At 40.0% G+C, this 576,716-nt stretch overlaps 6 protein-coding genes across 14 annotated transcripts; 5 read left to right on the forward strand and 1 right to left on the reverse strand.

The window, feature by feature from the left end:
* The first annotated feature begins 21,295 nt into the window (after positions 1-21,295).
* Positions 21,296-314,071, forward strand: SLC2A13 (solute carrier family 2 member 13). Of its 2 annotated transcripts, XR_011336699.1 has the most exons (11): positions 21,296-21,853; positions 51,052-51,211; positions 57,529-57,737; positions 95,269-95,377; positions 133,996-134,159; positions 139,037-139,157; positions 151,753-151,878; positions 172,389-172,510; positions 172,644-172,796; positions 173,945-179,260; positions 313,978-314,071. XR_011336699.1 is itself a non-coding variant. In XM_069849820.1 (10 exons), the coding sequence occupies exons 1-10, from the start codon at positions 21,313-21,315 to the stop codon at positions 174,169-174,171; spliced, it is 1,932 nt and encodes a 643-aa protein (XP_069705921.1). In that variant the 5' UTR covers positions 21,296-21,312; the 3' UTR covers positions 174,172-179,642. The 2 variants fall into 2 exon arrangements, 1 of the variants encoding a protein (XP_069705921.1); XM_069849820.1 differs by lacking the exon at positions 313,978-314,071 and having other exon boundaries at positions 173,945-179,642.
* REDIC1 (regulator of DNA class I crossover intermediates 1) lies at positions 185,270-215,756 on the reverse strand. The gene is made up of 13 exons (XM_069849761.1): positions 215,678-215,756; positions 202,913-202,952; positions 199,365-199,500; positions 198,493-198,625; positions 197,922-197,988; positions 196,545-196,745; positions 193,275-193,381; positions 190,152-190,681; positions 189,824-189,896; positions 189,088-189,148; positions 188,457-188,523; positions 187,102-187,184; positions 185,270-186,535 (listed from the first exon to the last, which is right to left on the reverse strand). Exons 3-13 carry the CDS (start codon positions 199,465-199,467, stop codon positions 185,921-185,923), a joined length of 2,040 nt encoding a protein of 679 aa, XP_069705862.1. The 5' UTR covers positions 199,468-199,500; positions 202,913-202,952; positions 215,678-215,756; the 3' UTR covers positions 185,270-185,920.
* ABCD2 (ATP binding cassette subfamily D member 2) lies at positions 216,399-258,112 on the forward strand. The gene is made up of 10 exons (XM_069849751.1): positions 216,399-217,348; positions 218,694-218,874; positions 223,089-223,210; positions 226,191-226,359; positions 229,730-229,824; positions 231,158-231,303; positions 243,660-243,805; positions 250,733-250,817; positions 251,511-251,636; positions 254,237-258,112. The coding sequence occupies exons 1-10, from the start codon at positions 216,449-216,451 to the stop codon at positions 254,445-254,447; spliced, it is 2,181 nt and encodes a 726-aa protein (XP_069705852.1). The 5' UTR covers positions 216,399-216,448; the 3' UTR covers positions 254,448-258,112.
* On the forward strand, positions 284,188-373,121 carry KIF21A (kinesin family member 21A). Of its 7 annotated transcripts, none has more exons than XM_069849768.1 (36): positions 284,188-284,232; positions 312,050-312,272; positions 313,567-313,749; positions 315,787-315,936; positions 316,645-316,779; positions 319,841-320,008; positions 322,247-322,362; positions 325,562-325,757; positions 327,541-327,730; positions 328,427-328,490; positions 329,157-329,360; positions 332,803-332,841; positions 335,187-335,271; positions 335,452-335,569; positions 336,815-337,003; positions 338,004-338,203; positions 338,592-338,699; positions 340,374-340,442; positions 340,564-340,775; positions 341,415-341,568; positions 341,944-342,144; positions 343,400-343,501; positions 344,986-345,151; positions 345,669-345,689; positions 349,670-349,730; positions 350,874-350,928; positions 352,213-352,430; positions 356,430-356,540; positions 357,093-357,221; positions 360,849-360,985; positions 362,916-363,096; positions 363,376-363,540; positions 364,553-364,670; positions 366,979-367,149; positions 369,810-370,009; positions 371,866-373,121. In XM_069849768.1, the coding sequence occupies exons 1-36, from the start codon at positions 284,189-284,191 to the stop codon at positions 371,957-371,959; spliced, it is 4,977 nt and encodes a 1,658-aa protein (XP_069705869.1). In that variant the 5' UTR covers position 284,188; the 3' UTR covers positions 371,960-373,121. The 7 variants fall into 7 exon arrangements, with proteins under 7 accessions (XP_069705869.1, XP_069705898.1, XP_069705910.1 ...); XM_069849797.1 differs by lacking the exon at positions 357,093-357,221 and adding an exon at positions 358,806-358,844; XM_069849809.1 differs by lacking the exon at positions 332,803-332,841 and adding an exon at positions 358,806-358,844.
* Positions 373,122-374,738: 1,617 nt separating this feature from the next.
* LOC138716883 (sucrase-isomaltase, intestinal-like) lies at positions 374,739-435,032 on the forward strand. Its single transcript, XM_069850056.1, has 23 exons — positions 374,739-374,784; positions 377,416-377,650; positions 378,086-378,188; positions 378,274-378,419; positions 388,626-388,794; positions 389,451-389,547; positions 390,615-390,727; positions 398,972-399,097; positions 400,098-400,229; positions 405,963-406,076; positions 406,170-406,286; positions 406,370-406,454; positions 409,875-409,992; positions 415,407-415,575; positions 416,105-416,221; positions 418,937-419,085; positions 422,606-422,694; positions 425,293-425,345; positions 427,054-427,184; positions 427,977-428,065; positions 428,446-428,495; positions 431,873-432,031; positions 434,826-435,032. Exons 1-23 carry the CDS (start codon positions 374,739-374,741, stop codon positions 434,913-434,915), a joined length of 2,697 nt encoding a protein of 898 aa, XP_069706157.1. The 3' UTR covers positions 434,916-435,032.
* A 25,241-nt stretch (positions 435,033-460,273) lies between these two features.
* On the forward strand, positions 460,274-562,458 carry CPNE8 (copine 8). Of its 2 annotated transcripts, XM_069849864.1 has the most exons (20): positions 460,275-460,560; positions 473,485-473,525; positions 482,239-482,285; positions 491,662-491,765; positions 495,596-495,635; positions 501,788-501,864; positions 509,501-509,564; positions 514,074-514,177; positions 515,878-515,982; positions 520,046-520,087; positions 524,511-524,586; positions 530,375-530,428; positions 532,021-532,082; positions 540,236-540,282; positions 540,711-540,892; positions 542,731-542,858; positions 546,358-546,460; positions 551,623-551,680; positions 554,491-554,564; positions 560,510-562,458. In XM_069849864.1, exons 1-20 carry the CDS (start codon positions 460,421-460,423, stop codon positions 560,696-560,698), a joined length of 1,737 nt encoding a protein of 578 aa, XP_069705965.1. In that variant the 5' UTR covers positions 460,275-460,420; the 3' UTR covers positions 560,699-562,458. The 2 variants fall into 2 exon arrangements, with proteins under 2 accessions (XP_069705970.1, XP_069705965.1); XM_069849869.1 differs by lacking the exon at positions 554,491-554,564 and having other exon boundaries at positions 460,274-460,560; positions 560,510-560,684.
* Positions 562,459-576,716: the final 14,258 nt, after the last annotated feature.

The raw sequence follows: 576,716 nt of genomic DNA on the forward strand, positions 1-576,716 counted from the left end.
AAAAAACCCAAACTACTTATCCTACCATGACCTGTATTCCGTATTCCTTATTTGTTTCTTTCATCTATTGAGTTGCTTTGCTACTTCCAGTGTTCCTATACCATTGCATTGAGGGGCACAAATGCATGAAAATAAGGTGTGAGCTTAGACTTATCTCCATTACTGTGTAGCATAGACATGTAGCACAGACCTAGCTGTCAAACTTATTTCTTAATAGAATTCTTTGGACGCTTAAAATTAAAGTAATCTAAAACACCTGTCAGTGGCAGAAGGAAGTCTATTAAACAGCTGCAGGTGAAAATCTAAGAGCTATCTTATGCTAAATATTAGCTACATCAGTTTGTATACCAGGAGTGTGGAACCTGGTTTTGAATTATCTTGCAGTCTTGATTAGAAAACGATTTTTTTTCCATGTACTAATCTGTTCAGGGGGGAGATGGAGAAGTCTTATGCTGCACACATAATTCCTGTGCATTTAAATTAGCTCAGGCTATGACGGTGCAGTGAATGGTAGGCAATGAAAGATTGTTTCTTGGGTTTCATTAGTTTGCCATTTTAGGTTAAACTTCTGAAAAGTTGATCACTCTCTCACTGGCAAATGGTTTGCTTTCCTTAAATTCTTATTTCATGTCTGTTATTCTTAAATGCCATGTGATTAAAATAAAACCTTGGGGTTTTTTCAAAGCCAGTTCCTCACATCTGAGAAATATCATAGTGCCATGTAAATATACAATGACTGGATTAACAGAGTGTTAGTACCAAGAAGCCTTGTGGAAGATGAAGCACTTAATGGGTTGGTTTCATACTAGCAAAAACCCCCAAGCAACCATATCTGGAAAGCACATGGGGCTCCATATTATTGAGAACTGGAGTGATTGTCATACCAAGCATTGCTCTGTCGGGACTTGGGTCTACATCTTGGTTCATATACTATGACATTTTTCTAGTGTTCGTTCAGACAAGTCAACTGTAGAATTAACCTTTCCTTCTGGTACTGAGTTTAAAGGGGGGACAAAAAGCCCATACAACTTTAGTAGATACCACATTTAGTCTCCAAAGTTCCATATAGCTCTGTTAGTGACTAAGCACAATTTCTTTCAGGGCTGATTATTATCATTGACTCTAAAGCTGTGTTTGCAGATGTTGCCACCATAGCAACAACAGAAAACTGCTTCTTCAGTAATAACTAATAATATGGGTAATTTGGGTGGACTTCCTGGGCAGTTTGAAGTAAATAATAAGATTGGATTAAGGATCTGGGTTATGTTTCTTTACATTTTGTTTGAGAGATTAACTTCCTTTTGTCTCTATGTTTGTTACCTTTTATTTCATGTGTTTTTTATGATATTTATAAGAGTTAATATTTGATAAGCTTTACCAGAGAGTGGAAATAAAAATTCAGTTCAATATAAAATGTATTTATAATATATTACAATGTTTATAAACATATTTCTGTGACTCTAAATTCAGTTAAAAAGCCAGGCAAGTCCCTGGGCACAAAGGAGATGCACCAGAGCATGAGCTGTCCTCGTACACTTGCAAATATGGTTGCATTAGGCTAAGCTAATGACTGCTGAGACAAATGAGCACCATACTTGGAATACTAAAAGCAGCTTCTGACCATAGCCTGTGGTTCAGACAGGGAGAAATGGAGCTGGGAGAGGGCTGTGAAGAAGCATCATGACAGGATCACACAGAAAGGAAAAAGCGGTAGTTTCTGCAGTAGTTACAGACAGCCTCGTTATTTGGGGTTGACAGGCCTGGGACCTATGGCTGCAAAGGCTGAAAAAGGAGAATCAACTACTAAAAATAAGAGTAAGAGAAAGAATTAAAAAAGAACCAAAAATAAAACCAAAAGAAACCTTGGGGGAAGATGAAAGGACATGTGGAAGCACAGCTGCACGGCATAGGATTGAGAAAGTGGATTAAGAAAGTAAGGTCCACCTTGCATTTAAATTAAATCTGCTGAAAGCCCAAAAGGGGTAGACTTGGTTGAAAGGCCATGTCATCCACTTGCTTATACTCAAACAAAAGGGGCCGAAGAGAAACTGATGCAACAAACTGAGAGAGGGAGAAGGCAATGCTAAGTGGTATATGTGGGGTGGTGTTGCTACAATATATTTCACAGTGGGTTTAGCATATCTTTCAACACTGATTTGTTCTAGAGTAGGAAATGCTGGGTGTCAGCTATGTCTTTTTTTTTTCTTGTTTTACCGATTAACTGGATGTAATAGTTTCAAAAGCTGTTGAGTTTAATAAAGCCACAAGCAACTATTTGAGGACTTGCTGTCTGCCCTAATACAGTCTTTTCTCAGGTACTACTAAACCAAAAAGTAGTGTTTTGTAAAACAACACCGAATACAAGTGCTGCTGTCACACAATATACGTCACTGGCCCCTGGATGGTAAGCAAGGTTAGCGATGTAAGCATTATGGTAGTGTTGGCATTATACTTGGGAAGACCCAAGATAACAGGAAGAGCCAAGGTGGACAAGGAAAAGCTGTATCTCTACTGTATTAATTTGTGTCTTTATTTTGTTATCTTTATTTGAACCAATTAAGAGAAAATTGGACATAATGAAAAATTTCTTCATAGAAAGGGTTATCAGGCACTGGAACAGGCTGCCCAGGGAGGTGGTTGAGTCACCATACCTGGTGGTGTTTAAAAGTCAAGTAGATGGGGTGCTCGGGGACATGATTAAGCAGTGGACAGGTATGGTTGGAGGGTTGGAGTTGATGATCGCAAAGTTCTTTTCCAACCTGATGATTCTATGACTCTATGAAAATTGAGACTGGGACCAATTTTCTGACTATACCACTAAACAACAGGCTTTATCCTGTTTCAAAATATGACTTGGGTTTCAGGGCCCTCCCCAGCCCTCAGCATCCACCCCCTAATCCTGCTCTTTTCTGAACTTGTGCCCCAATCATTTTGATGTTTTTCTTCATAGAGTCTCTGAAGTTAGTTGTAAGGAGCTTATTCTTCTTCCACCAGTTATAAACATCTTACTTTCTCCCTCAAAGTCTGCACCAGCAAAGGCTTTGCCTGTTTATTTGATGCTGTGAAGGAATCAGTTGAAGACTGATGGAAATCTCATGGGCATCTCATTGCGTTTCCAAAAATGCAAGAAATGCCCTGTGGTATCAGACCGGTCTCTTATGGTGGCAAACAGAAATGCTGTTTAGGGAGAACACACAAATCTAGCTGCTTTCTGTCATCCATTCCACTTGAACTTCTTTGATATCCGCATTCATTGTGCAGGAGGTGTTAGACGGGAAGGTCCTGGTCTGCCCTTCAGTATCTGTTTATGGACCTGTTGTCCATGAACTGGTACAATACCTGCTTGCACCTTTTGCCTCTACAGCTTCCTATGGCAACAGATTCCACAAGTTCACTGCGACCCATGAAAAAAAACTGTTTGTACATTTTGAACTGATCCCCTGCTATTTTCATTGGGTGACTTATAGTTCTGGTATTTGAAGGATTTGGTAGATAAGTTGTGTATTTAACTTCTCCTCTGCCTTGATGGTTTTGTAAACTTTGCTTGTATGCTCTCTCAGAATTTTTAGATCTCCTTGCAGGGCAGCTGATCTCTCCCTCTCATTACTGTAGTTGTTCTTCTGTGTTCCTTCCCTATCTCTCCTGTTTCCTTCCTGAGAAGTGGAGTGGGGCTACAAATGGTGCTTGAGGTGACAGCTCAGCAAGGGTTAACCCAGAGGCAGAACGGTGACCTGTGTCTTGCTTTACTGCCCTTCTGGATACAGACGACAAATTCCATCATTAGCTTTTCAGTGCTGTGATGTTCAAACTGCTATCCCAGCCGTTTTCCTTTTGCATCCTGATCTTGAGGCTGTGTCTTGATGGTGCTTCCCAGAAATGCCATAAGCACAGACCCCTGCAGTGCCCTGGGGATGATTCTGACCCCAGCATGTGAATTGTTGTTCCTTTAGGAAAGCTGCAGATAGGGTTTACTCCTGCTGAGTGAAGGCTAACTGCCCTTCCCCACAGAGTAGCTACTGACCAAGATAATCCCCCCTGGATTATGATAGCACAGTCACAGAGGTGCAAGGAAAGACTGCAGAATCCTGTTTGTGAAGGCTTTTCCCTGGTGACTGCTCACACTGCTGGGTAGGGAGGGAAGTTTCTCATATCTGGCAATGAAGATTTGACTGTACATCAACACCCACTATTTATTTTGATTTCCACATTTTCTTTCATGAAATCTTTAATTCCTTTGCACCACAGGCTGTTTCCACATTAGCAATTCACTTTAATACCAGTTTCTATTGAAACTGCCAGATTTTGAGAAGCAACTAGTAAGGCTGAAATAGTTTATGTGACCAGAAACTGAAACCTGAAGATACTCAGTAATTTCTGCAAGATTTTCATTAACATTTATCCACAAATAGCTATGGATATTTTATTTAGAAAACCATCTTATTCCCAGAGCCATGTTACTGCAATGCTCAAATATACTTCTTAATGGGAGTTCCTGAGACTCCTTGTCCCAAGTGGTCCTCTATGTTCTTTCTCTCCCACCCCCCGCCATGGGCCAATTCTTTTTATGTTGGAGGCATGGAGGCAGATACTGGGAATTGTCCTTTCAAACCTGGAAAACAGGCTGATGTATCGGCTGTAGGGAGGCTTCTGCTGCTTTTTAGCAAGTGGTTATTTGAAAAGTAATTATTCATTTCATTGCAGGCATCATTGCTGTGAATTTTCAACCTACGCAAATGCAACAAGAAAAGAGAGTATTAATGCATCTTAAAACAAATTGTTTTGGTCTGAATTTCCTTTGAGGATGGACTCCGAAGCCATGCCTCTACTAGGTCTCATGTGGTACTTCTGTGACTCAAAAACATTATTACTTGTTTTCATATAATTTCAGTTCCGAGTTTCTTGAGTGATGCTATGACTCTTCTCAGCTTGACAGGTCTCTATACCTGCAAAGTTAAAAGTGTGCTCTTTCCAGGTGATAGCTATTAACCAGGTCATAGCTTGTGATCCCTTGCTTCATTTTAAATGCTACAGTAGATTGCTTCAAAGAGAGACCCATCCTCCATGCCTTCCTCTTCTCAGAGAGAAAGAAAAGAAGTATCAAGCTCCCAAGAATGTTTCCTGGGCCCCTCTTTGCCATCACTAACAGGAATGTACTAAAATATGAGCTGCTACCAGGTGCTGCCTTTTGCCCCATTTCGTTCCTTCCTAAGGGGCATGCTGTATCTATGGGATTTTGGAAAGGCAGCTTCAAGTTAATAGCCCGTGGGCACTATTTTGAGCTGTCTAGCTCCTAGCTCTGTGAAGAAGTGGGAGCTCCATACTGAGCTACTGTGCTAACAACCAGCTAGCACTGCTAGTTTTGAATGCCATCAGTTGTGATGGTAGAGGTTCAAGGCTTCAAGTCTTAATGCTGATTCCTGATAACAAAACTATTGCCTCTGAACTGAATTGATTCTTTTTTACTCTTTTCAACCAAAATATCTGTTTTAAATGGTGAGGTGAAGTGAAGTGAAGTGAACAAGTGAAGGATTTACAGTCAGGTACCTATCACCGGGCATGATGATGTGACATTCAACGCCATGAGGATGCTCTGGTTTTTTAATAGGACATTCAAACTGCTGGATAGGTGCTCAAGAAGACCTATTTAGGAACGAGTGATCCTCGTGTTTTCAGTCCTTCACAGTTAAAGAATATTCTTATTAAAATTTGTTACAGGTACCTATCCACAACTTCTTGGCTATACAGACTCCCAACATGTTTTCTGTGCCTTAATTCTTACACCTCATCTTAAGCCAGAAATGTAAGTAGTGGAAAAACATCTATACATGAAGAGATAGATCCATGTGTATTGACTGAAAGCTGTGTCATTGCCTATGATTAAAGCCAGAAAAATAAATAATAAGCTGTAAAATACATCTTCCAATATGAAATTCAAGATGTATGATCTCTTCGGCTTTCAAGGTGATTGATGATATTATATAAGTGCTTCCATGTGGGAATGAGAAGTGATAAACTTCTCACTGTTTCAGACAAAAGCATAATAGCTTGCAGGTAGAGTTTCCAGCTGGCAGCTGCAATCTGGTAGATGGGGATTTCAACGTGAGGTAAATTTGCTGGCCTGCCTGCACTGTCTACGGACCTTAAAATGATATCCAACGTTCTTTTACTCCATGCTTTGTAAAATTTGTTTCACTGCTCTTTGCAAGGAAGCCTGGAAGAACAGAATTGTCTCTTCTGATACTTGTTTGTGAGTCCTGTAAGTATGAATAACCAGTCTGCCCACCACACCTGCCCAGGGCTTGCATAACCACCCATGACTTGAAAGTCTCTGGGCTTTGTATTCCAAATTAATTCTGTGTAAACAACATTTCGGAATTCCATGGCATTTCTTTTAGCAGATTACTTTACCTGACACTTCTCATTCTTCATATATTACAATTTAAAATCAGCTTTAAATACTTTTTCATCCACTAATATTCTATAAATTCCAGCAGCTGGCATACAGTAGGTTAGTTTTCTTTATAAAGTCAAAATCTCCATAAGGCATGGACAGATGTTGGTATCAAAATAGCAGCTGTAGCACCACTTTCTTCTGTTGGACCAAGAAACAAAATGTTATTCTTGAGGATTAGGAGTACTTTACTGTCAATATTATTTGAGAGAGGGAATGCAACCCCTTATTGTCAAAACTTCACAACCACTTTACTTCAAGTCAGTGTTGCTGTTTTCCACGCATTGGATGTAATTGATTGCAGCACACAGGTTCTAAAGTGGTTTCCATGTTCAAAACCACTTATGAAACAGTTTGTAGAACTTACAAAATAAAACTGCGGACACAATGTTGTGTTTGTTTTAGTAGACTGGAGTGCTGAAGGATAAGTTTTCTATTTGACCTGTAGTAATTTGTTCAGGTACAGCCAATTCCAAAAGAGATTGACTTCTATGAGACAGAGTTTAGCATCAAAAGTAGTGGTAATTTTAAAAGCACTGGTCAGATGAACTTCAGTGATAAGATTTCAGACCAATAGGTTCAGACACCGGATTATAAAAGTAAGAAAGCATTCAAGTCACCTGAATTGATACCTTCATCAGCTAACTTCAGTTAGAGAAAGCCACAAGGGTCCTACTACATGTTGTGACTAAACGAATGTGTAGTTGAATTACGAAAACTGTCTCCTCTTCCTCCTCTCTTAGACCTAGCACTTTGAGGTCCTGAAGGATGTTTGACTGGTGCTTTTCCCAGCTAGATTTGGGAATATGTGACAAGTAGAGCATAGAACAAGCCAGTTACACTTCCTTTCATCTTGTTCTTTTTGTTGTCAGGCCCCTGAGCGCATTTCCCACTCCTATGTATTGTCTGTCTGTGCTCAAGGCTGGTGCTGATACAGTGCTGCTGTGTAACCTTTGCTCAAATGAATTGTGTTCTGGTGAGTTATGCAAGGAAGACATGAGAAGCAGCTCCTTCACTCTAGAGGTGCATTTCACTCAGACCCCTCCTCTTGTTTGTGCCTGAACTACGTGACAGCCATGTCCATGTACCCCACCAATCTGCACCTGACCTCTTGGCATGACCTTGGATCAGCATCATTACTATGCACTTGTCTGTCCATCGCTGATTCTTGGCTGCCCTGGTTATCCTCACTGCACCTGATCCTGACCCTGATTTGTTGACTTGATTTTCCTGCTTAACATTGAACCTGCCTTATTTCTACGGACTTGTTAGGTGGATATGCGGACACTGTGGACCCTTGGCTGACCCTGGAGCTGCTCTGCTTATCTTGCTCAGGTACTGTGGGACAGCAACCTCAGCAACAATGTTACTGCACATGCCTTCCGTGCTTCCCCTCTCTGGTCCAATTTCCCTTTTCCCAAAGATCTGTTGCTATATTTTTTCTCTCAGCACAAAAGTGATGCCTTAATTTCTAGTTTTATTTAATAAATGTCTATCTTATGAAATAATACTTTCCTTTAATGCAGTATCCTCTTTGGCCTATTACTGAATGCAGGCAAATTTCTGTACATTTACAAGGTTAAGCAAAAAATCGAGAGCTTTTTTTTCTTGCTGGCTAGCAGGTATGAACAAATCTGAAGCTTTAAATATTTACGCATATAAGTAGAATCCCTTGAAGCCATTGAGACTCCTTGGCTGAATTTTCTTAAGGATTGGTTCCCATGATAAATTCAAGTTGCAGAACACATCTGGTGTGGCAGTTTGCTCTTGTAAGACAGCTGCTTGCAACAGATGCAGTCCCTCCTACAGTACAACAGTTTTACTCTGTTTCATCAAATATGGATGGTTTGGGGGGGACAACATTCTTTACAATTGAATAAAAAGGAATTAATAAATTGTCATCCTGGCACAGGAAAATTTGAGGACTGACTGTTACCATCTTCAGGCATAGCTTGCTACTAGAAGATAGCTTATAATACCTATATGAAGCTGCAGGGCATGAAGAGGCTTATACGAAGTGCAATAAAATGGAAGGCCATAAGCTAAACAACAGTGCAGTCACACTAGTAAATCTTCAGGGATTCAGTGGTACCTGGACTACCTGTTCAACATGGCTTCATTAGTGTGATGTTCATGACTACATTAATAAAATCTCTGCCTGAATGGCAACTTAGCCTGAGTAGAGCTCTGTGCTCGGGTGGCAGGGTGCACCCTGCTCTAGTTCAGATATATATGCTTGAAGCTGCAGCTTATGGCGCAGGCATAATCTCACTTCTTTGGATGCCAGCCACGGTTAAAGCTGTTCAGTGCTTTCCATTGGAAACAAGACACGGTTATAACTTTCTTTGCTGTTTGTCATTTGTCTCAGTCTGCATTTTTCCTGAAAATGTCAGTAGAATTTCCCAAAGAGTAAATGATGGAAGAAACATGTTGATTTGACCATGCCAGTAGCCAAATACCCAATTCTAACAATCTTGGGACTGAGAAAACCAGCTATCTCTTTGCTTTCATCAAAAAGCAAAAGAGATGTTAATTGGTGGGTAGAAAAGAGGACTTCAAGTCATCTGTTCAGCAATTTCTAAGAAGAGACATTAAAACATTCTGGGGGAAAAAGAATGTTTGAGAAAGAGATTTCAAGAGGCTTGTGAGATAGTCTCAGCTGCCTAGAAGATTAACCTGATGTGGGTATACCCCAGTCTAGAAAGTCTGGCCTCAAGCAGGCATTTGTATTGCTCTTGAGTAACACACCTGCTTTTGTGCTTTTCATAAGCTCATTTGTTTTCTCAGAGGGTTGGTCAAAGTCTCTTTAGAATGGAAGTTCATCCCCTTCATTAACAAATAGACCTTAAATCAGTGGTCCAACTCACCAAGGTAACCAATTAGAAAATAAAGCTGGTTCTTAATGTTGAATCAGGAGAGTGAACAGAGGTTCCCAGAGAACAGCACTGTAACCATGCAGGTGTCTCAGCACCTCTAAGTATCATCTAGAAAAATTACAGCTGGACACTCAATGTAATAGTGAATAGAAATAGGTCCTATCCCAGGGTGCCAGTCTCAAACATCTTTGCCCTGAGTCTAATGAGTGCTGATCTTAGGCAGCATCAGGAAAAGGTGGACAGTGGCAGCTTTCATGGCCATGGACAAAGTAACACCTGTGAGGAAAAATGCAGTCACATGTCCTGCCCCCAACAAATCAGTGGTTTATTTTAAAAGGTTTATTTTCTTTCATTACTAATTCTTTTCCTTGGGGATCTCACACATCCATCCTCTCATCTCCACTCTTACTCTAAGTCTCAGATACTTGCTTTGATCTCTATTGATGAACCCTATTTCCCAACCAGTTACAAAAATTTGATCACTAAAAAAATATTTCTTTTGTCCTTTCACAACACTCTCAAATAACTGATGCAGAAATTTCAAATCATAGGCACTGATGCATTAGTACTACAGAAAGTTCTGGTGTGACTTGTGGTGCTACAGTGCCCTGCCCATCTTCCCTGTTTGCTTTCTACAAATGAAGTTGAAGAATCGGCATGCCTGTAAGAACTAATCCAGCCCACAGTATATCTACTTTCTCTTCTTTTTCCCTGGTGGGGAAAAAGGAGGATAGTGCAGCTAACAACTGCAAACTGTTCACTTATGTGCCAGCTCCATTTTCTCTACCCCTGCTTTTGTCTAAACTATAAACTATCAGGTCAAGATCTTTTTTGCTAAAAATCCAACATTGTTTTGAGGCTCCACTGGCCCCAAAGCACAATGTAATATACACAGCAAGATTATTGGGGGAAAATGGAAAGATCACTGTGATGCTGAAGCAATATTTCCTGTTCAAACAGAACTTGTCAGCACACTAGTCTGTGTAAAATGTACTACTTGGAGGAACAGGAGAAATGGCATTGTCAAAGAGGTCATTTCTGCATGGAGAGCCGCATAGACAGCCGCAGACAGCCTGGTCTTCAGGGACCTAAGCGCATCTGGCTTGGAAGAAGTGAGCCTCAGCTGAGGGATAGTGTTTGTCATGAGGCAGCTGATCCCTGCAGAGGAGTCAGTGGCCAGTTCACAGGCATCTTCATGAGAAACAAGCCCATCCTGGCTTCATATGTGGGTCCACAGTGAATAACAATGGTTGCAGAAACCCTAGGTTTTCCTGATTTGGTGGTCCTTTGCCCTCTCCCAGCAGCAAGGCAGGGCCCAAGGCAGAGAGGGTTGCTACATGTTCACAGACTGCCCATTTGCAACAGGCTCTGAACGTTGCACCTGCATTAAGGGGTGGTGCAAGATCACATAAATTTTTACCCACAAGTGGCTGCTGGGATAGTGCATCTGCTCCCATGTGCTCTGCTTTAGTTCCAAGCACAAAGGTACATGGGTGCCGGCCAGCCTGTATCCTCCAGCGATTGCAGCCTTCAGGCATGAGTTGAAAGCTCAAGCTGACAGGGCACTAATAAATCCTTTTCCTGAGGCACAGCTCTTAGCTGTGTTGGTGAAGGCTGGTGATATTCAAACAAGGAAAGTTTCAAGTAGAAGGGAATCCTATCCGTTCATCTCATCACTGCCTCACAGAAAGGTACAGCACTAGAAAGTGATGTGTTGTGCCTTGCAAAGGGCCCACATCACAAGAAGGCTTGGGATGTGTCCTGCCAGAGAATCATGTGCAGGTCTGGGTGTGGGGCTGACACCTGGAGGCAGATCTGAAAAACACTATGTCGTCGAGCAGCAAAACCCGGTAAAGGTCTATCATGTGCTTCAGCAGAAGTTCGTCTTAAACCTCAGCCTGGAAGATCAGCTACTCAGGTTGACCATTAGATTACAAACAAATGTGTTTGGGCTTTTAAAGTAATGTAAATCCCAATAGCAAGAAGGGATCATAGGGAGGGATTGTGCCACAAATGATTGTTTATTTGCTCCTCTTGTTTTTCTTCAAATACCATTGATGTTCAGACTTTTTTGCCTTAAAAGCTGCCACTTGTTGATTGATTCTCCTGACCTAAACAACCCAGGTAGAACCAGTGTCTAAAACTTAGATTTCTACCTGTTTAGTCAGCATGTCTCTTTTTTCCCCTGTCTCTTTTTCTCCATCTCCAATACTTGGAAGTTTCCAAAAGCCCACAAACTTATTTATTTTACTCTGACTTTCCCCTACTGTACTTTACGGGTTTTTTTGCTTCTTCTGCTGTTTTTACCCTCTTCTGCTTCTCTATTCTTTTCTTTTCTCTCATTCTTAGTTTATGTTATCTACATTGGTACTATCAATGCTAACTTCTCTAATTGCCTGTTTTGGAGAGGTGGGTATAAGATTAGAGTGATGACACATCCTCTTTTGCCATTGGTCCTGAGCAATAACCACCCCATTCTTCACAGAACTGTATTTTTTATAACAGTCATAAATGTATTCACCAAATTGTGTTCCTTAAATATTTTTTGTTCACTTAAAGATGTTCCACCTGTTTACTGCTGGAAAAATACACACCAGTTAAATTAACACTTCTTTATCGGGTGTTAACTTATTTATCATAAAGATTAGTGAACAGCTGCAGAATTGCAACAATTAAAATGAGATTAGTACTCTTCAGTGCTGAGGATAAGCACATACTGTAGCCAAACTTTTCACACCTCCTTAATATGTTTACAGTCTCATGGTCTCATTGTGAATAGTATCAGTCTCCTTGCATAACTCAAGATGCAATCCTTAAATGTGTCCTGTTATCTCCCCAAGCCCTTAGATTTACATACCTCTGCACAAGCTGCTTGGCTGGGTTCCCTGAGGACGTATTCAGGATCCCTGTACTATTGGCTACGAGTTGGTACCTGCCATTTCTGTGTTAATTGCACACTTCATGTCACCTACATGTGCCACTGTCAGAGGTAGAAGCCGCGTGTATCCTAAATGCACTGCTAATGTCTTGCAGGCTGAATACTAAATCATCCTTGTTACCTCTTATATTTCATATTAACACATTAATTCATAAAACACATATTGCTTTATTCTCTACTGACGATAACATATGTTGCTTTCTGTAAGCCAAGTCCTCACATTTCTGTCTGTATTACACACAGGGCTGCACCTCTCGGGGACCTGGTTGTTTTCTGTAGTGAATGCTTTAGCACAGGCAGCATGCCCAGTCGCCTACATCAAGGTGGGTATTCACACCATCTGCTCTAAGCATGTAAGCAGCAGTGCTGAGGCATGAGCTGCAGCCTCCTAGGCAGTCAAGAGCGAGGGTCTTCTGCTCTGCTAAACAAAATAGTGAGAACTATCAGAGCGAACAATGAAGTGAACTTGAGCACTGACTCCTAACAGGCCAAAGTGCAAAATTTCAGTTTGCTCCAGCCTCTGTTTTAGAGGAAACTAATTGTATCCCTGTTGTTGCCTTTATTTTAAAAAGATGTGTAACTAACCTTCTTGCAGTCATCAAGATCCTCTCCTGCTTGCTATGATTTTCTCTAGGTGATAAACAGTGACCTTGCAATGACACTGGCCAGCAGTATTGACACTCCTGAGTGTCCACCACCTGACTCCATGGGTTTGTATGCATGTAAATTTTCTCAGTGACCCCAAACTGCTGTTCCCCCAATGCCCGTCTCAGCCTGTACTGATACCTGCAAAGTTTATGGTTGGACTTAATGATCTTAAAGATCTTTTCTAACCTAAACAGTTCTGTGATTCTGTGAAAGGCCAGGGCACGTGATTCTCACATGACAACTGGTGCTAAAAAAGGTGCTGATTACTTCAGCCGTTTCTGTGTTGCCTGTCATGGTGCTGTCTCTCCAGTCCATCCATGGACTCGTCTTATACCAGTAGGTATCTCTTTTTACCTTGCTACCCTATATGCCCCTCACTAATTTTAATTCCAGCTGGGCTTTAGCCTGCCTGATTTTACCTCTGAGAGCCTGAGCAGTACTTTTTGCTCCTGCTTCCTGTGTATTCCCCGTCCATGTATTAGTTCATTAGGATTGTCCTTGCCTAGCCAGAAGGCTGTCAGCTGAAGTTTCCTATGCTCCTGAACAAGGGAATAGTTCATGCATGAGCTCTAAGGAAGTGCTTTTTAAAAATCAATTAGTTCTTCTAGGGCCTCTTCCCCTTCATGGCTGCTTCCCACAGGCTATTTCCTGAATAAGTCAGCCCAGTCACCCAGAGTCCTAACTGCTGCTCATCTTCCTGGCTCTCCTCTGCATCTATAACCTTGTGGCTGCTGCAGCCCGAGCAGCATTCAGTGACTGCTCTCACCTCAACTCTTTCCCTGCTCCTTAGCAGGAGGTCAAGTCAGCGTTAAGCAGAAGGCCATGACTGCCCTTCTCTTGCATTTGTTTTAGGAAAATGTCAATGCTGCACCCTAAGAATCCCCTGGATCGCCTGCCTGATGCCGTGCTGCTCTTCCAATAGACAAACAGGTGGCTGAAATCCTCAGTGAGGACAGGGCCTCTCAGTGGGAGACTTCTAGTTTGCAGAAAACCTCAGACCCTGCCTCCTTACAGCCTGCAATCTGTAGCACGCACTCATCACAACACCTCACAGGTGTTGTGTTCTCTTTACTCTGATCTTGACCCAGAAACTCTGAGCGTGCATGTCTCCAATTCGATACTGGGGCACTGCGTAGCCAAGAAGCTCCTTAACATAAAGTGTTGACACCCCTTGCTCTTCTCTGCCTGTCCTTCCAAAATATTTATGGCCACATTCCAGCCATGTGTGCCACCCCACTAAACCTCTGACACTGATGGTACAGATTCTGCAACAGCGCCTGGCAGTGCAGCTGCTCCTCCTCACTGCCAGGCACTGTGCATCCTGCACAGGCACCTGAGGGAAGCCTCAGAATGCCTGCCTTTTAAATGCAAGCAAAAATGGGATGGGAGCAAATCTGCCTTATTTAGGCGTGTAATTTGTAGCTGTAGAGGGAAGCAGGTGCACAATTTTTCCATCATTAGTGAGAACAGCTTGGTACCTTGGAAGGCCTCTAAGAACAAACCCTGTGTGTTTAACTCCCACCCCTCCTTTATTTTCATCTAGAGCACCAAGCCAGAAGTGTCTCCCAGATATATCCAGGACCACATAGTAGTGTCAAACTGTGAGCAAGAGACCTTACTGAACTCACAGAAGCTTTTTAAAAATCAGTGGCATTACTTTGTGATGAATATTGGAGCCTGCTCAACACTTCCTACTGACAGCATTAACCTTCCCATTAAATCACTACATATTCCTATCATTTGTTATGAAGGGGTCGAGAATCACTATTAATGCCATTTTCATGAGTGTTTTATGTTATATCCGAAATTATCACAGTGACAGGTGTGATGCTTGTCAGGGAATTTGTTAAAATTTTTAGACACAGTTCCATAAAACATTTCATAGGGGACCTATTTAAAAATTTAGCCGATTTTAATATTTGCAGCCTAATAAAATAGATATAAAAAAGATGTCTATCTACAGTGGTGAAAATAAGACTTTTGAAGTACAGATACAGGAAAAAAAGAAGCAAGGAAGCAAATAAAAGTCCCAGCTTAGTGCTGCTCCATCCTATTTCCCAGCCACAAAAAGTGCTAGGTTTCATCTTCCACATACCAGGCAGTGTCCAGTCGTATTTTGTCTTTGTGTAGGGTATTCATGTGGTCCAATTTCCTTTTCAGGCTTACTTATCCATCACTGCACAATTCTCTCAAAAGAAGAAAACTAAACACCAAACAAATTTTGACGATTCACCATCTGTCACATCCAGAGGGTATGACCAACATAATGAGTCAGTCCCTGAATTCCTCTCAATCTGTTTCCAGTTTCATTTGCAGCCTGGGATAAAGCACTTCTGTATAGCATTCTGCTCAGTGGCAAGGCAATGTCAGAGTTGGCAGCAAAGCCAGATTTTTAAACTGGTGCTTAAAACATATGGTTTCTACTTCTTGGGACTTTAATTTGATGTTTGATTTTGCTTTGATGAGGTGGGAGCTTGTAAAGTACTGATCTCACACTGGGTCAGCCATTACTTCTCTAGGAATGCAGAAGAGCGTGTAGTCACTCATAAGCCTAAAAGCCTTTCCAATTTATTTTTCAGTTTTATTTCATTAAATGATGGACAACTGATGTGCTGGTCTTACATAATCCGTAGAGGGATTTGATTTAGAAGCACTGTCCACCTTTTAGAGAAATGGACTTACATAAATCGATTTTGTTTACTGAACAATGGAATTAAGGGTGTTTGGACTAAAACTGATGGGTTTGCAAGTGGTTCTCTTCTTCCAGTGTGTCTTCCAAGTACACTATATGACAGGTGTTGGAAGAGAGGGTTACTCTCTACTCCCAGGAATCTGAGCCGTTGTTCTTCTGGGCCTACCTACGGCACTAAAGGAGGTTTCTGTTTGGCAGACAAAGAGCTCTGTGTTGGCAGATGTTTGTTTGAAGATACAGTGTATCAAGAGCAGTGTTTCCCTGGTATCCTGTGGGTAGTAGTGTGCCATGTCTTTGATTTTTATGCTGCCAGGTGTTGTAACTAAGTAATGATAACTTCAAGAGTTAGAGATAAGGATTGTAACCTGGCAAACCACCTTTTCAAGTACACAAATGTGAAAATGTAGAATTGGACAATAATAAAAGTCTTTCCACCACCACTCCAGTTTGCACCACTACCGGCTTTCAGCATGTGCTGGACCCTGATTTTTAAAGTGGTGCCTCCAAACAGGCTGCCCCAGTCTCCCTTCTGGATGCCCACATCAGGTTAGTGCAAAGCCATCAGCATAACAGCGGCAGACGTACTCAGGGCACACTTGGGTTTAGCAGCACACTCTCGTACGTTGCTGCTGGCTCTATCAGAGACACTGTTGCAGTCAAATCTTGTTAGGTCTTTCTTTTGACAGCCTAAGGCAGACGGGAGCTGTTCTCCTACCATAAATTGAGACCCAGCTCTAAAGCATAAAAAAGCTGGAGATCTTAGAAATAGAGAGAAAAATTTAACTTCAAAAAAACATGTGTTTCTTATATCCACATTTTCAAAGGGTCTGAATTGGGTTTGCTGGAATTCATACATTTAGCATGGGAGAGAGAGAGAACAATTATGCAAAATTTGAGCTCAATTGATTAATTTGGTAAACTTACACAGGATTAAAACAGCCTGCAGTGTGAAGTCTCAGGCAACCTTAGCTGTAGTGCTGCCAGCTCTGCCTGTCAGGCAAGGACTACATCATCCCACAGTTTTGTCAACTTCTTTCTGCAGTCACCACCATCCACACTCTTTTCCACCTTTATTTTGCTAATACTGTTAACTCTTCCTACTCATTAAGCAGTTTATCTCTTAATGCTTGACTAGTTGGATTAAATGCATGGTGTTGGTAGTTTCCTCACAAATAAATTTTGACATTACTTTCATTTTGAAAGTATTTTACAGGGGGGGTTAATGGTTGTGTCCTGGTTTATAGGTTCAGATGACCAAAGCAGAAGGTAAATAAGAAAGTCACCTTGCAGGCCAGGACAGCCAGGAATTAAAATCTCATATAATAACATCCACTAGAGGAGAGCTTGTGTACATGACAGTTGACTTCTGTTGACATATTGGAGTAGGGTCTGTACCTATAAAGGGCAACCCAAAGCAAACACTGGGAGGATTACAAACAACTAAAACTGCATTGAGAGCGAAGAAATAGATACATTCAGAGGAATGAAACAAACGACTATCAGGATAGCAGAAATGGCTGGAGAAGGAACATTATACCATAACCAGAAAACTATGGAATGTATCTGAAAGTGTCTTCTTTCCAAAAAGACCCAACAATGTTGCAAGAATAGGATAAACTTCAGAACAAAAGGAAGTTTTAAGGCAATACACAGCTTATTTCAAATTGTTTCTAGTGTTAAATTCTTACAGCTCCTGTTTCTCTCTTTTTTTTTTTCCTAATTAGAGTATTCCTTATAGTCATATCCTTATATTACAAACATATTTTTGCAAAGTCAACAAACTGGTGTGATCCAGTATCAGGGTTTGTGTCTCGTCAGAGGGATGGAATACTTTTTGAATAAAGTGGTGCCTAGTGATACTCCCTTTACACCTGTAATGTATAATTTTCTGTAGAGAAAAGGTTTCTCAGTTTGGAAAACTACAAGCAAACTTAACTGGTAAGAAAAGGTTTTGGCATTATTATCACTGCTTCTCCAAGGTCTCAGACATAACTTAAGCTTCTGCTACCATACACTGTATTTGCTGATCTTTTTCGCATATGCAGCTAGGTGATTTCCCTCAGCCCAGCACAGTGGTACCTGTCAGCTTAGATGGCAACTCTGTGGCAAAATAATGTGTTGCTTTTGAAAGTTTAAGCCAACGTAACACTAACGAATAAAAAATTAGTTTAGGAGCCTAAAAACACAAGAGCTTGCACACTGTATTGTTAAATCCCCCATAAGGCTAAAGCCCTCATCCCTACCCCTTAGCATGGGGTAAGGGAAGAGATGGGAAGAATTCTTGGTTTGAGGATTTGCTTCTTGTGTTATTCTTTTTTTAAATGCAACTATGGCTTCATGTAAAGAATATCACCAGCACTGTCAAGGCTGAACCTTCTTTCGCCACACAGTCAGATCCTTTTCTGCCTCACTGTCCACCTCACCCCAGGGCTCTTACATTCTTGTCCACGCAGCAACTCCATTGCCTTTAAGAACCCATCTTTTCCCAGTTTAACCTACAGTCTTCCTGGGAGGTGAGAGAGTGATTTAAATCCTCCTGGGCTGAAGCAAATCTGTGACTTGGGTCTCCCACTTCCTAAGTCAGGCTACCAACCATTAGGCTATCACATAAAAGACCTACAGCATCTTGCTGTGCACCTTGGCTGGACTGAAGCTCCCGGGAGGTTTAGGCACTCACCCACCTGAGCGCCAGCAAAGAGACAGGAGCAAGGCCCCAGCTACGCAGGCCTGGGGGGACTCTGGGCAGAGGCACAAAGCGCTCAGTAGCCTTCTGGAAGACACCTGATGTACGCCATGTATCAACAACAGAAAAGCAGTACAATCCTGTAATTGTTCCTACTCCCTGCCTAAAACCCACTCAAACCCTTCTTTGGATCTGACCCCTCTCCCGTCTTGTATTACTAATCATACCTACTACATTTTGTATTACAGTGAAATCATGTATAATTCAGCTCTTACCAGGAAATCCAGTACTGTGGAGACATGATCACAATAACAAAAATCTACATACAAACCAAACAAATCCTCCCTTTTTCTCATGAAATCTGCCTTCAGTGTAGCACGTCCCACAGCTGAACTTCTTTGTTGATTCTTCAGGGAATCCTTTTAAGAAATAAGCGTGACACCACGATCTGATGAGAAGTAATGTCTGTTTGCAATTGTGTTGGGCCAGCAATGGGGGAAAAAAGTGCTTTTTGTTAGCTCTCTTGAGTCTCTATTAATAAACTTGAACATGCAGATTTCTGAGATGGCTGTTAAAACGACAGGTTGTTTTTGAGACAGCCAGCTGCTGTGACAAATATTCTGTGAAAGGATTCCTTCTAGCTGGCTGGGGATTTCGTGTGAATATTTTATGTTTCATGCACTGCCCGCCACCCCCATTTTTTTATTTGAGGCTTACATATAAAAAGTATTGTGTGCTGGGCAAGTCTGGAGACTTTGGAGAATTATAGATTTCTCTCCTGATGGCATTGTAGAAATGTAAGCCCCTTTGCTTGTGGAGAACTGCTGGACCTCAGAGGGCAGTTTCTTATGGCATAACATAATTTCATTCCTGATGCTACAACCTGTAACTGTTTCTTGTTCTAGTGCTGGGTCAGGCCCTAACGGTCTGTCCAGGAAAAAGGAATGCCCTGTGCCAATCACACCTTATTATCCAAATCTTGATTAAAGACAACTGAAAGTTAACACCTAGTTCAGGCTTCTCACATGCTCAGACATGGAAGCTGACCTATTTTATTTATTAGCTCACCACCACACCTGTCACTAACAGGATAAAACATGTAGACAACTGTTACTACCATTCATTTTGGTAACTACAACTCACCATTTTATTTCATTGGCATTATCTGGCATCAGTGTTTCGCAGCTTGCTGTATGGGAGAGGCAAACCACCAAAGAGACTGTGTGCAGCCAGCTAGGCTGGACTTTGCTCCCTCTTTTAATTTTTAAATTCACGTGGCTGTGACTGGTACTGCTCACAGGGTGTGGGCTGGGAATAAGCAATCCGACTAATTACTGACATTCTCCATCTACTGGCTAGTCTCATTATGGTGATCTTGACAGCAGACAGAGAAGCCAGAATGAAAATATTGTTTACTTTAGTATGTGCCATTCTATATACAACGGAGCACAAATAATAGTATCCTGATGTGCCTTCTTCCCTCAGTGTTTGTATTGAACCTGAGGGTTCAGCCATGTGCACACATGATCCCTGAGGAACGGGCCCTTCTCTCCATGCTCCCACCAACCCTTGACAGGGTTCTCCTGACCACATCTCTCTCCGTATCTAATACTGAAAATGCCAGCAAATAAACCCTCCAAGACTTGTTTTGGAGTTTTAGAAAGCAAGCATCCTTTATCAGACTGGGCAACGTGAAGGAGTGATCTCTATCAATCACGTGCAATGAGGCAAGAGCTGGTCACAGAATATATTCCCCACTTACATGCATATGAATAAATTTTCCCAGAAATCTTATGCATGTTCTATTACTTTCCAAGGACTAATTTCAATGTTATTATGAACATTGCAACAGTCAAAAACTCTTGCTAATTCAGAGCTTGCTCCAGCTCTCTGCCTGACCTTGCATTTGAGATAGGAAAACACTGCAAACAGAGGTGATTAGAGAAGAGACATCTGCTCAGCACAGCTCATACTTCACACAAGACATCGTCATCACCGAAGAACGAACAGTGTCTGGGAAAACACTCCCTGAAAGCAAACGTGCTGTCAGAGGGATATTCTGTCTAACATTCAATAAAGACAATTACTTAGATGAAGCTTTACTTTAGCTTAAATAAAAAACAGTCTACCTTTTTGTAATAGTAACTACTTCTTGTACCGCATCCTCCTGAGAATCCCAAACCAAACCACCCCAACGTGGAATGATCAGAACGCTGCGCTCCAGCTTAACTGCAAACATGGGAACAAGCTCCAGACTTTCCTTCCATACGGCGACCAACCGGTCCCTCTCTGAACAAGGGCTCGAAATTTTCTCCGCGTCCCCCTCGGAACCCCGACCCCTCGCAGCCCCGTACATCCCCAGCCCCGTGTCCCCTTCCCGCAGCCCCGTGTCCCTCCCGTATCCCCTTCCCGTATCCCCTTCCCGCAGCCCCGCGTCCCTCCCGTATCCCTGTGTCCCCTTCCCGCAGCCCCGTGTCTCCCCCGCAGCCCCTTGGCCCCTTCCCGCAGCTCCGTCCCCCATATCCCACCCCGTATCCCATTCCCGTATCTCCGTGCCCGCCCCCCGCATGCCCGCGTCCCCTTCCCGCAGCCCCTTGTCCCCTTCCCACAGCCCCGTCCCCCTTATCCTCTTCCCGTATCCCCGTATTCCCTTCTCGCAGCCCCATGTCCCCCCCCAGCCCCGTGTCCCCCTATCCCCCCCTCCGCCCGTACCCCCGAACCCCGCAGCCCCGCGTCGCCCCGGACCCCTCGCGGGGCGGCGGCGCTCAGCGCGCAGCCGCGGATGCTGCGCAGCGGCGGGCGCCACGGCGGAGCGGGGCGGGGCGCGGCCGGTCCCCGCTGTCCCCGCCCGCCTCCGGCTCCGCCTGGGCGCTGGGAGCGGCGGCCGCGGCGGCAACTTCCCCTCAAGTCCGTGGGGCGGCGGGGGGACGATGCGGCCCGGCTGAGCGCGGCCAGAGCAGGCGGCGCCCCCGGCAGCAGCCCCGGCCCCGCGGCGGCACCACCCCCCCCAACCCCGGCCGTTCCATGTCCCGCAAGGCCAGCGACAATGTGGAGTACACGCTGCGGAGCCTGAGCAACCTGATGGGCGAGAAGCGGCGGCGGCAGGCGGACGGGGCCGCCGGCTCGGGCGCGGCGGGCGAGCGCAGCCTGATCGCCGCCGAGTCCTGCTCGAGCCTCGGCAGCGCGGCGGGCGGCGAGCTGGAGCGGGCGGCGCGGCGGCAGTTCCAGCGGGACGAGACCCCCGGCTTCGTCTACGTGGTGTCGGTCTTCTCCGCCCTGGGGGGCTTCCTCTTCGGCTACGACACCGGCGTGGTGTCGGGGGCGCTGCTCCTCCTCAAGCGGGAGCTCAACCTGGACGCGCTGTGGCAGGAGCTGCTCGTCTCGGGCACGGTGGGCGCCGCCGCCCTCTCCGCCCTGGCCGGCGGCGTCCTGAACGGGCTGTGCGGGCGGCGGCCCTGCATCCTGCTGGCCAGCGGGCTCTTCACGGCGGGGGCCGGCGTGCTGGCGGCCGCCCGCGACAAGGAGACGCTGCTGGGGGGCCGCGTGGTGGTGGGGCTGGGCATCGGTGAGTGCCGCCGGGCGCGGGGGCGAGGGAGGCGCAGGGGAGGGAGCCCGGTCCGAGGGGCTCGGGGCTGGCGAGGGAGGTGCGGAACCGAATCGAGGTCCCGTTCCCGGAGGGGAGCCCGGCTCTGTCCGTGAGGCAGCCCGGCTCGACGGGCTCGGGGCTGGCGAGGCACTGGACGGCAGCAAAAAAATTTTCACGGAAAGGGTCACTGGGCACTGGCAGAGGCTGCCCGGGGAGGGGGTTGAGTCACCTTCCCCGGAGGGGTTTAAGGGACGGGTGAACCGGGTGCTGAGGGACATGGGTTAGTGATTGACGGGAGCGGTTGGACTCGATGATCCGGTGGGTCTGTTCCAAGCCGGTGGTTCTGTGTGAGGCGAGCGCAGAACCGAGCCGGGGCCGGGGGCCAGCGAGGCGGGGTGTGGGACGGGACCCTCTGGGGAGCGGTGTCCGGGTCCCTCCCGAGCAGAGCGGCCGCTGCTCCGCTCTGCGGGTCCCTCCGGGCCGCCCTGCGCTGCGGAGGCTCCGCGGGGAGGAGGGCAGCGCGCCCGTAAATGCTGCTTCTGGTTCCCCGCACAGCTTCGCTCTTTGCTGGGTGCTGGAGGAATGCTTTGGGGACAAAATAGTAATCTCCCTCGTCAAATGAGATGATACGCGCTCTGTTAAGCTTTGAATTTATTTAATAGCATCCTGCAGAATGGAACCCGAGTTGCTGCCTTCGGCCGCCTTCCTATATGAGATGCGTAACTTGTGAGCAGTAGCTCAGTAAAACTTTATAGTTGTCCCAAAGGATGTGAAGTGATGGGGAGTGTTTCCTCTAACCCCTGAGGCCGGTTTCTCTGCCTACTGTACCCTACATATCCCCAGAATTCTATTGGCGCTTCAGCTGCCGTCCTACTGAGCAGTACTTGGGGTTATAATCATCACCCAGGATGGGCTGTATGAGGTTATCCAGAATCCTTAGACTACAGAATGCATATAAAAAAAATAAGCAAATCTTTCTTACTGCGATCTTGCAACCCATCCTGTCTAGAAGCATGAGAACAAATTGACAATCAGGCGCATTTTTTCTCTACATAGGAAGGTTTTGTTTCTTAGCCATTGAATATTTTTTTGCATTCTCTGACCTGTTATAGACATGCTGTGATGCCATTTGTGTTTTTATTAAGGAAAAAAAGTTAGTGAGTCATAGTAAAAGCTGTCAGAAATAAAATTGGCTCCATCCTTGAAAGGGCTCGTGCTGATTTTCCTGTACAATATGGGACATCATGTTCAGGCTGCAGTTTTCCTACCCCAAATTGGGTGGTCGATTTTTATTTTGTAAATGCTGCATTTTATCTATCTATCTATCTATTTATTTATTTATTAATCAAGAGTTGAGACTGCAGAACGTTGATATCATTTGCTCTAATGTTCAGGAGACAAGAAAACTAAATTTGGCTGTGAGATGGCAGAACAGGTATTTTGATGGCAATGTGTAGGATGCTTAGCGGTACATATTAAAAATATAAAACTTGACATCCTTTTGCATTTATAAAGCTTCTCACTCTCTTTGTTTGACTTTACATTGAAAGGGATGGTTTGTTTGACTTGCGTACGTGTGTCTTGTAGAGAGATACGTAGGCGTGTTGGAATTGCCTTACAGTGGTACAAATGAATGACACTGGTATTATTGGAGGGATATGAGGCTTCAGGCTTAATATAATTCATATATAAAACACAGAAATAGAAATTTGGAACTAGGGGCTGTGCTTCTGTACAGCCATAGATCTCTTGTGTGGTTTGGGGAGAGATATTGCTCTTTGGCCGCTTTCCGCATCAGGGACAGAGATGGTGGCACTGGAGAGCTGAAGTGAGGACCGAGACACGTTCTGAGGGTTTTGGAACACAAAGAAACTAATTTATAATCTAAAAAGATGATTTTTTCTCCTTTTTATCAAATGCTGTTGTTCTTTAGGCAATAGAGCTTATGGCCAGAAACAATGCGTTACCTTAAATTGCTGTCACTGAAGCATCATAAGAAGCTTTAAAAACCAAAGTCCAATCCTAACAAGGTATATTTTACAAAGGAAAAAAATGTGGTTCCAAAGTGTTCTCGTACAGCAAACTGCAGCACTCTACATTGAATCCGCCACCAGAGGGAGCCTGGATAATTTCGCTGAGGCATTAGAAGCTGGTGGAACTTTTAACCAGTTTCTTCCCTTTCTTCTCTTGAAGCCCTCTGACTAACATTTTGCTGCCCACAGTGAGCAAGAGCTTTGCAGTGTTGGTGTAAGGGGGTTGCTCAGTAACGTGACGCTTCGGTGACCGTGCGAGGGTCTGAAATGGAAGGGTGCAATGCTGTAGTGTTCTGAAATGCTTTCCTACCTGCGAACCAGTAGAAACGTCTTAACTGTGCATGTTTCTATGCATTTCTGAGATCTCTTTCCTGTAGCTTTCTGCCAACTGCATATCACAAGGTCTACTCCAGAAATGTGTGTTTGCTTACATTTAATCAATGAATTAGTGTGTTCTGGGCAGTGCTGTGGTGCTGTAGAAGCCAGTGATGGTTACTATGGCACTTTGTTCCACCCTGGCCCCTACAGTGCAGATCTGTGTTAGTTCTGTCTGTGTGAGAAAATGACCATTTTCCTCATGGCTGTGATTTTATAAAGGACTCCAGTTAAACTTTCAAGGATGAAAAACACAGGATGGAAGCTAAAATGAGCATTTCTCACTTGTCTGTCTAGTTTGTTTCTTACCATTTTCCACTGAGCTGTTTTGAGATAGAAAAACCCTCCTTTTCTCCTCAGCAGTTACAGACAGCAGGAGATGTTTCTGGAAAATTAAGACCTTCTCTCAAGGACAAGCCAAAATCCTCATTTATTGCAAACGCGGAATGGATTTTTATGATTGGAAACAGTTATGTTTCCCATCTCAACTCTCTCCCCCTCAGTGTAAATACAAAATATAGGGAATGCAAAAAAAGGGAAACTGTGCTCAGCATGGGCTTAAAATATGCTTAGATCTTTTCAAGTCTGAATGTCTAAATACATAGTTCATGATGAATTCAGGCAAAAAGGCTTAAGAGCAAAGTTATGGCCATCGTTCCCACCCCCCCCCCCCCACCCCCCCCCCCCCGCCCCCGACTGAGCTTTCCCAAGCAACTCTGGTGTCCTTGACTCCTTAGGAATTTAGCTGAGCCTGGTGTCAGGAATGTAGCATTTGGATGGATGCTCATTACAGCAAACGTGGACAAAATTAAAACATTTAAGAAGTTGGATTGCACGTGTTCAGCAGTGCTTAGCTAGGAAAAAATGGCATTGGTGCAAAGCATATTTGGACCTTTTGCATCTGATAATGCTGAAGCTTAGCCTGCTGCTGATGGGTGACCAGCCACACTTGGTACGGGATTGAGTGTTGACATGGGTTTGCTTCTTGTGTTGGTGGCTGTTGTTTGCGTGCGTGGCAGGAAAGGCATGTTCTTCACTTGGCTCATCCTTGTCTGTCCTAAAGTCTGAGGATAGGCCAGAAGCACCAGAGGTTAGAGCTCGGCCTGGCAGTAGGTGAGTACTGACTGCTGAAAACCTCCTGCTGTGAGAAGGAAGGTGGAGAGTGAGTGGAGTAAGCACTGGGACTAAACATAATTGAGACTAGAACGGATAATAATAAATAGCTAAGTTTGCAAAGGCACTTCTTGCTTGGACTGTAATCAGTCCAGTCCCCTAATATTACAAGCACTCTGTTTTCTGAACTTATTGACCAGATGTATTTCGGCGGCTCGCCAGTCTGCAATGGGAGCAGTTTATCCTCTTGTCATCTGAGGATGCTAAAGGTTTTAAGCCTGCAGCTGATGTGCGTGGGTGTTGGCATGGCATCTCAGGTAGTGTGCTGTTCAGATCACTTTTTCAAGAACAGTTACATCCCAGCTGTGGAAGGAAAGCTGTTTGAGCTGCGCAGAGCTGAGGAAGTGACAGGTTTAAGCTTGCTTGTGCAGAGTTGATCTGCAGAGTTGATTTACAGTCATTAGCTGGATGATTTGATTCTCCTGTCTTGTTCAGCATGCACAATAGATGGTGTTCAATTAATGATAAGTTTTTCAGTGTTTTGTTTTCTTACTCACATGTGGCTTAGGCGTTACTTAATGCACAGGCTACCCACGTCCTTGTGAAAGCAGAGTTACTGCTTTGGACTACGGAGTGTACATGTACTCTGGTTCTAGGTCTGCAGTGGAGATCTGACTGGTTGGATGCCTTGTCTTCTCTCTGACCCCTGCCTTTGCTGATATATCTCCACAAAGTGAGCCTACTGCTCAGTGCTTGCTTTGTGCTCAAAATATCTGTACTATTTTTTTTAAAGGCTATATTGGAATGTGACATATGTAGTGTTCTGGTAGCATCTTTCTGCTGCATATGTAGGTCATTTTCTGAGCAGAGGAAACAAGATTGTACACCAAATTAGGCAGGAGTGGAAAGTGCTGGCATATGGTTTAGGTCTCCCCTGGTGGGACTGGCTTCTGCTTGGCTGTAAAGTCCAGTAGCAACTAACAAAAAATAACCAAAGTTAACCGAAGGACTTGCATCATGTATGTAGCACCAGTTCTATATCCTCTTTGCAGTAGTTAAGTAAAGGTCCACAATAGCAGCTGAACTACCATGGATGCTGTCAGCATACTGGAAAATAACCAGTATGACGTCTTGCCTGTTAAAGATGAGGACATATGTGCTGACTTCTTTTAGTTTTTGGTTTTTTTCAGGTGCTGTTTATTTTTATCTTGGAAAAAATTACAGATCAATCTTCTCCTCCCTCCCTCCTCCCCTCACCTCCCAGTCTTCCATGGGGAGCTCTTGAGTCTGTTTTTGAATCCACCTTTTTTTTTTTTAAAGGAATTTGTACCTTAGTAGATTTTGGAGGGGAGAGTCAGCCTCAGTCTCAAAGTATGCTGTGATACTTCTAGCAGATGCTTACAGATTCGTACAGGCTACTTTTGCCTACAGAGGCAGTGGTTTGTTAGTATAAGCTTGCAGTAGGAATGGTTGGGAATGGAGAGGTGAATAGCTGTGTTGTTGGAATCGCCTCTTGTACTGGCTCTGACCAGAGATGCTCACCCAAGTTTGCAGGATCTATAGCTAAGGAGATTACTGTGTGTTCAGGGTTGGATCTTTGCATTTTTAGAGCTTAATCTGTTCTCATGAAAAAGCATCTGGGAGCATACATTAGTTTCTCACTGGAGCTGTGATTTTGCAGGGTACCAGGAGTACAATAAGATAAGAAACTGCTTCTTTTGAAATACTCTGATTTTTGTGTGCGTTGGACAGGATGCGTGGTGCTATGCTCGGTGTGACTGTCATGTCAACAAACCCTGATTCCATTATTCTTTTTTCTGGTGGTGTAATATGAGAAGATCAGCAATTTATGTATAAATATTGCTACCTTTGGAAATATTTCAGAATAGATTCTTTTGACTTCTGATTCTTCTGGAAACATTTAAAGTCATAAAGATGGCATTTCTTTTTTTTTCATCCTTTGTTTTGGACTTTTTGCTGTTGATTTTGTTTAACTTAGAAAAATTCCCATAGTTAATAAACCTTGAAATGGATTTTCTGTCTTTAAAACATGGGAGTTTTGTAAAATAGTTTTTCTTGTACTTGGTCAAAATGTTCTGACAAAACATAATTCCTATTGTACTTTAGGTACTTTTTTTTTTCATTTTGGAAACAGTACAATGCATCCTGTTCATATGTAACATAAAATCAAAACTTTTATCTTCCTCTTACTTCTTATAAAAAGGCAACTTGAAGGATGCTTGCAGTATCAAATACAAGTATTTCCTTACCTATTGTGAAAAATTCACATGGGCACCATTGGTGGGCTTATTTTCAAATTGCTTGCTTTGCCACAGGAACAAGAGACCATTTACCGTGATGTTATAGATAGCAAATCATTCAGATGGAACTGAATTTGAGTGACTTGTTTGTCTGAAGCTTATGCTGGTCCTGTCAGCAGAGACATAGGGCAGGACATCTGAGGACAGTCCAAGCGGCAGATTCCAAGTGCTAGCAACTGTCTTCTGCTGTGTCAGAATATACACTTAATTTATATTCTGACTGTACTAGTTTGTACTTTGCCAATTGTATTCCAAGAAGTAGTGAAAAAAGTAAAAACACTGAAAGTAAATGCTGAGAAGAAGGGGGTTTAAAATTATATTTTTTCCTTATCTCATCAGTAAACTTCAAGATAATTAATTACAGCATCTGTATGCTCTTAAGTGGGTTCTTATAGAATATGCAGTATTTCTAAATGTCCTTATTAAAAAGTAATATTTTAGGAATCTTGGGGATTATTTCATGGAAGTACGGTAAGGTTTTGGGTTGCAAATCCTACAATGTCCTTAAAGTTGATGATTTATACTTAAGTTGGCTGGACTCAAACTGCATGATTGTGGCTGTGCTGCATGCTGGTACTATGAAGGTCTCATGGGCTTGATGAATAGCGTCATTTGCAGAATGATTTTATGTGTCTTCTCTGGTGAAAAACTGAGTTGTTCTTATCTGATCTATATAATCAGTGTTGCTGGTGTGAAGCTTGTGAAGAGGCTGAGTTGGATGGACAGTCTCTGGAGCCTAAAACCAGTGACTACTGAAAATCAGGGTTCGCGCCTTGGTTTCTTTTTGCAGTGATTATGCCTGTGATCACATAGCAAGAAAAGCAGTTATTAGGTATATTGTAGGGATCTTATGCAACACAGCTCTGAATCTGTGTGTAGTCATTTCACTGCTCTAGCTGAACTTTTTCTGTAGGCCTCACAATGCATTACAATGCAACTTGAACGAAAACTCTTCTAAAATGTATTTTGCTTATCGTAATTGAAGAAAGGATGCATTAAAAACTTACTTTCTTGTTCATTATGTTTCTGATCTTCCTCTGATTTGTTGGAGGTTTTAGATGTGTGGTTTTATTAAGTATTTATTCGGAGCAGATGCCTGTTCTGAAGGTGAATTTTTCACAGGCGGTTTCTAATTGTGACTCTATATACCCAGTCACTAATGTTGGGTTTCTTGGTTCAGAGAGTCTGTCCCTGCTCCCTTTTCAAGTCCCTTACTTACATATGGCCCGCATGGATGACATGTCATGCCACGACCTTGAAGCCCCCCGTGTTTCTGGCTGGCTGTGGATAGGCCATGGTGTGCTTTCAGCCATGGCGTTAGCAAATGTGTTCCTGCCTTCCCCTTGGTTTGGTCTCTTATTTGGCTAAATAGCAAAGGTGGCTGCTTCTTCTGCATCTGTGGACAGACTTCCTTCTCACGTTCCTCCTCTTCAAGCAGTGAATTCTTGTTTGAAGACCTGTGCCTGCTGTAGGTATTGCTCTTGGGTTGACTTTCCTTGGAGTTCAGCAATCTCTTTGTGTATCTGCTGTCTGTAGGCTCAGACACTGAAGCAGTTGTATGGATTTAAAAAAAAACAAAAGAAAAAAGAAAAGAAAAAAAAGCAAAGGTAGTGTATGTTTATTATATTTATTGATAAATGTAACTTTTTTCCTTGGGTTTGTCCTTTAGTTGTCCCATAGCAGTCATCTCCCCCCTCGCCTAGAGATGGGTCTTCCAGTTGCATATACTTGGGAGCTGTCGCGCCAGCTTCTCTACATGAATTTTGCTTCCTACCCTTCCTAGTTTTCTGTTTTTTGCCAGTGTGATTCAGTAAGGGCGGAGCTCCCTGGAGGAATCTTGCACTCTGTAGCTCATCTGAAAGGCTTCTTGGCTCTCATTAGAGCTCATGTTTTCTAGAAGCACCTGGCACTGGCCTTGGGTCTTGTCCTTTGCAATGAGAATCATAGAATAGTTTGGGTTGGAAGGGACCTTAAAGATCATTTAGTTCCAACACCATCGTATAGTTTCAAGCCCAATGACTAACCAGGCTACAGCACATTCTACTGCTCACAGAATTCCTGCTAGAAGTCAATTTGTTGTAAAATATGTAAACGTATACTGTGTGGACAGTCGTGGAAACCGTCAGATAGGTCTTTATTTCTTGATCGTGAAGTAGGGTTTACCACTTGTGCATAATGCAGTCACCCCAAACTCATGGCAGTAAAAGAGAAAACTTTACAATAATCTCTATCTTCTCTACAGACTTGGAGCCAGAATTTACATCTTTTATTGTCTGTGAAACTCGAAAGAAATGCATACATGAGTCTCTTACATGGTATAAGATCAATGAGCACATTCTACTTCTGTTCCTGAGTGATGAGGCAATTTCAAGGGCACAAAAAGAAATTTTAGGCAGTGTGGAAAACCTCAGTGATACCTGATGCTTTTAGCACAGGGACTGATGGGCATCATGCAAGGCTGAATGGTCTTAAGGGAGAAGTGGTGTTTCCCTGGAAGGCAATTGCCTCAGGCCTTAAATCTAGAACTTTCTCATCTCATTCCAACACTGTGTATTTGGGAAGATCTGAGTTTTCACAGGTCTCATGCCAACTGATAGCACAGAGGAGGTCTGTAAACCACAGCCAGCCAAGCATATACGGCTGTGTGCTCCAATCTCTCTTGAGACAGTAATAAAGTGATTGTCGATCTCCAGATGATAGACACAAACCCAGAAGATGCCAGAAATGGTGAAGGACCACCTGCTACTTAAATAAAAATGTGTATACAAAATGAGATTCACCTGGAAATCGCCCATGTTTTCAAAGTCTAGACAAAATTAAATAGCTTTAGAAACTATACCATAAGTATAAAGCCCCAAGGCAAGAGTTTTCCAGCCTTTTCCCAGAAGTGGGAGTTTCTGCAGGATAACCTTTTCTGCCTTGGACAGGAACGAGGAACAGCCCTTCTGTTTGCCTTTCCTTTCTGTCAGGAGCCTTGTTGCTTCTCTTCCCAGCATTCAGGGAAACAAAAGAAATAATTGTGGGTTTAATGTGCCTGTGGACATAATAACTTTGGGTAAAGAAGATTGTTTTCTAACAGCTGAAATGAAGTGTTAGGGATGTCTTTGTGTGTAGCAGCAGCTCTTCTACTTTCTTGTCAGACTGTGGAAGCCTGGGGGAATGCATTCCAAGTTAGAAAGAGCAGGAGAGCCTGCCTGGTCTTAGAGACATTGTATTGCCTGTGGTGCTGGAAGATGTTCCAGCAAGTGCTGCTCTGAGAGAAATATCTGCTAAAGTGCCATGTGGAAGAGAGTCTTTAGTTTCTGATTGCTTGTAAGAGATTCTCTCCTGTCCCTTCTCTGAAATACCTGTTCTGTGCCAGAACAGCACAGAAACCCTTCACAGCCTTGAACAATTTACCTTGCTTAGCAACTTACGGTAGTTTTCCAGGTGTAGTTTTGTAGCCTTCGTACTCATACTCTTGGTTTGTCAGATTAAACCTTTGAAGTTAGACCTACTTGAAAGCACCAACAATTTGAACTTGAACTTTGTACCCCTAATGAATAGGTGGGTGTAGGTTTTTGGGGCTGGTTTCTTGGGGTTTTTTTTCAACTTGTTAGTTGTGCCTGTCTGACTGTCTGGGTTGGTTTTTTTTTCCTTCATGCCGACACAGTTATAAAAACATGACAGAGACCTGGACTGTCATTGAATGACTTCATGTTGTTATGACTGATATGTTACTATTAGAGTTGTGCCATCATTCATAAGCTATCACATTTATTGTAATGAAAAAGAAAAGAAAAGTTAGGTACTAGTAATATTTGAAAACAATAGCAGTAATCTTAATTTGTGCCCGGCTCCAAACTGCCTTCTGCAGTTCGGCCAGTTCTTGCTCTAGTATCTGTCCCACTTCCAAGGGCAAGAGAGGAACAGAGCTGCAGGTATTCCTTCTTTTCCCTAGTGCAGTGCCAGAGCTGTGTCCAGGGAAGAGGGAGCCCTAGTGCCATTGTGTTCCCATGCCCCGCGATGTAGTTCAGCCTCCAAAACAACACCAGGCCAGCTAGTGCAAACAGGAAGCTCCCATTCCCATCCCTCTGTTTTTACTTCCATAAATTACATGCTTTGGACAAAAATCAATGATAATAGTGCTACAATACTTGGTAGTTATCTGTCATTCTGTGGGGTTTTTAACCACTGTTACGAAAGATTCAAACAGTATGGCCCATTACTTTTTTATAGCTGTAATGCTGGAGGAATTGTCATTGCTTAACCTGGAGAAAATACAGTTGCTGGTTTACTGTCTTTTCAAATGCACATTCAGAGGTGGATATGCAGTCAGGATTTGCTAATTCCTGTAGGGAAGAGTTGGATGATTCTGACCTTCTGAGCATCTTGCAATTTTATGCTGCAGAACTGCTGCAGTTGTAGCACAAACTTCATATCCTGCCGTTCAACAGCAAAAATTACCAGGGAATTATGGAAGGAAATAAAAGCTACTATCTTAAAGGTGCACAGAGAAAGTTAGAAGCAAAAACTGTGTATTGAAGCTAATAAATATACTTAATTTATTCCTGAGCTTTTTGTAGGAAATGTGATAGATAACTAAATATGTTGTTGAAAGGTATGACAACTAGGCAGGAGCTGGTTCAGAAATCTAGAAAGATCACAGAAGCACAGAGCCTGCATGAGGTGTTGGAGACAGGGAGTGTTTTTGCCACCTCTTTGAACATCTAACTGGGATGTGGTTTGGAACATGGAGAGTTGGGAGCCTGAATTCTCCTATAGTTGATAGTATATCAGATGCCTTGAGTCAGAGCTGGTATTCCTTTGAAATCTACTTGTCCAATGAGCGATAGCTGGAGAGAAACGCTACTTACGATGGGTTTTTTGTGTGATTAAGGTTCAACTCAGTGTGCTGTATTTGTTATTCCTAGTTGTATGAGGACTTATTCTGCCTAACTCTTGTTTTGAACTTCATTTTCTGTTTATCACTGCCCCCCTTAGGAAGGTTTGTTTAATTTATGGGGTTAAGGACATAAAATCCAAAGGACTCTCCACTAAGTACTTGCTTTCTTGATTTGGTTGGTGAATTTCTTTAGAGTTGTTGGTTGGAGACTTGATTGATCCTGGGGAGAATCCAAGAGCTGAGAAAGGCAGTGTGGTAATAGATGAACTAGAGCACAGTAAGCATGGTGGAAGTACTGGTTAGGACCAAAGCTGTGTGTACTTTAAGCATGCATTTCGGCAAATGTTTGCATGTAAGTGACCTTTTCTGTTTGTTCACAGGTCCTTGATTATTGGACTGTTCAGGTCAGTAATAGCTATGTCAGCACAGGAATGGGGAATCTGCCTGAGGGGAAAAGGTAGGTCTTTTTTATTCACTGTGGAGTTCAGCAGTGAAGTCTTTTACCTCGTGGACTCCAAGCTCCTGCATTAATCATAGGCTTTGCTGGCCTCACCAGTTCACATAGATGAAAAGCCAGAGCCACGTGGACAAATTCAGGATCTTAAAGAAAGGGGTTGAAAAGACTAAATGTTGTACATAGGCATTCATGATGTTTTAGCCTAGGAGTTTTGAGTTGTATAGTGGGGTCTGGTTTTGTCCTGTGTGTCCTTCTTGGGTAGGAGGAGAAATAAGGCATGGAATGTTGATCCTTTCTTTTGTAATGATTGACTGGCATGTTCCTGGAAAAAATCATTGGTGCATATAGCAGAAATCTGGGCACGCACTGAGCAGAACATTACACAAATAATGTCAACTTCTCTTTTAGTGAGTCTGAATATACTTTACCAAATTCTTTGAAAGCCTGGACAAGAAGGTACTATTTAAATCTAACTTTGTGTCAGGGCACAATGGTTGTCTACGCGCTCTATGTGATTACCTCTGTGCATCTTACTGTCCTGCAGGTCTGGGGCTCCCCTCTTCTCCTGACCCCAGCCTGCAGTTTTTCTTATGAGGGTAAACAGAATGTTATCACGTTCAACTGTGTGTGTGTTTCTGAAAAAGCTGTAGTTTCAAGGCATAATTTTTAGGTCAAGCTCTGTTGTTGTTTTACTTCCTTTTGTGTCTGCTGACTTTAAAGTAAGAAAAGAGGCAGCTTATGTTTTGGCTTTGATTTTTCCTGTCCCCAGTTACTTGTGAACCTTCCCTCCCTGCAGTCACAAGCTGTCTGTTGTATCGGTTGGCAGGGCCTCTCCCTGATTCAAAGTTAATTGCTTTGCCTGACACCCAAGTACTATCTGGGCGATTAATCATTATCCTCTTAGATGTGGAGTGCTCCCTTGCGCAGAAGGAGACAGTGCTCTGAGCTTAAAAACACAGCAGTGCAGAGAAGGCTTTTCCTCATAGCTCAAAACCAGCAGGCACATCTCCTCTGCAACTCCAGTTGTATCTGTAGCAGGATCTGAACCACCTGTTCAGAATATTTGTTTAGTCTGTTCAGAAGTTAATTGTCAGTAATTGAGCCTGAAACGGTTAAACTTCTAAGGGACCGTGGGCATGTTTCCTGGTTTTCCTTACCTAGAGTCTGAACCTGTTTCTGGCTGGCTTTGCAGAGCCTCTGCTCTAGGTCACGCACCCTTGTAGCTATCATCCATGAGCATGGATTTGTGTGTATGGCTGTTCTAGACGGGCTGCTGAGGCATAAATCCCTGTGGCTGCGTGCTGGTTGAATGAGGGCAAGCCTGCTGTCTCAAGCTTTTGTATTAATTCTGCTTTTCTTCCTGGAGGTGTGATGGGGACTTCTTAGGGGCCACTTTGTTACGGTTAAACTATTCCATTTTTCAGTCTCCCTAGCTGCAATGGCTTCTTATCCCCACGTTTCCCCGTTGAGGGAGCTTCATTAGCACTGGGATATAGAGAAAGCATGCTCCTTGCTTTGCGCAAAGCAGGGGAAACTGGAAGTTTGAGGACTAAAGCAGCGCTACTCGAACCTCAGTAACTCATCTGCCATGCTTGTCTTTCCTGGAGCACATGAATGAGAAGTGTCTGATGCGGACCTAGGCAGTCGTGATGGGAAGTAGGAATCCAGACAGCTGGGGAACTCTGTATGTGTACATGTGCAGGAAGAAATAAAATTATAGTAGTGGATATTTTAATTAGGAGTTGTTTGTATTTTTGTGATGAGAAGAAATGTAATTGAAAGTGACTGTGCAACAGGATACCATAAACCAATTGTGCAGATTTTCAGTAGTGTGCTCGGAGTGTGCTCTGGAGGACAGGAGAAAGAATGAAGAATTACTTTGGGGTATGGAGCCATTCTTTTTTTTGTTTAATTTTTTTTTATCAAGCGGGAATATATGGTTCTTGGCTCAATTCTTTCTTCATTTAATTTTTATCAAGTAGGGACGTATGTTTCTTGGCTTAGATAACGTGGACTTTTATGGTCTAACACCCAGACAGGGTAATGAGTTTTTATCTGTGCTGTGGCAATAAGGAAGAGAGAGAACTTCAAGGGACCTGACTTGGCACTCTCACCAGTTCTAAGCCAGTGTGATTCCACTGACATTACAGTAACATTGATTTCTTAGCCTCATGATCTTGATAAACTACTAATTAATATGGTACTTCAAGGAGATGCGAATCGGTTCATCAGGTATTTGTAGGTTCATGTAAAGTTAAGTCTGTAAGATAGATGTGTATCTCATGCTGAGCTACAACTGAAAATTATAACTTTAGGCAGATTTGTTAGAGAAGTTTGTAAGACTTTTAAGCAGATATTTGAAGATGACACACACCGTATTTCTTTGTAAATGCTTATATTAATCTTCTGTGATATTTTGCTTACAGCAGTGCTGTTTCTTGCTTACAGCAAATGATTCAGTTGGAGCAAAACATAAAAATGCTTGTGTACATACTGTAGTCCTGCACGAAAATGTTTCTAATGTGGCTGAATTGTCCAGAAGCAATGTATGGTTCTTTTTGTTTGGATTTCTATTTATTGTACATTATCAGCACTAAAATATGTATCCCTAAAGCAATAATAGGTTGAGAAATGTTTGGTCTACTGTGTCTTCTTTTCACAGTTGCTCTGCCTGTTCTTTGGCTTGGATTTCTGTTTGTCATGCCTTATCAGTCACTAAAATGCATGCACCCCTGAAGCAATAATAGACTGAGAAGTGTCTGGTCTGCTGCATTTCACTTTCACAATGGCTCTGTGTTCCGTACTCTGCAAATTTGTCCTATTAGAAGATCTATAGCCATCAGTTTTCTAACTAATGGTATATTTTGCTAATGCAAACAGCAGGTTAGGCTCCCTGTCGTACAGTTTTCTTGTGTGCTGTACAAACCATAGTAGCAAGGACACAGTTGCAAGAAAAAAATATTATTATATGCTGATACAAAGAGGCAGACACAGCCTTGAACTCATCTTGCCATAACATGAAGTTTTTTTGTCATGCATTTTTTAGTCTCAAGGCTGAATTACAACAAGCCTTAAGTTAACATAAGTTAAATACATGCATGTGATTGTTTTACTTTTCCACTCAGTAGACTTTCTAACTTTAAATACTGCAATAAGAAAATGTCTGTTGTACTGTTGAAAGACTGACTTGCACATTTTGAGACCCCAAATGTCTTTTGCTGAGTAAATACAAGACCAATTCTTGGATTGTCACTTGCTGGCCACTTGATCTTACAGTGTCTGTGGTACTTTTGTTTCCATTTTTCCTCCTGTAAGGTGGTGCCAATGTTTGCTTGCATTTTCAAAAGGCGTTCTTGTACTTACTAAAACAAACACTAATCTTTAATTCTACCTGCTATAACCTGTTTAATGTTTTGGTTTCTGTAACTGGACTTCATAGTCTGATTTCTCAGTTTCTTGGATAATTTCCTCTTCAGTCATGTTTCTCTCCTTCCCTCCTTGTTGTGTGTTTGACCTTTAGACAGGCAGGGCTGTTGATGGTACTAGTCAGAGAAGCCTGATGTTCAAATCTTACTGAAATATTGGTAAATTATTTGTTACAAATTACGATTAATGGCTGTTACATAATTTCCGCTTGTCCTTGTAATTATACTTAACTGGAAGTACAAACCTTATGGTAATAGATACATATGTACAAATGGTCATAGACTTTTCATTGCACAGAAAAATAAGATTGCCTAAAATCAGCCCAGCTTGAAACATTTTTAAGATCAATCTCAGTGGAGAAATATGGACTTAACTTCCACAATACAATCTGACATACTGTATCACTGACACTGCTTATCCTTCAGTTACTCCCATGAGCCTTTTCTGTTCCTTACAAGCAGTTGGCACAAGAGTCATTAAAAGACTTTGCTATTAAATGCTTTTGGTAATTTATACCTAAGCTTGAGTTTTCTGATATGGTATATTGAAACACTACTCAAAGGGTCTATATTTCTTAGCAGTTGAAAAGTCCTTTAAATTAAGAAAGAAAAGCAGTGTAAATGCAGAGTGACCAGATGAATGTGGATGTGAACTTGACAGTATTGGAAAGGTGGATTGTGCTGCACCTGAAGATAACAAGCCATAGACACTTGAGTTGCCAAAAGCACATACTGTGCTGAAAACAGTCTGTGGGAAGTTTTTCTAGCTGTTATATTACTGCGATACATCAGGAGTGTTAAGGAAGGGGACTATGCTATTAAGAAGGTCATCTCTGGGGGCAGGAAGAGTGGCATTCTGCTAGAACAGAGACTTCTTCCCAGCCATATAAACCTGTTAATCAACCTGTGCACTTTGCAATAGATTGTGAAATTTTTAGGAAAAATACAATGGCTTTATTATTTTTCTTACTGCATACAATTATGAATGGTACTAACTGGGCAGGTAGGAGAGGGTAGTGAGTAGTTCAGAGACTGAGTCACCTATGAGTTGTCTTGTTCTTTGTTGACTGTTCCTTGTGTTTTATTAGAAGCTATCACAACTGGTTTCCTTCCTATTCACAGTTACTTTATTAGTGCTCACTTTAATGATTCTTCTCCAGAGGATAATTAATTCTGCCTCCTGGTGCTGTTCTCCTGCAGTATTGTCAGCAGTTCCTGCCTTTTGTTTTGGGAGATAAGGAAGAGGATGTAGACCAGAGATGTTTCTAAAATGTAAATAAAAGTAATTCTTTTTACTTTTGAGTGAAAATTCAATTATATGTAGCTACATTTTACTGTAATTGAAGTTTCAATTAGATCTTGCTTCATGAAAACTTAATTAAAAGATCAGGTGAAATGTGACCAGATTATAGGGAAAAACAAGATGGGTGACAATAATTACTTCGTAGGGTTTCTTTGGAAAGAGTGCTGTGAGGATTTGGAACTCCCTCCCTGCTCTAGTGTTAGGATTTTCAGTTATTCCCCAAATATGAAAATTGCTTTATAAATCTTCCCTGTGAAAGCAGAGCAGTGCTGTAAGCACAGAATTTGCAAAGTTTATATTTTGAAGAGATCTCTAATTTTGTTGTTTTCTTGGTGGTAGCTTGTGTGTGGTTTTTTTTCGCTTAAAACACGAACCTGACATGAGAACATCATGTCACTTCAAAAGAGAATGTAGCTTCATTTTTAATTATAAACCTTTCAGTTTTAAGGATGGAATCCACTTCTTGGAGGGAGCAGATATGAAAGAATTAAATACAATGAAGAGGAGGCTCTCCATAGTAGCTGTGCCTCAGAGTACAAAAATGCTGAGGCACTTAGAGGCTGGGGGACAGCGAACTGAAACAGCAGAATATTTCACTGCCCTGTTAGTCATCTGATGACTTACAGTGATTTATTGCAACTTGTGCAGTGCAAGTCACAAGGAAAAGAGGATTTTATCTTAACAGGGATATTTGTTGCAGCTATGTTAATTAGAATGGAACTGTCGGAAATGCCATTTTAAATGCCAAATCTTAATACTTCTTAAAATCCCTTTTCATTATTCTCTTGTTGGACAGAGGCAGCACAGCAGACAGCTGGATGAGAGCAGTGCTCTGAGTTACAGGAGGACATTTTAGATACCCATCTTCATTTTCTTTTAATCTTTACTTCATCCAGGGTTACCAGGATCTTGTATCAGTTAAGGAGACTTACTGAGAAGGTCACAGCATTTGCCCGGCTTTCGCTGCAGGCTGACCTACTGCCCTTCCTGAATCCTCTATCAGCATGCCCAGAGAACAAAATCAGGGCAGGAGAGAGCTGCTCTGTGGGGCGCCTCCGGAGCTGTGCTCCTGTGAGCTGTGCTTCTCGCATCCGTTTACTCTGAGCACTGTTATTAATAGAGGTCTGCAGAGTAAAAGTTGGAGTAAAGCAACCCTGTCAGCAGAATTACATCTCCCTTACAGTGCATTGAGGGGGCTGCTAGTTGTGGAAAGGTGAAAGAACAGTATCTCCCAGTTGTTTTTTTTATTTTCTGCTCTCTACCAATCTCTTCCCTGAGGCCTTGAAACTTGCAGCCTCTTTTTTAGGAAGTGCTTAGGCAGTCCATTTCCCTGGTACAATTCAGATGTACTTTCTTTCCTCCTGCAGCATCCACCCACTCCTGGTTGGCTGAGGCTGTCTTCAGCTTTTTGTCCCTTGAATGTTGGTAATGGAGAAGTTGTTCTATTCCTTTTTTCTCTTCAGCACTTGACAGATACTGTCTTGTATTTTTTTTCAGAAATGCAGCAGCCTCATTTTTCACTTGTACCATCTCCTTTTTGTCAGTATAAGCAACTGATGGAAGTAAATACAAACCAAAATAGGTTAAAGTACCCTTGGGTCCCTTGACACCTTGAGCATTACGCTGTGAATCCTGCAATTGTGACCGCTGACCTAGATTATGGCAAGTCATTTCCAGCAGTAAACCTGCATGGGCTGAAAAAGTTCAATAATGGTTTGTCCCTCTACTAAGGACAGTCTCATGCAAGATCCTTGTCCTAGTAGTCAAAACCCTTTCTGAGACTTAGCCACTTTACTTGAGAGATTCTTACGTGGGATTCCTCCGTAGGATGTACTCCTGTTACAGCTGCATTTTGCTGGCGCCAAGCAGCTGTTACTGAAATGGTAGTGGGGAAACTCCAGATCATGGCAAGAAGTTGTGTGAAGCAATGAAATCTGCAGCTCTTAGGCTGTAGACTCAAGATGTTGACTTAATCTGTGTGTGCTGGGAACGCCCTCTTGCATGCAAAATGCGTGTGCCATGGGAGCTGTCTTGAGCGAGAAGTAGTATAGTGATTTGCTTTACCACTCGCAACTTCCAGTACTGCAAATATAGACACAATTTATTTTCCCATGTGATCAAAAACTGTTCCATTGTGTCTACATGGGTCACTTGTGCTTGTAGACACAGTGTTCTTGGTATCTTGATTGTGTAGACACAATCTTGTTTGTGTATGAAACCTCTGGCTTGAAGGAAACTGTGCAGTCACTGGGACTTGTATATTTTCATTAGTATGATAGTTTTATATCCATTGCTGTCATGAATGCTGCTTGCATTATAGTAATGTAATCAGAACCTATTTTTTAAAATCAGGCCTTAGGCTGTAAAAAGCTTACAGGGCTTTTGTTTGTTTTTTAGAGCAGCAGTCATAAACCATATAACTGGTACCTGTCTTCCCACAAATCATGCTGTTTCTCGCACAAGTGGGTAACTAAATATAGCAATTCATATAAAAATAGTTTTCTGCATTGATGGTTGCAGTGTATTTGCCCATTGCAAGCACAAAATTACTGGGAATGTAAACTAGACAGACAGCATTTTGGTGAATGGCTTTCCAGAATAGCAAATGAGCATATGCAATGTAACTCCGTAGTTTTTGTCTAAAACACTGGATTTGCAATGAGATTCATCATTCTAGATGAGTTGTTGGGTTTTTTTTAATTAATGGCAAGCAGTAGGTAAGAAAATACATTCTTCTGCTTGTCTTCAGCTTAAGCTGCATGTTTGGAGTCAGTTGCTGGACTTCTGATTAGCTTAATGAAACCTAAAGCAGGTTTCAGAAAATGTAACAGATTGTTATATTTAATAATTGGACTTGGAGAAAGAGGCATAGTTAAAACCATTTTAATTCTCAGTTGATGATGTAGGACTTTCAGGTATAAGCTGAAGGCATGCTTTTAGCTGAGATGTAGTTCAGGTTCTAAAGCTTATTCCTGTTTATTTATTTATCCTTTCTTTTCCAATTAGTGTAAGTTGGGTAAAGCATCACTGTAGTAGACCTAAGAAAGAAAGATGTGGTCGATAAACAAAAGTGCAGCATTGAAAAGGAGTATTAATTGTATGCATGACTTTCAAATCATTACCCTTGTCCTCTGAAAATAAGACTTCTCTGCTTGGGACTCTTAGCTAATCCTTGACATGTTCCACTATTGTGGGGGGTTTAGTGTGTTGTTGTTGTTTTTTTTTAACCATGTAACAATTGCACACTGTTCATAATGCTGGCTTTTTAGTGTAATGGTTATACAGATGAGTCCTGCAACATCTTTCTGGTGCATTATAAAACCATACTTGCTGGAAATAGCTGTTTGCTTGACTGGGTCAGCAGAAAGCTGGATGGCCAGTCCTCAGCTGTTCAGTTAGTTTTTATTGCAGTCTTGCATCTTTGCACAAGTCTGCATCAGCCGCCAGATCAAAAGTCTCAAATGGGAAGTGGAGTAGCTGAGATGCAGATACGCATCCTGCTCTGCTGCTGTACTGGAAGGGGAAGAGCGGCTGGCCAGGGAAGCGGCTCCCTCCCTTTGGCTGTGCCTGCCTCAGGACTTGGCCAGGTTCATCTGCAATGTGCTTCCTGGGTGTAAGCGAGCAGCATGTGTGATGCATAGTCTACATGTGCTAAAGAATGTCTACAAAACTCTGTTTATAGCAATTACTATTTATTTAAATGAAAAGCTTCACTTTTAAAGTGGATTAAATAATGCTTGTCTTGTGTGTTTATACGAGAAAACTATGATGTGGTATTTATAATTTTCAAGTGAAAGAAAAATAAAGCAAGAAGCTTTTGCAGTGTGGTAAAAATAAAGGTTGCATTGAGTTGCATAAAAATCTGTGTTGCTTCACTCTTTAACCATGAAAGGTGTTTTGCAGCTTGTAAAGTCAGAGAATCTTTGTAAATAGTGCTTGATCAAAATTAATTCAGAAACTAAATAAATTAAGAGGTTTTGCTAGTTGTTTTTTGGTACTTTTTTAAAGCTAGATCTGTGGGTAGGTTTGGGCAGCATGAAGGGAGTGGCTTGTTTTAAACATGCCAGCTTTCTGGAATGGCATCTGCAGCCATGACCTGCAAGCACAGGTTCCCATTATGGCACTGTGAGACAGAGGTCCCTCAGTAGGATACTCAGGAACTAGGGCAGCTGAGTTGGAGATAGTTTGAATGGGTATTTGACAACCTGGATTCCAAGGAATGTATGCTGGCCCTAAAGAAAGACTGAATATGGGAAATTAATTCTGGGTTGTTGGGAATGTAAACTATGATCTGACATCTGTGGTTCTAAGAGTGCTCTTATGCTTTGTACAGTTGTGAAGATTTTTGCTTCAAATTTTCAAGGTGTTTAGCTTGATTATCTTATCACTGACTAATTAAATCCCACTTTCTCCTTCTGACTTTGCCACTTAAATTTTCTCTTTACATGTTTTTGGATTACTGTAACCCTGAATCATCTTAAAATAACTTTGGGGAGACAGAATGATTTGTTTTAAAAATTCTGTTCCTAAAATTAGCTCATCAGGGTATAGTACTGACATTGAGGCCGAGGCTGAATAGTGTTCTACAGTTAAAGTGGGTTCTAACGCTTATAGTTACTTCTATCTGACCTTAGAACTTTCTCAGTTCTGGTTGCTTTCACATGAAATTCTCTTTCCATTCCTACTGTTTGACATTTTTTCCAGAGAAGAATTATTTTTTTTCCCCTTAGCTCTTCTACTGTTCTGATGTCCACAGATTGTGGCATATTTTGTATCCCACTCTACATTATGATGTTCTTTGGTAGAACTGAATACCTGGAGTTTTCTGGCTGTGGGTAATATTTTTTTTAATTTACTAAGTGTGTGTTACTAAGGATTCCTGCAAATTTTTTGTGTGTTTTCAAGTTTTTGCTAGACTAAGTTTTCTTTTAATAAACTGAATAAACAAGATTTTATTTCAATAAACTTTCATACTCTAGCCTGTACATGGTAGATTCTTGTCTATCTTGCCTCAAGTTTCATAGCTTGCTTACTTTTTCCCACTCCATAACCACTCGGTTTCCAGATTAAAAAGATTGCCTGGCTTGCAGAATTTCAGTGTAGGAAAATATGTACTGTGATACTTCTTGATTACCCAATTTGTTGAATGTTCTGTCTCTTTACTATGATATGTAGTTTCCTTATGCTCTTCTTCCAAGCTACTGCCATGGAGATGTCAGAGAGAGGTCTTAGTACTTTCATTATACAGGGTTTCTGCTCTGTTGGCATCTTAATTTGAGTTGGGTTTGTAGCTGTATCTTTTGACCAAGGGAGGGTTTTGAGCTTGTAATTGCTCTTGTGTGTAATGCAGTTCACAACGACTAATGTGATCTTTTGGGGTCTTTTGTTTCTCTTGGGCCCAATTTGAGATTTCTTTTTTAGCAAAGAAGAATTTTGTGGTTTTGATCCTTACTGATGCACGAAACAGTGAAAAATGTTCTTGTGTTCCACAGAAGGAATTATTCATCCAGGCTGATTAAAATATAGTTGTTCTATACATTTAAATCAATATTAACTAGCAAGGAGCTTAATTTATTTTTCTTCTGAGTAGTCTGGGCCTTGCACTCCTTCGTAATTGGATGCCACATAGTAATGTAGGTTTTTGGCACTAATTATAATATTGATCACTCTGTATTGGGCTAGTGGCTAGATAGGGATGTAGAGATCTGCAATTACTTAATATATTGGATGTTCAACAGTACAGGTTTTTGACGGTGATGAACCATCTCTCTCTGAGTTAATAAATCAGCATTTAAATGAAATACAAGAGTTCATTAAAAGCTACTGATGTTGGACCCCCAGTTTAGAGGAAATGCACCTAAATCTGCCTCTTACTGTGATTTATGTTCTTGCAAAACAACATAGATTTAGTGCTAGTTATTTGTCCCACTCCCTCAAGTATTTCAGAGCTCTGCTGTGGCCAAGTGCAGTTCTGCCACCGCTAAGAAATGGACTTTACTAATCTGATGTAGGGGAGATAAAGCAATGGGAAAGTCTGCTGCCAGTCATCCTTGAAATAACTTTCAGTAACCAGTTATAAATGGCTGATGATGCCTTTACTAGGAACATGCAGTGGGTGGAAACCCTAGATATTAGAGGGGGCTTGAGCTTTCCCTTGATATTCACACTCAAACACAACTGGTTTCCATGAAGGTTTTAGCCTTATCTGCTGGGAAAGCAGTTGCTGTACTAGAGCAGAGTTCCAATGCGCTGCTTTCTCAAGTACTTCCTATTAGCATTTTTAATGAGGCACTCTAATATCCCCTTAGGTTGACTCATTACTGAAAACTGAAGTGCGAACTGTAACAACAGAAAAAGACTCTACAAGACTATGAAAAGGCTTTATTTTTGGTTTGATTGAGCCATATAATTAAAACACGTTGCAGAGTTGTCTATAGAATAGAGGTGGCTGATAGTTGATGCAATTACTGTGTGTGAGTTGTTAAATCTAATGATCTTTTAGAATAAATAACTTGCAGTAAAAATGCATCCATTTTATCAATGACAGACTTCCTTTCCTCCAGAAACTACTTAGATGGGTTCTTCTTTAGACTGACTAAAAATATACAATTATTGTGGAACTTCTCACTTCTTTCAGAAAGTTAACCAGTGTGTTGCCCTTATCCTCTTGAATATTTCTACTCAGATGTGAGCAATGTTCTAAAATTATCATTTGGCAAGAATGCCATTCTTGTCAGAAATAATGTAAAAACCTTTGAGTATAATTTGAGGGAACACAGCTGAAAGAAAATACTTGATGAAAATCCCTTTGTGTAGTCTGTTATACTTCTGGATCCATAGTGTTTCAGGGCACTACATTTGAATTGCATGCCCAATATCCAAGATGTAAGACGTTCATCAGACTTCCTACAAAGCTGCTGGAAGAAAACATTAGCCTGTTGTTCAGCTGTAACTTGGCAGGCTTCTCCCTGCCCCCTTTGGAATTTACATTTTCATTAAAGCCAAACAAACAACAACCAAACCTTAAATTCATATTCAGGCTTTCTCACTGCGTAACAATCTATGTTAAGTTGTTTATTAATATTTAAGTCCTGATTCTCTTTGCCATACACTTGCTGCTTCATCAGATTGCATCCACAAATCCTCCATCTGTGGAATCACTTGCTAAAGCTGCTTGGAATCCTTACAAGTAGTATAAACCACTATGGGCAGCTTCTTAATGAAGTGAACTTTAAAGTTGGTTGCATTAAGGTTTAACATTTTAATGAAAGTTTGCTCTTACAAGTTCATTCTAAGATAGATGAAGAACCAAAACTGTTACGTTGGTTAAGTGCCTCAGTACAGCTTTATATGTTATGGACGAACGCCTTGTTCCCAAGTGTATTCTCCCAAAAGGAAATGTTTTAGTAACTTCTGTTTCTGCCTGTTCATTTGGAAATCCTAGCAATACAAATTCCTGTCAGGAGCTGTGACTGTTCTTTGCTGTTAATAGAGATTAATGGCTCGGTTACTGTACTCTGAAATAGGATCAGGGAAGTCTTTGTTATTTATTTTTGTTATTATTTTACATCCTGATTTTAGTTTCCAACTGGACAGTCTGGAGTCCCATGGCAGTTCAGGCCGGTCTCCATTATCATACTTAGTCCTGCCTGTGGGCCAGTACGGATTTTTGATCTCATTGTGAACTATTTAAGGGAGCTGACTGGTACAAATCCCTTAATGGGCAGGTAGGTGGCCTTTTAGATGGTTATATTCCCTGGTTTACCTGATGTTGACACAAAATGTCAGTGTGAGCTGGAGGGAAGGAAGAACAGAAACATGATGCAATAAGTCACACACACGTGTCTTCTTATCACTTGTAGTTAACCATGAGTCCTCTTTATTCCTAAGCTTAAAAGGCTGATTGAGTTGCCTGAGGGTTGGTTGTTTTGTTTTGTTTTTTTAAAGTTACCCTATTCATGTTTCTTCAAGGTATTTATGAACCTTTTGGGTAGTAATCTAAAAATTGTCAAAAAAATGGTCAGGAGTCTTTTCCAATGTTTTTGCTGCTCCTGACACTGGTTATTGTTTGACACCAGAAAAATGACTCCCAGACCTCTACTACTTTTTTTTTTATTATGCTAGGAGTAAAAGTGCATCTCATTCAATATCCTGTCTCTGCCTTTTGTTGTTCATCTGTTTTTATGATGCACCTTCCCTCATGTCTGCTAGACACTCGACTGCAGCAATAGGGAAGGCTTGGCCTTTAGAGGATATGTTTATATCCGTCTGGTCTTGCAAAAAGTCTTCAAAATTATTCCTTCTCTCTAGTATTTATTCACAACAACTTGGATTCCTTCTTTACTCTTTTTGGTTTGCTACCGTAATCGAATTTCTTAAAATATATTTTTAATTCTCCTAATTATCGTAGGAGTTTTCCTTCATGACCTTTTTATCTCAGTTGGCAGGTTTGTTTACTTAATTCCTGAACTTCTTAGTGAATTCTTTATAACTCTTATATGTCCATACTGAAAATACCTTTCTGGATCATAATGTGATTTTAAGATGCGTTTTCACACCTGCTTTCTATTGATTATCCTAAAATTGAGTTGTGCACTGTCTTGTCTCTGCTTTCCAGTGGTAAGTCTGCAGGCTATAGTAGCAGCTCTAGTAATTAGTCTCTAACTTGATCATAGAAGTGAAAAAGCACTTAATATGACGTAAAACCATTATGTCATCTAATGCTTACTGTCCAATAATTAGATGCATCTTGTGGTCTAAATTGGAGGAATCTTCTATTATATTTTTTTTCTGAAAAGTATATAAAACTATATTCTTTAATGAGGGCAGAAGGTTAGTGCCTTGGTTACTCAAGTAGATAAAGATTGGGCTTGCCTGCTCTCTCTTCTCAGATTTCATAGTGTTTAAACTCTCTCTGACAGATTTCCAGTTAATTGTCTTCTTTTTCTTTTCCTCACATCTTGTCACTTATCAGCTGTATTAGTTAGGTAGTAATATACTTGCCTGCAGCAAGAATCTGTTATTTGGTGTTCTCACAGTTTAACAGTGAGAACATATTCTAATAGGTCATCTAAGTGTAAATGAAAGCATTCATATATGAAAGATTAAGAAAAGATTACATTACAGCCATATTTATTTTGCAAGGAAAGCTGTTCTTTGTTTTCATATTTCTTCAGTACCTGTTAATATAAGGTCATAATGAATACTGGTTATATATTTTAGAGATTTTGATTGTTGATTAACATTTAATGCCTTGCTTCTAACTGTGACTTTTCATGAGAACTTACTCTCCTGTGTTCCAATGTGTCTTAAATTGAAATTACAGAGGAGAAAATGCTGAAGAACATTGATGCATTCTCAGGCAATTGAAATAAATCTGAAATGTAAATAACTTTATAGAATCTAAAACATTAATCCCTTAACATGGTATGATTTTTTTTTTTCAATAATTTGATCTGTTCCGGAATATCTTTTTTACCTCTGGTGATGTTTTTTTAGAAGGAACTTTGCTTTTGTGTGTGAACGCTTGCTGGATGGCAGCCAAACTGGGGAAGCTTTCCTGATTGCCTCCTCCCATTTCCTGAGGCCTCCTGCCACACTCTGTTTCAGGCTCAGAGTAGCAAAGCATATGTTTTGATATCTAAATGGTAACTGGAAATACATAACATAAATTTATCTTATGAACTGAGGCTTTCATGTGGATATTTTGAACCTGTAGTTTCTTGGAAACCTAGTAAAGGAATTAAGGTCTGAGTACAAAGCCAAAAATGCTGCGTTCGACATCAACATTGTGGAAAGTCAGAATCACAGAACCATTTTGGTTAGGGATACGCTTGTGGAAATGGTCAAGACTTGACTGAGCACAGCCCTGGGCAGGCTGCTCTAGCTGTCCCTGCTTGAACAGGGGTCGAAGTAGATGATCTCCAAATGTCCTGTCAATCTAAACAATTCTGTGTGATTTTGAACTAGTACTTTTAATTCCTTAGGTTTTCCTAAGAAATCATGTGCTGTTGATTGCAGGTTTGATGATAAATAATTCAAACTATTTTCTAGTATTGATTGCAGCTGAACAGCTGGTGCCATTGGCTCACTCGTGAGGGGACTGCTGACTTGGACAAGCTTCCCCGGCCTCTGCTAATTCCTGTAGTTTTAACCTTTGTGGCAGGTACGCAGCAGAAACAGTAAACCTGCTGTTGTGACACTTTACAAACACTTTTTAACCTTCTTACTATATTTATGTTACAGCAGCAGGCATTAGTTTCCACCTGTAAATGGCAAGTGTTGCCCTAGCAGGGCCAGCCAAGGTTCTAGTGGTATCCCAGGACTGATGGTGGGCGCTGAACATTAGCGCTTGCTGTTGGTCTCATCAGCGGCGTGGCTCTGCTTTTTGGGTGCCTGCAAAACAAATTTGGCTGGCATGTTTTGAGCAAGATTTCTCTGCAGATCCTATGTAAACTCAACCTTCATCAAGAGCTGATTGGGGAGGGAGGAAAGTAGCTTTTTCACAGAACTTATGTTGGTTTTGATTGTGCACATCTTTCTGACTGCTTTCCAGTAAAATCTACATACAGATATTGCCATCTTTCCCTCTCAAATTAGCTTGACTACATGATTATGTATTTTAAAGGTATCCTTCTTGGGACTGTATTTTATTTTTCTAAAGCTTTTAATGGTATCAGTGTTTGCAGGGCATGGGGGAAGATGGATGCTGGGGACTGACTTTCAGTAGCTTCCAAGAGAAAGATGTGAGGCTGGTTTTTCTGTCTTTCAGGAGACACAAAGAAAACATAACCGTATTTTTCTTCCCTGTATTTATTGCAAGACCTCATTCTGTTTCTGTACCTGACAGCTCTGTGTGGCAGGGCTTGGTCTGTCATTTCATTCTTGCTATTCTGCATTCATTCACCTTTTCTCATTTCCATGTTACTCTTGCAAACAGCAGGAAAGATGTTTACGGGCCAAATGATACAATAATCACTACTGAGCAGAGTTTCCTTTCTTTTTTTTTTTTTTTTTAATCTTCCTCATCTTTGAGTGACCATGGCTTTTTAGTGGTGAGTGGTCTAAGCAGAGGGCAAAGAATGCATGCCCTCCAAAAAACCCTCCGGAGATACAAAGCATCTGGTCCGTTGAGTCATGAATTCCCAAACCTGATGATTATCAGAAGCTTGTTTAGAGTGTAGCAGAGGAATTACTTGATGCTTATTTTACTGCTGAGCCTTTCCTAAGCCTCTGCTGCCCATCACAGGCAGAGACTGATAACGGGCTCTGGGCTCCAGCCCTGCAGAGCTGGGCATCCTGCCAGGCCAGTCCTGCCAGTGGGATAGTGGAAGTGGAGGAATGAGCTCGGGCATGAGAGGTGCCTGAGGCAGAGGGGAGGTTCGGGAGCGGGGTGGCCCAGCTGCCCCAGAGCAGGGCTGCTGCAGCTGTAGGGCTGTCCCCCTCTGCCCAGTGGGAGATGCTGGCTCGCGCAGGTCCTCAGTGCCTCATGTTTCCAGAAAGCGGACATGCTCCAGTACTTTCCCATAAAGGCTTTTGCCTCATATGTGTGCTATTTACATTGCTCTAATTGTAATTAGTTTGAACACTGATGTGAAAGATGTAAGTGAAATATCCCTAATGGTGGACTGCGTTGGCTTCTCTGTCAGACACGCGAAAGGCTATTTTCCATGGTACATTCTGGTTGGCTTTGAAAAATGGCTGAATGAATTTTTAATGTGTTTTGACTTTTTTTTTTTTTTTCCTGACACTTTTATGTGGTTTTTTTTAATTCTGTGTGGGTTGTTCAATCAATAGGAGGAGGAGGCATTGACACGTCCTGGGTGGCTCTGCTGGGAACTGGATTATCATGCTGAGCAGCTTCTGCAAGCATTTACCTATCTTAACAAAAGGTCTTCTGATGCCATTTTATTATTAAATAATGTATATTTTGAGCTTTTGGAGGCTCCCAGCAGTTCTGTTAGACTAACCTTGTTGCTCAAGGTGCTTCAGTTTTAATGCTTTGAGTTTAATGCTTTCAGTTTGGTGAGTCAGCCAGGCAGCAGGGCACCCGCTGAAGCCTTCAGCATTTTATGACTTAGCCCTTCTGCTGTGATGTGAGCTGGGAACTGTAGCAGTGCTTCAGGAGATATGTGCATGCCTTTAGGTGACCCCTTTTCTTGTGAAGGTGCAGCACTGGTCCATGCTGGTGTGGATCTGTTGGTGGGGATGTAGTGGAGCTGCCGCAGACTGGAAGATAAGATGTCTATGCTGCTGCTCAGCCATGCTCACTGTGCTCATGTTATGTCTCAGCTGGCTTCAGTCAAAATGTGGTTTTGTGCATGTGCTGCCAATGTACTTCCAGTTTTAACTAAAAAAAAAAGAATTGCTGTTGGTTGTCACTGTTGGTCCTTTTTAGGAAATGGGGGTATAAGTTTCCTCTAAATGAGAGCACAAATTTGTTTGGGTTTGGACCACCAAAGCATGTCCTGCACCCAGCTCAGCTCTTTATGCACTGTTGAACCTTATGATCTGTGTATGTGTGGGTCAGTGCGTGCTTGTGTGTGTGTATTCCACATGAGCAGTTCTATATTTTGTACAAATGGCTCACTTGGAGCCATCGCACAATTCATAGGAAATACTGCCAGTGTTAAGACAGAATAAAAGAGACACTTGCCTTATCTTCAGTCCTTGCTTCCTTATGGTGGTAGAATTTTTTAGCATGCACTGCATGTGGAATACATTTAAACAAAGTTAAGAAACAATCCATTCTGTATAACAATAATGAAGTAATTATATTAATAATAGAAATAATAATAGTAATAGTGATGATGGTGATGATGCTTGGCCTTGCTTTTTCTTGGAGGTGGAAACCGTGCCATAGTTCTGTTTAAACTTGGAGCTGTGAACACCTGAAATCTTTGGTTTGTCACTTTGGCTTCCGTAGGCTTATTTGGATTGTAGCATCTTGTTGTTTCAAAACTATGAATTTATTTATGCTTTTTATTTAGACTTAGTATACATGTGGAGTGAATTAGAGTGAGTTATTCTTTGTATCATTGCATCAAGCCTTGAACTTGCAGTAGAGCCACTCACAACCAGTATGTCTAAGCATCTGCTCTGGGTGTTCTAAAGTTTATTAGATGTACTTTCTTTCTTTTCATCTTTTGGAACCTGGAAATCAAATTCTTCCAGCTTGTTCCATTTAAACAGCATAATAATTTATGACAAAAAAGCAGATAATATCTCTTTCGGGTTTATAAACGTAATTTAATTTATTCTTGTAGGTGTAGCATCTATGACTGTGCCAGTGTACATCGCAGAAGTTGCTCCACCACACTTAAGAGGCAGATTAGTCACCATTAATACTCTGTTCATCACTGGAGGGCAGTTTTTTGCAAGCGTCGTTGATGGAATCTTCAGCTACCTCGCAAAGGATGGATGGAGGTTTGTGAGTCTTCCTTGCTAAAAGCAAAACTGACGTGGTCGTGGTTTGGTGGACAGCTATTGTAATTTGTCTTGGTAAAATAAAGTTTACATATAAAGTGGTAAAACTATACTGCAATGGACTTCAGTAATTAACTCTTGCTAAATGATATTTATACTGCTTTCGCTTAGGCTTCATATACACAGAATGCTTAGGTTTGGTTTTTTTTTACTTTACTAAACTTTAAAACGGATAAGCAATAAATATGCACGAAGAAGCTTGAACGATTGTCATGATGTTTATGAAAGTAGCTTTCTTTTTGCATTTAGAATAATTACATGCTGATTTTTCAATAGGCAGTTTTCCAGTAAGTACTGCTAAGTGCAGAAAATAGAGATGTGCTTGGAATAGTCTTAATTTAAGCACTGGTAGTCCAATCAGAATTAAAGTGAAGGATATTGTAGTGTAACTTTATAGTTAAAAGTTTAGTTTATAGAATAATATGAATCTCTTTTCTGGTTATTATGTTCTTCATGTAGATATCGCTAAGTGTTTCTGGTCTGCAGCCTTATGCCTGCCTTCTTTTGGGGTTGTGTCATTTAAGAGAGCTAACAAGTTTCAGTGGCTCATCATTTTACTTGCAGTGCTGCCTTGAAAAAATAATTAACTTAAATGTGTAGGAGGAATAACTTATAGTATACATTCCAACTTTGGAAACTTGTGCTTAATTATGTGTGCTTTTTTCTTGAAGCTCTCTTGGGAAAAGAATGCATGCTGTTGTAGGGCCTTTGATTTCCATTGCTATGGCCTGGAAACATTCTGATATTTCATAGTCCTAATTGGAAGGATCCTCCCACCACCACCACCAAAAACTTGCAACAGAAACATTATTCCCTGTCTTCTAGTGGAGCTGGGTAGGGATTTCTAGGTGCACTGACATTTGAGGTTTAAGTTTAGAAGAATTAATTTGGGACTTGCTGCATAGGAGAACGTGGAAGCAGATTTTTTTATAGTATGTAAAGAAATATGCATTAAAACAAAAAGTTAATTTTTTCTTTTTAATGGTTTAATTTTTGTAAATCTCAAGATTCAAGAAGTTTGCGGTTCTTACTTTTTGTTCATATGATTATTTTACCTCTGTCGTAAAAAGATCTTAGATTTGGAGCTTAAGAAAAGGTCACTTCATGCTGATTTTTTTAAAATTTAAATTTAATTTAATCTTAAGTTTTAGCTCTGCTTGATGCATCGTGAAAGTGCATTGGTTACTTAAGCTCAAGTGAAAATAACGTTTTGCATTTTTATGAGAGGCTTTTGATGAGCTTTGCATTATAATGCAGTTGCATTCTCTGGCAGACTATTTGTCCACTTATGGAGAATGGAGAAACAGCCTTCACTGAAAGAAAAACTTTCTAATCTTCTGCTTATCTAAACTTTTGCTAATCCCTTTCTGCAGCTAACAAAATATGCTCAGATTTGAGGAAAGTTAATGGCAGGCAGTAATGCATTTCTAGCTGAAATGCGAACAGAAATATTTGATACTTAATGCCAATTATTTGATATTTGCTTTATAATTTTAAATTAAATTTTAGCCTAATTAATTTGCTAATGCAATGACTCCCTGTCCTTGGGGCTGGGTGACAGGAATGGACAACTAAAGATACTTATTTAGAAAGACAGCTATTCAGACAGAATCTGAACAGAGTCACCATTACTGCTAGAGGCAGGTGCGCTGTCCATTTAAGCAGATTTTTCAAGTACAGTTTGCCTCAGTGGTTAGGGATTCAGCTAGGGGAAACTTCTGTGGATGTAAATCTGTTTTGGTTTTTGGTTTTTTCTCCTGCTAGTGGGATGACATACAGGGATAGGGATGTGTTTGTAGTCTGTGTGTTTCAGTAAATACTAGCCTATTGGAAGAAAAATACAGGCTGACTAAGTATCTGACAAGTATAGGTCTTACTTGAGTTGTGGTTTTTGTTTAATTGTTCAGATAAACTAAGATATTCCTAGATTGAATTTTTGCAGCACAAAATCATAGAATCATAGAATCACCAGGTTGGAATAGACCTCTGAGATCGAGTCCAATCTGCCACTAAACCGTATCCTTAAGTACCTCGTCTACCCATCTTTTAAATACCTCTAGGGATGGTGACTCAACCACCTCCCTGGGCAGCCTCTGCCAGTGCCTGATGACCCTTTTGGTGCATTTTTTTTTTTCCTAATGTCCAATCTGAACCTCCCCTGATGGAGCTTGAGGCCATTCCCTCTTGTCCTATCACCTGTTACTTGGGAGAAGAGGCCAGCACCCTCCTCTCTACAACCTCCTTTCAGATAGTTTTAGGCAGACTTACAGGCTTCTTTGGAAAAGATTAAAGATCTAGCATTGTAGTATGTGTTGTATCAGTTTCCAAAGCAAGCAGTGACATAGGATTGACAAGTACAATTGTATGTAAATGATTATTAAATTGAAAAATATCATTCCAGTTCTATACATGTACACATTACCATCTTTTGATATGCTAGTTTGTAAACATATTTAGGGAAAGTGGAAGATTAGGTGGAGGGCAGTAATCATTGTCAAAAGTAGATCCATCTTTTTATAAAACACTGATATTTTGGTGTGCCACTATTCCTTAAACAGAATTGAGACCCCCACCCACTGAAATGCTGCACATTTATTCTGACAACTTCTACACTGGTGTAACTTATTTTTCTGTTTGGAACAAGAAAGAAACTGCTCAGGTTAAAAGATCTGAATTATACCAGTCTGAACTGGAAAAAAGTAAAGTGTAGAACCTGTGGATGGAGTGATACTAGGAGGTTGGGTGTTTGATCGGAGTGATGTGAGATGCTGACTTTTGAAAATCTCCATTTGGGCATTTCTTTTTATCAGGAGAATGTGATCAGATATTCAGTCACTCTTACTATGAAGTATTGTTTTCTTTTCTCTTTGATCTGAGTTTTCTTGTTGCAGCTTGTGACTTGACTTTTCTCCTGTCACGGTCTGCGTATGAGAAGAGTCTGTCTTCATCTTCTCTGTGAGCTTCTTTTCAGTTGTGAAAGTTAGATCTCCTGATCATCTCTTTTTCTGGGCAGCACAAACCCAATTCTGTCAGCCTCTTCTTTTATGGTATGCACTCCAGTTGTGTGACCGTTCTAGTGATCCATTGCTATTCCTGTTTCGTAGCTCTCTTTCATGTTGGTAGCCCAATCTTCCAGGTTCAGCACGGTGTGTTGAATTGTGGGGAGTAATTGTTTCTTACAGCCTGCTGGCTCATGCTGGGTAACTTTTGCCAATGTGGTAATGCTATGTTTTATTTACATGCCAAGTATTGTTCTGCCAGATTGAGTGAAGTGAAACTGTTGATGATACCTTGGGCAGAAACTGAGACTATGATGAAGTATCCAAGAATTCTCTACTGTGGTGTTGGAGCTGTTAGTTGGCGATTGTGTTCTTGTCTGTTCTCACCTAGTTTGCTGCAGCCTGAGACTGCGAAGAGAAGAACACAGATGATCAGTCACCTGCAAAGAGTGGCAGCAAACACATGGAGAGGAATCACAGATGTTCACTCCTGAGTCATCACATATTAGAAGGAAAATCATAGCAATTATTGTAGCTCTTGGTGGCTGAAGGTCTGAGTATTGGAGTGCTACAAAAAACAATAAGGAACTTTACTTTTTCTTGGCTTTCTTGTTCTTGGAAGTGCTGGATATTAAATAAAAAATAATCCAAAGAAAACAAATATTTAACCTGACTCTCTTATGTCAGGTTAGCTTTATAACCCCAGCTAATATCATCTTAATAGTATTGCAGCAGTATGTCTGAGAAGGAGAAATGTTACAGCACACTTATTAAATTTCATGCTGGATTTTTTCAGGTCTGCTAGACATCTGACTTCAAATGTGAAGTCTTGTACTCCGTATAGGAAGAAACTATATTAGATTTCTGAAAGCTGGCTTACTGCATGAAATGTCTAAAATTTGTTGAACTGGCAATTGGCTTATGCTCTTAACTGAACGTTTTCATTTTGCCCTGCTCCTTGTAGTCAGCTTTAACCAGAAACTTGTTGAGTGGAAACTGGCTTTGAGAGACCACTTTCTGGAAGGCATTACAGGCTGGATCAAGCTTGCAGGAGTGTCATTTTATTTCTTTTTTTTTTGGCATCCTAACATGATTGCAGGTGCCCAGCCTTGTAGTCCTGGAGACTACATTTAGGGGATGGAAGGGCCTTGAAGGAGTAGAAATTAGGTAATGTGAGTATAAAGGATTATATCTGTTTATTGAGATGCATTAAAAGATCCTTTTGCTTGCAGTTGAACAGAATACAGTGATTGTGTTCTCAATTTCTATAGTTTTGTCCTACTATTCATTTGAAGTATAAAAAGCTTTCTAAATACCACTCTAATGCAGTTATTGAATATACAGTTGTTTGAGCTTGAATGGTGTATGTGTAAAGGTGATTCTATATACAGCTACCGAAATGTTTGTGGAGAGGGAAGAGCATAGGAAAAAAAGGAGGACATTAATGAATGTGAACATTAGTGAATGAGGAATGAGAACATTAGTGAGTTAGTGACACTTGTTAGATATGTTTGCTGAAGAGTACTTGCTTAATAATCCTTCTACAGGCTTTATGATTGAATTTATTTTCTTCCATCTGCTTTTCTTTAAAAAAAAAAGTAATGATGACCTATGCCATTTAAAAAGTATTAGAAAATAAGAGACTTGCTCACAGATTTCTGCCTAGACCAAGATTTACATGTATAACCTTTGGGAATTTTTGCTAGTTTTAGGATGAACTTGAGGACTCAGATTCAGAAAACTGGTCTACGTGTGCATTGTCCCAGAATGGCCATCCACTTTGCATTACCTTTTGAGGGTTCTTTTCCCCAGTATCCATTTTTCGTCCCTATTGTATTGCTCATGTTTGGTTTTGTTAATTTTACAAATGCCTGTAAGAAAGTCTTTTTCATCCAAAATGCATTTGAACTTGACAAATACATTTGGTTCATTACTCTAAAACAAGGTTTAATGCTTGTGCTCTTCTTCCTGCTACCCTATTAGCAATCTCATTTCATAGCATGCTTTATAAAAACATCTAGGTGAGAGACTGCTGAATTGTCTGTGGGAAAGCATGCATCCTGGGGTATGAAGAGAGGAACTGGAGGAGAGATTAACACATCTCCTTAGTCTCCTGAGTGATGTCAAGGTGTGAACCTGTTTATGAGTGCAGACTACCTCAGTAGTCAGTCTGAGGGCTACTTTTTGGAGCTGTTTTAATGATTATAATCAGTGATGCGAAATCCGTGAAAGCTGCAATAATGTGCAGGTGACACCAGCACTGTTTAAAGTCTTTAGTGGAAGTGAAAAAATCTCAGTGAAGCGTAAATGGGAAAAGGTCAGAGTTAAAAAGCAGAACGAAATAATACATTGTTCTGCAATTCTTGTTATTCTTCTTGGTGTTTTATTGAAGGAATATAAAGATGTGAAGTGTATAGACCAAAACCACCTGTGAAAGCTGGTGGTATGCTTGTCTTCCACAGTCTTTCCCCTCACTTTAGCTGAAGAAAATTGTGGTATGTGTGAGTTGTTGTCACAGGTGTCACTGCTGATCCCTGAAAGCATAACTCTTTGGCCAGTGGTAATTCTCTGAGTAGAGAACTAACCATAATGCTCTGTGTAGTAACCTCCTTGGGTATCTAAGATGCAGTTTTGATTTGAAAGCTAACATTGCATCTGGCTGAAGATTTAAGAGCAGACTCTCAAAAAAGGTCTAAAAGGTGAATTTTTTTCTGTGTTCCTGCTTATAGTCAGAAATAAAACAGACATCTCCTTACATAGCAGCTCTATTCTGTGGTCATGTGTGTACATATTACTGACCAAATCAAGCATTTTTCATTGGCTGGTCTGGGGTTTATTTTTTATATGTCTCTAAAACAATTAGCAATACTTTGGTCTCCTTTTTGCCATCAGCACTGCCCGGTTGTTCTCTATGCCTTTGCTTTCACTTTCTGTTCATTCTTTTCTTGTATCTTCACCAAAGGGATTATCAGTTTCCAAAATACTGGAATGTTTCAGGGTTCTTATTTAGTCTGATTTGGTGTCCTGCGGACCAGTGGTGGCAAAATAGTCAACATGTCCTTGAGATTTCATGGAATTGAAAGGAAGGATCTTGTTTTCTAAAATAATTGTAGAGTATAATTATTGCCTGTTTAACTTCTGGTAATAAAGAATACAAGAGAAGGTGCTGTATTTGTGAATCATTGCTTGAGTACCTGTAGCTGAGTCTTCTCATAGCATTTTTTTCTAAGCAAACATTATTTATTTACTTATTTCCAGGTACATGCTGGGCCTGTCGGCTGTTCCAGCAGTTATACAGTTTCTTGGATTCCTGTTTCTTCCTGAGAGTCCTCGCTGGCTCATTCAGAAAGGCCAGACTCAGAGAGCACGGAGAATTCTGTCCCAAATGCGTGGCAACCAGGCAATTGATGAGGAGTATGACAGTATCAAAAACAATATTGAAGAAGAAGAAAAAGAAGTTGGAGCAGGTATGCTGAATGCTTATTGGCCTATCAATGAGGAGATAAAAATCAGAAGAAATATTGAATTAGTAGCTTGTGAAAACTTGGTATTTTTCTTTTTCTTGTCTGTTTTGCTATTTGAAATAGTTCATATACTACTGGCTTAAAAAATGAACAGATGTTTTTACGATCCTACAGTTTTAAATTAGGTTGTGATTTCTTAAGTGAGGGAAAAGTAAAGTTGTCTAAGATTCTAAGTTCACATGACCTACCCTTATGTGAGAACTCAAACATTACTCAGTTTAAGAATTCATATCTGGACAAGTGAAAATAAATAAAGTTTGGTTTCTTTCATCAGTGGAAAAGGCCAAAGTGACACTAGGCAGGTCAGAAGGCATTTTGCATGCTTGAATTATCCAGAGGTTGTATTGTGGCTGACCATATTCTAGACAAGCAGCCTTTGGAAAGATTTATAAAACCAGGCATGTGATACAGAGATCCTTCTTCAGTAAAGGCAGCTTCTAAAAGTCCTTTTGGTCTGCCCCCAAGAGACTAAAACATCTAAATCAAATGGCTTTTTTTCTAGTCTTTTGTATCCTTATGCCCTATTTGCTGAAAACTTTTTCTGTACTTCTGTGTCTGCTGACTAAACAAGATTACCATTCCATTGACTTCCTGTCTACTACATATTTTTCCTTTGCTAAGCGCTGAAAATGTTAATGTGAGAATCTGAAGTAAGGCTCTTTAAGTAAGGCTCATTGTAATTCTTGTTTCCTTAAACATTGATAGGAAAATACTGTTACTTCATAGAGCTCATGGAAGGAAAACTGCAAGTTATTTTACATCTGTGTAAACTGAAATTCATCATCTTACAGTACATGATTTCATTGCCTCATTGAGTTTGGCTTTGAGCCTAACAATAAATAATTAAGTATCTGGAAAAAATTACTTGATAAAGAATAGTGAAGGGATTTTCAAAATATATGTTACTGGTTTGAAATAGAGCTGTATTTTTCTTCTCCCATGTTTTTGAGGCATTGGATAATTTTTTCCAGTTATTCAGTTTGGTAAGGGGAGATGAAATTCAATGAAGGTGATTTGATACAAGTGGAAGGTTCATAGAACAGCTTGGGTTTGAGTCCTGCGCTGAGGCTCTTGATGCTAATTGGGGATTTGGCTGTTTCATTCTGTGAAGAGCCACTTAATGTCTAGTGTTAAAGATTTTACGTAGAAATAAAAGGAGTAGATGTACGATCCATCTAGTCTGCTATTTTTAGTCACTGGGCTATAGCATACAACCTTGTTTCTCTGTCTCAAATGTTTCCTCATGCTTTCACTATTTGTAAACCAAACGTGGTGGTATAAGACTGCAGTCGGACTGACTCCAGCTCAGTTGTTAAATCTGTCCTCTACAGGTTTGTAACATAGACTGGCACACTAAGTATGAGGTTGCTTGCTTTCTAGGATGTGTAGGTCTCTTGATTACCCCTTCGCTGGTAACCTGTTGTGTTCCTGGAGTTAAATCAAGCACATTCCTAGGAGAAATCTTGATTTCAGAAAATCCTCTCAGGTAATCCACAGCTTCAGAGTTGTCACGAAAGGGCGTTAAAAAAATGAGGGTAGTTACAAGTATGTGCTGTCCCACTTGTTATAAGTGCTTAGCAAACAGGCATCAGATAGTTATGGTCACTCTAATTTTTTATTATAACTCGGCAATAATGGCACCTCATCCAATTTAACTCAAAGTCTTCATTGTTCTAAAAAAGGTATATTGTGTGTCAGCATCAACACACACGTTATTTTTGTTACCTTTCTGTGACTTACAGGTGGTATTTACAAGTGGTGTTCTTCTTTTGTTGGTTTGATGTATTCCTGTAGTACTGCTTATATAAATTTCTCTTATTTGTGGTAGACAATGTTTTAAAACACTAGTTAATAGTAATGACAAATGATGACAGTAATTTCTGTCAGACATTGTGGACATAATTTCAATTTTACAAAAAGCATTAATGACCCTAAACTGACGGTATGGGCTCTTGGCATTAAAGGAAAGATAACTTCACAGATTGAAAAACATCCGGCTTGCTTTTAGGTGATAGTCTTTTCCATTCGTATCTTTTAGAATCATAGAATCTCCAGGTTGGAAACAACCTCTTGGATCATCGAGTCCAACCATTCCTATCAAACACTAAACCATGGCCCTGAGCACCTTGTTTACCTATCTTTTAAACACCTCCAGGGACAGTAACCCAACCACTTCCCTTGGAAGCCTGTTCCAGTGCCTGATTACCCTTTCTGTGAAAATTTTTTTCCTGATATCCAATCCAAACCTCCCCTGGCGGAGCTTGAGGCCATTCCCTCTTGTCCTGTCCCCTGTCACTTGGAAGAAGAGGCCAGCACCCTCTTCTCTACAACCTCCTTTCAGGTAGTTGTAGAGAGCAATGAGGTCACCCCTCAGCCTCCTCTTCTCCAGGCTAAACAACCCCAGCTCTCTCAGCCGTTCCTCATAAGGCCTGTTCTCCAGCCCTTTCACCAGCTTTGTTGCTCTTCTCTGGACTCTCTCCAGAGCCTCAACATCCTTCTTGTGGTGAGGGGCCCAGAACTGAACACAGGATTCGAGGAGCGGTCTCACCAGTGCTGAGTACAGGGGCAGAATAACCTCCTTAGTCCACGCTGTTTCTGATACAAGCCAAGATGCCATTGGCCTTCTTGGCTACCTGGGCACACTGCTGGCTCATGTTCAGTCGCTGTCAACCAACACCCCCAGGTCCTTCTCGTCCAGGCAGCTCTCTAGCCGCGCTTCCCCTAGTCTGTAGCACTGCACAGGGTTGTTGTGCCCCAAGTTTCCTTTCTTGAAAAAGAACAGATGTTCTTTTCATTAATTGATACACGAGCATCTTTGCCAGTTTCTTAGGGCATCATTTTCTAAGTGAAAACAAGCCTGTGTTTGACTTCTTCTCTTCAAGGAAGTAACGGAATGTAGCTAACATTCTTCAGTCCCAAACTAAAAACTGTAATGCCTTTTGTAACCATTTCATCAACTCTTCTTGTTCAGGGAAATAAAGAATCACAGGGGAATCGGTGGTGTTTGAGCTACTTTTTAAAAGGTTTGGGTTTAATGTCAGTCATAAAACCAGAGTCATTCACTGCATTTTTGATGTGGTCATCAAGCAACTTCTGCCTTGAAAATAATAAAATGTGCCTTCAGCAATAACTTTTTGTTTGAGAAGTCTTTCATATGAATATGGACACCTGTTAAGCAAAAGATTCACATTTCCTGATCCTTTCCAGTACATTCAGTCAAATCACTGCTTAGCAGCTGATATTTTAGGATTTTCAGTCTGTTATCAGTAAAAGGATATATCTTCTTTACAAACACTTTCCCCATGACTGGTTATGCAAATAACACTTTTTTGGCAGTCATGAATATTGCTTATCCATGCTTCATTCCGTACGTCCAGTGTGACTTGATGTTGTAACCTTGCATTTTGAGAAGGGAAGGGGTGGGCATTGCATTCTGCAATAACATTACAAGGTAAGTTGAATCTCGTTCAAGTCCAGCTTTTAACGTTATTCCACTCAGCTGGTAGGACCGTAGTGCAGAAGGGATCTGGTGAAAGGAAAATCAAGAGTAGAAGGACTAATGAGAGTGATGTTAGAGAGAAGAGAGCTTCCCAAGGGTTGTGGAAGCAGTAGTTTATAGGTGCAAAGTGGCCTTCCCCTTCAAATGTGCTGTGGGTCTTGTGGATTTCCCAGTGCTTTGCTCAGTCTTTGTAGCCATAGAGGAGGGAATGGTCAGAAGGGGGCTGCAACCAAGAAGGGATCAAAGATGTTGCTAGGAGAGGGTTCTGAAGTGGCTCTTCTAACCACAACGTATCTGACTCGCACTGCTGCTGAATTGTAGTTTTTAACACAATTAAGGCAGAAGTTCTGTTCTGCACATTAGTTTATAAACAGGCAATCAGATCATAGCAGTGCAGGTAAGCACTGGCAGAGCAGCTTAATACACAGGTATAGCTGAAATAACTTGTGCTCTTAAGTGAATTTTACAGAGCGGGATCTGTAATGCTAATTCCAGAGGAAGCATGTGGGGTGAATTTAGCAGTGGTGGGTTTGTGCATAACAACAAAGCTCTCTAGCACACCTTTTGTGAAATCCTTACAGGCTTCCAGTGTAGTGATCATTTCAGACTGGAAAGAAATCATTACAGCATTCAACAGTGGCATTTTAAATTTTATCATTAATTTCCTGTATGTTTGACAACGCTCCAGTGTTCAAAGCAAACAATAGGAGAGTATCAGTTTGTACTGTCTTTCTGCCTGAAAGCATCTGCAGACTGCTTGGCTTTTCCACATGGTACTCTAGTAGCAATACTGAGCTGTGATGTTCCAGCGTGCATGGTACTTCACGTGAAACCAGTAGTGCTGAGCATAGAACTAATTTAACAGCTTGACAAAATGAACATCATTTGCATTAAGACTAGACATTTACTTTTATGTAGTTGAAGGATGTGTAACCATAGATGACAATTACCCGGGGAGAGCCGTGCAGTCTCCCCCAGCCCTATTTATCCCACATTTCTTTAACCTGTGAATTAAGGTTGAGACTCTTGACCTTATCTGCTGTGCCTGTGGACATTTTTCATTTTAGTATCTGTTTTTATGCATGTCCTTGTGTCATCTTCTGATCGTGAAGATGTCTTTTTCACATGTTATGCTTAATAATTCTGGCCATGTAGAACTGATGGGGTTCAGTGGTGCATGGAACCATGCTGCTCTATGAAATTCACTGAGTGATTTAGAAAATGTAATGCTGTTTAACCTACCCTTTTGTGTCTGTACCAGAATGTTATGCAATGGGCACTGCTTCTAGGCCAGATGGTTTCTTGTGTTTTTATTATTTTTAATAAATTCTTTGCAATAGCCTGTCTTTTTTTTTTTTGTGAGACCAAGAAAAACGTATCCATGCCACTCTCACTCCTGGAGGCTTGACTCACTTTGCTGCTTTACTGAATTTCCTATTGTATCAGTGAATCAGTCTCCTTTTTTAGGTTTTGTATTTCCCTCGTGGAGATAAATGTTGTATGCGATAAAGATAAAATCACCTAATTGCTATTAGGTTTCAGTTTATAACTGTACCCAATTAAATGTCAGTTAAAATAAGATATTATCAGGCAGGACATCTGGACCCTCAGTCCTTTCTGGTTCCAGTATATTGCTATTTTTTGCACCTTTTTTTAAGTAATATTTTACCTTGTTAGTTCTCTTGGCTATGGCTTTGACTTGAACCATTTGACATGCATCTTTTTAGGGAGGTACCAGAAGCTTGCAATGTTTTCATTCTTAATCACAATTTCTCCCTTATTTCTGGGAGTCCTTTTCATCCTAGGGCATTGTCCAACGTGCCTGGTATTGAAAAAGATATAGACATGTTTATTATTACTGGACATCAGCTGGAATCTTATTTAGTGAGACTTGGTAATATTGTGATGCTCTGCTAGAGCTTTGCAGAACTCTGAATCATTCCACTTCCAGGCACTCAAATCCTTACTTGACGTTAATTCCTCATTTTGATATTGAGTGGCTGTTGTTACCTGTAACCATGAAATTAGATGGAAATCTTTGGGGCAAAAGGAAGCAAAAGAGTTGGGCTCAGGATTTGCTGAAGAAAACCTCAAACCCTATACAGCTGGTAGTCACATCAGTCTGAAATTCTTGCTTGTGGCAATACCAAATGCCAGGATTAATTACACCTGGATTTAGCGTTTGGATTTTGTGGGAAGCGTGGCCAATGCAAGAGGTGCTTGAAAGGAGTATCTTCATTTCACTCTTGTGTTTTAACCATTTGATGTGTAGAATTTTTGTGTGATCCAGTGGGTCTCTTCCAACCTAGTTATTCTATGATTCTATGATAACAATTCTTCCCCTGTGTGCATCCATTGGAATTTGTTTCGAGTTGAACCCATATAAAAGCATTGCTCTGGATAATTTACAATTCATGCAAAGCAGGGAAGTGAAACGCAGAGACATTTTATCTTGAGAAAGTATGCTAACACAATTCGGTGTACAATCATATAACATGAAAAAGCCTTTTACAAAACCTGGCAGGGGATATTTGATGTATGAATTACAACTGATAAACATAAGATTTTTGGTTCTCCTTTTATTCTTGAAGTCTTTTAGAAGATGGACTTATTCTCACAAATATGACCTTTGAGAAATATAGTATATAAAGAACAGTTATTGTTTTTCTGCCTTGTATAGCAGTATGGCTGCTATATTTTAAAAATAACAGTTTATTTCTAGTGTCTTAAAGCTCTCCTTTTACCTTCAGTTTGCACACCTAACTGTGAGTTTGGCAATGTCTGTATACTTTAGAAATCGTGATGTATGTGTGTTTACCTGGCAGGACATTTTGAGTTGGACTTGCTTCAGTGGCTTATGACCAAACCCAGTCCCTTAATCTTTCATCTTGATCTTCAATGTGCTGACATAAATTGAACGTTTATCTGGAAATGGTGGTTAATTGCCTGTCTGAAGATCAGATTCTTTCAGGTTGACTGCTTCAGATGTATGTTCTCTAACCGGCTCTTCTTAGCTTGAAGTCCAGACAGATTTCCTTCCTAAAGAGCAGGAAAAAGTGAAACTGTAAAATTTTATGTAAGAATAAGGAAGCACTATGAGGCAGGAGGGTTTGGTTTTGTTTCTTTTTCCCACTTCAAATATACTGTGAAGTTTCTGGAAGTACAATTAGCTTTACATTGACAGTGCTATCAGCTTTATATTAGTTCACGGAATCTGAAATCTACAGAAAATTTAAGCAGGAAGTCTGGAAAAGAAAAGAAAAGTAGAAAGACTTCATCTCTTATCAGTTCAAAAATAAAATTGAGCATAATTATTTTGTTTTAAGCCAAATGAGACTATTGACAGATTGAAGCTGAATTTGCTGATGTTTGGGTAGTATTAACTGCTCTTCACCTGAGGCTCCTTCTGGGACTACATCTCTGGAAATAGCATTGGATTGCACTCCAATACTAGTGCATCATTGGACGTGCAGCTGCTCCCTGTGCTTTGTTTAGGAACAGATACTTGTTTTGGGAAAACACATGTTTCAGAGTGGAAGAAAATGTTGGAAAAATAAGTCGAGTGTTTGACATCCTTTCATGAGACAATGTAGTTCTAAAGCAAAACCTGACTGAAGGAGGAACTGTGAATAAGGGTAGTGTGTTTTGTTTCAGTTGTGTACAGGGGAATAGGGATTTATAACTTGTGCTTAAAACCCAAACATCCCCATGCACCCCTGTCCCTGCAAATTTGACTAGAATAGTTTATATTTCTTTCTTAATATGAGCAGCCAAAATGTGGCAATTTTGACTAGCTGTTCAGGTGTTATCATTCTCTCTTTTGTGTTTATTATCTGTTAGGGATAACTACAGTACTTCAGATTTATAGAAAAGTGTATTTTTCCTTTGACACAAAAGCTACTTATGTTTTCTATTTAAACCACTAGTCCAACTGACTTGGACTAGATCAGTTTCTAGAAGCTATCAGCCTCTGTTCCCAGTTTCTATGCCTTCCAGGAGCTCAGTTCAGTTCTAGAAAGCTGTAAGACAGATACATTGTTTGGATCACCTACAAGTAGTTCTTAGCTGTGTAACTTGGCCTGTTGTTAAGTCTTCTACATAAAAGCACAAACTTTAAACAGTGTTTGTAACCGTGTACAATTACAATAGTTCCTTTCCAGTTAGTCCAGGGCAAAACCACAAAACTAGCGTGGCGTGTGGTGAGATGTTAGGAAAGTTGGACTAAAGATTCCTGTCAGAAGTGAAAAAAGGCTTGGGAAAATTCTTGGTCAACAAAAGGAAAAATGGATGTGCGTAACATGAGTAATAGTAAAGCAGGTAAGCAAGCAGAAAAGACTAGAAATAGAAGAAAATTGTGGAGTTAGGGGGTGGATGACAGAAAAAGATGATTTGAAGAAGGCGATTCTTGCACTGTTGGGGGCCAAACTCTTTCTGAACAGTAATAAGACTCGTTCCTTAGTACAGAACTGGGAGAGAAAGTAAGTGGTGGGTGATGCCTGTATACTGTCTGTAACACACATGGTTTGTTCTGCAGGGAGGGGAGCCTGAAGAAGTGAGGTGAGTCTCAGAAAGAGAAGCCCGTGTTGGTAAAAGCTAGCCGCGGGGTTTTAGTGCTGGAGTAGGAAAGAAAAGGCAGAATACATCTGCTTAAAGGAAAGCGGCAGGATTTAGCTGGTGGCTTGAGGCATCTGGCGGAGGGTCTGCCTTGCCAGCCAGGGCAGCGGGTGACCTCTTCCAAGCTGCCGCATGAAGATTTGTGCTGCCATCGTGCTCGTCTGGCTCCTGCCGCTTCGATCTGAATGGCTCTGAACCTGAGAGGCAGCATGCTAGAGAACAGGATCGGTTTGAGGCAGGGTGCCTGGAGCACAGTCAGCCCAGTTGTGTTAGAAATGGGAAATGCGATTTTGAAATTCCTACTTGCTCTTGTGTGAGAGGTGGGCATGTGCTGCCTCCACAGCCGAATTTGCACTTTGGCCTTTGGTTTTTTTTCTAATGTGGTTACGCTGATGTACTTTTTTATTGTCTGAAATTACAGATCTACTTTTTTTTATTTATGTATCTCATTCTTAAGAAGTAATAAAATTGCAGTGCCTCTGGAGCTGCTAATGGTATTCAAGAGCTGAGTTGATTAAAAAAAGAAAGAAAATAAAGATAAAAAAAGTCTGGTTCTTCATCATTTCCCTGGTGGATCCAGCATCTGCACTGAATACACAATGCTAAGCCGAATGCTCCCACTTGAGCTGCCTGTTTACATACAGTAGGGATTCAGACAAAATATAGTGTTGTGTGGAAATGTTAATGGGCTTAGGGGGAAAAGATTTTTTTTTTATTAGACTTCTGAGGAGTAATTATAACACTTCACTAAGCGTAGTAATATGATTCATTATTTAGCTCTTAAAGCAGGTTTGTTGGCAAAAGTTGGAGATAATCTTGCAGCTTCCTTGCTCTCTGACCCTGTGAAGATAAGTGGAAACTCAAAACTTGATTTAAGCTTTTTAATAAGAATATTTATATGGAAATGCCATAGACAAGTAGCTAAGCAAAATTTACCTATTGATCCCACTTTAGCCTTTTCAGCATAATAATTAAAAGAAAAGGGGGTTTTATGAATGGTTATTTTTCATAATTAATTAATATTGCTTTGCAGTGTTTTAAGAATCATGTCAATGCAGAGCTGACTCTTCTTCTGCTGCTTACGTGGTGGCGGGTTTCGCACAGGGGCAGAACTTGGTCTGCCGTCAGTTGTTAATTCTTCTTCAACAACAGTAGTTTTCCTTTGGCTCTGTGGTCAGGTGAATACATTGTTTATACAGCCTGTTTAAATTGAAGTACTTTGCGAATAGGAAATCATTGGAGAGGAAAAAGGATTTTGAACAGTGTTTGCACTTATTTCTTTTACATGAGACTATATTCCCCTCCTGCAATCTAGTCAGGCTTTATTTTTTCTGGACACCTTCACCAGACCTTGTCTACCTGATTTTTTTGTCCAATCCTCATCTTTTTCTTTTGCCTTTTAATATAGCAGCATTGGGTTTTATTGATCTCTTCTGTTTTAAAGACACTTTATTTTTCTAGTGAACCCGAAGGGTTTGGTTCAGAATATGCTGCTATACTTGCATGCCTTCTGATAGTTAATCCAGAGTATTCAAGCACTGAACATAAAAAAACCCAAAAAGACTACTGTAACGTAATTTGCTGCTGAGCATGTTGCTTCTGTGACTCCCAAACTTCCATTCTGAATGCTGCCGTACACAAATATTCTTAGGCTTTCCCTATGCTAAGAAATTTCCTTTTGAAAATAAATGAAAAAAAATGTAGAACATCAATGTTGACTGTTTCACCAGAATATGTATTTAGATCTAGTGCTTTTATCCAGGAGATCACAGAATCATAGAACCACCAGGTTGGAAAAGACCCACTGGATCATCGCATCCAGCCCTGCCTATCAATCACTAAACCGTGCCCCTCAGCACCTCGTCCACCCGTCCCTTAAACACCTCCAGGGAAGGTGACTCAACCACCTCCCTGGGCAGCCTGTTCCAGTGCCCAATGACCCTTTCCGTGAAAATTTTTTTCCTAATATTCAGCCTAAGCCTCCCCTGGCAGAGCTTGAGGCCATTCCCTCTTGTCCTGTCCATACAGTTTCTTCCTTTACATTAATTGTGTTTCAGAATTGTTTTATTTGTAATTTTTTGGTCAGAAAAAAACCGTAGAATTCTGCTTTTCTTTTTGGTTGGTCTTTCAATGGTATCCTCTAAGCCACAGTGATGCTCAGTAACTGTGTAGTAGTGCGCTAGTCTTGCTAGCACTTCCTCCTCCCATTATTTCACTCCAAAACAGGAAGAGTGAGCGCCACCTTTTCCTTTTATCATCTCAATGCATGTGTCTGGGAACTCAGGCTTTTTTTTGTTGTGTTTGCAAGTCAAGTACTTTCTAGGAAGTTTATTATACTATTTTGTATTTTAAATGTTCCTGGTCTCCTGGAAAATATCCATGTAGATTAGAGGGGGTTTATATACTTGAAGAATGTGTGTGTGCACATGCAAGATAAATTATTCATTGTGAATTATTCATGCAGCATTAGTTATCTCATTAATTTAGACTTTCTTTCTGGTTGTCAGTTGTCTTTGGGGAAACTACAGTTTCCTTAGACGTATTTGTTTTGGAAGTGTTAAATTGCTTTGGATTTTTTCTATGTGAAGCTTTAACAAATGGATTGCAAACTTAATTTTTTTTTAATATAAACTCTTTGGAAATTGTGGCATCACAAATATTAAACACTATTTCAATCATGTTCTAGAAATACCTGTAGAAATAAAGCTCTGAATAGCTCAATTAACAAAATGAGAATATTTTAAAAGGATCAGTAAGAGTGGTCCTTCTCCTCACCTGCTTTTAGGATTCTCTTTTGCTAAAAAGCCGACCAAATTATCACCCCTCCCACCAAAAAGAAGGACACCCCCTGGCCCTCAGTTCCTTCACTGAAAGTTGATTATATTTTTTAAGCACTCCACACACACACACGCCCCCAGAAACCACTGTTCTGGTAAATGTCTTTTTCCTATGAGGAAGGGAACAATCCACTGCTCTAGGAGTGGTCAGTTTGCCTAAATTTTTTTTACTGTTGACATTTAGAGGTAAATGCTGCATTTATGGATAATGGTGGTTTTGAACTGTTTTTTTCTCTGATTCTGCATGCATTTGAATAGTTCTATTTCTGATGTTTTTAAAACCAGTATAGCTTGGGGTCTACAGATATTCAGATATTTACCAGAAGTTGTATGAAATGTTATTATCTAGTCAAAGTAAGTTACAATGCAGCCATGGTGATTTATGAATGAAGAAATATTTCCTTTTTTCTCTGATCTTGTGAGTTGCCTTTAGAATTATTGTGTGACTTAAGGTTACAAGGGCTTGAAAAATTTCTCCTTTTCTCTGCCGTACTTAGTGAGCATTCAATGTCTCCCTTATAGATTTGACATCAGGCCAATATTTACTGTTGCCAAACCTAGCACGTTGTTGTTTTTCCCCCTCTTTTATTCCAAGGAGCTTGTAGAATTTCTCAGAAACAGCCAAGAATTCAAGCTTCTGTATTGTTTGTAACTGCTTAAATATGTTTATTTGAACATGCTCTGTGTTTATTCAGCCCTTTAATAGTGAAATGACAATTTTTACTGTAGATTACGAAGGAAACATCTTTGCTATAACACACAATAGCTTTGCTGGGCTGGTCAATCCGCAGTGGTGGGTAGGTGCTGGTGGAAGCCCACCCCTGGGATGTCTGCATGCCCAAACCTGTGCTGACTGGGGCTGACAGGACTTCCAGGCACTTCCTTGCCTTGTAGAACAGTACTTCAGGGCAGAAAGAGTGTTGATCTTTCTTTTGGTACTACAAGTGCATGAATATATATTTTTTTTATCAGCACTGAACATCTTTAATTTTTATGTATATTCTCCTCGCTGTCAGTGACTATAGAGAACAAAAATACTGTTTTCTTCTGTGTTTTGACCTGCTTGCCATCATTTATTAAATATGGAAAGGTTTAATTATAAATATTAAATAAAATGGTGCATGACTGCTCTAAACATTATATTACTATTGAAGCTGAAATCAAGTAAAGTATACTTGAAATTTAAGAGTAAATAATTCTAAAGTGGTTTGATCCTTTTGTGGTCATATAGAGTAGATTAGTTTCTTTTTGTTTAAATACAAGTGTATAAATATCTTACATAATACAAAATGCATGTGATTTTCATTGTAGCTGAGGTGGATGTAGCTCACTGAAGAGAGTGCGAGTATGGCTATATAAATGAATAAATTATATCTTCTGTAATGATACAGAAAGAAGACAATTGGCTATAGGCCAGGAGAATTCCTTTTTAGTTAAAGCAAACATACGTTTCTATGGCAATAAAAGCGAATTTAAAATGTAGGTGGTTCTGGCTGTTGCTAGTCTAAAATAAAGGTGGCAGTTGCAGAATAGTTCATTTCATAGCCAAAGGAAAACAACATTTTTTTTATTAAAGTAAAATGTATCTATATTGCCTTATACTTAATTTTTTTAAATTTTTGAATTGTAAGCTCTTTTTGATATTTATGTTTTTCTTCCTTTAATTTCTCCTTCTTGCTTTTTGCTGTATGTAGCAAAAACCAGAGCCTGCCTGTAAAAGCTATGCAAATCTTTTTTTATTATCAAGTAGATTTAAACTTTAATTGGGGTTGGTGTTGCCTTTACATCTTTCACATTTTGTTGGGACTTTATCATCACTTAACAAAATATTAAAAAATCTATTTTTAGTTGTACTCGGGGACAAGAGGCATGACAATCTTGTAATGGAAGATGAATTAAAGCAGTATTTAGCAAAGAACACCAGATTAGTGGAGTGTGTAGGGGATAACAGGTTGCAAATAAATAGGGTTGAATATAGTGAGGAACCTTTATCCTACTCTTAATTGCAGTGCAGTATAACAATGGAAGAGGTCTAAGATACCATTTCATCTCTAGGCTGGATTGTTTAGAGCTTCGCATCCCTCTGAAGTACGTTCCAGAAGAATGATCCATTACAGAATAGCCAAATACCACCTATTCATGAGTGAGTGGCCTCAAATTAATCATCCTGCCCCGATCTGTCATACTTGGGATCCTTCAAACTGTTTACATTTTTTGGTCTCCACATCTTCCCCTAATGAGTAGGATAGACTGTAGAGACCTGAGAATTCAGTATCGGGGGGGGGGGGGGGGGGGAAGTTTGGTTTTGTTCTTTTTTTTTTTTTTTAAGAAGGGAGTGTGGGCAACCTGTTTCATATATAAGATGATGTTTTGCAGCCAAAATTTGATGTTGCTTAAGCACAGTGTTTGCATACATAAAGAACAAATGGTATTGTTTTGGTCAGTGGTACGCTTTGATATTTTTGTGCCCTAGCCTGGCAGCAACAGAGCTTGACAGGTACCTGAAGCGCTTGTGTTCATTTGAAAGGATGGAAACATGGGGTACCAGTCTAAGGTTGAACCTAGATCTTTCATTTGATCGTAATGTCAGATTTCATGAAATCTTCTTTTGCAATAACAGTCAAGGCTGCCTTAAAGTTATAACCTGAGAATGCTTAATGTAAAAAAACAATCTACGTTTGCAGATATTCTGGTATTGTCTATGAGATGCATGCTTATTTCCCTCATCACAGTGGGTGCTCACTTGGTTGTCCTTGATAATTCAGATAGTCTGAGTTAATCGATTAACTACTCGGTATCGAAGACAACGGATGGAATACCATGAATAGACATATATGCCATGCCATCTGACTGCTGCTTGTGGTGCTGGGATGGTGAGTTTGAGCACACCCTTCCAACAGGAAGAATCCAGACCTAAAGAAAGGGCTTTGGATGCCTGAGCTGCCAGGAGCCTGCCCAGTTTTATGTGAAATAAATCTGTGTGTAAATGTACCAAATTATGGTTAATGAATGATGTTGTCAGCCTAGAAGTAGTATATGTACTCTAGGGCTGCAGAAGAATAATACTGTGATTTTTCAGTGTTTGACGTGCTGTACTAGATGTAAATCCTTGAAGTAAACAGAAAGACACATTTTTAAATATAGCTTAATTTATTTCATATTTGAATGCTATTCTAGCGTAACCCAGCAGCATTACAGAGGAAGTAGAATTTCTTTTTATTTAGGTTTTTTTTGTATTTCATGATTAGACACTTCCAGATGTCTGCTGAAAGTACAATACAGCAGAAAGGGAGCAGTCTAGGAGGTTCATGGAGTGCGTGGAAGACAACTTCCTCACACAACTGGTGAGCGAACCGACAAGGGAAGGCGCCCTCCTGGACCTGCTTATTTGTCAACAGAGAAGGCCTTGTGGGGCATGTGAAGGTTGGAGGATGCCTGGGACAAAGTGGTCATGAGGTGGTAGAATTTTCAGTACTAGGTGAGGTGAGGAGGGAGATTAGCAGAACAGTCACCTTAAACTTCCAGAGGGCAGACTTTAGACTGTTCAGAAGGCTGGTTGGCAAAGTCCCATGGGAGACAGACCTTAAGGGCAAGGGAGTCCACGAGGGCTGGGTGCTCTTCAAAAAGGAAATTCTAGCAGCTCAGGAGCAAGCCAACCCCATGTTCCAGAAAAGGAGCCAGCAGGGAAAAAAACGGCTTGGTTGAGCAGGGAAATCTTGAGGGACGTCAAAAAGAAGAGGAATCTCTATGAGCTTTGGAAGAAGGGGCAGGCATCTTGGGTGGACTACAGGGAGGAAGTGAGATTGTGCAGAGAAAAAATCGGGAGGGCTAAAGCCCAACTAGAGCTCAGATTGGCCAAGGTGGTGAAAGATAACAAAAAATCTTTCTCTAAATTTATCAACAATAAAAGGAGGAACAGGGAGAATATTCAGTCCCTGTTGGATGCAAATGGAACGACTGTGACAAAGCATGAGGACATGGCTGAGGTACTTAATGCCTTCTTTGCCTCAGTCTTTAATAGTAAGGAAAGTTGTTCCCTGTGTGTACACACCCAGGAGTTAGAGGAGCAGAACAAAGCTCCCATGATCCAAGAGGAGGTGGTTAGAGACCTGCTTGCCCAGCTAGACACCCATAAATCTATTGGGCCAGATGGGATCCATCCAAGAGTATTGAAAGAGCTGGCGGATGTTCTGGCCAAACCCCTTTCCATCATCTTGGAGTGTGTCCAGTGAAGAGCAACAAAGCTGGTGAAGGGGCTGGAGAACAAGTCTTACGAGGAGCCGCTGAGGGAACTGGGGTTGGTCAGCCTGGAGAAGAGAAGGCTGAGGGGAGACCTTATTGCTCTCTACAGCTACCTGAAAGGAGGTTATAGAGAGGAGGGAGCTGGCCTATTCTCCCAAGTGACAGGGGACAGGACAAGAGGGAATGGCCTCAAGCTCCACCAGGGGAGGTTCAGGCTGGACATCAGAAAAAAATTTCTCATGGAGAGGGTCATTGGGCACTGGAACAGGCTTCCCAGGGAGGTGGTTGATTCACCTTCCCTGGAGGTGTTTAAGGCACGGGTGGACGAGGTGCTAAGGGGCATGGTTTAGTGTCTGATAGGAATGGTTGGACTCGATGATCCTGTGGGTCTTTTCCAACCTAGTGATTCTGTGATTTTGAGGCAAATTATTTTTATTTTATGAATTTGAGAAATCATCACTCGGTTTAGTGTGCTGTTCTCATCCAAGAAACATACCCTACCATCTGCAGCCAGTTGTCTGTTGTTGTGCTGTGTGAGCCTGGCTCAAAATACCAAACATCAGCTGATCTGCATAGTGCTGTCTTTGACAACCCCCCAGAACGTGACTGATGGAGGTGAAGAAATTCTCTGTTCAGGTGCAGGCAGATCCATTAAAAATGTGAGATCTGGATCATGATCAAGGGTCTTTCATGGATGCAGCTGCATTTTACTCGACTGTGCAATTTATAATGGCTATATTAGGAGATACTGCATCAAAAATACTGTAAGGGCTTCCAATATGCTTTGAGTTTATAATTTTTTTTCTTCTTATCAGCTGAAACTGGTTTTCAAAATCAGCTAAGAGTTATTTTGAAATATAGTTTTGATAAGCTTGCACTCTTCTGCCCTCCTCATAAACTTCTGTTCCTTTTTTCACTCTACTCCAGTACAGAAAAAATTAACATACAAAACATGCTTGATGCCTTTTCCCACCTTGTATTTCAGAGCCTCATGAATTTGAGGAGCTGTCTTCAATTTTAGCTTAGCAGTTTCAAAGCAGTTTTCTTTTATCATGACTTGGATAATTTCAAGCAATCATCTTTTCCTCTTTTTAAATGTGTTAGTTTCATTTACTGATAAAATTTCCCTTCTATACTCTTAATGTATTTGCAAAGTTGGATAAGTTGGATATTGTTTTATGCTGGTATCAGTATTAGGCTTAATCTTTGTTTATATTTTGTAATAATGAAGTTGAGACATTAGTGTTGTATTGGACAAAATTTGTAAGTTATAATTGGAAGACATAACTGTTGAAAATTACAGATAAATTTTGTATAAATCCTCTACGATATCGTACTTTAAAGTGTAGTATTTTGTTGCGATGCACAGGAGGTTTTTTTCAGGAGTTTTTGCAGCAGTTTATGATAGTTGAAATGACTGCAAAGAGGAAAAGTGTCATCTACAATTTGAGTTCCATTGAGAATAACAACCTTCACAGAATTACAGAATCATTTAGGTTGCAAAAGAACTTTAAGATCATCAAGTCCAACTGCAAACCTAATGTTGCCAACTCCACCACTTAACTATGTCCCTAAGTGCCACATCTACATGTCTTTGAAATACCTCCAGGTAAGGTGACTTCACCATGTCTCTGGGCAACCAAGCACTGGAACAGGCTTACTGTCAAGAATTCTTCCTAATATCCAATGTAAACCTGCTCTGACACAACTTGAGGCCATTTCCTCTCATCCTATCACTTGTTACTTGAGAGAAGAGACCAGCACCCACCTTGCTACAACCTGATTTCAGGTGGTTGTAGAGAGCAATAGGGTCTCTCCGTGGCCTCCTTTTTGTACAGACTAAACAAACCCCGTCTCCTCAGCTGCTCCTCATAAGTCTGGTCCTCTAAATCCCTCACTAATCTTGTTGCCCTTCTTCAATGATGTATAAACTATTTTTAAAATACAAGTTGTCCACAGGATCTGAGTTGTAGTAATGCATTATATCCAAACTTCACCTGTAGAATAAACTTGGATTTAACATTTGAGCTAATTTAAGAAGGTTTTAAATGTACTTCTTCATTTGGAAATAATCTTTGGACATGGTTTATGTGAAGGATTTGATTATATGAAATGCAAACTCTTGTTTGTTTTCAAGGAGAGTCTGCATGGTTGGTATTTTTTTTCAGTGATTAATATTTATATGCATTGAGAGCAGAGAACATTGGGTCTAGCTTCTTAAAAGCTGTTTATGTCTTTCTGGTGTTTGGTATATTTCTTAGTAAATATGTGCAAGAATATCTATTGCTACAGTAACTGAACCACTCCTGTGATAATATATCAGCAAACTTCTTAGGTGCTTGGTAAAGTGTCTGGTAATTGTGGACTAGTGGTGATATTGAAAACAGGAAAATGTTGCCTTTTCTACTATTTTTTTCTTTTAAAAACCCACATTTATTTTTGAGCTGTAAAAATTGACCTGTGTTCATGAACTGTTGGGAAGCACAGTATGGAACCAAATGCCTTAAAAGCTCAAGCAAACCACTTTTTCCTGTTTTCCACCATTTGAAGTATTTTGGACAGGACTTGTATAAAATGGGCTGGAAATAAAAGCTTCAGTTCCTCTTACAACTCTTCCACTACTAGGGTTCTGTTAGATAGCCAATAGTTAGTGGGCCATTATACGGCTTCATTGATGAGAGATCAAGGTCAACCTGCTGTTTTACAGAAAGAATAGTCGAGGCAGTGTGATTTATTTTCTGGTAGAATTGAGATTAGATCCAAGGTATCAAGTGCTTTGACTACAGCACCTTTCTGAGACACGATGTAGTTCACATACTATATGCGTCACCTATGAAAGGTGCTGACACCATTTACTGTTTACAGTTGTGTTGCATCTTCTGGTGGTAATAAAACTGCTGTTTATGTCCCATTGTATGGACTCAAGTGACTGCAGACAGATAGTTGCATGATTTTTATTTTTTTTTAATTAACAGAATGTTTGTGTTGGTAATGCTAAAAGAGCATTCAGCAGTAATGTTAGGACATGCAGAAGTGAAGAATCACACATTTATGGAAATTGCCAATTAAATTGCCTATAATTCTGCTTATGTGTTTATGCAGTCCCATTAGCCTGATCTTGATTCAGCAGCAGCCAACAGCAAATGCTTAGCAAAGAGTAGAAGAGCAGTGTGAGCATGTATGATATTTTACTCAAGTACTTTTCCAGTTTCTCATTAGTTTGGATTTATTGTCCATGCAACTCTCTGGTCACCCCATAGACACTTTCAGTACATTATGCATGCTTTAACCTCTAACCATAGAATAACAACAGTGTGGAACAGAAGTGATGATTTTAATTCTGTAACTTTATTTTTTTTTAAATCTGAGTTTCTTTCCAGCTCTTCAGCAGATATTCTTATGCATTTAGATGTGGGGGTTTTTTTAAGGTAGTAACTAAATGTTCCAAAAGTTTACAGCAAGTAATTAATTTTTTTTTTTTTCATAGGATTTGCCTCCTGTTACAAAGTTATTTAGTATTTTTTAGGAAAAGTATTTGTTGTTTTGCAATCTGATTAGGAAATGCCTCTATGTAAAAAGTACGCACTTCTTGATTTCCGAATAACTATTTCTGAAGTCCTTAATGCAATGAAGTCCTGCTACTCCCACTTTACAGAGAGAGAACAGGCAAGGACTTTGCACCAAAATAAGTTGCCAAGGGTGCATGAGGCTTGCAATGGGATTCACCTCCTGCAACTACCCATTGATGTTACTAGACTGTCCTCAAAATTTTATACTCAAGTACATGAGTGTGTATCTGCAGCTTGATGGGAGGGGAGAGGGTGTGTGCCAGCCATGAGTGGGAGCTCTTCAGAAGCTCCAGGCGTGGTTGTTGATAAAGCTGGCTTGGTACTGATACTTCTGTCAAACTCACTGAAGCGGATGCTGCTAAACCAAGCAAGTGTTCAGGCTGTTATTCCATGGCTTAAGCACCTTAGTCCTTGAATATATTCCCACTTCATTCAGAGTGACAGGCTCTTGTATATCCCTGTTTGGAGGTTGATCTGAGTAATTTCTGTGCAGGTCAAAACAACAACCACTTATCATTGACTTGTGGTGGGATTCTAGATGCCTGTGTGGAGAGTCTGCGTGGCCTGCAGGTCTCTCACAAGTGTGAAACAATAGGATAGTGTTTGATGGGGCTGTCACAGACATCTGCTCAGCTGGTGTTACTGTTGGATTTGAAGCCTGATTCTTCACTCAAGCTCTCTCATAAGCTTAGTGTGCTGTAAAGCTCTTCTTTAGTGTTTTAGAAACCTGACACCATCAGTGGAGCCTATTCCTGTGCTCATTGCGTGAGCTGAGCTGCCTTGCACAGATACAGGAACATCCTTGCAGTCTCTTTAAAAATTAATACAAAGCAACACAAGCAAAAAAACTTAAAGGATCACCAAAACTTGCATTAGGTAGCTAGCTAGGTCAATGCGTCCCCAAAGACGGAAGCAGGCAGACAATCCACATGCATTACATCTTGACTGGTTGCAAGGTGAAACATGGATTTGGATGAAAAGCTTTCTAGTCAAAACAGGGGTCACAAATTAATCCCTGATGCGTGTTTGAAGTACAGACCTCTTGAATGATGAGCTCCGAGGAGTACTTGTTGTACAGCTTTTCATTGGTTCATTGGAGAGTTGGGGTTGTTCAGCCTGGAGAAGAGAAGGCTCCGAGGAGACCTTAGAGCGACTTTCCAGTACCTGAAGGGGCTCCAAGAAAGCTGGGAAGGGACTTTTTCGAAGGTCATGGAGTGATAGGACAAGGGGGAATGGGGATAAACTGGAGAGGGGCAGATTTAGACTGGACATGAGGAGGAATTTCTTCATGATGAGGGTGGTGAGACCCTGGAACAGGTTTCCCAGGGAAGTTGTGGCTGCCCCATCCCTGGGGATGTTGAAGGCCACGTTGGATGGAGCCTGATCCAGTGGGAGGTGTCCCTGCCTATAGCTGGAGGTTGGAACTAGATGATCTTCAAGGTCTCTTCCAACCCAAACTCTTCTGTGATTCAGTGATATTTTTTTCACTTCTTTAACCTTTTTTTTATTACTTCTTGAGATCTGCTGTTGTCTTTTGATTTCCTTAATTCTTATGATACTTTGTGATAGGTACTTGTTGTTTCTTCCTGTGTTTCAATAACAATGGCTAATGAATTGGTATCTACAAGGAATGCTTAAGAGAACTTGAACTGAGACTCACTGTTTGCAAGTGCAGGTTTTGCTGTAGCTGAGGGAAATCAGAACTTGACATTCTGGCCATGATTACTTTTAGTCTGTATCTGTCACGTTAGCCTAACTTTAAATGAATTTTCTTTTCTTTTATCACTTATTTTCTGAGGATGGCATATCCAGAAGGAAATTAGTCCTTGCATTAGTCCTTGGGAATAATATCCTAAACTTTGCCTATATTTTAGCAGGAAGTAGTGATCTGGGATTAGGATGGATGTTTTATACTTCCTGTGATAGCCTTTCGCCATCAGGTAACATTGTCAGTAAAACAATTTACATTAGTGTAATGCATTATCTGTGAGTGAGTGACACAGTGGTGCATCTCAGCAATATCCTATACCAAGTTCTTGTCCTTTCAAAAGATCACTCTGAGGGCACTTTGTGCACACTGTGACAGTGTTGCTACACTGGGATGAAAAGCAAACTTGGGCTTGTAAAAGCTACAGCAGAACTTTCCCTAATAATTCTGAGAATTTACAAATCAATGCAAACAACTAGACCCTAAAAAAAAACCAAACAAAACCAAAACCGCAGACAAGGAGAAGGGAGGTGCTTTCCCACTTGTTAAAAAGTGTAGTGGTTTCATGACATTGGTTTTCTCGCCCTGCCCCAAGGATAAGTTGTTTATGAATCTTTCTGTTCAAACCTTTTTGGGCTATCGATGTCCAGAAAGATTTACTGTTTCTGGGGCGAGCAACACCATCAGAGGCACTTCTTTGGTATGCCTAGAAGAGATGGCTGATGTGTTCATTCTGAGTACTTATCTTGATACATTTCTAGGATAAAATTATTTGTCTTCAGTTCTTGAAACTGAAGATGTCCATTGAATGTAAGAAAAAAATCTTTTTAAAAAGTCTGCTTTTTTGTCTGTTTTGTGTATAAAACATGAAGTGCACTTTCAGGAAAAAAAATGAATTATTTGTATAGCTCGTTTTGAAAAGTCTTGCGTTATTCACTTTACTACATTCTTTGATGTCAGATTGCTGGTATCGTGGTTGTACTCTTTGAGAAAGCAAGAGCAAGCGAAAAATAAACAATTATTCTGCTCTTATTAGCTGAAAAGCTGTTATCATGCTGTCATTAATTTTGGTTTTCACCTTTTTAGTATCTATGTGTGTTTGAGACTTGCCTTCCAGCACATAACAAATGCGAACAGCCAAAAGTCACTGTTTCAGTGAGAAATTAATGTGTTTATTCTTAAATATTGCTTTCCATCCTTGTGAAATAAGGTAAGACATAGAGTGTGTTTGTGGAAAATTTGCTATCTATGCGATTTTTTCAACTGGTCCTTGTGGCACAAGCACTTGGTGTCATTGATGAACTTTATGATTATAAAGCAATAGCTGGCCTTCAGGAAGAACAGAGTACTAGTACAGTGTGGTGTAAGGAAGGTTGTTAAGAGACCTGATTTACGTGATGAAATTGGATAACAAATACTGAGTTTAGAGGATCATTCTCTTACAGCAGAATATATTGGTAGAGCTTTGTGGGCTGAGGAGTCAGGTTGGTTCAGTGTAACCTTGCACAGAAGAAAGGGTATGCTGGTAGTCTGAAATGGTTACTTAAACATTGATATCTCTTTTCTAGGCAGAGCCAAATGGTTTTGCTGTTGTTATGTCACATCAGCTGTTTTCAAGAACTTCTCTCTACCTGGGGCCCTGGAAGAAGTGTGTCACGTAGGTGACATTTCTGATCATTGTCTTTGTCCACTGAGAATAGAAAAACCTCCTGTTTAAAATCAATGTCACTGTAATACCATCTATCAGGTGTGAATGGTGAAGTTGAAATACTGCTCTTCTCAATCACAAAATTGAGTTACTGTCCTTAACTGAGGAAGGTCACTTGTTTAAAATCTGAATCCCTGCATTGTAGCACACTGGCGTGACATTTTTTTAATTTCTTCTAGACTTATGCTCATAGGTTAGTTTACAGAGAGAATTATCTGGAAGAATCAATGTAAAAAAAAATGCTTAGCCTCTCTTCTCATATAAATAAGTGTAATCTATGAAATATTTGGAAGCTTGCACATCCTCCATGAAGTTATTTTTCTCTCTAGCTGTGATGGAAACTGGTAGAAGATCTGAGAACACATGAGCTGTGTGGCAGGGGTCACTGGTTAGTTTTTAAGGTAAACACTTGGCTTCACAGTGGCATAGGATGGCAGGCCATCTGTAGAGAGCACAGAAGAAAAAGCAGTTGCCCGACTCATTTGCAAAGCTTGTGTGTGCCAGAGTTGAATCTACCCTCCGGTGTCCTTGTCCAGTGAGGGCAAAATGTGCTGATCTCCTTTGCTGGTATGCGTGTGGCTTCACTCCTCTGGATATATTCCTCTCTCACAAGCTGCTGCCTCCCAGCTTCTTCTATAGAAGCTGCCGGTTTTTTGAATTTTAGGTGTTTCTTGACAATAGAAATCTTTCTGGGTCCCACATCTTCGCTGCCTCTCCCATTATGCATTCTGGATGGTGACTTATAGCCTAGCCTTAGTAGTTCTCATGGGAGATGTGTGTGCTTTCCAGATATTAGGCCACTTCTATTTTCATATGTTATTTTAAAGATGCGGAATGTAGTGTGCAGTGTTCCTGCAAAATGCTCTATTCAGTCACCTGTGTTTCACTGTCACCTGGATAACCTTGACAGCCACTGCTGCCCACAATACACAGAGTGACCCGTGCAGAAACAGCCACTGATTGAAAACTCCCATGGCTGGACTGCAAGTGGAAGAGCCAGCAATCCTCTTCAGAGGCTTATAATGCACCTGGAAGTGCCATCTGTAAACACCCTGGTGTGCTTTGATTCAGTGTAGGAGAAATCACTTGTATTTGTGGCACAAGTAAGCATTTTCTCCTAAGCCCTCTCATATGATAGCAGCAAATAGCTTTCTTCCAAACGACCTCTTTGAGAAGTCTGTTGATGTGTTTTTCCTTTCAGTAAATTACAAGTAGACTCAACAACCACAGTTTCTGCTTTCCTTTGTCTCAATTCAATTCCAGCTCTTGCTCACCTTCTTTAAAGCTATCATGTTTTTTCTTAATACTGCAAAGGATGGTTTGAAATATGGGGAAAACTTAAAAGTATGTTGTCTTCACACAGTTGCTATTAACTGAGCAAAGCATTATCTAAGACAATACAAAATTCTGTTTCCTGCTGTGTTTCCAAGCAACCAGCATGGACTGGCAAGGGGAGTGCGAGGTGTGCTGGAGCTGAGACCTCATCGGCTGCTGTGAAATGGCCAGCGGCACCTGCAGGGTGGGGCTGGAAAGGAGGAGGTGAGCTGGGGTCCTGCAGATGACCGCCAGGATGGGACGCCTGCCTTGAGACTTGCAATTAAATGATCAGAAGCCGTGTGCAGGCTGGCCCAAAAAGAGTTAGTGTTATCACTAAACAGCAGAAAGTAGTGTAAGTTGTACTTTATGTGAAGGTTTGTATCTGAAACTATTAAATTCAATGTACTTAAATACTGGCCTTCCCTGAAGTTGGAAGTATGGAGGCACATTGTAGCAGCATTGCTAAGTTAATCTGCTATGTTTACATTGCCATTGGCTTAGTAAAAATAACGTGTACCTAAATTTGTTCCAAATGGACAAGATTTGGAGTTTTTTATTTGAATTGAAAGCATAATTTTAGTTTCCAACAACTTTCAGTAGCAACACAGCAAACACTTCTTTAAAGTGATTTTAAAAAGTAAAAGCCAATTTATTCAACCTTTCCATAACTCTTATAATTGAACTATTCTACAATTATAAATTCTGTTGTATGTTGATTGTCCCTGGACATCAAGGATGCAAGAAGAGGGCTGTGGTGTGTTGACCCTGGCTGAATGCCAGGTGCCCACCAAAGCCACTTCTATCCCTTTCCTCCTCAGCTGGGCTGGGGAGATAAAATAAACCAAAAGGCTCACGCATTGAGGTTAGGGTAGAGAGAGATCACATTGTGATTACTGTCGTGGGCAGAACAGACTTGACTTTGAGAAAATTGATTTAATTTAATGCCTTTCAAATCAGTGGAGGATAATGAGAAATAAAAACTGAATCTTAAAACACCTTCCCCAAAACCCCTCCCTTCTTCCTGGGCTTAACTTTATTCTCAAGTTCTCTACCTCTTCCTCGGGATGGGGAGGGGAGGTTGTGTCTCTGCTGCTCCTTCCTCCTGACACACTTCCCCTGGTCCAGCATGGGGTCCCTCCATGAACTTCTCTAACTTGTTCCCCTCCCACAGGCTGCAGTTCTTCATGAACTGCTCCAGCATGGGTCCTTTCCAGAGGGTGCAATCCTTCAGGAATAGAGTGCTCCAGCAGATGTCCTCCACAGGGTCACAAGTTCAGCTAGCAAACCTACTCCAGCTTGGGCTCCTATCTTCATGGGTCCTGCCAGGAGGCAGCTCCAGTGTGAGCTCTTCATGAGGTCACAGCCTCCTTTGGACATCCATGTGCTCTGTCATGAGGTCCACCTTACTGCAGGTGGATATTTTCTCCACCGTGGACCTCCATGGGCTGGATGGGGACAGCCTGTCTCACCGTGGTTTTCACCAGGGGCTGCAAGGGAATCTCTGCTCTGCTCCCTGGAGCACCTCCTTCCTCCCTCTCATTCTTCTCTGACTTCAGTGTCTGCAGAGTTGTTCTTCTCACATATTCTCACTCCTCTCTCTGGCTGCTGCTGCTGCTGTGCAGGTTCTTTTCCTCCTTTCTTAAATATGCTATCCCAGAGGCGCTATCACTATTGCTGATGGGCTCAGCCTTGGCCAGTGGTGAGTCTGTCTTGGAGCTGGCTGGCACTGGCTCTGTCAGACATGGGGGAAGCATCTGGCATCTTCTCACAGAAGCTGCCTGTGTAGCCCCCCCGCTACCCAAATCTTGCCATGAAAACCCAACCAGCTCTCAGAACTTGCCTTTGTTTTTCCACTGCTCCCTGTGTCTACCCCTCTGTGTGTTTTATCATTATTTACTAATCTTGTCTAATGAAAAGATGTACAGCCCAAATGGAGGGAATAGGACCTTAGAATTCTGTTGAGAAAAAAAGCGCCTCATTATACAGAAAATAAAAATCTGCTTCTTGTCAAAAGCTTTCAGCAATAATGGTAAAGGACCTGAGGTGACTCTCAGGTTTTAGGCTGAATTTGCAAAACTAGTAATGAGGATAGAAAAAAAAAAAAAAAAGACAGGAAGGAGAACAAAACTCAAACCCTTATGGAGCTGCTCCATGAGTGAATACATTGTATAGAGTTACAAAATACTGAATTAATTTTTTGCTATATTTCTTCTAAATTATTGTTAAATAAAATTTAATAGTTCATAGGAGCAGCTTATATTGCTTTTTTCCTGCTGTGGTTTTATGCAGAACCTTTCCAGTTGCTGTTGGCTACTAAAAGATGTATTGACTACATCTGCCTTTTGGCTCTGAACAGCATGACAGCTCTGCAGTGAGTCTCTTCTCCTGTCCCGTCATCTCTCCCATGTACCTTTTGTTAAGATTGCAAAGCGGTGTTCTTGCCCATGGAGTAAATTCTTTCAGGGGAAATTAAACCAGAGGTTTGTTCTAGGGGTTCATTCAGTGTGCTTGGGCTCTTTTGGAGATGTGAAGGTTCAGATCAATGGTAGAGGCTCAGGGCAGCTTCTAACAGCCTGTACATGACAAAATTCTGCCTAGAGTACCAGGTTAAATCTAGTCTGACATAAAACCTACAGACCATACGCCGTTTACATCTAAGGATCTTGGCTTTAAACAGCTTCAACATGGTGATTCCTGCCTACTGCCCTGTGTTAATTACCGAGATGCACATGGTTGTACTGCTTCTAAAACTGCCTATGGACCAGGGAAATAAGTTTTCTTTATGAGTGGGCTTCTGTGTTAAAATATGTTTTTTAGTTTAGTGTACAAGCATATTGTTAAACTTAAGGATAACTGAGGGCGTGGGGGTGGTGTATCCGGATCCTCCCTATACCCCAACATAATTTAGCATGTCTCCAAAGAGGAAAGAACTCCTAATATTTTCTTTTCTTAAGGAAACTACTTTTCTTTATGGTGGAATTGATCTCAAAGTTACTATGCTATGACCAAACTTTTCATCCCAAGTCTTGTAGCTTGTATGTAACATGTTACACTAAATTCTCACTAAGTGTGAATTTACAGTTGAGTAATGGTTGGTAATGCAAATGACTCATTTGCATTCTTCTGTGTTAGATGCAGTGATCAAGTATTATGTCTCAGTGCTACTCAGCGAGTTTTCCTGTATTTGAGCTTAAGCTTCTACCATTCCCTTCAGATGAGTGTTGGGTACTGTAATGACAATTCCTTCATGCCTTTGTAGGCTGGTAATTATCTTTGGCAAAACGCTGCAATCAGTTTATGACTGCAGGTATACTTTGCTTTTTCCTCATCTGTCAGTGTTTCTATGAAAAACTAACATTGTCGAGTGTACCTTACCCTAGTGCTCTCCAGAATGCCAAACTCCCCCCGTTTGTCTCGTTACCACAGTCAGCTTTAGAGTGTGAACTCATCAAAGGTGGTGTCATTTCTATATTGTAAACTTTATTTTCCATTATATTTGGTACTTATGTGGTTTTATATCTGCTTTTTCCCCCTCCATGTGCTGTAGTCAGGCAAGTCATTCTAACCTCCACTCTCTACCTTCTTCTGTGACTGTCTGATGGTGTCTTCGTCCCAGCTGTGTGAGCGCAGAATGCATTTAGGGGTTTATAGGTGGACAGTGGAACTGAATTAGCTTCTCAGATGAGCTTCACAGTCTGCGTGATCAGAAGCAGTGATTTCTCTCGGTGACTAAGTGGCAGCTCAGAGAAAGGCAGCATATACAAGATCAGTGAATGGTGATATTTGGAAATCCACCCGGAAACGTAGGTGGCACTAACACTGCAGCTTTCTTCCAGCTTTGCTCTCCCTCTGTTTTTGTTTACAAGTTTCCCCCGGACTTCCTGCCTAAGAGTTTTTCTCTTCAGCCTGCTTAATAAGTTGGTGACAGCTGGCAGAAGGCACAGTTGGGTAATGATGCTCTTGCTGAGAAACATGAAAATATTTTCCTGGTATCCATGTAAAGATGCAGATGCTTCATATCTGACACTGAAAATTAGCTTCCATAGTTACCTGACCCAATCCAATGCCAACTAGGCTGTCATAATGTGATGCAGTTTTGCTGGTGCCTTCAGGTTCGTCAGCCTCTGCAGCCTGACAGATTCTAAATGGAGTAATTACCAAGCTGTATCTTACATTTTACTGGATTTTCAAGAACTTCCTTTAAAAAAGAATTGCCTTTTAAAGTATTTTATATTTGTAAAGAAACTGTTAATAAACATGACATTTAGGCAATCTCATTCTGTCTTCGTTACATTGAAATGGTCAGGATTTCCACTTAGTGTAAGGCAAGCAGATCAGATGTATTCCATACTATGTGAGAGACCTTGAACTGTCCATTATGGAGTATTAATTCTGTTCTCCCTAAAACCAGCATCGAGATGAGGGAAGATGCCTTTTGCCTTCTGTTTTGTGTAGCATTTTAAAATTTTGCTTTGTCCGGGAGCCTTTGCTCACCAAGATAGTCACAGCTGATATTATAGGACATCTGTGTGTCAGGTTTTGCAATTACTTTTAAAAAAAATTTAATGAAAGCAAGACCCACAGTATGCTCTCCTATTAATCAACAGGCAAAAAATATTTCAGTTATACAAAGAGTTTTACCTAGATCCTACTGCTTACTGTCAGTCTCATTGACACTAGTAAGAATTAGTTTTGAGAAAACCCTCTGAGGTTTATGCACAGGCAGTCTCTCTCTAATTCCTGGAAAACAAGACATTACTGTGTAGTGGAGGTGCACTTAATACAGTCTGTACATCCTGCTGGAGAAATTTTGTTGCTGCCACTAACGGCATTGTAAAATAAATCACAAGAGGTTCTAATTCTCCTTAGGCTTTCTTTGTGCAAATAGAAAGAAATTGTTTCCATGCTGGTTTTGTGTTGATGCTAATGATTGTTTCTGATGCAAAATTGTGAAGAATCATACTTGATTGTGAAGTACTTTATTATATCTGAAACTCCACTGTGGCTGGAACATAAAAATTTACATAGACAGTGTGCGAATCCTCTAGAAATTGGAAGATTTGAAAATATGAACATCAGCTTTTCATAAGCTTCAGTTCTCATGACAAAACACTCTTAGGATCATAACCCAAGAGATTACAGTCTGTTCTCCTCATTTTTAAATTGTAAATTATTACTAGTTCAGCCAGTGATAATGCTTAAGCAGGTGGTTGATTTGGAATCGCTGCTTCAGTGAGTTATAACCTGCAGTAGCAAAAACGTGGCCCTTTGTCCCTGTCTTCAGGACCACAGACAAGAACCATACGTCCACTACAATGGGTTTTTCACACTTCGATAAAAATGTCCATGCTGTGTCAGACTAAGTATATCTCAATGCCATTTGGTCTTGATAGTGGCCAACACATGGTGTATGGTTTGAAACCATTACCTATTGTCCTGACACTACAGTCTGTGGTAATATGTCTCTCTTCATCTATCTTGTAAGCCCCGTTTAAATATTGAAAGGCTGCCATAAGGTCTCTGTTAATGCTATGTGGTATTTCACACCAGTCATGGAGTTTTCATTTGAGTATTTTACACTTAGTGATTTCAATATTAATTTATTTTCTCTGCAAAGATTATAAACTCAGGGTCAAAAACTGCCAGTCTAGTGTGACTGATGGGTTCTCAATTAATTAAGCCTAGGACTGAAATTGCAAAAAAGGGTGCAAAATAAAGAACAAACTTGTTTGGGTTTTTTTTCCTACCGTGAAGCAGCAAACTTACTTTTTCGTGGGGTTGTAATAACCAGTACAAGCACAAATCTTGGAATGATGTAGGTTTCATGAAGGAATCATGTAGATGACCTCTGAAGGTTGGCTGATCCAACCCTTAATCAAAGCAGGACGAGTCAGAGCAGGTTGCTCAGGAACTTTTCCAGTGAAGTTTTGATCATGACCCATCTGCATCTCTCTTTCTGTGTTTGACCACTTCCATTGTACAAAGTGAATAGACTTCACATCTGATCCAAATTTTCTGCATTGCAGCTTGTCTGTTGCCTTTTGTCTTGTCCCTTCACGCCTCTGAGTCCGTCGTCTCTTCGGCCCTCCACTAGGTAGCTGTATTCAGCAAAGGCTTTTCTTTTTACCTTTTCTTTTAAAGCTGAACAATCCCAGTTGTTACAGCATCTCCTCATATGTCATGTGCTCCAGCCCAATCCAGCTTGGTGGTTCTCCTGCAGACTCATGCAGCAATGTGATGTGCTGCTGGAGCTCTGGGTCTGACAAGTGCTGGGTGGAGGGGAAGAACTGCTTCCTTGCTGCTGCCAATGCTCCTACTCCTCTTCCCAAAAAAAGCTGTGGTCAGCTTTCTTTGCTGAAAAGCATTCTGTTGAGTGGTAATTGTTGCCTTAGAGCCCTTTGTGTTTCTGAGAGAATGTGGTTGATACCAAAATGTAGAAAATTAGGTAGTACTTTAAGATAAAGTGGGATGTAGTGGGAGGTGTCCCTGCCCATGGCAGGGAGGTTGAAACTAGGTGATCTGTAAGGTCCCTTCTAACTCAAACTGTTCTATGATTCTATGATCTTAGCCTGCAGTTCAGTGAAATATTTAAACGTGTATCTGTCGTTTTGTTTTCAGTGGAACTCAGCTTTGTGCTGAAGTTTAAATGCTTCAGTTATTAAAAAAAAAATGTCAAAGCAGTTTCTTAGGACTTGTTATATTTACCTTCAAACTGGTCTGCTCGTGCTGTCTTTTTGTTAGGAAGCCAGAGTTAAAGTACTTCAACTTTAACCTACAGTGATTTTTTTATTTTTCTCCCCTCTGGTAGTTTTGGAACCCAATTGACTTGTACTAAAATGATATTGATTTCAAAGCAGGTTTTTAAAATCTGTTTAAATGTGGACCTCATATCTAATGAGACTTTTTTCTTTTATTTTAAATGAAGCTCTTATACTAACGGCATCAGAGTTTTAAAATGAGAGGAGTTTTTCAAGCCCCCTAGATAAATTTTTTTTTAAAACTTTTTTTTAAGGAGATGGTCTACACTAAATGTGCTATTAATAAAGAAAAAAAAAAGAGTGAGGATGTAACAGATTGTATCAATAAGTTCCCATGGTGACTTTCATTGACCTCCAGGCTCCTTTCCAGTTCTATTAAATTTCCCTTTGCCCCCTTCCCTCCTGGGAATGTGTCCTTGCATCTCATTCTTTTGGAGAGCAAGGAGTAGAAATCCGTTTTCACTGTTAAACTACTGGCTTAGGGTGGGAACAGGAATATTTCATTTGGAAACAAGGGACAGAGTGGGGGAAAATAATATCACTGAGGTAAGATTTTTGGCAGAAAAAAATTGCAAAAAATGTAAGGCTTGAAGTGTGCTACCCAGGAAATAAAATAAAATATCTATATGGGTGTTCATACAGTAACAGCTGAGAAGATCAGCTTGAGTGCAGGTTACTGACTGGATTGGATGGAGGGAAGGCTGACTCACTCTTTTAATTAAAAAACAACTGCAACACCACCACCAACACACACAAAAAGAAAAGGGGGTAAAAAAAAAATAAGGCATTCTTGAAAATGCCCTGACTGCAGTTTTCTTTTAAGTGTCCTTTTTCAACTTAAAATGAAATTTAAAAAAGCCGTGTAATTCCAGATGGCTAAATGCTCTGCTCTGCACTTCATTACTTGATGAGAAAGTGGAGTGGGAAGCTCTTCAGGCTGTTACAACACTTGGCTATTTTGATTGTGCCTGCATGATGCTAGCTACCTCATCTTATCTTTCCACATCTGCTTTCTCTGGCTTTGAGTGAGGGTCACATTACTGTTTCCTCTGTAAAGCAGTTCTAGAGCAGATCATGAAAAGAAATGTTTGTTTGCTAAAACCACATTGCAAGCTGCAAATATGCACAAATCTGACTTCATGGCTACTGCTGTGTTGCTAAGGTGCTGGCTGTAGCTGAAAAGAGAGTGCAATGTGATCCTTGCTTTTCTTTGTCCCTACCCCAGTTTTCTTATCAAAGAAACAGGTAAACCTCCCTCCTGTCTCTTCCCCCACTCCACAGATCTGCCAGTACCGCACTGGGTTCCCTCTTCCATCCTTATGGACTCTTGTTGGTCATTGCGGCTGCTTGTCTCAGCTCCAGCTGGCATCATGTAAATGACCACTCTTCTCTGTTTATCTATTTTGTCATAGTTCCTCCAGTTTTAAAAGTCTTAATTACAGTAGTTTGTTTTCTTTAAACAACATCTCATACACAGCCAAAGTGCACTCCTTTTTTCTTCCCTTCTTGCCACAGCTTCTTGTCCTATTCAAAGGCATTTTTAACTGCTGTTGCCTTTGTGCAAGTACTCAGTCATATAGATTTTCCATCACCAAAGCTTCATATCAAAGAACGTGATATCAAGGGAAAGATTTTTTTTTTCCTTTTACAGATAAAAGAAAATTGCTTTGTTTTCAGGGTTCCCAAAAGACCAACTCAACTTGCTGTTAAAACACAACAAAAAAAGATCTTTATTTTTAGTGTTTCTGTTCTCAAAGTGTGGATTAAATAGATCATTTAGAGGCACAGTTTATTTGAAATCTAGTTTCCCGAGCAAACCAAAACCCCCTTTCTGTTCAACTAGGCATGAAAACAACTCCTTGCACTACTAAACTCTCTAGAACCAAAATTATTATGTCTAACTAGTTTTTATTTGCTTTTAGAGCAGGCTGTGTTGTTATACCATTGGGCATATTTGCTATGGAAAACTGGAAAGTAGTAAGACTCAGTTATTAGGGAAGCTTTTCTTAAGTCTTTCCTTATTCGTGGATCATGAGGGGCTACGTGGGAAGGGAAGGCCTTAAGCAAGCTTTATCAAAGTATTAGAGAACAATATGAGTTAGAAAATTTCCCTCTATTGCTGGGAGTAGTTCATCCAATGTTATTGGAAACATTTTGAGACAGTGGGTAAGAGCTTGGTACTTAGGTAAAATTGGTTTGTATCTTCTTAGGATAAATAATGCAGTTTTGATCTTAAATAAAGGCAGCTTTTCTTGTGATTTGGTAAATTTTACAGAAAAGAAAAATGAATGAGGTTGATACTTCTACAAAATAATCATTAGTAGGCTAGAGTGGGAAAGGGAGTTTGCTTTAGTACATTGTTCATACACAGGAAAAAAAATGGGTAGCTCTGAAGTGCTTTAACGGAGGAGTCAGGTGGAGGAAGGTTCTGCAGATGATGCAGAGAAAACTGGGCCGGGAGCTGTCATTTTGTCAGGAAAGGCAAATCAGAGAAATGTTTCCCATATCTGTCTTCTATTATCCAGATCACCAGTCGAAGTTTCCTTTTTTGGTCCTATTTCTAACTGCAGACCAATTCTTTAAAGACTTATCTGGATGGAAGAGAGGGTATTGGCTGGCATGAGGACAAGAATGGGTCTCAGAAACTAATCTGAAGATTGAGCTTAATTGACGCTAAACTGATGCATGACTGTCTTGTTGCTTGGCTGAGCCTGCCTTTTTGGAAACACTCCTCTACAGCAAGAACACAAAATGTTGGCAGGAGCCCTACCTAGTTTTAATCTGTTGCTACAAGCTGTCACCTAGATTAGCTGGCAAAAGATTGTTTGAACCCGCAAATTACTTTGGCAGAGCCTGGTCTCTAACCATCATTTCCTGTCTGTGAAATTTTGCCAGGTATTGTACTAATAATTTGAGGGATGGGGAATCGTAAGTTTTTCCGGCACCAGATGTCTGACTGCATTTGCTGGGGGATTTTTAGGTTGGCTTTATGTCTATCTACAATATTTTTATTTACCTGGAAGTGTTTGTGGTACGTTTTCAGAAGGAGATGTTGAGACATTATTAATACCCATTCTTCTGCTTTTTGGCTTTCATTATTTAAACTAATTTTCAAACTAGGGTTGCTTTGTTCTGTTGTTCTTGAAAAGTCTCTGTGTCTTGTAGTTGGCAGTGGTTCACACTCAAGCTCCTACAGTTGCCATACAATACATTTTACCTACAGAGGAAAATCAAAATGCCTTACCAAGTGATTCACAGTTTCTAAGCCTAACGTACAGGGAACAGGATGAGAGGGAATGGCCTCAAGCTCCGCCAGGCGATGTTTAGGCTGGACATTGCGAAAAAATTTTTCACAGAAAGGGTCATTGGGCACTGGAACAGGCTGCCCAGGGAGGTGTTTGAGTCCCCTTCCCTGGAGGTGTTTAAGGCACGGGTGGATGAGGTGCTAAGGGGCATGGTTTAGTGTTTGATAGGAATGGTTGGACTTGATGATCCGGTGGGTCTCTTCCAACCTGGTTATTCTATGATTCTATGATAACAAGAACAGCAGCTCAAGTATAGGAAGCTGGTGTTAAATGTTTCAGATAGCCACTCATCAAATATAGCATTTGGAAAGCATCACTGGCTATTCAGAAACAATGATTTGACCAGAGCAGGTCCTCCCCACCTTGTTTAGCTCAGTGTAAGCTAATAAGGATTTTTTTTGGATGGGAAGCCAAACTTCCAAATTCTACTTTTGTCTTTTGCTTATAATGATGAATGTCTGATTAGGTAGACAGTTTAGACCAGGCTAAGAAAAAACCCAGTTAGAGCTCAGCAATCCACTTCATGTATCACCGTGTCATGTAATGTCATCTTCTATAATGGCAGCATCCTTATTTTTCCATTGCTCTTTATCTATTGCTGCCATTTTGCTCTCTCTCTAGAGCAAGCTTCAGCTGCCCTTTACTGTAGCATATTTTTGCATTAAGGAAATTTACTTCAGATAAAGTAATTATCTGAAACCACAGCACACAAAGTCCAACCAAATCTAGTCTCATTGAATTAGTCATGACATGAGGAGGTCTCATCCTTTTGACTTCATTTTTATTCATAGATTACAAGGAGAAAAACAAACATCTCGGTGGTTTCTCAAGTTCAGATGAAGTTTAAATGCAGGAATGTTTCTAAATCTCCTAGCTGAAGGGAAGACAACAGCAATTAAGGCAGAAGTATCATGGACAAAAAGTATTGACTTTTGGATGCAAATATCTGTTTTTTCCATTGTAAAAATTGCGAAATGTTTAATTATTATTGGTTTTGGTGATATATCTTTTGCATTATCTGTTTCCCTCTGGTTCTGTGAAGAATTAAGTTGCTCCACTTTTTAAAGATTTAATGACTTTATTGTTTTGTGCTATTTTAGTCTATTGTAATAGCTAACAGCAGATTTAATGGTTATCAGAAACTTCTGAAGGACAGCCTCAGTTTTCAGAAGAAATGTATTTAATTCTGAAAACTTGTATTGATTTTCATTTTTTAGTTTAGACTTGCTCTCTGTCTTAATAAGCATGTTTTGCCTAGAGTTGGTTAGTTTTAAGGCTGTAATATATGTACACAACAGAAAATGGGTGGCAGAATTGAAAATGCAAAAACATTATAGTTAGTTTTAGGACTAGATAATTTTAGTAAAAAATTTCACAGTCATTTTCTGTTTTAAAAACAGCTGCCTCACAGTTGTAGTCCTTTGGGTTCTTCAGTGGAGCTTTTAAAGCTCCCTTAATATAGAGATTAATGATTTCTTTTATTTTTTTCATTCCATTTATTGGTTTGTAAACCTGAAGGCTGAGAATTTTATGAAAGAAAATCCTTTAATTTTGTGTATGCCTATTGATATGTGTGGTTGCCATGGTACTCAGTTGGAGTGAAACTTTTACATCTCTGACTTGAACCAGTATGATGATTTCTGCCATCATTTTTCTGATACAATTGATCAGAAGTCTGAAAAATTCCAGGTGCTTACTGCATTTAGGTGACTGGATGTTCTAAAGTCTGAATTTCTAAAGTAAAGGTCTTAAACTTTCTGCAGAGCCCCACTTCAGGCGTACAAACTGACATGTGTGGTGAAGTTCTGTTGAGAGTTCATGACTCCCTCTGAGATGCTCCCATTGTTCGGGAGCAGCTGCCTTCCTTTCTAGCTATTCATTTTAATGCCATCTTTCGAATTGTTTTGTATAATACCACATTGTGAACAGAGTTTTACATAACTTTCATCAAATGTCTGAGTGGATCAGGAGTTGTTAAAAACTTGGCATTGATTCCTTAGGCCATTTCTGCTTCTGTTCCTAACAGCCCCTACTGTAGATTTCCAGCTTAATCGATGAGCATAGTCATTGATAGTAGACTTCAAGATTTAGGTTGACTGTAAGGTCCTTTGAAGATAAAGGTGGATTTTGAACTTCGTTAAGGACTTTATAGAAAGTTTATAAAGAACAGAAGACTTCTCCTAGGCATTCAGGAGCCTGGCTTCATGACAGATGCTGCAGAATCAGTTGCCAGAGAAAAAGGTTTTATGCCCAAAACCTCCATGCTCAGGTGTGGTGTCGAATATGAAAACCTGAGGGCTCTTGTTTATGTATTACAGTTCATGGTTGCATTGTTAGTAACTCTTTTTACTTTGTGAAGCTTGGAATCAAGCAGAAATCCAAGAGTATGTCTGAGCTCCAGACTGCTCCTGGCGGACAGTGGGTGCTGGTTTTGTTGTTCCTCTGAGGCAATGCCACTTTGACTACTGAACCCTTTGATATATTGGTCTGCTTAGTGGTGTCTTGCTTAAGAATATCTTACCAGATATATAAATTGGCTCTATTTGTCACTTGTATTTACTGAAATAGAGGCATTTTGAAGGTGGTGTTGCAGCTGTATGTCCGGACCGGTGGGACTGTGCACTGTCAGAATGTCGATGTTACTCGGAAACCAGCTGGAGAATTTATCAGCCTGCATTCTGCTGTTAATAGTAAAGTAGTAAAGTTAAGCGATGATACAGTTGAGATATGAATTAGAAATACCATAATTTAAAAATGAAAATAATTTTTTTTGGCAGGTCTAAATATCTTTCAATGAAGAAAATGTTATCTCAACCCCCTTTCTGAGTTCCACTGTTGAAACTATCCACATATTTCCAGCTTTCTGCAGTTCAAACTCTTTACATATAAGTTGTTCTTCACTAACAGACCCATATAGATTTTTATAATGAATCAACATATTTAAAATTTTCTGTATGTTCAGGAAAGACTTAAAAATGTGAAAATGTAGATAACTTTCACCTCCGTTTTTTAATGGCAACTATTTTGACTTAAATGTACTGCAATCTATGTTGGGTGTTCTGAATGGATATACCAATGTAATAAGATGTATAAAACACAGAAGTCTTCACCATAGTATGTTCTGCCCTGAATGCCACTCTGGCATATTTCAAGAAAATAAGGGAGTCAAGCATTTAAACTTTTTGCCTGATATCATATAGCTGTCTGTATTAAGTTTTTTGATAGGATGCTTTGAAAAATTAAAATTAAGAGGAAAAAACTTCTGCTTGCCAGAAATTTTGGGGTTTCTCTTCACTGAGAAACTGTTTCCCTGCTTTCTGAATGCAGCCTCATAACATTGCTACCAAAGATGTAGAAAAAAAATAGTTAATTTATGCTCCCTCTGCTGAACTTAGAGCTGTGCAGAGTTGATCTATCCCACACCTTCAAAGTACCCACACTTGCAAGCAGTTTGTGTTAATGGGGTCTTTGGAGGACTAGGGAGAACACTTTATCTGCAAGGTCCAGATATGAGCAGCGAGCAATGGCATTTCTGAAATAGCCTCTCAATAACAGTGGGAGCTTTTAGAAAGGAAACAACAACAATATTTTGTGATAACTTTGAGTACATTGAGTTACAGCAGATGTGCAATCTGTTAATATGATATCTAAGAGCTGTACAGTTGCCACCAGTAGTATATACTATGTACAAAAATTATTTAATTTCTTTTTCCTCGGCATCCTGAAAATCATCTTTGTAGTACAGTGCAGAAAAGCAGAACTGAAAAGATCAAGTTTTAAAAAAAATAATTGAAATAATCCAAGTTTATTTGAAACTATGGTGCCAAGCCTGTTATACCTGGAAACATTGTCTTGATAGTGATCACTTAAGAACTATTATGTATTCTTTTGTTGTTGTTTTTGTGTTTTTTTTTAAGCTGGACCTGTGATCTGCAGAATGCTAACATACCCTCCAACTCGAAGAGCCTTAATTGTGGGTTGTGGTCTGCAGATGTTTCAACAACTGTCAGGGATTAACACCGTCATGTATGTATTTACTGCTTGCTTCTCTTTATAAAGTATAAGACAAAGTTTCTTAGACCAGGAGCAGTTGTAGATGGACTTCTGGACAAAATCCGGGATGTGAAAAATTGAGTATGAGAGCTGGAATGCTTGTTTGAAATCCAGGTATTGACATATTTGGTGTCTCAAAATTGGTAGATAATCTAAAGGCAAACATTTATACAGAGTTGAGAATGCAAACTGTGCTCTGGGAGATGTCTTATTATATGTTAAAGTTTATGGCAAAAGCTATATATGTCTAAATAAGGAAGTGCACTTACAGTTTGTATTTGTGTGCAAATAGATCAAATCATGGTGAGGGTTAGACTGTAGGCCATGTAAACAAGATGGAAAATTACTGTGAAGTGCTAAAGGAGGTAAGATGCTGGGGTAAGAAGCATTTCCTTTTATTATATGGTTCTGTTACTAATACAAAGACTCAGTAAATGTAGAAGTGAAGAAAAAACATATTGGGTTTTCTGATAGGCTGTCAGCTCACAAGGAGGAGTATCTCTTGAAAAATGTGCAATGCACAAGACCTAGTTTAAGATTAAATTACTGTTGAGCTACCCTAAAAGAGTAACTGTAACAAATAGGATTTCTGCATTGTTTTAAGAGCAAATAAAATATAGTGCAGTAACATCTTAGGAAGAGAAATACACCTAAGGGAGCAAGCTAGTTAGCTGTTCCATTTAACTGTTTCCTAAAACAATAAAGCTTTTAGTGGTATCAAGAGCTATTGTATTAAATGTTAGAGTAAATATCTGGCATCTGTCACAATGAGGGGAAAAAACTCAAACTCAGTATTGCTAAACTGCATAGGAGGGAAATCTGTAACAGGTAAAGAGAGACCTTCCGAAGTAGAAGTTGTAACCAAATGTGGAAAATGTGAGAATGCAAAACTGTTACATGTGAAAACCAGAACATAGGTACTGAAAGAGCTTTGGGGAGTTCTTCAGGCACATCAGAAGCAAGGGACCAAATAGCCTCTAGGCCCAGTAAAGATTGAGACATTGTGATAACATTGGCAGACGGTAAATCTTTAGCAGCAAATCTTGTGAAGACTCTTTTTGCATTTGTTGCAGTTATGGAGGGTGTACGAAGCTTCCTGCACTGGAGCTTACTTAAGATATCTCAGATGGTCTGTTTCAGATTCAAGTGTTAGGGGAAAAACTTGTAGAACAAGCTGATCAAAATGAATAGTAACAAATTGCCTGGACTAATCAGGGCCAACAGATCTGGAGTAATTAGAATGCATAATCACTGAATTCAGAAACACAGCATTATCTGTGTGAAGGTACAGCTCAGAGAGTTTTATTTCTGTCCTTATCAAAATTAAATAAGACTGTCATAGCATCACATGAGAAGATGTCTGTTTATTAATGTGAAAGATGAATATGTACATGGGGAACATAAAATAAGAAAGAAGAGCCAACATGGTTGTTGTAGACAGATTATAACTTGCAATTCAGTTGGATGTGAGTTCGTGGGCAGGGTAGAACTATATATCCCATGTGAACTAATTATCCTGGTCCATGACATCTGTTGCCAAAGTTTCTTGATGAAACCAGATGGTCACAAAAATAAGAGAGAAGCCCTCTCATGTTAATAACTTTTTAAGATATGAAAGAAAAAAAAAAAGAAGGAATATAAAGATCAGTTATCACAAGCCAAGAGTAGACTCCTACAGGGATCTGCGTGGAGATCTTTGCTGCTTTAATAAGTCTGTGGAGGGAGCTAAAAAGCAAATTACCAGCTTGTACTCATACACCATTCAAGATATTAAGACCCTCAAATATATAAACATGAATAATTGCAAGCAGATAACACAACATAACAAATAAATAAAATGGCAAGTGCATTAGCTATACAATATTATACAGTGATGCTTGCAGGAAGGATCTGGCTAATTAACATGCATGGCAGTCTAAATTGTTACTACTCAAAAAAGAGGTCTTGAAGATGTGCTACAGTTCTATACAAACATCATGATGATATCTATGTCCAGTCTGGAATAGTACAATTGCAGATAAACCGGGTTATATATGAGGAGGGAGGTGCCCGTATTTGAACAGGATGGTTAGGACTCTGCAGCTTGGAAAATAAAGGAGTTCAGAAGAAACACAAGAGGTGTATAAAGCAACTAATGTGGAGAATATGGAGAGGGCATGATTATTCACCATTTCTTATAACATAGTTTTTATGACTCCTGGCTCTTACACAGCAGTAGATTTAAAATAGTAATTTTTTTCATGCACCACATAATTACTTAGTGGGACTTATTGCCACAGGAGGTTACGGGTGCCAAATTTAGAAGTAAGTTTAGGAGTTAATTAAGGAAACTTATATAATAAACATTATTTAAAGTGTAATTAAACACAACATGAATGCAACCTCTGGGCAAGACAAGGACAGTCATTCTCACATTTTAGTTCTTACTACTTCAGGATGCCTTAACACTTCACAGTTTTATGATACTGGTAGGCTGACTTTGTTAATTTGAAACTTCATATGCTTTAAAATCTCAAATTCCTTTCTGTGTAGGAGGTTTTGCAAATAGTTTTGAATTGACCTAGTTTGCTTGTGGATGTGTAGGAGGACAGAATTACAACTATAAAACATAGTTGAATCTTAGCTTTAAAATAAGAAAATGCCTATAATAAACACATGAAGGCACTGTTGTTAAAGGACTGGCTTGTAAACTAGCTTGTAAACTATTTTCAATATCCACTATTTTTTTCAATAATCCAGTATAACTAAATTTTTAGTTATCAGGTATACAAGACAAACATTCTCGTATGAAAGAACATTTTTCAAATAGAAGTAAGCAGCTGTGGTTTGCTTACATAGAAATCGGTGATTGCTTTCTGATGTAGTAATTAAATGGTATCTTAAGGAACTGTCAAATTGTATTAACTTTCTAAGCACTGTTTTCCTCTCCATAATGTTTGGTTATGTCATTCTGGAATTGGTGTTCCATTGCAGCAGGAAAACAGGCACTGATTATGGTTGGAGGTTGTAGGATTGCATGGTCTTTCCTTCAGTGGTTTTGCAAACTCTTACCAAAAAAAAAAAAAAAAATGCTTGGTGTTCACCATAATTTTGGTGCTGCTGTGAATCCTGTTCTCTTAGTATAGCCCTTTCTAGGTGGTAGGAGAAGAGGCTGATGACCCTGACTCGCTGGTGCCTGAATTTCCCTGGCAGAGAATTTAGCCTCTGGTTGCCCCCTTTCTCCTTATGTATTTTCATGGGAGTCTTCTACACTGCAACCAGTTAACATGCAGCACCCACAAGGGGCCTTAATTTGTTTTAATCTGCTAGCTGGAGGCTTTCTACTATTTCTAATGTAAAAGATTTTATTACATCTTGGATTTTACTGTAAGAAAGTGAGGCCATAGGAGTGAGCTCGTGTGTGTCTGAAAATCTCACTTTAAAAAAACCTCAAAATATAATCAAATCACAAAGCAGGGAAGTGAAATGAAAATGTAAGGAAGAAAACAGTTGTGTAATTATTTAATACTTCTCCCATTTGTATATGCTTTACTGAGTAACTCTTCTATTTAAGAAAACAAAAGTTTGAATCAAAAAGTATGGGTGTTAGAGACAGGGAATTGTGTAGAGGAATTTTGCAAGGGTCTAAAAAACATCACTGAGTGTGCTCAGTAGTAGAAGAGATCTTAAAAAGCAGAAGAAACACTTGGAGACAGCAACAAAAATATAGAGCTTCCATGCTTAAGAGTTCAGAAATCTGTCATGTATTTTCTGGTTAAATTTTGGATATCACTAGTGAAGCCAATGAGAACAATGAAGTCCATGTGTATTTGGATTTCTCTTGGGGATGGGAAGAGAAGAACTAGAAGGAGACTTGTAAGAGTTGTTGAGAACTGAGCTCTGTCCATCCCATCATGCAATAAGCTGATCTAGTTTTTGCACAGAAATAGTTCCATGTTCTATTTGAATCAACCATGAACGTGCGTAACATCCAGCCATGAGGAACCAGAAACTCATCATGAACAAGTTGGTTTTGAAGTGGTGAGAACGACATGCTGAGCAACCTCTGCATTGAGGAGGTGGATCTGAAAGAGAAACAAAATATAAAAATAGGTTAAGGAGATTGTGAGTCTCACAGGAACAAATTCTAATGTGATAAATTTAGCGTAGAAGGATAAAGCTTAGTGACCTATTGCTTTGATTCCTTTTTTACCTAAGAACTACTGCTGTTTGATAGAGAGCCTGAAGTAGAAAAAACGCTTCCTTTTGTCATGCCTTTTGACATCTTAACTGACCTATAAAGGATAAAGTCATAGAATTTTAGACAAGCATCTCTCACAGTGATATGAGCAGTTCTGAAATGGTTTAACTTTTCAGTTTCTTATCGTTCTGGTATTTTCGCATCTTGAAAACGGAGGCTCGGTGCTTCAGGCCTGGAGTGAACAATCTGGCTGACAGACTGAAAAAGGCCTTGTAAAGGAAATTCTATTCCAGGATAGCAGTAACTCCTAATTAGCTGTTTAATAGTCACATATCACAGAATATTGTTAAAACAGTGGTCTGCAGATATTTTCAAGCCCACAGTGCCCATAGTTAAAACCTGGGGGAGGAGAACCATTTTAAGGTAAAACTCAAAGCTAATTTTTCCTGTCAGTTTCTTTGAAAAATAAAATAATATTTAAAAAAGGAAGAAATTCCTGTACTGGGGGGTGGGAGGAAGAGGGGCTTGAAGGATTTGACTGTATCAAATTGTTTGGTGAAAAACATTCAATAGAGTACATAGATGTTTTAGCTATGTGCTCATGTTTTCCTGCAGGACTAGGATTTTGAAAACATTCCTGGTACTGTGCAGCTTCACTGCAGTCAAAAAAACCCCAAAAACAACACATGGAAGAAAGCTTTGGGAAAAAATCTGAAATTATCCTGAATACTAAGCAGTAGTTTAGTTGATCCGGTGGGTCTCTTCCAACCTGGTCATTCTGTGATTCTATGATAATTGTAGGGAGTTCAGTACTGTCTTGTCAGAACTGCACATAGGTATTGTGGCCTTTCCTGGAGTTTCTACTCCTCTTTTTATTGTTAAGTTACCTTTGAATCTCCTAAAAGTTAAATGAATCCACATGTAAAATGTATCGGCATTTGGATTTGATCCACAGATGCTTTTGAACTCTAACAGTCTTACTTTTTAATCTGTGCAAGCAAACAAAAGAACAAAAAAAAATGAGTCGATAAGAAGAGGCATCTTTTTCCAGCTGGCAAGAAATAGAGCTGAAGAAAATACTATATGGAAAAAGAAAAAACCTCAAGAGTAATGAGAAAAGGAAAACAGCTGGATAAAAGAAAGAAGAAAAAGACAAAAGAGGACAAGAGGAGTTATGTAACAAGTGGAAATTGAAGATTTGAAGATAAGAATATTAAAACAATTAACATGAAAAGTGAACACATCATACTGAATGTAAATGAGAGAATGAAAGGGAACAGGAATGAGCCTGGAAAGAAGCCAGGATACTTCTGGAGTTTAATAGAGGCTAGAGAAGAGTTTAATGGAAGCAAAGCACATTTCCTGACAGATTTAATAGCTGGGCCCATTGTGCAGCAATTGCAGAGCTGGAACCCATGAGGAGCTGTAAACCTTGGCTTCTGTTCACTGGAGCAAGTGTGAGGGCAGTGTGCATCTCTCTGTAGCCTTAGAACCGAGCAGGGTTTGTAGCAGCACTTGGTACTTCTACTTCTGGAGGTGGCTGCCTCAAGAGGGACTTGTGACAACCCTCAGAGGAATGGTGAAGGTCAAGACTGAGAAACTTGCCATTAAATTCCAGTTTTTAAACATTTTTTAAATTAAATACTGACTAAGTAACATAGAACAGTAACTGCAGATAAACCCTTCTTTTTACTGTTGAAGATCATTGAATTAATACCTTTTTTTGTGAATTGTAGCGCAAGTAGTAGGAACTTTTTCTATTTCTTCAGCACCAGCAGCCATAGAGAGATATTATTAATGTATTTAAGAAATATGCCAGATTTACTATGAATAAGTTGATCATTGAGAGGAGACTTTACTGTTGATTTGGATACTGAAAAATAGTTGTTGAGATCTGTAAATAAAAGGCAAAACGTAATGGTGGTTCACATTTTTCTTATGGTTTGTATCCAAGCATTAATTTTTAAGGTTGTGCACTGCTCTATTTTGTTCTCTGGCTGTGCAGTTTAAAACAAAATACAGAAAACTGTACACTTTATTTAAATAAAGAACAAAATGAAACCCTAAAAAAATCCAACAAACAAAACAAACCCCAAAACTTAGGCAATGTTAAAAGGTCATCCAAGTTGCACAGCAGTTACTGAAGAACAATGTATCTTCTATTGTTGTCTCTCTACTTAGGTTTAAATTGGGCCACAGTACTTACTAAGCAGACTGCTGTGTAGCATTTATTTTTGCATGGCCAGTAACTTGTCGCCTCAGTTGTTTATTGAATACTCTCAGACCCGACTGTGCTCTAAGTCTGACTGAAGGACGGACAATTACATTAATATCCTTTTAGATACAAACTTTGTAATGTTGTGAACATAATTTTGAGACTACTTAGATATTAACAAGTCTAATTTTCTCTGATGACTCCAGGACATTAAGGCTACTGCCTGCCTGGGCTTTTGTCCTTCAATATTTTTTTGTGAGTGAACTGTCTAGTTTATATCTTTCTTTTAAATTTCCCTTTTTCCCCCTTAGGCTTTAGAAAAGGTTTAATAAAACAAAAGGAAACCCAGTGTTGCAGGTCCACTTGCTTTTGAGATAATAATCCATTACATATTTTATTAGATTTTAATAAATCCTTCCAATAACTTTTTCTGGAGAGATGACCCTTATTTTTATCCTTCCTTCCTATTGCAAGATGCCTAATATAGTACTGCATGCAAATTCATCCTGTAAAAAAACTTTAGTGGAGAAAAGAGATGCATCTTTGGGCTTAGCATACCAATACCTTTGAGAAAAACACTAAATATTTTCAGAAAAACGACTAAACAGATGTCTAACTCTAGGAGAGGTGTCTCCTGTTATACCAAATGTCTCTGTTGTATTTACTATGCAGAAATAATATTAACTTAAAACAGCTCTTGATGGGAACAAATTGTAGTTAATAAATAAAGTAATTTCATATTACTCAATGTAAAATAGTCTAAATGAGAGTTATGGAAGCTGCCTGTATCAGTTTCATAGTACTTGAAGGAAAATGAAACCCAAACTCGTATTTTGAAACTTTTGAAGATTCAGGAACCCTTTTCCTTCCATAGGCAGTATACTGTTATAGAATCATAGAATAACCAGGTTGGAAGAGACCCACCGGATCATCGAGTCCAACCATTCCTATCAAACACTAAACCATGTCCCTTAGCACCTCGTCCACCCGTGCCTTAAACACCTCCAGGGAAGGTGAATCAACCACCTCCCTGGGAAGCCTGTTCCAGTGCCCAGTGACCCTTTCTGTGAAGAATTTTTTCCTAATGTCCAGCCTCAGTCTCCCCTGGCGGAGCTTGAGACCATTCCCTCTTGTCCTGTCCCCTGTCACTTGGGAGAAGAGGCCAGCACCCTCCTCTCCACAACCTCCTTTCAGGTAGTTATAGAGAGCAATGAGGTCTCCCCTCAGCCTTCTCTTCTCCAGGCTAAACAACCCCAGCTCTCTCAGCTGCTCCTCGTAAGACTTGTTCTCTGTTTCTAATACAAGCCAAGATGCCATTGGCCTTCTTGGCCACCTGGGCACACTGCTGGCTCATGTTCAGTTGCTGTCAACCAACACCCCCAGGTCCCTCTCCTCCAGGCAGCTTTCTAGACAGACTACTCCTAGTCTGTAGCACTGCACAGGGTTGTTGTGCCCCAAGTGGAGGAAATCACAGCTGAGCTTCTTTCTTTCAAAATAAAGAGTGTATTAAAAATAAAAGAAGCTTTAACAGCTGATAGTCACCAATTTGTTCTTATTGAATACTAGTTTCTTGCTTAGAAACCAGCCTATGCTATAAGTTTTCCAAGCTGCACAACACAGATTTTTAAATTATTTTTTCCCCAGTAATTTGTCAGGGCTGAACTGAACAGTTAGTTTCTTTGTGGAAATCTTTCCATTTGAATTTGGAAAATTATCACACGGCCTAAAGAGAGAAACGGTGGCTTTGGAACTCTGACCACCGACGAAGTCTGATTTGGACATCAAAGTGTTGCTGGAAGTACAGGGCTGTAGGCTGGGCAGAAACAAGCCAGCAGTTAAGACGCTGGTGGAGCAGGTAGTAGAAATATTAAACACCCTTTCGTTAAATGCTGGCTACAGGAACCACAGACAGTATTTACAGCAGATGGGAAATGGCCATATTGGCAGAGTCAGTCCTTTCTATTCCCTCTTTCTCCTCCCTTTTCCATGATGTAGGTCAAGGAGGAGTCTGACCATAGTTTCTCCAGCCCTTGCTCTGATGTTATTTCTTCTTCTCAGTCATTAGAGAACAGCAATGTGGGAAGAGTGTACTACCTGGTAAGAGGAGTGTACCTCAGTAAACCTGCAAGGAAGTGGTTGAAACACAAATGTGTTGCTGTCAGGATGCCAACAGCTATTTCCAAGAACTAAAAAAGCAAACAAAACTTTAGCTGACTTAGGGAAATGCAGCAGGTCTGAGATAAAAAAAAAAACAAAACTCTCTGCTCCATTAGGAGGAAATGGGCTGCTGGCTGCATCTGCTGTGAATTAATGTGAGCTGCGCAAATCCTGAGAACAGGGTGGGGTGGTAGCAAGTATGGGTGTTTAGAGTCAGGAAGAGGGATGTGGAGAGCAAATATCAAGTTGGAATGTTGTCTAAATAGCTCTAAACCTCCTCAAGAGCTATGAGGAATAAGGAATAGTTAGACCTGAGTCCTTGTTTCTGTTTTGTACTTAGCCAGCAAACTGCAAGACTGAGCGATCTAGATGGATGAACCGTGTGCTGAGGCACAAGAAGGCAGCTCAGTAAACTTGAACATTTGTTGCAATATTATTGAAGTTTATGTATCATTTGTTGTGTTTTAAAGACAACACCTGTGCTTTAGAAGTTTTGTTTAAAGAGTGAAATGTTTTTCGTAAGTATTCTTGTGTGTGCTTGTTGGAGATGGCCTACAAAAACCTGAGCAGCTTAAAGATGTGATGGTTTAGCTCCAAAGGCTGTAGTTTATCAGTTGAAGTAATTCTGAGAGGATGTTTAGCATACGAGAGTAAATCTGTATTAAAAACAAGTCACCTGTGTATCAGTGTTGCTAGCAGCATAAACCACGCTATGCTAAGTTTTCAATTAAAAATAACATTAAAAAGAAAGCCAGTCTTTCTTCTTCTCTTGTGCTGACCTTGTGTGATGGCCAGAAATTAATCTGAGTCAGTTTATAAGTATAGATGTGTAATTCATTGTCAAACAAACAAAAATGTGTGGCTTCAGTTATTTGGGCAATGCCATACATGAAATTTCAAGGTTCCCTCTCAGGCTGCAGCTTCTCACTACTAATGTCAGTTCTCTATGCATTTTGTGTTCTTATTCCTTTTGAAACAGAAAAGGAAAATCACAGCCTTAAGCCACTTAAAGGGAAAAAAAAAAAGATGTGAAACAAACCAGTGAATCGTGATGGAGTTGTTAGCTAGATTAAAGCTATAAAATGTACGCCTTATTTAAGAAGCTGCTTGCTTTGTCAATCTAGCTAGCTGCCGCTTTTGAAAGGTACATCCTTGTTTTATGTATTGGAGATCAAATAAGAGGTAACTCAGATATAAATGTTTTGAAGGTTTGAGTACCAGATCAGGGAAGTGGTTCAGCATGTTATATAATGGGAGTAATGGGATGAAATTAAGTAAAATCTAAACTGATTATCGGAACATAGTTTAATGCTTTGAGATTAAGAGAATCTTGAGGGAAGTAGGGAACACTCATCATTTCTAGTTGCTTAAACTGTTATAATAGTAGAGAACGTATTAGAAATATTTTTTGATGTTGGAATGAATAGATATACAATAGAAGATGAATGTACGTTTTAAAGAAAAGGCTGAATTCCTTTACACTTTTACATCCAACTTTTTTTTTTTCTGATAATTCTCATAATCTATCCATTTGTTATTAAAATAAACCAACAAAAACAAACACATACACACAAACCCCACCAATCCAGACAAACAGCCGAACACTTTAAATGATATTGAGGCGGATGTTTATTTGCATTATACTTTTTGTCAGGTTTAAAAACAAACTAAGAAGCTCCTTCTCAAATTGGAAAGGAAGCCAGTTCAGGGTGCTGATGTGAGGTGCTGTGACAGGCTCTCATTCTGTTCCCAAACACAGGATTTTTTTCCATTTCACAGGCCTTTAAATATTAGTGGTTTACTTATTTCTCTGGTGCTGAACACCTGTTTAGTTGTGAGGGTTTTTTATGTTGTTTTTTTCTTCTTCCCTAAACCTGGATCTTTAACTCAATGAGTTGGAGAGCAATCACATGAAATATTTTTCTTTTTTTCTGTCATTTTTTACTACTGTCTTGGGTTATTGACTAGAAAAATATATACTGAAGAATGGAATATCACAACGAAAAGTAAATTTCATGTTATGAGAGCAGCAAATCATTACCCACAGTCTGGACCCATCTACTAGAGGATCTGCCGGACAGTTTTATTTATTATTTTTAAAATGTTGCAGATGCACTAAAAAGGTTTGTTTTGAGCATTAACTGACACCTCAATTAAAAGAAAATTTTAAAACTGCTACAAAACCCAAAGTCAAGTTGTTTTAATAAATCAACATTTTTCAGTGTAATGCTTTTCGTGTTATTTTCATGTTGTTTATTACCAATACAAAGTCTTGCAATATATTAATTTGTAAATATTAATATTTATTTTTATAACATACTCAAAAGACGCATGTTCAAAGGATTCTATAGGAGTTAACATACCATGTTATTTTAAAGGAAATCCTGCTATCTGTCTTCTCATTTGGAACATGTTTTATTTTTAGTGAAATGTGATCAACAGGGACAAAGTAACAAGTGCACTATTTCTGCCTCTCAGTTTTTCATACTACTTAAGGTCATTGTCAGTGATAAACTAGCCAGACTGTTGAGACATTTGTATGAAAACACTGAAAAACAGCGAACAGTCCTGCTGATTGTACTTTTTTGTTTTGTTTTGCCTTAGTATGATTATTTATATGTAAGTGATAAAAATCTATTCCAATAGTTCTTCAGGTTTTGAAAGCATACTTAAAGTGAGACTGTCACTCTAGAGGAAAACTTAAGAACAAAGTATCTATTTAAATAAGAAATAAGAAATATATTCAAAACATTGTGTTGTTATTGAGACGTTTCTGTCTTTTTTTTTCTTTTTTTTTTTTTTTAATTTTGGTTTCTACTCTCCTTTTTGCCTGTAGTGAAACCATAACACTGTTTGATTTCTATCTGTTGCCTTGGTAATAACTCTCATCTCACAAATCCAGTATTAACTTCACTGCTAGGCTGTACGGGAGGAAATGTGTGAGCTGCGTGGGTGGGAGCAAATTCTCTGCTGAAACGTATGGCTTGTGTTATTAGCAATTATATTAGAGCAATTAAGTGAAGTAAAATGTTTTTGCTTTATATCTGGTATATACACGGTGTAGTTGTTAAGTTAGTTAAATGTATCTCATTCATGTTGTTTGTATGTAAAGTCAAGCAGTGAAATGAAGTCAGAGCCGCAATGTTGTTTATAAATCATTCATGAATGATTGCCGGAGGAAGTTCCTGTTCCTTAAATAGCAATACTGGTTGCTTGGGTTGTTTGTTTTAATGTTTTGTTTGTCTAGGCAGCTCCTGGAAAACAGTTATCTCATGTTATCATCTTTCTAATAATCTCATGTTATCATCTTTCTAATAATCTTTAAGAACTCCTTTCTTAAGCAATTGTTAATGTTTAATATGCATTATTTTGTTGAACTATACGTTTTTGTTATGCTCTAGCAAAGGCCATTTTTTAGTTTTGAGACTTATCAGGAATTCAGGCACTAGTCAGTATGCAGTTTATTAATTTTTTCTTAAGGTACAGAAGAGTAGTAAGAGGAGAACATTTTGTTTGTGTTGGAAGTTTACTCACTTGTGAAAACCTAGAGGGCATGTATTATTCAAATGTTGGACTATTTAGAATAAAATCTTAGAATCATTCAGGTTGGAAAGGACCTTTAAGATCATTGAGTCCAACCATAAACGTAAGACTGCGAAGTCTAGTGCTAAACCATGTCCCCTAAGTGCTGTGTCTTATATATCTTTTGAATAACACCAGGGATACGAGGACTCCACTCATTCCTCGAGCAGCCTGGTCCAATGTTTTGACACCCCTTCTGGGTGTCTAAACCTCCCCTGGTGCAACTTGAGGTCATTTCCTCTTGTCCTATTGCTTGTTACTTGGTAGAAAAGACCAGCACCCATCGCACTACAACCTTGTTTCAGGTATTTGTAGAGAGCAATAAGGTCTCCCCTCTGTCTCCTTCTCTACAGGTTAAACAACCCCAGCTCCTTCGGCTGTTTCTCATAAGACTTGTGCTGCAGACCCTTCACCAGCTTCGTTCCCTTCTCTGGACATTCTCCATGTCCTTCTTGTAGAGAGGGGCCCCAGACTTAAACCAGTATTTTAGGTGCAGCCTCACCAGTGCCGAGTACACGAGCATGATCACTTCCCTACTCCTTCTGGCCACACTATTTTTGATACAAGCCAGGGTGATATTGGCCTTCTTGGCCACCTGGGCACACTGCTGGCTCATGTTCAGCCAGCTCTTGACCAATACTACCAGGTTCTTTTCTGCTGGGCAGCTTCTCTTTCTTCCCCTAGCCTGTTAGATTGCATGGGTTGTGACCCAAGTGCAGGACCTGACGCTTGGTCTTGCTGAACCCCATACAGCTGGCCTTGGCCCATTGATCCAGCCTGCCCACGTCCCTCTGAGAGCCTTCCTTCCCTCAAACACATCAACACTCCTGCACAACTTGACATCACTTGCAGTTTTGCCGTATTCCTAGCAATAATAAATTGTCTCCTCCTTAAATGAAAAGCAAGGAATATATAAATATGAAACAATTTAAACCTCACAGTGTAACCAGTCTTGAGAAGCCATAAAATTAAACTATAAAAGGTCACCTGGCTAGATGCTGCCGGATACAGCACCATGAACAACCTCAGTGAAATATATTACTGATCCCATTCAAACATAAAGTAATAGATATGATGCCCTTTAGATCTGTTTATTCTCCTGTACTTTAAGGGCATAGGAACCAGTTCTGTAAATTTGATTCTTTGGAGGCTGTCAATAAGAGTTAAGCTGCTGCAGGCTAATCAAAATGCCTTGTACCACAGAGGCTGGGAGACACAAAAAAAAAAAAAAGGTTGAAAGGTTATGTGTAATGCAAAGATTTACCATACCTGAAAATAATCCAGAAATTGATTGTAAATAAAACATGGTGGCATCTAAAGGCTAATTTGTTATTGTAAGTAGTCCGCTAGACAAAGAGCTAACTATGATCAAAGTGGTCATGAGGAAGGTGTGATATGGAGAACAGTCGCCACATGGAAAGAAGGTGAGAAATCACTGAAGACGCTTGATTTCTTGGTGTGGTGAGGAAAGAGTGCCATGTGCCAGGCCAGTGAGGAGAATAAATGGTAGTGGGGAGAGTCCAGGAAGGGAAGAGGGTCTCAGGGCAGGGAAACTAAACAGCACTGGACCTCTCTGGAGAGACCGTTTCTTTCCTGGAGTGTTTATGGATCAGGTGATGTCAGAGCCAGAGGGGTGCCAGGTGAGTCTGAGCCCCTGCAGGTGAGTGGGCATTCAGCTGGAGCTGCTTAAAATGGTTGGTTTTTTTTTTTCCCAGAGTGCTAAGAAGTCTACAGGAAGTGCTAATACTTCAGAGAGTGATTTTGACACTTTTTCATGAAAGAGCAAAATCTTCTTATGGTATTTTATTTCCTTTTAATAGTCACTTCCATACTACACCTACCCAAAGTACATTTTACAGACATCCTTGAAATAGAAAAAAACTGTGAGATTGCATTATGATCAGCAGAATATCATGTGTTTTACAGAGGTGGTTAATTATTTTCTGCATTTCACAAGGGAAAAGTGGAACAGAGAAATACTGGACTGCTGGTTCAGACTTCTACTTACTGCTCCCATTCTCACCTAAACTTGGCTTTTTTTGTTGGGACTCTGAATGGAAGATGATTTTTTTTTTCCTTAGAAGAAAGGGGTAGAACCCTATTAGACAACAGAGAAGGGAAACAAAAATAATTAAGATAATTTTCTTACCCCACTCTGTTCCCCATTCCTACTTACTCTGTTGTCTTATTTCCGTGGAATGTTTGTAGACTCGGGAGGGAGATGAGGAAACAATCAGTTAAACAGAACAAGGTGGCAATTTAATGTTTTCAACTTCAGATACTTAAATCATAGATTAGTACTAAAATAATGATTTTTTTTCTTGAAAAGAATTAAAGGTTGAGCCTCCTGTATACTAAACAAATACTTGTTGCCGTTGTATGTTGATGAGAGAGGGAAACAGGTAAAAGTACTGACAAAAGTATTGAAATGCACTTTTGCATCCAGAGCTGTAAGGAACCAGGTAAATTCTCAGTAGAAGTTAGACTGATTTGGCCATTTATAAACAAAGTTTTCAATATAACCTTTTAAAATCTCCTATTCTACACCTGAACCTTTAGCAGATTGTGAGAAGTGACCGAATCAGTGCATAACCACAATTTAATACTACAGTGATGTGCTAACTATTAAAAGTAGTCTTAGCGCTATGCTGAGTCAACAGCTCTGATACCTTCACGTACAGGAGCAGAAGAAAACAGGTCTTATAAGAATGAGAAGTGGAAATTATGCTTGCTAGTGATGGCACTTCTTCAATTTCATGTTCCATAAAGTTTAGATTTTTCAATAACCATCTTAATATTTGACAACCAAGTTTAAATTTTTGCTTCCAATTGCAGTACATGCCTGTAACATCAGTTGTTTATGGTGGAAATAAAGAACAGGATACAGGCTGATGTTTTTACTGGTGCATATAGGAATGGAGCGTGTTCTGTTAGTGAAATAGAACAGCTCTTAAGGGAAACATACTCATTCCAAGTAATTTTCCTTTCTTTTATGTTTCATATAATAGTAGAAAAATAATCATTGTGTTAAAACATTTATAATTCAAAAACTATTAAATACAGTACCATATCTTATATGCTATGTCAGAGGTTTGAGTAAGTAAAATTAGTGAGACTTAGCTCATTGTGTTTTCCAGGGTAAGCAGTTCTATTTTAAACATCTATATCTTATGCAAATTAACTCAGGTGCTGCCAGAACTCTGAATAGAGACAGAAACAGGAATTCTTGTAGTAATACATGTATATGAAATATGATCGACTGTACTGAGATCTGTACACAGGCTCTGCAAGATACTAGTCAGATCTCCAAAGGTATTTGGATCTTACTGTTGATCTATGGCATTTGTTAACTTAAACTAGCCAGAAAACAATTTAAACAAATGCTCATATTGCCAAATTCCTTCTCTCTCTGCAAACTCTGGTCTGATCATCTCCTCTTTAAGCATCTCTACAAAAGGTTCTGCTGCCCAGCTGTGCCTTCAGTTGTGCTTGAGCAATTGCAGTGACATTTCCTTGCATAAATGTAACTGATGCCACTATCTGTGCAAACTCTTCAGTGCAGGAATGCATAAGTAACTGGGCAGATAAGCAATTTGAGATGGTCAACTTCTGTCCAGTTTTGGAAGTCCTAATTCCCATAATTAAATGACATGCTACTGCAAACAACTGGTGCGGCAGGGAGGCTAGACATTGCTGGAGAGGGAAATAAAAAAGGAAGTACAGAAAGAGAGAAGAAACACATTAGCTGAGACGGACAGTGCTTAAAGTGTACTGGAATACTTCTGTTGGAAAAAAAATGCCATGATTAATCCCGTGATTATAAGGTTAGCTCACTTGCCCTTCCTCTCAACAGAACTTAAGAGCCATGTTTAAGTTTTTGCCCTTTGAAACTGAACAAGTAGCTCTTGGTTGTCTGTGACGACACTTGAGCCCTCATTTCTGCTGTGTCCTGTTTGGATATGTTGAAGCAATTGTTTGTGTAAAAGAAAACATGCTATTACATGAATTGTATTCTTTCTCAGGCTACTTGGAAAGCTGTGCTTGTTCCTTTGACCAGAAGAAAAGGAAATAAATAATTTCCCTGAAAAAAAGGAAATAATTTCCCTGAAGAAAAGGAAATAAATAATTTCCCTGAAATAAAATTATTCCTGAAGGTTATTCAGGAATGGACTGTATGATCTTAGAGGTGTTTTCCAACTTAAATGATTCTATGGTTCTATTTAGCCAGGGGACAAAGTGAGTCAGTAGATTTCTGCAAACAACATGTTATCTTTCCTCCTGTCCTTCTTAGGAGTGACAAACACTGCACTACTTGATATCTGCTTGTAGGCAGCTTTAAGCACATTTTCTAACCCAGGCTAGCAATTTACTACCCTTCAGTGACTTATTTTAGCTTCATGTGGTGTGTTTATAGTGTTCATATTACAATAGTATTCCCACAGTGGAAAGATTTCATACTTCTGAGCTTCTATAACTCAGTCAGGAGCATTTGGGCTAGTTTTTTTTGGAAGAAATTGTGGTTCAGCTCCTGTAAAGCTCTTGGCCTCCCTGAGTCTTCTAGCAATTTGTAATTGTACGTGCAGGATCATGCAGGGTGGTTAGAGTCTTATGACTGTCATTGGCCTGGACGGCTCCAAGGTTTGTCTTTCATCTTCTCTCACAGTATCAAAGCTTATCAGTAGCTCATCTTTTGAGTAAATCAGCTTTGGCTTTTGCTGACAACATGAACTTGCACTGATTCTAAGCTTGCTGCTTGGTAGACGATTGTGTACATATTTTTATTGATGTAAGCCTGTCATAGGCTATGCGCATTAGCTTATTACTTTTTATTCTATCTAAATAGAATTAGGAAGAGGTTATAAGCAACTGTTCTTTATGACATCTTTCTAAACTAGACGTTCTCTGTAGAGTTGAGATAATTTACTGTTTGGTGATTTATCCTGGTTGCATAAAAGACATTTTCCTTTCCTAACAGCAAAATTCTTTGTCTGGAACAAATTGACTGCCATTCAAGGAGTAATTTCTTCCTCCATGGCAGAAATTTCTTCCTCTGTGGCACTACTCAGCCTGACTGCTACAGTTCCTGTCACTGACATTCCCTAGAGGTTTCAGATCAGAATCACATCTGCTGCTCTGAGTCACAACTTCATCCTTGCTGATGGGGTTTCAGTGTTCATTAGACTAATTAATGATCAAGTACAGCAATAAGACATGGCTTGGCTGTTCTGCCACATCAGTTAGCTTTCTTGAAAATTCAAGGTATTGGCTATTTTCTGTGTCTAAATGAACATTTGGTTATATGCAAGATTTTAAATAGGCTGCTTTTTCATGTTGTCATTAAAGTCAGAAAAAGTACATTGCTACCTGGTATAATCTTGCTGAAGCTGTACAGAGGTACCTAGACCCAGCAACGCCTGTATTTGTGGAAGGGAATGGCTAGGCAGAAATGGCTCTATAAAGGGGGGATCTTTGCCTGTGTGAGATTAGAAATACGAGAAGAGAGGAGCAAAAAGGGGAGAATGGGAGAAAAATGTAATGCTGCAATTATACTAGTTGCTCTCCTTAATAAAGCAGAACAACACATAGCACTGAATCTGCTGCTGCTTCAGTGTAGCCCTGTGGTTTTCACTTGTAAAGAACAAACTTCTTGCCAACATCCTCACCTCTGCTTAGATACCTGTACTGCTTTTCCAGGTTTTTGAGGGAAGGTGCTGAGATAGAGTCACCTTGTAATTCTTTTCAAGATAGCTGTACTTAATTAAATTGTGTGCATAAGTAATTATTGTTTATAAGCATTATAAATCTAACAATGGGTAAATGTGAAAATTGTTTTACTTCTGATGTACACACATTTATGTACGTAATGTATCTAAAACTTGTAGGCTTTTCCCTGAATCTGGAGATACAGGGAAAGGATGGAAAATTTTAGGTAAAAGGTAAATGAGAAGTAGAGGGAGTCTTTCTAGCTAGAGAAAGGTTGAAGACCTGACACTTGTAAAATAAGCTGTTGTTCAAGTACATTGAAATAGATTGAATACACTTTGCTTTATTTTGCCATGTGTGGGTAGAAGCATAAACATGTAGAACATTCCCAGCTTACATATTATTGATACTGATAAAGGTGTTTTGTGTGCTTAACTTCCTGCAGTGTTTGCAAATAAAATTTATTTACACAATATATGTTAGAGATGGTAAACATAGGAATCTTAGTGACCACTGTGTCTGAACCAAATTGAACTGCTTGATAGTTGTATGGCACTGTCTTCACTGGAAGAAATCAGGGAGATCACACCAATGAAGGGAACAGATTTACTAGCTTTTGGAGAAGACTGAAAACGGTTTGACCAGGTGGTGAGAAGGTATTAGAGCAAGTATTTTTCTGTTCATTGCCGTTCAAGGGGTTTGCCCCTGTAGTCTTCTAAACCCATGTTCTCTGTCCACCGTGTTTGAAGAGTGACTTAACTGGGAAAGCACGCTCTTTGCTTCAGGAGATGCCACCTCACTTGATGAATCAGATTTCCTCAGTAGTGTTAAGGATGGCTTGGTTTCTAATCCTCTGGTTGTATTAGCCACAAAGGGCAATGTATCAAATGATAATGATCTTTTGTTACTTGACCAACAAAGTAAACTAATTTTTCTGTGAATTATGTAGTCATTCATATGATTTTCTTGTTCAGCCTTTGAAGAAGTTTTCTTCCATGGCATATCTGCAAATATTTGTGAAGAACACTGAAAAGAGGCATACTCTGATGCTAAAGGGCATGATTATTTGCTGTATGCATACTACTATTTGATATATTTTAAATGCTGTGAAATATTTAAACTTGCAGCCTACATAAACAGGTCTGCCAGATAAGAATTGTTTAAGATTTTTTTTTCAATCTATTTTTCATATCTGTTGTCTCTGATTTCTTCTTCTGTGTCCCCCATGTAAGAAAAGCTAACATTCTTTCAGCTTTCCTGGTTCAGAAACTATATTTGTATCATACACCTTTGCCTTTTCTCAAAACTATATGAGTTCTGATTTTCTCCAGTCTCCCATGATGCCTCTTTATGACTGTAATAAATGCCGACAACTCCCAGCTCAACAGTTATTCCCATCAAATGCAGACTGTTACATTACTCAGATTTCTGAGTGCCAGTCTGAGATAAGGATTTGAATGAAAAGGCTACTGGCTTAAGGTTTGTGTCTGGAGGAAATGTTACTGGGTCTGGTAAGGAGCGGCAGCAGTCTACAAGAAGAGGTGCATGTCAGACTTAACCTTTGGGAGATGCCCAAATGTCTAGCATTCAAGGACAAAGGACATATCCTTTAGGCTTCTCTCAAGTATTTCTGATAAGACTTTTCGTGAGCTGGTGAGAGGTAGTGTTTGCCTCTTTACAATAGGATGATGCCACAATGATCCAGGCTTTCAGCAACTCTGAACTAGGCTGCTCCATAGTATTTTGATTAAGAACAGTGCATTGAGCTCTGGCTTATTCAACACACAGGTCTCTGCCCACTAAACTTGTCCCCATGGACAGAACGGCTTGCTGTAGCCCCTGGGCTATGTGTGAGGACTTCAACATAGCTTTTTCTGTACTTTCTCTGTATGCCTTGATGTAAAGGACAAAGTTATCAGGCAGATAACACTGTGCAGTTGTACAGCTGACCACAGAAAATCAATGTTTCCTTTCTCTGCTGTACCAATCTTGTGTTTTCTTTTCATTTCCCTTACCCCTGCAGTGCAGATTTCCTTCCTGAACCTGGTTCTTAAAAAAAAGTAAAGCAACCTTCTCAAAGCAAAATGTCCATGAGCAGGAGAGGTCCATGGTGGCCCTAGGCTGACATGGTTGCAAATCAGGGATTAGTGGTGCTTCCTCATTATCTCCTCTCTCCCCATCTGTCAGCATACATTTGAGTTTTTGCCTTGTGTTTACATTGCAGGCTTTCTGAGAGAGGTCATTTAATTGTTCTGTGTTTGTACAGCACTTAGCACACCAAGTCGTTCTCAATGGTGGAGACAGATATTTCAGTAATGCAGTCAACCTTTGGGAATAAGGCTACATGATGTTTTGTTTCCAACAGTGTAATTTTGCAGACAGTTCTCTTCTAAGTAATTGTTTTTATCCCAGTGTGGAATCCAATGATCTGATTTCTTCCCTCTCCCTAATGCCCACTGATGGAAAGCTTGCTGTGTCCTTACCCAGACTTTTCTCCCAGAAGGAATGTCATAGCCTTGCACCAAACAGTCACAGGAAGCAGCTTCTGCACTGGCTGTAACTCATTCCTCTTACAAAAATAGTCTTTCCGTTTGAAGGGAAAAAAACCCAAAACACATGGATGATCCTTTCAGTTTATATGGAAATAAAATATATTGTTGCAGGTATGTGATGTCATTAGAAGCACTGCTATGAGGAGCAGTGAAACTGGATGTGTGTAGGGGAGTCTTGCTAAGGTACTGGCATGTATTGTTCTTCTCTTGGCAAGGGTCCCCAAACAAGCTTCAGTCTGAGAAAACTGTTCTGTCTCTCTCTTAGACAGCTTGCTTGAGTTTATTGTGGCTGTTTTCCTTGATGCTTTAAATAGATTCTGAAATGGATTTAAGACCAAGTGAAAAGCCAGGAAGAGTGAAGTCAAAGGCAGCGGTCAGCAGGGAGAACCAGGCAGAGGCACAAGCAAGAGTTTTAGCATGTTGGTGCGTCTGTTAGCTTCTGTTATATTGGCATGGGAAATAATTGGAACAAATAAGATTGTATCTTGTTAAATGTTTCTTTATATTAGATAGTAACAGACAATCAGATTTTTGAGGGATTGTTTTACATCCTACATTTTGCTTACTTTTTAGCTTTTTTTAATGTCAGGCAGTCACTGTTGGGCTGGCCCTGTGTGTGTCTAATCCATTACCATCTGTCTGATTGTACTTTTTAGGATCTGGTGAAATGCTCCAAATCACAAAGGGTTGGTTATGACAAAACAACAGCATTCAGGCTGGGAATACGAAGAGAACAAAAAGACCCAGATTTCATATGTGTAGAAACGCTTTGCTCTGAGTAGGAATGAACAGAACAAAGGCAGCGTCATTCACAGAGTCACCTGCTGACAAATTTAGCTCTGCCTGGCCTTAAAAGAGAAAAAAAAACCCAAGCATAGATGAGTGAGATGCTAAATTACTTGATCCTAGTCCATACAAGCACTTGCAACTAATAAATATAGTGCACAGTTTTAGAGGAAGTAGTTTGCTTCAAGTGCGTTAGGCCATATCTGAGGAAGTTCATATGGCCAGGACAATCACAGCAAAATGTGGAAGTGCTCTCCCAGCTTATATGTGAATTAACTCCAATTGTGATTTTTCCCTCAAAAAGAGGAAAACCCTTCTCATGAGAAGCTTTGCTTGAGGAGGTTCTTACTGTTCCGCTGCTCTGTATGTCAGGTTTGTCTGCTCAGTGAACTGCTGGTGCTTTGTGTTTTTATAGATCTCCATCTTCCCTTTGCCTTTTGATTCTCCTTTTGTAAATGAAAGCTTACTCTTAGGACTGCTGATTTGAATGTCCTTGGGCAAGAAGACTTTTCCTTTGTGCCGATGAAACTAATAGAAATTTCATTTATGTGATGGGTTTTCTCCTCTTGGTTTCACTGTTCCTGCCCCTTGGAGATTAATTTATCTTGGCCACTTAGAGAAAAGGCCTTTAATTCCAATGCTATTTCTAGCAGACCAACAAAGCTGGTGCAATGAGGCTACATAGTCGCAGTCGTCCATTGTCTGAAGCGGAATATTTTGTGAACCAGTAATTCATCTGTCTTGCACTCCCCTGAAGGCAGTCATCTTCCATCAGCTGGGTTGTCAGGTTGAGGTGCAGTTTTCATTCAAGGCTGCTCTTTCTGAAACGACCTTTGGGGGGAATTGACTTCGTCTGAAAGCTGATGCCTGTTGCCCTGTAATTGCTACTTCATTAAAATATTTCAGTTCAATTTCTTCTATGCCCCTAAGTTGTCTAGATACCTGTCATGAAAATGCTCAAATGTAAATTTTTATTCCATCTTCCAGCAAAATCCCAGTTGTGGGATTTAAATTAAAGTTGTCAAGAAGACTCACTTTATCTAGAGACCTTAACAAGGCATCTGATAACAGAATTTCATCCATATTCCCACTTGAGTTTTTATACAGTTCTATTGTGTTATCTTAATAAATCTTTCATTCTGATTTCCATGTAACCTGTTCTAATAAAAAATGATAAGTGTTCACCAGATAATCAGTTCAGTAGAGCCTACTGGGTGAAGCATGAATATCAACTAAAATGAATTTGTTTAGACATTGCAGTGTACAAGTAGTGCACAGATCATAATAAGAATAATAATAAAAAAGAAACAGAAAAGACCAGAAGAAAGAATCAGTTATTCTATGTATATTTCATAATACATTTTTGCTTTTCTTTTTCTTAGACTATACTCAAACATGTAGAGTAATTACTATTCTAAAAGTACAAGAGATTAATTACCTCTGCCTGCATAAGAAAACTTGATATATTATGCTGTTTCATACTTACCACATTATTAACATAAACACCTAAAGATTGTTCCAAACAAACTTGGTGTACGCTGCCATTTGTTTTTACCCAGTGAGTGTGACTGGGTGATTAAAAATGTGTAAAACCCCAATTTCTATGTAAAACAGTTAGTCTTATGCATAGGGTGTTGGCACGGTCATCTTCATTCTTCATAATTCATATTGTAATGGTAGGACTTTTTCCTCTCCTCTGTTCCATAAATTTGAATGTTTAACTTTTCTGCCTTTCAGCATACATTGTGTTTTATTTTACATAATTGGCATTGATTAAAAAAAAGAATAGAAAAAAAACCCCAGCAATAACTACTGTGTCATTTACAAGAAGTCTTGAAAGGGTACTTTATTTTTCCTTTCCAATAGGAGAATCATAGCAAGTTTCAGAAAGAGAGAACATTCTATGCATTAACAGCAAGCTTTACTCTTGGAATATGAATACAAGAAAACATAGAATTTTTTCATTAACTGGTGGGAAAACCCAAGCAATTATGTGGTAGCCAGCCTCAAGCCTAATAAAATGTATTTGTATTGCTGTTTCATTTTAAAGGCTTATTTGTGGAACAGGACAGTGGCGCACGAAGTGGTGTAGAAATGTAGAGTAAAAGAACAGCTCTTATTTCAGGAGATTGTAATTAAAAATTAGGATAAAACAATAGCTGAATATAGAAAGAGGAGTGCAAGCAAATAAAGGAAAATTAATTAAAAGTATGAAGAATAATTGGAAAAAAGAAAATAGGATAAATAGGATACAATGCTTTGATTTAATAAAGAAAAATAAAGCTGTAGACCAACAAGATATTATTCTTTGAACAGATAAATAGTTTTGTTAGAAAATGTTGACAATTTCCTTTATCCAGACTCTAGCCAAGTTTTGATTCTTTCATGTGTAATTTTTTTTAGTTCAGCTTTAGTTCAAGAATAGCTGGCATTGCTCAAGAACTGTAAGAAGAATAAAGATCTAAGCAAAAATGATGTGACAAAAGGTTGTGAGAAAAGGTACTGTACTGGAAAGACTAATTTTGCCTTATTTAGTATTCTTGTTATAGGCCATAGCACCAAAGGTTTCATATTGCTAATACAATCAAAACAAAGTTAGCATTCATTGCCACTAGTGATAAATATGGGTTCCAAATCAGCAGACAGGTCCTAGCTGCTGGAAGAGGATGCTTATGGAGCATAACGTAAGGTGGAGTTTTATTGATTTTATGAAGTGCATTGTGGTTTCCTGCAGTAGGTCAGGTTTGATTTAGTTTGATTTAGTTTCATTGGTTTTAGTTTCATTCTTGCCCTTTCTTTTAGGTGAATATAAAGAAAGTTAGAAATGGTCTTCACATGTCTTGAATGCCTGATTGTGGAAATGACTGAGCAGCCTTTAGCTAATGAGTTATCGTGTAGTGAGGAAAGTAAATAAGGAGGAACATCTAGATATCACGTGGTCCACCTTGCTGTTCCAAGCAGAGCTACTTTCAAAATTAGATTGGGTTGCTCGGGGTTTTATCCAGTTGAGATATTAAATTCTTTAAGTTTGGATACAGCCATCTTGGGCAACCTGTTTTGATGCTTAACCAATCTCACGGAGAAGAACTTTTTTCAATTATTTTCAGTTGGAATTTAACTTCTTGCGACTTATGACAATTGTTTCATGTCCTTTCAGTGTGTGACTGAGACTGGCTCCATTAGTAGCTCTACTTAGGCTGTGAAAAATACCCCGGGTCTTTTCCAGACTACACAAACCGACCTCCCTTAGCCTTTTATCCTTTCACTACGTTCATGTTCAGGACTCTCACCTGGTTTGGTATTATCAGAAATCAGATCTTTCATGTTGTAAAATTGTGTTAGAGCTCAAAGAGGATAATTTCCTGCAATAATATGCAGCAGGCTACCTACATTTTAAAGCTCTTATTTTCAGTGCTGTTAGATCTTGTTATTGTTGTAAATGTGCTTCTGATAGGGTGGAGCAAAGGTAATGTGAGGAATCCCAAGGCCCTGTGGTCATACTAAGGTATATGTGATAAATCTTTCTTACAGCAGCGTATTGTGCTTAATGCTCACTGAAGCCTCTTGTTCTGTAGCTGGCCAAGAATTGTATAACCTGAGGTGCTACTGTTTGGTATGTTAAATTGATTTCCAGTAAGATAGTACATTGATGAATACAAAATAGATTCTGTATTGAGGTTATGCTTAGATTAGTTTTTCATTAAATTTTGAAGTTACTACACAATTAAAGAAATGTAATTATTCTTCCTCGTATCTTCTTCCCGTTTCTTTAATTAAAAAAGAATACCTTAGTTTTAATTCATGTTGCTTTTGTGATTAGTGTTTGCCAAGTGCAGGGCTTAGTGCTGATATTGCTAATATAGCCTTTTGAAGTGTTTTTCAAGTACTAGTCACTAGAGCACATCAGTTCTGAAGTTTTGTTGACGGTTGTTGCATTTTATCTACAAAACAGAGCCAGCACTCCAGTCATTCTTTGCAGGAGAGGCTCCTCATATGGAGCACAAGATGATCTTGACAGTACTCTCTTATTGGAGTCTGAAAGGTAGCAAATAAAATTTTAGCTTCTTAGCATTTTAGAAGAAAGATCCAAATTTCATTTTCATTGCCCTGAAAAACAGCCTCACTCTTCACCTCCCCCTTTTCAAGATCACTGATGCTGTTCAGTAAGTTTCTAAGCTGTAACGCAGACCTCCATGGGGTACTTCTGTTGAGCATTCGGAGAACTGATCAACACCTACCTTTGTTTCCTTTCTCTTTTCTAGTTCCTTTCAAGTATTACACACATAGGAATCGTCTCATGACAAGCATGGGAAAGCTATTTTAAAAGCTTTTGCACAGGAGGAACAAACACAGAGGGATGAGTTGATATCTGCAAGATTATGAAACTGGGATTAAAGTTTAGGTTTTTGATCTTGGCTTTGAGTTCATATGATGAACTCTGAAGGTCAGAGAACATCGATTGTATGTAGTCAAGCTGTCACATGTAGAATAATTGGTCTGAATAGTATAAGCTGCCAGCGATTTAAAACGTGGCATGTTAATTAGTTGCAACAAGGAAACGATAAACATGAAAGCAATCTTTACCCAGAGGCAACTCAGGAAAACAGACAGCTGATATGTAAGGTATTTGTTTGAAGCAGTTAAACACGAAGACATTTTGAAGACATCTATCCTCTACTAGGTGTTCACAAGTAATGGTGATTATTTCAGAGAGAAGTTAAAACATCGTTTCAAAATGGACTCTAGCACAGAATTTTTTCAGCTATTTATATATTTGGTGTTAGAAATTTTCATGTAATTTTATCTTAAACTTTGTTTTACATGTGTTTTGCAGCAACTTCACCGAATTTTAAATTCTAAGTATATGTAAGTATTATATCTAATATACAGTAGGAAAAGGTGTGCACACTTAGTACTGAACTGTAAGCATGTTATAAACAGTAAGTTCTCTCTTATGTGGTTAAGGCATATATGAGAACATTTTAAAACTTGTCTATATAAATTTAGAACGGAATTTCCCTGTTGAATAGAAGCATATGGTGTGTAACATGCTCTAGAGATTGTAATTCAAATCTGTTGCCTAGCATGGGGCTCATAGATAAAAAGGCACTTTAGAGAATCTCCTCTTCCTTACATTAGCCTTTATCTCTTTATTACATTAATCTTGACAGTGCTTTATATTGCTCTGATAATTTTGATGTGAAGCCTAATTTTCCTACATTTCGTAGTGAAGAAGGGAGCAGTGTGTTTGTCCTTTTAAATAGGTAGCACATTCATAACATGTTGCTTTGTTTTCATTGTGCAGGCTATGTTGAAACATATGTTCCAAACATAGCCATTCAGTGCTCTTCTAAGTACAGTTTTAATTTTCACAGTACATCAGAAACATATTGGAGTCCCCTGCTAGAGGTATTTTTGGAGCTGCTTTAACTTTCTCATAGCATCCAAAGAGTAATGATAATTCTGCTTAGCAGAACAGGAATTTTTTGGATCTTCCATGACTTTTTCCTTTCTCTGCTGGAACAGATGGGACGAAAGACAACAGAAAAGACTGTGTGTTATAGAAACAGACACTGCCAAATTAATATTCACTCTGCACACATTTAAGTTTGGTGTGCAATTAGTTTTGTTTACTAAGGAAGGAGAAAATACAATTGTGTTGAGATCTAGTCTATATGCAGTGTATGTATGAAATGTATTGCAAGGGTAGTATTTGATTTTATTAATATTAAAACCTGAGATTGAATTTAGAAATCTCAATTAAAGCACCATAAGTGAATAACATGGATTTGAAAGACACTGAACAGTTGCCATTTCTTAATATTTGATGCCAGAACCATCTAAAAATATAGATTCCTGCATGCAGATTTAGAATGGTCAGTTGAGGTTGTCAACTTAGGATATTTTTGCCAAAACCAGTACTCCAAAAAAAGGACCTCATCTGCCACCAAGGAAAATAAGCTCAGATGGTGTCACCCCAGAGTTACTCTTTTGGGTTTGTTTTCTAAACAGTCCTGAAATGACTGTTGATAATGTGAGTGCATTTGTGCATTTGAGCACAGAGAATACTTTTGTGCCGGTTATTTCCCAGAATTATTTTTTTTTCTTCCACAGGACATATGCTTAAAATTGTTACTACTAAGGGCATTGTGCCCAGTAGCGACTGCTGCTATGGTGTTCTCACAGACACATATGCATGCTGTTACTCCTCATTGCTCTTCAAGGAGTTTCCCCTGAATGACTGTGGGATTGGTGCCAATAGATTTATCTATTTACTTATTTATTTATTTTGTGCAGTGCTATAATAGATTAATTCAGAATGAGAACAGAATGTATATTTACTGCAACATTCTTAAAGTAGGCTACCACTCTTTATTCCAACATCACTGGATGTATATTTTAGGGTCATCAGTGGCTTTAAGAGCTCCTTCCTAACAATGCGTTGACACTAGAGGCTTCCACGGCTTGCGCCGGCTGTGTTGCTGCATGCTTGGGCGCTGCCATCCTGTACCATGCGCCTGGTCCTTCATCAACCTCACTTACCTTGTGAATACTGGGTTGCTAACTGTTGATTTCCTCATTCATCCTTTGTTGAAGCCTATGTCCCCAGCAACATCTTCTGCTAGTGGTTGTATATTTTTCTGTTTTCTTTTCATTGCTGGAATCCCTTGACAGCTGGTCACCTCAGCAGCCTAACCTCAGGTTAAATTAGTGTTTTCCTTTGGGCATCCTCTTGCCTTTCCAGAAGTGCAGCCCATTGTCTGAAACTTGTTCTTCTGGAGGGGCAAGGATGTTGTTCTCAAGTATTTGAAACCCGATCCAAAGAAACCCAAAGCCTTTAATACAGCAGAGGACTTTCTGTTGCTTTGGAGTTGTCGGGCTGCTCCGTGCAGCCTTGTTTCTGACCACTTGGCTTTGATAATGGTGACACTGGGACAAGTAGGAGAATCATAGAATCATAGAATAACCAGGTTGGAAGAGACCCACCGGATCATCGAGTCCAACCGTTCCAAGAGAGGAGAGAGGATGACAGACAGTTGCAAGCCTCCTCACTTTTAAGACTGACAATAGCCTCCAGTGACATAAGGAGGGAGGTTTGATACAGCAATTAATGACCGATTTCTACAGAGCAGGGAAGACTCAGATTTAAAAGTTCTTATGGAATCTGTGTTAGAAGGTCAATCAGTATTTTAAAATAAATATCTGGCTTGATAGCCACAAAGGCTGTATTGTGTCTCAATGAAATTTTTCTTGTTGATCAGAAGATACTAGAATGACCTATTCATTATTTCAGACTAATTTTGTGCATTCTTAGGAAGAATTCATTACAATCATTCTCATGGATTGAGCTCTAAATATACTAAGCCGTGCAACATCTTCTAATTAAAATTGATAAGGATAGAATGTTAAGATTTCACATATTAATTAATGAATTTAGTGTCACTGGAATACTAATTGGATTTTATATGTCGTAGACAAATTGTTTTCATAATTTTTATTATTTGAATATGGAAATAAACTTATGTATATGGAAGAGTTTTTAGTAAGATAGTTACATATTTAGGATATTTACAAAGATCTTGTTTCTGGGTTTGTATGGCCATTTAAAATTCTGTAAACTTTTAAATTCCTAGTGGTATGTTGTTTGTAAGTGAAGTTACTCATTTTAAAAAATTAATAAACCATTGTTTCATGGAAGGAAGTATTTTTCTTTTGAAATCTAGTCTCCCGTGCTTAGCTGAGCTTTCATAAAATACCCCTTACTTGAAAATATAACAAATGGAGGAGTGAAGGTGGGGATTGGATTGTTGTGGGGTTTGGGTTTTTTTGTTGAGGTGAGGATGGGTGTTGTTTGTTTTTTAGATTACATTTTTTAAAAGTTGTTAAGTGGATAGCAGGAGTGCAAGACGAGGCATTCAGAAATAATTTACTCTGCAAGGAGTGAAATGGTAGGATGGCAAGAGAGCAGGAGCTTAACAGAGCTTCTGGGATGGAGGAGAAGGGGCAGGAGCTGGTCTAAGTGTAGGCGCTCAGATCGTTTGGGGGCCAAGTGAGCAGAAATCAGGAATCAGTAACAGAGTAAATGGCCAGTAGTGTGGTCACAGCTGTAATGGTGGGGCATGGTTTAGTGTTTAGTGTTTGATAGGAATGGTTGGACTCGATGATCCGGTGGGTCTCTTCCAACCTAGTGATTCTATGATTCTGTGATGTTTCATTACAGCATCAAAAGCCAAATTAAGAGCATTGCAGCTTTGTGGCTGTAGGTTCATTTATTTGATTTGTGATTTACAGCTTGTGTGTACTTCCCACTTGTCTTCACAGTGTGCCTGCAGTTCCCTTTCTGGTGTGCACAGTCCTATGGCTTTTGGAGGATTGACAGAAAACATCAGAGATATCATTTGTGAGCTGTTAATAACTATCTAATTATTCTGAACGAGCTGTGTTCTCCCAAGTAGTTATGCAATGCTTGTGTCCTTCTACAGGAAGGTACATATATGTATATTAATGAATTTGTTGCTAAGGAGAACAGTGGATCTAGCACTCTCAGTCAGGATTGAGTCATGTATCTCAGCCATGGAAAGGGCTATTTTTAATGGACGTTTTTATGTAGTTCCCATTTGTATATATTGAACTTTATTATTCTAAGTATATTTGTATCTGTTAGAGGTTTATAATTATGAAAAATGTAAACAGAGCTGAGATACCTCAGTGGTAGGTGACAGTATGGTACCTTTAGGCGGTTATTTCAGTGCTGTCTAAGAAAATGTGAAATGAGTTTCCTCAGGAAGCTCCACCAACAGGGTAACTTAAACACATCCTCTGTAAAGCTCCACAGAGCATATGTGGGGAATCTTACCCTGCTAGGGTGAATAAAAGAACTAGAAGTGCAATATTTTGAAGATGTACTGTCTGAAAAAGAGCACCATGCTAACTGAATAATGCTTTGCCTTGCTGTGCATGAAAAAAAAAATCCTCTTTTTTCCTTAACTGAAAAATGACTGAAAGGTCAGATCCTGTAAGGAACACTGAAATTACTTTTTTTTTTAAACATTTAAGAGAGCATTTATTAATGTATTATTTTCCTTCTGCGTGCCTTGAAGGGGAATTTGGGACATTTGGCATGATTCCATTAACATGAAAAGCTGGGGTTAAATTGTGATGTTATCTTTTTATTATTCATAAGCAAAAATTAGAAGCAGTACATTTTTTCTGAAAAGATAAATAAATATTTTGAACAGAAGCCTGCTATGTCTTGAGAAAAAAATCTGTAAACTAGGTTCAAAAGGAAGTCTGTTTAATTTTTTTTTTCATTGCTTTTGGAGATCCCATTCCTTCCAGCTTGCTGACTCCTGGCTGTTATGGTGAGACTATAGTCTACATAGTCCCTTTGTTTGCCACTAGCCTTGGCTTAAACTAAGGGTCTAGCTTTTAGCAAGTCTATTGATTTTAATGAGGACTGACTTCACTTTTTGGGATCCCAGACAGCTTATGGCAGGCATTAGTGCTTTCCAGCATTAGAATACCATGGCATATTAAATATAATCTAAATTATACTGAAGTTGGTAGAACGAGTGAAAAATGGAACAAGGTGTATTTTGTGAAACACCTGGGGGATTTTCTTTCTCTGCTTTTACACTTATTAATTTGCAGAGAGCATTTATCTGTAGCAATACTCTGGACTGTCATTATTCTGCTGCTGATAGTACTTGTAGATATCTGCAAATAGCCAACCATCTTCCTCCTCTTCCCCAAAGCCTCAGCGGTCTCCATTTACAAAGTAGCAATGATGGTGGTGATTTTCTTTCATAAATGCTCTGCTGAAGAGTTCAGCACTAGTGTATTGAATGAAACCACCAAAGAAAAGGTGAAAAAGTTCAAGTTACTTTGCTTTTTCTTGCAGTGCTAAGCATATAGATGCTATTGACTCCAGATTATTTGTTCTGTGCTGGAAACTGCATCTCTCTTTGGGGAAGAGGAGGAGGATGGTCAACACTTTATTCCTTCTAGTGCTTTAATTTCATTTCCAGCTCTGCCTGTTACTCTTGAGTTTAACCCTCCAGTTAAATTCAACCTGCTTCTTCAATGGCTTTAGCTACAGGGTTAACCCAAATTTACAGAGCACTTTCTTACAGGTTTGCATAGGGTTTTGGTATTCTTTTTCTGCCTGATTTTTTTTATTCCTTTTAAACAGTAGTTTTAACTTTTCCTGGTATCTTACCGTTTCTCTGTTATGAAGAAGAATGCAATTTCTCTTTCCCATAGTTTCAGGTGAGACCGGGGAAAGACCCGCATAAATGAGTGAAATGACTGAGCGTGAAAAGCACTCTGGCTGTGTGCAAAGGTGCATCAGGTGTGTTGTGAATAAGCAAAAAAAAAAAAAAGGAGCAGGGACTTTTGTCCCATCTCATAGCAGATACTGCAACAGTATTTTCAAATGACCCAGTAGCTGTGTGACAGTAACCCGTTAAACCAGGGAAGTGAATTCCTTTGTGAAGGATCTTTGTATCTTGGTGATCTTAAGCCTTAGAAGGTATTTTAAATCCTTGTCAAACACTGGAACAGTTTCTTGCTTAATAGCTATAGAACTTAGGCTCGTCGGATGTTCAAAAAAAAAATTCCATGTTTTTCTAACATAATTAAATGGTAAATCTCAAAACCTTTTCACGTGCTTTGCACATGGATAATTTGTGGTAAATCAGAGAATATACTGGGTATGAATAATTATCTGTCAAACAGTACCAAATGCTGAGGGTGTTTTTTATCAAAATACACTGTAGCAAATGACATCCACTGTGTCATTTCACTCTGTGGTGAAAGCATTTCATAGAATCATAGAATCATTAAGGTTGGAAAAGACCTCTAAGATCATCCAGTCCAACCATCAGCCCAACCCTATCATGCTGACTAAACCACGTCCAAAAGTGCCACGTCTACACATTTTTCGAGCCCCTCCAGGGATGGAGACTCCCCCACTGCCCTGGGCAGCCTCTGCCAGGGCTTCACCACACTTTCCACGAAGAAATGTTTCCTAATATCCAGTCTAAACCTCCCCTGACACAACATGAGGCCATTTCCTCTTGTCCTCTCCTTTTCCAGGGGCGATCATGGAAGAGAGCGCAGCCAGACGCCCAAGACTCTTCCCTGACAGCCCCCAGCAAACAGAAGCCCCACACTGCCAGTCCCCCTCCAGCCATTTCTCTCCCACCTGCCCGTGGAAACTGGATGCATGGACAGAGGGGACTGGCCAGGCGGGGGGTGAGGGCAGTGCTGGGATCCCTCACCACCCCAGGGGCTGCGCCTGCCCTCACCAGGCGCACGGACTTGAGGGGAGCAGGGAGTGGCACATCCCCCCCCACTCCCTGCTGTCCTTTTTGCCCCTCTGCAGCCTCCACAGCCCCTTGGGTGCCCCAGCACAATACATCATTACTGCTAAAAAGGGAATTTGAAGGTATAATTGCAGAAGGTAAGCGTACAGTGGCACTCCCCCGGGCTGCCTTCCAGGCACTCTTTATGAAACATCCAAGTATAGACTTGGAGATGATACAGCAGCCTCTCTTCCTCAGAGAGCTCTTCAGGACTTCAAAAGTGGAAATAGGGGAAAGAATATTCAACTGTTAGTCTTAAACTGGAGTGTTTTAAAGCAGCCGAGTCTGTAAGTCCGTAAGATTTCAGGATCTAGTCCTTACATATTTTACCTTCCTAACCTGAAGGTACATGGACCCAGTAGTCCTGTTTCATAGCTGAAGTCCGGTTGCCTTTGGAGCTAATGAGCTGGAAGAGCTGGAAGGGTCTTATTGACATCCAATGGATAGACAATAAAAAATTTTTTGTTTGTTTATTGTCATACAGGTACATCTCGCCTGTGCCACAAGAGATGCTGCTAACATGCACAAAGAGCAGCATCTTATAACTGATTAAATCTATTGTTAAGTATCTTTTGGAAGGCAACAGCAGATATGACAAAATGTCCCCTGTGCCCTGCAGAAGCAAGTCATCACATCAAGTAGAACAGGACGTGTTACATTTAACAGAGTGATATTAGCCACAGTGTGTGTGTATGCATATATAATTGCACATGGAGTAATATATATTTAAATGTATATTTTCTTGCATATCAGTGTTCATGTTCTCTGATTTTTAAATGCTTAAGGTAAAACCAGGTTTATTAATGTTTTTGAGGCATAACAGCTGTTGCTATTTTAGAGAACAGTGGAGTGTCCTGCAGGACTGGCACTGAAACAATCTTGTGCAGAACAGAACCTTGAGATAAGCTAATTGTGTTGTTTTGGGTTCTGCCAGTCTGCAGTAGGTCACGAGTATAGGTCATGAGGTGCATTCTCAGAACAGAAATTGAAGGCAGGTGGTATACATGCTAAAGGGGGCAGCAAACAAGTCATGTGATTTCAAGCAAGAGACTGGCTGCATGCATTTCAAAAGTTCAGTGAGTGAAAATATACCTACAAGGTTTACAATCAAACTGGATCAAAGGAAAACAGAGATTTTGAAGGGATCATGCAAGGTCTCACAAAACTTGGTTTGCCCTGTCTGTCATTTTATGGGTGACTTCAGAGGGCGGTTGAGGTTGTTTGTTGCTCCCTTTTTCAACTTATCAGTTGATGTTTTAAAGTTTTAAATTTTTAAGGCATCTTAAAGGCTGTAAACTGACTAATGTGACCGTCCTGGCACTGATGCTGAATCATAGCAATGAAATGGATGCTTACAGCTTTTGTGATCAACTTTATTATATGTCTGATGTCAAAGATAAGGTTAGATCTTATCCTTACTGTGAGATTCCATTTTCATTATCGATAGCTAATGGAGATTCAGCATCAACAAATTTTTGCTTGGTGAAAGCAATTCCCATTGAAAAGTAGATTTGTGCTCAGATATTTCATAATATCAGTGCTAATGCTGGTATTAATATTACTAATTCATATTATAGGAATTCAGAAAGGAGGTGATCAGGTTTGGGCTTCACAGTGTCAGACTGGTTGAGGTTAGAAGAGACCTCTAGTTTCAAACAACTCTAACTAAGGGATATTCTTACATTGCAGCTCGCCAATGTGCCCGTTTCCCTTCCGCAGGCTTCATATGATGCTTAGCAAGTCCGTAGCATCCCTCCTGTCAGGGAGCTGCCACACCTTGAGCATCTGCTGTCTTTGGCTCTTTCCAGATATATCAACTTCTTCCAATCTTGTTTTCATTTCCAGCACTTTGGCATCTAACTTCCCATATGCTGCTCTTGCTTTCTTCTGCTGTTTCTGGGAGTTCCTTTCAATAGCAATGCCATTTGTTGCTCTGTTGCTGTTCAGGTTATCAAGATGTAAGACCACAATGATCTTTTATCAGCCAAAGGTGAAATGTGAAGGATGGCTTAACATGTTTCCTCATTGTTGTCATAATGTGTATATTCAAAACGTGTCAGAACAACAAGTTAATTTGGTTATAACTGTATTTACAGGGATGTGGGATAGTTCACAAAAGGAGGGAAACATGAAATAAATTAGATGAATTGTTAGTTAAGCGGGACACTTTTGTTCAAATCAATGTGAAATTTGAATTAAGATTAATCTCAGATTTTTTTTTTACAAGATGGTATCTGGTCCAGCTTCTTGATTGGTGTTGGCATAATCTCGTACTAGTGCAGCTGCCTGGCTTGGTAGATGACACTATGGCCAGACTGCAAGTGTCCGTACCTGAAAGCATGGAGTTGATGCTTCTCACCTGAATCTTTCACCACTTTTAGAAGTCAGCCAGGGACTAAATTCCATGTGCATACAGGTTGTAATATACTGCTGCTTTTTTGGACACATCTAATGCAGTTTCCATGCTGGGGATCATCAAACCTGATGGGAATAAGCTTTAATAATTCCTAAAGGAGCAGAGAAATGCGTTGAAGGTGTAAATGGAATGCAGTTTTGTGAATGTGGAGCATGTTTTGCCATGAATACTTTTGTCGGACTTGGTTCAATGATTGTGACATATAATAAATTGGTAGAGCAGAAGGAGAGGATCTTCGCTCATGCACAGTTGTAGAAAAAGGGCATGTAAATCTGGGATTTTCCTCAATATTTAATTATATTCTTCTTTGCTATTGAATTACTTACCATTTCACTTTGCGTTATTACAGTTCAGTTGAGGAAAAAAGGTAGAGGGTTTCATTATCTTGAGAGAGTGATTTTCTTTGACTGAGTAGTTTGAATAGTTAGAAAGTGGTTTCCAAAGTATTGTACTAGAAAATGTTAACAAACCCTTTCAAAGCAGTGCCAGAGTAATCTATTATTTGTTTTCTTAAAAGCAAAAACTTGAATGTTTTCAAGATATTAGAAGGTGCTTCTGATTTATTCATTAATTCTATAAGAATTGAAAAATCTGTCCAAACAAGGCTATCATCCTTAGACAGAAAATTTGTTGGAATAGCTTTGATGTAACAGATGGGCTGGAGCAGCTCCTTGTGGGCAATCAAAGCTGTGATGGTATCTTATCAACAGGCATTTTTTTTGGACTGAGAGCTACGAAGCCTGGCATCAGAGGCTTCTTCTCTGCTGCTGAATGAGCTAACCTAGAAACCCTGATGCATCTGTGATTGTCTGTAAGACCTGCTTGAAGGGAGGAAATTCTCCTTTTCTTTAAGTATTGGATGTCAGTGCTTTAAAAAAATACTGACTCTTCAAAGGAGAAGAGGGAGGAAAATAGTTAGGGGTGCTTGATTTCCTTCAATATTGTGCATTCTCAGTATGTAGTCAAAAGATTAATCTGAGGATCCTTGAATGTGGAAATGTTTCAGTTTTTTTTAATGTATTGCAACTCGTGATAAAACAGCTTCATCGTTTTGACATCCTCAGAAATGAACAATGTTAAAATTTTCTATATATATTCAACCTAGTTACTTTGTGTGGCTTTGTAATTGTACTTATGTGCTTTCTGAGATAAAGTACTTGCATGTGCTTTTGACATTTTCTTTACATTTGAGAAAATAAACTAGGATTGCACAACTTTGTCACTGAAATTGCATTCCTTGCAGAGGCTGCAATATTCACCATGGTTGTACAACATTACAAGTTTATTTTCATGTCAAGAAGAAATTAAAAAGACCTGTCATCTTGTTACATTAGTAGGCAGTTAGGGCTGCACAGGTTGGTGTGAGAAAGGGGCATACTAAAATAGGTAAACGTAAGCAAATACATTTAGTAGTTATCATAATCTCTGCAAGTTTTCTTTAAATTTTTTAAAATTAGATTGCTGTGCCATAGTAAACATGAACAACATTGCTCAGCACCCAGACTTCATTAGCTTAGCATTTGGATTTGCAGAATCTAAATTTCCCTGGTTTGTTTTCCATAGAAAGGAAATATGTTGTTTATTTATGGATGAATAGTAAGTTCTAGTTGAGAAGATATAACTCGTGAGTGCAGTAAGCCACCAGAAGGAACGTCAGGGGCAGAAAGTGCCTGCTTGTATATATTAGGCAGTAGACATCTACTTGCTCATATGTGATTCTTTATTCTTTGCTTTTTTTAATCATATAGCATCAGTACGCTCTACATTGCTGCTGACTAAAGGCAATTTCTGACTTCCCAGTAGAACTGTATTTTGAGAAGTTTTAGATGTGTAGAGTTAAACAAGTCTTGCTGAAGTCTTATCTGCTGGCAGTAAATAGGAGTTTCATAGGAGGTGTCAGTGGGCCAAGACTTGACATTTGTTGTTATTTTCCTACCCTTAAGAAGAAAAAGGAAGGTGTATTGGGAGGTTACAGACTGTCTGGATGATTTTGGTGACCGGTGCAATATGATGTAAGTTTTGACAGGCAGTTAGCGATTTAATTTAAAGAGCCTTAAGAAGTGAGGATGTGTTAGCATTAGTGTTTTAATTCAGATGATGTCAATCCTTCTTGAATCTTTGTCTCTCCAAGATTCCCACTCTTGCCATGATCTCAGAGTCTGCAGCTCTTTCAGACAAAATGAGCCTGGACAAGGTGTTGCAGGTGCTGACAAGGAGGCAGACGATGGAGCCAGACTTCAACCCATGTGTATGCAAAGACTGAGTCCTTGGTACCAACAGTTTCAGTCTGGAGGTCGTCTTCAATTGCACCACGAGTTGGTTGTGTAGAGATGGCCTTGAATGGATGTCCTGGTGGGGGAAAGGAGCTGGAAGAATCTACATATCTTGTATTAGCCAGAGGATGAGACAGTAACATCCAGCCATAAGTGTGATCATTTATGGCTGGTAGTGCCTTAAATGGCTCAGGAAATTTTGCAGGTAGTCAGTTGAGCATATTGTCTGTCATGGATTATTGGTTTGAAGCAAAAAGTGGTTTATGATTACAACAGAAAAATGCAGACCACTAGAATTTCTGTTGATAACACAACTGAGCATTAAAACAACAAGGGCACATTTAAAGCAAGCTGCATTTTGGTGAAGAAAAAGGAAGTGAGTTTAGACATTTTTGATGGTTTTTAATGTGTGTAATCCTATAGACTAGTAGGTATTTGAGGGCTTGAATATTCAGTGTTTCAATCAGCATAAATCAATAGGGCGTAGTGAAAAGATCTACTGTATTATGAATGAAGCTTCTCATGTGTTTTCTTGAAGGTTTATTTAGCTCTCTCTGAGAGCACAGGAGCAAGGTCTGTGTCGTTTGATCTCTGTGAAAAAATGGTAGGAGGGAGGCTTCCTTTTTCTTCCCTTTTCATTTTGCTCAGTCAATTTTTTTATGAGTTACTGTTTGTCTGGAACAGTTGATTCACTTTAGAGAGAAGTGAAAACTTCTGTCGAACACTCCCATTGGGTGTAGATTCATATCCCTGCAATGTGCCACTCAGGCACTTCAAAGCAATCATGTTCTGGTTAAGACAAAAGTAGCACAATGGAGAAAGTGCTTCCGTGGCAGTGAAGTAAAACTCCAAAACATAAAACCAGGAGGTTGCAAGTGTCGCTTGCAGCACGTTGGATGCCATTGATTAGTTCCATATGACCTTTAGCTGGAGGGAAAACATATTTGATTTTTGAGCTACCTTTCCCTAGACAGTACAGAGTGCTAAAATCCTGCATGCTTTGGCAGAAAAAAAGATAGAGCACAAAGCAACAGCTGGATTTGAAAGCCGGATTTATTTAAATTAAAAATGCAACTGCCATTTCTAGCAGAATATGATTGACCATCAAAAATAAGCCTGTTTAAAGCCAAGGGAATGGTGATTGTCGCTTGATGTCTTCCAGTTAAAACTTTAGTGAAGCACAAATTATGCCTTGGTTATGCCTGATTTCCCAGGGTGATGTGGTGTCGGTCTGCAGTTGCATTATGCAGGAGGACACACTTGATGTTTGTTATGGTCTTTTTTGTTTTAAAATCAGAAAATATAGCATGAGCCAACCTGAAATCAGTGATGTTTGTATTTGTCTCTCCCTCCACTTGCAGGTACTACAGTGCTACCATTTTGCAGATGTCAGGGGTTGAAGATGACAGGCTTGCGATCTGGCTGGCTGCACTGACAGCATTTATAAACTTCATTTTTACTCTCGTGGGAGTCTGGCTTGTTGAAAGAATGGGTCGCCGGAAACTTACACTTGGTAGTTTAACAGGTGAGTGCCTAATTAGTGTATTGTATATTCTTCTTAATGAATAATAAAATGAAAGTAAAATGTCAAGTGCTAATTTTACCACAGTAGTCCTCTTTAAAATAGTAGTGTTGACCTCATCTTCTCCCTGAAATCATATGGCATTTCAAGATTAGTAGCATAGTACCACAGCTGAGGACTGTTTTAAAAAATAGGGGTTTAGCATATTGTTTTTTCATTTGCAGTTTTTCCTTTAAGCCATGTTTGACAATGTTTTCATTTTGCTTCTTATGTTTTTTTCACCATAAGGAATCAGATGCTTGGAACTTCACAGCTGGTTAGGTTTTAAACCTTGTGTGTATCTATGATGTGATATGTAACTTCTGGGTCATTAATGTGAATTCACAACATCTTATGAAGAGCTACTGGAGAAAGCATATCGCATAGCTATTTCAGCACTTTTAAAAAACTCATGCAGTTCTTTGCATATTTATCTCAAATACAATACAGTAAACACCTCACCTGCACCAATGTGATTTTAATTGATTTCCTGCATGAGGTACTAAACAAGGAATTCTAGATTTGTCCATTTTGTCCAAATATTCAGACACTGGTAACTCACCACGCAGCCATCTCTTGGAGGCAGGAAAAGGCAGAGTGAGCAGTCTTGCCTACACTCAGCTGCACCCTGCCTTTTATCTGGTAAGTCCCAGCCTGCTCCCATGTAACCTGCTCATTCTGGCTGAAGCAATCTGTGCCCGATACCTACCTCTATCTGAATGTCTGAAAGGTTCTGACATTTCCAGGAGCAGGGTTTGGGAAAGAGAAACAGTTCCTGCTTCTCTTGAAATTATGTTCACAAGTGTTTAGCTGGGAAGGTTTAATGTTTCCATATTTTGTTCTGTTGTCGCTGTCAGGGATCCAGACTTCTAGTTAATGCAACACAGCAGAGTGGGGGACCACCTGCCAAGTCGCTGGCCATCTGCAGTTCGCGAGGGATGGGAGTTAATCTACCTCACAGTATTTGAAGGCATTTATATAGGCAGAACGGTGCTGGCACATTGCCGTGTCTGGTTCTACACACAGATACCCAAATCTGTAAATTAAAATATGGAATTTGGATGCAATTTGTTATTCCAAGTTATAGTAAGTGTGTATTTATTGTGTTACCATTTTGATTTGGAGTCAAGTAACCTGAAGCATTTTTCATGGTCCAAGTTCAGAAATGTGGTCATGACAGAGGTGTTTGAAAAAGCACATTCCTCATATCTTAAAAATAACGAACAAAAATCTCAAATCACTACAGTCTACCTCCAGGTCAGTTAAAATACATCTCCCTTATTAGTTCTTCTACATCTCCAGCTAGTGCCAAGTCTTTCAGAGGAGAAAGACCCAGTTCTGTACCATTCCTTATGCTTAATACCTTATTTTCCCTGAGGTACTTGTCAGTTTTCTCATCTTTCCATGAAGTGGATCACTCCTAGCACTGCACTGATGCTTGTCGTTCTTGGGTGCTGCCTCTCCTTTATATAGTCTATTGGGATGGAGTATTTATGTATTTGGTCCTAATACCTCATATGTCTGGCCAACCCATCAAGAGTTTATTGCTTGTGTGGACCCAGCTGTACAGGTGTGATTCCCACGTGGATTTTTCATACAATCACAGAACTATGGTTTTTGGCTCTGGTTAATATATTCTAAGGTCATACATTTGAAATATCGATACAGATATCTCTTATGAAGCATATTAGACATAGAACAGAGAAGAATATAGAAATAAGACTCAGAATTAATGAAGGAGAATAATACAATCAAGAGTCATTTTTTTATGATGCTTGGACACAAAGTAGTTTGGTAAAAATGTTCTTGGTCCTTCTGTGGTCAGTTGCCGGTCTGCAGCAACACTTAATCCGGGCTCCATTGCTTGCTACGTTCTTTATCATATTGCCCCTCCTTAAGGAAAGTACAAATAATTGCAGTTATGAAGTCATATGTCATCTCTCCGCACTACTTAGAAATGTTTTATGCAATGTTTGACACTTTGATTTAGGTAGGGGTGGATATGGTGTGTTTTCCTTAGCAAGAGAGCTGTTTAATAAAATGATAATTACTAAATCTACTGGTGGATTTGTTTTCCATGATGAATTTTTTCATGGAGTAAACTTCTATTTTAGTCCTGTAGTTTGACTTGCATTTTTAAGAACATTGACTTTCACACTAGGTTATTACTCGATGCTTTTTTCGTTTTGGGAGAAGCCAGGTATGTCACGGTCTCTCATTACATAAAACGAAGACAAAACTACTACCTTTGCCTGCTGCTGCAAGGGAGGGATTTCTTTTTTTTTGGTAAAGGTTAATTGCTTTGAGGTTTGTTAGATGATAACCTGCAAGAGTAATGAGTAAAGAGGCAGCAACATTTATGTTTTGATTAAAAGCCAGCGTACTATAATTTAATTTTGTAGACCCATGCAGCTTTTCCTGCTTTCCGAAAACATTTGGGAAAGAGCTATTTTACATTTAATTTAATTTAACGTTTTCAAAATATTAGCAAGTTTGAAAACCTGACCCTTTCAGATATAACCAGAAACATGAGGGAAATTATAGTACACTGCTTGTAAAAACAAAAAATCCCATCTCTTTATTTCTGTTTACTACAGTTGCTGAGTTCTCTTGGTTTCATTAAATCTTGGCATAATTTATTTATTTTTCTGTTGCTCTCTTTCTTCAGTTAATTTCTTTCTTCAAAGATTATAATTGGGAAACTTGCAGAATTTTTGACAAGTGCGGTATCCATTTTATTTGTGTTTTTGGTTTTGCCTTTTAGAAATTATCAATTTAAAAGCATGGTAGTGCTTGAGCATTGGGCAATTTGTATCACTTTTTGTAACAGAGAAAATCTAAAATATCTTCAGGATGTTTGCCTTTTTTTTTTCCCCCCAGCTCAGCTAATGAAGTACTGTAATCGTATGGTTTTGTTCATCATAGACAAACTTTTCACAGAATGCAAATATAATAAACTTCACTTGCCATGTTTACGCTTTCAATATTTTTCCAAAGAAAAAAGACATTTGCAGAGGTACTAGAAGTGAGCTTTAGTGTGTTTGGTTAACTTAAAAGACAGACAAGGCATATTTAGAATGAATATAAGTGAGATTATATACCCTGCCTAAAGATATTTGCTGTCTAGTTTGTGGCATTTTGGAAGTACAGTAAATCTAGTGCAATAATATCCAGCCTGCCCAGAAAACAGGTTTTTGATACAGCTACTAGCCACAGCGGTACAAAGCCAAGCATAGAATAAATTGAAAGCACATTTTATGGTGGGTAGGTTCTTTGTCCGCATATAGCTTGTGATGGAATTTAAGGTCTTGGTTGCCTCGGTTCAGGTAAATGTGTGGTTCTATCATCTGCGGTTTGTGCATATTCATGCCTGTTAGCTGTGGCTGCAGCACAGACACATTTACAAATAGTTTTATTATGCAGATCTTGGAACTTATTTATATCTCAGAAAAGGTTTTTCTCATATTTGGTGGCTTTGCCTGCTAGGAAACACTTGCTTTTCTCTTCAAAAACACTGTAAAACCCACACCTGAAACTGCCCAAACGTGCCCTCCGTCCACCAAAAATAAACCAAACCCCAAAATAAAAACCAGATAATGTATAATTTCTTAAAGAATACCAGAATGACATATTAAGGCTTTAAATGCAGTGGCATTTCTAAAGGTTTACACAGAGGGATTTCTGAGAAAATTACTTACGTGCTTCTAACATATGGAGCAGAGGGATGCCTTCATTTGCCCTCAGCCATTAAGCTTTACCATTGCACATTTCTAAACCTATGCTGCCTTCTGGATGTGGGATGTGCTTCAGCAGTTCAAGAGTCTATTTTTTATGATAAGGATAATGTTATTAGATCATTAGAAACTAGCTCACGAAATTATAACTGTTTTTATGTTTTTAGTACTGGTAGACTGTGGATCAGGCTATACATTTTCTATGCAAACTCTCAAATAAAATGCGCCACATAAATAGTGAGTATACAAATAGGAATACAGGTTGTTTTATGCAACATAGAATTAGATGCCTCACCAAGCAGCAAGATGCACATGCTTTGTAAGCCTGAGTTTGGGACAGTTGCAGTAGTATCACGAGTAGTGAAGTGTATAAGTATAAATTTTCATTAAAATGATACAGTGTATTGTGTGTGTGACAAAGAAGTTAGGAAAATGATGGGTTATGTTCTAGTAGTGGCCTGTTGCACAAATTTTGAACCTTTTATGCCATCTTCCCTCTCGTCATTTTGCCCAGGTCATGTACAATGAATTTGGTAGGAACACAGGAGAAAATAGATGGTAGGTGGAAGTTCCTAGCACACGTTATGTGTCTGTGTGGTCTTCGAAACCAGATCAGAAATTGGAGTTGGGCCTTTTGGTAGCATTTTTACAAAAAATCAAATTTCCCTCGTTTTACAAGGGAAGCTGAGCCCATTGAAGACCTGATGTTATTTTCTGCTTTACAGGAAAGCCTTCAAGCCTGTGAGTGGAAAGAAGTGTGGTGATTTCAAAATCACTGTTAAGTTTTACCTTTACAGCATTATTTTCAACACACACACAAAAAAATCTATTCTTTCATGCAGTTTTCAATTCCTCATACTTAAAAAAAAAGTCTTAATCTATTAATTTGGACATTAAACCTGATGCACCTGACTATAACATCTAACTTAATTCAAGACGTGGATGCAACAAAGGGTATTTTTCTTGGGTTCTCATCAAAACTCCTTAGCGAACACTATATGCGTGGTAATGAGGTGCCTTGCTTTCCCAAACATAGTTCAGTTCAATAGAGAATTATTTCATGTGCTCTGGAGAATATATCACATTGTTCTTTATCTGTTTTTTTAGGTACTGCTGTAGCACTCATTATTCTAGCTTCGGGATTTTTGCTGTCAGCTCAGGTCTCGCCAAGAATAACACTTAATCCACCAGATCCTTCACATCAAAATTCTACCTGCACAAAATACAGGTGAGATTTCATGATTGTTCATCCAATATTCTTGAATTTTTTTTCCCAGTTAATTGAGTTTCACAATGTAGTGTGAGTAATGGGCAAATATTCACAAAGTCTACTTTAAGAAACTAAGCTAAATACCTAAAGTTAAAATACTGACTTCCCTCAACAGACAAAATGAGACTCTTGGCTTATATACTCTGAAAAATCCTTTAGTTTCTTAAACTAAATAAGGTGGTTAAGCAGCAGACCACACGCTTGAGATCTCCTCATTCGTATCACAGCTGCTGCAATTTATAGTGGACATGAAGTTAGGAATATTTTGAAATTAATTTGTAATATTTTTTTGCTGTTATTAGCTTAGTCATGTATTTGTCTTGGATATCACCTATAAACTCTTCAAGAAGACATGTTGCTTGCGTTTTGCTTTACTCCATGAAAAAAAAAATCTTCAGAACAATGATAATTACAGACCAATTAATAATTAATTTGGGGCCTTGTTTTTTCTACCATGGGTAGAAGATGCACATTTGTAAACAAGTTTCTAATACTACTTCTAGGGTGTTAGAAATGTGTCATTTTCAATATTTTGGGGGGGTTTATTTGTGTGTAAGTACTCTTATGTACATTTAGCTGGCACACCAGAAGCTCCCTATTGAGAAATTATTTAAATGGCTGAAGAAATTCTTACTTATGTTCACAATCTGTTTTATATGTGTTTGCAATAGAGGTAAATATCAAGAAATGAGAGGTACAGTTCTATTTTCTTAGCACTATTGGCTAGAAATATGGTTCATGGCTTTTCATATGCCAGCACAATGTCGTAGGTGAAAGATTCTGAGGATCTGAAGCTTCATAGAGCCCTGGGAAGTGGATGGAAAATCTTCAAAAGAGTGTAAATAGACATGAATGACTGCACTGTTAGATGTTACCAGACATGAGAATCCCTACATGCAAGAAACAATATTTTTCCTTGTTTTCTACTGCAGTGTCAACTATATTTTACAATTTTAGGGATGTGCCTATACAACTTTTTAAAATTGCAAGTACTGTGGTTAAAAAGTGTATGTTAATAGCAGGATGTCTAAAGGATTTGCCTCGGACTTAAGTTAACTATTAGGAAAGGATGTCTGGAGAGAGCAGATGCAGTGTTTGCAGAACTCATTATGTGTTATCTAATAAAGCTAGTTGATTATATAACCTGAAATAGTATAAGATCTGCATAGAAGAAATATGGCTAGTCCACCTTAAGAAGTAATGAAAAATTATTCATCACAGTTTTCATTTTCCAGTTAACCACAGCTAGTCAGAAAGGAAATTGAGCCTCATTGCAGCTTGCACAGTATGCACTTCTGAGCAGAAGCGTGAAAAGCAAAAACAGGTAGTTCTAGTAAAGGCATGTTGTTCCATGAATAATTGGAAAACTAATCTGTCATGATTTCTGTTTCTGAAATGAAGTAAGAAAAAGCAGATATGATAGAAATTCAAAGTGTTAGAAAAGAGCAATAAAAAAATTAAGACGTGTTTTCATTTGGAAGTATTTTGAAAGAGAAGGAGCTCTCTTAGTGTAAAGATAAAAATGAACGTGTAGAGGGTATGTAAAATAATGAACAATGTATGAGAAATCTTTAGATGCTTCTGTTTTATAGTGTATCTTACTAGAAAGACACACAAACCAGGAGAGCTGAAACTAATAAATAAATGCAGATGCTCATAAACACAGAATTAGGCTACAGCATCCGCTATTTTAAAGGATTTTTGAAAATTAGGCATTTATGTGGTTAACAACAACTTTCACACTTGTGTATCTAAAACTATTTGATATGTCAATTTTCATGCTTTAAAACATCACCAAACCCTACTTTGCTAGCAGTGGAGCAGGAATATTCCTTCAGCTTCATGAATATTAGTGCCCATTACGGGAGGTCATTATCAGTCATTGACTTCCATATGAGAAATCCTCAAAATTCCAAGTGTCTTCAACCAAGAGAGCAGTTTGTGCAAGAAAAATTGCTTGCTTTCAGTGTGGATCAAGGGAAGAAAACCAACTTTAAACATTTTGTCTCCACTGATGTCCCCAGAGGAGTTTAGTTTCAGCATGTGTTTGCCCCACTCTTGTAACTACACATAAATGAATAAATTAACATATATTCTCTATCTAAATTATTTCTGGAGTCGATGACATACAGATGTACATTATATTGAACTTGGAAAAGTGTCTGTTCAGGATACAGGTATGTGTGCTTTCTGTGCACATGTCCAATGATCTGAATGAAATTTAAAAAACTGGTTTTGTCATGAGTAAGTGGATGGTGTCTTCACTATTTGTCCTGGGTTGAAAGAACTTCAGGCTATTGCATGGTCCTGGAAGGAAGAGGAGGAAGCTAAATGCTGGGCTGTTTTGGCAGGCTCACCTCTCTCTCTCTTTCTCCTTTTTTGGCCCTTAAGATATTCCCTATGGCAGTTATGGGGTTGAGTCAAATTGATTCTTGGACTTGAAAATTTGGAAGTAGAAGTCTGGTCTGCATAATGCCAGTCTTGTATACTTTCTGTGCTGTTCTAAGATTAATGGCATTGGAAAAGTTGTACAGATAGACACTGAATATGGTAGCAAATGTTACTGTCAGAATAGTTACAAATAAGATATCAAATCGAAGTAAAATGAAGTAACTTACTGGCAGTGGTCTGATGCTTGCTTCTGTATAACTGATGATATCTCATTGCCTAGCATTGTATCTTGCAAGACTTGAAGAGGCCTAGGAAAGTTTTGGAAAAGCAAAAACCAGCGGACTTCAGAAGATAAACACATAATGCCATCTCCCTATAGCTACTGTAACCTCCTGTAAATCTGTGTGCCCACACAAATGCAGCTCAGTCTCCTTTATCTAATGGTGATGTGGTGCTTTTCTGAGGTGAAGTACGCTTAGTCAGAGTCTAAACTTGTTTGTAGCCTGGCCATCTCAGAGTATCGGGACGTTCCTAAATGTAACTTGTGTTCGTCTTTGCCAAAATGTATTTATAAGTTATAAAAAACATGAGTAATATTTATTTTGCTGACAGATGTTTCACTGATACTGTGCAGTGTAAAAATGCTTTTTATGTTGGCAAATCCGTTGGGTTAGAGTAAGTGTGGGTGTCCTTTATGAAGCCCTAGAGCTACTACAAACAGTTGGTTTGTTTGTTGTTCCTTCAGACCTGTATTCCTTTGCACAGATTAATTCCTGCTGCTAGAATAACAATGAAGATAGAACAGACTAGCAAATAAAGAACGCAGTCAGTGTCCTAATTCAGAAAAGCAGCTAGGGCTTGAATGCTACATTCTAAAAGCGCTGTCCCCTGCAAACAGAGGTAGAAGTTCCCTGTACGTGCTTGCAGAAAACAAACCAATAAGATGTGCTGCAAATATCAAGTAAAATATTTTCATTTGATGTGGAGATGCACAATACCATAGCTGATCAACAGCCAAAATATAATTTATGAATCAGTGAAAGAAAAAAAAATTTGAATCTGTCGCAAGGACATAATGCAAACCCAGCAGAACACTGCGAACACTGAAATTCTATTTGTCTACTCACAAGTGGAAGTGAGTGGATGTCTCACTGAAGAAAGGGAAGGTGAATGCTTATGTGTGCTATCCTTAAATTTGTTTTTATAATCGGTGTAAGTTTGTATAGATATCTGTAGTGTGACCCCCTCTCTTCTTTGACTGTAATGTCTTCAGGAGCTGTTGATCATCATTATCGTCAAAACCACAGAGAAGTTCAGAGGTCAATTTAGGAATACAAATCACAGCCATCCCAGAATTTGTCATCTTAGAAATGAAAAGATAAGCCAGCCATTCCTAATGTTATTATGACTATTCAAAACAATTTAAACATGTTCACATTTTTACTGAGGACTTGCATGGTTCTTGAAGGAGGTTGAATGTGCACTAACTACCCTACCACTTTTTCCCAGTTTTTAAAGAATCAAAGATCTGACTATCCCACTCTGCCTTTCTCTGGGACAGTCCCCCATTTCTGGTAAACGATCTTTGTCCTATTGCCTTATATTCTTGGTCTTTTTGTCTCCTTTCATTCATGTGTCTCTCACTGCGCTTCTTGAGACTTGGTCAGCTGTAGAAGACATAATGTGAACTTCTTCTACGTAAGCTATATTTTTCACCTCTGTTACTATATGAAAATGGTAGCTTTTATGTTAAGCTTAGGTTAACCCTCATATCCTATGGAGTTGATACCTATGCACAAGAACATTCTTGGGTTCCTCCATAAATTGATTGCCTTCAGAGTTTGATTAAAATAATACAAGCAGTGCCAGCTGTGCTGGGCACACAAGAGCTCTGTTGTTTATCTTTGAATTAGTCATCCTCACGTGGTTAATGTTTCTAAGCCTATTGTACAAATGCACACCACTGGGATGAAGGCACCAATATTTAGTGCTCTTTCAAAGCAATTTTCAAGATAGCTAATAAGCAGAAATATATTATATTTATTAATTTAGCGAAAGTATATAATTGTGATCAGTCCTACAAAACCTAGGTAACCTAGTAACTGAAGCTGATTTTATTGTATTTAATAGTCTTAGGATACATTTAGTAAGTGTATTGGCTAATGTACTTTATTTTGTTCAGTTAACTCATTGACAATCTGATTTGTCTGCAAACTAAACACCAGTATTCTTCATACTGTCACTGTATCATAGAACCAGTATTTTTTAAAATATGATTATCACTTTATATTTCTAATGACAAAGCGATTGGGCTAGCAGTCATTCTGATAGCTTAGAACTGCAATAATAAATATAGTAATGTGTTTCTGCTATTAAGTTCAGAAAATCATGAGTATGTTGAGAGATAAATGTGTTTAGAAATAAGTTTCCCAGTTCTTATGAAATGTAATTAAAATTCTGATAGACAGTTTGCGTTGTAGAACGGTAAAATGGCCTCGACATAGTCTTTTAGATAATATAACTTTATTGTGACTGAGGAAAAACTCGTCTCATCAATTTAAGCACAAAGACTTGAGAAGTCACTTACCTGAACTATAATGTCTGTGAGTGTAATGGAGACCCTGTAGCCGTTGTTAACATTTCCACTTACTTTGTCTTTGAATCAAACTCTGCATCACTGAGGGAACAAGGTGTTATTCATATAGTGACCTATTAATGCTTCACATCTCTGCTAATACTTCTAAGACTTTGCTGTTTAACAAAGACTGAAACAATGCTTAGGGAATTATTTTGTGTGATGGTGTTAATGCTTTATATGGTCTGCAGGTTTTAGTCACACAAGGGTGATTTTAATCAAGTTTGAACAAGGCTTTTATCTGATCTGTCAAGAAGCTGGGAGTTTAGTATATACCTGTAGGGTCCTTTTGGAAGAGTAGCTTTAAAAGCAAAGTATTCTATGGAGCCTGCCATTACACTCAAACTAAAGGTGCATGTAAGTCAGTTGTTTCTGTTATTTATTGTCTGTTTTGCTCAGTTCCAGGCATAAATCAGGAAGCTGTTGTGCTGGGGGCTATATAAATTCAGAAAAAAATTCGTCAAACACAAGAGACAATTGCTGTGAGTAGATCAGGACCTTCATGTGGTGTCAGCATTCCAGCACAGTCTACTCTCAAGGTGCCTGTAGTAGTAGTGGATTAGCCATGATGACGTAAGGACTTAAGCAAAGCAAAGTTTGTAGAGAGTGGTTCCCTTTGTTGGACTATGATAGGTGGGAAAAATGGATGAGCCATCAGGGTCCTCTTTGTGTTTAAAGCACGAGTAGCGAACACCAAGAAGCTGAAAACGGTTACTCTGAGTTTATATGAGTTGCATTGCTTAGGTGGGGCCTGCAAGTTTTTAGAAAAGAGTGTTTAAGGAAAGTTTGAAGAGAAATAATGTATTTATATGCAGCTAGCATATCAAGAAGAATAAGTATTCAGTACTGGTCTTGAACTTATCTAAGAAGGAGTCACTGAAGAACAGTCTCAGTGGTCCAGAAGGAGCAGGAGAAAATTTAAATATGAGGAAGGGTTGATCATACTTGAATGTAACTGTGATTTAGATCTGTTGAAATAACTGCATGGTAAATTACAGAACTACAGGTAGTGTACCAGTACCATGATTATAAATGGTAGCTTTTCCTTTTGAACATCACTGAGTGGATACTTGTGTTATCTAACAGACTGCCAGCAGGCTCAGCAAATAAATTTCTGTCCTTTGTCTCCTATAATAGCAGAAAAGTACCCTTAAAAGTCCAAGTGGGTTTTTCTGATTTACTGAGTATTTTATTTTCTGTGTCACAAGTACAACAGCTTGGAGTATTGTCTTGCAGTCACCACGCATTTAAACTACCTAAAGCATCCTCTATATTCTTTGCCTGTGATATTTAATCAGAATTTAATGGTTAGCTTTTGGAAGGAACACAGAAATCATCAGAAGTGTAACGAAGTGCTTGATTTCATGCCTGGGGTGCAGTGAAGCATGTGCAGACAGCACAAAACCTCTGACACAAGCATCAGGCAGTTTTAAACATGGTCCTAGTACCTAACTGGAATGAGTTTGTATACATAAATTAAGCCATTTACCGGTAAAAAAAAAAAAACCCCTAAGCTCTTTAATTGTGTAGCTGGCTGAAAGCTAAATGCGCTGATGTCCTCGCAGGTCAACAGAGCTGATAAATCTGCTGCGGCATTTGTGCAGAAGTCTTTATATTTTTGTTGAGTTAAATATCTTAGCCGTTTTTCTTGTTTGGATTCGTCAGTTGCCTCTGTTCCTTGTTGAATCCAGTTGGGCAGGCAAGCTCTAACTGGTGTTACCCACCTATCTTGGCCATTTTCTTTCAGTTGGGGTTGAAGGAAGATGCTTTCTCTGGTTGTAGATAGGAGAATACAAGCACAGAAGCAAGGAAGGCTTGATTCCAGTCTGCTGTTTTACTGTAAGGAGCTGGAAAGTAGCTACACCACATGTAGGGTAAGGTAGAAGATTCTGTGCATAACCAATCTTGAGAGCAAAGAGTTAACCTGAGGCCATACCATGTAGCTTGAAAGATCCACCTGGCCTAGGACCATGTCTGGGGTATGGCAGATGGGAAGCTTGAAAGAATAGAAAGCAGCACAAAGTGACATTCCTTTCTAGCCTGCAGTGATTTGCAGCTTACATTTTCTTTGGGTGGTATGTGCTAATCCCCAGTAGGTGTTGTAAGAACTTCCTATCCCTACATCGCAGCTTCCCTGCCTGGCATGGTTTTTTATTGTTCCAACAGTTTTATGAGGAAAAACCTTGTTTAGCAATACGAATGCTTGCATCATGCAGAGCAGGAACAGCAGGTTCAACAAAATCACAATAGTGGAATTTATTCTGTGGAGGGGATAGGGCAGGAGCAAAATGTCTCACGTGTTGTGAGTGTATCGGATTTTCACATACAGCTACTTCTTCACATGCACAGACTGTTTGTGCAGCATATGCTCAGTGAAGCCTGATGAATCCAAACCAAGTAGAAAGTGACTATCCCCAAGAAATGTCCATACTTGTGGGCATTTTGATACTCCGAGAGGCTGTTCATGCTACCCTTGTAGTAGAATCTTATGAAATCAGGTGATACATTCTGGAAAAGAACTACAGAGTACATAATGTATTTCCAAGCTCAGTTTTTATTTCTGTAACTGGATGATAGTAACATATGAATGTAGTTTTATAATCGGATAACAGAATATAGAAGGCAAAGTTGAAAGGTTCTTAAAATGTGGCAAAAGTGAGAATTGATTAAATGTTTTGAAATTAACAATTCATAAATTGAGGATCAGCTTGAAAAAGACAAAATAACCTGTCAAAAAGAGAAATAGCACTTGTACAGTAAGGACACTGGGCTAAGGTCTTCTACTGCTAAATCACTCAACAAAAAAATGGAAAGGTACAATTTGCAGTGCAAATTAAGAGGCTCTGAGAATTGTAGGAAAGTGATTACTTTCAAGGTCATTTTACAAATTTAAAGCACAAAATACAATGGCAAAATGAATGTAAGTATGGAGTGTTCTAAGCAGTGGGGGAAAAGCAGAAGAAGCAACTGTGATCTTTTTGTTGGCATCTGGAGGGTCACTAGCAGCTCAGGGATTTTATTCAATCATCTTTAAGACTGCACTTGAGGCAGATAAACTACACTGTTGAGAAGAAAAAAGCAATAATTTTTGTATCAAGAAAAATGTGCACAGTTAGCCAATTAATAATTCACCTGTATACTTTAAATTCCCTGTGGAAGAGAAAGGACTTGTGACCTTTGGGATGAACCAGTTAGCTCAGGAGCAGTTTTTTGGGCAGGCTGCTGTGGAGCAGAACATCCTGAAAGCTGGTGGTGCTCAGGCTGGCAAGAAATTTCTAGCAAGTGACCTTGAAGTTAGTGCTGTCAGGATTTCTAGATGTCAGATATTCCCTTTTGGTCGGATGAAGAGGACATAAAATCAGGGAAACCTTGGCTGAGTTGGCAGAATAGGAGTTGGGAATTGCAGGTTTAGGCCTATCTAGTCTCCTGACATCGCATCAGCTTGTTGGTAGCAGACAATGAGGCAGGAACCCCAAAATCCCATTCCATGGTAGTTATCAATAAACTGAGGGTCTTGTCGACTATAACCTTTGCCTGTGGTCTTCATTCCACTGAGCTGCAAAGAAGCTGGGCATCTTTGGACTTCTGGAGCCTTACATTCCTTGTTGTTATTCTGCTACATGGGCTGAAGCATCTGAATTCTAGACGCTTGCCTTCTTCTTGGGTTGCCTAGGAGACCAGCTGGTAAGCAGGGAGGGAACTAGGCTTGTTGTAAAACCTTTCTGCTGTAATGCTGCCTGGTTTCATCAAAATCAAATCATCTCTCTCAGGTATTTCAGTCGTGATGAATTGTCAGTCTCCGATTGAGAACCAACCTGCCAGGGAATTTTCAACTGGCTCTTCACAGAGCAACCTGTTTCCAAGGCACTAATTCATAACCTTAGTATGGATATAAATATTTCATTATAAAGTACAGCAAATGCATCTCCCATTTATAAATGGATGCAAATTTTCTTCTTAACATAGGCATCCTGGTGGATTCTGGTACAGAGCTTTCAAGGCCATAACTAATCTGTGGTGTAGATTTGAAGATGTATCAGTATTTATAGATTTATATTCTGACATATATTTAGGTATGTCTGGGTAGGGCTGATAAGAAAATATGTTCTGGGACAGAAAGGAGATCTGTAGTAGATAGTTACATGTCAATAATTATTATAATGTCCATTTATTTTCCAGGTATATTACGTGTCCTTATTTAAATTGCTATAAGCCTTATATGTTTACACCACTGTAAGCATATATGTAAGAATATATGCTCAATTTCAAATTGTTTAAATATTTTTGTTTAACAAGTAATAATGAGAATAGAGTGAAGAAGAGTGTAAGTCTGAAACCACTACATATTTTATTTCCATTTTCTGAGAAAGAAATTTAGAGTAAACAGCCACAGCACATGATTTTTTTGAGGGTGTTTTTAAATTGCTTCTTTTTTAAAAAAACTTCCTTTCTTACTTCATGCCACATCTTCAGCAGTCATGGCTGTTTATTAACTAATACAGATTTCTTTATTGTGTTATGAAATAGTTGTGATGTGTATAGGTTGGAATTTGTGAGGAAAAAAAGCCATCGATCCTCATCTTGGAAAAACTGATTAATATCTACCTCATCAAAGTCACTGTGAAAAATTTATAGCAGTGATAAAACAAGGCACAGAATTCTAGATGGCCTGACCAGCAACCACTGGAGTTAGCTTTGAAAGGGCTTTGAGTCTTGTGTATTGAAATTCTGGGTTTCCTCTGACATAAATTGGTTGGTCTCTAAAACCTGAAGTCAAAGCCTGAACTTTGTGTGATTGTATGAACTCACTACAGCTAATGGCAGAAAATCCTAGCCCAAAGGAAAAGGGCTTTTTAATATTTGTTGTTTATCTTTTCAACCTGAAACACAAGCTTGATAAAAACTGTGGAAAACAATAATTTTAAATTATTTACACTGTTGTGAGTTGCTGTGACCTCTGACACTTTGTACAACATGAAATCCAGCAGCCTTCATTATGCTGAATGCCAACTGGAAGACAAAGTTGTGCGTACAAATAAAGCCTGAGGAGCAGCTGAATTAACAGCCATGTAGACAGACACTGGAATCAATAATCAAATTTCTTAAGTGTTTTTTGGACTGCTGTATGAGGAGGAAGAAATAAATAAGTAAATAATAGGTCGGTAGGTAGGTAGGTAGATAGATAGAGAGAGAGAGAGAGAGATAACTGCTTCCCAGTTGACTGGTTACGGATACTCCATGCCATATAAGACTATGTGGAATTATCTGTAGGGTGAGCCCAGTAGCACAAAACAGGCAGTGCACGGTTCAGTTCCGTCATTCATCTCGTGTGTCAATTTTTGTGAAGACATTGACTTGATAGCATGTAGTATTTGGAAATACCTGCTCTCTGGCACTCTGGCTCTTTTTAGAAATTCATGTTGTTAAAAGGTACTTTGATATACAACGTAGATTGGAGTGGAAGATGTTCTACAATTTGCAAATCACCTATTAGGATTCTGTTTGCCATCATAGGATTCTTTTCACTGGAAGATGCTATAACTTTTAGTTATTTTAATATTATTATTACATACTTAAACACACTTGTGATTTATAGGAATATTTTTATTCATCTGCAGTCTTCAGTCCCTGTCAGCTGTTTTGTTTGCTGCCCATTGCTGTCCTAACATTGATTAACAAAATGTAATTAAGTCTCGCTAATGTCATATTGGAATTGTCCTTTCCTTTCCTAATTGATAATGGCAAATATATAATTTTCTTATTTATCTTTGCAAGAGAAGAAATGTTTGCTACAATGAGGTAATTGACTTCTACCTGAAAGTTTTGTTTCATTTCTGTTGTAAAAATGTTTATATCTCTATTTAAAATCTGATTTAATTCATCTTTCCTAATATAAAAACCCCAAAAGCTGTTCAAACCTGAATTTGACCTGTGCATTAAGCAAGAGGAAGATGTACATAAAACAGATTTTTTTCTAAAAAGTAGACATCATGGAAATTCTGCAGTAATATGATAATTTTGGAAGCATACAGTAATAAAGAACACAAATCTATAAAACCTGAGAGAAGTAGGAAAATGCAAATTAGTACATTGTTTTTAATGCTTTCCCAGCCCTCTTTTTTTGCCACATTCCATATTAATTGACCTTATTATAACATTTAGAAACATTATAATAAGAAAAGTCTGAATGATTAGATTTTAAACATGTAATTTTAGACTTTTTAAATCCATATAATCTACTTTACTGATTTAGGTTTGGGACTTTGTTATACAGTTAACTTTTACTTTTTTCTCGCAATGGTATAGTAGTTTGAGCAGATTATTTCTTCATTCACTAAATCGTTGTTTTGATAAAGTCACACACTTGGAAAGGACTATTTCTGTGGGTTTTTTTGTTACAGGGATGCATGTTGAAGCTATTTTGGTCACCTTAATTATACATTTCTAGATGTTACATTTCAAAGTTTAATTTTAATTTCAAATTTCTGGGCTTACTCCCTGTTTTACAGTTTTTCATTCTCCTTTTTTTAACTCCTGTAGGCTATATCAAAGGCTTTACTGATGAGAATATTTTTCTGAGTCTGAGATGGCTTCTGGGGAAGAGAAGCACCTGGGTAGTTTAACCACAGCAGCAGTCGAGTGTTTGCCAGACCTGTGGAAACTTATGCCAGAAGCTTTCAGATAACTTGCATTGAAGGGTTTTGGAATCCCTTCGTAGCTCACACCACTAAATCCACTGTTTGCTCTCAGAGGCAGGTTTGAGACTGACACCTAAGTGTCAGTATCTGTAGGGCGTTTGGCATCTGGGCTCCCAGTGATCAGTGGGACTGTGGTCAGTGCAACCAGTGGAGTCTAGAGAACAGTTTAACTGTCTAATCACTTGAATAGATTGCAAAATTGCATTGAGGAAATTTTGCCTAAATGTAAGCATCTCTTGCTCTTCAATGCGACCGAGGAATTTGGAGATAGCTGTAAGGAGCTGGCAAGCCTGATGCATGGGAATGATCTGCAAGAGCTCTGCACACTTGACAAGTGAAGGGCAGGTGGAATATTTCTGGGCATTAGATGCCTGTTTGTGAACTGTCTTCACTGACATATTGACTCCATCACAAATAATAGGAACTCAGGCACCTAGTTCCCACATGGAGACAGATGGTGTCATGATCTCAGACTGACTCCCACAGCTGTATGTGCCCAAATCCTAGTTTGGTTATTAGCTATGATTTATGATTCTTTATTTTCAACCCCAATCTGTCTTTTTTTAGTTAAAATTCATTCCATGAGTGAATTCCTCTACAGCCTGATCAGGTATCACTGGGAGATTTGCAACTGGGCCACCAAAATGTGGTGCAGAAGAAGGTAAAAGCAATCTGTATTAGGTTTTGGGCATTTTCTATTATCTTGTCTCTGACACAGACAGCTTGACACATGGTATGTCCATTCCAAGATTGATTAGGAGCTGCTGTTGGTTTTGACACGTACAAATGAATAAAGTGTTGCTTAAGTATTTATTTATTTCTCTTTCAGTTATTGTAATGGGTGTATGTTAGATCCAGACTGTGGTCTCTGCTACAAATTGAATGGATCAAGTGTTTTTGAGTCCTCATGCATTCCTGTTGATAAAGATTCTACAATGAAAGCAGCGTGGGGCAGGTACGTCACTTTTCCAGGTTTTCTTGTCTTGTGTTCTACTGATGATGTATTTTATACTATTGACAACACTTCTGCTTTTACGTAAAATGTTACTGTTGGGATGTTCTGGAAGAAAAAAGTAACTTGATGTTGTAAAAAAAATGGGTGATTACATTCTAACAACTGTTCTAAATAAAAATCTTGAGCCTGATGTGTGCAGTCACTTTGGTGTAGTCTGCAGCTTATAAAGTGTGGCAGCAGTACACTAGCAAGTAGGAAAAATACTTTTCTCTGATGTCTTCATATGTTTGAGGGACATATTCCCTAGGTACACACTCAAAGCTCTCTGAATTATTTTTCTTTTTTGAATGCTTTAATTAAACTGCACTTTAAATATTGGCCTACTAAGGAAACAGAGTTGCTCAGCTGAATTATCTAAAGCGATAAAAATCTGAAATGTTCAAATTGTCAGAAGTATGATTTATGGCCACAGATTTCTGTTTTCCAGCGCTTAAAAGTGTCATGCCGTTCATTGCACTTGGGTTGTAAAAATGTGTGCGTGCATAGAAAAGTCCCAATGCTACTGCAAAATACATCACTCAGCTTTTTCTTAAGCAGCACAAAGATCCGCTGTGGAGTCATGGCAATCTTCAAGTTTTCTGAAGTATTGATTATTCTTAAGGAATGGCTTTATGAGGTGGAACAATGTCCTGTAAAGTCTTTGTCAATGCTTTAATAATGATTAGGGCTTGGATTAGAGTTTAGAATGGTTCAGTGCCACAAGGGAATGATGTAATTACTGCTGATAAAATGTGTAATTACTGCTGATAAAACCTCCTCACCATAATTTATCTATGCCACCCATACAACATAAGCATATTTGTGTAATAGGCAAAGGTTTATGTGTATTTAATGTTCGTATGTATTTCTCAGAAGATAAAACCAAGTGTCTTAGTGTCAGTGAGTCATGTTGGCAGAGGTTGAAGGGTATGAAATACCTAGTAATTCAAAAATCATTAATTTAAAATTACTCCAACATTAGCCTTCTTCTAATTTCAGTACTTTTAGAATGTTGTGCCTAGTAGTTCTTTTCAGATGCAGAAGAGGATTGCTTATAGCCTTTGTAATCCTGATTTAAAAGCACTGTGATCATTTTGGGGCTATTACTGCTTAATAACTGTAAAAGTTAGAAAATGTCATCCCTCATGCTTTTCTTGTGACTATCTTCAATGGTGCATTATATGACATACTTTGCATATTATCCAATATCTCAATATGCTCTTCAACACTTGGGACTCTCTTATCTGTAAATTAACAGATCTGTCTTTGTGTTCATTTCATATAAGCTGTAGTTTTACATAGAACATCTGTAGTTAGCAAAATCATGCTGACACACAGGGAAATATAAATGGATACAAATAGTTGATAGATAATATCAAACTTCATTTATTAGGCAATCTTATTGTATAACATAGAAAACATGGGCATCAGTAACGATTTTTTATTTACTCTCACAAACCCTCCTTGCTGTACAGCCTATTGGAGCTAATTAGGTAGGAAAGGAGAACTAGTTCCTTTCCATATTGCAAAATACAATATTACTATATTGTACAATAATTCTGTAGTATAAGGACACTGTTCAAAATCTTTCAAGAGCAAACTGAACAATTTTATTGTTATATTGGTAGTCATTAGAGTGAAAGTTCTGCCTTAAGAAAGCCAATTAAATTCCACATTTCTTTTTCCAAAGATTGTACATTTATCCCCATTCCTAGTGTCATTTCATTAATTTCTAATCTCACTACCACTGGGTCTATGTAATTAGGTGGTTTTCTAAAAGCCAGTCCTTAATGCCAGGTGGCACCTTCTGTGCCTTCCAAGGTCTGTGAAACAGGAAAGCATTTCACATCCTCCTACTCCTCCTCACAGAATAAAGGTATTTCTGCATACTGGTCCACAGGGAATCCCCATAGATTCTAATTTCCAAATGCTCACATTCATGTATCCCCCAGCTCTCTTTCCTTAAATACTGAGTCTGCTTTGCAGCAAATTGGTACCACAAAGCTGTAGGATTTCCTCTCCAAGTGAGAATATTGCTGCAGTGAAAATGGCATAGTTACACCACCAGCTGCATCTCAGGGCAGCAGGAATTGTCTGTATCTTTGTGGCAGCATAGGGAGAAAAATTGCCTAAGACAAACTAAGAGCACTGGTAAAGAAATCATGTCTGTGCTGATGCTTGAAATGGCATCTCTCTGTTTCACAATTAGTTTGTCAAATGCTGGATGTACAGTGGCAGTTATTCTTCAAAAGCATGGTGTTTTTGTGGCCAGAAACTGGTTTAATGCTTTGAAAGATGATCTTGTGATCTGTGGACATCTGATAACCATAATTGCCACATGCAGCCTCTTTGTAACTCGTGTGCATTCTGGTGCCTTCACGCCATCCAGTATTGGCTGAACGAGTTTAAATGGCTTAAAACTTCCAGAGCTACACTGGCCTGATGTGGCAAATTTATTTTGCCATTAATTTTGCTCGCTCAGGAGAGATGGAAGACCTGAGCTATTTGTTTGGGATTTGTTGGACCTCAGTTTGCCCGAGCATTAGCAAAAACAGCAGCTCTGACTACCTTGCCTGATGCGGGAGGTTCGGAGAAATGGCTTCTGCTGGGCTCAGATTGACGGTGCCATGCAGAGCATTTCACTGCTGCTGCGATCCCATTTTGTTTATGATTTTCCTGCTGGAAAGCTGAGAGCTGCAGCTATGGAGAGGTGCTTATGGTCACATCACATGATGTGAGTGCAGCCACATAGCTCTGCAGCTGCCTTAACCCCAGCTGTCCTGACATTCACTCAGGGACTTACCTGGTGCTGATGTGTAACCTGCTAGCAAGGTGAGAAGTGCCTAGAGGCACCAACAGAGAAGGCCTTGTTATATTTTTTTAAAGCTCTCTGCAGCTGCACAAGCTGACACAGAAAACTCTCCTGTTTATATATTTATAGCTTTGTGCTGCTCTTCACAGTTGATCCCAAAGTGCTTAAAGAACACTGATGAAACAGGCACTGTTTTGCTGGTTATCACAAAATACTATAACGTATTTTTCTTTACAAGAAGTTTCCCCAGTGCCAGCCTGGTGTACTCAACACTACCTTATTGTTAATCGTATTTATCGGGTTATGGTACATTCTACATTGAGAAGTTCTGGGGATGAGAAAGGAGAGAGCAGAGATTTCAGTCTCCTGTGGCTGCCAGCAAGGCTGTTTATGTTGCTGTGGTTGTCATAGAAACCTGAAGAGACAATGAGAGCGTCCAAATGTTTTTCAAGAAGCATATAGCATTTTGGTTGTGTTGCATGTAGGAAACTCAGTGGCCAGCAGTGGCCCTGGGGAAGGGAGGTCGCATAAGAATAAATCTGACCAAGCCCCAGCGAGACCTTGAAGCAGCATGGGTAATGCACAATGGGTACACTTATGAGATCATAAATGTAAGACAAATAATAGAGATTAATTTCTTTTTTAATTTAATCAGTTACATAAGCCTTACTCTGGGATTGGAATAACTCGGAGAGGAGCGTCCTGCCCAGGGCTCCAGCACAGTCAGGTGCTTTGCTGCTCTTGGTATTATTGAAACAGCTGACAAAACAACTGCTGACATGCAGACCTCGCTGCCTCCAGCTCTGCCCAGAGTCCTATAAAGGATGATTTCAAGACTATGAGCAAGAATATTCTTAAATTATTCACTTTGTGATAGAAGAACAACTGTGTCTTCTCTCTCAGTGTGGTCTGAGGGTTCTGTGTTGGGACTCTGTTCTTTGAGATTTAGGAATTTTTGCATTTAGCAGTACAGAAAGGCTTACAGTTCTGTTCATGAACATCAAGTTATAAAATCCCCACGAAGTTGATAAAAAGCATTATCTTGCTTTTACAGATGGGAGTACACTGGGAAAGTTCCAGTATGAAGATCAGGTGTCACAACAGAAGTCACAGGCAGTCTGTCTCCCAGCCAGGAATGAATGTGGAGGTGATTGCTTTCAGTTATGTGCTTTCAGAGCACAAAACAAAATCTAGTTTTCCCCCACAACTGCAATTAGTCCCACGGTACCCTTGGAAACCTTGAAACTTCTGTACGTGTAGTTGTAATAACCCTAAAGGCCACCCAAGAAGGCTCTAGAAGTAACTCTAAAATGCATTAATATTCTTACAGTTGAAAGAATAACTGCTCAAGGAAAAGAAGCTATTGGTAGTGCCTTGACATGAAATTAACCTTGGCATGAGCATGTTGTCAAGACCACAGCAGGTCTACAACTGTAAGCTAAAAGGCTCTCATGAGATTCTCTGAGCAATCTCCCTCCGGAGAGAAAGATGTTGACTTTATACAGTAAACAATTATGAAGAAATAATAACATCATCTACAGATCAGAGACAAGCCTAGAAGCCATCCTGTCCACAAAATTAGCTGGCAGGTCTCCACAGTCCCTGAAGCAGGATGATTTGGAACAGAAATCTTTAAAGGGAGTGCAGCTGCGTGATTTGCTTTCTTCAGCCATTTTTATTAACTTCATTAAGGAACAACTCCCTGCCACAGGAGTTTAATACTTCATGGAGAATTCTGCTTTCGTCAATATAAAGAAGTATTCTCCTCTCTAAGGGCATTCAGTGAAAAGGCAAGTGCAAGAAGAGCTCTGCATTTGGAAAGCTCTTCATTTTCCTCTGGCCGGTGCTCTCCTGAGCTCCTTCCTTCCATGTAAAATCAATGGCAGGCTTACAGATGCCCAGTAATGCTGATATGTGTCACTGTGTGCCTGTTGCTCATATCCATCAGTTTGCTGAGGAATTTAACTGCCCATTCTGGGCAAAAGTGGGTTTAAATTACCCAGGCAATGTGAAGAAGCAGGTCAGGCAGGCAGTCAAACCCTGGTTCCCAGCTTCCAGAGATTTTCCACTGCAGGAATGTGCATAATGACCTTGGCATTTGAGCCTAGACACTGACTAGATTCCAGTAGTCAAAAAAAAAAAAAAAAGAAAAGAAAAACAACAAAAACCCAACAACAAAAAAATCCCATAGGAGTTCATTAGCTGGATCCTCAGACAACAGCCTCCTTTATTTCCAACAGGGGACACGCCAGTGCCTGTCACAGCCTAGGGAGTGTTCTGGGGAACATTACATTCAGTCAGTGCTGCCTGTTGTCTGATGCATAGCAGATGAGGCTGTTAAAATGATTAAAATACTTTTTCTTTATAGCAACGTTAGATTTTTCTAGAAATGTCAGGTTCCTTTTCCCGCTTGTAAATTAAGATAGACATAAATAAGATCATTACACTTGTTTTGCTAGTCACTGTCTTATAAAGATGCTTTTGCAATGTGACAAATGAAAGTTGCTGGGACTGCTTTACTAATGCCAAAACACATATGTGTGTGCGTTCACACATTTAAAGACTGAGAATCTATTTTTTATATGCCATGAGGAATGGGTATAAAGCCCTTTCCTGTTGCCACAGAAAGGCTAGCACCAGAGCAGCCTTCCAGGAAAGAAGTACTCTTCTGTCTGCTGGTAGACATTGCTTGTTTTGTCACAGAGAAGGTATTGGTAGAAGATGTTATTGCTGAAATGTTGATTTGGAATCTTTCTAAAAGGGCCTGCATTGAAAAGTGCTATTAAATTCAGCAACAATTAGAGGAGAAACAGGTATTTCTCTTAGTAGGTTTCAGATTGATAGGTGAAGAATATGCGTAAGATTATAGTTCTCACATTTGTGAGGCATAAATGTAGTAGAAGGAGTAAACGATTCAGGAAAGCAGCAGGATTTACAGAAACTACATCTGTGTGTATGTTGGCTGCACTCAGAAGAGCTGTAATTATAACCAGTAGCCTTAGCGAAATTTCTTTCTGGACAATATGCTCAATGCTTACTAAATTGAAATATTCATCAGTTAAGTAGGGACCAGTACACAGAATCTCCTCTCTCCCCTCCAAGATTATTTAAGGAAGAAAACTAAACTATTTGTGGTTTCAAATATAATTAAATTCTGATTATTACCTCTTTGCCAGTAGGTATGGAAACCTGAAGTAGCCAGGTGGCAGGACGCAGTGTGATTTGCCCTGTTTGATTGGGAGTACATGCTTTAGTGTAATGATATCTAAAGTATATGAGTGAGGGATGGGAAAACAGAAATGAAAAAAAGATCTAACTCTGATTGCAGACTTCGTCAGCCTGAAATCTAAGGCACGAGGTCTTTTCTGGGAGGGAGATATTATACACTGTATCACAGTCTTATGGTTGCAAATACAGTTCTGGAGAGCTGGAGAGGTACAGGAGAGACTTAAGAAATCTTGTATGCATATTTTAATTCCATCTCTGCTAACTGATAAGAGCAAATGGGAAAATCAGAAGGGTAAAGTGATGCAGAATATTCTGTCCTTCTAAATGAAGCCTGTGCTCTTGGTGGTGAAGGAGTAGGTAGCAGAATAAGTGCAGTTTTTATGTTCTGATCTTTTCATCCATTCTTCCTGCTCAAATCTTAGATGCATCATTTTTTTCAGTTCTTTTAAAAGGAAAAGTGTTAAAAATGTGGTAAAATTTATATGAATACTTAAATAATTTAAATTGAGGAGGGAATTTTGTTGTAACATTACATGATATGGTCTCTTCATATTCATTTTCAAGGGGAGGTAAACCCATTTTGTATTATTTTATTTTTTACTAAATCTAATGCCTGAACATTTAAGTCCTTTGTATATTCTATATGCATTTTAGATCTAAAATGATGAGCAGACCAGCATGATAATCTGAACTGAAATGATTTGCATTCTTTAGGGTTATTACGTAGTAATTGCGCTTAATAGCTCTAACTCGTTATACCTACTCAACCAATGACAAATTCTGAATGACTGAAAGGAGGGACAAAATATGCTCCTGGTCCATCTTGTTACGAAGTGAATGTATTCCAATACTGGCAAGCTTTAGTTCGTACACTGAAGACAAAATTTATTTATTGCAGACACCCAGCACAAATCAGGGTTTTAAAGCAGGTCTGGTTAGTTTGAAACATTGTCTTGTTCTCTACTTGTTCATTTGTATTGCACTTGCTGCTAAGCATTGCTTTGAGATCTTACTCTAAGTTACTATTTAAAAGGCATTCTGGTAGAGAATGATGAAGAGAGAGGTGCTGGCAGCTATTTGCTTTAGTTGTAACAACTACTTCAGAAGCGATGGCATTGAGGTGACTGGAATAGAAATGCAAAAGTGGCCCTTGAGCTAAAACATTCCCAAATGCTGGTTTGGGGTGGGGGGGAAATGTGTTATTTAAATGGAAAACTATTTGAGTCAGTGCTCTTCACCATTTAAAAGTGATCCAAGGAAAAAGATGCTGTGGTATTTAAAATCTGAATTTACATCAGAAAGGAGTAAGCTTTCTGCTTATTTCAGTCCCTCTCTGGTCAGCTGAGATGGAGCTGGAATAAACTATTTTTTTTTCTGTTTAAAAAGCATATTTGCTTTTAGATCGTAAAGGGAATAGGCAGGAAAGTGAAGTGGAAAAAATGCCAACATCTATGAGAGAGCTGGTAGTCTCTTGCCAGCATGCTTAGACTAATTATATGGATATTCCTGCAGCTTTTCTCTCCCTCTCTCTTACAAAAGGTACATTGGAGAAAGGAATCTTTAATTGCCTCTAGGAACCTGCTGCTAATTATCTTCTTCAGCTGCTCACCTTTCTAGGGACAGACTGAAATGGGGTGATGTCGCAGCAGGGGCAGAGTATAGCCCCTGCACTTGCTGGAATTGGAGCAAGGACCAGAGGAGGATGCTTCACAAGAGAGCAGGAGAGAGCTGGGGATTTCCCTTTCTTTCCTGGGGACAAGGCAAAAGGAACTGATTCGTGTTTAGGAGTGTGTGGATTTTATTTTTTTTGTCTCAGAGAGGAATCCTTCCAATAGTTGTTTTTCGCCTGTATTCAGTTATTGACCCTGAGGTTCAGTTTAAATAAAAATCCTCAGTGAAAATTGTCTCTGCAGATTCCTTTAGATTTTTACACTCCGAGATAAATTTGCTAAACTGAAATTTCCTCTGTTTTGGGGCTGGAGAATATTTTTGAAAGGTGCATGGTGTTGAGGATTTTTATTTATAAAGAACAGCAGGGAACAAAAGAACACCCAGCCCTCAGTACAGCATCTTGTACCTTAAACTGCATCTCTAATCCAAGTCTTACACACTTTTATTCCATAATAAGTAACTCTTCATTAATCACATCATCTGATATAGCAAAATTGTGATCTCTTCCCTTTTTAAAAGGATGAAGTTCTCAGAGTATTTTGAGGGAAAATAAATTAACACATTTCTGCATTATGACTATTGAATAATCCAATATGTTTGATGAGTTTAATTAATATCAATTATTGTATGTGTTCTCTGCATGCATGATTCATTTCCTTGAGAATGGAGGCAGTAAGATCAATTCCTCACTAGCACAAGATGAGCTGGAATTATTGGTTCAATTGATTTAAAGTCATGATCTTACTTTAACTCAGCTCATCAGTTAATACAGGCCGTCTGTTAGAAGCCAGGTCATACTTCTGAATAGCAGCACTTTGGGCATTTCTTCTTACTTGTAGGATGTAAAGACTCTCTTTTTTCCTTTACCTTTCCACAGCTGTCACATTAGCTTTGCATAGATGATAATGAGAGATGAGTTTGAGACTCTGCATGATTACTTGGTTCTTCAGACCTGTGATTCAGATGATGTATGTTCCCATTTAGCATATTTCCTTGGCAAAATAACTATTGTTTAAAAACACTTATTTATGTAAAGCTGTTTTTAGTTGCCAGAGGCCATGGAAAATAGATGATTACTTTGATTTCTGCTGAGGTCTTCTACTGCCAGTTCCCAAACTTTGAATTTCATGTAATGATTAAGACTTTGGTAACCAATGTTTATAAATGTCATAAACTAGAGATAGTGTAAGCACTTATCATTACTACATTCTATAAAATTCCCTAGATTTAACATAGGTATTGCACCTGCATGCATAAATCAAAGTAGGGAGATACTGTGTTAAGTGCTCACTCTCACAAATCAGGCGTGAAATAATTATCTTGTTATAAGTCATCTTGGAGTAGTATTTAAATCTCCCTGGGGCCCCATTTTCAGTTACAGCATTAATGATTTCCAGTGAATTTTAGAGCTGACAGTGAAGGAATAGCTCTTTGGATAGCTCTCTGGATAGCTCTCTTGGCTGATGTAATTCAGAGCCTCCCCAGTATTGGGGGGGGCCAAGGATGCAGTTCTTCACCCCCTTCTGAAGCACCCAATTCTCTGAGCTTTTTGGGGCAGAATTATTGCCACCTACTGGAATAAGGGGTAAGCTTCTTTTAGAAATATTCTTCCATCATCTATTTAAAATGATGGATGCAAGGACTCAAATTTTTAGTCTGCATACGTTTCAGTTGTAATGGGAGAAAGATGGTTCCTGGCAATAGTTAAAATGTAGTATTTGTGTCTAAACTGCTGTCACAGAAATTGAATGTAACAGTTCAGTACTTCAGAGGAAGGTTAAGTTTGGCAAAAGGTTATTGTTAGAACAATTAAAATGTAATATTGGTCTATGTTTTAACTTCTTGTCCTTACAGGTTTTTGTCTCAGGTTTAACAAAAAAAGAAGCAACTTCAGAAAATAATTTTTGTACAGTCACCCACCCCCTTTTCCTTTTGATTTCAGTGGAAATTTCAGAAGGATAAATAAATATTTGGTTCCCTTATCATTTCCCATTGAAATATGTGGTTGATCATGACTTTAAGGCTTTAACAGCCTTTCTGCGTAGTGCAAGTTTGGCAGACCCTGTAAGGCTCAAGGATTGCTGTGTAAATGACCCAGCAGTAAATGACCCAGCTTTAAAATCTCAGCAGCGTGCCCGCAGCAGCAGCGCCTGACCCAGGCTGCCTGCTGGGTGCTCTGCTTGCAGGGGGCTTAGGGACTGCAATTTGGCAAATAAATTATTTGGATGATGAATTGAATCAGTGATCCTTACCATTCAGTGCCACATCTGGTAACTTGTTATAATGGTCTCGTGTCCCATCTGTGTTTTGAGTCTGGGGGCTGGGTGGAATTTACTTTGTTTTCTAAATTGAGCTGTAAAATCTTGCCATTCTCTACTAACTTGATGTAACAGGTTTCAACCTAAGAACATTTGACATCATGATCTTCAGAGCAATTTGCTTCAGTTATTTAATAATTAAGTATTCAGGCTGCAAGGTGATAAAATCAGAAAGACTAAATGCTTTTAGATCTGGAAACAGGAGCTAGAAGTTCTCCCATACCATTATGTGAGTTCTGTCAGTAATTTGGTTGGAGCCTGCTGCTCCATCCATAAACTCTCAAACATGTTGGAGTAAGGATTACCCAGAATTTAAGCATAAAAGTGCCCAGAACAGCAGAACCACTCCAGCCCAGGGAAAGACTGGTAACACTGAGCTACAGAGAGGGATATCACACCACTGGAATATTTAATATTCTAGTTAATCACGGATGCTAAGTGCCAGCCTGTCTTCAACAAAAAATGCTTGAGTCTTTTACATTTATGAACATTTTTATCCAGAAAGAGCTCAAACAGAATGAAGCCTGCCTGCAGGCACCTATGAGTAATAGAGAGTGATCAAATCTGTCTGGTTTTTGGTGGCAAGCCTCGTGCTGCGCAGGTTAGCTCCAGGAGCCCCCAGGGTGACTGCTAGCCACCTTCCACTTAATGCTCATCACTGAGATCCCCCAAAGGTTTGTCTGTCAGAAGAAATGGCAAAGTCATTAATGAGCACTCCCTCCTTTCAGAGAAATAAGGGAAGCCGACAGTGACTGGATGAAGGCACAGGTGTGTATGCATGCTCATTACTGAAGGTGAAGTGAACTATTTCTGTATAACCACAGAAAAGCCAAAGCACGTTCTACAGATAAAGGATTCCACGAGTCTTTCTCAACCTTGATGGCTTCTGGGAGGGAAATAATAGCTCGTCCTCTTTCCAGAATGCCTCTGAGCTACGTTTTTGCTGGTTGTCATGTGGAGATGGCTTTGTGCTTGTGTTGTTTAAAATTTATGAAATGGCATTGAAATAGTATTTCATGAACAGTAAATGTTCCCAGATGCCATTTCTTGCGATGGCTTGGCATGTGCCCGCGCCCATGCTGTGGCTCGAGATGTTTCTTTTCGGTTTGTGCTTGATTGCTGTGAACAAAATTGAAGGAAGGATTTGCAACAGTGACCAAGACGGTGGTAGCAACAATTGCCTTGTTCCACTGATGACGTGTGCAAGTCACGCCATTGAGCCAGGGCCACATCACACACATCACATCTCCATCCAGACCTGCACATGAATACACGAGGCTTTAGGTGCTGTAGTAGTGAGGTCTGCCATCTACCACATCATGGTGTTTTTTCCACTCTGGCTGGTAGAATGCAGTGCTTCTCTTCTATTTCATGATACTGCTGTAGTGCTAAAATATCTATTGATCATGACAAAAGTTTCAAAATGCTGGGCAGTATCACCTCCACCGAATTTACCCAAATTTCTAAGCATCATCTGCTGATCCACATCTTGGTGAAATTCCTGGAGAGTCAATGATACTTGAAAGAAAGAATTAGTGAAAACTACAGCCATTAATCAACTGAAATTTTTCAGTATGAGAATTAGGACCAAACTATTTTCTCTATATTACTGGATCTTGCCTTTTGTGAGGATTGGCTTAGCCTTTTTTAAATACAGCACTCAAGTCTGGGAGGTTTTATGACTTGTTAATGGCACTTTACTGGCACCCACTTCTGTTTATAAAGTGATCGGTGTTCTCATGCACATCAGTACTTTGGGAGCTTCAAGAAACAGTAAAATATGTCTTAAAAGAGGAACAAAAGAGATTAAAAATTTAGTGTTAGTAAAGTTGTTCAAGGACATGAACAAAGGCTCATGGTGAGAGGTGAAATTTCAGTGGACCAGCAGGCACAACTTCTTGTAAAGGCACAGACTTTAGCAGCAGGATATGCCTGTCATGATCTTCTATGACATCTAGTTCCAGTGAAGCTTTCTCTAATATTTTTGAGAAATGTTTTCTGCAACTAAATATCAACATATCATGCTAATAAGTGAGTCATACTTTAAATTGAGAAAAAGCTTTTCAAGACATATAATAACAACCCCTCTGTCTTTCAAAAAAAAAAATGTATCTTTATACTATTTACCCAGTTTTACAAAGAATCTGTCCAGAAATAATTACCAGATTTTACTCCTTTATTTATTGTATACACTGGTGTTTGAGTCTCCATCTTAGGATTATGACTCCCTGGTGTTGGTGTCACTGAATTTTATGGTTTCAGACCATAGTCTTCTGAGTGTATATAATAAGTCCTTTTTTGTCATGGCTTCTTAACTTAAGAATAATCATTTTAATTTTTACAGCTATGATTTCAACCTGTGAACGCCTTAACTGAGTGTTAACTAAGTTATCTTCTGCTGGCTGTTCGTTGAGTATAATCTGAGGCTTCGATATAAATGGGTATAGATTGGACTTAGAATTATAGAATAACCAGGTTGGAAGAGACCCACCGGATCATCGAGTCCAACCATTCCTATCAAACACTAAACCATTCCCCTTAGCACCTCGTCCACCCATGCCTTAAACACCTCCAGGGAAGGGGACTCAACCACCTCCCTGGGCAGCCTGTTCCAGTGCCCAATGACCCTTTCTGTGAAGAATTTTTTCCTAATGTCCAGCCTCAGTCTCCCCTGGTGGAGCTTGAGGCCATTCCCTCTTGTGCTGTCCCCTGTCACCTGGGAGAAGAGGCCAGCACCCTCCTCTCTACAACCTCCTTTCAGGGGCTTCTGTGCATCCAGTTTGGACAGTAATATATTTAGTTATTTGAAGGCTTTATTTAAATTGTAGTTGTAAGATGCTCATTTTCCATGCCATATTCCTTCTTTCTTTTTCCTCAGCTTACCAGCAAATTTTGAACCTGAAACTGTCCAATGTTAAAAAGAAACCAGAATACCGTATTTTGAAACTGTGACCTATTGTTTAGTAATTAAAGTAGTTAAAATGGTCATAGGTTGAAATGCATGAAGGACAGAGATATTCTGCTAATATGCTTATGCTCAAAACTAATTAAGATTTTGCATTTTGATCAGGTTTTAATTTGAATTCTGCCCATTAAAATTCTGTAGGTATGACTGCTAGTTGTTTGTTAAATGAACAGATTATTATTTTTCATAGTTGTATGACCTCTCACAGGTTTATGCATTATTAATATAATATTTGAATTATTTATGACATGGTCATGATTATGAAATCATACAATTTAATTATTACTAGTTAATTTTAATTTGTACGGGGGTAAACCAAGTGTATCCAGTCAGGATCAGAATTAGGACTAGGATAGGACGCTCTGAAGAGCGCAGAGACGTTTCCTGACACTTTTATTACCATCTGATACTTCGCAAGAGCAGGAAAAAGCTTGGAAAGAAAAATAAGTCAGCCTATGTATAATGTGACTAAGATAAGTCTATGTCCTATAATGAAAAAGAGGTTTTTGCTCATTTCTGCTCCCAGTTTTTGTGTGCTGCAGCTGGGACTGGTGTATTGGTGTACCTAATGGGTGCTGTCCGCTGTTGTGAGATCTCAAATGACTGGACTTTAACACAAGGTTTAAACTTTTTTCTGCTTTTTCCTGGTTTGAGTCCATTTCTCAAAATAAAGATAGTGTCAGAAACGATGAGAGAAGCTCGCCAGACAGTGTTCTGGTAGTAGCAGAGATTTGTCTCTCTCCCCTCCTGGTAGATATGATGAAAAATGAAGCTTGAAACACTTGTGGTGTGACAGCAGAGTGGGAGATTGTAGCCAGCGACCTGGAGGTGACCAGCAGGACTTGGAAGGCACCAGTATAGTATGAAGGGAGTCTAATGGAGTAGCAGACTGAACTTTGAGAGGACAGGAATAGGATACAGCAATATGAAGGAGAACCTTCAGTCCAGAAACAAATCCAAAACTGAACATCTTTTATCAGAAGGTCAGAATTATCTCATTATATAAAAGCTGCTTGCTCAGATCCTCAGTTAACAAATGTCCTAACTGGCACTGTCAGACAGCTGTGCTTCTTCCTTTGGCAGGAGACGTAGCAACTGTGTTGCACCCATCAGAATCCACTAATACATGTTTACAAAAATACTGAAAGATCCAGAATGGCAAACAGTTAAGAACCCCTTTGATGTGATTAATACCGGAGACCTATTTTTATGAGGAAAAATTGCTCCTGTTTTCAATCATTTGGTAGTATATTGTTCAGTCTATACAGATTCCAGCACTTTATTTGTTGGGCAAATTTAGATACATTTGCAAAGCAGAACTTTATCAGTTTGGGAAAATGCAAGTGTTTAAATTCAAACTAACTCCCTAAACATTTTTAGCTAAATAAATAATAATGCTTTTTTTAAATTATGTTTGTCTCTGACCAGGTGGCCAGGAACAGAGATAAATCTGAACAGTCTACTAAGTTTCATGCAGGTGCATGTTCTGAAGTGACTGAGAGTCATAGGATCATTTAGATTGGAAAAGACTCTTAAGGTCGTAGAGTCCAGCTGTTAACCTCACACTGCCAAGTCCACCATCAAACCATGTCCCTAAATGCCACGTCTACATGTCTTCTGAATACCTCCAGGGATGGTGAATCAACCACTTCCCTGGGCAGCCTGTTCCAATGCTTGATAACTCTTTTGATAAAGAAATTTTTCCTAATATCCAATCTAAACCTCCTCTGGCACAATTTGAGCCCATTTCCTCCTGTCCTTGTTACTTGGGAGAAGAGACAACCTCCTTTGTGATCCTGTGTGACCAGCTACCAACTGGATTGAACTCCGTTCACAACTTTTCTGGGCCCAGCCATCCAGCCAAATTTTTCGCCAGGAAGAATACACCCATACAAGCATGACAGAAGGCCATTAGAGAGATAATTCTATGTAGTAATTATTTTGGTAATGTCTTCTGCTTGGTTAAATGAAATATTAAGTAATTTTTTAATGTAATAGTGTGTATGAGCTCTAGTGAAATATTACTTGTGATTGATTTTAGATTTTAGCAGTGTGTAGAGTCTCCGTTTCATTTGTAGGAAAGAAGATAAAAGAGGGATCAGAAGATAACAGCCAATAAGGGCAAAGATGCTCAGTGTGGATATTTGATAGTTATTTCTCTATATGTTACGTGCTGCCTCGAAGCAGATCTGTAAGAAGAGACTTTAGCAGGGGACCTCAGTGTCATAAAGACTGTTTTTCAGCTATGTGCAAATGCATCAACAATCTGCCGTAGTGCAGTTTGCTATCTTGCTGTGAACTAAACTGTTTTTCAGGTTTTTTGAAGTGCCTTCTAATATTTTAAAAGCTCTTGGCCAGTTATAGAAAAAGCCTTCAATGCGTGTCCCAAAACACTGCCAGTACTTTTATGTAATGAAGGTTAAGTGATGTCTAACTGAATACTATGAAATTTTATGGGTACATTTTTTCAAGGCTGCATCTGTTTTTTCTTTTGTGCATTTTTCAATTGCCATCATCTGGCATAAGAATCTTCATCTGCATATTTTTAGCAACATCTGTTTTAATGGATGAATTATTTCTCTGTGTAAACTACAAAGTTAAAGCAGTGGTTGCAAACTTCTCCAGAGAGACATGGAGCTACAGTGCCTCTTCTCTGAGCCACAGAAGCTGGTAGCTGAGGAACTATTAGAAAGCTTAGGAAGTATTGATTCAGATATTAGTCAGTTTTAAATTAATGTATTGCTTTGCCCATTACAGACTTACACTCTGCTTGATACTTTAGATACCATCTTACCATATGTATCTATGACAATTAAGCAAGGAGCAGAGGTTTTTATTTAAATTAGAATATACTGATTTATAGAATCATAGAATCATAGAATAACCAGGTTGGAAGAGACCCACCGGATCATCGAGTCCAACCATTCCTATCAAACACTAAACCATGCCCCTTAGCACCTCGTCCACCCATGCCTTCAACATCTCCAGGGAAGGTGAATCAACCACCTCCCTGGGCAGCCTGTTCCAGTGCCCAATGACCCTTTCTGTGAAGAATTTTTTCCTAATGTCCACCCTAAATCTTCCCTGGCGGAGCTTGAGGCTATTCCCTCTTGTCCTGTCCCCTGTCACTTGGGAGAAGAGGCCAGCACCCTCCTCTCCACAACCTCCTCTCAGGTAGTTGTAGAGAGCAATGAGTCTCCCCTCAGCTTCCTCTTCTCCAGGCTAAACAACCCCAGGTCCCTTAGCCACTCCTCATAAGGCCTGTTCTCCAGCCCCCTCACCAGCTTTGTTGCTCTTCTCTGGACACGTTCCAGAGCCTCAACATCCTTCTTGTGGTGAGGGACCTAGAACTGAACACAGGATTCGAGGAGCGGTCTCACCAGTGCTGAGTACAGAGGGAGAATAACCTCCCTGGACCTGCTGGTCACACCGTTTCTGATACAAGCCAAGATGCCATTGGCCTTCTTGGCCACCTGGGCACACTGCTGGCTCATGTTCAGTCGCTGTCAACCAACACCCCCAGGTCCCTCTCCTCCAGGCAGCTTTCTAGACAGACTTCTCCTAGTCTGTAGCACTGCACAGGGTTGTTGTGCCCCAAGTGCAGGACCCGGCATTTGGCCTTGTTAAACCTCATGCCATTGGACTCTGCCCAGCGGTCCAGCCTGTTCAGATCCCTTTGCAGAGCCTCCCTGCCCTCCAGCAGATCAACACGTCCACCCAGCTTAGTGTCGTCCGCAAACTTGCTAAGGGTGCACTCGATGCCTTCATCCAGGTCATTGATGAAGACATTGAACAGGGCTGGACCCAGCACTGAGCCCTGGGGAACCCCACTTGTCACTGGCCTCCAGCTGGATTTCACACCATTTCCCACCACTCTCTGGGCCTCTCTGGCTATTTCAGGAGATCAGCTGGGTCTGTGTCTTGTGCTACATACTGTTTAGCCACGTCCTTATTTGTAGTTTTCAGTGTTGTGCTTGGAAATTGTTCTACAGCCAAATTGGCTCAAGTATTAGGAAAATTTAGATGGATTATCAAGGAAATGGTCTTATCCTGTTTCATCCCCTTGTTAGCAATACTGTTTTAGACCACCCACACCAGTCCTTCTTTTCATACCTTTTTAATGTGCTGTATAAAGGTAATTTAAGGGATTAGGGAACAAAGCTTTAGATCTTCTGAACTACACACGATATCTGATAAAGGATAGATTCTATGATAATGAAATCAAGCATATAATGCCCATAATGTAGAAGTCTGCTGCTGTTCTGATTTATTTCCAGCCAGTCAAATTGTTCTCATCAATTGTTGGAAGGTTAGGTTTTCACTAATTAGAACAGATGTGTGTCTTAAATTATCTGTGGAAAATACATAATGAAAGAAATCCAGGGTAACGATTTTCAGCGTAGCGTTGTCATATTTTCAGTTTGACACTTATTTCAGAGGAAATGATACGGTGTGTCTTCACTTTTTATATGACATGACAATTACCCAGCATATCAGTATTTACAAACTCTTTGCATTGGTACCTGACAGCATCATTTCGCTGGTAACCTGTTTACATGGCATTTTCCTCTGCATTTCAGCTTGTGAAGCAATGGATAGTTGCTCATTTGCTTTCTGTCTTAGCAGCTCTCTTTATGCAGGACAGAATTCAGGATTTTATCTGATTTTACAATAATTTATCTGACTTTACAGTAATTATTTATAGATTCTACAGCAAAATGATAGATCTTGTAGAAATACTAGTATAGCAATAGAATTAGTGCAATAACAGAGCTTGAACAAATCCCTAGCCAGGAAGGAGCGTTAATTTTATATGTACCCATCACTGCAAGACTCCAGCAAATACAGATATCTTTGCTTTACTTTGTGTACCATGCTGGTTTATCAGTTATGGGCAGACAGCAGAAAATTGATGAGTGGCTTCAGCCATAGCCGGCTTTGGAGACATCTGGTTTTCACTTGTATCATTTGTGTTCCGCTCTGTCAAAAGTAGGACACATCTGGGGAAAGATGGTAGGGGAGTAAACATCCAGACCTACCGGCGGTTGTGTCTTTATGAATCAGCAGGCTGGTTTGTGCTGATGGAGATGGATGTGAGATAACATACCAAGTATGTCTTTGTTTACACTAGCAGTTGAGAGAAAGCATCAGGCTCCTCTTTGAGGAGCTACCAATCTGGCTGGGCAGAATGGAGAAACCAATCTCAGCATCAGGATGGTTTGAAAATGCTAATTAGCTTGTATTCATTACAAACACCTGCAAATGAAATTAAAGTAACAGCAAAAGAAGCAAAAATGTTGCCAAAATGGTGTGAAACTTGAGCAAGCCTGTGATCTTGCCGTGGTGCAGATGCAGAGTGGGTAGCTGTGTGGGGCTGAGTGGGAAGAGACAACAGGATCACCAGGTGTTCAGTAATGAATCTTTTGAACACCATTTCCTTGATGTACAAGGAACTGCTGTTTTAAACATACGGATGGTTCTACAGCACAGTTTAGTCTTCTGTATGTCTGGGACATAGCTCAGACCTGATTTAACCTGCACGCCGTGAGGATTACGTAGAGTAATAGGGAGGCATCAGGGTGGACACTAACGGGGAACGATCCGTGTCTCACACTTATAATGTATAAAGAAATATTAGGCTGAGCCATGAAAGAGGAATGTGCCTCAAGAAGGGTGATGCTTAGAAGCATGAAGAAGAAGTGGCAAGGATGGCAGCAGTACTTTTGAGTGAAAAAAAGTGAAAAATGTCTGTCATGGAAGCTGCTGGTGTCTTAGGCTGATGGGTGCTCCAGTGGCAAGGCAGCGGCTGAGGCCATAGTGCTGCTGTATCTGGGCACAAGGGACAAATCTTTGAAAGGGACAGTCAGTTGACCCATTTTCTGTGTTTTTTATCAAGTGAATCTGTATGCACTGGATGAAATGAACTTTCTGAGGGAGCTTGGAAAGGTAGAGCTGTGGCAGCGTGGAAGGCTACATGCCGGCACTGGCTGCTTTGCTGGCAGCATATCAAGCCCTCAGCATTTCTCTGGAGACCCCTGGCTCCACTTGGTCAGGGACTGCTCAAGTGCAAGGTAGAACTGCAAATTTTATGGCTTTCTGCGATTAAAGCAGTGGTTTGAATGGCTTTTCAGATGTGTGTTTTTCCAGGTTTCACTGGATTAACTTCATTTTTTGAAGCATATTTGAACTTTGGATTTCCAGCTGCCCTGAAATTGGGTTTGGGAGTTCACAGTGATATTCTGCTTTAAACGTTGTCTTGTTTGTACATCCATGCCAACGTAAGGAAGGTTTCTGCCCCAGAAGACGTGGTGGGTTGGTCACCAGTGCTTAGTACATTCCGGCCCAACCTGGCACTGGCTGGTCATCTCTTAACAGAAAAGTTAGAAGACAAATGTTTTGTTGGAAGCTACTTCTGAAAGTTGACTGCAGTGGTGGTAGGTCCTCTGAGACATTTCAGATTTTCTAATGCTCTGCCATCCTACTACTTCTTGCCCAGCTATCACCCCTTGCAGGCATCTTCATTCTGGTTTTCTTACTCTCAAGAGGGACATATCCTCAGTTGATCTGGAAATCGTGGCCCAGACAGATGTTCAGCTCACATTGACTTCTTCTCTTGAAGTAAATAACATTGCATAGGAAAGGGTGGTGTCTACTCTCCCAAAAACACCTGTTTTTTTCAATTGTAGTAATTGATGTCATTACAGCCAAAGTTTCTCTAGTTATAGTAATGGCTTAATGTCCCTTTAAACAAATGCTAATTAATTTAAAAAACAAAAGCTTAGAACAAAAAATAAAATGTTTTAAAATATATTATATTATTGGCAGTTGGATGGAAGTACTTGATTTTATACCTGTGCCTAGAAATATGTAATTTCCATATAGTCCTTGGAGTAGAAACACTTTTTCTTCAGTAGCTCAGGCACAGTCTGATTCTTAGTTTTGCTGTCTAATTAGGAATGGTTGCTTCTTCACTGCATAGAAAAGAAATTATACACCTCTTTTCCTTATAACTTGACGTCAACACAGTCCATGCACATTACTGATTACACCCAAAAAGTGTGGCATGTGGTCATCAATTACTAAAGGACTAGCTTCCATTCCACCTTAAATCCTTGCTTATGGCATCTTTAGGTTGAAGTCCTGCTCCTGCAGCTCTTTCTGCATTGCGCCATGTTCATGTGAATGGTCTCATTGGCTTTGGTATGACCACTTGCATAGTAAAATGCAGATACAAAGCAAGTGTTTAAATTCAAGAATGTTCTGCTGGTTACTCTTCATAAGACCAGGCTTGGGAAAACACACATTTCTGAGTGAGGATACGACTCAAAGATCTTGATAAATTAGCTGAGTTGGAGCTTTTTCATCTTAATTTTACCTTTGTCAGCTTTTCATAAGACATTATGCGCAATGTTTATATTGAGATGTCACCCATTTCCCTGAAAACTCTTTAATACTAAGCTTTATTGTTACTTTTCAGGTGTTCAAATGAAACAGTATTCAAAAAGGAAGATTTGTTCTGGGCATACAATTTCTGCCCCACTCCATACTCTTGGACAGCGCTTCTGGGCCTTATTTTATACTTGGTTTTCTTTGCACCTGGTAAGCAAATGTTTGTTTACATATATATGTTAAAAAATGGTAAAGGTAAAATGTTGAATAGTGAGGCTACATTTTAAATATACTTTTGAGTCCAGCCATTAAACTGAGATTGATCTTTTTTCATAACTTTTAGGGATGGGTCCTATGCCCTGGACTGTCAATTCTGAAATTTATCCACTTTGGGCCAGAAGTACAGGAAACGCGTGTTCCTCTGGAGTCAACTGGGTTTTCAATGTGCTCGTGTCGCTGACATTTCTGCATACAGCTGAATATCTGACTTATTATGGTAAGAAACAGTATGTGTCCGTTTGTGCAGTACTGCCACTGACACATAGATTTTCTATTGATTCTAGGTTGCTCAGTTGTTTTTGCTATGAAATGTCGACTGTGTTCTCAGTCCACTGTGGTTTAGTAAGAATGTAGACCTGATACAACCTGCCTGAATTGTAGAGTTTGGTCCAGTATTCATAAGAAACATTTCTTTCTGTCCTTAACTGAGAACCTGGACAGTTGATTAAAACAGGGAAGCTGGAAAAAAATAGTTCAACTTAGCAAAATATGCTGATTCCATCTTCAGGAGACAGCATCTGCAATTTTCCAGTTTAAGAGGGCATCCAAGGCCAATATCAGATGATCCTTGTGAAAATAGCTGTGTAAGATGCTACTGCCCTATTCCCAGCTGTTGATGAAGTCCTGCCTGCTGGAGCCTGTGGGGCGTTTGTCAGATTACTGCTCAGCTACTCCAGTGCAAGTCATTTGAATTACATTAAGCTGCCAGGGAGCTGACGCGACCTTCACATCATTGCTAATACAGAGCCTTTCAGCTTTACTTGTCATTCCTTTGAGTCATTGGTCTAGAAACACACGGCAGGCAAAAGTTTGTTGGTCCTTTGGTGCCTTCTCTGCCCCCCTAGGTAGGATGAGTGGCAGGGAGAATGAGCTTTCTCACAGCTAATTGTCTCAACAGATGACTTTTAAATAATAATTACATATAAGAGCATTATTTTAATCATAACTATTTCCTTTTTTGTTAAAGTTTCTCATTTGAGGGGGTTGTCTTAGTGTGTCTTTTGCTGTTAAGATAAACTAAGAAAGTTCTTGCCTTTCATATCTGCTTTATTTTATTGGGTATGCAGTTGTTTAATTGCTGTTTATTTTAACAGCAGAACGACTTGCCCAGAAAGGATGTGTATTGCCTTCTGTGTGAAATGAAATTACTTTGGTTGATCTACAGTGCAGAATGATGTAATAAAGCAGCGTTCTCCTACACCCAGCACCCCACAGCTCATTGTTTTAGCGATGCCAGTCCAACCTTAGCTTTTACACACACCTTTGATATCCACAGCTTGCTGCTTCTGCTGCTCCTTCTGCTCCGGAGCAGCGAAGGGATGGGAACTTCTGTAACTGACTGTGCGTGTTGTTCTTACATTGCAGGAGCTTTCTTCCTCTATGCAGGGTTTGCTGCCTTGGGACTGGTTTTCATCTACGGCTGCCTTCCTGAGACAAAAGGGAAAAAACTAGAGGAAATTGAATCTTTATTTGAAAGCAGGCTATGTACATGTGGTATGTCAGATTCTGATGAAGGAAGGTATATTGAGTATATTCGGGTGAAGGGAAGTAATTACCATCTTTCTGACAATGATGCTTCTGATGTGGAATAATTTTCAGCTGCCGATGTATTTTATCATTTAAAAGCCTTCTGGGGGAAAAGCAGCTCTCTGATGACCTCACTGCCCTGCTTCTGGTCTGGTTCTCCTTTCTACTGTCTAGTTAAAAATGCCTTCATGTTCAAAAATGCTCCATTTGGGAGGAAATTCAATATGCTAATGTTTTCTTGATAACTAAAAGCAATGGCTTCCAAGAGAGACTGAATTTCACAATCATGTGAATTCACCAAACGTGCACAACACTGGACTGTCCTGAGATATTTAGTAGGGTGCACTGTGCCAGGTGAATGCGGAAGGCTGTCCTAGATGGTCAAGGGTTGTCGTTGTCGCCAGATAAAATAATAGAGTAGCTCATCAAAAAGCATCCAACATCTGTTGGATCTCCATCCCATAGCAGCCCAGGAAATAGCTCTGCTGTGCAATACGATGACTGATGGATAATTAAGCTGCTGTACAAGTAATCACTTAAAAGGTTTAACTGATTAGGAAAATACGAATATTTATCAGAGGGAATGTTTCCACATTTACCCCAAGGGAATCAGCATTCTTATATATTTGAGTTAACAAGCAGAGACCCATCCTCACCTGAGTGGAAGTTCACTAGGGTGACGTACATCTGTGTTACATCGGGTTATCTCGCCACTGCTCTTGAGTACACGCTACAGCCAAGAGTTGGTGTTTGTGAGAGAAACTGCCAAAATTAGCTACCTGACAGCAGGAAGACAGTACTAAGCATGTGGCCACATGTACAAACGAACTGGTATGTTATGGTAGGTACAACATAAAGGCTTCAGTTAGCTGGAAACAAGTGATTTTGGTTTTCCTTTTTGCATTTCAACGCTTGGATTTATGCCTAGTTCTGAATACAAAATATCATTAACTAAAAGAAAGAAAAGGAGGGGAGAGGTTTTGTGGTGCTGCATGCACAGTGGTCATCCCTCCTGTGCCTTTTGCTCATGAGTAATCATATTGCCTTCAGTTTATCTTCATATGTGCGGAGTAAATGGACCCCAGCACATTTTTCCTTCAAATGCCCTTAGTCAAGTAGTGTCTTGCTGGATCTAAAGAGAAATATTAGCAATGGGCGGAAGCCTACATCTCATATTAATTGCCTTTCTGAAGCATTGCAAAATTGTCAAGAAAATGTCAGGCGCAGAAATCAACTTGGCTGCCGTTAGCCTGGTAATGAAAATCTGAATGGTATTTTATTCATCTGCCATGATTGCTTGCCTTGGCAAATTGAATTTTATGCAGCTACATAAAAAAAATCATGTTATTTATTTTCCTTGCTCTGTCCTCACTGCTTTAAGTCTTCGGTACGAGTTTGAAAGCATCAACAATTCAAATTCTTATCTTTGAAACATTTGCTTCATGAAAGAATATGGAAAACCTCCTCTGCCTGTGGGCTGTCCCCCATTTATTTGGTAAAAATGCATTTATTTTTCATTGTGTAAAGATTAACAAAGTTGTTGGTTTCATTAGCTTTTATAGATTTGCGTTATGGCATTTTCTTGGGTTGAAAAATATTTTGAATGTGGGATTACTGTCAAAACTGAGACCGGACATTTGTTACTAATTTATTTTTATTGGATAACATGGGGCTTCGTTGTTGTAAAGCAGTCTGACATTATGGCGTCTGATCTTCTGTGGGAGGAGTTCTTACACTCCAATTATTGACCTTCAGCAAATGGGTGTATTTTACATTCTTTTCTTTTTTACGTCATTAATCAAAGAAGTATTTTTTGAAAGAAAACATTCTAAAGCATCCTCTGTGACTTGACTGGGATTAAAAAGGGAAAGCGTAGCATACAGAGGGAATTTCAGGTGAATAATTGTGAAGTGTGGCCCGACACTGAGTACCTCCTTGTGTGGTGAAAGGGATGGATACTCATGCCTCCCATCTTGCCTTCCCTTTAAGCGCACAATATTTTTATGCATGAAAGCATCAGCTGTTGAAAATGCTCGGGTCTCCAGACCTATCTTCAAAAGCACCTGCCACAGGCTGCCTCTGTTAGGCTGTCACTTTCTTGAAACCATCGCCAAAGGTGCGGTACCTCAAATGAGGAAAAAGGATACTTGGCACAAATGAGAACAAAGTAGTGCTAAGGGTAAATTGATTGCTTGCTGAAACTCAGAAATGTGTATTTGAAGACCCTTATTCAGAACAGTTTTCTTACCCAGAACAGTGTGCGAGTAGGTGTGTAATGCCCAACTCGTGCTTATGTGCTTGGTAGATTTAAGTGGGTATTCACTGGCTTTTCAGAATAGGGGCTTATGATTCTAATCCCCCCCTAAAATAATGAGCCCATGCTCACTGTTACACCGATCAAGCGTCCCCTTGCTCTGACGGATGTTGCTGGAAGGGGGTGTAAGCCAGGCGGGTGCCCCTGCACTGGCGCAGTGTTGGTGCCAACCTTGTGCTTCATGACACTTGTGGCCACAGGCAGAGGAAACCACTGCAGTTATTGGGCGTAACCAAAGCCAGCTCACTGGAAGGAGCAGTGTCACAAGATCAGCCTCTTTTGTTTTGCAGGCAGTGCTGGGGCTTTTTAGCAGCAGATGCCACCTCTCTCCGCCAGCTTTATCTCATGGACGTTCTCACGAGTGGTGCTCAGCTGCCTGCTGCACTGGACTCGTTTTCTCACATGAGTTCGATCCTACCGAAAGCAGTTTTCTGAAGGCTTGCGTCCCCTGCCTTTTTTCTCAAGGGAAAATGATTGATTTTATTCATTGTTGCTACTCGCTATGAGGGTGCAAAATTATTGTGAATCCCTCTTTCTCACAGAAGATATCTGGGTTTAAGTGTTCCTTGTGGAGTGGCTTTACACCAAAATAACATTCCATATCTTAGAAACACTAAACCTAGTACCAAGCATCATGTTTAATAAAAAAGAGATCCAATACTTGAAGTTAATCTTACGCAATTAGGGTCTTATTTTTAGAATCTGTGAACATTTATAGTATATGAAGAGATAAAAGTTTCTATTTTGCAAAGATTTTTTATATTTGTGCATATTTTAAGTTTTAAGAGATTTTTGCTAGGGTTAGACTTAGTAACTTTCCAGGTAAATGATAAAATTACAGTGTAGCTGAATAATTTCTTATGATGGGATTTTAGTTTATGGATTAGCATAAATAGTATGTCTAAGCACAATATTACTTTATTGAAAGCTTTCTGCAGGAGATGTGAAATCATTTCTTCACAAGGACTGCACGCTTAATTCAGGTATTCTGTGCATCAGGAATGCTGAAGTAATACCGCTGGTAGACCTGGGCATGAATAGCATATTGATTGTACACAACAATTTGAGATATTTTAATTCCTATTAATCTAATTGATTCTACGTGTTTTGGTCTAAGAGAAAGTGTAAAAGAAGCAAGTCCTGATGCATTTTTAATCTTCTTAAATGTAATTCATGTATAATAGTTTGTTCACCATGTTCTGAACCTGAAGTGTTTCTTCGGCCACGAGGGTGCTGGGTGCAGTCCCGCAGGCGCAGAGGGGGTTAATAAAAGAGAGGCCTTGTAATTGTCAGCTCTATACCCAATTTTCTGCTTGCCAGTGTCAACGCTTTTCTAACATCATCTTGAAATTTTACTTGTACTTGCGTAAGAGACTTTGTTAGCTGAATGTCACTATACGAGAGAGATTTTTTTACTGCATAGGGAGATCTCCAGGTAGAAATCGAGGCAGAAGAGACAGTTCTGTGGAGCACTTTAAAGAGTATGATATTTGTGCACTTTTTTTCTGAGAGAATCAAGCTAACTAAACCCATTCCTCTGCATTGGGAAGAAAATCGAGCTTCGTGTACCAGGCCAGAAGCAGATAATGCCACAATACGTGCTTTATGGCAAAATGTGTTTTTATTGCGGGTAACATTTACAGCTTACATGTAGCTGCTGCCTATAAAGTGACTCAATCGTTCTCTGGATTTTAACAAGTCACATTTTTGTGCAAAAATCTTAGTGGTTTTCTATCAATCTTCATCGCCTTGTGTACAGTACAGTTAAGTATAATCCACAAAGTGGTCAGGTTGTGGCAGTGTTACAAACGTCAGCACAGTAAAATCTAGGTGAACATTGTTAAAGAAATATTGTTGTTTGTGTTACTAGGGGTTAAAACTCCTTAATGGCAACTATATATAGATTTTAAAAGTCTGAAAAAACCGGCAGTTCTTATCTATTTTGTGTATGTTTTCATATAGAGAAGGAGTTTTTTATGTGCCAATAACCATCACTGTAGTGTTTTGTAAATGGATGTTAATGGTGTTCCAGAGTTCTGTATATGAGAATATACTTAAGCCACAATGACCTGTTAGTGTGAACCAGCAGCATGTTTTTAATCTTAGTCACACCTCTCCTCAGAGGTGCTCACTCATCAGCTTCAGTAGAGCTCACTCACAGCAGGGGAAGTTTGACCAGCATCAGGCCTCAAGAGTACGGAGTTTATGTAAATCCCCTCTTTTTCACATTGTCCCTAGACAGTATGTTACTTGTCAGTGATCTGGCAAATGTAATTATAAAGCTTCAACTCTGGTTCAGTTACACTTCTCGATTTTGTTGAGATAAAATTTGTCAAAATTTGGTTTGAACTTTCATCACAGTTGTGTAAATTAGGGGCACAGTGATTAATTATGTGTAAGGTTTGCCTATTTCTAAAGGGAACATCAGTTTTGAAGTGTTAAAATAAAGGCAAATTTCTCTTGCCGCCTTAAACATTACACAGACTTTGGGGAGGACTGAATGTATGACCATCATTGTGACTTCTGCAGGAGAAACTTCCTGGCTCCTCAGCAGGTGTGAAATGAGGTGGGTTTGTGGTACGGGGACGCTGTGCTACGTCGCAGGCCCTGCCTAGTGCACACCTGCTATGTGTTCGGTTTGAAGTGTTGGAGTAGTCCCATGAAATCTGTAAGATTATCCATATGCTTGAAATTCTCCACGTGCTCAGTGTCCTGCTGGTCCAGGGCATGGCTGGGAAGTGGCACGAGTCACGTCTCTGCTTTCCATCGTGAATCTCAAACCCCTACAAAACTGTTAACTGGATCTTTCTGTGACAAACTCTATGTAGAATTTTTGAGATGTTATTGGAAACCAAATTAATAGTAATACTTCCATGTTGAGTAATAACACGTGCTTGGCACCATCAGGCGTTACTGTAATCCCTGGGCGCGTGTTAGGGATTTGGTATGAAACAGGTTTTGGCAAAACTAATTGTTGGGTTGTCCATGTTCTTTCTTAACCATGTCAAACATGTGCCATTTCCTTTTGCAACCAGTCAAGCCTATAATGTATGAGTGTTGTACATTTTCTGAAACTTAAGTGATGTAAAATTATTTAATTGACTTCTGTTCTGATTGCTTTAATGAAGTTTGAACTTTACATAAAAATAAATATCTTCAAAGAATTGTCAGTGCCAGAAGTGTAAACGAACAAAATAAAAGGTGAGATACTTAATTACAGGATCTTTCTCAAGGTTTCCTTTGTTTGGGCATTCGAGTCACTTTGATTGCTCAGCAAAATGAGCTAAAATAGCCCTTGGGCTTGCCTGAAACAAGTGAAGGATAAGAATAACTTTGAATATGATCTTAATATGTTATGTGGCAAACCAGCGAATGTTCCTGTGATGATGGACACCAGCCATGTTTCCTTTCCCTCCTGGAGGATTTGTTTGAAGTGCTGAATGCAGCTACGCAGCTGCTGGCTGTCCCCATGTCCCGCCCTGGGTTTTCCATGTCCCCTGCCCAAACACAGACCAGTTTGCTGACAGCTATCTGTACTTTCAAGATTTGTTATTGACTGGGGAAAGGGCAGATATGACTATTTCCTAATGGGGAAATGCACTAACTCTGTGTGTTTTTTATTAACAATATTGCTCAAGCCAGCTTGATGATTAACCAAGAGCAGCAGGACCATGGCCACGCTCTGCTGGGGGCTGCTCTGGCTTTGTCCCTCATGTAGCGGAGGAACTGCACCCACTAGACCGAGTGAGAATGTGTCCTGTTACCTCTACCTACCACAGGTACCACAATCAAATCCTTGCGAGATCCAGAGTTGCCTCTGACAGACCTGCAGCCTTTTTGCAGTGATCGCAGCCAGTGGCTGATGAGGAGATGCTGGCAGTGGGAGACAGCTCAGCAAACCTGATATCTGTGGCAGAACTTATCTCCAGGAGAGGAGAGAGGAGGCTAATCATTGCGCACTGACAGGTTATGTTGTTGTTAGATGTCTGGCTGATAGTGCTTATAAAGGTGATGAGTGCCTGTGGTTCAGATTACCCGTCACCAAAATCACATGGCAGCTATGTGGGATAATGAAAAGATGGTGGCTCTGCTGTCAAACACTTTTTTTTTTTTTTTTGCTTTCTCCAGTTCCCCTCAGCTCCAGCTACTATCACAAAACTGCTGCTGCTGGGTTGATTTCTGCCAAACAGATCCTGCCATTTGCAGCACTGAACTGCAGGCAGGAGCAGTACTTGCTCCCAGATCTTTGTAAGCATTTTCAGGATCAAAGCCCGCACGCCCCGAGGCTGCATCCAAACCAAAATTATCCATATAGCGCTGCACAGCCTTTGCTTTGTGCATGGCATGAAGCGCTTGCTTTCAAGGCTGCTACAGTTTGTAGGAAGTAGCTGGGGAAGTTAAAGGTAAGCATGAAAAATAAAATCCTTTTTCTCTGACCTCAGTGGTTCACTGCTGAGTTGCACTGGACTGGTTGAAGTGACCTGCCAGGGATCATCCCCTGAGCCAGCTCCATCCCGCCCCTGTTCACACTGAGCTTCCAGCAAGAACGTGCCTGCACTCTTCAGCTGCTGCAGGTTTGCTTCCAGCACATTTGCTCAACCCAAAACGAATGGCATCTCAACCCTTGTGCTGGTGGAGAGGTTAACCTATTCAACACATCAAGCAAACAGCTGAAGGCCCTGGGGAAATAGTCACTGCCAGAAGCAATTCCACCAGTCTTGTCGTCAGGCTGTTCATTAGCTGGTCTCCAGGGCAGGTTTTCACTCACTTGTTTAACATCCCTCACCTACCCTGTACCCATGTGCATGTATAAGTAACAGAGAAGCTCTGCACAGAGCTGAAATTTGGAAAACCTTTTGAGAGTTAACTGCAGAACGACCAGATACGTTTTCTGCATCTCAATTTTGATAGGAAAAAGGCAACATTGCATTTTATTGCAACAAGAAAGGGGACGAGGGAGATGACCAAGCAAGCCCTGTTCTGTCGATTATTCTTCAGAAAAACCTTGTATTAAGTAAAGAGATCCACTCAATGATGGAGGAGTTACACACAGTGTAGGAGGAGAAACTGCAGCACACTGGTGCTAGGGAGCGCACATTGGGGGCTCAGATGAGACAAGGAAAAATTAAGCCCTCCCATTTAGCAAAGCAGTGAACAACGTGCCCACTCCTGTTGGAAAGGGAGTTTATGCTTTTGCTTAGATTTCAACAAAGGTGGTGAAAAGGGGATGGAGACATGGGGAAGGTCCATTCCTGAAGCATCAATGAGGGTTTCAGGGACGTGGTTAAGAGACGCATGAGCAGTTTGAGGGTGCCTTGCTTGCACAGGGGTATCTGCTGCAGGCAGCAGCTGCCTCCATCTGCAGGCACAACTTCCCTGAGCCAACTGCCTCGTGTGGTTTGTACCCCCAGCCTGGAGCATCCTGCTCCAGCTGCCCTGCTCGAAGTGGGACGTGGACTGGACAACTCAGAGTTCCCCACCAGCTTCAGCTGGTCTGGAGTTCTCCCAAAAATCCACCCGTTTGCAGGAAGTGCAACTTCTCTCAAGAACAAATCTTCTTACAGACCTCCTGCTTCCTGACAATTACTCCAGCCCAGGCAACAGAATAAATCTTCTGCAATATAATGTATTGGCTTGTCCTACAAACAGCCACAGCTCTGGGTCCTTTGGCCAGGTCAGCGTCTGTGTGCTGAGCATGACACAGCAGCAGTAAATCACTACTTGCTTTCTCTCTGCAAGAGTGCATACAGTTGATTTGGAAATGTTTTATCCCAGCTCTGTTAAATAATATAATGTTCCTCTTGCAGCCTCCTGCCTTATTTTCACTGACTCTCTAGCTCTCTGTCTTTTGACCCAGGATTCCCCATCACCTGACATGGGGAGCCCACACCTGTCTGGTGCTGTACAGGATCTCCCTGTAAGCTGGGCTCTGCTGGGTTTCACACCTGGAGAGCTGCAGCACCCCTTGCACCACTAAAGTGTAAGGTGAGAAGGAGAACGTTTAGCATTCAACTCACAGAGTTGTTGGAGTTCAGTATCACCAGCCATGGAGAAGCAAGCTAGGATTCAGGTAACTGGGAGTGTCACCTCTAACCTGTTAGAGGCTGCCTCTGAAAAAGGGCTGAAGAAACATTGCAGGAAGGGCATTCACTTTTGTGGAGACAGACGAGGTGTTGGTTGCAGAGAGTTGAGTATTTTTTCCAGGAAACCTCATCCTTTCTGAAACTAGTTTCTGCTAAAAGCCATTAAAAAGCCTATTCGCAAACAGTTTCCACCTGAGAAATAATCACTTGTATGAAGATTTAAGCTTCTCACTTCCCACAGTGATAATCCTTCATGAAAATGAAATAAGGATTTCTACTGAGTTTGTGGAGGCTCTTGGCATAATTACATCCAGTAACAAATTGTCCCATTAATGAAATGAAATTTCTGTTGATGCTTGCCCAGAAAACTTTGTCCAACTCCCTACCTTGCAGGTTACTGTAGTTAAGGCTGATTTTATAGCCAAAAAAAAAAAAAAGAAGACTAACGTGGATGAACAAAGAGCAGCTCTGCTTGTGCCATCACCAAAGAAAAAGTGGGTGGTGCCCAGATGTATAGTGGGATGATGGTCATTACTGCAGGTTGCAAATACTGATGGCTTAAATAGTGTTAGTCTCTAAGTATCAGCTGAAGAAAGCACAATTTGAAGCTCCACTGAGAGAGAAGAGATTCCTACTAAACCAAACTAATTTCTTCCCAAAAGTCACAAAAAAATATTCAAGTGAAAGTAAGCACCTGACCAGAGGAGGAGACAGACATTGAGGAGGTGAAGACGGAATTCTCTTCTAATGCAATCATAGTAATGTAAATACTTTAAAATGCTTCTCTAGTGGGTAGATAAGAGCACACTGCTTTATTTATCATCATTGCCAGTGCACATACCACTACAAAGACTTTTCTTTCTTCTGATTGCTTTGCAATTACAGGTAAAAACTGTAAGGTAATTAAATTTTATATGCTCCCATCCAAAGGCTTAGCAACATGATTATCTACAGTGATTGGCATATCCCAGGTGGTGAATTATTACATTAGAGACATGTCTGAAGCGTACAGCCAGTCAGAAAGTGTGTGTCTGGCACTGCGCTGCGTAATTTCACTCCTTACTGGGAAATGGTGAAATCTAGGCTGAAACCTGGCTGGAACAGGGTAGAGTTTGAAAACTTCTCTATTAGTGACTGAAGTGAAACCAAGCCGTACCCACTAAAGGCTCTAGATTATGAGATAAGAGAGATAACTTGATAAGCTTCACCTACACGCTTATGTCCATGCATTGCAACTAGCTCTCTTTTCCCAGTTCTGAGCTGCACACTTCGTCCTGTAGGTTCACAGGCATAGACTGGAAACATGTCCCGCTCAGAGGGTGGCTCTGCAGATAAGAAAGATCTGCCTGAACTTAGGTAGATCACTTCACTGCGAAACAAAACAAATTTCAAAGTCCTACCGGTGATGCCACTCTCTTAGAAATCTGGAGTACAACTTTCATGCAAGCTGATGGCAGTTTATTCCAGGCTGGGTCGCTTGAGCCTGTCACTAAGCACAGTCACCACAGGGCTCCCTGCCCGTATGGCAGTTTTACATCTGCCAGTCTAAGGGAACTCAAATATAAAGCACAGAGCACCAGAGCTTTTGTGGGCCATTAGCTGTCCCCTACCACAGCATCTTGCAGAAGGCTGACATATCAAGTGAGTTCCAGCAGCATCGGTCAAGGGGAGGACCGTGGAGCTGGGTGCAAGCCTTGGAAAGGCTGACAGGTGCGTATGCAGCAGGCACAGGGGATCGCTGGGAAAACGCACGCTTTAGAGATGCCCTATTCCAGGCCAGCATGGGCTGCTGCTGGTGTGACACAATCCAAATGGGATTCATAATACTGAGTAAACAACTTCTGCCTTACAAACCACTGGTGGTGGCTGAGCTTTTAGCAAATCATAGCTGTTACTCAAATAAATTACAGCTCCTGTGAAGAAGATGAACATTGCAGTTTTGGATAAAAAAATTACTAGGGAGCTTGCTTTGACAATAATTCGAGGCAACCTAAAATAGCAAATCTCCTTATGTCAAGCCTTAGGAAGCGGGCAGTGAATTGGCTGAATTGTACATTTCAGAAGCCCATCTGTGCGAACCTCTTCCCATGTATGCAATTCATATATATATAAAGAGCTGTTTTCATCCAAGTACAGAAAGTTTCACTGAAATTTCTGAGGTGCTATTTTTAAAATGGCATAACCGTAAACTTGCAAACTGTTGAGCAATGGAAACCTTTTTAAAATGGCTCTTAGCCTCAAAAATAAAAGCAGAAAACACAGCCACCAGTTTGATGATGAGGATGGAGACAAAGAATGGCGATGGGTCTCAGCAGGACTGGGTGACACACAACCCTTCATCTGCAAACCCTTTTAATGTAAAAACCTAGAAACAAAGGAAACTGAGCTGGTGGGAATAAGGGCAGTGAATCCGTCACTGGCTGTCTCCAGGGGAGAAAGCACAACATATTAACTGTGTAAAAGCAAGTCTCCTGCACTGTTTAAGGAATGGTGTCTAGCACAGCTTTTGCCCAATCCAGTTTGAAATGGACAGGATCTCACACACATGCACACACACATATACATCCCTATATAAGATACATAGGTACTTATACATGAAGGTGCATGATTATGTAAGTAAAAGATGTTAGTAATAGAGTGAAGCTCCCTGCCACCTCTACTAGAACTTCTTAGAAAGGAAAGAATATAACTTAGGAACAATATTCTTAGAACCTTTTATTTGTTGTGATTTTTAGCTTCACACAAATACTGAAATGAAGGGGAAAACATTTCAGATTTTCAGTCTCCAAGAAAAATATAGAAACATTTAAAAAATTTGTCAATATTGACAGCCAGAGAGTGAATCAAGAGATCTACTATGAATGAAGATTAAGCTTTGGATTGTTGGTTTGGTTTTTTTTAATTAATAAATTAGTTCTTTTATAATTACATTTTATTCTCTATGTGCAAATGTGCATTTTCTGTTGTTTCCCATTTTTATATTTAATACAAACTTATGGTAAAGAGTAGTTTACCTATTAAAATGGAGAAGAATCAGACACTAGTTATGAACTAAGGGCCACAACAAATGTGTTTTGAAATGAAACAGAATCTGTCCACCACCTTCAAGAGAAGCAAGGTCAGTCCTGAGCTACAGGATCCTATGGACATATGGTGGGAAAGCAAATCAAATTCCTAAGGTCTATATTTGCTAAGCTATGGTAAAATCTTATGTTAGCAGTTGAAGATGTATAGAAATCCACAGTTAGAGATAGCAGCTGTTACACAGAGATCTATAGTTAACAATAATTCAAAGCAAACAAACAGCAAAATAATATTTTGTCTAACCAGGCTAGAAAAAGCAAAATATGCCAATGAAACGTAACATACTGAGAACAGGACAAAACTTCTCTGCTCCTTACGTGCCATTTTAGTTGGTCACTGCTTCTCTCGCTCCTTCATTATGTCAATGTAGTTCAGCACTTCTAGAGTCCTGTCAGCCAAACTCAGATACTCGTTTCCAGAAGAGAACGCTGCTATTCCTGCTGCGCTGCCCATGGCTGCAGGCTGCAGCGCCTCATGTGCTGGCATTTTGTGCCCTCCAGCGGTGCCTTTGGCACTGGGAGGAGGCACCTCTGGGCTACGGGCAGAGGGGAGGGAGCTCCCACAGCAGCACATCTGCATGGTACCGCACTGGGTGGCAACATCCATTTTCCTTACCTCTGTGACAGAGCTCTCGGTCTGCAACCCGACATCACACCTGGTAGTGCAAGTGACGTGCTCTCTTTTAAGGGCTTTGTGTAAAGAGCTGCCCTTGGATGGGGTGAGGTGGTTTTTATTTTCCTCCTCTGTGGCACATAAAATGGAATGTTTCTCCTGAAGATTATCTACTTCTCTAGTCAAAACACTGCTGGGCTGGAGAGATGTCATTCGGGTGTGAGAGGTCTTTGGGGGCCCTACACTTGCTGAGGCTGAGACTAGGTTAACATCATCTGCCCTCAAGGACTGTTCACTCAGATATTCCTTCTTTTTGTCTGTGTCCTCCTCTTCAGACTGTTTGAATAGAATTGTGTGAGTGCAAATGTTTAAATAGTTCCATAATTAAGGATTAGGTTAATAACTAACTAATAACTAAGTTTATGAAATTTAAAAAAAAAAAAAAAGACCAGAACTGTCTGGGGTTTTTTGTCTTGGTATTTTTTTCTGGTTTTTTTTCTGGGTGAGGTGGTCCTTCACTCTCACATAGAATTTATAGTCTTATATTGTGGCATTTTTGTGTTCAGCAATGGCTGAAAACACACAGTGTGTCAAGTCTTCTTGCCTTACAGGCAAATAAAGTAAGGCGCCAAGGAAGCACACAAAAGCTTGCTTAGCATCTTCCCACAGCTGTGTTACTGTAATTCCACAAGGCCCAGTATTATCAGGAGACCAGAACACGTCCGTTAAAGTACTTAGAAAAAATTACAGCTAATCATTTCTTCTCTTCCTCACACATAATGTTGCATTCTACAAAACAAAACCATAAATAAGATGCTGGCTGCATCCACCCCTAGATGCACTCAGGCATACAGATATCATTGAAATTATTCCCTGCAAACCCATAAAGAGGTAGTACTCACTGTGTCAGGACTAGAGCTGAAATAGCTTTCTGTATGCCTTGGAGAGTAACTAGGAGACTGACTGCTGGCTGCTGACTCCACATCTGAAAAAGGAGATGAAAAGGAGAGAAAGGTTACTCATCAAAAAATTCCCCAGACATCCACCTCTCAAGAACAGTGTGTAGAATTAAACATTACTACTTCTGATGCAGTTTTGAGATACTGTTTAATGAAAATAAATTGTTAGCAAGGTTGGTCCAGGTCGTGGCAACAGCCAGTTCTTCTCCTCTCAGGACAACACATCTTAACTCAAAGGATGAGACAGGGTCCCCACAGCTTCATCTGCGCTGTTAATCATTCTGCTGCCTGCACTGGCAGCAGAACTGTGCCGCCCAAAACCAAGGTTAGGTTGGAGGGGGTTTGCAGTATCCTACTGTAGTTAAAGATGTCCCTGCTAACTGCAGAGGGGCTGGATTATATGACTTTTAAAGGTCCGTTCCAACTCAAAATATTGTATGATTCTATGAAAAAGGAGGAAGGACTCTGCAGAGCAAAGGTAGGGACTGCATTCTACTAGGGTAGAATGCAGCAAATTCTCTGCACACACTGGCTGACACACAAGCTACGTGGGCTTATGGCCATGTTTTTCTCCTAGAGGCCCTTGGGAGACCTTCTGCTCTGAAACACAGCCAGCACAGTTGACTCCTACAGCTACCCAAGGAGCAAAAAGGATGTGGGATCTCCCTGCTGACTCCCCTCACTTTGTGCTCTTGTAGAACAGCAGCATATATCCTAGTGCAAGAAAATAAACACTAGTAAAGACTAGACTACTGAAATGGCACATCTCAAACACCTAATGAAAATATTAATTAATAGAAAAAAACACGTCCAAGATTTTTCCAACCAATAGAGGTCTTCAGGAACAGAAAGAAGGAAAATGACTGGTATTTACTTGGCGTTTTACTATGTGGTGATGTTGATGAACTTGCATTGTGGTTTTCAGATTAATACTCTTGACCACTCTCACGGATATTTTTCTTTCTTTTTTAGCAGTTACTCCTAGCCTCAGAGCTGGCTTTTCAGTATAGAGGGTAACTTTGGAGGAAATGGGACAATGAAAGCTATGTGTGTAATACCAGAAAGGAGTTAACCTGAACTTATCTCTTTAAGGAAACGCAATTACAAATAGTTCTCAGTTACCTGGTAAAGCTAGTCTTCTTCATGCAGTGCTGTGTGAATCAAAAATACAAGCCCTCATCAAATGCTACATCCTAAAAGATCAAAGTGCTTCTCCTTGGCTTTAAAAGTCACTGTTTCGGTTTCACATGCAAAGAAAAATCTGATTTTTTAATTAATAATGTATAAATGGTACTAACCTTTCTCCACCTCATGAAGATTTGAACTTACTCCAAACTTATACTCTTTCTTTCGTGCTGTTGTGAGCTTCAAAAAATAATTAAGTGTTAATAGTGAGAGTTCAGCTGGATCAGCACCTCAGGTTAAGTGAGGAACATTCAGTTTCTCTGTTACACAAAGGAATCACTGCACTGTATAGCAAATTATTTTAAGAGACTTATTTTAAGACCCCAGAGCAATACTTATATACATGGGTGATCTCTACAAGCCAAATATCTAAAAGATTCATAGTATTCAGGCATAAAGCTCCATTGAAATATTGGAGTGTCCTGCACAAAGTGTCTGGGCGCTACTTGCAGAAGCTGATGCTAAGGATTAATGGGTAACTAACATAAGTATTTCGGGCACCAGCTTAGGTGTGAATCAAACCATGTAAACTACAGACCTGAAAGCACTACCTGAACCACTTAGCTAGAAGCTGTACTTTCTGGATTCCTTATATAAAACATGATGGAAACGAATCTTCCACAGAAGTCAACTGAGAGAGGCTAAATTCAGTTTCTAACTGTTGTAGACATTCCTTCTCCAGCTCAAATGAATGGTGCAAACAGTAGGCTTGGAAAAAAAAAAAAAGTCTCTTCAAAAAGTTACCTCTTCAAATCCAAAATACTGGTTCTGTCTCCAGGCTGATTCTTCCACAGACGCGCTGTCACTGAGGGATGCAAACACAACATTCTTTGGTAAGTGATTTCCCCTCCTGTATTATTTTCTTTCTGAATTTAAGTAATTACTGGTAAAGCTTTTTTTGTCTTCAATTTTTATTTTGTCTTCAGTAACCATGAAATCCTTCCCACTACTGAGATCATTGAACTTATTTCTGAATTTGAGATTTAACACCAAGAATCTGTTTTTCACAAATTTTACTTCCATTGAAATGCAAAATGTAGTATGAGAGATGACAGAAGATAGTGCTTCTTTGTGAAATGGAAGGTGTTATGGATCAGAGTCTTTGATAAAACCACAGGGACTCTCACACAGGCTAACTTGGCCCCACGGAAGACTCTTAACTTCCTCTTGTGGTCAGTGGAAGGAGACAAGGTCTTTTAAAGGGCAAGTCAGAGCAAAAGCTTGACTTTAGGGACTCAAAATTGTTCCATGAAACAGCCTTTCTTTATACTTATTATAGGTAGATGAAACACGGTACAAAGGGCTTACATGTACATATATTTATTCACATTATTCAATACGATTTTCACTGGGAAAACTTGGGTCTTCACTAATATTGTTTAAAATTTTGCCCTTGTACCTTCTTAGAAGGATTCTTCAATTCAGCAAGGTCTCTGTATTTATCATTAGTTAGCAGATTGGTAATTTCTATGACACTCACCCTTCTTTTCTTGAATAGTTCTGTACAGTCTCCTTTAAGTTCATCTGCTGATCATGGTGATAAGCAAATGTTTCTAAAATAAAAAAAATAAACTTTGACTTTAAAATGCAATACCCTGAACTCAATTTGAAAATAAATGCTTCTGCCAACTTTTAAAAAGAATTTAAATAATTGGATCTAAAATTAAACTACCACATTCTGAATATTCATTACATGTTTTCTATCAGGGCATGTTTTCATAATCAGACACATCGCCGGTTATAAAAATGTATGTTTTTAGAAGAAGAATAAAAATCGGAATATATGTCCTTAAAAAAGAGACACTCACCAATTTTTTCAAGCTTTGCAGGTTTTTCTTTGTTTTCAAAGGGTATGAAGTAGTGCTGTCCCTCACGACAGTCCTCCAGGTTGGCTTTATGAAGTCTGCTGGTTTTATTGTAGCTTGCAATTGAGACATTACCTTTAGGTAAATGCTGTTCTGGAGCTGTGAAAATGCCTTTACGGTGTCTGCCTACAGAACTTTTTTTTGCATTGATTTCAGGATAAGCCACTCTAGTATCACAAGGATAATTTCTGTTGGTCATTTGATTTCTATTATCAGGATCAATGAAAAAAATGGCAGTACTGCTTTGGTTAATAAAAGGACAAAACTGATTTGTGTAAGGACTATTATGGATTGGTTGACTCTCATCTTCAAACAGCGCCAGAAAGGAACAATCACTTCCATCTTGGGGAGCTTTCAGTTCTGTGGTTTCTTTCAGAACATCAAACAACGGTTCGTTTATTCCTTCACTCTTTTCTGACTCGTTACTGGCAATTATCACTGGATTTTTCCTGGCAGAAATTGTACAGTCTAGCCTAGGAGAGGGATGGTGGTGGCGAGTGAGTTAGTAAAGAAAAAATAGTTTGCTCAGTCCATATATAAACAAGATACTCATTACGAACATCACAGATTAATGTTAGAAAAGATCTCAAAGACTTAACTGCTCATCACACTTGCTTTTGTCCCAGATGTACATTATTTCAACTGAAAAGGTATTCTGTATTTTGTTTCCACTTTATAGCAAGGTTGGTTCTGTTTGATGATGCCTCCAAATACACCAAGACATGAAGCACATCCTCCTGAGTAGGGAACTGTGATTCATAAAATCAGCCACAGTATGTCACTGCTGCTCCACCAGCTGACCAAAAAAAGCCACTTTAGAGGGGGTGGGGAGGAAAAAGAGGAAGGCAGCTTCTTCTATTCATAAAAACAGTTTGCTCTTCAAGACTACAGTTCTCTCCTGCAGTGAAAGCCCATAATAAACTCTATTTACTGCATAATTCTTGGTCTCTTCAGCAAGTGACTTCCATTTTTACTTGAGGTCAGTAATGCTAAATCAACACAGAATTTTCTATTCTGCTGTCAGGAGGCCAGCCATTTTCTGTTTCCCATACTTCCCTACGCCACTTCTGATAGTTGTGGTTTTGAAGACACTATCACGCCAGCATCATCATGCTTTCACTTACTTGGCTCTTAATCTAACATTTTTGCTGGTTTTTTTTCCCTAGGCTTTATCTGCTGACTGACCTTTCAGAAAATCTGAAAAAAAAGTTGAGAGGCTTCTGAAGCACAGAGGATTGGCAGAGAAGGCCATTCAAAAAACACCCTTTCTTTAAAAAATTTTGAGCAATGCTATCAATGGAACTTAAAAACTTAAATGTAGTATAGACAGTTTTCACTAGAGAAAAATCCTGTAATGTTTTGGTCAATAAATACTTGGAACTGGATAAAGACAGGAAACTTAAAAGACAACCTGATGTCCTCTATTTATAGACCCTCCCCCCTCAGAGCAGTTTTAAAAGGTTACACACACTAGAGTTTGTTTCTGGAGAAACTTGAATATGTTTGTGTGAGGAAGGTAAAAACATTTTGTGAAACAATTCAGAGGCTCCTTCTTTACTCCAGCTAACATTGCATAACATTAAGTAAAAGTTAATAGTAGATGAGGAAATAGCTAAGTAGCTAAGGAAATAGCTTCTGAGTGGAAGACATCAGCTGTTTTTATAAGGCATTTAAAATTATTAGTTAATGTTTGATTATCTTGAGGTGCCTCAGCTCTCAGATGTATACATTTTGATTACATCATCAACATGTTACGATTTCATTAAACAATTGTATAAGTTTATACTCAATTTTTCACATACAGTGAAAGAAAATCCCTTCCCAGGAGAACTGTTGGCTCTTGAGGTGTAAGAATTTATGGCCATAGTGGATGAAAACAGAACAAGGACAATAACAAAAACTGGATTTGAAGAACAGTTGGAAGGAGATGTTGCTGGTGAGCCACGAATGGGCAAAAGACATGGGGAGGAGCCATAAGCAGACAAGTGCAGGCTTGAGTGTCTGTGGAGAAGAGAAAGGGGAGATGTAGGCAAGATAAGGTTAGGTGGGTTTTAATGTAAAGGTATTTGTTGGGAATTCACCAAAATAACACTGCAAAGTGAATGTTACATGATCCTTATGTCAGGTTTTGCCAGAGAAAGCCAGGAGAAGTTAAGAGAAAAGAGAAATTTAAGGTAGATAAGACTGGAAGCTGATGTGTTCATCTAGTTATCAGGTGGTCAGTGAGCTTATCAGTCACTTGACCCCTCAGGTAAATAGGCTTTAGGTACTTCTAGAACAGTAAAATAATATATGGCTTTTTATGGCTCTATCCAGTCAAAGCTGGAGACTGACAGGAACTTCAACCAGATACAGACTGATAGAATAAAAAGAGCAAAGGAACATTAGCCTTTTAAGACCCCTAGATGAAAGGCAAGAGCCTCCGGAAAAAAATAAACAAACCAGAAATCAAATGTTTAGTACAAAGGAGTCTGGCTCTAAACCCTTTGCAATTAAAAGAATTTTAATCAGTACATACAAAGAAGAAATATATTCTAGATTTCTATCTGTTCTTTTTAAAAAGTACATATTCTCAACAGGGTATTCTTGAAGCAATTCTTTAAAGAAAAAAGCAGTTTAGTAGGATTACATATGAAAAAGAAGGGGAAAAAATTGTTTGGTTCCTGGAATCCTAAAAGTAAACAATGTAGGTGGCGAAGCTGCTCAGTTGCTACAGCATCAAGGTCGTTAGAACAGCACTTGCAGCAGTGACCCAAACTAACGAGCACCAGGGCAGCTGCCCTCTCTGTGGCCTCTTGGTAAACCCAGCTTCTCACTCAAGGTGGATTTGGTAACACCATCACTTGTGATGTTGCAAAAAATAGAACATGGTTCCAAGTGCCTACATGAAGTTCACATTTTGCTGGCTGTCAGCAAATTTAAATCGTTCACTATGTTCAGTCTTTTAATTTAATCCCAATTTCTATTTGAAAAGCACCAAAAATCAGTGAAAAATCAAGTAGCAATAACTTTCAGATTATCTTAGTATTTTTCTTTCTTAAACTTGAATGTAAAATCGCTGCTTACCTATGCAATGGCTTAAACAGTTCCTGAGGCACTGTATCAGACTTCTTGAAAATACACTGGCTTGGAGGTTTTGTAATCCAAAGGGCTTGATCAGAACTATTTCCTGGCTGAGAAAACAGTGGAAGATGGCAAACTGATTATATAGAATATTTACAGTGTTTAAAAATTAAAGATGGTTTTGCAAATAATATACATGTTCTCCCACTATTTTCACTTCTTTTTATCTATACAGTAGAAGCCAAAACCTCCTTAGAATCATAGAATTATCAGGTTGGATCACCGCATCACTGAGTCCAACCATTCCTATCAAACACTAAACCATGCCCCTCAGCAACTCATCCACCCATGCCTTAAACACCTCCAGGGAAGGTGAATCAACCACCTCCCTGGGCAGTCTGTTCCAGTTCCCAATGACACTTTCTGTGAAAAAATTTTTCCTGATGTCCAGCCTAAACCTCCCCTGGCAGAGCTTGAGGCCATTCCCTCTTGTCCTGTCCCCTGTCACCTGGGAGAAGAGGCCAGCACCCTCCTTTCCACAACCTCCTTTCAGGTAGTTGTAGAGAGCAATGAGGTCTCCCCTCAGCCTCCTCTTCTCCAGGCTAAACAACCCCAGCTCTCTCAGCCATTCCTCGTAAGGCCTGTTCTCCAGCCCCTTCACCAGCTATGTCGCTCTTCTCTGGACTTCTCTGGATTAGTTAGAGCACAACTAATTTCTGTATAACTGATACTTTTCTATATTTGTGTACCACTGTTAATATGTGAAATGCCCTTACAGCACCCATCCTCCCTTAGCATGAAAAAGCTTGATAGACTGTAACAAGCTGAAGCTCCGCTGAAGATCATGTGCTCATACACAGCTGTTGTCTGGAAGGGCCCTCAAGAAGTTATCTAGTCCAACCTGCTCAAAGCAGGACCAGCTTAAAGGTTAGGCCAGGTTGTTCAGGGGTGTTCAGAACTGAAATTCCACGGCCTATTTGGATAGTCTCTTCTGTTGCTTAGCTACTTTTGACAATATATTTTTCCAGAATTTCTTGAAACAGAATATTCTTGAAACCTGTGGTCTTGTCCTCTTGCCTTTTCACTGTGAACCTCTGGCTCTGCCCTGGATGTAACTGTTCAGACTGTGGAAGACAGCAGTTAGTTCACCTCACACCCCATGCCCTTCTCTTTCCCAGGCTCTAAGAGCGCTCTTTGCCGAGTCTCTCCACATTCATCATGTGCTCCAACCCCGCAACACATTTTGTAGTCCTTCATTGGTCTTACTACAGTTTGTTGATCTCTCTCTTTCACTGGAGGTCCAAAAACTGGACAGAGTGTTTCAGACGTGTTCTCACATGTACTACTCAGAGGGAAATAATCACTCGCTTCCTTTCCTGGGTATCTTGTTTCTAATACAGCCTTCGCTGCTACAAAGGTGCACTACTGGCTCATGTACAACTTGTTGTACACCAGCACACTCAGGTCTTTCTCTGCAAAATTGCTGCCTACTCAGTCAATCCCCACCTGCACTGATGTGTGCGTTATTTACTCCGAGGTGCAGGGCTTCCTATTTCTCTGTGTTAAACTCTGTGAAGTTCCTTGTTGCCTTCTACTTGTCAAGATCCCTCTGAGTAGCAGCCTTGCTACTGTAAAGATCACTCTGCCGATTTGGTGTCAAGCATGAATCTCTGAGGTGCTGAGAGTGCATTCTATCCCGTTGTCGCTCACTCTAATGAAGAAGTACCAAATCTGGTATTAATCTCTGGCGATCCCTCTCGTAACTGACCTATTGCCAATTAGAATTTAGCTGAGAGACAACTACTTCGAGCATGATAGTAATAGCTAGGTTTTTCACCTGTCTTATTTTCCACTCATCTAGTTCATACCTCCCCACTTTGACTACTGGAATCCCATGGGAAACAGTGTCAAAACCCAACCTAAAGTAGAGGTAAATAATATCTGCTACTCTCCCTTATTCAGAGAGCTAGCAATTTCATCATGGAAGGCAATCAAGTTTCATTAGACACAGTATGGCCTTGGTAAATGTATGATGGCCGTTCCAGACATGTTCTCATACTTACTGTACCTTGGAATTGCCTCCAGGAGGTCTAACTCCATAATCCTTTCAGGGACAGAGGTGATACCCAACCATGCTTAAGCTTTCCTGATCACCACAGATTTTTAAAGATGACGTATGCCCTGCAATGTTATCATCCAAATCCCTCAAGATATTTGGACATACCTTGTCTAGTCCCATATATTTCTTTGCGTCCAGGTTACTAAGGTTTGCCTAAGTTGTTTCTCCACTACTGTCCTGTACCACTCTCCCTTGAGATCTCTACTGATCTGAAATCTCAGAGAGCATACTTGTCAGAAAAGACTAAAGCAAAATAGGTCACAAGTGCCTCAGACTTTTCCATGTCCTTTTTCACTAGGTCTCAACTCTGTTTAACAGTGGACAGCATTTTCCCTGGTTTCCTTTTACTGATGGCATAACATACAGAAGTCCTTCTTTACCTTACCACCCTGTGTGAGTTTCAGCTCTGGCAAACCTAATGTCAATTCCAGAAGCTCAGAGGATGCTTCTGTATTCTCTCTGGGTGGCTCTTCATTCCTTCCACATTTCCTTTTTGCATTTGAGCTCAGTCAGGAGTTCCCTGATTCAGTCAAACTGACCTCCAGGACCTGTTCATTCTCTGGCACATTGAGATGGACCATCCTTGCATTTTGAAAACATTTTTCTTGGGCTCCTTTGTCCTTCAGGTCAGCTTCCCATGGGTTTCTGCTGACTTATTCCCTGAACAACCCAACATCTCCCCTTCTGAAGCCCTGAAGTACTCCTTCTGCATGCACCTCAAGACTTTAAAATACCACTGGTGATACATGCAGAATTTATTTTATTTCCAATATATAATATGTTTTCTAAAAATAAATCATATTATGAGAGCCTCCTTATAGTTGCTATTACTTCTCTAAAGACGATTCTTTTAAGAACCTCAAAGTTAACAAAAAGAAAAAAACCTAGCAACATTCATCAGAACAAATAATTTTCAGTCATTACTTAAACTTATCTTGAGTTAAACAGCAAGCTTTTCTCAATCCTTTTAGGAGCACTGAGAGTACTGTAAGAACTACATTACTCAGTGAGGCACATATTTGTATACATGGAATATTCATTGCCACACCCCTACAAGAAATGTTGATGATTCATAATTATCTTCATCATTACACTAATTCTACACTCCAAATATATGTAAGTTAGTTTAAAATAATTTGGCAGAAATCACAAACCTGATTTTGCAGCTTCTCTTCATAGGTCTGTTCCCAAATGTTGCCCATTATATTTGTGTTGAAATTTTCTTCTGAAAATTGTGTACATTTTGAGGACCAAAAAACAGAAGAAGACAATGGACAGGCACTGGAAGCTCTTGCTATGTTTTCTTCATGTTCCACAGTAGAGTTAGCATGTGTTAATTCTGTTACCAGTGATAACTAGACAAAACATATCAAAGAGACATTCTGTTTACAGAAAATTGTTTTGGTGTAAGCATAAATTTCAAAATAATCAAACCTTCCTAAATCTTTCACATCTCTACACATAAACCATGTGCAAGAGAAAATTTTTATGTATTCTGATATGATTTTTTTTCATGAAAATCATAAGGTTGGTAGTAAGGGCTTATTTCAGGAAAACTACCTACTAAAGTTGAAGCATGTACACAAATGTTATCCTGAGAAAAGATGGATATAAACATGTTTTTAATTTTAGACATGTAAGTAAATGACCTGCTGACTTGGTTCTTAGGTAATAAAATTAAAATGATTTTACTCCATTGAGGAAACAACTTCAGCATGCGATGGTATCAACAGGGCTCTCTCAAGCAGATCAGAACACAATGAGAAATTTGAAGGCAAAACTCATGAAATGTCACTATATCCACAGCTACTTGGAAGTAATACCTGTAATCCAGTTTATACCAGTGAAAGCAGCACAAACTACTAACAGAGTGCAAAATCTCTGTGCCACAAAACTCTGTTTCCAAAAAGCTGAAAATTATGAATTTTGCAGCCCCTTTTTCTGCTTAATGAAGCAGATATATTTTAATTAATTAAATCAGATACGCTTTAGTGTGTGAAGATTTAAAATCAGCTGCTTGCAACAACTTAGTTGCTGTTTCGTTTGATCGGTGTTTTTAAACAACAGTGGAATAGGTCATTCAAAAAGTGCCTAAATTCCATCTAGAGAATATTTTTCACTTCCCAGTTTATCCACTGACACAGGTACTTAAGTTCCTCTTAAAGACTTATTTCTGTCTATGTTTCTTGCATCTCATCATTTCACATTTCTGCATGTTGTTTTTAATTTACCTACTGTGGGCGTCTCTCTCCCATAATCTTTGTCTCTTGTGACTAGCTTAGAGCACACAGACATTCTGAAGTACTTTGGAAAACGCCTAAAACAAGGTGAGACTTTCAAGAAATATAAAAGAAATAGCAGGAACAAATAGAAAATATGACTGCCAAATAACATTCCAGTATTGCCTTAAAGAGGAAGGCTTCACATGTTTCAGTAGCCATGAGATTTGGTCACTTTTTGAAAAAACACTTAAAAATACAGTCATTGCTGCATAGTTTTAGCTTTACGTAAGTTTACTAGAGCAAACTTACATTATGTTGGTATTTTACTTTCTCTGAGAGATGCTGCCTTCTGCTGTCCAATACTTGCTTTTGTAACCTTGTAAAATGAAAAAAAACAGCCTATGAACTACAAGATACAAAATATATAAGATTAAGAACATTGTGAGCATTAATTTCAAAATAATTTAGGAATACATTTCCACATATATTAAAAAGGCCTCATTCTTAAGAAGTTGTGAGTGGCCAGTGCGTGTCAGTCACTTCAGGGTGTCCGAAGTTAGATGGAAAAATAATGTTAAGTATAAAGTGCTGTTTGAATAGGCTGCTCTGTGAGATAAACTTAATTTATGTACCTGACATGAGTAAAGAAATGTTATTCATTTTAAAATCTTTCAGCTTCCTGTGCATTTTTTTACTTGGAACACACTTATATATTCTCTTGTAGTAAGAATACTACTGGAATGCCAGGAGTGATTGTGGAACAACTTCATCTTAGAATGGAACATTTATGTTTACTTAATACCCCAGATATAAGACCATCATGAAATACCTTTTCGAGAACTTAGTCATAGCTTAACTACTGCCTATTTCATACAAGTACCTGTTCTGGATGTCTTCTAAGTTTGACATATGTTGTGTACGTAGAGGTGACATGGGAAGCTCTACATTGTGCCTCTGAACAGGTATTTTTTTATCTTCAGTAATATCAACGTGGACTGGCTTCCTTGTTTTCTCTGCAGTTAAAGGATTTGAAGTGTCGGTGATGCACTTGGAGAAAGCTTTAGGCTTCCTGAATTTTCATTAGAGTACAATAGCTGTTGTTTTAGGTTTCTTAATCCATTTGAAGCCATATTTTTTTGCTTTTTTTTGTCACAAGCAATGAAAGAGCTCTAATCTAAATGGCATTATAATATAAAATTATATATGGTCAGCTGATGTGTGTAGACAGGCTCCGTTGCCCTCCTCAGTCACCTTCTAAGCTTCCTGAGCAAAGAACCACAAAGTCTCCACGTGATTCATGAATATGTGACAGAGGATCACTTGGGACTCAAGATGCAGAGATGATTGTTAAGAGCTTAATGATGCATTTTAAGAATGATACTCTGGGTAGTGCTGACAGTCTACTCCAAATGCCCCTCAAAGTTTGTGAAAAAGGAAGTGGAATACTAATGGTCCCATTTAATGGCAAAGGGAAAAAGAAATGGATAAAGGGTAAAATTAATTAATGGAATAAGGAATGTGCATAAGTGCATGAGTCTTTAAAGGTGAAGTAGGCAGTAGCCAAGGTTGTTTGATTCCTCTTACATCCTGAATTTTTATTCAATCATAATTTTTGTATTTTAAAAATAAAACAATACTGATTTGAGCATTAAGTTACAAGTGGAAGAGCAAAAATTACAATAACAGCAGCGATAGTTAAGGATGACTGATTCTGTGAAATGTGAAGTCAGACCACTGTTACACTAAGCTCACCGGTGTTGTCTTTTTTGGTTGATATTTGGTTAACAACATACAGATTGAGGAGATCTAAACTGACGGCTGAAGTTTTAGGAGACGATACTCCCAGAAGCTTCATCTTTGACTTAAGTTTCTTCTTTTCAAAGAATTCCTAAATTTTTTTAAAAAGAGAGTAAGTTTTTGACAGAACCTTCAACAGCATGTTAGCAGCATATATAATTCTTATGAAATTATTATGCAAGACTTAGTAAACAATTACTATTAATAAAAGCAAATAATTAAATCCCTCTGAGTTCTCACACCCTGTCTACAGTTATTTAGTTTACTTCTATTTCCTTGAAAAAGACTGCAAGTTTAATTTGGTGACTCTCAAAAGAAATCACTGGTATCTTGATGCCAAAAACTTAGTCCTTAAACATTCATGCCTCAATAATAATTAAAAAAAATTCTTTACAATAAAAGACATTAAAAATGCAGCATGGAAAAGTCTTTAAAAAATATAAACTTGAGCTTTTTAGGCAACTTATAAACAAGTAGGCAAATAAATCAGCAAGATTACATACACATAGCCATATGTAAAGACACAAAGAATCTGTTGTTCTCCAAATTTGTCTTTCTTGACATAGAAAATAGTCTTGTGACCAAAAAAAAAAAAAAGAGAGAAAAAAGCAAAGAAGAAAAATTTATAAGACTGGGACTTTGCAAAGGCTTTTTGTTGCAAGGAACAAAAAGAGAGATGACTGTCACTGAGTATATCAGGCAGATAATTCTAGAGAATTTAGGAAACAAAAATCTCCATTTTGTAGGAGACTATTGATAATAATCCTAAAATCATTAGTATCAAGCACAGCAGATGAATAAACTAAAACTGTTAAGATTTCTTTATTTTAACCACAAGAAGGACACTGAAAACTGAAGGCCATGCCAAAACACAAAATAACGCTGGCTTTTCTCCAGAAATTTGATCCCTCTCATGATTGCAGGTTACATGTAACTTACATATCCAACATGTTCATTGGTAGCTATTTTCCAGTATAATATAATATATCACAAACGTTAGCTTTCTAGGATATTACTATCCACCCAAGGGTATTTAGGAAGCCCTCAGTGCTGGGGAAAGTCATGGAACAGGTGATCTTGAGTGTTACCACACAGCACATGCAAGGGAACCGGGTGATCAGGCCCAGTCAACATGGGTTCACAAAAGGCATATCCTGCCAAACTAACCTGATCGCCTTCTATGACAAAGTGACTCGCTTCCTGGATGAGGAAAAGGCTGTGGATGTGGTCTTCCTGGACTTCGGTAAAGCCTTTGACACAGTTTCTCACAGCATTCTGCTTGAGAAACTGTCAGCCTCTGGCCTGGACAGGTGCACACTCTCCTGGGTGGAAAACTGGTTGGATGGCTGGGCCCAGAGAGTTGTGGGAAATGGAGTAAACTTCAGCGGGAGGCCAGTTACAAGTGGTGTCCCCCAGGACTCAGTGCTGGGTCCAGTCCTGTTCAGCATCTTAATCAATGAACTGGATGAGGGCTTTGAGTGCATCCTTAGTAAATTTGCAGACAACACTAAGCTGGGTGGAAGTGTTGATCTGCTGGAGGGTAGGGAGGCTCTGCAAAGGGATCTAAACAGGGTGGACCACTGGGTAGAGTCCAATGGCATGAGGTTTAACAAGGCCAAATGCCGGGTCCTGCACTTGGGGCACAACAACCCTGTGCAGTGCTACAGACTAGAAGAAGTCTGTCTAGAAAGCTGCCTGGAGGAGAGGGACCTGGGGGTGTTGGTTGACAGCGACTGAACATGAGCCAGCAGTGGCCCAGGTGGCCAAGAAGGCCAATGGCATCTTGGCTTGGATCAGAAATGGCGTGACCAGCAGGTCCAGGGAGGTTATTCTGCCCCTGTACTCAGCACTGGTGAGCCCGCTCGTCAAATCCTGTGTTCAGTTCTAGGTCCCTCACCACAAGAAGGATGTTGAGGCTCTGGAACGTGTCCAGAGAAGAGCAACAAAGCTGTTGAGGGGGTTGGAGAGCAGGTCTTACGAGGAGCGGCTGAGAGGGCTGGGGTTGTTTAGCCTGGAGAAGAGGAAGCTGAGGGGAGACTCATTGCTCTCTACCACTACCTGAGAGGAGGTTGTGGAGAGGAGGGTGCTGGCCTCTTCTCCCAAGTGACAGGGGACAGGACAAGAGGGAATGGCCTCAAGCTCCGCCAGGGGAGGTTCAGACTGGATATCAGAAAGAAATTTTTCACAGAAATGGTCATCAGGCACTGGAACAGGCTTCCCAGGGAAGTGGTTGAAGTCACCATCCTTGGAGGTTTTTAATAGACAGGTAAACGAGGTGCTGAGGGGCATGGTTTAGTGGTTGATAGGAGTGGTTGGACTCGATGATCCAAGAGGTCTTTTCCAACTTGGTGATTCTATGATTCTATGATCTATGGAAATCACCTGTTCTTCAGTTAAAAAGTATCTCTGCAGTAAGCTGAATTCAGCCTGTGTACATATCAGCACTTAAAAATTCATGTTGTTTTGGAGCCCACACTCCCCAAATGCCCATTCTCTTCGATGTCCCAGATATTTTCTTCCCATCGCATCTAAATTACTATTAATTGTGTAACAGCAATTACAAAATAACCACTATGTTTAGCAATTTAGTACTAAATGACTAAGCACAACCTGTTGGGTATACTTTCCTGTTTTCCCTCCTCCACCGAAGCAAATTACATAGTTGTAAATTATGTGGCTTAGCCCAATAAATCTCTGAGTAAACAGATATTTTGAGAACTCTCAAGCCTCTAGAAGACTGGGAAGGCAGTGGGGGCAACAAGCTGCCAGTTGTTTCCACATTCGCTTAGGTAAAGTTTTTCATTTCAGAGATTGTCTCCATATTGTGAAACCGGTTTTCCTCCTCCTCTATATGCCAGGGCATCTGCTCCGGGCATTGGAGGGTACCAGCTTCAGTGGTGGATCTTCTCTATACTGACTCTTTTTTCCCAGCTGCTGAGGAGAAAACTGATTTGTCTATGGTTTTAACTATCTTCTCTGTTTTCTTTCTTGTTTCAAAAGTCTTCTGTTATGCCAGGTCTAAATTTGATTCTATTATTTCACTTTCAGATTCAAAAAAGATAAGCTGTCCCACTTATGCAAATCCCCAAATAAAGTGCTTCAATTGGCCAAACATTCTTTTACATGGAAGAGAAAAATAGCTGTGTGTATATGTGTAAGGCTAGTTGACCACATGGTTGTCACTGAGAGGCTTCAAGCAACCCTGCGTGTCAGGACATACCAACAAAATATAGTGACAGGTTTAATTTAGTAAGATTTAAATTGGAAACATGCATTCATGCATTCATACCTTCTCCTTTCTTTCCTGTTCCTGCTGGAATTCAGTGTGGTAAACCTAGAAGAAGATTTCTGCCCTAAAAGTTACATACAGTCAGGCAAACAAATTACAAGTGTTGCCCGACAGTTTTGAGTCTCATTCCAAATGCTTTGAAAGTTTTTCCTAAGTTAATCAACTAAAGCATTTATATAACAATATCATATCCAACATAGATAGTACTGTTTACCTTTTGTTTTCTCCTTTCCTGCTTTAATATGATTCTGCTCCTGAAAGATGCAAATAATTACTCTTTCAAATGCAAGAGTATAAACTTGAGTCATGGCTTGAATTTCTCAGCAATTTAGGATACAAATAATGTTATGATGTGTTATGTTATGTTATGTTATGTTATGTTATGTTATGTTATGTTATGTTATGTTATGTTATGTTATGTTATGTTATGTTATGTTATGTTATAATGCATCTAATTTTCAGGTAGTGAAGTCAAAATATCTCTACTGAAGCTGCTTCAATCCTGGTTTACTTAGATAAGGATAGGACCACATTCTATCCTAGGGCTACCAAATACATTGAGCATTCAGAAAGAAAAACTTTTAGACATTTGACCTGTAATGCGGCATTTCATCGGTTCTTAATTTTTTAAAACATTATAAGAAATCTTTGTCAATATATTAATTTCTCCTAATTTTCCTGGTTGTGCTGCAACATAGTTACAAAACCATATTAGCAAAGAAAACAAAGGAGCACAGTACAAGTTGCTACCTTCACAGAATATTGTGAGTAACTTGTAAAAAAAGGAAATACAAATTTATTGTCACTACAAGTTTTACTGAGCTGCTTTTGTTTCTACAGTATAGGAGACAGGTATACCTTAAACTACATATCTCACTTGCTAAACATAGTCTTAAATGAACTGCCTACTGGACATGGTGCATAGAATTCTAGCTCTGGGTCACTGCTGCAAGCAGAGCAGAGATAGCTGAAACGCTTGCGTCAGTAAGATTATGATTTTTTTAAGAGTTAGAGTTTTTAGAGTTAGAAATATGGAGCATCTCCTTGAAATTATGTTTCTTCCCATACACACACATACACATTTTTCTTTTGTTTTTACTGTGCTTAAAGCTAGAAGACATTTTCCAAACATATGCACACTTACCCTTGCAGTGGGCAGATGCCCCAGTAGTGATAGCTTTTCTGACACCTGATGCGCAAATCCCAGACTTACCTGAGGAATCCTAACAGGTGATTAACAGCAGCAGAAAGCAGCAGGATTATTTGTCATTTGCTAAATGATTGCAGTACTCCTACACACTGCCTTTTCTTACAGACAGAACAGCATGACAGGCATTTAGGACAAAGATAGGATTGTGGGTCTTTTTCTTTCAAACAGAAGCTCTTTCTTTACCCTGCTTTGTGTAGGCAACATTCAGAAACCTTATTTTGCTGGGAAGACTTCCAGATGAATAAGGTATGATTTTAGTTTGATTCTGCATCAAGTCAGGGTAATTGGCATGAGGTTTAACAAGGCCAAATGCCGGGTCCTGCACTTGAGGCACAACAACCCTGTGCAGTGCTACAGACTAGGAGAAGTCTGTCTAGAAAGCTGCCTGGAGGAGAGGGACCTGGGGGTGTTGGTTGACAGCCGACTGAACATGAGCCAGCAGTGTGCCTAGGTGGCCAAGAAGGCCAGTGGCATCTTGGCTTGGATCAGAAATGGCGTGACCAGCAGGTCCAGGGAGGTTATTCTCCCTCTGTACTCAGCACTGGTGAGACCGCTCCTCGAATCCTGTGTTCAGTTCTAGGTCCCTCACCACAAGAAGGATGTTGAGGCTCTGGAGCGAGTCCAGAGAAGAGCAACAAAGCTGGTGAAGGGGCTGGAGAACAGGCCTTATGAGGAACGGCTGAGAGAGCTGGGGTTATTTAGCCTGGAGAAGAGGAAGCTGAGGGGAGACTCATTGCTCTCTACCACTACCTGAGAGGAGGTTGTGGAGAGGAGGGTGCTGGCCTCTTCTCCCAAGTGACAGGGGACAGGACAAGAGGGAATGGCCTCAAGCTCTGCCAGGGGAGGTTCAGACTGGATATCAGAAAGAAATTTTTCACAGAAATGGTCATCAGGCACTGGAACAGGCTGCCCAGGGAAGTGGTTGAAGTCACCATCCTTGGAGGTTTTTAATAGACGGGTAAACGAGGTGCTGAGGGGAATGGTTTAGTGTCTGATAGGAATGGTTGGACTCGCTGATCCAGTGGGTCTCTTCCAACCTGGTTATTCTATGATTCTATGATTCTAATTAAAAAGCTGTGTTTAGCAAAGCTACTTTAAAACGGCAGACAAAATTAGTGGGGTTTAAATTTCTAGAAGACAGGTAGATGGCACAGCACCTAACAAAACTGAATATAATCTATGTTTTTAATGTTACAACTTACTGGGTGATTATTTTACTATTTCTGTGAATCTCAATAAATCTACACCATTTTTCCCCAAACAGTAATCACTGCCATTCATAAGAACATGAAGAAAGACCCAGGTGAAACATCCAGCCCAAATGTGACCCACCATCGTGGGTCCTCACTCCAGTTCAGGAGGGGTCACCGATGCTGTCACATGCGCCATGGCTGTGCTCAGTCTATGAGGGGACGCTGGACTGTCATCCCCCCCACGGCTGTCTGAGGGGACACTGGGGCTGTCACCCCCCATGGTTGTCTGAGAGGACACTGGGGCTGTCACCCTCCCATGGCTGTGTGAGGGGGCACTAGGGCTGTCACCCCCCTATGGCTGCCTGAGGGGACACTGAGCTGTCACCTCTCCACGGCTGTCTGAGGGGACACTGGTCTGTTACGCCCCATGGCTGTGTGAGGGGACACTGGTCTGTCACCCCCTTCATGTCTGTCTGAGGGGACACTGGGCTGCTACCCCTCATGGCTGCCTGAGAGGACGCTGCACTGTCACCCCCCATGGCTGCCTGAGGGGACACTGGGGCTGTCATCCCCGCCCCCTAGCTGTCAGAGGGGACACTGGGCTCTCATCCACCCACACCCCCACCCCGGCTGTCTGAGGGGACACTGGGCTCTCACCCTTTCCCCCCATGTCTGTCTGAGGGGACACGGGGGCTGTCACCCCTCATGGCTGTGTGAGGGGACACTGGGCTCTCACCCCCCGTGGCTGCCTGAGGGGACACTTTCAGCACGCAGACATTTCTGGCAGCATTACAAAAGTTTCGCTCACCGGCTGCCGCCCACCCAGTTCATTTTCCGCCGCCGAGGGCCGGGGCAGGGCGGCTGCGCGCGGCGCGGCCCGGGGGGAGGCGGTGGCCACCTCAGCGCCCGCCTCCTCCCGCCTCCGCTCGCTCCGCCCCGCGGCGCCAGAGCGGGAGAGCGGCCCCCGGGACGGGCGGCGGGAGCTCCCTGGTGTTGCTGGTGCTCTTGGGGAATCTCCCCTTCCCAGGGACTCGCTGCCATCCTTGTAGCAAAGGAAGCCATTCGTTTACAAAACAACCACTAACATTTTACATAAAGCTTTTCCTGAAGTGTTTCCTTACTGAGTTATCTTTAGACTCATGTTTTTCAGGGTCCCGGTACGTCGATGTGTTCAGTTCTGGGCCCCTCACCACAAGAAGGATGTTGAGGCTCTGGAGCGAGTCCAGAGAAGAGCAACAAAGCTGGTGAAGAGGCTGGAGAACAGGCCTTATGAGGAGTGGCTAAGGGACCTGGGGTTGTTTAGCCTGGAGAAGAGGAAGCTGAGGGGAGACTCGTTGCTCTCTACCACTACCTGAGAGGAGGTTGTGGAGAGGAGGGTGCTGGCCTCTTCTCCCAAGTGACAGGGGACAGGACAAGAGGGAATGGCCTCAAGCTCTGCCAGGGGAGGTTTAGGCTGGACATTAGGAAAATATTTTTCACAGAAAGGGTCATTGGGCACTGGAACAGGGAGGTGGTTGATTCACCTTCCCTGGAGGTGTTTAAGGCACGGGTGGATGAGGTGCTAAGGGGCATGGTTTAGTGTTTGATAGGAATGGTTGGACTCGATGATCTGGTGGGTCTCTTCCAACCTGGTGATTCTATGATTCTATGTGGAGAGTGCTCGGCGCAGATATCAGGAGCCAAATATTAAAAAATTACCCAGCATTTCATCTTTCTAATACTTTAAATTTCACTGGGATGATCACAGATTCCACAGCTACAAGATTCTAAAAGTGAAAGAATCAGATATTTCTCTAAAATATCACCAATTAAACTGAATAAACTCATCAGACAGAATGTTTTATTATTGTGATATTCCCCGTATTTCTGATTAGTATGCATAACTGCTTCCTGTAACAGCATTAGATTAAAATCTTCATTGTAAAATATACCTATATTTGAATTGTGCCTCTACAGCTAACATGACAGAAGGAAAGATTCTTTGATTTATTTCTTCACTTGAAATAATCCTTTCTGGTTTGTTTGCCTTTCCATCTGCTGTAAATGTTTAACTTGTTAATACTATGTCTAAAAGGCAGTTTCAAGCCTGACATAATCCAATCCCTTGTACTTTTGTTTTTCTAAGGTAGTATTGATATTGTATGTACCACCCTTAATCTTACTCTTCTATGGCATCACCTGGATTTAAAGGGAAAGACTATGCTTTTCTTTATGTTTAATTTATTGAATTTGTGAGTAGCAGTAGCTTGTAGAATCTAGAATAAGAGACACAGCAGTTTCAATCAATTATTTTCAATATAAAAAACTTCCTCTCCTTAAATTATTTTCTGCAGATAAAGTTGAAATACCTTTCAAACTGTCATAAAATAAATAATCAGTTCCTTCTTTACTGAAGGCAGAGTAAACAGGAATGTAAGACTTGAGATGCTTATGACTCTGGATTTCAGTGTCTCAATATTGCGCCTTGACTGTCAATACTTGAAAACTTTGAAATAATTGATTAGAATTTTTGAGTGATGTCATACTTTCAAAGAATCACAGGACATTATTAATTTTTAAAAGGTCATGAGAACGAGCTTCATGGTGATAAGTTGCTTCTCTGGGAAGCAAAGTAAGCATAGAACAAGGAGACTTCCCCCACGTGTCAGAAACTGAAGTTTAAAGAAGAAAAAAGCCTTGAAGAGTTCCCCTTTTTGTAACTTCATAACAGCCACTCTTCAGAATAACTATATCTCATCTTCCTTTGTTAAGAAAGCGTTACACAAAATCTTCTTCAGAACAGTTTTCCAACTGTTGCAGCTGTGGTCCTCTAGCACTTGAACGTTCCCCTCTGACATGCTTCTTCATTATTAAATCAGCTCTAAATACACATGACATAGCAAAGCAGTGTACTGTCTACCTGATGTAAGGCTGCATTTCTCCATGAAGGCTGGTGTTGAAACACAGACCTTGCAAATTTTGTCACCCAGCTTTGAGTAAGTCCTCACAGAACTCCTATATAATGAAATAAGGGGGAGAGGGAGATGTCTTTTGACAGGTGACTCTGAGCACCTAAGTTAGGCTCCTACTCTATGTCCCAACACCCAGAGAGGAAGCAGCTAAGTTAGAAAACTGAAACTGCATTAAATGAAAGTATGTGCCACTGTCTGCAGCGTTATTGTACCCTGGAGATTTGAATACCCTCCTTCCCCTAAGCAAGATCGTAATTTCCTTGAGTGAACTGAGAGTGCTTATCTAAAATTTCATGTTCACTGGAGACAGTGAGAAAGAGAGAAAAGATGTGTTTCCAAATGATTTCTCTATACTGACTGCAAATGGTTCTCATGTTTCTTAATTAATCTTCCATTGCAACATTAATTCCCAGCAAGTGTCCTCCTCTAATGCTCATTATAACAAAAGATTACCAAGCAGATGAATGTGTAGTAAAAAAAGACCCCAGGGATTCTCACAGTTGGGTTTAAATATTTTACATTACCATTTTTTGGCATTAATTTAACATATTTTAACTTTAATTTTTGCCAAAATTTGATATCTAGCATTAAGTAACTAAACCCATCTGTACATAACTATGTAAAAGCTACAGAGTAACTGAAACACTTTTGAATCCTCTGTCCAGGGTGGGAATTTCTGGTACTTTTAAATGCCAGGATACACTTACTTAAGTGCCTAAATATTGTCCTAATTATCTAATGCTAAGAATGCATGACTGAAAAATACGGGTGTGTTCCAAGTGGAAGGTTTTGTTTGGCTAACCCAGTGCTAAAACTTTGCTTACAGAGTTGCATGGCCTTCTCCCAGTTAGTGTTCCTCTGCCTGTTTTCCTCCTTCAGAGACCAGCTTTTGGAAAAATTAATACTGTCCTTCAGTGCTTAAAGCAGCATAGTTGGTGGTTTTGCCCTAAAACAGTTCTTTTTAAAAGGCGGCTGTGATATTGCAAAGTCATGATAGAGCCTGAGGAGGTTTAAAGCAGAAGAAAAAACTTGTTTTAAAAACAAAGTTTCCCCCTTTAAAAATAGTTCCTCTTGAAAGACAGAACTCTCAATTAATTTAATAAAAAGTCCTTCCTTCATTCATCTTTAAAGGGGAGAGGTTTTTTTTTAATTTACTCTAAAGGCATTAATTAATAAAAATTCTAGGAATTGCAGAAAGCCCATGGATTTTTATATTTTACCACAAAACACTAATCTTCAGCCAAATGTCTAAAGAAAAAGACAGTGGACTTCCCTGTGTTTGTGTACAAGGTATCAGCATTAGATTAGAAAAATAACAGTAAGTTGCTGTATGAGACGGGTAGCATCCATTTGGTATGAAAGCCCAGTTTAAACACTTATATCATATACTGAAATCGATGAATACCCATCTGTTCAACAGAAGATCAGTTTTGTCCTTGCCATGTTGGACGTAGTGCGAAAAGAGACCACCTTTTCTTGTTTCTCCCAGTAAGCGCTCCTTGCTGAGATGGATTAATTTCATTAGATTTGAAGGAGTTAGGAGTGAGCATAAATGGAAAAGGATGATGCCATTAGTTCAAAGACTAGATAGTAGAGAGGCTAAATAGCAAATTCCAAGCATAGCGAACCAGCACATAATCTACATGAGCTGAAAGTCAAAGTTGGGAAGAAGATAGGTTTGGATCTTCATGTCAGACCACCAGGCAGAACAGCACCATAGACAACAGTATATTGACACATTGCTATATGAAGGAGAGATTATATTCTTAGATGGTATTTTGTAGATGGAAGTACTTTTCACAGAATGAGCCGTTCAAAACAACTTGCAGTCTGACTTACGCAGAACAGTGCAAAAGATTGGGTTCGGAATCTCACACTGGAACCTTCTACAAAGAGAAACAAAGACCAAAGAATCTTCTGTAGTTGTGCTAAACTCCAGTGAGGCTTGTTAAAAACAAATTGGAAGAGGGGGCTAAAAGAATTAGATCTTTACGTATGGCTAGGAAAAAGCTCAAGGATACCAGACTTGAAGCAAAAAGCTACACTGCATTCAAAAGAAGATAACAGAAAGGATCATGAATTTTGATAAACATAAAAATACAATTAGATAGGCCAAATATAATTTAGGAAACAAGCAGGCAAAATAAACAAACTACTAAATAGTTCTTCTTATACTTAACCAGGAGTAAAAGCCTGCTAGAAAGTCTATACGGCCAGTTGATCAACAAGGGACAACAGAGTGCTCAGAGGAGTCACAGATGTTGCGAAATTATAAAATAAGAGTTTTGCATCAGTATTCGTTGATTAGGAAACCGGGGAGAACTTTACGCAGGAATCCTTACTGGGGAACTCAGCAGAGGTTTTGTCCAAAGTGGAAAAAAACAAACGGTGAGGTCAAAATGACCTTATCAAGACAGAATGAACACCAGCATAGCATCCAGACTAAATGATATTCACTGAAGGGTTCTCTCATGCAGCAGCGTGTAATGAGCCACTTCAACTTTACTTGGTCATGGAGACTAGAAGACAGCAAATGTGATACAATTAAAAAAAAAAAAAGATTCTGTGGCAATCTAAAAAGCCTACCTCTGTATCACAAAAAATAACAGGGATTATAATATAGGCCAATATGTGAAAAGCCAGTATGGTTTCTGTAGATAGAAATGCTGCCTCACGCACGTGAAGCAAAAAGTGATTTCTCTAGTCTTGAAAGGATTTAATTAAGACTGCTGACATCTTATACCGAAGGTTTTAAGGAAACCTGTGATATAAAAGGGAAGGTCCTGACACTGGCTAAAATACAAGAGAGAGTGGAGAGAATATTTACTTCTTGCATCCATGCACCCAGGGGCTAGAGAGCGTATGTGATAGAGGCTGAGAAACTCAAGAGTGGTATGGAAAAGTCGGGAGGGAGGGTGGGAGAGAGCGAGCTCTATTGCTCAGTGCCTTTTCCAGAAGAGGCAGCAGTGGCCGTAAGGTGGAGCTTGGGGGATCTAGGGTCAAAACAAGCAGAAAGGAGTGGTTCTTCACATACAGGCTAGCAGATCTGAGGAACTGCTTGCTAAGTGATGTTATTATTTACATAAGAGTTTAGATGAGCTCAGGAGGGAATGGACAAGCACTTGTAAGACTGGAGTATTTCATAGAAAAAGCTCTCAGTCTCATGAAATTTTTACAGCTGAAAATGGCCAAAGGTTGGGAGAGTATAAAAGCTACAGCAGGAGAGGTAGCATCATATGTAATTCCAAATCTTATTCTTCCTTGGGCATCTCCTTAGAGCTTTTGTTAGAGACACAATACTGTGCTTCATGGAGCACTGGTCCGAACCAGTTTGCTTATTCTTAATATTTAGAAATCTCCCAAATAAGAATTAATCATTAGATTGCAGTAAATTATATTTTTGCTGTCCCACCTACCAGCTGCAACCCCTCAAACAGATTCTTGAGGCATGACAAAAAGATGGCAGCAGATCTCCTGGTTTGGGGTGTATGACTAGGAAAGATTATTTTTCTGAGTTTATTCCTGCCTGCACTTTTGCAGAATAGAGCACTGGCTCTAGTACAGTGCCATTATGACATTGTTAACTGATGCCAGCTCCATGATTTTACCACTTATACTATTGCATTTGGCACGTAGCTTGTTTAAGTGTTTACAATGCATTTGAGCAAAGAATTAATAAAGAAATGTTAGCATTTTCTTTAGATGATCTGAGAACAGAAGCTCTTACAGCTTTAATGCAAAAAAACCCTGAAAAACATAACACATTTGAGACTTCTGAAGGCACAAAACAGACACATGCTTCCTATAATTGTATTTTTTGGAATTGTTGAGCTCAGCTGAGTTGTCTGTATGAAATAAGAAATTAATTTAACACAAGAAATATGTCTTAAAAATGCACATATAGACGATTTTAAGTAGTAAAGCATAAACGTTAAAAGCATAATTAATTGTTTGAGATCATTAGTCAGCAGTTCACTGTGGCTGGAGCAGCTGACACTGACCTTCTCTATCCTTGGCCTTTTCCCTCTCTCTCTATAAAGGGAAAACAACTTGTTTACGTTTCTTTCTAGCGACGTATTCTGTCTAGAATCATGTTGTTCTCAGAAGTCAGAACTGCTTGTGATCCGTCTGCTATTGATTGTACTGGCAGCCAGACTAATTAAAAATCCTGTGTGGATAAAATCTCATAACCTGTAAGACATGCGGATTTAAATTCAGAGAACACAGAATAAGGAGAAGAGGACTACTGGTGCAGGAGTATCCCCCACGTACACCATCTCTGTGGTGCCCACACTCTAGAGTCAAACAACAGAAAGAACAGGACCTTCCCATTTTCTCTCTCCTCTCTATCCTCTTGCTGTAGCCCACCTCTGCCTAGTCTGGGTACCATACAGCCTCATTATGAACAAAACAGTTGGAACCAGCTGCTTGCCAGGATCAGGTTAGCCTCCCACACTGACACTTCTTCAACAAGCTTCCACATCTGTCATCTTAAAAGTGAAGCTTCTTGCTTGGTCCAGATCCTAAATGAATTACAGTGTCTAGATATTCTCCTTTGGTGCATGACTACAGCCAATAGCTTCTTTAAACCAGGCAGAATAAACAGACAAATTCTGCTGCTATGAATTTGAAATCAAAGGTCAGATACTTATCACTCTTCTCTGATGAAAAGGTCCATTTGTCACCGATTTGCCTTGATGTTGCAAACTAATTCTTTCTATACTTATGTAAGTGATTACATTACTGTCAATAGAAACTTCGCAAGTCCTTCAGAGTAAGGTATTTACTTGAATTAGGGCATTTATGGTCACCCTCTGATGAATTTGGCTCAAATCAAGGCCTACTATCCCACCCCGGTATGTTAAATATGCAGCTCAAAGTCAAATAAAGAAACAGAAACTCCTAGCTGCACCATATTTTAGAAATGATTTTCAGTTCAGTATCAGTATGTAAAACAACAGGCACTGTGTGGGTTTGTATTTTACATTTCACATATACTTCTTCCACTTATAAAGTTATGTACTTCATGCATAATATCCATGTATTTAAATCTTAAATATCCAAAATAGCAGTGATACAAAAGGCATAATTTATATTTATTTTCTCAGTAGTTTTATTTTTTTATTTTGTACATCTTTATGGCACAGTTGATAACTCTGCAAGCAGCGAGGGTGAGGAAATTCTAGTTTTCTGTAAAGACTGATGTTACAGCCCCTGGACTCTGTGTTAGGAGCATAAAAGGCTCGAGGCAAGCAGCTTTCTGCTTCCAAATCTGTACATATTACTTTTTCAAATGTTCATAGAATCACAGACTCATATTATCATTTGGTTGAAAAAGACCTTTGAGATCATAGAGTCCAACTGTACTTGTCCAATACTAAACACATCCCTGAGCACTTCATCTCATCTTTTAAACACCTCCAGGGACGGTGACTCAACCACTTCCCTGGGCAGCCTGTTCCAGTGCCCATAACCCTTTTAGTGAAGAAATTTTTCCTGATGTCCAATCTGAACCTCCCCTGGCACAGCTTGGGGCCGTAAGGGTTTAAAAAATGATTGAGTGAAGGCTGACTGATACCTCCCACATAACCTGCATGTTTCAAGTCCACTATCTCCATCACAATCATAAAGTTGTGCAAGGATGAAGTGCTGGAGTGACAGCCAGTGGGCATAACACAGAAGAGAAAAAAAGAGGCATCGGTGTGGTCATGATTACGCCCGAGTTCCTACACGTCTAAACATCCATGGAGTTCAGTTACCCTGACATTCATTGTTTCCATATCTGCTTGATGGATGTATTCAAGCACAAATCATTTCTATAGACAGTGATGCTCTTACTTCAGTAAGAGCATCCAAGCACTTTTTAGATAATAAACAATTTTATTTTTGTAGTTGGGAGCAGAATTACGGCATTTTGCTCTGACGAAATATTGACTTAAAAATACTGAAAAATTGCTACAGCATATTAAGTAATTTTAAAAATAAGCTCCTTTTACCCTTCTTCAGTTATCAGTTCCTATATTCAGAAAATGCACACAAGTTATTTCAATGTGTTTGATGAAAACTAACCATATGGCTTAAAACTAGTCACTTGGCAGTGAAAAAAAATGCATCTGCTTCTCCTTGAGAGAGGTTAACCCCCAAAATACTCTGGTTCTACTATGAACGTTCTCTCTACCCCACAGCTTCAGGCACTTGTACTTACTTGATTGCACTTATCTTCACAAGTTTATTACAATAAAGTCAGAAGAAACAGTGGAGGCAACAGAGCACTGAACAGTGCTTCATTATTACTGCAGCTTTGGTAATTATTTTTCCAGTAATACTGAGAAGTTTTATTATGACTAAATAATAAATTGCTGCCTTCATCACTGAAAAAGAAAATCTACCACCTAAGGCCATGTTCCACAAAGAGTTTGTGCATGGGTTACAGAGCAGGACCATGGCACAGCAAAAATCCCTAGGCTGCAAGAGCAGAAGAAAGAAACACAACAGTTTAGGCTTTTCTCCATGCTTTCAAAAGAAGAAAATACATTGCTTTTATTGACTGAAACACTGCACGATGAGATTTGCATTACTTAAATGCTCCCACAGATCTGACTGTGGGGTGTATGCACTTACCACCAAGTCAACAAAAGTTTCAGTCCTCCAATTTCTTGTGAAGTGAAAGGTCAGCACAGGCAGAACTGAAAGAGATCTGCGAACTCTCCTCTTGGTAAGAAAATGCTAGAGTAATGGAATATTGCAAATAACTGTGGTTTGGCAAAATCTGAGAGCATGCTGTGATATGCATAAGCCAAAATGGGAAGTATCCAACTGAAGATAGTGAGTAAAAAAATAACAAACTCTAAGCTAAGCAATTTCTTAGCCAGCTTTTCTCGTCAGTGTCTTTGTATGCTAAAAATCTTACTTTACCGACCAATCTGTAGTTTACTACAGTAATCTGCAGTGAAGCCAGGCCTATTTGGTGACTAAAAGTTAGCTGTACTGCTCTAGCTCCAATTTTGACAACATTTTCCCAGCTTTATTTTGAGCTGCGTATTAAAAAACTCCTACAAGGATAGGGTAGATCTCTACCCTGTCTCCACCAGCAGAAAGTCTAGTAAGCCTCAAGATTACCCCACATCTTCTCTATGTGACTTTACAGCAGCTTGTTGCGTGCACAATTTGTGCAAACTCCTAGGAAGAAGTGAGAAATAGATTTTATTTGGTCTTGCCTTGCCAGTTTTGGCTTACTGAGCTTTTCAGAAAGCAACTGGGTAACCACTGCCTGATTTTTAGAAGCGAAGTGCTCACTCTTTCAAATCAAAGATATTGTTTCTTCATCCTGAAGCTCTTGTTGCTATCCAAGTTTGTAACAGTGATGTGACTCGATTTAACTTCGCGTATTCTGAGCTACAGCGAGGTGGGTGCCCCCAGCCTCCACTCCTCGGGAAGGCTGCACTCACCCCTCAGCCATCCTGCAAATGCCTCATGGCACATTTTTCAAATCTACTGTAACACACCCACCCCTGAACTAATGCTGCATCCCATACCAGCTGATGAAGTTACTTTGTTTCTAATTTTCAAAGCGTGAAAGGATCCAAAGTATTTTTAAGTACCGTCCTCCCCGTAATTTCAAATACCTTTTCCAAACAAGCGAAGAGGTAGGAATAAGAGAACAAGGAGAGAGAAAACTACGGCAGGAAGGCAGCCGCCTCCCCAGACAATGCGCCTTTAGCCCAGTTTTGCCGCAGGACGGGATCGGTGGGGGCTGTTCCTGCCCACGGCGCCTCAGCAGCACAACCCCGGTTTCCTTTGGCCGCGGAGGCAGGAAACTCTTCTCCCGGCCGGGGAGGCGCTGCCCGGGGCTCGACCCCGCGGCTGCCGCAGGGCCCGCTCGGCCTGTGGCCGCCGCCCCCCAGCAGCTGCCGGGGCCGGGGCGGCGCCTACTCCGCGGGGCAGGCGGAAGGAAAGGGCCGAGCGCCGCCTCGGGGCAGCGGGGCGCCGCCGGGGCCCCGCCGTGCAGGGCACAGGGAGCCGGCAGTTAAGCGGTGCGGCCGGGGCCGAGCGCCCGGGGATCAGCGAGAGCCGGGAGCCAAGCGTCGCAGAGGACCGAGAGCCGGGGGAACCGGCGGCGCAGGGCACCGAGGAGCGGGCGCCGGGGCTCAGCGGTGCAGAGGGCCGGGAATTAAGCGGCGCAGCGGGACCGGGCGCCGCTGCCTCCGCGGGGCCGCCCCGCGCGGCGCAGCCAATGGGGGTCGGCGGGGCGGGCCGCGCGGCGCCGGGCCGCGTTGTGCAACGCGCCGCGCTTTGAAGGCGCCGGGCGGCGGCGGCGGAGGGAGGAGGGCGGCTCGGTCCGCGGCTCCATGCGGAGCCGGGGCGGCCGGGCTCGGCGCTAGGAGCGGCGGGGCGGGATGACCCCGATGCTGCGGGCGGCGGCGCGGCGGGTGCCGTGGGGCAGGGCGGGCGCGGCCAAGAGGGCCGCCTGCCTGCTGGCCGCCGCCTACGGGCTCCGCGTCCTCTACCCCATCGTCCGCCGGCGCGGGGGGCGGCCGGGCGGCCGCGGCGGCTCGCGGGACGACGAAGGGAGCCGCGGCGGAGCCTCCCCGGCCGTCGACGCGGAATTCTTCAAGCAGCTGCTGGAGCTTCGCAAGCTGTTCTTCCCGAAGCTGGTGAGCCCCGAGCTGGGCTTGCTCTGCCTTCACTCGGTCGCCTTGGTTTCCAGGACCTTCCTCTCCATCTACGTGGCCGCCCTCGACGGGAAGATAGTGAAAAGCATCGTGGAAAAACGGCCCCGGAGCTTCGTCTTCAAGCTGATCAAATGGCTGATGATCGCGATCCCGGCCACGTTCGTGAACAGCACCATCCGGTACCTGGAGGGCAAGCTGGCCCTCGCCTTCCGCACGCGCCTGGTGGATCGCGCCTACCAGACCTACTTCGCCGACCAGACCTACTACAGGGTGATCAGCATGGACGGGCGGCTGGCCAACCCCGACCAGTCCCTCACCGAGGACATCATGATGTTCTCGCAGTCCGTGGCGCACCTCTACTCCAACCTCACCAAGCCCATCCTGGACGTGGTGCTCACCTCCTACACCCTGATCCGCACGGCGCGGTCGCGGGGAGCCAACCCCATCGGGCCCACGCTCCTGGCCGGGCTCGTCGTCTACGCCACGGCCCGCGTGCTCAAGGCCTGCTCGCCCAGGTTTGGCAAGCTGGTGGCCGAGGAGGCGCAGAAGAAGGGCTACCTGCGCTTCATGCACTCACGCATCATCGCCAACGTCGAAGAGATTGCCTTTTACCGAGGGCACAAGGTAAGGAAGGTGTTGGGGTCGCTCCTGCAAGGCCAGACCCAAGCCTGCTGCCCTCCCCAAGCAGTTTGAGTCCTTCTCACATTTAAACCCGTTTACAGCTCACGCTCCCCCTCTAACAGGAAAACACTGTCTCGAAGATGGGATCTGGGGGGAGTGGACCGTAGTTCCCTTGTGCTCTGACAGCCTTCCAGTTTGGCAGTTGGATCCAATGCTTTTCTAGAAAACTGATCTCTGCTCTTGCCTTTCCCCCACCCAGTCCGTTCCGCTTAACTCTTCCAGGCTTTTTATTTTCACCGGTGTTCATGAACGATGAGAGATAGCAACTGGGACACACCAGAAAGTCTAGGGGAAATCTCTGTGATAGACAAATAGAGAGCACTACAACCTTTGACACTCTTTTACATAGCTAAGCAAAGATGTAGTCATCAGAGTCTTAAAATAGCTTAAGTACAGTACTTCAGCAGTCACAGTTACATAAACTAATGGCTTGTTTTAACACCACCTTATTAAGGAACTATTCATATTTTTATTAGAAGTGAATTTTGGCTGTAATGCCTTTCAGCCATGATTTGGAAAAATAATAAAAAAAAAAGTTGTTTCATGTACAGTGAAAATGAAAGCTGAAAGTAAGGCTGCAGTGTTACTCTTTTAGTCTAAGTGATGATTATATAATATAAATGGTTTATTTTTGTAGAAGTGACTGTTCTCAAAAGCTGCCTATAGTAAAGTTTTAAGTGCAGGTAAATTAAATGTTTTTTTTTCAGTTCCCAGATTCACTTGCTTGAACTGAATGCATTATATCATATTGACTTGCAGCTGTCTTTGACCTGTTAAACCTCTTGGGATAGTTCTCTCTTCCTTCAGACTGCTGGTAAAAACAAGCAACGCTGCTTTTCAGGGATCAGCTCTGCAGCTTTAACTCGCTGGAGATAATTGATCCCCAAATGCTTTCCAATATGAGGAGTTTCAGTTGCTGTGAAATGCTACAGCTGCAGCTTCGTTAAAAGGACGTGGAATCAATTTTATTCTGTTTGTTAGAATCAGCTGTTGTGACTGCCTTGTATGTTGTTTCTGTATGTATCCGACATGTTAAAAAAGCTGAAAACCTGCCAATGTGCTGTTCAGGGATGATGGTGTAAAGAGGAACCAGGTCCACTGACTTCCGTAAAGTGCTGCACTTCTGCTGTAAGACTGCAGTGTTGTGAAAATAAAGTATCACGCAACAGATGTGACACAAAAGTCATGGTTCTGGGTACCCAAGTATTTCATGCATGTTATCGAATGTACCTTGTATGACATCTGCATCTTTCTTGCATTGTATAAGTGTTTTATTTTTTCACTATAGGTAGAAATGAAACAGCTGCAGAAAAGCTACAAGGATTTGGCAGATCAAATGAATCTCATTTTATCTAAACGTTTATGGTACATCATGATAGAGCAGTTCCTGATGAAGTATGTCTGGAGCAGCTGTGGTATGATTATGGTCGCTGTGCCCATCATCACCGCAACAGGTTTTGCAGATGGAGGTAATATAATTTTTTACTTAATTTCTAAATGTTTCTTTAAATTTATGTCCTCAGAAAACTGTACTTGCCCTGAATGCTATTCGTATTAATTTATTGTTCTGACTTTATTACAACATCTGTGTCTTGTGTGTACCCTTCAAGCATAGCAGGTTAGCTGAGGAAAGAGCAATACAAACTATTCAACTTTGAATGTGAGCCTAATAAACAGCATGAATTCAGGACTTGGAGGATTCTGGTGTCGTATGATGTTATAGTGATAATTGAAGTTCTTATACACTAGCCACTGTTGGGATGGCAGTCTGGTTTTTGTAGCCTCTCCTGCTACTTCACAAAATAATACTATTAAGTTTCCAAGACTGCTTATCTCCTCTATCGATAAATTGTAGTGTAATTATAAGTAATTATTCTTCTGTGTGTTGACCTGTTAGGAACCACTGTTTTCCTCTGACTCCCTGGGAGAAAAGCAGGTGAAATTCAGATTCCAGGGTTGGATGGTTCCATTTTTGACATCCTATCACAACTTTCCAGGAAGTGAAAGAGTCTCGAGTAGTGTTGCTATTGTAAATGCTATAAAAAACGAGAAAGATAAGGAGGGATAATGAAAAACAAGTGGGGAAGTTTGCCTCAACAGGTTTCCTTGTGTACAATTAGAAACATAAAATATATTACAAATTCTGTGTAATTCTTTAAGCACAGATCTTACAATGTCTGTGGAAGGTTCAGTTCTGAGGCTGGTATGCTTAATCAGGAATGAGTGAATTCCGTGCAGGTCTCAGTAATTGTTTCAAATCGGGGCTGTCTAACTGGACAAGCTTTGTTCGCCTTGGTTCATGTGGGTACATGGCTGGATGTTCAGCTGTCTGAGCTGCTGCCCATCACAGGGCTTGGGAGGGCTTTATATCATGACAATGTGATCCTGCATCTGTCTGCATCCTGGTAGCAGCTTCCAAAATATCAGGAAGTCCTATTCCAAACAAAAGAGTTTGTACAAAGCCACTTGACCCCACAGTGGAGGTTATCAGCACGACAGAAAAAGCGATGGAAGTCTTTCTGCTAAGATGGGAATGAGTGCAGTCAAGAAAAAGATCTTTTAAATGCACATTGTAAATATCTCTCTGGTATTACAGCATGGATTAAAACACCCCTCATATTCATGCTAAACTAAATAACGTTCCCATTACTCATGAGTATTCTTTTGAGAAATACTTTTCAAATGTGGAAGAAAAGAAAGATGCAGAGATGACTTGTCTTGTAAAGCAGAAGAGTATTTGCCAAACCCAACATAAAACGTTAAAGCATGGGGCCTATTGTGGAGGCCTGGGGCATATCGTAATGATGGATCACAAATATAATACTGACAAATCGATAATGCCAAGACCAGTTCAAAATACAGGTACAACAGGTACTCGTAGAGTCAAGCAGACCTAAACATCCCATTGCCTGCTTGGGAAAATTGTGCTTTGTGCCTCAGCAGGTCAGGTGCAAGTTTGTTTTTATCTGAAGGAACAGATAGTGGATTTATTACTTTCAGATAAATCACCAGAATCGGAGATATGCAGAAAACCGATACCACGAGCAGACCTGAGACTAAAGGTCTAAAGCGAGAAGTTTTATACGATTCTTTGGGGTGGAGGGAAGTAAAAAAATCCTGCAACAAAAAGAAAAAAAATATTTTCTATGATGACCATAGTTCTGACTGAAATTTGTTAATTCTTTTACATATTTCAGGGAAGAAATTAACTGGGAAAGCCAAGATTCCCATTTGATAACATTTCTCATTATCTTTTTATTAAATGATTGGTGTTTCAAATGTCATTTCTCATCAGTTTCTGGAAAGTAACTGGTTTTGGAAGCAAGACTTTGATTTCTGTAGATGCAAAGAACCCTTTTTTTTTTTTAATTTATAAAGCAAATATGACTATGAATTACATAAACGAAGATGAAAAGAGAAATGTTAGATTCTGTGTGAAACGGAGACAGCCTGTCTGTCCCATTACAGCGCGGCACCTCTTCAAACGCAAGAGGCTAGCTCTGTGAAAAATGGTTTTGACAAAAAGTTTAAGAAAAGTAATCTTGGTAGCTTAGACCTGTAATATAAAAGCTTGTGTTTTGGAATGGCAAAATGCTCCTAAATTCTATATAATTTTAACTTTTCAAGTAACCCTACAAGTATGCTTAAAATGACTGCTGCGGTGGTTTGTAGACATGAGCCAGCCTGGGTGCTGGGAGCAGCTGTCAGTAAATTCCGAATTTACATATGGGAGGAATACAGCAGTAGTGCATTTAACCCAGATCTGATTCCTGAATGCTTTAATTTTAGTGGTTCTACATAGCATGGACTGCATGAGCTATAATCCCAATAAGATCAGCAAAAATCTCTGAGAAGTAAGAAACAGATTTCCATTTAGTTTTTTTCTAATGAATTAATTGAATTCTGTCTGTCCCCTAAGTTTATGCTTCTTGTAGTGTAGATGACTTTAAAATAAGTGAGAACTACAAGAGGAAGCCCTTTGCAAGAGGTTTTGTTTTCATTTGTGTGTGTTTGTTGTTTTTTTTGTTTGTTTGTTTGTTTTAAAAGTATGTATCGGGTGGTTAGGTTACATACAGTGAGTTGACAGCATATTGATGATAAATCTTCAAAACTTTTAGCTTAAATTATGCATCTCAATTAATTAAAATTGTTATTAAAAACATCTGAGGCCAGAAAGAGTAACATATAGATGGGGGGTGTGTGTATATATATATACACGCAAAATTTTAATTATTTTTTTTTCCTAAATTATCCATAGTGTATTTCAGTGATTCAGATGTAATTACGTATGGATACTTCTGTGTAAATGAAAACAAAACATTTAGATTTAGCTAATAAAGATGGAAAGATACACCTGGCTTTGGTACTGGATGTAGGTTTCTAGACAATAGATATCTAGAAGTGGATGTTTTCAAGGAGTTGAGACAATTATCAAGTAAAAAATATTGTTTGCTATACTTTTGCATTGCTTGACTTGGCTAAGAAAATCCACAGTTGCATCACACCTGCAGGGAATTCCTCCTAGATTTTCTTTAGCATAGTAATTGCCAACACCACAGAGGGTGTTAATAATTGTTGCTAATATAGGAGTTGCCACAGCTATTACCCTACCTAGGTCGATGCGTAGCAGCAACTCAGTATAAAAAAGAAATTTTAGAAAAAATTTACAAACCTAAGGGAAGAAATATATCCAGACTCTGTTCTGCAACAGATGTAACCAATATGTAAAGATTATATATAAGTTATGTTCCGAAAACCCTTGACTCTTCTAAATCTGCTATGTGAAAAATCTTGAAGAGTGGTTTACTACATGTTGTTGTCTTCTTTTTTATGGATGCAACTATTAGCACTGAAACAAAATACACTTCTTTTTACATCTTGATTTTGTCAAAAAGCAAACATTGCATGTTGAGTATGCTGTATAAGTCTGTAGATCACATGGTAGCAAGAGTATATGTAGACATATTAAATGTAAACATATTTGTTTCTCACGTGTATTCTGTCATTTCTGCTGTTTTCTCCTTGCCTGTTGCTGCTGACGTGCTGTTGTGAGACAACTCCTTTCTTTGGAGTAAGAGTTTTCTTGCTAATAGGATGCGATATCATAAACAAAGCATCACAACTTTGTTCTGGTGTCAGGTAAAGAGAGAAATAGCGTTGTAAGAGAGAGGTTTCCTGCTTAAACAATGACTCTGGTAATAAAAGAGCTTATTGCTTTCTTATAGCAATATAATCATGTTGCCAAATTTCCATCAAATGAATGTTTTCTTTTATGAGAATTTAGTAAATAAGTAAGGCTGAAAATGAATATTGCAAAAGTAGTAAAAATGCTATTAGAAATTTGTTTCAGGTCATTGCTTAGGTTTCACTTTATCATATTTTGAACAAACTAGGTTCAATAATGATATATTAAAAGGAAATTTATCTATTTAGACAGATAGTATAAAATAATAGAATGTTTTGCAAAAAAAAGATGAATTCCTTATACTCCAACTTATTCTTCGTTACCAAGCTATCTGTGCTAGTTACGTTCATTAATTGTTTTCAGAAGGTTGTCTTTGTATTGTTAATTTCTTCTTAATTTGAAAGCTGCTCTGTAGTGGCTCACATTCCAATCATAGTTTAATTTGTAGAGATAATTTTCAGAAGAATATTTTAACAGAAAACTTTTTTTTACTTTTAGAACAGGAAGATGGCCAGAAACAGGCAATGGTTAGTGAAAGAACGGAAGCTTTTACTACATCACGAAACCTGCTGATCTCTGGCGCGGATGCTATTGAAAGGATTATGTCCTCATACAAAGAGGTACTGTACATCAGTCATACACAAAACAGAAAAGAAAAAAATAAATCAGAATTTACGTTTTATATAAAATGTAAAAACTTATGCAATTTTTAAAGGCAAATTTTATTGCATCTAAATCCAGGAAGATCTTTGAACCGATAGTTTGATCTTTAGAGTTTAGTCCACGAAGAGTCTAAAGTGCACAGCTGACAGTATGGTGCAACATGTAAATGTCGTTTCTGATACCTGTGTTCGGGTGCCATCAGAGAGCAGTAGAAGTTCCTAGAACGGGAGTGACAAAGGTTCAAATTCTGCCTCTCTTTGGAGCATGAATTTAGCTTGCCTGTCTCCAATATAGTGACAATTCCAACAGAAGAGCCCCATCTTTTGTATAAGATACAAATAGAACTGAATACTTATTTCCTGGCCACCTGAACTGTAGAGCTCTTTTCAGTATCTTGTAAACCTGTTAAATTGTAAGCAGTTTTGCAGGAAAAAATCCACCTTGGAACAGCAAATAGTCTAGAAGTATAGGATGTTAATCTGGAAGATCAGAAATGTTGTTTCGGGTCCTTACCTAAATTTCAGTAACAATGAGCTTTTACTTTTGGTCTTTCTTGGGGATTTCTCTAGTTGCTGGCTGTTAAGCAAAATAAAAATGAAGTGACACTGTTGTTCACCTCAACATTTCCTTCTGAATGTTGATTCTGTGTTTAATTGTTTTTGGCTCATCCCTTTGGTGAGGACACCTTTTCCCAGTTCAGTGCAAGGAGGCATTAGCATTAGCTAGGCAGCTAATCGAAGACTATGGATTCAGTTACTTGGAATCCAGTTGTAACAGCTACAGCTTTGTAAATTGTTGGAGGAGGGGTAGTTTGGCACCTTCAGATATGAACTCTGACAAAGCCAGAGTCTGGTTTTTTTTTTTTTCAGAAGGAGTTCTTCTAATGGACTGGTATTTTGATCTGTGCACCGTTAACTGTTCCCCTGCTTGGCTTCTGCTCTAAAGATACTGCCAGATAACCTGTTTATACACTGATGTAATTTCTGGTTTATTTTCAACGTTTAAGTAATTTATGTAATGCACATGGGGACTTAAAACATTGTGGGTTTAGTTCTGAGAAATAAAAATACCCACAAAGTAGTAGGAACAACTAAACAAACTCACTTTTGTTATAATGTGGTGAGATTTTAATCCAGACCACATGAGATCAAAGACTAGTTCTGTGAATTCTCATCTTAATTTTACATTTATACTTCTCTTTGAGAGACACTGCAGTACTTAAACTACATTATCATTCCCATTTCATGATTCAGGCAGTTTCCAAAGAAGGACAGTGTACTTCAATCCACTTCAAGTGGCAGCGAAGTTCCAGTTCTTGCTCACTTGGTCCACCAGAGCAGTCTCCTTCTAGTCAACGTAATTTAGCATGCAGATGAGATGGACTCAACTTTTCTTTGCAGATCAATAGTTTAGATGATGGTATTTTGTGGTTTTACAAGATGAGTTTGTATGGTCATGGTTCAGAGACTTAGTACAAGTTGCGTTTCTTCTGGGGCGCAGTTGGTACAAGTTTCGTTCATCACATGCAGGATTCTCTCTATCAAATGCCGCTGTCTACTCCATGTGGAGTGCTCAGTCCTGGCATGAAGCTCCTTTTGAAACTGCTGAAAGACTCTTATATGGAGAATGAAGTTACAGCTCCTATGTGCTGCCTACTGCCTCAAGTGCCGTTAGCCCAATACATTTTGCAGCTGTTAATATGATTACCAGTTGTGCAGAACAATGTTCAGCTGATGGAGTTGAAACCTGGAGTGATTACTCTTTTTAAACTGAGTTTTTTTTAATGTTGTGTGCTCGTTAACCTCCAGTGGAGTTTTGGCCATGTGGCCAGAAATACCACTCACTTCTGAATCTGACACAGATAGTGAAATTTAAAGAGGATTTTATATTGGAATTATGTACACCCATATCAGGAGAACTCGGTTACAGGGTGTATGTGTTTAACCACAGCAAGCTAATGATTTTATAATCTTGAACTCATTTTCTTGCTATTCTATTCTTGCTCTCTGCATTTAGTATGAGATTTCACCCTTTTAAACCCATCTTAATACATTTATGATAAGATTCTTTCCTGCCAGCAGATGGAGGCAGTTCTTTGGGAGCTCTTGATGGTGTAGCTGTTGAGAAATAGGAACAACAACTTTCATATTGTATCGTGTGTGTATATATATATATATAAAACATTCATATACAGCAACCTATCAAGTCCAGAGATCTGTTGTTTCTGTCTTTACTAGGTGGAAATTGTGACAAAAGGGCCAAAAAAAAAAAAAGCAGGAAACCTTTTAAGAGACCTCATTAAAAATGTCCAGTTCTAATCCAAGGTCTCAGATTTAGCTCTGTTAGTCTAAGATGTAGTTGACAGAAGAGCAATTTCTTTTTTGTAGTGTATTTTAGATTAGGATGCTGCTTTTTTTTTTACCTAGGAAAGCACACCTTTCTCACAGGAGGTTTCAGGAATACAAGGAAGTAAATATAAATAATTATATGTGCTTATTTTTCTCACTCCTGTGTACCTTTATTTTGTTGGCAAATGCAGAGATTTTGTTCTTCTTTTGTGTGATAGGCTCTATTTTCCAATGTGCTAATAATTATTCTCTGCCAACTGAAGGCTCTACTGATCCATGGAAAAGAGCGGTCCCTGCAACCTTGTTATTTACTGGAGCTATCATAGGTTACATTGGCTGAAATCCGTCCCCCTCAAACTTCCTCTGTCTGCTGGCTGGTAGGAGCTGCGGATAGCATATGAGTTAGCACAGAATCTGAAGGAAGAAAAATTAATGGGTGTCAAAAGATATATCATTAGTCCTTCCAGAGTAAAGTTTGAGAAACCCTAACTCAGAATATCTGGGAAGGTTTTTCGTGGATCTTTGGCCAAACGTTTCATTTATGGAATCTGAGAATTGCAACTGAAATGAAGCATTTGTTATTTCTCAGGTTACTGAGCTAGCAGGCTACACTGCCCGTGTCTACAACATGTTTTCAGTCTTTGATGAGGTGAGAAGAGGCGTCTACAAAAGAACTGCTGTTATTCAAGGGTCTGAAAACAACAGCAAGAATGAAGATAAGGTAGAATTACACATTGATGGGCCCTTAGAAATCAAAGGTAATTCGTATTTGTTTGTATTGCCTTGTGTGTGGGAACAGAGGTTTTGTTTCTAGAAACAAACCAGCCTCTCGGCCTTAATACCTCAGAGACCATGTTGCCTTCCATTTTACCCTCATGCTGTTTTGTAACTCTGTGCTTATGCAGTGCTTCACTAATACATAAAGTTTCTCAAATGTTTTTTGCGAAAACTTTGAATTAAAAAGGCATTTTAACTATACGATTATTGGTTGTGGCGATGGCATTTTTGTTCTTACACAGACAGTGCCCTCTTTTCTCAGACATTTAATATTTTTCAGAAAACGGAGACTGTAACATTTTCATCTTCAAACACTGCAGTATTTTGTTTGAGGTAGGAGGGAAAAACAGATTGTTTCAGTAGTTTTTAACAAAAATACTACTATTTTTTCAGCGACTAAAAATCTGTCTGTGCTCATTTGTAATTTAGTGGGAGTGTTTAGCTGAAAACGGGCTGACAACTTTACCCTTCCCCTTACCTCCCAAATAATCTGATTAATATATTCTTTCTCCCTCCTTTCCCACTCCTGTATCTTTCTGGTGCCACTGTCCTTCTGTCTTCACCCTCCCAGAGCATTTTCTGTTTACATTCATTTCTTACTGTCCTCCCTTATGTGCCACTTCTCTTCCTTTTGCATTCAGCTTCTCTCTGAGGTACTTATTGGCAGCTTTTGCAATGGGCTTTTCCCAATTGCCCCAGCAGACCCCTTCTACTTCTCTCCTCTGTGGTGTTGAAAAGCCTTATTCCCTCCCTTTTGCCTCTGGAAACTTAAACCTCTGTAGGGTTGAAGGCACTACAGTGCAGTTGATGAAATAACTTCTTTCAGCAATTTCAACTGTGCTGCACTTCAGCAGAGATTTCTCAAAGGTCCTCTGACAAGGTTATTCATAACAAATACTCTGATGCAGCAAGGTGGATAGCTGTGGAAAGAGCTGATATCTTAATCTTGTAGAACTTGATAATATTTGGCTGACAGAAGAAATGGCATTTTATAACTGTTGTATTCTGTAATGTACAAGAGAAAAGGGTTGTAGTTCCTGGAGTAACAAAGCAATTCTGGGGCTCTTTTTAGAAAACTGTGCTTTAAAAACAAACCCAAACATAATTCAGATATTGAAAGCGTGCTGTTTGTGTTCCTCTTAGGTCTAGTACACTTATACCCTACTCCTTTTTTTGCTGTAGCCCTTTCCCAAGATTTGATTCCACTACAGTAGCACATTTCATGCAGCCTGAATTCCTCCTAAGTCCCAGTGACTAGCATTCACTCCTGAGTGGTTGTAGGCTCTCAGAGGCAGCCAGCCAATACCGAACATTGTGCACAAGGACTTAAGTAGCATGTAGGCCAGATGAATCTAGGCCACAAGCTCCACACTTTTTATGACAAGTCCCATTGTAATGCTGATTTTCCTCCTTTTTTTTTTTGGTCTTGGTACTTCCGAAATCCCTTCAGAGTGGATTTGTATGTGGAGAAAAGTACACACATTCGCATATGTGTATGGGTCTGCATTGTTAGAAAAGAAAAATCTTAATATTCAGCTTCCAGAAAGGCTCTTTGAACACATACTACTTATTTCCTTTTGAATCATCCAGTATAAGTGTATGTAACTGAGAGATGTCTGTTTTGTGCCATGCATTTACTGTTGTCAATAAGAGCACTGTGAAAATATGAAAATTCTTAGAATATTTTTAATGCATAATAAAATTACCATATACATAGTGAATCTAATAATTCAGAATTTCAAAGTCAAAATAGGATTTTATACATCTTGTACAAATACTGTCAAATTGTATTTCTGATTACATATGAATATGCTTTAGAAGTATGCTGAAGTTGCAATCAAACACTGCAAAGTTAGGGAATGAGAATTAAGTTTACTTAACACTTATTTAACTTACTATTTTTTATCATACATTTATTTTAACTAGAGTTTTCTCCATTGTGTTAAGTGCTTCAATGAATTTTGCAGAATTTGCTTGAAATTGTGGAGGATAACTTTCTGTGGAGGTATAGTCAGATGAGTCCTTCACAAGTATTTGTGTGGTTGGTGTGACTTTGTATGACCCTTTTTGACAAAAGTATGTTTTGGCCAAATTCACTATAACTTTTGTGAATCCATAAAAAAACATGTGCTGGTGTGGTCTGGTTGATCTCCCAGCTGCGTATCAGGTGCCTTCATAGGAGTCTGAAGGCAGGGGAGTCTTAGTGTGATAAGGCTGCAATCAGTTGGGTTTTTTTTAACAGCAAAACTTTTTTTTTTTTATTTTCCATAATCTCATCTTGGACACCACACAACTGTTTGAAATAAAACTTATTTTAGGAAAAGGAAGAATGCTGATACACAGCACTGAAATTTTTGCTGGGGTGTTTATAGTTTGGCACAGTCAGTAGCAATTGAACAAAGAGCCTCTTAGGGTTAGTTTTACATTTTCCATTATCTGAAGGAAACACTACCAGGTCCTTTTATAGTAAACTCAACTTATTCCTTAGTTCTACTTTTCTTTGTTCAGACTAGCCTAAGTTATAAAATACGCAGCCTTCTAATACAAAGAGAAATATCTTTCCTTTATGTCTTGCCTTTAAAGGTAATTTCTGATACTTCTATAGGAGCCCAGCTGTTTGGGTTCTGTTAGAGATGCTCATTAACAGGCAACTGAGGAGTTAGTGTTGGTTTCATTTTTATTACTGTTTCCATGAGAATTTGTTTCAAAGTCCCTGTGTTACGGAGTATCCAAATGTCCCATTGTATTTATATTTAAATTTGCCAGAAATCCAAATAGTAAGTGTAGCTTCTGGAGTGAAATGTTTTATGGGTTTTGCAAATACTTACAAGACATGTTTGCAGTGTCTGTGTCTTCAAAAAGAGATGGAAACAAGCCATCAAATGTTTTATCCTTTGCTCTTGTTGCTGGAAGAGAGACTGTACTGGGCTCCAGGCTTCAGAGCTGGTAGTAAAAGTAGATTCCACTTTCTAATTAAATCCTCAGGAGAAGGTAAACTGGTTGGCCTGTGGCTCAGGCTGTCCTTGAACTTTTTTACTGCTTAATATTGACCATCTATTCAAACTAAAATACAGCAAATACAAGTAGGATGTGAATAAATGTCTTTATAGTGCATTATATTTGTGATCAAAATTAGTATTCGTTGCACATTCTTGGCAGCTGCTGACAGTGTCTTTCTGACTAGCTGAGATTTATTATCCAGATTTTCCACTAGGGAAACCTGGTGCATATAGAAGAGTTGTTTGAAACTTGCTAATTTTTACTTCTCAGCTATGCACTGACACTGTTGCTTATCCTTGCTTAATGGACAGTTTCACAAACTCTGATTATAGTATTTTTTTTTCCTTCTAGGGAAAGTTATTGATGTTGATCATGGAATTATTTGTGAAAATGTTCCTATTATTACTCCGAATGGTGACGTGGTGGTTTCCAGACTAAACTTCAAAGTAAGATGATATGCAAGAATCTTCTGATTGTTGCCATCCCATTAACATAAACAGCACAGAATTCATGTACCTTATGTTAAGTACTTGGAGGAGCATATGGATAAAAAGGGAAATCCAGAAAGGTAGGCATAGTAGCTGAATAGAGGCAGATATATGTAGTTTATATGGGAGTCTGCATCCATCTTTACTTAATTTCAATGAAATTGGGATGCTTTACTTGTATAGGTTCCTTTAAAAGTCTGAGTTCACAGCAATAGTGAAAAAATTGAGTATGTAGTTTTGCTTGATCAGCGCAAAGAACAGTACTAACAGTTAACAGCATAGTTCACGAGTCCAGCTGTGGAATCTTTACTTAGTAAAATCTTGTATTGTTTTTAAAAAGCTATTCCAGGTACTATGTGGTACCTGCTCACAGTTATTGTGGATGACATTTCACAGAATAACCAGGTTGGAAGAGACCCACCGGATCACCGAGTCCAACCGTTCCTACCAAACACTAAACCATTTACTGAGTTACTCCCATATATTTCCTCATCTTATGTTCCAGTGCAGATGTTATTGTTTTAAAGAATAGCTGAAGTTATCAGAATGCTAACATGAATCATTCCAGCAGGTGCTTTAATATAGCTGAAGCAGAGTGTTCCTCTTGTCACCTCTCCTGATACAGGAATTAGCAACCAGGAGGACCGGGTCCTAACTATGGCAAAACTTGCAGTGGTTTCATGCAGGAATTTCATATTTGTAAAATCACAGCTTTATGGTCAAGGAGGGAGTTACATTTATCAATTTGGCTCAAGAGACAAAACCATCAGAAAATAAAACATAGTGAAGATATTTATGTAAGGCATAGACAATGGCATTACGATTTTGCAGAAGTACACACTCATATACACAGGATGATATTCAAATGAATAAAACCAGCCAAAATAACACTGGGAATTAAGTGGGAAAGTAAATTTTCCAAATGATTTGATCAGGCTCCCATAGCTTAAATTAATATTATTGATGGGCATAGCACTGCTTTGTATGCTATTAACACCTTTGGACCTAATCTGCATTAGAATAATGATTCTGACTGGTGTATTGACACTGTGATACAATCGGTGTAGTTTATAGAAAGTCTCAGACATTTTAGAAATTATTTGCATTATTTCAGTCCACATATTATATCTAGTGCCACTGTTTCCAGAATAATTGCATAAATATGTGCAGGTAATTATTGAAATAGCATTTATATCAAATTATCAACCTTTGTAACTCCCTCCAGGGATCTCACTGTCTTGTGCCATGTATACCACATGGTAACTTCTTTGCATTTTCCTTGCTGCTGTAGGTCCAGGAGGGGATGAATCTTTTAATCACTGGACCCAACGGCTGTGGAAAGAGCTCGCTTTTCAGAATTTTAAGTGGTTTGTGGCCTGTGTATGAAGGAGTTCTCTACAAACCCCCTCCACAGCACATGTTTTATATACCACAGAGGTATGTGTTTTGTTCAGGGTGATACCTTTTGTTTTGGTTACATGAATTTTAGCCCTGCTTCTCATTTTCGCTTCTCTCTTTTTCATCTCTCTCATTTTCAATCTGTGGTGTGCACAGCCAAGTGAAAAGCTGGTAAGCACAACCTCAGCTGTGTGGAGAGTGCTGGAAAAAATGATCCCTTCTTGTTGGTGATGCAAATCTTCATTCATTGAAAAGGGCTCACATACACTCGTGATGTTGCTTGTGTTCCCCTGGTGGCTAAAGTCCTGAGTGATTTGGATTACGGGAACAGGCTGGAATCTGAAAGATATTTGAACTAGACCTAATAGATCTTTAACTCTGATTTCACTTTAAAACCGAAGATCAAAACAAGTGAGTGTTTTGATTCCTAAGTGTGGAATAGTTCAAAATAATTTTCAAAACTTCAACTTTTACACTAGAAAAACAGAATCTAATAAAATATTATCTGTAAATTGCCTTTTTTATAATATGTGCTCATTGCACCAAGGCAAGCATGGACTTTTTGTGCTTTGTTTGTATTCTGACTTGCTGTTGGGCTCTCAGAACATAATTCAATACCATTGATTCCAGAATATCTCCTTGGAGGCTTCTAACTAGCTTGTTTTCCAAAAGCAAAATCAAACACTGAGAATCTTTGATTACTTTCTGTAGTTCGTTTCTTCCCATGGGCAAAAGCGATATTCATGGTACAGTTTGTAGTCTTGTTTAAAGAGTACACGCTATAAGCTGAATGAAAGAAAATTAACTGATGAGTAGATTTTCCTTGCTGCAGGTGAAGGTAACACAGAAGATTTATCTGTAATTTTTTCAAATATGTGTATATAATTCATTGCTAACCATTGCCGTTTCTTCTGAGCCACTAGAGGGTTTTGTTCAGGATTTGAGCAGAATATTCCATTAAATGTTTTTCAGAACATTATTTCAGAGTTCCCACCATGTGGGACACTCTTAAAATCAGTTTTATTCTTAGGAAGAACAAAAGCTATTCTTAATCTTTTTCTTGCAGAAAATCTTGAGTTTCAGCCACTTCTGTCCTCTGTATGATCTACCCCCTTCTCGGATCAGCATCTGAGGCTGGCTTGCTCGCAGTCCTTCCCCTCTACTTATGTCCCTTTCATTCTGTGAGAGCAAAGAGGCTCGCACTGCATTCAGGCAGATTTGCCAAGTGCTGGCGGAGGGGATTGAATCACATCTCTGGGTTTCACTTCCACAAACTGAGTTCTTTGTTAGCTGTTTCCCCTGACTTTGCCATGCTAGGGGAATTTGTCCAGCAGGCCTCTTCTTTGGAGCATTTCAAAAGTTTTAGTCAGAAACTGAGATTCAGCCAGTGTCTTTGCAGCCCTCTTTGGCCAAAGCCATGCAGGGACTGGCATCTCTTTGCAGTGTGCCCTGAAGGCATTACTCATATGCAGTCCATCCTAATAAAGAGCGTCTGCCAGGAGGCAGGATGATGCTGTGATGTCTCCAGGACATCTAAGTGATGTTACCATGGCTCGACTCTGTGTGAGCTCTGCCCTCCTGGAGAGTTTTTTAGGGGGTACAGAGAGATTCTCTTCCCAAGGGACAGAACAGTGTCTGGGTAAATGGGGCAACAGTGAGTGACAGAGGGTTTTTCTGGAAAAAGGATATAAGTTGCTTGTGGCTGAAGATTTTGAAGTCTGCTTTGAGGGACAGCTCAGCTGCATCAGTATGGGTTCTGTAGACTCAGAAGTGAGTCTGTCACTCAGTAATGTCCTGTATTTGGAACAGGACTGTGAGACTGAGTCTAGTATGTGAAAGTGGCTGAAGGGATTGATATAGTACAGCAATCAGGTTTGTTTGTTAGGGTGTCCTTGAGGATCCAGAGTTGCTTTTTTGCCCATTGCATTTGTTCTTTGGTCTTACAGAGTCTTAGATGAATGTGACACACTAACAATGACCTGAAGGAAATTTGGTTTTAAATTCCATTTCTGAGTGTTTTAACAATTCATTTATGTATGGCCTCAATTAATTACACCTTCACATGGAGATTTTTGTCTGGTCCTAGAACACACCTAGAATTTCTCTAGTGGTTTGTAAATTGTTCTGAAGTCCCAAAATTAAACCAGCCTGTTTTGGAAAATCCTGCTGGTGCAACCATTTTGCTTATTAACCCTGTGAAAATTGCTGCTTGGTTATCTATTTCAGCATAACTTTAGGGAAAAATCTGTGTTCTGGACTGAAAGGACTGGGGAGGTGGTAGGGCAGTATCACCTGGATTCAACCTACCTCAGCCTTCCATTTGGTGGGTAGGTGAAAACTGGGGTAGCAGAGGGCTCTTGAATTGGTTAATGTCTGAAAGAGCAGTGAACTAGAATGTCATCAGTGTGTTTAAGCATATATATCATGTCTCTGGCCCAAGAACATGGGAGACATCTCTCCATGAGTGGACACAGTTCCCATTGGGCCTGGTAAGAGCTTAATTCTGCATGCCTGGGGCTGAATTCAGTTCTGCATCAGCCCTCTTAGAGTCAAATGTAGGAACCTTATCTGCACACAGTGAATGGTGGAGAATACAGTGACTGCTAAGTACCAAAATACTCCTCAGTAAGGAGAGGCTCACTGAAAAGATGATTTTTTCATCTGTTTGTAATGTTCCAGCATAGTATTCCAGAAATGCGTGGGAAATAGTGTCTTTGCCAAGTTCAAAAGCTACACACAAGTATGATTTATTAAAAAGTGAATTACCTCATTGTATACTCCAAATTTCATCAGCAATGCAAACACTTTGTAGATATCTTTACTTAGCAGTATGTAGGCTTAAAAAGCAGAGCCTTAAAAGTCCCTGTCTTTTTTAGATTGCTTAGCATCATTATACTGCTTTTTGGTTTTGTTTTTTGTTTTACCTCTGTGAATCATTGTGAGATTTTTCTTCTCCCTTTTTTTATAGGGTCAGACCATGCAGAATTTGTCCATAATCAGTCACAGTTCTGGTAGAAGCTGATGCCCTTTTAGGGGACAAGGAGAGAGAAGCCCAGGGATTCCTAGGAGTGCAGCTCTGCTGCTGTTTGTGATAGGCCTGCAAAAGAGAAAGGGTGGGCAGAAGAGAGGGAGGCTTTAAGCAGCTGAGCATCATCCTGGTACCAAAAAAGCAGTTTGTTTTCAAGGATTGAACAGTGCTAGGACCTAGTTACAACTCAACAATGTGTCACATCTCATTGGAGCCTCAGTAACTGGCAGAGTGTGTGCTCTTACCCCTCCTTCTACTTCTCTGTCCCTCTTTTGCGAAGTAAAATTTGTTTGTGTTAACCACCTCTTTACATTCCTCTTTTTAATCAACTGGTGAAGAAGGCACCATGAGTGAAAAGACAAATGCTTGCGCATGACCTAGGCGGTAAGGAATCATGATTAAAATCAGAATTCAGAAACATAATTTTAAATAATAAATAATAAACAAAAATATGTAGTGAGTATTGTGAGTACCAGTGCTAAAGGTATGACTAGAAGGTGTATATGTAGCACTTAGGGACTTAAACTACAAAAGGATTGACTGCTTTATCAGCAGTATATCTGACAGTAGCCTAATTCCTCCAGGCTGTGCCCTGTTCCTACTATTTTGGTCTTAGTCACAGGAGTAAGCTCTGTCTCTGTGGAATTAGTGAACTCTAGGGAACAATTCCTCCAAAAACTTACTGCAGCTCTTCTTGGTCCTCAACTAAACATCTCATTTTTTTCAGTTGTAAGGGAATACAGATTCTGCACATATTGGTTCTTGTCTTGTTAGCTTTCTCTCGTTTGATATAAGCACCAGCAGCATTGCACACCTATGTATTTCCATCTATATTTTCTCTGTCGTTCTTGAGGACTGATTCACTGATCCATACTTGTAGAGCTTGGAGTAGTTCTTAATCCACAGTTGCTTTCTCCTGGCCCGTTATTACAGGTTTTTTTCTCTCCAGCTTGCTTCTGCTGTCATTTGGGTGTTTCTGTGGGAGGGGCATGTTTCTCCAGAAGCGTGCACAGTTTCTCTGTAATTGTATGAGCCATTCTGGTGGAAGACCAACAACCCTGATCACTTTCTCAGCAGTTGGTGACAGTCTAGTTCTGCATTCTCTCTCCCTTTCTATTGCTTGTTCAAGTAGATCTCTAACACACCAGGCTTGTCAGATGCTAAGAGGGAGGCAACCAAAGAAGCACTAGTATAAAATGTTGTTTGTGCTTCATAATTTAATGTTTATATAGGTATATCTTGCTGCTGCCTTATTAATGCTAGGGCAGTATGGGATTTTAAAGGTTTATCTGGCCCTCCTAAGCAGTTTGAGTTTGCATACATCTGCTCTATTTCTGATGTTTTATCTGCAGTTCCTTTACAAGTCTTTTCCCGTCTGCTGTTTTTCCTTCTGTGTTCTAAAAATCCTTGACCACTAAACAAAATTGCATCAGCTATGAAGGTGTATTTCCTCTTCTTAGTTCAGATGCCTGATGCTATTTGCCGCAAGTGGTCAAGGGATGTTCATCACGTAGATGAAAGCAAGCAAGAATATTTTGGTTCTAAGTGATATAAAAAATAAATAGATAAAATAAAAGTTATTTTTACATTATAAGCACATGAAACCTAGTACGATTCCAAAGTTATCTTAGGCATGGAGGTAGTTAGTAGTGGCTGCTGTCATGAAAACTGTGGTTGTTTCCCAAGAAAACTCATGATTACGTAAAGAATTTAATCTTGCTAAATTATGTTCACTTTCAGATCCTCTATGTTACATATGAAAGTATGTGCATATGTAGTATCTATATGTGGTTCTTCTCTATTAGACTACTCTGCTATTAGTGTGTGGTCTTTTAGAGAAGTGGCCTGAGAGAAGTGCTGTGCAAGTCTGCTTTATTCAAGTTCTGTTGCCTCAGTCCATGTAGACTGGCTCAGGTATCTGTGCGCTATGTTGTATTTTGCACATCCTCAGTTCAAACTACTGTCTTTATCATCTCTTTAGCTGCGTCAGCTGGAATTAAACTGTACTCTGACTGCACATGCCAACACTGCACTAGAACTGCCATTGCCCTTGAGCATTTTGCTGATAGTCCACCACCACATTTGACTTGTTCCTTCAGTGCTTTGCCATCAGATCATGTCATGCTGTGCAGATATCTTCTCCCTTGCAGACCACATCTATCTGCCATACGTATTGTTATCAAGTTCATGGTGCTCCTTTTAGATATGTTTGTTTCCAAAGTTCACCGTTTATCTGAGGGATGAGAGAAAGGTCTGTGGTAGATAGTGTTACCATGAAACGTAACGTAATATACTTCAGTTATGAATACTATTTTGGTATAGGTTTGCTTTAACAAATTGGCTGCTACTTTGTACCTTCTTATTCTTTTTCAAAATGAATGAAATCAAGACAGGTTAAGTCAATATTCTGTGTTTATTAAATAGCGTGTTATGTCACTGTGATAAAAACCAGGAACTTGTCTTAGGCTGCGGTATGCCTGGTGGGACTGGCAGGCTAGAATCTTGTCCAAACCAGCTCATTGTTCTTTCTTCAATTCATTGATCTTCACAATCATCCATCGAAATAATCCTTTTATCAGAACTGTTGGATGTATGAAAAGACTGGGCCTGCAAAAATTGGATGCTTAGGAAAAGGAGATTATTTTTCCTTCGTCTGGCCAGTTCATGTAGTTCATTGCAGAAGGTGTAATTATTTCAGATTGCATTAGCCGTTGTACTTTGTAGAAAATGTCTGGGTTTCATTTTTAATTATACATGTGTTCTTGTGTTCCTTCTATTGTCTCTGTCCATCACAAGATACAAATACACTGAATTGGATAATCTTGTGAATTGTTCACCTTAAACTTCTATGCCATCTGGCTGGTTCTACTTATATTGTAAGTGATCTTGGTAATGGTGAGTAAGTAAATCATGAGATGAGATGACACCTGAGTGTGAATAGCACTTTAAACTATAGCCTTATTTTACCTTTCTTGTTATTATTTCCTCCCAGATTATTCTCTTGTAGAGGTGCACACAATTTCTTTACAAAGAAAGCCACAGAGTGATTAGTGGGATTTTTTTTTTCCAGCCATTGATATCATATTCTAATCATATGCATTGAGAATTCAGTCTTTCGTACTGCACATTTCATTGCCTGTTAACTGTGTCAACAGCTATAAGCTGATTACATTCCACTCTGGTAACTGACCTAACTGAAATATTTAGAGGATGTTCACGTCTAGTTCTCTGACTGGAGAGGAGGGTTCAATGTAGGGTATTTTAAAGAGAGACATCAATTATTTATATCTTTAGAAGGCTTGCTGAAACTTTAGCTAGCCCTAAAATCTCTTGAACTAGATACAGTGCAATAAACTGAGACTATTGCTTTTTTAACGTTTTGCTAAATATTATACTATTTATTGTTTTTTCTCTGTGGTGATACCACCTTCTGTGTGAGAGTAGTGAATACATAACTGCTTAAAAAGAACTTATTAATTCAAAACATTTTACATTTTATTTTCTCATATTTGTAGTGACTTCATTAGTTGTAACTTCATTAGTTTTTTTGCTATTCATTTTATTATTGTCCTCAGAGAACTACTAGGAATCCAGATTGCTTTACTTAGTGGAGGTCGGCATTTCTTGTCCATCACTGTTAATAAAACTTTGCCTCTGTTGAAGAGTTTTTACTATCAACCTAAATCAGAAGCACGGCAAGAACCACAGTTCTGCTGTGTTCTGAAATATTACAGCACCTAAAAATTAGGGTCTTGACACCAGCAAGGTGATGGAATGCTCTGAATATAGGTGTATTCCCTGGATAGAGAGGCAGAGATTCAGGGCTTTTGGAAAACCAGCCAAAACTTTTCTGTGATAGGTAAAGGGAGCCACCTAGAGTTAGTCGATAGGAATCTCAAAATATAAACATAAGTCTGGACTGCCTCTTAACTGAAGTTTAGGTGCCACACTGAGGCCTAAATATTAAACCTCTATATCTAAACAGTCCTTCTCCTGAAAGCAGGCACCAAAAGATTGCAACGGCCTTTGATATGTTTTTACAATGCTGTTGAAGAATTAAGATAGTTACTGCATTTTTATATAAAATAGCATTGTGGGGATAAAAGGAATAACATAAATAATATGTGGCACAAGCATTGGTACTAAGGTCTCACTCCTTCCAGTTTAGGACTCTGACTATAGTATATAGTTAGGCTCTTTCCAATAACTGTCTCTTCAGACATGATTTCTGCCTCTTAGCAGCAGTTTTCTTGCTTCAGTGGGAAGATTAGAAGGTGCCCTCCCTCTGACAGCTCTTTAGCCTGGATGCTAACCTAGAAGAAGAGGAGTCTGATGCCCTGCAAGCTGAGAAGAACTCAGCCCAGACCAAGTTCTTGGAAGAGATTTGCTAACTGTTAGCTTGTTATACACCCCCTTATCTTGCACTTCTAGTAGCTGTAGTGTTTTGTGCTGGACTTAAAACTCCTTTCATGTTCCATGCTCTAGTGGACTTTCTAAAGAATTAGCTTTTGGGCATGTGTGTAGATAAGAGCTTTCCCCTTAGCTTTCTGGACTGGAGATTCTTCAGTGCAAGCACAGAATCCTTAAGATGTTCAAAGTTTCCTGGGAAGGTAACTCCATGGCTGGAGCTTGGGCTCCAGCATCATCTTCTTGAATAGAGGTGCCTGAATTTGGCATACAATTTACTTTAGATGTCAAAGCATGCACTCTAGATGGCACTCTGAAACCCTCTTCATCTCCTTTGAAAATCCAAGCTGCAGTTTATCTGAAATGGTGAATCCAGGTGTAGTGTTCCCCTTTCTTTATCCTACTTGGTTATATTAGAGAGGCATCTTGTCAGAGACAGAAACTTAAAAGATGGGTAAATCAAGACTTTATAGTTGCATTACAAGTAATTTTCTATAAGATAAAGTTTTTCTCACATAACTTTTCACTGTTATTCTCAGAGACCTGCAATAGTAACTGTGAACACACTTGCACAGCAATGGCAAGTCGTGTCCTGATTGCTTAGTTGAGGGCATGGAGCTGGGTTCCAGAATCGCAAGCCGCGTGTTTTCAGACTTTACCTCCCATGGGGGAAGCGTTAGTCACAGCCTGTGCCAAGGAGGGTGAGGTGAGCTTCAGACTGTACCTGGAGGCTGTTCCTTGGGCACTTATATTGCCCTAATACATCCCTTCACTTCTGACGCTAGTCACTTAATTAAGATATATTTTTGGTACCTTTCTTATTCCAGGTTGCTTTTAGTTAGAACTCTGACAATTCAGATGGCTTTATAGACTTTTAAGGTGCATATTGATTACTTGATATAATTCTTTAAAATGATATCGTGAATGTCAGAACAGATTGTCAGTTCTGCCAGCACAGTTTATTTTGCATGGAAGATAAAACCACCTTTGAATACATCAGGAAGCATTTGTAAACAAAGTGGGTATGGCTTGTTTTGATTTTGGATCAGAGATTTCTTGACATTTAAGCATGCCCTCTTCCTTAACTTGCTACCTCAAATTGTGAAGCACTTTTGCTCTTCAAGACATGAGTGAATTCACTGAGTAGAAGTTAATACAGCCTGGTTACAGTTTGCAGTGTTAATCTACCATCCCTTTAAATAGCATTACACCTAATAGTTCCAATGTGTAAGTCCTCTCTTTGGAAAGATGAGTGACCAGTATTTACTCCAGTAGGTTTTGTAGCACCTGCCCCCAGTAGCACCACAATAAAGAGACCAAATTGTTGGCAACACTTGCCTTTCCTCACCATATGATTTCTCTAATATTTTACCAACATTATACACTGTCATGTGTCAGTAGGTCACTGGGCAATTGTCCATTCCACAGGTTTCACATTGCAACAGGTCTTGATATCATCTTCCTTTAAAGCCTACACTGCAAGGGGGAAGCCGTAAGCCGTAGGGATGACGGCTTGTTACTAGCAGAGTGAAGTTAAAACTCTACAAACTGAAGCACTAAGTGCACCAGGCAGAAACTGATGATGCGATAAAACCATCAAACTGACTAATAAAAGATCAGTTGATGAGAACTGACAGCATCTTTTCCAATAAATACCTTGAAATTCCAGAAAATCAGGCAAGAATCAGTACATTTTCTTAATTTTCTGTTGGTTTGATATCAAAGTTCTTTTTAAAAAGGATATTGATCTTAAATCCTGTCTCTCAAAACCAGTGTACGAACCTCTTTTCAGAGAGCAGAGAAAGAAAGCAATTGCCATCAAAGACATGACCCCCGCGTGTCAGAGGAGTTGCCTTTGGAGTCTGTAAGTGAGCTTTCTTTGAGACTGGAACCCAGGCACTCTGGCTGAAAAGAAAAGCTCCATCAGAAATCAATTACGTCCAGTTAGAATAGAATATTATTTCAGGATGAAAGGACTGGTTTTGTTCTTTGAACTGCCAGAAGCTTAATGAAAACTGTATTTTAACAAGGAGGTTAGTGGCAAAGCCAGAATTTCAGTGTTGCTATATCCAGTTACCCATACTTCTTACTACTAAATGTCTAGCTGTCACACGCATGTAACCTCAATTACAACAACATCTGATGTTTAACGAGTTTTAGCATTTTTGGCTTTGTGGCACCCATGATAGGTAAGGAGGTTATTGTCTTCAAGTTACAGACAGGGAAATCTGGTCTAGTATGAGTTAGAAGAGATCTCATCTAAGTTTAACACTGTAGAAGTTAGTTGTCCAAGTTAGTTGTTCGCTCTTCATCCCCCACTGAGGGAGAAGATGCAACCCAAGGATTCAGTCCATCTTCATCCTAAAATAAAATGGGATAAACCATCCACAGAGGTGTCTCTTTCTGTTGTCAAGAGTTGGAGCCCTAAATGAGACATCTCATGCCAAGCAAGATGAAGTGTCTCCTTGGGGACATAAGTGTCTCTGGATTGGACAGGGGAAATAGAATGTGTTCTCCCACCTCCCAGGACACACCTGTAACCACAAGCCATTCTCTTTCTCTGCTAGTTAGTCAGTAATTGATGGCATTTGCTGTTCCACTGCAGGCTGGCTTTTCTTTCATTTTCACTAATTAGGTGGGGAGAGGCATGCTTGGTAGCACTGGTGTGTTTAGATGGGAGGCCACAAGGAAAATCCAGTTGTACCAGGAAGCGGTGCTGGTGAGTCAGTAAAGAGCATGGAAACAAGTGTCCTGGTGTGGTGCTTTTAAGCTTTGCCTTCTCTGTTGTGCTGTAGGTTAAATCTCAGAGCTGCTAGTCATTGCAGAATCATGCTTCACAAGTGTGAGGTATTAAACCTCAGACAAATTATATGATTGGTAACTCTGTCCTTCTTGCCCTTACCTGCAGCCTCACTTAAATTACAAGGCCTTTTGCACAACCTGATCTCATCTTTTCTGAGCCCAGGTGGAGCTGCTGTCTTTTCTCCCAGAGATCGCAGCAGTATGGAGTGAGTGAACTGAAGAAAAAGTAAAGCCCTTTGGGATTTTAGATGAAAAACACTATGTAAATGTAATATATCATTACTTCATGAAGTTACATAATTTTTAGAGTTGAGGTTTTGCGATATCCCCATTTAACGCACACTACACTTGATGTTAGTGTTTATGCAGCAGCCCAGAGTGGCACTTTTCCCACAATTAGCACAAAGCAGAAAAATGAGCAAAGAGAAGCAGCAATGCTTATATGGGACTTGTGGTTCTGGTTTTGCTCCATCTGGTTGCCTCCCCACAGCAGAGAGATGACCAAATGTTTGCAAGCAGTTCCAATCCGTTGCCCTTCCCCCCCTCACCCAGCTGGTGGTGAAAGTAGTTTAACTACGGGCAGGTACTAACAGTTTGCCATGGATGTCTGCAGCATTAAATCCAATGCAGCTGATGCTAGCTTGAATGTGACTTTCAATTCACTTTACAGCTTTAGTTCCATAATTCTACATCTGTTATATTAGGAATTCCTTCAGATTGCTCTGTGGTGTATTTTAGGGACTCTCAGAATAACAGTAGGTAGATCCACCTTTTCTGTAGAGGCACCTCCAAGGAAGGGAAGAAATGTGCTAAGGAAATATGCACTTCTCCATCAGGGAAAGCCTCTGTGTGGTTGAGATCTTTCTGCCATGCAGGTCCAGAGCTCTTCAGGGAAGAAAACTGCCTCCTTATCAATGTGCTATGAAGTTGTTGGGAGCAGTTCTGTGAAGCAAGGGCAAGCTGCCTGGAAGCCCCCTCATTACTGGCCCAGTTTTGACTGCTCCTCTCTGTTGTCGTCCCCTGGCACCACAGCTTTAATAAGACTTATGTTGGTTTGGCAGATGAACCTGCAGGGAGTTAGTGTAACTCTTGGCATGGAAAGCAGTGTGGAGTATGGAGCCTGACTGGTCTTTGGCTCTGGCCTTCCCCTCAGACTCTCGCAGATCATTCCTGGGGTGATCCCAGCTTCCAGTAGCTATCAGCAGTGTCTGAGGGAGAGGATGGATATTTATCCTTCACAAGAAATCCTTAGAACAAGAGGAGCAAAAGAAATAGATGTGTCTTAGATCTGCCTTTGCTAGCCTAGCCTGAATGGTCTGGTGTCTTTTAGAGCACTGTAAAATTGTTCTTGGACTTTGTTTAGAGATAAGGACAACTTTTGGGGCCTGGGATGTATCAGAGGCTGGGCACAGCTCATGGTGCTGTCCACAGCCATTCCAGGCCATGACCATGATTGAGGGCTCTAGCTCAAAGTGGAGACAGCTTGTTTTAGTAAGGTGATGATATTACTTGGTCTGGGAATGTGGTGATTCAGAAGCTGCTTCACATGCAGCTCAGCTTTGTATTTGGCAAAGGGAGGCTGATGCTGGGAGGTTTAAGCTGATCAGCTTCTTTAATGTATGCTTTTTAGCAATTCAGAAGCGTTACACTGGCTTCTAGAGCCAGCCAAGTTATGCCTGGTTCCAATTCTGCAATCTGGAATAATGTACAAAGGAGGCTTTCAATGCTCTCCTGCTGCACTGTGGAAGTCTTTCCCAATTTGAGCTATAAAGTTTTTGTTACCATGTGTTTTTAACGTGCAAGTGTTTAATTCATTTTCTAAATCTCCAAGTGTACCAAACCTTGAATGCAGTAGAGTTTCCTTCATTCCAATTAGAAGCATTCAGAATGGTCTATGACCTGGATGTTTATTCTGCCTGATCTGTCATTTTGTTTTCATGCTAATACTGCCCCTGTTGCTATGCTGTAATCTGCTGTTATGGAAACAATAATTGTCCCTAGGGTAAGTTTAGAAAAACATTCACCTGCAAAGCATCCACAGATAAATCCAATTTCAGCAACATCATGTTTAAAGCATTATACCCTGCTCAGGGAGCATCAACAAGATGCGCTTACTTGCAGCCAGCCCCAGATTACCAGTTTCTCTATTGTTTCTCAGGCCCTACATGTCCATTGGAACGCTACGTGATCAAGTCATCTATCCAGACTCAGTGGATGACATGCACAAGAAAGGCTACCAAGATCAAGACCTGGAGTGTATCCTGAATACGGTTCACCTGTACCACATAGTTCAAAGAGAAGGAGGTAAATTGTGTATTTTTGTAAAAGCTTTATAAAATCCATTCCTGCATACACTTGTTAATGTGACTGACCTTTACTTACTGAACTGGCAGAACTGGTTCCAGACCTTTTGTAGTTGTGGAACTGCCCAACTGTATGGCTGTTGCTTGTGATGCTAACAGAGGGAGAAGAATTAAGTGCTCCTATCCTCCCCAGTAAATCTATGTCTAAGATGAATGTCTTTGTTGTCTTGTAATGGCCTGTCTTTTCATGGTATTGTGAGACCAACGACCTTCCTTCATCTTCTTAGAAAATGTAACCCATCTTAAAACTTCATAATGTTACTGACCACATCAACTCTGAAAGCACGTGAGTGGATGGAGGGGCAGGTCTGCTTTCATATTCCTGGTTTGTGGGATTAGCAGGGCTACGTGTCTTGGGAAGGTATGTCTGATACCACTCCACCAGGGTGAAGGAGTTAAAAATAACCAGATGGCACTGGCTGGCAGTAGTGTATTGCCATCTACCACCTGCTGTTGAATGTCCGTGTTTTCTCAGCATTGTTTGTCCTAAATGTAGGGGACATTGTAGTGGCACAGTAAATGTTAAGATGCTAAAGGCTTCTCTTCTGTGTAAGGAACTGGAGCGTTTCATGGCTATTTTTTCTCAAGCACAGCAATAATTTTCATCCTTTTATTCCTGGCAGCCACTGATCTTTAGTTTGAATTTCCTCATCCTCATTAAGCTTTTAAAACAGACACAGGATAAAGTTGGTAATGTTTAGAGAGAAGGAGTAGGATCTTCAATCCCTTTGAAGAAGCTGATGTCAGGAGTTGTGTATGTACCCTGCCTCTCTGCCAGCTGTCAGTGCTCCTTTTTGAGAAGGTACATCGGGTGCATTACCTTGTAACGTGTGCTTCGCATCTCTTGGGATCATTCTGACAAAGAGAGTAGCACTTCAGCCATTGGGAATCCCAAAGCAATGTCTAAATTCCCATTCCTGGATTAGAACCCATTGCTCTGTTCAAAAGGCAGAAGGTGTGTTTTATTTTTTTAATTATGCGTGGACACTCATCCGGTGTCTTCTCTACACATCTTAGAGTGGGGAGCAGTATTGATTTACAGCAGCAATTGTGTACCGGCAGGTACTTCACCACCTCACAATCCTGTTGGTAGACTCTTACCTTTCCATGAGTTAATGCTTCTTTGTTAAGAATGTAATAATGACTGTTGACCCTCAAGTTGCAATAGAAAATAAGAATCTGCCATTATTCTGTTTCATATTATTATTCAGATCTGATACTATGACACAAGGATTGAACAAGCGGGCAGGGCACTAAACGCAGTGACTGGAATAGTTGCAAAGAAGGCCTGTACTACCTCCACTGACATTATAACTATTCCTGTTAGTAAAGTAAGTGGCTCAGGAAAACTAAGCCAAGTATCTAGATTGCAGAAGAAAAGCAGATGTGTTGGAAAAGGAGAAGCAGTTAAATTGTCTGTGGCAAGAAGCCACTGTGGAGTGTGCGTTCATAGCCTGCTGGTACTTGTGGATGCACTAGATAACATATGACCCTCATCAGTTAAAACTATACACCCAGCAGTCTTGAATGTGCGTTGTTGTGGTTTATTACCCTGCAGCTGGAGCCCATTACTGATGATGGGGCAGTTACTGTGCTCCATGTATGCAATGCAGTTGGCTAGAGCCAGAGTTCTGATTGCCAGACTGAATACCCAGGTTTGATCAATCTTGCCCTTCTTTCTGTGCTGAAGTTTTTATTGCTGACCCTGTTCTTGCTCCTCTGCCTGTCTGCGCGTGTGGGACACGAACAATCCATAAAAAGATCTAGAGGATGCTGTTAAAATTCAGTGGTGCTGTGTTCAAAGTCCACTCACAGTGAGGGCACAATGTGCAAAAGTCTGCACAAACAAATGTTTAAAAAAAAGTGTCTTAAGGACTTTGCAATGTAAAATGCAGAAGCGAGCAAAGCTGGAAAACAGGAGGAGGGATTACTGCATACCAGGAAGTCTTTAGGACCATAATACACTTGCTTGTTCCCTTTTCTCCTAGGGCATTCGTAGGAGACAAGTGCTGAGGTAGGAGCAGAGAGTAAATCCGTGACATATGATTTGACACATTACAGGGATTTCATGTGCTTACATATTCTTTAGCGTTCCCCCAGTCTGGGACAAAGGCTCATATTCTGGTTTTTGAACCAGCAAGCCAGAGGAATATTTATTGAAAGTGAACAATTGAAATTTTTGTTTATACATAGCTCATTTTTTTAATTCGAATTTTTATTTTATTCTTCTGGTTAAAATCCATTTTAATAAAAATATTTCTATTAAAAATTGAACTTTTTTCTTCGAAAAATAACAAAAAATCCCATATAATGTTTGTATAACAAAGGCAAATCCCCAAACCATCTTTTTTTTCTCCTTTTTGCAAACTGCTTTTCCAATAGAAAAAAGTGTTGCTGAAAAATTCCCATCAAGTTTCTATTTCTATATTATATGCACTTTTTGAATATGTTCTACATCTGAAAAAAAAAAAAGAAACCATTTTTAGTTATTGAAAATCTTGCACATATGTGGGACACGTCCATGCCATTTTGAACCGTTTCCATAAATTGTTCTACAAATGGAGCTGACTATCTGTCATTGTTATAGAAATCTAATATAATTCTTCTGTGTTTTCTTCTGTAGATCCTCATCTCCTTCAGAGCTTTTACCTTCCCCTTTCACCTATCCGATGCAGTATTAAGCCTCTACCAGACATCAGGCTCCTCAGGGCATGGCCCTGTTGTGTTTTAATTGACCACGAATGGCATGCTTGTATTGTATAACGCTTTGCAGTTTTGTGTTCTGCTCCCTGTGGGCAGTGATGGAAAAACCAGTTGGAGCCAGAAGTAAGCAACTCTGACCCAATTTATTTGTCCTGGAGTAACTTTTCTTGTCTTTAGCTGAATTACTTCCACATTGCCTCAGTACAAGGGTCAGCAGATTCCAAGTGTAAAGTAGCCAACAAGAGCCTGACATGGTCTTTGTTGCTGCCAGTGGCTGGAATTTCTTTCTTTTTCTAGCAATAATGTTTGTCCCAGTTAGAAGCAAATAGAATGGTTACAAGAGTAAGTTTGCGTTTAGCTTCTGTGTTGCCCTCATGAAACTTTTTTCAGTAGGTAGCAACAGAATGCTCCAAAGCCACCAGAACATCAGTCCTCCTCCCCACCACCACTGTTCCTGACGTCCCTGAGCCCAAGCCCTAGAAGAACCCATGTAATTGCTGTAGGCAGTAGCACCCCCTGCTGATAGGGGCAGAATTTCCTTCCCCCTCCCCAAGGCCCACACTGATGTTTTTCTCACCTGCTGGATATTAGAGTGATGCCATTTTGTTCCTTCATATTATCAATAAGGTGGCCCTATCAACACCTGCAAAGTTGCTAGCTCTACCAGAACAATAACTTAATACAACGTTAGGTTTAAAAAAAAGTCTCTATTCAGCACAGCTGGTGAAAAGACAGGTCCAGAAATTGTGGGTGGTAGTGGGGAGATGTGCAGTAGGTAGACATACAGTGGTTCCTTTTTGACCTGCTTTGAAAACCTGTGTATTTTTAGCAAGTGTCAGTTGTGATTCACCCTTTAGGCTGTCACGTGAGAGGAGCCATGGGTACGTGTAGCAGCATGCTGAATGCGTGACCAGGCCTGTCAGGTTAGGGCTGATGACATTACTGAACAAGTTTAACCTGTTTATGGTTTCTCAGCAACCCAGATCATAATTATTCCTCATTATTTTGCACGTTTGTCATATTTCTGGGCCTTGTCCAGGAAACCTTTGTGCTGGGCCATATATAAACACACAGAGAAGCACATTTCCTCTCCAAGATTTTTTCACCTGATCATTTACCCTGGATTTGCTTTTGTTATTGGTACCAGCAGGAACTCTGGAGTGCTCTGATGGCTTTTCATGTGGCTCTGAAATCCAGAGACACAAATCCTTGCAGTGTCATGCTGAGATGGGGCTCATGCAATTGATTGTCTCTTTGTTCCTTCCTCAGCTAAGGATTGTCCTTGCATATTCATCCTGTACAGCACCTGGGCTCTTTTCCATTTTGACAGCTGCCTGGGGCCATAAGCTGTGCGAGAGGCCTCCATGTTCAAAAACTCACCAGGTGTGGGCTCTCTGGCTGTGATTTGCTGCTGTAGCCTTTCTTCTGTCATGAAGCTTTAACACTCCAGTCCATGTCTGATGAGGTGCATTGGAAAGTAGATCTGGAAAAGGAAATTTAAAGCACATCATTTTAGGGCAGCTTAATGCTCTGTCTTGCTTCTAAGAGCAAGGATTCACAAGGGATGAATGATGCATGCCCCAGATGTAACCCTTTTTTTTTTTTGTTGTCAAATTTAGCTTGCTTTTTCCTTTAGAAAATTGAGGTAAAAGGAATTATAAAAGAAGCTGTGCAAGAAAATGAAATGCTGCTCTTACAAGGCAAGTTTCTGCTGACAGCTGTACGTATTCCTACTGCTGTCACTCTGCCCCAGCACATTACACATGCTCTTTGTCTTGCTGGTTACAAAATGCTCGGCTGATACTCTCAGAACATGTATGTCCTTCACTGACCTGTGCCATATCAGCAATCAGAAAATAGAAACAAGTAGGTGCGTTACTGTAAGTGCACAGTCGGGAGTCAGTTTATTCTGAGTTACAGTGCCTAAGTCTTCAGATGTAATCGTTCAGATGTTACAAAATAATTTTAAGTGGGATTATATTAAAATGGATCCTTCCTTATCTCGTTTGAGACATTCCAAGTGGCAAACAGGGAAGTTGAGGGAGGGAGCTAAGCAAGATGCACTTCTAATATTCAATTAGAAGTTGAAGTGACTGCAGGGATGACCATTGTATCTTGGTGAACAGAGGCTAGATCTTACACCTTGAGAGGATATAATAGAATTATTTTGCTGACAAGGTAGTGCTTCTTCTTAAATGTCATTCCCTTTTTATCTTTTACTAAGTCTTTATGAACAGCTGATCTGGAAGTAACTGTGTGAACACAGGCACTGCTTCCCCAGGCACATGTGCACGCACTCACACCACCCATACCTGGACTCAGATCCAGACCCCAGTCACAACGCATCCTTGGAGCTCAGCAATATTCTTGGCTTAAAAAAATGAGACTATAAACAGTAGCCTGAATTTTGGTTTTGGAAGTGTAATTGTTTTTATGGCTTTCATGCAGGACCTTTACCATCCCTTGCCCCTTGCACCCTTTGCCAGAAAGAAGTGCTGCCAGCATTTTACAATCTTTTTTAGGAAGCTGAAAATGTTGGTGCACTCCAGCTCTTTGTGTGGTGCCAGCACCAGGACTGCTCATCAGCAGCTGTCGCTGTGTGTCCGTTCCCTTTACCAGAGCTAATCCAAATGGTGATTCAGTTAATCATTACACAACTCAATCCTTGCTAGAAGCCTGCAGATAGAAAGCACTGTATATTTCCCCCAGGGGGGTGCCCACTGGAATCCTTAAGTAAGAATGGAAAGGAAACTAAGGAAAAACAATAGGATCAGTAAAGGCGATGTATTTCTAGTGTGCAAATGCCTGCATTTTAAATCTAACTATATAAACTTGTATTAAAGAATCGTGACATTATATTGTACAGTTTTATGTAGAGAAAAATCTTGGAATTCAGTCTCTAGCATTATCAGTTCCTGTTTTCTGTCACACGGCCTCTCATCGGATGCTCCACTGGGTTTTTGTTCAGATGTACCAAGCCCTGATGTAGCACCAAGAGCAGGTAGAGCACTCACCAGCTGCCTACACCTTCAAAAGCCCCACTTGTCTCACCTTGGGTCAGGTATCAGACATGACACAGCCCACCCTGCTTATTTTACCTTGTTTAGAGTCCTTTCTGGCAAACGTTTATTTGGCAGAAAAGGAGGTTTGGTCATGTTGTTAATTTTTTAGCTGCCGTGCTTCTGAGCTCGTTTAGGAAAACATTCTCTTCCCCGCTCAGCCCCACTCCAGCTGCCTGTCTCATGAATCAGTGATCTGTTGAGACAAATGTCTTATCAGATTTTCTCTGCAACCACACTCTCCCTTTTCAAAACTCATCTGTTTTGCTACTCTATCCATCTGGATTGTTTGATTGCAAACTTATTTTCAATAGAGTGATTTGGTCTTTAAATTTTCTCATTGGTGGGAATGACTCATGCCAGAGTATTCACAGAAACCAGCCTGCCATAAGATCACAGATAAGATGCATCATGCTCCCGTTGCATGTATCTGAAAGTGATGTAGAAAAAAAACAGAGGCCATGCAGAATGTTAAATAAGGATAGGCAATGTTATAACTGTGTGGGTGGTTTATAAATACAAGTGTATAAATACAAGGTGTGTATAGAAAATCCTTCTGTCTGTATGCAGTTTTGTGTATTAATCGATTGTCTCTGTACACAGAATGCATCCCTGTGTCTGCATCTGTGTTTCTGTTGAGTGTGTGGACAGTTACTCTTTGCCTACAGTAGTGAGTAGAGTCCAGCACTGCTCTTTGTTTTTTACGCTTTATTTCTCTGCATTTGTTTTCAAATTTCCACTCACACCTTTCAAGAAGGAATAGCAAATTGTTTTATAGAACAAACATGACAGGAAAAAAAATAGTTGTAAACAGGTAAAAGACATTTTCTCAAAGAGGTAGTAAGTAAAGTTTTTTTGACAATACCTGCATAACCAAAGAGGTTGAATTCAACATTGACATGGTATTTGTGACGTTTTTCCAATTGAGTGTCGATAGAAAGGCACTGAGGTATTTCTGAAGATGTGATCCAGAACCCTGAGCTCTCTTCCGCAATGGAAATGATCTTTATGAATTCGGTTGCAGATTGTAGTGACATTGCCTGCGAAGATGCGTTTTCTTCATAGGTTACATTGTCCTGAGATGTTTTGTTTGCATTTTTTGAAAGGCTGGGATGCCGTCATGGATTGGAAGGACGTCTTATCAGGAGGAGAAAAGCAAAGGATGGGCATGGCTCGGATGTTTTATCACAAGTAAGCACTTTGTTTAATTTTTTTATGTAGCATCTGAAAGAGTAAGAATTTTGAGGGTTTGCTGAAATAGTTCAAGCAGCAGCAGGCTATAATCTCCTTGCAACATGCGATGGTGCTGGATGGTTGCATAGGACCACAGACCTTGTCATTTACTCGTATAAACTGTGGTTTTAGTTTGGACAATGAATCTTATTTAAGCTTTGGTTTTGGCAACATATCATGATATTTTCCAGATGTTCCATTCTGTAGCATCTCGGACACATCTTCCCTGCACCTGTCCTGCAAGTGTTGCGGGAGTCTGGTGGATTGTTGCAAAGGCTGTGAGACTGCATGTGCTGAAAAGGCAGCGTAGTCCATACACAGCAGTGAACAGAAACTTTCTGACTTGCCTGTAGTTATTGCACGACTTGATGACAGGACAGAGTAATACGAAGTCAAACTAGAACACAGAATTTAAATCACTGTGTACTCAGATGGACCAGGAAGTAAAGCTCATTTTTTTCTGGAAGCCAGACCTACATCTAAATAATGCATGGAAGCTTTGCATTGTTACTAGCCAGCTTCTAGCTGTAGATGAGAGACAGCTGTCTGGCAAAAATACCTCTCCTTTCTGCTTTTCTTTCAATTAAACATTGTACCTTGAAATACTGTCCAAAATATAGAAGCTTAATGTTCTTTATCTGCTTTTGAAAGGCCAAAATATGCATTGCTGGATGAATGCACAAGTGCTGTAAGCATTGATGTTGAAGGAAAGATATTCCAAGCTGCAAAAGCTGCTGGAATATCCCTGCTCTCTATTACACACAGACCCTCTCTTTGGTAAGTATGTTTGGGGGTTTATTGTGGTCCTTGCATTTAGCTTTCTGACAGGCAGCAGATTGTCCTTTATTCTTTGTAGTAGGGCAGTTGTTCAGTCAATATCTATTGCACTCTCTGAGATAACTTGTCTACAATAATAGCAATGTAAATGCATATAGCATTGATGTTGTTTCATTTTTTGACACATATTTATTCCTACCTCTTTTTTTTTTAAGTATTTTTCAGTTATTAACTATTAATAGCAACATGCTGATATCCAAGAGGCAACTAATTAGTTCGTTATAGCACAACAATAACAGATATCACCAGATTATTCTCTAAAGATGACAAGATATGTGAGTTGTCCTGGGGAAGTTTAGCAGTGCCTGGGAGAAGATGGGAAAAATGACAAGTGGTGAACCTACTCTTTGTTCCTCCACAGGGATAATACATCTGTTGTTTTAACTTCAGTTGTGTCTGCCATCTGTAGGGTTCATGAGCTTTCAGAAGTTGATTGTTAAAAAAAGAAATACTGGAATTCTGAGAACCAGCATTCTAGTGAGGGAGTACTAAGTATGTAAGAGTCCCTTGAAAGAAATAAATGTAGTTACTAGACACATAAAACAACCAAATACTTCAAAGAGGCGATCCAGAAGGTGTTAGCTGACATTAGCAAAGACTACTTCTTCTGAACTCCTTGATCTCCGCTCTTAGATTTTTGCTTTTTTTAAACTTATGACAAAAAATCTGTTAGCAGTCTGTTGCCACAAAAGAAAGAAGTAGTATTGGTGCTGCTTCTCTGAAAAAGAACGGTTCCCCCAGCATTCCTCTTCCTTCCTCTCTGGAGATGGTGACAATGGAAGTGGCTTTTGTTGGATCAGGACCTAAGTGTTAAGAAAGAAAAAAGGTATTCTGATAGGAAAAAATGTCACAGACTTTTTAAAAAAATAATATAAATTGCATTTAAAAAGAAAAGTAGTACTTAAATTACTTAAAGATTGGCATTATTTTAAAACAACTGCTCAAGAAAACAGGTATTTGACAGCGTCCCAACTATAAATAACAATAATGCAGAGGAAAGTTCTGCAAAAGAACTGGTGAGAAAATCCTTTGAGTTTGGTTTCCTACTGACATTTATTGTTTCCTGATACTACTGCTTTTCAGAAAGGTTTGGAATTGTATATTATATTATATTATATTATATTATATTATATTATATTATATTATATTATATTATATTATATTATATTATATTATTACTGCTTTTGTCAGAAATTTGGTGATTTGTGGGGTTCTGGAGAAGTGAACAGAAGTGCTAAGTATTCAGAAATAAGCATCAAATGTCTTTAACTTAGGTGTGTTTCTGCAGGGGCTGTACTGTGCAAAGAATGGGTTCACATGCTGTTTTCTCCACCTAAAGGTTATACCAGGAAATGTTTGCCCTTTTAATCAAAATATTGATTATTTTCCTAGACCAGAAACATTATACATCCCAATCAGCTGCCTTAGCTTCCTGATTTTTGGGGAATCTGGTGAGAGAAAAATAGAGGCATAGTTTGAGCATTTAGTGTCACAAAGAATAATACGCAAGAAGTGGTGAATATAAGCCTGGAGTTGAATCTCTCTTGAGTCCTGTGTCATGAGTTATTGAGTTTATTAAGCTGTCACATTCTCTAGATATCATTTTTAACACTGTTTTGTGATGTGTCTCATCCTCTATAATTTATAATGATAAATGACACAGTCATACCAGGAGCTGCAAGGGAAGTCTTGGCTCTTCCTCTTGCACCTCCTGATAAATGTCCTGTCAGTTCTTGGCAAACCCCACTTGTACACCTTTGAATATTTTCAGTGCACACCCTAGAACTCACTGAATGTTCTGTGACCCCTACACAGACTTTTTTATTTTGGCCCCTTCCAAACTGAACCATGTTTTAGGACTGGAGGTTTCTTTAGCCAGCCTCGTAAGGTGGAAGGGGACAAACTGAGGCGTATAGCATCAGGAGCACCGTGCCTACCTGATTGTTCTGCTAAGGGGGTAAAACGTCTGTCAGAGATTGAGGTGAATAAAATAAACTAGGGCTACCATTCCTCGGGGAGAAGGGAGCCTCGTCTGCTGCTGCTGTTCAAGCTCCTGGAGAAGAAGGAGTCTGGAGTTGCAGTGAAGGCAACTGTAGCCACAGTGTTTCTAAGGGAGAGGCTGCCACCTTGGCCAGGGACAGCAGATGATGGGGGGGATGCTACAGCCTTGCTGCCCGCTCCTGCCAGCATCACTGCAGGTGAGAGTTTTAGTGAGCTGGGCCGTGTGGGCTGCTCGAGGCAGTGGCCGCCCCAGCTGGGGAGCCCCTGCAAGAGCAGATACCCTGCAGCTGGCATCTCGCTGCTGAATTTCACTAGATGGCCTAGGGAGGTCCTGGCTTTGAAATACCCAAATCCCATACAAAAAGTGCATCCTGGGATTATGAGGAACTGAAAAGAAGTCTTGCCCAGGGATCCCAAACTGGACAACTCTTAACTTCCTGAGAGGCAGTAGTGAAAAGAGACACAGATATCCAAATTTGTGTGCAAAAATCAACCATCTGTTCCCTGAGCCATTACTAATGTTTTAATTTCTACTGCAGGAAGTACCACACTCATTTGCTGCAGTTTGATGGACAAGGAGGCTGGCGTTTCGAGCAGTTGGACACCGCTATCCGTTTATCCCTGAGTGAGGAAAAACAGAGACTGGAATCCCAACTTGCAGGAATTCCTAAAATGCAGCAGAGACTGAATGAACTGTGTAAAATCTTGGGAGAAGACTCAGTGCTTAAAACAATGGACAAAGAGGAATAAATAATTTATGTTTTGTGGTTTTAAAAGTATTTTTTTAGTTGAAAGCATTACAAATTCAGCCATTATCCTTTGCATGCATTGTGATAGAGGCTTAGAGCATAGAGAAACACAGCCGGCAAAAAAATAATGCTCTCAATACTACGTAAGACTTTAGCGTTTTAGTGTTAAGGAAGAAAGTGGTTGAACTGTGAAAAGAAATAAGCAAGTGCACAGAGTATAAGATTAGTCGTGCAGCTTATGTTAATTCCCAGTGAAAGCCCAATTCACTGCAAAAATCTACCAACACACTTAGGTTTTGTAGGTGAATTTTTGCCTGAGACTTGGCCTGCAGAATGTGCTCTTGTACCAGGTCACTGTGTGCATATGATATGCCTGCTACGCAGAACAAACCTGGCATGAAACTCAGGCATGGAGCACGGCAGAGGCAGCATCTGGGTGAGTATGCAGATGCATGCAAAAAACTCATTTGGGTATAAGAGACATTCTTTCAGCCCATGTAAATCAAAACCCCTGTTCTACTACTGAGTTGCATACATGCCTTTACCTGCATTTCCACAGGAGATAATGTCATAGGCTGAACAGAAGACAACTGTCCGAGCAGCCCACTACCCTTGCGACAGAGAAGCAGGAATAGAGCTAAATATGTAATATGTTTGTGCTCTACTTCATGATGTTATACATGGCTTCAGAGGCTCTTTCCCCTTCATGATACATCAGTTCCTTTGGGGGATTGTTTATGGTCCCCTATTTTGTAACCTCTGGTGGGAGGGATGGAGCACTAGGCCTGGCATCAAGTGACTTAGTTTTTGCCTGACTAAGCTGTCATTGTGCCCCATGGGTCTGATCCAGCCTGCATCCATCTCTGACCTAGTTCCTCCATTGGTGAAATCACAATATAGACATTTGTTCCAGGAGAAGCTTTGTGGTGGGAAGGACTGCAGAAGAGGAAAATGTCAGTTCGTAACAATACACTGAATTCGCAGGCATGTCTGCCAATTAAAATGCTCAGCACTTACAAAGGTCTGTGAAAAGTTAGAGCATTTTGTAACCACTGATTAATATGCCTGTCGTATTTTGGTCGGGTGGCTGAACAGTGCCCTCTCCGCGAGCAAATGCACCAATTAATGGCTTTGCTTTCAGAGGCACTCAACTGATTGTCCCATCTGCTTTTCAGTTCAGTAGGAACCTCATCTCCAGTCAGTCAAGTGCTTGAAACGGAAACTCCAAAGACAGCGCTGGCCTTGAATGCCTTGCCAGAGACCAAACCCAGTGTATTAGACAAAGATGGGAATGGATTTAAGAGCTCCTGATCTGCTCTCTCTGACTGCAGTTGCACTGTAACTGGGCAGAAGGGGAGTGAAAACCAGGAGGGGTGAGAGACTTTGCAGATGGGTAAATGAGCCTTAGCCAAGATGTAGCAATCCTGAAGTTTGTTGGGTTTTTTGTTTTGTTTTTTTTTTCTGGAAGAAGTTTGATTCCTTAGAAGATTTCTGCGTGCTTAATCTGATGAGGGGCAATGCATAAGCTGTTAGGAATTGTTAAGAGAGGAGGAATATTTTGTGGTGTTTGCTGAACTGGGAATGTTAAAGCACCCTGAAGTTAACATAATTTTGTCTCTGATCGCCTCAGGAACAAGGTGAAGTGAATTAACTCTATCTGCGAAAATCCAGTCCAGTGCACTAACCACTAGCCCATGTTCCTTCTCACTGTGCGCTCTTCTTGCTGCTTTTACAGATCCCCTATGGCACTTGCACCAGAAAAGGAAACAAGTCTGCTTTCTGTCCTGCTTCTCCAGAGTTTGTCTTGAATGTAACCCTGTACTTGTCTTGGTCACAGCAGTTTGTTCCTCTCATTAGTTTATTCTGTAGAGTCCCTTGGGACATCTCACTGACACAGAAAGGAATGCCCTTGGGAATCTTTTAAAGGGATGAGACATTAAAGTTTGAGATAATAAGATGTTGTGTTGTAAAGTGCAGACTGGAGGTCACTGCTGTGCTGGATGATCTATGCATGCATTTTAATTTGCAAGTGTCTCTGCTTGTCCCTCTCCCTGAAGGCTACCTTTCCTCCTTCTCATCTTCAAAGAAAAATTCAGCACTGCTAAGGAAAAAAGGAAATCAGCCAAGAATCTGTTCTCAGTGCACATCAATGAGATGACTGATGATTTTGAGGACTTCTGAGTTACGTTTATCTGAGATGGTGATGAATTGAATGCACACCATCTGCGTGCCCTTGCCCTGGCTGCAGCATATCCTTCTCCTTGCACAAAACAGCCACAAAGCCACCTTTCCACAAGCCTCTCCCAAGGCAGGAGCTGAGGTGCTTCATTAAGCACTTTACCATGTGGCTGGGAGCAATACCAGGGTTGTCCACTCCCTGGAGGAGGAGGACACTGAAAAGTGCTGAACAATTGGCTCAGCTCCAGGTGTGGCCCTGCTCACTCTCAGCCTCCCTTCAAAGCTCTGCCATGGCCAGGCTTAGAAGAAAAAAGGTCGTTTGCTGGTTTTTTTAAGTGAGATTATGCATAAAACATACAAAAGAATGAAATCGCTCTAGGATCAATGTAACATTTTCTTGGACGTTTGATACATCTTTCTTGGAACCAGTAATAAACTTGGCCATTCCCATTCAGTTACATAGCGTAAAGTATCCCAGCATCTCACTCGGCTGTTTACATTCTTGTAGGCACAACAAAAATATTAAAAGCTGATATGAGCAGAAACCCTTCTCTAAATAGGAACTTTCTGAGTGCACAGTGAGAGCTGCTCATCAATGTTCGTTCCCTTTCTGGTGTTCAGGAGCTGTGATTCTCCAGGAAGCCGAGGAAGTCACATTTTGTTCTTCCTTCTGCCTGTCATATCTAGCTGGAGGTAGCCAGATCCAGCTCGTCGAGTTATGGTATCCGTGCATTCAGGGCTGGATACTGCAGCATGCTCAGTGCACCTTGCCTCCTGTGAGCATCCTCTCCTCCCTCAGGACTCGGGGCAGACTGGACTTGCCTAGGTCTGCATCCTAGAGGAAGACAGGTGCTGAGCAAAATTCATACCAGTCTCAGGCATGGAGTAACTGTACAATAAAAATATGGAGGTAATGTTGGGATTTTTTTGCAAGAATTTTCAGAATGGGAGGAAGCATTTTTTTGTGCATGGAGCTCCAGTATTTTGTCCTAGGAAGCATTTCTTTTTCACTTAGTTTTGGGACCAGACTCATTCCTGGTTTAAAGTTGGAATCCCTCCTTCTGGAGAGGTAGAAAATTGCACGTATCTTTTATTAAGAGTTTTTTTTAAACCACTGGGATTTGTATTTGAGTGAAGAATGGCGGACTGGGTATTCAATGGGATGTTTTAGGGAAAATGGCAATAAAAATTATATCCTAAAGCAAATGAACACATTTACAGCCCTTTCAATATGTCTGAATGATGATAATGCATGAAAGTCAATTTTATGAGCCTGTGATCAGAGATTTCAATTGTATATAGAATGAAATCCCCCTACTGAGCTGTTTGTGAAGCTTAAGAAGCCTGAACTGCTAATCAGATGTCTTTGTTTTGTTTATGTTTGATATTAATGCCTTTTAAGAGCAGACAATTTATAAAGCAATAAATTATGCTTTACAGTTGTAATTTATTCCAACCTCAAATAAAACATGTTTCATTTACTTTGAATTTAGTGTCCCTTATGAATCACGCACCAAGGGGTCAGGACCTGCCTGCGTGTGCTCTGGGGGCCCGTTCCCATCCATCCCTCGTTTTTTTGATGGGGGAGGAAAGTGAGGGGTGGCTGTTGCTTATTTGCAAGTTAAAACAAGTGTTTCATTCCTCGATCAGGCTGACGTCAAAGGCTGCTGTGAGTTTTCTCATGTCTCGTTCCCATCTCCTTTAGTGTGGACCTTATTCATAACAATAAGCTGACAAGAGCTGCCACCACTTGCTGGGAAGCTGCAGGGAGGCTGGATGCTGAGCTGTGTGGTGGCCTCAGCAGCATCACTCCCAAAGGTTGTTATGGTCTTTGTAAGATAAAGTTATGCACAAAGCATCAACATCACGAGTATTACAAGCAAGTGCTTGTGTTAACCTGGAATAGCAGAGATACTGTTTTTTTTTCTTGGTGATTAAGATCCGCAAATGCAGTTTCTTTATCCCTGCAGACTACCAGGAGTATGAGGACCCTAAGGATGTTGGTTGACCCCTTAGCACCCTGACCTGGATGGTGTGTAACCACGTCACAGCTGCATGGCTGGGGATGGTGAGGTGCTGGGTGCTGGTCAAGACCTGGGTAATGCAGCTGAGGAGCCTGTGGCTGCAGTGGTCACTCGAGAACCAGGTTCTCAGGAGCCCAGGAGCATCTCAGCCCATGGGGATGTGTCCCACTGGGGTGGGAGTTTATTCTCCCTCTGTTCTTGGCACTGGTGGGACCATTCCTTGAATCCTGTGTTCAGTTCTGGGCCCCTCACCACAAGAAGGATGTTGAGGCTCTGGAGCAAGTCCAGAGAAGAGCAACAAAGCTGGCGAAGGGGCTGGAGAACAGGCCTTATGAGGAGCGGCTGAGAGAGCTGGGGTTGTTTAGCCTGGAGAAGAGGAGGCTGAGGGGAGACCTCATTGCTCTCTACAACTACCTGAAAGGAGGTTGTGGAGAGGAGGGTGCTGGCCTCTTCTCTCAAGTGACAGGGGACAGGGCGAGGGAATGGCCTCAAGCTCTGGCAGGGGAAGTTCAGGCCGGACATCAGGAAAAAATTTTTCACAGAAAGGGTCATTGGGCACTGGAACAGGCTGCCCAGGGAGGTGGTTGAGTCACCTTCCCTGGAGGTATTTAAGAGATGGGTGGATGAGGTGCTGAGGGGCATGGTTTAGTGATTGGTAGGAGTGGTTGGACTCAATGATCCAGTGGGTCTTTTCCAACCTGGTTATTCTATGATTCTATGATTCTATGAGTGATTGAAGGCTTGTCCTCCCTGCCTCCCTTCCAGCTACTGCACCCACCCAGTGGGAGAAGACTGACAGAGAGCGAAGTCTGGGATACAAGCCATGATAAATGCATTTTGGGGATCTCGGAGGGGCTGTAGGACTGCGTGAGACCAGGAGGAGACAGGCTATATTGCAGCGGGGGAGGTGAGCTGAGAGCTGCCGGCTCGCACTTGAGTTTAATTTTTTTCTCTTAAGACGTGCTTTGGTGTCTGCTTTTGGAGATCATTTCTGCTTTCTGATCAGGCTACCAGAGGACTGGCACCAAGCGTTGGCTGTGAAGTGCTGGAGCTCTAAGCCTCTTCCCAAGGATTAAATATTCTCAGAAGAAATGGGACAGCAAGGCTTTTGTCATAGGAGTAAAATGAACCCAGGAAATATTCAGAGCAGAGGGGTTCAAAGGCTTCCCACAGCTGAATTTTTCTGGTAAGTGGGGAATATCTGGAAGAACACCTTGTGCTGTCTCTCTGTGGCCTTTTTTCTGATTATGGCTCATTGTGCGGCACAAGCTTTGTATTTTTTAAATTAGTGTCTTCGACCTTATGTAAATAAGACTGTTTATGAGAGGCTAACAGTGATGTATTAAAAATACGGCATCCACCCAGTGCAAGTTTGATGTGTATGAACAATCTGTTTTGAAGCAGGCAATTAAAAAAGGGAGAAAGAGGTTGTAATGGTGTCTGATGAAGGGCTGAGGAGCCAGCTGGGACCTGAGGCTGAGCTGCCACTGAGAAACCAGGCTGGGATGAGGTCTGGGGAAAAAACAGTCCAAGAGAGCCCTTGAGAGAAGCTGTGTGTTGGAAAAAGGGAATAATGAAGCCCGTCTTGGACATAAAGTGATTACGCGATAGCATATTACTTTTGTCATCAAGCATACAGAGACAAGATGGCCCTGACACAGCATTTGTGAAATAACACGAACAACAAATGAAACAAATTTGCCATGATCAATTCTGGCATGAAAGTTTTCATAGAAGTTATTTACATGGAAATGCCTTCAATACTGAGTTTATGTTTGTTGTATCACACATTTCAAATAGATGCTTTTTATAAAGATTTGGTTCTTTGGGAAGGAAATTATTTTTACTGTAAATTAGAAGCAAGTTATTGAAGCAAACTCAACCTACTTAATATTGAAAACAGGCCAAAATATGTGCTAATGTTCTTGTCCTCTGTACCTCAGTTCAAATGCTTTTCTCCTCAATTATAGTGCACTCTGCTATAAATACATGAAGTTTATTAGAGACTTATCAGTTTCCCAGTACTGGTTTATATCTACAATGCCAGGGCGGTGTAAAAGTTATACAGCTCATATGTGTGAAAAGAAATAATCCTCTTTTAACCCTAGCGAGTGGTCATCACAAGCACAGAACTGCTTTTCATAAAGTCCTTTGGAGTCTTTCTAGGTAGCCCATGAATATAGTAAGTTCTTAAATAATGACATGCCTTGTCTGCGCTTCACTACTCAGCTGGAAACCCCTTTAGAGCCAGTACGAGTGGCGGCCACAGAAGCAAAATTATTGAAATCCCCATTTCCTTGCAAGTGCAAAATGAGCGTAGAAGTTGCTGTTGCAGGCTCTTGCCAGCCTGTTTTAAATTGTAATCATGTTACAGAGAATTCGGCCCCTGCTTAGTTGCTGATTGTCACTTATGTATGTGCCATATGGCTCATTGCTGAGCATCAGAGGATGAGGACTCTGTTTATTAGACTCTTCTTGACTGCATTATTATGGGTGGGAAAAGAAGCGTTTTATGCATTTTATGCCAAGATGAAAGCAGAGGCAAGGTGTGCTGGCCTGGGAGAATGGCTGCACTTTCTTTGTAAGGACTTATTTCTAAGGACTTCTGAAGGGAAATTCAATTCCTCTTTCAAGTCATGGGCTGGAAAGTGCTTGTCTGAGAGAGGGTTTTAATTAACAACCAAGAAAAAAACCTGGTGGCACCATAAGTTTTAAAGATGTTTAAAAATGTCTGCTAGATGTTCTCTTAATCAATCCAACCTGGCTTTGTCAATCTCCTGTGACCTGCTCACCCGTCTCTGAGGATGGGCTGCTCCTCAAGGATGGAGCTACGTGGGTGAAGGTTGTGCGCTCTGATTCCCCATGAGACACCCCCAAAGCACCTGCTCCTCCTCCCCACACCAAGGGCCTCTGAGAACCCAAGGTTGTTGCAGCAACATGGACTCCAAAATTTCCAGACCCCTTTCCCTCTAGCCAAGGATTATTTCCTTAAAAATCATCTTCTCACTCTCTTAGCTTTAACTCATGTTCTGCCTGTCAAAGTTTCCAGAGGAGGCTGGAGTTGCCAGGGGCCTGTTAAAGACAAACCGGATAAGATGGGCCAGAGCCTGCTCCTACCTAGGACATAGTTGAGGGCTGTATCATCAAATACCTGCCTAGCCTGCTGTGAAGTGTAAGGCCAAGTTCAAAGCATTCTGGTTTGTTTTGTTAAAGCCACGCTTGAAGATGTGTGTTTACTTTGCTCATTCAGAGCCTTATGCTAAAGGCATGAATGAGATGCAGAAGTTGAAAGTAGACAGTTTCAGGCTCAAATGAGGCCAGGACAGGTTTTGCTTCAGATAGGTGCTGGGGTGCTCCAGAAGAAGGTGCCTATTTGGCACAGGGCGTTGTTCAATGGCATTCATGGCTTGTGTTAGGTGGTGCCAAAACAGCCCCTCCTGGCTGATGGGTAATCATGAAAGTGGGAGCTCCAGCGCTGCTGGAGTCAACGGAACAGCAGCTCCCAAGGCTTTCATGGCCAACCCAGCCAGCTCGCTGAGAAAAGGTGCTTGTGAGTTTGGGAAGAAAGGACTGAAGACCTGGAGCCACGAAGGATGAGTCTCTCCATCTGTATTCCTGCATTTGTAAGTGGGCAAGTACAGGCAGACTCAATCTGCCCTGCTCTAGCACCCACGAAGGCATGTTTAGCCAGCACTGCCCACCCCAAGAAGGCGCTTCTCCACAAAGGAGCTGCCCTGCATTACCCAGTGCCAGGCTGAACAAAACACTGGGCCACCCTAAACACGGTGCTGGGCTGTCTCCAGATCAGAGCAGGCTCCAGCCATGCCCTCCTGAAGCATGGGCAGAAGACCTCTGCTACCTGCATCCACCCACCTAAACAGGTGTTAGCGGCCATAATCAGCGTATGTGCTCTAATCCATCTACGGTCGTGGTATTTTCAACACTTTTTTTTATTTCTTGAGGGTGGAGGCAGAAGAGGCACAGCCATACACTGTCCCAACGAGTGAGACGTGTGTGAGCAGAAACTGTATCCTTGCACTTGAATGAGTCCTCATCTGCAGTGGGCTCTGATGGGGGTGAGAATACAGCACGGTCTTGGAGCTTCACTAGAAATGCACCTCATCCGCACACAGGAATACATAAGAGGTGGAGGAACTCTTCATCACCTGTGTCTTGCTTCATTTACCTCAACCAGTTTCTCCAGGAACTGGCTGAGAACCAGACTCAGGTGCAAATTCAGAAGATTTTGTGCAGTTTTATAGTCTCAGATTTCCTGTTCCACGTGTATTATTAAGCCTCAGGAATCCTGTCTGGAAAGCGCTGCTAAAACTCCAGTCTGTGGGCTTCTGACTGGAAAGGGATGTGATGCTGAGTTGAACATCACATTGAGTAGTGGAGCCAAATCTGTTCCTGGTGAAATACAGGGCATGTCAGGGAAACTGAAGAAAACAAATGTTTGGTCTGCGAAGCTTAGTCACCGAGCGTCTCAAGCTGTTATTAAAAGGTTTCCTTAAAGACACTGGTTAGATTATTAGAGAGGAACTTCCAAGAACCCACATTGCTGCTGAGTTTGCAAACTCCTATCAGTGCGGCGTTGCCAAGGTTTGCTCCCAAGCCAGGCTCACTCCCTTCACAGGGTAGCTAGAGTCATTTTATTGGCAAACATCTCCTATAAAGATGATTGATAGTGAGTGCATTCTGATGATGACACAGGCAACTCTTTCTGCTATCTAGCAGGCTAAATTGCCACTACTTCCAGGCACAACACATGCAACAGAGACTGCATTCATGACCCTTAATGCTATGAAGGCATTTGAGGGTTTGGTTTGTATGAATACAATCTTAAGGTGCTCAGCAGCTCTTGGGAATAACTGACTATGCAGCACACTGTGGAATATACAACTGGTGAAAGTTAAAGTCAAAATTAGCCATGGATCCTACATTCCTTTCCAAATCCTTTTCCCCCCATTGTTTTCACGGAGCATTATTTAATTGGAGCACATCTGCATCTTGATCAGCGCTGCTACAGGCAGGGCTTAGTAACCACAGCATTTCCCAAGAGTTTCACGACTCTGTCTCTGGCAGGCTGACTTTTTACTAGCCACACTTAGGAAGCCTTCAGTGAAGATGATGTAAGCTTTGCAGGTGTAGATGAAAGCTAAATTTAATTTGGCCTTGTTTTCTAGGACTGACATGATTGATAAGCTGATGGGAAAAAATACTGGGAAAAAATTAAATACATCTAAGTTTCCTTCCAGTCAATTCCAGCACTCAAACCAGTGCTGCCTACCTTTACAGAAACCAGCTGTAGTAGGCTGGGAAGTGCTTTCACATTGCCTAGGGCACAGCTTTGATCAAACAACCTCAGCTTGCCTCTCACGAAGCTTTCTTCATGCACCTGATATGGGATCCTGCCTGAGATAATGAATCATGAGGCATTTAAAAGAAATTAAAGGATTCACATCAAACTCTGCCTCTCATGCAAAGCAGCACCTTGGTCATTCCCTCCATGTGCAGTGCGGCAGGGCAGCAACAATCCCAGGGATTTGCTCGTGGGCTGAGAACCCACAAATATAGGTCACTGCCATCTGAGGGGTAGAATCAATATATCAGGGTTCATTGCTCCCTCTAGCTTACAAGTTTAATTGAAGGGGTAGGAGAGCTAAAATTAATTTTAAACAACCTGTCTGGAGGATAAAAATCATGTTAATTAAACCTCATTCAATCTTCCTGTGATTCAGCAGGCAGATGGTTCTTCCCTCTTGCACAGAGAAGCCTCCAGCCTAAGCAGATCTGAGACTATCTGAGCTCATTTTCAGGCAGGCTTCCACTGCAGGAGTCACTGATGTTGTCTGTCTGCTCGTGGCCTGGAGATTTGAAGAGGATGGACCATAGAGAGACACGTTTGCAGCACTGTCCGTCTGTGGTGAAATAAGAGGGTCAGATCTTTTGGAAAATTTTAGATTTTTTTTTCCCTCTTGCTTCTATTTATACTCTGAGTTTTGAGCCCAACTGCTCACACCCTGGGCTGGCTTTTTCAAGAGGAGTTGATGGGGAAGACCCTTGGGACAGAGAGCTGCCACCCAATGCTGGCATTACCTGGCCGTGATACACACCCACAGCACCGCTTTGCATTTGGCTTTGCCTGTGGTTCATATCTTCAGGTTTTACTCTCTGGCTGTTAAGCTACAAATAGGTTACTTCTGTTTATTTTATTTGTTAAAAAAAAAAAATTGTGGTCACCTGCTCTTTACTAACCTCCACAGAACTGGAGTTCTGGGAGAGGTTGAAATCCAGCTCTCAGGAGACTGTAATAAATAAGGTGAAAATGTGCTTTTATGAGAAAACAGCTTAGCCCCTCCACTCCTTCTTCTAGCTTAAATATTTGTTCTGTACTGCAAACACAGCTGCCAGCCTGGCTGCCCCAAGTGCCACGTCCTTCTGGCCCCGGAGAAGGAGGCACGGGGCAGAGGCCAGCAGCAGCAGTGGGGTGGCCGGCAGGGTTTCTGGGCGAGGAAACGCCGCCAGCGCACTCCACCTCTCCACTAAATCCCCTTGCCATGGCAGAAACGACTGGGAAAGGAGGAATATATTAGTCCCCACCTCACACTGATGAGGTGAAGTTAAATGCTTGGAGGCTTTCAGGGCAGCTGCTCTTCAGAGGAGAGAAAAACAAGCAGTGTGGCAGAGGAAAGGGAGAGCTGGGGCAGAGGGAAGCCAGGGAATGCTTCCCCTCTAGGGGCAGCAGCAGCTTCTCGAAGACCAGAAGCAGAGCATCTTTGAAGTTTGTTTCAAGCTGAGTACATAAGAGCTCTGGGGGTGTTCACATAACAGAGATGCCTGGCAGTAGTTCCAGGGATTGTGCAAGGGCTGCACTGCCATGAAGTCAACCAAGAATGACACTAAGGAGCAGCTTCCCAGCTAGAGCAGAGGACTGGGACTGCCAGCCAGGGACCCACTGCCTAATCGACCACAAGGGTGAGGTGGAGAAGCTGGAATACCACTCCTCCCACTGCAGAGAAACTTCATTCCCAGCATAAAAGAGCCTGGCCATCTCTTGCAAATCATTAGAGGTGAGCTGACTTCAAGTCTCTGGACAATGCAATGTAGCCCCTATTGTATGGGCCAAAGATAGTTCAAATGCTGCCCTTTTTTTAACCCATTTGCAGCACATCTTTAAACTTCTGTCTTTATGGAAGACTAGATACCTTCAGGAACCTCTGGCCACATTCAGCCATGACCACAGGAACAACTTTCTGGCACGCTATGTTTTCCCTGCCTGGACACCAGCACTTCCAACATCCTCCTGCTATGCTAGAAGATGCTCACCCCAGGCCGCCAGCTAGAACCTGTGATAAACAAAATGAACGTGTGGGGCACTGGGACAGAGTGCAAGGGCCATCTAAGGCTTTGTTTTCAGCATATGCCGACGCAAGTACCCACAGTGGCTGGCTTCCCATCACCCCAAGGAGAGGCCTCTGTCCCCAGAGCAGGAGAAGAGCCAAACTGGGTGGCTGTTATGTGGGTGAGACACAAAGCAGCGTGTGAAGGCTGTTGGTGGATCGCCAACCAACTCACGTGGATGTGAAATTACTCCTTATTTCCACTGTAATCAAGATTTTTGAGAGCAATTGTTATTCCCCATGTGGATGCAACACCACTCAGCACTGCCAGCACTGAGTTACACCCACCTACACCTTTAGGTATGTCCTCTGGTGATTATCCAACACGTGTCCTGAATGTGATGGCAAGACCAGAATGTTCCTAAACCACTGGTTGCTGCAGCCTGAGAAATACAATAAGTGGGTAAAGTTTTATGGTGTTTGTGCCTTTTCAGCACACTCTTCCCTCTGCATCCAGTAGACCCTGCCTTGATATGGCTGTCAAGGCTTGCCCCACAGATTGCGTAAATAAACGTGGAAAATATGTTTTTCTGAGGAGCACTGCTGCACGTGCAACAGCCAGCTGGACCTACGAGTTACAGAATGTGATGAAATGTTTCCCTGCCTCTTCTTACTGAGAGATATTTCAGTACCATTTCCCTGGTGATTCAAAACCTGTTTCTTCATGCTTCAAAACTAGGTGTTGCATGCCAGGGGTGACTTGTATAATGTGTTTCCGATGACAGAGTTCAAACATTTCTGATACTTACCTGAAGAATTGAGTGAGGTTTCATGTTTGCTAATGCCACACCTCAAGAAGCTTTGCTTAAAAATAGTGACATTTTTGAAAAACAACAAATATTGGATTGTTGTCATCTTTGTGTTTCTGATTTATGAGCCTTTATGATATGTTTAATCTAATTCTCTTTTCTTTGCAAACATGAGTGCTAGATACTTTCTTATTAAAAAATCTGGAAGGATTTTACTCTTGCATAATTATGGGTGTGCAGCAGCTCAGGCTTTATGTAAAACATCAAATCTTGATCAGATTTCAAGAACTGGCAACACTGATGTTTTATAAAATAGAAAATATTCTTTTATCTTTATGTCATCCAACAAAACTAAGTTATTTTTTACATATATATATATTCTTTTTCTACTCAACTTTAGACCAAACTTTCCATGGATCTTAAGAGCGTTTGCTGGATAAATGAATTGCTGCACTGATTTAATCAATACCTGAGTGGTTTAGCTTGAATTTGAAAGACAGTTCAAAAGCTGGATGGACAGATACCTGTAGGGGACAGTCACATAAAAAAATTTGCCTGCAGGGTATGTTTCCTATAATCCCTGTTATTCACTACGTGGCTTGGACTTTGGTGTGTGAAGCGTTTATTTATCATTGTTAATCATCACTTGGCATTGCAAAGTACAGGCTACTAACACCACTTGGCTGCTTGTACAACCAAGGAGCACCTCTCAGAGGGACACAAAAAGATCTTGGCCTCTTCTGAACCTCACTGGGCATTTTGGTCTGATTGTATCTTGTGACAGGGAGTTTCACAGTTCAGTTGGACACGTTTCCAGTTTCCAGGCCTGTGTGTATATCGTGCACTTCAACTTGAACAAGAAAGGAAGGTGAGGGAGGACTTTGTCCCACGGTTCATCAAGCAGTAAAATGTGGTCACTGTTTTACCAGGCTATTTTACAGCACAAACATTTACTTCAGGTCTTCAACCCGAAAACCTTAACTCCAGTAAAGAAAGACACTGGAGTTTAAATCAGTCTGGAAATGGGCTGAGCCATTTCCAGCCCTGGGCCCTCTTCATGTTATGCCCCCATCTGGCACCCAAGCTGGCTGGTGCATAGGTAGAAGGTTGGATTTACTGCATTTTGCTTTGTCAGCATGGTGCACAACTAGTAAGTATAAAAAAAACTCATATAAATCTCTAGATCACTGTTGTATCAACCTACCTGGGAAATTAGACTGAGCAGATCTATGCAGAAATAAATAGGTAGGAAGACTAAGTATCAACTTATATCCCCTGTGCATCTTAGTCCTATACCTGTAATGACAATCAGTTTTCCCTTATTTTGGCTTGAGCAACAGCACTGATTTTCAGTCAAGTGAGCTCACTCTACCAGCAAGCTCTGCTACTGAGAGCTCCAGTCAATGATTTGCTCTTTACTTTAGTTTTTGATATCGTCATCACTTTAAAATCACCTTGCGTGTTGAAAGTTTCATGGTACCTTAATGAAAGACTTCTGCAGCAGAATAATGCAAGGGCTAAATTGAAGTATGGTCATAGCTCAAAATCTGCAAAACAGGTACTTTTCCTTGCCCAAACATGACAAGAAGGATTTATTAGACACCTGCTAGAGGGCACTGACACTGAATATCTGTATCTGCACTAATATAATTCTAATTTGTGAGTTTTAATATTTCTGCATTAGCCATAAAGAGGGGCTCTTGTTTGTTAATCCAAGAGCTATGGAGTGCACTATCAATATTGCAGGATGTACAATATGTCACTCTTTAAAGTTTTAAACCGAAACAGTCTTCCAAACATGTCTCACAGACGGTGGATTTGGAAGCTGTGCTTGGGAAACAGCACCTCTCAAGACATTGCTCAAGCCAATGAGAACCAGCTTGTTCAAGGTGTGCCTTATACACACCCTGTCCTGCTATATAATTCATGGTAATTATATGCTCGCTGAAAACACAGAACAAATCTGTAACTAGGAACAAATAGACGGTCTGTGGAAAAAAAACAACATTGGTCTGTAGAATTTTTAAATATATCCGTTTGCTTTCTCCTACAAAAGCTATCCTGAAAGAACAGCTGGACTCCTGTTTCTTGTCTGCAGCTAGCCTCACCCTTACCAGACTCCCCTGAGTGTGTGCATGGTGTCAGGGTGTGGGAAAAGAAAGAGGGCCCTGGGGGAAAACTAATCCTCCTAAAGTGGCATTAACACAGCTCTGTTTTTTAAGAGGTGGGGGTTTGCTTCCCTAGACCCTGACAACATCTCTTGTTTGACATGCGGATGAAGCACATGAAGAAGGCTTGAACAGCTGCCAGCCAGAGCAGAGCTGGCCTCGTCTCTCCTTGTGCTGGTGTAAAGGGAGCCCAGAACCACTTAGTTCAAAGGGTAAGGTTGGTGACTTCCCATTCCTTTTAAAACAAAAAGCCAAGGTGCCAGAATGGGGAGGGCAGAGCAGCAGGCCCTTTGTGCCAGCAGTAATCTTACCTGCTTCTGGGTGCCAGGAATGTATGGCTACACATTCCACCGTGCATGAAGTCATAAACCTGACCTTTATGCAGTTGCCAGAGTCTCTTATTGCTTCTTTTTTAGTAATAGTGAAGTACAAATTTGCCTTGAATTGCTGGGTTTGGTTTTATTTCTCAAGAGTTTGTTTGTTTCCTAAGGAGAAAAAGCATGGACTCATAACTCTCCCAGTTAGAAGTTCACAGGCTATTTAATTTAGTGTGGTTGTAATACTGTATTTTTAACAATTAGTCTCTACTAATTATTTAATTATACTGTCACTAGTGTAGCTATGAATAGGTGTTGAATTCTGTTGCTGTGTTGTGACAAAATTAAACCCATGTGCAATGAGATAACAGACCCTATAGGCTCTTCCATACTCCCTATAGATGTAACTTAACTACTTTTGTATCAGAAACGGCGTGGCCAGCAGGACCAAGGAAGTGATTCTCCCCCTGTACTCTGCACTGGTGAGGCCACACCTCAAATACTGTGTTCAGTTTTGGGCACCTCACTATAAGAAAGATATTGAGGTCCTGGAGCGTGTCCAGAGAATAACGACAAAGCTGGTGAGGGGGCTGGAGAAAAGTCTTATGAGGAGCAACTGAGGGAACTGGGGTTGTTTAGCTTGGAGAAGAGGAGGCTGAGAGGAGACCTTGTTGTTCTCTACAACTACCTAAAAGAAGCTTGAAGAGAGGTGGGTGCTGGTCTCTTCTCCCAAGTCACAGGTGATAGGACAAGAGGGAATGGTATCAAGCTGCGTCAAGCAGCTTGATAAACTTCAAGGGGAAGTTTAGTTTGGACATTAGGAAAAATTTCTTCACAGAAAGGGTTATCAAGCATGGGAACAGGCTGCCCAGGGAGGTGGTTGAGTCACCATCCCTGGAGGTGTTTAAAAAATGGGTAGATGAGGTGCTTGGGGACATGATTTAGTAGTAGACAGGTATGGTTGGAGTTGATGATCTCAAAGGTCTTTTCCAACCTTTTGATTCTATGAACTACAGAAAAGATTCAAAACCAAAAGCAGCCTTTTCCAAAGTGTTTTATATCATGATGTTACTTTGAAATTATACCCCTTTAAGAGCTCTGATAACATCCACTGAAGACACAGAGTAAGCAGTGCAGCTTCAGCCACAGATGTTGGTGTTTCTTGAAAACACCACGGCAGGATCATGTCTTCAACAACCCACAGCCCAGCTATGCATGTCTAGCTCTGCACTGCTCCTGGATCACTGCTTCTGGGAGTCCCTTTGCATATTATGTGTGTGCTTGTGGAGGGGGCAACACATCCTTCTGAGCATGGTACAGCATAGCAGGCTGCTGCTTCTCATGAACCAGAAGCTGATGCACACAACTACAGGTATAAGTCCTGTGCAACCGTGTTCAGACAAACATGCACTGTCATGTTTTTACTTCAGCCCCATGGGATCTTGGTGCATTTTTCATAGGTTAGTGTATATATATTTTTTCAAAAGCCTCCTTACGTGCTGAGGTCTGCAGGCGGTGCAGGTGAGACTCTAATTCCAAGACCCTGAGCAGAAGCTGTACAGCAGTTTTACTTCTTCACGAGAAAGTGACCAAGAGCTGCCCAGCAGGATGAGGAAACCAGCATGGTTACAGATGTCCTGAATCTGGCTTTCTTGGCAGTCTCCATGCTGGTGTCCCACGGAGCCCCAGCAGGAGCAGGGCACAGTCCTGACACGTCTCGTGGCAGAGGTGAGCACTGGCAGCCCCCAGACCTTTGTGGCTACACTGGTCATGGTTTGCAACCTTGTAGCTCTAAGGGGAATTAGAGCGCTGCAGCCACACGACCTTTGAAACATTGATGTGCACCAATCACGTATAATGCACAGGTACTGCGGCTGTTTTACAAGTATCCGCAATCCAGACCAGCCTCGTTCAATGGTTTGTGCATATATTCACATGTATGTACTCCTACAGGCAAATTCTGCTCTTTTTCCTTGGTAAAGGGCCTAAATATGTAAGAATAAATCAAGATCATACTCACAGAAAAAAACCAAACCAAAAATCAAAAAAATCACCCAGAGAACCAAAACATTCCTATGAAGAAAAACATCCAAAATAAGTTGCCTGATACAAGTCACCAGATAACTTTAGAAAGGAAAATATTTCAAGTAAGGAATAGTCATAAGCGGGTGGCAATAGCTGCAACAGTGGAACTACAGATAAAATATGTCAGAACCAGCTGTCGGTAACCCAGAGTATTTCTTTTCAATTGAAATGTACACTTCGTGAAGACTGCCTGATAGGATAATACGTAGAAGGGCTATAAAGGACAGAAACAAAAAAGTGCTAAACCATGTTTTGCAAATCAGAAGATGTGGAAGGAATTTGAATAGTTGACTTTCATCATCTTCCATTTGAAATGAGTGTGCAATGCTGAGTAATTTCAAGAGGAGAAGAAAAAATTACATTATTAGAGAAGTTAAATCTTGCCATGGTGGCATGGTGTCACTGAAGATCACCTAGGAAACTCAACATTTAAGTGGAGTAAGACATTTAAAAGACATTTTACTATAGACATCTAGATGCAAATGAACACACATAACTAATGCTACATGTATCTTCAAGTCTGGAGCTATTTAAATAATGTGTAACAATAGCAGATGCAGAATCATTCTAAGTTGATCTACCTGTTTCCTGCCTTCTTTTGAAATTTTAATTACATTTTGACAGAAAACTCAAGGCTATGAGATAAAGTTGAAGGGTTCCAATGACAAAAATATGAACACTGACCTAATGTGTATTGATAATCAGAAGAAAACAAAGCCAACAATAGCGGATTTTAACCATATAGGCTGAAAAAAAAAAAGATTACGTATGATCTGTCTTCATGATAATGAAGGCAATGCTCGCTTAGAGCAATGTTTTCTTTTAAGATCTCTTCCTGCAGATTTTTATTAAAAACAAACAAGCAAAAAACCAACCAAACAAAAACAAGAAATAAAAATTAAAACACAATAGCCAAACAAACAAGAAAGTGTACAGCTCTGACATTTGTAAGAAATGCTTGAAAATTTGATGGGCATTTATAATCAAAAGGTAAATGCACTGAAACCTCCTGTTTTCATATGTGCAAGCATCTGAAGTTTGGTCTTCTGATTTCTTAAGTCTACCCTGTACGTATTGATTAATTTTCACTCCAGCAAAAGCAATGAGGCTTATCTGTGAAGCACATAACTTCACTGGGTGAGTAAGGGTAGTAGAATCTGGCTCGAATGAATCAGACAAATAACCATAATTGCGTTAAGTGCCTAAGGCATTACCTTAGTGTGCGTGAAACTCAGAGATGTTGAGCCTTGATGAACCAGCTACTCTTATCGGAAGCCAGGATGCTCCTTGCTGCTCAGGATTAATTCCTCTGTGGCTGGATTAACTGTGGGAAAACACCAAAATCAAGACATCCAGAAGGCAGAGCATGTGGAGACGCTGCAGCATCCACAAATAGCATTTAGCACTAGGTGGTGCTCTTTTCTATACTAAATTACTATTCAATAACTGTGAGAGGAATGGGCTTTTTTTCCTGACACTGTGCTCCATTTGTTACAGTAGAACTTCACTCAAAGAATTCAAAAGCAAAAGTGTAAAGCAAACCAAATACTTTTCTGTGTTGATTAGCCACCACCTGTAAGCCCAGAGACATATATCATGTCATGCAGTCTACTTCTGTGAGTGCTCACTGCCACAGCTCCTGGATGTTTTTCCTCAGCGCTGTTGCCATGTCCCAGTGGTGAGGGATTTTTTATGTCTCTAGGGAGATTCTCTTGCATTTGTACATAGGTCACTGTCACAAAATTTATTCCTGAGGTTCTCTGTATTCCCTTGATTTTGTATTCTTCTTCTCAATCATAGTCTGTGTTCCACCCTAAGTCATTCTTCATTCATTCTCTCCACATATTTCTGATGTTTAATTATGTGTTCTGTGGCAGTTATTAAGCCAGGAATATACACATAGATACACATATAGGACACACATATATAATGAGTTGTTTTAAGTCTTTTGCCTTGTATCAGTCTACCCATTATTACGGTTATTTTTCTATAAACAACCTCATATCCAATGATTCCTTTATTAGCAGAGCCTCATAAGAATCTTTGCTAAGGTTTATATTTTCCATGGAAAGCCAGACAATGAGATAACTTCAATATCTATGAAAAGATACAGAAAAATCTCCTAATACAGAATGACTGAGTGATAGCAAGTGATAGCAAGTGGTAAATGAAATTCAAAGCACAAAGAAAGAGAAGAAAATGGCCTTTCATTTTGCAGTGGGGGTGAGAGGGGATAATTATTACCACACAGAAAGAAGATGGTGGGTAGCAGACAACAGTTGTCAGCTCAGTGCCTGTCAAGCAGACAAACGTGAACTCAGGACTTACTTGTAAAAGGACTGGGAAAAACAGAGAACATCCTTGTGCTAGTGTAAGAAGCCACAATGCAGCCTAATCCTGAGTGCAGTTTCCAGTCCAGTCACCCGATCTAAGGCAAGACGTAACAGAGCTGGAAGAGGTCAAGAGAAGGGCAGTAGAAGTGCTCAAAAGCAGTATGAGGAGAAAAAAAGGAGTTAGAGCCTTCAGCTGGAAAAAGAAACAGCTGCAAAGCCATAGCTAGCTTGCTGTCCACTCTTCATTTCAGTGTCATCCCTGAAACTAAGGCGTATCTGTTTCCATGCACTTTTTTGAGAGTGAGCATTTTTGGGGTGCTATCCAAAACAACTATCAAACTTGTATTAAAAGAATAGTCTGTCATCTTTCATCTATATTTTTCCAAGCCTCGGTGAATGGTTTGCTAAAGCCAATTCCTTTTGTTCCTTAGAACTCCCTTTCGAGCTCACCGTGCTGGTTGCTGGCCCCTTTGGTGACAGCAGCACCACTTAGGGCTTAACCCATCAGAGCACTGAGAAACACTCTGCTGGGTCAGAAAAACAGTCACAAATGCCCTCACTGCCTGGTGCCGGCCATGGCAGTGGGTATCTGCATGGGCACTGGCCACCTGCCCTGATCAAGCCACAGGTTTTGAAGGCTCCAGCAGACCCTGCAAGTTCCCCACTCTCCCAGCACGAAATTACCTGAGGTGGGGCAGGCATTTCAAGAAAGCAAGATGACAGCAGGAGATGCTATTTGGGGAGATCACGTGTCCCTGGCCTATTCCTCTGGTCCATTCTCCTAAGATCACAGCCATTGGATCTGCCTGTTCCTTTTATTATCTGTTAACAGAGGCATTGTTCACAAATCTTGTCTAATCCCTTTTTATGCCTGCTAATAGCCTGCTTCCCCAACCTCCTGTGGCAATGAATTCCAGAAGTTCATTAGCTGCTGTGCAAAGAAATACTCTTTCTTTCAGGAGCAAACTATATCTACAATCCCTGTCCATAAATGCAAATTTAAGTTAGATTCAGCCTGTCACCGATGTGACTTTGGCCTAAGTGTTCCTAAGTGATACATGCACAATGAGTGATATGAAAATTGTGTCAAATAAACATTAAGGAAAACAATGCTCAGTTTGCTGCCCTTTTTCTAGGAAAAGGTGAGGAATGGTGGTTTAACCAGGGCTGTTACCTGAATAAGTGAATGTCTCTCCTCCACCTACAAGTAGCCCAACACAGACCTGGAAGCAGGTGTTTTCTCGTGGGAAGGAGAGGCTTGCAGCCTGATGCAGAGCTTGGTGCAGAGGCCCTGGCTGCTGCTGCCATGGTACAGCAGTGATCTTTCTGTAAACCCTGTTTGGGAAGACCTGCTTCTTGCACCTCCCATCTTGTTGGATCACTGTTTAGACTACCCTTGTTTTCTTATGAGTCTGTGTGACACTGCCAAGCCAGGCTGAACACACAGAGACTAAAGCATCTTGTGCCATGCTTAATCTACAGCTGTCATCCTTTAATTTATAAATTCCATGATGCTATCAAAATAAAGACTCTCAGTTTTGTCTTGCAAGGCTTATACTTTACCCACCCAACCCTCAGTTATGCAGGTAACTCTCCACCCACTGGCTCTTCCCCAAGCTCCCATGCTGCCTGTGGCTTGTGGTCCCAGTATAGTTTAGATAATTAGTCATGTCTTCACCCACCTTCCATCCTTATTTTTTGTTATTACTATTTATTGTTTTTATTGTGGTAATGCCTAAGGATGCCAATTAGGAAATAGGACTTCATCATAAAAAACTGTACAACAAGCTCTAACCCAAAGAACTGGCGGTGTGGGGCTTAGGCACACCATGGCTGGTGAATACATAGACAAGTGAGAGGAAACCCAGAAGAATGACAGAGTGGGAAGGTGTTTACACAGAGTAATCATAAAAGTGATCACCGAATAACCATCACTGATAGTCATTAGCAGGTTCTGCAGAGAAACAGAAAGTTTCCTGATCTCACTGCAAACAATTTCATCTGGGTATTATACCAGAGATAGAGAACTTAAAATTTATTTCATCTGGAACGTGCTAGGGTTTAGTTGCTTGCTGTTTAAATATGTAAACTCATTTTTTAATCTTATCTAGGGCAGATTGGCAAGGCTCTCTAGAGGAGGCTGCCCTGCAATTACAAATGCTGTGCTCACCACATACATACAGGATTCCCATCATTTGGTACCTTCCACAAGGCTGAACCAAAAACTGAAAGGATGGTGGTAATGGGGGAAGGGTGAAGGACAGAGGAAGGATGAAGATACGATTGGGAGGGACATAGTGAAAAATCCATCATATTGGGTAACTGTATCCTTAAGGCAAAATTTGTATTGTGCAACTGTGACACATTCAAGTCTGAACAGCTGGTTCTGGTGAGAGGCAGCAGAAATTAATTTCCCGTGCAGCTTTTGTATTAACAATTCATCTTATTAAGGTGTGGTCTAATAGTGTTTGTGCAGGCACAGGAGTCAGCCCTAATACTGGTTCTGACAACCATTTCTTCTATGGGCATTTGCAATTCCCATGTCCTTCTTGGCTCAGTTTCCCTACATGCGAAAGGGGAAGAGCTGTACTTGCTTTGGTTCAGATCTCTAAAGCAGTTGGCCTGCTACTCTGTTTCTTTGGAGATCATTTGTAGTCTTTTGCAGAAGCATGAAGAAAGCGTAACTTTCAATCATCCTGATCTAGTAATATTTGGGGTTTATTTCAAGGTGTTAGTGAATCGGTACCAAAGATCAAGTTTAGAAGAACAAATTTCTGACCCATGAGATGGAGATTACTTATGAAAAAAAACCTGCTGGACCTAGTGACATCTCAGGAGATATTTTATAACCCCAAACCACTTTAAAGCCTCATCCTGCTAAGTCTCAAGTATTCTTCATGCTGTGCTAGATTTGAATAGTGTTATCATAAATTATTAAACTAAATTACACTATTGTAAAGACTGCTTACTGATTTTTATTCCCCCCTCATCTTCATTACTTATATTCTTCCTGTAGTACTTGAAGGATCTTCCAGTTGCCAGGGTGAATTTGCAAGATTTTACTGTGAAACAGCTGATCACAAATTTCAGTAAACCAATAAATTCTTAAACACAGTGACATAAAAGACATGTTCATCCTTAGTTAAATCCACTGATTTGAATCATGAGCCTTAAGATTGTATTGGGGAGGTCTTCCCCAGAGACATGTTTTAGCCCTGTTCTCTTTCTTATGCTTTCTTCTGATCTAGCAGCACTGGTTTGGTGGGGTTCTAATGTATCCATATACTACATGGGATATAATGCAATGTGTATGTTTATATCACAATATTTATCTTGACAGAATCATCTTAGTGTAGACAGCAATCATAGTAGTACAAACGACAGCAGTCCTTAGGTCTCAAAAAATGATAAATAAGTCTATGGGTGTAAGCACATTTTTGTCATATAACACAAACACGCTGAGCTGCCAGGAGCAGGGGAAAACTGTACCACTTTGTTAGCAGCCATATAGTTAGCACAGTACAATTTCTGTGTGTAAAAAGCATTAGTACATAAAGAAATTCTTTCTTCCTTCATCAAGTGTAGTGGTATAGCTAGCAGCTCTGTTCCCATTGAATCTTCTGCTCAGCTCCACATACAATCCCTTAATCATGTGTTTCTTCCCATTATATTTTCTCCTTCACAGTTCATTCATTTTCTGGAAGGTGGGTGGAAACGCCCTATCTCCTTTCTTCTCACTTTGGAGGTGCCTGATGCTGCTTTTCCTCTTGTGCTCACCAGAAACAACCCTGCAGAGCCGTTGCTTGGCTTTGACTATAGAGATCCTTTTTCCTTCTCCACCCTGTCCTTTCTGGTTTCTCTACCCTCTTCTCTCCACAGTCATCTGTACTAAACCAGCCTGTTTCCTTTCCTTATCTGGTGTTATCCTGATTATATAAACATCACCTTGTACTCCTTTCTTCCTTCTCCACTTCGAAATTACCTTCCCCCACCCCATCATGAGCCAAGCAGTAATTTCCTTCAGCAGCCTGCTTTCTTTTCCACACTTATTGGAAGCAAAGCCTCCTCTGTAGTCCTTTTTCGCCTACCAGTTTTGAGTGGCTTAACACTTTTCTTTCCTCATTTTCATTTAATCAAAAGTCACAGGGAGTGATGGGAAGAAAATGGAAAGCATTTGAAATGTCTTTTATAAGCTTGACTGCTGTCCAAGACCTGCAGTTTGAAATAAGAAGCCAGTAAGAGAAGAAAACAGCTACCTCTGAAAGTCCTTAAAAATCAAGATGCAACAGTTTTTATAAGTTTAGTTTACACTGTAGTAAAGATTTTTCAAAAGATGACTGGCAAAGCCTAAGGCTCGTGTAAGCCTGAGGCATCATACAGAAAATGCAAAGAGAAGTTTCACTTTGCCAAGTAGAAACCTGGAAGTTCTGTATTCATTAATGTTGGAGAGTTTCATGTTCATTATCCCTGACGAGTGAATGCTGCTGACTTAGTTTCCATCAGCTCATGAAACCCAGTTACACAGGAGTCAATTTACCCTTCCTGTGTCAGAAGATACTGGAATACAAGGAGTTATTGGGTCATACTGTTCATAGAACTATGACAGACATGAACAGGGAAAAAACTGTAGAGGAAATCTGTGCTCACTTACATGAGCAAAAATCTCCATGTTTCTGAAATGAATGAATGTGAAAAGATTTTGCTCACTAGAATGTATAAATTAGATCATATTCGCACGTAAATTTAGGCTTCATGCTGTGTCATTCCAAAATCACTGAGTAAGTTGTGGCTTGTATGTGGTTAAAAAGAGTTTATTTAATATATATTCAAGAAAACAGTTGTCACTAATGAGGTGATATACTAGCTATTTATTTTTTGTGTGTGAACTTGATAAAACAGTATGAACTATACAGATAATGAGATTTAATGACCTCCAGAACAAGGCATTAATACTGGCTTGAACGTTTCATGTTCCCCTGTCTGCATCTGAAAGAATATCTGCTTTCAGTACTGGTAGGCATGGTGCTTAACAAAAAAACCAAACAAACAAAAAACAAAACCCTGCAGATTTTACCTGAAACCTTCTACCAGTCATGGTGCGATTGCTTTAATTGATACAGAATAATGAGAAATTAGTGATTTTGTATATTGTTGGCCATCTCAACAGAACAGTGTCACCTCCACTACTTAGCAGTAAAAGCACTGGAGAACATCAGAACTATGAAATGAATGTCAGGCTGTTACCTAATAAGGTTTTTTACAGTGAAATCTTAAATAAAAGCTCATTATCAAACCATTACGGGATAGATCCTCATATTTACAAAATGTCTCAGTGCCAGTATCTCCTACAATACTATGTCATTTTCATCAACAGAATCTCTTTTCTGAACTAAATGATATTTTCAGCAGGCCAAAGAAACAGGCATGAACCTAACCAACAAGCCGAACCTTTGATTAAATTGACTTATTTAGCACTGGTAAATTATCACAGTTAAAAAAGCGAAGGCTCTTCTATTTTAAGTGGTCTTGCACTATTTTAATCATTTCTAACTCAACTGGAACAGAACAGGCATGGCCTAGACAACTTATCTGCAAACATTTCATAGGTCAAAACGGAGTTTTGACTCCTAAATGAAGTTGTCTTAGCTCATCCAAGTCGTGCACAGCTTAGTGATTTTAAGCAGCTTCTGGTGCTTGAGGAATCCTATGGGCAGCTTCATTCTCTCGTGCAGGGTGGGTGCATGTGCGAGTCAGAGCACTCACCCTTCCAAGCTCGGGTCTTTGTTTGGTGGTTCTTGTGAATGAAGTTCGTGCTACTGAGTCACATGGCAGGAGAATAGAACGGGTAAAATTGTAACAGCTGTCAGGACAGCCGCCAGGGAGGGATGTTCCTAGCAGCTCTCCTCTAAGTATGCAGCAGGGATCATAGCTGTAAACTCCCCTTCTCTCCCCAGAACTGCAGTTTGTCCCATCTCCAGCAGCCTCTGCAACTGATTAGGGGGTGACCAGAGGTAGCTGGTACCTGTGGTGTCAGAGCCACAGGAGAGACAGGGTGGTCTATCTACTGCAGGTCCTACCTGTAGGCGTGCTGACTGAGGAGAACAGGAGGGGACTTTCTGGGAAACCTCTCACTCATTAGCTGTGAGACAGGATAAACAGCTTTACTAAAGATTTACAGTATGTTGGCAGTATGGTTATATACTTCAACAATGAAAGAAAGGGAACAACTATGCCCTTATTTATTCAAGTTAATCCTCCAATGAGATGAATAGGACATTGGAGAGAAGAGGTCAGCCACATTATAACAAATTAAAACCAAGAGAACTGACTTAAGTTTTGTGAGGCGGCCAACTTAACAGTATAGCAGAATTCTTGCTAACAGAATAAAACATTGCATTTTACAAAAGGATGGTATGCTTTCTGGAAATGGGAACACATAGAAAAATCTGCCATTAAAGAAATAGGACCCATGTCCTTTTCCTGCTTTACATCTGAAGGGTCACAAATTGAGTGGATTGGGTGAAATATGGCAAGAAGCTTCATGTGACTTGCCACATCAGTTTCATTGGAGTCAGTCATTGGAGTGAAATATTTAAGGTCACAAGGTATACAAGTGATACTGTAGGACTGAAATAACAAAAAATCAGAAGAGTTTTACTACAACAACCAAATGGATGACTTCCAGTTTAATCCCAGTGCGGGTAACAAATCTTTGTCGTTGATGTCTGAAACCCGTAAATACCAACCCATCTGTATATGTAATGTTAAGCTCAGGTGGACTTCCACCAGATTTTTTAATCTGCTAACTTCATTTTCAGTGTGGAAGAGAGAGGGCTGGATGTCATGGGGCTGAGGCAAAAGTCTAGGGGCACACGAGGGCACAAAAGGAACGGCCCTGACAAGATCTGTAGTGTGATCCTTGGCCTGAGAAGCCGAGACCGAGAAAGCCACAGGCAGCTCCTGCAGCTGCTGCTCCCCGCTGGGTTTTTAGCACAGCTCACACAGTGAACTGGAGGCACAGACTTAGCAGGATTTTATACGCGTGCTCAGGGTGATGTGTATGAGCTTTGCTTTGCCGTACTGGGGCCTACCCAGGAAAAGATGCCGTGTGAAACAAATGCAGGGCGATACTGCCAGGGGACGAATTTGGCTGGAGTGTTTCTGTTGCATTAACCTCCTAGCTGTGCCAGTGGAAAAAGCGTATTGGATACTTTTGCATAAGAAAGTATCCAAGTTACTTAAGCTATTGCTGGGAAATCATAGTGACCTTTGCCTTCTCTGTATTTGCTTAAGTTTTATTGTTATTTTTACTTGTAAAGCTGATTTAAATATAACCTGATTTAAATTATAACCTAATTATACCATAGGTTTCAACTCACCGTGGATGGGCTGCAGATATTTTTAAACAGAACAGCACAACACAAACAGAGCACACAGTGTTGAGTCCCCACTAGGTGGAAATGCCCTGAAATATGAGCCTTTGATCGCTTTCACTTTGAGGCTCTTTCATATGAGTATTAACATAATTCACCTGCAGGAACTTTTTCTTTATTGGCTATCTTGATCATTCTATAAAATATTGAGGGAAAAAAAAAGGAGAAGCAAAGCATCTGGACTACAGCATTAAACAGAGGATAGTGAGCTGGGAAGCACAGGGAAACATTTTTCTGCCTGTAGCAGACTCCCTTGGTGACTTCAGAGCGAACTATGCATGCCTCTATTTTTCTGTCTTTCAGATAAATATTATCTCACTACACCTCAGTGATATGCTACTTAGCTTAAGCCTCGCATACTTTCAAATGATGTTGGAGCTTTGCATGGTGATGCTGTGCAATTGAGAAGAAAGCAGAAGACCAGCATTATTTATAGCGACTTCCAGCTGTGTCATTTTCCAGAAGCAATCCAGTTTCGAAATGAATAGAGAAAAACAGAGAAGGATGAGAAAATAACTATGAGAAACATGCAGAGCAACAATAATACAGACAGTTTCTTCTGAGAAGGAGCGACTTGCCCTTTGAGAGAGCCAGGGAAGCGGCTAGAGGCCCCATCCTGCTGGTAGACCTCTCCTGCACATCTCTGACAGAGGCTGGGGCCCGGCTGTGAGCAACCTTCGCTATCAGGAGCAAAACAACTTGAACTGCAAGGATTTCAGCATATCATTACAAATGCAAACTCAGGCCTATTTTGACGGAAAATCTTCCTTAGGAATGTGGATTGTTTTGGGCAAAATAACTGGGTTTGTTTTCTGGCAGGGATACTATTTGCATCAAAAATTAATGTCATCCACCCACTCAGTTTCCAACTAAAAACCAGGCATTTCATTAGGGAAGTGAGAACAGCCGTGCCTGGATGCAGCAGCGAGCGCAAATAAACCTGCCGAGTACACTAAAAAAACGGGAGAGCTGTATGCTGCTGCAGCCATGAGGGTGGTGAGGATTGCACAGGACCAGGGGAGGAACCAAGGGGGAGGAGGACATTGCATTCCTACTCAGGAGAGAGAAATGAGCGCCAGGGCGAAAAACGCCGCCCTGATAGGGGTTAAGCTCCTCTTTCCCAGCAGGGAGGCCTCAAAGCTGCATACAGAGCCTTTGCGTGCGGCTGTGTGCGTACGTACGCGTGCAAGGGCCACGCATGCTGACAGCACGAGAGGAGGGCTGCGGAGGGAAGAGCTGGTGCTTGGAGCACTGCTCGCAAGGGCCATGTACGTGTATGTGTAGTAAAAGAGCCACGTGTTAACCAGATGCCATGGATGGCAGCGTATTCCCATAGCTGCCAGTGTGCAAACATGTGTGCAAATGGTGTGCATGGGGCTGCGTGTGTGAGGAGAGCTGCGGGAGGAGAGCAAGCACCACACGTGTGTGTAAAGATGATAGCGAGGAGCTGAGCATGCAAGAGGTGTGGGGAGGGCTACGTGTGAGGAGCTCGTGTGCAAATAACAGGTGTGTGTGTGGAGACACAGGTGTGTGAGGGATGGGGGAGTGTGTGCGCATGTAGAGAGAGATGTGTGTGCAGATGGCCAAGTGTGGAGATGGTGCATGTGGAGAGGACTGAGGGGGGGGGGGGGTGTATGCAGAGGGATGCGTGTGCAATGCGGTGCACACGTGGAGTGCATGTGCAAACGAAAAGTGTGTGTGGAGAGGCAGCGGTGTGAGGGGTCACACATGTGTGGGAAGACAGGTGTGCGTGGAGAGAGGTGTATGCCCGTGGGGAGGGTTGTGTATGTGGAGCATGTGTGCAAATAATAGGGGGGGCTGTGTGGAGAGGCAGGTGCGTGAGGGGAAAGTGTATCTGAGTGTGTAAAGAGGGGTGTGTGTGCAGAGGGCTGAGTGGAGAGACAGTTGCATGTGGAGAGGGGCGCGTGAGGAGTGCGTGTGCAAATAAGTGTGTGGAGAGGCGAGGTGTGTGGAGGAGAGCGCATGTGTGTGCAGAGAGTTGCACGTGGACAGTGGTGTACAGGGAGACGAATGCTTGCAAGGAGGGCTGTGTGTGGAGTGCGTGTGCGAATAACAGGTGTGTGTGTGGAAAGGCAGGTGCGTGAGGGGATGTGTGTGTAGAGGGGTGTGCGTGCACGTAATAAGTGTGTGTGGAGAGCTGAGGTTTGCGGAGGGGCACGCGTGTGTGCGAAGAGAGATGTGTGTGGACAGCGGTGTACAGGGAGACAGGTGTGTGCAGGGAGGCCTGTGTGTGAGGAATGTGTGTGCAAATAGCAGGTACGCGTGTGGACAGGCAGGTGTGTGAGGGGATGTGTGTGTAAAGGGGAATGTGTGAGGAGCGCGCCTGCGAATAACAGGTGTGGGAGCGGAGAGGCTGGTGCACGCGGGGATGTCTGTGCAGGGGGGCGCGTGTGCAATTAACAGGTGTATGTGGAGGGGTGCGCAGGGGTGCGAGGAGAGATACGTGTGGGCGGCAGCGTACAGGGGGACGGGCGCGTGCAGGGAGAGCGGTGTGCGGGGAGCCTGTGCGTCAGTAACAGGTGTGCGCGTGGAGAGGCAGGTGCGTGAGGGGAGGTGTGGAGAGGGGGTGCGTGTGCAGAGAGGTGCGTGCGGACAGCGGTGTGCGGGGAGCGCGTGTGCGAGTAACGCGCGCGCGTGTGGAGAGGCGGCGCGCGCGGAGGGCCCACGGGGCGGCGGGGCTGGGGCTGCGCGCCGGGCGGGGGCGCGCGCGGGGCGGGGACGCGCGCGGGGCCGGAGCTGCGCGCGGGGCGGCGGGGGGCGCGCGCGGGGCGGTCGGCGCTGGCGCATTGCGGCGGGCGCGGGGCGGGGAGCGGGGCGGGGGCTGCGGGCGCCCGGGCGCTGAGCGACGGCGGAGGGAGGGGAGGGCGGAGCGGCGCGGCCCGCCCCGCGCTTCCGCGGCTCCTACCTATTCATTCAGGCACCTAAAATGGCTGGAGAGAGGCGGCGGCGGCGGGGCGGGAGGAGCAGGCGGTGAGCGGGGAGCGCAGCGGCCGCCCCCCTCCCCCCCACCACCCCCGGCGAGCCCCCCGCGATGTCGGCCGGGCAGGACGAGAGCTCGGTGCGGGTGGCGGTCAGGTAAGCGGCGCTGGGTGCAGCGCATCGCCGGGCGCCCCGACCCCCGCCTCGCGTCCCGAAGTCCTTTTGGGCTCGTTTCTCTCCGGTTTTCGGCGATGACCCTAAAAATATTGCGGCTAATTATAGCGCGGAGCGGCGAGGGCTCGCTCCTGGGGCCGCAGCGGCATCGCGGAGCTCGGCCGGAGCGGATGGCGGCGGGCGGGTATTTTTAGAAGGATAAAGGCTTTTAGCCCGCGGAGGCTGTGCCCTCCTCGCCGGGAGGGACGCGCTGCCATTTACTCGCAGTCAGCGGGAATAGGTGCGCGTGGAAGCCGGAGTGGGAGCCGAGCTCAAATCGCGTTAAAACGTCGGCTAATTCAAATTACTCTTCTGCCAGAGATAAAAATCTGTTCTGTGTGCTCTTGGCTCTTCTAGGTTTTCTATGTGAAGATAGCGTTTAATTGTTTGAAGGACTTCCAGATTAGCCCACGGATGCCTTAATTCTCAAGATGTCTTGGCATAGTTCAAACGTGAGGAGAAATGTATACGTGTGTGTGTAGATATTTCTCTGTGCCTGTGTCGGTATTTGGGCTTTAATTGTGATACCGAATGGTGTTTTCTCTCTTTCCTTTAAAGAGGCTTCTTTATATTAAATGCTGACGCACTTGGAGTGTTAAGCTACAAGAAATCAGTCTGGGGGAAGGTCTGTGTCTGCCGGTGGGTCCTTGGAACGACTACATACATCTCACCTTCTTAGATAATCCAAACGTTGTGCTCCTGCTGGATCGTTTCTTTCGCTGAAGGGCGTAGGAATAAGTGATGTTGCTGCGTGCTGTTGCTGGAGCCTGCGTGTGGGGGAGAGAGTTCAATAACATTTTCAGTAAATAGAAAAACGCCACCCCTGCATGATAACATGGAGCGTATGCTGCAGTTGTTCATTAAAGTCTGCTCACCGATTATGGCAACGTTTTCTGTTTGTGAGAGCTGCTATCTATTGAAGCATTTTTTACGTAAAGCACAGGGAAGTATTATTCCAAAGTGTAATTAGATGGTGTTTTTAAAAAGGAAAATATGAGATAGGTGTGATCCTAAAAATAGGGTGTGTTACAGGTTTACAGACTGCTCTGTCATTTGGAGAAAATATTAAATATGTTCTGAGCCAAAAAAAACAGTGATGTAGAAGTTCATTTAGAAATACAGAGGTTTATCGCACCTAGGAATTAACTAAAACCTACTGGTGCAAAACATCTGTAGTCATATATGTGTGATAAATAGATTATAAATAATGCATGGCAAAGAATTTGCAGAAGTGGATTAAAATCACCCACCTGTAGCTCTCGAAAGCAAGTCTGCAGTATTACAAGGCATATTCTGTGATATTGCTGTCTAACTAGCATCTCGTGTCTGAGCACAGTTCACTAGTAATGAAGAATTGTGTATTTTCTCATCTGCTTTCTTCATTTTGGCATATTACTATTCATGTACAAGATTTCTCCCTCTCTGCTTAGCAGTTATGCAGAAAAGCAGGCACACTTTTTTTCCCCCACAAGTAGTTCTTTGTAGATGATTTTGTATTATTTCTGGTTGCTTATTTTGCACAGTCCTGTAATTCAACTGGTGTGTCAACTCACTGTGTATCAGCGCCATGTTTGTACCATGAATTATGAATGTTACATTCTGTTTTCTTGTTAGGTTTGTTCTTCAGCTCTTTTTGGGAACTGGAGCTTAGTTCAGATGATCTCCACTGATGAATTAGTTGTTTTTATCTGTATGTTTCCTGAACAAGGCTTGCTCTACAGCAGGACAAGCTTCTGGTTTGCAACCCCTGTGGCAGCGACCGAAGGATGATACTGCAAAAGCATAGAGTGCTGAATTTGCTTAAACATAGGTTATAAGACAGACAGTGCTGAAAATGTTCAGCAAATTGTTTTTCCAGAACCTGGTTCTCTCACTTAATTGTATACAACAGAATTAAAAAATACTTCATTCTTTACAATTAGCACCACCTTTAAGCTATCATCTTGTAGGCTAATTGCTCCCTATTTTCTTCAGTGTAATAATGGGTTTGTGAGGGAAGAGCTAAATACTCTGGTTTTGTGAAGCATGAAGGCTGAAAGCATTTTGGCAGATAATCCAGTAACTAACGTTAAATTTCCCAACCAAGACAAAAAAAAAAATCTTCTCTTTTCAGCTGCCACAGAAAGAGTTGTGGAGTTATAATTTTGATGGCTCTGCTCTGTGTATCCTTGTATGCTGTCTGTTTTCAGATGAAATCTGAGAGCCCCCGTGGTAGTTATCTAGTCATTCTTTTAAATGTAGGAAGCTACTCTTTTTGTAAACCTGCTGTTGCCATATTGCTTTTGTAAATGCCTTTTCTGCCTATGAAAACTAACTTTTGCTAAGGAGGCTCTGAAATGTTATAAGCATCATAGTTCACGTTTCTGGAATCAAGACCACAAAAAGAATGTAGGTTATACTTCTAGTTCTTGCGTGTCTTGCCACTTTAATGGCGTCCACAGCCAAAATAAAGCATGTGGGTGAGCACTTCGTCTCCCCAGCATGCAGGAAACCCAAGATTGTGATCCTCAATAGCTAGTGGTCTGTTTTAGAGAGTTGGATGAGCTGTCTAGAGACTGGATGGCGTCACTGCAGTCAGTGCCCATAACCATTGGGCCAGAGTTACGCTTACTTTTACCAACCGGACCTGAGCTGTGTTATTGGAATTGAAATAGCTCCAACAGGAGAGGTAACATTTAGTGCGCATCCACGCTCCATATGGCTTGTAACCATAGGGTTAGGACATCGTAGCAGTGATGGTCTAAGAAGACAAGAGAGTTAGGCTTAAGTCCTTTGTGTTTTTGGATACATGTTAAACAAGGGAACTATTGGAGAGCAATAATGTTTGGATAGAGCTCACCAGGAGGCCTGCATGGAGGAATGCTGTCTGATAAAGCCTGGAACGATATCTGCTGTACGGATCCTGCTATGGAGAGGACAGAAAAATAGGGAACGTTGAAGTAAAAAAAACTGTCTAAGAGAGGAAGATGGCCTTGATCCACTCTGAGTCAGTGAAGGACCCAGACCCAGATGATAAGCTTTGGTGTTGATTTTTAATGCTGCCTTTTAAGATGCCGTATGAAGACAGAAGTAGGAATAATGAAGAACAATATGAAAAGATGAATAGCTGAGGAAGCTGACCAGTAGTCAGGAAAGGTAAGATGGTCATTCAGACATGTTTGGATGACACCTCAGATGGAGTGGGCAATAATAGGATGTGAAGTAATTGTGAAGCTAAAGGAAGTAGGGCTTTGGCATTTGGCGTGTTGTCATTGTGAAAGATGGAGCCTGGCTGAAACTGTCTTTATGGGCAGAATGCAAAGAGCCAGGGGAGAGAGGAGTTAGAGGATGCTGTTTTATAGTCAGATATGTTTACATGAGTGAAGAGTAAAAGAACAGAGCTTTGAAAGTTTCCACTTTTTCATTATTCTTTTACATTTTTATGTGTATGTGCTGCCTTCTTCCCTGCTTTGGCAGAAGTACCTGACTGCTACTGCTTCGGCTGCTGAGAATGACATTTGCTCTGTGTTCCATTCCTCAAGCAAAGATGGGGAGTGTTGCTGCCTTGCTCATGGGTGTAGAGAGGCTGTGGGATCTGGCCACCCAGCTCTTCCCTGAATCATCTGAACGGTTTTCTTCTTGTACCTGCCCTGAGTGTCTGCAATACCTTGTGACACCGCTTCACAAAGATGAAATGTTAGTGTTTGCCAAGCATGGAAATTACATGTGCAAATTGTTATGGGTCTATTGGGGAAACTTTTCTAATGACAGTAGTAAGCATAGTTGATGAATTTAAGCCACCCAGCTTCTACTTCTGGTATTTCAAAAGGCAAATACTTTGAAGTACTCTAGAAAAATATACTGATTGTTAATTCAATTTAGGAACAGAGATTTTTGCAACTAATGAAGCTGCTTGTGGCATGAAATCAGGATACGTTATTAAGTTTTGATAAGGTAAATAGAGTATGTTCATTCCTTGTAACCTTACCCTTCCACTGCATAGGTTTGTTACAGCAAAACTGCGTTTCTTCTTTTATATCTGCAGTTGTTGAACTATGTGACCACAGTTGGACCTCTTCTACGTTTTCTTCCCCCTTGGCTCACTTCTGTGTATTTTTTCTCCTCATTCAGAATCTACTGTTTAATGTTGTGCCTCACTCTACATTTTAATCTTTTTATTCCTCTTTTAGGCCTTTTTTCTAATAGCTTTTACACTGAAGTTGTTCTCCTCTATGGTAGATCCAGCTACTGTTAAATAGATTAAGGAAGAAGCAGCTGAGTGGAAGGAAACTGTCTTTTGTTATGTGTGTTTTGAAGCACTGTGATGGCTGTTGAAATTGATTTTGTTTCTTGAGCTGCTGTTCTGCACATGTTTACAGCTGTGTTTAAGCTTCCTACCATGAACGGATCCTCAAATGTCAGTTGAATGGTCATGCATGCTGTGGCACATATAATAAGCTGTGGAAGACAGAGGTACTCATTTCATGCTTTACCATACAGTGCTAAGCATTCTTATAAATCGTTCTGTAACTGGATAAGGAACAGCAACAAATGACAGTACTACCCACTGGCTTCTTAAAATGAACCAGTTTTCCTTCTGCTAGACAGTAGTCATGTGCCTACCTGTAGTCAAGTACCTACCTGTAGTCATGTGAAGCTGTGGAGTTCATTTTGGGGAAAATGTCTCAAAATAACTGTATAAATGAAGCTCAGTAGTTTACCAGTATGCAAGTTTGCCCCCTCAAAGACAAAAAAACAGTCGTTCAATAGAATTAAGTAGTAATTTTCTGGGGACATGTTAGCTGTTGGGAAATACCTGTTTTGGATCGAAAGATTGTTAGTGGAAAGCCACAAAAGAGATCTTGTTTTTGGAAAGCTCACGTTGCGTGTCATATGTTAGTTTTGATGTTTTTCTTTGCTCCCTGACTTAAACAAACATTCCCCTGTCCTTCACTGAAACTTTACTCTACCCCATGCATATGTTTTACATTCTAGCTGAACAAATGACAGTACACCATCTGCTGCTGTATTAATTCAGGTTTCATCATATCCGACTTGATCATCCGTAACTGATATTGCTTGGGGCAGGCTGAGATCTGTGATCTTGCTTTCTAGGAAATAAAGTTCCCTCTCCATCACTTGTGATGTAAACACAAACTCATTCTTTGATGCAGGGGAAAGAAATCCTAGTTGAACGTTTCTGTTGATGCCATGTATTCCTTGCCAAAAGATGGATGTGTCTTGAATTTAAGAAGAAGAAAAAGCAATGAGTGGTGTGCATAAATGGACTGTTCATGCTTGTGGATGGGTTATATTTCTAACTTGGCATTTCCCAAAGTTTGTATAAGTCTTGGGAGTTTACTTGGCTTTGAAAATTCATCCACTTAGTTACTAATTTCCATTTAATGGTGTTTTCTCTTCTGCTTATGCTCTATGGAGAGCTAGGATTTATATTGTTGGCCTAGACAGTCCTTAGTTACTGAAGTCAAGGCTTCATATTTTCAGTTTTTATGTGACTTTTGTAAATTCTTCTGTAGTAGTAGAATAGCCCTTGTGCTTGGGATCAAGGGAGCTTTGCTCCATCCTTCTGCTTTCCCTTTATTTGCTTTAAGCGTTTTATGGATCACCCTTGCTGCCCACTCAGGAACAGCTGCTGGAATGCTTCCTTTCATGTTCTGTTGCCAGATTACTGCTGGGGAAATAAGGCTGTTTTAGGTGTGTTTTTATCTTTTAAAGGAAAAGATTTAGTATCCTGCACTATCCGTGGTGCCAGACCAGAGAATTTTTTTGTTGTGCTAATATTATTCCAATGTAAAACACATCTAAGAAGTTAGAAGTGTCATTTGAACTGGAGAAAAAAAGAAAATTTAATTAGACATCAAACCAGATCTGAACAAGTCCAGCAAGAGTAACTACATGAGCCATGCCTTTTGCTTGTGCTTTTTCTCTTCTCCTGTAAAATAGTTCATTTTCTTCCTGTCCTTCCTTCTGTTTTTTTTTTTGTTTGTTTGTTTTTTTGGAGTTCACCACATTTATTTCTACTTTTCCCTTGTGAAACTTCTCTGGATAAATGTGTTTGCTGCAGTGTGACTAGAGGGAAAAATGCAACCTTATTCTTCAAGCGTGTTTTCTTGGTTTGGTGTGTTTACCATAGCAACAAGATGCAAATGGAGAACAGAGAAAAGGGTTTAATGTCAGTGTCACAGTGAGTTTGGTGCAAAAATGAGGTCTGTTCAATATGTATTTTAAAGTGTGGCAAAAATGCTAATTTGGAGCTAACAATTGATAAGCATGAAGTATTTCCTGGATAGATTCTGTATGTAACTAAGGAGTGAGGAGACGGTACCGTCTGGTCCTTTATTTTTCTTTGTATCCCTAACAGGTTTGGTAAAGCTGACCACTGCTGGAATAATTATTTTTTTGTTTAAAGAGCATGTTTCTTTAATCAGCTGACAAATGCTAGGCTTGTTGTTAGGGACAACACACCATTTAAGCATCTTTAGGTGTTTACGTCTACCTAACAAAAATGAATGACTTATTTCTTGAACCTTTTTACTCTGCAGTTTCAACACAGAAAACCGAGAACGACAGAACCTCAGTAAAAGGTTATGATATTATTTTTTCCACTATACACAGCAATTCAAGTTGAATAGTGCATTTCCATTGTTGCATTTAAAAATGGATTAAAGGATTTGTTGTCTAGGTGATTTTTGGTTTCTTACTGGTGGCTCTTGCATTCCTGCTGTTACAGGATAGTTCAGTTGGTTAACAAATACCTCTCTTTGTAAGACTTTTTAGATTTAATGGAGATTCAGTTTTTCCATATTCACCCTTAAATACTCCAGGTTTCTTGAAGTGCCTTCTCTTGTATACTGTAGCTTTAAAGGACACTTATTTTCCTATTCATTTACATTCAAAGCAATTGATCCTTTAAAAAAAAAAAGAATAAAATACGATTCTCGGGTGGGTAAGAGTTAGTGGACTGTAACGTGCTATAGCATGATGGTTCAGCTACCACAGCTGAACACTTGGAAGGCTAACAGGACCAGACAGAAAATGTTTCTCTTGTGAGACCTCTCAAAGCGTGACACTGTCTTTTCTGCCCTGGTTTCTTTGATAATGGAAGAGTTTGATCAAACAGGCTTCTCTATTTGCCTGGCCTAATCTCATTTGTGGTCTTGAACAAAGGTCTTCCACATCTTGGGTCAATGTTTCAACCACTTGGCTGTTGGCTTTGTTTAAGTCTGTGTAGTTTTTCATTGGCTACTTTTTTCATCACATTTCTAACCATGTTAGTTGTCTTTTGCCTAATACTGCTAAAACAAAGTCAAGGAGGTGTCTTACACTGAAAAGCTATGTAGCTGTGGAATGTAAACGGTGATCAAGAGACTATATTGAAGTATGTGACTTGTTGCCAGTGAGGATTAAAAAGTTATGCTAGTCATCAGTAATAGTTTAAAACATACGAGAGAATATCCTCTAGAAATACATTGCAAATAATGAAATAGGCTTGCATAATTCTGGGATGATATTAGCCTACTAAGAAATGTCTGATATGCGGTACAGCTCTTAGTATTGCATAGAGTGTAGGAACCCAGGTAAACCACCTTCTTTGAAGCATTTGGTATCATGTTGCCTGTGAGACTGCATCTTCTTAGAATAAAGTGCAGGAAGGTAGACTGACCCAAGATGTCTGTTTGTATAACTTATTCAAAATATTGAAAAAGAAGTTACTTAGTTAACTTTGTTTTTTCAAAGCTAGTAATTTTTAACATTCATTCTGTCAGATATCTCTGATCTTTTGCATGGAATTAATTGGGAGTTGAGTCCTGAGATCTTTTGTGCCAGTCTGAGTAGCTTGTTATCTCAGGATGTTGGTTGCTAAGTCTCTTACTTAATAGATTGATTAAAAATATTTGCCAAGTGCAGCTGTGCCCCTGTCTTATTTTGTGCTTGATTCTGTCCTAGAACAGAATCTCTCTGTCCCCATCTCTACCCTTACGAGGATATCAGAGGACAATGAGTGTAGGTAGTGAGTCTTTTGTAATTTTGTAGTATTGTTTTCCTTCCCTGTTCTGCACTGGCATTTTGATATAAATCCAAGATGACAATAGACAAACTCCTCAGGCCAAAGATGTAACTTCAAAGTATTTTAAACACTTTCATTGTGATATAAATAATACGTGATGTAGTATCGTGAGAAAACCAACTGCTACTAGAACACCTGAGTTAGTCTTAACCTTCCATGAAAAGTGTTATAATTAAAAATCCTGTTTTGCTAAAGCACAGCACATATATGGCTTTGTTACTCCCTCCTCCTCCTATTGTTTCTTTATGAAGAGGAAAAAAAATTATGCCTATAGTAGACACATCTGTAGGAAATAGCTGGCTACTCTTTTTTTTTTTTTTTTTTTTTTTTTACCTACCTGCTAAACAAACCATATGTTGCTTCGACGCTCACAGTAAATAGGTTGTCCAGGTAAATGTTATTTCACTTCCAGGACTCAAATGCATTCCTTTTGAAGTCTGATGTTTAATTTTAAGTACATATGAAGTCATTATTTTTAGACTTTGTCTCTGTAATGTAATGCCTTTGAATTGTTCAGAGTTTTTTAAGAATTCTTATCTATATATATTACTTTGCACACTAGGTGTATTGACACCATGTAAACATCTCCTATATATTTTTTTTCTGGTTGACAGTTGCATTTTGTGAGTAACGGGTGTGTTTGGAAAAGGTTGATTTTTGTTTTATGACAAACTGAAACACATTAAAGACAGAAAACTATTTTTATGTTGGGTTAAGGGGGAATAAATATCTGAATATATGTTTTCTAGACATGACAGAAGAGAAGGATTCTGCTTTTAACAGTGTTTGAAGAGGTAACAGGTCAGAGAGAAGACCACTGGTTGAATCTGTATCACTTAGAGCGTGGCTTATACTTCTGTCCGATCTAATTGGTCAGCCATCACTCAGAAACAATACAGTTGCCATTTTGATCTTCACTAGCAGAACTCTTAGTTCAGCAAAAATGGATCGGTGTTCAGTGAGCTCTAAAAATGAGATCTGAGATAGGGCTGAACTGGTGCTGGCAGGTCAAGTATTTGACAATTAAACATCAGTGTAATTAAATGTTCTTTCTTTCTTTCATAATCCCCAAAACTTCAGACTTCTGTGGTTTGCTTTGTTTGTTTAAGGGGAGTTTTTTGTTTGTTTGTTTTTCTTTCTTTTTCTTTGCCACAGGATCCCTAAAGTGGCCTACACTGGCTGATCATCTAGTCAACCACTGTCTAGGCTCTATGTTTTAAAGTGTTGCTGTAGATATATCTTATTGTCATTGTTACCAAAGCTTGTCTGGTACAGGTGGACTTATCATTGTTCTAAAAATATCAGCAAGTAAGGCCTTGGTAGGCCCCAAATAGTTAAATATTGTACAGCTGAGAGCTTCAGATGAAAGTGCTTTGTTTGGTGTTTGCAGCCCAGAAACCAGGGCTGGCCTGTGCAAGACCAGTGCTGCTGATGATTTTAACTACCGTGGCTGCTGAATGCTGAGATGTTGCTTTGGGAAGAGGGCACTTGCATAAAATTGTGTTGGCCTGTATCTTGGATGATAGTTGACTGAAAATAAAGGGCCAGTGCACCCTGCTTGCCACTGTAGGCAAGAATTCAAGTGACTGTGAATAATGCATAAAAATTAAGTGTGAACCAGCAGTCTTGTATTGTGGCAAAAGAAGAAAAATATTGTGTATAGAAACTGGAGTGTTTGTGTAAGGTGCAAAGTAATCCATGCCCTTTGTTTGGTACAGTTAATGTCTTGGCTGATGTCAAGTTTTTGGGTGCTGCAGTTCAAGAGTAATGTGGACTAACTGGGGGGAATTGAAGAGAAACGACTGTTTGTTTAGAAAATGTGACCAGTTCCATATGTGAGATGCAAGAAGTCAAGATGGTTAAGAGACAGTTCTTGAAATACCTAGAGTCAAATATGAAGTAGAAGAGAGTTGTTCTTTGTGTTCACGGTGAAGTCAATAAAAAGTAATAGGTTTGAATTCTGGTATGAAAAGTAAAAGGAAGAAAACTATTTTCTCTCATAAGGATGGATGTCCTGCAACAATATGTCTGTGGAGATATGGGATTGCCCATGTAGGAGATTTTTTAAAACTGGTTCAAGCTGAGAACTGCTGGGAAGATTTTGGACACAGCTGGTATTACCTTGATCCAGAAAGGAGCAGGTGAATAAACTCTGTGACCTTTCCAACTCTTTTCCATTTCAGTTGTCTAATTCTGTGAAGCTGCATGTAGAGTGCCAGGACTTGAAGTCAGCACTTCAGTCAGTTGAGTGATCTCATTCAGATGTCAGAATACCTTTACAGAGGTGTGACAATGTCCATGTGAACTGATTTGAAAGAGTCAGCTTAGACTAACTCAAGTTTCAAGGGATCTTGTGAGGCCACCTGATCCCAACGCCCACTCAAAAGCAGGGTCAAGGCTAAATTCAGCTAAGTTGCTCAGGGCTCTGTAAAGTTAAGTCTTGGAAAATGAGGATTGCTCAGTCTTTCTGAGCAACCAACCCTTGACTGTCCTCATGGGGGAAATTTTGTGTCTGTTTCTCTGTGTTGTTCCCCCTACCCACTTCGTGACAGTTTGTGTTTCATTATTTGAGCTCTTCTGGCCTGTTCAAACAGTATCTTCTCTAAGTCAGAAAGAAATGCATGCAGTAGTCAGTGGTTTATCACATGAGGCGTGTGATGATCTTGTGAATACAACCCAAAGCATCAGTGTCTTGTCTTGGGTATCATATGGCTTTTTAGAAATCAATTATAATTCATCCTTTATCAGTTCTTTTGTCTTGTCTATGAAAAATGGATTTTTAAATTTGATTTATTTCTTTGGATTTCTGTGTTTGTATAATGTGTGTGGAACACTGGGCAAAGTTAACATTCAGCTTGGTTTTTATTGCTGGATATCTGCCTAGTGCCTCTGTAAGGGTTGTCTGGTTGAAGTTCAATCTGTTGTTTTAAACAGAGTCATGTATTGGTAGACTGAGGAAAGTGTTCAGAAGTTCATGATATCTGGATCTCCTGAGGATATGTGCTTTTGATCTCTCAGATTGCAGATAGGAAATGCTACTGACTTCCAAGTTTTATCAGATATGTCAAGAAAACTTGGCTAGTTGTAGTCTAGCTGGATGACTGACTGCTTTTTCATGTTTGTTCTGTAGTTTACACATGGATTTTTCGCATTAAACTAAAATTCTTTTGGCGAAGGCTATGTGCCTAACCAAAGAATGTTCAGTGGGGCAGAACGTTTGTAATATACTGCTGCACTGCAGTGAAAATTATTCTGTTTAGCTGCCCCCTTGGTATAGATGGGGATGGTCACTCCACTCCTGCACAGCAATGTCTGTGAGAGGTCTTCTCCTTTGCTCAGAAGTTAAGTGAGTTAGCATTGTGTTATTTTTCCATTCTGATAATAAGTAATAAACTGTAGGATCCCAACTGTAACCCACTTATTGTTCAAAATAGCAACAGTGCTACTATTTTAGTGGTGTATTACATGTTTTAGTGATAGTAACTGTATTGAAATACTAAATTTGTAAACTTGTTTTCCTTGAGGCACTCTTGCTGTTTTCTGTAGGGTGTAGGTTTTTTGGTTTGGTTCTTCAATACCAGCTAATAATGCATTGACCATAAATGTCTTTACATTTCTGCAAGATTTGCCTCCAGGTTCTGAATGTCAGATCCTTCAGAATTGCTCTGGGGGTGGCACTGAACTATTCAAAGGCAATCTATTTAAGGTATAACTTTAAGTTATGTTGTAACATAGGGTTTCAGGTATTAATGCATTACACGCATTAAGACCTTTCCCCTCTGAGTCACTTTACTTCCAAATAGCAATACATAAATTATTGAGGCTTGTTTTGCTAAGCTGAAAGCTGCATCTCTGGAGATCTTAAAAGTAGATGAGGAAAACACGAAAAGGGAGACTGCTGGGCTAAAGCAAATACATGGATATATTGAGATGTGAGCACTAGTGTTGATTGATGTAAAGTGATACTGGGTGGATAACTCATGAGGTACTGCTGGGAGAAGTAGCAGAAAGAAATTGTTGTGTTTTACAGGGTCTCTCTGCTGCAGCTGTTACCTGTACTGGGAATTCTCCGTATGTGCTACTAGTTGTTGGGGTGGGTGATGCCATATACGCTATATACACCAGTGTGTGCCCGTATGAGCCTGGTTACAGGACACTGCTCATCTCTCTTCCAAAAGTTAGAAATAGTGAAATAACCTGTGTGAATGTTTTTAGGTTTCTGCTTTAGTACAGGTCTAAGCTGTGAAGTTTTGGGTGTCTGATACTGTTTATAGGGTCAGCTCTGGTGTTATAGTATCAATGATCCTATCTTCTGAGTATTCATTCAGTATTTAAGTGCTGGGGAGGCTCCTGTTGCTTATTGATCTAGGTACAATTGGAGCACAAAGGTAGGGGGCATTTTCAGTTACTTTGGAAATAGCTAAAATGTTTTGTTCCCAAAAGAAGTGGACTTCCAAAGATTCCTTTCTTCCCCCACAGTTAGGTTGGAATGACAGGAGGGTGTAGAGCCAGAGATACTGCAGTTGTATTGTGAGGTCTGAAAAGTTCGAGAAAAGGCAGAGCTCTTTTTCTTTCTTCTAATCTACACATGTTTCTGGATGTTTTTATACGCCATCACATACTAGACTTGTTTGGTTCAGTGTGCTTGTGACTGGTGCAGAGAATCACAGGAAGGCTACAGATTATACAAGGACCTCTCTTATGTGGGGTATAGGGTTTTGTTTTTTTGAAAAAGGAAAAATGATATTTTTTTATCAGGTTTTTCTTAGTTGTTTGAGTCCAAGTGTAGTTTGTTTACTTTAAATTGTTGACTAAGATAGGACACAAAGGTCTTCAAATATCAAATTTTATTGTTTTTTAAAAGATCCCATGGTTCCAGCAAGTATTGCTAGAGGTACTGAAGCTAGTGGTTCCACCTATGTCAGCAAATTTTAGGTGGAGTGTTACTGCTGTACTATTTTTCAGCTGCTGAGTCTTAGTTTTGCTCCATTTTTGCTGCCTTTGCAAGACCCCTCTGCCAACACTGCTGCTGTAGATCAGAGTTCAATGACCTAAATGTGCTGCTTGGCAGTGGCTGGAGGGGAACACAGCACTGAAGTCTTGTTAACTCTGAACTGAGAACTGTGATGCCTCCATACTGGGATGATGATGGGTAGTACAGAAAAGACGTAAGAGATTGTGTACATTTTTTATCCTTTGTAATGCAGATAAGATTATCTGACATACTGTGTAACACCAGTTGACTGGATTTGACTGAGAATCCAATTACATGTGTAGTTATAAACATAATTATATGTGAAGTGCAACCAGTCCTGACTTCAGACTTCAAGAGGCAGGGAAATACTCTCCTTCCATTAGTTCCAGGTAATCCTGCTCTGTTCTGACTGGTCCTTAATTCAGTGGTCTAGAAATGGTTAACTCTGGTAAAAGTATAGTTGGGAAATAAGCTGTTTGTAGTTTCCTATGGGCCCTGCTAATTATTCATGTGTTGGGGCTTACATAAGGGCTGCATTGCAGTTGCTCTTCATTTGATGGTGAAGTTCTGTATTTCTGCGTAAATGAAAGTCAAGTGATAAGGCATGGGCAAGCAAAGCCTAAGTTGAAACTAGAGAGAAGAGCTTTTCCGGAAGGATCTTAAAGTGGTACTGTTTGTTTACCTGTCATGTTTCTTTAAAAAACAAACAAACAAACCAAATCCCTGGCAGTCCTTTATTTAAAAGAAAAGGAAAACAATTTTTAAGAACTAAAAGAGCCTTCATTGCTATCATTGTTCCTTGCTTTAGCATTTCTTCAGAGTCAGTGGTGAAATCTGTTAAATTGTGTGATTCAAATTTTGTGTAGCGTGAGTTAACAAAATATTAAATTCTAAAACTGCAGAGATTTTTCTCTTTAGCTTTGACACTGAAATTGTAAAAGCAGGCTGTCTTGGAAGAACTAAGTACCTGTTTTAGAGAAGACTGGGAAGTCTAACACCCTTGGAAAACCTGGCTTAATACTTCCTGACAATTTCTGTAGAACACCGGTTAGCTTGAGAAGTTTTTTCTAAGTATTCAATTTTTCTTTGTAATTGTCCTTTACCTTAATGTGTGCTAGCATAAACAGCCTTTTACCTCTTCTCCCCATCCCCCAGATGTTGTTTGTAATGCCAAAGGAAATTAAGTGGATACAAGATTGGCCAAAACACATATTGCTGTATGATTTTCTGCTGAGTTTTTTCTTTTTTTTGAGGTTTACTGTGAAAGCAGTGGTAGTACCTGGTTGAAGCCATGGAGTGGAAGTGTACTTGTGTGTGTCTATAGGTATGGGATGCAGTTGCCTGATTCATGGCAGTTGGTGATGCAGAGTTTGTAGCTTGCACTAACATCCAGTCTTTCGAGTTCTTGGTACTGATGAGGAAAACTGGCTGAAAGGGCTTTAAAATTATGCATTAGTGTACATATCTGTAGCTTTTAATATATGTATAACTCTTTATGAAAGCTTTATATGAGCCATACTGTAAGACCCTTCCATTACTGCATTATTTTGTATGAAATCATGGTTTTCCATTTCCAGGCAAAGTGTATTGTTAGCTTAGGTATTGATCCTGGAAAATTGTGTGAAACTTCCTTCACACACTGTCCAGTTAGGTCTCATTTAAGCCAAAGGAACTCTTACCTTGTTTGTTATTAAGTGCTCGGAAGAATGAGATATTTGGTCATAAGTTTTGTGGCAGAGACTGTAGCCATCCAAGCTGGTTTTACTGTAGTCCTGATCTGTAAACAGTTATTGTAAGCTTGAATTTCTAGAGGCAGTTTGAAACACTTCATTTTATATAAGGATATATAGGACTACTTGTTTTGAAAGCATCTGTGCTACCTCTAGTGCATGGGGGACTAGGAACTTCTTATGCAGACAAACCACAAATGATTTGCATTGATGATTTCTGAGAGCAGCTGGGAGATGGCTGATTGAGAAGCATTGTGTGCCAAGAAGAGCTGATTTAATTCAGTTAAGACAGTAAAATGGGTTTTGACCCTGAAGAAGCTTGTCAGGACAGACTTTTCTTTCTGTCCCCAAGGAGCTGCAGTGAAGTGTTCAGCAGACAGAAGTAATCCCAGGATCAGGTGTTGCTGCTTTGTGTGTGCTGGAGCTGAGGGAGACTGGCAGAGCGGTGCCCAGGCTAGCAGCTGTGTGCAGAAGAGGAGGATTGTTCCAGAAATGGAGGCAGAGCCTCCCATGCCTGTAATGTAAAATCAAGAGAACGGCTTTTAGTTTGTCAGCTACCTTGCTGCATGATTTATCTTTTCTTTTTGAAGTGAATTTGCATTAATGGTTTTGGAGTTCTGGTTGGATTTGTAATCTAATCAGGAAACCTGAGCCCCAGTGAAAAATCTAAGCCTACATCTAAAAGGTGGAGGAGAAAATACAACCTTGCTGTTATGCCAGCATAGACACTAGTTGTTTAAAGCAGATACAAGTAGCAAGGAAGTAGCTAGTTTTGCCTAGGTTTTATTAACATGTGTATGTCATGAGTTAAGCATGTAGTTGACTTGTGAACCTGTCAGTTTACTTTGTGGTGCATTACCAGGGTGCACTTATTTCATGCACATGTTCTGTCCTGGAGCTAAAATTTTGTTGAAATGCACCATTATTATTTTTATTAGTGGTAATTCCAAACTATAGGCTTGTTGATGCAGTGAGGTCGGCATGCTAGTAGCAACTAAACCAGGAGAATGACTGTTTCCACAGTGGTTTCCACACTGAATTTGTTCAGTGTAGCCAACAAGGACTTTCTTCTTGCCTGGAGTGGAAGGTCAACTGTTATAAAATAGAAAAGGCTGCTTGATTTTCTATATTAACAAAAGTCAAGAATATGGAATTAGCCCATACTTTCCTGACGAGGTAGCAGAGCATGCTCTTTAAATTTCTGTTAGGTTAAAATCTTAAGTGATATTTGTATAGTTTTAAGTCTTAATGGAGAACTAGTACTACTGCTACTATTGGTAGTACTGGAGTATCACATCTTTAACTTTAGTTAGGTAATAAGGTCAGTCGATTGTTCTTTAAATGTTTTCTTCTTTAATTCTCTAATATGTTTCTCCAGCTTTACATCAATGATGTTATTCTCTGCTGGGAGTGGGGAAATTTAATATAATACCCTAGGCAATGTGGAAGAAGCCATAGTGACTCCAGCTTTTTGCCCAATGTAGGTGTCTGCCCAAATCAAACACGTATGTTAAAACATTAAAATTATTTATATGTTTAGGAAAATGTGAAAATCTTTAGAAAAGGTTTCTGGTTTATTATCCAGAAAACTATTTGCCATGCAGTACCTACATTTAGACACAGGTCTTCATTTTAATCAAGTTCCCATTCTTTTGCCATAACTGTTTTAATAAAAAGCTTTTGATCATATGGATTTCTTGACTTTCTGAGGGTAATATGTCTGAATGTGTGATACGGATGTTTTCTTCTGTGAGAACAGAAGGTGTATAAATGAAGAGAATTGGATTGGTCTACGAGTAGCTACTACCTTGCTACTACCTGTAGTCCCATGTGCTTTGTAAGTCCCTTCTGAATTACTTCCCTCAAACTGGATAAAAAGCTGCAGATGTGAAATGGTGGCGGCTCAGCCCTTGGTGCAGATGTTGCTGCAGCACAGAACTGCTGCTAGCCTTGGGATGTGAATGTATGTGGAAACTGGCTTTCTTGTGAAGTTCCATATTCCAGTGGATTTCTTGCACAGAAGAGGCCCTTGTAGTCTTTATAGCAGTACCAATTGCAAATTTGTTTTCCTAGTCAGCTATAACCAGTCCCTTTCTTTTGACTTCTCTTGTTATTTAAGCTCCATTATTTAAGCTTTCTACTGGTGTTCCCATATAAATGCTAAATATTCTTTAACAAAAGTATTTTTTCATTTTTTTTCCATCCGCTCTCTACCACATCTGAAAATCAGCCTGCAGTTAGCAGAATGAAAGATTTTGGCCTGTAGATAATTCAAATTTTGCATCTGGTTGAAATTTCATGGGAGGTGTTGGCAGAATCAGTACCAAGAGACTTGCAAACATCTTGGGAATGGTGGCGAAAGGGACTGGAGAATGGAAGAAGCGGGGGGGCGGTAGTTTGAGGACTGTCAGTTTACATTTGCCTGAAATGCTTGCTTGTAACAAAAGAGCATCCAGCATCCTATTGAGCAATCAATTCAGAGCATGACTCAGTGTGGGAAAAATGCTACCTACTGAATTTCTAACATAATTTTCTGAATTGCCTTAACATTTAGCTAAATTTTATGGGCCTTCTTTTAAAGCATCATCTGAAGCCAACAGATAGCAGTGAGGTGGTCAAATCTTCACAGGGCAACTGATTACAGTGTAACTGCATAGGAGCAGAAAGAGGGAAAAACTAACCTTTAGCACCAACAGCATAAAAAATTAATGTGGATGTTTCTGTAGTCTCACATGCAGGATGAATAGACATGAAGGAGAGCATTAAAATTGGGGATTGACTTTCAAACACATAAAAATGAGTAGCTGAACCAGAAGGGCTGAAGAGGGTGGATAATATTGTGCTGTTCCTTTTTACAAGTTTTAAAATGCATAGTACTAAATAAAGCAAGTGGGTTATTTTCGCTTACTGCTCAGTTAGGATTTACCAGCTCAGAGTTTTCAGTCACTGCTCAAACAGTCTACCTTCTGTTTTGAAACAGAGCAACTTCTGTTCATTAGAAACAGTCAACAATAAATATGAAGAAATATTCTGCAGTTTGCTTTGGAACTTGGTGGATCGGGTGTTATGGATACAACACATTTTTTTTTCTTTTTTGAACGAGGAGTGGCAGGAAAGTCATACAGTGGTTTTTGTTCCAGGAATTTTGCATGAAAATTGAGAGTGAAGGCACTATTCAGAGCAGATTATTGAAACACTGTTTTTGACTGTCTTGCTGCATTGTGAAGTGTCTGGTTGTTATTTTAGTAGTGTTAGTTAAGCAGTCCTTTCAGTAACGATTAATAACATGTTGTAATTTTCTTTTAAATGATTGATCCTCCTTTTCTGTTGTTTTATTATTTAACTAATTACTTGGGAAGTAGCTTGTAGCTTTAGCTATGGTAAGAGAAAACTTTGTGTTGGACCTGTGGCTCCTAAGTGTGAAGCAAACAGCTGTACTACACTTGAGAATATAGATCTGAGAAGATAAATTCTCTATGTGGAGGTGAAAGAAATCAAAAGCATTTTTCAGCCTTAGAGTAGTCTTGGCATGAATTGAAGTGATTTCTGGACTAGAGGTCTACAGGGCTGGGGAGTGTAAGCGTATGTGTGTGGGTGCTTGTGAAAAGGAAAGGGAACTCTGGATAAAGAAGACAAGAATTAGAGTTCTCTTTTGCTGCAGATATAGGAAACCCTTTTAACTTTGTTTAAAAATAATAATGCACCTCTTTTTAAAAATCAGGCTATTTTGAAGAAGTAGTGAACTTTTAGAATAGACATAAATTTAACTGTGAAGAGGAAGAAATTTGATAAAGCCTAGTGTTGGCATGACTGATGGTTATTTGGTCAGTCATCTGGGTGCGATGCTCTTTCTTTTGTATATAGAATTTCTTTCTTCAAAAATCTTTACCCACAGAAAGATACACTTGTTTTCCTGGTTGTCCTCTTTGTATCCATGAGTCCAGTAGTTGTAGAGACTGGTCTGGGGGAACAGCAAAAGACCTTTCGTTCCTCTTTCATTTTGAATTTGTGACCTCTCTGTTCTTTAAGGACTGTGACCATGTTGTGCTGTTAACATAAATTTTTCATCATAGGAATCTTTACCGGTCTTCAGTATTGTCAGTCTTAGTGATAAATGTGAGACAGCACCAATGAAATGTTGTTTCATACTTTTGTGCACAAGGTTTTCAATTATAAAATCTAAAACATTTTTCAGTAGAAATCTTAAACTTACCAGAAGCGAGTGCACTCATATGAGAGAGAGATTCAATGTGCCGTTTAAGGCAGTCCTCCTGTCCTTGGGATTTGTTTTTTTCTCTTTGCTATTGGGATTGGTACATAAATATAAACACAGCACAGCCATCAAATTGCAGACTTCTAGCCATCTGAACCCTCTGGGAAACTATAGGTTTGGTGACACAGAGCAGTCATCCAAACCTAGAGCCCCAGAGGGCGTGGCTTCCTTGTGGTAGACTTCTGGGTTACATATTTCGCTTGTTATTACATTTCTTTTGTTGGCTCTGAAGGCATTTCTTTGATTTCTAACAGGCCTTTTGGAGACATTAGGTTTTCCAGACCACCCCGGGGGAGGGACCTGCCCTTCATGCCTGAACTAGGTATTTGGGATGTCTCTGCTGTTCTACTGACTGTGGGGTGATGTCCAGAAGTGCAGTGTAAGCGGGCTAAAAAGCGGAAAGTGTACTCGGGGCTTTCAAGAAGACTAGAAATGACCTCAAAATGACAACTGAAATGAATTAGCACATTCTTTTGCTTCTTTTCTGAAAGGCGAAAAAGATTTCCATGGATTATATTTTCAGGGTTAATCCGTACAGGAGAAGTAGCCTGAGAGTGACTTGAATATTGTCGGGTATGTCTACACATTTGGTGCAATGTAGCATTCAGACCTAGAGCTAATGCTGACGATGCTACTATTACAGTTGAGCACTGTATTCCACTGTGCTGTAATAGCTGAGATACCTGTGCTTCTTAATCCCTGAAATTACTTGTTTGTGCCCCCTAACAAGGAGAGGCAGCCTCTCCAGGCTAATTAGGCTACATTGGAGATGTGGCTAATTATTAGCTTAGGTGTCCTTAGTCCCTTTCAGCACTGAGGTATGCTTGACCCGTGATTGCTGGGACCAAGGTGACTCTATGGCAGGGTGCAGGTGTGCCTGCATTCCTGTGTGGTATGAAATGAATTTTGAATTTAAATTTTAGGAAGGCCTAACTCCTTGTTTAATTTTTTGCAAATAAACCATAAATACTTCAAGTCTTAATTCATAAATTAAACTTTGCTGCATTTGCTTAGATCTCCTTTTCTCTAAGAGATTGTGTTATTGTTTCTCTTCTAGCTTTCTGAGGGTGGTGAGACTTAACATTAAATAGTCATTAAAAAACAAGGCAAGTAGCACAGTTTGAAAGAAATGTTCGCCTTAGAAATGTCATTTCTAATGCCAGTTTAGTTCTAGTCAAATTGCACTTGGATTTGGAGCTGTGCCAGTTCTGTCTTGACAGGCACGTGGAAGCTTATGGTACTGCTGCTTTTCCAAGCTGACCTTGTCTTGAACTAGAAATAATCAAGGCCTGTACAAATCCTGCAATGCTGTCCCTCCTTCTCTCTCTCAAAAGTCAAATTGTTCTTGAAAGCTGTGGATTTCTTCACTAGAGAGTAAATTAGTCCAGGAGAAACCACAAAGAGGAGGTTTGGATGAAAGCATTTGTTCATGTTACAAAGATGTTGGAGGTCTGCTAGATCTACTGGAGGGTGTTTTAGCACTTCTTTGGGGGGTAGGATGGAGAAAGGAGCGTGCGGGGCAGTAGATGGTCTGTGTTAGAGCAGACTTGGGCTTTTCCCCTCCCTGCATTTTCATTTCTTGGCAAAAGCACAGGACCGTGCCTGTCAGTGTGAGGATGCCATCTGTGTCACACAGCCTGGTAGGCTGTTACAGAATTGCACGGGAATTAATCTGAAATCATACTGCCAAACTGTTTTGTGGCTACTCGTAGCTGCTGCCTGGAGATGCAGCTGTTGTACGGTGTGCCAGGAACCAAGTGAAAGCAGTAGCCCATGAAACCGCCTCAGCCTGGCACTGTGAATGTAATCCCCAGTGCGAGCAGTTAATGGGTGGATGAGCTGATCAGACACAAGCTGCTAAGGATGGTAATTGTTTTATGAAATGAAATTTGTGTTAAAAAAAAAAAAGTATCTAAAGAGGTCGCAGTTGCGTGTAGAGGAGGAGAACTGGACAAATCTAGTTACAGCAGTGATTCGTTTCCTCAACTTAATTTAATTCCAGTTTTCCATTTGCTGCCTCCTCATTTCATGCAAACTGGAAGTGGCAAGGTCTGCAGCACTGAAACAATGTTCTACATATGTATTTTTTAATAGGAATTTTTTTGTTCGTTTGCAATAAAATAAGTTAGCTATTGAAAATGTAAAATTTTGGAGCCCATTTGGTAATTTTAGTGGCTAATGTTGCTGGATACGTTAAGCTGAAGGTTTAGTGGTCATGTTCAATGGCTACATATGGGTGCAGGGATGATAATACCTTTTTATCAATAGCTTAATGGGAATTTGGAGTAGAATCTGGATCACATAGATCCTGCTTTAGCTTCTGCTGTAGTCCTGAGTACTTTTTTATGTCCAAGAGCTATCCAGGAAGTTTTATTTTCTGCTGTTGCTAAGCTTGCATCAAGATACCTACTTAATGTGGCAGAAAGTTTGCTGGTGTCAAAAGATAAGCATTACTACCTGTGCAAAACATCTGCCTCACTAGTGCTCGCCCAGGGAGGTGGTTTAGACCGAGTAACACCTGGACTCTGCCTAGTCTCTGTGGGCTCCGGGCACGCACAGCACCTGCTGGCAATGCTGAGCTCAGTCTAGACCGTGGCAACTTCAGAGAAACATTGATGGGAGCGGTGCCCAAATCTTATGTAAGAGTGATTGAGTTACAGCTGCAGAGGCTTGTTCTGGTTGCCCTGGCTGGGTGGCTGGCCCGTGCCTGTACCTCTCACAGGCAAAGAAGGTTCACAGGGTGGGATCTGACCCATGATGGGGGGAAGGACTTGGCAGTGTGCTGGGTGGGCAGTTGCCAGAGCTTTGCTGCTAAGCAGTGTCTGTATAATTGCTGTAACTTATGTATCTGTAATAAGATATCCTTTTCATATCTTAATATCAATGTGTATAATGTAAGTGACTGGTACCATTAACTACCAAATACTGATGTGCATCAAAAAACTGAGTTTGTCTGTCTGCAGAAGTGGTACTGTTAGAAAGATATCTTGAATTTGTCTTACAGTTTGTCTGCTTTTGTTTATAAAGATGGCTCTCATTCCATTATTCATTCAAACTGCTTTATGAAGGCTTGTGTTTTTTCCTCCCACTGTAGGCACCTGAAACAGATGGGTTCTACTTTGAAGGCTGTCGGGGTCTGCTGACCGTGCAGTACATTTATGGCTTGCTAGGAGATAACTGCCTAGTTGGCACTTTAAACAAAATAGAAGACTTGGGCTTTAGCTGTAATTTGCCATAACGGTGTTTGATGCTAACTCTGGGAAAGAGTGCTATGTAGTGTTATTTGTAGGGTTTGAGTTTGACTTTAAATTGTGTTTTGTCATTCTGGAGTGGAGTTTAAAAAAAAATCATTGTGAAATTCCTTTAAAAGGAGTTGGGCTGGAAAGTGAGGTATTGCCTTGTAGTACTTTTAGACTCTTTATGAACTGTGGGTATGCGCCTGTATTTCTGGAGTGAAAAAAGCAGGGTAAAAGCATAGTAAAACAGTTCTCAAACTTTTCATACTTGTTTCACTTGCCACAAAAAAACCCTCTTTGGAAATGTTAAGAATGACATTGGAGAACTACCTCTGTACTAAAGATATTGAATGGTAACTCATCAAATATGAGCATCTTCTTACCCACTGGTGTTTAGCCCACCAGACTGTTGCAGTGGAGGTGCTGGGTCTGTTGTGCCAAGACATGCTGGCAGCTGAACAGGAACTCTTAATGGATGAGATTGCTGGCATGAGCCAGGAGGTTTGTTCCTGCGTCCTTATTGCTGTGCTAACAAGAGGTAGACCAGGCATTTATTGTATGCTGGCTTTTTTCATATTGTTAAACCCCATTGAGAGGTCGAGAATTAATATCCTGATTAGCCAGTTCAGGGAAATGCACTCAGATGTTGCAGTTGTGACCTCATTTGGAGGTGCTGACAGTTGTAGAAGCGAGCAAGTTTCTAATGTGTGCTAGCAAAAAGACAGAGAAGTTTGTGCATGCGGAATTGTTTGGGGATGAAATCTGTTTAGCTTTTTCCTTAACTACAGGGAGGGAGTAGTATGTTTAATGGGAATGGTTTGAGCACAAATGTACTGGAGTGGAAAGGAGAGAGAATTGTGATGCTGTTTTCTTTTTTTCTGGTTTTGGGCAGCTTTTGTTTGTTTCCTAGTTCATATTGCCTGCTGCACTTCATTAAGCATTTTGTTAGGTGCTCTTGGATTTACTATTTCATATACCCACATGTGAGACTTAGTTGTGTGACATTTAATAGGGTTGCTACAGTAAGATAGGAGTCCTGGAGAGTCTTGGGTTTACAGGTTAACTTGTCTTCTGCTCAGAACTGCGTGTGGTTTGAGTGATGTTTGAATTTATACTTCTCTGAGCAAGGTGAAAACAGTTCTTTCCCCACAGCAGGGTTTTTAATGAAAAAGAAGTTTACATGGGATTTCATTGTCAACTTTTCTTCTTTCCAGCACACAGCTTCTGGCTGGCTATTGCTGTCTGAAAGATTAATCTGAGAGTTCACCCTCTCCCTTCTTTTTGTAGAACAAGAATAATTTAATGTTTTGCCCTTTGTAGGTCATTCTTAGTTATTGTTTGCTTATTGCAGTTCTCTACTAGTGCTGAGAATGTACATGGTAAATGTGGTGATAAATACTTTGTTAGAGTAATATTTGCAGTACTTTACATGGAGGTGCAAAATAAAAAGATCACTGGTCTCATTTTGTTTAGTATATGAAATGAGGTTAAGGAATGGTTTGATCATAGATGTGTGGAGATTGCTGGGGGAAAAAATAGATAATGAGGAGGTTCTTAAGTGAAAAGGGCAGGGATAAAAATTCAGTAGCTGAAAGATGTATGTGTATGTATATCTATATCTTTGTGTATCCATATATAAATAACATATATCTAAATCACAGGGACAATTTTCCATCCTTAGAAATAAAGTAAGATAGCTAATGTCATAACCTCTCTTCGAAAAGCATCCTATTTTAAACAGGGATCAATTCTGGCAAGTCTGTTATGCAAAACACTGGCTATTGACCTGATAGTTGCTGTAGTCTGTGAACTGTGTCATCTGGGGCAGTTCTAGCCAGCAATATTTTTAGCAGAGACACTGTACACCTATTCTTCTGAGAGATTAGTTTCAGTACAATACAGTGCTTTACTGTGCCACCACTGGCTATTTTAGCTCTTCCTAATTAGACAGCATGTCCCTGTGTGCTGAGGCAGGGTAGATTTAGGGGATTAAGTTTCATGTGTGTGGCCTGGAGGCTCTGCAAAGTACATAGAAACAGGAGTTTGGTGTGTTCATGCTTTGGAGAGGAGGGGAGGGAAGGGTGCAAGGCAAAATGTTGTTTGGGAAGTTGTTGTATTGAAGGAGATGTGTTTTCTACCTTTCCAGTCACCTGATTGTATACAGTTAAGAGAATAGTCAGAAAAACAGGCGAGATGAGACCATGTAAAAGAGAAAGTGGGTGAAGTCAAATTGGATCTGGAGAAAAATCCCAGTGGGCCGACTGCTGGGCTGGGAACTGGACAAGGAGAGATGACCAAAATGAGCTTTCACATTTTGAAGCGTGGGCGCTGCCTGCTTTACTGGCAGAAGTGACCACACTAAGACATGAGAGTGGGAAATGTTTGGCTGTAAATGTGGAAGAAAAAATCACTTTCCCATTTGAAGCCTGGGGATGGAGTAGGAGAAGGAAATGTTCCTATAGCCAGACCTCACTTTCAGCATGAATAGTAATACTTTGTGAGAGCCGTGAAATTCAAATAATCAACTCACACTGTTCATAAGTGGGTCTTTTAAACGTGACACAGCTGCAAACTCTTTCTGGCTGTGACCTACCTGCTCCCTGGAAGAGTGGGACATTGTGTAAGGGCAACTACAAAACAGGGAAGGAACTTTTTTTTGGGAGGAAGCTTTACTGATGTGGTGAGTCTTACTTTGATTTCTTTCATGGTGCTGTGTATGTGCTGATGCAACGCTGCTTTCTCTCTTAGCACCACTTTCAGTATTAGTGGCAAGTCAGGGAGGAAGGACGGACAGAGTCATCACTGCTGGGTCTCTGGATTTTGTGTCTCAACCCAAGGGAAGTGATTGAACCACTAACAAGCTGCTAGTAGTGACGCAGATTTTCATCAGCTCAGCTGGTCTCCGGAATGGTATCTTGTTGTGGCCTGATAATGGTCATACGTGTGCTTGCAAGCTTGCTATTGTCCAGGGTTTTATAGCAGCAGAGCACTCAGAGGTGCTGCCTGGCTGCGATGCAGGGAGCTTGGTGGTGGAATTCTCATGGGAAGTCTCTGCAGGCTGACATGAAAAATGCTCGCTCGACAGTCCTGTCATCACTGTAATAATTATCATGCAAATTATTGATGTTTTAGGCATGCTTTTCTTCTTTGTGATCGCTCCTAAGTCTTTACTTAGTAGTAGAAAGGAGAAAATTGCCCAGCACCTGTCATTATTGCATCAGTTCCTCAGTGTAAAAAATAAATGTTGAACGTTTTGTTTAAAGATAGAATGAAAATATATGAAGAAAAATATATGAAGAAAAATTTTATTTTTTTAGTTGTCAACCTTCATTCCACAAGTCACTGCTAAAAGCCTTTCAGAACTGAGGGGAAGTTGGGTTTTTTGAGATGCGCGAAAGATTATTTAACTTTGAAAAGGTGTTTTCCATCTTGGCTTCTTTAGAAAACATGTCTTTCTAGGCTTCCTTGTACTAGAAAACAATGTGAGAAGTACCACTGGAACTGTAGAAACCCTCAGTTTGTGCTTGGTAGAATAATTGATTGCCTTTGTGCTGCCTGTGCAGGGTTAGTGAAAGAATAAAAGTACTTAGTCTTAAAAAGAAGCTTGTTTAAGTTACTGTATTAAGTGTTATTGATAGCATGCTACAATACTTTTACTTACTCAGTTGTTCTAGTGTGGAATTCTTTTCTGACAGGCATATGTTTGATTTCTCTTTGAAGACCTTCTTCCTTTACCTAGAAATAACAACTCCTGAATCATAAAATGTTCATTAGTTTAGAGCAAAGTAAATTTATTAAAAGCTTAGGTACATGTTTTCCTGGTTTTCTGTCTAGTGGACACAAATGCTAGTGGATTAAGATGTTAGTGAGGGAGCTATACAACTCCTGAATTATGTTTAGCATTCTTATTTCATTTACGGAAAAAATCTTTGATAATCGTTATGTTATTAGAGAGAAAATCTGTGACCTATATTACATGCTCAATGTGGTTTCATGCAAATACTGTTTGTAGAATATTTGTGTCTGTTACACATCATACTCATTCATTTTAATGAGATTTTTCAGATGTTTGTTTAATTTCCACTCTTTACTGGAGGGTATGGTGACAAGGGAGGTGCCTCCTGATTATTAATAAACTTTCTTAAGGGAATTAGTGTGCAGAAAGCCTTACAAATTAATTATGATTATTCTCTAGTGTTGCATAGTGGGATGTAACGAAGCCTTTAGAATAAAAATTCTAAAAAATACTTCTGACAGTGATGTGCATCCCTGGGTGAAAAAATTGTAATCTGCAATAAAAAAGTTACATTGTAGTCTGTGCGATTATTTCTTTTACAGGATTTTTCTAATCTGAACTAAAGTCTGTATGTGCTGATATAATTTGAATTAGTCTGCAGCAGTCCTCTGAGTTCTTGGAGGCTCAGTGTCAGCAGGCACTGGCACAGTTGCAGTAGATCAGTAGGTAGCTTTGGGTCCTTATGTTTCCATTAGATTTTGGAACAATTTCATCTGGAGTGCAGCATTTTGGCTTAGTTTCCTCTGAAGGGGATATAATTTGTGCACAGTTAGACCACTCTGTGGTCCAAACCAACATATGATAAGTGAACATGTTGGGAGAGTCTGCTTCAGGACAGCACAGCTACTCCAAACCAAATGATACTGTTGACATGACCCTTACAGCATAATAGAATATGAATCATAGAATCAACAGGTTGGAAAAGACCTCTTGGATCATTGAGTCCAGCCATTCCTATCTGCAACTAAACCATGTCCCTGAGTACCTCGTTCACCCGTCTTTCAAATGCCTCCAGGGATCGTGACTCAACCACCTCCCTGGGCAGCCTGTCCCAGTGCCCAAAGACCCTTTCTGTGAAAATTTTTTTTTCTGATATCCAGCCTAAATCTCCCCTGCTGGAGCTTGAGGCCATTCCCCCTTGTCCTGTCCCCTGTCACCTGGGAGAAGAGGCCAGCTCCCTCCTCTCCACAACCACCAAGGAGGCTTTCATTTGATATATGTTGGCTTTTGGGGTCCTTGTTCCCAAATCACTGCTTAAACTATCCTGCTTTTTTTTTTTTAATATTTTTGTTGCTATTTAAAAAAATCAAATATCCATTTTTACAATGAAAGCCTGAAGAGATCTGATAAAACTAGAAAGCATGATTTCAAAGTCTGAAATGGATCATGCAAGTTCCTCTGTAGTAATGAGCGGTCTACAAACAAACATCCAGAGTTTTAGGCAGGTCATCAACTTGAAGCTGGTAGGTGAACCTTCAGGGAAGGTAGCATTATTTGCATGAACAGTTGTATGAGTGGGGTTCTGATACTGTGGCTCAGACACCTGGAAGCTGCTTGGCTTGATGAAAAATTCTCATTTTTCAGCCAGTGAGGAGTTCTTTTCAGCTCTCTTACATAGTTCATTTGCTCCTTTCTCTGACCATGAGAATTTCTAATAGTTCTTTTTGTCTCTTCCAAAACAGAATTAGACCACAACTAGCCAAAGAGAAGATTGAAGGATGCCATATTTGTACATCTGTCACACCTGGGGAACCTCAAGTGTTCTTGGGAAAAGATAAAGCCTTCACTTTTGATTATGTCTTTAACATTGACTCGCAGCAAGAAGAGATCTATAGACAGTGTATAGAAAAATTGATTGAAGGTTGCTTTGAAGGTTATAATGCCACTGTCTTCGCTTATGGCCAGGTAAGCTTTTACAGTTTTATTTTGAAGTATTTATTGTAACTGAACTTTGTCTTAAATTTCAAAATGCATGAACCAGTGTCTTGGTTTTATTTTAAGTGACGTATCCTGTAGGAGATTTTGTATAGATTCTGTGTGAAATGGCAACACAGAAGATATACCTAGGCAGTAGATCTGAATTAAGAGTAATGCTGAAAATAGCTTGAGTCTATAAAATTCCAGAATTCACCCCAATGCAGCAATACAAATCTGTAACTTAATAAGTTGGTATATAGAAATAGGTTGCATTGAGATTCTTTTCTGGGCAGTTATCCATCCCTCTGCATTTTCAGACATTTTTGAGAAGATGATGAATTGTTTTTGTTGTTTTTTTTTTTTTTCAATAGGTCCGAGGGAACTTCTAGCCACATTGTTTGTGGACAAAATGCAGAGATCGGATTCCAGAGTTGGAGGGTTTTTCATAGGGAGCATACCCTCTTGGTGTACTGGGCACACATTTTGCTTCTCAAAGCTGAAATACTATTGCGCACAATGTAGAGAATGCATTATTGTCTTCTCAATATTTCTTTAGGAACTGATTGCATAAAATTTCTTCTTCGATGCTGAATTTCACCACTGTTAAATGTTGTTTCTCGGGTTAGCTGGGTAAAGTCTAGTCCTAGTGAAACAAAGCAGTTTGCAAATGCAATTTAGTAGATTATGTTCAGCTGTGTGATACTATATTTGTCGTTGACTTGACCTACTAATCAAGTGAAAACACAACACCACCTTGTTTTATATTGGACTTCACATTTAATTAAGTTATTTTCCTAGTGAAGTTACAGCTTGTATTATTTAGTGGTGTCTATAAATTGAGAACAATGGTAATGTTCTACCTGAGATATTGTAGTTAAAGGAGTCACTTGATCTACTTCATTAAAGAATGTGAATGCTGCTTTTAACTGTAAAATGTATGTTCTAATTAGCAGTCTCTGTTAAAAACATTAACAATTCTTTTGGCCTTGGAGATGATGTCTCAAGGCTTGTGTAAGCAGCTTAGAGGAACTTTGTAGGGGAAAGGTTGTGAGAGATTGAACTGATCCCTGCCTTTTTGTGTGTGATGTGTGGATAAACAGTAGAGGTTGTCCAACTTCTGCTGTCTGTCCATTTTCAAAATTACCTGTTGCTGTGCATGTTAATGTAGTAAAGATGACTGACTTAGTAGCCATAATCTAGCACTAGTGTTCAGAAACTGCATTTTTCTGTAATGATTTGGTACTACTAACGTGTACTAGTGACTGCTCTATTTTAAATTTAGACAGGTGCTGGCAAAACATACACCATGGGCACTGGATTTGATGTCAACATAACAGAAGAGGAGCAAGGCATTATATCACGTGCTGTTAAACATCTTTTCAGATGTATTGAAGAAAAGAAACAAGCTGCTATTAAACAAGGGCTTCCACCTCCAGATTTTAAAGTGAATGCACAGTTCTTAGAGGTAAATATGATATTTGGCTTTCAAAATCTGTTCAGGCGATTTGTTATATTCCTTTCACCAAAGAAACAACCTAGCATAAAGGTCCTTCTTTCTGTGATCCCTGATAGTTTAGGATTGGGCTTCTGTGTTGCTGTTCCCTCTTTCATTAGACTCAGAAAACCTGGGTTAGTGCTGTGAAAAAGCTGCTCCCTTTTTTTGTTTTCTTCTAGACACAGCTCTTGGTAAGAGAGGCCATAATCACAGAATCACTAGGTTGGAAAGGACCCACTAGATCATCGAGTCCAACCATACCTATCAGTGACTAAACCATGCCCCTCAGCACCACCCGTCTTTTAAGCACCTCCAGGGATGGTGACTCAAGCACCTCCCTGGGCAGCCTGTTCCAGTGCCCAATGACCCTTTCCGTAAAAAATTTTTTCCTGATGTCCAGCCTGAACCTCGCCTGGTGGAGCTTGAGGCCACTTCCTCTTGTCCTGTCCCCTGTCACTTGGGAGAAGAGGCCAGCACCCTCCTCTCCACAACCTCCTTTCAGGTAGTTGTAGAGAGCAATAAGGTCTCCCCTCAGGCCTTCTCTTCTCCAGGCTAAACAACCCCACTTCCCTCAGCTGCTCCTCGTAAGACTTGTTCTCCAGCCCCCTCACCAGCTTCATTGCACTTCTCTGGACTCGCTCCAAAGCCTCAACATCCTTCTTGTGGTGAGGGGCCCAGAACTGAACACAGTATACGAGGAGTGGTCTCACCAGTGCCGAGTACAGAGGGAGAATAATCATTCTCAAATGCTGGGCCTTTTCTTCTCAGGGATGGATTTTCACCTGTGAGAGGGGAAGCCTCTTGCTTTCAGTGGATGAGAGAGTACATCGGGTGAATACAGATCTATTGTCATGGTTCTTTGGCTTTTACCTAGGGACTTTGATTCGAGATTGGATCAACTGGGCCTAAGCTCTGCTGAAGTGAATTGGTATCACCAAATTAAAGACACTGGAACTGTTCCAGTGTACATCGGCAGAGACCTGATCCCAGTAGAACATGCTTTTTCTGGTTGTGTGGTTTATTTTTTTTTGTTTGTTTTTTGTTTGCTTTGTTTGCCCTAATGTCTTCAATTTGATCTAAACAACTTTCCTAAGACACGGAACATTCTTATGAAATGTTAATCCATCTCCTCACACGCAGACAACTGCGTAGTAATTTTCGATGTCTTTCCTGATTCTGGGATCGTTCACTGACCCGGAAGTCTGATGAGCTTAATGACACAGAGTTGAAAGACCATTAAATGTGTGTGTACTTACTACCTCTAGGAGGCTCAGGGAAATGGGAAGCAAATATCAGTAGTCTAAACCATGTAGTAAATAGCTGCCGTTTGCCTATATGGTTGTGCCTGAAAGCTGTAACTTATTCTAGGGTGTGACAGTGTAGGTGTTACATCGAGGAAAGTACATAAGTCCTGCTCAGGAAACCATGCCATTGTATATTTGACCTGCTGGTTGGTTTCTTTAATAAGCAGCTTGCACAAAAACTATTGAATGTTAAATTACTTCCAGGGCAGGAACAGTTTATCTAAATGAGAGAGAGGCTTAGAATTATTAAGGTACGAGAGAGGAGATGAAAAAAGGTGTGATGGCAGGGAGAGCAAGTGGAGTGAGTTTGAAGTGTTTGGAGGAGGGTGCAGCCAACTGAATCAACAAAACAAGAGAAAAGCCCAAGGTCAGATCTGAAGACAGCAGGTGCCTGATACAGAAACCACTGCTGCTGCTGTTCTGCTGGCATCGAGTGCCTCCCATTGCCTGGTCCACCAAAGAATTTTCTCCCAGATCTGATGATGTGGAGGAAGTTACTGCTTCTTTGGGTGGCAGAATAGCAAGGTGGGCAGGTGACTTTATCATACTGTCATCCTTGTAAGTTTGGATTCTTCACAGCATCCCTTTTTGAGAGCCTTTGCGTTTACATTTTAAGAGCCTTCTGTATATGCCACGCACAGATCTGTTCCTTACTGGAGGAATTCTGAAAGTAACATACTTCTTATTTTGTCTCTTTCCTCAGCTTTACAATGAAGAAATTCTTGATCTGTTTGATACCACACGTGATATTGATGCAAAGAATAAAAAATCAAATATTAAAATACATGAAGATTCAGCAGGAGGAATTTATACAGTGGGTGTTACAACCCGAACTGTGAATGGAGAATCGGAGGTGATAATTGAAAATAAACTTTTCTGTAGTGTACCAAGTTCTTCCTAAAAATGTTATGTTTTGATGAGCAGTTAAAAATGGAGGTTATACTTGCCAGCATCTGCATTTCAGACAATTAGGTGTAAAATTTAGCTGAAATTTTAATTTTATTCAGTTTCTGTAGGCTCAAATCTGATAAATCTCTGATACCAAGTGCATACCACTCTCACATAAGGCTAGAAAGAGATGTTTGCTACTAATGTAGATCTGCTGGGAAAGAAAACTATGTCATTGTGTGTAAATCTAATCTCCCAAACCTTATGTATATTATTTTTTCCTGTGAAAGGGAAGTTTAGCACAATGACTGATGTGAAGTAAATTGCTGTCTATAAGGGTCTGTCTGAATACAAATATTGCTGGACTGTTCATTTTTGAACAAAGAGTGCAAAGATTGTCCATTTTTGCCACAGCTGAATGGAAGGAAGATTGCTGTGTTCCTGCTAAGGGACAGTAAAAACAGGAGTAAAAGGATTTATGTATTTTCTTTCAGAAACCACAAAAAAAGAAAGTTTTAGTTTGCTTATTCAAGAGTTTTTGTGCTTTTAGCATATAGAGACTGAAATCATGGCATAGAGAAAAGCTTATTTATATTCAAAACTGTTAAGTATTATAGAAGCACTTTTTATTTAAACTGCAAGCACCACAATGTACTACTTGTGTTTTTTCTAGATGATGCAGTGCTTGAAGCTGGGGGCTTTATCTCGAACCACTGCCAGCACTCAGATGAATGTTCAGAGCTCACGGTCACATGCTATCTTTACTATACACTTATGTCAAACCAGAGTCTGTCCTGCATTTAACACTGTACGTATCTTTGCTGCTATTAAACTTCATGTTAGTAACCATTCTTCAAAATGTGAATGTTGTGGCAGCCTCTGTTATTTGAATTACACTTAGTAAAGATGCTACAGTCATCATCATGCTCAATGAATTTGCTAATCTTTATAATAATTTGATTTAATCTGTGCATATGTAACTATCCTCTAGCCAGAGGCAACAATAAACTACAGCCTTTAACGTGCGCCTGCCCATTCTCCTCTAGTGTTTTCTTCAGTATTTCATTGCAACATACACAAATAAGAAAGTTAAAATGTGATTTGTCTTTAATTGGAAAATCTTTTTAAAGTGTCTCAGTAGTTAGTGGGTTTAAGCTTCTAGTCAGCAAACTGAAAATGCTTGGATATTCCAGATGAAGTGATGGTGTCCAGCAAGGGACGAGTAGAAAATCATTAGGTTCTGAAGCTTAGCTTACTTGTTTTAAGTAGATATATATTTGGGGTTCAGTTATGTTGTTTAGTCTGTGTACTTAACCTAAAATTTAAACTATCAATGTACACAGAACAATGTACACAGATTTTTCATGTGAATGTTCAGTTAGTGTATCTTGTAAAAAGGAGAGACCTGAATAAATCCGTGCTACTGAAAACTGCAGTAGCTTCAGGGGGCATGGTTATTCTACAGGAACCAGACTTTTAAATATTTCGGTGAACTTCTAAGTACCTGGCTAGCATTTTACACATAGAAATCATACCTTTAAGCGTGTGGAAAAGTGAGCTGGATTTGTAGTGCCTTTTTTTTTTTAAACATTCCAAATAATCAAAAGCGAAGCAGGGAAAATGATGGTTGCTCCCTGGTCCTTTGTGGTATGTAGACTTTCTTTTTATACACTTGTTAAAAAGCACTTTTTCCTTTCCTCCACCCTGAATCTGTGGACCTGGTTGTGCAGGCAGCTATCTTCTCACTTGGAAGAGACTGCCGTCCCACTTGGAGCCAGACAGGGCACCTCAGTTACTGCGTGGTGACACTGTTCACTCAAAGGTTTTGTTGAAAACTGTCCATATAGCTGGCAAGTTAGAGAACTCATCTGAGCGCCTTGTTTCCCACACCATGTCAGCACAGCAATCCACCTGTGCTGGTGCACTTTCAGCCTTCCCCACCAGCTGAGCCACTTGCAGGACTCTTGCCTGGCCCTGCCTGGATTTTAACAGAAGTTTGTGTTAGAGGAATAGGTGGCTGCCTTCTGCCTTGTGTTAAAATGTATTTTGTTCCGCCTTGTTTGGGAGATATGAACAAGATAATTTATCTGGAGCGGGACGTTGCTAGATCCTGAAGACAGCACTCTCCAAATACTGCAGGGAAAGAATAGAGTAAACCTGACATTGGCCTCTGAATGCTTCTGGAATATAAACTGATATGAGCCCTTATTGGGTGAGGAGGAGAGATGCAGCTCAAGTTTCTTGTTGCTGCTGTCAGTAGACAACAGTTTTAGGAGACCTTTGTTGCCAGGGCAACGCAGTTCCTGGGATGGTGGTGTGGGCTCTGTGCCTGTCTGTCCCTGCATGGTCCCCATGCCCTGGGGTGGGCAGGCGGCCAGGGCTGCAGTGCACAGACATGCCAGTCCTTGCACTGCATTCGCACCATCTGTGTTTCTCAGAAGTTTCTGGCTGTACTTCGATTTTCTGAAGTGAGAGAAAAATGATGGATTAATCATTGCTTTGAGGGCTAGGAAAGAGAGTGATCAACTAGCAGTGTAAATGTCAAAACACGTGAAAAGGTGTGATAGTCCAGTCTTGTGGAAGTGGCGCAATTCCTGTTCTCTCCAGATATTGCTGCAAAAGTCGATCACTTAAACAAGAGTTTAACTACTGTGAGAACAGTTGAATCTACAGCCACGTGCATAACAGCAGAGGAAGCCGTGGGCTAGGTGACTTATGGACATTAAGACACAGAATACCTGGATTTTTTTTTAAAGAAAAAATGAAAAAGAAATCCATGCTTACTGTGATAAAATATTTGTAATAAAGCCTATAGATCTGGCTGTGTGAATATAAGGCCAGTATACACTTGATATATACCTATTACGTGCTGCCATGACAAGTAGGTAGAAATTGCCCTGCAATGGGTGTCTTAGCAGGAAGGTCAGGAACGGAGTGATTTAAAGATTTTTCTAATTCACTGTTGTTTTCATTACGACAGGTCTAACTACACTTAAAATAAAATAAATCTCTACAGTATAGGGTCTAGCTACGCTAATTGGCAGAAATAAACTTAGAATTATCTAATGAAAAAGGGTCATTTTACTGCTGTACTTTGCGAAGTAGAAAGAGGTCAAGGCTACGGTACCTGCCTGTAGTACAGTACATTCCTGGGCAGACTCACTGCACTGGTGGAGGCATATATCAAGTGCCAATTGTTACAGCTTACTTGGAGTGAGAGTACTGGAAAGGAATATATTTCTCCCTTATTCCTTCTGCTGTCTTTAGTTTCTGGTCAAGTCAGAAGTGCTGATGAAATACTGGCTGCTAAGAAAAGTGGCTTAAAAATAATTCCTAAAGTAAAGTTGAAGGATCATGCCACAGGGAAGCCCATGATGAGAATTAGAGAGATATATAATCAACGTATCTTTCAGTTATTTGGCAAGTTTGTGAACTGGTAACTTAAGAGTGTGATGTCAATATTACCAGTGCCTTTTTTTAAAAGAAAAATTCCTTTGACAATTGATTTAAAACTTGCATTCCTGGAGAGGTGCAAATTTTGTTGCCCAAGTTGCTGATGAGATTTCTATTTTCTTAATATATATATTCTCCCTTGCCCTGAAAGAGTTGGAGTCCCTGCTTGGAAATAGTTGGTATGTTAGTATTCATGGGCATCTAGAGCTGAGTCTTCAAAAGTGACATATTAGTGGATATGACCAAAAGGGAGATGGGTTTTTGAGACATACTGGTGGCATAAAAGAATAAGCGAGAAGGGAAGGAGGTGGACATGACAAATGGGTAGTCTTATAAATAACTGTTGATTGAACTTTGTAGTAGACAAGTGTTAATGTGAATAATCTTACCGAGCTTTGTGTTCTTCTTTATTTCAGGATAATGCCACTGATAACAGGATAATATGTGAATCTTCAGAGATGAATGAATTTGAAACTCTTACTGCTAAGTTCCATTTTGTTGATCTAGCGGGATCTGAAAGATTAAAGCGAACAGGAGCTACAGGAGAAAGGGCAAAAGAAGGCATTTCAATCAACTGTGGACTAGTAAGACTATACTATTTGTTTCCATAGGCTGTTGGTATCATCTTCTTTTCATTTTTGGATCATTTGTTTTTACTAATCCCTGAAGCAGGAAGGCGTCGTGTGCAAGGATTGTAGCATGAGATCACAGAATCACACAGAATCACAGAATAACCAGGTTGGAAGAGACCCACCGGATCATCGAGTCCAACCGTTCCCATCAAACACTAAACCATATCCCTCAGCACCTCATCCACCCGTGCCTTAAACACCTCCAGGGAAGGTGACTCAACCACCTCCCTGGGCAGCCTGTTCCAGTGCCCAATGACCCTTTCTGTAAAGAATTTTTTCCTAACATCTAGCCTAAACCTCCCCTGGCGGAGCTTGAGGCCATTCCCTCTTGTCCTGTCCCCTGTCACTTGGGAGAAGAGGCCAGCACCCTCCTCTCTACAACGTCCTTTCAGGTAGTTGTAGAGAGCAATGAGGTCACCCCTCAGCCTCCTCTTCTCCAGGCTAAACAACCCCAGCTCTCTCAGCTGCTCCTCATATGTAACAGAATGTGTTGATTCTTACTGTGTTCTGGCTTGCTAATGTTTTCTCAGTTGTGCTAGAACTTCACAAATTATAGTACTCGTAACTGTTGTGAAATATAGTTACTCTAACTTTTAAAAGATAGTGTAGAAGTATTCTTTTTACTTTTTTAATTTTTACTTTTATCCAAACAATTGGAGAACGTTACAAGCAGTTTGGCATGTAAAACATGGACAATGAATAAGCTGAACTGATCAATAAATGCTAGTTCTGTTTATAATTATGAAACATAATGTAAAATGACCCTAGACAGGACACATCTAAGTAGAAATAAAATCTTTAACTTACAGCATCACTTCATATTTTTTTTTGTCTGCATACTGGCATGTTATGCAGGTTTTTTTTTAATTAACTGTTAAATGTTTTATTTAATTATGACTGCACTGAAAAGCAGAGCTGGTGATTATCACTGGAGATTGTAGTTTCATGGCTCTGTTTTGAGCTACTTGACTGTGTGGAGCCTTTGTGCAAGTCTCTTTAAGATGTAAAAATGAATGTTTTAGGTTATGTGTGAAAACATGTCTCTTTTTTTTTTTCTGGTCTAATGTGTAGTGCCAGAGAGATTCTGCAACTAGAATTTTCTTAGTGGTTCCTTTGCCATTACTACAGTGGTTATATTCTGTATTTATTCTGGTTATATTTTATACATGATAAAGGGAATTCAGTTCAATTTCATCATCCTTATAAGCACAAAGCCAACAGAAATTTGGGCATTTAGATGACATAGAGGTATCCTTAAGAAACAGGACACAGAGCACACAAGGGTGAAAATTAACGTGATAGAAGTAATATTTTTATACGATCACAAAAATTTCATTTACAGTGAATTCCAGCCCTTAACTCTGGGAAACAGATTAAAAGTGATTTGAATACTTCAGAGCAGTCACAGTATGTGATGTATATGCAGTTCTTCAGCTGCTTGATGTGGCGAATCTATTTTCAAGACTTAAGAACTGGCTGTGCAGGCTGCCATCTACAGGAACGTTCTTTACTTTGCTGTAAGATTGAAGTACATGTAGTTGCATATTAAATACAATTTTACAGCCAAATGTAAGGTTGTTTATAAACATGAATTATTCTTTTAGCAATGAAATCGGGTAGCCATGGACTACATAATTTTAAACCTTAAATGCTTATATCTTCATCAGACATTCCTTATTTAATATCTGTAGAGGTAGTAAATTTTGAGGTGTTTTTGTCATATGAATGCCTTGTATTTTATTCTGTATCTAGCATAAAGTAGGTTGATAACATTTATTTTAGAAAGAATATAGCTACTGCTAAGAGTAGAGATCAACTTAAATAATCATCAAAGGTATTACATGAAGCAAGTTATAACTTTAGTTTGCCCCTGACATTAGATATCAATAGATTGTGCACACAAATTGTGCTTGGCACTTGCAGATATCAGGCTGCAAATGATCTGATTCACTGTTGATAGCACAAATTTTTTTCATGAAAATGGGTATCTTCTGTAAAATGTAAAAAACTTAAGAATTTTTTTTTTATATTAACATCCATGAGTATATTTGCATCTTTCACAATATGCAGACCTTGGTTTTTAAATTAAAGTTAAATTTTAACTTAAAATTAAATTTTAATTAAAGTTTAAATTAAAGTTGCTTAGGAACTGGTTCTAACTTGTATGTTACGTGATTTGCTGTTTTATAGTTGGCACTTGGCAATGTAATAAGTGCACTGGGAGATAAAAGTAAGAAGGCAACTCATGTACCATACAGAGATTCAAAGCTTACAAGGCTACTACAGGACTCTCTTGGGGGAAACAGGTATGAAAACTGGATCATTTTATATATTTCACTGTGAATGAGTGCATAATCTTCAGAAAGTAAAATGAACATTAAACACTATTAAAAATAGCCACCCTGTTTGTTGGAGGGAGGTTCCAAAGATAAATTAATGTTGTGAAACAAAACACTGGCAATGCGAAGAAAAGATTTTGAAGAGGCTTTTTGTGTTGTTGTTTTCAGTGCTGTTGTAGCTTTACTAGTCAGGAGGCTTTGGGTTGCTTAGAAGTTAGTATTTCCAGGACAAGTCTTTTCCATTAAGACACCTTGAGATTATAGACAGCATAAATGGTAAATTTTGTTACTGTGTTGTAGCCTTACTTATTCCTCTATTTAATCCAACGTGGCTCACTGCTGATTTTAGGAGGGCAGGAAGTTTTCTGGGCATTTCACAAAGGAGTAGGGAGAAGTAGAAAAGAATTCTTAATTCATTGCTCTGCTCTTCAGAGGGAGAACTTAAGAAAAACCAGCACTACAGTGCAAGGAAAAGCCAAGAGACAAAACATGTAAAAAAAAAGCACTTCTGAAAATACTAGCCTAGGGGAGCTAAAAACTCAAGAATTACGAAACAATCAGCAGAAATCAAAACTGAAGCTCTTATAGGCTCTTTCTGGAAATAACTATAAATAGCATTTCCTGACTAAATTTTACATCAAATACCATAACTAATGAGCATTTTTTCCAAACCACTTCTGAAATTGTACGTTTTTTTAAATATTATTTTGGTGCTGAAATATTTCCCTATGTTATAGGTCTGCTGCTCCCCCTCCTGTTCTTTAGGAGAAATAGCAATTAGCTGTACACTACTCAAGCAAATGCTGTCCCAGAGAATTTACACAGATATTCAGATATATTCTATCTGTTTCTGACTGGTGTTAAATTTGTGGATACTCCTGCCACCACCACTCTTTTTTATTTGTGATATACATGCTAAGTCATGCCAAATTAGCAATTTGCTGTTAAGGAAGACTTATACATATTAATGTAATGTGAATATTTTCTTATCTGCCCTTTGATAACCAAAAAGTGTGGGAAAGCTAAATTTTAATAAATATGCTGCCTTTCTTCCAGGAAATAAGATTATCAGATTTTCGTTAGCCTGTTTCATAGCCTTAATATTAAAGCCTTATTACATATTACGCTGCAACAGTTTTGAAGTAGTATTTAAGTATTAGTGTTACTTGTATTATTCAAGTAAGAATCTGGACTATTGATGTTTCTGGAAAGGGTTTGTCTTTATAACGTATAGCATGAAAAATGAAAAAAATTCTAACTTGTTGGGGATAGCTTAAAGAAGCAGTAAAATAAAGGGAGTAGAACGGTTACTTTAAAATGTAGTTCATTGTGCAGTTCGGATAGGAAGGAGGAGTTGTTCAGTTTTCAAGACAGACACCTAGCAGAACCAGTCATCTGAGTTTTCAAAAAGTAATCAAATTCTGAACTGAAAGCACAAGTAGTCCTGATATCAGAATTAAAAATTTGCTCTTAATCTTGCATGTTATTGCCTTGAGGACTAAGCAGTTGGGGAACTGACATGAAGGTATGCAGGAGGTCTGAGGAAGAATTGCTGAAACTGGAACGTCCTGTGTCCTCAGGCTAGTTACTTTTTCCAGTTTAATTTCCCAGTGCATATGATAAAGGTAACTGTTTGCCTCACAAAGGGTTGCAGAGATTAATTTGTTTGTCTCAGCCTGAGATCGTGGAAGGTGAAGATAAGAATCTGGTCTGCTCCGTTGCCCTGGAGACCGTGCACTCTTCCTAATGCAACCACCTAAGCTTTCACATACAACAGAGAAACAAATTCCTCCAAAGCCTAGTGGGGGGGACTTGGTCATAGAATCATAGAATAGTTTGGATTGGAAGGGACCTTAAAGATCATCCAGTTCCAAACCCCTGCCACGGGCAGGGACACCTCCCAATAGATCAGACTGCTCAAGGCCCTATCCAACCTGGCTTTGAACACCTCTAGGGATGGGGCATCCGCAGCTTCCCTGGGTAACCTGTGCCAATGCCTCACCACTCTCATTGTGAAGAGTTTCCTCCTAATGTCTAATCTAAATCTTCCCCCTTCCTATTTGAAGCCATTTTCCCTCATTCTATCGCTACAAGAGGTGCTCTATCACACCAGAGGTGCTCTAGGTCATCAAATGTAGGTGTTTTCCCCTAGCTGTTGAGAATTTAGGCCATGCAGGCACCTTTAGAGTATGATCTACAGCTGGAACTTTGGTTCTGACCCCTCTAGGCTGCTCCCATCTGGTGTGAGAGTGTGCTCTAGGGAGTGAGGGAAGGGACTCCAATTCCTTCATCTGCCTGTTGCGTCGTGAAATCACTTGGTTGGAATGAAGAATTTCTTGCCTGTTTCTGCTTTTGTCACACTGGTTCTTGCTGGTCTGTCTGTACAATCTTTCATTTGGAGCGTGGAGTATGTTCTCACCCTGCATATCCCATGATGGAATGGCTGAAGGGTGTTGTAGAAACCCATAAAAAGATGGTTGTTCCATAGCCCTCTTGGGCCTAATGCTCAGGTCCTGTCTGCTTTTTGTGGAAATTTTCTGAGCAGTGGTGATATCAAACATGGAATAAATAGTTATAGCTGGGTGTACTAAGGGCAGGTACTGGCTTTTGGAGAACAGGAGATAATTTGCAGTGGAGAAGCCAGACAGTCTGGATCTCTGCAGAACCAGAAGTGGACAATAGGTACCTTAGGCAGTTTTGTGCATACATGGACAGTGAAGATGATCATTCAGGCAATTTTCAGATTAAGTGCATAGGAACCTTAGGAATTAATGAGAGTGGGCAGTCCTGACTACTTGTGTGATCTAAATCACTGTCTAGGACTTTAGGTTGATCTTAAGGACTTAAATCTTGGTCTGTGTATGATTAGGCAAACTGAAAGTAATTTGAAAAACATTTCTAGGAACACCAATTAATTACTTTTATAAATTTACATGTAGAACAATTAATGATCTTGCACCTCCTATGCTGTGCTAGGGTGATACAAGATATAACGGTGCTGAACTTTGTGGTTGACAGTCTTCTACTGTGAGTTATATAGAGGAATATTTGCACAAATGTTATGAAGTCATTATTCTTGTTTCAGTTTCTGCCTGAAGACCTGTTTGCTTCTCTCTGTTCTTTTTGGTTTTGACGTGTAATGCTGACCTGTGTTTGTAACTTGCAGTCAAACTCTCATGATAGCATGTGTGAGCCCTTCAGATAGAGACTTCATGGAAACCTTGAACACGTTAAAGTATGCCAATCGGGCGCGAAACATCAAGAACAAAGTGATGGTTAACCAGGATAGGGCTAGTCAACAAATAAATGCTTTGCGCAGTGAGATTACACGGCTGCAGATGGAACTCATGGAATACAAAACAGTAAGTTTATCCTCTTAGAACAACTTCTGCTTTAAAATGCTTACAGCTCTGCAGCTTGTTTTTCTGTGTGCTGTTTCCACTTCATATACTAAGAACGTTTGAGTATCAACCCTAACTTAAACAACATTTCTAATTCCAGTGATTGCAAAGTGTTTTAAGAAAACTTGGATTGCATCCCTAGAGAAAAGATACATTAATGAATGCCAATGACATCAACAGATGCTGCATGCTGTTTGCTTTTTGAAAGGCAAAAACTGACGTTGTCATGCTCAGCAATGAGAAATAGTCACTTCCAAAGCAAAAATGACCGCAATTTAGATTGGCGTATGAATGAATAGGAACAGTTACAGCGTATTGCTTTTAAAAAATTACCAGACAGCTAAAATAATTTGGTTTGTAAAATATGTTTTAAATTATGTAAGCTGAATGCTCATCCTACACTGTGCCTTTTTCTTCCTGAAATCATAGAATCATAGAATACCAGGTTGGAAGGGACCTCAAGGATCATCTGATCCCATCTTTCTTGGCAAAAGCATGGACTAGACAAGATGGCACCACACAGACCACTAGTCTAGACTGTAACACATCACTTTCTCTAGGAGGAAGCTGTGGGAAACTGTCTCAAAAGCCTTTGAGAAATCTAGACAAATGTCCACCCTTTGCCCCGCATCAATTGGGCGGGTAACTTTGTCATAGAAAGCAATCAGGTTTGTCAGGCATGATTTGCCCTCAGTGAACGTGTGCTGTCTTTTCCAAGTCATGTGCTTCATTTGACTTGTGGTAGCCTCCAGGAGGATTTGTTCCGTAATTTTCCCAGGGACTGAAGTAAGACCCATGGGCCTATAATTTCTTGCATCCTCCTTTAAGCCCTTCTTGTAGATAGGAGTGACATTAGTCTTATCCCAGTCTTCTGGGATGTCCTTGAATCTCCATGAATTCTCAAAGATTATAGAAAGCAGCCTTGCAACAGTGTCAGCCAGTGTCACAACACCCTTGGGTCGATGTTGCCATCAATCTGTAAGAGTCAAGCTCCTGTAATAGTTCACATACCAATGCTTCCTTCACTGATGGTTGGCTCTGTGTTTGCATAAACCTGGGTTTTTGTTCCCAAAGCCTGGAGCCCAACAGTGCTGATAAAGACAGAGCTGAAGAAATTGTTGAGAACCCCTGCCTTTTTAGCATTGTTGGTGACTAATTCACCTTTCCTGTTTAATATGGACCAATATTTTCCTTCTGTTTCTTCTTGTTGTTTGCATACCTGAAGAACCCTTTCTTGTAGTTTTTGACATAGCAACTTCAATTTGAGCTAAACTTTTGCTTTTCTAACTGTATTTCTGCATGCCCTGGCAATGCCCTTGTGGTTCTCCATAGGTATTCATCTGCTTTCCCATCTCTTGTATGCTTCTGTTGGTTTTGAGCAGACTCAGAAGCTCTCAATTAAGTCAACATATAGTGATTTCAGCAATAAATGCGTCTGCCAGAGTCATCCTCCTTTATTATCCCTCAGATAGTGTTCTGATTTGATAAAGAATTATCTTCCTATTTTGTAACCTCTGCAAGAACTCGTGTTTCAGACTAAGATGGACCTAAATGCTAAGGTGTGGGCCAGACATCAGTGTTGTGACAACTATCCAATTATCCATTGTTTTAAATTTCCTGAGAGAATGGATTATCTTTTGTTTGGAGTATCTGTTTGGAATCTGTATATAGCCTTTGCCAAGTTAAATTCTTTTCATGTATGGGTCAGCCTTTACTAGTAATAAAACACATTTACTTTCTTAAGGGTAAAAGGATCATAGATGAAGAAGGCGTTGAAAGCATCAATGACATGTTTCATGAAAATGCGATGCTGCAAACAGAAAACAACAACTTGCGTGTTAGAATTAAAGCAATGCAAGAGACTATTGATGCACTGAGAGCCAGAATAACGCAGCTTATGAGTGACCAGGCCAACCAGGTGCTAGCCAGAGCAGGTATACTGTGGCTGTGTTATGTGTGTGTGTAAACTGCTTAATAATCAATTGTTTGTTCTTCCTTTACGGGTCCTTTGAAATGAAGTGATGCCTTAGCAACAGCAATACATAACCTGCTTTGGCAAGGATAGGCCCCCATCTGATTCTTTCTTCTGTTACTGTGGACTAGAAATAGTTTGGTACCCTGATTCGACCGTTAATTTAGGACTACAGGTGACATGAAATGTGAAATAATACCTTTGGATAGGAATTACTTGTATGCTTAGCTATATGTGGGCCTAATGTTTTGCTTTGTCTGAGGACCTGGACACAGATGGGTGCATGTTGGCCTCCTTTTCACCTCATAGGATGATCAACCATTGACTTACAATGACTGCCTTGTTTGTTTTGTGCACTGTTTCTCTGGCTACTTTTGATTTATGGTATACAGACTATTAAAAGGTGCTAATGTGAAAAACAAATGAAAAAGTTACTTGTAATAATCCTGATCATATGACAGAGAGGAACCAAAAACTTAATGCAGCTTAAGGAAGAAATATATTTAACAGTTTAGATAAGATCTAAATGTGTAGCCCTTATGGCTGTTTCTCTTTGCTTGTACCTTATGCCTAGTAGTAGTAGTCAGATATTTATACTGTTATTGCTTTGTCTGAATCTTTCGCTCTCCCCCTGCCCCCCTCTCTCTGTCTTTCAAAGGAGAAGGAAATGAAGAAATTAGCAACATGATTCATAATTATATCAAGGAAATTGAAGATCTCAGGTATTTGCATAATATGCATTTGAACAATTTTTATTTTAAAAAATACTAAAACTGTTAGCAAGTAGATGTTAGCTAGTAGATGCTAGCATCCCAGCTGCTTTCCTGTGTGGGAATCACTTTATGGCAGTGATCCTTCAGCCTCTAAGACCATCTAGTGTTTTCTGGACACAGAAAATTAGAATATTATAGATGAAGCTGACAATAAAAAAGAAAGTAAGATATTGCTTAATAACAATAATGACTCGATACCATTGAACAAAGGACAGCAAAACTTGATTGTTTTATAGCTTCATAACCTCACATTTAAGTGATAGTAATGAGAAATGACTTGTTACAAATTAGTAATGCACAATACTGTAGTTTGTGTAATGTGTATATACACACAGTGTATGCAGATTTATATATGTATGTGTATTTATACAGACCTTCATATTTATATGTATTATGACTCGCTTATATGATATATGTGCAACATACCTAAGTGTTGTGTAAAATGCTCTCATCAGTAGATCTACTACGTTTACATTTTGTGAGACTTTACCTTGTTTTGTGATATAGTTTCTTTTAAAACTGGTGGTAATGGAATGCAATTACCGATGCTGAAGAGTTTACATCCCGTGCATTAGCGATACCTGTGATTCATGGTCTGCAAATTTTTTTTTTAAGAGCAAAATTATTAGAAAGTGAAGCAGTGAATGAAAATCTTCGACGCAGCTTGTCAAGAGCTTCAACAAGATCCACATACTTTGGTGGGCCATCGGCATTTTCTGCTTCTATGCTTTCTTCAGAGAAAGAGACAATGGAAATTCTAGATATAGCCAAGAAAGATCTAGAAAAGCTGAAAAAAAAAGAAAGGAAGAAGAAAAAGAGGTGGAGTATGAATTATAAAGCTGTTTGTTTTCTCTTTATTGGTAAAGAGGTGTATTTTTTTTTAACCACAGAGACTTTGAAATTAATTTCTTGTTGTTGTGTGGGTTTGGATCCTAAACTGCTACTCCCTTAAACCCTTTTACTTGTTGAAGCCGTAGACAATTTTTTCTTTTTCATCTTTTCTTCCAGTGAAGTGTGTAGTATTTGTAGAATGAATGTCTCTGTTGTAATGGATTTTTCTCTATAATTATGCACAATGGTAAAAGCCCAGGTACTCTCCATAAATTTTGATTAAAAAAAAAAAAAAGACTTTTAAAATGCATCTGAAATTCAACAGATTTTTGAAAAACAGACAAACAACTGTTTTCCTACTTTGTTGGAACTCGAACAGCTTTCTGAAGAAAAGATATGCTGAATAGCTGGGTATTTTCTGGTAGCTCTTTGAATGGCTTTCTTTGCTTTATCTTCTGTTTATATGAATGTTTTTAATTTGAGGTTTTCTAGTTCTCCGCAACTTCATGCTTTGCTGGTTTTTGCTGTCCAACTTCTCATCTACTAAAATGCTCATAGACATTGATATAAATGCCTGTTCAGACATTAGTTGTTACAGCAAGGCTCTGTCAGTGTACCGAGAGACTCTAATTCCATCAGAAATATTTTTCTTTTCCTTGAAATTTTCCACGCTTATAAACTATTACTCTTTCTATTAATGGCCCTTCAGACCTCTATGAGTCAAGAGTAGAACTGAAATTGTCCAAGCCTTAAATATAGGTGTATAAAATAGATTTGAGTTAGTGATATCTGTGATTTGAGGTCCTGTATTAATAAATCCATTCACTGCATACTGATATATTTCTGATACTTGTAGAGAACACTCACTTTAATAGCAACCAGATTATCCCTTTCCATATCGTTTTTCAGGAGACTCTTACACTTTCATGGGGATTTTGATAGATTTGTCTGATGTTTGTAGGAACTTGAGGGAATGATGGAAGTATTACATAAAACCAGCAGAATGTTCTTGCCTCTCTTCGGCTAAATGCTTCAATATGTTCTTTAACTGTACGTACCAGAACAGAGAGATTTGAGTTTGTATGTTTCAACACATTTTAAAACCAAGCATGTGTTTAAAAACATGTTTAGATAGAGCCCTAATTGTTAGGGTGGAGTCTTGAGTATCAGGTAGCGGACAGGATTGTGGCCAGAAAACAGGTAAATGTTGCTAGGTATTTTGGGTAATATCTCCTATTGTAGGAGATGATCCTTTTAAAAAAAAAACATTTGGAAGTTTTACCCCATGTATAACAGTAAGTAAAACACATCATTGTTAATTTTGTTGTTAATTTTTTTGTTTGTTTGTTTTCTCTGAAAGAAGCTTCTGTGTCTTGTCACGCTTGCTTACACCAGGACAGGAATGTTGTGTATGGGATAGCCAAGTGGTCTGTTCCAGGACTAGAAACGACGTACCATAAGCTATTTTTGAGATCAGTTTTCTATTCAAGCATTATAGAATTAGAGAACCATAGAAAAAATTAGGTTGAAAGAGAACTCTTGATAGTCCAGTCTCCATGTTAAAGCAGTCCTTGTGTTCTGTAGAATGGGATCGTACTCTTCAGAGTGCTTCTAAAGCTGGAATTTATCTGCCAATCCATCTGCAGACTGTTTTGTACTAATTATTTGTAAATTTGGAGTGCATATGTTGGGAGATAAATTCTTTAGATGCCAAGAAATTTTAGAATTCGAAGGACTATGCATATAGCCTGTTACCTTGTTACCTGCAGAGTGTTTCTATGTAATTAGTGAAACACAAGGTCTGTGTTCAGGTCGTATGACTGAATTTTTATTTTACTGAAATTTCAGGAACTAGCAATGGGTATGCTAATGCATTGCAAAGGGCCGATTTACCCTGCGGTTTGGTAGGGGGCCTTTGTTCTACTTCTGTCTTCTACAGGCATTTAGCTGCTTTTACTGCACTATTTCTTTTCAGGGTCACTGTTCTGTTTAAAGTTGTCTAACTAGTGTTTTCCTGTTAAAATGGGATTGCTGAGCTTAGTTACTCGTTCTGCCCCATCTGCAATCTTTCTTGATCTGTTTGATTCCTGGTTGTGGGTCAGTGTGATGAAAGGTGCATAATTTTAAATACCTGCAGCTTACCTAAATTGTTGTGAGCTAGCCTGAAGATCTAAGAGCCAGATTCTGAATGAGCAGCAGGTATGTACTGCTATATATCTGTAGCCTTTAATAAGCATCTGTCAGGGTTTATTGGAAACAGTTTATGTTGCAGTAATGTTTTGGCTAGTGAAATGCTGACATGCTTGATTGGAGCGTCCTGTGGTGTGACATGCTCCCCAGAAGCCCCAGAGCAAAAATGTTCACATACCTTTCAATCATTAGTCAGCCTTACATACTTGGTAACCTTTTTTGACTGTTATCTTTTGACTTTTCTAACCTTTATTAAACTGAATTAGTGATAAAATTACATGAGGTTCAGCATGTTAGTTCATAGCTGATACTGAAAGAAGATGGCAGGCAGTGTAAGATGAAATGGCAGCAAAAGCTCTTGCTCAAAAATTGCCCATTATTGGAACATGAGGAATTTCAGAAGTTCTGAAATTTAAGCTATTTCTACACTTATATAAAAGTCATGCAGATATTTCTTTACAGATACACCCACATTTGTTTGAGCAGAAAAAGTACAAGTAAAAATACTAACACTTCGTCCATCTCATTGCTTCTGATGCATGTTTATTGTTAATTTATTAAAACATAACAAGCGATCTTTGGCATGTACTTTCTGAATCCCAGAAAAATAAACTGCAATTTTTTGCATTTTATTTAAAAGCAAACTACAAACCAAAAAAATAAAATGCAGTTTGAAGATTTTGTAAGTGAATTTTACTCAGAATATATGATTTAGATTATAAGCACTAAAGATTTCTCATCATTTTATATGACAGTATGTTATCAGCATGTATAAGACTATTGTTTTTTTCCTGGTATATTCCTGAGGATATATAACTTTGGTTCAATGGCAGTACTTGCAGTTTTCAGTGTTTCACCTCCCAATTTTAAATGTCAAAAGGAGAAAGCTTCTTCTAGAACTGATTTTTTTTTAATCTATATTAGAAATAATTCTCAAAGTGAAATATATTGACTGTATCTAAAACTTCTTCCTTAGTGTAACTTGAATTTACAATTGTTGACAGGGACAGATTAGTTAACCTACAAATGCTGCTTCTTTGTTTTCTATTTACTTCACAACTGTGCAAAATGTATTGCCTTTTTACTACTTGTTGTCTCTTGATGGTATCTTTTAAAATTTCATTTTAAAATCCACGAGCTCATATATCATTTTTTTACCTTCTTATCACTTTTGCTTTTCACTGTCTGGTTTGTCGCTCATTGGCTTGGCCTTCCAATACTGTACTTCGTGCTTTTGAAGGCTGCAGAAACTTGAGGAAAGCAGTCAAGAAGAAAGAAGGTTGGAATATTTCCCAGGTTTTTTAATTACCTGTCATTTCAATTAACTGGTTATCATACATGAAAAGAAGTTGGGCAGATTCATAGATGCTTCAGGAGTATTTTATTTGGCTTTTCAAAATTCTTTCCTGTGTTTTGACTTTCAACAAATGTTTTAACTGGAAGAAACCTCTGTTGTGGAACTGAGGTTGACTCTGGGATTGCTTAGTGTTGAGCAAGCATTTGTGGGGAGGTGGTGCCGTTGGGAATCACTATACAATCAGATAGATTTGGCTTTTTCTTGCATGTCCTGTATGAAATGAAAGGCAGGAGGAGGGCTCAGTAGCTCAAATGGAATTGATGTATAGCAGGCAGTATATGACAATAATAATTTTGGCATGTAAGATCAAGAAGGTCTTAGACCTTCACACCTCATTTAAGTCTGATTCTTTGTTTTTTTTGAAAGTGTGTGGCTGAACCCCTGAGCATTCTTTGAGTTCAGTTTCAGCCAAAGCAGTAGCCAGTCAGTCAAAGAGAGCAGTTAAGCTCAAGGCTCTAAAAATAGAAATATACTGTCATTAAAAACGTAAGTAATGGCACTTTTTCATTTTTCAGCTCTCTGCTTTGATCCAAACCCCCCCTGAATCCATGGATCAGTAGCACATTAAATAGTTCCTGGAGAGCTGCTGGCTCTCCTTCCTCCCATCTCTCCCCTTTATTTAGGCAGAACACAAATTTCTCTGTAGTGGTGAACTCTGTGCTGTGTACAGCAGAAGGGAAACTGGGGATTTGCCTCCATTTGCATGAAGGTTGCGGCTAAGATCTTGTTATTATTTAGGCTTATTAACAAGGATAAACAAGAACACATTGTGGGCTGAGTAAGATTAGAATCTGTGTAAATGAGATTGCGTGGCTCGGTGTTCTCTTTGACGTTTCTTTTCTGTACAAATCTGGTTAGGCTTTTTAATTCCAGCCTCCCTGGCTGCTGTGTGCATTCAGATAGTCCAAGCAAAAGATTTCTGCCTTGTGCCTGGTCAGCTGTGGCTGGATTCAGTTTCATAGGTGATGAGTGTGGCAGAAGGAATCAGTTAGCACTGAACAGGCTAAAAAGAAGTGTGTCTGTGCACACAGGATTTTTTGTTTCTTTGTGTCACTTAGCTGGCGCTCTTCAGAGTAGAGCTCAGTTTTAAAGGTGGCTTTTGGGTGTCATTTGCCAAATTAGTGTCTCAAATCTACAGAACACTTCTTGACAGTGCACTGACTATTGGATTTGTTGAAGAGTTAGACCTCAAGTCTGAGCTCTTTTGGTGTCAGTGGAGGAAGATGTACATTTCTGGTTACCCTGACAGCATATAACTTGTCAAACTTTTATGCAGCTGAAGTTAGGTGAGGTTGATTCCATATTATGCAATCCTAACTACATTCTTTTGTTATTGCCCCTATGGCATCTAGCCCTGTTCTACAATTTCCTGTCTATTGAGGATGGCTTGGTTTTTGGACGTGTAGCATTAGAGGGACTGATATTTGGCCCATGAAAACTTGCAGAGTACCACTGATTTTGTTTTTATTTTTTTTTTCAAATTTTGTGCTTGCATGTGATGTCTGAAATAGGCACTTAAAAATAACCCTGCTGTAATTTGCTTAAGCCATCACTGCAGTTCAGGTTGCCGAGAGAGGAAAGAATATAGAGATATTTGTCTCTTAAATAAGTTTTGAACCATAATTGGAAAAACAAAAGCATGGAAATATGCTAAATGTAATCTTAATAGCTGGGAAAAGTTTCTTTTTGAGATAGACAGTCCTATTGCAAAAATTCAGTCTTTCTCAACTCTTTTTCTTGTGGTGTCTATGCCTATTTTGAGCATGCCCTTGATGTCAAAGTAGATAACTGATCAAAAGAGTAGTTTATAGTATGATAAGTTAGGATATTGTTTAAGGCCAATACTTATTTTTTCAGATAATTGTAAGCACCATAGGCGCTGTTTGTAGTGGATGTTGTACCTACACACAATGTTCTTTATTTGTTTTGTAAAAGTTATTCTGGGTACATTGCAACTTCCATGCAAAATGAGAACTGCTGTAGTATACGAAGATGCTCATTCTGATTGTCCTGATTGTGCAGTATGCCCTAAATTAATGTGCTGATCATTAATATTATTTTGCAAGCTAAGATTAAGAATGATTAAGCATTATTTTATTATATACGGGATACTGGAAGTTGTGTTTTACCCACGCCCAACACCTGTGCCTTTGTCTAACTACACTTTGGTTTTCATCTTTATCTGGGATTACTACTTGTCAGTTTGGGGGATGGGAAGCACATGCCATTTCAGTTTATGAATATTTTGTCTGTGTCTCTTCTGCTAGTGTTAAAGAGGATAACATGGATAACGAGCAGGAGAAGAGAGATGAAAAAGGCACTTCAGAGAGAGAGAATAATGAATTGGAAGCAGTGAGTATTTGGAAGTGTTTGGTTCATTTATTCATTATCTGTTTAAAGATTTATAAAGTTATAAAAAGGAAATTAGGAATGAGTCAGGTGAATGCTGTGGCTTCACAGCGATAGTCTTGTGGTTGCGGGATGTAAAAGAGGTTGTGCTTCAGTGTCTTTCTACGTTTGTACATTTTGTAGGAGGAAATTCAGGAAGTAACTGATCATGAGGATGAAGATGATGAGGATGATGAGGATGACGATGACATGGAAGTTGTCGAAAGCTCAGACGAATCGGATTCTGACTCTGATGAAAAAGGTTATGTCAGTGCAATATTGTGCAGAATTTCACAAAAAATGTCTGTTCTTCCTTCAGTTTTGGTGGGCAAGGTAGCATGTTGTCAACCCGCTGTCCATAGCTCTCTGTGGATTCATGTTGTGTTCAGGGACTTTTTTTAGTTCTGGTGCTAAAACACGTAATAGACATCTGATCAAGTGTCCCTGTACTGGCTTTAAAATAGACTAGAAGCCATCGGGTATTTGATAACCCATTTCTTCCTTAGGTAGAATATCTAAAGTATAAGATTTAAGTGCTGGGCTATTTTTCTGTCTAATCACCGAGATGACAGACCCCATTCAGCTAATTGGGTAGAATTTAATTTCGAAAGGTTGGAAGTCCATCAGCCTTCCTCATTTTCAGAGGCTATGGGTTTATGTAGAGGCATCAACAACTGGCCTGTGTGTGGCATGCAAATTAGCACTACTGGAGTTAGAGGCAGCATGACCAGCAGTTCTTTGATGTGACTGTGGTCAGATGGGCAAACCAAGTCTGTTGGTTCCCTCTTTGTTGAGGGGTTGCACAAACCATTAGCAGGAGTTGCAGAACCTGAAAAAAGAAATCCTCAACTGACTTCTTTATTCTGGAGCACATAATCTTAAGCCAAAAAAGGACCTAATGAGCTCAAGAAATTAACCTTATAATGTGTGTTAGTCCTTTTTCCTTATTTTCTCCTTCTATTCTCATTCCCTTCACCATTCCCCTTCCATTATTGAGGTTGCTCCTCTCTTCTCAGAGTTTTGGCTGTATTTTTCTGGGAGGTAGAGAAGGGAAAGTCTTCCCTTGGAGTCTGCTGGCAGTTCAGTTTTCTTTTTATGATCTGCTGGGTTTATTAATGACAGTTACTTTCCAGCCCCTAAGTGTGACCGAAGTCTCGCTGCCTGTGCAACTTTTGTGTGGGGAAGGACAGATTGCACGTTGAGATTTAAATGTGAGGAATTACAACATATGGGCAACTTTGATCCAATGAGAAATACTTTTCCCTACCTTTTTCTCAGTTCTAGAATGGCAAGTGTTTAAGGAGGAGACTTTGTCATGAATTGCAGAGTAGTTTTGCGTGCTGTGTTGTACTCCATTGAATTCTGCAATGCACAGTTTACTTGTCAGGAAACAACCTGAACCGTAGGGGTTCAAACCGAGTTGTAAGGGTTATTGATACTTATGTGATTCTCTCTGTTACTTTAACAGAAGCCTTAATTTTTAATGACTCAAATCTTTTTATTTTAGAAAATTACCAAGCTGACCTGGCAAATATCACCTGTGAAATAGCCATTAAGCAGAAACTGATAGATGAGCTAGAGAACAGCCAGCGAAGGTTGCAAACACTGAAAAAACAATATGAAGAGAAACTAATGGTGCTGCAACATAAGATTCGAGACACTCAGCTTGAAAGAGATCAGGTTCTTCAGAACTTGGGTAGGTCATTTAAATAATTTAAATCTAGATGTTATGTAAGATATTCAAGTTGAATTGTTTGTTACTTCCCTAACTTCGTTTTTCAAATGGGATAGGAAATTGCAGAAAACAGAAATAGGTTTGTACCCATAATGCCAGTGCATCATACTTTAGTCATTCTAGTTTCTACCAGAATTGAGAGAGACCTTTTTTTAAAGGTGCTGCTGCTGACAGGTATTTGATTTGATTGAATAAGCATTTATATTTCCTAGGAACTCTCATTATAACATGGTCCTTGAGATAGATCCTGAATTAAAAGTTCTTTCTTGTTCCTCCCTTCCCCCTTCCTTTTGTTTCATGTAAAAATAAGAACTAGGATCAGTGACTTTTCAGAGGTGTCTTGCTGACTAAATGTTTTTGAACATGTAGTAGTATTGAGATGAAAGACTAACTCTGGCTCAGAAAGTCCGAAGACACAAATAGTTGAACTTTGGGAGAGTACTGGGGGAAGTGTTTTGTTTGTTTCTTTCTTTTTTAGAACATTCTATGTATGCTTTATGTATACTTATTTATACTTCTTCTTTTACTATTTCCTTATTCTTTCTTAGACCTTCCGTTTTGATTAGTGCCAGAAAAGGAGTACTAGGCTTGATGGCTATGATGCTAACACATTGATTTCAGGGGCAGAAGCGGGGGGGGCGGGCAGAAGGGCTCTTGGGACTGTTGTTATTATCTTGTGTACATATGTGTGAACAAGCATGTGTTTGTAGGTGTCTTCAGGTACTCGGGTATTTATTGTGTAGCACAAAGAAATCAGAAGGAAAGTGTTAATACTTGATCTCTTATCTTTGAAAACAGACAAGGTGCAGGATTCAAAGCAATGCAGGTAACAGCTAGAGATAAATTAATTTTTTGAAGATATTGCAGATAATGCTAAATGCAAAGGATGCAGTCATCTATTGTGGCTGGCAAAGTGAAAATACCCTGAACAAAAGCAGATAAAAATTCCATTTTGCTCTAGGCTCCGTAGAGACCTATTCAGAAGAAAAGGCAAAAAAAATCAAATCAGAATATGAAAAAAAACTCCAAGCCATGAATAAAGAACTACAGAGACTTCAGACAGCACAGAAGGAGCATGCACGATTGCTTAAAAATCAGTCTCAATATGAAAAGCAACTGAAGAAACTGCAGCAGGAGGTGACAGAGATGAAGAAAACCAAGGTATATTTCAGTATACCAGTGTTTACTAAAAAATTGGTTAAAATCTTCTGTGCATTTATCTACCAGATAAATCTGTTGTTGCTGTCAGCTGCTCTAAAGCCTGGAAACAGAAGTAATATGAAGGCTAGGCTGTTCCTGAGGGAGGCTGGGAAGGGGATTGCTTTTAGGCTTAAGGAACAGAAATTACTGTATCATACATAGAGAAGCTCACACTGCCTGTTAGCTGCTGTTCAGTGCTCAGTGAAGAAGACACATTAGATGGAGGTAAATTGCTAAAAGCATACAATACACTGAAAGATGATGGCAGACTGAAGGAGAAACTGCATAGTGGGGGCGGGGAACAGCACTTCCATGTAAACAGCTTTTCTAAGTGATGACCTCTTTACAGGTTCGCTTGATGAAACAAATGAAAGAAGAGCAGGAAAAAGCTAGAATGACTGAATCTAGAAGAAATAGAGAGATTGCACAGCTTAAAAAGGAGCAACGCAAACGAGAGGTGATTTGACAGATAAAGAGCTTTCATTTGGAATATGTATCTGACATTATGCACATGTGTATGCACATTCACTGAGGCAGAATCACAGAATCACAGAATAACCAGGTTGGAAGAGACCCACCGGATCATCGAGTCCAACCGTTCCCATCAAACACTAAACCATATCCCTCAGTACCTCGTCCACCCGTGCCTTAAACACCTCCAGGGAAGGTGACTCAACCACCTCCCTGGGCAGCCTGTTCCAGTGCCCAATGACCCTTTCTGTAAAGAATTTTTTCCTAACGTCTAGCCTAAACCTCCCCTGGCGGAGCTTGAGGCCATTCCCTCTTGTCCTGTCCCCTGTCACTTGGGAGAAGAGGCCAGCACCCTCCTCTCTACAACCTCCTTTCAGGTAGTTGTAGAGAGCAATGAGGTCTCCCCTCAGCCTCCTCTTCTCCAGGCTAAACACCCCCAGCTCTCTCAGCCGCTCCTCATAAGGCCTGTTCTCCAGCCCTTTCACCAGCTTTGTTGCTCTTCTCTGGACTCTCTCCAGAGCCTCAACATCCTTCTTGTGGTGAGGGGCCCAGAACTGAACACAGTATTTGAGCAGCGGTCTCACCAGTGCCGAGTACAGAGGGAGGATAACCTCCCTGGACCTGCTGGTCACGCCGTTTCTGATCCAAGCCAAGATGCCATTGGCCTTCTTGGCCACCTGGGCACACTGCTGGCTCATATTCAGTCAGCTGTCAACCAACACCCCCAGGTCCCTCTCCTCCAGGCAGCTTTCTAGACAGACTTCTCCTAGTCTGTAGCACTGCATAGGGTTGTTGTGCCCCAAGTGCAGGACCCGGCATTTGGCCTTGTTAAACCTCATCCCATTGGTCTCAGCCCAGTGGTCCAGCCTGTTCAGATCCCTTTGCAGAGCCTCCCTACCCTCCAGCAGATCGACACTTCCACCCAGCTTAGTGTCGTCTGCAAACTTGCTAAGGGTGCACTCGATGCCTTCATCCAGATCATTGATAAAGACATTGAACAGGGCTGGACCCAGCACTGAGCCCTGGGGAACTCCACTTGTCACTGGCCTCCAGCTGGATTTCACACCATTTCCCACCACTCTCTGGGCCCGGCCATCCAACCAGTTTTCCACCCAGGAGAGTGTGCGCCTGTCCAGGCCAGAGGCTGACAGTTTCTCAAGCAGAATGCTGTGAGAAACTGTGTCAAAGGCTTTGCTGAAGTCCAGGAAGACCACATCCACAGCCTTTCCCTCATCCAGCAGCCGAGTCACTTTGTCATAGAAGGCGATCAGGCAGGCATATACCCGTATATTTTCACAAGTCCAAATGCACATAATTTGGTTTGACTTATTGCATAACTCCATTCCTAGCTTCAGGTGAGAAGTGCAATAAAATAGAATGTTTATTGAATATTCATACTGGTATTTTGTTGGTGAATCTTCACAAAAAATTCTTACTGCCACCTTGCTTATATGCAAGTATTCTTTTTGATAGAGAATTGTTATAGTGAAACTCATATTTTCATTCTGCGCTAGAAAGAGCAAAAAACAATTGTGACTTGACCACTTCATATGACAACAGTTTTGCAAACCTATATTAGTGTGCAAATGTAATTTTTCATACAATACAGTCGTGGCAGACAATGGAAAAAATATCATGTGCTGCTTGTATTTTTTCACAGCATCAGCTCAAGCTTCTAGAAGCTCAGAAAAGAAATCAAGAAGTTATTTTACGCCGCAAAACTGAAGAGGTATTGTGGTAAAATAGTAATTAAACTTTGAAAACAATGATATTCTATTGTTGTAACTTTGAAAACAATGATATTGTATTGTTTTGGGGATAGGTAATTGTGTCTTTGCACTGTGATTCAGGTTACAGCCCTTCGTCGGCAAGTAAGGCCTCTGTCTGATAAAGTGGCAGGAAAAGTAAATCGAAAGCTGAGTCTGCCTGAGCATGCCATGCAGGAAGCAAGTTCTAGTTCGTCAGTCGAGCATGAAGGTTCAAGAACAGTGGGGCAGCAGAAGATGAGAATTCCTGTTGCAAGGGTTCAGGCGTTATCTGTAACTGCAACAAACGGAACGGGGTAAGGATTAAAATGGTTTAGTACTTTCTTAAGAGAGCTGAAAGTTGCATGGACTTTCTAGCAGATAATGTTGTAATGATACATACTGTGGTAGTTATTTTTCAAACTGTTGTTATGTAATGCTTATAAAATGGGCATTTTACCATTATTAAATGCAAATTGAGTTTTGTGGGTTGAAGATGGTGTGAAGTAATATAAAATGGCATTAAATGACTTGTCCCTAAGAAACCACAGAATTTCACAATCCAGTTAATCTTTTCTTCAAGAGAAATGCCCTTGGTGGTCCAATACCTACAGTGTTTGAGTACAAAGAAAACCTTATTGGATAATAGAATTTAATGCACTAGGTTTATTGATGATCTTCCAGTGTGGTTTGAAGCGAACCCCCTTGTTAAAGATGGTACAAGCCTTAGGTGGCATTTGATTTCAATGGTGCAGCATACAAGATGCCAGTGTTTGATCAAATGCAATATATTAAGAGTGTGGGTGCAGGTATCTGTCTGGTGAAATGAAAAGCTGCAAGAAATTTGCAAGAAATTTTTGTCTGTGAAAAATATTCTAGCCTGATCGTTTCCACATTCAAATGTGTCACTGGACTACTTTAGGCTTAGCTGTATGTTTCTCTTGAATGTATCACAGAAAGAAATATCAGCGGAAAGTCGTGACAAGCAGAGTTTACTCCTCAAAGGCAGCCAGGATGAAGTGGCAGTTACTTGAGCGCAGAGTGACTGATATCATTATGCAGAAGATGACCATTTCCAATATGGAGGCAGATATGAACAGGCTACTTACGGTGGGTGATCTACTATGCATCGTTGGCTGTTTCATCATATCAAAGAGAAAGCAGTACATTTGTTTGCTGTAAATGGATTGCTGTGATGGTGGCGTAGACAGTGACTTGCAATGCTTTGCAGTCAATGAAGAAGCTCTTAACTCCAATAAGCATTTGGACCATGGGATTGCTATGCTTAGTAAGAAGCAAAAAGCGCATTAATGGAGTTATGTGTAGGAATATTAATGTATTCACCTGTATAACAACTACTTGTAGAAATCATGATATGTTAGTTTAAGTATAACAAGAAGAGGAAAACAAAATAAAAAGGTTGTTAAATGTCTGAAGTGTTTACTAATTCCTTTTTATGCAATATTATGTCTTTGGGGGAAATAGCAACGTGAAGAACTTACAAAAAGAAGAGAAAAACTTTCAAAGAAGAGGGAGAAGCTCATCAAGGATGGGGGTGGCAGCGAAGCAGAAAGAAATGTCCAAAACATAAATGAAGAGATGGAATCACTAAGTGCAAATATAGACTACATTAATGACAGCATATCTGACTGCCAAGCAAACATTATGCAAATGGAGGAAGCAAAGGTAGGGCAAATATTAACACAAAAATGGTAAAATAGAGAAATGAAAAAACAACTTTATTAGTCTTGGAAGTGTTCTTGTTTAGAAATTAATTTTGTTTTGCCTGTACTATTATTGAACCAGGAAGTGAAAATTGGTGAAAACTAGGGTGAAGTTTGAAATAGTGTTAATGCAACTAAACTTTCAGGTCTGAGTTTTAGTGTCAATCATGTAATGCAAGTTAAGGTTGCAAAGTATGTAAATGTCAAAGCTGCTTTTTGTTCTGCTGGCATTAAATTAATACAATTCTTGGCACTGAAGTCTAACAGATTGTATCCTCTTCCAGCAGCTGTTGATATGCTTCCACTCCCTTTTATTGTTTTTGTGTACTTTGAAAATATTTAAATCTTTTGACATGTGAGAATGGTTTATATTTCATTTCATTGTTATGGAACTTTCTATAACTAAAAAGCCTTTTCAGAATGAGTTGTTTCTTTAGGGTTGACTTTTCAAATAATAATTTAGGAATTCAAATATTGCCAAAACCAGTGAAATCCAAATGTGAAAAAATCTTATAGTGTGCATCATACTTTACGTGATCTAGCTGTCAGAATCCACCACATTAGTCTCCTAGATCTCTTGGCATGTGGTAGCAGGATGTCTGAACTGTAATACTTACGAATATTTTCATATGGTAATGCTTGAGTTCTCCCTCTCCCACTTTGGGCTAATCTGAGCTTTAATGCATGTTACGTGGCCAGCAGCTTCTACTATTTTACTCACATCAGAGTTTCTTGACTTTTGGACAGCATGGTGTAAGGTTACCAGAGTGTACCAGTAAAGAAGTGGTGAACACACAAAGCTTTATTCTAACATGCAAAATTTTATTCTCAGTCAGTATTGAGCAATCTGGTACCCTTAAGAATTATCAGAAGGAAAATGAGAAAAAGACTAGGGGCTGCAGAAATTGATGAAATGCACGCATTTATGAATCCACTGTGAATAGGCTAGCTTGCTGAAAGAAGAGGTCTGAGTTGAAGTTTCATAAGAACTTTCTAAGGGGAAAGAAGCTGAAGCACTAGAAGAGACTGGGAAGACTGCAGAGTCTGTACTGTCAGGTGTTTTGGGGATAGTTTGGAAAAGAAATCTGGCCTGATTTATTGCTACCAAGAGGATAAAGTGGGTGATAATGCATCTTTACTATTTCTTTGATTACTGTAATGATTAAAAGAAAAACCAAAATATTTTTCACAATCTGTTTTTATTGTTGCACATGTAGGAAGAAGGAGAGACCTTGGATGTAACAGCAGTGATTAATGCTTGCACTTTGACAGAAGCTCGATATTTGCTTGATCACTTCCTTACGATGGGTATCAATAAGGTAACGCACTAAGTGAAATTTGTGTACCAGGACTATGCTGTATACCAGGAGCAGAGCTGTGCTGCCAAAAAGCCTAGCTAGTGCACATAAGGCAAAGGAACGCTGATCAACTGTGGTTCTCAGTGTGAAGGCCCTTGAGCTCCACTGTCCACTTCAACCTGTTGCCTGTTTTTCAACCCCTACTAGAGCCTACTTCACTCTACTAATTAATTACCTCATGTTGCTCCTGTAAGAGCACTAGCTTTTTGTAATCAAATAAATCTGTTTTTTCAACAAACTCCTAAAGAATGCCCAGGATATTTTTTAAAGACTGGCTCAGCCACTTTCTTAAAAATATTAGCCTTTAAAACAAAAGACCAGTTCTCTCTCTTTCATACTTGAATGATTGCTATGCAGGTAATCAAAAAGCTTGTGGTTTTCTAATAAAAAAAAAAAAGGAAAAGAAAATCCCCACAATCACATTGGCTTCTGCAAATTTCAGTCTTGATTTTCTTCGGCCCTTGGGTGGGTTGAGTGGATACCTGATTCCTTGCTGCAGAGTTAGTATGAAAAAAGTGCCTCTGTTTAACAATTTCTCCTTATGATAAAATGTTCCATTACACAAAGGTGTTTCTCCTCTTTCTGATAAGTAATTATCATGTAGAAAAACTGAAGGTAGATTTTCTTGCAAAATTGGTAATACCTGCTGTCTATTCTGTTGTTTGCTTCCACACATAAAACATGTCTACTGATGTGTTGGTTTAGTTCATGATCAAATCAGAATCTAATGTCCATAGTTCTATACTTCTCAAGTGCTAGCACTCAGTTCCCTGCTATCCTACAAGTCTTTGAGAAGATGTATTATACTTTCGTTTTTCCCTATTGTTTCTTCTGTTCGGAAATCATTCTCTGTAAATTTCCTTGGGTATGTTTTCTACATTTGAAAAAATTCCAACTAATCCATGGGTCTAGGGAAGTTCCCTTAGAATGGATTCTCTCTAAAGTTAGGCCGTGAGATCTTTCAGTGGAAGCTGAAACTTCACTGAGTGATTGTGTAGGAAAGATTGTGGTTCTGGAGTTGTGCGTTGGGGTTTGATTTTTATTTTTTTTCCCCTGTTTGTTATAGAGTATCATAGGTAATTATTAAAGTATTTATTTGTGAAAAACAGAGGTGTCCCTTTTTCAGATGCTTGATAATATGAAATAAACGCAAACAGTCTATGAACTATACTTGGGAGTTAAGTCCAACTGAGACACGAGATGTGTTTTTGTGATGCAGATTCTGAGGAACAAAAGTTAAATGAAGGCTTAATGACTCCCTTAAGAACAAATAGCAAACACCTTTAGTTGACGCTTGATCTTTGTAAGGATGTGAGAGGAAGTTTACAAAGTACACCTTGGTTGTGTTCATAATTTTAAAAGCTTTGGCAATTCTCATTTTGTAACAAAAGAATTGTGATAAAGTGTTTGTCATATTTATCTATCTTTCTCTCTCTCTCCCCCAGGGGCTCCAAGCAGCTCAGAAAGAAGCTCAAATTAAAGTACTTGAGGGGCGCCTTAAGCAGACAGAAATCACTAGTGCTACTCAAAACCAACTGCTGTTTCATATGTTAAAAGAAAAAGCGGAGTTAAATCCTGAACTTGATGCTTTGCTGGGTCATGCTTTGCAAGGTAACTTTGTCATCTTGCATTTTGAATAGTCAGCTGCATGTCATGTTTGCCTTTTATGCATGCTATACTGGGCATTCTAGGCTATTTCTTCTCTGAATAGATGCTGTATTTTAACATCTTACACTTAAACTCTGTTTCACTATTGATGTGCATGTATGTAATTTTTAAGTATATCCCCTTGGCAGTGAAATGTAGGAGATAATTATTTTTTTTATTATTGAGAATTTTTAAATTAAAATAATCCACTGTTATTTTTACAAAGACTGCATTTACAATTTGGTATGATTTTGATTTCTGAATGTGAAATTCTAAATATGCAATCCTGTTCAAACATCATATATAAGCAATTTCTTGAAAGTGGCATCGTGTGTCTGTTACAGCATCTATTCTACTTCTCATGAGATGATGTTAAAAAAAATAGAATATATTTGGGTACTTTTGTTTTATTTCCTTTTATAAATGGATATGTTTTGATTGGAGTGTTGCTTTTGTTTCCTTTTTGCTGTTATTTACACAGACCTAGATAGCATACCACAGGGTAAGTATGTTTAGCTTTCTGTGTACCGTAAAGCTGCATGAGTTACTAATTCATTCACATTCACTAACTGGTGCATCTTAGAATCTGTGAGCGTGAAGTTTGCATGAGCTATTCTGTAAATGTACTCATTATCATGAGCTTACAGAGCATTTCTTCCTTTCTGAAACCACCCATAGCCCTCATGTTAGTCTGATTTGTTAGATAAGAAGTGAACACAGTAAGCAGAGCTGTATTTCAAATTTATGACTTACTGCTTATGAACTTAGGCTATGTTCAGACTGCACAAAGCTATTGCATTGTGTACTGCTGCTGTAGTTGTGACAGACTGCTCATCTTTTTAGGTTTGCAAAAAGTAGTTCTTTACATGCAGGTTATTTTTAACCTGCAGCAGATAGTTTGTTTTGTAGTGTAAACATTTTACAGAATGCAGATTAAAATTCACTTTTTCAATTGTGTTTAATTACTGTTGTCATTGATTTTGAGGATACAAATCTTCTGTTGTTGTGGCTTTTAAGCATATTTTATATGGGAATTATTTATTTTCCCCCCTTCCTTGCTCTGAGCTGCAACGTTGGCTGTGTTTGAAACTTGAAAAAGATATTCCTTATGTCAGTAACAATTCCTTTTGTATTGTATTGTGTTACCTCTAACCCCATTACGCTATCCTGTGTTGGTTTGCACATGCATCTGAAACATTTCAAAAGTACAAGACTGCCTGAAAGTGGATAGATCATCATCCAGTGTAAGCTGGTGAGGATTTTGCCAGCTTCTTGACAGGTGACACCTGAAGATCTGTGTTAGGGCATCTTGCTGCATACAGCCAGTATTTATTCAGGAACTTCAGTGGTTATTAATATCATAGTGTGTCTAAAATAGACCTTTAACGTATGTGCATGTATGTGTGTTCACCTCTGTTGGAGACAGAGCAATGCTTCTCCAGTCAGGAAGTTAACATTGCATTTTCTTTAGCTCTGGAATGGCTTTTATTTATTAATTGTATCTGGAGCAGTGAAAAGACACTTGTTATGCAGCGTATCTCATTAAAGAACCTTTTTAATGCTTCACAAGCATGAATGGAGACTGTTAAAACACCTGTGCCACTCAGGACTGTGTTAACACTTCATAGGAATGCAACCACTGTGGGTGTGTCTCGGTTGAATATCCTGTACTAATGTCAGTCCTCACCGTGGTCCAAACTGTTGATAGTCTGTATTGTAGATCACTAGTGGCTAAACATTTTGAGCTGCAGGATGTTCAGACACTGCTGTAGTGAGGCTTCTAGGCTGGGGCTGCCAGCTAGTTAGCAGAGACTCTGTTGGTGCAGGAGCTCCCTGGTAACCTGACATGGTTACCAGAGGTGGAAGTGTGGGTGGCAGCAGATCATGAGGCCAGCTTCAGCAGGCTGCCTGGTAGCTCAAGGGCAGTATCCAGCCAGCCCCATTCCAAGCAGAGGCTTTGCACTTCCAGGATGCTTGTGAACTGTTCCCTTGATGCCTGCTTTCAACTATCTTGGAAAGTTTTCAGCCATTTGAATACACTTGGCTTGGAGGAGTTTGAGTATTCCCTGATGTAGTCGTGCACCTACATTCAATCATAGACTTGAAGGGATTTGGTCTGCAGTAAAGTATATCACGGGCTCAGGTTTTGACTGTCAGAATGGGTTTTGAATGAATATCTACCTTGTGTGTGGATGAACCAGCTGCCATTCACTATCCCACCTGCTCTTGAGAAGAGTTAACATGACCACAAAGCTGAGTCCTGAGGTGTTTCCGGATGGACTCCTTTCTGCATAATTGTGGAGGCTGCTTTTCCTTCTTGCCTGTGACATCTGGACAGTTATGGATGTGACTCACAGCCATGTTTGTGCAGATCTTGAGAGGGCTAGTCAAATGTCTTTTTGTTTGGATGAACCCTGCTGGTGTGCTGCATTGTACTGGTACTCTCCAGTTGCCTTTGCATGAGAATGAAGACAAGTCATCAGAAGAGTCTCAGCACTGTTCTTCAATCTTTGGTTTATTAGCAGTCATCTCAGCTGCTCCTCACAAGTAGTACTGCCTTTATTAACTTCATTGCTTCTTTCACCTCTCCATACTCAGGACTTCTTGCAGAATCTTTCTGCTCTTCTGCCTCTTCTGATTTCTTTTTGTTGATTCTGTGTGTTGCTTTCTACCAGGGGACTTTCTGGGGTCTTCCTGTGCTGAATTGTAGACAAACTGAATTAAAATATCAATACATGTCACGTGACGTGAATGTGAGCCTATAAATATAATCCCATCTTTTGTGGCCATCCCACACTTTCTACTTCATTACCTGTAAAAGCTGATCATAAGTTCTTTGAAAAGGGGATGAAGTAACGTCACCCTAATATGACTCATATTTTTTTAAAAAAGCATTTATTTTATTGATGCTGCATTTGTGCCTTGCTAGAAGGAGCAGTACTCTAGAACCTGTTTTCTGCAGAAGACACTGTATAACAATGTGTAGAGAAAAGGTTTAATGTGGGCTGAAATCCAGGGTAGAAGTAAAAAGAAAGTTCGGAGTGGTATTCCTGTGACTCTTTTTTGTTTTTGTTTTTTTTTGTTGTTGTTGTTTTTTTATAATACTGTTGTATTTCTGATAAATTAAGATTACATTGCCAAAACTAATACAGCAGTTGAGTGTCTCTAAGTCCATTGTTGGTGATTGTGCTAGATTGATATATGGTTTTGACTTCTTCAGGAAACATTTTTAAATGTAGCAAATGTAAAAAGGCAGCATTTTCCTTTTCTTGATTACTTCTCAGAATTCAACTGGAAACTATATATCTTTCCTCCTTCCCTCTCTACAAAGCAAGAACTTGCACTTTAAAACATGCACATGGACAAATATATTTTAGTATGGGAACTAAATATATTCATTCTATGCGTTACAAGTGGTATCTAGTTTATGACAGAAATTACATAAATAAACTTAAAGCATCTCTAATATAAGGAAGAGATGTAATGGAATGTCATTAGCAGGTTGTTTAATCTTCAAAATTTCCTGAGTATATTAAAAAATAAGGGACTGCTTGCAGTAATGTATAACCAACATGTTTAAAATGTGGTTGAAAATTTATTATTAGAATAATATGCAATTTAAGGAATTTGGTTTCCCAACATTTTGGAATTGATTGTATGTATGTGCTGGACTGGTTGTTTCAGCTTAACGTTATGCACCATTTGCATGCAGACATGTTAATCTGATGTTTGACAGTGTTAGTGTGACTTGCATGCAGGTTTTGTCTTCTGTGGACAGGTTTGTGTACCTGTTTTACTTCAGGAGCATTCCTACTGAACAGCTTCTTTTTATAATGACCTTCAATACAGTTATTCTCTTTTTAGGAAGCAGTTCTGTAGTTTTAAAACAAGATGATGCCACCATTTAAAACCTAAATACTTGTGTACTAATGAAGTACTTGTTTCTTGTCAGCCCAAATGTTGTCGTCCTACATAAGCTGAGGCTGAGCCCTCAGCTCAATAGCTACTTAAAGATACAGGTATTTTTTTTTTCATTATAACCAGGATGATTCTGTCTTACAGCAAGAAAATTGCTAGGAGGGGAAGGGAGAGACATCCATACTGTCCATTGGTTTAAATATGGTCTCTTCCATGTCTTGCCGTTAATTTTCTTTGGTTCATCTTCTTTCTTCCAGACTTTCTTCTAGAATTTATTTCTGGTTTTCTGTAATCCCTGTTGCTTTGCTACAGTAGAGGACCACGTTCAGCACAGTATGCCTCAGTGTGATTTATTTAGATTGTGTGAAAAAACTTTGTTTAGATACCCGGAAAATTCAGCGGGGGCTGGCTTGCAAAAATAGTAAAGATACTTTGAAGATCCCTGCCTTTTGTACGTTGTTCATCTACATCCAGTGTTGTCTGAGCTGTTTTGTATAGCACTCAAAACATGCACATCTTGTTGTTGGCACACAGACTAACATTATTCTTTTGGATATTTTCTAGAAAATTTGGAAGATAGTACTGATGAGGATGTCCCATTGCACAGTCCTGGGACAGAAGGAAGGTGAGCAATCATTGTTAGCAGGTAACTGGATCTGGCTTTGGAAAAAATTAATTTTCTCTTTTTGTAACACATCATGTATTCATTAGTGGGTACATCTGACATTGTTGTAGTTACACTTTGCTCACCATTTCCGTAGGAAGAATCACATAACCACTAGGTTGGAAAAGACCCAGAGGATCATTGAGTCCAACCATTCCTAGCAAACACTAAACCATGCCTCTCTGCAGCTCATCCACCCATCCTTTAAACACCTCCAGGGAAGGTGACTCAACCACCTCCCTGAGCAACCTTTTCCAGTGCCCAGTGACCCTTTCCATAAAAAATTTTTTCCTGATGTCAAGCCTGAACCTCCCCTGGCAGAGCTTGAGGCCATTCCCCCTTGTCCTGTCCCCTGTCACTTGGGAGAAGAGGCCAGCACCCTCCTCTCTACAACCTCCTTTCAGGTAGTTGTAGAGAGCAATGAGGTCTCCCCTCAGCCTTCTCTTCTCCAGGCTAAACACCCCCAGCTCTCTCAGCGACTCCTCGTAAGACTTGTTCTCCATCCCCATCACCACCTTCGTTGCTCTTTTCTGGACTCACTCCAAAGCCTCAACATCCCTCTTGTGGTGAGGGGCCCAGAACTGAACACAGGATTCAAGGTGCAGTCTCACCAGTGCCGAGTACAGAGGGAGAATAACCTCCCTGGACCTGCTGGTCACGCTGTTTCTGATCCAAGCCAAGATGCCATTGGCCTTCTTGGCCACCTGGGCACACTGCTGGCTCATGTTCAGTCGCTGTCAACCAACACCCACAGGTCCTTCTCCTCCAGGCAGCTTTCTAGACAGACTTCTCCTAGTCTGTAGCACTGCACAGGGCTGTTACGCTCCATGTGCAGGACCCGGCATTTGGCCTTGTTAAACCTCATGCCCTTGGTCTCAGCCCAGCGGTCCAACCTGTTCAGATCCCTTTGCAGAGCCTCCCTACCCTCCAGCAGATCGACATTTCCACCCAGCTTAGTGTTGTCTGCAGATTTGCTAAGGGTGCACTCAATGGCTTCATCCAGGTCATTGATAAAGACATTGAACAAGAAGAATCAAATATGCACATTCTGCAAAAATATTACTCTTTTCTTTCTTTTTAACTGTGATGCAATTTTTCTTTCAGTTCATTATCTTCAGATCTTTTGAAGCTTTGTGGTGAAGTCAAACCCAAAAGCAAGGTAGGCTATAAAATGATGATAATTCATCTACAAGTCTTTTAAATTATTCTGATTCTATAATAATTCATACTTCAGTGGCACCTTCTGGAGAATTTTCTTGCTTTGCACTGAACATGTTAGTGAATGAAGATACACAAAAGATCAACTGATGTACTGTTCATGTGAATTGTATTTAATATGCTTTTGTGTGATACTCCTCTCTGAGAAGCAATGGTAAAAATATATTTTTTCCATTTTTTCTGGTTGAATTCTTACAGTTTCAGAAAGAGGTACGTTCTTCTGATTATTACCACTCCAAACTGGAGATGATTTGTAGTTCATTATTAGACTGCAGTTTAATGCCAGTGGGAACTGTGAACATGCTTATTGTTTGCAATTTGCTTCTGTGGCTGTAAAAATGCAAAGGAAGTTTATAAAATAAATGAAAATTTGACCAACTACAGTTGGCATTGGAGGAATATAGGTTTGCTTCAGCTTAATATTAATGGCAGTGGCATCTGGAAACATGCACACTGATTGCGATTTTGCTTCTGTGCTCACAGGAGCACAAACAAAGCTTGCAAAGTAAGTAGAAGCTTAGCCTTTGCTCTCCTAGATGCAGATGGCTTTGGAAGAATGTGTCTAGGTTGGCTGTTGTGTTATTGGTAGTGTTCATTGGTGTGCAGCCATTTGGGCAGGTAAACTGAGTGAATTTGGTCTAAAAATGTTGGCATAAAATAAACATATCATTTTTATAATGACTCTGTTCAGACTGGACCTTTGTCTGTGCCAGTGGCCTTTCTCAGTTTCTTACCATTATCACACCTGACATGATGATTCACCTGAGTGAATCTTAATCAATGTTATCTTAAACTATTTAAGCCATAAGGAGCTTATAAACTAAGTAAGAAGCAGAGTTTGTGTATCAGAAGAAGCATCAGTGTAAGAAGTCACGCCAATATAAGTGTAGCTATTTAAATTTACACTTTGTTTTACCCCTCTCTGCTTTATAATGTTTCATTTGGATAAACCTTAGGCGAATAATATAGTACTCCTGTAGTAGTGAAAGGCAGTTGTAGTTGGTTGAAAGGATATCCTTGGAAACCAGATGTCAAATCAGTGTTTCATGCTGTTGAATTTGACTTGCTTCCTCTGAAATCATTGCCAAAGAGTAGAGCTGAGCTCCTTGATCTATTTTTTGCAAGGTAGTTGCCAAGTGATTGAGGGGAATGATAAGTTTAAATGCAGCATTTGATGCATACTGTGAAATGTTAAAGTGGCAACTTGTTTTTTATTTGTCTCCAGGCCCGTCGCAGGACCACTACCCAGATGGAATTGCTATATGCAGACAGCAGCGATTTGGTCTCTGACATCAGTGCTGCAGACTCTACTTTGGCTGGCCCTCTTGCATCAGTTGCAGAAACCCAAGAAAGTGCAATGTCTGCTGACACAAACGATACTACTGCTAGGGACAGAGAGTTTATTCCCCCACCATCTGGCTTACCTTCTAAGATAGGCAGCATGTAAGTTTAGCCATGCTGTACTAATTATCCTTTGCTTTTAAAAAATGCATGTTGCCAGTTTCTTTTAATCTATTATTTTAACTTCACAAAGGAGATTGATATACTTGAAGCTTACTAAATTATGCTGACAAAGCTCCTCCTTCTTTTCTATACTGTCACCACTCAAGAAGGTATAAATATGCTGTTGTAACTAACGTGTTTCTTGCTGAAGATAAGTTCCATTAAGTTGCTTGTCATAGTAGAATTATTGTAGGCATGTTTCCAAGTAGTTGGAAAAATCCATGTAGTGCCTTGGATACTTTGCTATGTTAGTGTTATGGGAAATACACATTCTAGGGAACTAGTGAGAATCTGCTTAGAACAGCAGAGAAAGTTAAAAAAAAAACCCCAAAACACGTCAAAACCCAACAAAACCACTTTATATAAATGTAGTGATAGTAACTGTGTATGGTCCTATTAGGTAAAATCTTTGAGTCATCTGGTGCGGACTGTGCTTAAAATGAAGAAGTTTCTACAGTAACAGAGCATGCAAATGTAAAGTTGAAAGAAATATGTTTAATATTATGAATCCTTAAAAATAACTTCTATTTGCAGGTTGCACTTAACTGCAGAACAGATTTCCTAGCTGAAATTATTACTTGATGCCGAGTAGAAGTATTATTTTGGTATTTTTACTTTGGAGCCAGCATTCTTGCATGCACTTTGTTTTTTCACTTGCTCTGGCTGTTCTTATTACATCTACCAATAGCGCTATTGGATATTGGCCATTCACGGCTAGAGACTGTCTTCATGGCTTTTTAGGTACTGGCTCCTATATTGCACAAACTTGTGTGTAAACTGAATGTGCTTGCCACATTCAGTGATACAGAAAAACTGTCCCATAGCTATCTTAGTGTTACAGGTTCTGGAATTAGAAATCTTTCACTATCCATCTGTCCTATTTGCATAATATTTTTGCAGCAGTCTTCATCTAATGCACATTTGTATTATTTTCACTGTGTATTTCTGGCATTTGCTTGAGGTGGCAATCACAAACAGTAAAACACTGCTGACAGCAATTATTAACCCGTGCTGATGGCTTCAGTGCATTTTACAAGTAGAACCTCCTTGGAAAGATTTCTTGTGGGGGTGAGGATAGGTGGAGGAACCCACTTGTTTCAGCAGTTAGTGTGAGATCACTAGAGACTTTTGAAGCCTCAAGATTTAAAACATCAAGTGTTATGGCCTGGCATCCAAGACTCAGGTAATACCTGCTTTTGCCTCACTACATATTCTAGAACATACCCATTTGTGAAAGTGAGACAGAAATGAGGCAAACCAGTATTTTCAAAAGTCTGTTCTGAGCGTTAGAGAGTAAGGTGCTGTCAGTAAATAATTTCAATGAGCAGTAGGCTTCACATGTTTTGCTTTGTTATTGATCGTGTTTTAGCAGATAAGTGATCAAAAATGCCCGCAGTGGTCTGCAGTGACTTCCTCACTGTAAGCAAGATGCTTTTTTCACTGTAAGCAAGATGCTTTTTTCAAAACCAGAACTCAATATACCTTATATAGGATGGCCGTTTATGCTGATTAGAGGTCATTATTGAAGAAAAGTTTTCTTTGTAAGCCATCTGGCCTTCCTATATGGGCCTGTAGTGCTGCCAAATCTCTTGTAGTAAAGCACATTCTTCTACAGCAGGTTTTGTTCTAATCTGCAATAAATATTATCTTCCTTGTGCCACTTACTTAAGTGGCATTCAAGGATGTAGAAGTAGTAACAGTGATCCAAAATATGCATTCTTGAGGCCATGGAAATTAATTATATGCTTAGCTACAAACCTATGTGTCTATATATGTACAAACTGCTCCACTCTGGAAACCTCTCAGTTTTCTCAAATCTGTGGTGATTCCAAGAGGGACGTAAATGCAGGTGAGCAACAGTTACTTGGAATTCCATTTACACAGATGGCTAGTGCTGTTGTCCTTTTATATGCTCAACTCATGTGTGGCAGTCTCTTCAGTGTCAAGTGAGCTACTGTAGGTCTTGTGCCAACTCTATTCAGACGTCTGGTATTCTGGGAAATGCAAAACGGCACTGGAAGCCTGTAATTAGGTGTGTCTTACTCCTTTTCACTCAGGTCATTGACATCATGCACCTGTTTTTTAAATGTACGCTGCATTTTTATAATACCTTTGTTTCCAGACTTTCAGAAAGAATTCGTTATGTGATCATGCTCTTTGCACCTTCTCAGGGTGTGGCACTGAAGTCAAAGATGGGAGACTCAAGGGGCAGATAGAGCGTGAGCAAGAGGAAGTTGACTCCGTGTCTGAGTATGCAGGACGCTGATGTGAGACAGAGGAGCTTGGGTTCCAGTTTCTGGTGTGGCTTACTTAATCTAGCAGCTGCACAGTAAACACATAGGCAACCATGGCAGTGGAGACTGTAACCCAGGTTTGTCCTCCTTGCTGAAGGATCTAGCTGTCATACTGATCATAGGATTTGCCTGGTGACCCCAGGGCTTTTGCACTCCTAATGCTTACTGGCCCAGCATAAATAGAGGGAGGGAGATGTCCTGCTACACCTTTTTTTATGTCCTTTGCAGAGTATGCGTAGAGGTAAGGGCGCCCTGCAAAGAAATCAGTGCCCTGGTGTTGAGGAGGGAATTGAATCTACCTCCTTCCCTTATTTTTCTGTACTTCACCTACTAGGCTTCTGTGCAAAACCAGGCAGGTTATCATGTGTCCTCCTTTTTCTGTACCAAAGAACCTAGAGGAGCTCTAGGGTCTGCAAGCAACTCCTGACACTAGGTCCTACAGGTAGGACCTTCACTTTCCAATTAGGGCTTGTGTTCAGTGTGCATGATGAACTTAGTCTCTGCGATTTCAGTCGCATAGCTGTTCTTAGCTATGCTGTCCATGCAATCATATTATCTTGCATTCCAGGCCCCAGGTGCATTTTACATACTACAGGTTTCCTCTCAAGGGAAACTGGTGCAGCTTTTCTCATGTAGAAAATTTTTCAGCTATGTAGATTGAGAGCCTATAAAGCTCTGAGACCAGATGCTAGTAACTGCGTCAGGCAGGTGGCCTGCCAACTTAACTTTATCTGCTTAATAGTGTTGTGCGGCACAAAAGTGCTCTCAGACTTTGCTTTTTCTGTTGTAGTGGGAGTTTCTGGTTCTTGTGTACTTATAAACAACTTCTAAACGCACATACAAAAGGCTAAACAAAAACAACCATTGCTTGCTGATTGGTGAGCTAGTGAGAAATTACAGTTTGGAAGAGTGGAGACCATCTATTTTCCCTCTTTTTGTTTATCAGACTGTGGTAAAATTATGATATTTGAGTGTCAACAATTGATCTTTTTCCTGGTTTTGGTGGGGAGTAAAAGATCAGGAGAAAGACCACAGTGACTGTGAACTGGAATTATTTCAGATTAAGAACTAGAGAGACAACTGAGCAATAGAAAGCAAGGAAGAAGGAAGTAGGGACAAAAAGCAGCAATGATAGAATAGTCAGGCTGTAGATGGGAAATGTTTTTTCTCTTCCTAATGGTGAATTTGGTATTGAAACATAAATATGATAACACAAATTTTAATTCAGATGCAAGAGTCATGATTTCTGTGTTCTGCTATAGACCACTTGCAGACATGAGGATTAAAGTTGTGGAATCTGAAATTTTAAATCTTAGTTAGACCTTCCATCTTCTCTGCAGTCTAAATTGGAGATTCATACTCCACTGTATTTCTTTTAGTCAGTCCCTTTTATTATTGAATTAGTAGATCTCCCTTGCATATTCATTATCTGGCTCATAATATATTGAAGAACTGTGAAAGTAATAAACCTGGTGTATTTTTATATTAAAATAGGAGAACAAATTTAGAGTCTGTGGATTCAAGAGACAATAATACATTAAGCACATTCTGAAATTTGAAATCTGAGTGGGAAAAGGACAGCTAATGTAAGAAAAACAAGTTTGTAAAGGCCCTTAAAGTAAGATAATGATTCCTTTTGCTTTAGTTCTAGACAGCCATCTCTGTCAGAGAAGAAGATACCTGAGCCTTCACCTTTAGCAAAGAGAAAAGCCTATGAGAAAACAATGGAAAAGACAAAGGCAAAAGAACAAAAACTGTAAGATTCTTTTAAATATATTTTCTCTGACATAATTTAAGCCTTGTGTATGTTTTCTTGAAAAAATAAATCTGTATTTTTCTATTTCTTCAATTCTAGGACAGTTTTTATTGTTGGAATAATTGAAATTAATCACTGCCAAACTTCTGTGCATGAGCTTTTTCTCCAGGGTGTTTTTCTACACAAAATAGCTCAGGAGCAGAGCCCTGAGAACATGTCCTTTGGAGCATTTGCAGTTGATTTTTTTTTTTTTTAAATGGAAATTGTCAATTTCTCGAAGTGCAATTTTATAAGAATGTCTTCATTTTACGTATGTGTGGTTTTGCCTGGAGCTTTTGCGGTTAGCATGTTAACTTTGAACGTTGTGCCACTTTGCACTCCGCAGCAGTTTGTAGTCTTATATTTATTGCCCCCTCTGGGAAATATCTGTAGCTAGTATTGTCGTTTTATTTATTCGCTTAAGAAAAGAGCATCTAACATTTGAGGCATGTTGCATTTAACTTCTCTAACCATTCATAACCTGTTAAAGAAGATGTTCTTTTTTTCTTGTAGCTCAGATTCTGGAGCCCCAGAGGCTAGTCTGTCACCTCCTACTTCCCCACCAAGCCGGCCCCGTAATGAAATGAATGTTTTTAGTCGTCTTACAGTTTCTCAGGGAAACACATCAGTTCAGCAGGATAAGTAAGTCACAGAGGGAAGCCTCAGTTCCCAAGCAGGGAACTGCAAAATCCGCTTAAGTTATCAGTGTAGTATCTGCTAGATATTTTGCTCTTCTTCTGCAAGACACGGGGAGACATTTCTTGTATTTATATGTAGTTTTCAAAGAAAATATCTTAAACTTCCATGGAACAATTGTAAAAATTCGAGAAAAGCAATTTCCTGCTGAACCTTGTTTCCTGTTTTCTAGGCTATGTCTGGTATTTGTAGTTTAAACCCATAATAGAAAAGCGCAGTAGAATTCTTAGAAGTATGTGTATTTGTGTGCATGCTTACACTTGAAAATGGGATTTAGCTGGCAATTTAGGAAATAGGGCTTTTGATAGTTATTCATATACTGCAGCGCTGCTCCGAGTGCTGTTGCAACAACACCCTGGAGGAGGGGATATTGAAATGGCTACCACACAGTTGTTTCGAGATTGTTCAAATTATTGAACAGACTGACTTTAGGAGGTGATCTGGAGGAGCAGATGGTATTCATAGCTTGTTTAGAAGAAGTGGAGCTCAGTTTCTTTGCATGTTAGGCATCTGTTAGGAGCCTTACTGCAAATTGCAGCAGACTTGACTTGAGCAGAATCCTTATTGCAGGTTTCAGTACTGATACTGCTGCCATACAGCTCTTACAGACTGTAACTAACACTTAGAATAAATCCTTAGTTCTGACTGCAGCAAGACAAAAGATCATTCTTATCTGTTTACGCTTTCATGTTTTATACAACTTTGAGCTTTTTCAGGGGCCTACAGAGTACGCCACGTACCAAGCTTGCAAGGCTTTCTGTGTTTTAACTGTACTTGTAACATCTTTATCTTAGCTCTGTTACCTTTATCTTATTGCTAACTCCCACCTAACCCTTTTCATTTTCTCTGGACTGAGTTTGAAGTCAAATTGAAACCACTGGATCTGTTTGCTTCAAGTTGAAAATGAAGGACATCTTAAGACATACTGCAAATGTTTGTGTCTGGGGGAGACTTTTTTTCTTGTGTTTTCTTGGGTTTTATATGTAAATGTTTTTTGAAAATGAGAGGTAAAGGATTTCGAACTTAGGATTGTTTGCAAATTGCTGTTCTTATTTCAGTGAGCTGTCAGTACATTTAATACTGAAATTTTTATGATTAACATTTTACGTGCTACTTCTACACTTAACAGGCATTGATGTTCAGAATTTTTTTCCTTTTGATATTTTCAACAAGGGCTGTGTTACAGAGAGTAAATCACGCATCCGTCTTCTCCTTTTGCTTTGTTGCCTTAACTTCTGTAAGAAAATGTTGAGGAAGTAAGAAGTGACTCAGCTGGTGTTACTCAGCTTCTTGGGCTGAGACAGTCTACGCGTGTAACTTACTGCTGAGAGTGCTATTTTAAGATTATTCTAAGGTCCTCCACTGTTATCACAGATTTAAGGTATATCCTGAGCAATGCTGCATACAGTATGTGGATTTGCATTGCTTCTCTGAATTGGCCATGCTGTTATTTGTTCTTCTTATATGGAGGCTTTACTTTGCTGATACCTATATTCTTTCTCCTCGCAATTCCACCACTGTTGATTGTAGGTCTGATGAAAGTGATTCCTCTCTGTCGGAGGTACACAGGTACTCTCTTTCTCTTTTCTGTTTTCTTGGCATCTCTCACTGAAGTTATTCCAGATCTTAGGAAATTTCATTTTGCTGCATGAATTTTCCTGATACTTGTGCACTGTATCTGTTTTGCTTTTGTCAGAAGTTTAAAAATCTGAAACTTTGGTCAAGCATGTCTCCTCCTCTCCTTTTCTAGGGTGTTCTTTATCGTTGCTGAGCATGTCAATTTTTTCTTTTTAAATTAAGTATGGTGTAAGCCTGTCCTTAAACATATTTTTTCTCTCTTTATTTTCTTTAAAACAAAAAAGAGCAGACATTTTCTTAGATTTTTTCTCTCTTTCTTTTTGTTTTTCATTTTCAGTTGTATGCTTTGGTCACTAAAAATTAAATCTTAGTGTAAATAAAAATTACTAGATTTTTTATTATGTCTGATGGAACACACAGTGGCCTAAGTGATGAAAGAAATGTCCCTACTTGAGTTCCTAAGCTGTGGCTTAGGATTTTGGTACTTGTTGAAAAATTGATTTATCGAGAGAACGGCAGTCAAAGGTCTGATAACAATGTGATAGTGACTTTATCTGGTCATTGTAGTAGTTGTAGCATCTTTTTTCTGTAGATTTCAGAGCACTGAACACAGATAGCTCCGGGACATTATTTTGCATAGCTTGTCAAGGGAACAAGTGGGTCAGAACAGCAGCAGGAATAACTCAATTTAGAGGCAGGCTGATCCACTGGGAAATAGTGTAGAGAAAACCGTATTAGTTTTGTGCGGTGTTAGAAAACTAAAGCACAGAGACCTAAATGAACAATTAAATAAATTGTTCCTGAATTTGTGAAAATGAAAGTGCAGATTGAAAGCTGCATTCCTTTCTAAAATGAAGAAGATAATGTCAAACAATTTAAGGCAATATTAATCAGTAAAATCTATAAAAGGATTGTTGGAGGGTAATGAATTATATGAAAGATGATGTTTTGAGCAGTAAAAACATACAAAATAGTAATTTCTAAGACTGTACTAGAGAAACCAGCTAGTGGTCTCAATGTTAGTATCAGGAAGGACTTTTTCCTTCTTGAAGCAAGTTTCTGAACTATATTATGGAACTTATACATTTTCATAAAGCATCAGACACTCTTTTCTGTGAGATACGGGTATGACTTAGTTCCTTTTTCTCAGTTATGTATGTAATCCCCAGGAGAGCATGACAATCTTAACTGTGCTTTGGTCGGGTCACGGCATGATGTTGCATGTTTGTGGGCATTACCTTGAGGCTTTTCTACACTTCACGGAAATCCATGGGGTCCATGTGTGAATGCAGTTGTATGGATGGGATTTTAGACTGCTAGTAGCTTTTGTTTAGTGTTGAACTGGGATAATTTCATTTCAGGCTGAGTTTCTTTTGACATTGCCACAGAACTAGCTGCAAATGCCGAGGAAGGTTCCTCTGCCGTGTCTGTACTCCAACCATACTCCCTTTAGCCATTTGAGTACAAGTGCGGTGTTGGGTACAAGTGCGGTGTTGGGTACAGGGTGCAGTAGGACCCTTCCTTGGGCTCACAAGTTAGCAGCGGTTCTCCAAGCCTGCCTGTAGGTGGCAGCAGATGTGAAAAGCGTGAGGAGTTTGGAATTGGCAAATTCCAATTGTAGCTACACTTGCTCCCATTTTTCAGGTGTGCTACTTAGACTAAGATATCTTTATGCAGTTTGCAATCTTGAGGTTGGTCCTATGAATCTGGGAGCTTTAAGTATGCTGATTCTTTCAGCACTGTATATGCTTTGCCATATACCCAGTACTTAGTGTCTTGTCTTTTTCATTTGTTTTGTATGTGATTTCCTTAAACTGATAGTCCAGAGCTGACAATTGTTGAAGCTTAACTGTAAAACTCCTTACATAGTTTATGAAGGGCATTCAGCTGTTCTGCCTGTGTAAGAAAATTAGATTATTTTCCCCCTGTGTTTAAGTAAATTAATTTTATTTGTGTCTATTACTATGTCCAACTCATGTTCCCTTTTTTCTTTAGGGGGATAATTAACCCATTTCCTACTTCAAAATGCATCAAATCATCCCCTCTTCAGTGTATCTATACAGCTGAAGGACATACCAAGGCTGTGCTTTGTGTTGATGCAACTGATGATCTTCTTTTCACTGGATCTAAAGGTCAGGCAAATTTCATGTAGCTGTGCTGTCTACAGAGGGTGCTTTGAGAGCTTGGGGTATTGTGAAATTCTGAGTTTGTGCTTAGTGCTGTAAACACACTGGAAAAATGTGAGGATCAATTTTGTAACATAAGCTGCAGAAGGATTTACAGTAACTATCTACAGGGTTTTAATTTAAATGGCTGTTTGGCTGTTTATTTGTAGTGGAGAAAAGTAACTCGAGAATAACATTAACATTTATTGAGTTGACGGAACCAATCATGGTAACACATGATGTGTGCAATGCAAAGTAATAGCCTCAGCTTAGGGGTAGTGTGGAAATTAGCACAACTTTGGCTGTGCTGCCTACACAGTTTGAATAGATTCTTCCTGTTGCAGTTTATTCTTTGGGCCATTTTCTGCTTCCCCTGACACCTTGTCCTGTCACGTATGGGTATAAGAGCTGTAGAGGTATTGTGGGAGAGGCTAGATCTAGGAGTCATCAAAGTCCCTGCTGAGTGGTACAGCCACTCCATGAACATTCAAGCTGGTAAAAATAGTGTTTTGGCAGAAAGGTGTGGTTTCTGTGGCTATTCTACTTCCTGGCAAAATAGCAAGATACGTTCTTACTGTGAATTGGCAAACTTTTGTTCTAATGTGTTTTAAACCAAAGTTTTTTGCATTTGTGCAAGTGGATACAAATGTAGAACAGGATCTATTTTTAGCTTTTGTATGTGTTGCTTGGTTAATTTGTATTGAGATTTCAGATTTAGTAGCTATGTGGAGAAAAAAAAAGTTTTTTAAATTTGTTTTTATATTTTGCATCTAGATTTGTGTTCTAAAAGGTTTGTTTTTAACATGGGGTGCTTGCAGGTGTTGTAAATATTTGCTCTTTCTTGTCATATGCTAGCTTCCCATCTATGGAAGAATTTTTCCTGTATAAATTTTTGGAGGAGGAAAACTTTATGAAGTATGCTTGTACTCAAGAGTACAAGAGTTTAGACAGCAGTTTAATTGAAGTTAAATCTTTTGGAAATGGTTGCTGACGCAGAAAGCCTCATTTCACTGACAGCCATAACACTAGCAGACTGTGCCAGTTCAGGAATGCCAATAAGCTTTTGTGTTTATTGTGGATATTGGGCTCTGGTTTTGATAGCTGGGATTTTCAAAGTGGCTCACAAGTTCTTAGTATACTTAACTTCTTCATGCTCTTACAAACTCTGCCTACAGAGGAAGCTGTCTTTTCATCCTCCCAGTTCTTATTGCAGTAAAAGTGTACTTATCTATGGAATGATGCAGACATAGTATAACAAGGAGTTTGCTATGTGAACTCCATTTGTTTTGCAAAAGCCTTAAACTTTTAGGTATCTAGGCCTTTAGTGCACAAAAGGCTGCACTATTTAAATTTCATTGCTACTGAATGAAAACCGTGACTAAATCAATTACACTGGAATTTTCAGTTTGGCTTGCTTCTTGCCTTTGTAGTTTTGTTGTGGCAGTCAGCCCTCTGTCACACTGAGGCTCTAAGTCCCACTAGAACTATGTTCTTGATGATAAATCCTTTACTTAAAAATTGAGTAGTTCTCTTGATCTGTCATCATCCAAACTTTTCAGCCTCCAAACTGTCTATATATCAGCTTGCAGCTGACATGGGATTTTATTCTTTTAAAATGCTATGGGAGCTAATATACATGTCTTCGACACAACATTTAATGATAAATGTTGCTTAGTTTTGATGAATGGTAGATGATGCCCATGTGTACTCTACCAAAAGCAGATTAATTAAACAGGCCTTTAAAAGTGCCTACCAAAATGGAGGGTTATGTATGAGCATGTATGAAAGTGTGGACTTCTAAAAATTCAATTGTTTTGGAAAAACATGTTTTCTGTGGTTTCTTTGGTGTTTTCTGTTAGTTTAAGTATTTTTTCCCTTTTTGCTTGTCTTTATTTAGACCGTACCTGTAAAGTCTGGAATCTGGTAACTGGACAAGAGATTATGTCTCTGGGGGGTCATCCAAATAATGTTGTTTCTGTAAAATATTGCAACTACACTAGCCTGGTCTTCACAGTCTCAACCTCCTATATCAAGGTGTGGGACATCAGAGATTCTGCTAAGTGCATTCGAACGTTGACGTAAGTATGCCAAGCCTTGAATGCCAAGAATTTAAATTAATCTTACTTTTTAGATTAAAAGTTATTAGCTTTAATTCAGTAGTGCTGCACAGTGTAATTTAAGTACACGGTTTTAGGATGGAGGCTTTGTTTACGTGTTCAGGCTAAGTCAGCGTAGGGCATTGGTAATATATGGAAACACAAAACGATTTGCATTCGTGCCTAATGTGTTTTATTAAATGTTCAGTATTCCTTTTTTTTTGGTTTGTTTTTTGTTTCGTCCTTCCTCTCTGTCCCCAGATCTTCAGGTCAGGCAATGCCTGGTGATGTGTGCTCAGGAAGTACTAACAGAACAGTGGCTATCCCAGCTGGAGAGAACCAGATCAATCAGATAGCACTAAACCCAACTGGCACATTCCTCTATGCGGCTGCTGGAAACTCAGTAAGGATGTGGGACCTTAAAAGGTACTGAACACGAGCAGGAGAGAATGTTCTTTATGTGGTTACATGTGCATATGAAGCAAAGTCAATGAAAAATATTTTGTTTATGGTAGTGTTCGTAAACTGGGCAAAATGTGATCAAGACATGGATCAACTAATCCTTGCTGGGGTAGTTACTGAGGTAACGGAGGTGCCCCTGGTGTGTTAAGGTTATGGTAAATTGTTTCAGTAAAAAAGGTTGGAAAAATCATAGAATGGTTTGGGTTTGAAGGGACTTTTAAAGGTCACCTAGTCCCAACCCCCTTGCAGTGAGCAGGGACATCTTCAACTGGATCAGGTTGCTCAGAGCCCACTCCGGTCTTTAATGTTTCCAGGGCTGAGGCATCTGGCATCTCCTGCCTCTTTGGACAACCTTTTCGTGTTTCACCGCCCTCATTGTATAAATTTCTGCCTTGTGTCTAGCCTGAATCTACTGTCTTTTAATCTGAAATATATTGCTTTGTCCTGTTGCTACAGGCCCTAGTAATAAGTCTGTCTCCATCTTTCTTATAAGCCCCCTTTAACTACTGAAAGGACAAACAAAAGAAAGGAAAACCAGAAGGTTTTGTTTAAGATAGGTGCTATAAAATAGACTCTGATAGGGCAAAAGATGCATGAATCCTGACTAACTGTTGAGATGATGAAAGCCAACTGACGTAATATAAAATGGGGCTATTATAGGCACAGTATAATAGTGCTTTTCCAAACAGAACCTACACACGAAGAGTGTATTCAAAATACAGAGAATACTTTGAAGGGTCTGATTTGTCTTTAAGTTTTTTTAATTCTTATGTTACATAAATAGAAGCTTTTGTTTACTCTTAACATAGATTTAACATTTACTCATGGATATGAGCAATAGAGTTTATGTAACCAGGGGATGAGTAGTGGAGATACAGGTAAAATAATAGAATCCATTCTGGCAGAAGCTGTGCTATAGATTGTAATGGATATATTAAAAAATACTAGATCAACATTTCTTGTCTTATTCTTGAAGATTTCAGTCTACGGGAAAGCTAACTGGTCACCAGGGTCCTGTTATGTGCCTTACTGTAGATCGAATTTCCAATGGACAAGATCTTATTGTCACTGGTTCAAAGGATCATTATATAAAGGTAAAGCATTAGTGTTTACTTACTTATTTTAACTTTTCATATCAGCATGGGATGCAGACTTCAGCAGAAGTGACTCATATCTCCGTATCTGAAATGTGGTAGCCAAGATGGAAATTCTTTCACCAATTATAGATCATGAATAATATTCAATCTTAGTAAATTTATCACGTCAATGCTGCTTTTATTTGGATTGGTGTCTGTAGTTAAACTTTTAATCCTCAGTAATGTGGATGTCAGGTATATAAGATGTGGAGAAATATTCATAACACCTGCTTTTAAGTAACATTTAGCTCTTGGAAGTATTTTAAGTCAGTGCCTCTGTTTTGGAGCGCAGACTTAATTGCCTCGGCAGAGACACTCTGTGTTCTCCCTGCTAAAGAGTCTGAGGTCTAGCACAGGCTCTTACTTAAGTGTTACCAAAGTTTTAAGAGTAGGTAAGGAGAGAGAGATCAGCACACCTCACCCAAGGTGCCCAGTGTATTTGGTGTATTCATTAGCTTTGAATTGCTCTGAGTTCAAATACTCACAAGGTCCTGTTTCTCCAGAGTACGCCTAAACTACCAGACTACTGGAGCTATACATCATCTTCCCCATAAAGCTGACCCTGACAACACAAAGAATGTGTGATTCATGAGGCAAAAGAAATAATGAGCAAGATACTCTTAACCTGTTGAAGGAGATACCCTTCATTTTGCTCTTTATACTTCTCGCACACTGGGAAGATGTTTCCTAAACATATCTGGAGTGGAGCAGGAGCAAGAATCCAAGGGAGCTTGCTCACTTTTTGACATTATCCTGCAATTCCTGGGTGCCTGGCTGTGCATTGGGACAGCCTCAGAAGATTGCCTGGGAGTTGAGTTCATAGCTTGACAGTTTGGACTGCAGATTTGAATCCTGTCATCTGTCTCTGTGGTTAGGTTACCATCCTGGCACAGTAGGACCCCAGTGGCAACAACAGGGTGTGATCGTGTAATGCAAGTTTGTTACGCTAGCAACTCATATGACAGGCAAGATAGTGGAAGGCTTTTGGATAAAAGGTGTCAACAGAGAAATTTATCTGCCATTCCTGTGTGCTTTGCTGTGGGCTGGCTACACAAATCCTTATGAGGCTGCCTGCTGCTTGCCTTACACCACTAGAATATCCAAGGATGTTTTAGCCATGTGTATGTGCTGCAGAGTAGGGAGTGTTCTGCAAGGTGAATGTATCCAATAATTCTCAAGCTGCTTTGGGTAGTACCGATGATCCGTATGCACGTGGTCGGTGTTCCAGTCTGGGAATTCTCAGTGCTCCACATGAGTAGTCTCAGTGGGGATAGTAGATCTGGTCACAGATACTGCTTTCCCCTACCACAGGAAACTATGTTGTCTACTGAGTCACCTATAGCTCAGAGCCTGTATCGTTGAACTTTCTTGTTACAACTGGAACTGAGGCATGTTAATTGAACGCAGTGACTTTGAAAATACCTTTATCTCACTGGTGGGATTCTTTTACACTACTAAGCTGTCCCCTTTTATTACTGCTGAATTTATTGATTTTAAAAGGTCTATGGAGAGCAAATAATAGGGGATGAAATCTGACATTTGCTTGTGAAACAGGTAGTAGCTTAAAAAGTTAGGGTTCATCTGTTCCTCCTCAGCTCAGTCTAAGTTAGTGAGTTCTGGCTTGCTACAATGCAAAATGAAATAGGGTTGCTTACGCTGCTTCTCTAGGGGCAAAATGCCGATGAGGTTGACTATGCCTTAGATTGCTGAAACGGCTCATTTAAAGAGTCTGTTTTAAGAGCCCATCCTTGGAGCCCAGGCATGGAGAGAGGTGGATGTGTCTAGTTCATAAAAGCATCTGCATGTAGTTGGATGTAACCCTTGCCAAAACACTTTGTCTGGAAGAATATATTAATGTCTCTTTCTGCAGCTGTCAGCGTTAATTCACCCAGTATGTGTTGTTTCTCGTACTCACTTATGACCTTTGTTTCTCCAGCCCGTGTATAGATAAGTTATTCCTTGAGGTATAGGTAAGCTATTCCTTATGAAGATACTGTGTATTTCATAACCAAGTAGTAGTATGTCTTCCCAAGGCAGTCCTCTCTGAAGTCAGCGAAGCTTTCTTGTTTCAGGCAAGATGTAGAGGAGTAGAAAGGAGTGATTTTGGTAGACAAATTCTGTCTAATATATATTATGATGCAGTGGCCTATAATAGGACTTCACAAGTTTTTCCCCCAAAGTTATTTGCTGCATGTCTTCCAAGTTGGTTAGCTGGCAGTTAATTTTGCTTAATGTATTTGATAATTTATTTATTTACTTATTTTAGATGTTTGATGTGACTGAAGGGGCTCTTGGAAGTGTAAGTCCTACACACAATTTCGAACCTCCCCATTATGATGGCATTGAAGCACTTGCTATTATGGGAGACAACCTTTTTAGTGGATCCAGAGATAATGGAATTAAGAAATGGGATTTGGCTCAAAAAGACCTTCTTCAGGTAATGGAAAAAATCATGTGGCTAATGTGGGAGTCATGCTGCGTAAATGTTCAGGCTCATATAATGTCTTCTTGCGTAGTGCTCTGCGCCTCCTCTATTAAAAGCATCAGTATCTGACTAAGAAAGAAATTGATACTGTACTTGATCTTTACACTATGAATACAGTTCTTTTCAGTGTATATAGCATCAAGAAATTCTGAAGTGGTTAGCTCTGTATTTTTAGCTCTGAGTATGTGGAGTGTTTTGGGTTTTTTTTACTTTGGAATTAAGGCAGTACCTGCCTCGTCTGTGACTGGAACCATTGGATATCATCCTTACCATTGACAAGTAGGTAAATTTTGGACAGAAAACTCATTAATGACAAAAAATGCTTTAGATCAGGCTACAGAATATTTTCTTGGAAAGAATGTTTACGGTCTACCTTGCTCCCCTCAGGCTTTTTTCTAAAAAGCTTTCTTCTTAGATCTCCATCCATCTTTTTATACAATGCATATGTTATGTATTGTGTGCAACAGACATCATAATCTATTTGCTGTTAGAACATATTAAACATATTAAAGTTTTGGGGCATGAGAGACTAATGGACTGGTCACCTTAAGAAACAAATTCCTATATGGGCATGCTTAATATTCTATAAACGTACAAGCTTTTTTGACACTCTTTCAAAACTGTCCAGTTGGGTGCAAGTTCTTTTCAGAGTACTATTAATACTTCACAGTTAAAATAAGGATTCAGAAATTTGCCTTCTTACAGGAAATCTTCACTTGGTTATACTGGGACATGTGCCATTATATCTGTCTGTCCAGGGAAATGTACTGAGCAGCTTGTTAGCAAAAACAGGAGGTCTGCAGGAACAGGAAAGATTTTCTCTTTTCAGGATGGCTTTAATAAAGTTGTAAGAAACATCATCTCTATTGCATTTTTTGCTCATTAAAATATTATGGAGTCTGCTTTATTGCTGCTGCTATTAATTTAACATCAGAAAGAATACAGGGGTGGGAGTAAGTAGTACGTAAGAGTGGATGACTTATATTCCTTCTTTTATTTTCCTTTTGGTGTATGTGCATTTTCTTAATTTCTGTACTTCATTTTCCCCTCTTTGTTCATTTTAAAAGTAGAACTTAATATAAATGATCTCATGTTTCTTGCTTTCTTTTTTTTCCTCTATAAAATGTTATGTGGGTTTTCAAGGAGGTGAGACTAAAGCATTTAACAAAATGGTATCAATTTTTATTCTTTGTCTTGTTGGGGAATGAACAGTAGTGTAACTTCAGCAGATAACAGTGAAAGGGCCCACTGAAGATCACACAGTGCAGTGTGGGCCCACTGGTCCAAGCAAGGCTAACTTTGTAGTTGCTCAAGGCCTTGCCCAGCTAAGTTTTCAAAGTCTCCAAGGTCACAGATTGCACAGCTGCTCTGAGTTTTTTGATTTTTTGATTGCAATCCTTAAACTACTCCTGCATGAATTTCTCCCCCACTCATGTCCAGTCAATTTCTGTTGTAGCAGCTTTATTTTGGTGCGTGCACTTCACTGTTCTAGATGAAGGAAAAAAATGAAACATAGCTGAGCTGCTTTAAAACACAAATGCTAACATTTCAGTAGAGATCCTGGTTTGGCATACATGCATTAAACAAGTCCAGTCCTCTAAAACTGATGAAAATCACTTAAACATGCTATTAGAAAGAATTTGGAGATAGTTTACTTCATTTGCTGCTGTACATCCCAAGCTACAAAACAATGCTGTGACAAAACTGAGATTCTTGAAGAACCACCCCCTGCCCAGTTTCATGAAGTGCTGCAGCACCAGAGCACCTGTGTTGTAAACAGCGGTGTGTGTTATTGATAAATAAATGCCAAGCTGATCCTAGAAAGCTGAATGTACTCCATAATATGAGAAAGGCAGCAAAGCAGTTCCCACAAAACTGAACTGGAGAAGAGCCACTCTAAGTCCCTTTAAAAGGCAGCAAACTATTTTTTATGCATATTTATATGTTTATAGCTATTATCTGTAAACTATGGATTATTATTTTGTCAGTGTTGCTACTATATCAATATTGTTCTCAGCTGATCTGTGCAGCATTTTACTTTCTGAATTAGCAGTAAAATGCTAGTCTTCTTCCTCAATAAATAATTAATGTGTTTTTGTTAAGTGCTATATCACAAAATCAATTTATAATGTGTAATGGGAAAAGAAGAAAGGAAGGTGAACATAGAAACAGTTTCTGTCTACCTGGTGTGGTTTTTTGAGCAATATTTTGTTTTTTCTTTTTCTGTGTGTTATGGCTATTTTACTAACAGACTTTAAACATATACAGAGACCATGTGTTCAAATATGCATTTGAATGTACAATTGAACATATGAAGATTTTGCATTATCCTAAATTAATTTCTTTTCTACATTGGGCCAGTTAGGCATATTGGATTTTCTTCTCATTTTGCAGTAGCATTTCACAAAGAGAAAGAAACGTGGTAGGGAAGTAGCCTCATAGAAGATGTACCTTCCTTGCTCTAAAGGAGGAGAAACCACAGGTTAGGGTTATATCCAGCATCATGTAGCCAATCTGCTGCAGGACAGGGATTAAAAGTTGCATTTTTTCCATTTCCGTGCTTCTAGAAGTTTTTGCAGCGCTGTGAGACTTGCATGACTTCTCTTTTTCAGCAAGTGCCTAATGCTCATAAAGACTGGGTGTGTGCTCTTGGCCTGGTACCTGGTGCTCCAGTTCTGCTCAGCGGCTGCAGAGGAGGCACCCTCAAGCTCTGGAATGTGGATACCTTTGCACCTATTGGGGAGATGAAGGGACACGACAGCCCTATAAATGCAATCTGCACCAACTCCAGCCAGATTTTCACAGCAGCGGAGTGAGTTTTTCTTTTCCATAGATCTTTCTTTTCCATAACTCCAGAATTCTATCCATGCAAATAGAGAGATGTTTAGGAGATCTTCAGTTGTGTAAGTCACTTCATAGCAAGCATGGGAAAACCTGGTCCATGAACCTAAATACTAATGATCTACTGCAGTGATCTCCAAAGGGGGGTTTATGCACAACAAATCCATTGGGGCATGGTAAGAAAATGTTAGAATCTCAGTAGTATGTTTACATAACTTATAAATGAATAAATACACATTGGAGTGTGTGGTCAAAAATCTCTTAGTGGCAGGGTGACATATCAAAAAAATTGGACACTGATAAGTACAGGATGGCAAGAAGAATTTGGCAATAATTGAGAACTTTACCAGCTTGTGTCTACAATGGGCTATTTACCGCTCAAACCAATTCCTGACCTGGGGAGTTTTTCTTACAGCCATGGTATGTGGTTGTTTTTTGTTTTGTGGGATTTTTGGGGTATATTTTGGTTTTAAGTGCTGGCAGATAGCAGATGCTTTGCAAGCTGTCCTACTGTCCTTGAAACACCTTAATTTGAATATTTGCTTCCACAGTAAAAGTGTCAGAATCGAGTACCTGAAAACTTGGGGAACTTGACCAAGAAAAAAAATCTCATTTTGGAGGAAGTGTAGGAGGCAGCAGCAGAGCCTACTTTAATGGCATAGTCTGAGTACAGGAGCTGGGAAAGCTGTTGTGTTATCTTCTTGTGCCAATCGTGGAAGCTTCTGGTCTTCTGAATTGAAAGCAGGTCTTCCTGAATTGAAGTGAAGTGAAGGCTGAAGTCAAAAAACCTCTGTACTGTGATAAAGTCTGTCCTGACTGCTGCCTTCTGACTTCTTTTGATCAAGTTATAAGGAATACATGAGTCAATGTTTAATAGTCTCATAACTCTATGAGAAAATCATAACTTCTACTTCCCTTGCACAGGATTAATTGCTATTTTAAAAGGCTAATTCTTTATTTTACTTTTTAATTATGATAATGGAGTTTTGTAATGCATTCCATATGATACTGTACTCACATATACTTTAAAATTCTGTAAACAGTTATTGTTGCCAAAACTGCAGAATTATAGCTTGCCTCTTCTGGGCTTCGGAGCACCAGCACACTGGTATAAGGTTTCCAGCACCTGGCAAAGGGATTGGTTTTTTTGTTGAGTTTGTTTTTTTTTTCTTGATTGAGGGGAGGAGGGTTAGGGCTTTGTATCCTATTGTATCCTCCTTTGGTCTTTTTACCTTTTCTTATTATAGACTTGCACCTCTTGTGCAAATGGAGAATGTTTAAGGTCTTGTTTGATATAAACTGTTTAACTTCTCACATTTTTTAATAGCAGGAAGTCGTTCCATCCTATTGAGTCTCTCTAATTCTGTGGTACACTGGCTGTTTGCCTGTGGTCTGTTGAGTTGCAGATAGTTACGTGATGGAAGGTCTTCTCTGATGTCAGTCTACTGAAGCGTATTACCATTAGCTGTGGTTTAAAAAAATTAAGTAATGATAGGGCAGGATTTAACTTTCCTTAGTTGCATAATCTTTATACTTGCCTAGATGATTGAAGGTGGTAGCCAGTGGTGTGTTAAAGGTTAAGTAATCTTAAATGTTGTACGTCTTGGATTACAGTCTCCTGGAGGTAGAAAGTCCCTTGCATATCAGTTAAGGAAATCTTATTTTGCCAACTATGACTTTCTGAATAAGATATGCAAGCTTTTAAGAAAGCTTCCCCACCCCTTCTAACCCCCTGCCCTGATGTCTCTGCCTCTTCTCTACACCACCTCCAATTTAATCACCTACCTCTAATAATGCTTTGGTTTTGGTTTGTTTTTTTTTTCCTAGTGATCGGACTGTGAGGATCTGGAAAGCTCGAAATATAATAGATGGACAGATCTCAGATACAGGAGATGGAAGTGAAGATCTTGCCAGTAATTGAAATGATGGGGATAAATGAATAGATTTCATAAATACGATGTGCACTCTATGCAGTTTGCCGCATGCTTATTAGGTAAACACTGATGACTGCAATGAACCGACAAATGAGAGTGAACTCTTGTACTAGACCTGCTGTCCTTAAAATATGTACTGTATTTAAGAAAAAAATGACCTCTTGGTAACATGCTTGTGTCTCAATGGTCATGTTGTATATGTCTATATATTATGGCTGAATTTGTGTGCATATGTAACACGTGCAGTTGAAATTAACTGGAAATCAGTCTTCTCTAATGACCATCTCAAAATTATAACCTCAAATATATAACAAGTGCTCTGCTGTATTTCACTCACTGATCAGCTGTTTGCATTTTAGGGTAGGAGAGGAATGATGATGTCCCAGTAATAAGCCTTTGATTATGACTTTTATGATTTTTGCAAGATTCTGAAGGTCGCTTACACCGTTGTTAGGAAAATGAAGTGAATAAAAGATGGGAAGAAGCTGTTAAAAATACATCTATCTGACAGGGCTCTATCCTGCTAGCGGTGAATGCCGTATGATTTGTGTTAGTATATAATCCTTGTTGACCAAAGTTGTCCAGCTGTGTATACTTTGTGCTCAGGACTAGGACTCAAATGCTCATAAGCTGGTATGTTTTATTAGTGTTTTGCCTATATTCTGTAATGACTAGGTGGTCTTAATGTCACGATGGAAATATATCTTAATCTATTTTTCTTATGGATTTGTTTCTATTGTCTCACATTTTCTTTTTTAAAGCAAAGTCTCTTTCCTTTTTATCTAATTTTATATGCTGCTAAATGTATTTTAAATACACTGTTTTGCAGACCTTGGCAGTTTCTTTGAGAACTGAACCACGTGTGTTGGAAAGCTATGTAAATAGATGGTTGTACAAAGAAAATCTTATCTTGTGCCTGTATGACTTTTAAAGCTCTTAGAGTGTGGATATTGAGGGAGGATGTATAATTTATCCAACTGCTCTGAATATTAATTTGTAAATTCTGCAAATTTAAGAAATTTCTGTAGATTCAGACACAGTGTTTGGATATTGAGGTTTTTTTTAGTTTTTTTCTTTTTTTCCCCCAAAACTATCAGTTTGTAAAGTATAGTTTATGTAGGTAACACTTAAATAAAGATGTGAATGTGAGCTTCGTCTCTTTGCCTTTTTCATTATGCTTTCTTATAAAACAATTGTTCCTTGCAAAACTCCTGAATACAAAACACACAATTTTACACAATGCGGTAGAACAGCTTGCTGAGTAACATAGCCCATAGGTTGTTCTGTTGTCTCTTGTCTGCGTCCTCATTGGCCATTATTTGTGTTTTGATGGTACTTAGGAACCCCAGTGGGATTCCCCCATACTGAGTACAGTACAGACTTACAATGAAGCAGATGGCTCCCATTCCTAAGAGATGACAGCTCTTACCTTATTACATATGGTCTGTCAAACAAACAAAAGTTCTGATGCCTCTTAATCATAGAATCATAACAATGTTGGAGGAATTACTTCCTTCTCAGCTTAACTTGAAAGGAGATGACAACGCACACTTGTGATTTGAGGTTCCTGATTTATTCCAAGTTTTGGCAGAAACAAGTTATGATACATATTGATAAGAAATGATGTACAGGTTAGTTGAATTAAACAGCAGCAATAACAATCAGTGTTTATTGATTATGCTTTTTGACTGCTCAAGGAGCGTACACACAAAAGATTTAGGACTATGTGACAACTTTAAGCAGGACTCCCCGTGGTGAGTGGGTTTATGTGCAAGGCTTTGTGTGCCTGATGGAGGGTCCCTATTCCACCCACGGTGCCAAGCTACTCAGGTGATGCCAACGGCTTGGTGACCCCTGGATTTGGAGCTGAACATTCATGGCTGCCAACTGGGAACGGTGGGTAGCTGTGGGTTTTTCAGTGTGTCTGTGTTTGTAGGATTCATATGAATGTTGTTTTGCAACTGCAGGACAAAAGCCCTTGCGACTATAGGAAACGACCGCCTGTTGTCACACTACTTTGCTGTAACGATCCATATGGTGCTATGGTGCGGGCTGTCGTGGTGGCACTCTGAATTGCAGATGTTTTGTTCTGGTGATGCTTGACAGCACAGATATTTTGTTTTATAAAGGTGTCTCCTAATAGGTGCCAATATAACTTAGATAATGTGTGTATAGAAAGAGGGTGGGTTTTTTTCTTCCAAGAAGACACTCCACTTAAACTAGATCTTGCCATGGAACACAGCTGTACTCTGAAAGCTCTTGTCATCAAGTAATTGGAAGAAAACTGTCATTTTGTAAAGGTCACAGTATCTGTGTCTTGTTTTAATGGAGAATTCTTCAACTGTTTGTTTTTCTCCAAATTTCCCTTTTGCACTGTTAAACTGCATATGTGACCAAAGTTACTATGAAATCCGCAAAAGGGAAGCACAGGACATGCGCTGCCTGAAGATGTTTGTTTACAAAAATTGATCGTGATCTCTGAAAAATTTGTTTTCTAAGGAGTTGCAGGAAAATCATGTTCTCTCTCTAAGTTGGAATTCAGAACTTGAGCTATGTTTGTGGGCAAATTACCGACTACATCGACCTTATCTGCTTAGATATGTTCTCAAATACAGGCAAGGTCATGTGTTATAATTAATCTCATGTAATATACGAATGCTGAGAAAATATTTGTGATGTTTCTTATTAACTATTGGAACAAGTGCTTATCATGCCCCTGCCTTGGATAAAAGGCTCCACGCCATCTGCAGAAATCGGCTTTCGACCATGGAGAGGATCAGGAGCCTGTGTTTCTTTGCTGCTGTGATAACAGGTAAATGTATGGCACTTGTATTTTGTCATAGCCTTCAAAAACTCTACAAACATGGTAACAGAAGAGTTATTAGGGCAAGAAACCTTTTTACATGAAAAAGGAGAGAGCAGGCATGGCTTTAACTCCACCTGAGGTGACTGTAGGAAGAGAACAAGGCTAGCTTGGGTGGAAGTATGTCCTGGTCAGCACAGGCACACCGGAGTCAATGAGACCGTTCAGCTGCTGGCCTTTGCTGGTGGTTTGCTGTGGCTTTTCCCCTGTATACCAGAGGCTAATTCAGTCCAGAGCCTAATAAAGGGACAATACGTCTTAAGCTGCTAAATAAAGGAAGAGGGAACCTCTGCAACAAATGCCTGTGAAACGTGTGGATGAGCTGAAAATATAAAGCCTAGTGCTATTCAATTAAAACGCATGTGGTAATACTTTAATTCCTTGCTTAGGCCTTATTGATGTGCTTTCTAATCTAATTCCACAAAACTGAAGTAGTTTTTTTTTTTAATCAATGCAGATAATTTTTCATATATCTTTCAACCTTCCATGCTTTAGCTCCTGCTCCTGGAAAAGCAGCACGTAGCCATTGCTTATTTACATTTCATGTTCTAGTCATGTTTAAGACATGGGCCATAAATGCATTGAAAATAATGTGGAGATTTTAGAATGAAAATGTTTTTAAAAAGTAGGGAAGAAAAAATGCATCTTTCCTCTTGCTTTTGGTATTACAGTACTGTTTGTACTGTAATAGGAGTAAATCCAGGAGCAAGGGATGACTGGGGTTGCAGTTTTGGTGGCTGTTCGTACCACCAAAAGCTCATTTTCAAAATTTTCCAGAAAATTTAAGCTTCATACCTCATCAGGGACAGAATACAAAGAGGAAGGGCTTCACCCATCCTGCCCAAAGTCGTCTTTGCTTCATGAAGACCATGATTCCTTCCCAAGAGAGGGATGTTCATGTTCCTGTTATTCTTTGGATAGAAAAGGGGATCAGAATGTAGGACTTTCCGATGCGGCAGATCACAGGAGGTGAATGCTGGACAGAAAGTATTTAGCCTGTGGGGCACGACTGCCCACCCAGAAAACAAAGGTGGAAGCTAAGTCTAGCAGCTGGCAAAGGTTAACAGTACTTCACCCATTAACCCCTGCCTCTAGGAGGTGAGATGAGGGGTTGTAGCAACAACGAGCAAGCTCAGCCGCACATCCTGGGAGTACTAGACCCAAGTGTCGGATGCTCCTGTATCTAAGGTGGATGAGAATTTTCTCAAAAGGCAAATGTTGGCAGTACTCAGCTCCTGCTGTTCTGCATCCCCATCACCTGCCTGGAAATCCACTCTGGCATTGAGCCTGATGGCATCTTCTAGTGAATCTACAGTCTCATTCTGTAATTTTTCTCAGTATATAATTATCGCTTGTGCACATCTGCTTGTAAAATTATACGGAGAAGCCTGGACTGCATCAGCAAGCACGCTTGAAGCTTTCAAGCACACTACAGTCCACTAAAAAAAACAAACCCAAAACCAACAAAACAAAGCAGTCATTTTATAGAGAACAATTATCTTTCAAGTAGATTTAATCTTTGAATATTGCTGTAATGACTAAAATTATATATGGTAGCTTCAAAATAAATATGCTGCCTGCAGTGTGCCTGCTTTCTTTAGGAATATTGGATAACAGAACATTTTGTTGGCAAGGCAGGGAGCTGTCCTGGGGTTCCCCTGCTTAGTAACAGTAGCCTCACTCTGTTACCAAGAGGTTTTTGTCAGGATGATTCTGTGAGCAACTAATTTGTGCCTTTTTTTTTAATGCTGGCTGTTTCCCTTTAGCGAAAAGCATACCTGTTTTAAAACAAACTACTAATGCTATATAGATGTAGTAGTCATAGAATATAGAAATGAAGACTAACACAAACGTATGTAATCAGAATTTTCATATATATGTAACATGCAGGTGCACACTTATTTAACATATTTGTGTGTATATGCTCATATATATAGATATAAGATATAGATATAAGTCTACAGAAAATGTAGCATTTTGGTACCTGTAACAGTCCTCGCCCTTATTGAAGTACACCTCCGGTTCAGCCAGTCTGAAGTGTTGCCTTCATGCCTCACCAGCAGTTTCCTTGGCCTGTTATTTAACTTTCCATGAGTACTTCAAGAAAGTTGTGTTGTGGGTAACAGTTTGAAGCTGGAAAAGGGAACATTCAGGTTAGATACTAGGAAGAAATTTTTTACAGTGGTAAGGTGCTGGAACAGGTTGTTCAGAGAAGTCCTGCATGCCCCATCCCTGGAGATGTTCAAGATGATATTTGATGAGGCTCTAAGCAACCTGATCCAGGGGAAGGTGTTCCTGCTCAGGGCAAGGGGATTGGAACTAGATGGTCTTTAAAGTCCCATCCAACCCAAAACATTCTATGATTCTATGAATACCAACCTGCTGTCTCAGTTTGTAAAAGAAACCACTTGTTTTGGTTTTGAGCAGGCATCCTGCTCTGCCGTCATCTTAGGCAAAAGAATCATGTGTATTAACCCAAAAATGAGGGGAAAAAACAGAACAACAACAACAAACCTCGAAGTTTGCTTTGCTGAAGTTCAATGGTTCTTGCTGCTCTGACTCCTTTGTTCCTGTGTCCAGCCCTCGACGGGTGCCTTGGCTCGGGCCGGGCCGGGCAGTGTGCGGGGGCTGGGGCAGTGCAGAAGCGCATTGACTGCCACCCTCAGCCAGGCGCTTCGCAGGCGGCTTGCGAGGCACGGGGCTGCATCTGGTGTGCCACCGACACGGCCAACGCTCCCTGGTGCTTCTTCCCTGAGGACAGTCCCTACGGCTACTCCCTCGGTGGGAACAGAGAGAGGACAGCCAACGGCTGGAGGTAAGCGCTGCACAGTGACCGCTGCTGCCGCCCCAGGGGCAGCTCACGGGAGACCTTCCCCAAGCTGCTTTGCTACCATGCCCTCAGCTTGTGACGAGGAGGATAATGGATGTATTTCCCTGCATATAAACCATGTAGGTTTGGGGTCCTGCACTCACGCCGTGATGCTGGTGACAAAATCAGGTGCTGGAACTGGGTGGTGGCTCCCACCCTGGGAGCTCTGTCCCAGGAGACCATGAGTTCTCCTGTCTTCATTAGCACCTATTTTATCCATTAATGCCAAGGATTGCCTAAACTAACCTCAGAGATTATTTCTCCTGATGAGTCAATAATTTATTTTTAATGAGCTGACATAGAGCAGCCGAGTTGTTCCCCTCGGCCTCTGCCAGGGGGGTCCCAGGCAGCTGTGAGCACCAGCACGTGTTTCTGCCACAGGGTAACGCTGAACAAGCGCCAGGCCTTGTCCCTCTTTGGAGACGACATTTCCCCAATCATCTTGGAAGTGGAGTTCCAGACAAAAGACAGGCTCCGGTTCAGGGTGAGTATTTGTGTGCAGCATGATTTAACCGAAGTGATGCATGCTAATAAACAAGCTAACCGGACTCTTTCTTGCCTTGCTCCAGCTCTATGACCCCAACAGGCATCGGTTTGAAGTCCCGCTCAAGATCAGCTCCTCGGGGGTTACTGCTGATGAGGCCAACTATGACGTGGAGTTTGCAGATGACTCCTCACACTTCAGGATCAAGAGGAAAAGCACTGGCACTGTGCTGTGAGTACCAGATGTCATTAATGTATTTTTTTCACAGAAATTAAGAGTGACGGGGCGAGCACTGTTTCCTCGCACCCTATTGCTTGTGTCTGTGTGACATTGCCTCAAGAACAAGCTGGATATGTGTAAACACAGATTTATGCCTTGTCCCTGTCAAGTGCTCATTATCAATAGAAGTGTGTGCCTCTATCGCAGACAATGATCTCTGCACACATAGGAAAGGTTATTCAGCCAGTCAAATAACTTTTGAGGCTATGGTGTTGCAGCTTGGGATGCTGGTAAACTCAGCTCATGAAGGCATTAAACTAAGTTTTCTGAGATTTAGGGTGTTTTAATATGTCAGAAGTTGACACAAAATCTCCTGCCACTCTCCAAGAGGTAGGTGTAGAAAACTAAAGCTCAAAGCCACAGAGGCCATAAGCCTCTAACTTCCACTGATTTCAGTGTATGGCATTTGTGGGTCTGGTTTGCCACGCTGCAAAAATACTGGTTCTACTCACAAGCTGGGTACTGCAAGTTTAACTTCAGTGAAAGCTCCCTTTGCCAACAAAAGTCACAGGGGTCATGATTCCTATATTCTTACCTTCCACTAACACATCTCTAGCATGTAGTGCTACTTAGCAATATTTTTTTGGAATTAGCAGCTTCCTGCATCCCAGCCAAGGTGTGCTTCTGCCGGGTGCATTTGGAATCATAGAATCATAGAATAACCAGGTTGGAAGAGACCCACCGGATCATCGAGTCCAACCATTCCTATCAAACACTAAACCATGCCCCTTAGCACCTCGTCCACCCGTGCCTTAAACACCTCTAGGGAAGGTGACTCAACCACCTCCCTGGGCAGCCTGTTCCAGTGCCCAATGACCCTTTCTGTGAAAATTTTTTCCTAATGTCCAGCCTAAACCTCCCCTGGCGGAGCTTGAGGCCATTCCCTCTTGTCCTGTCCCCTGTCACTTGGGAGAAGAGGCCAGTACCCTCCTCTCCACAACCTCCTTTCAGGTAGTTGTAGAGAGCAATGAGGTCACCCCTCAGCCTCCTCTTCTCCAGGCTAAACACCCCCAGCTCTCTCAGCCATTCCTCGTAAGACCTGCTCTCCAGCCCCCTCACCGTCGCTGAGGCATGGCTCTAGCAGCAGTCTCTTGCTGGCTGTGGTGACAAATAACAGTGTTACAGACCACTCTGGGTTACACTGTTTGACTCAGGCAAGCAAAGGAGATGCACAGGACATAGAGATATGGGCACCATTTGCATCAGACTGTGATTGTGTCTGTATTAGTATTTTAATTCAGATAAGCAGCATGTTTGATGTTAGCCTCCTGATTGCATCCACCTCTTCTGTGTTGACTGACCTTGCAGTGGTCACAAGAGGCATGGTTTAGGTTCTTTCCTCATGGCCTTCAGGAGGTTTGCTCTGGCAGCACACGTGGTGCATTCTGGCTGCTACCGGGCTCCTTCACGGTGAGCTCCCAGCGCCGTGCAGTGCAGCTGCTGGGTTCACAGCACTAGCTCTGCCCATCTTGCACATCACCACTAATATAACCACATTCCCGGGGGTCATTGGAATCCAAGTGCTTCATTTTATGTGTTAGAAAGTCTAACCTCACACCACGAAAATAAAATATCAATTTAGATTTTTTTTTCCCACACCGAAAAGCTTTTTATTAAACAGACTCAAACTATATTTATTATCTTTGTAAGATACTTAAGGATGGCTTAATATGTGTGATGTAAGTAAGGCAATACAGCCTCCAGAATGGTCAGAGTCTGCAGATGGAACCTCCACACTGGCTTTTTATTTAACTGTGCATCCTTTTAAATTACAGTCTTGTGGCATCTCTTTTTGTATACGCCACAGCCAATTCTGTAAAGTTTTCTTTTTGCAGGATATTGTAAATGAATGAATTACATCTTACTCTGATGAGAGAAATGATTTATTTCCTTGTTAGACTTAATATCTTTGTGAAAACAGTGGGCTTATGTTAAAGGCCCAGTTTTCTTCTCTTTGTAGTAAGAGATCATTGTAAAGGCTCGTGAGTTGGAACAGTGATGTCAGGGGTGAATGCGTGATGAGAGGTGGCAAGTGGGTAGCTCATGGCCTGTTCCCTGTCAGTCCTCCTCACCTTCACCCAGAACCCAAGGATTTAGGCTCGGTTAGTCCGGGCATGCTCAGGTCTGGACATCAGTTAGGGCAAGAGACCCGGCAAGAAGCAGATGCAGGTTTTGATTGGCTGAGCTGCCAAAGGTCCAGAGAGAGGCAGAGGAGCAGAGGCTGAGCCCTGCTAGCAGGTTTCCAGGCAGGTGCATTCAGTAGGTCACCATGGACCTGGAGAAGCTCCCTCAGCTCCCCTGGCAGTGGAGCATCCCCGTGTGCGCCCCGGGCTGTGCTCAGCTGTGCTGCAGAGCGCAGGGAGGGAGAGGGCAGCCTTGGGCAGCAGCACCAGCGCAGCTCTCGGCAGTGATGCTCTGCGAGCGTTGCCGCTGGGAAAGTGTCTGCTGCCTTCGGGCAGGTAAAGGAGTTCTCCTGAAACCAAACCGACCCCAGAAAGAGGAAATTGTGGGTGAATATAATGCACAGGTAATGGGGTTTTATCCTGCAAACAATGGCGAGGCCGCTACTACAATATTTTCATCAGCAGAGACACAGGATTTTGCATCTAGAAAGGGAAATAATATGTTCCAGGGAATTTTTGTTTTGTGTGAAATGGCACGGCCAGTACTTACAGACTGAAAGATCGCATCCTGGCAGGGAGCTGTTCCTCTCACAGCTAAATCATATTTGGAGTTAAATTCTCTGTGTAAGGAGCAAAAATGCTTGACTTTCCTTTGCTTCCCTGTTTTTCCCATTGGAGTGAGTGAATGCAGATGCTCAGGGATACCTCCACAGCCTGACTTAGAGGGATTTGCAAACTCTTTAGCCACCATAAGAGCTGTGCAGATGGAAATCTTCTTTCAGAATAGGAAAGCAGGTTACATATCCCAGCCTAAAAGCCATAGGATGCTGCATTTTGTTGACTAGGGATGATGAACTCTCAATGAGCAGCATTACAGGAACATCCCCACCAGTGACTGCACCAGCTGGCTGGGTCCATTGAGCACTGGTGGCATCTGGCATGTTAAGTAGATTTTCATGTTAGTTCAACATCCCCAAAGACCGGTTTGGACGTCTGGGAGGTGCGTCTGAGTGTGCTCCACAGCAAGGGCTCAGTAGGGACCATTGCAGAGAATCTTCATCGTTGCCTTGTCCCCCGTGCCTGTCCCTCTCCCAGGTGCAGGCTGCAGAGAAGATGCTAAACCACAAATCTTTTCCTTTACACTCCCTCCAGAGGTGGGAGCTGCTCCTTCAAAGCACCCAGCAAGTCCAGTGCCAGGCGCTGAGCTGCACAGCCTCTGTGCCAGGTTAGGGCAGACTGTGTAGGCAAGTGTCACTGAGAAACAGGCCAGCATGTAACACCTGGACGGTCTTCAGTCGCCTATTTTAAGATGTGAATTGCCATGGCCTTGCTGTCTTAATGAACAGCTGAATCTATTTTTAATCTTCATATGCACACAAATATTGCTCAGAACAGTTGATGTGGGCAAATACAGCCTCTTCAACAGGTGTTGCAGCTGCCCTCCCCAGGTGTGGGTGGATAACTACTCATGTCTACACAAACTGGCTCTAGGTGCTCTGCTGCACATTTCTAATGTCTCTGAAGAAGGATTTTCCACTGTAAAGCAATCCCAAATCCTCAGAAATCTGTTTCAAATGATGCACCAAAAAAAAAAGCCTAACATCCCTCATGACCTCCAGTGTGCTCTGGCAGTCCGTGAGAGGAGGGAGCAGCCTGTCCCAAGCAGAAACGTGGTATGGGTTTGGACTGTTCTTTCAGAGTCAACACTTGTATATCCGTCCCCTCCTTTCTGTAGCGCAGTCTATCCTACCAGCAGTGTCTCTGTGCCACAGACTTCGTAGTGATGGTGTGGCTGACGGAAGGCTCCCTGTCTGTCTGCTTGCTATAAAGCCCCATCCCAGCTCTGTGGCTTGTGTGCACAAAGCTTCCTCCTTGTGAGGAAAGATTTAATACCACATTGGAAACATTGCAGGGGAGAGGCAGTGGAGACAGAGATTGTCCTAACTGTGCTTACAGGTGTTTTTCCCACTTGCTGCCTGTGAGGAGCCTTTGCCACAGCCAAGCTATGCAAACACCAGCTCAGGGAAGGCAGAACAGGCTCAGAGCTCTGTGTAATCACAATAATGGGGGAGAGGAATGAATTATGTGAAGGGAGAGACGTTAACAGCTGATTGCAAACCTCACGCAGAGCCAGGAGCAAGAATAAGAGGCCGAGTCTTCAGTTTGCTGTAAGGTAATCAAGCGACAGCCACTGCTTTACCTGCATGGGGCAAAAATTAGATGGGGTCATGCAGGGAAACGATCCAGGCACTGCTGGGGGAGGTTTCAGGACCAGGAGCTCTTGGGCTGCCTCCCTTTCTCCTTCCAGTGATGCTGCTTGGCTTACTCCCTCTTACCGTTCTCCTCCTCCACTGCAATACTTTTCTCTGTCCCATCCAGTCCTGCCTGCTCCTGCTCCTCTTCATCCTCTCCCATGTTCCTGCTGTTTCACTGCAGGTTGTAATAAGGCAGGTGAGGGAGCAAAATGAAGCCTCTGCATTATTTATTGGCACAGAGTCTCAGATTGAGCACTGTACTCTCTTCTGCTCCTGCCACTGGAGGAGGTACTATCAAATGTGAGCATGAAAGTTTCAACAATGTACAGATTTCCTCAAGAACAGGGAGAATAAAAGGCTGGAAACTCTTTGCTTCAAGGCAAAGATAAATAACAAAGACATCCTCATTTTGCAGCGTGTGATTACTCTGTGGGACTTGTTGCCCCAAGGGCAGTGCTGGCATGGGAGGTTTAGCAGGATACACATTCAAGCATAATAAAAAAATCAGCTATAGGGAAAAAGACCCAAGTATTTTTGTCTCCATGTTTCACAACATAAACTAATTCTATGAAAACAGCCAGAAACTTCCTCCATTAAGCAGATTATTGCAAGACTGGCTCTGAGTGACATCTATGCCTTCCTCTGTGATATCTGGCCTGGACCATTGCTGGAGGCAGGCTGCAGAGGGATGGACTGTTGATTTGATTCTTCGTGTTAATATCCGTTCTCCAACTGACTTTTCCTTCATGACATCATATGAATAATGGAAGGCAGAACATTTTTTCCCAAGCCAGATAAGTGCTCTTCTCTGTCTGTTAAGAGTTTGGAATACCTTGTTTGCCATCACACTTGAGAAGATACGGCACAAATAACTGAAATCTAATCCAGATTTCCCCTAATTTCCAAAAAGGCTACTGCAGACTTCGGCTACTGCAGACTTCAGCTACTGTTTTTATTGATTGTGGTAGTAAGCCCAGACACCATTTACCGTGAAAATGTTTTTTACATAGGCAAGGCTATTAGAATGATTTATAAAGCCATTGTCTTAAACCGCTATTTTGCTGAAAGCAGCAGGAGTAAATAGTGTGCATCATGGGTAGCTTGGGTGTGGTCCTAGTTTTTAAGAGTCATTATTTTAGTCTTCTAGTCGTTAAGATTCATATTATATAGGTGAGATGTATCGTAGGTATATCACTTATCCAAATGTTTTTCAGAACAAAAATGCAGTGGTATATATCCAGCCACTCACAGGAGATGCCCTAATACCACAATGATGTATATAGTCAAAGCAGTATAGCAGAACTGGGCTAATAACTGTAAATATACCCTGATATTTTTTTCTTTTAAAATGTCACATCTGTTGGTTACTTGTGCTGACTTTCTTCATCTTAAAAGTAAGATAAGCATATAAAAAAATCACTCTTGTTTTGCCTTCTGCAGTCCAGTGGTGCCCCAAGACTTACAGGTTATGATGAGTATGGCTATTATGAGGCAGTGGAAATGATCAGAGAGCTGGAGCACCTCCCGTATGAGGACAAACTGAGAGAGTTGAGCTTATTTAGGCTAGAGAAGAGAAGACTCCAGGGAGACCTCATAGCAGCCTTCTAGTACTTAAAAGGGGCCAATAGGAAAGCTGGGGAGGGGCTTTTTATCAGGGAGTGTAGTGATAGGATGAGGAGGGACAGTTTTAAGTTGAAAGGAGGTACGTTTAGATCAACAGTTTGGAAGAAATTTTTTACTGTGAGGGTAGTGAGGCACTGGAACAGGTTGCCCAGAGAACTTGTGGATGCCCTGTCCTTGGACATGTTCAAGATCAGGTTGGATGAAGCTTTGAGCAACCTGATTTAGTGGAAGGTGTCCCTGCCTGTGGTGGGGACGTTGAACTGGATGATCTTTAAGGTAGCTTCCAACCTGAACCATTCTATGATTCTATGATTTTTCAGCAATCTGAGAGCAAAGGAAAATCACAGAGACCTTGGCTCTGAAGCTGATGCTCCCAGCAGCTCAAGTGGGGCGAGTCAGGGGCTAAGTATGTTCGAGATTCTTCTGAAAATAGGGCCTATGCTTCTCAGTCCCTAGGGTGCTTTCCTGCATTATAGGCAGCCTGTGCATACAGTGAGACCCTGTGCCCTCTGGAAAAGTATTCCAAAGCTCCACCAAAGGAGAGTTAGACCCAGTTTTCTGATAGGCATGTGAAGTTTCCACCTGAATTTGCACACAGATAATATACATATGGTGTGTTCACTTTCACAAGGCTGTGGTTTCCAAAGGATCTGGCAGCAAAGAAAAGCAGATGTTAGAGAGGACATTTTCTCTAAGTGGCTGAGTGCGACAGGTGTTTGCACCTTGAAGTAATGAACTCATTTCTCTTGGATTTATTGCAACAAGAAGAAAAAAATAATCACACCTCTCCAACCTAAAATGCTTTTCGAATATGCAGGTAATGCATAATGTGTATCCTAATGATGTATCATATATGTGTCCCAACTCTCCTGATTGTGGAGGTTTTATAAGACCACCTACTCGCTCACAGCAGGCGAGTCAGTGCTCTGAGCCATTGCACACACTGAGGTTATTGGCCTCCAATAAACTTCAACAGAGTGGAGTCATTCAACCAGGTAAATCATCATGTCCAGTTTGCATTATATAGGATTGATAATTGCGCTCATGAAAACCAGTTTCTACTGCCTTTTAGTCACCCCCTCAAACATTGTGACAATGTTAGTCATAAACTACACCTTCAGAATGAACAGGATGTTTTATCTATCTGCCTACCCACCTTCCTTTAATATTATTTCCCCAGTCTGCTGCAGTTATATTTCATCCTGGCAGCCTGAGGGGTGACTGCTGGATGTGAGACTAGTTCACTTGCTGAACAGAAATGTTAATTTTCACACAGATCTTTTCTGTCATCCTGAATCATACTCTTTTTCCTGATGCAAGGTTAAAATACAGACAGTTTACTATTGAGTATAGCGCACAATGTTTTGAAAACACTAGCTTTTATCAGTCAGCCTTCCAAGACAGTCAGCAGGCAAGTGTTAGCAGGCAGTGGGCCAGGCAGGCATGTGCCTAGTTTGCATTTCCACAGCCAGGAGTGTTTCCAGCACAGAGGCGCTAAAGGGTTGGGACTTCCAGCAGTGAACCAGCGTGCAGCTATTACCTCTTGTGCAACAAAAAGGATTCTCATCTTCACAGGCTTTTCCATGTCTAACTGCAGGTAGGGATCGAATTTTTGACAGTGAACAAGTTCTCAGCTGTATTTTTACATTTTTTAGATCCCTTCTCTTGTCCATTGCAACACTGTTATGATTTGTAGGACTTTCGGAAGAGAACCATGCAGTTTCCTGCACACGTGATGTCATTTTATGCTCCCTCTTGTTTTATTCCTTCTGTCTGTTTTAAATCAGCAGGACGGGAGATGGAAGAAATACAACATTTTCCTTTATTGCCTCCAAGTGTTTAAGGAATGACAGACACCATATTTTTGTTTAAAGAATTGTTCTTTACCAACACAAAAGAAGCAAACACTGTGACAAAGTAGCACTAGATCTTACCACAGTGTCTTGATTAGCATGAGGGCAGCTGCTTGGGAGAGGAGGCAGAGAGAAATGCCAGGGGAAATCCTGTCCATGCCTCCTCTCAGATGGGGAAGACATAATGGTGCCTGGAAAAAAAAAAAGAGAGGCTCTACCAGTCATTTTATGTCATATTTAATGCTATATTTAGTGCTCGGCCCTTCTGGCAAGCTGTTGAACAAAGATAAGGCTGATGGTGAGTGATGGCTGGGGATCTGGGCTGTTGGGAGTGGTAGCCCTTGTGGAGCTGAGAGATGGAGGGGTGAGGAGCTGTTTTGGCAATCCCATGCACAAGTGGAGTGCATGACAGTGGCCCAGGGAACGCATAAGGTTTCTCTGTGCTCTTTAAAGATGCGGTGGGGCAGTGGGGTTGTTCCTAGGTTTGCAGTGTGCACAACCCCAGTGACCTGCCCGGACAGAGAGAGGACTAGCTGAGTGGAAGCAGAACTGTTAATACCATGGTAACTCTAATTGCTCTCACGATGGGAAATGTCAGTGCTATGATGTGGGTACCATGAACGCACAAAGCCTCATATTCTCTGAACAGACATCATGGAGAGTGCTCAATGAGTTAGGACAGACATTTAAGCTCTTCCCAAAGCATTTCCCCTCCAGCATCCTTTGCCTTTTGCATAACCCCATGCTCTGCTCAAATCCGTGACTGTGCCTGCCTTGGCACAGAGTAGAGCTACGCGACAGTGCTCCTTTGCACAGGAATGCAGTGCATGAGCCCATTGTCATTCCTACACAGCAACCTTTTGCAGCAAGGCGTCTGTTCGCCAAGGGCTGGATCTGATTCCTAAGGATATTTTGCATACATTAACCTTCCTATAAAAAAATAATGTTATTTAGTACTGTGTGTAGGTGGAGGAGATGATGGAAAGGAGGAGGGTTGCTGCTGACAATCGATCAAATCAAGACTTAAACACAAATTCTTATTTTTCCTGTTTGTGAGAAAGACCAAGTATTCTTTTTCAAAAATGTATAGACCCTTCAGTACACATACTTGACTTAAGACTTGTCTAGGATACTTTAGGGATAGATTGTGCTTGCTTTTTTTGCATAGAGAGGCAGGAGAGTGCCTTAGATCTGCTTCTGGGCATCCCTGTGAGTGGCTGTCCTTGCTTCCTGATGGGGAGAACAGAGCTGCTCAAGGCCGGATGATGGGAGCATCAGTGCCCTCCCAGCAGCAGAGACTTGTCCCCAAGCAGGCCTGTCAGTGGTGTGGGCAACAGTCAAGGCTCGCCAGGAACGCTCCCCTAGGTGGGTAGCACTGCTACTCGCCAACACAGCCCTTCTTCCACTTCTCTGATTAACCAGTCAATTTGATCAGCCATTTAATTTTGTCAAAATCATTGACAAAAGACCATTAAAAGGAGAGTTATGCCACTTCAATGCTCTACGGCTTTGGATCATTTATTTTAATTAGCCGTAACAAATTCATGGTTAAACAAGGCTCAAGAGGGTGCTATCTAAACGTGGTACTCATGGCATACACAGAGCCATTAAAGAAACACTTCTCCACAGCTTGACTATGTTCTCCTCCATCTAGCTTGCAGCTCATTATAGCACTAGAGATAGGAAACAGAATGTAACACCTAATTAAAATGTGAGCCTGTGTCCACAGATGATTCAATTAAAGTAAAGGCATTAAGCTCGTGAGATAAGCAGGGGAGAGTCATTGCAATAAAAACACCTCATTCAAGCAGAGTCTGGAGAAAGCTGTCCCTCTGCTTTAGGCACCTGCATAAAGTCAAAGGTAACAAGAATTTGGGTCTTGATCCAGCAAAGTATTAAAAAGTAAAAACCGATAACAACTTAATGTCTGTTGTTCTCATTAAGGATTCTGAACCCCACTGCGTGATAACAATTTTTAGCCTGCCCGGTTGGTTGTCATAGAAATAGCACAAGCAACCACTTATTTTGGTAATAGGATTATAGTGTCTTCTGTTATTTTAGTTGTTCTCTTCAAAATTAGACTGATGCATTTTATTGTATAAGTAGATGAGATATCTGCAGCCATAGCAAGATTAATTTACTGGTATTAGGTTAAGCATGTCAAAGGCATGCATGGAATTTAATATTTTTTTAAATGTTATTACTCTCCAAAGCACAGAACAAGTATAAAAGGCCAGACATGAACATAATATGATGCACACCAAAGATAAGCAAAGTAATCATGTCTCTCCCTCTTTGACACAGGTGGGACAGTCCCCTGGTTGGTCTGTTTTTCTCCAACCAGTATCTTCAGATCACAACTACTGTGCCATCCACTTCTGTGTACGGGTTCGGTGAACATGAGCACACATCCTTCAAACACAGCATGGACTTCGTTACTTACGGCATGTTCAGCAGGGATCAGGCACCAACGGTAATTCACTTCTTGCAACGCTTAGTCCTATCTTGTATCACCAAAAGGAGGTACAACTTTGCTGAGGGCCCACCTCTCTCTCTGTATGGTGGCACCACTAATGTGGATTCATGGCAAACACAGAATGTCACAGGTTTTGCAGGTGTAATGTGTTTTAACTAACCATGGGTCATTTAGAGGGGACTTTGAAAGCTTTCAATAGTGCAGTCAGGTTTCAGAGAAAAGTATTTTGTGTGCCAAGACCTTGGTTCAGGAAAGCATTTGATTTCATGCTTGGATCAATCTCTTCATCCAAACAGGATGGACTTCAGGAGGACTCATTCAATCGTTTGCTAAACTGGTGTCAGTGGTTGATGATTCTATTTTAACTAGCAAAGCAGTTGTTACCTGTATCATTTTGAAGGGTTTGGTGTAATATGGAAGGTTTAACTGAGGGAGTCTATAAAGTACCATCATGATAAGGCAGAAAAAATTATTCTTTTCTATCAATTAGACTTCCATCAGTTTAGATGACAAAATCCCCAACATTTTCTAGTTGTCATCATCTCCAACTATGAATGAATATATTTCCTTGACTTTCCATATGTATCTAGCTGACAAAAACTATGAAAAATTAGCAAAGTCAAGCCACACCTCATGTGCTGTTTTTGTTTCAGCCATTTGCCAACCTCTATGGAGTTCACCCTTTCTACATGTGTGTAGAAGCTGATTCCAACACCCACGGTGTTCTCCTGCTGAACTCCAATGCACAAGGTAAAAAGATATACAGATTCCCTGTATGGACTGCATATAGAAACATGGTATATTAGTAAGTATAAAACACTATTTTACTGATTGCTTTTTCAGTGTGGTACAAATAAAAGCAACTGTTCCATAACTGAAATTCTAAGAATTACTACAAAATATTCAAAGATATTTCGTTAGAATGACTGTTTAACAAGGTAAGGTATTTTCAGTAAAAATACATCACTAATTTTTTTGAAATTAGATACTCATACAGGGAAAGAAGAACGTGGAAGAAATTTCTTCTGGGATTGGCATAACTGAATCAAATCAGTTTAAGTTAGTCCTATATTTTGTCTGTGGAGGATAGATTTGTGTGTTGCTATAGCCACCTTACCATATTAATCCAGTAGTATAATTTCAGAAAAGAGAAATCTTCACTCAATCTATAAAATCAGTCTCCCCTGGCAGACAATGATTTCCAACAAGGAGATTAAAATAGCATAGAGGAACACTAAACACAAGCTCATGGTTCCTTTTTATATAAATGAAACTGAGACGAATGGATCAGTGCATCTACTCTGTGTGGGTTTCTGTGATTTATTGCTGTCCAACGCCAGTCCAAAAGCAGAGATTAGAGAAATTCTGGGCAACTGCTAGCCTCCATCCAAGTCCAGTTTGCTCATCAAATTGCACCTACAAGGTGTTTGGTAGTGACTTGAATGCGTAGCCACCTCTGCCTGGGGATAGATTTATGCATGCAAATGCCTAGCAAGCATGTATCTAGAACAGCATAGAGTAGAATATTTCAATTGGAAGGGACCTACAACGATCATCCAGTCCAGATGCCTGACCACTTCAGGGCTGATCAAAAGTAAAAACATGTTATTAAGAGGACTGTCCAAATGCCTCTGAAACACTGCCAGGCTTGGGGCATCACCAGTCTCTCTAGGAAGCTTGTTACAGTGTTTGACCACCCTCTCAGTAAAGAAATGCTTCCTAGAGTCCAGTCTGAACCTTCCCTGATGCAGCTTTGAACCATTCCCATGCATAGTGTAGAGCTGGTTTGTACCGAGAATGTGTTCTTTTCCTTTCAGATGTTTCTCTGAGTCCAAACCCATCCTTAACTTTCCGCACTATTGGAGGGATCCTTGACTTCTATGTCTTCCTTGGACCCACTCCTGAAAACGTAATTCAGCAGTACACAGAGGTTAGTAGAAAGGTCCATACGGCACATGGGGTCATCTTGTAATGAACAATGCCAAGAGCAAGAGTGCGTTAAATAGATTCAATGCTTAGAAAGGAATTTGTCCAACCTCACTCTTCTTCAGGCCATGATAGTTTTGCAGTCTTTACTACATGACTGTAACTGCTTTTTGACACAGAGAATAGTTGGGAATGTTTGGGAACTTGACATCTGCTGGACTTTTAGAGATTTTTAAATTAACTTCAAAAGCTTCAAGCGTTTATTTGCCAGTGCAATTGCCTGTTGATTTTGGAGTTGTCTGCCTGTTTTTTGGCTAATGAAAATCCATGTAATTGTATTGGAGAGCATAGATGTGAAAAAACGTATTTACCACTGTCTCACAGAGCATAACCACTTGCTTTCCATTTGCATAGTGTTTACCAAAGAATTGAGAGTACACATGCAAGCAGCTGTTTTGGTAGTGTGCGTGTAATTCGTACCCAGTGAAGGCCTGAAAAAACCCCAGCAGGTAGCACCTTCTTCTTGTTCATCAAATGCCAGGTGATATGTTAAGTGAGCATTTGCACAGAATATTGCCACCTTAGAACCAAGCTCTGTCTAAAAAGAAGCCAGCACCAAGCCTAAGGAGTGTGGAGCAAAACCAAGAAGATGTATGTCACTATGAGAAGGGGGAATTCATGAGTGCAGACCCCAAGAATTAAGCTGAAACCAGAGGTGCCAAGCAGCCTGTAGTAAAGCATCCAAGGTGGCCAGAGCTCATGGTGAGATGTGCATGTACTTTGCCTTCCCCCCTGCAACCCTCGCCAAGTGGTCTGAGCCCTGATTTTCAGCAAAAATATTATCTTTTCTGTTTCTTTAAAGCCTCTATATACCGTACTTGCCTTCTTTTGAAGTGCCCAAAATAGGAACAGCAATACTGTGGTTTGGACTAAGGGAAAAAGATTATTTAGCCCAGAAGGGAAGTATTCCTGGCTTCTGTTTTGGTCATGGAGGGGAGAAGAAGCCTTGCTCATGTTTTGGCAAGGCTGGAGCCTGCCCAGGATGGCAGGCTCTGCTAGACCTTCCTTTTCCAAGCAGAGTTTCGGGTGATGCCTCCCAGGGAGGTGAGAGGCTGCTGGTGCTCCTTGGTGTTCTGTAGCAGGAATGACTGCTCCATCTCTCAGAGGTTTCCAAATTCCTCTGCACATCCTCCCCACCAGCCACCTCCAACCCTAATGCCACAGACCAACCACAAACTGGATTTTGAGCTTACACTTTGGTAATCAAACAAAAAAAAAAAACAAAACCAAACCCAACCAAAGAATAAGTAAAGTGACTCTCCCCCAAGCTGCAGCTCTGATCCCTGCTACGAAAGCACCTGTGTCAAGGGAGTCACTGCAGCAGCGGGATGGAGATGAGCGCCATCCCCATTTCCCTTTTTTTTGAAGCCTTTTAATGGTGTTTGAAGGCAGCATTTCTGTGGCTTAGCAGGTGGCCAGCAGCTGAAAATAAAATGAGAGTTCTCACTCCCCAGCTGATGGGTAGAGGCAGCCCACTTTCCACCCCTGCCTCTTTGGAAATGGAGCTGGAAAGAAGAAAACAAGGTAAAGGGGAACCGGTGGGTGTCTCCTAAGTAGACACGTCCCACATGCCAGGACAAAAAAAAAAATCCTCTGTTCTCTATTCTTTGAGCTTGCACTCAGCTCTCTAGGGAATCTTAAAGAATGCACGGTAACAATTTTGCAGTGAAATAATGTCTTCTTCAGTAAACATCCTGAAATTCCCAGATAGCAAATGTTACAATTACCATATTATTAGTCTCTAGGGTAATTATTTGTCTTTTATGTACAAGATATATGAAATCATGAAGGAGACAGAAAAGACTTTATTTTTCAATTGTATTTTCTGTCACACTGAGAGAACTCTCCCATGTGGTCATTGTTGTGCCTAGGGAAGGAGATGGGGTGGAAAGGAACAGTGTGACCGATATCTGCAAAGTGCTGCTTGCCAGTATGCCTCAGCTCTCTTGGCTCTTTGCATAGGTCTCTTCTGGGAACTAGTGTTTTGGTAGTTCCGAGGTTCAGGGGACCCTAGTGGGGCCAGGCTGCCCTGATACAATGAGTTTCTTGGGGGAATGACACCTGCCTCCCACCTGTGCAAACATCTGCCCAAAAACACTGCATGGGGCTTGTTGCAGGGACCACCCAATGCATCCTTTCCAGGATGGCCCTGGTGGTATGGCAGGGTGGCAACTGCCAGCTGGTGCATGGCTGTTGAGAGCAAGGGAGCTGTGTCCAGAGCAGAGTGCTCCATGCTTTTCTCAAACGTTTTGTGCTGTTGCCCTCAGTGCCACTTCAAGACCTGAGCAACCCTCCTGGCGCCTGCTATGCTTGTCCCTGTGAAAGAGTTAGGAGTTTAGCTAGGCTCAGTGATTTTTATGCAGCTTCCTGCAAAATAGTGAGGATGGTGTTGTAAGAAAGCTCTTTACTGGATCCCTGGAGTATGTGAGTTTTCCCTTGCACCTCTCCAAGTTGCTCTCAGCATCCAGGGGTGGCCCGTGGGCTCTTGCCCAGAACCTACAGCTGCGTGGCCACCTGTGGGCAGCTGGGCTGTATCAGGAGCAGGGCTTTCTGCGTGATGATCAGAGGTGATTGTGGCTGCCCTGCAAGGGCCACCAGCCTGTCCGTGCAGCCTCAGAGCGAGGACAGGTGCCAGTGAAAACTTTGGTGATCCTAGGCACCAGCCTGGCCCAGGCTGACCTCCTTTAAAAGGGCTCCACGAGTGATGCAGGGAGTGGGAAGGGAGCAGAGGGCTGAACGATGGTGCCCCTGCACCTCATGCTGTGTCTTGCTAGGCTGTAGGATGCATCCTGCCAGTAGCACCACAGAGCTGTAACAGTGATAGCAGCAACAGGGCATGTGCTGGGTATTGTGCAATGGGAACAAGGAATCTCTGTTCTAATTCTTCTGCTTCCTCTTTTCCCTGAGCCTGGCTGCGAGGAACACTGCTCCTGGCACATTTGAGATGGTCCTGCCACAGTTACATGCGTGTCAGTAATCACACTTTTCTCCTACTACAGAAAAGGTCCAGTGTGTAGAACAGTTACATAACACAAATCTCACTTTTTATGGCAAAGAGGAGAATGGGAAAATGCAGTAATAAGCTGAAGAGCTCAACCACCCAGCTGAGCCTAGCTGAGGCTCTACATCAAGAACAAATACCAGACCACCATTGCCAAGTCCTCTGATGGCCTTTCAGGACAGAGTGACAGTACATAGCAGTAGTGTATGAGCTCCATAATAAGGCAGTCAGGGAAGTTATAGTTCAAGGGACAGTTAACAGCTGTTGGATAGACTCAAGGCCATGAATTCGTTATTTTGTCACAAAGTATCTGATGGCGAGCTTTATAGGAGCATACTGTGTGCCTCCTCACTCTGAGAACAAATTGCTGGTTCACTTCCTACTTGCAGAATTGTAGGATAGCTCTGGGTAGAAGGGACTCTAGTCCAGCTCCTGTTTGAGAGGTGATATGGGCCATCAGCTTGTGCCTACAGTTTATCACAGATGGTTTGGTGAGAGTCTCACAGCAGAATTTCTGGGTGTCCCAAGAAAGACTAAGCAGCTGGTAAGTGTTTGTGCAGCAGACAATAAGGTTTGAAGACCTTGTCATTGAAAGCCCTTACAATTTTGAGGTTGTGAACATCGTCTTCATGGTTCAGCAGTTGCAGGGCCTTTCCTCTCGCCCTCCTAAATCGAAGTTCACTGTTTGTCTATAGACTTTGAGCAAAGGTTATTCTCTGCCTAACTAGGTGCCCACAGCACTCACCTGCCTGTCTCAGCTGGGGGGATGAGCTGGGCCATAGGGACCCCTGAATTGTTTAGCTATTGCATGACTCTCCAAGCACACTATTTCTGGGTCTAAATACAGAGCATTAGCCCATTTCGATTTTTAGTTTCCTCCTACAGTCCTTCCTTAAAGAAAGGAAGTTTAAGCAGATATTGGTCTTCAAGAGTCATTTAATATGGCTAATTAGGCTGCAAGATTATCAGTCTTTCACGTTGAGCGCCTGTTGCCTGCATTGCTGGAGGCCTTAGCTCCTTTGTAAGAAGAGTAAAAAAGTATTGAAGTCTATGGCCACTATGATGGATAGAGCATAATTCTTTAGCCATCTCTCTCACATTAAAGTCTTTGATCACAGTGCTAATAGAATAGGATCCTGATTTATTATATAGCATTTATAACTTACTTTATATCTCTGATGCTCATAACAATGTTACTTGTCCAATGGCTCAAGATGGAGAAAGTGAACACAGATCACCTGCTCCCTGGACACACATTTTAGCTGTCAGATATACATATTTTCAGTGAACTTTGTTCTTACTGCAAAACATTTCCAGGGTACCTGAGAGATTCACCAGTGTTCAGGTGCATCTGAAAATAAGTGGAAAAAAATTACCTAATGCCAAGTTATGTAAACCTGGAAAAGCTAACAGTGAATTTATTAAATAACACCAGGAGTTATTTAAGAACCAAGTGCAGGAGGAATTGTGGAACAGAAAATAGAATCTATTTTTTTTTCTGCTTCTGCACTACTGCATCTTCCCATTTTTTTTCTCAGTTTGGATACCCCATATGTTTGCTGTTTCTGCATTTCTCATGTTGTCCTCCCTCAGTTCCCCTGCTATACCTCATTTACCTTTTCTGATTCTACGGGAGTCAATTTTGCCAAGCAGACTTTCTCTGCCTACTGCATTTTATGATCATTTGTATGCAGAATGCAATCTATATGAATTAACTAGATCCTAAAAATATATATCAAATCCAACATGAGTTTTCAGGTTTGCAAAATTACATCCCTGCCTCTGCTGATCCATCTGTGAGTAGGTACCATATGTCAGTTACTTTATCAGGAAGCTTCAGGGGGATCCATTAGAGAGAGTCCGCAGCATAATTAGAAAAAAGAACATTTGTTTTCCCAGCTGCCCTGTTTTCATCCTTCCTCTTCAAATGTTCTGCTGATTTCAATTAAGCTCACTATAGATGCACCAGCCTGGTGAACCTGGGGAACTAATTGCTTTAAAACTTAATATCTTGCTTGCAAGGTACATTTTCTTCAGTTGGTTCAGCTGTAATTCCAGACTCCTCAAGGAATTCTGTCAGAAAATACTGCCTCACTGTGGGACAGGTCTGTGGTTCATAGGCAAGGCAGCACTGTCATATAAAGGTGAGTCCTTTTGGACTCCCAGAGACTTCCCTTTGGGAAGACTCTGACCAGCACACTAGTGGCCACAGCTCCACTTCCCACCCCACTGGCATCCATCTGGGTGCTCAAACTGGGCGTGGGGGCAGAAGCAAATCCCCATGAACCTCTTGAATCATGTTGTATTGACAGTGTCCCAGGCTGATTGTTCTCCCAGCCCGGAGCAACCTAGGGTATCACAGGACCTGGTACAGGGCTGCCCAGAAATTTCCACTGCCTCTGGCCAGGCTGATCACCCCTGCTGTGATTCCCATTTTGCAGGCATGCCCAGAGAGACAGTGGATGCCACACAGATGTCCTGCAAGGCATCTGCGGTCAGCATTGGATTAATATTTATCAGCTGCAAGGGGAGAAGCCTGTGCACGAAATGTTTTATTTCATTAGGAGAGTTCTTCTGTTTTGGTCTGTCTTTTAAACATTGTTTGTACAGGTCACTCTCTGTTTACAGTAGAGAAAGCAAGGACAAAATATGCATCTTCTTTAGGAGCACAAAGTGGTGGGATTCACAGAGCTCATCTTGCAGCTTTGGCTTGTCTAAAGCAAGCTCTGCTGCACCCTCAGATGAATTTATCCTTAACATAGTAAGTGCAGTTGTGACAGAGACAGAGACTTCTTGTCCTGAGGCTCGCTGTGCTCCGCGAGATACCTTGGTGCAAGCTCACAGGGTGTCTAGGAGATCGTCCTGAGACATTTGTGCCACAAGAAATCCCATCAGACCTTAAAGGGTGTCTGGGGGATCAGGCGTGTCCGCACAGGCTGGAAATAACTAATGACACATGTAATCTGACAAGACTGCACTGTGGTGGCAATGCTGTATCTCTGCTCTCTGCCCTCCCCTACGTTGTAGGAGCCATCTTCCTCTGTCAGGGCCTCTCCTGGCAAGGGCTCAGCACTGTGCAGTGAAGCCCAAATGCAGCTGTGTCAAGAGAAAGCTGCTGGTAGCTACTTTTGCTTCACCTGCAGAGCTTAGCCTCCAGCTAAGGTGGATATAAAGTGGCTGTTGAGGAGGTTGAAGAAAGTCAAGCCTGGTGAAATGGGACTAGTACCAGGCATACGGGGCAGCTCTGCTGCTCAGCAGGAGCATCACCCTCCTGGAAGGACTCAAACCATTCACCGGACCTGTTGTTCTGGCTGCCTCCTGCTTCTTCTTAAATGAGATAACAGCATCCCAACAAGTGAAGGCACCCTATGTAGCCAAATTCATAATGCTTGGGGCTTAAAGTTTCCCTGTTTGTCCACATGCCATCCTCATTTGGAAACAATTTACCTTGTATGTTCCCCTAGCACGAGTGCATCCTCTCCTTTTCCCTGCTTCTCTCCTGAATCTATTTTTCTGTCCAGCGCCGTTTCCACATCACACCAGCTCTAGCACCCGTGATGTATTTTAGAGCATATTCAAGTTCAGCATTGCTTTCCCAGGTCAGACTCTAACTGGAGAAAATCCTACAGGAAGATGTGCCTTTATCCATTGCAATCTCTAGAGAACTTAGCAGTGCAATAGATACAGAGTGCCAGGAATGCCTTGTTTGATTTAATTAAAGTACATGGGGTTTAGCTGCCAATATGCAAGTTTTGATCTTTTTCTCTTCTTAGTGTAGTTACCTAGCTATGGAGATCCACAAGGGAATAAGGGAGGAACAATTATTTAGCCGAAGGAGTCAATAGATGCAACTGATTAATAAGTCATGGGTGCTTACTAGCTACTTGATTTTCATGTGTTGCCTGCAAGGATGTTAGAAATACTGAGCAGAGGTTGATTTCATGGGACCTAACTGTTTACAACTGGAGTAAGAATTTCAAGAGATGTCCTCCAGAAAACACCAATGTGTACTAATGAGGCAAGGCTAGATTTCAGCTTATTTCTAGAACAGACACATCATGGTTGCTTGCTGCTTGTCCCAGACTGCCAGATCAGCTCTCACGGGAGGAAGCAGAGCAGGATGCCTCTCTCCCCTGTGCCCTAAATCGAGTTTCCTCATGCAATTTACAGTTAGATTATATGGAGCCAGTGGAAATTAAATATTTATAAAATCACATTTAACTCGTTACCTCATGTTTCAGTTGAAAATTTTAGGACCAAACGGTAACTCTAACCTTGAAGAAGTTTGCCAATACCTGGCAATGCAATGCTGTGGGCCAGGAATATGAGCAGTCAGCCATAAGTGACTGAATTTCATCAGGATGGTGTGTAAATATAATTAAATTTTCAGAGAGCTCAAATAAACATCAGACTCTCAATGAGTTAGTTCAGCTGGATGCGGTAAAAGAAATTAGCTAAGCTTACGTTGCTGTGTAGTGTAGAGATTTGCTTGATGTTGACCAAAGGGTTTGTGTTCTGCATGGGTCGGGTGGCACAAGGCTCCATGCTGGGTTTCCACCGTCATAGAGTCGTAGAATAGTTTGGGTTGGAAGGGACCTTAAAGATCATCTGGTTCCAAGCCCTGGGACACCTTCCATTAGATCAGGCTGCCCAAGGCCCCATCAAAGCTGGCCTTGAACACCTCCAAGGGTGGGGTATCCACAGCTTCCCTGGGCAACCTGTGCCAGTGCCTTACCACCCTCATGAAGAAATTCTTCCTTATGCCTAGTCTAAATCTGCCCCACTCCAGTTTATACCCATTCCCCCTAGTCCTATCACCACAAGCCTTTGTAAACAGTCCCTCCCCAGCTTTCTTGTAGCCCCCTTCAGATACTGGAAGGTCACTAAAAGGTCTCCTTGGAGCCTTCTCTTCTCCAGGCTGAACAAGCCCAACTCTCTCAACCTGTCTGCATATGGGAGGTGCCCTAGCCCTCTGATGATCTTTGTAGAAGCACTTTTCTGAAGCCAAGCGTACCAAACAGGAAGTCATTCCAAGAAAGTAAAGAGTATTTCATGGGTATGTGATACACATGCCCTGATCTTCAAGACTCCAGTGAGCTGGGAGACTCTCATGGTGTTTTGTAATAACTTCTATCCAGCATCTTCATCTTACTCTTTACATTTCTGTGTTCCTCATTCCTGCCATAGGCTATTGGACGCCCACACATGCCTGCCTACTGGTCTCTGGGATTTCAACTCTCTCGCTGGGGTTATGGAAGCATTGATGTTTTAAAGAAAACTGTTGATCGCATGCACTACTATGATATCCCATATGTAAGTATGAATTTTTCACTGCATATGCTAATTCTAAAATCCAAAGGGAGAAGAATAAAATCATAATAGAGAAAAACTGATTATCCTGCAAAGAGAATTGTAGAATAAAAAGATGTTCATAATGCCGCATAGTGGTTTTGCATGTAATATTGTTACAATGCTTAAAAGAACATTTAAAGCTGGCTTTGAACATGAGGTTTAAGAACTACCCTTGGCTGCATAGCAGGCGATTCTGGTGCGGATTTACTGTTGTTCAGTATGAGGTGCTAGCATTTCGAAAATGAGTTATGATACTTCTGATGTATATCACTGCCAAACGGTTGGTAAACTAGGACTTCTACATTTCCGTTTGGTCCATTGCTACCATGAAAGTTTATAGTAGCTGACAATTATTTACAATTATAATAGCTAATATCTTAGATTTCATTTCATAAGTTACCTTTTAGAAATGAAGATGCACACATTCTGATCTTTCATATCAAATACTTAAATCATAGAACAGCTGAGTTAAAAGGGATATTTAAAGGTCATCTAGTCCAACCCTCCTGCAGAAGAAGAGGCGTCTTTAACTTGATCAGTTTGCTCAGAGCCCCATCCAACCTGACCTTAAATGTTTTCAGGGATGGAGCTTCTACCACCTCTCTGTGCGACCAGTTTCAGTGTTTCACCACCCTCAGCATAAAAAAATTCTTCCTCTTTTAGTTTAAAACCATTACTCCTTGCCCTATCACAACAGGCCCTCCTAGTCTGTTTCCATCTTTCTTATAAGGCCCCTTTTGGTACTGAAAGGCTGCAACAAGGTTTCACCAGAGCCTTCTCTTCTCCAGGCTGAACGATCCTAACTCTCTCTGCCTTTCTTTCAGGATGGAACACAGGACAGGTGGTCCATCCCTCTGATAGTTTTTGTGGGACCCACTCCAAGAGGACCGTGTCTTTTCTGTGCTGGGAACTCCAAGCCTGGATGCAGTACTCATGTGATGTTTACTTTAAAAATATTTAGGATGTCCAGCATCTTGATATTGACTACATGGAACGTCGCCTGGACTTCACTTATGACAAAGTGAATTATGCAGGTCTGCCAGAGTACCTCCAACAGCTGAAGAACGAAGGAATGCACAACGTTGTGATTCTGGTAAATTAACAATGTTGCTAATTATTTCTCCATTTCTGAGGACTATTTGCTGCATAGTGTTCATAGCAGTATCTAGGTGCTAATTCATGCATACTACTGTAGCAGATTTTTCATTTTTGTTGTTTGTTGAGAAGAGCTGAAGAACACATACTTCATATTTAAATATGTTCTATCTATCAGATATCGGTGTACCAGCACCACTACTATACTGTAATATTAATTCTCTTTCACCTTTTTTCCACTCACTTACAAGAAATTTTGCCTCTATTTAGGGCTGAGTTGAGATAGGATTGCTTTAATGCTAGTCTTTTCCTGAAAAAAAGCAGATTAATTTAATACGCACACAAACCCCAGTAGAATAGTGGAAAAAATCTACAAATACCTCATAATCACTCTGGAAAGCTAGTAACTGCAGTTCACATTGCCTTTTAGTCTGCATTAATGTAAGAGAAGTTTGTTTGCATGAAAATTGATGGAAAATACATGTTGAACCTGTAAACAAAATTATCATATGACCCAATGAATGAATTTGGGCAGAAGTGAAAATCAGAGATTTCCATCCTCCCTCATCACTTTTTCCAACAAAGGTTGCTGCTTCTCTTTAGCAAGTTCCCATATGTGTCCTTGTACTGAAATTACATTTTCCCACAGTAGCTAAGTGAGTGCCAATGATGTCAAGGAAATTGGCTGCCAGAAATTAAACAACAGTGCTTTATAGACACATAAGACCTGGCCCAGCACAGGCTAGAGAAGTCCCACCACCTGGGAAGGAACAGGGTGGGAAGGCTCAGGAGTGCTGAGACCTGGAGTAGTGCACACAGGTGTGAAATGTCACCACAGAGAAGGGAGGTGCAATTTGTTCTCCATGACCAGTAAGGACATGATAAGAAGTACTTTAAACTGCAGCAGAAGAGATTGAAAGTGGGCACTAGGTTAAAGCTGCCTGTCTGCAAGGCGAGCTGACCAGGAGCCATCTGCCCAGGGCCAGGGGTCCCTCCGTGATTGGGTGTTGCAAACAAACACATTTTCCCTCAGATTTTTCTGCTAGGCTAAACAAACTGAAGTATTGCTTTTTCTCTTTTTACCATGTGAGGTCTTCAGATCTCACTGCAGAAGCCCTTCCTCACATGTGTCCTAGTTTGAATGCATTTGCATGTGTAGCAGATAACTGGATTTTTCAGCACTCCAGCCAATGCTCCCACAGTATTTGGAGAATGGCAGAAATATTTCTTTCATTCTGCTAAAAATATCTTGTACGACAAAGCCCTGCATCACATTTACCTATGTTATACTGGTTGCTTGTACTTGTAAGGAGACCAATTAATCCAGCTGAATCAAGAATGGACAGGCCTCTCGTATTTGGGCCCTAAGGTGATCCAGTTCTTTTAAAATAAGGGCCATATTCCTCATCTTGTCACAGGGGTCCTGTCAAAGGCTTGTGGGAAGAGAGACTGAATAACAGAGTACTAAATCGTAGAACAATTGCTCTTTCACTGGTGGTGGTGTATCAGGTGCTTACTGGAATCAAGATAACTGAAAGTTATTGCAGTTTCTGTATCTAAAAATTCTATTATTATGTCAAAATGATAGGTTAAGTCAGAACAGCTTCCCTGTACTTACTTTTCCCTCCACAATTTGTTTTAAAGTTTAGCTTATGACTGAGGATGGACTAGTCACCACCATGGATATCCATATTAGGATTTTCTTTTTAAAATATAGTGACAAGGTTTGCTGTTGGTTAGTCCACTGTGATGGAGTTTTCGGGTAGTTTTCTTAAAAATACCTGTTCCACACTTATTACTGGCCTAATCTTCCCTTTGTAATACTATAATTACATTCGCTTCTAGAAATCTCAGAAAATGCCCACAGCCCAGTGATCAATTACATACAGATAATGGAAATAGCAGCCAACACAGGGAGCACTGTTTGCTAGCAATTTGTCCTCAAAGATACATTCCAGTGAAGGTCCCAGTTCTTCTGCAGCTGTAAATCATGAGAAGCTCCAGGGTGCAGCAGTGAAAACAGTTTCCATCAGTGGAAGTCCAAGGTGCAGAGTTTAAATAGTAACAGGTTACTAATCACTCTGATGGAGAGCAACTTCAAGTCAAAAATAATCCAAAATTAAATGAATACATCATTGTGAATAATGAACCAAGCAGTAGATGAGAACATTTGCTGTCAGGACTGAATGGTCTTTCCAAATAGTAGGTAGTTTGGGCTCCCTGTATACTCAATACTGCTCTAAAAACTATCTGATTTCTTAGAGCTGGTAACATCAAATACTTCTTGCCTGTTTATGAGTTTACCACAAGAAAGTTTGCAGGACACAAATATATTGGCAAATACCATGAGTTTGGGGTAGCTTTTCCAGTGCATACTCTGGTTCTTCAGTAAATGCATAGTAGTCACTTCTTTCTTTCAGTTCAGATGCCTCCAGCTGTTGTTTTGCACTCGCTGCTAGGTAAGAATCTACAGACAAGAAGTCAGAGTTTAGTGGGTGAACTATGTTATCTTCTTACTTGTGAGTTAAACTTCAGCAAGATTTTTAAAGCCTTTCAGTTTCTCAGATGGTGTATCCTACAGCAGTGCAAGGAACTGTTGCCAGATGAATCTAAATCCAGCTGCAGGCAAGTACAAGGAATATAACAACAATTCTTAATTCATATAACAAGCTAATGGAATCCAGACAGGAGGCCCTTTTTTTCCTCCTTCCACTAACCTGTAACTAAGGACTGTCTTCTGTTCTTTAGATAGCCTTGTGAAAAAGAAAAAAGATGATCTTGTTCATCCTTCATTTTTTAAAAGCTAATGGGAAATATAGGTTGCTTTGGTAGTGAAATTTTCTATTTTCACTTTTTTATAGTTGCTAATATGTCTATCAAACTGTGACTGTTAGCATTCTTTAGTGATGTCAAGTATTCCTAGAAGCTGAGTCTGGAGCTAGAATAGTAAGGAGGTTTTCATTACCAAGTGACATCAAAGTCATTCTAACTGCGACCAAAGCAAGAGCAATCCAATTTGATACCAAAAAAGAACAATTTTCTATTTAGAATCCATTTGGGTATTGACAATAATGGTGAGATCCCCAAGTGCAGTGGTTGCCTCCCTCAAGATGACTTCAGGAAAAGTGCTGTGATTGCAATCACTGAGTGTCATGCAAAACTTCTAGTAAATGGATTTGAGGGAGAGAGATTCAGACCTTCTCATCTCAGACTGCTAGACAGTCTCTGCTCGGTCACGGGCAAAGTGCAGATCCTGAGAACCACCAGAATTAACACTGGTAACCTGCCTGAAGACAGGACGCTGCATTTGGTTGCGCCACCACTGCTGAGATGGCTGGTGCCTGGTCATCATGAAGTCCTGACCCCACACTTGCATCCAATATTGAGAGCCCTCAGTGCCTATTGTCACCTTGACAGTATCATGGCCCCATTTTACTGGTGTCTCTAAATGCAGTCCTTCAGCACTTCTCCTTCCTGATCTCTTCCAGAGGCCACCTTCATTTAAGGGAAATTTTGTCTAAGAGTGTCAGTACTTGATCATTGTTATTGCACTGAATAACGTGCATGTTTCAGCTGAGTCAGAACTAATATATTCTTTAAAAACAAAGAAAGAAGTTCTAATAGTAACAATGACTACAAAGTAAAATTATAAACATCATTACTGAAGAGAAAATTTAATGGAAGACCTTGTATACCTTCCATTACATCACACTGAAAATTGACACATCTAGGAATGACACGAGTGACAAATTACTTAAAAGTCAATAGCAACATATTCATGATTTAAAACAACACTTGATAGCTTTAACATTTTAAATTCCAGCTCTACGAGCTCTAGAGGCTAGAATTTCCAGAAATTAGTTTTTCTAGATGTGCATCAAAATCTGTTTGGGGCTGTAGGTGGAAGTGCATTGGTCTTGATAGGTGCTGGTTGCCCCAGTTAGGGATAATCAGCACCTCCTCTCCAAGAGCTGCCGAAAAGATGAATTATGGAAGATTCAATAGACATGAACTTCTTCCCCCACAAACAACCCCGGAATGCACGAGAGGGTTTTGTTCTCTTTAGGACAATACTAAGCCTGCATAATACATTAGGTTTATGCAATGGAATAACCTTTCAGCTGAACAAAACCAGGAGTTTGGATTAGGAGTACCTAATTAAGCTGACTTTTCCAGCCTTCAAGTCCCTTGAGAGACATCTTTTCCACAATTATAAGATAATTACTGCAGAAGGACTGTTTTCCCTTTTTCAAAACCGAACTATTGAACAAGTTAAAAATGTAATGGACACTTATACCCTTTATGGAGGTGACACTGGAGCTAGACAGTTGAAGCTGAACAGAATTTTGCACTTAAGGTAGGGATTTAGTGGTGGTGGGTGGTATTTTTGAGGCATGGAAGAATATACTTTCCTCACTAGGGCTACAGTGAGGGCTGTCTATCAGAGGGCCTGCAAGTCAAACAGGCAATTAATTTAGGTATTAAAATGAGCTCTAAAACATACCTTTAAAGAAAATTACCATTTAGGATCAGGTATTTTTTGTTCTTAAGGACTTTATTACTTAGACTTCTACCACATTTTAATTAAAGTTTACTTAAATTATTGCACAAGCTATAAATGAACGGCAGAATTGTTTCTGTGGTGTTTCTGTCCACTGCCCTCCATAACTGGAAGTTTTTTGCCTTAAGCAGAACTAGAGGGAATAATATTTTCTAAGAGAAAACTAAAGAATTCCCTTGTTCTAAAATGGCTGCAGTCTTTCTCTGTTCTGAATAACACAAAGCAGATAGATAGTTGCTTCCAATTAGGGACATACTGGAAAGCACACTTACCTCCTTTTAGTCCCAGCTGGCTGCTGAATGGAGTTGAATAGTATCTCCTAATTCACTGACATCTCAAAATATTCCTAACTTTCTTTCTTACCGGCATGGTGGGCCACTATCTTCCCAACCAAGTAGATTAGGCTTAGTTTTGATGAACTTGGTGCTTACCGATAACCATCCCAGGATAGAAAAGCTGGTGGTGTTAATGCCACTGGCAGTAATGGGAGATGATGACTACCTCAAGCAGTGAAAGGGGCAGCAAGTATGAGCTATGGGGTATAAAATGCTCTGGTCTTCGTGTCTTGGGAGAACAGAGATATATGACCCTCTAGATGTGCATGAGTTGGACTACTCTGCACCAGACTGGCATAAACCACCCTTCTCTGACATTGAATCTGAAAGGATGGTTAGTGAAGTCATGTTGAGGTTGGATGTGTCACAACTTCAAGCTCCTTGAGAAGTACTAGTTATTCCAGCATTGAACTGCTGATGCTGAAGCAGCTGGAATGAGGATTACCTTGGAGAAAACCCAGAGGTTCCCAGTTTTGGTTGTGCCCAGCATGGCACCCCACTCTGCCAAGCATAGACTCTGGAAGAGGGGAGAGTGTGATCTAGTGTCTCTTTAAAATCATTTGAATATAGAATGTCTCAAAAAAAAAAAAGTGATGTTATTTAATAATTTCATGTCACTTTTGCTGTGTACAAAAAGTACCCACAACTTATCTTTAATGACTTTCCAGAATTATTACATGCTCTCAACTGTCAGTAAATTTTAATGCGGCTTTCTCCCAAGATTATTGCAATCTGCATTAAGAATATGATCAATTTTTTTTTGTAAAATTCACAAATAGAAAAGTAATTATTACCTTTGGAATTTCAATAATGGAAGTGTAATCACTGTTTTCAGGACCCTTTCATAACTAAGGACGAAGAACCAGGCACTTACAGACCTTATGATCTCGGACAGGAAATGGGAGTCTGGGTGAACAACTCCGATGGCGTAACTCCTGCTATTGGGAAGGTCAGTTTATTAAATTTTCTTCACTTTGAAGTGACAAAGCAGCTATGCAACAGTAATGTGAAGGTAACCAGTTGTTATATCTGTGAACTCTAGGCCTGGCCTCCAGGAGACTCAGTGTTTCCTGACTACACCAACCCCAGGACAGTTGAGTGGTGGACCCAGATGTGCCTGGAGTTTAAGGATGTCCTTGACTACGATGGGATCTGGATTGTATGTCTCATTACATTTGCACTGCCTTCTTTTAGAAAAAGAAAATGAACCTTTTGACACGTATCTGTCTTTATTTATTGAAGGATATGAATGAACCATCCAATTTCTTAAGAGGCCAGTATCCTGGATGTGCAGCCAATGATATCAATAACCCTCCTTACATTCCTAGTAAGTAAAGTTTCCTCAACTTTTTTTTGCAATAATGGATAGGCAATTTTTTTGGAAAAAAAGTCATCCTTGAATTTTCCATCTTTCCATGCCTGTTCTGTGCATTGAGTTACATATTTGTTCAGGACTCTGTTGGTCCAGCTTTGGTGGAGTATCAAATATAAGCCACTTTCCTCTGTCAATGGGGCTGCCTTGTAACAAGACTAGAAAAACTGCCTTCCCTGCCATTCTCTGAGCAAAGAGTCTGCATCAGAGAAAGGGCAAGATACCTTTACTCTGTAACTCAGATGCAGATTTATGGAAGGAGCAACCCTTCTGCCTTACCATCACTGCTGCTAGTTTCAGGGCCGGGCAATCTCTGCCATTTCCACAACCTATCACAAGGAAAAAGGAATCTCCCTGATGCCTTAAGTCAATATCTTGTCTTTCTCTTAGGAAACAATTTGTCATTGCCTTTCTAGAGACGGGCTATAAATAAGTTTAAAATGCACGAGCCGATGGGAGACTGATAGGAATGGGAACACCTCTTCCAGCAGCCAAGTTAATGACATGCTCATTCTCCCCCAGGAAGACATGAGCATTTAAAATCAGTGCCAATGGTCCTGGCAATTAACCCAGCCAACATTTCCCCAGGAAGGCCCTGCTGCCCAAGCAATGAGTTATTGACAATGAAGTGTTGAAAATATCCCCTTTTCCCCTTCAGGCTGTTTTACTGTCATGTGGATTTCTCATATTATTTATTAAATCTCAGTTCTTTTCACTCTGAATAAAAGAAAAACAGAAACATAGCAGAAGTATGACAACCTATTATAAAAAGATTGTAAGTGATTGCAACCAGAAGCAGAGCTTTTAATTGGATGAGGCCTTGAGGAAACTAGTGGAAAGTGTCCCTGTCTGTGGCAGGGGAAGAGGGGGGTTGGAACAGGATGATCTTCAAGGTCCCTTCTAACCCAAACCATTCTATGATTCTATGATAATTATGATTTTGGTGTTCGCTCTCTCTGTGGGGAAACCACTGAGTGTAACTGTTGTATACTTGGGTCTTGCCATTAACCGAAGCCCAGGAGCTGAAGAGACATTTCAACCCATGACTTAAGTTACTTTGATTTCTGTCAGTATTCAGAGCTGTAAAAAAACATGTGAGGCTTTGGGGAAGATGGCCAAAATAGCATGAGGGAAGAACCCATAAAGAGGCTTCTGGGCCATGAAGCTGAGCTTTGAAACAACTAGCAATGAAGTTTTTGAGCCATTATAGAGGAGCCAGGCTTAAACACCTAGATATCTACATGACATGTAATGGCAACACGCGATACTGAAGACAGTTGTGTTTTGAGCTCAGTTTCTCTCTCTGACTTGTTCCTTCTCATGCAAGGATGCACCCACTTCTGCTTGTGATCATGGTGTTAGTCTCCCTTCTGCAGACAGGTGGCATTTTTTTCCAAGGTGTATGAGATCTGTTTTCAACCAGTGTTTAAGGGTTTTCTTTTATATTCCACTTTATGCCAACTTTGCATGCCTTTGCCTGTCCAAACCAAGGTGTAGCTGTGTGGTGGGACCTAAGCTACTTAGTCCAACAAGACATTAGGAACTTCCTGGGGTTGGAAGGGTTTTGAGGGCTTGCTGTTGTCTTAGTTGACTGAATCTGTGTAACTCCCAGTCTCGATGCCTCAGGCTTTTCATCAATGTAGCCTTCACCCTGCTTAATTAAATTATAAACACCATTATACATAACCGTGGTTTGAACTTATAAAAACAGATGTCCTTCAAACCTATTTTCTATAAACCACTTTATATTGAAGATTAATATGCAATTGTAATCTGTATTACTGAAGCAGAATGCAAAGTATTCAGAAAAAGAATGAAGCATGAAAATGCGCCTCATGTGACAGCATTTTCTTTAGTATTCCAACTTTAATTTTTTGGAGCTAATAATTAAGTGCCACTGGGACACTAAAATGTGACTTTCCCCAAGACCTTACTATCTTCTTCAAAATCATATCAGTCAAAAGTTACTTGGAAATTGCCCATAAATTAAGTTATTTCTGAGGCAGATCATCCACACTAGAGTCTTTGTCTCTAAAGATCCAAACACAAGGATTCCAGCAGTGGTAGCGCAGCAGAGCCAAGAGGCTAATGGACTTTCAGGTACAGAGAAATGCGCTTTGTGGTAATGAGCTGCAAACATACAGTGAAGTGCATTTCAGCTGTCAGGTTGCTTGCATAAGGAGAAATATTTACAGTAGTACATGCTACTAATTAAGCATGCAAAAGAAAAATATCTGAGAATCTACCCTCTTTCTGGTTTTTTTGGAGAGGATTTTAATTTTCACGTATTCAACTCCATCTCTGAAAATAAATACATTGTATTAACCAAACATCTGACCTGCCCAATTTCTGCTGAACTTCAAATGACATTTTCATGGAGGTTACCTGCAGAGCATGAGAATCACATTTTCCACATCAAATGGGCTTTGCCAGCATCCCCTTAATATGGGATCAAAGACCAGGCATCATCTGTGCAGTCAATTTGTGCCTCATATTGCTTCCACTTGGCTCAGCTAAACAGGTGCTGTGCAAGCGCTGTCAGGTCTACCCCTATTACTGAAGGCAAAAGCTGCCACTGCCTCCACTGTCTGTGACCTGCTGATGGAAAGACTTACTGGACAGTCCACCCACATGGGGTTATACCCATTGTAACGTGTCCTTGCTCTCTCCTGTGCAGTGTTTTGGGCCAGAACAGATGGCACCGTGGGCTGCTGCACCTCATGCCTTTTCCTCCCCTGCACACCTCTGACACTCCTCACTCTTCGTTCGCAATGCTGTGTGGGACTGTGCCGTTAGTCCTCCTGTCTTTTAGCCTTAGATGCCTCAGAGGAAGACAGGGGCCAGGCTGGAGCTTAGGTGTGAACTTTGCCATGATGGAGCAGAATTGTGCTGCCTACCTAGATCTGCAGCTGAGTGATACACAGACCAAGGTCTTGTGATTTCACACAACTGTACGAGTTCCCTGGCGTGCGAATTTCAGGGTTTGTTTTTCTTTTCCTTGCAGCATCTTTGATGTTAAGTAAAATGTATCACTGTGTAGAAATATACGTAGGTATAGTCTTAATTCATCAGTGCAGACGTTTTCTTTCTGGCTATTACTTACTGGATACATGATATCTGTACGGAAGTTTTGAATTACTGGACATAAAATCTGATATTTGTTAGCAGTGTTTACATGGTCCTCTCGCCCTTCTGAGGACATGTGCCTGTCTGCAAGCAGGTATTCCTGACTGCATGCTGATGTCTGATCAGTGCAGGTTTAGCACCTCTTCCTCTTCCCTAATCCTTTGGTGTTTTCATTCTGAAATTAGTAGAAACATGAAGACATTTTAATTGTGATGCATATAATTTTACAATGTTTTATACCCCTCTCAGGCATTTCTGATCGTTCCCTGGCGCAAAAGACGTTGTGTCCTGACTCCAGGACTTACCTTGGAGAGCACTATAATACGCACTCTCTCTTCGGCTGGTCACAGACAAAGCCAACTTTCCAGTAAGTTTTCTAAGTATTTCTAAGCAGATTTCAAGTGATTGAAATACAGGTCAAAAGCTGCTGATGTTACCTCGGAAATTTTTAATAATATCTAATAAGAAACAGCCCCCTGCTTAATTTTTCTGTTCGTCATTAGTAAGAAGTTTCAAAAAAAAAGAGAATGTTGGAAGAAGAAACAAAATGTGTTCCAATTTTACTTTTCTTAGCTAGAATAAAGATCCACTTGTAGGAGCTAACTCTTCAGCAGCTGCTTTTGTATAACTAGAGCAAGATGTTCCTATCCTCTGTTAGAAGCTGTTTGTGTGCAGCTGCTGCAGAAGCAGCCTTGTGTGATGCTACTGGAATTTTTCCATCCTTTCATTACAGTAGCCTAAGCAGAGGAGTTTCTGTCATTACCAGTGAAGGATCTGAAATGTGCAGCTCCTCCAGCTGCTTCTGGAGCTCCCAGAAGTGGTGGTTTGCGTTTTGGCTTGGGGCTCATTTGCTTCAGGAGGACAGAACTGCATTGCAGCACAGTTGCTGTCGGCTACTGTAAAACTCATTTTGCAGCTGGGAAGCACTCAGGCTGCTGCTGTAAAGCTGGAGTGACAGCGGAAAGCTAGCTGTTGGATTAAATCAAATGAGCACATCATGCCTTTTCCAGCAGAGACTGAGCTAAAACACGGATAAGTTTAGTATTGCAATGTAAGTGCCAAAGCAGGGGCCCTTGCATTGGCTTATTTCAGTATTTAGTGCTCATTTTCAGCATTTTTATTGTGATAGCATCCAGAGGACAGGGCTAAGTGAGCCTGCTTATGCTGTATTTTATATGTCAAGCCTGGGGGAAGGAAAGCACTGGGTAAAAGCTGGAAGCAGTTTTCCAGCTCTTATGGGCCTGTCTGAAGAGCAGCCCAGCTCTCAAGAGAAGGAGCAGAAAGCCCTGAAATCCTAGACCTCGCTGGCCACCCAGCCCAGCTAGGACATGTGCATTAGCATGGTTTGGGGTCCTCTATGCCCCAGTCTCAGCAAAGTTCCTCCCATTCCTGGTGTCTACACTGGGATCTGCCCCCTGTACACTGGGGTCCCACAGAACACCAAACTGCATGCAGTCTTGGTAACACTGTTCAAATGGAGGGTTTGGATTTGCCCACTTCCTTGAGCCAATTGTTTCAGTTTTATTCAGGCTCTGTACCAGCAAAGCTAACTGCCTGAGGAGTTTAGCAGGAAAAGACCCATGTGTGGGCACATCTGCTCTGGCCCTTCTGGTCTGCATGGTGTCCTGGTCATGCTAACCTGGACCAATGCCGCTGGGACAGACCCTGCTGCATGGCTCCTTGCAGCCTTCCCAAAGCTGTGAACATTTCCCTGTTTCGGCAGCACTTGCACCCTGGGCTCCTTCTAAAAGAAACACATCTTAAATTCAGCCAAATGTAGAGAGTTCTTCAAGGCTGGAGGAGAGCACCAAAAGCATAACCAGAGGCAGGATTCACTGCAGAGCTGGGAAAGAATTCAGTGAAGAATTTTTCATACATATTCATCTGGCTTTCTCAAACACATCTCTTTTCAAGGCTGTTGTATACCCTTTCTGCATTTGTTCTTCACAAATAATATACTAAATTAAATTACTGACGGGAATATTTAGCAAACTGGCATCAGTTGCAGGATATTGGCTGAAAGTGAATGACAAGTTCATAACCGTATAAAAACAATTCTAAGAATTATTCTAACGCAGCCAGAGAATAGGAAATGTGTCATCTGACCCATGTCAAATGGCTTGGATTTGGATACACGAACTAGCAGCAATCAACTTGTGCATAGCTTAACACCAAGAGTTATTTGCACATGATCTTCCGTAAATAATTTCAGTCAACAAATACATTTGACAACATTAGGACCTGTTCAGCAATGACTCACAATAGACTGAAATTTATTCAATAAATTTCACGTTGCAAATTGTTTATGCAGCTCTGGGTCATAGATGAATTGATCCACTGTTGCCTTCATAGAATCATAGAATAACCAGGTTGGAAGAGACCCACCGGATCATCGAGTCCAACCATTCCTATCAAACACTAAACCATGCCCCTTAGCACCTTGTCCACCCGTCCCTTAAACACCTCCAGGGAAGGTGACTCAACCACCTCCCTGGGCAGCCTGTTCCACTGCCCAATGACCCTTTCTATGAAAAATTTTTTCCTAATGTCCAGCCTAAATCTCCCCTGGCGGAGCTTGAGGCCATTCCCTCTTGTCCTGTCCCCTGTCACTTGGGAGAAGAGGCCAGCACCCTCCTCTCTACAACCTCCTTTCAGGTAGTTATAGCGAGCAATGAGGTCTCCCCTCAGCCTCCTCTTCTCCAGGCTAAACAACCCCAGCTCTCTCAGCCATTCCTCATAAGGCCTGTTCTCCAGCCCCTTCACCAGCTTCATTGCTCTTCTCTGGACTCACTCCAGAGCCTCAACATCCTTCTTGTGGTGAGGGGCCCAGAACTGAACACAGGATTCGAGGAGCGGTCTCACCAGTGCCGAGTACAGAGGGAGAATAACCTCCCTGGACCTGCTGGTCACGCCGTTTCTGATCCAAGCCAAGATGCCATTGGCCTTCTTGGCCACCTGGGCACACTGCTGGCTCATGTTCAGTCGCTGTCAACCAACACCCCCAGGTCCCTCTCCTCCAGGCAGCTTTCTAGACAGACTTCTCCTAGTCTGTAGCACTGCATAGGGTTGTTGTGCCCCAAGTGCAGGACCCGGCATTTGGCCTTGTTAAACCTCATGCCATTGGACTCTGCCCAGCGGTCCAGCCTGTCCAGATCCCTTTGCAGAGCTTCTCTACCCTCCAGCAGATCCACACTTCCACCCAGCTTAGTGTCGTCTGCGAACTTGCTAAGGGTGCACTCAATGCCTTCATCCAGGTCATTGATAAAGACATTGAACAGGGCTGGACCCAGCACCGAGCCCTGGGGAACCCCACTTGTCACTGGCCTCCAGCTGGATTTCACACCATTTCCCACCACTCTCTGGGCCCGGCCATCCAACCAGTTTTCCACCCAGGAGAGTGTGCGCCTGTCCAGGCCAGAGGCTGACAGTTTCTCAAGCAGAATGCTGTGAGAAACTGTGTCAAAGGCTTTACTGAAGTCCAGGAAGATACATCCACAGCCTTTCCCTCATCCAGCAGCCAAGTCACTTTGTCATAGAAGGCGATCAGGTTAGTTTGGCAAGAACTGCCTTTTGTGAACCCGTATTGACTGTGCCTGATCACCCGGTTCTCTTGCATGTGCTTCATGATAGCACTCAAGATCACCTGCTCCATGACTTTTCCTGGCACTGAGGTCAGACTGACAGGCCTGTAGTTTCCTGGGTCCTCCCTGCGACCCTTCTTGTAGATGGGCACAACATCAGCCAGCCTCTAGTCCAGTGGAACTTCCCCAGTCTTCCAGGATGGTTGGAAGATGATGGAAAGGGGTTTGGCCAGCACATCCGCCAGCTCCTTCAATACCCTTGGATGAATCCCGTCCGGCCCCATAGCCTTGTGGGTGTCTAGTCGGGCTAGCAAGGCTCTGACCACCTCCTCTTGGATCATGGGAGCCTCATTTTGCTCCTCTAGCTCCTGGGTTTGTACACAGAGGGAACAACTTTCTTTACAATTAAAGACTGAGGCAAAGAAGGCATTAAGCACCTCAGCCTTTTCCTCATCCCCTGTCACTGTTGTTCCTTCTGCGTCCAATAGGGACTGTATGGTCTCCCTAGTCCTCCTTTTATTATTTATATATTTATAGAAAGATTTTTTGTTATCTTTCACAGACTCTGCCAATCTGATTTCTAGTTGAGCCTTAGCCCTTCTGATTTTTTCTCTACACAATCTCACTTCCCTCCTGTATTCCACCCAAGAGGCCTGTCCCTTCTTCCAGAGCCCATAAATGTTTCTCTTCTTCTTGATATCACTCAAGATCTCTCTGTTCAACCAAGCTGTTTTTTTCCCCTGCCGGCTTCTTTTCCGGAACATGGGGATGGCTTTCTCCTGAGCTGCTAGGACCACCCTTTTGAAGAGCTCCCAGCCCTCATGGGCTCCCTTGCCCTTAAGTACTGTCTCCCATGAGACTTTGCCAACCAGCCTTCTGAAGAGTTCAAAGTCTGCCCTCTGGAAATTTAATGCTACTGGCACTTGCAAATGGAACCACTTCTTTTGCACAATAAGAGGAGAGGACTCATACTCAAGACATCTCTGAAATGGCTCCAAAATGCCATTTATACAAGGCACATGGAGTCTTGTGCACTTATTGGGCCCAGCAGTGCACCTACAACCCAGAAGTAGCATGTCCCACAGGGTTCCTGCTGTATACGGCCCATACGGTTTACATGTTCAGGCTTATGTGAGAGCTGTTGGGCTTTTTGCTTTGGAAAGAAGAGTTAAAGCATTTTAAAGGCTCTGTGCCATTACAGAACCAATATCAAACACTGCCCATTAGAAATATGGGTGAAAAGAGCTCTTGTTCAAATCTCATTAAGGAAAGGGAAAAGGAGGTGGATAGTGAAAAACATGATTAATGTTTCATGCTAGAATTTCCAGCAAATCTAAGTAGTGTTGCCCAAATTGTATTAAAGCAGAGCCGAATTTCAGTTCCTGTAATACCTAATATTGCAATATGTAATTACCTACAGAGCTTATCCTGTGTTGAGGAATTGTGTAACAGATTTGTTAATAAGGCACATTACACTTCCTTGATTTTCCAGTGAGGCAGCAAAATTATTTTCAAAAGGCAAGGAAAAATTTATTACATCACTAATTCTGCAATGAAACCTCATATATCAAAGAATGACAGCAAACTAGAGGAAGTACTATAAGGATGGGGTGACATTTTGAATGATTACATTTTTACTTTCTCTGTTGATTATTTCTGTTTTAAGACATTCAGATATTGTTTTGATATCACATGTGGGGTTTTGTTAGGTTTTTGTTTTTTTTTTTTTTTTTTTTTTTACTTTCAGGGTATGTATGAAGTAAAAACTTCATTTGCCAATACAAATCTCTAAAGAAATCCCATACTGAAAAAAACCCCATATTATAATGGCTTTTAGGAACATGAAGGACATGATATTGAATGTAGTAATACTGAAAGGAAATTATGTTTCAGTTTTTCAATTTGAGACACTGTTGAGAATAAATTAAACACAGTTATTTTTTAGGAAGTCTAAAAATACCTGAAACAAATTATTTTGATTATCAGGTAGATTTCAGTTTCAAATTGTTGCCACTGCATAAAACTTTCCATTATTTGCAGTTTTGGAGACACGTTTTCACATGACTTGGGACCACAGTAATTGTTTCACAAATAACAACCCTTCAGATAAAATTGTGCCTGAAAGCTCAGGTTGAGCTTGATCATATAACTCATTTGGTTACCATTCTTGTTTTTAATGATCTCATTGTTTTCTTCACAGTGTTGTCCAGCAGGCAACTGGAAAGCGAGCATTTGTCTTGAGCCGGTCTACATTTGTCGGCAGTGGGAAATACGGGGGTCATTGGCTGGGTGACAACTTCTCTCAGTGGAAGGACATGCACCACTCAATCATAGGAATCTTGGAATTCAACCTCTTTGGCATCCCCTATGTAAGTCTGGTGCCCTTCAGGCAATTCCTGGCTCATACACAATATCACTTTAAATTAACTCAAACGTTTTCTAAAACAAGCTGCTTAAGACGGCCAGCAATAAAGGCCTCCACAGCCTAAGGAACTGCAGATTAAAAAAAGCTAAATGTCATCAATCTTGGCTGGCTGAAGAGAAACAAAAATAGCACTGCTAGATTCAGATTAAATCACTGCATGCCATCCAAAACTGCTCTCTTTATATTATGTATTCTATCATTGAGGTCCCTCCATATATTTCTGGTTTTATAATATGGGCTGGAGAATTTGTAGAATTATTGAAATGAGGTCAGATCTTCCACAGTGATGTTAGTGCTCTAGGAGCCAGTGCAATCTCAGTCCCAGAAAAATTAATATCATTATGGAGCATTCTTATCAAGTCATCATAAATAGGTATCTATTTCAAAAAAATTTTTATTAACAAGCTTCTGTAGTTTCTCATTTCCAGACCTCAGTCACAAACCCTTACCCAATGATTTTATTTTTCCTTTAGATTGGTGCTGATATCTGTGGGTTTAACTACAACACTACATACGAACTCTGCTTGCGCTGGATGCAGCTTGGTTCTTTCTATCCATTTTCCAGAAACCACAATGCAGAGGGAAATATCGTAAGTAAATGTAGTTACATAAAGCCATAGACTGTAATTACAGTAACCATGATGGCAATCTGTATTATTTTCTCAGAAATTAACCTGCCATTCTCAGGTAAACTGAAGTGGTGGGTGAAAAGGAGTGCTACAATGAGAGCAGGAATTACACGGTGAAGTGTAAATTTTTTCTGTCTGTAATGTAAAGATGACATTGAAATGCTGAAAAATACAGAATATCTAACAGCTGAAAGCCATGCAGAAATGTGTACTGCATAATTTGAATGACAAAAAAATGATCTTCCTAAGCTCTTGGTAAGATTCATCCCCTCCACCTTTTACTACTGAAGCCCAGGTTTTATTTAAGAGCCACTGAGTGTCAGCACATTTCCCTACTCCCTTGTTTAATTAAATTTTTATTTCACTACTTCTGTAATTATAATAGATATTTCAGGCAGGGGAGAGATGGCATTATACACCATCTTTGCTGTTTAAAAACAAGTTTCAGACAAATGCCACAGTTAGAAACTCCAGACAAACATTTGAGAACTCCAAGGAGAGCCAGCAATAGTGACAGCATTATCTGCCAAGAAGCAACTAAAAAAAGCCAACCAACCCATGAGAAAGATGAAAAGGTGCAGTCTCAGCCCAGATCCATGCCCTGGCTTCAACTTATTGTAATGTCCTTTCAAGACTTGTCTCAGATGGAAAGAAGTATCAGGTTGTTTCTAACTATGAAGAGTTTGAAGGTCTTGCAGCCTTTGTAACTACACTGTGTTTATTTGCAACCATGATGAAATGGTTCTCCTACTTCATTAAATGTCTTTTTTTTTCCCTCTGTAAAGTGATCTGTGCAATGCCTAGAGCTAAGGTTATTAGCAAACCTTCAGTTTCCTTTGAATTTGCGTCATCAAAGTGTTGTAACATTTGCACCCTCAAAAAGACTTCTGTCTCTGCATTGAAGTATGATGGACGTTCAGCAACTGAGCCAATGCAGGAATATTAAGCTATGGTGTTGTCATTAAGGGGGTCAGGAATGACTCTGTAGATCCCTGAGACATACTGAAGTATTTTTCTCTAAGAGAACAAATGTCTGTGAGGCTTTAACTGCTGCTGTTGATAAATATTTTCTGTTTATTTATCTACTAAAATCAGAGATAACATCTATATATGTTTGCTTGGCCTTTTGGGCATGTAAACCAGTCTGACCTGGGTAAGCACATGTTACATATGTAATTAATCAAGCAGGAAAAGAGCAATGGGTCTACATGACTGGAGCTGCAACTCAGTGTTGAATGAATGACAGAAGTAACAGAAGATACATTTGGTTTTATTTATTACTTAAATTCATTTAAAACAATGTGTTCCCTGAAAGAAATGAACAAGGCATTTTGGGTGATTCAACATCACCAAAGAAATCTGACTCTTTTTTGTGAACCTAAGTGATACTTGTATGGTGTCAGAACACTGGTAAAAATTTAGCACAATTTTTGACATAATAAATGGATGCTTCAGAGCTCAGAGACAGCAGGAAATATTATCAGTGACTAATTCTGATGTAAACATAATAATGGAGAAGTTTAACTTAAATATTGAGTTTAATATTTAGTTAGTGTTAAAATAAAATCTTAAATATCCGTTTTGCCTAATCCATTGGGGATTTCAAATGACTTAATTAATACTTTTCTTGTCTGAAAAGCACAGATAATATAAAAGCTTTGTTACTTCTGTTCCTTTTATGTTTCATTATGCTTGGAATTTTAATGAGAAAATTGAGTATTATGGGAAAATTTTGTGAAGGAGGATGGGAGGTGTGTGACTTGTTAACTGACTCAGTTTAGTGCTGAAGAAGGTTCAGACAGGAGGCGTTAAAGATGTATAACAAGTCTTTCCCATATCAGCAATACCCTAGGTTGGCTGTGTGCTCCACATCCCGTTGCAGGGGAGACATAAGATTGTCTTGAAGTATATTAGAAGTAGCCATCAGGTGTAGATAGATAGCTTAAACCTTCCCTCGTGATGGTGCGACACAGCATGTGTCCCCTCCCTCCCAGGAGAGCATCGCTGACAGTGAGGGGGCAAGGAGCGCTGCTGAAGCATGGGTGTCCCCTCAGCCAGGACATCCAATAATGGTGGGCACAGGAAGAGAAATCAAGTTTCTTTGTATGGATGAAACATTTTCCCCACTGAACACAGTGACTTCAGTCACTCTTGTTGGCTTCAGCAGGGCCTTGAATTTGCTCACTTTTAAATAAAGTAAGATTTAAAGATTTACCCTTGTCACCTTGGCCAACATAAATATGCCTTTGCCTTTATTTTTCAGATTCAGTCTTCCCTTTTTCTTGTGTTTCACCTTCTCTGTCCCAGAAGGCTTCCAGCTCTAGGATAAATTAATTCCCAGAAACTGGGTGTCTGTCCCTGGGCACAGACATGAAATCTCAGCTCCTCTCTCATCACAAGGTTAGGAGTGGTTGCAAATGACTCCAATATATCACCATATTCAGTTTCTCTGAACTCACTGGAATTTTTCAAGTTGAAAAATGTTATACAAATATTAGTTTGATGAGAGTAGAGGTGGTTCTTTAACATCTTCTCGGAAATCAATGCTTTTCCTTTAAGCATTCACTGTCATCAGATTGTCAGCCACAGCTTTGCTTAGGTCACAGATGTGTTCTCTGTTGAATTAGCAGTCCATGCTTATAAAGCTCAGTAAAAACCAAAGTTTTTCCTTAATAGGAACAAGACCCAGCAGTATTTGGAGAAGAATTTGCCAAGATATCTCGAGCTACGCTTCAGATCAGATACTCACTGCTGCCATACTTGTACACCCTGTTTTTTGAGTCTCATGTTTACGGAAACACGGTGGTGCGATCACTGATGCATGAGTGAGTTTGGATACTCTCTTTTTCAGTCATATTTTACTCACAAAAGTAGTTGAGCTTTTCTGCATAAAGTAGTTGACATGTGTCTGATAATAGTAGCAGCAAGATTACTATGTGCTCTCTCTTAAAGAATAGTTTCAAAATGAAATCTGATCAAATTATATGCAAGAAAAATAACTCTTTATATACGCAATGGATTTTCATTAAAATATAATCTGTATTTGTTTCCAGTGAGAAAAAAAAGCCCCAAGTAAGGAAAATGCTGAAAATGTCTTTTCTTAGGCAAATACCAGTACTTTTTCATTTTAAAATCAAGAATCACATACTTATATTTTCTGTATTTGAATTAGATCTATGGAATCTATATTCTGGACCAGAATGCCAACAAGGCCTCATATAGAGAAGGCTCCATTTTCCAATCATCAACAACATTTGCATTTTCCAATTTAGCACCTGCATCTGCATGTTATGTATGAAACCTACATCTGTGTCCACAAATTACATAGAGAAAACAGAGATAGAGCTGTTTGAATGTAGAAGCAGGTGCAAAACCAGGATCAATAAATACAGACTGAAAAAAAACCTCGGAAAACAGGACCTCAGATTTTTGGAACAAATCTTTTTTTTCCTGTTTGGAAGAATCAGTAATCAAAGTGAGGTTTCATTTCCCTCTCAGTATCTTTTAATTATCATTGTACCTGCTTTTGCTATATTTTATACTTCAGAATGCGTTACGCAAAGTCTTGAGCAAAAGAAGTGCAAATAATACATATGAAAGGCTACTGCCCAATGCTTTTACACTATTTAGTCTCACTGGTGCAGGCTACATCCTGGACTGTTTAACTTTATTTTTCCCTTTAGGTTAAAAACATTTTGGTTAAAGGGTAAGGCTTTTTTTTTTGCGAATTAAGCTGAGATTACACTGAAGTGCAGTTCATTTGATTATGGAAAGGAAATGCACAAACCCTGTTTTACCTACTCAGCAAAATGGCTAACTGGTACATTTTAAAAGCAGCATCCTTCCCCTTACTACTCTGCTACCTTATTTAACTGGGTTACATTTAGAAGAAGTTTCATAAGTACTCATGTCTTACAAAGCACTAGATGGTATTTCAAGTATTTTAGCTGTGTTTTCACTTAATGAGATTTGTGTTAATATTGGAAATGACTGAGTTTATCTGAATTAATATTAGTTAATCTCTGCTAATACAGAATTACTTTAATGGTGTTAAAGCTGCCTTTCTGGCCATTCCAAGTAAACTTTACTTGTACTCTATTTGGGGCTCATCTACATTAGCAGATGTCCCCGTTTGCTTTGTTTTGAATTGTAGCGCAGTCTCAGATGTACCAGCAAATACTTCTGTCAGGTGAAACTGAGTCAAAAGCTGCACTCCAGCCATTGATGGGAATTTAGTCAGTGATACCAGACTGGGATTACAAAAACATAAAACCTCTAAAATGCACATAGGGGAGTGTAGGCTTCAGGAGATCAGCACAAACTGTTTTGGTCACATCCTAGTGGGCACATCACTTTCTAATTTGCTATAGCTAGATCCGAACATGACTTTAAGTATTTCTTGCTTTTGTGATTAAATCTGGATACTATTGTTACATAATGAGTATTTCCTACTGTTTCTAATTAATGTTGTTGAAATGGGTCTGCTCAAGTGGAGAAGGTGGCCCAGATGCTAACAGGAGGAGAAATGTGGGTTTTTAGAGAAAGAGAGAAATGAAACAGAATGTTTGATGTACAGATGATGGAATTTTACATCAAACCTTTCCCTTACTTGTAACAAATGCAAAGGAGAGCTAAAAAACAGTCAGCACTAGTGTTTTTTCAGGTGGAGCTGTTTTGAGTTCACAAGCTTGACTGTGAAAACAAGTCTCTCTGGGCAGGAGGTCTCCAAGCAATAGCTATTTCATGTGGCTATTTCATGTTTTCCATTTCATTTCAAATATTTAGGTGCTCATTTCAAATAACAAAGAAGAATAACATCCCAGCAGATTCTTATAAGTGTTTTAGGTGCCTCTGAGGCTTTCACACAGTGAAACAGAGGTGCCAGTAGCTCAGTTGTCCAAAAAGACCTGGAGGCGGTAATCCATTAGTGGAAGAGAAAGCTCTTCTTAATGGCTAAACAGGGAAAAATAAGAGAGGCCAGCATCTAAGCATAGGAAACACGCAGATGGAATTGAGCATCTTTCATAGATCATAGGTATAGCATAATGGCTTATATTTTCAAAAGGGGGAAAAGTTCATTTGTTTGCTGAATTTGTGCTCGTGGTTTCTATAATTGCAAGAGAAAATAATGCTGAGTTAGAAGATGAGACCCTTGTGTCCATGTGCAAATAAGTTCAACTTCTCTTTTATCATAAGTTCTTGTCCAGTTTTTTCTCCTGCAATCTTCCACAACAAAGCATATTGAATCAGTATTATGATTTTATTAAGGGGAAAATAAAAATACACGGAAGCTGCTGAGGTGACAAGAAAAACTAATGGTTTATATTTCAAAATTTTAAGACAATGTAATTCATGAAAGCCCACACCTTGCTTCCCCACTTTAAATATTTACGTATCATTATGGCAAAATGCAATAATAACCAAGACTGAGCTCCAAAAGGGCTACTGTTTTTGACAGAAAAAGAAACTCTGAATAAATTGAAATTTCAGGCAGAGCCTGAGCCATACCTTCAAGAACATTTTTTCCTGAGTCCAATGTACTACCCTAAACTTGCAATATTTTAGAAATTCAAACACCAATAGATTTCTTTTTATTGCCAAGGTATTCTTGCTCATTTTGGGTAATTTCTGTAAGTCTGGGCTGGGTGCAGTGTGTGCCTATGCTCTGAGCAGGGTACCAGAGCAGGACATCAACACTGAGCCTCTCTACTCCAGCCAGCATACAACAGACACTTCTCTTTAGACAGGGGCAGCTGCAAAGTCAGTTAATCAGAACACATGATCAGGACACAAAATAATTTCAGTGTATTGAATAAAATGGACTGAATTCCGTAAGTTTTTGCCCATTCAAGAAAGGCAGCTAAAAAGCACCATATGTATGAATATTGCTTTGTGTTTGTCCTGCAAAAGATTTCTACTGCAAACCTGTGAAAGGTGAAGGAAGCCAAATCCAAGGATTTTCATAAATGCTTTAGATCCTAGAGCACAGTGCTATTCCTTTGTGTTCCTTCTTCTAGTCCTGGCCCCTATGCTGCTCTTTGGCTCCCTTGATGAGGTCTTATCCCACTGGACGGTAACTTAGTTATTTTCCCATCACTGTTTTTCTGAAAATATATCAACTCCAGCATTTTGTGAGGGTTCTGGTCTAGTCCACAATGGTAGGTTCTACTGTAATTTCTGAATCTCTGTCCAACTTCTTGCATTCCTTCAGACAGGAAAAATGTTTGGCAGTGTTGAAGAATGTCTTGAGGATGTAGATTTCTTGTCACAGTAAGTAATACCAAAATATTCTGCAAGTTCTACAGAAATGTGAATTAACATTGCATATCTCGCTTTTAACATTAGATTTACCTCCGATCAGCAGACTCATGGAATAGATACTGCCTTCCTTTGGGGACCTGCTTTTATGATTGCTCCTGTTCTTCAAGAGGCAAGTACTGTAACTAAAAAATGCCATTATACTGGAATAAAAGAAATGAGCTGTGCTTAGGGCATTCAATGACATTCAGGGCATGTTTGCTCATATCCACCTATTTCTTCCCTCTGCTGTCAAAGCTTGGAGAATGCATTTCTGAGCAGCACAGACAGTACAGAGCTGCTCAGTGCTTGAAGTGGGAGGATGAAAGTGAGGGCATGGCATTTCCCTGCTACTGCAAGTGCCAAATGGATGTAAACAGGCTGGATGCTTCTCCTCGTGTGGTCCTGTTATTGTGCTCACAGCTCCCTCCAAGGACACATGCAGAGCAGTAATTGTCGAGCTAGGAAGAAACACACAGGTATTAAAGCAAAGTGGTTTCCATATTACCACCTTCCCACAGTGTTTTGGAACTGCAGCATCTCAAGGGCTTTGCTAGGATTTTCCCAGCATCACAGGCAAACACACTCATTACAGAAACGGTAATGACAATGTTAGCCTCTAATGTGACAGGTTTTAAAAAGCAGCATTTCCCCATGGCTGTGCTGGGCACAGCGCTGTGGTCAGGGCTGTCACTGCTCATCTGAAGCACGTGCAGGTTTCTTTCCTTGCCCCACCAATGACTACTGACAGCACCAGAAAGATTTCTCTGATCAGAGCTAAATATTTGCACGTGATGTTTCCTAGAGCTGTTGACCATCAGCATGCTGCCAGAATACCTGATACATTTTCTAGACATCGCTGACAATCAAACATGTAAACAGGACACTACCAGTCACCTTTTTCTAACCTTATGCCTCTGAATTTAAAATTAAAATCGTCTTCCTGTATCTAAAACCATTCTGACTCCACTGAGGTGCTTCATTCATCAGTCCTTCATCTTCAGGCTCTCCCAGGTTTCTAATAGCTGATGACTAACAAGGAGATTTTACAGGGTCTCAGACCAGCAAGATGATGAAAGATATGAGAGAAACCTTCCCATGAAGACAGTGACAAGCCAGGTGGCTTCCTGTGAAGAAGTGAATGAAAGGGAACATTATAAAGATATATAAAATGATATGGGGTCTAGATTAGAAGTTCCTAATGCTCTTTGGAGGGCTGCAACATGAAAGGAAGGCAAGTGCCTGTGGCCTGATGGAGGAAGCAGAGTTCTGAAAGTGACACATTGCTGGGTCTTGCAGTGGGAGGGAGGTGGCAACTAGGCATCATCCCATCTAGCAGGGTACAGGGCAGAGGTGAGCTGTGAGACCCTCCCCGTGGCAGTGCAAGCCAGCAGAAACTGCATCATGCTACAGCATGACACCTGCTTGTCTAGAGAAGATGAGTCAGGAATAGCTTTTCCTTTGGGTGTGGACAACTTTCCCTTTGCTCCTTGAGTCCAAAGGTGTGAACAAGCAAGACATCCATTAAAATTAAAACAAGGAACTGCTTTACGCACTGGCTTGTCATTTAGGGAGTCATGAAGGCAAGGCTCATCATGATTCTGATGGTGGTTATGAACTTCTCTGCAGACCAGAATATCCAGGGTTATCATAATACTGCAAAGAAAATATAGAGAGAGCGGTATCTTGATTTTATCAGGTTTTCTTTTCAAGTTTTCAAGGTGGGTTACAGATTAAACCTACCTTTCTTTAGATTACAACTAAACAGACAGAACAAACTACCCCAGGCCTCCTAACTGCAGCACTAGGGCACTTTGCCTGAAACACCTCACACTGCCCATGGTGGATGACAGGCCACGGGACAAGACAAATTTCCAGTTTAGCAATTCTTGTACTCTAGTGTGAGATTTCCATACTGTAATAAATTATTCATTTCTTATTTCAAATGGTAACTTTGCCTTAACTCTCCTCCATCTTTCCTTTTCATGCTCCACCTGCTCCCTGGGGCAAACATTGGGGGGAAAACCATAATTTTGCAAAGGGGCAGACACCTATGTGGAGAATCAAAATTAATCTATTTGTGAGAACAAGCAACTCACAGTGAAAAAAATAGTATGTTTTGGTCCCAGCTTTTACTGGAGCTGTGAATGCAGAGCACCTTTAGTGTGATTTCATCCCCACAGTAATAAGATAAAAGACATGCTGCAAAATGAGGTACAGCAACTGTGCAATTAGCAGCACATTATTTATTACTATTTATCTGCAACTTTAAATAGTTGCCCAGAAGACAAATATCTGTGTAGTCTCCTTGCTCTCTGCCTGTTTCTGCAACAAGAATGGTGCAAGAGGTGCTGAGCAGTGGTGTCCCTGACTCTGTCATCAGAGGTGAAGTCGTCTTGCAAAGGCTGGTCAGATGTTAGTGGAGTGTACCCCGGCCAGTTTCATTTGCAAGACATAGAGCTATGTACTAGACTGAAATAATCATATAATATTGACTCATCCCATGGAATGGCAGTAAAAACCCCCAGATAGGATAGGCTTGTTTGTTTGTTCAGCATTATGCATTAGCCAGCACTAGTCCACTGCTATAATAACTCACCCAATAATTTCCAAGATTTGATGTTATTAGAATATTCAGCATACATCTCTCCATGCGCAAATATAATAAAGATAATGTAATATCAGAAATATAAAAAGAAAAAAACCTTTAATCATTTTATGACAATTACAGGGAGCAAGATCTGTGGATGTATACTTTCCTGAAGCACCATGGTTTGACTACTATACCGTATGTATTCTTAAGATTCAGTTTCTTACATTTTTTTTACAGAAGTTGAAATGGTACAATTCCAGCAAAATAACTTTTAGCAATGTTCAGCAGTACTTTTACCTCAACATCTGTGTTTAAGAAAACTAGAGAACATGAAGTCTATACCAGGCTAGCTGGGAGAGTAAATTACACAGCTTTCAGTAGCATTTTATTTTCCATTTCTGGTTTGTAAAGATCTAAGACACAAAGAACTGAATTTTCAAGAGCAGCCTAAAAATTCATTAAACTGTCAAGATTTCTTTCTTCTGCCCCCCTCCCTTTATTGTACATTTTAATTGTTAAACTGTTACACTTCCCTGCATAGAAACAGAGGTGGAAACTGGAGTTGTACAGGTGAGAACATGCTGCAAAGCATTTTGTGCATGCAGTTTTGCACATGCACTGCTTTTGACAGAAGGCATATTTAGAGAGCAGGGTGAGGCTCACCTCCGAAATATTCTTCCAAGAGATGAAGAGCAATCTGCTCTGTGGAAAATAACAGCCTCTTCTGGTTTCTGGGACTACAAGTTTTGACCTTTCAAACACTGTCATCCCCAGTACTGCATTTACAAAAGTGCTTAGTTTCAACCTAACTATGTTCTGCTGCAATCTGCAGGATAAAACCAGCATTGACTTCAGCAGGAGTAGTTAGTTTGATGCTAAGAGCTTTCAGAAATGTGAGCCCAGCAGCATCAGGCTGTAGTTAACTACCCTGAGTGATGCTGGCAGTGGAGCAGGCAGGACGCAAATGCTCTTAGAGGAAATTCAGGTTAATTTTTAAAGAAGTTTGGTCATTTTCAGCATCTGGCTGGTGTCTTCAGACGGATGTTCAACCAACCCTTATCTTTTTCTCTTTTCATAAGGCCATGGCACTGCAGGGTTGAGCAGTTCATTCAGCTCTTCTTGTTGTGGATCCTTCTGATCCCTACTTGCTGGGCTGGGTGTGGGGATGGCAGTGCTGGGGTATCTTGTCCCTCCTACAGGGCACACCTCCAGCATTTGACACATACTTGCCATAGACATGGTGCTTATCCAAAAGCAAGGCCAGGTATTTACTGTGAGTTAGAATTCCATTTACAGAGGACAAGAGCAAAACCTTCCTGTTATCTGCTCTCTACACAAGCCTTGCCTACACCTGGTTTTGAGGCATTAAACCAGAAAGGAATGCTGAAGAGAGCTTAGTTGTCTACACATATACAGATTTCACTCTTTGAATGCTGTAATTACTTTTAGAAAGGGGGAAAGCTTGTTCTTAAAAGAGAAGAAAATCTACGGCTTACATTCCCAAATAATTTTGAATCACTTACCTTAAACTGAAATCTGACAGGCTCCGTATGCATAAAAAGAAGAAGCAAAAGTTTCTTTTGCTTTTTGCTCAGTGTCTTGATGAGCGGTTTTTTTTCACCGCATACAGATTAATGGTACTTTTTTAAAAGATTAATTGCTCTCTGTCATTCATGATGCTTCCATCTCATGTATATGCAGAACTGTAGGGGCTGGATCCTCTTTCATGGTAAAAAAAAAGGAACTGGAATAATGCCCCTGAAACCCACTTCTCTGTTAGCATTTTCACTGATGTAATTGAAGTGAAAATTTACCCTTTGGTACCCCCTTTTGCAGTGGCATAACATCACGATGTATAGTGTCCATATTTTAGGTTTTTTAACTGCGTTATTTTTTGTGCTAGGGTCACAAGCTGCCAAGTGCCTGGAACAAGAACTATGCTACTGTGGCTGCCCCACTGAGCAAGATCCCTCTGTTCATCCGCGGAGGCTACATCCTACCGGAACAGACACCAGCCACAACCACTACTAAGAGGTAACGTCATCTATGTGTGTCACCAAACCACTGTGCAGGTCAGACCCACAGACAGCCAAAAAAGCAATCAAAAGAAAGTGCAGGAGAGAGGCTATCTGCAGCTCCCAGATGCCATTCCAGGTGATAAGCACTGTATTTTTATCCCACTATTTGAACCATTGAATTAGAAGTCACCTCAGAGATGACCCACGTCACAGCCTGCAAGACTGAAACCTACTCCTGGCTCTGTAGTTCTGCTTGGAAAAGCTTTTGCTGCTCTTACTTTCACACTGACCTGCTGCCACTCATTCAAAGTAAACATGTGCAAGAGGAAAATGTAAAACTCTTCTCCTTCTATGTATTTAACCAATGCCACGGGCAAGGTGGAAAAGCTCAAATCTCTTCTGAGAAAAATTGTTTCCCCGCACCAGTGAGTAATATACTGGCCTCACATCTAAACGATGCTTGTTAAGTTCATGTGAGCACTCAAGGAAAGGAACAGCATTGTGTAGCAACCAAACCAACAGTAAGGTAGCACTAGTGACCAGTTGCCTCCTGGAATGTCCAATTATCATACATTGAGGCCACTAAAGAAAGGGAATATCCACATGAGCACGTGGCAGGTGAGAATTTTACACTTTAGTGGGACAAGGCATTATTTCAAGAATGATTTCAGTGAGCACAGTTGTTCTTCTGTTGTGGCTTTTTTGTAACTTTAAAATTGGAGTTAATTGTGTTCAGAACTTTTTGCTAGAAGCCAAGGAACAGTGTTCCCCAGTTTGTAATGACACGTCTCAAATGGTTTGTCAACAGTCGTCTGAACCCATTTGGGCTCATTATTGCCCTGGATGAACAAGGAGAAGCTTCTGGATCTCTCTTTTGGGATGATGGTGATTCAATAGGTAAGCCTGTTTTCTCACTTTGAAGCAGTGTCCATGTACAGGGCTTTCCTCAGGCTGCCTTTTCAGCACTATAATGGCACTGACTCCTGCTAGAAATAGCTGGAGAACTGACCCTCAGCTGGATGTTACAGAGGTGAGAAGCAGGCTGCTCTTGGAGTTAGTGTTTTGATATGAGAAATGTGTGACACCAGGAACAGCTGATCTGCTAGACAGGACTATGACTCATGTCATGTTTCCTCTGATATCGCCCTAAGGAGACTAGAGAAAGAGATTAAATAACCCACACATCTGATGTTAGCCACTTGTTACAACTATGTGAACTTATTTTGGATTTTGCTCCCTGTTTTGATGCCATCCCTGCTTGTTCTGTGTTTTGACAGATACTATCGAGAAGGAGGAATACTTCTTGGCCAAGTATGCATACAGCAAAGTAAGTAGCAGCATGCAAGGCACAGACAAACACACAGGCAACTGTGTTTTAATGTAGCCATTGTAAGGTGCTGTTGTCTCCTCTTCTCAGGAAAGCTTTTTTCTCATAGCTCAGCCTTTAAAGCTGGTAAGCTACCTAATGAGCACATTTACAGACATCTATAAAACAAACCAACTATGATGCTGCAGTTTCGTTTGCTTCGTTGAGTATCATAGTGGCACATCATTAATGTTCCTGCTGTGATGTGAATCTGAAAATCCACTTTTTCAGCTCAGATTTAACTATTTTTTTTTTCCGAGTCGCCGCTTCTGGGGATGAGGGACCTTTTTGCTGTCTTCCTCCTGTGAACGCTGTCAGTCTGATGAGAAGGAGAAATTCCTCTCTTCAGGATTTCCCAGCAGCTTTTTAACTTCGCTCAGTTGAAGCTTTCATTTTGTGGCTCAGAGACTTACATAGTCTCACTTCTTTAGCTTGCATTTCCTTGCCTGACAGCATGGAGATTGCTCCCATGGTTGATCTCCTGCAGAGTGATTCGGCACGCTACCAGCAACTCACCGTGCTGATCAGATGCTCCATACAGCACAGAAATAGATTAGCCCAGGGTCAGTGCACCAATGCCTTTCACACAGCACTCACTGCTGCCCAGACATGTCCTGAGAAAGCTCAGTAGAAAAACCAAAATGTGTAGGCTTCAACTGAGAAAAATAAGATAAAGTAAATCTTCTAGAAGCTCATTAAGTGTATGATAGTAAGTTGTGGGAGTTATTGTAGAAAACCTTAATCTACTTCAGCAATCTGCACAGACCACATTTTGTCTACAATTCCAGTGCATGGTAAGAAATAAGATATTGTATGCAGACTGTGTATTCCTAAAAGCCACAAAGTAGTCTACAGAAAATATTCAAAAGAATAAAATTGTGTTAACCCCTATTGCAATATTGCTATTAGAGTGTGTGTCTTCTAGAAGAGAGAGTAAGCCAGAACAAACGGATGGGGTTTATGATGTTGTCTGGTATATTTGTGAGATATTTTCCTGGAACTAATCCTACATGTCTAGACTTTAGATTTAATTTTTAATTTATTTTTGTCTTGATTTACCAAGAAAAAAAATTTCTTTTTCAAAAAAAGGATATTTCAGTGGCCAAAGGAAGAAAAATCACTTCAGCTTTCTGTAGTCTGTGTATAGTAATTTATTGTAGGAAGACTACAGAAAAACAATATCCAGTTTTATATTAAATTTTGATCTGTGCAAATTAGATTGTTGATTCAATGGCACTTCCATTTCTCATTGCTTATATTTGACTTCTGTCTGTAAATCCATGACTGAAGTCCCTATCTGCATTCCAATAACCTCTACTGTTGAATTTTTATTATGTGTTTATAAAGAAAAAAATCCATCTCAAATAGCAATTTGTAGAGGTATGAGAAATGTATGAAGGTCTTGGTATTTGTTGCACATTTCTATGGCCATGAAAAATTGTAGTTGAATAATTTAATCACACCTAGTTTTAGAAGAATATGCAAGTTTTTTCCCTAAGAGATTTACTGATAAAGTCTAACACCGTAGCATTTACTCTGAACCCAGAACTGTGTTGTGCAGGTAACGGCTACAGGATTAGAACTTCTCATTTACGTTTTCATTTAAACAACCCAGAAGCACAAATTAGAATTCAAGATTAGTGCAGGCACTTAAGTTTCAGAGAAAGATTCAAGCTTCCTGCTCTCAGGTACTGTCTCACTGCAATCAGTATTTTAATTCACTTGACAATTCTGTTCCAACACGCGTGATGGCTAAATTTTACTAAAACTGGTCCAATTTTCAGAGAGGAAAAAAAAAAGGATGAAGTTCATAGGACTAGAGCAAGACAATAGAAAACAAAAATCATGACACTGCTCCTCAGAAGTGCAGGAGGAAGTCCTGGCTTCTGGCCTCGGATCCAAGACTTGTTTGTACTTTGCATTTATGGGGCTTTGAGTGGTATCCATAAGTTCTACCTCTCTTATGAGAACTCAGGACTTTCCTGGGCAATTGCTCTAACCAGTAGATGTCTAACCAGGGCAAAGTCCCTCATTCCTCTGGACCATAAACTCCCTGCCCTCCCAAGACCTTTATTTTTAGACCATTTTTGAGGGACAACGGAGTCTACTGCAGACTCCTGGCTCAGGGCCTCAGAGCTCAACTGCGACTTTATTAATACAATTATAATCACTAGGTTCAGCATCACACTGAGTTTCTGGGTTCATGTGGTCACCTTAGGCTGGCTTTCTTGCTTGGCCGCATCTGAGACAAAAATAAACCACTGTAGAGAGGTGGTGCCTATACTGAACTCCTTGGTATGCTAGAGCTTTGGTAATGAGGTGAAGATATCATATGCAAGTACCCTAACGCATTCTTCAGAGGCTTTTAGAAGCCTCTCCCTGTTTGTTCCATAATATCCAACATTCCTTATTTACACATTTTAAATCAGTGTGATGAGGATTAACATTTATTTTCAGTGTAGATGCTTGAAATAAGCAGTCTAAGTTACAAAATACTGTGATCTAGCTTCTGCTCCCCTCCTACCATGCACCATTGAAATAACATAAGCTGATTTACGCAAAAGGTTCCTTCATGGGTTTCTCATTGGCATTTTTTTAAAAAGTCATGATTACATAGCAACTCATCATTTCCTGAGCAGTAGAATTCATCTTTATTTCCTTAACAACTTTGATCACATAACAAATGTGATGATTCCTCTTCTTTGCTTGTATGGAACATAGCTGTTGCTGGTGATCAAAATGAATTTGCTTAATGTCCTCTTGATACACCCTAAATATGGGATATAGAGTAAATAAGAAGTACAACAAACACAGCTCTGTGGACATACAGTGTTTCTTCAGTGTCCTTAAAGCTGGGACATACATAGTAAAGATTTCTAGCGGAAGCTGTGGGACATAAAATAGAGGCAAAATATCTAGCAGTTGGCATTTGTGGAAGATACTTACAGTTCAAAGCAGTTAGATGTGGATGTTAATTAAATCTGCCTTAAGGTCACTAACTGAATCTCTGTGTCTGAACTTTGCCTTTGCATATGCCATTGCACCCTGTAAATGGTACAAGAACCAAATTTGCATTGATTACAAGTAGAAAAAACATGTTCAAGATTCCAAATGAATGTTGTAAATGCTATTTTTTTTATGTTGTTAGTTTATAGTGTCTTTCTTATGTGAAAATTAATGTGACTGCTGTATTTCCTTCATGGTCTCAGACTTCGATATCTACATTGGAAGATCTTCTATGCATTCATTGACAAAAATGAGACAACAGTAACAGTACACAGTAACTTACCTCTAAAGAGTTGTTGTGGTCCTAAAATTTTCTCTCTGGCTTTTTCCAGTCAAGCCTGAAGACAGAAATACTTAAAAATGGCTATCGAGGGGTTGACACACTGAAGTACAACAAAATTACGATTCTTGGCCTGAAAATGAGACCTCAAACTGTTGCTCTGAATGGAAGAGCCATCCGTGGAGATGCTTCCTCTTATGAGTCAAGTGGGGTAAGAGCTGTGCTGAGCAGTTATGAAAAACCTTAGGGAAAAGGGGATAGTCACTGAGTGACAGGAACAGTTTTTCTTTCACACTCTGTTATGTTTCCAAATATATGCAGACACCGATTATTGATACAAGAGTCTGAGGGGTCTGGGAAGTGTGTGGGGGGGGATGGGTAGGAGGAGTGAGCAGGAAAAAATAAACCAAAACCACAGCAAGAGCTTTTAGGAAACTTTAACCATTGGTATTACACAATTACACATATACTTGCTCTCTCTCATTTAGTCACTTATACAAGTTTTCAAATTAACGACATAATGTAAAAAGACACAGCTCCAAAAACTGGGAGAAATGTTAGGAGTTTACAGGCATTATTGTCTTTTTGATAAAATGAGAAGTCCTTTCAAAGTTATAGAGATCAGTTGCTGAAAAGAAGTAGTGGAGATATTTTCTTTCAACTACTTAGTGTCCAAACGCAATTACAGCGTAGCTGGCTCTAATGAGTGTCCTCCTGTTTTCAGAGCAGCAAAAGGTGAATCTCTGCTGTATATTTGTTCCCAAGAAACTACCACTGCAGTGAGACAACAGTTACAGTTTTAGCATCTTAAAGTGTCCAACCTCAGTGTCGTAGATAAAAATGCACAATTTGCTTGTGCAGTGCTCTTCCTCTGGCACCAACAAAGAGACACAGAAGATGGGACAGACTGAATAGCCCAACTTCATTTCCCATAGAAGAATAGACAAAAGGAGCAACATTGAATAACCTTCCCTTTCTCTGGTCACTTGTCCCACATCTGTCACCAGGCACAAAGCTGAAGTGGGTTGTGCACACTTTGTATGAGGTGTGGTACTCGCATCTCAGCACTGCATAGGGAACTCGCAGTGCTACACTTCAAGATGCCACTAACTCAACATTCAATCCAGGACAGCTGAGACAACAAGCAACGGATGTCATGTCTTACATCCTTCTACCCACTTGGCTTAATGGTTTAAGTTTACTTGTAACCAAAGTGTGATCCCCATTATATGCACCTGGTTAAAAAAAAATGTTTTATATTGAAGGAATCTGTAAGGGAAGAAAATTGCTGAGAATAAATTACTACCTTGGAGAATCATAAAAAATTTGCTTTCAGAGACGATGTCATAAATAAGTGTAATCAGCATTGCCTCAAGGGAAGAAATTGTTTAACAGCCGAACTGCCTCTAAGCAAACTGAAAGTAACATAAATGTGGCAGGGTAAAGAAAACACTCCATTGAGATGTGCCTGAAGGCACTAATCACAGAAACCCAGAAGATAACTCCATACTAACAGCATTGCATAAAAAGGTAATTAAGAAAGACTAAAGAGCTTGTCACAAAAGTATCATTTAAAATTTGATTTAAGCACAAAAGATGATCTCAGTCTCTTCATATAAGGGAGAAAAAGACCACAACACTGTTGTAGTAGGAAATATCCAAAACTGCACAAAATTTAGATTATTTAAATCAGGCAGTAACCTAAACCAGCTAAACGTATCCCTCTTACAATTCTAAGTGATTCAGTCAAACCTCTCTTACCAACCCTGTGCAGATGTTGTAATGTCATTACCTATAATCCTTTTGTGTGTGACTGTATTAAAAAAAGCACTAGCAGCTTGGGTTTAGATCTTGAAAACTTACAATCCATGTAATTAAAAAAAATAACAAAATCTAAAGGGCAAATTTGCCATTTTCTCACCGGCTTAATGAGATTACATACTGTATAACAGTTTAACAATCACAAAGACTGTACTGTTTGAAGGGATGTAGTAGGAAGTAACTTCTGCCATATTGCTTTTGCTTTAAAGAAAAAACGTAATGCCTAAAAGCAGTGCTTAAGTGCATAATTGAACCACGGTTATTTGTATATAAATAGAAGCAGTTTGCTTAGGAGGAAGCCACTTCCTTCTCTCTGATTCATACAGTGCTACCCTGATTTGACTGTTGTAATATCACAGAATCTTCCTATTATTAGAACTCTTTATCTTCCGCCCCTCCCCTCTGGAGCACTTCTGTTGACCAGACTTGTGTTGACAACAAAACCACCTGGAAGATTCTCCTCTTTCCTCCCACTTGCATCCCCTGCTGGAAAGTGCAGGGAGGTTCTCAATGCCCATAGTTCCCATTGTCTGTGCAGCAGTGTAGTCTGGCACAACCTTTCTGGCTTCCTGGAGCTTTTTCGTTATTGTTTGGATAAGGTATTTCTGTCTGTATTTGAGTACAAGACAAATCATTCAATAAGTGGACTTCCTACTTACCAGGTAGTGCTAGAGAAATGTTTCTGGTGAAAGATGATAAACATTATATACTTGGAAGAAGTGATCTAAGCATGGTCTGTTAGAATTATGTTAACACAAATTTGTGGGTGAGCAAAGAAGCAGCTAAGGGGTGTGAATGGATAGTATGCATTTAAGAGATTATTATTTCTGAAATCTGAAGATAAAACTGGTGAAGTACTGAAAATGGAAATTATGTGACTAATAAAATACATTGAATCTAACACTGAATAGACAGAGCAGGACAGGTATTGTATTTATAATTTCATATTTAATTCATGTTATTAATTAATTTTAAACTGTTCCTGAATGTCTAAAAGGCATGTTAGATTGAATATAGCAGTAGACAGCTGTATACTGCCACCAAGTCAGTCTTGCCTACAAGATGAGGTTAAGGGAATCACAAAGGTCTAAGCTCAAGTTTCCCTTCTTGTTCTCTGTTTTGAGCTGGTCTTTCACATGTTAATATTAAGTTGTTCATTATTCTTGTGTCTGTTTTTTTCACAGAAACTCACTATATGGATTTCTGTCCCCCTTACTCAGGAACTCAGCATTTCTCTTCGCTGGAATGATCAGAAAAGCACTGACGTAATTTAGTATCTTTGGCCCTCAAATATTGATCTGACTTTGCTTTTAATGTAAAACAAATCATTTAGCCATTAAAACTTTACTTATGCACCTGATTACTGTTCTTTTCCTATGTAGCATTTGTAACTCAGTATTCTTCAAATAAAATTTTCCACAGTAGTAAATGAGTATTGCCGTAGAATGATGTGTGTTCAAAACAGCATGAAAGAAGTCATCCTGAAAGTTCTCTCTCACCTCAGCTGGAGGTAGTATTTGGAATTGTTCTGGACATCACTGGGGTGGGTTTTTTTCAAACCTATTGTGACAAAAAAACCAACCCAGGAACAGTCAGATAGTCAACTCACATAGCCCTGTTCTGGGGAAGGCAGCTGAAGGTGGTGAGGAAGGTCTGAGGAAGAGCAGAATATTAGCGGTGGGGTGAAAGTTGAGCTAAAGTGTCCTCCCTGTATAAGGTTATAGCACAGAATTAGACTCCTCAATTAAATAAATACTAAAGGATGCCCCTCTGAGTCTGTAGACTGGGCAAACTAAGGACCTTGTGCAAAGGAAGGATGTCAGTATGGTTTGTAAGACTTGTGTGTATTTGGGAGAGAGAAAAGCAGGAGAACCTCTATCAGAGCAGACGCTAGAGGCAGGCAGCCAGAAAGAGTAGTACTCGTTGCATAAATTGGAGGAACACCAGAGACCCAGAAGACGCATCTGCACTGTGTGCCACTGCTCTGCACCAGAGACCTCAAAGCAGGGCCAAACCAGTGTAGACTCCAGCTGGCACAGGAGGCGCCAGCCCAGATGTCGCTGGCCATGCAAATGTTGTCTCAGGGCTCAGCTGCCCTGCCAGTCATCCTCTCATGCTGCCTGTATGCGCTTCATGCTGTTCACTCCATGCAAGTTGCAGACATAATGAGAGAAAGCTGCTGGATGGCCTGAAAACATAGGATGGATGGGGACAAGTGAAGTAGACCAGTTCTGTGCAGAACCCAACCTCTCACTTGTGAGCTTTGCAAAGATGGCATCAAAAGGCGTCTGCTCTCAGTTTTCTCAGTTGCTCATCACCATGGCAAAAGAGTAAAGAAAGAGATAAATCTGAGCACAAGGTCAGAGAAAGTAAGTCTGTAAACACCCTGGCTGGCAGTGGGAGGATATGATGTTTTGGTTTGTTTGAGGGGAGGGATGGGTTTTCCTGGTGTGGAGGGTTTGCTTCTAATCTTTCAGAAAGTGTGGGCAAAAGCAGGAATAGGAGATGAGAAAGGAAGGGGGTAAATTTGCTGACAAATTGTGAAAGATGAGACTGATGTGGAAGTTGGAGTACAGGTGTGGCTGGGGAGCAGATAACACCTCTGTAATGAGCCCTTGCTTGGATAACCATGTAGAACCAGCCAGTGCTCACTGGTTTTGTGGGAAACCAGTGTCTAACCTAGTGGTTTCATATATCTTAATAAAATAAGAGCAGAAAAATACACACCCACTGGCATCAATATGCTGTTCAGGTTTGTATTACAACTTGGACTTTATTCCTTTTCTGTTATCTTCCTCTGTGTATTTTCAGTGAACACAACAGGAAATCACTAGTTGGTAATACATCTGCCTTGGGCTCTGCTTTCACATGTTCATTTTGTAAAAGTAAGCCAGAGAGCCCTTGGCTGGCATTTGTATTAAGGACATCAAAGAAAAATGGAGTTTGTGTGCCTATATATGTGTATATCTGGCTATTTATCCTTTCTGAGCATCGAGCTGCAGGTGTAATTTTAGATCTTTCACACTTTTTTGAAGTTCGGCTTACACTGCTTATTTTTTTCCCACCCCAACAATTTCTTTTTTTGGTTGTTTTTTATAAGAAAGGATACATTGACAAAAAAATACAGAACGTGTTACAAGTGATACAAGTTCAATCCAAGAACCTACAGCCAAATATTTTATTGTATTTTAAGATTAGATTAGATTAGATTACATATGAATTTCCCTAAGTGTTGGCATGGATTAAATCTATTACCGATACAGATCTTCAGTGGAGACAGAATTTATCAGGCTGAGATTTAAAGGTGTCTGCAGTCACCTAATTTCTCCAGCTTGCCTTTGTTAGCCATAAAACCCACCAGCTGAGTCCTTTCAAACCTGAAGGAGTTGAAATGTAAAGGGAAAAAATCTTATTTGTATTTCAAAGCCCAATTAATTCTAGGCTCCTGCCTTACAAAGCCATAAAGGGAACACAGAAAATCACCAGTACACTGACCACAAGAATGCACGGTTAAGCTTCACTTCTGCAGAGAAAGAAAAAGTAAATATTCTCCATGTACACCGACCGAAACCAGGTGATTTTAGGTTTAATTTCAAGGGATTCTGCTGCCCATTCTTGAGGAAAGTTCATGCTGATTTTGCATAACATGGAAAGATGATAGCAGCCCGAACAAGTTACACTAAGAGAAGGAACACAAACTAAATGAAGGGGACAAGGATAGAGGGCTCTGCTATGCTCAACAAGCTGGACATGAAAATCATATATGGCCAAATGTAGTAGCTTACATCTTGGAACTAAGAATGGACACAAGAAGATGGGGCACCACTAAAGCAAAGAGACACTGGAGGAGATTTGGGGTCCTGTTTGATGACCCCCTGAGCATGAGTTCCCAATGCAAGTTTTAATGAACAAAAAGGTATAACGGTCTCAGATATACAGAAAAATAAAGGCAGAGAGGTTTTTTATACTGGTACCACCTTACTAGAATACTGTGTCTCATTCCATTGTCAAAAAATTGTGGAATATACTGAATAAAATAAGTCTGATACAGAGAAAAGCCAGAAAAATATCCGAAGGACTAGAAAAGCGCATCTTCCAACAAGATCACCAAGGATCTCAACCTGCCTTTAAAGGCCAAGCGAATGCTCACTCCCATGGAAGCCTCAGTGTAACTACAGGAACAGAAATCTGCTTGCAGAAGGTAAGGTTCCATGTCTATTAGTGAAATTAGATGAATTCAAAAGCTGATAATTTAGCTCTTGGAACAGTTTGTCAAGAGCTCTAGTGAATTCTCCTATAGCAGAAATTTTACAATGAGAACTGAACTCTTCTGAAAGTAATGCTTTTATTCAATAATTCAGGAATATATATATATTCTATATACTATAGCCCTAGCCTGTGTCATACCAACCGATCACAGCAGGCCCTGTGGGTTTTGCAATTATGAATGAGAGGGGTATTTTCCACATTTTTTGCAAAACATATTTAGATTTCAGTGACAAGTCAATGCTTTCGGAGATCTCCACATAGTTACAAAGATCATAAAATGGTAGTGATAGAATCAGATTTTTGGTAAGTTCTGATATGTAAAGTATTTCGAATGTTTAACTTCTTACAAAATTTCTGGTAATTGCTTTTTCTTGCCACCAGGTGTAATCTGTATCTCTTTGAAAGTTAAAAAGATTCAGTTCCATTCTCATCCAGGGACTATTTGTCAGGTTGCCAACATGTCCAGAACAAAAAATTAAAATAAAACTGGGTCTACGATGAGCACAAGCAGAGAATAAGACAGCCCTACAGCACAGCTGCTGCCCAGCTGCCTGCGACAGGCTTGCAAACAACGCTGGGCTGCTGCTGTTCCACAGAAAGGTAAGTGTTGTAATTTTGGGTAGATGCCACAGTTCTATATAGCAAGGACGGTGGTCTTCAAATAGCCCTGTGCTCTGTCCTAGCTGCTGCACTTGGGGTTGGTGAAAGCCATGACGGAAGGAAGTGCCTTTCCCTGCACGCAACAGAACATGGTCAGCTGGAGAAGCCCCAAGAGTGCGGAGGCAGGGAGAAGGGCACAGCTAACAGGAGCTATTCTTAGCAGGGCCAGGCCAGAGACAAATGGGGAGGCTTTTCCTACTGACCCAAGAGGGACGGTGTAGACACTGTTGCAACTAGATGGTCTCTAAAGTTTGTTGCAGAGTTTCACTACAGAGGAAGATCCAGGTGGAAATTATCCTGAAGTAATGACAGTTGCAAATGAATCTTCTCTGTTCATTGAACTTTGCTTAGGAGATCATTGCAGTTATAGCTTATACTCAAATATAATGGAACTTCAGGGATTTATCAAAGCCATTTTGGGGTGCTGTCTAAAAGAAAATGGTGGTAGATTCATCTAAAATCTCTGGCTGATCCCTCATTTGGGCCCAGAGCAATCCAGTTTCCTACCAAGGATGTTCTCCGCTGTATCCACTCCTTGGTTCACCTGTGCTTCCTGAGCACTCGCTAGCAGCTCTGTCTCCACTTCTGGTATGTGACTAGAGTCACTTGGATACAATACCAACTTCTCATGATCTTGCTGCTAACTCAGAAGGACTACACTGCTTCCTCCCACATTATTCCTCCCTGTCCCCAACATAAGCATACGTATGTGTGTGCACGGGAGGCAGGTAATGGGGATGTGCAGAAATTATATGTGCCACTGACTTCAGACAGACTGCTGCAGACCCAGGAATTATTTGATGCATGGCAGAGCTCCCTCCTAGATGGAAAGTGCTGTAAAATACAACCCACTGGTCATCTGTGTTATCCTATGTGGCGATAAAGCAAGGGCTGCAAAGCACTGCAGAGCTGGGTGTTCTAGGGTACTGCTGACATTCACACCTTGAAGGCTACTCAGTATTTTACCCCTTCTACTGTCCTACTTTTACTCCTTAAAGTCCCTCTAGTTAGAGCTCGTGGTTGATCTTTTCATTGTCAGGGGTGTTTAAACAAAACTGTGTCTGCTCAGTGAGACATTTATTTAACAAGACACCTGTGATCTCAGAAAAATCAATACCAACACTGTCCCAAAATGTAGACTTTCTATTGCTAGGTGTTTTCTCCAGATCTTATCTTCATCCATAGGTGATGATTGACGATGAAATTCTGCCATGGTTTTCTGCTCTATGTCTGTCTGAGGCTTTTCCTTTACATGTTGCTCTGATGCCATCTCCAAGCAATAAAAACATGATTTGGGGGTCTTCTCCCTCTGTATCAGGAGTCTACATCACAGATTTGCAATGCTTCTTTGGTAGACCATGATATCATGATAGTTTTCCAGTCTTCCATAAAGGGTCTTTCCACTTGTAGTTTAAAAAACAATTTTTAAACAAAGATAAAACATAGAAACTTCAATAGAAATTCAGAGGAAGCAAAAAGGAAAGCAACACTGTTCTCTGTTCTTTGAAAGGGTGCTGATCTGGTTTTTTTCACCACCTGATTATGCTTTCTGGAGAGCAAATCTGACAGAACTGAGATAAAAAGCATGGCAATTACTGGAGAGATATATATATGCATATGTAAATATATATAAAACTTTACACAATAATTTTGAAGATACAAGCAATGTTCCTCTCTTTTCCCTTCCATAGGCAAAGTCTGAAAGGAAATCTGTTATGAGCCATCGCCAAGCTGGTAAAGAGAAAAGAGCACTTCCTTAATACCGATGTGTTTTTAGATTGAGCAGCTGGAGGTACTGTACTTTACAGCAGAAAAGAAACAATTTTTTTAGTAATATATAGAAGAAAATAATACAGTGCACAAACTATGCAGCATTTCATTATTTCTTAATCTGTGTCATGTGATCATAGTGGTTTACAGGCTAGAAAAAGAGAAGGCGTTTGAGAAATTCCAACTTACAATGTCTAGAATTCACATATAGCTGAAAAGCAATGGAAGTAAAAACAGTGTTTACTAGGAGATGGCAAGAGTCTCTCTGCCTATCTGATATGTGCTTCCTGTTTTTTCAGCATCTAAGGCGAGTTTCAAACCATGAAGCAACAATATGAAAGTCACTTATGTCTTCAAGAGCTCTTTTGTATGTGGATGAAACTTCTTTCGTGTATATTTACCACACAACTGTATTTTTTTGTGTATTGTAAGTATTTTTTTCTTTCTCAGTGAATCACCTGCAGCTACATATTTGAGCCTTGTTTTGAAAAAGTAGCTAATTATATATTCATAAAATACACCAGCACATTAAATGCTCATGTCAAGCTGGCAATGAAAATAGAATAACAGGGCATTTTATTTAGGATTTAAAAGCAGATTATGAAACTGCTGTTATATAAAATATTTGCATGCATTCTTAATTTCAGATTGTCTGAGTGCTAAACTTAATATTTTGAGTGACGCATAGAAGTCCTATGGACTTTTTTTGCAAGCAATATATACGACAAAGGTGCCCCTATATTAGTATTTTAGTTCAGATGAGGAACAAGTATTTGAAGTGTATCTCCTGTTTCCATTTGCTGAACTTGGACCTAGGAACGTGCGAAGTCAATTTCTTCCACATCAGCTCAGCCAGAACAATTTCTCTAGGACAGCGCGCAATGCACTCCAACCATCAAGGAGCAATCCAGCCATACGGAAGTAAATCTGCTGTAAAGTGTACAGGATAGGTGTTGGCTCTTCAGCACGCAGCCTTTCACTCTGTAGCCTGCTGCTCTTGTGCTACGTTGCTTTCTGAGGCAGGCATTGGCTTCAAGGCCAAATTTAGTCCAGGAGCTGGACTGCATAAATAGCTTGAGAAAATTTCGAAGTTTCACGTAAAGATTAATAGACCTGGTAAGAGGACAAAAAGAAGTAGGAAAAAATATTTACAGAGCACTTTAGGCTTTTGGGTTTTGTTTGCACTCATTCTTACGCATCAGAGAGGAGGGGTAAGATGCACATGCCTTTCCCCCTCTGAAACCTCACCTGTAACAGAAACTTGAAAACTTTTCAGCCTAATTGCTGTAGAGACGATGTGAACCCAGCACTCCCAACAGAATGTTAAAAATATTCCTAGTCTGTTTAGTGCTCCTCTTTCTGCTTTATTAATTTAGCGTGCCACGGCAAATTTTTCTGGGACAGTGAATCATCTTTCATGATTCCTAATGTTACATTTATAATACTGTTATGATAATCTGTTTCGAGCCACAGAGGTCAAATCATCAACTACTGAAATATTGCTTTATGAAGGGCACCCTTTTAAATATGGCATCAATTTTTGTTTTAATGATACTCAGGTTTGGCAAATATGCTCCACTGTAGGCATTACAGGTACTGGCATCATAGTAGGTTTATTAACCTACTTTAGATATTCTCTAATAGCCTTTTGGTTTGCTGTGTTCAGTTTTTAAGTAGAGCCATTTGTCTCCTACTTTTGTTCACTTTACTGTTCTTCCATTTACTGCTCCAGATCACACCCTTTAATTGTAAATCTTGTGAGGCAGGACAACTGTTGATTATTTGACTCTGTGTTCTTAATAGAGCCATTATTAAGTATAATAAGCATATCTCCTGCTGAACCTTAAAAAGCAATAATTATCTTCTTATAAGTAGATCTTGAAATCCATTCCTTCAAGTACAAATGCTTTCTTCATGCTTTCTTATTTTTCCACCCTTAGAAAATAGATGCTAATTTAGAGATGGTATGAAATGAATCTTCCCTATAGTTGCTATTATCACTGACATAATTACAATGAGTTTTATGTGTTAGTTCCTACACAACCAATGCTTGCGTGCATTTAACAAGCCAAGCCTTTTACAGTTCATTTTCTTAATTCTATTTGGTTTTTACTATTTAGGACTAGAAATTACCATGGACTTAGTGGTATGTGCTATACTTTCTTTGTTCTTACTGAACACAGGAAATAAAAGAAATATGGAGATTCCGGCTGCTTAAATGTGGGTACCTGCAGACAGACTTGGAGATGAGTGGGGTGCCTCTCGCAGTCAGTGCAAACAACTGCACCTCCACAGTGCCTCACCCCTCTCTGAAGCAGGCTCCTACTTCTGGCTGGGTGAATCCCACTCTGAATACCATTGCTAGCCTTTGCTGGATCTCACTGATCACAACAGGAGCCTAGATACGTAGCCCTGCATGTGCGCCTTCTCTGTAGGCACCTAATACTAGGTGAGAAGATTTCTGTCAAAGCAGCTCCAGCTGCTTCAAAATGGCATCTATTCAGATCATCAGACACCGAATTGGAACTGGATTGCCAATCTCACTGGGATTTTTTTTTTTCCCTAGATGAATCTCGAACAAGGTGTAGGATAGAGGGCTCCTATCGAGATGGTCCTTCACTTCCCAGGAACTGATCTCTTTGTGTTCCCAGGAGCCAGCTGCAAACATCAGGTAAGTGGCCTGCAGTCTTCCATATACTGCCTGTCCTTCGCCATAAAATGCATGGTGCTGCAGAAAGATATTGTTAATTAAAACCCTGAAAAACCAATCACGTGGCTAAAGTAGTTTACAGTACCCATGTTGTAAAGGTTTTGTCAACAGGCAGACAGGGAGAGAATGACTGTAAGAAGCAAAAAGAGTGAAGGCAGATTTATGCAGCTGGAAAAGGGGCTGAGGTCTTCTTGTCAGCACTGTTCAGAACAGCACGGCTGGTTGCATAGCAATACTTTTATAGCTTTTCCTCTCGTTGTCATTTGGCCTGTGGTTCTGCTTCCAGCCTCGCCTGGTTTGGGGAACCTAGGACGTAGTCCATCACACTATTTTTAGAGCAATGTCTGTTTTCTGAAGTTCCTTTGAAAAGGAGTTTTTAAATACAATTGATCTAAAGAAGTGAAGAGCAAGATTAGTAGTTTAAGCATTAAATTTGGGAGATATTTACATCTTGTATATGTGACAGCAGTGACCATCTAACTTGTTCGGCTCAGCTAAGTGATCTGTAAGACCACTGCAGAGTACTGAGTAAATGCTAGCTCCAACATTTTGTAGGATAACAGGTTCCTTAATCTTGCTCTGACAACCAGCCAAAACCAGGCAAGTCTACTTGCCTTACTGATGTTGCCTAACATGTTAGCTCTTTCCTTTTTGCTTCAGTACTGCAGCAAATGATACAGATAGGACAATTCAGGTGTTTTAACTACATCATTGAAGCTGTAGCAAACCCAAAGAACTAGGACTGCTCCTTGCAGTACACCTCACATGAAAAAAAAAACACCCAAATCTGCAGCATTATTTCTCAAGTGTATTTTTGCTGTTTATTGTGTTAAATACAAGTACAGGCACACATTATCTGCTGGGGTCTATTTCTGCTTGGGTAAGCCTCAGCTGTGGGTAGACCAGTGGACCTTCCTCAGGAGCAGCAGGTTGTTGCACAGAACTTACCCACTATGTGCGCACATGGGACAGTGGGAAGTGCTGACTACAACAGACAGCATGCCAGGCCTCAACAGATTTAAATTTCACAGGTATTTTGTAATATTGACAGCATTTCCATTACAATCAGTGGAGATATAAGGATAGGAAAAGCCTGGCCAATCCTCTGACTTTATGGGAAATAATTGCTGAAGCAGGAAGAGAGGGTAAAGAAACCCCAAGGAGAGAGCGACAGTAGTGATCTTTAAGAGACAGTATTTGGGGACTCTCCTTTCTGTGGCAATTACTTTACTGCATTCCTGTGCATCACTGAAGCTTCCTGAAGAGCCTGGTGATTCTGTGATTCAGGCACTGCTATGTGAAATAATCCAGCAAACCCCCGAAGCAGCCTGTAGCTGAGAGAGCCGAGCATCCACTTTGCCTGCTAGTGACAGTGCAAAGCAGCTTGCAAACAGCGAACAGCTGATGGGAACAACTGGCAGAGAGCACAGCTGGCAGAAGCAGCTACGAGCCAGTCTAGGGGCCTGGGGGTGGCAAGCAGCCAAGTGGAGTTGCTAAGTTCAGCTTAGAGCACAGTGTCCTTTCTAGCTTCTCTGTACTGAAACAAAGCTGTGACACTTCAAGCTGATACAGCACCAGCCAAGTTCTGTCTTCTAGCACAACAGCTCAACCCCCCCCCCCATATCAGGTGGATTATATGATGAAAAGCGGGGATGATTAAAGGAGGAGAGTGGTGGCTGATATTTTCTTTCCTCTCTGGGGCACAGCAGATCAGGACAGCAGCCAGTATGTTCTGAGAGAGGGTAGTTTTGTTTGCTGTAAATTGCTTCTCACCCAATCCCTTCAAAGTTCCTATTTTTAAAACTTGTGTGTGAAAAATATTGTTTGTCAATGAGGAAAAATTTTCCTGTCTTAGAATCATAGAATAATTTGGGTTGGAAGGGACCTTAAAGATCATCTAGTTCCAATCCCCCTGTGATGGGCAGGGACACATCCCACTAGATCAGGCTGCCCAAGGCCCCATCCAACTTGTCCTTGAGTCTGGTCTTAAATGCCATTAATTTAAATGCATTAATTTACTTCCCTTGAGTTTCAGGCTGACATTCATACATTCATCCTAAGGACCCTTGGAAATAGCATCCACTGCTTGTGGCCAGTCCCTGCTTGAGGGAAGGGCTACAAAATGCTTTCTCCTAATCGACAGCACTATAAACTCTTTACAGCTGTTATTCACCTTGTCTCCAATTCCATACTGGACATGCCACTCCCTAAAACAGAACTCCATGTATTATGTGTACAATCTGTATATTTGCGTCTTAGGAGGCACATGTTTGCATTTAAGTACATTGCACCATTATTCCAGCGAACACAATTTACCATGAAATTACAATCACTTGATAGAACTACTTTGTTCCTTATTGGTGGTCTCCATTCTGTTTTATTTTTGAAGTTTTCCAGTAAATGATAAATACATTGAATAGAACTGATCCCGAGAGACACCATTATAAATGCTCTCTAGAATTACTTTCTGAGTCATAATCTTTTTAGCATATGCTGCATTCATTTTGTATAGTGCTAATTTTTAATCAACACATCATTTGGTGAGAAATTATACCGAATCCTTTCGTAAAATCTAGATGTATTACATTGCATTGTCTCCATTCACTGACTTTATCAATAGAAGTAATTATCTGGCATTATTTATTTTCTGTGTGCTCTCTGTTGCCCATCCTCTGCAGTTATCTTTAAAATCCACATGTTGAACCTTAGCCTAATTTAATCTCTTTGAGGCAGGAACAATTCCAGTCTTAAGACAGTGCAGAGCACAAAGGGAATTCAGAGAACTACTAATAATAGCTGTATGCCGACTATTCTTCAGGTCTCTGCTGTGATCTAGTTGTTTCACATTTATTACATTGCTTTAGCTAGGACAGAAATTTAAGTACCAAGTCCAGAAGAGGACTTCAGTACCTAAAAGTTATATCTCAAAATATCTGTATTATGGGATTCTGCCCTCACGATGAATTGTAAAGCCTATGTTAGAAGTCCTCACTTCTAACATAGCATATGTAGAGAGCATATATAAATACAGACACCTAGAAAAGAAACCTATTTAAAAATAGCCTCTAACAAAAACTGAAAACAAGGCTGTGTTCGAGATCTCGCCACTCTCCACAACAGATGAATTTTTCCACATCAGTTCACTATGCCAGAATATTTATTCTTTTAGAAAGAGACTAAGATTCTCTCTTTTCCTGTAAACCATGAAAAACATTCTCCTCTCCTGTCTTCGGCATACAGGAGCCGTGGTTTGAGCACTGAGACAGATCCATTTTGTTCCTGATTCTGGAAGTTCCAATTCACATCTTGTGTCACAGGAGTGTGTAGTGACATCAAACTGCCTAGAAAGAGTCAAGCGGCAGCTACATGTGCTGTTCTGTTTGGAAAAGGAATATAAGATTCTAGAGAAGAAGGGGTCTTCGAGATAGTCAGTTTGACTTCCCAGGAGGAAGCGTTCCCCTAAAAACTAATGGCTGTTAAAAAAACAGGTTCAAAACAAGGATTTCATGCAGCTCAGCAGCCCAATACTGCTACTGCAGTGATGGACATGGGTTTTGTGCTAACTGCGCAAGTCTCAGGACTTGTCAGGATTTGTCTTTGTCTACATGCAACTTCGTTTGTGTTTGCTTTACTGCAACAGAGGTTTTTCTAATGACCACTGTCTACCACCTAATATCAAACCACAATTTTTCTGTGGACAGCAGCAAGTTGCTATATTGTATAGAACGACCTATTTGTGACCCTCACAGAATGGTGCAGTGCAGAGGAGCATCAGCTTGGTGTGATAGCAGAGGACCTGCAGGTGGAGACAGGAGGCAGGTAGGAGGAGCAGGAACAGAAGCTAACAAGAGGGAACTCAGGATGCTTCTGAGGACCCCAGTGCTGTAGAGAAGTCTCCAGTGTTGGTAAAGAAGTGTAGGCTGGGAGAAACCAAAAGAGCTGATCTCAAGCAGATGTAATAAACACCATACACGGGAAATTTGGACATAACAGAGTTGCAGAACAATGAAGCAAGGGCAAGGTGTAAGAGTGTCTTAGAAGAGTAGCTCAGGTGGGGGTCCTCAGAGTGGAGAGGAAGAATCATAGAATCACTAGGTTGGAAAAGACTTCTTAGATCATCAAGTCCAACCATTCCTATCCACCACTAAACCACGTCCCTGGGCACCTCATCTACCCATCTTTTAAATATCTCCAGGGATGGTGATTCAACCACCTCCTTGGGCAGCCTGTTCTGGTGCCAAATGACCCTTTGTGTGAAAATTATTTTCCTGATGTCCAGCCTGAACCTCCTCTGGTACAGCTTGAGGCCATTCCCCCTTGTCCTATCACCTGCCACTTGGGAGAAGAGGCCAGCACCCTCCTCTCTACAACCTCCTTTCAGGTAGTTGTAGAGAGCAATAAGGTCTCCCCTCAGCCTTCTCTTCTCCAGGCTAAACAATCCCAGTTCCCTCAGACACTCCTTGTAAGACTTGTTCTCCAGCCCCTTCACCATCTTCATTGCTCTTCTCCGGACACGCTCCAGAGCCTCAATATCCTACTTATAGTGAGGGGCCCAGAACTAAACACAGTATTTGAGATGCAGTCTCACCAGTGCCGAGTACAGGGGCAGAATAACCTTCCTGCACCTGCTGGTCACGCCTTTTCTGATCCAAGCCAAGATGCCATTGGCCTTCTTGGCCACCTGGGCACACTGCTGGCTCATGTTCAGTCGCTGTCAAACAACACCCCCAGGTCCCTCTCCTCTGGGTAGCTTTCTAGCCAGTCTTCTAGTCTGTTGCTGCACAGGGTTGTTGTGCCCCAAGTGCAGGATTCGGTACTTGGCCTTGTTTAATCTCCTGCCATTGGTCTCAGCCCAGCGGTCCAGCCTGTTCAGATCCCTCCCTACTCTCCAGCAGATTGACACTTCTTCCCAGCTTAATGTCATCTGAAAACTTGCTAAGGGTACATTCAATGCCTTCATCCAGGTCATTTATAAATATATTGAACAGGACTGGACCCAGCACTGAGCCCTGGGGTACACTACTTGTGACCAGTCTCAGCATCGTAACATCAACATCATACTCCTCCTTACAGGAAAGAAATGGAAGAAACTTCATCATGAACATCATACTTCTCCTGGCAAAGGGCAAGGGCGGTGGTTTGCTGCAACCCCCGTCATCTTCTCTGGCAATACTGGCACCATCAGCTACAGGACAAAATATGGAAGTCTAAGAGAGAGCCCAAAAGCAGAGGTAGCTACTGGGAAGTTTTAACTCTGTTATTAATGTGTTATTAATGTGTATTAATCAGATAATTTGTACTGCGGTAGATAGCATTATTGTGATGAGAGTAATCTTAATAAGTGTTGTATTGTAATTAGTCTTAAGATTTTCATTAGACTAACTATAAATCCTTGGCTTTCCATATAAAGTGTGTTTTCTTTCCTGCCCATAACAAGTTTTTCAATGCAACACTGGCCTCAGAATTCACTTTCATGCAGTAACCATGGTCAGCAACAGTAGCAACATAAGCAATCACCACATCATAGTTTAATTTATTATTTTTTTAACTTTATTTTTATCTGAGCAAATAATTTTTAAAAGAGGTATTTTCTTCTATAGTCATAGTTCCACATTGTTAGCTAAATAACTCTTACAACTGTAAACTCTGCAGCAAAAGTTATTTTTATAAACCAGAAGCTGTCCCTTTTTATTGGGATGCTTTTTTTACACATCTAATCTATCCCTCCACGTGAGAAACAGATCATTACAGTATTACTTTCCATGTGATTGTAAATAAAAAGTGTATGCATTCTGGTGACACCAAGAACGAAGTGTCAAAGATATAGGACACAACTAGTTAAAACCTGAATGATTCTGCAGCTGTAAAAGGAAATATTTATGTTTCAAAGGTGTGTATCCTCAAAGGGGTAAGGGTATTTGAGAGTTAAATGAGAAAAAGATGAGAGTTAAAGAAACCTGTATATCTTCCATTTGTTCAGTACAACTACTCTTAATATTTTTCATTTGCATTGCAGACTGAAGAGGAAAAACACTGGGAAAAAAAGCCTTTGATGAATATGCAATGTGTAATATCTGCATTTCTCACCCTATCTGTCTTCCTTTACTACAAAAGAAGAATCAATTACATTAATTAGATTTAGATAGCAAATGTCTTTTAAAAACTTATTTTGGGAAGCAACTATAAAAAGAATTCCATATTTTAAGTGAGCTTTCAAAGATAAACTGAAAGGGTATTATCAGAAATACAATTTCAGACAATATAAAGAATAGGGTAAAGCTAAATTGCAAAGATTCACTGCATAGTGAAATATAAGGGACGGGTGGATGAGGTGCTGAGGGGCATGGTTTAGTGATTGATAGGAATGGTTGGACTCAATGATCCGGTGGGTCTTTTCCAACCTGGTGATTCTATGATTCTATGATTCTATACACCTAAGTTTTGGGGAGTAATTAAAATAGGCTCTTGTGCTGTACTTACTTTATAGGAAAACCAAAGGCCACAGAGCAGACACAAAGTCATCATGCTGAAGGTGGTTATGGCTTGTCTTCTACAGCCTGAGAAACTTTATTACTCTGTTAAGTTCACAGACTGGTTGGGAAGGTGCGCCGAGGCTGATATTAAGACCAATGCTACATTCTACCTATGGTTTGGACTTCTTCTGAATGAAATGAAAATGAATAGTTTAGTTAAAAAGAACAAATAGAGCTAATTTTGTACTGACTAGTGTTTGTTTCTTTACCATACTGTATTGTGCTGTGAAAAGCTACTATTGGAAACAGAAAATATGATCAGGTTTGAGACAATAGCCAATAAAGACTTATCCCATTGATTTGCTGTGTGGAGAGAGGCTCCTGTATCACAGCTAGAGTCAGGATTAGGTTTTCAGCATATACAGCACTGATCTGCTCTGCAGTACAGAACATCAGGACAACAGGAGCCTCATGGGTTTCAGTGCAGACAAATGCAAAGCCCTGCACTGGGAATGGATAAGCCTAGGCATGGATCCAGAATGGGGTCTGAGTGGCTGGATAACAGCTCTGCAGCAAAGCTCTTGGCAGACAACAAGCTGAACATGAGTAAGCAGGGCACCCATGAAGGTTAACAACACCCTGGGTGCACGAGCAGTAGCATGGCCAGCAGGGTCACATCTGGGTACAGTACTGTAATCCCTGCTGTAAGACAGTCAAACCACAGAGACACCAGTGCAGTATCATTAAAATGATACTGATGGTTAGAACGTATTAAGTAAGAAGAGCAGAGGGAGCTCTCCTTGTGTAGCCTGGAAATGAGAAGTCCAAGGAGTCTTACTGTTGTCTTCCATTACTATAGTGGAGATATGCGATAGCACGAGAGTTGCCTCTGAGGTGCACAGCCAGAAGGATGAGAGGCAACAGTCACAAACTGTAGCAAGGGAAATCCTAATTGGATATAGTGGAAAAAATTACAACCAGTTAAACACTGGAAAGGGTCACCTGGTTAAGCTGCACAATCCCTGCCTGGAGAGTTTTGAACCACAGCCAAACAAAGCTCTCTGTAACTTGAACTAGCTTTGAACTAGCCACGCTCAGAGCAGCAGGACTAGATGAAACATGGAGGTCGCTTTCGAGCCAAATGATCCTATCATTCTTTGATAAAAACTGCAGGTTTTCATCTTTTAGACAATGTGAGATAGCGCTTTCCCTGCTAAGCCAGCTACCACGCTGAGTAGGCCTCATGACACAGAGCTGTGGTTAAGGTTTGTGTTAGATTTATAGTTGGACAGACATCTACAGCAATAAGCAAAACATTAATAAAAGTTACTGAGTTTAAAAAGTTGGATTAAACTAAGCTCTACATAATAACAAATAAGTAATTTGTATCACTAAGATTCTCAATCTGGAAGCACAAGGCTGAACATAGATGTTAGGACATTAGAAGCATAGAATAATTAGGTAAAACACATTTTTAACTTGAAAAGGGCTGATAAAATAGCATAACTCCTAAAATTTTCTTGCCATACTGATTTTCTGCAATGTGAGTGGCTTCTCAGTCAACACCAAGCCAAGGCAAGTGTTAGTCTTGCAGAAAGCAAATTCAGGATTACAGATGGAGCTGAGGAAAGAATGGTGGGTTACAGTTCAACTATATCTGAGTGTGACCCTTTCTGATACACAGTTCGTGATCCAGTTCTTGAGATCTAGGTGGCACCCAGGAGAACATTTGTGTTCGGAGTCTGCTTCTACAAGATGCCAGGTAGTAGAGCAATTGAATTCTGTATTGAATTCATGGGCTGGTTCTTGGCATTAGGTATGCTGTGAGACTAAAACTAGACTGAGGGTCGAGATTAACACATCTTTGCCAATTATGTATAAGGAATTTATTCCTGTGTTAGGAGCCCAACCTTGTTCTTCGTGAAGCTTAATACTGAAGCATGTATAATATTCTTCCAAAAAGCTTTTAAAAACTAGAGAATTTTTAAGTGCCTTGCTCTATTAAAGGGTTCTTTATATTTCTTGGGAAAGACATAAACTGGAATAAAAATATATTTTGTAATCAAACTTCTCCTAAATTTACTATATAACTCTACGTAGCTATGCTAATTATATCACTGCGAAAAGATACTCCAAAACTGTAAAATGACTAAGGATCTGAAGTTAATATTTAAAGTGTAATATTAACTTGTACCAAATTAACTGTTAAACTCAAGAGGGTTAATTGGTTCATTGTTCATTTCTGTTCTGTCAAATTCCTATAGGGATGAATGTGGCCTAGGCTGCTTAATTTCCTGCAATGACTTTGATATCCGATATGTTTGAGAATAATTCTTTATCAACTTTTTCTCTTAGTCATGCAAAGTAAAATTAATTTACCTGTTTTAAAGCTACTGTACAAGCAAATTTAATTTGTGTTTTATAGTTTATAGCTGAATTCTAAATCAAATATTTAAACACAAAATGGGGAACCACTATTCAATAAGTGGTTGGTTTTTTGGTTTTGTTTTTGTTTTTTTAATTTCAGGGAGGTTTGTGTTTACCTCTGAGGGAAATTCAGAATGCAGTTATTCTAACATCTGCCATTTAATTCTCCTTTACATTTGATTTAGCTTTTTTTTTGTGGTTTGTTTTTGAGTTTTCTTTTCTCACAAAAAACCATGAAGTGTTCATGAAGTTACTTTCTCAGCTTTGACAAAAGCTGGTTGTGCTGGCAGGTAGCCAGCATCTTTTTGCAGAATAACTTCAACACAACTGTGCTGTGGTTACCTAAATAGTAGGATAATTTTCATAGAATTCTTGCTACTGTGGCTGTGGAATACACGCTGCTGGTATCTGGCAATTGCCTCACACTAATTAGTTCTCTGTTTTTGAGGATGAATGTTTAGTCCACAGTTGGATAACTGATGTGTATGAAGTCACTATAGGAAAAAAAATATTTTTATCAGGATGCAAGACCTTTCGGAAAAGACGAGGAAACAAAAGGGTCTCGTTTATTACAGATACAGAATTAGAAGACCTGACAGCCATCAGCACAGTTCAGACTATGGTGCTGATGGAGTTCAATCTTCCATATTCTGCTAAGTAACAGAATCAAACCTACCTCCCATTTGAGAAATATTATGCAATTCTAGGTGGTATTTCAAAACTGAAAATATGTAATGGATCCAGTCTTTTTTGAATAATTTGAGGACATGAATAAATACGCTAAGACAGCAGAACGTGACATGTGAGAAAACAGAAATATCATACCTGTACTTTTCACACTGACAAAGCAATAGTACAATAAATCCTCCAAACTCAGAAAATGGTATGTGTGGGCTTACACCTCACTTAAATCAGGAAGGCTGCTGTTGCCCAACACTGCAGGTATGAATTCAAGCATATGGTTAAATCCATTCCTGCATTAGTGCCACAGTCATTCTGGAAGATGGTCAAACTCATTACATTATTTGGGCTACAAATTTTCAGCCTCATTAAAATACTAATTGCTTGAATGTTGCCATGAAATGAGAAAAATCTGATGGACAGTGTTCCTGAACGACAATCCACATGCTGTCAGCTGTTTGTTTAAGGTATTTTAATGTCACGGAAAATAATATAAAATTGAAATTCATGAATGATGAAATAAATGAGGATTAAAAAAGAAGAAATATTTTTTAAAATCACTTTCTCAACCATGAGGTTTCCATGAAAGAAAGAGAAAAAATTCTCTGAAGTTCTCATTTCTTCTCTAGATATTTTAGTGAGTTGCTAAATGTCATTACTATAAGTCACACTGTTTTTGATGGTTCATTAATAACACAAAATCTGCCTCTATCATAAATTAATCTTTGGTAACTGCGGCTTTAACTGTCATTATAAAATGCAGCCAAAATAAATGCTGTAAAGTTGGAAAGTTTCGTTTGTAGATATAGATGAGTCACAAGTGATTCAAATCAGCTTCTCAGGGAGTTAGCGTATTCACTTTGGAGTTTGCTTCTGGTAAATGGACAGAAAAAGAAGACTTTGGCATGCAATAACTCTTAATTCTTCAAAGCATCTTGTGTACAAGGATCTCCTTTTGCTGCAGGAGCCTTCCAGCTGTGTACATGACAGCCAGGCTTCCAGACACACCGAGGTGCAGAGCAAACAAGACCACTGCATAGTTTTTTCTCCATCCAGAAACCTGGCATCTGCCCCCTGAGAGAAAACTATGGCATGTGTAGAGTCCATTCATACTGAATAGCCCAGAAAATTACATTTACTCTAAAGTGGTAAACTTTGTTTAAGAACTTACTGCTGAAGGCCTTTCCTGGAGACGAAAGCCCAAGTGATTTAACAGATTACAACCTACTTTGCCTGACTGAGCATCTGACCTTAAAGCTCCTTTTGAGGATTAATGATTGATAATTGTGTGAGTGGATGTTTTAAAATATATTCCTAGTATTTCAGTTAGTCCTGCTTCAGTCCTTGTAGGTTGAGACATAAAATCAATTGCAGAAGGCACATCAACATCACGCACGACACTGATAGTGTCTGTGATCCACTCAGGAAGTCTTTCAGCTGAGAAATAGAAGACATTTCATATCCTCTCACAATTTCACAAATGAACTTAAAAATCAAACACAGCTTCCAAAATGAATTTGAGACAGAGATTCACTGTATGACTGAATGCATGAAAAATAGTACTCGGGGGGGTGGGGGGAGGGAGGGGAACGATCTGGCAACATGCTGAGATTTCATTTATCTTTGCAGGAATACAAAACCACCCACCAATCTTTTTCAAAACACTGAAGCAACAGAGATGGTATGCGCACATATGGTGACAGATTTTTTTAGAATTCCACTATCTTTGCTTACTCTGACAAATTTGTGAAATAAACTGTTAAAAAGCAATTGACAAAAATGTTTGGGTTTCTGCTTGCTGGCCATTTAGAATATAAAGTGTTACCTTGACTCCACTGGGATCCATCTGGGAAACTGAAATTATACACGAACCTGATAAATCATTCAGATTATATACTAACAAGAATTCGAGTGCGTGACACTTGATAGGCAGTGGATTCAACACTTAGCCTAATTATTCTATATTATCAACCTCACCATGTACACATCTGTCTGAACATTTATGGGTAGGTAACACATCAGCAGTTGGTGCTCCCTGGTGCAATTGGTGGTGGAGTCCACACTCAAAGATTAAAATCTGTACTTATTTTGGCAGAGATATTGATACCTTCTATGATGTAAACAGTGTAAACTGAACTTTCCTCTATGATATTTGGAAATGAAATCGTGTGCTTGAATAATGAAAGGTAGAACCTGACTGATCGAGAAGGATAGTTCAGTTGTAGTAGTTTGGGTATTGATGCTTTAGGGTTCAGAATTGCTGTAATGATTTTTTTCCTGAGAACAGAGTTTGACTTTACTTGCAATGAAGAAAATGACTGGAAGATATACCTATTTGCTGTAGGTCTGATTCTGAATTAGCTAATTCACAAAGCAAGTTTTACATACAAAGACTTTGCCTCCAAAGACCTGCTTCTAATGGTGGCAGTAATTTTATGAACACCCTGGAAGTCGGCTGAGAGAAAAAGATGTGGGTAGAGATTAAGCAGAGAAAGAAACTGTTAAATATATTATTTCTAGAAGACGTAATACTCACATATTTTCTGCAAATCAATCGGTTTTTCATAGAAAAACAAAAGGTCTAGAGGTGAGTGGGCATGCCAGGAAGAGATAGAAAAAAATAATTCCAATTTTCAAGGGTAGTCCAAGGACATGGGAAGTAACAGAAGAGGAAGAAGTAGCTTTCCCCTTCTGAAAGTAAGATACTTTCCTTAAGTGATCAGCTGATTTTGTGACGAACATGTTGAGGTTTCATTTTGAGGCTGTCTGATGTTACATTCATTGAAAGGAAAACTCTCAATTTTTATTTAGACTTCTGTATAAAGCTAATTTTTGCCACCACCTTTACTACCATACTAAACAACTCAGCAGCACCTGAAATTGCTGCTATGATCTAGTCATGACTTGCCTGTCTAGAAAAATGGCTTTAAATGTATCCTTAATTTTTTCTGGAAACCCATTCAATAATTAAATGTCTGGCCTATGGCACAGTTGAAGGTGTACGAATAATATTTCTTCATTCAAAAAGACCGAACCAGTTTTATTCCCTGTACTTTCAATTGAAGCCTGAACTGTAATCTGTCTTCGTTAACTGCAGAAAACTGGTATTCCCAAATCACACGCTTAGAACTCGAGATCCACGCTACATGCTTCCCTCTGAGATATGAGCCAGAAAAAGTGCACAGTAGATCTGAAATTACTCTGCCCACAAATGCAGAAACCTTACTATGCAGTATTAAATGTTAGATTTGAAATGGATTCCATGACACCTCCTAGATAACTCAGAGAGTGCTCAAACAAACTGAAAACTGATAAGAACTGATGCCAGCACCACTTAATCTGGAATGGCTGTGTTGATCCTATGGAATAATTCTTTTCTTTGGATGATAGTTAACATAGCCAGTTGTGGTGTAGATAATACAGTGAGATGTGAATATTTGCTGGGTAGCTATCCTTTGTGCCTCTGGAGAGAGGAGGTGGTATTTATACTTTCTGATTTTATTCTGCACGGAATTGGTGGAGAGGTATACAAACACATCACTAACTTTGTACTACATCTACAGAAATGGTGAAATTGTTACTTGTCTCTGCACTGATGACTCACTAACTTCCTCATGCTTCTGCCATGGTGAAAAGGTGCTCTTTTCTCCCGCAAACAGCAAGGATATGCTTCAAAGGCTTTGAAACACAGGACTAGATTACTGAAGAATGTAGTCTCCTTGACACCTGTGAGGCTGCAGACATGAGCCCTTGAAAAACTTGCATTTAAAGAGAAAACTGTGAAGGAGTGGAGATTTCTTCTTTATGTCTAACCTCTGAGTCAGACACCTCCTTTAAGCCTTAATGTCACAAAAACAGAGCTTCATCAGTATTTGTGTGCTTTGAAAGTAGATTACAAAATCATGGAGTTATAGGAGCTAATTCATACCAGACGAATAAAAGCACTAAACATACCCATCAATATGTTGTATCACGGACAGTTTTTAAAGCCTATGGCCTGGATTCAGCCACAGCGCTTGCTGGTAATTCCAGTAATGATGGTGGTTCCACTTGCCCTAGCAAATGTTAAATGCCTTGTCTTTGGTCAACAGATTAAAACAACCAGCAGTAGTAAAGTAAAAGGAAGCTAAGTATAGTACCCAAAGGCAGGGTGCATTAGGATATTGGCATTGTTTCAGCTATCAGTTGGTGTGGTTCAGTTAATACTAAGTTATGGCTAACTTCATTCTTCAGGCTCTTGAAAGAAACAGTTTGACAGCAGCCAGGATTAAAAGATGGTATTTACTGTATGTTAATTAAGACAATTACTGAACAAATACTTGAGGAAGAACCAGGGAATATGGTACGTTCATCACAAATTCAGACTTGGTTAGCAGTACTTTGGTTGTTGCAAGAATGGTATTGTGTTATAGTTGCAGTTATTTTGTTCTGATAACACTGAAGCTCCTTTTTAAGCTCATTCCTATACTCGCCCACATAATCTTTCAAATCTACAGAAGAATAGATGCAGTTTCCAGTTCCTTAACTTCCTTACAGAATAGTTTTGTTGGTTTTGTGGTAGGTTGGCGATTTTTTTTTAGGAGTAGAAAGAGTGAATCATTAAACTTCATCTCTTGAGATGTCTTATTAATGATCTACAAGGCAGAAAGCTGAGGGGGTGGAGGGGAGTAATCAATGTTTGCATCCTGTGACATTTGGGTTCAATTATACTGCTGAAACCTGGAAGCAGCAACATTGCAAAGCAGTCGCTCAGTGTTACACATTACGGCTATTCTGGAATCTGTACTTTGTTCATAGTTTATGCTGTAATTAGTGCAAGCTTATCCCTCATTCCTTAAATTAGGTTGCACATGTTGAAACAAGTTATGTAGATCTCTGATAATTAGCAACAGCTGACAATAATAAAGTAACAATCACAAAAGAAAGCAAGGAAAATACGTCCTGCTTTCCACTGCAGGATTTTCAGAGTCAACGATCTCATTCAAATATCAGCATAGCATATTCAACACACAGCCCTGATGTTTCTTTTGCACTGTGATCTGATACTTATTTTGTATGTAAATTCCAGACACTGTCCTAATACTTCGGCATTTTTCCAGTCCCTACACCTCAGTGCCATTTAAGAATGAATTAATACAAGGTGCCTCTCTGGAATTATAATAAAGTATATTTAGCCCCATTGGTGTATATATACTTTAACTATCCTTCGTTTCAGCTTTTAGTTTCTCTCTTTCCCATATAAATCACTCTCGGTGCTTGACAATTATGTATTTACTCTAAGTCAAAACATTAGAAGACGAAATAGCTGTGCCCTTATAACCATTACGAGAGAAGATGGATATCTCCCCAGGAACATTGAAGACTTGAATTTACTTAACTCCTCCATTATTTTCATAGCATGCTCCATTTATGGAACCACCAATAGACACCTATATCCATTTTTTCAAGCAAAATAAAACATTAAGATTAGATAATGCAAAAATGACCAGACTAAACCACCACCTAACTCAAACCAGAGGATTACTAGGGAATAATATAAGATCATATTACGCTTGCATGATATACTTTTAAGTTACCCATGCCTATAGTTTTTATAATAGCTATGATATATTATTGTATCTTAGATATTACATCTTATATGTAATATTATATATCATAGCTATTATAATAACTTCATGCCTTTTAAGTTATTCATGTCACATCCTGTGGGATCCACGGGATTTTTACAGTAGATTATAAAAGAGGGAGGAGCAGTATCATAAAGCTAAAAAAAGAGTTTTAATTTTTTTTCTTGAAAATTGTTCCTCAGTTTTTAGTCATATGATACCCTATTTGTTCTCAGCATCAGCCTCTCAAGACATCAGTGGTCCTTCACCCATTCCTTCACACTGCTGTATGGACAAAGATAACAGTGAAATAAAGTCGCCTTTGTTGTTTTTCTTTTTTAGCAATTTCAGCTGTAGGCTTACTGGTTTGGCTGCCTGCAGACACACCCAGAATACTTGAGAAGGTACGTTATTTCTTAGCTGTACCAAAAACTCCAAACAGGCTGGTTTAAGAGGAAATGCTTCGGTGATACCTGATGAGAAATTGTTTTGTGTTCAACAACCAGACATGAGAAGAAAAAGAAAGAAAAGAAAACTCAGGTGATACCTTCCTGAAAACAAGAGGCATAAGATTAGAAGCAGGATGTGAAGTTAGAAGACTGTGCATAGAAATATCAGTGATATCTTCCTTGAGCTTCAGCCACTGAAGTTATGTTTCAGACATGCAAGGTGCACAAGGAGTGTACATCCCATAAATAAGACCACATTACTGTCTCCTGCATTCCCACTGCTTAGTCCATTGGCTAGGAGCTAACCAGGGGCCTACAGTCAAGCTCTTCACTCATCAGTATTTTGATATACTACCTGAGATCATACATGGAACCTGAATTACACCAACAAGACTTTGAAGACTGCAACCTTTAGAGTTACATTTGGGTTTTTATAAATAAAACCTCCATTGTTTCTATGGGTAGAACCATAAACAGTGTAGTAGAACATTTTGTACAGGGTTTGGGGTGTTCTCCTGTGATCTTTGACCCGCCCTACGTATTGTGCAACTACAGACGTGGCATTTAATTTGCCCGTGCCTCCCCTTCCCTTATGTGGCACGGGGACGGCGGCACTTCAAAGTCTCATCAAACTGCTATGGTGACAAACGAATGTCGGGGGCTTCTTAGATGGCGCGATAGAAATTAAATACATGAGAAATAAGGCAATGAAACTGTTACGATTACTGTGAATTTATGAACAGGTACAGTTTGACCGAATTAGTGGTTTTTCAGAAAAGGGCTTGCTCACATACACGAGAGGGTGAAATTAACGTTTTTCAAAGCATATTAATAACCAAGGTAAAACCACGTCTTTCCCCCAAGTCTCTTGTAATAATAATTATTGTTCTTATTACAGGGGCAATTAACATTGACGTCTCATTCTCTAGGCTTGTTTTTCCCCTCAAGTGGCTCCGCTCCAAGCTCAGCAGCGCTGCTGGGGCAGCGCCAGGGCGGCCCCGCACCTCGCCGCGCCGCCCAGCCTTGCTCCGCTCCCGCGCCTCACCGCGCCCCGCCCCGCGCCCCCTCCCCGTTCCGCCACCGCACCCCGCTCCGCCCGCGCCTCATCGCGCTCCGCTCCCGCACCCTGCTCCGCACGTCACCACATTGCCACCGCGCCCCGCACCCCCGCACCCCACCGCGCCCCGACCGCATCCCGCTCCGCCCGCGCCTCGCTGCGCCCCGCGCCGCCACCGCGCCCCGCATCGCCCCCCGTACCCCACGTCGCCCCGCACCCCCCCGCGCCCCGCCCCGCGCCCCACTCCGCGCTCCCAGCGCGGCCGCTCTGCCGCCCCCTGGCGGCGCGTGGCCGCCGTGCCCCGTCGCTCCGCGGGGCGCTCGAGTCGGGGGATGCGAGCGGCCGGGAGCCGCTCGGGGCTCGCTCGCGAACCGAGGGCGGAGGGCGTTCGGGAGTTTCCCCGGGGGGACCGAGACGGGGAGAGAGCGGGGAGGCGCGGGAGCGACGGGGCCGGGCTGCTCCGGGACGCCCCCCCCGGCCCCCGCCCCGGCACCGCGTGCCCCGCGAGGAGCGCGGGCGGCGGGACGGGCGCGCGGCTCGCGCTGGCGGTGACGTCACGGCCCCGCTCCGCCGGCCGCGCAGCCCCCGGGCCGGGACTCCGCGCCGCGGAGGCCGCTTGGCGCCGCCTCTTCCCCTCCCTCCCCGCCGGCTTCTTCTCGCCCTCCCCGCGCTGCCCCATGTTCGGGCTGGAGAAGCCGCCGGGGCCGCGGAAGCCGGGCGGGAGCGGTGGGTTCCCGAACATGGCGTCCGTGGGGGATTTTAACGTGCTGGGCTCCAGCATCCCGGCCACCAAGGTGGAGCTTTCCGTGTCCTGCAGGTACCGGCTCGGGGGGCGTCGGAGGGGGCGGGCGAGGGGAGCGGGTCCGGGGACCGCGGCCGGGACGGGGACCGCGGGGAGGGGAGCGGGCGCGTGCCCGGCGCGGTGCGAGGCGCTCTCCCTCCTCCGCCCCGAGCGCGGGGAAGTTTGCGAGCGCTTCGGGAGCCCCGGAGAGCCGCGGCGCCGGCTGCCGCCCCGAGCCGCTCCCGCACGGAGCAGCCGCACAGACGGCAGCGGCTGCCGCGGCGCTGGCTTCTCCAGCCGGGATTTAACTTCGGCGCCGGCCCGAGAGCCGCGGGAGGGGGGACGGGGAAAGCCCCACCCGGCGCCTCGGTTCTGCGGCGCTTCCTCGCTAAACTGTTACGAAACCGGGCGGGTCGCGTTTGACCGGAACGCCGCTGCTGCCCGTAAATGAACAACGTGCCAGCGCGTAGCGCCAGCCGAACCTGGCGTGTGCGGTTCTTATTGCTCGACGTTTATTTGCTCGCGGTTTGTGTATCGCTATTTCAAACCCTTTGCGTTCTCTCTTAAATCGCGGAGGTTTTCCCGTTAGAGGTCTGCAAATGTTTTCATTTGGGAGCTTCTACCTTCAGCTTCCTTAAATACTTCCTAGTAGTCGTCGAGCAGTAGTTCTTTTCACCGAGAGAGCTGGCAGCTTCTAGCGGAGAATTTGACCTGTTTGCGTCGTTTCTTGCTGGGAAACGAGAGATAAAGTTTGTGCCCCGGTGCTTCGCTCCGTTTCGTGACGCGGCTGCCCGGGACTCGCTGCTGCTGCCAACCCCGCTGCTCCGGGGGCCCCGCGGCAGCGCTCCCGGCGCAGCCCGTCAGACCGCTCCCTCTCTCCCCTTAGTAAGGAAAGCGGGGTTTGATGTTTTACCGAGGGTGCGGCTCGAAAGGAGGCTCAGGCGATGGGAGATACGGTGAGATTGATTTCGGAACGCTCAGACAGTCGCTCAGTTGACATACGAACACGCTGCGCCTGGCTCTGCAAAGTTCGCTGGCAACAGCCACAGAGAACCCTGGTCCCATGAAAGACGTGCTGCTGTGTGCAAACGCAGTCCAGAACTTTTAGTATTATTTTAGGCTCTTCGAGTAGTCTCTCACAATTACAGATGTCAGAACGCTGATGCTGGATTTAACCCAGTTCGCTTACAGTGGGACTTTCTTTCGTACCAGGTAGTGTTTGTCTATACTGATAATGTTTTCTTCAAACCTTAGTTTTGTAATGATCTGAGAATCCAGCAGATATGAAGAAATGTAGGTATATGTGACCCAGTCAAACAATTCTGACCTTAGTTACCTTACTTCTAACTCATTTCAGTATATAATTTATAATATCAGTTTCTCTGTAGAGGTCTTCAAAAGCCATGGCTGTTCTGTTAAAACTGTTTTTTTCCCCCCTTGTTTAAAAAAAATGGTCTCTCACCCTGGTATGAGTTGATGTCAAGTGCAGAAGGATGAGGATTTCCGTGGCGATTCCTTTCTTCTTTATGTGCTGGAATGACAGCAAAAATCATGCTTAAAATTGAGTGTAAAATGAATGACAGTGGGGCAGACATTAATGATTAACACATTTGTGATTCATCTGTAAACACATTCATTGGTTAAAGCTCTGGAAAAGTAGCGTTAAACAAAATTGTGAAATACGGCAAGAGCAAACTACAAAGTTCAGAGAATGCTGAAAATTCTTTAATAATTAGCACTTTTTTATTCCTTAGTGCCGGAGAAAAAAGCTTTTAATGTAGTTTGGGTCATGACATTGGTCTTCCTTTGATACTGGAAGAATTGTAGAACCTATTTGGTTGTTAATTTACATCAACAGTTATTAGCTGATAACTGTGATAGCTGTTCTTTCTTCCTTGATTTTGTTTTTCTTGTTTTCTTTATAGGAAATATAGGAACTTCTTCCAGATTGTAGAGGTGGTGTAACTTGGTGGTCAGTGAGGCAGTTAAAGCTATTTGTGCCACAAAATAAATTTGTGACTCTAGACAACATACTTTCATCTGTTTTGGTGGTTGTGGTTTTTTTTTCCTTCTTATTCGATAAGGGTACAGCTTTTTTAATTCTGTACAGTTTGTGTGTCAGCACTTCCCAGGTTAATTTGCCCTGTATACCCACACTGTCAATGATATCAAATCAGCCAGGTTCCCATTCTATGCAGATGTCATTGCACTACTTCTAACTCAGCTAGCCAACCTGTTTTTGTTTCAGGGCCACACCAGATAGCCTTTAGGAGAAGTATCTCTCGTAGGATAAGAAATTGTCTATGAAAGTTATGAAATCAAACAATGTTTTGGAAATCAGTTGACACTCTTTCTAGGATATTTTACAATTAAAACTCAGATTCCCATGGTTTATTGAATGTCAGCATTGGCTGTAGTTGTATAATACTAGAAAATCAAGAATTCTTTCTAGTTATCACTACTCAGTGCCTATCAAACAAAGTTCATGATTCTATTTTGACTCTTGTAAGATGCATATTTCTAAGTCTCTTGGGTTTTTTATCAGGAATCTATATTCTTTGACTCAAAGGGCAGATCTAATGTTGCAGAACAACTTGACTGTGTCATCCCAGAGGATCTTCTGGTGTTGGTGGTAGTTCACTGTTGTCTGGATCAGTTGTTCTAGTAGCCATCTCCCTCTGCTCTGGACGACATCCATAGTCTGATGAAAATCTCTTTGTCACCTGCTATGCAGTCTTTATTTGTTGTGGCCTGGCTTAATTTTTCACTGTTGTCATGTGGTGAAGGAAGAGATCAGGGCCTTGGCCCAACAGTCAGTGTGGAAGAGGCAATATAGGCTGCTCTTTAACTTCTACTCCACTACTGTTTTTCCAGCCCAAACATTCCTCTCTCTCTAAAGGGGCATTTACGCTGCTTACTGATTATAAGCCTCTGCCTAGACTTGAATCGTCACTTGCCAGCTGTGTGTGTAAACTTGCGGTCCCATGTGAGCTCGAGGTAAGCTTCAGGCTATGTGTCTGTCATCCTGCATCTCCATCTCTGGTGACATTCTTCACTGATTCCAAGCTAGTTAAGTCTTAGAAAAACTTCTTATTCTGTTCCCATCTCCCCTGCTGTCAGTGCAGTTACTATGTTGTTGACTGTTTAATGTAGATGATGGTTATCACGTATCTTGAAATTTGTACTCTTTGTGAACATACAAAGTTCAATGGGCTCTCAAGTTTCTCACTTTTTGTTGTGATCTGTATGATGATGATTTCTGCTCCCGATGGTTGCTGTGTGGACTGACCTAGTTTTTTTCCTCTGGTCTCCTGATTGAGACACAGCCTTTATGAAACCTTATCTTACATGAAATGCCAAGAGTTCCTGTGCCTTATGTGGATGTTTATTTACTTGCTCAGTGATGAGTAATCAATCACAATGATCTTCTTGAGAGTATTTTTGTCATATCTTTAGGAAGGTGAAGCTACAATTTGATCACTCTATTACTTCTAGTACAGCACCAAAGATGCTGTTGTTATCTGAAAGATGGTAAAAGTGTTGTAAAATGTTAACACAGTACAAAGTCACTTTACTAATTCAGAAAGTTTCTTATGGTAGTGTTACTCTGCAAGGCTTTATACTGGATCGGGCAGTTTGTCCTCATCATTCTGGATTTGTACTGGACAGGCTCTACACTGGCTGTATTCCCACACCAGGCATAACGTGCGCAATGGCAGCACTCATTTTTCAAACTCCTTTTCATGGTGAATTTAACAGAAATACAACCGATTGCCTACGCCTGGTTTGTATCAGTTCTGTGCTGAAAGAACTGGGACCACGGCTGTTCAATATTTTCATTGATGATATAGACAGCGAGATTGAGTGCACCCACCACAGGTTTCCATATCACATCAAGCTAATTGGTGCCAGTTGTCACACCAGACGGGTGGGATGTCATCCACTGGCACTGGACAAGATGGACAAATGGGCTTGTGTGAACCTCATGAGGTTCAACAAGGCCAAATGCAAGGTTCTACACCTGAGTTGAGGCAATCTGCAGTTTCAGTACAGGCTGGGGATGATGTGATTGAGAGAGAACCTACGGAGGAGGACTTGAGGGTGCTGATTGATGAAAAGCTTGACATGAGCTGACAGTGTGTGCTTGTGGCCCAGAAGGCCAACTGTATCCTGGGCTACATCAAAAGAAGTGTGGCCAGTAGGGCGAGGGAGGTGATTCTGCCCCTCTAACTCTGCTGTTATGAGATCCCACTTGGAGTATTTTGTCCAGTTCTGGAATCCTCAACATAAAAAGGATATGGAACTGTGGGAACAGGTCTAGAGGAGGGCCATGAAGGTGTTCAGAGGGATGGAGCACCTCTGCCATGAGGACAAGCTGAGAGAACTGGGATTGGAGAAGAGAAGACTTCAAGGAGACGTTATAGCAGCTTTTGTGTACCTGAAAGGAGTGTACAAGAAAGCCGGGGAGGAACTTTTTATAAGGGCATGTAGTTAAAGAACGAGGAGGGGTGGCTTTAAATTGGAAGGGGGAAGATTTAGATTAGATACAAGGAAGAAATTCTTGATGATGAGGGAATAGGTTGCCCAGGGAAGTTGTGGATGCCCCATCCCTGGAAGTGTTCAAGGCCAGATTGGATGGGGCCTTGAGCAGCCTGGTTTAGCAAGAGATGCCCTTGCCCATGGCAAGGATGTTGAAACTGGATGATCTTTAAGGTCCCTTCCAATCCAAACCATTCTATGTTTCTATGCTATGCCACAGTTTGTACAGAAATCTAATATTAATGATGAGCTGAATGGAATTAAGCCACCGCTATTCTCATTAATGAAGATAACTTAATTTCAAGTTTCTTGCACAGAGAAACAAGAAGTACTACTTCAGAATCAGGGTCTGATTCCCCTTAAATGGAGGGATAAAAGAGATATCCGTAAGAAATTATTTAAGCTTGTAACTCTGTGTAGTACAAAAGAGAATATAAAATTCATCCTGATTCTAAGTCAGGTTTTCATTTTCCTGCTTTCTTTGTGTATGTGTGTCCGGGTTGGATTAAAACTCTGTGGAGTGATAATGTATGACCAACAACAGAAAGTCATCATATGTGTTTTCTCTTTGTAATGAAACTGCCTAGATGATCAGCTGGCTTCAGGTGAGAAATAACAAACCTATCAGGAGAAAAACTAGTAACAAGTGGCTGTCTACATCAAAATATGCATCATGGAGATGCATTTCTGATCACCTGCATAGTTTGTTTTTCACCTTTGTGTCTATATTATTCAAACCTTAAGCATACAGACGTTACTCAGAATTTAAGGCAGATCTGTTGCCCTGTAAATTCAGTCTTGTGATTGCTAGGGACAAGCCCTGGATTTCACACTAACTGTGCAAGCCTCAGGACTTGTCAGGTTTTGTCTAAACTTGTCTTTGCCTACATGGAGCTTTGTTTGGGTTTGCTGAGCTGCAACTCCAGTGTTTTTTCGAAAGACCTTGTGGCTGCTGCTTAGTTAGAATCATAGAATCATTAGGTTGGAAAAGGCCCTAGAGATCATCAACTCCAACCATACCTGTCTACTGTGAAGTCATGTCCCCAAGCACCTTATATACTCGCCTTTTAAATATCTCCAGGGATGGTGACTCAACCACCTCTCTGGGCAGCCTGTTCCAGTGCTTGACAACCCTTTCTATGAAGAATTTTTTCCTAATGTCCAATCTAATCTCACCCTGGCACGGCTTGATGCCATTCACTCTTGTACTATCACATATCGCTTTGGATAAGAGACCAACACCCATCTCTCTGCAGCTTCATTTTAGGTAGTTGCAGAGAGCAGTAAGGTCTCCCCTCAGTCTCCTTTTCTCCAGGCTAAACAGCCCCAGTTCCCTTAGCTGCCTCTCATAAGACTTCTTCTCCAGCCCCTTCACCAGTTTTGTTGCTCTTCTCTGGACACAGAATTACAGAATCACAGAATAAACAGGTTGGAAGAGACCCACCGGATCATCAAGTCCAACCGTTCAATCAAACACTAAACCATATCCCTCAGCACCTCGTCCACCCGTGCCTTAAACACCTCCAGGGAAGGTGACTCAACCACCTCCCTGGGCAGCCTGTTCCAGTGCCCAATGACCCTTTCTGTAAAGAATTTTTTCCTAACACGCTTCAGGACCTCAATGTTTTCTTTATGGTGAGGGACCTAAAACTGAACACAGTACTCAAGGTGTGGCCTCACCAGTGCCGAGTACAGGGGGAGAATCACTTCTCTGGTCCTGCTGGCCACACTGTTTTTGATACAAGCCAAGATGCTGTTGGCCTTCTTGGGCACCTGAGCACACCTGACTTATGTTCAGTCAGCTGTCAGCTAACATCCCCAGATCTTTCTCTGCCAGGCAGCTTTAAAGCCACTCTTCCCCAAGCCTGTAGTGCTGCATGGGGTTTGTGTGTCCCCACGTGTAGGACTCTGCACTTGGCCTTGTTAAACCTCATCACGTTGGCCTCAGCCCATCAATCCAGATGTCTGGATCCCTCTGTAGAGCTTCTCTATCCTCCAAGAGATCAACAGTTAGTTTTGCTTTGACTTCTTTGTGTAATTGTGAGGTATAACAATGTATCTTTCTACAGACAGTAGTAACAAGTAGTTATTCTGTGTAGAATGAGCTATCTGACCCTCACGAGGTAGTGCAGTGCAGAGGAGCAGTAGTGTGATAGCAGAGGCCTTGCAGGTGGGGATGGAGGAGCAGAGGCTGACAAAAGTGGTTTTGAGATGCCCCTTTGGACCCCAGTGCTGAAAAGAGGTCACCAGTGTCAGTAAAGAAGTGTAGGTTGGGAGCTGGGCAAACCCAAAAGGGTCGCAAGAGGAAGCCTCAAGCGGATTTAATAAACTTCTTACAAAGGAAATTTGGACATAAAATGGAGTTGCAGATCAATGGAGCAAGAGTGAAGTGTAAGAGTGTGTTGGAAAAGTAGCCTTAGTGGGGGTCCTCAGAGGAAGAAGCTGTCAACATCATGCTCTCCTGAGACCACCTGCTGCACCCCTACCATGACTGTAAAGTTCTTGCTTCTCCCCAGACAGGATATGAGACACTGACGGATGATGCCCTGTCACACCCTCCCACAGCTGAAACCCACAATCTTAGGCCTCAGGAAGGTGGTATAAAGGAAAGCCTGACAGCAGGAAAAGGGCTAGGTACTAAGAAGTGTGTAACAACTTTAAATATCTTATTATGAATATTTTCTATAGTAATATTATTTTCCTGATTTTCTCTTCTTTCTGACTGCTCATCCAAGCAGTGCCTGCCCCCACCTCTGTGATGGCTGAGAAAGTATGAGGAATATTACACTGCTGTTATACTTTTGCTTTCTAAATGACTTCGTTAAAGTCTGTCTTTTAAAGAGTTGTCACAGAACCACTCTGTATGTTTTATATATTGTTACACATTAATGAAATAATATATTAACTGTGCATTCCTAAAGAAATTGGATCTAGAATTGGACAGCATATCCATGGGTTTGGATGGGCTCAGTGAAAGTAGCTGGAAAGGACCAATGAGTTGACACTAGGTTGAATAGGTCTTTTGAGCAGCAGCAATTCATAGTGCTGTCCCCCAGGATACATCACTGGTAACTCAGAACCAGAAACTGTTTACCTCCCTAACCTTGGAAACATAAATGTAAATTTTTGTGGTTTAAATTTTAAAGTTTAATTTTTTTTTTTTAAAAAAAAAAGTCCATTTACAAGTACCATGAACCATTTAAACTAGGGCAGTCTAAGATTGTGTTCAGGCCTGCTACATCTGCAAGAGTATCTATCTCTTCATAATCTAGTACTTGTAATTTGTTTCCACAGAACTGCTGCAAAACTGTTGCTATGTTTAAGTAAATAAATTTGGCAATTCCTTTGGGCTTTTTTAAGACCCAGGAGTAGTCAGCAGTTTTAATAAGAGGTTTCATCCTAAAATTGTCTGTATTCATCTATCCAGAGAAGACTTTCTCTGGGTTATTGTATTACTCCTGGAAGCACTGCTGGTCAAACCCTTTGCATGGCTTCTCTTTTTCTCTTTCCCTTAAGAGAATGACTTCTGAACCAATATCTGTTTAAATTAACAGTGAAAGCTTCTGTAAGGCTGAAAATTATTTCTTCTTGTGAAAAAGAAGAGTTGATCACTTCTCTAAAGATTATAAAAAGGTATTGTGGGTATTTTTGTAAGCTTGCATATCAGAGATGTATTCAATTTCTTCTCAGTCCTTCTTGTGCCCCAAAGAGTGGAGACAACCTGAATAGAAAGGAAGAGGTAATCCTGATTGCCCCTTAGTCAGGAGAGCCACCATTGTCTCACCTCTGACCCTTTCCTAAGAGGACCAGTTATTTTGGTAGGAAGATAAAAATCCTGAGAAATTGTCTAACCTGCCTTTAGGTCCGGGGCATTTTGAATCTAGAGATATGGACACTAATAGCTTGGTTTTTATTGTGTTCTGACAGAATACAGAAGGGTAAAGTAAATAGCTAGGGAAGGGTGACTACTTAAGCTAGCACCACATTGTTTGTTTGTTTCACAAAATTGTTTGTGAAATTACTGCGCAAGAAGTCAAGTGGACTCTTCACTCAAGTGGGCTCTCCGGATCATACATTGTTTTGCTTACGAGCGACCATTGCAAGTCCAGTAATATCAGTTAAGGCTGAGACACAGTTACTACTAGCACGCAATAGAGTTATGTTACAGCTAGTACATTGGATACTATTCTGCACAGTCAATAGTGAGGAGAAGCTTCTTGGGTTTTTTCAGGATCTTCCTTGAAAAACTCACGAGCCCAGCATTAAGTGAAATGCATTTGCTTAATGAACTGTTTAATGAACTAAGGACAATTCCTCTTTGCATGGAGTGATACAAGTGTACTGTGAGAAAAGTATTGTATGTTTATATGAGAATATAATATATTGATAATATATGTTTTCTAAAAAGTTAAAAATAATTTTGTATGGATAACTAACTTTTGTGTTTGCAAACTGCTGAGTGCTTTATTTCACAACCAGTCTTTGCACATACTTAAATACAATCTAAAGATGAAGAGAAACAAAAAACGTGAGCACCAGGAGAGATTCTGACAAATTCCTCTGAAGTTCTTTACCAAGAAGGTGGCCAAACACTGGAACAGAGGTAGAGAGGTAGTTGATGCCCCAAGCCTGTCAGTGTTTCAGAGGTGTTTGGACAATGCCCTTAACCACGTGGTTTAAGTTTTGTCAGCCCTGAAGTGGTCAGGCAGTTGGGCTGGATGATGGTTATAGGTCCCTTCCAACAGAGATATTCTATTATATTCTAAAACAGTTTTTGAAATAAAACACGGAGCAGAAATTGTTATTTTGACAAGTCTTTATGGGGTTCGTGCAACTGTGTGAACAAAGTGGCTCTGCAAGGCGTAGTTAAATATGTTTTAACTTTTCTTATTTACCAGTTACTTTTCCTTTTTTTCCTCAGGAAATTGCTCCCATTTTACAGAAAGATAAGTCATTATCCGAGAAATTCTAATCTGTCTTGTGCTTTCTGTTGTAGACTAAGGTGTTATTGCCATGGCTCCAATTTGGTTATTTCCCTTAGTCACCTGTGCTATTGCAACTATTTTGGTAGGTCCGCTGCAGAATGGGCATGTTCAGAATGAGTTCCTTCAGGATCTGTGATAGTAGGATAATGTTTTCTGTAGACATTTCTAAACTTCTTTGATGTAGGTATTGGATGGAAAAAATACATGCACTGTGTTCAGTCAAAATGGAGATCCTATTCCTGTGATACCTTGATTAGGAAGAAATGTGAGTTTCAATTGTATGTGGGTTCTGAATTTGTGAGCTTTCCGAGGACTGTTTCCTGGGACAGAATAGTGTGCTACCAAAGGGAGTGCTTTTCCTAGGAAAAAGGGAAAGAAAAACGCCCTGTATTGCTCAGCCTGTGCAGGAAGTGCCATTGACTATTAGGGGGATAAGGCCTGCATAAAGTTCCAGACATACACCTTTCTATTTTTGCTTTTAGCATTTCTCTTGTTTATTGATTGTCCTATGTTTATATGCCATGGAGTTTTCATATACTTAAAGAGCATATTGATTGTTTTCCACTAAAATGGAAATGCACAAATGATTTGGAGCAGCCTTTTGAGCTGTTAGGTGGTTTAGTGGAAAAATTAGGCTTTTTTTTGTGTTTTTTTTCTGTTGACACTAGTCTTTCATTTCCTTCTGAAACTGGCTACGTTGTTTGAAAAGCTTGTTAAGTTCCTGTGTTATTATTTTTGTTAGTTATTAATGATTTGGAAAGTCAGGCATATCTGCAAACTTTGCTGAAGACAGTGTTTACTTATGGTAGAATGTGTGAAGGGTTGAAATGAGGATATTGCAAGCTGTATTAGTTCAAAACTGTGAATTAATGACACTTACTGACCTTAATTACAGTATTAAACTTTGATATCCTGATCTTTAAATTTTCAAGGGTACTGAATATGTAGATAAAGTCTTAATTCAAGAAGTCCCTGAGCAGCAAATGTTTGGTGGCCAGGTATAGTCTCAGGATGCATTACAGATTCTTACCTTGTTCTTACACTGTTCCCATGGTAGCTACTTTTTGCCGCTGATGGAGTAAGAGTATTGAGATAGACTGAGCATTACAGTACCTGATATTGCCAGTCTTTATGTCTATGGGAAAATAAAGGAAGAAAACTTAAAAAGGAACAAAAGAAGAGTAAGAAATGTTTAAAAAACTCAAAGCACCTTAGCTCAGTATGAGTCATTAAGATGATTTAATCTTAATCTGCACTCCCAAACACTAACATTCCAGTTATAAGGTCATTGTGTAGTATTTATGCAGAGAAATTAAAATTGCTTGGAATCCTAATGGTAAGCATGGGAAGTCTATCCCAAAACCTAATGTACTATTTCTTTCATGTAACTCTAATTCTAGGTTTTTATAGCAATTCATTTTGCAATAATAAAACCAATCCTAGTTACCATGAATTAATAGGTATATCTAGGCATGTATATTTAAAGAGGAATAGGAGGCAATTTTCAATTTGCAATTGGATTGGCAGTTCTGATACTTTAGAACATACTGTACTGTCTTTTAAAGTAGTCTGAAATTGTCAAATTCAGACTTGAAATAGCTGATTTTTCTGCATTTTTTAATATTGCAATTTCTATTTGCACATTTTCTCTTGAGATGAAATACAGTCTTTCTGAGTATAGTTAAATGCATATATAAAAATTTACTTCTGAAAGGGTTAGAGAGGTTCTGAAGAATTAGCATGTGCAGACTTCCAGGTTCATTTTCAAATACTGATTTTAATCCTAGTGCATACGTTGGCTACAGTAAATAAAACAGGTGCACCCAACATTCTTTTAAGGCTATCTTTGGTTCATATTGCTTGTTTTGAAATGCGGACTTGGCAGTAGCTAAACTGGGAATACAATATCAATTCCTTGTTTAAGTATGAGTGCACTGCTTAGAACACCTGTATAGAACATATTATTAATATGTTTTTCAGCACCGTTCAGTAGCACAGAATAAAGTCATATTAGATCTGAATAAGACTAATAAATGGTGATCTTTGAAGAGGCTGCACTAATTATGGGATGTAAACTGGTTATTTAATACTTCATCTTGCTCCAGGGTAGAATCAAAGAGCTTATTAGAACTTGTAGTAACATGTTCTTAAAGACCTTCAGTGGTGGAGATTTTACATCACGCCTGGCTACCTTTAACAATGAAAGATGGTACAAGAACAGGATGAAGTTCCACTTCTGTGCCTGCAGTGCAGAAGATTCAACTTAAGATTTAAACCTTTTCCCTCTTACTCTGTCTACCTGATCATCAGCTTCAGTTTGCAGCAGTGTTTTCCTCAATGATATATTCTATAAACTTCTAATTATTTCTGCTTGCATTGGACCCTCATAGCTCCATGTCTGTCTTGTACTGCAAGAAATAGGCATACCCATAACATTATTGCTTGAATTGAATGTTTACCAGTATTATGAAGACCAGATAATTACTATAAAGTAGCATTTTTGTTTATGTATTCCAGTATGCCTTTTTCCCAAAGGCGTGAGGTTCCTGACTTGCATTGAGTTTGTGGTCTTCTGTGATATTTAGAACCATTTTTGACAATTTGGACTTAACTGCTGTATATCCATTGATATGCAACTATGCTGCATTTTTGCTGTTAAGTTTAATACCTAACTTGAACTACCTGCCTAGTAGCTCTTTCTTGTCCTTATTCAATGGTGTCCTGGTTTGAGACCGTTTTTCTAATTTGTCAAGATCATTTAGTTAAAAAAAATTATTTTTCGAATGGTGAAATGTTGATAACTATTCTAAGAGTAGTTTTCTGGTCAGTCCTGTTTTTTCTAAACTTATTGTTAATTTGAGTTAATTTTTCTCATCTGTGTGTGATTCTCAGTTAGCTGAAGTGTGGCTAAAATATTGGGGCTGCATTGCATAACAAAGAAATTAGTTCTTCCTACTTATTCCTAGGTATTTTGTAGATATTTAGAGAATTCCCGATTTTAATGGTTTTCCTGTGTGTGCTTTATTTCTTTTGACCTTGCTCTTCCATGACAACTTCTTATAGATATTTCCTGATGGCTCTGAGATCTTGTAGCAATTCTTTAAGCTTTTTGAGTTCAACTAGCAAGTTAATCTCTGGTAGGCATTTTTGATTTAAAAGTATTTCTCTTTCTGATGTCTGTTGTATATATTGTGTGTTGATTTTCATTCATGATGTTGGAGTATATGAGCCACAGTTTATCCAAATCTAAAATCTATAACAAAATGAAACGCAAGATGACTCGAGTGTTAGTGCTGACTGAGTAAATCCTACTTATTAGGAGGACAGAGAACTAAGCTGACTCTTGATCAAAATTGTTAAAAGCATATATACATGACATCTGATTTGTGTCTTTCACCAATTTTTATAAAGATTTCTTTTATCTTTTTTTTAACAGGAATCTTTTGGACAGAGATACGTTTTCTAAATCTGATCCAAGTAAGTATATAGAATTCTGTTGTTTCTTCTCATCATAAATTCTGTTATTTTTTCTCATCATGAATTCTGTTGTTTCTTCTCATCGTATATTCCAAATGTATAAGCAATGGATTAAAAATTAGGTGCGTGATTGTCTTCATTATTAGTTAGGTTTACATTGGGTTTGTGACAGTTTTTAAAATTAATTAAGTTACACGTAAATAAGTTACACTTATAGTTTTCTTTACATGCACTGGAATTTTAAAGAATCTTTACTCAACATTGCTTTCCTGACCTACATAGTCTGTTATTTAGCAGTCAGCCTACATTTTCCTAAAATTAATAAATGCAAAAAGGTATTTCCACTCCCATTTTATTTTATTTTTTTTTAGTATCAGTTGTCCTATGATCTTTCAATGCCAGTAAGAAAACTTCTAAATAAATTAGAAGCACTTGTTGCTGCTAGTACATAGTGCCAAATAATCTTAGAGTCAAACGCTGAAGAGTAAAATTAAGTTAATTTGTCTCTGGGAAACATGACCTTTCCTGATCAAAAATAGTATGATGGCTTCTGAATTCAGGTTTTCAGATATGTAAGACTGGCATCCGCTTTCCCATTAGGTTTTATTAATGCATGACTGGGTCCCCAAAACCTCTCATGCGTATCAATTTATATGTGATGGGACTTGTGATTTAAAACCCCCAACTGTCTTTTTGCATTGGACACTTTATAAAACTTTTATCAAGGAACTGAGATCATAAAAGGTTTCCTTTTTCTTTTTCCTGATAGCGTTTAATGAAAGTACTGTTAATTTACTAGTTCTTAGACTATGGTGTCTTGGGTCATGTTGTCTACCCTGCAACTCTCCATATCTTTTTCTCTGTAAGTCCATTTTCTTTTTTTTAAACAGATACACATACTTCTATCAAGTGTCTGGACATGCAATTGTGTCCTGATGGGATAAACTGGAATACTGACATGTGATGCGATGAAACATTTGAGTGCTTTTGTGAGAGTATGTTAATCTGTTCTGAATCAAAAATAAACGTTTGATTGGAAAAACTTTTGCTTCCTGAGGGAAAGCTGCATGAGATTAGGAGCACCTTTGATATTCCTAACCTATAAAACACTTCTTTTAAAGAGGGGACATAGGCAATACCATGCCTCTGTCGTCAGGAAATCATGCAGAAGCAGAACCGAGTGTCTTGCATATTACTAACTGTTTTTTAACTGGCTAGTAAAAACTCAGTTGTCTAGGTTAAGGAATTTTGAAAAGCAGTCCTGGTTTTAGGCTCAGATATTATCAGGGACAGGTGCCTCAAGGTTTTATCAGGTAGGGAACTGTATTTGGCATAAATTGCAGAGTTTGAGGAGCAGCAGGGTACTGCAGTGTGACCTGTGTGAGAGAAGGCCACGAACCACCCCGTGACTGTCACAGCTGGTTCCAGTCTGCTCTTAAAACTGTGTGAGTAACCATTGCCTGACAGACCTTCTGCCAGCCAGGGGCAACACAGTGCCCCTGCCCAAATGGATTTTAGAGAAAAAGCAGCAGGAGTTAAAGACACAGCTGTCCAACATACTGCTGGAGCCACACTTCTGAAGATGTGCTGCTGGAGATGCATTTTTGAGAGGAGTTGCTCCATACAAGAGGTGGTACAACTCATGAGGTTCTGTGGCCTGTGGGCAGCCCAAGCTGGGACAGGTGGACAAACCCCAACAGTCGTGGCTGGTGGCTGAGCTGTGCTGGGTAAGGGACACAAGGAAACAGAGTGGTGGGAAAACCTAAAGAAATCTTACTCTTTATCTTTACCACTAGTTTACTTCTCAGAAATATGTATATATTTTAATAGAGTCAGATTATATGGAAGAATTTTTTTCAAGTCAAGTGTCATAACCTTGCCCATCAATTCAAAACATACTGCTTTTTGTTTCTGGTAGATAGCTGATTTAAAGCATTTGAATTTGTGATGTGCTAGAGAGATCTGGTCTCAAGTTATGAGAACCCAATTACACTGCCAGTTGGGCTGATCTGTCACAGGTCAGCAGTGCAAAACCATGGAATACAGTAATACTGTCCTTGGTAAAGAGAAGGGGAAAACTCTTGGCTCTGGAAGTGCTTATACTGTGTTTCTACTCGCTTGGCAAAGCAGCTTTGACTGTGGATACTCCCCCAAACATTTAGCTTTAGTCTTCTGCAGGTGTTTTATTAGCCACTTTAGTTTGTTTGCTCTTAGTGTCCCTTTAGTTGAGCACAGAGATACGGCCTTACTGTAGAAGTGAAAAGGGGTAAGGGTGTAATAGAAAAAGTGCTATTATTTTCTGTAGTTGGAAGTATGGCAGGATAACTTTCCTCAGTGTCTGTTTGCTTGGACAGAGGCCATTCTTGGGCTGGTCTGTATACAGTAACTTTGTCCTGTTAGCTAAAAAGCTGTCAAACTCAGCATCATACCACTTTCACATGATCCACTTTTGGACTCACAGAATTTGCAACTGTTAGATCTCATGCAAGGTTGAACCATGCAGCGTCACTCTCTATGTTGAGGTCTCATTGGATTTGGCTTGGCTAATTCTAATACACTTTTCCAGCTCCAGTGCAGTCATCTAGAAATCACAGTGATAGTGAAAACTGATTTTATCCTCTAGTTCTTTTTCCTGGAGAAGTACACACATGAATATAGTTGACTCCAATGTCCACTAAACAACCTTCTCCTGAATTTAAAAGGGAAATTGTAACTTCTTTGGTTCTTTCAGGAGGTTTGTTTAGCATTTTTAGATACTCTAGTTGATACTAAGTATTTATACCATTTCCAGTCACTTCCATGCAACCTAGAATACCTGTGCCAAGAGAAAGCTGGCACTTGCCACACTAGAGGCAACTTACAGGAATAGTGTTGAAATGTTTGATGTAGATGGGACAGACTTGGATAGTCCTTGTTGAAATACTTTAAAAAAATACTGAAATGTCTTACTGACAATGCTTTGTCCTCAATGTCAAAGCAAGTCATATATATATTGTAGCACTTTGGATTGTTCTGTTCTTCCAGTTTGAAGACCATTTTTTCTAGGAATATATTTGAGAAAACACCTTTTTTTAATATGTTTTCTTGGAGAGAATGAGCTAAAGCAGTGCTTCCCTGATGGGAACAGAGATAAGACCTGCAAAGGAGATAGAGTAATGAATTTGGCATGTCTCCTCCTCTGATGACAGTTTGGCAGAATCATTTTCTTCCCAAGTACTGAGCCACTTGCAGCTGTGGTGGCAGCACCATGGTCAGGATGGAATGTCTTCTTTTTGTACTCTTTGGCTGAGTGTGATTAGAAAGAATCTAATATGAAAGACTGGAGAGGTAAAAGCTCTTCCTCAGAGGATCTCCCCATGGAAGTTCGTAACAATGTGAAGAATCTCATGACCTTTGGGACAAAGGGACCTTCAGGAAGCTCTGCCTGCAAAATATAGGAGGGGGCCACTGAAGAGTGATGAGGAGTCACTGCTAGAACTGGGTGCAGGATCATAGAAAGATTTAGGTAGCATGGGTACAAGTGTACTTTATTGTGTCTTAGACTTTCTTGAAAGGGAATAGATGTGCTGCTATGTTTGGGAAAACTGAAGTGGGCAGTTTAGATGTAACAGTAGTTACCAGGCTAAAGGGTAAGCATATAGTCATTGAATGGGAAAGGATCAGAGTAGGGCAAGGGAGGCCCGAAGTATCTGGGAAAATAAGAAAGTGCAGACTATGATATTTTGAGAACTGAATCTGCAGCTGAGTGACAGCTGTTGACACTTCACCCTCTTCTTCACTGCAAGATTTCATTAAATTTACTTTAAATTTGACACTATGCTATCAGTGTCCAGAGTTAAAAAAGACTAAATGTTAATATTTCTGACTATAGGTATAGATCTATCTTTCCTTGGAAGAACTCATATGGAAAAGCCTTCCAAAAGGGTTTCTCAGGCAACTTCTTTGTGAGGGTATATTACTCTTCATTAATGCGCTGCTCTGAACTTCCTCATTGCTCCCTCAGATTTCCAGATTACAAGAGAAAAACTCGTTGTTTAACTCCGTCTTAGAGTGTGGTTGCATGATATGTTGGCTCTTGAAACTTAAGAATTTCCTGTTAATCTCATTTTATTCCTTACCACCCTCCCATGACAATGGTATTAAATTTTTTCTCCTAAAAAAGAAATAAAAATTCGCTGCTTCACGATGCCTTAGATCTCTGGTTTGAGCAGTTGAAGTGCTTTAGATCACCTTCAACATCTCCATCTGCATTTCTTCAGTTGGATATGACTTGAATCAGTTTTTGAGGCATTATTGTAATTAGTATGATGTCAGGGTCTTTATAAAAATGTCTTTAGGGTTGGTGAACCATACCACCAATGGAGACTAGTATCGTGGGCAGTTTTATGAAAATTTCTGGGGTGAATTTTAAAGGAAAGATAGAAGAAGTTTATAAATTACTCTAAATTTGCGAAATATTTATCAGAAAGTCTGGAATGTATGTCTTTTCTATAGCTTTCATTAGGGCTTCATTTATTTTGAAATATAAGTTTGAGATGCACATGTATATGTTGCTGTCGAGCTTGTACCTTGTACTTGTAATAAAACAAATATTATACAATATGTTTATTAGTTTATATCTTCATTTGATTTAAAGTACCTGCCACATCTGCAGCCTAGACGAAAATCAGAAAATTGCTAGTCATACTACACATTCTTGGCTCTTTTTCTCCTCATTTAAAGTTTTAGATAAATTATGAAACTAGAGAGTTGGTCCCTCTCCAGGGATATACCTTGGAAAGCACTGAGGTCCAGCTGCTGGTGGAGGGGAATATAAGTCTACTAATGCCTCAGCAAAGAAAATGTGAGAATGCATTGCTTGGTATAAGTCTTCCAAAGATAAAAAAACCCCAAAACAAATTATAGTAAAGTGGCTATGAAGAAACTGAATTAGGAAAATAGTATTCAAACAGACAGACAGGTGTGAGCAGCCTCTCAAAACACAGAAATAAAGTAACAGACTGAATTAGTTTTAAGGTGGAGCTTTACACCTGTTTTTTAGCTCTTCTATACTGTGTGACTTCTATCTCATCAGCCATGGTAAGAGACTAAAATTATCCTATTGGTCTTTTTATTCATAGCTGTTCTTTTATTTGGCTTCATAAACTAGGGAGATAAGGTAGTCCCAGAGTGCCTCTTTTCTGAAAATTGGATTGTAGTGAATATTTTACACTTGTATTGCTTTATTCTTCTCAGTATTAAATCCCTCATTTTTTTAATATTCTTGTTGTTCTACAGCTGGAATACACTATTGTTACATGATTTACTCTATTAACATTAATTCACAGGGCAGTATGTAGTAGAAAATACAAACCAGCAAATCGATAGTAAAAAATTATTATGTTTTAGAAAAATCTGGGCAATAAAAATATCTGAACAGAAAAAGTACCTGCTATTTGTTAAGGGTGGCTTTTCCTCTAAGGGAATTTCAGTTCTATTTTCGACTGGGGTTATAGGTATTAGAAATGTCTAAATGAATACTTAGATGTAGGTGCTTGGCAAAATGGACAAGATCTGCATCTACTTTCGAAATCAGTAAAACATTTGCATTCTTGGAAAGCACTACTGAAAAATGGAAAACATTCTTTATTGTGGAACTGGTAACATTAGTATAAAAAAGTTTTTCAAGTGGGGAAGGTGAAAGTGAATGTTTGTGAGAGCTTACCTGATTCTATGTTAGCACTAGGGTTATTTCCATTCAGAATTTTTTTTGCTTGTTTTTATCCATGGAAATTTCTTTTGACATTTCCTTTTTCTCCCAGGGTTACCTTAGCACAGATCTTACTAAATGCAAAGGTTAGTCAGAAGTTCAGTAACCTTTAGACACTTCTGTAGATGATTTCATAGCTTCCATTTCAGTCTATTTTCTCACATTTTCCTATTTAACGTCATGTAATACAGTTCAGCAATCTGCTCCAGTGTGCTGTAAAAACAGGCTTGTTTGGTTTGAATTCATCCTGCTATAGGGAGGAACCAGAGCAAGGAGCATGATTGCCCAAGGTTTCATTTAGACTAAATGGAGAAGAACAGACATATCCAGAGAAGGAGAGAAGGATTTTGAATTTTTTTTTTGCCCTCTACAAGACATTTTATTTGGAAAAAAAACTCACCAAAAAACCCCAGAGGTTTATTTGTGTTAACTTTTAACTCCTATGTGAGCTAAAATATCGAACTTGCTTTTTTCTGTTCTTCCTCTTGTTTGCTACTACCTAATGGGATTTTTTTTTTGGTGTGGAGGAAATACATTTCAAGTAAGAAGAAAATTTAGTTTGAAGCTTGACTTCATTTCTGCTTTGGTCTGCTGATGATTCTGCCTTTGTTGAGAACAAAACCAGCATTCTGCCTTTATTGTTCAAGGCTGCAACACGAACCAGTATTATATTTAACCTTCTGCCGAAAAGAATGATTGGCAGAGGAGAAGAATTTTTCAGGAAAAAAATGTTCAAATAGCTGTGGTTCCACTGTTTAGACAAGGGTTGTGGAGTTTAAAGTAAAAATTGCTTTATGGTCCTCAGCTGCAACTAGCTCAGGACTTTAGAAAATAAACTTTATGGTACTCATTCACTCCAAATTGTTTGTATTTGTAATAGCATTTATAAGACCTGATCATAATCATTGTACCTCTGTCACCTGTCATAGAATCATAGAATCATAGAATCACCAGGTTGGAAGAGACCCACCAGATCATCGAGTCCAACCGTTCCTATCAAACACTAAACCATGCCCCTTAGCACCTCGTCCACCCGTGCCTTAAACACCTCCAGGGAAGGTGAATCAACCACCTCCCTGGGCAGCCTGTTCCAGTGCCCAATTACCCTTTCTGTGAAAAATTTTTTCCTAATGTCCAGCCTAAACCTCCCCTGGCGGAGCTTGAGGCCATTCCCTCTTGTCCTGTCCCCTGTCACCTGGGAGAAGAGGCCAGCACCCTCCTCTCTACAACCTCCTTTCAGGTAGTTGTAGAGAGCAATGAGGTCTCCCCTCAGCCTCCTCTTCTCCTAGGTAAACAACCCCAGCTTTCTCAGCCGCTCCTCATAAGACCTGCTCTCCAGCCCCCTCACCAGCTTTGTTGCTCTTCTCTGGACTCGCTCCAGAGCCTCAACATCCTTCTTGTGGTGAGGGGCCCAGAACTGAACACAGGATTCGAGGAGCGGTCTCACCAGTGCCGAGTACAGAAGGAGAATAACCTCCCTGGACCTGCTGGTCACACTGTTTCTGATCCAAGCCAAGATGCCATTGGCCTTCTTGGCCACCTGGGCACACTGCTGGCTCATGTTCAGTCGCTGTCAACCAACACCCCCAGGTCCCTCTCCTCCAGGCAGCTTTCTAGACAGACTTCTCCTAGTCTGTAGCACTGCATAGGGTTGTTGTGCCCCAAGTGCAGGACCCGGCATTTGGCCTTGTTAAACCTCATGCCATTGGACTCAGCCCAGCGGTCCAGCCTGTTCAGATCCCTTTGCAGAGTCTCCCTACCCTCCAGCGGATCGACACTTCCACCCAGCTTAGTGTCATCTGCAAGCTTGCTCAGGGTGCACTCGATGCCTTCATCCAGGTCATTGATAAAGACATTGAACAGGGCTGGACCCAGCACTGAGCCCTGGGGAACCCCACTTGTCACTGGCCTCCAGCTGGATTTCACACCATTTCCCACCACTCTCTGGGCCCGGCCATCCAACCAGTTTTCCACCCAGGAGAGTGTGCGCCTGTCCAGGCCAGAGGCTGACCGTTTCCCAAGCAGAATGCTGTGAGAAACTGTGTCAAAGGCTTTACTGAAGTCCAGGAAGATCACATCCACAGCCTTTCTCTCATCCAGCAGCCGAGTCACTTTGTCATAGAAGGCAATCAGGTTAGTTTGGCAAGACCTGCCTTTTGTGAACCTATGTTGACTGGGCCTGATCACCCGGTTCTCTTGCATGTGCTTCATGATAGCACTTGAGATCACCTGTTTCATGACTTTCCCTGGCACTGAGGTCAGACTATCCTTGTGATGGAAGCTGCAGATTAATGTGTAGTGGGTCCTGTACTGAAAAAATGGCTCTGTAAGGAGAGTCACACCTGTGGGATTATGCTACTTGGTCTTTCAAAAACAGCTTAGGTCAACAGACTTAATTGATTCCATTTTTCATTAGGTTTTAACTTATTTTCTTTTTTAAGAAAAGGATGCATATGCAAGATACTTAAGTATATACAAATAATTTGAGCAAAATTAAGGCAGAAACACCGAGGAGTTATTTTTGTCCTTTTTTTTTTTTCACTTTCGCGTCCTCTGTGTCTTTTTTCCAGGGTCCTCATTTGTTTTTATTTGAATTCTCTCATCTCTTGAAGGAAACATAATTATGCATTAAATTAAGTAGGATAGACAGACCATCCACATTTAATGAAGACCTGTTTGTATCCTATTTTACTGCTAAGGACTGTCAAGTGATTTGCTGGAGTTCAAGCGTAAGTGTTGCCTCCCATTTTAGAACCACTGTATTTATTAGCTCATTGCTGCAGCAGCTGGACCTTATTGTCGCTGATCTGGTGAGGCATACTAAAAACTGAGGGAAAACATATTACTGTTTGATTGTCCTACCTACTAATTTCAACAGCATAACAGACTACAAAATTGGTTCACTTAAATTAAGCGTATGTTAAATCTTGAAAATAATCAAGCTTTTTCTTTCCCCCCCCACAGTCTGTGTTTTGTACACACAAGCCATTGGAAACAAAGAATGGAGAGAGGTAAGATACGTATTCATAGATGTATAAAATCTTTGAGTATACTTAAGGCTCCTTGCCCTAGGAGAAAAGGACGTCATAGCCTCTTGAATGCCATTCTAAACAACCTGTGTACCAGTAAACACTTAAAACCTAGTCACATTAATCTCCATTTCTATATCTGTATTGCATGTTTCCACGAAAAGGGAAAACAAAATTAGACAAAATACTTTAGTTCCCTGAAATAAATGAAATCAAACTTAGCCCTCAGTCTGGACCAGGTTTGTGGATGTCAAGAGTTTAGTTGGGGTTTAATTGGGGTGAATGTGTACTCAAACAGTACAAGAACTGCTGAAAGATTCAATTCTGGTGGTTGTCAGTGCCAGCAAAACTAGCTTGTAGTTGTGGTAGAGATCTACATTTCCTGTGTAGTGTTTGTGAGAAGTTAGGTGCTACTGAACAGAGTATACACCAGGTGACAAGGGATGGAGGGTATTATGATAGGTAGATCTGTGTCTTTTCTTAAACCTATAAGTGTCAATACTGGAGAGGTATGTCTTAGGAAACTAGAGTACCTCTAAGTTGGATACCTAACAGAGATCAACACTTATGTCCTGGAACTGTCTCCCTGTACTTAGTCATCTAATTTTTGTCCTTTAATGTTATTCTTTGAAAGAGTTGACAGTGTTGGGGAAAGGGTAGGCATATTTTCTACTGATAACATGTGCTATTTAACTGCATTACAGAGAGGATTGATAGAACTGCTCTTTACTGTAGGTGGGCTGCTGTGTGGCCATGTGTTCTAAGAATAGAGCCAAGAGGGGAATGAACTATCTTACTGTTTTTCCATGTTGAAGAGAGGAGGTCTGATGTTCTTGCTTTTAGAACCGATGTTTTATGTGATTAGTACTGTGTAAAAATTCCAGTGGAGTGGCCAGGGGGACAGAAACCAGACCTCTTCTCTTACATTTTGTGTCCTTGCCAGTTGACTGGAGAAACATATTTTCTGCTTTGCTGAAATATGGTGGGTGTGGTTTGGTCTTGTTGAGATAAGAGTTCTAAATTTGTCTCCTGCTTTGAGAAAATCTTATGTAACTGGGCAATATGTGAAACATTATAGTTTTTACACATTTGTAGTTTTTAGTTAAATTTCTTCTCTCTGTTCTGAACTGTGTACTAGGCATCCTCTCAGTATACCTCCTGGATCACATTCCTCTGATGTAATCTTAATTACTAATTAATATAAATTAAAAACTATTCTTAATTAAATTGGCAGAAGTAGTGGACATATACAGAGTTCTAACTGTCTGGATAGCTAACTCTGAAAACAGAGTCTTCAGGCATTCAAGTGACTTAAGTGTGATGGTGTGGTTTGGTAGTCAAGCCTAGATCATTACTAGAACATTTGAGTCATTTTCTTGTCTTGGGTTAAGAGGATTTTGTCAGAAAATCTGGCTTTTATTGTTGCCTAGGTTTTGTATGTATTATAATTTTGTGGAATTTTCATAATTCTCTGGTGTAGCTGTTAAAATAAATAGTAACCATTTTTAATATCATAATTTTCCTGATGGTAAAATTATAACATTGTCACCTTATTTAGAAAGTGTTCCATGGGCTCGTTTTGAGGTGATATAGGAGATTGTCAATGTAAAGATTCCATCTGCTCTTGATTTTAACAGATCCACCTTTGTAATGGTTGAAGTCCACCCTGTAGCTTTGTATTGTGTTTTGCCATTTTATCTCCTTGACCAAACCAAAACCACCTGAACAGGGCAATGTACAATGTTATCACTTCTATTGCATCTATACACTGATCAGAGAGTATCTCGGCTAGGTAATGCAGTTTGGCATATGGTCATGGTAGGATATAGCCAGTTTAGGAATTACAAAGGCTAAACCAGAGTCTTAACACTTTTTAGCAACTGCCATGTCATGTGATTTTTTTTCTTTTTCATTTAAGATGTAATTATCTTGTCTATCAGGATAAGGTTTTGATACAGGTATTTACAACTCAATTGACTGCTTAAGCTATTTATAGTTAATGGAAAAAGATAACATCCTGAGGGCAGTTCATCAGACCTAATTTAGATGTCTGCATTAGATCAGATGAATCATTCTTTAGAAATGCCTCCAAGTGATGATCAAAAGCCTGCACTTCTGACTATGTCAGATGTAAAGTTCTGTGAGTAGAATCCCAGTCCTAGTAGCTGTTATGACAGTCAAAATTCAGAGGTTGGCGTAATAGAGGGGCTGAGTCAGAATTGCATTTCACATGTTATAGTGTGTTATATGTATACCAGTGGTAATAAATAAGGTGATAGGTAGATTATTAGTTGATATTTACATTAGATAGGTAATCTCCTATCATTTATTTTTGTGCTTTTCTGCCTACAGTGGTGAATGCACTAATACTGTGTTTTTCATTAATTCATGTATACATGTCCTTTTTGTCACATTTAAACAGTTAATATTTTGCTAGCTTGTAGAAGTGGGTGTCAACTGGAAACGTTTGGGGAAGACAAACCCGAGTCAAATAATAAGCCCCTGATGTTATGCGTAGACATTAAAGAATAGTATTCAGTCATGGCAACATACTTACTTTGTTTCTGTTCCATATCCTTTTATGCGTAGTCCTCTTCTTTCTTTTGCCTAACTACTTTCTTTTGAACACTACAGAAAATGCTCTGGGATCATAAACACAGCAAATCACTTCATAATCTCCATAATTTCCCTAGCATGCTATTCTAGCAGTGTGCGTTTTTTCCCTTTCAGCTAAATTATTCAGATGCATTCAATACAGTAGTTAAATCAAACCCTTCATTTAATGAAGGGTAGACGTTTTCTGGGCACTGTCTTCTGCTTGCCTGTAGTACAGATTTCAGTGTTTTTACCCAGTGATATTCTTGCATACCAAGTCCTCAGCAAATAATAAAAATGTTTCATTCTCAATTTAATAGGGTGGTGTTTTTCAAGAGTTTCCCTGTTTTCACTTACAGTGTGATCATCAGTTTTTTCAGCTAATATAATTGGCAACAAATGCTTCATCAGAGTCTGAGCCTTGTTTTTAAAATATTTACTTCCCCTTACTTGTGAGGACGTGTTTGAAAATATTGCTAGGTATAGCTTCCTGGTATCTACAAAAGCCTTAAATAATGTATTGAAAGAATCTGAATGTCTTTGTTTCAAAGAGGGTGTTAATTCTGAAAACAAGAGGGAGCACTTTGAAGGTAAATGTTAAATAAATAATAAATAGTGGAAAAAACCAACTGCGGTTTTACTGGCAATATCCACCAGGGGTAGATGTTAAGGAACTGCCTATGGAGTGAGGCTCTGAGCCTGTAGTCAGTTGCTGTAAGAATGGGGTGCAAGTTAAATTACCTGTTCCAATTGAGGCTTCAAATTTTTGGTCTGTTTACTTCTTTTTTTCTAAGGGCAAACCAAATGACTCCTTCACATTAAACTAATATAGCTAATAACTTAACTGACAAATTACTATTAAAATAGGAACGTAGTTTGTAGGAGATTAATAGAAAAACTTCCAGTGCAAGGAAACAAAGTGTGGAGAGTATGGAAAAAGCCTATACTGTCCCAGTTGTGAAGAAAATAAATCTTGCTGTTGCATGATATTCAGTTCACTGGAAAAAACTTCGTCTAGCAAATTTCTTGAAAGAATCACCTGTTTGCGTGAATTAAGACAGTTGGAATGAAAGACTATTACATTTGCAAGGAATTAATGTTTCCTTTTTAAGGTAACAGTTAATGGAAAAAAAAACAAAGCACAAAAAAAAGAGGAATCTTTTCTGGGTTTTATGTACTTATAGTTGTACAACCATCGGTTAAGAAGGGTTACATAGAAATCACCATCATATGTACGTGCTGTATACAGATTTCATATGAGTGCCTGCATGCATGTTAGAGGAATGTTGTGGGTCTTCTGATTTTTAGTATGGGTTTATATATTAAAAACATTATTCTTCCTTTGGGATAAACAAACTGCAAAATATTTTATAACTATGCGCTGTCTAGAGTAGAGTTGGCAGCTGTGAGTTTTTGTTTCCTTGTAGTCTCTGTAACTCTGATTTATTTGAGACTATTAATCATTATTATAACAGGCTCATTTTATTGGCACTGCATTTCCTTCTCCACAATACACTTCTGATTTGTTCTGTTTACGTGCGGTGAAACTAGATTGAAAACTCTGAGAAGAGGGTTATCTTTTGTTGCGTGTTCCTACATCATTTTGTGCCGTCAGCTTCCAATGGAGAGTGTTCCCCAGAGCTTCCTAAAGAATTTTCAAAAAGCCATTTGGATCAGTGCGAAGAACCTAGTGATAATTTAAGTCATTTCTCAGTTCTTTAGTTTTCTTGAATTATAACAGAATATTAGGTTCTGACTGTTTAGATTTCAAGAAAGATATTCAAAGACAAAAGACTAGAGGTATAACTAATGAATTAAGACATTAAATAACATATGTTACACTGAAAAACTTAAGCTTAAATTATCTTCCTAATGACGGAGTGAATTAAGGATAATTTTAATCAGCTATAAATATCATCACTAAGAACATACATTTTGTAAAGGAAAACATTTCTGCTTAACAAAGGTATAGAAAGATCCAAAGGGTGGAAGAGGAAGTGAAATAAAAAAAATAAAAATCAGGCAAGAAACAAGAACTTATTTTTCAGAACGGAGTGGTCGATTAATAATTATTCTCAAATTCACTCATGGCCATAAAGTTGAAGCAAGAATTAATTCAGAAAATTAATATAGAAGGTGTTTAGCAGAGATTTGGGTTAGACCTTCATAGTTACAATAGTTGCTTTGTATCTTTGTTATTGGACTTACTGAACTTGCTAGTCTTTTATAACTCTGATGTTAAAATTAAGGTTAGGATTTTCCATTAACCTCATAGCCCCTTAGGGTGAATCACTAGATTGAGATGCTATAAAAATTAAAATGACTGAGTAAATTTTAAAAATGTTAAGAGGTAATAAAGTCTTTCCATCTCAGGAAATCCGGAAAAAGAGACTGTTTTTGATTTTTTTTATTGTTGTTGAACATCTGTTTTCCTTTAAATAGATAAATTGATTCTGTTACCCTCCTGAATTAATTTCTAAAGGTATTTGCTTACTGGCCGTGTTAAGATTTTAACTTTACACAGCTCTCATTGGGGAAAATAGGCCATGTGGAAAACTAATTAATTAGCGTCTATGTTATTAGTTGTAAGTGACTGAATTGTAGAAATAACCAGTTTTGCTTAAAAAAGGCTACAGGTAATTGGGAAAACAGATTTTAAAAAATGATGCTTTATTTAGCCGAATAGTGTAGGCTGGTGATTAAGGCCAGCATTTTAATGTAATCTATAAGATAAATATTAATAGTAATTTGTCAGTTAAGTAATTAGTGATATTAGTTTAGTGTGAAGGATTCGTTTGTGTAGCCCTTGAAAAAAGTAAACTGACCAAAAAAAATGAAGCCTCAATTAACACAAGGTAATTGAAAATAATTTAAAGAAAAGTTAGCAGTGCCATTGGATTCAGTCTCGTGAGTTTCAAAACAATTTCAGTATAACTGATGAGAGATGAAGGTGGGAGTGTAACAGGCATCCTGTTATGCCTTCTCTGGTCTCATTGTTGTTTAATCATCAGCATGTTGCGCATTTATCATCTTTCACTGTGTCCTGATTTTGACTGGGATAGAGTTAATTTTCTTCCTAGTAGCTGGTATAGTGCATGTTTTGGATTTAGGATGAGAATAATGTTGATAACACACTGGTGTTTTAGGTTTTCCTAAGCAGTGCTTAAACTAAATCAAAGACTTTTCAGCTTTCCACACCCTGCCAGTGAGAAGGGAAGCTCTCCAGAAGGCGGGACGGGGCACAGCTAGGACAGTTGACCCAGGCTGGCCAAAGGGAGTCCTTGGCAGAAAGTACACTGTCACTCCAGAAATACCAGTGGGTTCTGCCCTTTTATAGCTTGATGGCATTAAGGTGCGTTTTGCACCGGTGTCCAGTAGAGTCTTGTACTCTTGTGGGTCATGCCAGGTCATCAAATCCACACAGTCCAAGAAATCCGATTGTCCCTTTCCTCCACCTCGCTGGAGGCAGAGCCCCTCTAATCCTGGTCACAGTATTTGTTACTTTCTTCCTGTAAATAAAGTATCTTCATTAAGATCAGGAGTAAGGTCAGCATTCTGTTCTGTCTGGGGAACTGCCCTCTAGAGACTGGAGCAACAATTTTCCTGGAAGAACCCCCTTTTGTAGTCGTTTTTCCTTACAACTCATATACTTGGGCTTCTTGGGTCGAGGTATTTTTTCCATCCCACTTCTTCATGTCCTCTCTGTGGTCACACAGGTAAAACCACAGGTGGCCCATGGTGTGTGCCCTCTGTAACCTCTCTCTTGAGCAAAGGTAAACTTACTCCTCATAGCTGAGATACTGATGCATACAGATGAGGAGTAAAATCTATCCTCTTTGAGTTGCTGTACTAGCATCTATAAGCTGACTTATCAGCCAGAGTCAAGCAGTGTTCAAGGTGTGTTCAGCAAGACTCACCCTTTAACAGTCCTGTATAGCCAGTGAGAAAGTCTAATGGAGACTAACAGTGGGCTGTCATGGGCAGAGTAAAGTCCTGCCACTGGTGAGTTCTGCTGTGCTGGACATGCTAGAACTTCAATATGAGCTGGAGTCAAAGGCAGCCAGGTGCTGGGCTACAATTGTGCATTTTCCTCAATCCCTATGGTAGAGGGGTGCTGGCCACAGTTTGCTTTCACTTGGAGGGGTGTCAGTATATCTGGATTGAACTGCTCCAGAAGTGGAAGTATAGCCATGGGCAAACTGCACTGGAACAGGATGAAGCTCTGAAACACCTGGAATATATTGATGGAATTGTGTAGGGCAGCAGAGAAGTTTTTTGAGAAAGGGGAGAAAATAGTTCAAATCCTTCTGAAAGCCAGTTTTGCCATGAAACTGGTCCAGGGACCTGCATTTTTAGGAGTAAAATGACAAGATGGGCATCGTCAGATCCCAGTGGATGTTATCAACAAAATAACACTTAAGATTTATTTGACCTGGAAACTGATTGGAGATTTTGAATGTACATAAAATTTCAGTGCTACTATCCAGAGGGTATGGAAAGGCCCGTTAGCCCAGGCAAGTATTCCAGCCATACTTACTCCCATAGAAACACCAACTTCCTACCGCTGCTTTTGTTTCTTCCTGGTTAATACTTGGCCATTGTAGTCACCAGTATTGGTTCAGGAATGTGTTTTTCACAGCACTTTGCCTGTTAACTTTATGCCAGTATTTCCAAGAATACCTTGAATCATTTCCCTAGAGACTGACATTTTTTCATCTGAAACAAACAGTAAGGATCAAAAAATTTGTTCATGTTTAAATCTGTTTCCAGGATGATGTGCATCCTGTGCTACTCCTCTCTTAAGGGGCTCGGGGATTTTATTTTGAATATCCTGTATCTACATCACTCTGGAGAGCTTCTGGAGATTTCTCCTGCCCATAGCTGTATAATACTTACCCCCTCCATAGATAATGCTTTGGTTAAAGAGACTTGAAGAAATACAGCGATTGCTAATGAATAAACTTGCTTGCTAAACAGTTTGTGCCTTAGGACATATTCAGAAGCCTTCTTGGAGGGAATATCAAGGTTTCAATGAGACTAGATTTTTAAGAAAACGTTAAGAAAAACTAGAGTTTTAAGAAATACCTATTTAAGAAATAATGTAGGGCCTTGGCAAAGGGATATGATAATTGACCACTATATGTTAAATATTCTTTGCCTTTATATTTTGAGATTATATCGTTCATTGGGAAGATAGTTTTGCTTCTCTGTCTTTTGTAGGAAGTGCTGAAGTATGGAGATCTCTGAATAAGACTGTCCTAATTGAACATCTCACAGCATAGCGAAAGTGAAGGTACCTAACAGGATTCAAGCACACTCTGTAAAGATGCAAATCACTACTGTGTTGCTTCTGAGGATTGTTCCTTTTCCTGAGACTTTATAGAGCTGTGTCTTGAAGATATGTTACCTTTTGTTGAACATTTTATTGTACTTGAGACTGTTGTGTGGGTAGCTGCTTTTTGCAAAGCAGTTTTTCTCTTGGATACAGGCCTATTACTCCAGATGATCCATGTGAATGAGTGCTGCTTGGAGTCAGTCCCTGCAGTTTGAATGAATGCATGTCAAATAAATACTCCAGCACACAAATAATGTCTGGAGTTCTTTACCATTGTATTTTAATAAGTCTCAAGCAATAGAAGGCAATCGCTTAGTTGTGAGAGGTAGAGACAATCGAGTATGTTCTGTCTTTTCATACCTCACGTAAGTCAAGTGTGCAGGGGCCAGGTTAGGGAGACTCCTATTGGAGGCTTAGGGTCTCTGTGCAGGTTTTAGGGCTTGGATTCAAATCTGTGATGTGAAAGCATTTTTAGGAAATGCATCTCAAAACCTTTCAGTTACAAGAAGGTTTATTCTTTCTTTACCCACGTTTATTGATTTAGTTAGACCCTGTCAATGAAGATGTTGGCAGTCTTTGAGTCATTCAGACGTCTCTAGTCATAAATTACAGTTTTGTGGAATCCTTAGTGATCTTCCAGCAGACTGTCTAAAACCTTTTCAATAGGCTATATTCAAATATGTCTTGATATGTTCAACTTGTAGGACAAAAAGAAATGTTCATTTCAATAATAACTCATTCTTTTTTGTTTTGTTTTCTGAGAATCTTGAAACAACAGCTAAAACAAACAAAATTATCATCAGTCGTTTATATCTGTGATGTATATTGAAGTCAATCAAAAGTTATTTATTTATTTTTAAATTAAAATATTTTCAGCTTGTTGGAGCTGAGGCTCTTCCTGTAAAGACCAAAAAAGCAAAGGTATTTTGTAGGAAGCTCAGAGAGAGGAGAGATTAAAAGAGAGCTGGAATGAGATAAAATAGGAACTGGATAATGCAAAAAATTATACATTCCTAATGGAAGGACTGTGTTCTGTGATATTTAAAGCTATCTGTAATAAGCAATATGTGCCAGCTTTTGCTTGCTGCTGTCATTTCTTTGAGGATACAGTGGATTTTTATGTTAATAAATTATTTCCCCAAATTTTTGTGGATTGTGATTGGCTTTGGGAGCTGATGTTTATAAAGTTTACATCTATGATACAAGATGTGCACCAGTCTTTATATTGAAATATAAAGTCTTCTGCCAGTCTGTCTTCATCCACAGATAACTGATCTTTTCATGTGAAGACAATAATTTTCCTTTATGGCATCTGTTTTAAGAGAATTTTTTACAGACCCTCATATCTAACATACTGCTGGTATTGGCAATCTACTTAATTATACTTAATTGTAGCATGTGGCTTAAACCTATACTTTTCTTTTACAGTTTGGAAGAACTGAAGTAATTGATAATACTTTAAATCCAGATTTCGTAAGAAAATTTATAATGGACTACTTCTTTGAAGAAAGAGAGAATCTGCGATTTGATTTGTAAGTTAACAATCTTTGACTGTAATCTTGCAGCCTCTGGAAAAATACTGAGTTTTGTTGAGCGTTAGATTAACTTGAAAAGAGATAGTAGCAGTTGACATGGAATTTATTAGTAAACATGACTGATTAAGCATTGCTTCCTCAGAAATAAATTTGTAACGTAGTAATAACCAAGTCTTAAGGAACTGGCAGATGTTAACTAGTCAGAGTAGAGTCACACTCAAAATCCTTACTTTCAGAAAATAGAAAGCTACGGATGTCAAAATTTTAACTTTTTTTTTTTTTTTTGCAGCATAGCCAGTAAAACAGCTATGAACATATTGACCAGAAATAAAATATTTTATGGAGTATTTGACAGAGCCCAAGTTTTCTTTACTAAAATAAATGCCAGTGTGCATCTAAGTATACTAAATTTTAAGATTTTAAAATTAAAGGAGCTGTTTTGTAAGTAGATGGCTTTTGACATTACTCCAGATGTATTCACTCCATTCCACTGGTGGAATTGGTTTGATTTTACACTTTATTTCACTTTCTTTGGAAAATAAAACTGACTCGAGTTACCAGGTCACTTTTCATGTAATCTGTTACATTTAACTGCATTTTTATTATTTTAGTCTTTGTAATAATCAGACTTGTCTTATTTTTTAAGTTTCTCGTCCCCTTTTTTATTGGCAATTCTCCCTAACCTTGCTCTATAAGAGAGCACTTGAATAACCCTCATAGATAACTAAGGAAAAGCCGTGCACTCAGTTTTGCGGTATAGTACACATAGTGGCCATGGTTTTTCTTTATATGTTCTTTTTAGTTGAAGAAATCTTTTCCTAGATGTTTCCTTTGAAAGGTGTACTTTAGCTTGAGTTTTGTCAGTTCTTGTTTTGTGTTCTTAAGATTTCTGCCTTCATGTGTATTTCTTTTAGTTTATTTTTCTTCACAAAGATTTAGGAGAATCATCTCTTAAATTACAAAATAAATAAGAAAGATACAATGTATTTTGCCTTCCTATACTTTCTAATCTGAACAATTGAGGTGTCTTGGTATGCTTTATGGAATTTGTGACAAATCCTACTTAGGTTGTTGTAGTGGTAAGTTGTATTATTGTTGCTTCCCAATTTAAAGTTACAATGCAAGTTTGCCTTGACATAGAAACTGCATTTATTGCATTTCTGTCTTGTAGACAGCAAAACTAGTGAAGAAAAATTTCATAAATTCCCTAGTATCTCCTAGCACATTAATGGTAAAGGCATTTTTAAAACTTCTAGGCTTTAGTCTCAAGGTGCTAGTTATTTATCCAAGTAATTGCTTTGAAGCAACTCTGACAGGCTTTTGATTTTATTTGGGGTTTCCCCCCTCCCCCCTGAGTTTCTTTGGAGTACAGTAAGCAAGGCATAAAATAAATAGGGCAGTGATTGCATTAGTGATGGTTTCTTCCATAGCAGTGGAAGAGAAAGTGTGATGCTTGATAGATGTATGTTAGCAACATTAATAAAGTCACACATAGTTTTGCTGATTTTTTTTATTTTTTTTTTGTTGCCAGCAGTGTGTACTGAAATGCTCTTGAATGGCAGCATTTCCTGTGTCATAGAAACAAATAAAACCCCATGTCTAATTTTTCTTTAGCTGTAAACATCTTTTTTTATAGCATGTCAGAATGTTTCCTAAGTTAATAAGTGCTGGAGGGATGAAAGAGGAAAAGAGTTCAGTTGTGTTCAGTACACAGATAGCAGTTAGCTGTTTCCATCTAGACCTCAACTATTTAAAGGAGTAAAAAAAAAATACCCAATGCCAAGATAGATTACAGTGGGCTTCTAGACAGCTCAGTACAAATTCTTTCATCTTCAGCATGGAAGCCTGCTGCAGGCTTTATTTTTTATTTTAAAAGTTGGGTTTAATGTCATGAAACCCACTGAGTATTACTGTTACTTGCTATTTAAAATAACTTTAAGTACAAGCTATCAATTTTGTGAAATAAGGATCCTCTTCCAAGTGCATTGCTATGAAAAAGGACATGGCAGGGGATGTGTAGGAATCTCACTTTGGTTGCCTCTTGCTCCTCGTAAGATGCATGTGTGTTATAGGGAGGAGGCAGGACAAGAGAAATGAAGAACAAGAGAAAAAGGTCAAAAAGAGAAAGCTAGGCTTTCAGTCTAGGCAAACAAAGGAAAGTATGTAAGGAACTGCTGGTTAAGTGCTCTCTGAAAAGGACTTGGACCTGGGAGGGAAAATATAGTCTCCAGTTTTACTCTTCATGTACTCAGAGAAATGAGCTCCTGTTTATTTATGAAAAGCTGTAGATACAAAGCATACTCTACTTATCAGAAAGTCCTGACTGCTTTCTGCTGCTCTTCTGGATTACCTGGATGCAAGTCTCTTCTGAACTCAAAGCTGAATAACTGTTTTTTAACTGTTTGCTTGCAAGTGACCATGTAGCCGTAGTCTGTGAATTTACTTTAAAGCCGTATACCAACGATAGATGAGAAATGAAATATTGTAGAACTCAGGAGGTAAAAATGTGAATCTCCTATAGCTACTTGGGAATTAAAACTGATTTAGATCAGGAAAGAAGCATCTTTAGGAAGCTTCCTTTTTAAAATTTCTCAGTGAAATTTTATACTACTGTTGACCAAAGTGTTATTTTTCGAAGAAGGGAACTCCTCGTATGATTTATGTTTTTTGCAAAAAAAAGAAAGTGGCAAGTATCTCTCTGATTTTTGGTGTTCTCATAAATGAGCATGAGCCCCCTCCTGAACTTTACAGCCACAAATGTCTTAGGCCCCTTTCTGTTCGTATTTGATGACTTGTTACTGATTTTGCCAGTAAAGTAGTTATTCGTTTATGTTGTTTAGCTGACCCTCAGGTCAAATTACAAGTTGTGGTTTTCTGTTCAGTTTCATCAGTACAGTACATGATTACTTGTTTGGGTTTTTTTTTTTAAAAAAAACTTTAATTATTTTTCTAGTCATTCATTTGTTTACAAATATATTTCTAAAACTCTGACTGTGCCACACCATATCCCGCTATGTTATGGTATTCCTGTTCTCCTGTCTTGTGATCTGGCCCATAATACATTCGAGCAATCAGTTGCAGCAGCACACGCACATTGTGGGAAAGGAAACATACTGGGGGGGCTGAGATGGGCAGAGGGGATACTTTTTCAATTTAGTTACTAGTATTGAATATGAATGTAGGATTTGATAAAAATATTACTGTGGATTATCTGATAAAGTTGAAAACCTAACGAAACTATAGATATTAGTAATTCCTCAAGAATTTCTTTGCATTATTATTTTAATCTCTCTTGAATCCATAGAGTAATTTTTTTTTAGATCTGACTTGATAATGGAAGGGATAAAATGGTATTTTCTAGCTGGAGGAAGAATGAGATTATGATAAGAAGAAAGGAACAAGTCTAACTCTTGCTTAAAGCAATATAATTTATTGTCAGTTACTATTTTGTTAGTCAGATCACCAAAAAGTTACCTAAGAACATAATTCACAGGTTTGTTTCCCAAGACTAATTTTTAATTTTTGTTCTGTTTTTTGGCTGCTTTCTTTGTTCAAACAGAAATATTGGAATATCAGAATTTACCTTAGTAGCTTGCACTTTGTTGAAAAGTAATTTCATTTCAAATAGCTGGTGAACCATAATCTGTAATCTATGATGATTCAGTTTGCCTTCATTACTGGTGAGACTTCCATTCACATATCTATTTGTGTAAATTTCACACATTGCAGTAGGTGGAAGAACTGTTTGAATTTTCTTTTTTACATTGTCCTGAGATCTGTCACCTGGCAACTCTGATATAACTTTCCTTTTTTTTTTTTTTTTAAAGCTATGATGTTGACTCAAAGAGTCCTAACCTATCAAAACATGTAAGTTTTTCCTCACTGTTATACTTTCTTGTGCTGAAATGCTTATATTTTACAGAAATCTTTTATGCCTGTGTCTTCTTGAAGTGGAAGGTTTAAATAGTAACTTTACATTTTAGAGGTGCGAGAGTAGAATTTCAGAGGTTTCAGAGTGAATTGTTTTAAATAAATACAGAAAGGCTTTGATAAGAGAACCTTTAAGGATCTGGAGCAAAGTGAAAGAAAATAATGGAAGGAATTGTGTGTGTGTGTGCGCGCGCGCATGCACTTCACAGTGAAAAGATAAGACTTTTAGCAATTGATCTACACTTAGATCTTCTCTGTAAAGATTTAAAGCCCCTGGCAAACTGTTTTCCATCTCTGTCATCATGGAAAGGTGGTCTGAATAACTGTAATTCTAGATAGGAGGAGGCACAAAATAGAACCTTTCCCTATACCATCTTCCACAAGGGTAAAGCTTCATCCCAGGGTTCTGCCCAAGATTGTTTGCACTTCTGAAGTGACTAGTTTATCTGGAATTATTTTCTTTTTGCCTCAAACATACTTCTTTGTTCAAACCCCTCATAATTAAGTTTTTTTAAAAAAAAGACAAGTTAATTGCTATGTAAGTGCAGGCAAAGATACATCATAGAACCATAGAATAGTTTGGGTTGGAAGGGACCTTAAAGATCATCTAGTTCCAACTCGCCTGCTGTGGGCAGGGACATCTCCCTAAGTCAGGCTGCCCAAAGCCCCATCCAGCCTGGCCTTGAACATCTCCAGGGATGGGGCAGCCACAGCTTCCCTGGGCAGCCTGTGCCAGTGTTTCACCACTCTCATGGTGAAGAAATTCTTCCTTATATCAAGCCTAAATCTGCCCTTCTCCAGTTTATACCTATTCCCCCTCATCCTATCACCACAGGCCTTTATGAGTAGTCCCTCTCCAGTTTTCCTGTAGGCCCCTTTCAGGTACTGGAAGGTGTCTATAAGATTTCTTCAGAGACTTCTCTTCTCCAGGCTGAACAAGCCCAGCTCTCTCAGCCTGCCCTTGTATGGGGGGTACTCCATCCCTCTGATCATCCTTGTTGCTCTCCTCTGGACCTGTTCCAACAGGTCCGTATCCGTCTTACGTTGAGAATCCCAGAGCTGGACATAATACTCCAGATGAGTTCTCACAAGAGAGACCTCATATATGGAAATATATAGCCTAGATTTAATTGTTTGATTACAGGAACACGAATTGAAGATTTGAGTATCTTGTTGAGCCCATGGGAAAAAAAGGAAAACAATGAGAAAACACACCAAAGGTCTTCTGAAGACTGTTCAACTAGATCTTGAATTTACATGTGTACCTGTTACGTTCTACTTACAGACTAAGCATACTTAGACACATTAGGTTCTGTTTTTTCAACACTGCAAATTTCCCGAAATTTTCAAGTGTGGAGAAATATAAGTTGGTGTAGACTTGGTATCTGTGCTGGAGGCATCCAAACTGTGCCATATAATATTATGCACACAGAGGAGATGACGACTCTGGAAACCTGTGAAAGATAGTAGCTAGAAGTGTGTTTCTTAACCACAGCAATTAATTTCAATAATTTCCTGAGTGCTCAAGGTTAGTCTGGATTGTTCCTTTTGCTGGCAGCTTCCTCTTTCCCATAGCTGTTAAGAATTTGGCCAGTGAGTAGGTGGGAAGTGAGCAGAGCACGGCCCACGTCCGTGCACTGGAAACCTGGTGTTTCAGAAAAGCATCAGGCGAGTAGCATTTGCATAGCTAGTTTGCTCATGTGTTGTGGTCACCTCGTGCGGAATAAGATCTTTCCTCTTCCTTAAAAATAACTGTTGACCCGTTCCTTTGGAAATATTTGGCAGTGTCATTTAATAGTTGGAACAGTTGGGGGGATGAAAAAAGAGTCAACCTGGAGAATTTCAATTTCAGCTACTCTGTTTTGGCAAAATGAGAAGCAACTTAAACAAGTTTTATAATGGATGTATGAAGTAAGCAGACTAGACAGTGCTACTACCATTGTAGCCATTTCTAATAACGTTTATAAAACCAGCTACCTGAAAATAGACATTTACATTCATGGTAACTTCCCAATTTAAGAAAAAAACAACAAACAGTTATCATTAATAATAGGCTGTGGAACTAATAGCAGTTAATCATAGAAACTACACCAAAAAAAAAAAAAAACCCAAAGAAAAAGAAGAAGAAAAAAAGTGTAGAATACGTATTTCATTGTAGAAAATTGTGTTGTTTTAGTACATATCATATGTTTTTAAAAATTAATGAGGTGCTGAGTATTTTCAGATTAATTTTAGCCATTTTAAAAGGCCTAAAATCTCTGGAGTGGGAAGGTTGGAAGCCACTGCGCTGCTAGTAGGCTGTGACCTAGTTGCTGTTACTGAAACTTAATGACACGAATCTGATGACTGGAGTGTGGCTGTTGATGGCTACAGGCTGTTCATAAGGGACAGATGAGGAAGGAGGGGCGAAGGCATTGTCCTCAACATCAAGAAGTGGATAGACTGTGAAGAGCTGTCTCTGAAAAATAGCTATGAGGAGCTTGAAATGTTATGGGTAAGAATCGGAGACTGAGGCAATCCAGGCAACCTTGTGGTTCGTGTCTATTATGGGCTGTCCAGCCAAGGGGAGCCTATTGATGAAGCCTTCTTACTCCAGCTACAGAAGGCGTCACACTTACAGGCTCTTATACTTCTGGGGGACTTCAACCACCCTGACATCAGCTGGAAAAGTAGCATAGCAAGCTGTAGGCAATCCAGGGGATTCCTGGAGTGTATTAAGAAAATCTTCTTCATCCAGGTAATAGACAGCCCTACCAGAGGGCTGCAATACTGGACCTGATGTTCACAAGTGACCTAATTGGCGATGTCAAGTTTGGAGGCAGTCTGAGCTGCGGTGATCATGCATTGGTGAAGTTCACAGTCCTGAGTGAAATGAGTCAGGCAAAGAGTAAAGTCAGGAACCTGAATTTTAGGAAAGCAGAATTCTAGTCCTTCACAGATTTAGTCAATAGGGCCCCCTAGGAAACTTACCTCAGGGAAAAGGGAGCAGAACAGAGCTAACACATCTTTAAGGATGGTTTCCATGGGGTGCAAGAGTTCTTGATACCCATGGGTAAGAAATTGGGAAAGGAAGGCAAGAGACTGACATGGCTGAATCAAAACCTGCTGCTCAAATTAAAAGCAAGAAGGGAAAGCACAGGCATTGAAAGCAGGGACAGGTATCCCGAGAAGGCCAAGGTGCACCTGGAGCTGAATTTGACAAGGGACACAAAGGCTTCTGAAAGTATGTCAGCCAGAAAAGGAAGGTCAAAGAGAGCACAACCCCCTGGATGAACACAACTGGCAAACTGGTGACAATGAATGAGGAGAAGGCTGAGGTACTCAACAAGCTTTTTGACTCAGTCTTCTTTGGCAACCTCTCTTCCCACATCTCTTGAGTGCATGAACTGTAAGAAAACGACTAGGGGAGCAAAGTTGCTCTCATTGTAAGAGAAGATCAGGTTCATGACTGCCTGAGGAACTTTAATATATGTAAGTCTAAGGGACCTCATGAGATGCATCCCAGAGTTCTGTGAGAATTGGTTCATTCAGTTGCCAAACCACTCTGCTTGACGTTTGAAAAGTTATGGCAGTCAGGTGAAGTCCCTCGTGAATGCAAAAAGGGACTTCTTAAATTTTTTATGCAAAAAGGGACTTCTTAAATTTTTTAAATGGGTAGGAAGGAAGACCCTGGGAACTACTGACCTGTCAGCCTCACTTCTGTGCTGGGTTAGATCATGGAACAGATTCTCCTAGAAGCTACGCTAAGGCACATGGAGGACAGGGAGTTGATTTCAGACAGCCAGAATGGCTTCACCAAGGGCAAGTCCTGCCTGACCGACCTAGTGGCCTTCTGTGGTGGAGGGACTACATCAGTGGTCAAGGGAACAGCCATGGATGTCATCTGTCTGGACTGCTGTAAGGCCTTTGACTCGGCCCCACACACAACATCCTTCTATCTAAATTGGAGAGAGAAGGATTTTATGGATGGACTATTCAGTGGACAAGGAATTGATTAGATGGTCACACTGAGAGAATAGTGGTCAATGACTCAATGTCCCGATGGAGATCGGTGACAGGTGGTGTCCCTCAGGGGTCTGTACTAGAAACAGTGCTGTTTAATATGGTCATCAGTTATACAGACAGTGGGATCAAGTACATCCTCAGCAAATTTGCAGATGACACCAAGTTGAGTGGTGCGGTCAGCATGCCTGAGGGATGAGGTGCCATCCAGAGGGACCTGGACAAGCTTGTGAAAAGGACCCATGTGAACATAATGAGGTTCAGCAAGGCCAAGTGCAAGGTCCTGCCCTTGGGTCAAGAAATCAATGCAGGCTGGGGGATGAAGGGATTAAGAGCAGCCCCAAAGAAGGATTTAGGAGTACTAGTGGATGAAAAGCTGAATATGAACCGTCAATGTACCCTCGCAGCCCAGAATCATAGAATAACCAGGTTGGAAGAGACCCACCGGATCATCGAGTCCAACCATTCCTATCAAACACTAAACCATGTCCCTCAGCACCTCATCCACCTGTGCCTTAAACACCTCCAGGGAAGGTGATTCAACCACCTCCCTGGGCAGCCTGTTCCAATGCCCAATGACCCTTTCTGTGAAAAATTTTTTCCTAATGTCCAGCCTAAACCTCCCCTGGCAGAGCTTGAGGCCATTCCCTCTTGTCCTGTCCCTTGTCATTTGGGAGAAGAGGCCAGCACCCTCCTCTCCACAACCTCCTTTCAGGTAGTTGTAGAGAGCAATGAGGTCTACCCTCAGCCTCCTCTTCTCCAGGCTAAGGAGGCCTGGAGGCCAGAAGGCCAACTGTATCATGGGCCACATCAAAAGAAGGGTTTCCAGCTCTGGAGCCCTCAGCACAGGAAAGGTATGGACCTATAGGATTTGCTCCAAAGGAGGGCCACAAAAATGATCAAAGGGATGGAACAACTCTCCTATGAAGACAGGTTGAGAAAGTTAGGGTTTTTCAGCTGGGAGAAGAGAAAGTTTCATGAAGAACTTATTGCAGCCTCTCAGTATTTAAAGGGGGAAGGTGACCCTGCTCACTGTAGGAGGCTTGGACTAGATGACCTTCAAAGGTCCCTTCCAACCCAAACTGTTCTATGATTTGTGGAAGGAGTGTCTCAGTGTCCGATCAATTAAAGGACGTAGTTAAAATATTTATTTTTTGCAGGTTTATTTTCCACTTCAGTGGCATTAGTTGTCAGATCCAGTTCACTGTGGGGATGTGTAACCAACACAGCTCAGAGATGGGAATGAGTGGCCTGGGCTGAGAGAAAAGTGAGAGCTGCTTGCACACATATTTGCTACTATACACAGTATCATAAAGCTATAATTTGCTGTATAGGAATTAGCCTCTCAATTCCCATTTCTGTTTGGGAATAAATCTCACAGTCTACTGTTACAGCTACTGCCAGTGATGCTTGAAAGAACAGAGCCAGCAAGCTCTTTTCACTTGCAAGATGAGGAGCTGAACTGCAGTAAATTTTTTTTTTAATATACATAAAAGAATTTGAAAATATATTCATATTTTTATGCTGTTTATGTCACAGGGAAATTTATTCTGAAAATTGGCTGATTCTTAGTAATAGAGTTAAATTATACAACACAAAAATGAAGTCTGTCATTAAAGCAATGTTTGTATAAAATTGTCAATCAGGATGCTCATGCAGATCCCGCACAGGCTTAAATTTCTGCTAATGTAATTAACTTCCAAGAAATTAATAGAACTGCTGTAGAATCTCTTTATCTCTTTATAAAAGATAAATTTATCAAAATGCTCCAGTTAAAAAAGGTAAAGAAACAGTAATATTTCTAATGCTTTTAAATCTTTTTCATCTCAGTTTCATTTTTGTTGATGAGAAAAGCAATATAAAACCAGTAAGTGGAGTGCATTAGAATTACTTCTGTGAATGCAACCCAGTATTCTGTAAAATACGTGATAGTGAGTCTGGTTTATGATTTGTTATTGCATAATTATTATTAAGATACATGTTCAGCAGAATGTATTCTGCAATAGTGACAAGCCCAGATAAATTGGAAACTCAGTTTGTTTCAATGTGCAATACAAATCCTTTGTTTTTATGTTACTGCTTTTCAGGATTTTTTGGGACAAATGTTTTGTACGCTGGGAGAAATAGTTGGATCGCAAGGGAGCAGACTGGAAAAAACAATTGTGTAAGTATGGTTTTCTTAAATGTTGGATGAATGTGTACTGCTTCATGAGTCGAGAGCTGTGGGTTTTCTTGCCGTAAGGTACCTTGTAATAGGGAATTGACAGACATGGCTTCTGAGAGAGAATAAATCGTGTGAATAAACAATAAAAGCGTCTTCCTTTTCGAGAATTTAAGTTGCAGTTTGGACAATTAGCGGGAGAATTGACCTATACAAAATTTTTGTCAGCTTCATTACATCTTGCATTAGAAGTAGTTTGAGTGTACTAACCTTAAAAATGTTTTTCTTCCTAGTTCACAAATTAACGCATCATCAATCTTTATTGACTTCTGTTCAGGCATCAAGGAAGAAGACCCTCACTGTTTCAAGTCAAAACATTCCTACTTATAGTTCTATTGTTCCCAAAAATACAATTCCCCAAAAAAGTGGCAATAGGGGGTATTGGATATTTTCTATTAATCCTAATAAATTTATCAAAAACTGTCTTATGATAAGTGGCTTTTCTTCCCACTGAGACGATTTTGATGTTTGCAGGCCATTATTCATAGGCATGTACAGCTGTTTAAAATATTAATTATTTGAACAATCTTCATTTTCTATTTCTAAATAATGTTTGAGTAAAAATATTTTACAAACTTTATGTAAGTGTATGCTACAAATTCATATATGACATTAAAACCAAACATTTAAAGGTATTAGCTGGACATTTAATGTGATGGTAACATTTTTTGATTTGGAATTTTTGTGGAGGTTTTGGGTTTTTTTCTTATAATAGTAATTGTGCTGTAGTGAATGATCATGAATTTGGTTACTTTGTTTGATGGAGCGTTCTTGTCCCATTTTGCTGGGCTCATCATGAATAATAAACCAGGTTTACTTCATTTACTTTTCTTTGTAACTGATTTCCTTATAGGGCAGGTGAAGTTTTAAGGCTTAACAAGCCTTATATTATTCTGGGCCAGACTTTGGTGAAATCACCACACAGGCCACATATTCTGAATTTGCGTTAAAATAACAAGAACCAGGATCCGGATGAACGACAACAATTTGCAAAATTCAGAATATACTCAAGTATTATTTTAGTATAATTGCAAATACAAGAAAACTCCCTAATCAAGTTTTATTAACGATGCATTATCAACCTGATGTAAAATTCTTAAGAAATGTGTTCCTAGCTCTACATTTTCTTCTGTGCTTATATATGATGTAATTAACCATTTCTTTTACTTAGGCTAGCCTTTTATCATCAAATCACAGAATAGTTTGTGTTGAAATGTGAACATGTGTGAAATGTGAAAGGTCATCTTGTCCAACCCCCCTGCAGAGACATCTTCAACTAGATCAGGTTGCTCAGAGCCCCGACCAACCTGACCTTGAAGCCCTAGGGCTGGGGCTTCTACCACCACTCTGGGGCAACCTGTTCCACTTTCTCACCACCCTCACTGCAAGAAACATCTTTCTTTTGTCTAGTCCAAATCTACTCGTTAAAACCATTACCCCTTGTCCTGTTGTAACAGGCCATGCAAAAAGTTTGTCCCCATCATTCTTATAAGTCCCCTTTCAATACTGAAAGGTTGCGATAATTTCTTTGCGGAAACTTCTCTAGGCTGAACAACTCCAATTCTCTCAGCCTTCCTTCATAGGAGAGGTGCTGCATTCCTTTGATCATTTTTGTTGCCTTCCTCTGGACCTGATCCAACAGGTCCGTGTCTATCTTGTGCTGAGGGCTCCAGAACTGGATGCAATGCTCCAGGTGGTAGAGGGCAGAATTGCCTCCCTCGATCTGCTGGCCACACTTCTTCAATGCAGCTCAGAACACAGTTGGCCTTCTGGGCTTTATCTACCTTTAGTGATTTATGTAGTTTATGTGGTTTATACACTAGTAATCTTTTCATGTACCTGTATCTTGTCTCCCGTACCTGTCAACTCCAGACTTAAAAATTAGGTTTAGTAGCAGCTTTGAAGTCCTGTGAAAAATCTCAATGTTGGTATTTTATCAGTGTCCAAAATATACCAGTGGTAGTCTTTTCCCGTAGATTTTATTAGAGGATTTTTTCATGTTGAAATAGAGAACTTAATGTCATTAATTAAAGTAATTTAATAAAAAAAAAGGATTCCTCTTATTTTTATCAAATATTGTGGTGATGTTCTGTGGAGGTGGACCTGAACTTTTCATCTTGGTGAAAACAGTGGCCAGCTTCAAGGAGACCCATATATGATAGCTATCATTCAAGTGTTGAGCTGTCATGCTAAAAACTCTTCTCAGTACTTGAATTCAGTTAAATTCTCAAATGTTTACAATTTCATTGCAAGTGTAAGTTTGAAAAAGCATCTGAAGTTTCCTATTTCAATGCCAAAAATAATTTCAGGTCGTCTATAGAACTCTTTCTGGATGAAATAGCAGCTCAGGACAGACCATTTAAATTGAAGAACTGGAAGAGAATTTACAGAGTTTTCCTTTAAATTATTCTAAAGGCCTTTATGAAATCATAAAAACTTTAAAATAAAGTAAAAGAAATATTTCCAATACAAAATCTTTGGTAAACTTTCTTCAGTTATAGTTTTATTTTAGAAAATATTTTAATGGGATTTAATCTACTTGAATTTCTGAGACTTATGCATACCTGAATCAAATCCTTTTGAATCATAAATGTCAGGAATTTGTTAGCTTTGTCGCGAGGCATTCCTGTAATTATGCCCTTCCAGTACATTAGCTCTGCCTAAATTCTGCCTGTAGATGTCTTATTGCCAATATATTTTTTTACAAAGGTAAATTTCAGCTATTCTGCAGGACTTATTTATCATACAGTTCATGCTGAAAAATCAAGTAACATTAAAAAAACCTTGAAGTCTTTGCAACACATTTTCACTTAATGTTTTATCAAAATAAGCCTTTGATTTAATTTCCCTAATTTACAGCCAACTGCAGATGATTCAACTTGATTTGTAACAAATGTAAGCTGTTAGTTCTCTTGCTGAATTCCCTGAGTGCTGTGATCATTATCACTGCAACATTCTTTAGCAAATGATTCATATTCTCTTTAATATTCAGAATTGAGGTCAGTAATAGATGCCTTTTTTTCTGAATTTTGAGGGGTTCCAAATATAGTTCAGTCACCTGATCACTGTGTTTACAGACTCAGTCTCTATGATAAGTCCCTAGTAATAACTCCTGTCTCCCTGTCCCCATCGCTTGCAATCTCTCCTGCCCTCCTCACCCTCCCTGCCCAAGGACTACACTAGTACTTTTTAGACTAGTTATTTTTAAATCAAGGGTTTACTTCTCATATACATAAACTGTTCTGTTAATATCACTACATGTTCCTTATTATTTCCCTTCTCTGTATTGTTGGACTGTGCAGATGTGGAACTACTTAATTTTAAGGGTAAATAAATTCTTCAACCCTGCAAGCGATGAAGGTTTCAATATATATATATAATTCAAGAAGACTTAAAAACACACTATTTAAACTGAAAAAGTGCACACAGTAACGTAATATATGTTAGAAGTAATACTACTTCATTGCTTTCTTAATAAACTTGAAAAACTGTGCAGAAAAAGGTACTTTAAAACTGTATCTTTTTTTGTTGTCATCAAGGTTTGCAGATGAATCTGCACTTTTAGATTTAAGACACTGTTCATGACTTTTTATTGGCTCTTCCCAGTGTTCGGGTTTTATTTTGACAGTGCTGTGGCTATACAACTGTGCCTGCTTGATTGTTTGCTTGGACTCTCTGAAGTCTGGATATCTTGGTGTCTCTTGGTGTCTAGGAGGCATTTGTTGCCTTAATTAAATCATTAAACCAGTGTATTGCATTTCAGGATTGTTTGCTTATAGACATATACTTAATGTCTCTTAATATTCAAATAAGAATAATTAAATTGGCAATATTGCACGTGTTCCATTCCTAAAGGATATTTATTGCTTTGTGTTTAAGTTTCTCTTTACAAAGTCAAGTCCACATTCATATACCTTAAATGTTCTTTTTTATGTCATTTGAGATCAGAGAGCTTTTGCTCTTCACTGTATTTCTGGAGTTCGTTAACGTTTTGCCCTTTCTGATCTCTGCCAATGGATATATGAAGAAGAGCATGCCCAGGGCTGTTTTAGTCCCAGTCAGCTGCCCTACTGAAGTAGCACTTTTGTACCTTAGCAGCTTGAGAAGCTTGAATTCCATTCTTTGATTTCCATTCAAGTAAGCTCTGACATTTTTTCAAAATGAAAATTAGAAAGGCTTGAAGCTTAAACTTCAGATCTATCTACTTGAGACATTTACAAAAGCCTCATGAGATTCAGGACTCTGTGGCTGCCATGAGCAGACCAAATCTAAGTCAAATTGTGTATCACCAGGAGAAGTTCCCTTAGAAAGTCTACCAAGAAAGTCTTGCCTCAAGCCTAGAGGGTCACCATTGTAGTGATCTGTCAGGCAGGTTGAAACATGCCTTGCTACTAACCTTCAAGGTGAATGCAAAAGTGAACATAGGCACACACATTTTTCTTCTTTGCCTTTGTGACAGGCACGGCTTGCAGTCTCATTGGTCTTGTGAGCACCAGTAGCTTACACCTCTGAGGTAGCAGCCAAATAGCATTTGGTCTTGGCAGGTATGGGAATGTCTCCTGATCCTCCATCTCTGTTTCTGACACCATTAAGGCCTTTGAATTCGGTGCAGTCTGTTGCAGGAGACTGTTGCACCTGGTATGGTAGTGTGCTAGCCTGTTATCCCTGTGACTATGAGCATGTTTGTTCAAGAACATGCTTTAGGGTTGCACTTTATTTTACAGACTAGCCAGGCACAGAGGTGAACATTTGCTCTGGATAATTAAATCCATTCATACAAAGCAGGTGAAATAGAGAATCTGACATTTTAACAGTAATATTTACTGTCTTTACTTGCTGGGTTACTAAATTCATTAAATGCCTTCTCAAGTCAAGTTCCATCTGTAAGACTTACTCAGGCTGGCCGTGCATGCCCCATTTGTTTTAGAGTGAAAAGATGAGGTGCAGATTTATGTATTATACTTCCAGAAATGACACAGATTTATTTTCCTTTCAAGAGAACGTCATCTTCTGAGGCATTATCAGAATTGGATATTTGCATGTTCTGTCTTCCTAGAGAGAAGATGCTAGCCACGTTTATAACTGAGCAATACTTCTTTCAGGATCTACTGTGTTCCTGAAGGAATTCCCTTTAATGAGGATGCAGAGCCACTGCAAAGCTTAATGAGCATTCTATGGTAGTTACTCTCATCTGAGTGCCATTGCCTGCTAATTAGGCTGTGCTGGAGCCAGCTGGCCTATTTTGGGAGGTTCTTTCTCCCGTCATCTTGCTGTGAACATAACTGAGAGAAAAAGAAACCGAATCCTGGAACTGGGACTTCCTATGAATTTCTCCTATCCTCTTGTCTGTGGTTGTGACTGCCAAAGGATTAGGTTATACAAATTCAAGGATAAGACTGTAAATTTTTGAATGATCTGAAAATGTTCCATCCTGTACCTCATTACAGTTTCAGCTTGCAAAACTGGAGGCTCCGTTTAACCTTTCAGGTTTGAATTCCCAGATAAATTGTCATCTTTCTCTGACTTTTTCACCAACTCTGGAAAGGTCCTTCTTTCTGTCCTTGTTAAAGACCAAGTGATCTTCAGAATGTCCTTTCAAACTCCTCTGGGTGCTGCAGATGTGGTGTCTTCATCGTGGAATCATTTGTTCTCGGGAGACAATAATTACTCTCAAGACTGTATCCTGTCTAGAAACATGGAAGTGTTCTTGAGGACCTTTCATTTGATGTTGTTTTTTTTGTACAGCTCCTTTAACAGTTAAATTATTTGCTCTGTCATTTTTTTTGTACAGCTCCTTTAACAGTTAGTATTTGACAGAGCAAATAATTTATTCAATTATTTTGCCATCTTCTGCCATCTTTCCTTGCTCATTTTGTTCTAAAGACAAAGTCTCAATGTGTAGCTTTTATTATCAGAAGCCTCAGGTGAACCTATGCCACAACAACGTCTGCCAGCAAAGGATTTTAAACAATGTAAAGAGAGGTGATCATTGTAGAACAACTACAGGTTCTGGGCTCTCAGACTAGTAGGACCAATTGAAATGTAGATCTTCCTCACACTTTACCTTCCTTCATTCAGTTTGCACCCTACTTGTACTTAGACTGGCACATTTTCTATATCTGGGTGTCAGATAACTAGCACTGAGTGTCGGAGTTGACAGTGATTGTGCAATATAGATTGTGTCATTATTACCTCACAAAACCTGATCTGTAACCCTTTCCAGAGAAACTTACCCTGAGAAATTGGTTGCCTGAACATAAATTCTATATTGTCACATACATGCTATGGAACCAGTTCCAGGACTGCTCAATACCATCTATTACTTTAATCTAAATAAAATAGGCAGTCGTTCTGCATTATGGATTTAAACAAGTGGAACTCTGACATGGTTATCTTCAAGTAGATTTTAGTCATTATTTCCCTGGCAATTTGAAGTACTGGTATATATGCTGAATTGCCAAGTAGTGTATTTTCTTTTATCTACTTTTAAGACCTATTTACCCACCAATTCTTTATTATACCATAGTCTTGCTAAACTTATTTAAAGCTGTAGATCATTGTAAAAAATTTCAAAAGTATTAAGCTAGTAAGCGAAATAAGAATAACAGTAAATGTTTTGTCATAATGGAAGAGCAGGAGTACCCTCTAATTCTCTTAGAAAAAACTAGAAAATAAAACAATTCTGAAATTATAATTTTATCTTCATGTCTTCTTGGAAAGTAATTTTTCTCAGATACTTATTTTAAAGAAAGATGTAAAGAAAGAAAGAACTAGAAATAAAATGAGCATAAGCAATAGCATTAGTTTTGAAAAACATTAGAAGTAATTGCCAAGATCTGTGCTAATGGGCATACTAAGAGATTTTAGGTTATTGCAGAGCTTCTCAATTATAGTAAAGCATCATACAAAAAGTTGCATCTAAATTCCCATCCCCCTGCCCCCTAAAAGGTTGCTGCCGCTGAATATTGTCAGATTATGTGTGGCTTTTCTGTTCCTATATTGTTCTTTTTGTGCTAAGGATCTATTCTGTGCTCTCTGGTGTTTCAGCAACATGTTTTTAGTTGCTGTCCGGGTGACTTATAATTTGTTTTGCAGCTACTCTGTCTGATAGGATGGTGAGATTTTTATGTGTCTTAAGAAACGTTTCAGAATAATTTCGGTAAAATGAGGCTGGTGTTTGGTTTTAAATATATTTTAGGTATTTTGTTTAAGGAGAGTTCGCAAAAGGATGCATTTCACAAACCAGGAAGATGTAGAGTAATCCCTAAATGAACATAAGTGGGAGGTTGGAAAACATAAATTTCTGATGTTGTGTCATCCCATTTAAACTTTTTATGCTATTTCCTTAAAAATTGAAACTGGTTGTTTGCTGATAGTGAGAATAAATATGCAATGGATTTACCAACACACTTATGATAAACTAACTTTTTTTATACAGAACAAGTGACAGGAAAGAGATTCTGTGTAGCATGGCATCAGTTTTATCACTTGAAAACTTACCTTGCGTTTTTCTATGTCAGTTGTATCTTTCATAATCGAGATTGAGGAACTGAGGTAATACAGTTGTATTTCCTTGCAGAGGAATTCCTGGAAAGAAATGTGGAACAGTCATAGTAACAGCAGAGGAACTGGGCTGTTGCCGAGTAAGTATGTGTTTGCTACATTCTGAAAAATAAAATAAAAATTATTTTGTGACTTACACTGCAACGGATTGTCAGAGGTGTAATGTATAAATTTGCATTTTGTGATAAATGTAAGAAGTTAGGATACTTTTTTTCCTAACAGACATTCTTGTTTTCTGCTATCTAAAACTAATAGGAAGCACAAAGTTTTTGATTTTTAGATGAGTTTTAAATCTAGTTTTAAATCTAATTTTAATCTTTTAGTGTCCTGTTTTTAACAATGATCCATCTGTTTCTGTTATGGAATGTTTTCTGTTATGGAATATTGTTGTTATATGAACATGAAAGTAAAATTTTGGATTTTTAACCTTATAATTAAAAGGTTTTATGCTAATAGTGAGTCATACTATTTAAAAAATGTGAAATTCATGTTTATTGGGAAAAAAGTATTAAGGTATTTTAAAGAATCACCATAAAAGAAGAGTTTAAACAGTTTTCTTTAAAGAAAGTGAAGACTTCCATGGCCTATTAATGACAGATACTTGCTTATTTAGTAGAAAATGGAACAATATCGGGGGAAGGCACTAGGGAATTTGGCTGGTTAAGAGGAGACACATGGTGTGATCATGACTTTCCTCAAGAGCATCATCACTTCTCACTCACCTAGGATTCATGAAGAAGTGTATTGGACAGAGGAGGAGGGTTCATGGTCAGAAAGTGCCTGGCAGCCAGATCAACTCAGTTGCTTCAGTCAACTCAGTGCCCAGCACTGAATAAGCCAGCAGCAATCTGTAAATCATAGGGAATCAGACTGGAAGGAACAATAAGGAAGGATTATAAATATGACATAATAAAGACCTTTTAGAATCTGAGGAGGAGTGGTATATATTGGATGGGGCTGTAGGACGTGTCTTTGAAGAATTTGCAGTGACAAGATAGCAAATTGTAAATGAAGAAAGCAACAGTATCTGTCATTCCATGAGAATGTACAGGGGGTCTGAGCAGTACAAGAATAGATACATAAACCTACAAAATACTTTGAGGCTTGAAGAAATTTGTTTTGGGGGCTTGGTTTTTGTGATTTGGTGGTGTGTAATGCCTCGCTTTTTGTATAACTTCTAACTTCTATACCATGTCATAAGTGGTTAATTTTTTTCTATTTGTGCAGTAGCCATGTTTCTGTTTTTACTAAGCTAATTCATTTAGGCCTTATTTTCTTAATTTCATTAGATATTTAAAGTAAAAAGAAATCTTTAATTTTGTACATTCTTTCCAGCTTAGTCAATTTTGTATTATTTCTCCACAGAAGAGGTATATTTGAATAGCACATGAGTTCAAATCTTATTTACATTTTCCAGGCAGTCTCCTGGTTCTACACAGTATGCTAATGGAGTGCGTCAACTTGGTCTCACGTGACTCCCATTTAGCAGTAGGAAATTTCCATCTTACTAGTATGAATGAATAGGTATGGTGGAAAATGCCTATCTTTTTCTCTTTTACATCAGCTCAGACTTTGCTACATAGTACCTGATCAAAATGTTCACACTTTTATCAGATGGCAAAATGGGTACATAACTTAATTCTTTCCTTTAGAAATTTTGGTGCTATGTCTCTTAAGAAGTTAAGCTCCTGCCATTCTTAAGAGACTTGTGACATCAACTCAAGCATTTATTGCTAACCTTAAAAGACACAAAAGGCAACTTTTTCCCTGATGTTCTGGGTTTATCCTCCAAGACCAGCATTTGTATCCCAGTTGAAACAAACTATTTAAAAGCCACAAATATGTCATTAATTCCATAATCAGAGCAAGATTCTTTTTTTTTTCCTTTCCCCTTTAAGGGAGACGGATACTAGGTGCCTTCCACAGCTTTCATGTTCTTCCAGATTCACCCCACTTAGATTTTACACATATGACGACTAGTTCAAAATCACATGCAGAGAACTGGGACTCAGTCTCTCTCTCTTTGCACTCTGTTTTGCATTCTCTGTCATGCTCTTTCATGTGCAGTCTCTCACAATCTCTTGTGCTGTCTTGCCAGCTGTCACATACTTTCTCTGTGATATTTACTACCTGAGGTTATTCAGTATTTGGATTAACTCTTATCTGAACGTCAGAGATTTGTTTGCAAAACTTTTATAGCACGCGTTCAGAATGGGAAAGATGTTTAGAACCACTGAATTGTTGAGATTGGAAAAGATCTTGGGGCATCATCTAGTCCAACCCTCCTGCCCTTCTTAGAGCAGTTTGGGGTTCTGTGCAATCAGGTTTTGCATATGTCCCAGGAAACTATTTCAGTGTTTTGCCACACTCACAGCAAAAATTTTTTTTCTTGTATTTAAATGGAATTCTTGTATTTCTACTTGAACCGATTCCCGGTTGTTCATACCACTAAGCAGAGTGTATTTACTCCCTCCCATCAGATATAAGTATAAATATAAATTGATAAAATCTCCCTGAGCCTTCTTTTCTCCAGCCTGAATAATTCCAGCTATCTTGGCCTTTCCTCATATGGGAGTCTAATCTCTTAATAATTTTAGTGACCCTTTTACTGAAATTGTACCAGTATATCCATATGTTTCTTGTACTGAGGAGCCCAGAACTGGACACAGTACTCCAGCTGTGGCCTCACCTGTGCTGAGTCACTTCCTTCAACTTTCTGTCAGCAGTCTTCTGAATGCTATTGGCTTTTAGCTGCTAAGAGCACACAGGTCTACTTGGTGTCCACCAAGAGCACCCTACCCACCCCACCCAGTCCTTTCCTGCAAAGCTACTTTCAAGCTGTTTGGCCTGCAGCTTGTACTGGTGCATGGAGTTATTCTCCTCCAAGTGCAATACTGGACATTTCCCTCTGTTGAACGCCACAGGTTATGCCGGTTTGTTTTTCCAGCCTGTGCAGGTTCCTCTGAGTGGCAGCTCTACCATCTGGTGTATGAACTGCTATTTCTAGTTTTGCATCATTTGCAAACTTGCTGAGGGTCTACTCTGTCTCATCATCCAGGTCATTAATGGAGATATTAAATATTATTGGCCCCATTTTTGACACCTGAAGTACACCACTAGTGACTGGTCTCCAGATGGACTTTGTGCCACTAATCATGACCCTTTGAAGCCCAAGAGTTCAGCCAGTTTTCAGTCCTCCTCACTGGCTCGTTATCTAGTCTGTAATTCATCAGTTTGTGAGCCAGGATGTTATGGGAGATAGTGTTTAAGGCCATGCTAAGGTCAAGATAAACAACATCCACTACTCTTCCCTCATCTACTGAGCCACTCATTTTATGAGGGAAGGCTTCAGGTTGATCATTTTCCCCTTTGTAAATCCATGTTGATGACTCTCAGCCACCTTCTTGTCTTTCATGCATTTGGAAATGTTTTCTAGGATCATTTGCTCTATCATCTTCTCAGGGATTGAGGAAAGAATGGCCTGGATCCTTTTCCTTGCCCTTTCTCAAAGATAGGAGTGATGTTTGTGAAAGCCAAAGTGCCAGAAGTTCCCAGTGGTCAGGAACTTCTGAACATCATGACTTCAAAAGATAATCAAAAGTGGCCTCACAGTGACATTGGTCAACTCCATCAGCACTCACAGGTGCAACATATCAGGTCCCATGGACTTCCATATGTCCAATCTGTATAAACGTTCCCTTATCTGCTCCTCCTCTAACAAGGGCAAGTTATCCTGGTTCCAAACTTTCTCGGGTCTTGGTCTTGGTCTCAGATGCCTGAGGTTCTTGAAGACAAATCTTACAGTAAAGATCAAGGGGTAGAAAGCTATGAGAAACATGGACTTTTCTATGAACTGACCTTTATCACCTAGTCCCCTGCCCCACTCAGTGGTGAACCCACATTTTCCCTACTCTTTAGCTGCTGTTAGACCTGTAGACCTGTTTATGGAATACAACCTTCCAGGAGACCCTGCCTCAGTGATGAGTCTGCAGGTTTATATTTGTGGTTAGAATCCTCCTCGCTTTCTTGACTCTGCCCAGAGGGGTGACTATGTGTGACTATCAATTTGCCTGACTAGAGCAAAGAATTTTTTCTCCTTATCTGTCATCAGAATAAGTGTATTTGATATCTTCCAGGCTCATTTTTGGAAGCTTCTGGACTTTTAATAGCAAGCTGCTAAGCCATTTGCTTTAAAAGACAGCAGGAGCAGATAACTACAGGTTTAAGTCAATGAAGGAATGAGGCTTAGTCTTGTCACTGGAGTATTTAAAATTAATTCTAATATGTGTTCCTTGTCTGTGCACTTACTTCCCTCAGAATGCAACTTTGGATGTCAGAAAATACTGGAAAAATCCCGAGGCATTTAGTATAGAAATTTAGTCTCCCTTTGTGCCCCTCAACCAAGGAATTATTGGTTCCAGTAGTTCAAATTGCACTATAAGGACATTGCAGGAATGTGACATCCAGTAGGCAGATACCCTCATTTATTTTGTTTTCTATTTGTATAGTTATTAGTCAATGATTGGTTTTATTTTTTTAGTGTAGCAAATTGCATGTTCTATGTAATTTTTCTGTATTACCCATTTCAGGATTCAGTTTTAATGCAATTTTGTGCGAACAAACTAGACAAGAAGGACTTCTTCGGGAAATCTGATCCTTTCCTTGTATTTCATCGAAGTAATGAAGATGGCAGGTAGATGCCTGTTAAGTATTTCTTCTGCTAAACAGTAGAAAACTTATTTATTTGCAGATGGTAATATAGTTCTCTTAGAATGTTTGTTGGATTTAAGTATATCATGTTGTGCAGTATAGAAATAAAACTATTGTAACAAGTAGATCAGATATTGCAACTAGGGATTTTAAGAGTTGAATGTATGGTAAATATAGAGCACTATGAAAATTAATTGTAATAAAAATAGTTAAATAGCATTGCTTTTGCTGAGACATAGTATGTTTTTAAATAGAACAAAATTGTAGCTTCAGAATATGCTAAAGATTAGAAATTGTTTTAGGTGAAAAACATTATATACTGCAAATTTGGAAATAGAAATAGAATTATAAAATACCTTAAATGGGAGATTCATGCTTTAACTTGTTAATGTATTTCAGTCTCTCCCGTTCTACTGCTAAGAGTTGACATGCTAACTTCTGGTCAACATGCTGCTTAGATGGGGGTCTAATGACAGGTTGTTTTCTTGGAAACTTACAGTTCTCACATATAACATCATATCAAACCAAAGTCTAGACATGTATGATACTACCTGCTTCAGTAGTTTAACTGGAACAGTAGTTAACACAAACCTGTGTATGGCTGTGTGTGTTTGTTCCCTGCCTTTTTCCTCTTGGGGGCAAGATTATAGGAACAGCTTCCTGAATAATCACTACTTATCTTAAATTGCAAACCTGGAGGAGTTCACTCCTTTGTGAGTGGCATTAAGGTCATTAGTGGAATTTCTCTGGGCATTGCTGGGAGTGGTGATATATGCAGTTTCTCTTGGTCTTGAGCGCCCTGCTTCTCCACTTCTTTCCAAAAGATGAGTGATGAGCCACTGATTCGTTATTAGTCTCCTGTGTCCAGTATGAGGTTAGGGCAGTACTTCCGCAGAAGGTTGGGGCAGAAGGATGGTCTCTTTTCTGTCTCTTAGCTTCAGGCGTGCCTTCTTAATTATAGCCATGATAAAAATGTAGGCTTTTCGAAAGCAAGAAAAGATGTTCCATCAAAGGACAACTTTACTTATATCATTACGTAGAATTTCAGTAGCAATTTCACCAGTGGCCTTGCCTTGTATTTTCTGTTGAACAATTCAATTCCCAAGATGTGGATTTAAAAGAAGTATTTTAATTTTGTGTCATTTATAGAAAGCAGGATATATTAAATGCATCATTGTACTTTGACTAAGAGAAGTTGATCCTGATCTCACAGAAGCTTATATATTTTACCAGAGACAGCCATGGGTTAAAAAATCATAGGTGTGAAAAAAAGAAACAGGCATCAGGAAACCATGACTCCTTTGGCTCAGTTTCTTATTCACTAAACAAGAATTAAATTTTTACCATAGCACTTGCTTTGTGGATCTATAACTGGTGCCTGACTATGCAAGGCCTGTATAAACAAGTAGGATGGAGGCTTCTCTTGCCTAAAACAACTCACTGAATGGTTGTAATTCTTGTCAAAATTGGAGTTAAAATATTTTAGGTTTAGAGTTGTTTAGCACTCTAGTCTTCAGTCTCTCTCAAACAGGTCTGTCCTCTCCAGTCCTTCCTTCTCTCTGCACTGCATGTCTTTTTTTCTTCATTGTATGAGTGCATACAGTTTACAGGTCTTATGATTCCATGTTTGGTGACACAAAAGAGAAAGTAAAGAAATATAAAATATGTCTTTTTTTATTACAGTTTTACAATCTGCCACAAAACAGAAGTCATAAAAAATACATTAAATCCAGTGTGGCAGGCATTCAAGATCTCTGTCAGAGCACTGTGTAATGGAGACTATGACCGGTAAGCTATACGTTAAGCTTTCTTTGCATGTATGATTATTTTTTTCCACCCTAACTCATGTATTCTTTCATATATAAGTTTTTTTGATGCAGTTCCTGATGTTACTTAGTATATTTAATCAGCATTTTGAAAGGACAATATGTGTTGGAAAACATTCATCATATTGAAGAATTTAGAAAAATAAAGTCAATATGCTAAGATATGTTAGTGATAATTTTCGGAAAAAAAATTCTTTGCCGTCTATGGTGTAATTAAGAAATGGAAAAAAAGGACTAATTTGGAAAATGGCCACTGCTACTAGTGTGCACAAGTATTTTTTTAATAGTGTTTCCATGTCTTCCCTGGCTGACATCATAATGTGAGAGGATGCTTAGAATGAAAGCCTTTAAAATATGTAGGTAAGTAGATGACAAAGACAGAAGGTAATTATCATCTTCTTCAAATTCAACATTTGCAGTGATGCCACGCAAAAGCATCCTTCTTTGGAAAATGTGGTAAAACCAGGTTTTTAACCAATATTTTACCAATAATAACAACCAAATTATTTAAGTTGAGGAATTATGGATATTTTTAGACTTCATAAAAAATGGATATGTTAACTGCTAACAATATCAACAAGAAAAAATGTTTAACTCCCTTTTGATTGCTTTTGTTCTGTTGTCACCATTCATATTTTTGAAAGGCATTTGGATATTGGTGTTATTATTAAGCACCCAGTTAAATGTCTGGTAGTTCAGTTGTGTCTGCTACCTGAAATCTGGAATACAAAAATTATTTATGAATTATTATAAATCTGAGGAAATGTAGACTTATCAGTTAGTCATAATACTTTTAGCAGTGTATAGTGCAATATTTAGATGAAATCATGAAGGAAATATATGAAGACTAGAATAAAAATATGCATAATATGTAAGCTGAATGTACTAGAAAGATGGATAGATGTGCCAGGGTTCAATTTAACTTAACATAGACTGTGCAAAAAATGCAAGGGATGCAAAATGTACTTCTCTGGGTATTTCAAAGGCTAAAGGTCAAAAATCTGATTAAAATAAAAAGAAGTTTAGTATTGCATTCTTCTATATGTGAACTAACATTTCCATCAGCAGAAGCCAAATCATTTCTTGAAACATATTGCTACATGTAGAGAAATTAAGTAAGATTTCTCAAATTGACAATTTTCCTATGAGCGTGTCTTTCAAACAATCTTTAATTTGGAATTTAAATAGTTACTTGTCTTTTGTATCTCAAGTTTTATTTTCGGCTTCCATGTGTGTGGTTGCCATCAATTCATTTACATTTTATGTTACTATAGTACTTGATTTTACTATGTCATAACTCTTGCATTATTTTATTAGGCTAATTATTCAGTTAAATTTGTACACTAAAATTATTTTAATCAGTTATTGTGATATCCTAGTCTTCCGGGGAGACATTCTTTGAACTTGTAATTTACTGGCTAATGCCAGGGTATAAACAAATCAATTCTTGAAATAACTAATTGAATCTTGGTAGTGAGTACGAGAAAGCAGGAGACTAAAAAGGGCCTATATTCACTAAGCTGAGCAGAATGCTTTCACAGTAATAAACTTAAAACTCCATCTTTATAAGCTGCTTATTAAAAAGTCAAATGCTAATTGACTTGTGATTTTTCTTACCCCTAGAAAAGTGGTATTTTTTTATAATTATTTTGGAGGGGAGAATGGCCATTTTTAGTTTTCCCACCAGATCTTAACTGCTTTATTTGATCTGTGATACTCTTCCAGTACTTGACTGCATGCTCCTTCAAACTGATGGAAAAAGGGTTCTCCTATGTTGCTAACGCTCTTCTTGTGAATTACTTGGTACAGTCATCATCAGCCACGTTGGGTACTCTTCCAATTAGATGCAATGAAAATGTAGCAATTTCATAATAAGTATATATATGGGTTCATGTGCAAAATGCATAAGCAAAATAGTGCACGTGAAGCTATATTAAGGGAAAAAGGTTTTCACATCAATTAAAAGACATATTGTGGTAGCGGCAGATTGAAATAACTCCAGCTTTCCAAAAGATAATTAAAAAATATTATAGCATGCCTCAAATTATTATGTAACTACTGTTTTCTCATGTTGATTCTACCTTGAATGCTTTCAACATAATGTGCTCTGTGAAAATCTCATGAATAAAAGGCTCTGTGGAACCTCATAATCCTACCTACAACGGTCGTGTTTCAAATGAAGAAACACTTATTAGCTGTCAGATTAATTCAAATCAGTATTTGCTGGTAGTCCAGAAAAAGCATCCGAAGTTTGTTTGTTTATTTGAAAGGTTTTCTTTCTAAGGGTAAGGATTAGATTCCTAAGCTCAGTGTGGTAATACATAAAAACACAAACCTCGAAAGTCTTTTTTGGATGATGATAGTTTCACAGATCAAATTCCGGTGCTCTGGTTTCTAATATAGATCTGAAAGGTGAGCATAATGTAATTATTAAGATTACATCACAGTAAACATTCATTCTGCTTTTAGGGTAATTCTTCAGTTAGTGTATGCTTCTTACTGAGCTCTGTCCACTATTTCATTGTGAAGAGGCGAGGATTTGCTTAATTTTCCTCAGAATATGTAATAATTTCTTCATTAGAGAGCTATAATCTCATAAATGTGAAGTAGTGCATAGGGAGGGTACGTGAGCTTGTTTATTTGATCATACTTTTAGTTGAACTGTCTCAATATCTTGATTCACACAATAGCCAGTTGCAGATTCATTAGAGGGATGCTTGAGAAACTGTGTGAAATTATTACGTATTTGGCCTTTTTCATGAGGCTCTTCTCTAAAAATCTGCCAATTAGTTACTTTTTATGCTGTGAAAATATATTTTAGATACATTTATTATTTTGTATGTAGGATAATCTACTAGTTTGGCATTCAATTTGAATTTAAATGAAATAAATTCTTATTAGTTCTTCTATTGAAAAACTGTTTGCAATGAGTACATATGTGTTGGCAGACTTGAACATTTTATTAACCAGCTTGCCCATCAGTTCCAGACTCACTAAGAAGAGGATGGATATTCCTGCAGTGTGCAGGGTAGTCTGTCAGTTTGGAAAAACTGATACCCAGAGCCTGCCTCTGTATTGTTTCCCCGCATTGTTCGCAATCTGCTTGTCCCATTTTATTCTGAGAAGCCAGAGTCATGATTATGTTGTATAATCTCATGGTTGTCTAGTGTAGTCTGATGAAAGGACTAAACAACTATCCTGTTGGCTTTATAGGAATTAAAAAAAAATTGCACTACACTTTTCTGTCCTTTTTGGTCAGATAGCCAAGCAGCTTCCTCCTTTACTGAGAGGTAGGATGGGGGTTAAGAGGGTGAAACTGCAGCCTTTCAAGAACTACAAATTCCTCTCATCTGCAACCACAGACATGGTCTTCACAAAATCTTGGGTGGGTCTCACAGTTTTCATTTTTCACCACCACATAATGCTTAGAAGAGATTGAAGTTTTATTGTATTCTGGAGTAATTATTTTCATTTAAGAACCAAAATGTATGGAATAGACTTCTTTACTGCATTAAATGTGCTTTATTTTGTGTTGTGAACATTGCTTTTAATTTGTACTTTGTTGTTACAAGGGCCCCTCTCGATCTCTGCTCACTTCTTAATTATGGATATATTGCTTTTTAATGTAAGACTTTATTAAACCACAGTAGTTATCCCTTTTCCAGGTAACAGCAGATACCAAAGAATTCTTCAGAATAAGTTCCAGCTTGTTAACGTTCTTAAAATTTTTGATAATGCTTCAATGTTTAAAGAATCGTTTTTATGAAAACTCACAGAAAATTCAGAGCATCAGCAAGTAAAAATATCTTGAGTGAACTTCTAATGTGTTTAACTGTTTCCTTAGCTTCTGCTGTATTTTACTATTAATTTATGAATATCTATTGGGTAGCCTGACTGGCTTGCTATTTTCTGCCCCATGAGAAATGACTGCCTTCTGGATTTGGCACCACTGGTGCACTCATATTAAAGGCAATCCTGATACATTTTAATACATATCTTAATAGGGTGTGTTTCTTATTTTTTAGGACAATTAAAGTAGAAGTATATGATTGGGATAGAGATGGAAGGTAAGACATTATTCTGTTGTTAAACTTCAGGGTTATCCATGCATATTTTATATATATCCATGCACACTTTGAAACCAATAAACATGTCGAGGCCAGAACACAACTGGAGAGTGTTTAGAGGTATAAGTACTGGAAAAAAAGTTTTGCTGTGCTACAGTTCTGTTTTGTTCTGCAGTTGTGATAAATACTGATGTATTAATGCATTTCAAAGATGATGTCTGTATTTCTACGTGGAACAAACAAGATGGGGTGCTTCATGATGTAAAGTCAGTTTTTTTGAACTTGCTGTGTTATCAGTTAAGGAACACTTATGAACAGAGGGATAATCCATTTTATACTCTTACTTTCTTTTGCTTACAACACTGCCTCATACACTGTTGCTTTTCAGGTATGATAAAATACCTGAGCCTGCAATTGCTACTTCATCATTGCCTAAATTTCCCAACATAGAAACTACCTGTTCATTATCAGAATTTTAGATTGGGTTTGAATGTTCATTTCCATGCCTGCCTTCAACAAAACATTGTTGTAAACTCTAGAATTGGAGGAACTGTTTTAAATCATTGCCTGAAAGGGGGTGATGCAGAATTTCTGTTCCTAAATTTTAGAGGGGCGGTCTGTTATTATTAAAGTTCACCGTATTTATCTAATGTTCCTTTTTTTCTGAAGAAATTAGCCTTTCAAATTGCCTTTATTTTCACAAAAAAGATTTTTTTATTAGACTAGATTGATATCTCTTGTCTTTTTAAAGATGTTTGAGCTTGTATCTTAATACTTTGATTAGAAATTTTATTCATAAATCATGGTACTAAGACTTGCATGTAATACAAGAACATGCTGATATCTATTTGTCTTTAAGTTAGTCTGTCTTAATTATTTCATAATAGTCTTAATTTATGTTTTTAAATAGATGGGTATTATTGTATTATTTTTTTACACAGTAATGTCCTTATATTGGTAATGCAATTTGCTTCTAGCATTATGGCTAATGATATTGAGCCTCTGGGGTCCAGTAGATCTTGTAATCATAATAGGCAAGTCTATCCTGTGCTGACATTTGTTTTCTTGCTGACAAGGCCCCTGACTAGTTTCAGCTTTCTCAGCTTACACTTTTGTCTTTCTGGTTCCATCATGAAGCCTGTTGATTAATAATCATTCTTATCACATATTTACCCTCTATCAATACCTGCTAGTGCAAATTTATCCTTCTTGATCAGATATTCCCTGGAGTGACAAAGTAACATATTCTGACAATTAAAAAGACAAGGATTTAAATCAACAAAGCCTTCTTAGCCAAAAAACTCTACATCACTGTAATGATGAATTTCTATTAACATCCTATATTCCTCCCTTAGGTTTGGCAAATCCTTAAAACCATGTCACATTTACAGGTTTTTTTATAAACTATGATACTTTTTTGAAAATAACCTAAAAATTAAAAACTATATTACATTGCCAAGTTAATAAAAGCCAAAGATTATATCTTATTAAGGTACCAAATGCCATGTGCTGTCCCTGCCCATGGCATGGGGGGTTGGAACTAGATGATCTTTAAGGTCTCTTCCAACCCTAACTATTCTATGATTCTATGTGCTGCTCCATTTCATCCAAAATCTGAAACTGAGGTATGATTAAAAAGAAGAGGAGGAAATCTGACAAAAAAATATTGTGTAGCTGCAATTCTGAGTGAAATCTTCAGTATACTGTGGAGTTCAGGCAATCATTAGCCTCTACACACTCACAGTTTGAAGGATTGTCTGCTTTTACTCACATTCCACTCTGAATAGCTATAAAATTAATATCTGATAAGCAAAAAGTGAAGAGTGCTATTTATATGTATTCCTTTTTATTCTAATTGTATGATTTATTTGTCTTTTGCTTTCTACCTTTTTTGAATTTAGAAGCAGGCAGAACACTCACATCTTACACGTTAAGTTCCTCAGAAAGATGAGACAGCAGTCACCCCACGTAACTTCAGACAATGTAAAAATCAGATGACTAGATTGAACTAATCATATAAGCTACTTTAGTAGCTTACAGGGGAAAATGGTCTGATTGAATCCTAACTGGAATAAATTGCTATTTGGTGCTGCCTATGACTTACTAGTGATTATAGCAAGAACATAAGTGCCTAATTTAACTCTGACGTTGTCAAATGTATCTGAAGTGAATCTCATTCAAGAATTAGACTATCATATTTTGTACAATGCTGCTGTGACTCAGTTTATATTAATTTCCATTTTTGATGAACTGTTCATAAGCAGTTGTTACACAAGCTGATGTCTTCACTGTGCTGAATCTATTTGCTCCAGAGATGTGCAGTGTGGGCTGGAACAACCCTTCAAAGACAGTCAGAACACCTTTAAGATAGCAAAGCAAGTTATACTGAATATTTCAAGTGATTCTGCAGCCAGTAAAGCAACGTTACTATGCATATACTTGATTTCCAAGTCTTGATTTGACTTGGCTTTGACTTCTAGAGTCTTGACTTAGAGTTTGGGTATTTTCCCCCATTCCATGTTACCTGTGCTTTGGGAAAACAGCACTAAGATGCTTTGGGTTGAGCTTCTTAGGGTCACTTTCATGGAAGAAATTCTTTCGAGTTAATTGTATATTCTTAGTTTTCATTTATTTTCAAATATAATTTAAAATTTTTTGACTGAAAGGTAATACTGGACATTTATAACATTAACATTATTGTTAAATATTTCTTTGTTTCATGGATGGATGTATGGATGTCTTCCTCTATTCCCCTGGTTCAGTAGTCATTGCAGTCTGGAATGCATATGGTCAAAGGAGATGATACCTCCAAAATGCATTTCTCAAGAAAAGTCTTTGTCTATCTCAGAACAAATTTCCTGATCTCTTTACTGGAAGGGCAGTGTTTCGTGAGAGGTGGTCCCTCCTGAATCTGAGTGATTGGGAGTATCTTCACCGTATAGTATTTCTCAAGCTTTCATACAGGCTGGTTTGCATATTTCATGTGCAGTAGCATGATGACCAGGCCTTTTAATTGTTTGTTTTACATATTCTGTGAATTCAGACTGGTTTCAGAAAGTGAGATTTATATTTGGGGATTGTTTTTCATTTTATTTCATTATGAATAGATGTAGAAAGAACTTTCATGTCACTATGAATTGTTTCCATTTTTCCTCTTCTTGGAACATTCAGATTTATTTAAATTTGCTTTTAATATTTATAGCTTAATTAGATGTGCTGTATTTCTTAAAAGCAAATTTTACAAGTAACAAAGTCATAAAACTTCGATTTTCTATTCTAGTTTACCATTGGAGGCAAGGTAAAAAAGTTAATTCCATAGCTCACCAGATGTAGAGGCAGAGGGTAGAGGAGATACACGATCTTGTTAGGGAACAGCTGTGAAAACAGAGGAAGACAGGGACAGGCAGGAATGCAAGTTGGAGCAGCAGGAAAGAAAATTTAGCTGTGAAGAGTGGGAGAATGGAACAGGTCTTGGGACTGCTGGGAGTTGTGTAGATAGCTGTTAGGCACTCACCCCTGTGGCTGCTTTCACTCCAGACCCCTGAGATATGAACCTGCAATCCAGTCACTTCTGGCAGCCTCGTGCTTTCTGTCCCCCAGTTCCCTGACCCCAGCTGCCTTTCTTAGCGATCCTTCATCCACTACACTCTCTATGGCTACCCTGCTCGCAGTGGTTTCTTGCAGTATGCCATCCCCTGATTGAGAGTTGACAAAGCAGTTTTCAAAACGTGGATGACAGCACAGGAGTGGTGAATGTATTCTTGAAGAAGAACAGGATTTAGAAAGGAGAAGGTTGGTAACCATTGCTTTAGTGTTAGATTAAGATCTGCTATCCAATGGGGTCAAATACCATTTGACTGAGTAGCCTCAGTGGATTGCTCTTCTCCTCTCAGATAGGAAGACAATAGCGGCTGAAATAAGCTTTGGGTCTTCCCCTTGAAAGTACCATTCAATATCAAATTTGTAGGGCTGTTGTTTTCTGGTCTAAGTTACTCCTTTCACAGTATTAATATCTCCCTTTCTCTAACATAGTCTTGCACACCATTCAGAGTCTGTGATGCCAGTGAGAAAATGGTGATAGTCTTTGATAGCCCACTCAGGTTCTCCAGATTCTGTAAGCTTGCAGTGGGGTCAGATCACTAATTTACTACCTAGGCCTCATTGTGCGACTAAGTTGAGTAGAAGCCATCAGAAATATTTAAACTAATAGTTTTCAGCACTGAATTTTTTTTACTAATAGAGTGAACACACTACAGAGAGAGAAATAAAGATTTTTTTAAGCAAATTACATCTTTTGATATTGCTCCCTTCTTGGGTGTCAGTTCACATTGGCTGTGCTTCTCTTTTTCATAAATAGATGTAATACATTTTTAAATTACTAAATGCTGTGCATTTGATTTGAATTTTTTTTTTTTTAATACAGCCATGATTTCATCGGGGAATTCACAACAAGTTACAGAGAGTTGTCAAGAGGGCAGTCTCAGTTCAATGTGTACGAGGTAAGTGTTGTCAGTATTTACTCACTTTCAGGAAATAAATGAGAACGCTTCCAAATGTTTTCATGGCAAACTGGTCAAATCTGCTTAGTGCTTTTCAAAATCAAACTTTAGAATTGTTTCACATTTCTCCTTTTATAAAGAGGAACAGAGAATCTAAAAGTGTAGCTTCATAAAAAGACTTAAGTAGGTATGTATCCGTGTGTAGCACACTGGGCTGTGAGAGAGTAAGAAGAGCGCTTCAAGCAGCCAGGTTGGTCTGACACAGCTTGGAACAAATACTGCATTAGCACTATTTGTGTAGGAACAATTTGTCATTTATTCCTCCTTTTTCCAACTGCTACATGTGCCGTGTGCTATTTTCTCTTAACCAGAGAATACCTGATGATTTCTACATCAGATGCAGAGTTCACATGCCTTTGATCTGAAGTGCAGACTTCAGACTAATGACAGTTCTGATGCAGGGCTTACAAGTGACAGAGAATTTAGCTTACTTATTCATATGATTTTCCATATGGTTGGTTACCATCTTTTATTATAAATCTGCATCTCATTTCCAGTTTAGGATTCACATATCTGCCAGTTACTGCAATTGATGGGCAGTTGTCAATTCAGTTAAAGTTTTACGGTTTTAGATGACTCCTAGCTGCATCAAGACCTTTTTATATCTTGTAGGTGAATGCAGACTACATCCACATTCCCCCTTGGTCGCCTCTCCAGCCAAAATTGTGCAGGCTTGTTTATTTCAGACCTAATAAATCCCTAGTTTAAGAATTATTTCTTAATTTAGTCTGAGATTTTGGGGATTGTAAAAATGTAAACTTTTTTTTCCAAAATCAGACTTCACTGAATCTTCAAAATTCACTACAGTTTATTCTCAGAAGCAATCAGTGTGTGCAGACAAAAACTGAGATGCACAAACTTGAAGTGTCATAAAGGCATTTTGAGCATTTTTTTTCTTTTTTTTTGGAAAAATCTCTTTTAAAATTATCCCATATTTGTACACAAAAAAATGACTGAAAAAAGAAAGTCTAAGCATTAAGACTTCTGCATCAGAACTTCATTTTCAAATTAATATCCCAGAAGAATCTCAGGCTGGAATGAGAAATGTATTGTGAAATTTCAAAATGTGTTAAATAAGGAGAGGCAATAGCAGGAAAAGATTTAAGATGTATTTAGTCACTGAAAACAAGTGTCAACTTGCAGACTCTTCCTAAGGAAATATGTTACATTCTGCAGTGTTAAGCTCCAGCTTATGTTTTATAGATCTGAGAAATTTCATTTTCAGTTTTGAGTCCCTGTTATTTTTATGCAGAGCTGTGATCGCTTCAGCTTTATCTTAGCTTAGTAGGTAATGGTGTGTAGTACAGTAACTTCAAAAACTGTGAATGCAATCCCTAGCTAGAAGCAGTACAAGTGAGTTAGAATTACGCTTTATCTGATCTGATAAGTTCTGCTTAGATTGTTCTAATGTCATCATCATATCTGGTGCTGAGGTAACGTGGTTATCCTCCTTTTTGCACCAGAGGTAGGAAGTCTACCTACGCTATGCTGTGTACGCATGCTGACTTGTCTAGTTCTGTGTCGAGTGTCTGCACTGTATTGCATTGTACTTGGAGTTGTCTTCCAGAATTCGTGTAAAAGGAATTGGTTTATTTCCAATGGTAAAACAATGTGGAGTGTTTCAAGTTCCACCTCCTTTTTGTGTGTTTGTGTGTGTGTGTGTGTGTGTACAAAAGCCAAGAAGGATTACTCATAATTTAGATGATACAGGTGCTAGACAGCTATGTCTAGTTGCCTTTTACTATTCCTTTCTCATGTGGCAGCAGCCTAGAGCTTAGGTACACAACAGTACCTAAGCATTTCATTCACCATTCTGATGATAGGCATTCTTGGTACATTTACACAAAACCCCACAGCTTTTTTGTGATACTGATATGGGGGTAGCATTTGGGAATGGATGGTCTGCTTAATTAGAGCAGCATTACTATAAAGACAACTCCCTTCAAAGGCTCAAGAGTAGCAGTTTTCACATGGGAAATGTATGTATATTCCAAGCTCGTGTATATTCTCGTGTGAAAATACACGCTACTGCATTTTAATATACATATGCATATGTCCAGCCATTGGTGTTAAAGGTTTTAGGACTTTCCATCTCGCACGTACTGATAGACAAAGTGCATGGATTGTGCCAGATACTTCCAGTTTCTCTAAGGTGAAGTGCTGAGTCTGTAGGCTTTGCTCTGTGAGTCTTCCGTAGTTTCACTTACTGAGATTTGCAAAGAGCCTTTGTTTTATTTTTAACTATTTTATTGTCGTTCTCAGTCAATTATGTTCTCATTTCTGCTATCATTCCTTTCTGGATACAAGCATTTGTAAAACACAAAATCCCTACTGTTTAGGCAGGGTACAGTCTGTGCTGTATTTGGTGTCCTAAGGTGTTTATATACCAGGAATAGAGGAACCTTAGAAGAGTCTGAGTATGAAGTTCATATTCAGTGCATCAGGTCAGGGAGTCATGAACCCAAAGAACTATGTAATGGGTAAGCTTTTTTGGTGTGCTTTTTCTTTATGATTTTTCTTTATGATTTCTAGACAATATGTCTGCCTGATAATTCTTTGACGGACCCTTTGTAAAAATAAACTTATTACAAAATATGAGCTCCTTTGTCCCTTTCAGAGTTTATAAATACTATTAAACACAGGAATGGTCCAGTTTTGAGTTTAGCTGTGTTTTCCTTTCATCCACATTGAAAAGTCTGTAGTCTCCTTTTCAATGAATTTATGAGATGTTTGTTTCAGTTGAGTAGTCAACATAACCCAGGCAATACAGCATCTGTCAAAGTGCCTGAGGGAAAGATGGGAGAGGTGGCAGCGCATCCTACTAGAAACTGCCTTCATTTTGCCTTGGTTCTTGGACTGTTGTGCTTTTATGTAAGACCTTGACTCTTATCCTCATGCAATAGAATACTGTCATCACATCACAGTAATGACAAATGCTTAAGACCTTCTTCCACGTTTTAGGTATGCTTTTTGAGGGATTTAGGTCAGCTTCTGTATTTGCAGCACGAGTTCCAGCATCATGCAGTTTGCATGCACAGTGTCTCTCAGAACTGAAATGTGTTTTTTCTTCATATTCTTCCTAATAAAGAGAAGACAGGCTTTTATAGTTATAGCCTTGACTTTTTCATATGGTGTACAGATATTTGTTGTTCCTTCAGCTGTCCTTGATTGGTCTCAGACTACCGCCATTAGACATAAATATTTTGTAAAGTTTCATATTCCTGGTATAGATGAGCACAAATCTTATGGTTGAGGCAAGCACTAATGCAGGGAAGGAAGGTGCTCCAATTCTGTGCTGCACTTTTATTTTTAAGATTAGCAAAGGTGCTGCTGTGCAAAACAGGACAAAGATAACTGAAAGCCATGGGTCTTTTTCTTATTTAGATCCAAGATCATCCCCAGAGTTACTGTAAAATACAGCAATTTCCAATGGATAGTGTCACAGCACAGATTACTGTGTGCAGTGAAAACGTCTTCTCCTGTTGTATCACTGACATAAGTCTTACCCTACCAGGAATATTCTGTCATAACATCTTAAGTCATTTTGCAGTTTCTTAAATATAGTATCCATATCTTACTTCCAGCGATAGCATACATTTTCCAAGCATCTCATGTTTGCCTCCCCACACTGCAACCCTCTGTACTTTGGTACTGCTTCTACTTGATCAGTCTGTGCAATATCAGAACAAAAGAGACTGGACAAATTCTTTTTTAAATTGTTTTGCATTTACAGACTGACCCAAGGCAGGTAGAGAAATTTGTGTTTTAGTAGCTGTCCCATATTTTCAGATTAGAAACATTTCTATAACAAGCTCTTTTCAATTGACCTTTTTTTTAAAATGTAAGAGATCATATAGTTTTCTGGGTTACTGCAGGAGGGATGTAAGACTTTCAGAGGCTAAAAAATGTTTGTTTATTTATAAAGGTATCAAATCTGAGGGAAAAAAAGAGCACATGAATATAATAATTATAGTACCTGGAATTATAGGAGAAAAACAAGCTGTGATTTGGTTCATCTTTGTTAGCAAGTAGATGCCTTATTTCCCTTGATACTTTTCTCCAATCTCCAGTGCATTTCCTAGCAATTCCCAAGAAGCCAATTGTTGAGTTACCTGAAGCAGACGATTCAGATTAATCTGGTTTTTGGCATTTAATGACTGCTAGCAAGAAATATGCTGCTAACTCAGGCCTGACCACAGGATTCCAGAGAGCTGTGAATGAAGGGCCACAGGGGAGGCAGGCAGTCTGTTACCTTCATCTTCCTCTTCTGGGTAATTGTCAGCAGGAGACATTTTCTGGCTAAGGTTGTGTTTCTACGGGAATTACTGCGTTGTGTATAAATCACCATTACACAGATTTAATCCATTGCTCACCAGTCAAGTTACTGTTAATAGAAGGGACAGGGGTTATTTGGGGGGTTTTAAGCGTTAAAAGGGCTTAAGTATGCGTAAGGCAGTAAAAGGTTTGAAGAATACTTACTGCGTAACTGTGGCATACTGGAGAGAAAGAGTTGCTGTGGTTTGGGAATAATGATATGGTTGGACTTGATGATCCGATGGGTCTTTTCCAACCTGGTGATTCTATGATAGTTCTCTCTTTCTGCCTTACCTTTCACAACTGGTCTGTGATATGTGAGGAATATAATCTTTAACTGTAATTTCACTTTGATGGGGGCAAAGAATTTTTTGAAGACATGTATTAGTATTTTTCTGATTTTCAGGCAAAATTGTTTAAATATTTTATAGCAGTTAAGTGACTTGAGATTTCAACTGGGAATGTTTTCATTCCTTGTCATGCACAGAACATCTGTCAGTAGTTTACAGTAAAACTTGGCAATAAGCCTCAAGGATTTGAGTTCCCTAGTTATATAGGAGATCGCTGATTGACCTAATTAACAAACTAATGTTTTGCTTCCACTTCCATGTGCAATTTTGAAAAAAGCATTATATTTTAATGTGTGTGTTCTTAAACTGACTGAAACTTGTGTTTGGATGGGTAGGTAATGAGAAGGGAAGTAATTTTTATTGGTGGCTACAGTGGGACATATCATAGGTGTGGGTTCAGTGCATTCAAGAAAACTGTTTAATGCTCTGTAGTCCAGTTGTGTGAAGATTGTCGTGAATGGAGAGCCCCACAATTTCTGTGTGCCTGTCAGGGGTAGTCTCTGGCATTTTCATGGAATTAGTGACTAGCTTCTGTTCTGGGCCGTATGATCTGTCCCCATAGTTGTAATTCCTGTCAGCCACATCCTGTCATTGCACCAAACACAGAAACTTGGAGTAGAACAACTCTGCTGTTTCTCAGATAATACTGGAAAGAAGTTGGAAACAGATTGAGGGGAATGTTAAGTGGTGCATTGTGACTTGAAGAAGTTGTGACATGGTATGCTGAAACATTGGAATACAGAAAAATGCAGAATCTTGTGAAAATTGTTTCACCTATTTCACTGAGCAGTCAGATCTAGTGAACGCTCACCTCTGTTGCCACAGTCCTGTGTTTGTCAAATGTGGATAACAGCACTGGCTTACTGAGCAGGTACCATAAAGATAAATTCTTCATTTTTGAAATATACATATATCCCAGCATTGAGGTGCGTAAGTAAACAGTATGCTAAATAATTTTGAATCCACTGAAAACAGACTATTTCCTGTATTGAAAGTATCTTAACACTTATCTTCATTTTAAATCATAACTCATACTGCTTTAATATTTGCATCTATGTTTCTAGGTAATAAATCCAAAGAAAAAGGGAAAAAAGAAAAAGTACATTAATTCTGGAACAGTAAGTAAATATATTTTATTTTACTGGATGTTTTTCTCTTGAAATAGAGTGTAGTTGACTTGAAATTTAACAGGATTAGAATAGAAACTTCTAGTGAAAGCCACAACTATAAATTGTTTACTGTTATACAGCATTTATTTTCAGAATTTTTTGAATTTGAAGAGTCTGATAAAACCTGTGTTCAAATGTGCTGTTAAGTTGCCCATGATTGCCAAAATTAGCTACCAAAATTTCAGTCAAATCCTTGAAGTTATTGGACTGAATATTTAATTTTTATCTGAAATACATATGTACTTTTAAAAGTCAATTTTCTTTTTAAATGTAACTGTTGAACTAGCATCAGTGAAAGCTAGTGTGCTTATCATGGCTAAATCAAAAAGTCACCATTTTTTATTGCTATCAGGTTTTTGTAAATTTATGTTGAAAGATCTGTTCATATAGTTCAGGATGAGAGTTTAATGTCCTTTCATTAATATTCCATGTTCTGTTTTATGAACCATTTGCTAGCAATGCAAATAATTCCCTTCAGCAGTTTCTCAGCTTCTGTGTTCTGGCATCCGTGTCATTATTACTTAAGGGGCCATTTAAAATTCAGACAGACAAGCTACAAACTAAGTGGAAATGTTTTGGAATACACTATTTATTCCAAACAAAGCAAAGTAGTGAATTTTAAATCTCACTGTATGAAACTTGAAACATTGGTAGTCGTTGTCTGTTTGGAAGTAAAAATTTTGGCCACTTTGGAAGAGTGCTGCCTGTTTTCACTTTTTACGTTTTCAAATCAGCTTAACTGAAAACATTTGCTTAAACTAATTAGAAACAAGATGACCAGCTGTAGTAACAAACAAAGCATTGAAATTACTGTGTCCAGTGGGAAAATGCATAGTAATTACCAAAAGTAATTTGAATTGAATTCTTTGCTTCATAAATGTTACGTGGCATATGAAGATCTTAAATGCTGGACCTTTTCCACTAGAGTTTATACTTTTATGGCTTGAGTGCTGGAAATGCCAGTAATACCTTTAGACCACTATCTGTGGTTTTGACCTAAATAATTTCTGAATGATAAAAGCTGGGACTGAAGAAATTTCTTACCTTTGCATTTTTTATGTATTCCATTTTGAACTTTTTAATGTATTTTCCATATATTTATAATTTAGTAGATTTTTGCATTCTTGGCTTGCCTCAATACTACTTTCAATATGAGATGAGAAATGATACCAATAATTTTAATTGAGTTCTTTAAACAGTGTTTAAATACTCATAGAAGAGACACATTATCATCTAGCTTCTAATATTTGTGCAGATGCAGTGCACAGTGATCAGAAGACACAGGTGTGGTAACCTGCCCTGGAATGCAAATCTGACCTTACTTTTTGCTTAAAAAAAAAAAAGCAATTATAGTAAACTTCCAAATTTGTCTCTTCCCTTTTAAGAACTGCCTGTTGAAATGATGTCATATTTTTTAAAATCTTTTTTTCCCTAATACTGTAGGAAACTGCATTTTAAGATTAGGCCTCCGGAAACATTGTCTCTACTTGTTCAGCTGGCAAATGGCAATTCATGTCTGACTCTCTTTTATTTGCTTTCAGGTAACATTGCTTTCCTTCCTAATTGAAACAGAAGTTTCATTCCTTGACTATATTAAAGGCGGGTATGTTATTGGCAGCAAACCTTTCTTGTTTTCGCAGTCATTGTCATTCACTAATAATTTGAATATGTTATTTGCATATGCTGACTCTATGTAGTAGAAGAGCTGTATTATTCCCTCATTTTGGAGTTTGTACTTTCCTACATAAATCCTGTGGGTAGTTATTGACATATGTCAAGGAACTTTGCTTGTAATGTTGGAATTGGTATTGGTACTAAAACACTGAGATTGAGTAATGACCTCTGATCAGCCAGTGAAAACTGGATTAATCAAAAGGGAATTATCAATGTACTATTAAATTAGAAGAGTGCTGGTTTATTTTTTCTGATTATGCTGACCTTTGGTGCATTTAATACTGGTGTTTATTTAGACTCTCACCCCTTCAAAGGCATTTTTTCAATACTAGTTACATTAACATTATAACACATTCAATTTTGCATTTATTGTCATTTTCCCAAAAGCGAAGTAGAGACACAAGCATCAAATGACTTAGCCTAGAACATATCTGGAAATGGGATTGAATCTCAGAAATTCCTGGCTCTTAACCTACCTACCAGAACACAGTTCTCCTCTAAGATAAATAAAAATAATTTGTTATATATTGCTAGGCCCTTAACACGGTTTTTGAGGCATGCAGTCTGAATACACATTCCACGTTTATTTTGTAGCATTAATTACCTGTAAAGAAACAAGTTACTTTTTTTATGCCTGTCTTCAACCAGGCTTGAGCTGAAATGGAAAAGTAGCCTGTGTTGTGTTTTGACAGTAGCAGTATAGGACTTTGTTCCCAGCAGTGGTTAATCCTACAGATAAGAATGTGCTTAAGGTTTGTTCCTAAAATATTCATCACTGAAATTCATTAAGTTAGAGTAACACCCCAGTCATAATTGCTAAGTACAGAGAAACTGTCAGTAAGCTGTCTTGGCTGCCATTGCATTCAGGTTTTTGAAAACCTCAACCTGAAGTTGTAGTCCATGCTGAACTGATAATTTGTAGAGGGAATGTATCATTGTTAAGGTACTTCAAATGGTTGACCCTAACTGGGCTCTGCAGTGTCTTAATTTTTTTTCTTTTTCAAGGATTAACAGCCTCTTTGATGTTTCAGTTCTCCAAACAAGTTAGTTTTTGAATTAGTAATTCCAAATTCTGTGCTGTTTGATCTCTATCCAAGAAAATAAATATTTCCACTAAGAATGAATTCAGTTTGTTATGTGTCTCAAAACACTGTGTCTTTTGGGTCATTAAGATTAAACATGACAAGAATTTTTTATGCATAGAGCTTAAAAATGGAAATGCTTGATTGGGGTTTTTAATGTGAATGATGACAATTTCTTTTTAAAATTCTTATTCAATATCTTCAGAGAAAATTGTGATTTGACTTGCTCATTTGGTAGCTCTTTGGTCGCTGAACATATTTGCTTACTTGGATAGAATGCAGAGCCTCTGCAACTTTTCAGGTATGATTGATATTACAGTGTTATATGGTATACATGGTGGATTATGGGTGACCTTCAGGGGGAGATACATAGGCCCATTATTGAGGAGTGTAAGTAGTGGAGGGAAGGGGCTGTGTCAGGGAGCAGCTATCCCTCCCCAGAATGGCTGGAGAGCTGGGAACAGACGCCGGTAGCGTGGCGGGCAAGGCAGTGTCTCACTAGCCAGGGTGCACTAGTACATGTACATGGGCAAGGCAAGCAGGGCAGGCCCAGAGGTGGTGGCCAGGCTCAAGTAAGAGTCCAGATCATCAGGGAAGTTTGCAGTGATGAGGCAGGCCGAGGTCAGGCTGGGAAGGCAAACGACAGATCTGGGTCAGGACCAGGTCCAATGACTACCAGGCAAGCCTGTGGTGGACAAGGCAGAGAGATCAAGCCAGGAAGTTAGTGCATAGATCAGGATCTGAATTAATGGAGTCCATGGCCAGGCATGGTCTTGGCTGGGTTGGAGACCCATACTTCTCTGATGTAGGTCAGGCAGGGACTGAAGGCTGAGCTCAAATAGAGGTCCTGAGCCAATAGGGGAGTTTGTGGTAGAGAGCTGAGGTGAGTCTGTTTAGGACCATTAAAAGGCTTTTACTCAGTATCTCACACTTCATTCCAGGATGCTTCTGGACTGCAAACTAACAAACTCTTCTAGAATTGCTGTTCTTACTTCCAGTTCAGTTCAGTTGACTGGAAACCCTGCTGCTGGAACACTTCTCTACATTTACACTTTTTGGATCCTACTGTTTCTCCGCAGAGGGGATTTAATTCAGTTGTTGACTGCATTAGAATCTGTTACAGTTTAGCAAAGGTGAAACTTTCTAAAATAGGTCAGGCATGCTGTCAAGGTACTATTGCAATTTTAACATCTGGAGAATATGTTGATTCTATTTGCCCCCTCCCTGGAAGTGTTCAGGACCAGGTCGGATGGGTCCTTGAGCAGCCTGGTCTAGTGGGAGGTGTCCGTGCCCGTGGAAAGGGGGATTGGAACTGGGTGATCTTTAAGGTCCCTTCCAACACAAACCACTCTATGATTAAGAACTCTGCCAGCATATTTGCTTGACAAGCTGTTCCTGAGGCATCTAGATTGCCATGGTTAGGAAACCAGTTATTTCTATGTTTCTGAGTCCATTTCCAGTGATCAGTATGACTTGTGCCTGCTCTAAATCACTGCAAGTAACAGATAGGACAGCTGCTTGTGAGAACAGAAAAGTGCTTGGAGCATCAAGGTTCCGGATATGATTTTTGTATGCACAGTCATGGTCAATCTGTTGTGGAGCCCTTCTGATTTGTGCAAGTGTTCTGTGTTTAGTAGAGAGCTCTAGAGTTTGAGAGAAACAGCTTACTTTTATTAGGACTGCTGTTACTTTTATCAAGAACATTCCTGTTGTGGACTTTAACAGAAGTAGAAAACAGCTATCCATCCATGTTTACCAAGATTTTGTCTCGAATCAAGTATATGTATACACAAATATGTGAAGAAACAGTTTACCTGTAGTAGCTCTTTATTCTTTGAAGTGTGTTGTACATATGTGCCACAACCAGCTTACTGCCCATTCATTCAAAATTCATCTCTATAAGGTGAGTATGTATAAGGAAATGAGGAATTAAGTTTTATATCTAAATTTGGAAAGAAAATAGTATAGTGTGTATATATGTAATCTTTTTAGGATGGCTTATCACATTTCTCATTGCAGTGTTACCATACAAGTTAATAAACCTCATTATCTACATTCTATAGAGAAATAATAGAAATTTTGAATGCAAATAATACTTCGTTTTGTTATTGGGATTTTATATATATATATCTGCAACTGCAAGTCAAAGACTTGTGATATTAATAATTACTGCTTAAGCTTTTTCCTCTTTTATATAAAAAAGTATAATTCAGTAGAGTGTTCTGTGCTTAGAAGTATAAGCAGTAATGTTTATTGCTGAACTACTTTATATAGAATCTTGTTTAGTTGTTCATACAGTCATTTCTATGTATATGCCAGTGAAAACTGTAGAAGTACTTGTATAAAATATTACCTTTCTTTCTGCAATGTATACAGTTTTGTAAACATGACCAGGAGGCTGAGACTTAGAGTCATTTTCTTGGCTTCTCTCTTCCTTCATCTCATTTAATACTGCTGCTCATCAGTTGCAGTCCAGTTGAAAGATTTTAAAGAAAAGAAGAAGAGAAGGTGTTGTCAGTGTTTCCACGTCAAGTATGTCCTCCAAAATTGATTTTTAGTTCCATGTATTTTTTCCATTTAGTTAGGCAAGGGGAAGAAAACACTGATTCTGCAATAGATACAATATTGGCTCTTCCATAAATGGATGCTTATGAAATACTTCATGTTCAGAACTTTCATTGTAATTGATTTGAGGTGTCAAGAACTAATACTGATTTAATGGAAATCTTGACAGCTTTAACTGTGACAAACTGGTATTACAGTATTGATTTCATTTATGTTTACAGACCGCATCTGTTTAATTGGTATATTCCATTTTAAGTATCATAAATATGGGTGTTGTTTTTTTTAAAGAGCTTTGAAGAATGAAATAGAAGTTTATCCATAAATTCTAGTTTCGTTTTTCTCTGTAACATGGGATTTTATAGCAGTATGGTAGCAAAGAGGTGAACGTCTCTTGCATCTGAATATTGCATCAAATGGTGCTATCTTACTAGTTGGCTTCTCCTTAAGTCTTGGTACATAATCACATAGTTTGCCACTAACCTTCCCACATTTAAAGCAGGTACATTGTGCTAAAAATAATGTCTATTTCAAAGTTCGTTTTCTCCTGATACTTACCAATTATCAATACATTCATAGAATGCTTTTGGTTGAAAGGGACCTTAAAGATCATCTAGTTCTAGCCCTCTTACCATGGGCAGGGATGCCTTCCACTAGATCAGGTTGCTTATAGCCTCGTGCAGCCTGGTCTAGGACACCTCCTGGGATGGGGCATCCACAACTTCTCTGGGCAACCTGTGCCTGTGCCTTGCCACTCTCACAGTAAAAAATTTCTTCCTAATATCTAATCTAAATCTCCCTCTTTCATCTTAAAACCATTACCCCTTGTCCTGTCACTGAACTCCCTGATAAAGAGCCCCTTCCTGGCTTTCATGTAGGCAAAAATGCCTCCAAATATATGAACAAGCTCAGGAATATAAGGGGTGCAGCCTTGAAGAGGAAAGCAATTGAAATTATCCTGGTTTACAGGAATGACTATCAGTTTATAGTCTGGTCTGGTTTTGTCTAGAAGAGAGACCAGTAGGCAAAATGCCGCAAGGCTTAGAGGACAGAAAGGATATTTCTGTGCAGAAGTTTTTAGCCTATTTGATTTATTGTAATAGGAAGCGAGCTAGCAAGTTACTCTAGGCATCTGTAAATCAATAAAATTCAGGAGCTGAATCCTTTTGCAACTCAGAAATATTAAGTCATCTCTTCTGTCCCAGATTAGTGGAAGATAAGAAAAAATGTTTCCCTCCCATCATGTTAAAAGCCTTACCTTCATCCAGGTTGTTAGAAATGAATACCCGCATGCTGTTTGAATTCTAAGGACTTTGGACATACATTTTTAATTGAACTTTTTTGAATCATTGATGGTCAAAATGAAAATTTGGAACTCCTTTCATTAGAGCTATATTCATCCAGCCACTACACCATATAATGTATTTAGCATGCATATTTGATATTCAGTGGACACCTGGTGTGAGATACAGTTATGAAGCAAGGAGTGCCATAGCTACATATTTTGGGGCCTTTGCCATGTGTTTCTTGTATCCTTGGAGAATAAATGAGTAATAAGACTAAATAAGAGCAAGATCTTGTAGCACCTTTGTGAGAAAAATCTTCTTTATATTGATATGGCATTTGGGCAAACAAGCATCTGCAAAGGGGAAATTATAAAATAACTGTCACTGGAAACTTAAATGCCACACAGGGGATACAGCTTCTTGGTAGTGTTAGTTACTCCATTAGCTCCACTGTAGAGTTCTGTGCAGTGAGTGGTCCTCAAACCTTCAACAGCTCCCCCCACTAACAGACCAGCTGGTTGTCACTCCAAAGCCATAAAAGGGAATTGAAGTGTCCTTCCAGGGTACTGTTTAAAAAAAACTTAATCATTAAAAATGTCATCAGGCCTAGTCAAAAGCTAAATCCAGGCAGTTTGTTCCCTTACGCATATCAGTGTTGACAGAGCTCTTATTAAAAGATGATAGGTTTCATCTTGCTCTCCTGAAGAACAAACAAAAGGGCTGCTCTGTGGTTGTGAGGTGAAGGTTACTGTTCTTTTAAGATATTTTCTTCCTTTCCTGCGGTAGTATAGTGTAAAATGACATGTCCAGGTATCAAATAGATCATGTCTTTCCATACCAACTACGTTCTGCCAGAGTAGTAGTGATCTATCCAGCTCTGAATCCATACGGCACATTGCTGTGCTTGGATATTCTACCTGTCTTCTCCCTTGGGATGGGACATTCAGCAGCTCAGCCTGCCTAGGCGGGTGTCAGTGTTTTAGTGGCTTTTGTGCAAAGGCTTATGACTTCACAACATCACTTACATGTAGCCAGTGTCATGAGCTATTAATGTAGCTCTTTGGAGAACTATACAGCTGGAAAAGAAAGGACACAGTCTTTACTGGAGAATTTCCTTATCAGAAACGATAAGTTTTGTTGTCTTGGTGTGTTCTAAAATTTGTAATCGGGCAACTAAATTTGCCTTGAAGACTTCAATTTTATATGTGTTTTTATAAAAATTTGGGGCATCCTATTCTGAATTGGTGATTTCTCAGCTTGTGTCTTTTACACGCTAATCAATAAACTTATAAAAAAAAGTTATTGTTGATGAAGGCTAATATGTTAATAATAACAGCAACCTAATAACATGTACTAGATAAAGCCGAAGAATCACTGTGTTGAAAAGAAATAAAACATGTAATAGAAGTAAAACCAGGACAGTGGACTTTCAGATATATTCATTACACTTAATTTGGTTCTAAACCAACATGTGCTACTATGAAAACATTTCTTAGAATATCATCCAGATTAATTTCCCAGTCACCCCAGCATAGCTATGTCTAATGTTGAACATAGTAAGAGTCTAGTTGTAGTGAGGTGGGTGTTGGTCTGTTCTCTCAAATAACAAGAGACAGGACTTGACGTACCTGGCGTGTAATGCTTGGAGGAGTCCTGCTTTACTCTTCAAACATTGCACCGCACCTTAAAATTTAAGTGTGGGGAGATTATAGCCCCAAAGTAGTTTTGCTTAAGTGTTCCAATAAGGGCTTTAAGCATGCATCTGGAAATGGTGTTGTATTAGCCATTTTTATTGTTGTTTTTCCTAACCTGTTCTTATCTGAGGAAGACAAATTTTCTGCACACTATAGTGTGATGGTGATAGAAAACTAGTTGACATGCGCTTCTTAGGATCTTTATTCTTACAACTAACTGACAGTGCAGAAGGATGTTGTGATTAGGAAGCCTCAGGGTCTGACATTTGGGTACAAATCAAACAAAATCTGACTTGTCAAACCATTAATTTTTTTGTTTTGTTTTGTTGAAACTGAATAAGGCAGAATGCAGAAGAACTGGCAGAAAACTCTCATAAAGCTTAAGTCTCTAAACTTTTCAGGTATCGCAGCAGCTTTCACTTTTTTTTTCTTGAAGTCCATTTTGAAGCCATTGTGGTTTTAGACATATTATGAGCTGACAAAGTTCCATTGACCCTCCTAGATACTGTGGGCTTTTTCCACTTTTTGGAGACAGAATCCGCCTGTAACATAGCTTAGTTTGATTTAACCTTGATTAGTATGATAACATTATTTCGTGTGAATTTTTTTCATACCAAACTTTTTAGGAAATAAATAGTATTTTCTCTGGGCATTTCAGGTTATTTGAGCAGTAGAACCACTTCTGCAAGGCCAGGTGTCAGGTTGTTGATGCTCAGTCTAATTGTGCATGATGGTATGTTGTCCTGAAGGAAGTTGAAAAACAGAACTGTGTTTAATTATTGTCTCTCTGTAAAAGTCTTATTAGTGATTAATTTTTCTAACAATAAGTGTATGCTAACAACTGACCCATGCACAATAATGGCTTCATTTAGCTGCTGCTCCAAATACAGATTTTTATATGCCTGCTTTCAGATTTTACTTCTAACAGTTACCTTGATATGCTCACTTAAAGTGTTGACTATATTCACATGAAAGAAATCCACTGCCAAGAACTATGACATCCTGTCCAAAGATTTTATGCATAGTATGATTTCAAACATGTTCTAATTGAAGACATATTTTCAGTGTTAAGAAAAGGAGCGGATTAGTAAAACCCTATCTCCCTTGTCAAAGTTTTCCATGACCAGGGCTAAAACGTCCAAGGAAAAATCAGTATTACTGTTGAAAGTGAATTAATAATGTTTATGAATGTTAATTACCTTATTAATCATTAAGGATTTTTCAGATAGAATATAAAAATGGAAGGATAGAATAAAATAACTGTTTCCAGTGTCTTAATAAAATAGTGTTGTGTAGCTCTTGGCTGGAGCCTTATAAAAAGAGTATGCTCAGTGTTTATTGCCTGTATTAGGAAGTCAATGTCTTACAGTTTGTCCACAAACAACATTATAATCTCTTATTTATTTTTCCACATAGCAGTAAAGCTATTAATAAGATTTGTATTTGCTTTTTTTACAGAACCCAAATAAATTTCACAGTAGCTATTGATTTCACTGCCTCAAATGGTAAGAATATTAAACATCTTGTGTATGTATGTGCTGTGTTCTGATTTAAGTGTACATGTGTGTGTGTATATCAGTATTCTGCTTGACTTCATTGTATTATTGATTACCTGTATGCCTGGCACTGCCTGGAATCAGGACTCTGTTTTGCTGAGCAACAGACTAGAGGCCAATTCCTGTCCAGAAAAGCAGGGCAAACAGAACAGATAAAAATTGGAAAAAAATTTACTGGGAGAAAACCGTATTAAAATGTACTTGGCCCGTTGTGTTTTTACCTGACACAACCACAGTAACGGATGTAGGAAATAAATTCTTTTTCCTTTCATGTTTTTTTCTTTTCAATTTCTTCTTTCTTAGATTGCTATCATTCTTAAGAGAGAAAATTTTGAAGTGATTCAGTTTTAAAGTAAATCTGATCCTTGCTTCAACAGGTAACCCTTCACAGCCTACTTCGCTGCACTACATGAATCCCTACCAGCTGAATGCTTATGGCATGGCACTGAAAGCAGTAGGTGAAATAATTCAGGACTATGACAGTGATAAAATGTTCCCAGCTCTAGGTTTTGGAGCTAGGCTGCCTCCAGATGGAAGAGTATCACATGAATTTGCACTGGTAAGTAAAAAAAAAATAATTATATATTATTTCTTCAATAAAATATGGGGAGTTAAGGTTGCAGTCTTAAGCAATTACTGGGCAAGTAAAAAACAGCGAATGTGCTAGTTCTTCTGTCTAAAAGACTACTTCAAAATTTTTCATTCTATTGAAGTTACTGAGAGAAATCTAGAGTCAAGAAGTCCCTGTAGGCCAAAAATAGTTATGAAGAAAAGTAATCATCTTTAACCTCATCTGTAGCAGCATGAGAAACAGATGGTTGAAGGCTAATCTGTCTTAAGAAGAAAATGAGTCATGATACGAGACAGTCTTTCATTATTATTGTTATTGTTCTCTCTCATTTCCTGGGACCTCTTTATCTTTTACAGGCTGCTGGTTTAAAGACATAGAGATAAGTAAGTGGACTATAAGCTGAGGTGACAGGAACAAATCTGAGACTGGTCTATGTGCCAGCTAAATTACAAACCTAATATCTAACAGGATTTGCCAGAAAGGTTGATCTGTTTTAACTTAGTGTGGATGTTCATCTGCTTTCTTATTTTGAGTTCTTTGTTCTTCTCTGGGAAGTGTAAAGTTGTCAGAATTATAGTAAGTGTAGGTATATCAGATGAGTTTTAATTAGATAGCAGTGAAGACATGGCAGAATACTGGTGATTGTAGATCACCAGTCAGCCTGTGCTGGAAAACAATGCCACATGTCGTATCTCAAGGAAAGGCTTTCCACATGGATAGTAATTTAAAACAGGTGCAATTGCAGATACTCATTTGAATCACAGACTTTCTTTGGACTTCTTTGTAGCACGTTCAAGTAGACTGATGTATAATCTTAAGGCTATTAAAACAGCAGACTTACTCCTGGCTAATTTCAGTTTTAAAAGTTGTTTCTAAAATTAATTCCATTAATTCATTAGGCATTGTGATGCTCTTACAGAGAAAAAAGCAAGTTTATTTTTCTTCCTCCATATATAAACATACAAGGTGGTCTCCCATTTAATGCTAAGCAGTGTTTTCAGCACTCTCTTTTAATGTTCTAGATCAATTTGATGAAAAAACACCTTTGCTTTTCGAGATTCTCAGGGAGTCACAATAACCTCAGAATGAGATACTGGCACATTAAGCCAATGAGGTGTTGGCACATGAAGGAGAGTAAGGTGATTTGGAAAATTTTGGAGCCTTACACGGATCATTTGTCTGACATGACATAGGTCATTAATGTGGGATTTTGTTTATATGTTCGTATTTGCATCTGTAAATAGGTATCCTCCTTATGGAGACAGGTAGTAAAATAGTCAAAGAATTTACAGTACCTGCCATTTCAGTGGGTACCCAAAGAACAAATTCCTTTCTTAATCTTTTTAATCCAGGTCAAAAATCAGTTTTCCAAGGCAGAAACATTGTAACAAAACAATAAAATTCACCTGATACTCACGTAGTACATGAACATCAGGATCTGGCTATCATTTCTTCTTTTCAAAATTTTAAAATAAGAAATCATTGAGCCAGACCTGTGCCACTAAACATGATTCAACTTTTACATCTGCCCTGTAATTCATACGGGGAAATGCCTGTTACTGTTGCATGTACGAAGTGTTGTTCAGTTGCACTTAAGATTGTATTTATGTTTAGGAAACAGTTCCAGTGATTCAGAGTGCATGTAATATGAGGCTGCTAGAACCTCCTTCCTTAGTCATTGGGCATTTGTAGTAAATTCTCTGAATAGATCCTAGAATGCTTAGGTCTTTGCCACTTAATAATGTACACTTGCTAGTGTTCACTAACCTACGTAATTTTTGCTTCATAATTACTTTTAGTGATTATTCATCCATTATTTTCATTAGAACGGAAATCCACAAAATCCATACTGCCATGGAATTGATGGTGTAATGGAGGCATATTACAGGAGTCTAAAATCTGTACAGCTTTATGGACCAACAAACTTTGCCCCTGTAATTAATCATGTAGCCAGGTAAGCATCACTACAGGTATTTGCAGAAACTTCTCATTGTCAGTATGACTATGACATATAAGAGGATAGCAGTTACGTGATGCTAAAGAGTGAAAAAGTATTTACAGTTGGTTTTGTTTATTCTGTCTAACATGATTATCTTGTGCCTTTGAGTAGTTTTGAAGAATATATGAGGATTATACAGAATTTCATTGCTGTTTAAAAATAAATATAGGTGATCTAGTTGATCCTCCCTGTGTTAAAATATTTGGAAAGCTCATAATGAAAGAAGAATTTTGTGAGGTCACTGCAATGTTCCTTTTTTTGTCCTTTGGATCACAGAATTTTTGCATTATAGGAAAGACATAAATCTATCAAAAAATGATGAAATGTATTTCTTTAGGCATATATAGTTCCTCTAACCGCAAAATGTCCAAAACGTCCACAGAATTTTCCAGGGCACTCTGTGGTGACAATTCCCTGCTGGTAGCGGAACTGTTAAGGCAGTAGTAGAGCAGCCACTGCTGGGGAGCCGTGGTGGTGTGTTATGTAACTTCTTGTCTACCTTTCTACGTAAAACCCACCTTGTCTTTGTAGAAATTTCATAAAAAGGGTAATGTTGCCTTATTTTGGCAGACAAGATCTTGACTTACAGGATACATCCATGTCTTAATGTAGCAAAAGTGACATGGCTGAGATAATTTAGCTAAGTAACTACCTGAACAGATTATTTTTTGTTTAAAGATTCAGAGAAAGAACTAATGTTTATAAAACAAAGTAGAAGGCACGTGTAAATTATTGTACTGCTAATGTTTTATTTATGGTCTTGCAAAATAGTTAAATGTAGCAAGAAATAATTATTTACTATCTGTTCTTGCTGCTGTGAGTTCTGCAGCCCAATGAAAAATAATTTGCAAATTCTATGGTGCAAAGAATTTTCCGTGCATGGAAAAGCATGGCTAGATAGCTGATTTCGGTTGTTTATCATTAGGATTAGTTGTTCCATCTTCAAATCCTACCATTCAAATTATGTACATGTATGTTCCATTGATTGTCTTTAGCAGTTAGCTGTCTCCTTTTAATCTTCCATTTGACAGGATCTCTTCAGAGGTAGTTTTAGAACTGTGAGAAAATACGCCAATAATTATAACAGCTGAATTACATATATGTAGCATTTAGTGTCTGTATTAGCCGTGTTAACTAGAAGTATAACCCACTGACTTCTCTGGCTCTTTCTTCTTCTTTAGAACTGGTCATATTGGCTCACCTGGCTGGCTCAGAATTTCACAATTAACCTTAATCCTCCAGTTCATTTAAAAAAAAAATTAAATTCTTGATCTAGTACCATCAAAATATCAGCACAAATTGAGTTCCTTTTCTCACCCGTTGTTTCTCAGGAATATTTATTAGCTTTGCAGAATTACGGAAGCCTGTCACCAGCATTTGTAGTTCTTCCACTGAACTTTTGTCTAAATATCAAGTCATTGCAAACTTTGGGAACTCCTTCTGGTAGAAAATCACGCTACATTAGAGTGTAAAAGCTAAGTATCTTCATGGGGATTTCTACTGCAGGAGCAGCCTTAATACAATCCATGTGCCAGTCAAGCTCTCAGTAACATCGTTTTTCTTCAAGGTTCAGTTTCTTGGCTATTCTATAGATAGCTTATATATCATATCTCATAGACAAGGTACTTGAAATGGTGATCTAGCCTGCAGTTGCTCTTGGAACTTGCCTTCAGAAATTTCTTCTTCCTACACCCCTGCTACTTAAAAATATGCCTCTCATGAAACCTCTAGAAACAATGTCAGATATTACTATCCTGTTGTGATCTCAGCACACTTCAGAAGCTCTTTAAGCAGATAGTAAGTTTTATTATCCTTCCCCAACTAGGGACTTATCTAAGCTACACTATATTCAATCTAACGTCTTCTGTCATCTCCCCTCCTCATATATTTGTTGTTAAAGTCTTGAGAATGTTTTATGCTGTGGAAAACTTGAAATAACCAAATTTCTTTTCCAGTACTAAATGCTCAGAAAGGATAAGGAATTTCTATTTTACTCTCTCGTCATCTCTTGTAAATGCAGTCATTGAGAAGATTATAAGCATTGTGGAAAAATTAGATAAAAAAAGTCTCTGCATGGTAATGAAAATGTATTCCACAGTAGGTCTCTAATCTGTGTGTTTAACTATCAGTCCCTGCTGCCAATATTCAAACAGATACATTCAACAGGTTCATTGTCAGTGAGGCTTTTCTGCCCATCTGTATCTTGTGGAGGGAGAGGGAAGAATGCTATGGCTTTCTGTTGAGTTGTAGATTCTATTTCACACACATTCCTCCAAACTCTTGTGAATGTTGTGGTTACAGCATGTAACATCAGAGTTAGAATTTTCTAGGCATGTGCAATCATTAGAACATATCCTGTTCAGCGACCTAGGCCTTTCATGTTCAGTGCCCAAGAAGGTAGTGAGTTCTTTGGTAGTCATATTCTGTACTTGAACATATATTCCCCAGTATTCATATGGAGACTAGGGAGGTTTTTTCGTACTGCTCTCCATGCTACTCATTGCTACTTCTATTACGAGGTTCTAGTTGACTCCTTCACGGCACCAAGAGCCTTCATGGAAATAGGAATTATACTGGCTTCCATCAGGTGAAGCAGCAAGTGGAGCAGCCTGCTCCACACAGAAAAAGTTCTTCACTAACTATATAGGACACATGGACCCTTGGGAGTTGAAGATAAATGAACTTAAGTCTTAGTTTCTGGTATTTAGCCCATAGAGTGTGGCTGCTATGGACTCACTGTCTTTCAGGGCTTTCTGAATCTTCAGAAGCTGCTAATTTTCAGAGATTACTTGCTTCTTGGGTACTTTGGCTGAGGTGAGACTGGAATGGCACTGGATGCGTTTTATCTTGTATTCATGTACAGGATAGGGAGAAGCTTGAGTCTTGAAAGGACATCTGTGGATGGTGAAAGAAGATTAATATCTAAGCCAGGTTTGCAGGGTGCATGTTCAGCCATTTTACAAATGTGCACATAAATGTGAACTATTAAACTACAAGCGTGGTCAACAGTAAGTAATCTGGTTTTGTAAGACAAAAAAAGAATTATGCAATTTGCTGATTCCTGATAAATTTTATTTGTGCTATGAAACCAAGCATTCAGTATTATTGTATGCCCTTCATACCACAGTTTGTTCCCAAGAGGTAATACTATTAAAGAAATTAGGCTTCCTAACAACTCATGATTTTATAAGGGACATTCTATTCTTGCTCCTCATGGTACTGATACAGTTCCCATTTTTTATTGATTCAACACATGCAAATTATCAATATCATATTAGTTGCATTTTTCTAATGTCATTTTAAAGTAGAATGTGCATCTTAATTATGAATGTCTTTACTTTTGAAATCTCCTGCATTGTGTTTCTTTATTAGTCCTTAGTAGTGAAATTTTCGTGTTAGTTCTTTTGTATAAAGGGTTTTTTTAGTATTATAATGAGGTTTTTTCTTCCCTTAGATATGCTGCTTCAGTAAAAGATGGCTCCCAGTATTTTGTTCTTCTCATTGTTACTGATGGAGTTATTTCCGATATGGCTCAGACAAAAGAATCCATAGTGAATGTAAGTTTTGCTGAAAATGTTGAAATTTAAAAGAATTGTATTTATAAGGATTAATATTTTAAGCAATAAAGTAAATGAGTTAATGTTTCAGGCACTAAATTTGTTCCATAAATCAACCATTTTTTCCAGACAACAAAAGTTTAATATACATAAAGGCAAAAAGAAAGCACAAATTGAATCTCAGCTTAATTAGGTAATGTTATATGGGAAATTATACTCTTCTCTCTAACGTTGTATGTTTATGTGATTTTCCTTATCTGTTTCTTGCTTTCTCCTTTATCCTGCACATCCCACTATGCAACTTTACATAGTGAACTGTTCTTAATCTTTCTAGCAAGTGCAGACAGCTTTGATGCTCCTCCGTTTTAAAAAATGCCCCAAACTTTCTGATCCCCAGTGGCAAGCATACCAGTCATCTGATTTCCTTCTAAATAGTCTGCTAGAATTTTGATAATTCTTAATTGTTTCTTAGTTTCTGCATTACTTTCAATATTTTTTCACTTCAAAACTGCTATGCTTGTAAGGAGTAGTCTGTATTATGAACAGCTTCCATTTCACTTTAACATTGGGAAATGCCAGATCAAAGTACGCACAGAAACAACTTCAAGACAAGGTTTGAAAAGTTCTACACCATAGCACCATTTCAAAGCAAGGAGTGTAGAAGGAGGTGGTGTATTTTTGAAGGACCACTTTCACAGAATCACAGAATCACAGAATAACCAGGTTGGAAGAGACCCACCGGATCACCGAGTCCAACCGTTCCTACCAAACACTAAACCATATCCCTCAGCACCTCGTCCACCCGTGCCTTAAACACCTCCAGGGAAGGTGACTCAACCACCTCCCTGGGCAGCCTGTTCCAGTGCCCAATGACCCTTTCTGTAAAGAATTTTTTCCTAACGTCTAGCCTAAACCTCCCCTGGCGGAGCTTGAGGCCATTCCCTCTCGTCCTGTCCCCTGTCACTTGGGAGAAGAGGCCAGCACCCTCCTCTCTACAACGTCCTTTCAGGTAGTTGTAGAGAGCAATGAGGTCACCCCTCAGCCTCCTCTTCTCCAGGCTAAACAACCCCAGCTCTCTCAGCCGTTCCTCATAAGGCCTGTTCTCCAGCCCTTTCACCAGCTTTGTTGCTCTTCTCTGGACTCTCTCCAGAGCCTCAACATCCTTCTTGTGGTGAGGGGCCCAGAACTGAACACAGTATTCGAGGAGCGGTCTCACCAGTGCCGAGTACAGAGGGAGAATAACCTCCCTGGACCTGCTGGTCACGCCGTTTCTGATACAAGCCAAGATGCCATTGGCCTTCTTGGCCACCTGGGCACACTGCTGGCTCATATTCAGTCGGCTGTCAACCAACACCCCCAGGTCCCTCTCCTCCAGGCAGCTTTCTAGACAGACTTCTCCCAGTCTGTAGCACTGCATAGGGTTGTTGTGCCCCAAGTGCAGGACCCGGCATTTGGCCTTGTTAAACCTCATGCCATTGGACTCTGCCCAGCGCTCCAGCCTGTTCAGATCCCTTTGCAGAGCCTCCCGACCCTCCAGCAGATCGACACTTCCACCCAGCTTAGTGTCGTCCGCAAACTTGCTAAGGGTGCACTCGATGCCTTCATCCAGGTCATTGATGAAGACATTGAACAGGGCTGGACCCAGCACTGAGCCCTGGGGAACCCCACTTGTCACTGGCCTCCAGCTGGATTTCACACCATTTCCCACCACTCTCTGGGCCCGGCCATCCAACCAGTTTTCCACCCAGGAGAGTGTGCGCCTGTCCAGGCCAGAGGCTGACAGTTTCTCAAGCAGAACGCTGTGAGAAACTGTGTCAAAGGCTTTGCTGAAGTCCAGGAAGACCACATCCACAGCCTTTCCCTCATCCAGCAGCCGGGTCACTTTGTCATAGAAGGCGATCAGGTTAGTCTGGCAAGACCTGCCTTTTGTGAACCCATGTTGACTGGGCCTGATCACCCGGTTCTCTTGCATGTGCTTCATGATAGCACTCAAGATCACCTGTTCCATGACTTTCCCTGGCACTGAGGTCAGACTGACAGGCCTGTAGTTTCCTGGGTCCTCCCTGCGGCCTTTTTTGTAGATGGGCACAACATCAGCCAGCCTCCAGTCCAGTGGGACTTCCCCAGTCTTCCAGGACTGTTGGAAGATGATGGAAAGGGGTTTGGCCAGCACATCCGCCAGCTCCTTCAGTACCCTAGGGTGAATCCCATCCGGCCCCATAGACTTGTGGCTGTCCAGTCGGGCTAGCAAGGCTCTGACCACCTCCTCTTGGATCATGGGAGCCTCATTATGCTCCTCTAGCTCCTGGGTTTGTACACAGACGGAACGACCCTCCTTACGACTAAAGACTGAGGCAAAGAAGGCATTAAGTACCTCAGCCTTTTCCTCATCCCCTGTTACTGTTGTCCCTTCTGTGTCCAATAGGGACTGTATGGTCTCCCTAGTCCGCCTTTTATTATTTATATATTTGTAGAAAGATTTTTTGTTATCTTTCACTGACTTGGCCAATCCAATTTCTAGCTGAGCCTTAGCCCTTCTGATTTTTTCCCTACACAATCTCACTTCCTTCCTCACTTTCCCTACCTCCTGTAGAGACTCAATACCATTCAAGTTTGTAGGGTGCACATGAAAATATTACTGAAATATTCTTTCAGTGGAGAGCAAGTTGTCCTCAGGTTCTAGCCAGCAGCACACAGACAGAGTGTGTGCTAGTAAGCACTCCGACAGGTAACCTTGTAAACTTTTACACCTAAAGCTATAACTGTGTTTGAAGGTACCTTCAAACTGGTACCTCTCATCTTTCAGCTTCCAATATTAAAATAAGATAAACCTACTCTCACTTTTAAAGCAGATAAACAAGCTTTTCACTTGGAAGCTCATCCTCTGGTCTAGCCTAGAAGTTCGGAACGTAGTTTCTTTTAGATGATCTTCTTTTAGGTGACAAAAAGGCTCCATGGAATAAAAAGACCAGCCCTTGATTTAACTCATCCCTCAGTTTGAAGTCTGTAAGTGAGACACTAGCAAGTCCAGTTGGCTGCTATCATGTAAGATTAAGTAATTTGCCACTAAGACATACAGAAAAACCTTGTTTCCAGTAATAGTTTATTTCCAGGAGTAATAGCTGTTAGCCTGCAACTGTCTGGATATACAGCAGGTGTGTTGTTCACTTGGAATGAATGGAAGTTTGGGAATATTTGCTGTATTTTCTTTTTATGGAGGTGCATTCATTTTTCCATATACTTCCACTATACCACAACAGAAATAATTAAATGCTATTCAGTAGCAGGTATTTTCTGTCTTGATAATATCCAAAATAACAAAAAGGGCAATGATGTTCAATACAACTTGATTTGTGTAAAACTCAGGAAGAATGTATTTAATTTTTTAATACTAATTGTGCTTTTAGGCACCTTTCTCATTACAGCATGTCAGACACATTCTGTTTTACCAAACTGTTTAAAGGTTATGCTGTCATTCGGGAAATGCCAACACTTAAGTTTATATGCAAAAGTTTAACTCTTTGTCTTTATACTGTTTTTACTGTTATATCACATAATAATGTGTCTGTGTGTAAGTAAGTTCTACGAACTCCCTTCACATCTCAAAAATATTCTATACTCACTGTAATTGACTTATGCAGGGCACTGTAATTCAGTTACAGTTACACTGTATTTATGATCCTTAATCACAGAGTCACAGACTGGTTGATTTTGGAACTCTGCTTTGGATGTCATCTTGTCCTCCTCCCCTGCTCAAGCAGGACCACCTAGAGCTGTTTTCCCAGGACCATGGCCAGATAGCTTTTACTTTTATCTTCAGTAGTGTATTAGTATTTAACTAAAAAGAGCTTATTAAATTTTTTTCACTCTGCTACAGAGTTTTAGCTGGGAGATTGACTATGTAGTAATTTGTAATAAATTTGCAGTCGATGTATAGTATATAGTTATAATGTGTACAGGTGTAGATCATTAAGTAGTGATTTATAGAATGACCTATTTCTATTGTTTAAAATAACATGTTTACAGTAATTAACTGTAACTCTTCTGCTTAAAGAAAGTTGGGTTTACATGTAGTATTATGACAGATGAAGAAATGAGGATGATGTATCTAAAATGAAAATATCTTTTAAAACAAGGGGAAAACCACTTCTTATATTCTAAAAGAGAAATACAATAGTATGCTATAACCACTTGCCTTCAGACTTCAGTGAAGCAAAGCTTAATTTAGCAGAAAACGTACAACTATGATTTTTGGCCAGGGTATACTCCTGTTTAAAATGAGTATAGACATTTTACAGTTCATCAGAATATCTCAATAAGGAACAGCTGTCAGCCCTGACATTTGGTAGGTTTTTCTTTTAGTTGTTACCCTCCTCAGCAGCCGCAGTTTCAGATTATTTCCGTAAACTAGCAGATATCTGGTAGTACTGTCAGGGCAGGAGATGCCAATACTTATGATACTATCTTCGTAATTTTAAAGGTTTTACAGAGAATTTATTCAAGGAAAGCCGATATCATTTTTGCCCTTTTTCACTGAATGAAAAAGATAAAGTAAAATTAAAAATCTTACCATAGTCCAGTTCAATATCTTGTTTACTTTGTGGCATGGATGACTGACTTGTATAAAATTTCATTGATGGAAGAAATATAAGATACAGATTGCTCAAATAAATGTTTTATCCTCTGGAGAAAAAAAATAGCATAAGATCTATGTAAAAAAATAGCATCACATAGTCTGAAGCATCTATCTAATACCAAGAAACAGCAGAGTACATTTAAATGAACACCAAACTGTCATTAGGTACATATTTTCAATTATTGTCAATTGACAGGAGTTTCTAAGATAAATTTCTCATCTTAGTTGTCATGTTAGTATCAAATCCCACCGTAGGCTGTTGTGTTTAATTACAATCCTATGTTTCAAAGACATATGTAAGGAAAAATAAATTAAAATAATCATCTGCCTTTCTGTCTTCATCCAAGATTTTTCGTACCACTTAAGCAGACAGTTTACACCACTCAGATTTTTAGGAAAAAAAAAATTGTTCTTTAAAACATGACTTCTGCTTGTTTTTTTATTCAGATTGCCCTCAGATCTCACTTATTATTGGCAGAGGTTATGTAATGCATTAAACCTCTTTTTTTTTTTTCTTCTTTTGAAGGCTTCAAAACTTCCAATGTCAATAATTATAGTGGGGGTAGGACCAGCAGAGTTTGATGGTAAGTGTTCTAGTGGTTTTCTAGTTTTTTTTGTATTTGTTTGCATTTTAGTAGTATGTGGCTTTTCAAATTATTTTTGTTCTTTAAGAGAGCATAATATGGAACAAGCAATAAACACTGTTGATATTTCCATCTGGATTGATTGAAAACTCAGTATGATTACAAGCTACCACTCAGGGCTGTGTAGCCCCTCGGGCTCTCTGTCACAGAACCATATGGGGGCTCAGCATTTACTGAGCTCCAGAAGATGAGCAGAAAAAAAAGCCCGTGTAGTAAAGTAAGCATGCTCAAGTAATGTTGAACTTCTTCAACATGGGTATTTAGTTGCCTTGTGAAGAGTCAGCTGACCAGGAATATTGATCATCTTACTGCTGAAAAAAATACTGAGAAAAATAAATACAGGAGGTGATCTGGGTTGAACTGGGTTTCATTAGAGAACAGGAATGACCCTTACTGTGTAGCAGCATTGTGAGACTATTACAGCAGGAGAGAAATTAAGAGTATTATTTACATATTCTGTCAGCTGATGTTCCAGAACACCATTTTCTATTGCAATAACTAAACTGCTTCCGTTATCTGGACTGATTTATTACGTTCCATCATGTATATTGCTGCACTATGAAGTGTAGATACTCCCTGTGGATCTATTCCTCAAAGTCCTACATTCTTTCTTATTAATTCTAGTACTTCTAGTTAGACAGTATGCCTTCTTCTATATGTGAAATATATGCTAATGACTGTATGTGTTAATTCTTGTGCAAATATTCTAAGAGTATGAAAAGAGGAGAAAATGACACCAAAAAAATGTTGGGGATTGACTTTTTTACACTTTTTGGCAAGTGACATATTAGTGATAATTCTAAATATCTTATTCCTTGAACAGCGTGTCCAGGTCGATACTTACATTCAGATGACTGTATGCCACAAGCAATGAGAAAAGACAATTAATCTTCATAAATACCTATGAGGGAAATTTGCAAACTTCATTTTTACCCCTGAGAATTCCAACTTCGGTTGTATATTACTTACTTTTCCTCTCACCCTGCCTTTGGCTTTTTCCTTTCTGCCCATTTGACCAGTCCTTGGTTTTGCCCAGGCTCCCCTTAACTCAGGCAGGACATGTAGATTCTGTCGTCTTTTTATTTCTGGGTGTTGTTTTTGCAGACTTCTTCGGTGTCATCCTGTTACTTTTCTTAAGGCAGGATTCTGGTTGTACTGCAGGATTCCATCTTTGCACCCACACTTTTTGAGTATACTGCCTCAGTGAAATTCACCTAATAGACCTGTGCCAAATGTGTAGTCCTTCAATGTCCAAGATGGCAATTAATGACTTTTCCATCTGCAAAAATTCCTTCTGGAAAAAAACAGACTCCATATCTGATGTGGATGCTGAATAATTATGTTTGTTGGAGGGAGGGTGTATGTTCCAGGGACACTGTCTTAAAATTCAAATGCCAGTCAAGCCTCAGTTCTGCTGTAGAGAGATTAAGCTGCTTCTCTCCAGATATCGCTGGAAGTGGTCCCTACTGGCTACCAGAGAGTTTCTAAAAAGTCCAGAGCTCAGCTAGATGGCAAATAGAATTCACAGAGCATTACTTAAGGATGTGAGGATGACACTAACAAGTCAGATCAGGGCTCTGGTTTGCCCAGTATTCTGTATCTCACATGGCCATGGGCAGTTATCTAGAGAAAACTAAGGACAGAATAGGCAAATGTAATAGTTTCCTGGAAGCTGCTTTTAGATTTGAATTTTCTGAGCAGGATGTGCTTTTTGTCTGTCTGGAAATTTTCAATGGATCTCTCCAAATGCTTGTTCAATCTTCTAGTTTGAACACATGTACAGTTTTTGCATCAACAGCATCAACTGCAACATACTCTACAGACCTACTAATTTTTAATTTGAATAAACATGCTCTTTTTTTATGGCTTAAACTTGGCTCCTGATAGCGTCATTTTTGCTTTCTAGTTCTGGTATTGGAAGAACTAGGTTTTGAAATGCTGATTTCAGTGACCTCAGCCCATAAACCCTTGAGAAGGGTTTGGTAAACCAGTTGGTAAACCCCTCAGTTGGTAAACCCCTCAGCTAGTAAACCCTTCAGTTGGTAAACCCCTGAGAAGCTCAGTGATGCAGGGCTTTGATTTTCATAGCATAAACTGAAAGAAGGTTTGTAGGATTGCAGATCCAACAGCTGAGCACTAATCTGTGATTTTAAGTCCATCCTTTTCAACACTGATAATAGAGCCCGTATGCATTCCTACCTAGAATGACATCCGCGTAGCTGGACAATTCTAGAGTTTTTCTGGATCCTGCTCAGAAAGATACAAGAAGAGTTACCCAGTAAATTTACTATTTAAAAAAAAACCAAACCCTCAGCTTTCCCATGCAATCATTACTTTTCCAGTATGAATGTGAGTTATTACCTCTTCATGCTCTATCCTATGATATCTTCTGTAAAAGTACTTGCTGAAGATGAAATCTTCTCCAGCTAGGAAAGTATAAATATAGCCATACCAAAACAGATATACTTGCTCGTTTGAGAGATGGAAGGATAAGGACCTTATTATGGTCTGTTTTGTTCTGAAGATGACAATAAAGACAAAAAGTATATATTGTTAGCATGAAAAAGTGCAAAATAACTGCAAAGCATGATGTAATTTATGTCACAAATGACCTTTTAAGTGTTACCTAAATAACAGTTGTTGGGTTTGTTGCCCTAAAGTGTAAATTGACTAAAGTATTTCTCAGTAAAATTGTTTTTGTTGTGTTGCTGAACTTATGGATGAATTAATTTTGTTTCTTTTTTAATAAGCTATGGAAGAACTGGATGGTGATGTAGTGAGGATTTCTTCAAGAGGAAAGTTTGCAGAAAGAGACATTGTACAGGTGGGAGAGAAAGTTTACTCTGATAGTTGGATTTTACTTATCCTGTTTCTTTTGAATTCTTGTTTCTATCTATATTCCTGCCTTCCATGTCACGTTAGCACTGACATACTTTATCTTGAGGTGTTCCTAACAAGCTCAGAAACAATCTGTAATACCTGTGAGTCCTTATGTAACACACAGTAGTGGATCTGCGTTCATTAGGAAATGACCCCTAGCTGGCAGCACACTGGTATAAAGTCTTAGGGCTATACAGCTATGGGAGAAGAGTTAGTTGCCTCTGTATCATAATCTCACTATGATTCCATAAAGAAAAACTGCAGCTTTTATGGAGGTTGGCAATACCTAGACTTCTAACAAGTAAATTTGAGATGCTTATGGTATCCTTCCTTGCCTCTAACTGCCAGTCCAGAAGACCATGAGTGTCCCCTGGTTCCTGCATTGCATCTTCCGTACATGACCATGCAGATGCCTCATGCTTTACGAAACCTCATGATAACTGGAACAGGTTGCCCGAAGAGGTAGTAGAAGCCCCATCCTTGGGAAAAAGTCAAGGTCAGATTGACCAGGGCTCTGTGCAACCTGATCTAGTTGAAGATGTCCCTGCTTATTGGAAGGGAACTTGAATTAAGTGACTTTTAAAGGTCCCTTCCAAGCAAACCATTCTCTGATCTGTGTTTATGTGACTGAATCAAGCCTTGAGAGAGCTACTCTCATCTGCATTCCACAGACTCCTCCGTTTCTCTGCCAAAATTTTCTGGTTCTGTTCCTGCTCTCTACGGTCATTCAGTCAGCCTAGTAGTTGTCATTTAAACACATACAACCACTAGCAGGGTGCTATAGCAGTTCTGCATACACATACACACCCACCATAATCCCCCTTCCCCTCAGACCTGCAGATTTCTGCAACTCCACAGGCTGTCCAGACTATATACTTCATCCATGTTCCAGACACTCCATTTTGCCTCCTGATTACCTACCCTCCTGGACGGACTTTATTTTATAATTAGTTTCTTGATCAAATAAAATTAACTAGCTATGAATTTTTTATTTTCACGGGATACTAAAGTGCACACCAACACTTTCCATCCGAGGGTAAGAAAATGTCTGTATTTGAACATGCATCCGCTCACACTGAGTGAAGCAATTAAGTGGAGCTTTGTATCACTGTGACAGGCTAGAGTGTGGTTTCTGTCTCTTTGTCTCTCCTCTCTCACACTTGGTTCCTGAGCTATAGGGTTAGTCCCAGGCTTTTTGTGTCAGACCTTGTACATCAGTGTTGTTCAACAGAGCAATATGTGGTGATCTGCCTCCAGAGCTGGAAGTGTTTCTGGACCCCAAACTAGTATTTCTGCAAAAAGCCCTGTGCCATCTCAGATTTTTTAAAGCTAATTCAGATATCTCTAGCATGCATTTGTTACATTTAATAATTATACATAATTCCTGCAAACAACAGCAGCTCCAAAAGCTGCTAGTTTCACTTTCAAAGAGTATAAATGGATAGACTTCTTCAAATATTATAAACAAGATTTCTGAAAATGCTTTGCACCAGAAATATTCTAATTTCTGCTGAGAAATAAAAAAAAATGCAATAAATACTCCTTCATATTTCTTTAGAATTCATTGCATATCAGAAATGTAATAAGAGATATTTATTTACTATTAACATTTTTCAATCAGAACTAACCCCCAAGATATATTAAATTACCTGAAGGCAGTATTATTCTGTGTGCTTTTTCTGTCAGAATACTAACAAATACATTATAGGCTAGCTAAAAAAAATAAAAAGGGATGACATCAAACCCTTTAGGTTTGGTATTACCACCATTTTATATCTGGCAGGATAAAACTTGATTTGCTTTTTATAACAAACCACTGTAATAGTAAAAGTTTAATTTTTGTGTTTATTAGATTAGCTAAAAATAGCTAGTAAAATCGTTAATTTTAGCAGTGTTGTGAAATATTTTCATTAAATTAGTAAAGGAAAAAAATTGCCTGCTAACAGTGATCTATTGTATTTACTGCTGAATGCAATTAATGTAAAGACATGACCTTTATTCCCTTCTTGATAGTAAACGTATTGTAGGGACTCTGTATGCATATTACACGTGTACCAATGCTTCCTCGGTTTATTTCATTTCTAGTCCTTCATTACCCTTTTTCTACTTAAGAAGTTTTAGGAAATTACTTACTCATAGTAGTGTACCTATTGTTTCTCTTGAAAATTTTGTATATTAGCCTTTAAATTAAACACCCCAACTGCAGAAAAAGCACTGTACCTTCTATCAGTTTCCCTTTGGTTTCTCTTACATCTTTCTTTCTGTTCTTTTGCCACCTCTACTTATACATGTTAGCTCTAGGCCTTGCGGCCATTGCCAGTTGTCCTTGTATATCTGTACATTTGCTTCTCTGTCCATAGTTCCTCCAGCTCCTCCAACATCTATATGGCATAAGGAGAGGGGAGGGAGGACTAAATCAGGCCATCTCTATTGTATAACTGAATTTCAACAATTACACTGTTGAATTAGCCTCCCTTTACTGCAGAACACTGGTCTGAGTTTTCATGTCTGCAGAAAAGGTAAGGTGATCTCTTAGGATGGGATGCATTTTGTTCTTTAACTCAGACCGCATGTGCTTTTTACATAAGACTGACATTTTATTAGGAAATGAACAACTACATCAGGTGGAAATAAACACCAAGCTTATCCCTTCCCAGCTGGCTGTAAACCAGACAGGCTTGTTTTGTTCTGTCGTCCTTCTAACTTCATGCTTCTGGGATCCGTCAGATGTATTCCTACAGAAAAGTTGATGGAGTTTAAGAAGCCATCACTTGAAATAGGGCAGTGGTGGACTGGCTTTTGAAAGCTGTGAGAGCTTTTTATGAAATGGAAGAGTCAGTACTAGTAACTGTCACAGTACATGCTTGTCTTTTGAAGGGCCACTGAATCAACACAGAAATAGTTAAGGCAGCTAATTACAGAACTGCAGACACCTTGCTTCCTGGCTTCATACCCTAACATCTGTTTCTTTTTTGCCTGTTGTTCTCCTGCCCTTATGCCTTATACATTCTTGGGCACAACAAAAAGAAGAAGTAAAGGATGCTTCCATCTGGAATAAAGGCTACTCTCATTGAATAGTCTTGATGGCTACTCTTATAGTAGTACTGACTGCGGCAACCTGCAGTGGCTGGCTATGCCTGAGCAGCAAGGTTGCCCTAAAGAATCTCTAGAGGTCACTTCCAATTTCCACAGTTCTGTGACTAAGTCATCATCTTCGATGAAACTGCAGATCTACTGCTTCCTGGGGAAATGCCCTAATCATTAGCTGTTCACACTTAATTCACAGAATCACTAGGTTGGAAAACACCCACAGGATCATCAAGTCCAACAATTCCTATCAGTCACTAAACCATGCCCCTCAGCACCTCATCCACCCCTCTCTTAAATACCTCCAGGCATGGTGACTCAACCACCTCTCTGGGCAGCCTGTTCCAGTGCCCAATTATCCTTTCTGTGAAAAATTTTTTCCTAATGTCCAGCCTAAACCTCCCCTGGCGGAGCTTGAGGCCATTCCCTCTTGTTCTGACACCTGTCACTTGGGAGAAGAGGCCAGCTGTCTCCTCTCCAAAACCTCCTTTCAGGTAGTTGTAGAGAGCAATAAGGTCTCCCCTCAGCCTTCTCTTCTCTAGGCTAAACAATCACAGTTCCCTCAGCTGTTCCTCATAAGACTTGTTCTCCAGCCCATTCACCAGCTTTGTTGCTCTTCTCTGGACACACTTCAGAGCCTCAACACCCTTCTTGTGGTGAGGGGCCCAGAACTGAACACAGTACTCAAGGTGCAGTCTCACCAGTGCCGAGTACAGAGGGAGAATAACCTCCCTGGACCTGCTGGTCACGCCGTTTCTGATACAAGCCAAGATGCCATTGGCCTTCTTGGCCACCTGGGCACACTGCTGGCTCATATTCAGTCGGCTGTCAACCAACACCCCCAGGTCCCTCTCCTCCGGGCACCTTTCTAGCCAGACTTCTCCCAGTCTGTAGCACTGCACAGGGTTGTTGTGCCCCAAGTGCAGGACCCGGCATTTGGCCTTGTTAAACCTCATGCCATTGGACTCTGCCCAGCGGTCCAGCCTGTTCGGATCCCTTTGCAGAGCCTCCCTACGCTCCAGCAGATCGACACTTCCACCCAGCTTAGTGTCATCTGCAAACTTGCTAAGGGTGCACTCAATGGCTTCATCCAGGTCATTGATAAAGACATTGAACAGGGTTGGACCCAGCACTGAGCCCTGGGGGATGCCACTTGTATCTGGCCTCCAGCTGGAGTTAACTCCATTTACCACCACTCTCTGGTAATTTAGTGACAGGTTTCAGTTTAATTCAACATGGTTCAAATATCCAGACTTGAAGGCTTTCTTCTGGTAATTTGAGATCCTTTTCAGGAGACTTATGCAAAGAGGCATCTCTTACTTGAATTCTAAACACCTTTTAGAAGGAGATTGATGCATAGATGGGTTTAAAACGTCCAGGGTGAGAAGTGCTTTCTAAATTTTTTGTGAAAATTATTTAATTAAATTCAAGTTCTTTATTGCTGAAATGTCTTTCTTTCGGGGCTTGGTGTCCCATTCCATATCCCTCCACACTACTCTTATAGTTTTGGGGTTTTTTTTTATTTGTGTAATATATTTAGTAGATTTCTTTTGTTTATTTCTATCTTTTCTGGAAAACTCTCAGTCTCAGAAATACACTGGGGGCTCAACTCTCACAGTAATTCAGTGTTCCCCCAAATCCTGAAAACTTCAGTCCTTTTTAGAAAAATGGAATTTAATGTAGAGCCTTAGTTGGTGTGCATCCAAGAAAGCAAATTTTGTCTGATCGGTAGAATAGGCAAAAAAGTCTTCAGATTTTATGGTTTAGCCAGGAAATGAGATGTGTGCATCTGGCTTCTCAATCAGCTCTAGTTTTATCCTAGATACAACAGTTAACAATTAAATCTTCCTTGTTTTGTGAAGATGCAGGGCAGGGGGAAGGCACTGCTGGGCTTTGAATTCTGGCATAGCACACCCTCACATATCAGTACCAGAAGTGGCTTTGGACATTGAATCCAAATTTTGAAGCTGCCCAGATATTGCCTTGAGATAGGCTTCAAAATCTGAGCAAAAAGCAGAATTTAGAAACAGCCTTCCTTTTGGCACAGCTTATTAGCTAGCTTAACATCTCTGCATGCTGTCTGTTGTGAATAAAAATCAAGCCTGGGTGGTTTCTTTTTTCTATACCAATAGCATGAGTAGCTCATTAATTATTAGGACATTCACGCAGAACTGAATAGTTACATTTTTAGGTGTTACAGATCTCTGTATCACATAATAAGTTTCAATCCTTTTTGCTTGGATTCTTTATGCGTTTGTTAGTATCTCATAAAAGTGTTCAGATGGTTCATAGTTTTACTAGGTATAATGCAAAATGGTCAAGAATATAAAGTCATCCTTTCTGTTTTGTTCACATCAGATGGCAAAAATTCTACTTACAAACTGCCAGTGCAGAGACAGTCTGGCAGGAGATCCCTAAGAGCAGGACATGTAAGCTAAGAACAGCTTTCTGAGGCAGAGTTAGTTTCTTGTATGAAAATGGTTGAGAGTTAAATGAAATTTATCAATGAAACACATAATTAGCATTCTGAGCTGGCCATGGCTTATTGGAAGAACTTCACCCAAGTGCAAGCATGACACTGTTTCTGTTAGAAGATGGATTTTTTTTTTTTAAATTGAGACACAATGTGTATATGTAAAATATGTATCATGAAGTATAAAGTATGTATAAGTATATATAAAATGTTTAAGGTAGCATATTCATGTACTCTAACTCCCTAGGTAAGATATTCTTATTTTTATGCTGTAAGATGCATTCTGGGTCTGCACAATGACCCACATAAACGTCTCTTTTGTTTTGTAGTTTGTGCCATTCCGAGATTACATTGACAGAAGTGGAAACCACGTGTTAAGCATGGCAAGACTTGCTAAAGATGTTTTAGCTGAAATTCCAGAGCAATTTCTGTCCTACATGAGAGTCAGAGGAATAAAGCCATCACCTGCACCACCACCCTATACACCCCCTATTCATGTGTTGCAGACTCAGATATGATTGCTCCAAAGTGCTTGACATTCAACGGGAGTCAGGAATCTCTGGATGCAGCAGTAGCTTCTGGTAGCTTTTTGGAGCTATAAAAATTCTCTTCACGTACCAAAATTCTACTATGGTTGCACAAGCAACTGGAAAGCTTTTAAATGATAGGAGCAAAATGTTGATGTTCTCCCTGAGTCTTACTTTTTTTTTTTTTTAACCAAAAAAATCCAACTTTTTTGATGAATTTATTTGAGGGGAAAGCACAAGTCAGGATTTCAACTCAGAAGATATTGTCCTCTCTGAATCCTGTGTGTATATAAATGTATAGGAATGCTATTACTCTGTATCAATGTTTACATGTTACTATTTTTAAATTTCAGTACTTTTATAACTATTCTTAAGAATAAAAGTTTGGAATATTGACTCACGTGTCTTCTAGCTTGCAATAGTTTGTCACAAGATAACAAGAGAAGCAATATCTCTTTGAATGTTTGTCCAGACAAACACAAATGAAAGTTGAGAAAAGGACAAATATGTCTGTGTTTTCCAATACCTGATTTGCTTTAATCAGTGCTCAGTAATCCATTCATCTCATGGCTTGAGAATAAACTCCTAAGATGTTAATAACATAATTGTATATGACTTTCAACTAACTCCAAACTCCAAGGGGGAGGTATGTGTATTTTTTCAGAGATTCTTCAGTTTCTAAGTTTATCTAAGTTTACATTTTTTAAGCTAGTAACTGAAGCAAATTAGAAGAGTTACTTACTATAAGTAATTAAAGAAAATTACCTCAAATCAGAACTATCAGAGGATTACAGTTGACTCGCTGAGCTCATTAAATCTTATCATGCATTACTTAAAGGACTGGAAATTTTGCATCAGAAAAGTCTTTCAGGGTGATTACAGCAGATGTTTTATAATGGACTGTTTTAAACTTAATTTAAAATTTTAACTTTTTCTGTCTAGATTGCCCATTCAAAGGGATGCTGGCTCTTAATATTTGGGTTTAATATTGTCATTTAATCACATTTCCATTCAGGGTGCATGAATGATAATGTTAATTAACTGGTTTAAAAATTGCACAACCATGTTGCTTTGTGCACAGTTTTGTGTACGGAACTACCCAAAATTTTTATTATATGCGTGTTCATATATAATTATAAAATGGTTTTGCATGTACAGTTTTTACAAAATACACGGTTTTGTGAGTTTGTGTCAGATTCATTTTATTTAGAACTAATGGCCTTAAATTTCACAAAACTCCTGAAATGATTGTGAATTGCCTTCAAGTACTGTTAAAAATGAACATTTTAATTTTTGTGTCACAGTTGTAATTGTCTTGTAATGTAACTTTTTTTCTGTGCATATAAGCAGTTTACTACTTTTGTTTCTTACTACTGTATGTTGTAATGTACAGTATAAACCTAAGGTGCGTTTTTTAAGCATGAGAAGTTTTTTGCGAGAAAGCATATCTTCATTATTAATGGTATATAACGATGTAAATGCAGAATCTTCCATTTTTAAATATATTTAACTTCCTTTAACTATCTCATGTGGGAAATTACTTTTTCCAGATAATTATTCTGTTACTAAAAAAAAAAAGGTTTTTTTGTAAAAATAAATCTTGTTTTATTTTTATTTCAAAACAGTTTTTACATAAATATGGACTTTAATTGTCTCACTAAAATATGTATTTCTTAGTGGATTGATGTTGCATGAATGAAATTTGATACTTGGCAACTACAAATTTTGATGAAAGTGCATCATAAAGAATAAGTTAAAATCTACTGAATGGTGGTGGTGTTCTTCCATTTTCTGCATTTATTTTTCATACATACAGTGTTGACACTTTAGAAATAACTGAACTAATGTTATGTTTCTGTTGTTTCGTTAGGTTAGATAAATTTTTATGTTGACATTTGTATTGCCTCCCAGTGGCCCATGTATTTAACGGGGTTTCATTCTAAGGCCAAAACTACATATTTCTTTATTCAATTTAGGGTAAGTTTATCAACTTTCCTTTAACCAGCACCTTTTATTATTAACCCAAAGATCAGTCTCAAAACTATTTTTTTCTCTCCAGCCTAAGTACCAGCTTATTCTATTCTGCACTGCTATTTTTCCTTCTCTTTGGTGTTCAGTTCTAAATCTAACATATGAAAAGAAAGGAGTGTGATCATTGGACTAAGTTTTCAAAGTGGGAAAAGGAGGTTATATTATGACATTCCCTATATATTTGACGTCTTGATTCTGTAATCTGTGTGAGAATCATTATGAAGGCTCACATACTAAGGGAGGTGTCTAGCCTCAGTCATTTCACTACTAGAGATTAACGGTCAGAACTTGAATTTCTCCAAAATCTGTACACAGCCATTTTTACATCTGCCCTTATTCTTAAGAATACTGAGAGACAAAAGTCATATTACTTCCCAAGAAATGCTAGCAGCTACCAAAACTTGATGATTTTCTATGACTAAAGAGAGTAGTAGGGAGTATTTATGTTTAAGAACAGTAAAACATGACCTATTAAGTGAGAAATTAGTTGTCCTGAAAGAGAGACGGTTGATAATGAAAGCTCTCTTCCTTTGGTGTCCATTTTGGAACAGGTGTTTTCTTTGTAATGCTTGCAGAAAATGCTGTGGGCAAGCTGCAAACTGTACAAATTACTCTGTACAGAAGGAGTCTGTCTCATGAAGATGTAATTTGAGAGTGACTATTTTAGGTTTGATTCTCACCAGTGATGAATTGTTTGCTAATTTGGAAGGAGAGACTCATTTGATCTTAACTTACAAAATAGAATTTTGTAATTTTAGGCAGTGGTGGCAACACAGTAGAATTTACATGAACTTAAAATCATCTCTACTTCTATTCACAAAAAGGTGTATTGAGCGTGGTCCCCCAGGGAGGTATCTGAAGAAGAGGAGCAGAGAGTTCAGGAGAGCAGGTATTCTCTGAAAAGACACAGCTTATAAAGCTAGAAATTCTCACCTAAGTATGGACAGATGAATTTCACTCCAGAATACTTTATAAAATGGCTGAAACAATCAGAATGATAAATTATTATAATCTTTGAGAACTAACTAAACCAAAACATTATGACTAATAAAAGGAAACATTATGCTGATACATTGGAAACCAAGGAGGATAGTAAGAGGCTATTATGGCCGTATCTTTAAGTAGAGAAATCGGCAAGAATAGAAAGGGAGAATACATTGGTATGGATAAATGTGAAAGATGGCACAGATATGTGTGAAAAAGCACAGAAAAATGGAAAATAAATTATGACTGCTAAAGGCTAGTAAAACCCGTACTACAAAGGGAAGGAAAGTTGAGTCCGTTATTTAACAAAAGAATGAGCAAATAGTAAATCTAGGGAAAACTGAAATGGTCAATGGCTTTTTCCTTCAGGCTTCACAGAGATGGGATAACAATTGAATTAAATAGTCCATTAAAGAAAATCTAGACCTAGGTTTACATCTAGCAATAAAAAATTGCTGATAATACACACTTTTGAAATTATTTTCGTGAAAAGCAATGTAATGAGCTAGAGAGTAAAAGAAACAGCTGCTTTAACATGACATTTTAAAAGCAAAGCAGGAGATAATGGCCTTATTTGAAGTGTTAGGAAATCCTACTTCAGGTACTGGCAGAGGGATGCACAGGTCACCCAGTTATTAGGACAATCATGTTCTTTTCAAGGCTGGGCAGAATTTTTGCTCACTTGGGAACAGGCCAGTGCAGAAGCGATGGAATTTCTCAATGCACAGACTGCAATGCCTGGGGAAGGCTGTCCCACCACCTCCCATGGCTTAGGAGAGCTGTCTTATCACCCATGGCACACAAGGCGCTAGGAACCATGCTGCATGCTTGTGGGTCAGTATCTCACAGCAGTTGTACACCTGTGGCATGGAATATCTATAAGAATGCTCAGTCACTTCAATGCCTGTGATTTTTTTTCAGAATACAATCATCATATAAGAATCCCAATGATGAAATTTCTTATCATCAAGTGTTTGGCTGTAGGCATCTGCTCAAAAATGCAGAACTCTGTGTCCTTTGTTTAGATGGCCAACCTGAAAACACCAGTCAATTACAGTCACTCACGCTGTAATGGTAATGAATATAAATGCATAATGCTAGCTTGAAATAAAACCTGAAATCATATTATACCAGTTCAGTGGCAAAGAAGCAATAATCCATCATGAAGTGCTGAAGAAAATTTGTACGGTTGCCATAAAGCATTTTGAAAGAAAGTAAGAGCAAATTTCTTATGAAAAACATGAGCAGTACAAACCACCAACATAACAATGTGAACGGACATGGTCAGTCTGTCCTGAAAATTTTCTAACACAATGGCATCAATTGGCTCTCCTACATGCATTCACATCAGAAAGGGTTCTCGTGATCTCACATGGTGACCCTTCCTGTGGTAACTCGCTGTGGTAATCAAAAGGAGTTAGAGACAACCTCTGGCAGGGTGGTCAGCCCTATAGAAACCTACCCCGAGCATTTTTCCAACTTGTTACAACAGTTATCTGTGACTCTTTCCAGTTGACCCACATCTTATTTGAAGTCTCAAAGCTAGACCTGGTACACTAGCTGAGGTCTTAGTATTTTGAGAACAATCAGATGGTTATGGTGTCCCTGCCCATGGGGACTAGATGTCCCCATGTAACTAGATGATCTTTAAGGTCCCTTCCAACCCAAATCGTTCTATGATTCTGTGATCTCAAGTGCCCTATATTCAAAACTTCTCCTTAGACACTTTCCCTTCAATTTATTTTGTGATCCACTCTAACCTCACCCATTATTTCACAGAATTGCTGTATTGCTAGAAGTTACTGCAACTGTGGAGCAGAGTTTTGTTACTTAAGTACCCTCACCTAATGCCCTGATTGAATTTTCCCTCTTTCAGGTATTTTTTCTAATTCATAACAATAATTTCAAGATTTAATCTTAAAAACCACTTGGAAGTAATTAAACTATTACCAGTTGATATAATCTGCTAATTTAATAACCATCTTTTAGATATTGTGTCATCACTGTAAATGACTAAATAATACTAAAAGCAAGACAGGTCCCTCTGGAATATAAACTATTGTATTTTTCTAACTCGATGATGAACACCTAACAGCATTTTCCTGAACAGCCTAACCAGGTCTTCCCAAGCCATGGGAGGTGGTGGGACAGCCTTCCCATTGCACAGCAAGTTGTGGCTGTGCACTGAGAAATTCCATCACTTCTGCACCGGCCTACAGGGAGCAAAAATTCTGCCCAGCCTTGAAAGGAACATGATTGTCCTAATAACTGGGTGGCTTGTGCGTCCCTGGGCCACAGGCTGTTAGGTAGTTCAGTTTGCTTCAGGCTGTTCATGAAATCAATGCAACTGACTGCATGTGCAGGGTGATTAGTGCTGAACACTGTCTTCAACTGAGTGGGCCATCAGGATGCAATCATCAGCCAAGGGAGCTTAGGGGAAGGGAATTGGCTAGTTTCCGTGAGCATAGGAGTACTGCAGACCAGGAAACTTCTCTTTGGTGAAGGCAGTGGATGATCTCTTTACTATGTCATTAAATACTTCCACAGGCACTGGCAGAAATCCCCCAACAGTACAGGAGCAAGCACAGAATCTTGATTGATTGATTGCTTTCTGTGAGCTGAAGAAAAGTATCAATAGGTTATCAAACCTAGAGGAGAGGGGAGGAGCTCTGCAGGAGTCTCTCATGGCTGTTTCTGGCAAATATTGTCATTAATATCAATTAATAAAGAGATTAGGGGCTGCGCTGATAAAACCAGTGCTTGCATCGGCTTGTGAGGGTTGCAGGCTGGGAGGCCTGCTTAGAATTCAAAATTGGTTTTAATAAATTGGAGGCAAGGTCAGGAATCAGTGAGATAAACTGCTGTGAAAAAAAAAAGTGGAAAATGCTGCATTCAGGAGGGAAATAAATAAGCACAAATGAAATGAAAATGAAAAATACCTGGATAAGCAGCAGTTCTGGATTTAATAATCTTCAGATTACAGCTGGGCTCAAAACAGAGTATGAATTAAATTGTGACACTGCCACATAAAAAACAAAGATCACCCTGGAAGACATTTGGTCATGTTTGTATGGGGAGGGAGTTAATTATTGCTCCATGCTAAGCTGAGCTGAATCCTCCACTTGGCACTGTGGACCCACACTTTTAAGGATGATGCAGACAATTTTGAAAGAGACCAGGAGAGAGGAAAAGCAGATGGTTTTTACCTTGTGAGGCAAAATTTAAAGCCTTTGGGTATGTTTTGTGTTCAAAAGACCTGCAGGACTGTGATAACTGTGTGTCTGTGCAAAGAGGTGCCATAATGAGCCGTTTTCAGAGGTCAGTGATGACGTTACCATCTTTGGCAGCAAGGAAGGCCTATATGGGCTGACAGATAAACCTTCCTGAGCAACTGGAGGGCACCTTCTAGCGCACCTCAGAGAGATCACATCAGCTGTCTTAGAAATTGTTCAGAACAAGTTGGAGCCACTAGGGATGGCCTAGTTTTGTGGCCTCCCTCCAAGCAGGGAAACAGCACATTACATGGTTAAATATCCTCCTGAAGCCCTGTTTGTCAGTCCTGCAAATGGCCTAATTAAGACAGAGGCAAGGATAACGCATTGCAGAGGAGGACAGGAGTGAGTAGGTGGGAGGAAGGCACTGGGAGGGCTGATGAGGGCTCTGGTGAAATTTTGTCTGAAATACATATATGCCTCCAGTCACCTGGTTTCAGAACAATGGACTCAAGTGGGCTGCGGAATAGAACTTCTCTGGACATTTCCATTCAGAGGATAGGTGAGGTGACCAGCCCCTGGGTGTGATCAAACTGCATGGAGGATACAGTTTCACAGTCGTTACAGCTCAATGGTCAGTGTCAGGTGAGAAGCAAGATGTGCCAAGACAGTTGGTGCAAGAGCACAGTGAGATGGGAGTCTCTGTCTGCACACCTCAGGTTTCTAAGCATAACTGCGATGAGGTGTTGGAACAGCAGTAAATCTGCCTTTTTTCTGTGAGAAACCTAAGGAGTTTATGAGAGAGCTGTGTTCACATTATTGCCTGCAATATCTGGGAATTTCATTCCCCAGTGTTCCACTTTTCTCACACACCTGCAGCACAGAACTTCCCCCCTGCACCAGACTGCTTACGCAAGTTCACGGGGTACAAGCAGTGGAGAAGGTAGGTAGTGTGATCAGCTTACCACTGTCATCAGTGCTTCCAGCTAGACCTGAAAGGACATGTTCAGGGAAATGCAGAGAGTTGAGGGGATCTTAGAAATGAGCTTGAAGCAATGGAGCCAGAAGGAGCTATGTCCAGGGTGGCTGACAAAGTGCCAGGTGCCCCAGGAAGCCAGGTCACTGGCATTGCAAACTGGGCACCAAAATCTCTGTGTACTTTAGCTCCTGGTCACTGGCCCTCTATTTATATTGACAATTAAGTACAGTCAATTCTACAATCAGGACACCTTGGTTCAATGTACTCCATCATTCAGAAAATGAAAATCACACATGTTACCATTACTGTTGCATAACAGCTTAGGAGTTAAAACTCACATTTTAAGTATGTGGGCTGGTAAACCTAAAAACCAACAGAAATATTCCCTACAATTCCCTTAAAGGGAGGAACACAGAATGTGCTGTTGGGTCCTCAGGATTCATAGCACCAGGCAATATTGAAACACTCAGTTTCTTCAGTAACGTGAACTGATATTTTCCTCATATCTCTAATTCACTCAGTCGCAATAAAGAATTAAGTCTCCTTATCAAAGAACTGAAGCATTTAAGGGATGTTGGAATAGAACTATAATTGGATTAACATTATCAGATGCCCTTAAATCTGCGCTTTACATGTTCATCGTGTAAAAATTCAGAGATAAATGCCTCCTTCATGTGGGGGGGAAAATCATTTTACAAGGCAAGCTGTCAGTTAATAATGCTCTTCCCCACTGACCTTCTGCCGAGCTAATGGCTTGTTACTCCAGTTGGAGTTACAGACACTCTTCTGTTGCAACCATGACAAGTATTTGATAAAACAAACCCCCACTGGTTTTAAGCCTGAGTCATCCTCATTTTCTCCTATCTAGACTTGCTCAAAACTTGTCACTTTTCTCTAAGTTAGACCTCTACAAATGTCCTCTGCAAATGCCACTTTGGTAGCCCTTCAAAAAGTTTAGAATAAAGGGCCTTCTTAGCATTTTACTCTGTGATTCAATCTGTAGAACTCACACTATGGAGAAATTACATCCACTAATGAAGTTAGCTATTTACCCCTTGCTAAGTTCCCTCCAGCATAAGAAGAGGTGTTGCAGCAGATAAAGCCCTAAAAAAAAATCCCCAAACTCACAAGTCAATTGCAGACACACTGCAATTACTTCTGAAGTAGTTTTTCTCATCATCCTAAGCCTCTTGGAGGAATACAAATGGGAAGAAGGTGATGCCATTGCAAGTGTGGAAAACCATTGAATCGCAGTATTTCATTACTTCAGAGATGCTGTCAGCTGCACTGCAACATTCCCCACTGCCCTAAAAGAATTAGCAAGAAAAGAAGTACACATTTTAGCACACGCCCACAGTATTAGCAATGGGGGCTTTTTTTCCTGGCACTGTGAGGTGTTTCACAGTGCAAAGATATTTTAAATGCTCGTTCATGCATGCACTCTGTCATTATCGATAGATCTGTCTATGACCTGTCATTGCAAGGAAGTACCAGGCTTCCAAAAACTGTTTAACAATGGCAAAAATAAAGCTGAAATGTTGCTTTATTTAAAATCTGTTAGGCTGAAATAGAAAAAAGAGAGTATATAAAGTATTGCTGTGCTTTGTTGGTAGGTGTTCTCTTCCTCTCCCCCCCTTTCCTCTCTCCTGTTCCATCCCAAACCCATTTCAGAGGCAAGCTCTTTTGCCCCAGCTCTGCATGGGCATTTGCACTTGCCACACCCCAAGTAGGGGAACCCACACAGATGTCTCCCTGCACCCACTGTCTGAGTCTGAACAAAAGAAACCACATGAAATTGATGTTGAACTCTTGGTGCCACAGAAGTGCTGTATGAAATGAGGGGCATGGGGCTGCAGCTGCTTTCCAGTGCTTGCCTGGTGGCTCCCCACAGCTTGTAGCGTTTGCAGAGCCAGGCAGCCCAGACAGGGTTAGTCAACAAGGTACTAAATGAGCTTGGACAACCAGCCAGAAATATGCCATGTCTGGTGGAGCCACAAATTTATGTCCCAGAAACAGAACAGCAATTTAAGAACATCATTTCCCTCCCAGTACACATGCCCTGGGCATCCTATGCTGCTGGGACTTTGTGGCCAGTGCCCTGGGTCTTCCCACACACTTCTAGCTCTGCTTCGGGTCTGGGGATACTCACATAAGCATCACAACAAATAACATAAAGGCTAACCATACAGGACCATTTTCACATGGAAAAGTGCCCTGTAAGACCACCCTGGAGCAGAAGGGACATCAGTGAATCAAGAAAGATTTGGGAAGCAAGGGGAAAATATCCACCATCACCAGTGAGTGTGCACTGTCAGTGAATACAGCACTTAGGGCTTGCTTTTGGATTGTGGGTGGAAGCTAAATGAGAGTGACTAGCTGTGATTACGGTAATGGAAAGTTTATTCCTCCAGCAGTGCAGGCAGTTGGGGGCTGGAAGCCCAGTGCTCTGCAGGGGCTGGAGGAGGGCAGCCCTGGCCTGAGCCAGAGTGATGCTGGCAGTGGGGCCTGACTCCACCCACCTTCCCAAGAGGGGCAGCCCCATTTTTAAGTTCAGTTTTACAATGAAGAATCACAGCAGCAAGCCTAATTAGTGTAAGACTTAAAATAAGTTAATTAGTAACTTCTGTGGCAAAGAAAGGGACAGCAGCACAAGGCATGAACTTGCAACCCTCTACTGCAGGGACATGCAAAACCCACGTGGACTTCATTGCATTCACAACATCACAACATCAGAGCTGGGACCCTGTGGCACCTTTTGCCCTAGCAATGGGGACGACAGGCTATGAGCTCAGTTCTTCTCTGGGGCAGCACTGGGCTATGGGCAACACAGGAGGGACTGACAGATGGAAAGAGATCACTGCCAGCAGCCTGGCAGGTACCTTGAATGTGTCTGGCAGCTGAGAGATGATGGAAAGCTGACAGGGTGGTATGGGAGAGGGATATGAGTGGCAATCAGAAACCTGCTGAAGAAAACACAGTAAACATGGATTTGTGATTTTTGTATCGTCAGAAAGCAGATTCTCCTGTTGCAATGGCACTGGTGGAGCTGACACCCAAACCAAGAGCCCCGCAGCTGTCTGCTGCTGGGGCCTCTTTGCCCACCATCACGTCCCCAGGACGTCTCCCTAGCACAGGGTTTCCTCCTTGATGGGCATATTTCTTCCGTCATGCAGGCATTTCATAGATCTAAGCAGCCTAGCTCCTGCTGTGCTTCACAGCCGGCAGAGGTTCCCAAATCACACTACAAAATTATAAATCAGGTTTTTAGGAGATGGCTGAGCCTGGCAGAGCGGGATGCTATGATAGGCACAGGCTTCAACAGGAAGGAGGCAGAGCCACTCCTCAGCTCTGCTTAGCTCCTGAGTGGCTGGTGCATAGTGAGGGATGCTACTGAATTTACAATAAAGACCCTTAGAACCCCTAGAGTCAGCAGGTGGTCGTGGATGAGAGTTTAGGATATCCTTGCCAATGGTCCCTTAGTTTTCTATCATCTACAATAATACAAGTTACTGCCGGGGAAACCAAAGACAGAGGCAAATGATACTGAACCTGCTTTTTTGATGAAGCGGTAAATGTGTAAGAGTTAGAGGAAGGTGAAACCAGTTGAATATCGAACTCTGTCAGGAGGAGCTGCTGCAGTGTTGGTGTCTGAGATGATTTGCACCCTACCAGGCTGGAGGCAACAAGCCCCAGATGCCACTTGCATCCTGGGAGCAGGCAATGCTCTGCGCTGGGGAGAGGGGCTGAGGGCACTAAACTTCCTAGTGCTGGTGGCCACTGAGAGCCTGCACACAGCTGCTTTCACTGAACCCTGCTCCTTGTTGAGAACCTCCTGAGAAACCACTCAATAGGTTTCTGTTTTGTCCTCACTTCTCACTTCTCTCTCACTTCTGCTGCTGCTGCCCCTTTTCCTGCCTGTTCAGGAGAAAAAGACAAAACAGCAGAGTTGTCCTGCACTAGGAGTGCTGGCAGCCTCCCAGGGAGGGGAAGGGCCAGGCCCTTTCCTGTCCTTTTGATGAGTACAAGAGACTTTTTTTGCTTTTCAGAGTAGAAGTAGGTAAGGGTGCAGCTTGGCTGAGCTCTGCGCTGTGTTACACGCACATTAGCTCAGCTCCTGCCCAAGCCGAAGAACACCAGCCCTGCCCAGATGTAAAGAGACACCAATGAGTGCACAACACAGGGGGGATTTTACTTCTCTTGAAGAGATAACTGCGGGTAAATCTGTGTATAAAACATATCAGCAGGTGCACCAAGCACTGTGTTTGTGGCTTGAACATTCCCCAGCTTGAAGGCAGCGCTCTGCGATGCAAACTGGAACTTTCTAAAAGCAGACCTACACCTGTGCTCTGGCTTCAGCACTATGGGATGCTCAGGCCTTGCTGGGCACACAATCAAGTGACTAAGGACCCTTGGACAGCCTTGGCTGAGCCAGTAGGAGCTGAATTTGTGCTTTTGCCTCTAGCAGCCTCTGGCTTTCACTGTGTGCTGGGCTGCTGCATGCTGTGAGAGGGGCCACAGGGCACCTGGCACACAGAAGTTTGCAGCTTCAGGGTGGTTGCACCTCTGGTAAGCAAGCTTGACCAGCAAGGATAGCAATGTGCAGTGTTTATTGCCAGATAGGACTGCAAAGCTGTATTCCCAACGTCATAGGACAGGGCCTGCCTGGCCACTGTGTTCATAGAATCATAGAATCATAGAATCATAGAATAACCAGGTTGGAAGAGACCCACCGGATCATCGAGTCCAACCATTCCTATCAAACACTAAACCATGCTCCTTAGCACCTCGTCCACCCATGCCTTAAACACCTCCAGGGAAGGTGAATCAACCACCTCCCTGGGCAGCCTGTTCCAGTGCCCAATGACCCTTTCTATGAAAAATTTTTTCCTAATGTCCAGCCTAAACCTCCCCTGGTGGAGCTTGAGGCCATTCCCTCTTGTCCTGTCCCCTGTCACTTGGGAGAAGAGGCCAGCACCCTCCTCTCCACAACCTCCTTTCAGGTAGTTGTAGAGAGCAATGAGGTCTCCCCTCAGCCTCCTCTTCTCCAGGCTAAACAACCCCAGCTCTCTCAGCCGCTCCTCATAAGGCCTGTTCTCCAGCCCCCTCACCAGCTTTGTTGCTCTTCTCTGGACTCGTTCCAGAGCCTCAACATCCTTCTTGTGGTGAGGGACCTAGAACTGAACACAGGATTCGAGGAGCGGTCTCACCAGTGCCGAGCACAGAGGGAGAATAACCTCCCTGGACCTGCTGGTCACGCCGTTTCTGATACAAGCCAAGATGCCATTGGCCTTCTTGGCCACCTGGGCACACTGCTGGCTCATGTTCAGTCGGCAGTCAACCAACACGCCCAGGTCCCTCGAGCCTGACAAACTGACAAGTCATTCTAGTTGCTGTTCCTTTCTTGCTCTTATTATATTATGGGGCATCTAAATTGTGATTACTGTAAAGAAAACTAAATGATCCTATCATCCAAGTGCCTCATTATGGCTTCCACTAGAAATAAGCCAGGGACAGGCAGAGGAAGCTCCAGACAGCTCCATCACTTAAAATTTGCATGTATTTCATTAGAAGCCAGAGTGCAGGGGTTGGGGGGGATGTACTGCTTTGCCTTTTCTGCCAACTTGTGCCTATGCCCACTCTCCCCGGGCAGGTGTCACAGGAGCAGAGGAGGGGGGAAAAGGCCCTGCATGCTTTGAAAACTCTCCCACATGCTTGTTCGAGGTGAATGAGCTTTGTTTGTCCTCAAATCAGAGCTTCAGGGGAGCCTCAGAGAGGTGGTACCATCCTCTGCTCCGTTTCTTCCTTCTGCTATGGTTTTCATTCCTCCATCCTCACAACTTGTCCAGCATCTTCTGTCCCTAGTGCTGGAGCATGGGGACATGATGGTCACCTCTTGGTGCATTGCAGCTACCTGGCTTAAGCCCTGGCGCCTCAGCAGCCTCTAGGCAAGGGAAGCAGGCCTGGCACAGATCCCCTCCTGGGCTCCCATCTGTCTGGCACAGCCTCGTGCTGCTTCCACCACAGCCCAGGGCAATGGTTCAGTAGCTCCTCTCCTGGGCTGGTTTAGTTTTTTTTTTCTAACAGAGATTGAGTCATTGCATACAAAGTCTGTCCATCATATGAACAATCTGTTCTGGGAAGAAGTAATAGCCCTCCTTACCCAGAGCAGTCAGCTGTATGTAAAGGCAGACTCAGCAGGAGCATGGGTAACACATGGCTGTTCAAAGCCACAAAGGGAGGCACTATTTTTGGGAAAACATTCATTTTCTTCATTGTTTCCATCTGTCAGGAAAGCCAGCATCTGAAGACCTGTGGGCTAGGCAGCTGGGAGAGCCCCCACCAGCTGAAGTCAGAGGGTGCAGGCAGCCCAGGAGATGGGGGGGCATGAGTGACCTTCCAGATGTTGGGTTTAAAGCAGAGCTGAGAGAGCCTCAGGTCCATCCAGAGGGCTGGAGCACCTCTGCTATGAGGACAGCCTGGTGTAGTGGGAGTTGTCCCTGCCCATGGCAGGGGGGGTGGAATTAGATGATCTTTAAGGTCCCTTCCAACCCAAGCTCTACGTGGAGCCTCAACTGATGCCCCGTTCTCACTAGAGGACCCAGGAGTGATTGCTCAGGGGGCCCTGGCATGCAAGGAGCCTCTCCAAGGGAGTCTCCAGGGTTTGAATTCAATAAAAGCACTTGGTACTTGAAGTAATGCTGTAATAGCACTCTGTGGAGCTGATGGAAATCCTTTCCAAGTCAAGTGCTGGATGCAACACAAGAAAAGGTTGCCTCAGAGGATTTCAGCTGTTATCACGGGCTCTAGTGGAAGAAACAGGACAGAGAACATGTGCTAGCATTTCTGTGGGCATGAGCATCCGTCTTGGTCTTAGAGGAGGGCAAGAGAACTTACAAAGGGACCCAACTACTCCTGCCACTTATTTTCCAGACTGGAAGGTTGTTCCATAGCCAACAGACAGGCATCGGGTGGGATTGGATGTAGGAGCAGTGATTGGTTAGTGATTGGGTGGGTGTATGTTCAGAGGCAGGAGTGCAGGAGACAGAGGAACAAGCACAGCCCAGAGAGAGTGGTGCAGCCTCATCGCTGCAGTTGCTGGTGAGCACTGCAACACTGGTGACAGCCGATCCTGTAGAGGCCAACGCTGGCAATGCCATCACCAGGTGACCCCAGCCTGTGGGGGAGCAAACAGCAAAGGGAGGCTCCCTTAAGGGAGAGGAGAACCTGTGGAGGTATCTGCATCTAATTCTTTGTAGTGATTGGAAAAGGAATTGAGCACAGCCCCAGTTCCACAAAGGAATAGCAATGCCACAGAAAGCTGTCAAGAGAATATTAAAGGGGTAAAACTGATGAGTTGTCACTGACCTAAAACCAGTGGTGCGGAAGCTTCCGTAAAATTTGGTCCTTCTCCTGGTGCCTGGTGCCCAGCCAGGGATGTGTTCCTGCTGCAAGGCAGGAGACACCCTGCTGAGAAGCAGATGGCTTGGGAAGAGCAGATAACTGATCATGGTGATTTTAAATTTCAATTAACCTTATCATAGAATCATAGAATAACCAGGTTGGAAGAGACCCACCAGACCATCGAGTCCAACTTATATTTTATATTTCAGGTTTTTTCTCTCTTTCAGCATATTCATACTTTGCTGAAATCAATATCAGCCTCAAAGAAGCCTCTTTGTATTAATTACATATATTAGTTTACATATTTCTTTATAGAAATAAACAGGGATTGGTTGTTCTAATAAGGGCATTTTCAGTTGTCTAATGTTGATGGAGGGTTCAGTAAGTCAGCAGTTGGCATCTATCACATTGATCATGTCAGTGTAACTTATCTTTTATAACGACATCAGAAAGGAAGATTGTGTACAAGAAATTTCCCCTGGCAGCAGTGCATGCTCCTGCCTAGGAGGTAAAAGGCTCTTATGCAACAAGTCTAAGTATTTTCTTAATTAAAAATAGATTTAAAGAAGAGAAAAGAGCCTTCTATCATCTGATTAAGTAGACAAAAAAAATACAGACTATCCTTAAGTGCAATCACTGATTAAACATTTGGACATTGAACAAACAGGCTGAAGAAAATTTTAATATATAAACAAAGGACTCCTCTACTAAATAGCCAAAAAGATATCACTAATTGGTAAGACTTCGCACAGGGAAAAACATGGACTAAAGTGGAAAGCACACAGTTTCTGTAAATAGCAGTTTACATGAGGGCGAGGGGCCTGGGGGGAGGTGACTTGGTATGAGGACAGGTCTCCAACACTGTGGAGAGGAGGCACCCCCATGTGTCTAGGAGCAAGCCTAGAAGGGCCTCAAATTGCTGGGGCAGCCAGTGCAGGTAGGAGTCACGGGGCTCCCCTGGGCCTGTAGCCCAGCAGTTTGGACAGCAGAAGAGGGAAAAGGAGAGCTGACATCATCACAGCACAGCAGTGGGACTGCTGGCAATGTCTTTCTGCTCTTCACCTGCAGGGATGATTTGACAGGGCTGAGTTTGGCTTTGCAAAACTTGGAGGAGTTGAGGTAGCAGCATTAAAGCTCCTTTTTCTGACTGAAATCCAAATAAGTCACCACTGCTAATTTGTCCCTTTGTGTAGTGTTTGTCTATGTCAAGTGGGGCAGGAATTCCAACACATCAGAGAGAAGCGCTAAACCTTACAAACTGAAGATCTCTGTAGTATTTATCTGCTCACAGCCCACTGCATTGCCATTCACTCAGAAACATTAAATAGACTTGGATGAACCAGCAAGCTCTTTGCCCTGTTCCTAATAGTGCTGCTTGATTTCCTAGCTCTGGTCCCCATCC

This window comes from Phaenicophaeus curvirostris, chromosome 1 (genome assembly GCF_032191515.1).
Source record: "Phaenicophaeus curvirostris isolate KB17595 chromosome 1, BPBGC_Pcur_1.0, whole genome shotgun sequence".
Classification (NCBI taxonomy): Eukaryota; Metazoa; Chordata; class Aves; order Cuculiformes; family Cuculidae; genus Phaenicophaeus; species Phaenicophaeus curvirostris.

What these genes read in the sequence shown, in the direction of transcription:
- REDIC1 (XM_069849761.1), bottom strand. Translation starts at nt 199,467, where the DNA reads ATGAAGCTTCTGGGAGTATCGTCTCCTAAAACTTCAGCCGTCAGTTTA. An exon ending in AAGTAAAATACCAACATAAT is followed by an intron (nt 196,746 to 197,921) that starts GTAAGTTTGCTC and finishes TGTTTTGTCTAG; the next exon opens with TTATCACTGGTAACAGAATT. An exon ending in AAGAGAAGCTGCAAAATCAG is followed by an intron (nt 193,382 to 196,544) that starts GTTTGTGATTTC and finishes CTGTTTTCTCAG; the next exon opens with CCAGGAAATAGTTCTGATCA.
- ABCD2 (XM_069849751.1), top strand. Translation starts at nt 216,449, where the DNA reads ATGACCCCGATGCTGCGGGCGGCGGCGCGGCGGGTGCCGTGGGGCAGG. An exon ending in CATAGTTCAAAGAGAAGGAG is followed by an intron (nt 243,806 to 250,732) that starts GTAAATTGTGTA and finishes ATTTTTTGAAAG; the next exon opens with GCTGGGATGCCGTCATGGAT. An exon ending in ACACACAGACCCTCTCTTTG is followed by an intron (nt 251,637 to 254,236) that starts GTAAGTATGTTT and finishes TTTCTACTGCAG; the next exon opens with GAAGTACCACACTCATTTGC.
- KIF21A (XM_069849768.1), top strand. Translation starts at nt 284,189, where the DNA reads ATGTCGGCCGGGCAGGACGAGAGCTCGGTGCGGGTGGCGGTCAG. An exon ending in TCTTTTCACTGGATCTAAAG is followed by an intron (nt 360,986 to 362,915) that starts GTCAGGCAAATT and finishes GTCTTTATTTAG; the next exon opens with ACCGTACCTGTAAAGTCTGG. An exon ending in CAGATTTTCACAGCAGCGGA is followed by an intron (nt 370,010 to 371,865) that starts GTGAGTTTTTCT and finishes TTTTTTTCCTAG; the next exon opens with TGATCGGACTGTGAGGATCT.
- CPNE8 (XM_069849864.1), top strand. Translation starts at nt 460,421, where the DNA reads ATGTTCGGGCTGGAGAAGCCGCCGGGGCCGCGGAAGCCGGGCGGGAGC. An exon ending in CTCAGTTCAATGTGTACGAG is followed by an intron (nt 524,587 to 530,374) that starts GTAAGTGTTGTC and finishes CTATGTTTCTAG; the next exon opens with GTAATAAATCCAAAGAAAAA. An exon ending in TGATTTCACTGCCTCAAATG is followed by an intron (nt 540,283 to 540,710) that starts GTAAGAATATTA and finishes TTGCTTCAACAG; the next exon opens with GTAACCCTTCACAGCCTACT.
- LOC138716883 (XM_069850056.1), top strand. Translation starts at nt 374,739, where the DNA reads ATGGAGAGGATCAGGAGCCTGTGTTTCTTTGCTGCTGTGATAACAG. An exon ending in TAACCCTCCTTACATTCCTA is followed by an intron (nt 406,455 to 409,874) that starts GTAAGTAAAGTT and finishes TACCCCTCTCAG; the next exon opens with GCATTTCTGATCGTTCCCTG. An exon ending in CAGACAAAGCCAACTTTCCA is followed by an intron (nt 409,993 to 415,406) that starts GTAAGTTTTCTA and finishes TTTTCTTCACAG; the next exon opens with TGTTGTCCAGCAGGCAACTG.
- SLC2A13 (XM_069849820.1), top strand. Translation starts at nt 21,313, where the DNA reads ATGTCCCGCAAGGCCAGCGACAATGTGGAGTACACGCTGCGGAGCCTG. An exon ending in TACACTTGGTAGTTTAACAG is followed by an intron (nt 134,160 to 139,036) that starts GTGAGTGCCTAA and finishes CTGTTTTTTTAG; the next exon opens with GTACTGCTGTAGCACTCATT. An exon ending in TGAATATCTGACTTATTATG is followed by an intron (nt 172,797 to 173,944) that starts GTAAGAAACAGT and finishes CTTACATTGCAG; the next exon opens with GAGCTTTCTTCCTCTATGCA.